The sequence below is a fragment of the Ovis canadensis genome, chromosome 15 (genome assembly GCF_042477335.2).
Source record: "Ovis canadensis isolate MfBH-ARS-UI-01 breed Bighorn chromosome 15, ARS-UI_OviCan_v2, whole genome shotgun sequence".
NCBI classification, from domain to species: domain Eukaryota; kingdom Metazoa; phylum Chordata; class Mammalia; order Artiodactyla; family Bovidae; genus Ovis; species Ovis canadensis.
The window spans coordinates 31,189,067-31,765,782 of NC_091259.1; the positions used below are offsets into that span (position 1 = coordinate 31,189,067).

A 576,716-nucleotide genomic window follows, 5' to 3' on the forward strand; every position below is an offset into this window, starting at 1 on the left:
CACTTCTTCCTCTCATAACAGGTCTATAAACTCTGATGCATCCATCCTAGGCCTGTGGTCTTGTTAAAGTCACTTAAAGGGAAGTGAAGTCACTCAGTCGTGTCTGACTCTTTGTGATCCCATGGACTGTACCTTACCAGGCTCCTCAGTCCATGGAATTTTCCAGGCAAGAGTACTGGAGTGGGTTGCCATTTCCTTCTCCGGGGGAATCTTCCCAACCCAGGGATAAGATTTTCCTTATTTTCAAAAGGTAAAATAGAAACCAAAGGGGAAAAAAAGTAAATTGCATGCGGGTTTTGAGGACAAATGGAATAATGCCTATTTGCATAATATCAAAATTGTATAGTGAGTTATAATGTGTAAACTATTAGCAGCTATAATATGTAAACAATATTATAATGATCATTGTAGTCTCCCAAACATTACTGGGCCTGCTGGAACAGTAAAGAGTATTTCGAGGCTGAGAATTGTGGGAGAGCCAATTATTCTAACGATCAGTTCTTCCTGATTTGGCAGCCCAGCCCGCAACCTACATTTTCAACTTGCAGAAAAGAAGGAAAATACAGGTCGACTCCCAGGAGGGAAACTGAAGGAAAAGAAGAATGAGGGAAGTGGTTAGAATCAAATTGCAGCTAGGTAGTTTGATTTTCTGTGTTGAGTTAAAGGTGTCAACTCCAGAAAGTAGGTTTATCAATAGTTACTGTGTTTACCCAACAAAAACAGATTGTGTTAGACCCCTACTGACCCGCAGCTAATCCCTTTCCCAGCAGGTCTAGGAAGGGGCTGTTTGCTCAGGCTGCGAACAGTTTTGGCATCTAGAGCCTGCAGCAAACACAGCCTAGAATAGAGCAAGCTCACAAACAGCAAAACCCCTCTCCCAGCCAGAAAGCTAACAGGAAACACCTAAAGGGAAGGGAATCGTGAGCTTTCCTTACTGCTTGGGGAGCCAATCACAGGAGCCCGTTCAGACAGACAGCCAATCACATCGCTCGTCAGGACAGAAACCAATCATCTTGCTTCCCCGATCTAGGCCATTTCGTCGCAAACCTCCTCCTGCTGAGGGTTTGTTAACAGCACTGTCAGTGGCGGGGGATGCTAGAGAGGTGGGGCAGCCGAAAGCCCCAAGCCAGGTCAGTGTAAGGGGCATGCTTTGGCAGAAGGGCTGAAGAGAGATACGGCAAACACACAGGCAGAGCCCAGCTCCAGTTCATCAAATCCACAGACATTTCTTTACAGGATACTGCCTCTGTCCCAGTTTCCCTGGAGGCTCAGACGGTAAAGCGTCTGCCTGCAATGCGGGAGACCTGGGTTCGATCCCTGGGTCAGGAAGGGCCCCTGGAGAAGGAAATGGCAATCCAATACCCAGGACTCTTGCCTGGAAAATTCCATGGATGGAGGAGCCTGGTGGGCTACAGTCCATGGGGTCACAAAGAGTTGGACACGTGTCAGTCGGACAGTGTCCCTGGCACTGGGAATAAGAGGGATCCCTTCAAAGAGCTCACAGTCTAGTTGGAGAAACAGAGGAGTTAAAAGAGCCAAGCTAGAAGCATGGGGTGCTGTGAAACCAGATTGTTCAAGAGGACTGTGTCACCCAGGGGCCTATAGCCCAAAAAGGACCAGAAATAGCTTGAGACCCTCAGTACACCATACCCATTGGTTTGCTAAGGCTGCCATAACAAAGTACCGCAGACTGGGGGGGGGGGGGGGGGGGCTTAAACCACATTTCCAGAGGTTAGATGTCTGAGCTCAAGCTGACAGCAGGGTTGATTTCTTCTGAGACCTCTCTTCTTACAGAAAGTTGCCTTCTCCTAGTGTGTGCATGTGGTCTCACCTCTTTATCCCCATCCTTGTTCAAAGGTCCTCTTCTTATATGGACACCAATCCTATGGGATGAGGGCCCACCCTCATTTTACCTTATTTTTACCACTTTAAAGGCCCCATCTCCAAGTACACTTGCATTTTGAGATCCTGGGACTTAGGACATACGTATGAACTTGGGAAGGAACAGTTCAGTCTATAACATCATCACTTTTCAGAACTATTACGAAGCCCCTAATTAGCCGCTTTCTCCCGCAGAGTCCACAGCGAGCAGGGCCCCTTTGTCCCCTAAATCTCCCGTATCAAGTGCCTGGTTGACTCACTCCCGTCAGCCGAGCAGGATGACGAAGCTCTGCATCTGGCTCTCGAAGCAAGTGCTTCGCAGTTCATCTTTTTCTCCAAAAATCTGCATGTGGATGAGCATCTTGGAACTATCTCTTTCCACTACTCACCAGCCCTGTTCGCTGGCCTCATGCCCAAGGAATTTGATGTGTCACTGAATCTATGATAAGGACTGGGATTTCTTTTAGGCCTGGCAGGGAGCGAGACAGCAAGGTGGCTGTCTATCCATCAGGGCCCACGCGGGCCAGGCTGGACATCCTGAGGAGGGTGTGCATGCCCTGAGTCTCCTGAGATGGGGCACACGGGGTATTCTGTGATCCCAGAGACCACAGGGCAGCCCAGCAGGCTCTGCCCAGTCTCCTTGAGGGTAGTAAGGGCCCTGGTCTTTGTTGTACCACTCAGTGTGGCCAAGGCTCATTGAGCATCCACTCAGTGCCAGGCACTGCCCTGTGCCAGAAGCCAAGATGGGGGAGGAAACGATCACCATCCTGTCCTCATGGAGCTCACAGTCTCCTAGGGAAGGACTGAACACATAATCCAGCATAGGACTGTGGTCCAGTTATGGCCATGGGACTCAGGGAGCAGAGAGTCAGTCTGGCCCTGTTTCAGGATTCAGAGAAGCTTCCAGCAGGAGCTGATGCGTGAACAGTCTGGAGAGACTGATGAAATTAGGCAGCTGATGGGGATAGTGGAGAGAGCAAGATGATCAAAGGAGGGGGTTCCGATAGGCAAGGGCAAGGTGATGGAGGGAGGAAGCATCCAATGTGTGGGAAGAATCTCATGCACGCCTGTGTAACTGGAGCCTAAAAGGTGAAGGAGACAGTGGCAGAAAGTAGATGGGAGAGATGGCCAGGAGCCAGGTTATAGAAAGCTATGTAAGCTGTGCGAAGTGGCTTGGAGATTTCCTGTGAGCTTTTAAACTGTGTTTATAGGAGCAATTGGACTCTTTCCTGATGCCTTAGGACAAGAAGCAAGACTGAGCACATGACACGTTCATCAGAGCATCTTGACTCTTACCTCTCTTATACAAATGACCCCAAATTTCTTTTCTACTTGAAAAAGAAATTTTCTAAAATTAAAAAAAAAATCAACAACTACTATTGCTTTAGCTATTGAAGAATCTTTGTAGAGTTCTAAGCATAGGGTGGTATGGTGGTAGCAGGGGAGGGGGGTGGTCTGTAACAGGGGGGTGGTCTGTAGCAGAGGGGTGCAGGCCTTGCGGCAGGAACACCAGGTAACTAACACTTCCAGCTGCTTTCCCCTTGCCTTATTTTAGTCTGCCCCTTCTCCCAGATAGATTCTAATGCACCAGTTGGGAATGAAATGGTCCATGAAAGAGAAATAGAAAGGAGCTGAGAGATGGGAGAGTTAGGAGATGAAACTGATGGGATGTCATGATTGATTTAATGTGCAGCGTGAGGAAGAAGGAAGTGTTTAGAAAAAACACTGGGTTTATGGCTCAGGTGACTGGGTGTGCGCTGGTGCCTTTCACTGGGAAAATAAATAGAAGGAAGGAGCTCACTGGAGCAGACAGATGACAAGTAAAGTGTTGGCCATGTGGCCTCTGACATGCCAGGGGACATCTGACTGGAGTTGCCCAGGTGGCCATTTACTGGAGTCAGATACTTCTTAGTACAGTCCAGCCTGAATAGATGCCTTGCATATTGTAGCTAAGTGGAGGCGGTACTTTTTTTTTTTTTTTTTTTTCAGATAAAGCCTTCAGGTTTTCTACAATCTCTTCTAGATCTGCTTTTCTGTCTCATCTCCTTGTGCTTTCCAGAAGCATGTGAAATCAGAACAGGCTGGTCTTCCCTGTCCATAGCTGTTCTGCTCAGATAGACTGGGTTCTTTCTTGTCCCCAGACATAGCTCCCCTTGTAGCCTTTGGAATAGACACAGAGGCGATGGAATTGATGTCTCTCATGTGGGATCCATATAAAATGTAATAAAAGGAATGCTACATGGCATGCTGGTCCAGTTTCTGCTAACACCCTTCTCCCACTCCTATGGGATGTGAGTCATCCTACCAGACCCCTGTTCTCCATTCACTTCCTCCACGAATCCTTCTCTGCTCCACTCCATGAGGAGGGCAAATCACAGGTCACTTTGTTTGTAGAAAGTGCCCATGAGGGAAAATTCATTCTAGAGCACATCTTTTTGCTGGTTCCGTTTTCCCGGAGACTCCTCATCCGGGTACCCCAGCCCCTTACCACGAGGATCAGTTAGTTGCCTTTGTCTCTAGTGAAGAGTAGCACTGGCTCAGGAGGGGTCCTCACCAGAGTGCTGAGGATTCTTGGGGACCCCGGGCACCGTTTGTTCTGGGTCAGAGACTCACTGAAAGGTCCTGGGCCCAGCCAGCCATCTGTCCATCCGTTTAGCTGTGTCAGGGTCTATTTCTACCCCATTTGGCGTTTCTTCGCCGCGTCTCAGTATGACTGAGTTTCCATTGTGCCCATGTGCTCATCTTGCTTTCCCTCTGCTTTATTTTTAGTCTGCCCCTTCTCCCAGATGGATTCTAATTCTCCAGCCCTGAGCAAATGCTTAGCAACAAAGCCCAGGAGCCCAGAGCCTTTTTCCAACTCTCCAAGCAGCACCTCTTTCGATGGAGAACTACCTTTTCAGTGTTTTGTTCCCTGAGGAACAGAGAGGGTTACTCTTGGTTCTACAACACTAGCTGGTAGCTTTCCCCCCTCCCACTTCCCCTTTTCAGTCTCTCTGCTTTTTAGGTTGCTGAGATGACTCCGGCACAGAAAATTACCTCTTTGGGGGCAACCAAGATGTTCAGCTCATTTTTTTCTATGTACTGGCTTGCATCAGATCAATAGAGATTCTTTCTACCCTTCCCAGATATAGAAAGATTTATATAGCCCACATGGTATGCTTATAATATACACATGAGGCCTGATAAATTATACACTATTTATTATGCTACTAAAATGATACCCTTTGCTTAATTAAAGTAGCCATATGCTGCAGTGCAAATCATTCTCATTCATTAAAATCCCAAAATATGTTTTTTTTAAAAAAAGGACAGCCAACAGCAGTTTGGAAGAATACAACCAGATCACACAATCCTAAGGACAAAATTGCACTAAAAATAGTTTTGATGTCTCAGCCAGAAAAAAAAAAAAAACACATATCCACCCATCCATCCATCTCTCTGTCTGTCCCTCCATTCATCCATTAATTTAGCAAATAATAATCAAGCGCCTTTGGTGTGTCAGACACCTTCCTGCTGTGGTGGCCAGTGTCCCATCCTTGTCTGCAAGAAGTACGCAGACGCTTGTGAGTGGAGACAAGTTAGCAAGCGCAGTGTGATGATAGTGGTGAGCCAGGCACCTGGTAGCACATTGTCATTGTTGCTGTTGTTTAGTCACTAAGTTGTGTCCAACTCTTTTGCCACCCCATGGACTGTAGCCCACCAGGTTCCTCTGTCTATGGGATCTCCCAGGCAATAATACTGGAATGAATTGCCATTTCCTTCTCTAGGACATCTTCCCAACCCAGGGATCAAACCTACGTCTCCTGCATCTCCTGAATTGCAGGCAGATTGTTTTTACCACTGAACCACCTAGGAAACCTTAGAGAGTGTCTCACTTAGCCTTGTTGGACCAGAAAGACTCCTCAGGAGAGGTGTTTTCTGGGTACATCCTAAAAGATAATTAGGTCTGGGAAGTGTTCCAGACTATTCCTTTTTCCATTACCTTGTTTATTTTCTCCTTAGTGATTAACAGATCCCAAATCTGGGGTTATTTTTTCCACTCTTTTGTTTCCATGAATATTTTCTGTCTCCTTTTTACCTCTGTAATCTGAAAGTGTGCTCCAACAGGAAACACAGCTCATTAGTCTTGTCCTGTGGTCTTACCCCAGCACAAGTCATTGTGATTAGCATACAAGAGGGGCTCAAAGCAGTTTACTGAATGAATAAGTGAATAGCATGTGCAAAGGCCCTGAGCTGAGAGAGCACAGGATATGACCTGGGAGGGTTAAAGACCACTGTGCCACCTTCCCTGGTGCTTTGCACAGCCTCCCCCGATGCCCTGCAACACCTCTCTGCACTCACCCCTCCAGACACTCCCCCCACCCCTTTTCCCACAGGAACTGGCATTTGCCTGTTGGCTAGAGTAAATAAGCACATTCGCATCCTGGAACAACAGCAGCTATGTTTCTTCATGACCTCAAGGTTAATGGCCAGTGGCCCCCCCGGGCACCATCTGCAGCGAACTGTGAAAGGACAAACTTGGCCGCAGCCACCTGAGAGCCTCACTGTCATTCAGGCTGACCATGGGCTCCAGACACACTCTTCCTTTTCAGGAAGCCCTGTCTAAGACGAGGACCACTCTCAAGCCAGAGTCAGAAACACCTGGGTTCAAATCCAGCCTAGCCCAACATACTGAATCCTTCCAAGCCCTTTCTCCATCTTTAAAATGAAGATTAAAAATACCACCTTCATGAAACTTTTAGAGGTTAAATTAATTAACATACATGAAGTGCTTGGCATACAGTAAATCCCCAGTAAGTGTAATTATTATCTTTGGATAGCACCAAAGGCGCTTCTGGTTCGAAAAGTCTCCCTCTGGCTATATTGTGGACACTTTACACTTATTTAGCAAAAATCACAGGAGTATTTAATTTAAAAAGCAAACAAAGTCCAAGAATCTCTCCCCACCTGGGAGCCCAGAGAACCTTGAAAGAGAGCACAAAAGGACTAAAGATGGGAGCCCTGGGAAGGAGGCTAGTCCATCCTGTAAGGAAGAGGTCACACGTTTCTATTATATATGCGAAGTTTTGCCCAGCCCACCTTCAACAGAACTTATGCAAACCACAGCAAGTGTACATACATGGACTGCTAAATGCATACACACAAGGAACACACACTTCGGGCCTTATCTGTCAAGCCCAGGGACTTGGAGTCAATTCACAAGACCACCGCTGTAGGACAAAGCCTACAGCCGAGGATGGGTGGTCTAAGTCCACTTGGCTTGAATTTCTGACAAACTAGACTTATTGAATTTGGAGTTCTAATTCTTTTCATCCATAATCAAGAAGTCACAGAGTGAGCAAGTATGTACACTCACAGAGTCACCTTCATTCACACTCCCAGATACATACTCATGCCCACACACACACAGGCAGGTCAGACTGAACGACCCTCACACTCTGACCCCCTGAGCTGCTCTGAAGGACCCGTGAGGTTCCTGCTCCTCCTCACTCTGGTTCCACTTCCCTGGAGCCCAAAGGCCAGGGCGCCTTCTGACACCCAGCTGGGAGCAGGCTCTCTGTCCTAGATTAGAGGGGTGCTTGGCAGGAAACACAAAGAAACTGCAGCCCAACTCCCAGGGCGGCTCTTTCCTTGCTTCCCAGCCTGTTCTTCTTGCTCCCTGGGCCCCTGAACAAGAGGCCACTCAGAAATCATGGCCCAGGAACAAGGCGGCATTGTCCCTTGGGTCTGGGCTTTCCTGAGGCTTGGGTGAGAGAAAGAGAGATGAGAGGGCTCCCTGGACCACAAGGTCTGGAGAGAAGCTGGCACCTGGGGAAGAACAAGTTCCCAGGCAGCCGGCCAAGCTGAAGTCTTCCAGCTGGTGTGGACACTGGCCCTGCTGCTCTCCATCCCCAGAGAGCACCTTTTCTGGAGCCCTTGCTTCACAAGACCCTCTTTCTACATGGCACTAACCTTAGCCTACCGTTCCTTTCATAGCACCTCTGGCAGGCGTGCAGGATGTTAATCTGCAGAAGCAGAGAAGGGGCATTGGCATTGGAAGCATGGGGTCCCCGCCTTGAGGTACCAGCCCCATCTTCCCAAAGGTCATTGTCCAGAAGGAAGATCCTGGCCTGTCTGGCCCTGAGGGCCAACAGCACGAATGCAGCTGGTATTCCTCACTCAGACGCAGGCTCCTGCTCTCACAAGTGGCAGCAGGGGTTCTTCAGGAGCTGCTGTGAGGATCAGTATTTGTGAGGGGCCCTCACTCAGCTCCCCTGCCCACATGTCCTACTGAGCAGCGATGGAGATCCAGCGTTCTCCCTGAAACTTCATCCTGGCCATGGGAGTCCTCCAGGCAACATGCTACTCATCCTCATTTCGACTTTTTTTGGCTTCTCAGCAGCTCTTCATTTTTTCTAGAAACAATCTTCAATCACCCTGTACAATCCGGGGACTTTGGCTGCAAGTTACCAAAAACAAAACACACGAAACCGAAATCGAACTGGTCTAAAGAGCAAGGAAAGCTGTTGACTTTGAAGGCCCAAAGAAGGGGCTGGATCCCTCCAGAGACTCCAGCTCCATGTCTCTGCCTCTCCATGTCTCGCTCAGATGCATCCCCCGCTCTGTGGTTGGCTGACCCACCTCATGGGTCATACAGAATGGCTTGAGCAGCCTCATTCCTCACAAACATAAAACCAATATCCAGGAGAGAGTTTCTTCAGGTGACACTTTGTTAAGAGAAAGGGTATGTCTCTTCCTGCAAACCAGCTTTGGGAACTGCTGGCGGCTGATGTCTCCTTATGAGGCTCTGCGTCTCTGGCTAATGACTGGTTAAGCTGTGGCTACCTGGCCCAACATGGGAGAGTCATAGAACTTTGTCTCACTGGGCTCAGGGATTGGCCTGTGGATGGGCATGTAACCCAAGCTAGGCTGGTCATGATCCTCCCTGAGGAACTGTCTAACTGAAGATTAGGTGAACAGCCACCTTCTGACTGGTTATCATACTGTGTGGATCTTAACTGAGGTCTGTCTGCCACTGGCCACTGCTGTAGGGAAAAGTCATCTGAGAGAAGGTGCGGATAATCAGGGAGACCAATCAGGAGGTGGTGATGGGGTGTGGGTTCCTGGGTCCAGGGGTGCCTCAGCAAAGTTCCCCTCTCCTCTCCCAGTATTTTCTTGTGTCATACAGTAACCCCACTGAAGTGCACGTGTGCCTGCTCAGCCGCTCAGTCATGTCTGACTCTTTTGAGACCCTCATGGACTGTAGCCCACCAGGCTCCTCCGTCCATGGAATTTCCCAGGCAAGAATGCTGGAATGGGTTGCCATGCCCTCCTCCAAGGGATCGTCCCAACCCAGTGATCCAACCCACGGCTCCTACAGCTCCTGCATCGGCAGGTGAATTCTTTACCACTGAGCCACCTGCGAAGCCTAACCCCCACTGAAGACTATTCCTCAGATGCCCATTGGATGTGGGGTGAGCCACACGGTGTTCATTCTGCCAATAGGATAAAACCAGGATCAGCACATTATCTGTGTGCAGAGATTTTTCTCTGAACAATGAAAAGAATGTTTCTCAGTTATCCTCTCTGGCTGAACTTCCAGTGCATCTCATTCACTGGTCTCCCAAAATAACCAACCTAGTCGTGTCCCAGTACATACAAATTCAGGGTGGGGGGTTGGGCGTCATTTACTAGCCAGAAACCCTCTGGGGTCCAGCACACCTGTATTATGTCGATAAACATGGGAAGGAGAGCATCACTGTGCAGGCTTGCGAGGAAGCTTGGGCATCAGCCACACTGCTCAGAACACACCTTTCTCCCTTTTTGGGATGGGCAGGATTTGCATCACAATGTGGGGCCTCCTCTGGATTATAAACAGGAGAGAGCATAGGGTCCCCAATGGAAGAGTGTCACAAAGGAGGCAGTGTCGACTGTAGGCCCATCTTTTTTCCTTTGTTTTTATTCCTTTAGTCAACAGATATTTCAGGGGCACCTACTATGTGCCACCAATAATATTTTCCCTAACACATTTCTCTGATCCAGCCTCCCCTCTTGTCCACCTTCGCGGTTGCTCTGTGTAATCGGTGGCTCTTCGTTTGCAGTGTCTCTGCCTCTCTATTGCTTCCTTCTCCTGTTGACAGATTTCCTCATGGGCTTTATGGTGTGGCTTCCCAATTCACTTTATAAAATACCTCAGACCCAGAGCCCTAAAATGTAACTCCTACACATGGAAGAAAACAAAACAGAAAGGCAAAGACATATGATATTATTCTAGAAAGCAAGCCTCCTGTGCGACGGCAAATTCTGACCTACAAAAGAAGGTTGCCTCTGAAGGGATATGATCTGCTGCTGAAGTCCCGAGCTCGCCAGCGAGGAGAAGAGGAGGGTCTTTCAGAGAACAGCGATTACTGGACCCAGCCACTGCCACGTGAGGACACAGAAGGTGGCAAGGCATGGTGAGGGCAGAGATGAACTGCGCTGAATCATGAACCAAAAGCAGATTGAACCACACTAATTTGCTAAAGCTTGAACAAAACTGGACCTGTGCGGGTGTGCCTTTTTGTAAATTGCCAAGTCCAAGAACTTCTTTCTATTCTTCATCCTCTTAGCCCCTTCCTCTCACCTTCTCTCCCTTCCCATGTCCTTTCTTACCTCTTTTAAAATTGAGAAAAACGTTTAAGCCTTGCTCTCTGCCTTCCCACCTGCTTGAAACATTCTCTCCCCTTGGCTTCTGAAAGAACGCTCTCCTCTGCCCCTCTAGGCTGTCTCATTTCTCTTTAATCGTGATTGCTTTGCTGGCTTCTTTTCGACAGCCTTCATCCGGTAAATATTTCTGTCCTGTCCTTCTTCGTTCCCTGCATTTTCCTCCCACACGAGCTCTCCCGTGCATTCTCATCCACACCCTTGGTTTTGATTACCACCTAAGGAGGTGGTGCCTCAAATGATACCTCCAGTTCAGCCTTTCTCCCAAATTCAAGATCCACAGTTCTCATCTCCTCAGTGACTTCCTCACAGACAGTTTTATGCTTCAGTTGTTCAAAACACAACTCACTGTCTTCTTTCCCCAGATCCCCTCTGTCTCCAGGCTTCTCCAATCCAGTGGAAGGCTCTTCTTCTAGCCGATCATCCAAGTCTTAAAATGGGGACTCAGCCCGCAGCTGTCTCATTAACCTCCTCCCTCACCCACTACATCTATCATTTCTAAACTCTAAATGTGTCTCACTTGTGTGTATTGTTTCTAAACTCTAAATGTGTCTCATACATATGCCCTCTTGTCCAACCCAATGTCACTGCCTTTATCCAGACCCAAGCCATTGCTTTACTCCATTAATTAAACAAAACCTTCTTCAAGTCTTTGCTCTGCTCTGTTGTTTAAACAGGACAGGGTGTCTTGCTCAAATGCAGATCTGATCATGTCACTATTAGGATAGTTCAGTAGTTCCCCTCCTCCTCAGAATGAGGCTCGGTCTAAAGACTCTTTAGAACTGAGTCCTCACCCCTAATGTTCTGTTCCCAGCTCATCACTCTCCTCTGGGCTCTTGGACTTGAGCAGTTCCTTGGGTGCCCCTCTTCTCACCTTTCCTTGTCTCTCTCTGTGGTCTTTCCTCTTGCTGTCGTTTCTCCATCCGCCATCCATCGCTCTCAGGTCCTATCCTGGTAATCACTGAAGTCTTTATAAGCCCAGCCCTTGGGAACTGTAATACATGTTGAGTGAATGAGTGAGTGTTTCAAGAATTCTCTAACATGAGGGGTTATCATCACTCTTCCAAGAAAGATCTCCCTTCTTAGCCTGGTAGACTTACTGCCCCTACCTTTTGCTTCCATAGTCATCTCTATGTTCCTTCTTGCTTCAAACTCATTTTCACTCACTTATTTTTCTCTTTTTCTCCATCATGGACTATGAGATCCTTGAGGACTGGAATGCTGACGTGGTTTTCTGTGCAACCCTAAAGGCAGGCATAGGGTAAATCCTAAACAAACGTTTGTTGAAATAAAATGAGATAAACAAGTCAGTGCATCAGAACATTCTACAATGCAACTTTCCCCAGACTATTTTATTCAGCTCAAATGCACGGTTTTGGAGTTAAGGTATGTGTGAAATGGCAGATGAGAGAGCATCTGACTTCCACGGGGGAGGGCTAAGTCGGCTGTTGCCTCAGAGAGAGCAAAGAACAAAAGGACTCCCCCTTTGTTATTCTTAATAATGTGTCGCAGCAATCAGGGCTTAACAGCAGTGGTTAGAGTGGGTCTTCTTATGTTCTGTCCTCAAACCTTGGAAAATAAGCAAACACAGCAGCAGAAACCAATGCAGTTTCTCTGTTTCCCATTTAACAGTGCCAGCAAGCAGCCCATTGATGCTAATTGCATAGGGGATAGGGGGTCTTTCTACTGCCAGGAAAGGTGAAATAGTGCCATAAGAAAAGCCTGAACTGCAAGCTTATGTGTCAATATTTATACCCTTTCCAGGACAGGCAACAGACACATGAGACAGCAGAAGCCATTCTGTGCCAACCAAGAAAGATCTCAACCCAGGGTAAGCCAAGAAGAACAGCCTTCTATCAGGAAAATCCTGTGCTTTGCTGATGCTCAGAAATATCTGACTTACAAATGCTTATTCTAATAATATTAATGGGCATGAATTCTCACTGGGCAATCTGGAGATGGGAGACCCAACTCCTACTCAGGAAAGTCTGTGACGAAGAAGTAGCAGGAGGAAGGAACAAGTGTAGGGTGTCTTGCCCGTTTGCTTTTTAACTTCCCTGGGTTGAAGTTACCAGGGAGGCCTACACCAGAACAATTCTGCTCAGAACAATTCAGCTGCTGCCAAAGCCGTCGACCACTACTGGCCATCTCTCAGCAAGACATAGCAATGTCAAATAGATGAGCTGGGTCCTGGAACTAGTGACATCTGGGAGGCAGTGGGGACAGCAAGGGGATGGGAGGAAAAGATTGGAATGAGACCCTTTGGGGAAAAGGGTGGTCTCAAGAAAATGTCAGCTGGGAAGGGGTTAAATTCTGAATGTGGTGCATGAGAAATCTAGAATCGTTTTGGAGTCAAATCCTGGAGATATTTTCATCTAGCAATGAGAATCTTTTGAAGTTGGAGCATTTAAACTCCCAAGCAGCAGTTCTTTGTTCCTCTCATTTTTTATGTACACTTCCTTTGGACCACTATCTGCAAAATGGGTAATATAGTATTTGCCCACTGGGACAGTAATTAGCTTGTTTTCCTCTATAAAGCTTGGCCATAATGTTCTTGCTCTTTTCCTTAGAGTCTACCCATGCAATGAGCAGATGGGCCATGTGAGGACTGAGAGCTCATGGGATGGTGGAGCTGAGTGAGTGGGGCTCAGAGCTGGAGGGTCAGAAGAGAGTTATTAATACATGGCCCCTGCCACAGACCTCTGCTGCAGTGTGCTTTGTCAAGATTTCTACCAATAGGCTGACTCTGCTCATGAAATAATCCACAATCCATCCACAGCTCAACAAACTAGAAATCTCACATGACCATTTTAATAGTTTATTGAAAAGATATAAAGCAACAAGTTAGAAAGCTTTTAGTGGAGGAGCATTCAGGAAAGCACATTTTAGAATATAATCAGTAATTCATCTTTACCTTCCTGTGGAATCAGAGAATATCTCAATATTTATGATCAAAGGTATAGTAAATACCATATCCTTTTTGTTTTAGTATTTTATTATAGTTTTATCATTCATAAACTTATCTTTGTAGTCAAATGGTACCTGCAGGCTGGTCTGAATAAATCAGACTGTCTCAGCTAGAAAATTGCTGTTTTATCCTATCCCCTATCCCATTGCTACACTGACCCCCAACCAACAGCTCCCTTCCTCCCCCATCCCAACTCATCCCCTTGCATCTTGCCAGGAACTGATCCTTCCTCCACACACAGGGTTCCATAGGTAATGTCCAGGTAGCGTAATAGCACCATCTGACAGGTACCCAGGGCCGATGTCCCATCAGAGCTCTTAATCAGGTTTCTTGAAAAAAACAAAAAAAAACAACAACAACAACAAATAGCTTTATTGAGGTATAACTGATAAATAAAAAGACTTCACATACTTAATGCATCCAATTTTATGAGTGTGAATATATACATGCAGCTCGGAAATCATCACCACAGTTGAAGTACTAAGTATATCCATCACCTTCCAAAGTTTCCTCCTGTCTCTTTAGGTTTCTGTTTTGGTTTGGTTTGGTTTGGTGGTAGGAGAACTTAGGTGAGATCTATCCTCTTAATTTTTAAAGTGCACAATATTAATATTTAGTATTAACTAAAGTAATTTAGTATTAACTAAAATATAGTATTATTCAGTTCAGTCACTCAGTCATGTCCGACTCTTTGCGGCCTCATGAATTGCAGCACTCCAGGCCTCCCTGTCCATCACCAACTCCCAGAGTTCACTCAAATTCACATCCGTCGAGTCGGTGATGCCATCCAGCCATCTCATCCTCTGTTGTCCCCTTCTCCTCCTGCCCCCAATCCCTCCCAGCATCAGAGTCTTTTCCAATGAGTCAACTCTTCACATGAGGTGGCCAAAGTACTGGAGTTTCAGCTTTAGCATCATTCCTTCCAAAGAACACCCAAGACCAATCTCCTTTAGAATGGACTTGTTGGATCTCCTTGCAGTCCAAGGGACTCTCAAGAGTCTTCTCCAAAACCACAGTTCAAAAGCATCAATTCTTCGGCACTCAGCTTTCTTCATAGTCCAACTCTCATATCCATACATGACTATTGGAAAAAACCATACCCTTGACTAGACAGACCTTTGTTGGCAAAGTAATGTCTCCGCTTTTTAATATGCTATTGTATACAGTAAGTTTAATATTAACTAAATTTAGTATTAACTAAAGGCACTCTGTTATAAAGCAGATCCCTAGAACTTACTCATCTTGCATAACTGAACTTTTTTCCTTGTGAACAACTCCCTATTTCCCCAGGCAATCAGCATTCTAATCTCTGCTTCCCTGAGTTTGTTTTCATAGAAGTGGACTTGCACCATATCTGTCCTTACAAATGTGACTTGCTCAATTTACTTAGCATAATGTGCTCCAGGTCCATCCACATTGTTGCATATGACAGGATTTCCTTCTTTTCTAAGAGTGAACGATATTCCAGGTATGTATATACCACACTTTCCTCTCCATTCATTTGTCAATGGACATTTTGGCTGTCTTGGCTAGTGTGAATAATCTGATAAGGGATTAATATTCAAAATATATAAAGAACTCCTACAACTCAATAACAAAACACCTATTGAAGATGGATCTTGAATAGACATTTCTCCAAAGAAGACACACAGATGGCTAGCAGGTACATGAAAAGATACTCAGCACCATTAATCATCAGGGAAATGTAAATCAAAACTACAATGAGATATCACCTCACACCCATTAGCCTATTTTTTTTTTTAAATTTTGACAAGAAGGTGGAGGAATTAGAACCCTTGCATACTGTCAGTGGGAATGTAAAATGTGTAGTGGCTCCTCAAAAACTTAAAAATAGAAGTACCATATGATATAGTAATCTTACTTCTGAAGTTTACATCCAACAGAACTGAAATTAGTATCTCAAAAGAGATATCTACACTCCCTTGTTCACTGCAACTTTATTCAAAATAGCCTGTCTCAGATTTCTATAGCAGAAACTGAAGAAGAAAAGGCAGTCTTTCTGCTAGTGCAAAGTCAAGAAACTATGAACTCCAAAAGGAGCAGAGTTTGAAAATACAAAAGATTGTATCTAAAGATGCAAAGCAGAAAGACTCTTATCTTCACCTAAGAAAAGCTGGTTTTCATTTATTCAAGTGAGGGTGGGACTCGCACAGGTTTCCAATGCCTGGTTGCACATTTACGACAAATATATAAGATCTCTGAGCCCAGGCTTCTATTAGCAGTGACCCTCAAGCTCATCCAAGCACCCAGCACTGTATTAAATGTTTATTAAAGTTACATCAGCACATATGGCACTGTCTCTGGATGCGGCAACCTGCCAACCACTCCATTCCAATGACTCTGTCTCTTGACCAGGGCAGATCGATCAATATCAGTGATCAGTTACCATATGATGACCATGGTCAGTACAGCTGACCAGCATTGCTTAGTGGGCGTTTGCCCTTGTGACTCTTGGTTTGGCTGACTTCCACTTCAAACATGTAGGAAGACAAAACTCCTTATAAAGAGGCTGAGGAAAGCCTTAGGGGTCTGGCATCTGTTTCTTTTCACAGAAATGGGTGTTCACATGCATGACAAAGCCCTGAGAATAAGAGAGACATGAGTTATGACAAAGATACTGGGGAAACCCTGGGTTTTCTAACACTTTCAAGGTTGTTATTTGTAGGAGATTGATGGCACAAGCGGCTCCAATGATGCCTTTCCTGAGTTCATGTCTTTGCTACGTGACTGTGTAGCCCCTCCCTTGAAAACCTGAGGGTTTTTTTCCCACACTTGAGTCTGAGCAACCTGACTTGTTTCAGCCCATACAATGTGGCAGAAGTGATAGTATGTCAGTTTTGAGCCTAGGCAACAAGAGGCATTTGTACTTCCACTTTGCATTCTTGGAACTTTGATACCACATGTGAACATACCAGGCTAGCTTCTGGAAGATGAGAGAACATCCACTCATTCCAACCAAGGCCATCGCATATCAACAATAACCAGCCAACCCCCAAACATGTGACACAGACCAGCCAAGATCACCAGAGCTGTTGACCTTCCCCACAGATGACACCCAGCACATTAATGAGCTCAACTGAGACCAGAATAACCACCCAGCTGAACCATACACTCACGAGCCAAAGGAAATATTTACGGTTCAAGCAACTGAGTTTTGGGGTGGTTTGTAACGCAGAAGTAGCTAGCTGAGACCCTGCTTTCAAAAATGTTGGAGTCACAGCATTGCTAATTATTAGATAAATGTCAATGAAAGCTGCATGAGTTATCACCTTACACCAATCAGAATAACCATCATTAAAAAGTCTACTAATAATAAATGCTGGAAAGGGTGTGAAGAAAAGGGAAAACTCCTACGCTGTTGTGGGAACGTAAGCTGGTGCAGCCACTATGGAGAACAGAATGGAGGTTCCTTTAGAAACTAAAAATAGAGCCAAAACTAAAAATATAGTATCCTACAATGCCACTCCTGGGCATACATCCAGAGAAAACCATAATTTAAAAATGTACATGTACCCCAATATTCATAGCAGCACGTTTTACAATAGCCGGGATATGGAAGCAACCTAAATATCCATCAACAGATGAACAGAATAAGATATGGTATACATATATACAATGGAATGTTACTCAGCCATAAAAAGAATGAAACGATGCATTTGTAGCAGCACTGACGGACCTAGAGATTATCATAATGAGTGAAGTAAGTCGGAAACAGAAAGACAAATGCCATATGATATCACTTATTTGTCAAATCTAAAATATGACACTAAGCAACGTATTTACAAAACAGAAGCAGATTCACACATACAGAAAACAAACTTATCGTTACCAAAGGGGAAATTGGGTGAGGGAAGGATAAATTAGGAGTTTGGGATTAGCAGGCACAAACTACTATATATAAAATAGATATACAAGGTCCTACTGTATGTACATATGTGTATATACATATGGGCATATGTATTATACACATATATAGAATATATATATTCAGAATCCTGCAATAAACTATAATGGAGTACAATATGAAAAAGCATATTTATATGCATTTATACCTATACATACCCCTGGAGTGGGAAATGGCAACCCATTCCAGTATTCTTGCCTGGAGAATCCCATGGACGGAGGAGCCTGGTGGGCTGCAGTCCATGGGGCCGCAAAGAGTCAGACGTGACCGAACACAGCACAGCAGCTATACGTACATGTATACATGTGTGCGTGCATGCACACTATGTTGTTTCAGTCGTGTCAGACTCTCTGTGACCCTATGGATTATAGCCCACCAGGCTCCTCTGCCCATGGGATTCTCCAGGTAAGAATACTAGAGTGGGTTGCCTTGCCCTCCTCCAGGGGATGGCAACCCCTGGTTGCCCCTGATTCCTGATGCAGGGATCAAACTCACATCTCTTACGTCTCTTGCTTTGGCAGGCATGTTCATTACCACTAGTGCCACCTGGGAGCCCGTGCATATGTAAACATATATATGTGTATGTAACATATATATGCATGTATCTGAAACACCTGAATCACTTTGCCGTACACTGGAAAATAACACAACTCTGTAAGGCGACTGTGCTTCAATTAGGGAAATGGCAGCGTCAGATAAGAACTCTATGAAGACACCTGCTGTACCTTCCTTACACCGCAGTGCAGCACAGCCTTATAGGGAGAGCACCACCGCTCTGTACCGTGATGATCCAGTTAGAAGCCACAGCTGCTCTCACAGGAGAAGAACAGCAGCGTCTCCATTGCCCCGTCATCTTCATGTCGGCCTGTCTCCGGACCTGCACGTGTCTTTGGGGAACAGGTGGTGGCACTTCTGCCCACAGCCGCTCACCTCCGGAACCTGGTTGGTTCTCACTAACATACTGAAGATTATCACGGGCACCCATGTGCGTTCCTTTCTCAGGATGCTCCCCTGAGCGGCCTCACTTCATATGTCCTCAGTCCTTTCCTCCATCACAGTATGTATCCCACATGAGGATGGTGCTTTCACTTCTCAGACTTTCTCACGAGCCTGGAGGCCTCAGGAGGACAGAGACCAGATCTGCCTGGCCTATCACTGATTCTTTGGTCTGCAGCACAATGGTAGCACACAGCACACGCTCAGCGAGTATCTGCTGAGTGAAGGATGAACACATGCCTGTAGGCCCCTTCTCCTCCTGCCTGCTTTGTGCCTCTCTTCCTGCTCTCTCTTTAACTCTTGCCATCACTTCATACCTTGAGTCCTGCTTTTCTTCTAAACCCTTAAGATGTAGGGGCTTAAGTCGTAGTCTGTCTTCTCTTTGGAGGAAGACAAAGAAATATGTATTATATTAGGGAATAATTTCTCCCCAAATTGGCTAACACAAAGTAGCAAAATTTTGCTACATGAAAGAGTAGGCTTTAATCACTGGATAAATGAGGTGACGTTGAACATGTCTGTACAGCAACCAGCACATGATGTGTTCTCAATTCATACGAGGTGAAGGAAATGGCAACCCACTCCAGTGTTCTTGCCTGGAGAATCCCAGGGACGGGGGAGCCTGGTGGGCTGCTGTCTATGGGGTTGCACAGAATCAGACACAACTGAAACAGCTTAGCAGCAGCAGCAGCAGCAATCTGGAGTCAACTTAGCATAAGCTACCTACTGCCTGCTCAGTGTTGTAGCAGGTGCTGTGGAGCAGATACAAGAAGAAAGGCCAACAGGCAAAGTCAATGTGAAACCAGGGACCGAGGGTGAGATCTCCACCATATTCACCACTTTTAAGTATTTATTTAGTTCTATTTTGGCTGCATCGAGTCTTAGTTGCAGCATGTGGGCTCTCTAGTCGTGGCGCAAGGGCTCAGTAAGTGTGGCACACTGACTCAGTTGCTCCACGACATGTAGGGTCTTAGTTCCCCGACCAGAAATCAAACTCACATCTTCGGCATTGCAAGACAGATTCTTAACCACTGGACCATCAGGGAAGTTCCACCCACCATACTCACTGTAGTTACTAGTGATCAGGAAAGCTTGCTGAACTATTCTGTCCCAAACACAGTCTGTTGACTTCAAAATCCTTCTCATTTGCATTACGAAATACTCTTATGCCTTCTTAAAATGTTCTCTGATTTTATAAGCCTTCATCCCCATGAAATAGGGATGAAGTTTCTAGCTGCCTTAGGTATCTGAAAAGGCAAAATTAAAATTACCTGACTTAACAAGAAATGGACTTTGTTTTATGCAAAAACACAAAGGCTGTTTCTGCACAGTCATGATGGAGTGTCCCCGAGGGGCTTGCTAAGTGTATTTATTCACTTTTATTTGCTTATCTCTGGTTCAATTTTCATGGGTTTTATTTACTTTTTTGCAAGGTCCAAAATCTGTCTGTGATACACCTTAATGAAAAATAGCAAACCACTTAGAAGGTTTATAAGATGCTCAAGTAATGGGAATTAGAAGTCATTATCTTTTGTGAAGGCAGCAAATGGTTGTCTGAATGGAGTTGATTTGGGTGATATGTATTATAATGGAACAAATTACTAATGAAGTGCTAAATTGCTGGAAACATCCCTGTTACTTATTAAACACTTTGGTTAATTAGAATGGGGAAAAATAAAGAGTTGGCGTACACTTTAATACCTTTAATACTTTGAGGCCAGGTCAGAAGTGAACAGATGTGTGAGTCTGAAGGGCTTCAGACACAGGCTTCCAAGGATCCATGAGAAATGTTCCAGGGTGGAGGAACATTTCTTTCCAAGCTCCAAACACACCCTGGCTGCATGGACAGATGCCTCCTTCTGTCCAAAATGAGGGACACGGGCCGCTCATCCCAGGTCAATAACAGTGTGTTTTTAATAAACACAGAAATGCAGCTGGAAATAAATGAAAACGGACCCAGGGGAAAATATGGAGAAAAGTCCTAGGGAGATGTTTAATGTTGTCTATTTTGAACATGCCTGCTTTGTAGAGTGTGACACAGCTGAGAGGCAAGAGTGTGATAGCCCTCCTCCCCCACCAACACCATTCTCACCCCCCTCCCATCCCCATAATCTCTGCTTCATAACCTGGTTCTGGTAACTGGTTTCCTCCTGCTGCTGCCTGTGCCCAGGTCCCCTTGGTGATTGTGCTTCTGGCTTCTAAGTCCAGGGCTCTGACTTCATCTAGCTGCTATAGTAAGAGCTTATGATGGATAATCTTCCAGGCCACAGGGATGCCCAGATATCTGGGTGTGTCTGTGATGTAGATTCTGGAAGAGATTCGCATTTGAATTGGTGAACTGAGTGGAGCAGATGGTTCTCCCCAATGTGAGTGGGCACCATTCAATCCATTGAGGGCCCAAATAGAACAAAAAGGAAGGTTGAATTCATTCTCTGCCTGGCTGCTTGATCTGGACAACAATCTTCTCCGGCCTTTGGAGATCTGGTTCTCAGGACTTCAGAGTCAGACTGAAGTCTGTACCATTCAGCTCCCTGACTCTCAGGCTTTTGAACTATACCTCAGGCTTTCCTGGAGCTCCAGTTTGCAGATGGCAGATAATGGGACTTCTCAGTTTCAATAATTGAGAGAGGCAGCACCTTATAATAAATCTCTTTCAAGATAGAGATGTAGATAGGTAGATACATAGATAAAGACTTCGCTATCAATAAGGATACCTCCCCAGGTCGGTAGGTGCCCAGTATGCTACTGGAGATCAGTGGAGAAATAACTCCAGAAAGAATAAAGGGATGGAGCCAAAGCAAAAACAATACCCAGCTGTGGATGTGACTGGTGATAGAAGCAAGGTCCGATGCTGTAAAGAGCAATATTGCATAGGAACCTGGAATGTTAGGTTCATGAATCAAGGCAAATTGGAAGTGGTCAAACAGGAGATGGCAAGAGTGAACGTCGACATTCTAGGAATCAGTGAACTAAAATGGACTGGAATGGGTGAATTTAACTCAGATGACCATTATATCTACTACTGTGGGCAGGAATCCCTTAGAAGAAATGGAGTAGCCATCATGGTCAACAAAAGAGTCCAAAATGCAGTACTTGGATGCAATCTCAAAAACGACAGAATGATCCCTGTTCATTTCCAAGGCAAACCATTCAATATCACAGTAATCCAAGTCTATGCCCCAACCTGTAACACTGAAGAAGCTGAAGTTGAATGGTTCTGTGAAGATCTACAAGACCTTTTAGAACTAACACCTTAAAAAGATGTGCTTTTCATTATAGGGGACTGGAATGCTAAAGTAGGAAGTCAAGAAACACCTGGGGTAACAGGCAAATTTGGCCTTGGAATGCGGAATGAAGCAGGGCAAAGACTAATAGAGTTTTGCCAAGAAAATGCACTGGTCATAGCAAACACCCTCTTCCAACAACACAAGAGAAGACTCTACACATGGACATCACCAGATGGTTGACACCAAAATCAGATTGATTATATTCTTTGCAGCCAAAGACAGAGAAGCTCTATACAGTCAGCAAAAACAAGACCAGGAGCTGACTGTGGCTCAGATCATGAACTCCTTATTGCCAAATTCACACTTAAATTGAAGAAAGCAGGGAAAACCACTAGACCATTCAGGTATGACCTAAATCAAATCCCTTATGATTATACAGTGGATATGAGAAATATATTTAAGGGACTAGACCTGATAGACAAAGTGCCTGATGACTATGGATGGAGATTCATGACATTGTACGTGAGACAGGGATCAAGACAATCCCCATGGAAAAGAAATGCATAAAAGCAAAATGGCTGTCTGAGGAGGCCTTACAAATAGCTGTGAAAAGAAGAGAGGTGAAAAGCAAAGGATAAAAGGAAAGATATAAGCATCTGAAGGCAGAGTTCCAAAGAAGAGCAAGGAAAGATAAGAAAGCCTTCCTCAGCGATCAGTGCAAAGAAATAGAGGAAAACAACAAAATAGGAAAGACGAGAGATCTCTTCAAGAAAATTAGAGATACCAAGGGAACATTTCATACAAAGATGGGCTCGATAAAGGACAAAATGGTATGGACTTAACAGAAGCAGAAGATATTAAGAGGTGGCAAGAATACACAGAAGAACTGTACAAAAAAGATCTTCACGGCAGAGATAATCACGATGGTGTGATCACTCACCTAGAGCCAGACATCCTGGAATGTGAAGTCAAGTGGGCCTTAGAAAGCATCACTACGAACAAAGCTAGTGGAACAAAGCCAGTTGAACTATTTCAAATCCTGGAAGATGATGCTGTGAAAGTGCTGCACTCAATATGCCAGCAAATTTGGAAAACTCAGCAGTGGACACAGGACTGGAAAAGGTCAGTTTGCATTCCAATCCCCAAGAAAGGCAATGCCAAAGAATACTCAAACTACTGCACAACTGCACTCATCTCACACGCTAGTAAAGTAATGCTCAAAATTCTCCAAGCCAGGCTTCAGCAATTCGTGAACCATGAACTTCCAGATGTTCAAGCTGGTTTTAGAAAAGGCAGAGGAACCAGAGATCAAATTGCCAACATCTGCTGGATCATGGAAAAAGCAAGAGAGTTCCAGAAAAACATCTATTTCTGCTTGATTGACTATGCCAAAGCCTTTGACTGTGTGGATCACAATCAACTGTGGAAAATTCTGAAAGAGATGGGAATACCAGACCACCTGACCTGCCTCTTGAGAAACCTATATGCAGGTCAGGAAGCAACAGTTAGAACTGGACATGGGACAACAGACTGGTTCCAAATATGAAAAGGAGTACGTCAAGGCTGTATATTGTCACCCTGCTTATTTAACTTATATGCAGAATACATCATGAGAAATGCTGGGCTGGAAGAAGCAAAAGCTGGAATCAAGATTGCTGGGAGAAATATCAATAACCTTAGATATGCAGATGACACCACCCTTATGGCAGAAAGTGAAGAGGAGCTAAAAAGCCTCTTGATGAAAGTGAAAGAGGAGAGTGGAAAAGTTGGCTTAAAGCTCAACATTCAGAAAAGTAAGATCATGGCATCTGGTCCCATCATGTCATGGGAAATAGATGGGGAAACAGTGGAAACAGGGTCAGACTTTATTTCTGGCGGGGGGGGGGGGGGGCCTCCAGAATCACTGCATATGGTGACTGCAGCCATGAAATCAAAAGACGCTTACTCCTTGGGAGGAAAGTTATGACCAACCTAGACAGCATATTCAAAAACAGAAACAATACTTTGCCAACAAAGATCCATCTAGTGAAAGCTATGGTTTTTCCTGTGGTCATGTATGGATGTGAGAGTTGGACTGTGAAGAAAGCTGAGTGCAGAAGAATTGATGCTTTTGAACTGTGGTGTTGGAGAAGACTCTTGAGAGTCCCTTGGACTGCAAGGAGATCCAACCAGTCCATTCTAAAGGAGATCTGTCCTGGGTGTTCATTGGAAGGACTGATGCTAAAGCTGAAGCTCCAATACTTTGGCCACCTCATGTGAAGAGTTGACTCATTGGAAAAGACTCTGATGCTGGGAGGGATTGGGGCAGGAGGAGAAGGGGACAGAGGATGAGATGGCTGTATGGCATCACCGACTCAATGGACATGAATTTGAGTGAACTCCGGGAGTTGGTGATAGACAGGGATGCCTGGTGTGCTGTGATTCATGGGGTCGCAAAGAGTCGGACACGACTGAGCAACTGAACTGAACTGAACTGATCAATATGGACATCATATCAGTTCAGTTTCTCTGGAAAGCCCTAACACTATCAGAGTCCTATCCGAGTCCTTCTGATAAGTTTATCTGATGTCACCTTGCTGAGTCTATTGTCCTCCTGGATTTCTGAATCTTGTTGCTCTGGCTTCTCTGCAGTGGTTTTATGCTTCCTGGTGAAGGCTCACCTATGTCTTCCAATACCTTCTCCCAATGTTGTCAACCCAGAGTGCTGGTCATTCTTGTCTGTGCAGATCCCCTCCAGATGCCAGTTCTGTCTGCTGGATTATGTCCCCTCTGATATCAATGGATAGGTCCATTGCCCTATACCTACCCATGCCCCCCCCAAGTAGGGAGCTGAATTTCAGTCCCCAGACATTTTGTGGTAAATGGGACACAAGCCCAGAGTCAGAGCATCTCAGTCCCAGCCCAGAAATCACATTGACTAGCTGTGTGAGTGGGGAAATCCACTGCACCACTCTGAACCTCAGTTTTCTCATTCATTTTCTAATTGTATTTACAGAGGGTCTATCAGTTATCAGAAATGCAAAAGATAAAAAAGGCAAGGTCCTCACCCTCAAGGAGCTCATTCTAGCTGGAAAAACAGTCTTATAAATAAACAATTACAAAATTGCAGGATAATTGCTAAGAAAGACATAGTCAAAATACTGTAAAAATATGAAGAACAAAGCAATTAATTGTGCTGAGGGAGATCAAGGAAAAGTAAGGAGAGGAAGAAATGTTTGAGCAATCTTCAAGGATGTGTTGGTACTTACCAAAGAATCTATAGCCTTCAAGGCAGAGAAAATAACATATTGTAAAGGTTCAGGGGTGAGAATTTCATGAGTGATGGCAGAAACTGAATACAACTTAGAATGACTCTAAGAGAGTTCGAGTGGTCAATAATGAGGTTAGAAAGTTCAGAGGCGTTAAATAATGATGAGCCTTTTATGTCTGACTAAGGAGGTTGCATTTTATCCTGCAGACAATGAAAAACTGACAAGGACTTTTAAGCAGGAGAGTTGCCAGATTAGATTAGGACAACTCTGTGCATATAGGGCAACTCTGACCTGCATATGGAGGATGGGTTGGAGACCCAGGAAGTAGAAGCAGGGAGGTCAAGGAGAAGGTGTTGCAACAGCTCAGGGCAGGCATAGAAGGTGCAGCAGGGCAGGAGGCAAAAGATTCGTAGAATGAAGAATTGGCAGAACCTGGTGATTAATTAGGTGTGGGATGATATGGTATCACTCACATGTGGGCTCTAAAATCTGATACCAATGAACACATCTACAAAAAGAAGCAAACTCACAGACACAGAGAACAGACTTGTGGTCAAGGCGGAGGGAGAGGGAGTTTGGGCTTGTAAGATGCAAACTGTTACATATGGAATGGATAAGCAACAAGGTCCTACTGTATAGCACAGGGGAACTATATTCAATATCCTCTGATAAATCACAATGGAAAAGGACATTTTTTTAAAAAAGAATGTATATATACATATAGCTGAACCACTCTGCAGTATGCCAGAAATTAACACATTTTAAATCAAATATACTTCAATAACATAAATTAAATAAAAACAAAATGGAATAGATAACAAATGTGTGTTAAGTGAAGTCTAAAAAAATTAGGTGTGGGGTGCAGAGGAGAAGCAGAAGTTAGGTCACCCCCACAGATCGTGACTTGGATGCACTGATAGAGACGCAAGGACTCTGAAGGGAAGACTGGATGCCGGAAGAGAATAACTGATTTCTATTTTGGACAAGTTATGTACAAGGTCTGGAGAAGGGAATGGCAACTAACTCCAGTATCCTTGCCTGGAGAATCCCATGGACAGTGGAGCCTGGCGGACTACAGTTCACAGGGTCGCAAAGAGTCGGATACAACTGAGCATGCGCACGCACAGGCACGTACAAGGTGCCCAAGAGGCAGCCAGGTGAAGACGCCACCACGGGAAGACACATCGCTTGGAGCTGAGAAGTCTGAGTTGATGACATACATATGCGAGCCAGCCACAGAGGGTATGGCTGATGTCACAGCATCTGATGAGCTGTGCTCTGCTTAGTCGCTCAGTCGTGTCCGACTCTCAGCTGATAGGATCCGCCGAATAGAACGCACAGGGGAGAAGACACTGAAGGACAGAGCCCCGGGGGAAGCCGCGTTTCCAGACCTGGTGAGAGAACCGCCGCGAGACTGAGAAGGGGAGAACCAGAAGGGAGTCACTGAAGCCAGTGGAGGACAGTTTCCCAAAGGAGCTGTGAGCAATATCCAAGGGGCAAAGAACAAAATCAGACTGGCAAGTAGTCATTGGTGTTGGCAATTGGAGGGTTACTGATGACTTTGCCATGAGCAGTTTCCAGGAATAATAAGTGTAAGATGGACTGCAGAAAGATGAAGGGCAGGGAATCTAAGCTGCTTTTCAATCTGGTTGGCAGTGAAAGGAAAATGAAAGCTATGGCGGTGACTGGAGAACAACCCATTTAAACTGGAAGAGATTTTAGGCCTGTGTGTGATGAGGGGACTGGCTGAGGAGATCCCCAGTTCCTTCCAAGTCTCTTGTCCTTTGATCTAATGACTGGATTTAAGCACCTAGGGAAGTATCTCCTGCTCCTGATGAATTTCCAGTACAACAACATATGAACTGGAAACATTATTTGTGGTGGTTTGCCATGCCAGCCTCTCTTTCCCTTCCGCACACCAGGACATCCTGAAGAGCTCTGAGCACCAGTAGCACTTTGGAGAGTTCACTAGGTTGGAAAGGCTCCTAGACCACCCAGAATTTGTAACTTACATGTTTCCATCCCACTAGCCTCCTTGCAACATTTATAAACTCAGGTTCTTTGATCTCCAAGAGCCACCCAGAAAATGACTGGGAATTCATTTGAAGGTCCTGAAGGCAAGAGACACTGAATCAGAGCCAGAGGCAAAGCAAGAAGGAAAAGAGTCTGGATGAGAGAGGTGAAAGACAAGGTTCGAGCACAAGTCATTTTCTTCTCTTTCAGGAGTTTACATCAGGTAAAGTAAATTACATTCAAGTCATCTCTGAAAAATTTTCCCCATGTTTGGTTTAAAACCAAGTTGACCATGAACAACAGCAAACTTAAGCACTCAATCTATTTTAATCCTTGAGCAACATATTTCTGAAATAATCTCTAGAAGGCGTTTTAGATTTTCAGGAGGAAGAATCGTATCTTCAATGAATTACTATTTATTGAGGCTTTAATAAGTATTTTATTTTATTTATGTTTTTGCTGGCTGGCTGCTTTTTGCAGTCCATTAAAGTGAAGATTATTTTTGGAAGAGGAAGAGTACAGTCTAGTTTTCAGATTGGGTAGAAACCCAAGAAAAAACTTCCACATGATCAAGGTTTTAATCTCACCTGCTGAGGTGGTTTTTGCTACTTAATGATACATTTTGGTAATGGATGTGACACCAAAGGTCAGCCGCAAATAGAACTCCGAGCCAGGGGAATGAAAATCACTCATCAGACTCCCTTACTGTGTTAGGTAGCAGGAAGTTTCCAATCATCATTGGATTTGTGACACAGAGAATCAGGCAGTGATTCTAGAACCTGCTTCGTGGGGAGGAAAGCTGGGGGAGGCTCAGTCCGTGTTGTGTTTGCTTGTTTTTCTCTGTCCAGTCATGTGAAGAAAGTTGGCTGGCAGTTTTTTTCTTTATTATTGTTGTCCATGACACAATTGCCACATTATACTGGAGCCTTTTGAAAAGCCGGTGTACAGCTCAATTGCCCAATTCCCATTGTGCTTGAATGGAACGTGGGATAGCCTTTGCGAGCACAGGATTCTCTCCAGTGGCATGGGAGAGGGGTTGTGTCTTCAGAAATTTCAGAGAATATGCCAAAATCTGCCCAGGCAACAGAGAATTCCCAGGGGCTGTTGTACTGTCTTTATGCAAAGAATTAACCTCAGCTCTTGAAGACTCGGCTTTGAAATCACATAATGGTGATTTGAACCTGGGAAATAGTGGCCTGGGAAGTTCTGACACATTTCTGATCCCATAAAAAGGAAAATGAATATGTTCAGTCCAAAAATGAAGCTTCTTGGGGTTTTCCTGGCAGTCCAGTGGCTAAGACTGCGCCCTCCAACATAGGTGGTACTGGTTCAATCCCTGGTTGGGGAGCTAAAATCCCACATACCTCATGGCCAAAAAAATCAAACAGAAGCAATATTGTAACAAGTTCAATAAAGTCTTTAAAAATATCCACATCAAAAAAATCTTTAAAAAGAAAAATGAAGCTCCCGTCAGTCTGAATTTTGATGTTACAGACAGAACACAGGCTTCGAAGTTAAAAAGTGCCTGTGACATAACCAGCCATGTTATATAATCTCCACAGCCCAGCTTACTCATCTGATTTCCTTTAAGATTGACTGGTCACCAACGCACAGGGCTGGAGCCCCTGTTAGATTAATTCTTTGCTTCTAGAAAGTAAAGACTAAATCCATCATCTATCTCCCCAAACTGGACTCAACCATCAAAACTTACAAAGAGAGGAGACAGGCCAGATCTGGCTCATCATCTGCTGATGCCTGATCTTGAGGAAATGACAGATATGCAGCCAGAGAATATCAACAAAATGAGAAAAATGCTGTTAGAGAAGGGGATGGGCACCTACCCTGTGGGTATCAGATAAGACTTCCTCCTCAGGACCTTGTATCTGTAACCCTGGTGGACTCCTCATTTCTTTGCCATTCTTGAAAGAGCAGAACTTCTGAGGACCACTACATTCAAGTTCAGAAGGCTATTGCAGAATCTCAGGGAGGAGATGGTGAAGACCTGAACCAGGGCAATAATTTTAGCAATGCCTTGGAGGGTAAGACTGGAAAGAACAGACCGTGGTGATAAAATATGGGGAAACCAGGAAATGAAGGGTATTAAGAATGATTACCATGCTTCTGACCAGGGTGGTTGAGCAATTATTCACAGAGATAGGGAATTTAGGAGAAGCATGATTTTGAAGTAAGAGGATATGGTTTTCTTTGCTTGTGGGAAATGGAAGTGGAAGCATCCAATAGCTAGTTGATTACACCTGAGTCCTGAGGCTCTCCCTGAATTTTTAATAGAGATCCCTAACTGACCTGCCCTGTCCCCCTGAAATTCATCCTCACTTAGCTCCCACAATGTTCTACTTAAAACACCCAACTGACTGCCTTGCTCCCCAGCTAAATGTCCTTCAATGTTTTTCCATCTTTTAGAGGATAAAGCTGAATTCCTTAGCTTGTCATGAGAGGGTCTCCTAACCTAACAACCCACCCCGTCAGCCTTATCTGTGACACTCCTTGCCTCCCACAAGATCCTTTATGAGAAGTTGGGGATTTGATCACCCAGTTACTAAGTCAGCATTCCTGAGGGACCGGGACTTTCACCAAATGCAGAAGAATGATTTTAAAAAGAGCAAATACAAATATATGTATGACTGATTCACTTTGCTGTGCAGCAGAAACTAGCACAACATTTGAAATCAACTGTGCATCAGTAAAAATGTTGAAAAATTTTTAAATTTAACTAATTTAAAAATAATGCAAAATAGATCAACAGCAAGGACCTACTTTATAGCACCAAGAACTATTTTCAATATCTTGTAATAACTATAACAGAAAAGAATCTGAAAAAGAATGTGACTATATATATATATTTAACTCAATCAATTTGCTGTATACTTTCACACAACATTATACATCAAAAATATGTCAGTTTAAAAAAACAACAGGAAAAAAATGCTTATCCTCCATGGTGGCAAAAACAGGACCTGAATATCAGCCCGGGAGTCGTTAGCAAGATGGCAAACAGCAGCCCAGAAGTTCTTCAAACTGTTTTTCACAATCGGGGCTCCTCCTCTACATGTCCTGAATCCTCAACTTTTCCAGAGTTTGCAGCAGAAAGGAGAGTGCGGTCTCTTCTTTCCCGCTGTGTTCTTCCTGTTAGCCATGAACCCCTGGCACCAGAGAAATGAAGACTAGCAACTCCGCCCCCAAGCTCTAGGGACCCCATTAAACACAAACTGCCTGGTATTCACAACGCTGCTCCTGAAAGGAGAAATGGATCGATTTTCCTCGGCTGGGGACCAGAAGCTGACGGGTTCATGCTGAAGTTTAGACCCATCAGACATCTCTTCAGTCGAGGATTCACTCTCAGGGGGGCTCCGGGCACTCACAGCAGATGTTTAAATTGTCAAAGTGGCGGTGAGGGGAAGCATCTCCTCAAAGTTTATAGGTCAAAGAAACAAAGAGAAGAGTTTTAAGAGAAGCTTTTACAAAAGGAGCATCACTGACAACAGGCTTGTTTCTAGTTGAGTGGGCACAGTTGGGAAAAAAGAAAAGCTTCCGACTGCCTGTGGAATATTTTGTGTTCAGAGAGGGTTCGCCTTCTTACTTGGTGGGTTGAGTGACCAACAGTGGGTGAGAGAGAGAGTGATTTCAGGCCATCTCTCATGGTCCATGAAACTGTAAATCTTTCCCTTCTGGTGGAATGACACCAAAGAACCTCCACATTTTCCATTTGTTCAACATTGAGTGACTTCTAGTAATGAGAGGTGTGCCCTCGCCACCAATGGAAGGTCCGCTCATGCTTGGTCTTCCCAAAGTGTCTCGTGCAGTCTTGAAAGGTACCTCTGGCCCAGAGTTCAGCCCCATGAGAAACCCTTCTGAATCAAACTATCCACCTCACCTTTATTCCGAGGTCTGGTTTTGTCTCTCTGACCCACTGTCCCCAGACACCTCTGTCACAAGGATGTGATGTGGGATGGGCCTGATTTCTCTGCCTGCAGAAGCAAAGATTTTGGGGTTCATGGCCCAGGATTTATTTTCTTAAGGGAGGGTCATGAAGTTTTTAAAATGTGTCGAAATTGCTGGGACAAATACATTCCAAGGAGTTTGACTAGAGCCTTGAGTGCACTGTGAGTGGCTATCAATCTTAAAGCCAGCAAGAGGAAACAGCACAACCAGACGCTCGTTGGCTTTCACATCTGAGCCAAATCCTGTTCTGCTCCCTGAAGGTACCCCTTCTTTCTCATGTCTTCTTCTGCCTTCTCCTGGGCTCTTGTCAATGTGCAGAAGATTCCAGGCAGCTGGACTTCTGCTACAGTGTATTGCTAGTGTCAGTACTGCCTGGTCATTAATTATCATTGAGAGTGAAAACATGGGCTCGGACCATTGGTAAAAAGTAATTATTTACCATCTGTTGTAGGCTCTCACATGTAATTACTTAGCAGTGGACATAATTGTAAAGTAAAGGTAATGAGAGCAGACAAGTGAATGGCGGACGTTACCGGCGATTTCATCCTTAGAACGGTTAACACACACACTCTCTTTCTTTCATTCTCTTCCTTCCTTTTCTTTCTTCTTTCCTCCTCCCCATCCTCCCCTTCTCTCTCTCCTCTCTTCTTCCTTCCCTTCTTTCTTTTCTCCCCTCTCCATCCCTCCTTTCTTCCCTTCTTTTTATTTAACATAGCTGAAATGTGCTAACCGTGCATTTGTTTGCTCCAGCCTCCTCTTGGGTCACTCTTTTAGGGGCCCATGGACTCCTTCTTCTAGGCTGCCTCAGCAATGCATCACATTCATACCTATTGGGGCATGTATTATCTTATAACAAACAATTTCTTTACATATCACAGCCAGGTCTTCCGCCCATCCTGTCTACAGGTCTGCTTCCCAACTGGCTCATGAGTTCCTGAAGCAAAGGGGTTTTTGTCTTTCCAATGTGTACAGTGTAACACAATAATTTTATTTTAATGAATCAGGCACAAATGTCCTTCTCCTATTTAAAGTCAAACTACTAAAACCCAAACTATTTACCACAATGAAATATTTATTTTTTAAGATGATCATCAGTTTTGATGGGAAATTGTATAAGTATTTCCAGAGAGAAAGACCTCTGACCTTGGCTCCTCATAAGCCGGAGTGCCTGAGTGTGATTCCTGTCTGTAAACAGAAAGCCAAGAGTTAAGGCTCTCGGCAATAGACCAGTTTTGATGTTCCTGTAAGTAGGTTTCCTGGCAAACCTCGTTTTCCCTTCAATTGTGTTATACAGGGATGGCTATTTGGGTAAGCTCTGGGAGTTGGTGATGGACAGGGAGGTCTGGCGTGCTGTGATTCATGGGGTTGCAAAGAGCCGGACACGCCTGAGTGACTGAGCTGAACTGAACTGATATAGGGGAAATGCCCCCCTCAACAATATAATCATTCATTCAAACATTCACTCAATGTTTCTTTATTGAGGATCTGTTGAATATTATATGGCAGGTGCTATGAGAGGTACTAATAAACACACTCTTGGAAGTCCCTTTTCTAAATGATTCTCCTACCAAAGGACATATGTTTAACTGTAAGTAAATTATGATATAATAGTTTAAATCTGACATCGCATGCATGTAATAGGTACTAGGATTGTACAGAGGAGAGTGGTCCTGGCTCACTGTGCAGGGAGCAAGCAAAGCTGCAAACTGGCTTGTGGGGTGGCAACCAGAGCTGGACGTGGAATCTTAGGCTAGAACCCGTGGACTCTCTGTAAGCGGAACAGGTGAAGGTTGTTGATGCCATGCCTGAGACCAGACTGTAGAGAGTCACAGTGTGAGGGCAAGTTCTAGGAATAGGAATCCAGAGAAAGAAATTAAGGCTTTCTTGGGAGTGCTGCCTGGGAAATGGGCCCACATACTTTTTGCTCAGAATATCCATGAACACTTTGAGCCACCACTAAGAAGAGCTGAGAGAAGATTCTAGAGGGTGTGGTTTGCAGAATATTTTGAGTCACATCAGCCTTACCTCCCATTTCTCCTTTACCCTCCCTTCCTTACTAAGGCGCTGGCAGTGAGTGTTGTTGTCCAAGAATATAACTTAACCCGAGTAACCGGTCCCTCCAGCTTTCCTAACCATCCAAGTCCAGAAAAGCATCAGAATTTACAGTCTCTCTCTTGTGGTCTTGCCAAGGCTTTCTAGAAGGCTGCTTTATATTCCCTCCTGAGTTCAGTGTGCCACGTTTTCCTTTGCATATTAAAGGATGAAAATCGAGGTGATGGACACGTTCCCTCAGTACCAGAGTCAGCTGCCAAGTTTCTCTGGCTGACTTTATTTCCTCCTACAACACTTCATTGCCAGCCTGGTCTTTACAGGGAGGACGTAAGGCAGTACATATGTTTCTCTCATCTTCTTGTCTTCTAGGGAACTGCCTGGGACGTGACCAGGAGAAAAAGAAAGCGGAAGTCACACACAAGTGGGTCCGAAGTACTGTTGATTTTATGAGAGTTTAATGTTATGCAGAACGCAGAGAGCAAACTGTGTTTATATTTAATGGCAGCAGGACACTCTGTGCTTAATGGGATTTTTAATATAGTTTGACCTAGTACAGTCAAGAGAAAAACTATATTTTGTTTGCACCTTACATTCAGGACATGATTTCTGCAGATAAATAATTTGTAATGCAGTTTCTGTTACTAAGACAGTGCTTCACACATCTGTTTTATGTTTCATTAATGGGACAACAAATGAAACCATCAACCATTCTGCTTCTCTATATTAATTCAACGTATAAGAAAAATGTTTGATGACTCTAGATAGTAAGGCCGATTACTGTGTCAGGGAAATCTACTAGTTTACTTATGGATCTTCAAAGGCTGCCAAGGCACAAATCACCATGCTGGCAAATAGTGATCCAATTTACTGTTTAAATCAGGAATGAGTGCCATAGTCTAGTCCACAGCGGAGCAGTTTAGAACCCATTAAGTACTAACTTAGCATAATCTCCAGGACCCAACTGATGATTCCAATTGATAAGTCAATTGGAATGAGAAGCATCTGAAGGAGAAAAGCATTGTAAAGGAGGCAATTGACAAGGCTTCCCAACCTTCTTAAGAAGGAGGCAGTCTTGAGTTGGGCCAAACACGTAGACTGTTGTTCTCTGTAGTGATGAATATGGAGGGGAGAGCACTTTAATCCCTCATATTAGGCCAGTATTACAAAGGGGCTAGGTGGATGAGGCTAGTTGATGAGTTGCAAAGGAAGTCAAGGGTTATGCAAGCCTTTATTTTTTCAAATTAATTTTTATTGGAATATAGTTGCTTTACAATGTTGTGTTAGTTTTTGCTTTATAGCAAAGTGAATGTGTGTGTGTATATATATATATATATATATATATATATATATATATATCCTCTTTTTTGGATTTCCTTCCCATTTGGGTCACCACAGAGCTCTGAGTAGAGTTCCCTGAGCTACACAGTGGATTCTCATTAGTTATCTATTTTATCTGTAGTATATATATGTCAATCTCAATTCATCCCAGCCCTCCATTTCCCCCCTTGGAGTCCATACATCTGTTCTCAATAGCCGAGATATGGAAGCAACCTGAATCTCCCTCAATAGAGGAATGGATAAAGATGTGATATGTATATACAATGGAATATCTCAGCCATAAAAAGGAATGTAATTGGATCATTTGTAGAGATGTGGATAGGCCTCACAAGTGGCATACAGAGTGAAGTCAGAAAGAGAAGCACAAGTATCATATATTAATGTATATATATGAATAGAGGAAAATGGCATAGATTATTTTATTTGCAAAACAGAAATAGACACAGACTTCAAAAGCAAACCTTTAATTCTGAATTTGGTACAGGCTGACGCATTATCCTTCATGACCCTCAGAGCAGTGATGCCTCTGAGGTGCTCTGTAGATCATTTCCTTGGCATCCAGGTTCCCACAACAGTAATAGGCTTCTCTTAGGAAGGTCCCATCCCTTCATTTGGTTTTCCTTCTAATCAAAACATATTTATAGAGGAGTTGGCTAAAGGTATGGAGTCGTCCACCCTCTGCTCTGGGAGAGCTGCCTACAAAACAGCCCCTCACACCGTGCCTCCTCAGCCTCCTCCCCTAACCCAAGGTCACAGGTCAGGGCTCACACACCCCAACATCCCCCAGGGAGCTTCTCTGCAGCAGGGGAGGGAGAGTTGACATTGCAGCCCCAGGAGGTCACCCAGACCTGATTTTCCAGGCACAAAAGAGACTTGACCGCTGCTGTCCCCAAATCTCCAGGAACTCCTTTTCTTGTACTTTCATCCACTGTCACTTCAGCTTTGATGTGTCCAGCCCTCTGTCATCAGCCTTGTCAAGAGAGGAGAAGGGACCCCACAAAGAAGATTGGAATGTGGGTCTTAGATTCCCAGAAATTACACCTGGTGGGGGAGATAAAGTAGTCATGGGTAGAAGCATAAAGCAAGTGCTCAGGTCCACCTGAGAGTCTGTGTTCTGGAAATTCCAAGCAAGAAGCAGTGAATTTCCTGCTGTGCACACTGCAAAGGTCCAATGGAGAAAGAGGTATGAACCGGGCAGGGAGAACCGGTCATCCAGGTGGAAGGAAAGGTCTAGAAAAGTATCAGAAACAAGAAGGTTCAGGGAATATTGAACAGATTGGTTTCTTTACTGTGAAGGGCGTAAAAGGAAGTTGAGGGGAAATGTGTGAATGGTGGCCCAGAGGACCTTAAATGTCAGGCAGGGAGATTGTACCTATTCTGTCAGCTGCTGGAAGCTGGTGGGGAATTTTGGGAAAGGTAATATGTTTCCAGAAGGCATTCTGACTGAGGAAACTGGTTTCTCGCTCATGACGTAGCTCTAAATCATGAAAAATACCCCATTTAATTTGTCCCTGCTGTTGCAAATGCCAATACTCCTTTTAAGCTTGCAAAAAACCAAAGCTACTCTGCAGTGAGCTCTTGGCTGGTTTAAGTTTCTCCTTTCTTCTTTCGCAGAAATGCTGATTGTGCCTAGCTGATAGGTCTAAAAGGACACAGACCCAGCAGGTGCCAAGGCTAAGCCATATTTGGGAGCGTAGAGCCTTTGTGGAAATTAGAGCTTGATGGTAGATATTAAGGATTGTTGTGTAACAAGCACGATGAAATATTCATCCCATTCATAAGATTTGGAATAATAAAATAAAAATGCCCCGGGGACAACCTGCAACGGTAGAGAAATGTTAATGGCATCTTCCAATCTCAGAACTCACTCTGCATTCTTAAAGCAGAACACACTAAAGGTGACAATAAGCTCATAAAAAAGGTTAAAAAGGAAAGGATGTACATTATTTCAATACCTGATAACAAAGCCCCAGCTATTCCTGGGAGAGAAGGTCATCACCTGGGTCAGGCCATGGATTTCAGAACACTTGGGAGGAAGATGAAGACAGCTATTCCTCCCCTAGATCAGGTGAGAAGAAAGGAAATTATATTTTCCTTCTTAGATTTCTCTTTTCCTTTACTGGTTGCTGCTGCTGCTAAGTCGCTTCAGTCGTGTCCGACTCTGTGCCACCCCAGAGATGGCAGCCCGCCAGGCTCCCCCGTCCCTGGGATTCTCCAGGCAAGAACACTGGAGTGGGCTGCCATTGCCTTCTCCAATGCATGAAAGTGAAAAGTGAAAGTGAAGTCGCTCAGTCGTGTCCAACTCTTCGCGACCCCGTGGACTGAAGCCTTCCAGGCTCCTCTGTCCATGGGATTTGCGAGGCAAGAGTACTGGTTGGGAATGCCTTAACCCAGCATTTCAATTTCCTTGTCTCTGTTGAGGTTATTCAACACTTTATTTTTTGCCAAAATTTCCTTTTCTTCATCCTATCCTTTCTCTCCTGTTAGTCTTCATGTTTGTCCACTGGGTGCCCCAGACGGTAGTGATCTGTAGGTACAAAAGATCACCCACTAACCCTAATTGTTCAAGACTTCCTGTTCCCTTGGGCCTCCAGACCTCCTGAGAAGGCCTCCAGGTACATCTGAGCATTGTCATGGGCATGTGCTCATGAATCCCTCTGTCGCCCTCATCACCCATCACTGGATGCTCAGCCCCATTGTCGGAGTCCTTGGCAACAGGCAATAGCTCCAGGAAGCCATGCCATTGCAAGGGCTAATCCAGCTCTTCTTAAGAAGGAAAATATTCAAGCCAAAAGTGCTGCCTTTAAAAGATTCCCAGCCTCCAGTCCTCAGGTCCCAGAGAGGTACTGGGTAATGCATCAGTGTGGAAACCATGGCCTTCCATGACTTCATGCCTCCTTTCTCCATTGGACCTAAAATAGCATTGTCGTTGTTTAGTCGCTAAGTCAGGTCCGACTCTTTGTGACCCCATGGATTGTAGCATGCCAGGCCTCCCTGTCTCCCACTCTTTCCAGGAGTTTGCCCAAGTTCATGTCCATTCAATCAGTGATGCCATCCAACCAGCTTATCCTCTGTCATCCCCTTCTCCTTCTGCCTTCAATCTTTCCCAGCCTCAGGGACTTTTCCAGTGAGTCCGCTCTTCCCATCAGGTGGCCAAAGTATTGGAGCTTCAGCTTAAGCATCAGCATTTTCAATGAGTATTCAGGGTTGATTTCCTTTAGGATTGATTGGTTTGAACTCTTTGCTATCCAGAGGACTCTCAAGAGTCTTCTCCAGCACCACAGTTCAAAAGCAAGTGAAAATAGCATTCAGTTCAATTCAGTTCAGTCGCTCAGTCGTGTCCAACTCTTTTCGACCCTGTGAACTGCAGCACGCCAGGCTTCCCTGTCCATCACCAACTCCCAGAGTCCACCCAAACCCATGTCCATTGAGTTGATAATGCCATCCTACCATCTCATCCTCTGTCGTCCCCTTCTCCTCCTGCCCTCAATCTTTCCCAGCATCAGGGTCTTTTCAAATGAGTCAGCTCTTCACATCAGTTCAGTTCAATTCTGTCATTCAGTCGTGTCCAATTTCGACCCCTTGAACCACAGCACGCCAGGCCTCCCTGTCCATCACCAATTCCCAGAGTTCACTCAAACTCATGTCCATCGAGTCAGTGATGGCACCCAGCCATCTCATCCTCTGTCATCCTCTTCTCCTCCTGCCCCTAGTCCCTCCCAGCATCAGGGTCTTTTCCAATGAGTCAACTCTTCACATGAGGTGGCCAAAGTATTGGAGTTTCAGCTTTAGCATCAGTCCTTCCAATGAACACCCAGGACTGATCTCCTTTAGGATGGACTGGTTGGATCTCCTTGCAGTGCAAGGGACTCTCAAGAGTCTTCTCCAACACCACAGTTCAAAAGCATCAATTCTTCAGTGCTCAGCTTTCTTCATAGTCCAACTCTCATTGCTTATGCCCAAATCACAAGATTTTCCTTTAACTTCTGTCTCTTATGAAACAGAATAGGCGATGGATGCCATTCTATCCAACAACCAGCATTGTTGCCTGTCTACCGTCTCCCTGTCTTATAGCTTAAAAATATTGAATGTCAAATACATGAAAATTTAAAATAGAATACACATACTATTTTCTTCCTCCATCTACCAATTCACAAATGCTCTCGTACATATCAGCTCATGCAAATAACTGAGAACCATAAACCTTCTAGCCCCACTAACAGCCAGCTCTAAATTTTGTGTGGGGCTCGTCCAGCATCCCACCTGCTCCATGGTAAACAGCTCCCCTCCCACCTTGTCATAACACTGGTTTTACATAGTCATTTATAGCCTGAAATCAGTTTTCACAATTGGCAGTCCTCTGGTGTCAACTGTTGAAATCTGTTTGCCAAAATACTGCCTCATACGAGGCTCCAATTTGTTGTTGAATTGCTGCTCTTTGTCGTGAAAGGACAGTTTACCATTTTGGGCCAAGAACTGGATTTATAAGTGTTTATATAGCAATTTGTAAAATAACACTTTAAGATGACTTCCTCGTATATGCTGTTAGGACAATATTTGCCTCCTGCAGAATGATGAATCAGAAAAAGCATGAACTTTGGTGTCACACAGACATGGGTTTGAATACCAGCTCTGGCATTTATACTGTCTGTGAAAATTCTAACTTCTCTGAGTCTCAGTTGTGAATACAGCCAATAAAATATTGTCACAAGAATTCAATTAGATGACATATGTAAGGCTCTCAGACACAAATGGCAGCTACCATTATTTATACTATTATTAAAATAAGCTGCATTATCTATGGCTGCAGAAGAAAACATTTCTAAACACTTGGGACAAACCAGGGATGGTATATGTATGGCATACATGCTACCTTGCTCTGGTTCCACATACATAGCAGACATCATTTATCAATAACCATACTCTTTTCCAGTGAGGCTAAACTTGGCCTCAGAATCCTCAACATAGTGTTACAAGCAACCATTGCTGCTTTTTTACTTAGTAAATAAAAATATTGGATGTATTATTACATTTGAACTTCAAATAAACAATGAATAATGCTTTGTCCCTTGGACAGCAAGAAGATGAAACTAGTCAATCCTTAAGGAAATTAACCCTGAATATTCAATGGAACGACTCACGCTGAAGCTGAAGCTCCAATAATTTGGCTGCCTGTTGCAAAGAGTGGGCTCATTGGAAAACACCCTGATGCTGGGAAAGATTGACGGCAGGAGGAGAAGGAGGCAACAGAGGAGGAGATGGTTGGATGGCGTCATCGACTCTATGGACATGAGTTTCAGCAAATTCTGGGAGACAGAGAAATGACAGGGAAGGCTGATGTACTGCAGTCTGTAGGAAAAACAGTGTTTTGGTACATATGTGTCCCATGTAATATATGGGTCATATATATGTATGGCCTTCCCTGGTGGCTCAGATACTAAAGAATCTCCCTGCAATGCAGGAGACCTGGGTTTGGTCCCTGCATTGGGAAGATCCCCTCTAGAAGGGAATGGCAACCCATTTCAGTATTCTTGCCTGGAGAATCCCATAAACAGAAGAGCCTGGTGGGCTACAGTCCATGGAGTCACAGAGTCAGACATGACCGAGTGACTAATACTTTCACACTTTTCATATATATATATACAACTAAAAATATTCATTATCTGAAACTCAAACGTAGCTGGAAATCCTGTATTTTATCTGGCAATTCTTGTGGTTTGTGAGTGAGTTGAAATTGACTTTCCATCCCTGTTGTCTATATTAAGCATGACTTTGGGCTATCAAATGATTAAATCTCAATTCTAACTAGTTTTAGGAATAAAAGGTAATTAATTAGTATACACAGCTGAGAACTGCAGGAGTGGTTCTAGCATTAGGCACTGTGGGCTTCTTTTGCAGCCCGCCTCTCTCCACCTGACAGATAAAAAGGCTCCCCCACCACCAGCAGATTTATTTAATCCCAGCTTAACAACCACAAAATTTCTTTTTCCCCAAGTTCTACTTGTCAGCCCAAATAGTTCTGAGTGCTCAGCTTAGGCCTTGCTCTCACTTCTACAACTGATGCCACACAGATGGGAGTGATCATGGGTCACAGGTCATGGACCAGATTACAGGTCTATGCCTATAAGTGGGGCAGGCTTAAGGCACCTTAATGTGTATCTTTCACCAGGGTCTTTCAGCATGGGAGAAGTACCATTCCCAAAAGAAGCAGGGTGCCTGGCAAAAATATCAACAACATCGTGGGTCCATTTCCATTCTGAAATGTCTGTTTTTATAGAATGAGAGAAAGGCTTCACTATGCAGGAAGGCCAGAATCTGCAATTGAGAGACAAATATGTAATAGACTCTAGTAAACCCAAGGAACAAGGGAACATTTGAAGGCAAAAAAAAAAAAAAATAGTGACCCGGCACAAGCAAATATGTCATTGCAGAAAGATGCAGAGAGAGAGGGTGAATGTGTGAGTGATTGACAGGGACAGGAAGAATTGCTGGTAAGTGCTCCTTAGGGAAACATTTTTTACTCTGAATTGGTTTTCAAACAGTTTTGAAGCACGGAAAAATCCTATGTCTTCCTCATGCCTTTGAAGCGCCTGTCTGTCAGAAACCAAAGGGCTGACTGCAAGAGCTGCTTAAAAAGTTACCCTCCTGCCAGTGTTTGTAGCTGTGTGCTGCAGACAGCAAAAGCAAAGGCCAGACAATCGACGCTGGCAGGGTTTGCTTCCCAGCTCCACCACCTGCTTCCTGATGCTCTTGGGCACGTTACCTATAAGACAGGCCCAGCACTCCTGCAGAGGTGAACTGCCCTTGAGACAGGGTGCATCCTCAAGACAGGGATGTTGCGAGCAACGTGGTCCCTGAGTGGAAAAAATAAATGTGCACAGCAGGGAGCTGTAGGCAGGGTAGGTAACACAAACTGAAAAGACCACCCTTTAATAAATTAACTCACCCCATCTCCATCCCCAACACCATGTGGGATTCTAGGATTCTGTGGGACACTTTCTATATACATTGTCTATAACAAAAGATCTTTAAGAGGGGATTATCCACAATGTTATGGGGGAAACAGAGAAGAGATGGGGGAAGAGAAGAGATAGGGGAAGAGGTAAGCCTTGAGGAGCTTGGATATGTGCTCACCAAAAGAAGATGACAGCTCAGTGTGGCTCTAAAGGATCAGGATGAGTCCACCAAACAGAACAGAGAGGCGAAAGCAATCACAGAGGCATGAATATGCATGGAGACACCTCCAAACCTCTTTTGACTCTCAAACCTCACATGCTTATCTGCTAAGTACTCAAAGGCTCCCTGGTTCTGTTGTGAAAGGGGAAAATATGTAAATAATTTTATGCATTTATTTTTTTTTTCCTAAAAAATTAGGAATTCATACAGACACCATCATCTTTTGCAATGACATAAATCTCCTGGAACATCATTATGAATCTAAGGGGGAACACTGGAAGCTCTTAGAACCTGGCATGTTTAGACAGTATGAGATATAGGGGTACAGTAGGCTAAAGGGAAGGCTTCCCTGGTGGCGTTAGTCATAAAGAACCTGCCTGACAATGCAGGAAACTCAGGAGGCACTGGTTTGATTGCTGGGTTGGGAAGATCCACTGGAGGGGAGCATGGCAACCCACTCCAGTATTCTTGCCTGGAGAATCCCACGGACAGAGGAATATGATGGGCTATAGTCCACAGAGCCACAAAGAATCAAACACGACCTAACTGACTTAGCATGCATGCGTGAAGACTAAGGGATCCATGGGGAGTGATAGGAAAAAAACCAGAAGAGTAAAGGGGCATGGACTGCAAAGCCTTCTATGCTGCACAATGCATGTGAAATTTTTATGATAAACAAAGAGGAATTGAGGAAACTTTTCAAGTAGAGGCTTGATTAACATATGATACTGTTAAATCTGTTACTTGGTAATAATAACACCCATAGCTGTGTAGGCAGCTTCTAAAACATCTCCTAATGACCCCTACTTTCTGGTGTCTGCACCTTATATGACCATTTCCCCTTGAATGTGGCCTAGACCTAATGACTTGCTTCTAATGAATGGAAAATAGCAAGATGATGAAATGTTATTCCAGAAATTAGGTTACAAAAAAAACTGTCCTCTGTCTTGCTGGCTCTCTCTTGCCCTCTTACTTGCTCACTCTTGTTGGAAGCCAGCTGCCCTGTTTGAAGTGCATGATGGGAACATCCACATGTCAAGGAATGGAGGAAGCCCTTCAGCCAACAGCAGCCCATGGGGAATAGAATCTCACCAGCAACCATCAGAGTGAGCTTGCAAGCTGATCGTCTTTCAGGCAAGCCTCTGGATGAGACTGCAGCCTGGTTGACACCTTTATCATAGGCTTCTCAGGGACTTTGAGGCAGAGGCACATAACCTAGTTGTGCCCTGATTAAGTTGGGGTTATCTGTCCCATGGCAACATACAACTAATACTATAGCTAACATTCAGTGAGCTCACACTCCTTCCAGGCACTTTATTAACACACGCATTAATGATTTCATCTTTAGGAGGAACATCAGGAGGTAGGATCATGAGCCCATTCTATAGGTGAGCATCCTGAGGCTTAGCCAGGATTTAGACAGGATAAGAAATTTATCCAGGGTCACATGGGTACTGAGTAGTTAAGCTAGGATTCTAATTTTAATCTTTTTACCCTAGAATGTTAATTCTGAACCACAACACTGTATGTTGTCTTGAATGCAGCAGAGTCCTATGGAGGTGGGGAGAGTGAGAAAGTGGGAAGGGGGATGAAGGCAGCATGGGCTTCTAGAAAACCCCTCATTAAGTCTACAGAAAATTGGAGGAAAGTAACTAAGAGCTGATAATTTTATTTCACCTTTAAAGGCTATTAAGCACAACATACTGTAATGGAATTAGTGACCTTATTAAAACATTTACTCACACTTTACTACTTGATAAAATTATGAGTTAATAAATCTTTTTACACCTACAAATGATACAACAAACCATTCATCTGAAGGAGAATCATCTGATTACTTCGACTCTCTGGTTCATTTGAGGAGGTGTTGAGTGTCTATAAAAAGCCAGTCAGAGACTTCTAGGAAGAAAGAGAGTTTCTTAAGCCCTTCACTTCCTTGTAATCCAGCCCGACACTGCCAGATGCCCCTCATGCTGGCTCCACCTACCCACCCATTCCTCTGGCCCACCCCACATCTGCTCCTCTGGTGGTGTGCTGGGAATGACCTCCTTAGCCAAAAATATCTTCACAGTTGCCTCGAGAGAATAGTAGCTTAGATAGGAGGGCAGAGATAGGGGTGGGCAGAAGCAAAGGACAAGTATCTACCTTTCAGTTTTGCGGGCATGATGTAAAACCTTTCTGAGAAGAACTGAAGTCTTGGTGTGAGAGGGAGATGTCAAAAACCTGGTGGCCGGTGCAGGTGTCCAGGATGATGGGGGAGGGGACAGGGTGTGCCCAAGATGGCTTCTTTGGCTCATGGACGGAAAGCTCCTCTCTCAGGGGGGATTATACTCGCCTTTCTAGCTCCACTGCTTGAATGCATATGAAATCTCCTTTCTCCCATATTCCTCCCTCCCTTTTTCCTTTTCCAGTTTATAAACTCCACCTCTCCCCTTAACTATCTCTGACAAAATGGCCGACAGAAAATTTCCCAGAAACACCCTCAAATTAGCCACACGTTTCAAGTAGAAAGTATAAGCAACTTTTGACTGACTAGGATAATTAGAGAGAGGGAGGTGCTATTCAAACAAAACTAGTCAAAGTGTGGTACAAAATGTATGAGAATGTAAATTTTTTAGTTAAAATTATTTCCAACTTTTAAGAGCACATTTGTCATCCTACATAAGTCATCTAAATGTGTAAACATAATGCTATACTTTCAGAACACGCAACGTGATATAAATTGCTTGAATAAGAAAGTGGCCAATAGTTTCACATCTGTTAACACATTATCGACTGGGGGATTTTTGCAGAAACTAACACCTATGGGGTTAATACATCTCTGGTCAACAATGTGTTAAGATAATTCATTGTGGTTACCTTTCTCTTAGCTGAATCATCCTTTCTATGTTCCTAATATTAACACTGGGCCCAGGCTGGGCTCAGGTGTAACAGCCTCTTCACCCTCCCTCCCTCCATCTCCCCTTGTCTAAAGCCAACACCCTCATGGCCCTTACACATCACGTGGAAATCAACAGCTCACTGTAGACCTAGACTGGGCTGTACACAGCTATGTGTCAGGCAGCATAACAAGATCATCACATGCGTTTTCTTCGTTTTGTCTTCAAGATCACTTTAAGAGGAAGAAACGGAGGCTTGGTGAGTTTAGGTAATTTACCCAACCCGGAAGTAATGGAGAAGTGAATCCAGGCAGCCTGCCTTAGGCGTGGATGCTCTTAATCTCAGTGTCCTCAAGATCTGCCTACCTTGCCTTTCCAGTGTGGCCCACTGTTAGCAGAGGGATTGGAGTCATATACACTGTGCTACAATGGCGGGAGGGCCATTCACCATTGTCTGCCCAAAGCCCAGCTTTGTACCCAGCAGTAGGTAAACTGAAATAAACATTCATTGCATTAAATTTCCAACAATTGGACTTACCTTCTTCATAAAATCTCTGACAAATTTCTGCTTTGTAGATCATAATCTGTCAACATGCTAATCCTCCCCTGAATAGCACAAAAGTAAGTGGCTACGTAGAAGTCTGTTAGCTTTGGCACTGTTCTAGCCTGGGTTCCACTGAAAGCAGGTAATCTGTTTTGATAAGTGGTCCGAAGAAACAGGAGTGGTAAACTGTGTCAAAAGAGCAGGGAAGAGAGACAGCTCATTCGAGGGCGAGTTCTCAAGTTGGATCACCACTGTGGGTCATGGGTTTCATCCTACCAGGATGCTGGGGAGCCAGTAGAGTGTGCCCAGTATTGTCCACGTGAAAGAACGGCATCTACCTACTGGCTCCATCACTCCTTGGTCAGAGAGATATTAATCACCTTCAGGTCCAGGCTCCTCCTACAGGTACCCCAAGTCACAGAAGCCTGGCAAGAAAGGGAGAGGTAGGGAAGAGGCCCGGCAGGTCACAGCTATGGGAGATGCTATAGCACTGGCTGGAAAAGGAACCCAGCTGGGAGGATGTGGGGGTAACCACAGGAAGTGCCCAACACAGGCCCCCGCCTGCACAGGAAGTCTGCAGGGAATGCAAAGATGCTGGGACTGAAGGGAGGGCAGAGGGCACCCAAGGTCCTACCTACTCCTCCTCCAGAGATGTTTGGAAAGTGCATTTCCTCACTCTCAAATCACCAAATTAAAGGTCTATTCAGATTAAAACCTTCCTTTTAAAATGCAAAGAACGGCGAGGGCCAAGGTTAATTCCACTGGTCATTCAAACCAACGGCAAATGGCTTAATGAGATTGCCTAAAATCCCACAGAGGTAAGACAGAAACTGTGAGTTCAGATGGAAAATGAAGGCAAGGAAATAAAGAAAGGCACTAGGTGACTGCCACACCCGGTGAATGCGCAGTAGGGTGCTTTGTGGGCTGGCACACTGGCCTCACCAATGTCCAGCATGTCTAAGTGTATTGGTGAGACCTGAAGCAGCAACATGGAACGTAGGACTCTACATGGGTATTAAGCCTGCTTTTCTTGAGCTCTCATATGAGATGAGAAGTATAAAAATATACTCATAAAAGAAGCAGCAGATGACACATTCCTTTTAACTTAAGAAAAGTTTTAAAATTCTCAGCCTTGTTTACAACAAGAACTTTTTTGGTCCTTGCGAAGCATGGGGCTATTCACGTAATATGAAGCTTACTGAAAAAATGACCTCATGTTTTAGAAACTTGGTTGTTCAACATGTAGGTGGGGTAACAGGGCAGAAACAGGGCAGCAGGCTCCCTGGCTGATGCTTATCAGGAAGTATTCTGCTAGAAGAGTTGTAATCACTAGGCCTATCAGTGAGGAAAACAACCGGCTCCCTTCACTAATAATAGTAATAATGAACTCTAATAGGACATGGGTTTGATGTCAGGTTCTGTTCTGAGCCTTTTATATAAACTGAAGTGAAGTGAAAGTCGCTCAGTCATGTCCAACTCTTTGTGACCCCACAGGCTATGCACTCCATGGAATTCTCCAGGCCAGAATATTGGAGTGGGTAGCCTTTCCCTTCTCCAGGGGATCTTCCCAACCCAGGGATGGAACCCAGGTCTCCCTCATTGCAGGCAGATTCTTTACCAGCTGAGCCACCAGGGAAGCCCAAGACTGTTGGAGCAGGTAGACAATCCCTTCTCCAGGGGATCTTCCCAAAACCCAGGGATCAAACTGGGGTCTCCTGCATCGCAGGCAGATTCTTTACCAGCTGAGCCACAAGGATTCAGAAATAGGTGATGAAATAGGTACTGCCACTATCTCCATTTTACAGATGAGGAAACTGAGGCACAGAGCACAAAAGAACTTGTCCAAGGCCACCCAGCCAGTAACTGAATGGCAGAGCTGTGAATCAAATCCAGGCCACCTTTGGGCAAGCTCCAGGAGTTGGTGATGGACAGGGAAGACTGGCGTGCTGCAATCCATGGGGTTGCAAAGAGCTGGACACGACTGAGCTACTGAATTGAACTGAACTGAGGTTCCAGGGAGCAGCTCTTAAAGCATCCTGACCACAGATATACTTAGGGAGACGTGTGTGACTCCTTCATGTCTGGGAAAGTCCAGGACTAGGAGGCAAACACCCATGAGCCCACACAGCTGCCAGGAACCTGGGATTGGCCGGGGGGACTAGGGGACATTTTGGGTTCTCATGCTTCTCCAACAGAAATTCAACGGGAGAAACACTGGGTTATGTTCACAGTGGAAAAGCAGAAATGTGGGACATGGGAAGACTCTTCTTGCTGGCCGTGAGTGTAAGTTCTTTGTTGTCTGTTTTTTCTTATGTGTCAGATACTATTTATGTTTTATACTGTTGTTATCTGGTCCCTAAGTTGTGCCCTACTCCTTGCGACTCTATGGACTATAGCCCACAAGGCTCCTCCATCCAAGGGATTTCACAGACAAGAATACTGGAGCAGATTGCTATTTTCTTCTCCAGGGGATCTTCCCAAACCAGGGATCAAACCTGTGTCTCCTGCATTGGCAGGCAAATTCTTTACCTCTGAGCCACTAAGGAAGCCCGACCTGCCAGGGCAGGAGAGGCAGCTTCAATCCCTGGATCTCAAGAAGATCCCTTGGAATAGGAAATGGCAATCCACTCCAGTGTTCTTGCCTAGAAAATTCTACAGACAGAGAAGCCTGGTGGGCTACATAGTCCATGAGGTCTCAAAGAGTCAGACACAGCTGAGCAACTGAGCCTGCACACACATGCACATATATTTGGCCACGCTGTGTAGCATGCAGGATCTTAATTCCCTGATCGGGATCAAACCACTATCCGTTGTATCAGGAGCACAGAGTGTTAACCACTGGACCGCCAGGAAAGCCCCATGAGTTTGTTTGTGTGCAAGGGTGTTCGCTTCCCTCAGTGTATGCAGCCACCTTGGTCCAGTTCACCAGCATCTCTCAGCTGGGAGACTGCAGCACCTCAATGGTGTCTCTGGTTTTCCTCTTGCTTCCTCCTATCCAGACTTTCCATCACAGACAACTTGATCTGTTAAAACATCAATGAAGGCATGTCACTCTTTTGCTTAAAATATTTTAGTGGCTTCCCATTGATCTCTCCATAAAATCTGAGCCTCTTGCCATGGCCCCCTGGGACCTTGTATGATCAAGGTCCTCCCTTTATCTCCAGTTTCCTCCATCAATCCTTCCGCATTGCCCTTGACCATCACTGGTCCTATTTCAGGCCAGCCCTTTGCCTATGTTGAGGCTTTTCCACAAGCTGCTTCCGTTAGCCAGAGTATTCTTCCCAGCACTCAGCCTGGCTGGCTCTCTCTCAGTCTTTTGTTTTTTTCTGTTTTAGCCCCAGGTGCAGATCTGAGTCAATCATGCTCTTAAATTCATAGCATGTCATCATGACTCTACCATTTAAGACTCTTTCCTGAATCCATTAGAGAGGATTTTCCTCCCCTCCTCTCATCCTCACTCTCACTCCTTCTCCCCTTAGAGAGGACTGACGCTGGCTCTGATTCATCCCAGTTACGTATGTTGTGATGTTTCCAGTGTGTGTTTTCAGGGTACATTGTTCTTTGAATCGCCTTCTTTTCTCTGACATTTTTATTCAACATTAAGACATTTAGAGCTATCTACATTCCTGTTCATCCTGTCCATTGCTTCTTAGTGTTCTATTAATACAATAATCGATAGCAATCATTCACCCTAGTGATGGACCCCTCCAACTCCCTCTTATCAAAAGCATTCTCATGGCGAACACTCTAGAGTGCATTTTCTTATGGACTTGAGCAAGAACATGTCTGACATGTATATGCAGTAGTGAGATCCCTGGATCCCACGCATACACAGATGGTATTCTGGTAAATACTGCTGGCAAGCTTTCCGGAATGGTAGCGTCATGATGTATCCTGTCTCTGAGACTCTTTCCCTAGTCTTCATTCTCCATACCCTTATTCTATGTCTCAACTCTCTGTTTCCTTCATAAAAATGTGTTACACTCTGTATTTGCTTTATTTTTCTGTGTGTATATTGATTGTTTGTCTCTCTCTAGAATGTAAACTTCTGGAGGCCAGGGGTGGCACCTGTTTTATTCTCCACCATAGTCTCAGAAACCTAGAACAGTACCTGGTACCTCATACATAATTCCATAAACATCTGTTGATTAAATTAATAAATAATCAAACACGATTGTGCTAAGGGCTCCTTAAACTCATGAAAGATTTTTAAAATCAGAGGAATAACATCTTGGGAAGACAAAAGTCTCCAGCAATCTCTACATAAACAACAAAGCTGGGCCAGATGGGTTTAAAAGCTACGCCAAGGTCTAAAACTGGGGGACATATTCCAGGCTCACCTGTAGGACTAAGAAAGCTCTTTCTCCACCCTGGGCTTGCCATTGCTCACATTTCTCTCTATGAAGCTGTCCTTTCGTCATCTCACGACAGCAGCGATACCCTCCATTATGCATTAACTCCATCCCTGCTTCCCATCTCCTTAGCCCTGGACTCGTTCTCCATCACTTAGAATCTTCACACTCACCTAAGGATGGCTGTTTTCCCCTTGGCCGTGGTCTGCCCACTGCAGGAACAGTTTTCTTATGCAGGGAACCTGGATCATGTAAGGTTTTTAGCAGTAATTGTGCAGAAGAGCATCTGATTAGATATTCATGTCATTTTCTTAAAGGTCACCGAACCTGTCCAAATCATTGCAGCTTCCAAGGCTATTTCTGAAGCCTCATCTTAAAGGCCTGACATCGCTGAGGTCACATCCCTCCGTGTTCTAGTGTTCCCTCTGCTGCTTCCAATCCCTTGTTCCATTAGTTAGTTCAAAGCCTCCAACTTTTCTCCAGGGTACCATCTGGAAGCTGTGCCTGCTGCAGCTGCCCTGTATAAAATCCCTGAGTGGGCCCAGGTTGCTGTGTCCACACCCTTAAGTTCATTTCTTTAGCAGAAGAACAACTAAGCCGACATGAAACAAGTAGGCTTTTGCTGATTTCTGGGACAGCTGCCTCACTTTGAATGAATTATATTTAAATAACTTCGGTTTTAGGAGGATCAAATGAAGAATGTTTTTTGAATGGATTCAACATCAAGTTCTTTTTGCTTGACGATTTACTGGTGGTTCATCAGTCAGCCAATAAGCTCTGGCCTAGATTTGAGTTTTCTTTGCAAATGATTCTGAGAGCCTTGCTCGATTATGGGAGAAAGGAGCCCATTTGGTTTTATACCTTCTGCTGCCATAATACAGCTGGTTGTTAATGAATTTCAAATAGCAGTTACAAAAAGAAACACACATTTATCTCAAGTTTTTCTGTTTCTAAGCATTTTTTGTTTCATTCACCGGGAGAAACTTAAACTTATTTTCCAAACCCTAAAGCATCACTTAGACTGCCATAAAAAGAAAAAAATAGTGCTCCCTGGAAATGATTTTTCTTCTGATCTCTTTCATATGTATTTACAGAGGTTACTAGATCTGTGGCATTGGTTCCTGAAAACTGAACACCTGGCACAAGAAAATGTTTTAACAATCTTACCCTAGCCGTGTTCAGACGTTGCTCTCCTCAAAAAAGAACGTCACTGCTTTGTTCCAGTTTCAGAATGCCAGTGAATAAAAATAAAGATGAAATGGCTAAAATGAATGGTACACGTGATATGTGCCAAAAGCAACATGTGCAACATGCTAAGCTTGCATCATCTCACTTAACAGTCTAAACTTCCCTGGGAGACTCAACTGAAGCTTGAAGACCATATGCAACTCACCCAAGTTCCCGTGGCTGGTAAGTAGCAGAGCCTGGGTGTGAGATGAACTCTGACTCCACAGCTGGTTCTCATAAAGTACCACAATAACCCTCTTTCCTAAAGTGCTATCCGAAGGTCCTCAGCATCCTTCGTAAGCCCCAACAAATTAGAACAGGCTTCCTTCTTATTTACCATTGTCCATAACGTTTTTAAGGAACAGGGTCTTTGTTGCTGTCAACAAGTCTTCCTGAGACACGGGAATGTCAATCACAGCTGAAAAAAACTAAAAACCAATGTGTGTTGTTCTTTGCTTTTTTCAAACTCCCAGAGAACCCTTCAGTGGCCTCAAGATGTATAAAGAGTTAAGAATATTGAGTCATACAGAAGTAATCAGTTTTATATGGTATGGCATCCAGGGATGAATCTACTAGATTAAATAATCCCCCATGTAAAAGGCACATTGAAGGAAATAATTGCTTACCAATTGGCAAGGAAAGGGAAAATAAAAATAAAATGTCTCTTCCCATTGCTGCTGTGATCCAAATACATGGCTAATTTGTCCTCAACTTCATTATGCATAGAAGGGAGAAACACGGACAGCCAGAAATTTGGGGGATCTGAGGTCACACAAGCTAACTTCACCATAGTCAAGGCATTGTCTTTCATCCACTTAAAACTATTGCCCGACCATCTACTGTGTAATTGGCATAGGTCAACACCCTGAGTATCAGTTGGCTAACAGCACTGAAATTATCCCTGCCCTGAAGACCTTATGACTCCTCCTGGTGCAATTTCACTAAAAACTCAGGGACACAGATGTGAAGTTCTGTTCCTTTACAACATAACTTAGTTCTCAAGTGCCCCTATCCTTTTGGTAGCAGGAAACAAACTTGCCGATTCAAGGTAATATTAACTTTTTTTCTGGATTAAAACGTTGTCTCGTTTAAGTGAAGAATTGGTTCATGTTCTCCTCCCTCCTCTCCCCCTTCTTTGGGGAGTAATTTCAGTTCAAGGGGACCTCAGGGTGAAATGGAGTCTCATTCACAATTGTCCATTGCCTACACTGGCCTTCACGGGGTTGAACTTCACCTTCTTTCACCCTCATTCTCAGGTTCTGGGCATCACTCTTGAGGTCCAAACTTTCACAATGACTGTCGGGCTACTTTGAGTGACCTCACCTTCTCTTAGCAATCTGTCTCCCACGATGAATCTAAGAACTCATTTTTGTCTGCTTTTCTCATTTTTTTCCTGAGCATAATAGTACCTCCCAAAGTTTCCCCCAGTCCTGTCTGCTTATATCTCAACCACCACTGATCCCCTTCTGTGATGCTTTGGACAAGGCTTTCTATTTCTTTGGCTGGTTCCTAGGAAAGCCAGGCACAGGTCTCCTCTGCTCTGGGATCCCCACACAGTGACTGAGACACGGATCACTTACTCCAGGAGGGAGGCGGGGAGAGGTTGTGCAGAAACCCCTTTTGTTTAGACTTCCTCTCCCACCCCCTCAGGCACCTTCTCTCTTGTTGATGTTGTTCAGTCGCTCAGCGTGTACTTAACTCTTCGCAACTCCGTGGACTGCAGCACGCCAGGCTTCCCTGGCTTACTATCTCGCAGAGCTTGCTCAAACTCACGTTCATTGAATTGGTGATGCCGTCCAGCAGTCTCATCCTCTGTCATCCCCTTCTCCTCTTGCCTTCAGTCATTCGCAGCAGCAGGGTCTTTTCCAGTGAGTCAGCTCTTCGCATCAGGTGGTCAAACTTTAAATCTCCTCTTGAGCAATAAGGAAAACCAGGTCTTAAATCATCAGTTCTTTCAAAAACATTCTTTGTGGTGTAAACTGTTTTTTAATGATTTTTTTATTGTGGTAAAAGCCACATAATATAAAACAGTTTTAATTATATGAGTGCAGTTCAGTGGCACTAAGCATATTCACATTGTTGTGCAGCTCTCTCCATTATCCATCTCCCAGATTTTTCACCTTCCTAAACTGGAACTCTGTCCCCATTAAACTCTATCGCCCTCTCCCCTGTCCCCACCCCAACTCCAGCTCCTAGCATCTACCAGTGTACTTTTTGGCTCGATGAATCTGACTAGTCTAGGTATCTCATGTAAGTGGAATCAAACAGTATTTGTCTGTACCTACTGTATATTGGGGCTGACACATACACACTACTATGTATAAATTGGGCTTCCCCGGTGGCTCGGAGGTAAAGAATCTGCCTGCAATGCAGGAGGTGTGGGTTCAATCCCTAGGCCAGGAAGATCCCCTGGAGAAGGAAATGGCAACCCACTCTAATATTCTTGCCCAGGAAATCCATGGACAAAGGAGCCTGGTGGGCCATAATCTATGGGTAAACAACAATAATTTTGCAACTACACAGCAACAGCAACGTATAAAATAGATAACTAAAGAAAACCTACTCTATAGCACAGGGGGAGAAAAGAAAGTACAGTATGTTTGTAGGACACGTTTTAATGTTAGTCGCTCAGCCATGTTTGACTCTGTGCAACCCCGCGGACTGAAGCCCACCAGTCTCCTCTGTCCATGGGATTCTCCACACAAGGATACTGGAGTGGGTTGCCATTCCCTTCTCCAGGGGATCTTCCCAACCAAGGGACCAAACCCAGGTCTCCTGCATTGCAGGCAGATTCTTTATCATCTGAGCCACTAGGACATGTTTTAAGTTAATCTTAAAAATGTATTCCAGTATACAATAGTGGTATAAACTTTTAATGCTACTTTCTTTCTTTCTTTCTTTCTTTCTTTAATTGGAGGATAATTGCTTTACAATAGTGTGTGGCCTCTGCAAAACATCAACATGAATCAGCTACAGGTATACATATGTCCCCTCCGTCATGAACCCCCCTCCCAGCTTCTACCCCATCCCACCCTCTAGGCTGTCACAGATCACTGGGTTGAGCTCTCTGTGTCACAGCAAATTCCCGTTACTATTTTACATATGGTAACATCTAGGTTTCCTGCTGTTCTCTCAAGTCGTGCTGCCCTCTCCTTCCCCTACTGTCTCCATAATATGTTCTCTATGTCTGTGTCCCATAGCTTCATCAGTACCATCTTTCTAGATTCCATATGCATGCCTTAATATACAACATTTGTCTTCTCTTTCTGACTTACTTCACTCTGTACAATAGGCTCTAGGTTCATCCATCTCATTGTGACTGACTCAAATGCATTCATTTTCATAGTTGAGTGATATTCCATTGTATATCTGTACCACAGTTTCTGTATTCATTCATCTGCCAATGGACATCTAGTTTGCTTCCATGTCCTAGCTATCGTAAAATGTGCTACCACGAACATTGGGATACATGCGTCTCTTTCAGTTATGATTTTCTCAGGGTCTATGCCCCATAGCGGACTTGTTGGGTCATATACTAGTTCTAGTCCTAGTTTTTTTAAGGAATCTCCACACTGCTCTCTGTAGTGGCTGTATCAATTTACATTCCCTCCAACAGTGCAAGAGGGTTCCATTTTCTCCACATTCTCTCCAGCATTTATTGTTTGTAGATTTTAAAATGATGGCCATTGTGATCAGAGTGACATGATATCTCATTGTGGTTTTGATTTGCATTTATCTAATAATGAGTGATGTTGATCATCTTATCATGCATTTGTTGGTCATCTGTATTTCTTCTTTGGAAAAACTTATGTGTAGGTCTTCCACCCATTTTTTGAATGGGTTGTTTGATTTTCTTTTTTTCTTTTTTAATTAATTTATTTTTGAATTGAAGGATAATTGCTTTACAGAATTCTGCTGTTTTCTGTCAAACCTCAAGATGAATCAGTCATAGGTGTACATATATCCCCTCTTGAACCTTCACATCTCCCTCCGCATCCCACCCTTCTAGGTTGATACAGAGGCCCTGTTTGAGTTTCCTGAGACATACAGCATCTTATCATGTGCTTGTTGGTCATCTGCATATCTTCTTTAGGAAAATATACATTTAGGTCTTCCATCCATTTTTTGAATGAGTTGTTTGATTTTCTGGTATTGAGTTGCATGAGCTGCTTGTATATTTTGGAAATTAATCCTTTGTCAATTGTTTCATTTGCAATTCTTTTCTGCCATTCTGAGGGTTGCCTTTTCATCTTGTTTATTGTTTCCTTTGCTGTGAAAAAGCTTTTAAGTTTAATTAAGCCCCATTTGTTTACTTTTGTTTTTATTTCCATTACTCTAGGAGGCGGTCAAAGATGATCTTGATGTGATGTATGTCAGAGTGTACTGCCCACATTTTCCTCTAAGAGCTTTATGGTTTCTGGCCTTACATTTAAATCTTTAATCCATTTTGAGGTTATTTTTGTGTATGGTGCTGGAAAGTGTTCTAGTTTCATTCTTTTACATGTATCTGTCCAGTTTTCCCAGCACTACTTATTCAACAGGCTACCTTTTCTCCATCGTATATCCTTGCCTCCTTTGTCAAAGATAAAATTATTTGCACCTTTTATATGAAGATTGATTCCTCAAGCTCCATTCTTATATTCCTCCAGCTCCATTCCAACCTTATATGAAAGTTGATTCCTCAAGCTCCATTCTTCCTTTTCAAGATTTCTTTGGCTGTTTGGAGTCTTTAGTGTTTCCATACACATTATGACATTTTTTGTTCTATTTCTGTGAAAAAATGCCATTGGTAGCTTGATAGGGATTGCATTGAATCTGTGGATCACTTTGGATAGTATAGTCATTTTCACAATATTGATTCTTCCAATTCAAGGACATGGTCCAGCTCTCCATCTGTTCGTGTCATTTTGACTTCTTTCATCTTATGTGTCTTATAGTTTTTGCATACAGGTCTTTTGTCTCTGTAGGTAGGCTTGTGTGCATTTCACTTCAGTTGTGTCTGACTTTTAGCAACTACATGGAATGTAACCCACCCGGCTCCTCTCCCCATGGGATCCTCCAGGAAAGAACACTGGAGTGGCTTGCCGCGCCCTTCTCCAGGGAATCTTCCTGACCCAGGGATCAAACCCACATCTCTTGTGACTCATGCATAGGCAGACAGATTCTCAACCACTAGGGCCACCTGGGAAGCCCAGGTAGGTTTACCCCCAGGCATCGTATTCTTTTGGTTGCAACGGTGAACGGGATTGTTTCCTTAACTTCTGTCTCTGATTTTTCACTGTTAGTGTATAGGAATGCAAGGGATTTCTGTGTGTGTGATTTCCTAATTTTCTATCCTGCAGTGTTACTATAGTCATTGATTAGCTCTAGTAATTTTCTGGTGGAATCTTCAGGATTTTCTATGTATAGTATAATGTCATCTACAAACAGTGAGAGTTTTACTTCTTTTCCAATCAGGATTCCATTTATTTCTTTTCCTTCTCTGATTGCGGTGACTAGGACTTTCAAAACTATGTAGAAAAATAGTGGTGGTAATGTGCACCCTTGTCTTGTTCCTGATCTTAGAGGAAATACTTTCAGTTTTTCACCATTGAGAATAATGTTTGCTGCGGGTTTATTGTATATGGCCTTTATTCTGTTGAGGTAGGTTTCTTCTGTGTCTACTTTCTGGACCGTTTTCATCATAAATCAGTATTGAGTTTTGTTGAAAGTTTCTTCTGCATCTGTTGAGATCATGTGGTTTTTATCTTTCAGTTTGTTGATACAATGCATCACATTGATTGAGTTGCCTATATTGAAGAACCCTTGCATTCATGGGATAAATCCTGCTTGATCATGGTGTATGATCCTTTTAATGTGTTGCTGGATTCTGTTTGCTAGAAATTTGCATCTGTGTTCATCAGTGTTATTTCCTTGCAACTTTCTTTTTTTATGGCATCTTTGTCTGATTTGGGGGAACTTTCCTTCCTATGCAGTTTCATGGAAGAGTATGAGCAGAATAGGTACTCATAGGCTCTTCTATAAGGTTTAGGTAGAATTCACCTGTGAGGCCATCTGGCCCTGGGCTTTTGTTGGGAGATTCTTTTATTACCATTTCCGTTTTGGTGCTTGAAATTGGCCTGTTCGTGTTTTCTATTTCTTCCTGGTTCCGTTTTGGAAGGTGGTACTTTTCTAAGAACTTGTTCGTTTCTTCTGTGTTGTTCATTTTATTGGCAATGGTTGCTCATCATAGTCTCTTATGATCCTTTGTGTTTCTGCACTGTCTGTTGTGACTTCTCCTTTTTCATTTTTTATTTTATTGATTTGAGCCTTCTCCCTTTTCTCCTTGATGAGTCTGGTCAGTGGTTTGCCAATTTTGTTTATCTTCTCAGAGAACCAGCTTTTGCTTTTATTGATCTATGGTATTGTGTCCTTTGTTTTCATTTATTTCTGCTCTGATCTTCATGATTTTTTTCCTTGTACTGACTTTGTGGGGTTTTTGTTCTTTTTTTCTAGTTGCTTCAGATGTCAGGTTAGGTTGTTTATTTGGTGTTTTCTCTTTTCTTGAGGTGAGCTTATATTGCTATAAACTTCCCTCTTAGAACTGCTTTTGCTGCCTCCCTTAGGTTTTGGGTGGTGTGTTTTCATTGTCATTTGTCTCTAGGTATTTTATCGACAACCAAAAGCTAGGAGAATTCAGCACCACCAAACCAGCCTTATAACAAATGCTAAAGGAAATTCTCTAACAGGAAACATAAAAGAAAAAAAAAGACCCACAAAACCAAACTTTAAACTATTAAGAAAATAGCAGCAGAAACATATATATCAATAACTACCTTACATGTAAATTGAATAAATGCCACAACCAAAAGACACCGATTGGCTGAACAGATACAGAAATAAGACCTGTGTATATGCTGCTTACAAGAGACTCACTTCAGACCTAAGGACACATAGGGACTGAAAATCAAGGGATGAAAAAGATATTATATGCAGATGGGAATCAAAAAAGTAGGAGTAGCAACACTCACATCAGACAAAACAGACTTTAAAATAAAAACTGTTACAAGAAGGATGTTACATAATGATCATATGATCACAGAAGGAAAGACATTACATACTGATCAAGGGGTCAATCCAAGAAGGAGATGTAACAGTTATAAATATTTATTCACCCAACATAGGAACACCTCAATACATAAGGCAAATGCTAACAATCATAAATGGAGAAATCAACAGTAACATCATACTAGTAGGAGACTTTAAGACTCCACTTACAACAATGGACAGATCATCTGGACAGAAAATTAATAAGGAAACGCAAGCTTTAAATCACACACACATTAGACTAGGTGGACCTAATTGATATCTTTGGGACATTCCATCCCCAAACAGCAGAATATACTTTTTCCTCAAGTGTGTGTGAAACATTCTCCAGGATAGATCACATCTTGGGTCACAAATCAAGTCTCAATAAATTTAAGAAAACTGAAATCACATCCAGCATCTTTTTTGACTGTAACACTGTGAGACTAGATATCAACCGCAGCGGGGAAAAATACTGTTAAAAAGCACAAACATATGGAGGCTAAACAACACACTTCTAAATAACCAACAGGTCACTGAAGACATTAAAAAGAAAATTTAAAAAATAGCCTAGAAACAAATGACAATACTACTTTCTTTAGGACTTAACTTCTTGATTCTCAGTACCCTTTTATTAAATTGAACTTTGCAAAAATAATAAAGATCTCTTCTTGAAAGACACTGTTAGAATAAAACACAAGTCAGAGAGTGGGAGAAGACACTCACACTACATATATCTAACCAAGGACTTGACTTTAGAATGTATTTTTTAAAACTCCTATAACTTTGATAATACAAACAATCCAATTTTGTTAAATGGCCAAAAGACTTCAACAGTATCTTCATAAAGAAGGTTCTATGAATAGCTAAAAAGCACATGAAAAGATGCAGAATACCAGAGAAATATAGATTAAAATCACTGTGAGGTACCACTTCATATCCATGAGAATGGTTTAATTCTAAAGTACTGATAAAAATGTGGGTTACTTAGAACTTTCACACATGATGGTTGGGATGTAAAATGATCCAACTACATTAGAAAACATTTTAGCAATTTCTTATAAAATGAAATATACATCTATTCTATGGCCCATAAATTGCTAGGTATTAACCAAAGAGAAATATATGTCCACAAAATCTTTGTACAAGAATGTTCATAACACAGCTTTATTAAATAGCTTAAAACTGGCCAGTTCATGTAGCCATCAACAGAGGAATGAGTAAACTAACTGTGATATATTCATACCATGGAGTACTGCTTAACAGATAAAAAGAACAAACTGCTTGTATACGCAACAACGTGGACAATATTCGGACATTATGTTGAATGCAATTAGCCAGACACAAAAGTATAATTCCATCTAGCACAGTTCTAGAATAGACAAACCATACTACTGTGACAGAAATCTGAACAGTGGTTGCTTTGCTTGGAAAGAGTGGGTAGAATCTTAACTAGAAAAGGACATCTTAGTTAGTGAAGGAAATATTTTCTATCTTAAGTGTAGTATAGTTACCCAAGTATGTACATTTCTCAAAACAAAATATGTACATTTTGCTGAATGTAAACCCTGTGTCAATTTAAATAAAGATGAAAAATACCTTTTCTTTTTTTCTCACTCAGATCTTACAAATCAAAGCTTTGCCTTTCAAAGTTATTGATTTTTGCTCTAATTTTTAAAATAAAACATTCAGAAAATCAGTTGATATTTTTTTTTTTGTTCAAAAAAATGCCCTCTCCTAAGGGTGGTTATTATGAAAAACCATTACTAGAGAGAGCATAGTCAGGCTAGAGTAATTATTCATGATAGCAAGGAGGTGGTGGGAGGTTAGCATGTCACTGACATGGCCAAAGTGATAAGATATTATCTGCTTATGGCCTAGTGAGAGAGACAGATCATAAACAAGCAAATAAAGAAGTAATGTATAATTAAGACTTCTGCTACTAAGTAAATATGGTGCAATGATGAAGAATAATTTGGGGTCTTCACTGGTGGTCCAATTGGCTAAGACTCCATGCTCCCAATGCAGGGTATCCAAGTTCATTCCCTGGTCAGGGACTAGACCCTGCATCCCGCAGCTAAGAAGATCCCACATGCCACAGCTAAGACCGAGCACAGCCAGATAAATATTCATATTCAAAAAGAAGAATTTTGGAGGAAAGACTACTTAAACAGAAGTACTTCTCTGATGAAGTGGTATTGCATCTGAAAATGAAAAACTTCACCATGTGAGTATGGAGCAGTGTCCCAGGTACAGGAAATGCCACATAAAATAACCCCAAATAGGAGAGTTAACGGGCAAAAAACCCAAAGGGGGCAAGTGTCGCCAGCATGCATTGATCAAGAAGTAGAACAGATGTGTTAGGAAACAAATGCCATGCAGATGTTCCACTGTGGTTCATGAGAGCGTTTAGATGTTATTCTAAATGTAATAAGCAATTATTCAGAATTTAAGCAAGGGAGTGACATGTTCTAATTTATATACTTTAAAAGCTGGTTTATTGAGGTATGATTGATGTACAATTAACTAAGTATATTTTAACTATGAAATTTGATGTTTTGACATGTATATAAAGCCTTGAAATCACCAAGATAATTAAGATCCTGAAAATTCGCAACATTCCCTTATTTTCCCCTCAGCCCCTATTTATGCACCCAGGCAACCACTGATCTGCTTTCTGTGGCTACTAATCAGTTGCATTTTCTAGAATTTGATACAAAAGTAATCATACGTAATGTTCTCGTTTTGTCTGACTTCTTTCATTCAGTTTGATTACTTTGGGTTTAATTCATGTTGTTGACTATATTAACAGTCATTTACATTGCTGAGCAGTATTCCATTATGTGGATATACCATTATTTTTGTCCATTCACCTGCTGATGGATACTTGAAATGTTTCTAGTTTGGGGCTCTTACAAACACTTACAACCACTATGACCATTTGTGTACCCATCTTGGTATGGACATATGCTTTTATTTTTCTTTGGTAAACACCTAGGGATAAAATAGCCAGATCATATGGTAGGTATATGCTTTACATATTAAGAAGCAGGAAAACATTTTTCAGAATGGTTATACCACATCACATCTTCATAAGCACTGAAGGAGAGTTCTAGTTAGTTCATGTCCTTGCCAAAACTTGACATATCTTTTCAATTTTAGATATTTTGATACCATTCAGTGATATCTTATTGTGGTTTTAATTTTCATTTTCCTAATGGCTAATGAGGTCAATCACCTTTTCATGTTTTTATTTGCTATCTGTATATTCTTTTTGGCAACGTGCCTTTGTTAAATCTTTCTTTGGGATGTGAGGAGTGGTTTTCTCATTATTGAGTTTTGAGAGTTCTTTATATATTCTGGGTGCAAGTTGTTTATGAGATATTTGAATTGCAGATTTTTAAACTTAGTTTTCATTTTCTTAACAATGCTTTGGAAGAGAATATACTCCTAGTTGATGAAGTCCAGTGTATCAATTTGTCCCTTTATGGATCATGCTTTTGATGTCTGAGAAGATTTTGCCTAACAGGGCACACAGATTTTCCCCTTGTGTTTCTTCTAGAAATTGTTTATTAATTCAGAGTTGACTTTTAGTCTATTATTCATTTTGAGTTCATTTTCTATAAAGTGTCAGATATGAATCAAGTTCTCTTTTTATTTGCTTATGAATAGCCATTTGCGGCAGTACCATTTCCTAAAAGACTGTCCTTTTCCGCTGAATTGCTTTTGTACTTTTGTGAAAAGTCAGCCAGCCACACATGTGTGGGTCAGTTTCTGGGCCCTCTACTCTGTTCCCTTGATCTATCTAGCTTTCCACCGAAACTATACTGTCTTAATCCCCGTAGCTCTATAGTAAGACTTGAAATCAAGAAATGTATGTCCTTAATCCTTTTTGTTATTGTTGTTCAGTTGCTCGGTCATGTCTGACTCTTTGCGACCCCATGAACTGCAGCACACCAGGCTTCCCTGTCCTTCAGTATTTCCCAGAGTTTGTTCAAACTCATGTCCATTGAGTCGATGATGCCATCCAACCGTCTCATCCTCGGCTACTCCCTTCTCTTCATGCCCTCAGTCTTTCCCAGCATTAGGATCTTTTCCAATGAGTCAGCTCTTTGTATCAGGTGACTTCTAATCTATTCATATCTTTATATTTAAAGTGGGTTTATTGCAGACAAAGTATAATTCTTGCTCTTTTATTCCAAACTAATCATCTTTGCTTTCTGAAATATTTAGATTTTTTAAAGTCTAAATTTAAAATATTAAACTTTTAAAAAACACATAGTATGGTTTTTAAAAATATATTGGAGTATAAATATTCTATCTTGATATTTGTTTTCTATTTGCCTCAAATGTTCTTTTATCTTGTTTATTTTTCTTTTTATTAAGATTCTAGATATTTTTATAGTTACATTTGATCTATCTTGTTGGTTTATTAGTTATAACTCTTTGTGAATTATTGTAGTGCTTGCTTTAGGATTTATAATATACATCTTTAATTTAACATCTACCTCAAGGTGATATAATACCATTTCATGTACACTGTAAAAACTTTATATCTGTTTGCTTCTGTTTCTTTTGTTCTTTCTTATGTGTTTTTTCAATAATAAATTTTATATTGTATGTTATAACCTTCATGATAGTATTTTATTAGTTTTATTTTAAATGGTCAATTATATTTTAAGGAGATATGAGCCATAAGAAAAAGTGTTTTTTATTTGCCTGAGTTACCATTTCTGGTGGTCTGCCTTTCTTTGTGTAGATTTCCTCCAGTATCATTGCCTTCTGCCTAAATGACATCCTTCAATATTTTTCTGGTTCAAGTCTCAGTTCAGTTCAGTCACTCAGTCGTGTCTGACTCTTTGCAACCCCATGATTTGCAGAACGCCAGGCCTCCCTGTCTATCACCAACTCCCGGAGTTCACTCAGATTCACGTCCATCGAGTCCGTGATGCCATCCAGCCATCTCATCCTCGGTCGTCCCCCTTTCCTCCTGCCCCCAATCCCTCCCAGCATCAGACTCTTTTCCAATGAGTCAACTCATTGCGTGAGGTGGCCAAAGTACTGGAGTTTCAGCTTTAGCATCATTCCTTCCAAAGAAATCCCAGGGCTGATCTCCTTCAGAATGGACTGGCTGGATCACCTTGCAGTCCAAGGGACTCTCAAGAGTCTTTTCCAACACCACAGTTCAAACGCATCAATTCTTTGGTGCTCAGCCTTCTTCACAGTCCAACTCTCACATCCATACATGACTACTGGAAAAGCCATAGCCTTGACTAGATAGACCTTAGTTGGCAAAGTAATGTCTCTGCTTTTGAATATGCTCTCTAGGTTGGTCATAACTTTTCTTCCAAGGAGTAAGCGTCTTCTAATTTCATGGCTACAGTCACCATCTGCAGTGATTTTGGAGCCCAAAAAATAAAGTCTGACACTGTTTCCACTGTTTCCCCATCTATTTCCCATGAAGTGATGGGACCAGATGCCATGATCTTCCTTTTCTGAGCTTTAAGCCAACTTTTTCGCTCTTCTCTTTCACTTTCATCAGAGGCTTTTTAGTTCTTCTTCACTTTCTGCCATGAGGGTTGTGTCATCTGCATATCTGAGGTTATTGATGTTTCTCCCAGCAATCTTGATTCCAGCTTGTGCTTCTTCCAGCCCAGCCTTTCTCATGATGTACTCTGCATAGAAGTTAAATAAGCAGGGTGACAATATACAGCCTTGACGTACTCCTTTTCCTATTTGGAACCAGTCTGTTGTTCCATGTCCAGTTCTAACTGTTGCTTCCTGACCTGCATATAGGTTTCTCAAGGGGCAGGTCAGGTGGTCTGGTATTCCCACCTCTTTCAGAATTTTCCACAGTTGATTGTGATCCACACAGTCAAAGGCTTTGGCATAGTCAATCAAGCAGAAATAGATGTTTTTCTGGAACTCTCTTGCTTTTTCGATGATCCAGTGGATGTTGGCAATTTGATCTCTGGTTCCTCTGCCTTTTCTAAAACCAGCTTGAACATCTGGAAGTTCACGGTTCACGTATTGCTGAAGGCTGGCTTGGAGAATTTTGAGCATTACTTTACTAGAATGTGAGATGAGTGCAATTGTGTGGTAGTTTGAGCATTCTTTGGCATTGCCTTTCTTTGGGATTGGAATGAAAACGGACCTTTTCCAGTCCTGTGGCCACTGCTGAGTTTTCCAAATTTGTTGGCATATTGAGTGCAGCACTTTCACAGCATCATCTTTCAGAATTTGAAGCAGCTCAACTGGAATTCCATCAACTCCACTAGGTTTGTTCGTAGTGATGCTTTCTAAGGCCCACTTGACTTCACATTCCAAGATGTCTGGCTCTAGATTAGTGATCACATCATCATGATTATCTGGGTCGTGAAGATCTTTTTTGTACAGTTCTTCCATGTCTACTGGTGATAAATTCTTTCAGAAAAAAAAAGATGCTTTTTTTGCTGTCATTTTGAAAAGTAATTTTCACTGGGTGTTAAATTCTGGATTAATTGTTTCAGTATTTTTAAGCTTCACTATCTTTTGATTGGAAATCTGCTCTCATTCTTATCTTGATCCTCTACAGGTACCATGTCTTTATTCTCTGTGTGCTTGTAGCATATTCTCTTTATCACTAGCTTTGAGAAATCTGGTTATGCTGTGCCTCAGTCATTTTTATTTATTCATGCTTTTTGCACCTTGAGTTAATTGGGATTCTCAGATCCATGCAATTATAGTTTGCATCACATTTGAAAATATTTGCCATCATTTTTTCAAATATTATTTAGCCCCTCCCACTATAATGGCTCTATTAATAATCATAGGTGTGTAGGCTTGTGTGAAGTTGTCACACACAGCTCAGAGTTCTGTGTGTTTAATCTTGGATAGTTTCTATTTCTGTGTCTTCAAGTTCTGTCATCTTTTCTTCTGCACTATTTAATCTGTTGTTAATCTCCCTGCCTTCGTGTATTTTTCATCTTAGATGTTATTGTTTTCATGACTGGATATTCAGTTTGGGCCTTTTTATATCTTCCCTGTCTACTTAAATGTTCAGTCTTTCTTCTAACCTCTTAAACATATAGAATATAATTATAATAACTGTTTTAATATTGTTTGTGCAATTCTATCATCTGTATTTCTGGATCTGTTTAATTTATTTATTTTTCATTATTGGTTTGTATTTTATTGCCTTTTTTGCACACATTAATTTTTGATTCGATAATAGACATTGTGAATTTTATTTTGTTGGGTGCTGAATATTTTTATATTCATGTGGCTATTCCTAACTTTGTTCTGAGACACAGAAAGTTAGTTGGAAACATCTTGATCCTTTCATTTCTTGCTTTTAAATTTTGTTAAGTGAGGCCAGAGTAGCATTTGGTATATATCAATAACCTCAGATATGCAGATGACACCACCCTTATGGCAGAAAGTGAAGAGGAGATAAAAAGCCTCTTGATGAAAGTGAAAGAGGAGAGTGAAAAAGTTGGCTTAAAGCTCAACATTCAGAAAACGAAGATCATGGCATCTGGTCCCATCACTTCATGGCAAATAGATAGGGAAACAGTAGAAACAGTGTCAGACTTTATATTTTGGGGCTCCAAAATCACTGCAGATGGTGACTGCAGCCATGAAATTAAAAGACGTTTACTCCTTGGAAGAAGAGTTATGACCAACCTAGATAGTATATTCAAAAGCAGAGACATTACTTTGCCGACTAAGGTCCGTCTAGTCAAGGCTATGGTTTTTCCTGTGGTCATGTATGGATGTGAGAGTTGGACTGTGAAGAAAGCTGAGCACCGAAGAATTGATGCTTTTGAACTGTGGTGTTGGAGAAGACTCTTGAGAGTCCCTTGGACTGCAAGGAGATCCAGCCAGTCCATTCTGAAGGAGATCAGCCCTGGGATTTCTTTGGAAGGAATGATGCTAAAGCTGAAACTCCAGTACTTTGGCCTCCTCATGCGAAGAGTTGACTTATTGGAAAAGAGTCTGATGCTGGGAGGGATTGGGGGCAGGAGGAAAAGGGGACGACAGGATGAGATGGCTGGATGGCATCATGGACTCTATGGACGTGAGTCTGAGTGAACTCCGGGAGTTGGTGACAGACAGGGAGGCCTGGCATTCTGCAAATCATGGGGTCGCAAAGAGTCGGACACGACTGAGCAACTGAACTAAACTGAACTGATGCTACATTTTGGCGGCATAAAGTTTTTGAGTATATTACTCAACACCCACTCAATGCCCCATTAATTGCAGGGTTTTTCACTCTGTCTATTTGGGAAAGAAATTCTTCCTGTTTCTGTATCACCTCCAATGACTGTTCCCTGTAATCCATTTGTGGTCTTTTCCTCACATGTCTGAACTGATGAATATTTGGCTGAAGACTTGATGGAACTGTCTACAAATCACCTGTCTTGTCTTCCATATGTTTTCTCTTCTCCCATAATTTGTTCTAAGTTCCTTTGGTTTCCCTGAACTTCCTCCTCTAGATCCTCAAGTCAGGGAGTCCCTGCACCTTGAGAGCAAACATCTAGAAATAGGGTGGTTAACCAGATGGTGATGGACAGGGAGGCCTGGTGTGCTGCGATTCATGGGGTCACAAAGAGTCGGACACGACTGAGTGACTGAACTGAACTGAACTGAACTAACTAGAGCATTGCTGAGACCATCCCTTTTATTTCTTATTTCTCAGGGATCACTGTACCTAGTTGCCTGATGCCCAATATCTTAAAAAAAAATTGCTTCATACATTTTGTTCAATTTTTAACTGTTTCAGATTGGAGGGTAAATCTAGTCATTGTTATTACATTTTTGATGAAAGCACTCCAATTTATGCTTTTTAAAGACTACTTTGCTGTGTAAAGAATATACCAGAAGGCAAATTATTTATCTGAACACCTGGTTTATCTGTTTTTTTTTTTAATCAGTAAAGTACAAACAATATAGGTAAAGCTTGCCTTATAGTATTACTGTGAAAATTAAATGAGATAATACATACAGTGTACAAAGAAGATTAGTTGCTCTCTTTTCTTCATGGAATAAAGATAATAAATAATTTTAAATGTCTATTTTTATATCCACAGGTATAAATACTCAATTGAATCCCCTTATAAGATGACAAAATAATCTACCTAACAATTCCATCAAGATATCAAGTCAAAAAGAATTGGTTAAAAGATATTGGTTACCAGCTTATGTACACCTATTACCCTGGTAAATTTTTATAGGAGAGGCCCACCATATATGGGGAGGTCCTCAGAGAATTGTGAAGAGACTTAGAGAATAAAACTGAGAGGGAGAATTTATGAAGGTTTGCTTTTAGACTTAAAAATACTTGTAGGAGAGTTCAGCCATCTTGGAGCCACCTATGGCAAAACCATTAGCAGAAATCTTGCCTGTTTATTACTTTGGAGCACAGAGGACTCCCTAGAACAAAACTTCCCTAAGAGGAACACTTGTAGGGACACAGCTGTCTATTGTCAAAACAGGGAAGAAAGAGAGAAGCTGTCTGAATTTTAAATCAGTCTTCATTTTTTTATGGCTCTGAAATATATGAGCACACGCGGACCCTCTTCTCCTTTATACACGAGAACTGAATCCCACTCCCCCATCCCTCCTAAACAAATGACTGGAACAGCCATCTTCTTGTTCGGCTACACTGCAAGAAATGCTTGCTTTGATCTTCAGCTGTGTCATTTCCAACACTGCAGTCCTAAGCCAACTCTAAGATAAGCAGTTATTATTTTAACAGTTTATCAAGTAATTTCCAAGAAGCTTCCATTTGCTGTTTGTGTTGGAAAGTTGTTTCTGCCTAAGATTATATTTGCTCTAAGCAGTGTTTGTGGTCAGAGTCCTTACTGAGCCAGTGTAGCTTACTCCAAGCTTCCATGCATATGAAAGCTCACTTTGAGTACATTTTCATTTTTTTTTTTAAACAAAACTGGATGATTAGCAAATCCCACAATGAGATAAGTCCAGCTCAGTCCCTTAAATGTGTACTAGCTACTTTTTGGCTGCTGGAATATTTATCATAATAAGCAAAACCTTAATCAAATCAGCAAAGGTTTTCAGTTACAGCATTCAGGCTCCCTTGCTCTGAGTTCATGCTGGCTGTCTCCATCAACACTGATATCTCCATGCAAAGAACAAGGGAGGAAAATAAACCCCCCTTTTATTGTTTCAGTGAAAGACAAAGTAGCAAATAATGTCAAATTTTTCTAGCTTTCTAAATTCAACAGCTTAGCTAATAAAAATGAGCAGTTTTGGGGTCTCTCTGACCAGAGTGATCTAATTCCCAGAAAATAGCCAATCATATCTGCTGAACTGGTCCTACTCCCTGCCGTATTTTCTATTGCAGTTCTCACATTGTTCATGAAACAGCACTGATGATTTAGAGTGACATGTTGTTGCTATGGAATCTTATTTCTCTTGCTTTTAGTCTATTGAAGACGTGTGAGCTCTTCAGCGTCTCTGCATGAGTTATTGCTCAAACACACTGAAGCGCTGATGGGCTGGGCAGCTGTTCAAACCCCAACTCAAACCAGGGTGGTTACACAGTCAAAGGTTGGGGTTAGACTGTGCAGCACATAAAATGAAAACCAGGCAAATGTGTAAGTCATGGCCTGTAACTTTATCTTGGAGAATTCTGATGATTCTAGCATTTACTGCTGTAGTTAGTTAATCCCAGCATTTAAAGTTTTGCATTATTCTCTGACTTATTTCACTCAGTATGACAATCTAAATTGCTTATATGTGGAATCTAAAAAAAATGTTACAAACGAACTTACTTACAAAACAGAAATAGGCAAAGCTTTGGTTTTTCCAGTAGTAGCGTACGGATGTGAGAGTTGGATCATAAAGAAGGCTGAGCACTGAAGAACTGATGCTTTCGAATTTTGGTGCTAGAGAAGACGCTTGAGAGTCCCTTGGGCTGCAAGGAGATCAAACAAGTCCATCCTAAAGGAAATCAACCCTGAATATTCATTGAAAGGACTGACGCTGAAGCTGAAGCTCCAATACTTTGGCCACCTGATGTGAAGAGCTGACTCACTGGAAAAGACCCTGATTCTCACAATGATTGAGGACAGGAGGAGAAGGGGATGATAGAGGACGCGGTGGCTGGAAGGCATCACTGACTCAATGGACATGAGTTTGAGCAAACTCTGGGAGTTGGTAAAGGACAGGGGAGCCTGGCATGCTGCAGTCCCTGGGGTCGCAAAGAGTTGGACACAACTAAGCAAGTGAACAACACAAAGACACACTACTATGCATAAAGTAGGTAGCTAATAAAGACCTATGGTATAGCACAGGGAACTCTACTCAACACTCTGTGATAGCCCCTATGGGAATAGAGTCTAAAAAAGGATATGTGTAACGTGTGACTGAGTCACTTTGCTGTACACCTGAAACTAACGCAACATAAAATCAACTATAATGAATCATTTTTGAAAAAAGAAAGTGTCTCTGTACCTTTCTAATAAAGTTCTGCTAATAGTCAAAAAATAATAATTTTAAAAGTTGTGCATTATTTTTCCATATATGGCATTCTCAGTTACTTCTCTTGCTTAATTTTCATACACAGAAGTGGTACATATCGAAGATTCTTCCTCTCATGACCTGGCAACTCTTATCGCCACACCAAAAAAAAGAGAGTTCAGTTGCCCTGATGCCTCATTGCTTGTTACCTCACTGAGGGATTTGTAGCAGTTCCCTGGAATGTAATTTGCATGAGGATGGGGCCGCTGTCTTATTTACTACTGTCTACCTGGCACTTTAAATGGAGACACTGTATAATAGATGATCAATAAACATGTCCTTGAATGGCTTAATAGAATTATAGAAACGTATTGAATGGGAAGTAAGTACTGCTGATTCTCCTTCCCAGTCACTTCCACAATCTTCTCCTACAAACTGATGCCAACTGGTCCTATCTCCTCTGGAACCCCAGTAGCCATGAAACCCTCCACTACTGGGTAGGCAGTCAATTTCACTCACTGCTCGAAAGTTCTATCTTATGTGGCATCACAGTCTATCTCTTCACGTCTTCCCTCCTTCATTCGTTCCTTAAAATTATTTTTTCTATCTCTTTTTAAAAATAATGGTGTTTATGTATTTATTTTTGGCGGTGCTGGGTCTTCATTGCAGCACAGGCTTTTCCCTAGTTGTGGAGAGAGAGGGCTACTCTCTAGTTGTGGCGTGCGGGCTTCTCATTGTGGTGGCTTCTCTTGGTGTGGAGCATGCACTCTAGGGCCCGTGGACTTCCTGGGCAACGTGTGGGCTCAGGAGTTGCAGCTCCCAGGCTCTAGAGCACAGGCTCAATAGCTGTGGTGCATGGGCTTTTTTGCCCCACAGCATGTGGAATTTTCCTGGACCAGGGATCAAACCAGTGTCCCCTGCACTGGCAGGCAGACTGCTTACCCCTGAGTTGCCACGGAAGCCCCCTTACTTCATTCTTGCTCTTCCTTCAGGAGTGATGCTGTCTTTTTCCTGACCGTGTTTCACATGGCAGGAGATGGTCCCATAATTCCCTGTGGAGCCCAGATGGCATGAAGCAGAGTATAAATGCCTAAAGCGGTGTGACCCATAAAATCTGGAAGCAGCTCTTCTCTTACAGAGCCGCTGACTTTATTCAGAAAGCTGTTCAGACCTACCAATTTTAAAGATGGTGAGATGCTTAATGAAGTAATTAGGATTCATTATATTGCAAGAGGTTACTAGACCTTAGGGGGGGAAATCTCCATTTCAATTTGGCCTGACACAAAGCTTTGAGGAATCTAGATTCTCAAGGAACTCTATACTAATTTTTGATCAGGTAAAGACCTTGCATTTGAATTTCAATTCATTCATCATATGGCTCTTTTTAAATTGAGAACCTAGTCTGTACTATCCCTTATTTTCCCATATTGTCTGTAGACTGCATAATTCATCACTGAGATTTGTTAAGTGCTTCGTGCTCTGCTAATGTTATCACACTGAATTCTCATAGCAAACCTATGACTAGGATTCTAATGTTATCTTCTTTCTTACAGGAAGAAACTTAGTTTCAGAGAGGATGAGTAACTCCTGCAAGGTCACCAGCAGGAATGTCACAGGGTCAGGCTTCAAGTTCCAGTCTGTCTGACACCAGAGTGTTCTTCACCTCCAGGCTGTGTACTGAGAAATAAATTCTCACGGGGGGAAAGAAAACCCAAGTTCAATTTGTCTCTGGATACCTCACAGTGTCTGATACACAGTTGGTGCCCGACAAATAGGTGTGGGACACGTTTGGTGACAGTGGACCGAGGGTCAAAGTGTGATTCACAACGTAACACTTTACACCTCAAATTCTATCTTGGTGAAACAAAGGACTTGGGCTACATGATCTCTAGGCTTCCTCCCAGTCTACAGAATGCATGCTGCTTGCCCAGCGGTGAGGATGAGATGGAGTTTAACAGCATAGAAGACGAGAGGGAGGGCAAGGCACGAGGTGCAGCATAGGCTATGCTGCATTCCTTTGAACAGAACGCGCCCTCTGCCCAAAATACCCCTTCCACTTGCTCACTTGGCAAATGTCCAATGGCCAGCTCAACGAGGCTCCCCTCCCTGAAGCTGTCCTTGACCTCTCCCTCAGCACACTCTTTCCCATACACATATGATTATTCCCTCCACAGGGCCCCCAAGTCCACCGTGCACGATCTGTGATTCTTTGACTGTGGATCTGTCTCCCCGTCTCACACCCTCGATTTGCGCGCCCTACAAACAAAAACCATTTATTCATCTCCAGGCCCCATCATAGAGCCTGGCAGGGGAAGCAAGTCTTCCATAAATGTCTTGGGAGTGGTTAAATGAGTTAGCAGGCCGTGTGTAGGGGGAACAGAAGGAAACGATTTGAACTTAATAGAGAATTCATACCAGAAAACAGTGAGAAATTAAGTTAGTGAGGCGGAGGCTTGAAGTCCAGAAAGCAGGGTTTAGGCTTGGTGCCCCAGGCAATGCCCCTGTTCCATTCTTGGGCAGGGAAATGACAGTGAAAGGAGGAATCCTGTTAGGAAGATTAGTAGACACATGGTTTCCCATTTAAAAAATAAATAAAGGTAATGAAGCTGCCTTCTTCCTTAGCATGCTCTTAATAAACCCATTTATTATATCTGACACTTTATGCAGAAGAACAGGCTAGTCTTATTGGGAGGTATCTTTCTGATTTTAAGCTAATGAATTTTTAATAAATTACTAACATAGTAAGCAAACATCTTTACTCAGGATAAAACAAGGTTGAATAAGTGCAAGCAATTGTTGATAGAATGGCAGCACCCAGTTTAGCACCTGGGACATAGCAAGTGCTCAATTAGTATTCTTTGTATGTCAAGTTCATATTGCGTGTGGTTGTGTTTACTCTGGTTATTTGCCCAAGTGGAGGATAACAGCAGTCCCCAGGTCTAAACACGGTGATTATTTTAGAAGATTAAAAGATTGAAAAATTAATTAAAGATTGAAAGAGCTATAGTGTTTGTGTTAGGAATACAGAACATGTATACATATTTATATCAATATGCTTATCTTTTTAATTTCCTTAAGTGTAAAATATTATTAAAATACAAACCTAGGAGAGCACATGTCAAACAACTATAGTAAATGGTAGCTCAGAAATGCATTCATCACCAGCCAGACAACCTGTATGAGCAACTGAACAGCGACACTGCTAAGTCAAGCAAGTCCCTTTTTTCCGGGAGCACCTTGGAGAAGCCAGATAGGAGGCAGTCCAGTTAGTTCAAGTTCACGGATAGTGTTTCAGCTTTGCCACGTTTCCCCAGGTGGTGGCCATATTGCCATGTAGTTACATCATTTTGCCATCCTGGGATTTAAACTCACAAGCAATTTGAGGATGCAGAATTCTCTCTTTAATGTGAAAAAGAGTGCAAAAAGTGTGTGTGTGTGTGTGTGTGTGTGTGTGTGTGTATCTAAAATGAAGATGGCCTGGGAGGACTCGTCTGTGATATTTGGAGTCTGACTTTAAGTAATTAAACTCCTCAGTGATTAAGCATGATGCTACTAGACCTACAATATGGGATTCAGTCTGTAATGATCTCATTTGGACCACTTATGAGTCCGCATTTATGCCTAGGAAAGAGTGAGGTTGTATCTTGAGTCCTAGACTCTTACATAATTGTACAACTCTGCTGAGTGCTTATCTCTACCGGTGTGGGGGCTCTGCAGTCCTCCAAAGCTTGGCTTTCTTATGCGTGTTTATCAGTTTTAAATTTATAGCTTATTGCTAGACTGTTGTTTCAGAAATGAGTAGGAATCAACTCCAGTCCCCAGTGTTCTCATCCATAAGACTAAGGAAAGGTGGTAAGCTCTTTCCTTATATTCAGAAATCTCGTCATAATATAAATTTTAGCCATAAATTGGATATTATATAAGAGGACTTTGAACTAAGTCCTAGTTATTAAACTCCTAAAAGATCTCCTGATATAAGGGCCTCATTTCTTGTGTGTATTCTGTAGGTGCTTGTAAATTTGCTAGGTGTATCTGAGTTGGGTCCAAAGGATCCCATTCCTCATTGATGTTCATGCATATTTCAAGGATAACTTATCTTCATTCCCGATTTTGATCTTCTGTTGGTAGTGGCTTCTAACTCTCTAGATTTATGCTTCCCTGCCCCTAGCCCCTTTGAAAGCAGTTAATCTTCCCAGCTAGTTTCAAGTACAGTGTAGTAGAATGCAGCTTAGGCTTTGGAGCCTGTGGCAGTTATTAGGATGTTCATTAAGTATTTCTGATTCTCCTTTTAGGCACAACAGATTTTCACCTCTCTGACCCCCTGAAGGTAATAATGTCTCTGTGACTTCTTATGGTCAAGGAATGAAAGTGAAAGTGATGCAGCCGCTTTAGGAGGGGGACGTTTAGAAGCCTATATGTGACTTTCCACACCACTCTTTCTTTTTTCTTCTGCTTCCTGAATCATGGAAGCCTGGAGATGACACCGCTTTCAGATGTGGTCCCCTAGTGAGGACAATACAGAAGAGAATCCTAAACTCATATAACACACCATTTGTTATTTTTAAGCCCCGAGACTTGAAGATCGGCTGTTATTGCTGCAGAATCTAGCTTATCCTGACTGATACGGGGCTGGACAGCTCTGGGCTCAGGTCCTTGGACAAACTGTGGAACTTCTTCCACCTTTTCAGAGAGTTGTGTGAGAATTAAATACAAGTGTGTGAGCAAAGCAACTGTCGCAGAGATTGTATGTAGTAACGATTGCTCTTCAGGCTTTCTTCTTCTTGCTTTACCTGTGAGGAGAGAGCTAGTATCTTATTTACCACCTGATATGTGTCCAGAATTGGGGCTTTCCCATGGGCTCAGGTGGTAAAGAATCTGCCTGCAATGCAGGAGACCCAGGTTTGATCCAAGGATCAGGAAGATCCCTTGGAGAAGGGAACAGCTATCCACTCCAGTATTCCTGCATGGAGAATCCTATGGACAGAGGAGCCTGGCAGGCTATAATGCATGGGGTTGCAAAGAGTCAGACACAACTGAGCCACCCACACTTTCACTTTCATTTGTGTCTAGAATAAGCCCTGGAATCCAGAGGTGCTTGAATAAATAAATGAACACAGAAATATTTATATGCACTTAGAGAGTGACTTATCTAAAAGATCCTTTAGCAATCATTATGCAACACGAGCATTCTTTTTCCCTGCTTATTTCCTCACATCAGGTTTTCCAAGCAAGTTCAGACAAGAAATAGGTCTGATAAGGAGAGGCCATTGTACTGAGACTTTAGCTCTCGCTCAGCTAGTTGCTGGTCTATGTGACCCTGGACTGAAAGGGATAACTGGCAGCATCCCAAGTGAAGGTGGCGATGGCCCCACTGACTCTTCCTCATCCAGACCTCTTCTGGCATACTGAGCTCTGCTCTGAGCATCTCATTTGAGGGAGATGTTAACAAACAGGAATGCACACAAGCGGCAGGTGATGGGGGCAGGAATGGAGGGCAGGTCAAGATGCTGAGAAGTCGGGAAGCACTTGTTTATTGCTCCAAATTCCCTTGTGCCATTGTACGGTTAATTGCTGGATGAGAACACACACAGAAACTGTTTGTGTTCTCAGTACTTTAGTGGACAAAGTAGGTAAAAAATGTCGCCACCTGATAAGCCAGAGTCTGTGCTCTGACCCAGGGATGCAATGCATGACACAAAGCATTTCTAATAAGAGCAGTAACTTCCTCATTCACTTACTTATAAATCATGGAGGAAAATAAACCTTAAATTAACTAGGAAACAGAAAAATGGAATATGGAATTTTCCTACCCTATTTTTTCATATGCAACATAAGCAAAGGCAGACAGGAACCAGTCCTTGAAAGGAGTAAGGAAAGGCCACTAGGGAAAGAGATTAGAAGGTTACAAGCCTCAGATCCAAGGAACAGGCTGGCCTTTTCTGCAGACTTCTGGGGGCTACTACTCCCAAGTCCAGAGGGGGAACCAAGATGCCAGGGGAAGCTACTGTAGAACTGGGCTTGATGCCAGGGTGCCTGACTTTCCTGGACAAAAACAGGATGGAATTTAGGATAAAATAGAATCTTCTCAGTTAATCAAGGATGCTGCTGCTGCTAAGTTGCTTCAGTCGTGTCCGACTCTGTGCGACCCCGTAGATGGCAGCCCACCAGGCTCCCCTGTCCCTGGGATTCTCCAGGCAAGAACACTGGAACGGGTTGCCATTTCCTTCTCCAATGCATGAAATTGAAAAGTGAAAGTGAAGTCACTCAGTCGTGTCCGACTCTTCGTGACCCCATGGACGGCAGCCTACCAGGCTCCTCGGATAGAAGGAGCCAAACCAAGAAAGACTGGCTTCTGAGGCTGACCTGAGATACGATAGCCAAAGGTTCTCTGCAAGAAAGTCTTAAAATAAAAATTGACTTTACTCGTTAGACCTATAATTGTCTCCTCTGTATGCTTTGTATACTCAGTTAAACTTTATCATGAGAAAGTGGTTTTATTTCTCTGTGATGTGCAATATATCCTTGTTGCTTATCTATTTTATACATAACGGTTTGTATCTCTTAATCCCATACCCTTAATTTGACCCCTGCTTCCCTCCCTCCACTGGTAACCACTAATTTGTTTTCTCTATCTGCGATTCTGTGTCTGTTTTGCCTATATACTCACGTGTGTCGTCTGCTAGCTTCCCCCTTTAGTGATTCCATACAGTATTCGTCTTTCTCTAACTTATTTCACCAAGTACAATATTGTCTCAGTCCACCCATGTTGCTGCGCACCGCAGTGTTTCATTCTTTTTATGGCTGAGTAATATTCCATTGCATTTATTTATATATATATATATATATATATATATATATATATATATATATACCTAGTTGTTAGTCACTCAGTCATGTCTGAGTCTTTGAGACCCCATAGACTGTAGCCTGCTAGATTCCTCTCTCCATGGAGCTCTTCAGGCAAGAATACTGGAGTGGGTTGCCATTCCTTTCTCTAGGGGATCTTCCCAACCCAGGGATCGAGTCAAGATCTCGGGCATTGCAGACAGATTATTTACCATCTTAGCCACCAAGAAAGCCCATGTGTGTGTCTATATGTATATATATATGTATATATGTGTATATATACATATATATACATGTATATATGTATATATATATTGTAACTTCTTTATCTGTTCATCTGTTGACAGACGCAGTTTGCTTCATTATCTCAGCTACCATAAATATCACTTCTATGAACATGGAGGTATACATATCTTTTCAAAGTAGTGTTTCATTTTTTTTTCCAGATATATACCAAGCAGTTGAATTGCTGGGTCATATGGTAGTTCTGAGCTTCGCAGGTGGCAATAGTGGTACAGAACCCACCTGCCAATGCAGGAGATGTAAGAGACATGGGTTTGATTTTGGGGTTGGGAAGATCCCATGGAGGAAGGCATGGCAACCTACTCCAGTATTTTTACCTGGAGAATCCTATGGACAGAGGAGCATGACAGGCTACTGGACGCAACCAAATCAACTTCGTGCACATGTAAGGCAGTCTTATTTTTAGTGTTTTGAGGAATTTCACACTGTTTTCCATAGTGGCTGCACCAATTTATATCCCCTCCAACAGGGTGTGAGGGTTCCCTTTTTCCACATCCTCTCCAACATTTGTTATCTGTTGACTTTTTGATGATATTCATTCTGATAGGTGTAAGGTGTTATTCCATTGTTGTTTCGGTTTACATTTCTCTACTGTCTAGCAATTCTGATGGCTTGTTAACCATCTGCATGTCTTCTTTGGAAAAATATCTACTCAGATCGTCTGTCCGTTTTTTGACTGGGTTTTCCTCTTTGATATTGAGTTGTATGAGCTATTTCTTGGTTTGTTTACTGATCCCATTCTTTCAGTAAACATTTAGAGTGATATCTGTGGGGGGGCAGTGGGGCTGGGGATTCCCAGGTGGTGCTAGTGATCAAGAACCCGCCTGCCAATGCAGGAGACATGAGAGACACAGGTTCAATTCCTGGGTGGGGAAGATCCCCTGGAGGAGGGCATGGCAACCCAACTCCAGTATTCTTGCCAGGAAAGTTCCATGGACAGAGGAGCCTGGTGGGCTACATTCATGAAGTCACCAAGAGTCGGACACGACTGAAGCGACTCGGCGCACACGCATCCAGTGGGGGTGGGGAGTCAAGGAAAGGTAGTTTGAACCAGAGGTCTGGTGGTTCTCACATTTGTCCCCTGCTCAGAGAGTCGCTGAGTGGAATCTTCCTTCCTGATTGCTCTTTTGCTGATTCAAGGACAGATGGTGGCTGGAGAGAGCCTCCCATCCTGGAACACGTCTGCTCAATCCACAGTTCTTGCTGATACAACAAGGAATTTCTCTTTCAGAGCCAGTGACTAGAATGAAGCCTATGTCTCCTGGGAGCCCTCACCCCCACCCCCTGGAGCTCTCGGGTTCTGTGAAACTCTTGGCACCCCTGGAGTGGCAGGACAAGGAAAGAAATGACTGCCAGTGTTTGGAAGGTGTGTGCAGGGTGGGGGTGGAGGCATTTAGACTCGTACTGACTTCAAATTCAGAGTTCTTTGGGGTTTTGTCACCAGTATAGGACAGCCATGGGATCCTCTTTGGCACTGTGTTTTTTCAGGATGGTTCTAAAGGATTCTCAAGAGGTGTGATGCAATGGCTGTGTCAAGGGGGGAAGAGTTTGGCTCTTCTGGCAAAAGAAGCAGTGATGGTAGGAATAGTGGTCATGGGATGAATGCCTCTGCCTTTCATGGTGAACGGTTGCCATCTTGCTTCCTCCTTTAACTATTCTCTCACTCCCCAAGGTGCTTGTGCTTAGGAGACAAGGTGCCACAAGTGGGCACGGGCTCCATGAACGAGACCCTTTCTGGCTTCAAAGATACAGATGAGCCAGGAGGGACCTAAATTTCGTAGTGGCTCTACCCACTAGGCTGCTTTTCCTGGTGCTGGGGTCAGTGCCTGATGGTGTTTTAGTGTGCGACCAAGGGGTGTAGTACAACCTCAGAACACACGGAGGAGCAGGAGGGAGGGGGCTAGGCAGGGTTGTGTGCAGAAGTACAGATAGACGGAGGAGAAAGGAATATATATTTTTCCCTCTTACCCCTAATCTCCTGGAGCATTAGTTGCCTACAACTATGATGGCAATTATTCAGGAAAGACAAAGGTGTCTGAGTTTACACCTTAAAATAAGACCAATTTGTATGTGTGAACAGTTAATCATTCATGCTTCACTTCTGGGCTCTGATCAGTCCCCAAATGTCTTTCTATTATCACAGAAGCTCACAGAAGGAATGAGTAGGGAGCCTGTTATTGTTATTACAGCTAACATTTATTAAGCACTCATTTTCAGCCCAGGAGGTGTGAATTTATTCTTCCCAAGGTCACTAATGACCCTCGTATCCCCAAATCTGGTGGACACTCTACTCCATCCTCATCTGGCCGCTCAGCAGCACACGTCACACGGCGCATCTCCCTTGCCACAAGTCTCCCGTCCCTGGGTCCTGAGACGCTGCTCTCTCCTGGTTGGCCTCCGGCCTCACACACTGGTGTCGGACCCTCAGCTCAGTCTCCTCACTTGCGCTGCTTTCTTCACCTGAACTCATAAAATTGTGCTCAGGATCAGGGGCTGGCCTTCCTCACTTCTCTCTCCTCATTTTTGCCTAAGTGGCTTCATCCTTTCCCATGACTTCATGTGCCATTACTGCTGGTGACTCTGAAATTCATACATTCTGCTAAGACCTCTCTGACTTCTGACTTCTGGACTCATGTCTGATGACCAGTGTGACATTTCCACATGAATGTCTCCCAGCTGGATGTAACTTGTCCAAAACGGAGCTCTTGATTTCCCGTCCTCTCCAAACAAATCCTCCTGGTAGGTTCGGCATCTTCTCTCTCCTCACATCCATCAGCAAATTTGACCCATTTTATCTCCGCTCCTCTGCATCTCCTGCCACCTCCTCCGCAGCCTGCACCATCTCCCCCTGCGTCTCTGGTTTCTAACTAGCCTCCCCACACCCGCTCCTGTTTTCCTATAAGCCATTCTCCACACAGTAGAGTGGTTATTAAAACACAGAAAACAACTCCTGTCACTCTGCTGCAAGGCCTCCAGGGGCTTTCTTTGAACTTTGAGTAAAATACAAACTCCTTGCTTTAGCCTTCAAGATGGCTCATGTGGTGCTTACCCTTTGTTCTTTACCCACTTGCTCTTCCGTCTGGGACTCACATTATCTTACTTTCTAGAACCACCCAGATTTTTCTGATCTCAGGGTCTTTGCACATTTCTCTAATCCTCCTCTACCTGGAAACATGGTTAGGTATCTCTCATTCTTTAGGTTGCAACTTACCTGTCACCTCCTCAAGGAAGCATTCCTTGATCTAAAAGAGATCTCTACTATCATTCTTTAATCAAACAATCCTATTTATATCTTTTATGACCCTAGTTACAATTTACAATTGTTTTGGTCTCTTTGTTTAGTAATTTGTCTTCTTTACAAGCTTGTGAACACATGTATTCTGTTGACTTTCTTTGTTCCCCATGACTAACACAGTGTCTTGCATGTGACAGGGGTTCAGTACTTACCTGCTGAATGAAAGGGTGTCAGGCCTACACTAACCCTCTACGTATGTTACTTTAATGTTCACAAGGTGTCTGGAAGATACATATTTCTCTAATCCCATTTTATGAGCAAGAAAAATACAAAGTTTATAAATGGGAAATATCTCGCCCAAATCCACAGGTTGAGAAGCTAGGAACTGGAATTGGACTGTCAAGCCCAAGGACCTGAGGACTCACCTCACTGCACTTCATTGCTGCTGAGCAGAGAGGAGAGGAAGTGATCCTGTGTTTAATATTAGCTCAGTCATATAATCACGATGGTGTGATCACTCACCTACAGCCAAACATCCTGGAATGTGAAGTCAAGTGGGCCTTAGGAAAGATAACTATAAACAAAGCTAGCGGAGGTGATGGAATTCCAGTTGAGCTACTTCAAATCCTGAAAGATGATGCTGTGAAAGTGCTGCACTTAATATGCCAGCAAATTTGGGAAACTCAGCAGTGGCCACAGGACTGGAAAAGGTCCGTTTTCATTCCAATCCCAAAGAAAGGCAATGCCAAAGAATGCTCAAACTACCACACAATTGCACTCATCTCACATTCTAGTAAAGTAATGCTCAAAATTCTCCAAGCCAGCCTTCAGCAATACGTGAACCGTGAACTTCCAGATGTTCAAGCTGGTTTTAGAAAAGGCAGAGGAACCAGAGATCAAATTGCCAACATTCGCTGGATCATGGAAAAAGCAAGAGAGTTCCAGAAAAAACATCTATTTCTGCTTTATTGACTATGCCAAAGCCTTTGACTGTGTGGATCACAATCAACTGTGGAAAATTCAGAAAGAGATGGGAATACCAGACCACCTGACTTGCCTCTTGAGAAATCTGTATGCAGGTCAGGAAGCAACAGTTAGAACTGGACATGGAACAACAGACTGGTTCCAAATAGGAAAAGGCTGTATATTGTATATTGTCACCCTGCTTATTTAACTTCTATGCAGAGTACATCATGAGAAAGGCTGGGCTGGAAGAAGCACAAGCTGGAATCAAGATTGCCGGGAGAAATAGCAATAACCTCAGATATGCAGATGACACCACCTTTATGGCAGAAAGTGAAGAAGAAATAAAGAGCCTCTTGATGAAAGTGAAAGAGGAGAGTGAAGAAGTTGGCCTCAAACTCAACATTCAGAAAACTAAGATCATGGCATCTGGTCCCATCACTTCATGGCAAATAGATGGGGAAAAAGTAGAAACAGTGGCTGACTTTGTTTCTGGACTTTCTGCAGATGGTGACTGCAGCCATGAAATTAAAAGACACTTACTCCTTGGAAGGAAAGTTATGACCAACCTAGATAGCATATTCAAAAGCAGAGACATTACTTTGTCAACAAAGGTCCATCTAGTCAAGGCTACACTTTTTCCAGTGGTCATGTATGGATGTGAGAGTTGGACTATAAAGAAAGCTGAGCACCAAAGAAGAGATGCTTTTGAACTATGGTGTTGGAGAAGACTCTTGAGAGTCCCTTGGACTGCAAGGAGATCCAACCAGTCCATCCTAAAGGAGATCAGTCCTGGGTGTTAATTGGAAGGACTGATGTTGAAGCTGAAACTCCAATATTTTGGCCTCCTGATGCAAAGAACTGACTCATTGGAAAAGAGTCTGATGCTGGGAGGGATTGGGGGCAGGAGGAGAAGGGGACGACAGAGGATGAGATGGTTGGATGGCATCACCGACTCGCTGGACGTGGGTTTGAGTGGACTTTGGGAGTTGGTGATGGACAGGGAGGCCTGGCGTGCTGCGATTCATGGGGTTGCAAAGAGTTGGACACAACTGAGCAACTGACCTGAACTGAACTGATTTTGTGATTTAGAAGATCTTAACATGGAGACCCTGGCTCATTTCTCCAGACTGCTAAATTACCTGTTTCAGAGGGCTTTTTTCCCAAAGACAAAACAGGTTTGAGTCTCTGAGGTCTGAGTTCAGTTCAAAGCCAAGAAACTATTTGAACCCATCTTTCCTTCATTGGCACACTGTCACTTTTCTAAACTAGCTGTGCAATTTCATGGCCTGATCCTTATCATTTGATCTTGTTTCATCTCTCTGTAACTACATTGAAAAGAATAGATCATCCAAGTTGGCGATTTGTGGTAGGTGACTGTGACTCCATTCCCTATCTCTAGCGTGAGATGCCTAACACATATCTGCCGGAGGCCACCACGGGAGATCCCCCCCATGACAAGCTCATGTGGAAGAGAACTGTTAAGCAAGGCTTCAGGACTCAAGGGGCTCCCTAGGCTTTCTCGACATCTACCCTCAAACCAGAATCTGCCTGTTTTACTGTTTCATGACTTTCCCCAACTCCCCTGACATTAACAAGGGGCTAACCCTGACCACTTTTCTCTGGAGAAAATCAACTTAGGGCTATAGCTAATAAGTCTCCTGGACATGAGAGGAGTATTCCAAATCAAACCGCCTCTGTTAGCATTCTAGCTTGCTCGGCAGGTATATCCAGACTCTTATAGCTACGCATGTGATTATTTACAGCCTCCCAACTGTGAGAGGCACAGAAAGCCTAAAACATAGAGCCTTTGAAAGAGTTAAAAGTTATTAGAGTAGTGCTAGTGCTGATGTAGGGTTTCATTATTGGGCCAATGCTTGTTGCTAAGTTCCCATATCTCTTAACCACTGTGCACCTGGGAATGCATTAGTTAACATAGTGAGAATGCAAGAAAAACAAGTGTAGCCTTGAATTTAACCATATCAGACTTTTGAGCTAATTGGGTCTTTCTTGTAACTCACTGCACCTTTGCTCTGTGAAAAACGTAACTCTGGCATTTTCTGAGGCTGACATAGATTAGAAATATAAAGAAAAAAAAACACTTTGAGGGAAAATAAGTTTTCTGGTTGAGCAGCCTTTATCAAAAGAGGGTCATAAAATGTTCACAGGCCTCCAAGGCCAGAAGGTACTGTACACAACATCGTTTGTGGGAAAGGTATGCAGAAAAATCCTGGTTTCGATAAGGGCAAAACTGCTGGAATGTTTGGGCTGACTCTGTATGACCTTGCATCTTTCATTTCCCTCTATGTATAAGGCAAGGTATAAAAGTACCTTTTGAAAAATAAAGCTTTTGGGCCTCGCAGAAGCTTGGTCACCCCATGTTTTTTCTTCTCTCTTTCTTTTCCTCTCTCTCTCTCCCTCTCCCTCTCTTTTTCAGGCTGATCCCTTGGAGCATGGGGGCTCCCTGTGTTCACTTATCTGCCCGGGTTTCTAAGACCTGAACGGGAAGACGTTCTGTGTCTTCACTCCCTCGGGAGACTGGGAGGGCACCTGTGGCCTCCGTGAACAGGGCAAACTTCTTGTCTTGAAGTTTTATTGATTTTCTATGTAAACCAAAGGATATCTCTTTCTCTCCTCTATTTTCTTATCTACAACATTCTTATCTATCTCTCTCTAAATCAATCGCAATCGCTGACGCCGTTCCTCCTTCAGGTTTCCCTGGATCCTGCGGGGACTGGACCCTGGCGCGTATCCATCCCCAAGATGCCAGCACGGTTCCAGATACTAGACCAGATAACGGCTTCAGGCAGGTTAGAAAACAGCACCCCCCAATCTCTACCACATCCCTAATAACGTTTTATTGGGGGAAAAATTATCCTCAAATTCATACGGACTCTCAAAGGATTGCAAATAGCCAAAATACTCTTGAAAAAGAAGAATAAAGTTGGAGGCCTTATATTCCTGATTTGAAAACTTACTATGAAGCTATGATAATCAAAACAGTGTGGTAATGGCATAAAGACAGAATACAGACCAATGGAATAGAGTCCAGAAATAAATTCTTGCATGTGTGGCCAAAGGATTTGGGAGCAAGATGCCAAGACTATTCAGTGGGGAAATACTTTACAACAAATAGTGTTAAAAAGATAGATATCTATGTGTAAATAAGTGAATAACACTGGACCTTTACTTTATCCATGCATAAAAATTAACTCAAAATGGATACAGGATCTAAATGTAATATTCAAATCTATGAAATTAGAAGAAAACATAGGAGAAAATGTCAAGACTTTATAGGTTTTGGCAGTGATTTCTTGAATATGATGCCAAACACACAGACAACGAAAGGAAACATGGACAAGCTGGTCTTCAGCGAAACTAAAAATGTATATATCAAAGGACACCATCAACAGGATGCAAAGCTAATCCACAGGAGAAAATATTTGTAAATCATATAATTGATAAGAGATTCATATCCAAAATACATAAAGAACTCTTACAATAGCAAAAACCTAATAACCCAATTAAAATATGGACAAAGGACTTGAACAGTCCTTTGACTGTTCTCCACATATTTCTCCAAAGAAAATATATGAATGGCCAATAAGCACATCAAAAGATGCTCAAATTTCTAGACCTTTTGTGCTCAGCTGCTCAGTTGTGTATGACTCCATTGACTGTAGCCCACCAGACTCTTCTGTACAAGGAATTTTTCCCAGGCGAGAATACTGGAGCAAGTTGCCATTTCCCACTCCAGGGGATCTTCCTGACCCAGGGATCAAACCTATGACTCCTGCATCTCCTGCATTTGCAGGTGGATTGTTTACCACTGAGCCACCTGGGAAGCCAGACCTCAGGAAAAGGAAAGTGAAAATTACAATGAGATACCGCGTCCTACTTATTAGGCTGACTGTTGAAAGGAAGAAAGAAAGAGAAAGAGAGGAGGAAAAAAGAGGAAGGAAAAGAGGAAAGAGGAAAGAGGAAAGAAAAGAAGTGTGAGCAAGGTTGTAGAGAAAAGTTGGAACCTATGTGCATCACTGGTGGGAATGGAAAATAATGCCACAGCTGTGGAAAATAATATGGCAATTCCTCAAAACATGAAACCACGTGATCCAGCAATTCCACTTCAAGGTGCATACCCAGAAGAAGTGAAACCAGAGCCAGGAACAGATATTTACACACCCATGTTCATAGCAGCTATAGTCACAGTAATCAAAAGGTGAAAGGGACCCAAGTGTCCGCCGATGAATGAATGGATAAACAAAATGTGGTATATGCTTACAGTGGAAAATTTGACACATACTACAACTGAGGCGAAGCTTGAAAACATTATGCTAAGTGAAATAAGGCACAAAAGGACAAATGTATGATCGTTCTTGTATGCGTCACTATTCAGGTTCATAGAGACAGAAAGCAGAATGGTTGTTACTAGGGACTGGGAGAAGAATGGGAATGGGGATTTATTGTTTAATGAGTACAGAGTTTCAGTTGGAGAAGGTGAAAAGTTCTGGAGATAGATAATGGTGATGGTTGTACAATGATGTGAATGTATTTAATGAGAAGTGTACACTCAAAGTGGTCAAAATGGTTAATTTTATGTTACATACATTTTCTCATAATAAAAAAAGAAAAAAAAATTTAACTTTCCTCCAAATTTTATTTTGATTTACGGCTAAAATTGTGTAGAGGATGCTGTGCTAAGCTGCCCAGAGGCCACTTCCAGGGCTGGAGGACTTGCTTCTCCACATGGGAGGATGCTCTCAGCCAATCACCCTTGAGAGGTTGTCCTTGGCCTCAGAGAGCTGCCTCTCCCAAGATCAGGCTGTGTTCCCCAGGCAGCCTGAATCCAACAACCAATCCATGCAAGGATATTACAACTAGTTTCACAGCTCCCAGGGTCTGACTGAGGCCTTGTGGGGCCTGTAGCAGGGCTTAAATTCTCCCTCGATCCAACCTGTTTGCTTCCCTTTTCATACAGGTGTTGAAAGCACTCTCTAATAAATTTCCTGCAAAATAAGAAAAGGAAGGAAAGAAGAAAAAGAAAGAAAGATAAAGGATCCAAAATGACAACAGCACTCCTGCATTGTGATTCTGCTATAAAAAACTGTGCTAACAACTAGATAAATACATGGTGTGAGGCTTGAAATGTGGCCTTTGAAGTCATCAGTGCAATGGTTTCTCTTTGCCTCCATCCCATCCTTGGTTTTTGTGGTTACTATCATCATTCAGCTGGATCGATTGATGAGTGGGCACCCGTCCTTCACCGGGGCCTGAGTGGCCTTAATCAGTGAGGGAAGCATGTCAGTGACCTAAGCCTCATCACCCAGCAGAACCTAGACATCATTTCTCCTGTCAACCACGTCAGGAATACGAGAAGCTAGGAGAGAGGTCACTCGAGCTCGGTGGTCCCCTTTCCTGGATCACACTCCCTCTCTAGGCTTGCCTCTCTCTCCCCAGTCTGTCCTAGCCCCAGCCCACTGTCTCTAGCTGTGCTCGTAGGCAACTGTGTTTCCCAAAATGTATTTCACTCATGTCAAATGTGAAATTGAGCTTCTTGGATATGTGTGGGCCCTGAGATTATGCCTTAGTCCTCCTTTTCAGCACCAACATGAAAGAAATTGTAAAGGAGGAAAAATATCCATGAGGGCATTTGACTCTAGACTAAATTCATTTTTCCAAGCAGTCTAAGTTAGACAATAAGGTGGTGGTAATGGTGAACAGGAGTTAGCAGCCAACTGAATTGACTTTATAGCCTAATGATTAAATCTTTATAGTAAAGAGATGAAAACCTGCTTTCAAGTTTCCTTCTTCCTCAGGCTTGCCTTTCTCTCCTTGTCCTTATCACACTTGTGCTCCATCCTCACGCGACTCTGAGAGTGGGCCACATCCCCAGCTCTCCTTCCTGGCCAGTCTTCCATTCCTGGGAAAGTGATCTCTCCTGTTCCCCATGAATGCTGCTTTCTCAGAGACCATTCATGACTTTCCAACAGTCAAGCCCAGGGAACTTTTAAGTCTTATTTGACCACTTCAAAACTTTCTTCTTCTTTTCATTTGGTGACATTATAATGTTCCATTTCTCTATCTCTCTGACCGAGTTTTCACTCTTTCTTTGGCAGTTCCTTCTGCCCACAGGTTAAATATTGATGGAATCTGGGCTCCTGTCCATCTGACTGTCCATCTTCTGTACATCTCCGCTTGGATGTACCTCAAACATCTCAGACTGTGCATGTCCAGAGCTGACACCATTGCTCCTTGGCTTATTACCTTGTCCAAGTCTGCCCTTCCTCTTCCACCCCCAGTCAATGTCACCAGCAGCTACTTAACTGCTCATACTGGAAGCTTTGACATCATTGCTTTCTTGAGATATTTGCCAGATATCCCTGAGTTAGAGATGTCTTCTTTGGCTCCCCTGTGTGTGCTCAGTTGCTCAGCTGTGTCTCTTTGTGACCCTATGGATGGTAGCCCACCAGGCTCCTCTGTCCATGAGATTTTCCTGGCAAGAAGACTGCAGTGGATTGCCACACCCTACTCCAGGGGATCTTCCAGACCCAGCGGTGGAACCCATAACTCCTGCGTCTCCTGTATTGCAGGCAGATTTTCTACTGCTGAGCCACAGGGAAAGCCCTCAGCTCCCCTGTACAGAATGCGAATCCTCCCCCCAACTCCCTCTCCCTGTACCCTTCTTCATTGCCTCTTATTTGCTCATATCACCATCTGCATGCTACTTGTCAATTAATTTCTATCTTCCCCATAAGAACAGAAGCCTATGAGGCAAAGATTCTCTTTTGTCCACTGCTATGTTCTCAGTGTCTAGAACAGTGCTAGGCACCTAGCTGATACTGAATAAGTATTTCTTGAGTGATGAATGAATATGTATTTATTGCATGAAAACAACTCTGATTTCTTCCCCTGCCTTAGACTCCAACCTTCAGAGAGTTCCAAAGTCCCACTGTTTTGTCTTGGAAATAGTTCTCAAATCTGCACCCTGTTGGCTCCTTCTCCAGGGTCACTCCTTGGATCAGGACCCACCCCTTTCAGAGCACTACTGTGGCCTCCCAGTTGTTCTTGCTATGGCTGGTTTTATAGTCCCTTCTCCGTTTTACTAGGGAAGCTCCATCTCTGAAACAGTCCTGAGTGTCTCCTTCCTCTGCTTCAATCCCTGGATATTCACTCAATAGATACTCATTACGGTGGACTTGACAACCTGGGACCCCACCCCCGCCAATGGGGAAAGAGGTCTGAGTAGGGACACAGTTCTGTCTCATTTCAAAGTGAGGCTCAGGAAAGAGCTGTCACCCAGAACCCAGAGATGTGGGGACTGACAAGTAGAGAGCTGATGAACTGGACACAAATGACTGATCCTGTTAAAAGAACGCAGGAGAGACACATGGAGTGTGGACTGGAAGGACTGTGGGCCAGAATTCTAGAATGAGTCATCACAACAGAGAGCAACAGCCTTACAGGGCAGGGAGGGGCTGGAGAGAGACAGAGAGGGGAAAAAAAAAGAAATTCAGTCATGCTGAAGTGAGATAGGATTTCCACACCTGCCTGTGTTGAAAAGCTAAAAATAGGGACATTTGGGGAAAAACTGTGAGGAATCTTTTAATTCCACAGATAGGGGCTTTAGGGAAGGAAGTTTGCAGAGAAGGGTGTGTCTCTCACTCTTGGTAAAATTGGAAACAGAAAAACTATATTTTAGGTATCCCAACCTTCACTGTTTTCCTTGCCCCCTCAGGCTTGTTCTCCCCATCTTTCCCTGCTATCAAAGTCTCTTCCTTAGGAAAAAGTCTAATATATTTATCCACTTAAGTTTACAAGGCTTAATGTGACAATTTTACATGTTAGCCGAACCTCATGTCTGAAGCCAAAGATGCTTGGCTGCAATACAGCAACCATTAAAACAACAACAGTAACTATATAATTCATTGTACCCAGCACAGGGCTAAGCACAGTGGTTGCTCAATAAATATTTACCAAAAGACTTCAAAAAGCATTATTTATATTATCAAACTCTGGACACAATCTAAATATCATGCTAAAACCATTGAAGAACTTTGGAGATGAAGAAATATTACATTGCTATAAAAGATTTCAAAAGACTTTTTAACAACTTGGGGAAATGCTTATCATGAGATGTTAGGGAAAATGAACAGCATTCAAAACTCTACTAGACTATGTCAATGATAAAAATCATATGCATTTATAGAAGACTTAGAAAAGCTGTGGGTATCTCTGGAATCTGTGGGATTTGGGGGATATTTTTAGTTCTTTCCACTTCTATGTATTTTAAAATTATTTACAGTTGGTATGAGGGAATTATTACAAAGCAAATGTTGTGAAAGATAGATTTGGGGGAGGAAGCCCTTTTTAGGGACCCATGTATTTCAGTCTGTTGGTGTGGCTGGCCTGGTCAAATACATGGGGGTGGGGGATGGGGGAGGGGGGGTAGGGGCCTCTCCAGTAATGCAGCCTGGCTGGTTAACCAGCAGAGAACGGGTTTTAAAAGAGTGATACAGCAGTGGAGAGTCTGACCTTTGAAGAAAAATGGAGTGCATGGTGATGTTGGTTTACTGGTGCTTTGAACACAGGCAGGCAGCTTTCCACTGGGAGGGTTTCTCTGTGCTAGGCTAATAGGCTAGTCCAGCAGCTAGAACACTGCTAGCTCCTGATTCTACTTCACCTTTTGTTTCTTAAACACTCAAGCCTTGCTGGGGGCTGAAACATGCCTATTTCCACCCTGCTCCTCCACCCTCTTCTGTTTAAAATACAGCTGGAAGATTCATTGAAACTCTTAGTGTTGGTACCTCAGTGATGATGTGTATTAAACTCTTTAAGAACTGAGGTTGTAGCCCTTGTAAGAAAATACTATTTAATACAGTGCCTATACTATAAAACCTACATTAAAAAAATCTTGGTTTATAACAGATTTCAGCATTTGTAAACAAGAAAACATTTTCCTTCAGTTATTTCTGAAAAGCCTCTCTAAACATCTGCGTTTTTCCCTTAACTTCAGTTGCTTCCCATCTCCTTCCCTTGGGATTTGTTACCTCTGTGAGGCAAACTTCACAGCCAGTATCGAACAAACCAATAAACAAAACCCAAACCAAACCCCACAACAGCGATCCCCATCCCTCTCCAAATTTCTAATTTCCTGCACTTAAAATTAAAAATGAAGTCCTAGGCTATTCTTATAATTCAAGGATCTTAAGATCTAAATGGAGGATTTGACAACTTTGAAATTCTACGCAAACCTAAGATTTTCTTTTTATTATCTACTAGTTATTAAAGTACCCAAGCTTCCTGATGAAGGCAGGCTGGACGGCACTAAGGACCGCGGAGGCTTGGGAGAATTGTGAAAAGAAGAAATCCCAGCTCTGCCTGGAAGACTGCGTGTGAAAGAGCCCGACTCCTCCGGCGGCTCCAGGCCACGTTTTGCAGGCGGCCGCATCTGCCTCCCCTGTCTCTCTTACCTCCTTCATGTGAGGCACTATTTGTGGCCGGCGTGGTGGAAGGACACAGTGAGGTTCTCACCCCCGCCCCCCGCCCCCAGCTCCCATCCCCAGTTCCATCAAAGCGAACCCGGGCCAGCGCAAGGATCTCCGAGTTGCGAGTGTGCTGAGGCTGGGACTGTCACTCATTCTCCGATCAGCGCGTGAACGCATCTCGGCAGCGGCTGGCAGGAAACAATTCTGCAAAAATAATCGTACTCAGCCTGGCAATTGTCTGCCCCTAGGTCTGTTGCTCTGCCGCCGTCCACACTCGCTGCAAGGGGGGGCAGAGAATTTACCGCGGCAAGAACATCCCTCCCGGCCAGCAGATTACAATGCTGCAAACTAAGAATCTCATCTGGACTTTGTTTTTCCTGGGAACTGCAGGTACATTTTCAAAATTATTATTCTCAATTTGATTTGCTCATTGCCCCCTGCCCCCTCCTCGTCCCCGAGGAACGCTGTTATTTGGGGGTGGTTTTACGTGGAATGCTAAAGGTGTTCATTTTCCTTGAGCTGAGGAAGGAGCGCGTTGTCCTTGCAGCCCAGCCGAACCCCGCGCCCTCCCGGGCTGCCTGGACCGGGACAGCCTCCCCGCGCAGCGAGCGCCGGGCGCCCCTCCAGCGCGCCCGCCCTTCCCACTTTGTGTGCCCGCGGCGCTGGGAGCCGAACCGTCCGCTCCCGGGGACGCTGCGGTCGCGCCGGCGATGGGCAGCGCTCCATCCCCAAAAGCAGGCGGCGGATACCATAGCTCGGTGGTGCAGCCGCACAGGCTCGGCTTCCGTGGGGAAGGGGTTTTCAGCCCCGGCTCCACGAAAAGTGAACAATAAGGCCGGGGCAGCCGCCCGCGATCGTTATTTCCCCGGGTCTAATAAAGTGGGACTCGCCGCCTTTGCCCCTACCCCCTTCCCTCCCCGCCCCGGAGAAATAACGGTTTGCAAAAATGGGGCGAAATGGGCAGAATCTCAGGGCTGTGTGGCCGTTGTTGCACCTCCCTGTCGATATGACGTTAGTTTTTCATTTGCCAAATTGCTGGTTAGTTGCAAAGCCTGCTCTCGGCCCAGAGCAAGGAGGGATGGGAGGGTCGAGCGCTGCGTTTTGACAGGAGGAAGTGCGGAGGGGCGGAGGGCGAGGAGGGCGTGATCGGGGCTGCCTGGTGTGTGTGTGCGCGCGCGTGTGTGCGCGCGTGTGCCTTCACACGCACCGCGAGCCCCGTGTTGCACGGTGCGAGAGAAGAATGGCAGGTAGCTTCTCGAAACACCTCGCCTCAGTCTCCTTTCTTTGGGCGAGGTTCCCGATCCTGGCAAAGTGCGAACAATAGGGAGCTGGGAGGAAGACAGTAGTGATGCTCCCGCGGGTGGAGGGGGCCGCGCCGCCGCCCAAAACACCTTGGCGGCCGGGAGGGAGGTGGTTTTTTGTTTTTGTTCCCCCCCCCTCCCCATTTGGGGTATTTCCATCCTAGATTCCCTGGAAGATTCTTCTGTGCGTGCCCACCCTCCCCTCCAGCTGCTCACTCCACCCCACCCCGCCTCACCCCACCCTGCCTCACTCCACCCCACCCCACCCCAAGATTTGCGTTTTGGAGCTGACGGACGGGAATAAAGGAGACGGGGCTGCAGAGTGCTGGGTGGGGTGGGCGGACATTCTGGGCTGGGGGGTCGGGGGGCGTGTGCTGGGAGAAGCTCCCGAGGAGAGCCGGACGGAGGGGTCTGTGTGTTGTGACCGCCGCTGCCAGGCGCCGCTGGAGTGCCCCTAGACCGCCCGACCAGAGTGCTGGAGAGCGGGGAGCACCCAACGCACCCCCTCCCCGGGCGGCACGAGAGCCGCGCGCGGCCGCCGCCTCCAGCCAACTCGGGTCTCTTCTCCGGCGACCAATCAGAGCGAGGCTGGCTGGGCGGGAAGCTGCGAGAGGCTTTTTATTTCGGCGCGGGTGGCGGCCCGGGGCTGCCAGCACGGTCTCCCGGTGCGCCAGCCTAACGGTCTCGCTCACCGGCCCCCACCCAGGCCGGGAGGAACCCCGCCCTACGGCCGTCCCCCCGCCGGCCCGCAGTTTCCGAGGAGATAACATGGAGTCGAGGTGGTCCCAGGGAGGTCTCCCGGCCCGACCCGCCCGTGCTCGCCCACTCGCGCCTCCTGCACGCCGGCTTGGACCATCCCTCCCGCTCCTCCGGCACACACGCGCGCGCGCGCGCACACACACACACACACACACACATACATACACACACAGACACGGGTTCGCGCGTGCACGCCGAGCCGTCTGGGCCGGAGCGTGTGGTCCGGGAGGGCGCAGAGGCTGGGCGCACCGACGCGCGTGCGCTGACCGGCGCGCCTCGGGCCGGGGGCGACGCCGGGGGCGGGGCTTTGGCCGGGGGGCGAGCCTCCAGACTGGGGGCCATCCCCGGCTGACCCCTGGTTCTGTGCCCACTGCCGGCTGGCCAGGGGCGCCCTGGCAGGTCTTCGCACGTCGTGTCGGTAGGTCTCCGGCGCGCGATTGATTTCCCCGCACCGCACGAGTATGTTTGTGTGATTCTGGGGCCTTCTGTCCCCTAGGTGGGGGCATGACCATACAGACCTGATCTTTGAGGGGCTCTGGGGGATCGCTCAGCTGTCCTTTCCAACCCCGTGATGGGTGTAGCTCTTGGTGTTGGGATTCCCTAGGGAGTTATAGCAGGTACACGCCCAGGGAATCCCAGATTGGATGTTCTTGGCTGCCAAGGTATGGGTGGCTTTCTGACCAGTGTTTGGAAGGAAAGCATCCTCTTTCGGGGGCCGTAGTAACGTGAGGATGGGGAAAAGGCAGAACCAACGAGAAACACATGCAGGGTTGCTTAACAAAAGAAAGAAGTTGAGCGGTTTTCCAAAGAGAAATAATTTTCTATTAAAGTATTGTTTTCACCATTTTAAAAAACAATGTAGAGTTCAAGTCACAGGGTCAGGACGGAAACAAAAATGACAGCGCAGTCTTGCCCTCTCTCCCTCTTTCTCTCCCACCCACATATACATACACACACGTTTTACTGCCGTTTTGGTTTTTTGCCTCCAATATTCTAGCATCTCCAGGGACAATGGTAGTTAAGTTACTGCTAGACTGGGAACACATGAAAATTTAAATGTATGGTGTGTTCATCTTAATATACCAAAGGAATCGTGTCCGCTGCCGCTCAGTCATTTTGGTATCTTCTGCTCCTTAGTAATAAAGTGAAAGGCTGTGGAATTACAAATTTGAGTTTATCATGATGTCAGTTTTAGGGGTTTTGTGGAAAAATTGATTGAATGATCTGGAATGGTTGTTAAGTCATATTTATTTGATAATTTTTGCAATTCTCTGCCAACTTGGTAGACTCAGGGAGTGATCAGGACTGGTTTTCTAATAAGTTGCACCAGATTAAGAACAAAGAGCACCTTTGCTACCCAAAAGCTAGCTTGCGTATATATATAGTACATATTGATATCATTCTCTAAATGAAGATATGTTTCAGCGGAATTTGCTGTCAATACAGTTATGGTGAGCTAAAATTTTTTTTTTATTGGTTTTCATTTTAAGATCAGTAATGTATGTTTCTGAACAAAGTTTAATGGAATAGAGCTGCTCTGTGCTTAGTCTGTCAGCTGTGTCACTCTTTGCCACCCGAAGGACTGTAGCTCGCCAGGCTCCTCTGTCCATGGCATTTCGCAGACCATGGCATTTCGCAAGCCCACTGGAGTGAGCTGCCATTTCCTTCTCCAGGGAATCTTGCTGACCCATGAATTGAACCCTCATCTCTTGCACTGGCAGGCAGATTCTTCACTCCTGAGCCACCAGGGAATGCCATAGTCTAACACTTACTGTTTTTTAGAGTCAGTTTTTCATCAAGAAGCTTCCCCTGTCTTCCCCTGACAGATTAAACTTGATGACTTCTTTCCAGATACCTTTACCCAGAATCTTTTTTTTTTTTTTGAAAATAATGTTAAAATAGCAGAAAATAGCAGGACACATGCTTGTTCCATAAGGTGGTTCATCGAAGTCTCTATAATTGATTAAGCTATGGGTTTGTTGATTTAAATGGTGATTGTTTCTTGAGTTTGATAGTTCAAGAATTAAAGTAGTAATTGTTTGCAAAAAAATTCATGGTGTGGATGTGCTTTTTTCAAGGACTGTAGGTGCTTAGTCAAAGCAGCAATAAGAGAGAAAAAAAAACCCCACAATTTTGAGAGTTTTGCATAGCACTTTTCTTTGGAATACATTTATCATTAATTAGCTTCCTCAGATAAGTAATATGTCATTTAATGTAAGTGATCTATATCTGTTTTTTTTTTTGTCACAGGGAACATCCTAATTGCCTTTCAAAATAAATAGCACCATTTGTCATTCAAATACTAATCTTTTGACATGACAGATGTTTTTGTTTGCTGCAGAACCTAGTTTTGTAAATTACAGACAGTATCTTGTAAACTTCACACTGCTTGAAATAGGGACTTCAGAATTTCTGATCCAAGCAGTGAGTCTTTTAAGGTGACAAAGCCTCTATTTAATATTAGTTTGATGAATTCCCCACGTTTACGTCTTCACAGTTGAAGAACTGGGGCTGCTTCCCAGACTGAAAGGGATTTCAGTGCTGATGACAGACCTCCAAAGATATTTTACAGACAGTCCTTCCTGTCTTGGTGAAAAATAAGTGGTTGACTACCTGTTGCTAATGAACAGTTTGAACTTTCCCTGCTGCTCTTGGTTCTGCAGGGCTGGAGAGCAGAACCAGTCAGCAGGGAGAGGAGAGAAGAGGTTGGCACCTGCCCTGGTCAGTCTTCTGGGAACAGTCGCTCTGGCAGGAGACAAAGGCATTTTTAAAAGGCTCTCCTGTGCTACTTAAGTATTGAGCTTTTGAGCACACACGTCTTATGCTGTCGATATAAATATTTTAATGTAAATTCCATAATTGATAATTCTTCAGTTTAGGTATTATTAGATAATCCTTCAATTCACCTAACACTATATAGGCTAAGAAACTTCTGGAATGTTAAAAGAAGGGGCAGGAAATTATACATAGCACTTTTTTCCAATCTTAACAATGAATTACAAATTAAACCACATTGAAAAGGTGACTCAGCAGGCCATATAATGATAACGGCTGTTTGAGGTGTGAATCAAGAAGGCAAAGTTAAGATTCCTTTAATTAAAAAGGAAGAAACAATACAATTCAAGAGAAGGATTTTGTACATCTCTTAAAATACTCAGTGAGGCTTTGAGCAGTATTGTCAGAGTCGGCCTCTTAGGAAGAGTGAATAGCCAAGGACCTCTCCGAGTCTTGATGAATAGGTCTCTGTGAGATCCAGAGTTTCTCCTATGAGAAGGCCGGGTAGTGAACCTCCCATCAGCAATCCAGGCAGATGCACTTAACCACTGTGGAGTGGCACAGCGCAGAAGACCATCTGAGGGCCAGAGGCGTGTCGACTCTCGCCCTTTTTGTTATTGCATCTTAGTGCCACGCTGAAAACCATTTGCTAATGTACAGGGATGTAAATTATTTGGCGTTGCCAGTGGTGCCATTATGCCCTTTGATTTCACCGTGTTGAAACGCCGTCTCTTGGCTGAAGATCCTCATTAGAGCACTGCCTTTTGATGTTGGTGTGGGTGCCAATGGCGGCCTTTCAGGCACGTTCAGTACACTACCCTTGAAATGCTGTTAGGCCGTGTCTACATGCAGCCACTGAGTTCACTGTTTTCAGTTAGGCACACTTTTTCCTTCCTGCAGAATTAATTTAACTTCCAAGCAATCACTCAAAGAGGACTGTGCTAGAAGAACAAAACATTTGGTCTGTCTTGTGTACTTGAGTGTGTGTGTGTGTTAAAGGTTTTAATGAACCTGTTAGGCATTCTGTTTCTCCAGATATATGTAGATACGATTGTAGATATGACTTCAGTTCAAAGATTGCTTCACTGGTGGGACTTGACAGGCTTTTGTCTAACCTGTGTTCCACTGGATGTGCTCACTGAGTACGTTTTGATTTGTAGCTGCAAACCCTGGCAACATCTGGCCCTGTTTTCCATTCTGTACCATTCCTGAGAGATCAGATTACCTCCCCATTTAGGAATATTCATAGTGGTGTCACGACAGTAGGGATTGGGTTACAATAGGTATTCTCTTAAATAGTTCATCAAATATGTTTATTGAGTGCCAGCTTTTTATCATCAGCTCTGTGGCAAATTACAAAGCACTGTGATGACCTAATTTCTGCTGTCAAGGAACCCTGCGTGTGGGAGAGCCTAGAGATTAAGCGTGGCCGGTGGCCCTCGGGTGACACCCCAGGCACATGGATCCTTTATTAGTTGTCTGATCCCAGGTGACTCAATTCAGTTCTCTAAGTTTGTTTCCTCTTTTGTGAGGTAGGAAAATTAGCAATACCTCTTTGTTAGAGACTTGTGAATATTTCAGAATGCACATGAGCTGTGCTTATTAAAGAGAAAGAGGGGTGTATATGGACCTAGAAGAAAACTTATTCAGACATCATGCTCTCTTTTTAGATAGACTTGAAAAAAGGATGTTAAAGTGCTGTATTTCACTGATTAGAACTAGAATTTTAAAAATCTTGTTTTAAATATGCCTGCCATGTTGTTGGTTATGAATACTTCAGAGAGAAAGGGGTCTTAGGAGGTTGAAAGTTGTTAGCAAAAGGATTCTGGGTTTCATGGAGCCGAAAAGTCTGTGATTTTGAAGGCAATTCAGAACTCTCTTGCTTTTGATTGTGAGCACAGGTCACCAGAGCCACATCGCCCCCTGAGCCTTGGAAGGAACCCATGTAGCTAAGGAGCCCATGAAAACATCTGACTTGCCGTAGCAACTGTGTTGGCCTGCTTGGGCCCACTCGCCTGAGAATACAAACTAATTGTTCCAGTGTGTACCTTTACCTTGTAAAGGTTGTTTGTGTAGTGCTTTGAAGATGAGAACCATGTATCGAAATCAAAGTTATTTTTGAAAGGAAAAAGCTATTTGACCTATATTTTATAGACTGTCTATAGTGAGAACTGAGGTGATTAAATATGTCTCGCTGCAGATATTTTTATAAATTACAAACTGGAATAAAAATAATTGCTCTTATTATTCAGATGAGTCAAACATAAGTGCCCTATTGGGGAGGCTGGAAGAGGTTTGCCAACTAAGGCATAGGATACTGGAGAAGAGACTGATGGTTTTGTTGTAGCCATCAAAGGGGATAAACTGGATATGTAATCCTAATTGGTGTATCTTATTTATCATCTGTATACAATTCACAGATGTTTTGATCATTATGTCTTTTAATCTTCATATCTTTTATTTGGTAAATATTAATCAAGTAGGTACTGGATGCTGGGTGCTAGGAAGGCAGTGGTCAACATCATCCCTCTATAGAGCTTCTAGTCTCAGAGTGTGGAGGAATATAGACATTAACAAAGAAATTCACATGCGTCTTTATAGTTACATATTCTGATTAAAAAGTAAGAAAAGGAGCAGGGTGCTATGAGATATTATCAGGGGGAAATCCATCTTTGGGTAGTTGGAGAGGTAAACAGATAACTTTAAAAACCTCTCTGTGAAGCAGGAAGGACAGATGCTCCTCTTAGTTGGAGGCATGGCTGATTGACTGCTTAACAAATCTTGGTTGAATCACAACAGACATTCCTGACTTTCTCAATTCAGCGAACTTTCCTGAAACCTTGTGATGGTCAAATAGTTTCAGGAATTGTGCTGGGTTTCAGTTATGAAGTCCAATAAGGCGTGTCTCTGCTTCTGGAGCTTACCATCCAGTGTGGGGGAGACAGCCTGTACTTATAAATATAGACATGAATTAAATACCATTGGAGCACAAGGAAGGAAGCAATTAATTCGGCTTGGGGCTCCCTTGAGGTGGGTAAGGGGCATCAGTTTGCCTTCAGTGGATGGAGAAGGAAGAAGAGGTGATTCAGCAGAACCAACGCATAGAGACGTGGATATATACAGTCATATCTGGGGAACAGTGTGGGGTGCTTGGGGAGAAGTGGCTAGAGATGAGGAGGAAAAACAATTCTCAGGGCCAGATTGTGTTAGGTCTTGAAACAGAAACTGAGGCTAGGAGAGTAAGTGATTTACTCACGTGAAGCTCGGACTGTAACTTACTTTCTCTGACTGCATTTCATCCTTTTCTAAGATTAGGATAATTTGAATACATATAGGATCAGCCAGGCCTCCCGGGTGGCTCAGTGGTAACGAATGTGCCTGTAGGGCAGGAGATACTGAAGACAAGGGTTCGATCCCTGAGTTGGGAAGAACCCCTGGAGTAGGAAATAACAACCCACTCTGGTATTCTTGCCTGGAGAATCCTGTGGACAGAGGAGCCTGGCGGGCAACAGTCCACGGGGTCGAAAGAGTCAAACATGACTGAGGTGACTTAGCACAGCATTGGAGTACATGCCAAGCAAAGGTGACTTGCTTGGCTTCTGGATCTGATGGAAATGGGGGGGAGTGGTAGGCAGTATTAAGCGCTTTGGAGTCTGACAGGTCTAGGTCAAAGTCACTGCCACTGACATTCCACAAGTTGCTGCATTTCTGAGCTCGCCCCCTCTCTGTAAAATGGGAAAAGTGACACCTGCATTATGGGTTTTGGTGAACTTAAATAATTCACAGATGTAAAATCGATCATATCTTACACATATGTAAGATAGATACTGAAAGCTGAGCTCTGAAGAATTGATGCTTTTGAACTGTGGTGTTGGAGAAAACTCTTGAGAGTCCCTTGGACTGCAAGGAGATCAAACCAAATGCTAAAGGAAACCAGTCCTGATTATTCATTGGAAGGACTGATGCTGAAGTTGAAGCTCCAATACTTTGGCCACCTGATGCAAAGAACTGACTCATTGGAAAAGACCCTGATGCTGGGAAAGATTGAAGGCAGGAGGAGAAGGGGACAACAGAAAATGAGATGGTTGGATGGCATCACCGACTTGATGGCCATGAATCTGAGCAAGCTGTGGGAGTTGGTGATGGACAGGGAAGCCTGGCATGCTGCAGTCCGTGCTGCAAAGAGTTGGACATAACTGAGCGACTGAACTGAATGGAACTCAGTATCTGGTTTTAAAGTTCATCCTCCATGGAGGTTTTGTTTCAAATGGTTATTAAACAGGTGTGAATGGGATGTGCAGAGTTTGTGCTGGAAGCCAAGGGGAAAAACAAAATACATTTAAGTGTATTATATTGGTCCTGCAGAGGCTTTCAGATGGCTGGGGCAAAAACAGTTACTTAGTTCAGATGCTAGGAAATCCTGAAAGATACTGTGTGAGTAAGTGCCTAGAGAGAAGGAGGCAGGCAATAACTGTGAGAATTATTCAGAAAGCCAAAGATCATCTTAGTCGGTTTTCACGTCTGGAAAAAGGTGTGGCAGAGCTGCTGATCTCAAGCTCCGGGATGCAGGATAAATAAGAGGAAGGACCAATTCTCTGTAGGAGGAGACGCTTCTAGCTGGAGGATCCTTAGTATTGAGGAGCAATGACAGCAGACTGGATATTGGGACAGGTCTTATTAAAATCTTAAATGCGAAACAAAGGAGGGGGTGCTACTGGGGATGTAAGAAAAATCATTTTTTTAAATATTTAAGGGGATAGTCAGCGGCTGCTGCTGCTAAGTCGCGTCAGTCGTGTCCGACTCTTAGCGACCCCATGGACTGCAGCCTACCAGGCTCCTCTGTCCATGGGATTTTCCAGGCAAGAGTACTGGAGTTGGGTGCCATTGCCTTCTCCGTATAGTCAGCTACAGCAATGGAATATCTGCTGTGTTAGGCTCTGCATTTGATGCCAGTTGTGAATTAGCAGAGAAGTAAATAGGGCCTAATCGGTCAGGATCATTGCAATCCTTAAAGGAAGTTTTGGTTTCATGTGGCAAGCACTGTAGGGGCTGGACAAAATTGTGAGTTGGTGAAAGGATTTTTTGCTGCATTATAAAAAGTCAGCTAGATGATGGAGAACTTAAGAGACTGGGAAATGGGAGATCCAGTTAAAGCTGCTTTGAAGGCCTGTGAAGTGCAGTGAAAGTCTTTTGTTTTAAGAGTAGGAAGATGTGAATGTGAAGAAAGGGAACAGTTGGGCTTAGATTTAAAAGATTTGGGTTCAGCATTTGGCTTTGTTATCAACTAGTCTAGTTAATCTGTGAAAGTTGCTTAATATCTTCAAACTGTAATTTCCTCATTTGAATAGGAAAATCAAATCAAATAATATATGTGAAATTCACCACAAACCAAAATACTTAACTATACCTTTTATTAATAGACACACAGCTGAAACGTCTTACAAAAATCAAATTCTGTGTATCAGAGCTGCTTGTTAAAGAAATACAACTGTGATATATCAAGATTTTATAAAGCAGATAATCTTGGAAAGATACACTTGTGGTAACTTTGGGTAAGAATGAAAAGGAGATCACAAATCAGCCAGAAGAGGAAATGATAGGTCCAGAATGGCCGCAGACTGAGAGAGAAAAACATTTATGCTGTAAACCCAAAGTAATGCAGTGATCATGGCACTGTCAGCCTGATAGGGAACTGGGAAGAAGGGCTTACCTTGGAGCAAGAATGGATACCCTCAGGTTTATGCACATTAGGTTTTAGAAAAAATCTGGGCATCCGTGTGTCTTAACTTGTAGGTCAGTATTTTTCAACCATGGGTGGTGGAATCTATTCAGTTGACTTCTACTAGCGTTAAAGGAAGGAAGGGAAAAAAAGGGAGAAAGAAGAAATAGAATAAAATAGAAAGAGAGTATATCTTATGTAGTAAGGGTAGATATTGTTTTGTGAAACTTCTGTTGATCTGGTTGTGATGGAAAACATATATCGTGTTATGACTCAGGTCAAAAGAGTTAGAAAGCTAATGTCATAGATGGAAGAATATAGGACTAGAGAGAAGGGAAGACTGCCTGTAGTGCAGAGAAGGGATAGGGAGGAGATTTAATGGGTGGGGGGAGAGGGAGAAGCAATATCAGTGACAATACTTACTGAGCATTGCTGCAGTCTGTTAGCTGCAGATGTAAAACAAAACCCCAAACCTCTCAAGTACAATTCCTTGACAGTAAGAGAGCTTACTGTCTAGTGGAGAATGAAAAGACGGCTGGGAATACCAGGTAGCGTTTAAAGCCAGTACGTGGCTCAGGTTGTCGAGGCAGGATAAAGATTGCCCATGTACCAGGGGAGATGGGAAAACTCTTCACAGTGTAAATGAGAGCTGAGAGAGGTTTAAAGGAAGGATTTAGCATGGATGAGGTATGTTACTGTTGCATGTTTGGGTGGAAGCTTGGAGGTAACCCAGCTAAGGAGATCAAGAAGACAGAGTCGTCGTAGTCCATATTTTGATCCTTTTTCAGTGGAGGGAAAACACTGTGAATTATGACTGGTACCTTGTGGAGTCTTTATCACACCTGGAGTATTTATGCTGTTGTATTTATGTAGCATCTATAATGGTACTTGTCCATAATTTATGAAGTGATAGTGAACAAATAAAGGGGACCAGAGCCTCGCAAGTATGAATGCCTGGGTTAGAGAAGGATCATAATGTTAAGTAGAAGAGTTGGAAGGCAAATGGAATTTATAAGCATAATCTGTTTTGTTTTAGAAATCTTTTTCACTTTTTAAGACTGAAAGAAGATTATTTTTATACAACCTGAGCTTTCTCTAATGAGCTTTATGTTCCAATTGCAAAACAAGAAGTGCAATAAAAAAGAGGACAGAGGTGCTTATTGTGGTTAAGAGAATAAGGAAGATGAGACTCAAGGAGAATCTTTGGATTTGGAGGAGAATGGAAACGTCAGAGTGATTTCAGTCGGAGAGTGAAATTCAAGTGTTTAGAGTCAAAGGTGGAGGAAGAACTGATACCTTAAGACACTTGGCCAAAAGGAAGGGAAGAAAAGGTTGTTGGGAAGGCTTCAAGCTCAGGGCCATCTGGCACTACCCGCACACCAAGGGAAAGAGCCAAGAGAGACTGGTAGGAACACGCACATACCTTTTTTAAAATTTCTAAACATTTTTATTATTGCCAAAGAAATCCCATACCCATTAGTTTTCATGCAAAATCTTCTAAAATCCGTCCTGCCCGTCACATTTTAGATGCATTGCGTTTATCAGATCAGCAGAGGAGCAGCTGGTAATGGCTGAGATTGACCACTTTTCCAGTGTTTGTTTATATTTCATCTCCCAAGCATCTATTCTGTCCACAGTAGATACTGCCACTCACCAATCAAGCTGTGGTTGCCATTTGATAATTCTATTCAGGACACAAATGGAAATCTTAAAGACCTGCTGTTGTATGCGTGAGAAGATCTAAGTTCAGTGCAGGCACTTTGATTTAAATTGATATTATAAATTACCTTCCTTTCTTAATTGACTGTTTTTGGTGTTCTATAGGCAATGCATACTGTAGGGGGTGCCCCATGGATCTTTTATATCACACTTGATTTAGAAAGGTGGCTTTCCTGCTGTCCATGACCTTGAGCCAATAATTGAATTTCTCCGAAAACTCAGTTTATTTATCTGTGAGACAGGGATAATAATACCTACCTAAAAGGGTTATTGTGAAGATAAAATGAGGTAATTCATACAACTGTCTGACACATAGTAAACTCAGCCATTTTTTCCCATTTCCTTTCTTTCTGCTAAAGTTCACAGTGAAGGGGTGCACAATGAGTGTTGGATTTAAGTACTGATTATAATTAGAGTCACATTTTCTTCCATTTATTTTTCATTCTCTGAGAGTTCAGAGTTGAACTCACCGTTGAGTTGCGACTGAGTTAGAAATGCCACGGCGGATTGCTTAGCTGTTTTATCTTTAGTGAAAGCAAAGTGGTCTTGATTTTGAGAAAAGTAGAAGTTTATAGAGGAAATGAGTTCATAGAGAATCTTCTTTCTATTTGCATAGAGTTAAAATTAAACTTGTCAATGGTGGAGGCTTCAGTTCAGTTGCTCGGTCGTGTCCGACTCTTTGCAACCCCATGGACTGCAGCACGCCAGGCTTCCCTGTCTGTAGCTAACTCCCGGAGCTTACTAAAACTCATGTCCATCAAGTTGGTGATGCCATCCAACCATCTCATCCTCTGTTGTCCCCTTCTCTTCCTGCCTTCAGTCTTTCCCAGCACCAGGGTGTATTTAAGCAATGACTGCTGATAAAGACCCTGTTAGCAGCACTTCCTTAATGTGGAAGTCATTTTTCTGGCAACCTTTCTTTTTTGGAGCATGAAGAATGAAAAATTAAGGGAAAGAGTGAAGAAGTGAAGGAATGAAGCCTCTGGATAGCCTAAATAGATAACCCCCAAGTCCATGCCCTGAATTGTATGCATTTCCTTTGTAGTTTTAGTTGCTCAGTCGTGTCCGACTCTTTGCGACCCCGTGGACTGTAGCCTGCCAGGCTCCTCTGTCCGTGGGACTTGATTCGTTAGACATTAAATAAAGACATTAGACCTTTATTCAGAAAGAGCTCATATATTCTTAATTAATTTTTACACTGTACCACATTTATAAAGGCTCCTATATTCAGATTAGCATCAAGGAAACATGACTGCTAGGTACAGGTACACTGATGGGAAGAAGATGCAGTATCTTGAATGGATGGGACAATTCTGAGAATCAAACTCAAGAACATAGAAAGCATGTCAATCACAGCCATAGTATTTGGTTAAAAAAAAAAAAAAGCCCTATGCATCACAGATGCTAAGGGAATGTCTCTAAAACAGTGCAGTATAAATAATGCCTATTCATAACTAAACCTCATTTTCAAGCAGCAGGCAACAATTATACCGATTCAGTTATTGAACATATGTCTTTTGTGTTCAGCTCTGTGCTAGGTGCTAAAGGAGCTATGATTTTTTTCCCATATAGTTGAGAAATAAAGCAAACATAAACGTAGGTACCATTATCTATGAAAGAGGTAATGTAATTAGTGTTAGTCATCTGGAAAATTGACTCGAGACATTCTAATCCCCAAGGATTTAGGACAAAGATTTCATATTTCATTCTTGTAAAGTGACTTTGTTATACTATATAGCTTCTCAGCTTGGCTTGAAGCCCACAGTTATTTACCACTAAGATAAAGTGGGTCAGCTTGTTTCCCTTTTCTCTGCTAAGTTATACTAAATATATCTTCAGATTAAAGATCCTAACTAGTCAAGCAATTGCAATTACTTGGTTGTCACTCCTGTCTTCTTTCCTGAATTTAATGTTTGCCTTTGGCAAATTGAAATGTCCACATTTAAAACGTTAAATAATTTTATGACTTGAAACAAAAAGCATTCATCCCCAGTCCCAACTCTTTCTACTCCGTCTTACCCCTCCTTAACCCTCCAACCTTTGATTTTGACTCCTCTGAAACGGCCACTTTCTACTCATTTACCTGTTTCCACATTTTTATCTCCATATTTATACTTTCTTAATTCCCAGTTTTATTGGAAAGACTGATGCTGAGGCTGAAACTCCAATACTTTGGTCACCTCATGCGAAGAGTTGACTCATTGGAAAAGCCGCTGATGCTGGGAGGGATTGGGGGCAGGAGGAGAAGGGGACGACAGAGGATGAGATGGCTGGATGGCATCACCGACTCGATGGACATGAGTCTGAGTGAACTCTGGGAGTTGGTGATGGACAGGGAGATCTGGTGTGCTGCGATTCACGGGGTCGCAAAGAGTCGGACACAACTGAGCAACTGAACTGAACTGAATTTCCAGTTTTAGGTATTATTTACTGACTTTTTCCTATGGGAGTTTACTACTCTTACACACTTCCCACTCCCTCCTACATTACCGTGGACTCCCAATATTGCCATTTTTCAATTTTTTGTTAAATCGGTATTTAATGTTTACATTATCATGACCATATAAATATTATTCACAGCTGAGCCTTTATCAGTGCTATGACCTTGTTACCTTTCTTTTATAGTTTTCTGGATTTTTTTGAGTGTATTATGGCTTCAGTTTTTTTAGCTTAGTTTTCTACATACCTATCACTAATTCATGGTTACGTTCTCAGACTGAAGTATATATCTCATCTCAATATGTTAAAATATGGTTATTTTCTTTTTTACCCCTGTTTTTCTATCTGGGCTGTAAATTTTCTAAGCTTGTGGCAGTTCATTTATGTTTGCCTGGTATATAATTCTCTACATTGGAAGTTGTTTTTCCTGAGAATTTTGAAGATGTTGTTCCAGACTTTCTAACTTTCTGTTGCATCTGTGAAATTCAGTGCATTCTAATTTCTGATAATTTGCATGAAACTTACTTCTCCTGTAGAAGGCTTTAGGATCTTCTCTTTACAGTATTTATTGGGGTAGATTCTTAGCGGGCCTTTTTAGTGTGGATATTTATGTCCTTCAATGCTGGGAAATGTTCCTACGTCATTTATTTGGCATTTTTGTATCTTTTAAATTTGTTTTTCTGGAACTCTTATTTAGAAATTGGATTGATCATCTGACTTTTCTTATCTTCCATCTCCTATTACTCATTTCTTGGTCTCACCAAGCCTCCGTCCTTTGTTTCCTGGGAGGTTTTCTCAGTTTTTTGCCAACATTTCTGTTGCATTGTCTGTTTTGCTAACATATATAACGTAAAGAACACAAAAAGATGGAAACATACAGCATATTAAAAATTTCTAAGAACTCTTTTATGTGCTCTGAATGTCTCTGTGGTAGCACCTTCTTCTTTCTTGATGCAGCAAATTTTATGTCCCTGAGTATTTTGGAATATTTTCCTTGCTTCCTGTATTGTCTTTTTCCTTTGAATTCCTCTTTACTATTGGGTTTAGCCTCTCTGCTGTGTTTCATATTGTCTCCTTTCATTTCTCAATCTTGAATGGTCCCTGGATGCCTACTAGTAATTAGGAGTGAGACGCTGAAAAACCATGGGGATGCTCTATGTGGGTGGCTTCACTGCAAGGGGGATCGTGCACAGACCTGGTCCCTTGGATGGGGGACATGCAAACCCGCCCATTAGTACCTGTGTTTTCTCTTAAGCTATCAGCTGAAGAGAATCCAACATTTTGCAAATGACAGGGTATAAGTCTGACTGTTCTTTTTGTGTAAGCTGAGTGGGAGATATGGTTTGGGGATATTTTATTCAGTAGTCAAGATTTCATTTAATTCTCCTATTTGCTGTGGGGCACTTCTGCTCTCAAATGCCTGATATCCCCAAGAACAAAGACGCTGTCATTTAACTTCTCCAGCAATAAATATGCAGTAAAGACTGCTGGAGTGAAGAAGAATGCAGGATGGGAGATGAGATAATACTGTAGGTTACCTGTGTGTGTCTCTGTGCGTATGTGTCTCTGTGTGTGTGTGGTTGAAGTTAGTGGTATGAGAGGACTGTTGGTAAGAGAAAAATTGTTAGTTTTAATTTGGAGCAGACTGTGAGAACCCTCCGGTGACCTGTCTCCTTCAGGGTTCAAATTTGCAACAAGCCAAAGCTGATTTCTAAAATCTTTTATCTCATATGGTTTAGTATGGAATTTTTGAGATGGAAAGAAGCTTGAAGTGTTCTTAAAGGAAGGGGGTCATGCTTCAGGGATGCATCAAAGGCAGAGACCTAACAGGATGAATGTTAAGGCACCTTCAAGGGAATTGACAATGGAGGGACTTAGGGCCGGTCTCAGGTTGTTGAACGATTTCTGAACTAAGGAGTCCTCAAAAGATGCCAGGGTGGCCTGAGATCCCACATTTCTTGGATATAAAGACTTGGGCTTGGCAGTGATGCTGTGAACCAGAGTAAGAGCAGGTTCATGGACACATTTGCAACTGGCGATGTCCCAGACTTGTTGAATGGCAGAAACGTTTATTAGAAATATTCACTTAATTTCGTACTTACAGAATAACTCTTCTGTTCTTTGTGTTTGGTCTAAGATGAATGTATTAGTTTTGTTAAAAAAAAAAATTAAACTCCTTTCCAAGCTCTTTCTGATTGCATTTGTAGTATTTATTCCTGTGGAATGAGATACCAGAGACAACCTTGAAATGTCAGAAAAAGATAACTAAGAGCTATTTATTCCTCTCTCAGATTTTCCCTTTTGTGTACGTAGCTTAAAGTTACTCATGACATGTTTAAAATTTTAAATTTTCATCAAAGAAAACCATCTGTCATAATGAAGCAAAAAAGCGACATTGTGTGATATTCTTTGAAGATAAGAGATTGAAAATGAGTCCGTTAACTGCCCTCGATTACAGTTTGAGGTCATTCTGAGCTAAATTGGTTTTGGAATCAGAATTTAAATTACTGGTCAGACTCAATTAAGATAACTGGTCATGCAGACAGTTCATTCTCCTCCTCCCTTCTTATAAAAGAATTTATTTATGGTTTACAAGTTCTTCACAGCCAAGTTAGATGTAGGAATTAATTTTTTAGAAGATAAACATTTCACACATTATTTGATTTAGGTACTGAAGAGTATCTAAATAAGAAACCTGGATAATCGTTTATTATTTGGTTTTCTAGAGATATTTACAGCAGAAGATTTTGAAGTCCCTGGGAGGTAAATCTGTATTATTTTACTCGTCCCTCGGTGTTGCGTTTTTACTGCCCTGTGCAATGTTAAGAGACTAGGTATCGCAGACAGCCTCAGGCAGTTACATTGTATTATTTAAATACCATAACAGTTGTGTATAGTGGAGTATATTTTCAGCAAACATAAATTATAATTATTTTAACAATGTAGGTATGTGTTTCTAAATATTAAACTTTTTCTTTGTAGTAAGTGGGTTTAAAATTATATTCTCTCTTAACAACTCAACAGGAGGGATTTAAAATGAGGAGTTCCATTGTTAATTTAGTCTTAACTTTCATCTTTTTATTTGCTTGCAGAGTAGAAGAAATAAATTCTTTCTGTTTCTTTTACAACTACAAAATCCTTAATTTAGAATTAGAAGTACGAAAGAAGAGAACAGTGTAAACCTACAGTGGATCTGGTGGTGCCAAGTGTTGGGCTGGTTATGTGCGTGGTGATGTCTGGAGAATCTAGGCATGTAGGGGACATGCAGTGGTTAAACACTCTGGTTTCACAAGGAAACAAGAATATCTTGAATGACTTGCTGATTTCCCTGAGATAAGGCTAATATCTCTCCTGGAAGAAAACTGATGGGTCTCAGATGTCACTATCAGCTTCTCTTGCCTCATTATTACATGCCCTGGGATTTGGGCCTATTGGCAGTACGGTAGGTTTGATTTAGGCCATACGTTTGATTATAGGTATTGACCTATATATAATTTTGGAATATTTTGACTGAAATTCAATTCAAAGTCATAAGTCTCATCTATATATAACGTCTTAAAATTGTAGCTATAGAAGTTAAAAAAAAATGTAAAAGTCAAATTTGCATTTTGACATTTAATACATTGAATAGAAAAATTTGTATCCATCCAGAGCAAAATGTTTGAGTTGTTGATGAGTTTCTTTTTTTATGATTGGAATCTCTTCAAGAGACTGTAGATGAAGATAGGTTAAAAGAGAGAGATAAGTGAAATTTTTAGTAAGGAAGGTCTAATATCTCATAGTTTGCGTTGTCATGGAAAGTTTGGTAAAAATCACCAAGGAAACATGAAACTTCATAAATTATTTTATTGAGAATAAATGTGCATATGTGTGTAATCTGTAGCACAGAAATTCCCTTTTCTTTGTGACACTGTTTTATCGAACAAATTTCATTTAACTTTCTATCAAGGCATAGCCTCATATTGAATTTAACAATAATTTAAAAAAATCATGTTTTATAAAGGCACATGCATATAAATTATATGGATTACCAATAAAATTTAATTTCTTAGCTTGGAATTTATAATAAATTTTTAAAATCATGAGTTTGCCAAAGGTATATGCCAGAGAGGTCTTGCTATTTAAAAATGAAGTGCAGTTTCTTAAAAAGAAAGTATAACTCGAATTCTGTTTCACACAAGTGAGTTTCCTCGATTTAGGGAGAAAAATTAATATATTGGCTTCCATGGTTGACCATAGGCTTAAATATGATACAAAAGGTTTCAAAATCTAAACTGTCATTGTTTACAAAATATTGGCAAATTAGAGCTCAAGCGCTTGGCGTTATTGTGTAATCTTCTGTTTAAAAATAAACAGTGGAAATAATTGTAGAAACCTCTGGGTTTAGAAAAGCTTGTTGGTGGTTCTTCACATCCTCCTAAAAAAGCAGGCTGTCGCTGCATATTAATCACTCTGTGAAAGGAAGCTTGCCTTATTTGCATTGTGCCTGTACCAAGAAGTCCAATAGTGTGCCTGAGAAAAAAATGGGGGGATTGTAATTGTTGTTCTCAAAAGAGTTTTTATTCCATTCAAGTGGAGAAGCTGAATGCTGGAGAATCAGTGCAGTGCTTTTGTGGGAGAAGAGCCCCTTCGGCCACTGCCTTTAGTGTGGCGCAGTCCCAGTGGGTTAGGATCCTGAACGTTGGGGTGAAGAGGGGAGTACCTCTTCTTCCTAGGATGCAACCTGTGTTCCTGTAGATCTCTGTAATTTTCCAAGCACCCTTCCTTGCTCCATATTTCAGAAGAATTAAATTGAGACTTGGGCAATATTTGCAATATTGTAAATCTCAGCAGGATTAAGCATGAACCAAAAAACCCTGAATCTTTGTGTTTTGGGGTTTAGGGTGAGATAATCAATATAAAAATAAGTGACTTATGTAGTAGTATCTTTTGAGAAAATACGTGATTTGCTTTAACATCTTGAGATATAATTTGCCCCCCCAAAATTGATTTTAAATGATTTCTTTGAAATTATTTGAATAATGACATCTTTGCTTCATTGTATTTTCTGACTCACTGGTCAAAAATAAACATTGAAAATAAGCAGCAGAAATGTTCTTAATGTTATTGAGGCTTTCTCTTAATAAGATCTCATTAGGTGAGCTACTTTTAGTTCCTCTGTGTTTCTCTTCTGCTCTGGCAAAATACATCTCTGTGAAGCCTTTTCCTAATCTCCTAGTTCTAGTCAGTTCTAGCTGGTACTGGTCTTACGAGCCAATATAGTTTCCAGAACCTCAACATGTATATTAGTTATTTTGAAGGTCTGTTACTTTGGGCTGGGCTAATATCCTTTACATGTTTTTAGCATTTGAAAAATTCCACACAGTCTATGGCATTCCCAATTAGGCTTTGAATTTTATAAGGGAGGGAACGTATAAACATCTTTTTACAAAGACGTGTCATCGTGAAGTCAAAACTTATTCTTCTATTAGTGGGTTTGTGTTTTTTTTTGGTTAAATATTAGACGGTGGTTAACTGATTTCAAAATTCTACACTAAATATTTACTTTAAATTATAAGTTGTAAACTAAAAGTTTTTTAAAACCCACTTGGCTTAGGTATGTTTGGCTATCAGTGTAAGAGCTTTTTATTGAATTCTTTAATATTGAGCAGTTTTGGTTATTTGATAGTTGAACACAGATCCTCTTATGACATCATTTATTTTCCTTGAATTGCTTTGTGGTGTATTCATGTCTATGGAATTTGTGTTTAATTTGGGCCTATGCTGAATAGTCCATAAACTTTCAGTCTGTCTTTGGGTATTGTTCTAAAGAAGGGCAGTAGCCAATATACAGTTAGAAAAATTAGGACCAGTAGAGGCCAAAAAAGTCATTTGACAAAGTGTAACACCTCTTCATGATATAAACACTCAGTAAACTTGGAATAATTGGGCTTCCCTGGTGGCTCAGATAATAAAGAATCTACCTGTAATGCAGGAGACCCAGGTTTGATCCCTGGGTTGGGAAGATCCCCTGGAGAAGGAAATGGCAGTCCACTCCAGTATTCTTGCCTGGAGAATCCCATGGACAGAGGAGCCTGGTGGTCTTCAGCCCATGGGATTGCAGAGCCGAACATGACTCAGTGACGTTCACTCACTCACTCAAGCTAGGAGAAGAAAGGGCTACCTCAGTCTGATAAAAAGACAGCTATGAAAACCCAGAGCTAATATACGCATGCCCAATAAGCACAGGGAAGTATGCGTGGCACCGTTAGTCATCAGGGAAATGCAAGTCAGAATCACAGTGGGATAGTACTTCACACCCACGAGGATGGACCTAGAGAAGATTATGTTTAATGAAAGAAGTTATACAGAGAAAGACAAATATTATATCACTTCTGTGTGGAATCTAAAAAAAATACGAGTGAATGTATATGGGAAACACAAACAGATGCACAGATACAGAAGACAAACTGGTGTTTCCCAAAGTGAAGAGGAAAGAGGAGAGGGGCAAGTTAGGGGCGTTGAATTAACAGATACAAACTACTGTGTGTAAAATAGATAAGCAACAAGGATATGCTGTGTAGCACAGAATTATAGCCATTTTCTTACAATGACCTATACTGGAGTATAATCTGCAAAAATGCTGAATCACTATGCTGTACACCTGAAAGTAATAAAATCCTGTAAATCAACTGTACTTAAAAAAAGGCAGATCATAACAACGCTAGCAATGGTGTGAAGAAATTAGAAGACTCACACACTTCTGCTGGGAATGTAAAATGGGGCAGCGCCTTTGGAAAGTGTTCTGGCAGATTGTAAACAGAGTTGCCATATGATTGGGCAGTTTCACTCTTCCAGTGTACACATCCTTGTGTACCAAAACTTGTACCCAAATGTTCCTAGCGGCCTGTTTAATGATAGTCAAAAATAGAAGGAACTGAAACGTCCATTAACTGATAAATGGGTGAGCAAGATGTGGTATTTCCATACAATGAAGTATTACTCAGAAATAAAAAGGATGAAGTAGTGATAAATATCACAACATAGATGAACCTTGAAAACGTTATACCAAGTGAAAGAAACCAAGCACCGAAGACCACATATTGTATGATTCTGTTATATGAGATATCCAGAACAGAGAAATCCATAAAGACAGAAAATAGATCCGTGGTTGCCCAGGGATGGGGGCTTGGAGTAAAATGGGAAGTGACTGTTAGTGGTATGGGGGGTGGCGATGATGAAATGTTTTAAAATAGATTGTGGTGATGGTTGGACAACCATAAATATACTAAAAACCATTTAACTGTATAGTTAATTGTATGATATGTGAATTATATCTCAATAAAGTTGGTACACACACGCACAGCTGGTACATGAGAGGGAAATAAATGGACCTGAGATTTTTTTCCCCAGTGGAATCTGTGAAAGCCAAAGTGAAACTACTGAAGACCTGAAATTTATTATTTTATTAAAATTGATAGATAAAACTAAAGATGTTATAAAATATGGAGCTGTGAAACTAAGCATTACCCAACACATTTGTTGATGACATACCATGTTGTTGTCGTTCAGGGGCTAAGTTGTGTGTCTGACTCTTTGCGACCCTGTGGACTGCAGCATGCCGGGCTCCTCTGTCCTTCACTATCTAGAGTCTCATGCACATACCATGAGACCATAAAAATATCTAGGACATTTATTTATTCTTTCGTAAGCTTTTAGTTGCCTAACTGGGATACAGATCTTTATTTTCAAAGATATGGACCTGCTTAAAGATAACTTCCCTAAGGGAAGGGGTCATCATTGGGAAGGTCACATGCAAGGCTTCTAGGGGCCTAACAGCAGTCTATTTCTTGAACTGCTGCTGCTGCTACTAAGTCGGTTCAGTCATGTCCGACTCTGTGTGACCCCATAGACGGCAGCCCACCAGGCTCCCCCGTCCCTGGGATTCTCCAGGCAAGAACACTGGAGTGGGTTGCCATTTCCTTCTCCAATGCATGAAAGTGAAAAGTGAAAGTGAAGTCACTCAATTGTGTCTGACTTCTCGACCCCATGGACTGCAGCCTACCAGGCTCCTCTGTCCATGGGATTTTCCAGGCAAGAGTACTGGAGTGGGGTGACATCACCTTCTCCATTTCTTGAACTAGGTGGTGATTACTGGGGTTTTGAGTTATATTTGAATTATACTAATTCATTAAGCCATGTTTTCATGCAATTCATTATTCTATATATGTTATACTTCATAAAAAAGAAGAAAGGCCTAAGTTAGAAAAATGTAATTCCTATCCTTGAGACATTTGCAGTCAAATGAAATATTAAATATGGTATTTAGAAGCATTTTAAAGATCAATAGAACATATTTATACTAGTACTTTATTACATTAAATAGATGAAACTTCCTTTGGATAGCCCATTGCCATCTGTTTGACCTTGAAATTTTATGCCTGTAAAGTTTTGTTTTCAGATTATCTTGCACTTTGATATAATGTAGGCTTGGTTGATGGCAAGCTATGTGAGCCTGGAGAAGCCAGCATGGAGTCTACCCTTTTGAACGATTCAGAGTGGTGGTATTTTTTTGCCCTCTTGGTGCAGAGATGGTGCTGTGGGAGACCAGAGAAAATCCAGGAAGATTTGGACAATTTTTGCCAGGGGAGTAGGCAGAGAAAGAGAGGGCGTGGAGGCATAGCCCTCTAGAAATCACAGGGACACACCAGGCTTAGAGCACAGGGGAGGAGGGCCATGACACGGAAAAGGGAGTTGCGGCCAGACCGCGGACAGCCTTGCCAGGGGCCAAGGCTTTCACATGTTCCCTAGAGATGCTGATTCTCAAGTGAGAGCATCCACATCGGGGGTAGGGGAGTAGCATATCATGGTATTTAGGTAGGTATGAAATTTGTTTCCTTTATTTAAAAAAAAAAAATCCTTAACCTTTATTTATTTGTTTTATGTCTTAGGCACGCGGGATCTTAGTTCCCCAACCAGGGATTGAACCCGTGTGCCCCTACATTGGGAGCACAAGAGGCTTAACCACTGGACCCCCAGGGAAGTACTGGTGTAAGACTTTTGTATTTATCAAAAGGGGAATTTCTTAAAAGACTAAACATGGAATTACTGTATTACCCAGCAACTTATGACTAGGCGTGAACCTAAGAGAATTGAAAACAGGAACTCAAACAGATACATCTATGCCAACATTCACAGCAACGCTTCACAAATACTAAAAACTGGAAACGACCCAATGTTCATCAGTGGCTTCCCTGGTGGCTCAGCTGGTAAAGAATCTGCCTGCAATGAGGAGACCTGGGTTCAATTCCTGGGCTGGGAAGATCCATCAGTAGATGAATGAATAAACGCAATGTGGTGTATATGTATAAATCAGTAGAATTTGAGCCATGAAAAGAAGTGAAGTTCTAATACATGCTACATCATGCATGAACCTTGGAAACATTTTGCTGAATGAAATATACCAGTCACAAAAGAACAAATATTGAATGATTACACTTAATATGACATTTCTAGAATAAGCAAATCCATGGAGACACAGTCCCTGGTCTTGAGAGAAAGTAGATTACAAAGGCCGGGGGTAGGGATAGTTATTGTCTAATGGGTACAGAGTTTCTGTTTGGGGGTGATGAAAGCATTTCGGAAATAGATAATGATAGTGGTTGCATAACATTATGTATATAATTAATGACACGGGATTGTGCACTTAAAATGATTAAAATGACAAGTTTTATGTTGTGTATTTATTACTGTTAAAGCAAAAGGAAGGAAAAATGGGGACATTGGCCAAGGCAGGTGGCCTTGAGAAGCCCTTGAAAAGGTTTAGGCAGGCATGGGGGTGTGGAGGTTGGCGCAGGGGCTGGTGTTGTGACTCATGGTGGTGCAGGTGCTGGCGGAGGGGACAGGTGGGGAGGAGATGGATGTGACTGGAGCACTCCTGTCCTCTGGTTCACAGGTCTTGTGCCCCCTTTTGGTAAGGGGTGTAAAGGAGAGAACCGCTGTTAGGATGAACACCAGTGCTACAAGAGCATGTAGGAAGGGCACCCAGCACAGTGTCAGGGTCCAGGAAGGCTTTCAGGAGTGTGAAATTAACTCAGAGACTTGAAGTAGGAGGAGGAAGTGGCCGGGCAAAGGGGGGAAGGTGGGAAGTGCCAGGCAGAGCAAACAGGCCCTGCACTGAGAGGAGGAACGGCATTCAGTGGCCAGAAGCAGGCGGCTCAGTGAGGGCCTCTCTGGGCCTTAAGATGATGGAAAGGAGCAATAATATGATTCAGCTTTTAAAATACCATATTTCCAACCTCCGTGATGGCTCAGAGGGTAAAGAATCTGCCTTCACTGCAGGAGACACAGGAGACAAGAGTTCAATCCCTGGGTCAGGAGATCCCCTGGAAGAGGAAATGGCAGCCCATTCCAGTATTCTTGCCTGGGAAATCCTATGGACAGAAGAGCCTGGCAGGCTACAGTCTATGGGGTTGCAAAGAGTCGGACGTGACTGAGCAACTAAACGAACACGAACACACACACACTCTCTGTTTCAAACCTATTTTATGAAAAAAAGCCTTGCCCCCATTCCACAAAATAAAGAATAACAAAACCACTCTCTAATACAAGAACTGTCATATCCTCATTGGTTATCCAAAAGACTTAAATATTATTTTTTCCACATGGCAATTAAATATATTATGACCTTGTGTTCTGCCAGAGATTGTAGGTTAACTTTGTTGTGATTGGAGGGGGAAAAGCAAAAACAATTAATGTGTACATCTTGATCAAACACGAAAATAGGCTGATATGATTCCCAAACACAGCATTTAATAATTTTAAAATTATTTAATAATTTAAAATTTTAATAAAATTTAATAAATGCCATCAAAATTTAATAATTGTCATCAAACTTTAATAATTGCTAACTTAAGTCCTCCTGTATTTCCTTTATACTTCCTTCCCCTCCTTTCCATCTTTAATGGAATCTCAAATATTGTATCATTTTATCTATAAATATTTCAGTATGTGTCCATAAAGAGCTAGTTAAGAACATTCGAACAAGTATTACGCTTCAATAGATGTGCTTACTGTGGTCAAATACCCAGTTAGTATTTTGTGATCTTTGTTGTAAAGTTAGGCAGGGGTAGAAGCAGAAGTCGGAGAAGGCAATGGCCCCCCACGCCAGTACTCTTGCCTGGAAAATCCCATGGACAGAGGAGCCTGGTAGGCTGCAGTCCATGGGGTCGCGAAGAGTCGGACACGACTGAGCGACTTCACTTTCACTTTTCACTTTCATGCATTGGAGAAGGAAATGGCAACCCACTCCAGTGTTCTTGCCTGGAGAATCCCATGGACGGAGGAGCCTGGTGGGCTGCCGTCTATGGGGTCGCCCAGAGTCGGACACGACTGAAGCGACTTAGCAGCAGCAGAAGCAGAAGTGGAAATATTCAGGCCACATCTGTTTGCGCGCATCCTTGTTCACTTGTTCATTCATTCAGTCATCATTCAACAGATAAGACTGCACATTCTTTTTAAAGTATCTGCTGCAAGAGCAAAAGAATCCTACCGACTGCCATTTGTTGTGCATTTCCTTAAGGACAGACTATGCTCTTGACGTGTGTTTTCACTCCAGGGACCATATGGGAAGGCAGTGTTAGGATCCCCTTTCACAAAGAGGTCTCCGTGCAGGGCAACCTCCTTACAAGATATATAGACAGATTCCTTTTATTTCCTATAACTTACCAGTCAACAGCTCTTTGATGGTTCTGCCCCCCATAACATCTCTGTAATCCCCATACTTATCCACGTCCCCACTGCCACCATCTGACTTCTTAGATCCCTGTCTTCTTTCCTGTGGATCAGCGAGTTGTACTCCCAGCTCATTCCCCAGCTTTCAGCTTGGGGCCCTCTCTAGTCTAACTGTTTCCTCAGTCATCACGTACCCCTCACTCTCAGCAGATGACCTTGCCTCTGAAATGACAGAGAGGCAGACCCCCTCAGATGAGAATCCTCTTCCCAAACCTACAGGTGCCCTGTATTTCCACATCTTTGCCTCCTGTATTGTGACAGTGGCAGAGAGAAATCTAATTTGTCCCAAGGCTAATCCTTGGACTGTTTGCTAGTTACACGTTCTTAGAGAGTTCATTCTTCAATGGGTCCCTCCACTGGATCTTTTTAGCTATCATTTAAATAAGACCAAGCCTTTCTCATTGGAAAAGACCCCGATGCTTGGAAAGATTGAAGGCGGGAGGAGAAGGGGATGACAGAGGATGAGACGGTTGGATGGCATCACCGACACAATGGACATGAGTTGGTGATAGATAGGGAGGCCTGGCATGCTGCAGTCCATGGGGTTGCAAAGAGTTGACACGACTGAGCTACTGAACTGAACTGAAGCCTTTCTCAACTTAAAAGTACCCTTCATGTCTTGGCCTCCCCAGTTACTATCCCATCTCTTCCATCTTCACAGTATGACTTCCCAGCCCCCCTCCACCCCCCACCCCTCTAAGACTGTTCTTGCTGAAGTCACTCACCACCTTTTCAATGCTGAATCCAGGAGAGGGGCTTTCCGGTCCTTGTCTTGCCTGACTTCTCAACAGACTTTACCCTTGCAGTGCCTGCCGTGGGCCGCCGTGGGTCTAACGTTTCCTCTTAGCGCTCTGGCTTCTCCCTCTTCGGTCTTAACTTTTCCTGGCTCTTCTTCCTCTGTCCATCTCTTAAACATCTGTGTTTCCTGGAGCTCTCCTCAGCCCTCTTCTTTTATGCCTTTCTCAGCAGCTTCCCCGGTGCCTCAGTGGTAAAGAATCTGCCTGCCCGTGCAAGAGATGCAGAAGATGCGAGTTCAGTCCCTCAGTCGAAAGATCCCCCATAGAAGCAGACGGCAGCCACTCCAGTGTTCTTGCCGGGACAATCCTGTGGACAGAGGAGCCTGGCAGGCTACAGTCCATGAGGTCACAAACAGTTGGCAGCATGAATGAGCATGCATGCACACAGGGTCGGCTTACCTGCTGCTTAGTTTCAGTTACCACCTCTATGCTACATGCATGGGGATCACCTAGAAGGCGTGTACACAAGGTGCTAGGCTCCACCCGCAGCGTATCTGATTCTATAGGTCTGGAGTGGAGCCCGAGAATTTACCTTTCTGACTTGTTCCTGGGGGTTCCTGAGGCTGTTGTTCTGAGCACCGTGCTTTGAGATCTGCTAGGCTAATGCAGTTACCATATGATAATTAGAGTGTTCTGATGAAGCTACCTCTCCCACCCAGGCCTCAGAAAAAACAGCTGCACACTGCTCTAGGGATTCCATTCCACCTGCCTAATGTAGCTTACAGGGTGCTTCATAGTCAGACTTCAGTTTATCCTCCAGCCTCAGCTCTCACCAGTCCTTGAACTCCAACTCCAGTTCCCATGAGCTCTGTGTAGCCTTGCTTCGGTGATGCTTCACCTTACTTCCATGCCTTGATTCTGGGATATTCCTTCCGCAGGAAGTCTTCACTTTCTTTCTCTCTCTCTCTCTTTTTTAATTTCCATTCAACAAGTCCTATAACAAGCCACAGTATTAATTTACACTTGCATATACTTGGAAGCCGGTCAAGTCTATTAATCTTTTGAAGCCAAAAAAACTTAATCCAAGGATAATCTTACCTTTTGTGCTAATTATAGGTTAGATCAAAGAACTAATTATGTTATCTAAAATTTCACTAATAAAAACATATTTGCAGTAATAATGCAAATACAATTCAAAATGTTAAAGCAATGGAAGTTCTTATTCTCAATTAGGCATCTTTTTTAACTTCCTATTTATCTTGTTCTGTTAAGGGAAAATAAAATTATAAAGGAGTTAGCATTTTCTTATCCACTGAATGTGGAGTGTTTGTGTGTGCACGCTCAGTCACCTCAGTCACGTCTGACTGTGAGATGCGATGGACTTTAGCCCACCAGGCTCCTCTGTCCATGGGCTTGTCCAGGCAAGAATACCGGAGTGGGTTGCCGTGCCCTTCTCAGGGAAGTCAGGGGATCTTCCTGACTCAGGGATTGCACTTGTGACTCCTGGATTGACAAGTGGGTTCTTGACCACTGGCCCCACCTGGGAAGCCCAGAGTGTTTATTCACTCTTGCTTCATGTACTTCACTCTCTGTTTGCCTAGCCAATTCTTGCTGACCTCGGTGGTTCTGTGTATGTTACTTTCTCTAGGAAAATAGTCTCTGATCTGTCGAGTCTAAATTAGGTGCTGCCTCCTTCCGTGGGCTTCCATGGGACCTCATACGCCTGCTATCATATTTATCATAGTGCTTATCAATTGTACTGTAACTGCCTGTCTGCTTAACTGCCAGTCTCACCATTCTGTAGTTATCACACGTGTTTTGGTCATTTTATTCTCTGTAGAAGCTCAATGCCTCACACACAGGAAGTGCTCAATGAACGTTCATTGAGAGGATGAATGAATGCGAAAAGATTGATAATGTCTTCAACTGTCGTTCAAGACTAATTTGGATCATCTGTATGACGAGTGGCATGGAAGTCAGATGATATCCAGTCAAAAAGAATCCAACCCCTCCTCAGTTCTAACAGAAAGCCGTTGAGAGTGTATATTACAACTTACTAGTGTTTATACAAGGTACTTCTGAAGGTTGTAAAGAAATTCATGTGAAGTTGATTCATATGAGGTTTTAAAATGATCAGAGTACTGTTATTTAATATTTATTAAAACAGCAACATAGGTAGTACTTTTAAAAATTTTTTATTGGAATATAATTGATTTACAATGTTGTGTTAGTTTTTAGGTGTATAGCAAAGTGACTTAGTCATGCATAAACATGTTTCTGCTGTTTTAGATTCTTTTCCCATATAGGCCATTACAAAGTACTGAGGAGAGTTCCCTGTGTATACAATAGGTCCTTATTAGATATCTGTTTTATATATAATAGTATGTATATGTCAATCCCAATCTCCCAATTTATTCCTCTCCCCCTCCCAGGGTGCTTGTGATGAATGTGCTTTTCTTTTCCGTTTCTTTAATTTTTTTTTTTTTTGTAGTACTTTTAAGATAAATTCCTTGCTAGGAAATGGAGATCAAATAGGAGCTTTCAAGGAGCTCAGAGTCCAATGGAAGAGAGTCAGACATTTTCAAATTCTTTACTAGTTTTCATTGGTCTATGAGTTATCAATCTGAAAATAAGGATGCTCATCACGATTATTGGTCCTTCAGTGGGGAAAATTTGCTTTTTAGTCATGTAAGGTCCTTAATTGCATTAGCCATTTGTTCACTTGTAACCATGAATGTTTACTTTAATCCTAGTAAATCCAGTATTTGTTAATATTTATCTTCCATTCTTATTAATGTTTAGATTGTGTGTATTACGTCCTCATGAGAATGGTTCAAATAATTTTATTTGGATGTTCTTGAAAGAGCTATTCAGTATGAACATACCAGGATGACCTCTGGCACAAAGAAAACTCCTAAGCATCTGAGAACATCTGGGTCTGTCTTCTAGGAGAGGGGCTGCGTCCACGTGCTCTGTTTGTGTCCTCTTTGACGGGGGTAGATTTTCCTTTTGTTTCTGCGAAACTCAAGGTCGCAGAAGGCAGACGAGAATCATTCCTCCCGTAGCTTTGCCATGTACTGTGTTACCGTCTTGTGCTGTGGGCATGGATTGTCAGTCCCCACCTCCCCCCACCTTATAGTTTAAAGTTTGTCATGGATTATTTGTCTGTAGAGAAGAAGGGAACGATGTGTTTTCCAGCATTTTATAATCTTTCACTCATGAATTGAAGAAAAATGTTCATTTGTCTTTAGTCCTTTAAATCATAAAGTTGTGAAAAATACGCATCATTGCATATTAAAGCCAAGCTAAGGTGGATTTAAGATGTATTTCTTGGCATGTGATACTTCCTCGGTTATTATAAATGAAATATTAGTTAATGCTGTGGTGATTAATATAAAAATGGTTAAATAATTCTGAGATGGCATTCAGTGTGTTTGGCAAACACAGCGTTGCTTTTTTAGAACACAGGTGGGGAATTTCTGATAGGATGGCTCTTTCACTGAAAGAAGAGGAAATCTTTACTAGTGGTCTTGAGCTAACTGAAACCTCTCTAGACAGCTTGTGAATTTCCCCCCAGCATGCTTTTAAAGAGATGTATCTGGCTCCACTGTGTCCATAATCATTTAGAGGAGACATGCAAGATGGTTCATCCCTGGGGAATTAAAGAGTTTGAAGGATCATAAAAGCTCATCTTATTAAAGTTATTTCTTTAAAGCACAATTCCCAAACAAATGTCTTTTTTAAAAAAATAAAGACATCTTGGACATACAGAAGGAGGTTAGAGATCAAAGGTTATTTGAATTGTAATGAAATTAGTTGACTCTCATTCAGTGGCTGTTATTTTTTAGAGTGAGTTTAATACGGATCACAGAAGACAATCACGTGTTCTTCAGACATATTTGCTTTGTGATATAGGCTGCACTAAGTCTCTAATAGGATTTTTTTCCCCCAAGAGATCTATAACTAATTTTGATTGGAAATCGAGATGCAGATTTTAATGTGATGCAGATCTTCTTGTCCTCTACAGTGCCTAGCGAAGCTCTTGCAAAAAGGTGCCCTGTAAGCTCCCAGTTTCATTTTAAGTTTCATTTTTAAGTCCCTTCTAGGTAGACTCATTTATTCCTATATTTGCAGTTTTTTTTTTTTTCTTTTTGTCTTGGACTGAGAGAAAAGATTTGAAGGCTTTGTGTTCGATGTTACTGAAATGAACTGTAGGAAGCATTCCAGCTGTGATGTAGATGCAAAGGTTTGGTGTCAGTGAGTAAACAATAATGATGGTTTTGAAGGTTACGCTGTGGGTGGCCTTGTTCATCTGATGGGAAGTTGGGAGGCCGTCGGTCATTGGAGACTGTAGAGCCTGGGAATGTATGATGAGCGTGCATTTTGGAGAGATGAATCTGTTGCCCTCTTGGAAATTGGAAGAGATTATGGTGGGGAGGGGAGAGGCTATATGAGATGATAGAAGGTTGAATTCAACTTTTGATTGTGAGAATTAAAGAAAGGGATTATGCAAGAGAGACCACAGATGGCAGGAAGACTAATGAATGTGTTGCTTGGCTTGGATCTGGACCAGAGGGAGGAATAGCGATGATTTAGGTTTCAGGCTTAGGGTGGCATTAGCAACAGAAATAGAGAAGGGGAAAGGGGGCTTTTAATTTTTCCAGAAGATGGTAGTTTGGCTTGGGGCGGCTTCACCCTGAGGTTAAAGAGGACTGTCTAGGAAGAAAAGCTGAGTACACAGCGGGGAATAGAAACCCAGAGTAACAGAAATAGAAACGAGGAGAGATCAGGTTAGAGACGCAGATCAGCAGTCATTCACATAGTAGATGGGTCTCAAGTGAGTCCATTTAGAGAGAGAAGCAAAGAGGACCAAGGACAGAGTCTAGCCAAACACCCCTTCTCTGGAGATGGGTGATTTTTTATTTGCAATGTTTGGTAAAAATGGTTACTGAGTCATTTAAGCAAATTGCTGTTTTGTAGATTTCCAAAAAAGTAAAACCACAGAGCTGCCATTTTTATATCATGGTCTGCCTTGCAATCTTACTCTCTTTTTCAACCGTTCACTTTAGCTCTATTTTAATGATGTTTGTTTTCAATCCATACCAATTTCTCATTGAGTTTTTTTTTTTTTTATCCGTCAGTGCTGGTGGTGAATCATAGCAAATATAAGAGATTATTTAGCCTTAATTGATTTACATCCCTTGGCATTAATGAAACTATATTCCAGTATATTGGGAGAACTTGTAAATAAGATACTTACAGCTACAGAAAATGACCTTGAAAAGTCTGAACAAAAATGCCAATTTTTTTTCAGATGAAAAGAGAGTGACATACTGCTTCAGACTGGTAAACAGTATCCACCTTAAACAAGCTTTAAGAGTGTTTTAAAAATTAAGAAAACATTAAGAATTAAGCATTTGTCATTTGTGAGCTCAGAAGAGAGGTCCTGCATCTTATGTAAACTTTCTATGAAAAAGCTATGTCAGGCCTCAGTTTTCTTTCTTTGGTAGGATTTCTTGAAGGACAGGGAAGCCTGCACTTTCTTTTTCAACTTTCTAATCAGTATTTTAGATGGAGATGCCAGGTGAGTGGCACAGATTGGGATCCAGAGTTAAATGATGGCCATTAGGATCAGGATTCCATAGTTTGGATTAAAAAAGCTAAAATTGACATGATGAAATTTAATATGAATAAAAGAACAAAATTTATACCTGGATCCTTGCGGGTGTTCCATGATTCTCTCCTCTCCTCTCACCTCTTTTTACAGCCCTTGGCAGCGTTAATTACTCTGTTCTCTGTGCTCCATTAGCACATGGACTTGGTTCTCCCAGAGCGCTTTTCAACACTGCGCTGTTCTGTTCACTGGTCACTTCCCTCTCCATGCGTGAGCAGTTGGAGGACAGGGGCTGTGTGTCACTCTTTCCTCAGTCTGCTGCCCACAGCGCATCTCAGATGACTGACGGAATAACCAGACCAGAACCTGATGCAATGCGGTTGATAGAGCATTTCAGTTGGTCAGATGCTGACCGTATTCGGACATTAATGGTAACATCCGCTAATTGATTGTTTGCCATTAAATCTTCACTAGTAAATTGCCTGAAAAGTAAAACGAACAAGCCAAAAATGACTGTAGCTGGCAGGGATCTTAGAGATTGTTGTGTTTGTCTAACTTATTTTACAGATGCAGAAATAAAATGGAGAAGAAAGAGAGGATACAAGGCCAAGTTAACTAACTCATTTTGCGGGACTCCTGATTCTTAATTTTACCCCCAATATGAGTATTTTTTAAAGTTTGTGTTTGTATGAAAAATTATTTTCGGTAGTAATTTTGGACATATTTTAAAGTATCACCAATTAGTAATTAGGTATAATTATGATTCATAATAGATAGGCTGTACAGTGTTGATAAAGTCATTTAAAGTTTCATTTCTTTTAATGATGAGTAAAGTCAGGGTTTGTATCTGTTTGTTGCTTCATTTATAAAGTGTTAAGGGTGAAAAAGTCATTTTAGTTAACTTTTCTTAAGCCTTTAACACATTAAATACATTTCTGTATTATTTTTAATGTTAGCAAATCTTTTATTGGAAATCACATCATAATCATGAAATTCTCTTCAGAGCAGGAAGGAGGAAGAAGCCATTGAAAAATAGGAGAGGGGGACTGTAGAGGATGATTCATTATTTGTATTATTACTTGACAGCTGCTTCCTCTGAAAGACATTTTTCTTCAAGAAGCCTTTTTCTCTGAGTTTTTAACATTTATTTTTTATTCATTGAAAATTTTAATGAAAATTGTTATGCACAAATTGTTTAAAAATATTGTACAGGTGAATTTATATTGAAAAGCGCTCATTCTCTGATTATTAATCCCCCTGTAAAGAGAACCACTTTTGTATTTTTTCATTGTTACTTTGGTGTGGTTGCCTCCATATTGCTAAATAATATATTTGTAGTCTTTAAATGTGGACAGATTTAATTGTCTGAAAAGGTAGTTTATTTGGCATGGTTCAAAAATGGAAAATATAAAAATATAGTGAAAAAATCTTCTCACGTTTGTCCTATACTTTACACTCTCCCTAAGGAGAAAAGTCAGAAAAATCAGTTAATTCTTATCTCTTGTAGAAAATTCTTCATATTGATACAAAGCTGTGTACCTTCCTTCTTACATAAATTTATACTGCTGTGTCTGGATTGATCAATTTTAGTTATTTTTGTTGTTGTTGACTTCATGCTATGGTAAAAGATGTGTGTCTCTCTTTTGTTTGCTTTTATTTTTGCCATTGATTCTTTTAAAAAATTGTAGTTAGTTTATTTACAATGCTGTGTTTCTGGTATATAGCAAAGTGATTCAGTTATATGTATATGTGTATGTGTGTGTGTGTATATATATTGTGTATTACAGGATATTGAATGCAGTTCTGTATGCTATACAGTAGGTCCTTGTTGTTTATTTTATATACAGTAGTATCTATTAATCCCAAGAAGTGCATCTTTCTGGCATCACCCTAGCTCACCTAGCTCCCATCTTCCGAAAACAGGTCCATCCTTCTATGTGATTCTTGGTTAAGGTCTTAGCTGTAATAAGTCAGCTGTTGCTTCGCTCTCTGTGTTGTCCAATATGGGAGGGCGGCGAGAGCACCCCTGTATTCCCTTCAGCTCTCCAGTTACATTTCTTCTCCCAATCTTTGACGTCTGTCCATTTCCTTTTGCATTATCAGTGTGGGTAACGTGTACTTGCCTTTCTTTACCCATAATTGTCTTCAGTGATTTCTTTATAACATATTTTAAAGTTGGAAAGCAATAAAGCTGTTTCTACTTTCTGATGGCCGAGTGAATACGAGTGATTGAGGGATCAAGTGGAATGTTATGATTGGATGTCCTTTCCTACAGAGATGTGCTGAGGTTTCTGCTTTCCGTTTTGCTTTGCACCGTCTGCTGTCATCACCGTCTTAAGTTTTCCTGGTGTTTCTAGGTTTGAAGGAATCCCTTTTGTGGCAAGGAATCCCTGACTTCTCTTTCCCCCTGCTGACTTCCTCAGGGTAGGTTGACCTGGGATTCAGCTACACAGCTGTCACCCCGGGATGACTTCTTTGCTCTTCTTGGCCAAATCCAGGTTTTGGAATTCAGTACCTTTTTCCTACGTCGTTTACTATATATAGTTTTATCTGAGCACGTTTTTCAAATCATTTCCTAAGAAAGGGTTAATGAAAGGTACATTACTTCCATGTATTTCTACTAATGTCTTTATTCCATCCTCTACCCATTCGTGTCTGAGGATGTCTTTATTCTGTCCAGTTGATTGCAGGGCTGACTACTTATGACTTCTAGACTGCAAATAATTCCATCGCAACTAGAAGGCATTTCTTGGTGTCTTTTAGCCTTCTTGATTCTGATGAGAAATCTGATGCCAATCTGATACTTCATTTTCTGTGTAACTGTCTTTGTTTTTTCCTCTGGAAGCTTATAGGATCGCTTCTTCACCCTTGTGGTTCTGAATGTTTTAATATAATGTATCCAAGTGTGGATCTTCAGAATTCATTTTCCTGATGGGTCATTGCAATGAGAGCTTTTTCATTTTACATCTTTCATTATGGGGAAATCCTCTTCTACTAGCCCGAGGTCCAGAAACCTGATCATTTAGTCCTCAGAGATAAGATGATGGGGAAGAGAAGGCACCTCTTAATTAGTCTCCACTGATCTTGGCCCTGCATCTTATGCTTCTTCTCCAGAGGGCCTGGTGGGCCTGGGTCTGTCTGGATGTCTGCAAGGCAGGTCACCTACTTACTGTCTTGGGGGTCATTGGATCCCCCCTCAAAGGTGTATTTTCTCCTGGACCTCCTTAGCCCTTCTTCAGGCACTGGTTTCTACCTGCTTTTGTAGATATCTGTTATAATCCTTTTTTTGTTTTTAATTTATTTGTAATTGAAGGATAATTGCTTTACACTGTATGTTGGGTTCTGCCACATCAACGTGAATCGGCTATAGGTATACACATGCCCCCTTTCTCTTGAACCTCCCTCCCACGTCCCACCCAGTTATTGTTTGTTGATGGCTCTTCTCCCATCCTCTTGTTCTTGTGCTTTCCTGCTTCCCTTTTCCCTAAACACTGTCCCTTTATTTTAAGGAATTTCTGATATCCCTTAATTACCATGGAGACTTGAGAGGGAGAAGAAATAAGCGGTGTCTTTCATCATCCAAGTTAGATGGGCTCAGTGGAGCCCAAGCTTGATGGAGTTGTCTTTCCGCAGTCACTGAAGTTAGGCACCTTGTCCGCTGCCTCTGTTTGTATGCCATGACACTTGGCACATAGTCAACACTGAGTCAGTGTAGGCTGCATTGTAATGCTTGTGAAAATGGAAATGTTGCATTTAAGAATGATACAGTAACCTGTTTATGTTCAACTTTGGTCATATCTTCGGTAGAATGAATCCAAACTTGTCCTCTCCTCCTGCACCCCACCCCCGCCCGAATCCATAAATGACCTGTGAAAAATAATGAGGTGTTGTGGTGAATTTGATACCCTCCCACATAACTTTGGATTAAAAGAATTGCTAGCTTTAAGTGATTTCATTTTCCATATCATAGCTGTCTGAAGAAGTAGCTCCTCTAAATAGGCTTGTTCTAATTGCCTAGTTTTCCTTCCAATTAGAAAGCTGCTAGAACTTGACACTCCATCTTAATATAAGCTAAGCTGAATTTTAACTAACATGGATCGGATCTTGTAGTGGCGTAAACTGATGTTTACAACAGCATTTTCTATACTGTAAAGTGCTCTCCACGTTTGAGTTTTGTCATAATGTGGGGAACTGCCAGCGTAGTTTTGTAAGCCGTACTATTTTGAGCAGGGATTAAGGCACTAATCAGCATCCTGCTGCCATCTATTTTCGTACTTTGAATGGAGAAGGAATGGCTTTGTAACATGTAGCTGTGAACCTTAACTAGGAACAGTAGCAATGGAGTGGGTCTGCATAGTGTATCATCATTTTCAGATTTGTTTGGCTAGTGTAGACAGGGCTTTAGGAGAGTGTAGGGAACTGACGCTGCTCTGAAGGCCTTTGAACACATCGCAAATATAAATGTAATGTGGCCTCAGTGGTAGAAATCTACTGACCCTGATCTAGTTCTGTTTGGCTGGTTCTATTGAGGTGATCAGTCACCACTGCCTGACAGGTTGGGAGCCTGGTGGAGCTTGACTCCCGGAAGAGCCCAGACACCGAGTTATCGTCGAAGCGAGAACTGGCCTTGCTTTATGCAAGTCAACACTCCTGGTGTCCCGTTTGTCCACTATTTTTTTTTTGTTTTTTTTACTGTTGTGGTTTTTAATCACAAAGATGGTATAGTGAAAAGCTGACCTTTGTCATCCTGGAATGCAGTTTCCATTACATTACTTAAACAGCCATCACCTTAAAGAATGGTATGTATTTAGCCAATATCAGAACAGTCCATTTTTTTGTGTGTGTTTTAATTTTTTTAATTTTATTTTTTTTAAACTTTACGATATTGCATTGGTTTTGCCATACATCAACATGAATCCGCCACAGGTATACACGTGTTCCCCATCTTGAACCCCCTTCCCTCCTCCCTCCCCGTATCATCCCTCTGGGTCATCCCAGTGCACCAGCCCCAAGCATCCTGTATCCTGCATCGAACCTGGACTGGCGATTTGTTTCTTATATGATATTATACATGTTTCAATGCCATTCTCCCAAATCATCCCACCCTCTCCCTCTCCCACAGAGTCCAAAAGACTGTTCTGTACATCTGTGTCTCTCTTGCTGTCTCGCATACAGGGTTATTGTCACCATCTTTCTAAATTCCGTATATATGCGTTCAGTTCAGTTCAGTTCAGTTCAGTCGCTCAGTCATGTCCGACTCTTTGCAACCCCATGAATCGCAGCACGCCAGGTCTCCCTGTCCATGACCAACTCTTGAAGTTCACTCAGACTCGCGTCCATCCAGTCAGTGATGCCATCCAGCCATCTCATTCTCTGTTGTCCCCTTCTCCTCCTGCCCCCAGTCCCTCCCAGCATCAAAGTCTTTTCCAATGAGTCAACTCCTCACATGAGGTGGCCAAAGTATTGGAGTTTCAGCTTCAGCATCATTCCTTCCAAAGAACACCCAGGGCTGATCTCCTTCAGAATAGACTGGTTGGATCTCCTTGCGGTCCAAGGGACTCTCAAGAGTCTTCTCCAACACCACAGTTCGAAAGCATCAATTCTTCGGTGCTCAGCCTTCTTCACAGTCCAACTCTCACATCCATACATGACTACTGGAAAAACCATAGTATACTGTCAAATGTCATTTTACACAATTTGGTAGGAAAAAAAAGAATATAATTGAAACCTCTGTTTTTAACTTTAAATTTATAATCTGTTTTCATCTGTTGGTACGCTTTGCATAGGTGTAAGCACTGTACATGTGATCTCATTTTCCAACTGAATATTACTTTATATATAATTTGTATGAATGTGCGCTTACATATGTAATGTGGCAGGGAACCTTAACATGAGATCTGCCCTCTTAGCGAATTTTTAAATGTACCATATAGTACTGCTAACCAGAAGCACTATGTACAGTGGCTCTCTTAGAATTAATTCATCTTGTATTACAAGCAACTTCTTACCTAACATTTTTAGCAGTGATAAAGTATCCATCATACTTTATGTATGATTATGTCATAATCATACTTAGCTTTCCTTCTGTTGTTACAAGTTGGTGTGTTTCTAATTGTTTATTTTCTTAAGCAGTATTGATATTGGCATCTTCATAGAAAAGACTGTGCTGCTTTTGGGATTGTTTTCTTAGAGTATATCCTCCAAGTGGGACTATTGAGTCTTCTGTTCTACACCTCTTACTTATGCAGACCTTTTGTTGTTCAGAAGGACAAGGCTGTGCTGTTGTTTCATTCCACCTATTTTTATTAGGGAGGCTGATAAATCTCTGACGATTTGTAATGTGTGTTTACATATGGACTAGAGAGCCCAGAGTTCTGTAATTTTAGCCGAATCCATTAATTGTATGGAAAAAGTTTGAACGTGGAAGATGGTTGTCTTTCTTATGTAACATTGGCGTATATTGAAGGTGTACACCTTGACGATTTGATACACACGTGCGTTGTGAAAGAGTCATCGGAATCAAGCTGATTAACATAGTCGTCACCTCCTAGGATTACCTTGGGACGTACCCTCTTAACGAATGTCATTTATATAGTATCTTCTGAGGACACCTCACTTCTAATCCTGCCCATTATACAGTGCTTTTCCAGAGAGCAGATTCCTCCAAATAAATTGCAGACACTCTTGGTAAGGGTGACACAGGTCAAGGTTTTAGCAGCAGACCCTGCAGTAGATGCATTTTTTCAGCTTGTTTTGCTGATTCATGATGGCTGCGTGAGAGCAATCAAGGGGCACAGGACAGATCCCTGTAGGGGAGTGGGCTTGAGAAGCTTTGGTCAGACTTAGATGTGGCAGTGGGAGGATGAACCAGGCGTTTTCGTACCCTGTCCTGGGCCTCTTCTATTGGTGCAAAAATTAATCAGAAAAAAAAGGTTAATTACCATATTAGGCTGTGGATGTTAAAGAACACTGACTGGGTCAGGGAACCTATTATTTGAGAAAATAACTTCAGAATGAAAGGCTACTTTATTTCCATCTACGTCAAGCATAAAAACCAGTGATAATTACAATGAAAGAACATTAATTAATTCCAGAGGGTATTAATTCACCACAGAAAGAGATTTATAGGTGTTGTCATGTCTTCTTTGTTTTTAAGGGGGTGGATTTTCAAAAGAGAGGTTAATGAGGCCATGTAGAATGGTCATATAAAGAAATGGTTTTGCATTCTTTTGTTGAACTGCTGTTGGGATATTGCCCAGTATTTTTAGTTTTCTTTCTATAGAGATCCAAGTGATAAAGCCGTCAGAGCTCAGGGCTAGAAGAAAGTACATACTGAGATATATGTAAACATATGTAAGCTTCTTTATCTCTCTCTCTTTCTTTGGGTTGGAAAATAAATGACAAGCAATTGAATGAGTCAGAGGGGAGTTAAGATACAGAAGAATTATTAAGGGTTGTTAATTCCTGGAATGTCTCTATAAGAACCATAATTAAATTAAGAAATAAAGAAGTTACCCCATCAAGGATTATTTTCAGGTCTAATGCAGTATATTTTGGTTGCAGCTAATTGATTATTCTGTTTTAAACAGTATATTGTTATTGTTCAGTCACTAAGTCATGTCCAGCTCTTTGTGACCCCATGAATTGCAGAACTCCAGGCTTCCTTGTCCTTCACTATCTCCCAGAGTTTGCTCAAACTCATGTCCATTGAGTCAGTGATGCCATCCAACCAGTGTAGCTTTGTGGATAAATGTTTCTATTCTTATGAAGACCTAAAAGATGATATTTTTTTTTCCTATGAAGACTCTTTATTCTTTCTAGATCCCTTCCAGTGTCTCACCAACAGTTAGCCTGCATGCCACAGACAAGCAGGTGCCAGCTTGGGTGCTCAGCAGAGATCAGAGCCCAAGTTAGAATTCATTGTCAAGCACTGGAGTCATTAGATGCTGGAGTTGGATTGGAAGGGCTCAGGGAAGAGCTTGAGGCTTGGAGAGCAACTTTTTCCTACTGATTCAACATCTGGGCCCTTTTCACAGTGTCACGTGATGTGTTCATTGTAAGAGAGGTTAACATTGCAAAAGACATTTGTACTGAGCCTTGGCTAATTGGCCCAAGCACATACCTGTAGGGACTTGAAACCATCATGAGGTCGTGTCTGATTAAGAACACTGCAGGCAATTAGATTTCTTTATGGATGGATGGGAGAGAAATGGGGATTCCTACTCAGTTCATCTGATTTTTATTGATTTTTATATTCTTTCATTATTGATTTAACAGCATAAATATTTAATCTTGATGTTTGACTAATACATTTTGATGAATCCCAGTTAGGAAAAAATGCCAAATACAAATGTAGTATTTGATCTCTACGTCTCCAAACTGTTGCTCCACCTCCCTCCTCCAACCCAGCTTCTGGTCTCCTTTGTTCTGCTTGTTCTCAGTGTTGGTTAGGATACAGGCTCTTACTTTCCAAGAGCCTCTGTACACCAAGATGCCTTTATTTTCTCCAAGCTTAAGTTACCGTGTTTTAGCCAAAAGCTCAAGATGAGTATCTAGTCTGTCCTTGTTTCTGATTCTGAGTACCTTTCGCACCCACATGATATGTGGGCTCAAATCTCTTTTTTACTTTCTCATCGAACACTTCACTTCCACAAGGTTGATCCAGCATTGGCTAGAATGCTTTTGAATATTTGGAGTCTGCCGAATAAAATCACGTTTTAAAAACTAGCCTAAACAGGTTTCTTTACAGTTGTCATAATTTTATTCTTAAGGGATTGATCCAAAAATAATAACAAAAATAAGCTCCCGTCATTTCAGGTCCAAATTGAAGTACAGATTAGAACATACACCTTCTAGAGTATCCTTCGAAGGGTATATTTTGGGTGAACCATCAGGTTGGTATTAAACAAATACTAAAAATTGGGGCAGGGCTTAAAAATATATGTAATGTGATTAACTTTTTCCTGATATCTTATAGAATATTGATTATGCTATGCTAATTTTAGTCCATACTGTTCAAAGAACAAAAAGTGCCACCAAAAATGTAACAAAAAAAGTTTTAAAAATGAATCCTGTTTTCTGGAATACCTATAATATATGATGTTACACAATTCTAGAGAATTCAGGGAAACACTCTAGAATATTCTTCTTTTCTTTTTTTTTTTCTTTTTAACTCTCTGGGTATTCATTTTTTTAATTACTGAGACTTGGGAGTCTGTCTGCATTTCATGTTTTTAAGAGTTTTTTTAATAAAAAAATTAGAAGAAAGTGGATAATGCAGATAACCCCAATTAAGAGGAAAGTAGGTCCCATATGGATATTGTCTGATTCATTATAAATTACAGCTTTAGAATTTAGAATATTGTGTTATAAATCATGATGTCATTGGTAGGTAATCACATTCAGGCAGTGTTCCCCTGAGAGAGCGTCCCTGTCGCAAGCAGCTGTGCCATCCTTCAGACCATGAGAGAGGCTGGGGTGGTTTCGAGTTGTCTCAGGAAGTGTGTGTCTATCTGTACTTTGTACCTTTGTCATTACTGGAAGCTCATTGTTAAGAGATGCAGCGTGTGTATGGCAAAACCAACAATATTGTCATTAACCTCCAATTAAAATAAATACATTTGTATTTTAAAAAAAGCAGAAAAAAGAAAAAAGAAAATGCCAGAATATGAGTAAAGAGAGTGTATTTAAATTAAAACACCATTTGGTGTGTTGGTGGTTTTTTTACCTTGGTACACTTTCTATTATAAGATAAATTCGAATTACTGAAGGTGCAGATAAATAAAAGCGTTACGCAGAGGAAAGAGTTTACACTGGAGAGTCATCTGGCCTGACATTCTGCCACTAGTTAAATAGCTCTGTGACCTAGTCTGTTTCTTTCTAAACTCAGTATCGCTGTCTGCACATTCGTGCGTGTATTCATTCAGCAAAGACGCACTGAGTGTGTGTACTCTGTGTCAGGCACTCTGCTAGGTGCTGGGATTTAAGGGTGAATGAAGAACAAATAGTTCTTGATCTCTTGGAGCTCATGGTTTAGTGGGAATGATTGCTCAGTTGCTCAGTCGTGTCCGACTCCTTGAGACCCTGTGAACTGTAGCCTGCCAGGGTCCTCTGTCCATGGAATTCTCCAGGCAAGAACACTGGAGTGGGTTGCTGTTTCCTTCTCCACGGCTTTTCCCCGACCCAGGGATCGAACCTGCCTCTCTTGTGTCTCTCCTTCCTGTGTTGGGAGGCAATTTCTTTACCACTGATGCCACCAGGGAAGCCCCAAAGGGAGAGGCAGACGAAATGATACAGCTGCCATTGTAGTGAGCACTCGGAATGGGAAAGATCACGATGCTGTACCGTGAAGCTGGAGCTCTGTCGTCCCCATTTCCAAGTTCTGGCAATAAGAAGGCCAGGAAACTGTGGGGGCAATTGTTGGATATATGGATGTTTCATTAGTTTTTTATGATGTCAGCCTAAGCCAAACATGCTATTATGAGGACAGGCAGCACAGATAACTAGTTGCAGGTTGAAACATGGTGAATTCAGGTCAAGGGAATGTAAGCCATGGCCACGTGAATTAAAATGCAGCCTTCTCAAAGTACAGATGTCACTTAGGTATTACAGCGGGTATTACCTTGATGGATCTTTGAGTGTGGCATGGTTAACACTGTGTTCCTGGAGGGTTGATGGGTCGAAGTTGCTATAGGAAGGTTGGGGTCTAGTGTTTACCTTTTTAAAACTGCTTTTATTTTAAGCTTTTGAGTGTTGGGGGTTAGTCCTACAGAATTCTATATGCATATGTTTACATATATTCACACACGTATTTATAATATATATTTTACTGTATAGACATACATATGCATATCCATGGGGTCGCTAGGAGTTGGACGTGACTGAGCGACTTCACTTTCACTCTTCACTTTCATGCATTGGAGAAAGAAATGGCAACCCGCTCCAGTATTCTTGCCTGGAGAATCCCAGGGACGGGGAAGCCTGGTGGGCTGCCGTCTATGGGGTCGCACAGAGTTGGACACGACTGAAGCAACTAAGCAGCAGTAGCAGCAGCAGCAGCAGCAGCAGCAGCAGCAGCAGCAGCAGCAGCATGCATATATCATATTATATACAAACATACTGTGTGTGTGAGTCTGTATTGTTGTTGTTCAGTCGCTAAGTTGTGTCTGACTCTTTTCAACCCCATGGACTGTAGCGCGCCAGTCTCCTCTGTTCTCCACTGTCTGCAGAGTTTGCTCAAATTCATGCATGTGTATGGTAGTGTCTTCCCCCATAGAATCGGGGCACTTTGTTTGTAGTTGTAGGAAAGAAAAAAATCTGCCCAGGTCTGCAACCTGAAGTTGGAAAGCAGGCTGCCCTAAATCCCAAAATAGAAATTCTATAAAAGGTCACATCGAAGCGAGAGAATATGAGTCCTCTGGTTCCTCTTCACAGCAGCCATCCTGTGTGTGTGCGTGCGTGTGCATGCACGCTCGCCCCTGCACGTTCTTGCAGGCAGGATGATAAGAGGACACAGCGCCCTAGACGTTCCCTTGAGTCTGGAGTGACATCCTCGTGTGGTGGTGTGCAGCCCACACAACACTGGGGATGACACGCACGCAGACTCTGGGCGGAGGAAGAGCAGTGTTTCCTGAAGCATGGACATGACCCTGGGCATGTTTGTCCCAGTGCAAAGAGGAATGGTATGTAAGGGGACTGAATTATCTGCTCAGATGGTGTAGACTGACTGGGGGCGGGGGGGATTTGGTCACGTTTCCCTTGCTAATACTAGTCACGTTATTGGGCATTTCGTATGTGCAGGTTAACTGCGCTAAGTGATTGACTTCTAGACTCTCACATGACTCATAAGACAAGTCTTTGACAAGTCTTTGTTGTTTAGTCGCTAAGTCATGTCTGACTCTTTTGCAACCCCCATGGACTGTGGTGCTCTAGGCCCATGGGATTTCCCAGGCAAGAATACTGGAGTGGGTCACCACTTCTTTCTCCAAGGGATCTTCCTGACCCAGGGATCAAACTCACGTCTCCTGCAAAGGCAGGAGGATTCTTTACCACTGAACCCCCAGGGAAGCTGGAGCTAGTGTGTGTGTGTGTGTGTGTGTGTGTGTGTGTGTGTGTGTTAGTCACTCAGTCGTGTCTGACTCTTTGTGACCCCGTGGACTGTAGCCCGCCAGGCTTCTCTGTCCGTGGGATTCTCCAGGCAAGAATACTGGAATGGGTAGCCAATCCCTTCTCCTGGGGATCTTCCCAACCCAGGGATTAAACCTGGGTCTCTTGCATTGCAGGTGGATTCCTTACCATCTGAGCCACCAGAAATCCAATGCCCCATATCCAGTGACTAGCACAGCTAAGACTTGGGTATGACAGATGGTGGACATTTTGTTGTCCCTATTTGTTCTCTGGTTGAGGAAGCTGCACAGATACCCACTCACCTGTCTCACTTGCTGTTATAACCCCGCAGACTGGCATCGTGCCCAGTGACCTTTTGGTTGCAAGTGACAGAAACGTAACTCACACTGATATAAACATAAAGCAGACTTCATTAGCTGCTATAATAAAGCCTCCAGTGGTGAGCCGGTGTCCTCAGATGTGCCTGGATACAGGTGGGTGGATGATGTCACCGAGACGCCTTTTCTTTCCATCTTGCCTCTGTGCTTCCCTCTGCGCTGGCTTCATTCGCAGGCAGGCTCTCTCCATGGGGAGGCAATCAGAGCAACCAGCAGCTATAGACAGCAGAGCCCAGAAATAAGAGGTTGTCTCTGTCTAACTGTCCCAACAAAGCCCTGGGGTGGGGTGGGGGTGGGGGTGGGGGACTCTCATTAGCTTTGTTTGGGTCAAATACCCATTTCTGAAACAATTACTAGGGACAGGGTGTCCCAGCAGGGGTGGCTGAAAGTAGGAGGAGTCCGCCTCCCTTGAACCCCATGAACTGATCATGGGGGAGCAGTCATTGCCTCTGAGATACTGAGCAGGCAGAAACCTATGTTCACTGCCACAGGGATTCAGTAAACATGTATTGGATGAATGAAGGAAAGGAGGAAGGAATTTCTCTCTTCTGTTCTAGGAAACCTTCAGAGACTACAAGGGTCTCTAAAAATAAGATGTCACACGTATAAAATAGATAACTCGTGGGAACCTACTGTATAGCCCAGGGAACTCTGCTTAGTCTCTGTGCCGACCTATATGGGAAGGAAAGTAAAAAAGAAAAGAGGACATGTTTACGTATAGCTGATTCCCTCACTTTGCTGTACAGTAGAAACTAACACAACATTGTGTGAGATATATATATATATATATATATATAGCATCTATATTTCAATATGGAGAAGGAAATGGCAACCCACTCCAGTATTCTCGCCGGGAGAATCCCATGGACGGAGGAGCCTGGTGGGCCACAGTCCACGGGGTCCCAAAGAGTTGGACATGAATTAAAAATAAGGTGTCATAAATTGGGGCACATAATAAGCCTGCAGTACATGGGCTTCCCTGGTAGCTCAGCTGGTAAAGAATCCACCTGCAGTGCAGGAGACCCTGGTTTGATTCCCAGGTCAGGAAGATCCCCTGGAAGAGGGCATGACCACCCACTCCAGTATCTTGCCTGGAGAATCCCCATGGACAGAGGAGCCTGAGAGGCTGCAGTCCATGGGGTCACAGAGTCCAGCATGACGAGCAACGAGGCACACACATTTTAATGAGTATAGGAATGAATGAGTAAGTTTGTGAAGGAAGATAAAATCTGCGTTTTACAAGGGAAGACAAGTTAAATGATTTTTTGTTTTGATGACTGAGTGTTTGAAGGGGCTTTGGTCTAGCCATTTATGTTTTACATTCCTCTGTGCCCCTCAGATATTGGGGTAAGTGTTGGGATAATGGAGGAAGAGAAAAGGACGTAATGAGGGAGTTTCATTTTCCAAGTCACTTTCTAGCTGAGTCCCTGCAGCAGAGGGGGCTAAATGCAAACACCTGGAGGGCTCTTGAGAGGAGAGGGTAAGTGAGATTTCTTTGAAGTCTTATGTTTTATCTTAAAGGTTTATGATTTTGCATTACACTTTATAATATTTACATGACCTTTTTAATAATAAATAAATATTTGAAGTTAATAACCATTCAGAAAACAAAAACAAAAATGCCTCCGGTGGGTCTTAGTTAAGCAGAAAGATGGAATTTTATTGACTCTGACCAATTTTGGAAAATTGGGTTAAATTAAAGAAAGTTAATGTCAAAAATCAGTTTCATGGTCCAGTCTTTTTCTTGAATTTGGTTTCTGATACCCAGATACACATAATTAGGAGCTTCATAATCATTTCAATGAAAAGCTTAAAGTATTGCTGAGAGGGTGGGTGGAATGCAGTGTTAAGGGCATACCTCTTCTTTTTAAAGAAGTGAATCATCTTTCAAAACATCTATGAGTCCTTGAGAGCACACTCCTGCCCTCTCTCTCAGGAAAGCAAAGGACTCTCAATGCCAAGAGATCACTGATAATCATATTTTTAATTTTATCATTAATGTTTTCATTGTTATTGCATGTAAATGAACTAAACATCCCAAATAATTCTTCATCCTCTTGATCAGTACTTTTCATCCAACTTTCAAACTGCGTTTTAATTGCAGCTGCCTTATGTGTGGCACAGACGTTCTTGTTGGTCAAGTGTCAGCTGTTGCTTGAGTCTTAAGTCTGTTAAAGTAGCTAACTCTGTGCATTACTGTTTCTTTAAAGTGAAGAGTAAATTCATTCAGCTTATCCAGATTTTTAAATGAATATAGGATTTTTTTCTTATGAGGAAAAAGAAGAATTAAACCCTGCCTTCAAAAATTTGATGAGTGCCTTCTTGCCAAGCTAACATAAACACCACTGACAGATTTGCCTAGAAGTATTCAATTTAGAACACATACATGTTAAGAGTAATTTCAACTGTCCTTTTGAATATGCTGAGGTAATTGGGCTTCAGACTCATTAAGGGGTGAGTGATGCAGTGACTGATATCATGAAAAGGTTTTCTTTTCATCATTTGTCCAGATTTGCTGACACTGTCTGTATGTGTCAGTATCAGCCTTGCTGAAAACTCGTACATCCTTTGTAAGATTTCTTGACCAGATGGTTTTACCTAAAAGAGTTTTGAGAATAAATGTCTTCAGAGACATCTTCATTGTAAATATACCAGAGAAATAATGAGATGACAAAACTCATTGTGTTTGCTTTCTTCCAACCAGAAGAGAAACACTGACGTGAATTTTAATATCTAACCACCTATTTAACAATTATTATTTCTCTCTTTTAAAAACATTTTTGTTTATGTTCTTCCTGTCTTTCTCTTTTTGTTTTGGTGTGTGTACTTATGTGCAAGTATATATGCTTGTCTTTTTTTTTTTTTTGCTAAAATGAGGATCATTTGAGAATTCTAGAAAGAAAATTCTCACTTTGCAATTTTGAAGGCCTTATTTCTTTGTTCTTAGGCTTCCGGTATCAACATCAAGAAGTACAGTGGCATTCTGATTTGTGCTTTTCTGTGTGTGCCCAGTTTTCTGTTTTGGGGATGCAGTTTGATATCTTGTTTCTGTTCCCAATATTATGAAATTCCACAATTCTGTGGCTATGGAATCATTGCACTTATTATGCTAGACTCTTACTGGAGCCCTTGTGGTCTGAAACGCAAGACTCAATTCTGTGAAATTTTCTTGCACTGATTATAGGTTAACTTTTCCTTGTTTTCTCTCTCTCTCTTGTATTTGCCTCTGTTTTTTCCTAGTTCTTACTGTTCAGATTTGGGGTCTGAACAATAAGAGCTTCTGATTTTCCTGTATTTTCTTATTTATTGCTTAGCTTTCCTGCCATTCTTTTCTACATTCAAAGAGATTTCTTCCAACTTTACTGTTGATCTGTCTTAATTTTTGCCATCGTATTTTTTTAATTTCCAAGAGCACTTTCTTGGTGTTCCGCCCTCCAGTTATATTATGGATGTATTTTTTTTTTACGTGTTGTAATTATTATTTCTTTTCCATTTGTTCTGCTTTCCGTATGATCGATGTCCTCTTATTAGACCTCTTTTCTTCTGCTAGTAGACTTGGATCATCTCTTTCATGTTCCCCAAATTTCTGGTGATCCTTTACTATCCCCTTACAATTGTCCAAGGACCACAGGTGGCACAGGGGTAAAGAATCTGCCTGCCGGTGCGGGTGATGCAGGAGTCGCAGGTCTGATCCCTGGGTCAGGAAGATCCCTGAAGTAGGAAATGGCAACCCATCCCAGTATTGTTGCCTAGAAAATCCCATGGATGGAGGAGCCTGGTGGGCTCCAGTCCATGGGGTCGCTAAGAGTCGGGCATGACTGAGAGACTTCACTTTCACTTTTTACTTTCATGCATTGGAGAAGGAAATGGCAGCCCACTCCGGTGTTCTTGCCTGGAGAATCCCAGGGACGGGGGAGCCTAGTGGGCTGCTGTCCATGGGGTCACACAGAATTGGACACGACTGAAGCAACTTAGCAGCAGCAGCAGCAGCAGCAGCAGCAGAGCGCAAATATACACAAGGACCACAAAACTCAGGGACCCTATATGGATGGCTAAGACTCACTGAATGATGAGTTTCACTCTAGGGTAATAAGCTCCCAGCTGGTTTTTCCACATCTGTAGCATTTGTCTCTGGGATAGTTTGGTTTTCCAGTCTTCTCTCTGGAGAAAATGAGGGATTTAAGCTTTGCCCTGCATCTGGGTGGGAGGAAGGGGTTTAGGTGGGAGAGGTCTCATCATTCAACTCGCAGGCTCTCAGTGCCTCAGTGTAGGTCTCCATTCCCGCTCATATCTTTTCTGTGCTGGCATCACTGATTCAGTTCTCCTGAGTTTCTTGTTGTACCTTTTGCAGGGGTTGGGGAAGCGTGGTGGCTAAACTGCAGTGTCTGGTTGGAGATGTAGAGGCCTAACTGCTCATATTATAGACTTTCATCTTGAATATGAAAGTTAGGTATGTCTTTCGAGCACACTGAAACATCCTTTAACAGTTTTGGCCATTAACACTGCTTTTTTCAACTTGGTTTTTCTTATGTATATATGTATATACATATATATATATCAGTTCAGTTCAGTTCAGTTCAGTCACTCAGTCATGTCCGACTCTTTGCGACCCCATGAATCGCAGCACGCCAGGCCTCCCTGTCCATCACCATCTCCCGAAGTTCACTCAGACTCACGTGCATCGAGTCAGTGATGCCATCCAGCCATCTCATCCTCTGTCGTCCCCTTCTCCTCCTGCCCCCAATCCCTCCCAGCATCAGAGTCTTTTCCAGTGAGTCAACTCTTCGCATGAGGTGGCCAAAGTACTGGAGTTTCAGCTTTAGCATCATTCCTTCCCAAGAAATCCCAGGGCTGATCTCCTTCAGAATGGATTGGTTGGATCTCCTTGCAGTCCAAGGGACTCCCAAGAGTCTTCTCTAACACCACAGTTCAAAAGCATCAATTCTTTGGTGCTCAGCCTTCTTCACAGTCCAACTCTCACATCCATACATGACCACAGGAAAAACCATAGCCTTGACTAGACGGACCTTAGTCGGCAAAGTAATATCTCTGCTTTTGAATATGCTATCTAGGTTGGTCATAACTTTTCTTCCAAGGAGTAAGCGTCTTTTAATTTCATGGCTGCAGTCACCATCTGCAGTGATTTTGGAGCTCCCCCCAAAAAAATATATATACATACATATATATATATATATATATATATCCCCCAAGACTGTCTTGACCACATCTCCAGTCTAAAGTGTCAACAAATTGTCTATCAACATGTGAGTTTTTCCTTCTGAAGAGGTCAGTATCAGATCTTGAAGGCAGCACTGAGCAATCTTTTTCTTTGCTTGATTGAGCTTTCTATCATATTGTTTCTTGCCAGTACATGTCCCTTTTCTGTTTCCAGAAATTCTGGCCATTTTCCTTCTGACTTTGCATGATTTGTTTGTAAAATGTCATTCTGAAAGAAATGACTTGCACGTATTTTTACACACAGAAGTTATCAAAGGGAACCTCATTTGCATCTCCACATACTAAAAACCATGTTTTAAAGAAGCAGCTTCTTCATTCTTGATTAAGTATTCCTGTTCACTATGGAGTCATGAATTGTGGCCAGGGGAACCCTATCAGCTCATCATGGGGACCCTCAAGGACAGTGAGTTCCATGTCTGTCTCAATCCTCAATACTTTCAGATGGTTATTCATTGTAATCATTGTCTTGAACATTTGCATGGTTTGAAAACCTCTGTTTCTTGTTTCCTCTTTTAAACCCTCAGATGGCATTTCCAATTGCAAACAGAATTTTTAAAAAGCAAGGTAGTAAGTCATTATCACAACAGGATAAACACTGATTTTTGTTACTTTTGTGCCATGATGAACTGGATTTGAGAGTAGTTGTATGCTTTTGATGGACTGCAATAATGGCAGAAAGTTGAACTAGTGGGCTTATTGCTAATCAAAAGTAAAGCAGACAAAAGCAGATACAAAGCTTCATAAAGGTGAGAAGACAAGCCTAGTTTTCAAGAACTTGGCACTGTGGGACTCCAGGAGTTCAAAGATAACCCAGGTTCTTGCCTTGGGCTGCACTGGCTTTGGTGACTTCTTGCATAATATAATTTTATTAAAGTAGCATACCATTTTCATACACTCTAATTGTGACATTAGAAGGTACTAAATTCGCCAGTCTCTTACGACTTTCATGATAAAAATTAAAAGACCCCAAATAAATAAGCTACTATGAAAGAAGAGATTTTGCTTATCTTTATGAGCGTGACAAACATTTTTAAGCATATAAAATTTCGAAGCCTGTTCCCTTCTGCTTGGGATTCCCTGGTGGCTCAGATGATACAGTCTGCCTGCAATGCAGGAGACCTGGGTTCGATCCCTGGGTTGGGAAGATTCCCTGGAGAAGGCAGTGGCAACCCACCCCAGTATCCTTGCCTGAGAATTCCATGGGCAGAGGAACTTGGCAGGCTACAGTCCATAGTACTGCAAAGAGTCGGACAGGACTGAGCAACTAACACGTTGGCTTTCCCCTCTCCTTTGGTCATTGAGTAGAAAGCAGTGCATTAATCAAGGCAGCTTTCCAAATAATTGTGCTTCAGGCTGGGGCCTAGGATTTAGGGAAGAATTTAGCAGAATTCATACCCTTGAGGGGAACATCTATTGACTCACATGGTGCTAGATGCTGACCAGGTGTGTACACCTTGACACCACCTTATTTACATAAGACGGCTCTGAGGGAGTCACAGAGGCATTGCGTAACTGTCTAATCACTGCAGAGCTGGTCAGTGGTAGGCCTGTAACTGGAACCCAGGTCAGTTTGGTTATGAAGGACTTGGTTTTCCTCCTAATTTCTCATGGGCACTAGTACCTGTTTCCTTCCTCTCTAGGTGCAGTGCTTTCTTAAAAACCAATTGAGTAGATACTCTTTAGCAAAAATCCACGCAGCACAGCTTAAGTTTGTGTCAAGGCACCCAGAAGTAATCTACAGGTCTCGTCAGGAAGTGCCAGATGAAGGGCAGAGGAGAAATTAGGATCTCTTTCTGTTCACAAATTATCATCAAATAGTCTAAAAGCATCCTGTTGATTGCTTACAACATAGCTGCCTACACAGAACAATATAAATGATGTCACAGAATCTTAAAGCCCTGGGAACATTTCCTGCTGATCTTCGAAACTCTTTTCGATTAGCAGATGAAATCCAGGCTAAGGAACTTGTGCAGGGTCACAGAACTACCACATTTTATTGATTCTAAGAGCGCATCTTTCCATTTTAATAATTCTAGAAATTGTCATGGGTTCTTAGAATCCATGGTGTCTGACAGCAGCTTTCAGCCACGCAGCACCTGTGATGTAATTGTGATCGCCTGTGCACACATCCAGAGGACCAGCATCACAGCGTGCAGCATGGGAATCAGCAGCTTGGAAAGAAATCCCAGAGACAGTAGTGGAGCCCTCTTAAGCATGCTGCGTCTTCCATGCTCTTGATGGCACAGAGGTTATGTTGTATGGACAGACATGGGCCTGGATGGTTTAGAGTCAGAACATAATTCAGAGTTGGATTTTGAATGTAAAAAATTGTTAGGGATACTTAACTAGTTCATTTTGTTCTGATATTTCTCTTTTTCTGATATTGTGCCTTTAACTACAAAGTTAATTTATAATAAGCATCTGTGTATAAAAGAACCCTCTCAATAGGTGTAAAACAAAAATTTGAAATGATAAGGCACTGTGGTATAATTCAACAGCTTTTATTTATTTCTTAGTATATAAAATAGTGGTGCATCTTAAAATACCTGAGGATTTAGAGTTCACAAATTATGGTGGTTAAGAGTTGCAGAAATCTTTATACTCTTTATACTCTTATTCCAATATGCTTTCATCACCATGGATTCTGAATGTAAATAATGACAGTTTTCAATGAAGGATCAGTATCTTTATCCTCCAGGCAAGGCCTTCATATTATTATGCTCTAATACTGGCTTTAAGAATAATCACAGATATTAATTAAGTTGCATGTGGTTCTTATTCTCAGTATAAGCAGAGGGAATTTCTCCAAAGCACCCCTCAAGGAAAGTGATTTCATAGGGGTGGAAATACATGGCTCTGATGAATTTAGCCAGGACAGGTTCAGAGCAGGATTAATGACTCACTTCAGCCATGAAAAACTTTACCAGTTCACAAATCTAATTTTATTACCTGCAAAACCATCCCCATAAATTAGTTGCAAAATGTACCCCTAAATGCATTGCTGGTCATAGCCAGTTAATATCGGGAGACTGCTTCCCAAAATTATGCTCTTGAGTTTAGCATATTCACATGGTTGTCGTTCTTCCCAGTAGTTCTGTAGAGATGCCCATTGTCTGTCTAAGTAGTTAAACTGAAATGTCGTCTGGAGAGGACTTATCCCTCTGTTCTCTATAGTGATTTAAAATCAATACGTTAAAAGTTAAGGAGAGAGAGAACCAATACACAGTCTGGTTTTAGACTCTGAAATGTTTTTTTTTTAATCCATTGGAGGATCATTCTTGCTGATTTCCCTTCGACTGTAGTTCTTGGCTGAAGACTGTATATAAACAGCAGATTCTGGGGTGAGTGTGGGCTCCCTGAGCCTGAAGCATAGCTGAGTCCTGTGCACAGGCCCAGAGACCACGGGAAGGCCGACACAGGCTGCAGACGGTCCTCACAGACGGCTGTTACAGGGCCATTTAGGGGGAAGAGTGCAGAAACTTGCCCTGAAGCTTTGGCTGTTCATGGAGAACCTGCATTAGACTGAGACGCTGAGCCTCGTGCTTGAGGAAACTGGTTGACAGTATGGTTGGCATGCTGGTCATCTCCAGTTGTTTTCTCTCTATAAAACAGCATAGATTCATGAGGACCACTTAGACTGATTGATATATTAGCAAAAATTTTACCTGCTCAGTCAGACAAAACCTTGGAGTTTGTGAAGGCAGGAAGTCTTCATTGGACATGTTTAATTGGAAGGTATTAAACAGCGGTTGCTGTATGTGAAAGTGAGCATAACTAGACAGCCAGTGAGGAAAAGAGTCTCTCTCTGTCTCTATCTATCTATATATGAAGTGAAGTGTCAGTTACTCAGTTGTGTCTGACTCTTTGCGAATCCATGGACTGGTTCCTGGTGTTGACTGGAACCAGCCTACAAGGTTCCTCTGTCCACAGAATTCTCGAGGCCAGAATACTGGAGTGGGTTGCCATTCCCTTCTCCAGGGATCTTCCCTACCCAGAGATTGAACCGAGGTCTCCTGCATTGCAGGCGGATTCTTTACCACCTGAGCCACCAGAGAAGCTCGTGTGTGTGTCTGTGTGTCTGTGTGTGTGTGTCTGTGTCTGGTGTCTGTGTCTGTGTGTGTATCTGGAACTGAATGTGGTTTAGTACTTACTGCTCTGCTGGACTCACCCCTGAAATCCATCCCTGGATCAGAAAGAAGCTTTTTTCAAGACCAAATATTCAGGTTTTGAGTTTGAAAAGTAAGATCAGGATCCTAGAGATGCTTTGGGATTGTAGAGGATGAAAAGATTAATCCCAGGCTGGAAGATTGAGTTATTTGTGATAATTCAAAAAGGGTTAGAGCGATTGCTTACTTTTGTATGCATCATGAATGCATGAAGAGAGATCAAGCGCTGTGAATAAATGAAACAAAAGCAGAAGCGGGGCAAGATGACTTACCTGCAAGCACGGTAAAGCTCTTATTTGTGTAGCGGTTGCAGTTTCCAGCATAAGTAGATGCCAAGGCAGAGGCTCAGAAGATGCTGAAGCTTTATTTGACTTCGGAAATTGAACCACATTTTGAACCAGAATGGAATTATTAATTAGTTTTAAAAGGAAAATCAAGATCACCTGGTGAACCAATTTTATATTTTCTGAGAGTATAAAACTAGAAGGTCAAAGCATTCCCAGGTCTGGTTCAGAACAAAATTAGTTTTCTGTATGATTCATAACTCTGGCTGTGATCTGCTAATTACAGTCCCTTCTTACATACATATGGAGAAGGAAATGGCAATCCACTCCAGTATTCTTGCCTGGAGAACTCCTTGGACAGAGGAGCCTGGCGGGCTACAGTCTGTGGGGGTCACAAAGAGTCGGAAATGACTGAGTGACTAACACTTTCACTTTCTTATAGATGTATATATGTATTAAAACAGGCTCCCATTTGAGCAATTCATTATGAATTGGTTTTCAAAACATAACTCTTTATATTTGAAAGAATTTAATTGCATTTCCCAAGAAACATTCTATAAATCGACTTCTCTATTTTAGTAAGATAGTCTTTCAGTAATGTGAATATGAATAAGTGAGGCTTGACTCTAATTGCTTCATTTTCCTTATCCTGATGAATAACAGAATCATATAGCTTTTCAATGCAATAACTGATAATAAAACCACCTTCCCTATTATTTATGAGTCATAGTTTATTCCCTAGAGTGCTTTCTCCTAATGAGCAAACATCAGCTGTATACCTGAAAGAATAATTGTTCCTATGGAAATAATTACTGATTTATAATTATGGACTTTTCTGAGATGGAAAGATCTGTCCTTTATTACTTTATTTTGCTGCTATACCCAAGCCAAGCGGGAAAAGTCACTTCGTGAGAGTACCAAGTATTTAATTGTGTAATAAATTACTGAATGTGTTAATTTAATTAAATCAGGTAATGTACATATTGAGTACATAGTACTAGCTGTAAGGCAGATTTTGGTAAGGTACAGTGCATACTTAGGAAAAGTTGAATGACAATGAAGTCTAGTTATTAAGTATCAAATGAACTCTTAAGATAGTAACTATTACGGATATAGTTCTAGAAGCAGGAGAAATGATATAACCGGGAATGGACAAGCAATTCACGGTGGGATAGGCCTTCATTTGGACCTGTCAGTGGGGGTAGAGATCTACTGTGGTTGAGGAGGAGGATGGATGAGCAGAGAGGTTGGTGGCAGTGGTACCATGCACAGCATGAGCAACCATAAGAGAGACACCTTGTGTATGACGGGAATCCTAGTGATCCCGTTTGCTCTACCGAGCCACTGACCTGTCCTCGTCAAACCAGCAAAGGCTGAAGAATGGGTTCATCCTGAGGGAGGCTGAGGATGCATGGCAGCTAAACTCAATGTGTGATCCTAGACTGGGGGCAAAGTTATGAAATCTGAATATAGACTGTATATTAGATAGGAGCATCATCTCCGTGTCACACCTCCGGAACTTCACAAATGCGTGGTGACTGTGTATTCACGCACTCGGGTTGCTGTAGCCAAGGACCGCAAACCGGGTGGCTTCATACAATGGAAGTGCGTTCTGTCATGGTTCTGGAGGCTGAAGTCTGCAAGCACGGAGCTGGGAAGGGCATGTTCCTCCTGAAGTCTCTAGAGGAGAGTCTTTCCTTTCCTATTCCTACCTTCTTCTTCTTTTTAAAGTTACTGATTTATTTATTTTGGCTACACCGGCATACGGGCTTAGTTGCTCCGCAGCATGTGGGGTCACGTCCCCTGCATTGCAAGGTGGATTCTTAACCACTGGACCATCAGGGGAGCCTCTGCTTCTCCCTCCCTTCTGACAGTTGCTGGGCATCCTTGTCTTCCTTGGCTTGCAGCCGCAGCACTATGGACTCTGCAGTTACATGGCCTTTTCCCCACGTGTCTCTGCCTTCACACAGCCGTTGTCAGGACACTGGGCACTGGGTTTAGGCCCCACCCTAATTCTGATCTTAATTAATTTCATCTGCAGAGCTCCTATTTCCAAATAAGGTCACATTCTGAGGGTCCAAGTAGACTTGGATTTGGGGGAGAGATAGTTGACTGTTAAATTGAATGTAGATTACACAAGCTGCTGCTGCTGCTAAGTCGCTTCAGTTGTGTCCAACTCTGTGCGACCCCCTAGACGGCAGCCCACCAGGCTCCCCCGTCCCCGGGATTCTCCAGGCAAGAACACTGGAATGGGTGGCCATTTCCTTCTCCAATACATGAAAGTGAAAAGGGAAAGTGAAGTCGCTCAGTCGTGTCCGACTCTTTGCGACCTCATGGACTGTAACCTACCAGGCTCCTCCATCCATGGGATTTTCCAGGCAAGAGTACTGGAGTGGGGTGCCATTGCCTTCTCCAGAGGCTCCTGACCCAGGGATCGAACCTGGGTTTCCGCATTGTAAGCAGACGCTTTACCATCTGAGTCACCAGGGAAGTCCAGTTTTTAGGGGTAAAGGATCATAATAGCTGCAAGATACTCTCAAATGGTTCAGCAATTATGTATATATTTATGGAGAGGGAGACAAAGCAATGTGGAATCATGTTAACACCTGATGAATTTCAGTGAAGAATATAAGGACTGTGTAATTTTTTAACTTTTCTGTATGTTTGAAGTTTTTCAGCATAAAACATTTTCTAAAAAGTGAAAGAAAAATTTACAAAAACAAATCCTATACATTTTTCTTCTGTATATCATCATGTCTGGACTGTTGCCAGAAGCTACTCAATCTGTATTGCTACAAACCTAAAGATGCAGCCAGTGCTGAGATCGGCAGCGTCCAGAAATGGGTTTTTGATATTCATGTTATCAATGTACGCAGCTTCTGTTCTTCTGTTGATGGCGGATTTTTTTTATTAGTGGCTTAAGCTGGTTTGAGTTAAGATTTTAGTTTCTTGCAGCTAAAAACAGTCTGCCTCAATTGATACACCTTTGCAAAGCTATATGTTGTACTAGCCAGGTTAATGTCAATATATTCCATTTATTTGAAACCAATAAAAGATCCATTTTCATACTTCCATACTTTATAAAAGTAGTTTAAATATCTACCCAAATTTCAATGTGTTTTTTTTTAAGTTAAATGGTTGGCATTTTACCCAAGACTTTGGTACATGAGAGCTCACCAAACTATCCCTTTGAATGTCACAGATTAAACTAGTTTCTTAAAGACAAATACAAGTCTGGATGTCCCCTCATGACTGTTTGTTCTGGAAAGAAAGAACAAGAGTATTTCTATATATATATATTTGCACATTTGTAATCTTTGGAACTTTGTGTGTTTATACTGTTGCATGTAAATAGTACACTATGCAGGCCTGGGAAACATCTTTAAAATACACTTTCTCTTATAGTTGATGGTGCTTTTAGACTATAGCATGCAATGAACTTGGCATTTCCTGAAATAAATAAAGCAGAGCTGTGCAAAATATAATCTGATACAGCCCTCTGGATGGAAAGACACGCCAGCTCGGGGCAGGTTATTAGATGGAAACGTGTGCTTTCCAAGCAGATGGTTCTCCGCCACCTCGTGTGCAGAGGGCCGGGGGACTTGTTTGTGCGGGAAGCCTCAGCCTGAGGGCAGAGAGGCGGCTTGTAAAGTCATTCCCGTGGGGCTCATTTCTGTCTGCCCAGCGTCACCCCTGACATGGAACAAAACAGGCAGGCGGCTCCATCCCTTCTTTGATGAATGAACGCTGTCGTAAAGGAGGACTTTTATTGAGCAATGTGACGTGATGCAGAAAGAATGTTGTAATGAAATACAAAACTGTAAGTTATAAAAGTCGGCCGTAGAAGCTGTCTGGGGTCCATTTTCCAGTGTCTCTCTTGCCAAAAGATGTTTTGAGGGATAAGTTATAGCTGTAAAAAGCTGAGTCTCTAACATTGGAAATACCTGAGAGGCTGTGATACTCTGGGCTGTTAAGGACACGAGGCACACTGAGGTGAGCACACACCAGGCCATCGGCGAAACTGAAGCTTGTGGAAATCTGAGCGGGGGAACCCCCGGGCTGAAGGCTCGTTCTGAATCCAGAGCTTATTCCGAACCCAGATTTATTCAGAATCCAGAGCAGGTGTTTCTGGATCTTCACTTGAAGGTGGGTGAGCATCATGATGCTAGTATAACCTAGCGTCATTGGGCCTGGACGAGCCAATGCCAGCCGCCTTCCTGCCTTCCCTTGTAGACTGAACCACTTGCATACAGCCCCCACCACCTCCTGATTCCTCCTTTCTCTTCATGCTCTCCAGGCATCTCTCATCCTTTGTGGCCCCTCCAGCCACATTCCCTCTCAACCTGCACCTCCCATCTCGCTCCTTGAGGATTTTCTAGTTCAGGTCTCTACAGAGACAGGCTTGTACCATGGGTCCCAGGCCACATCAGGGTACCATCCATCCCTGGCCCAGGTAGCAGCGACTGGCAGGCAGTGGGGTTTCTGTGGAACAGAATACAGTCACCTAAGAATGTGTACGTGTGTATATATATATATATATATACAGTTTTATATATATATATGTATATATAAAACTGAATCGCTTGGTTGTACACCTGAAACTAACACATTGTTAATCAACTCTACTCCAATATAAAATAAAAATTTTAAAAAACGCAGTCGCCTAAGGCTGCTTTCTCTAGCAGGAGCTATGGGCATGGAATACACCATGATTGATACATCTTGTGCATGCCGACATTGCAAAATAGTTTCACTGTGGCCCTCTGGTGTCATGGACACTTCAAGGTGGATGGCTAGGGTCAGTCCTAACGTAATATCAGCAGATCTGGATGGGTAACCAGGAGCAAGCACTGCACTTATGCTCTTAACATTGGAGTCTGGACCTCTGTCCTAGGGATTTTGCCATATGAGGAGAATATAGAGACAGACGTTCTTCCATGAGACAAAGGTAGAATATGGAAGGACATTGACTCGGCAACCGGAAGATACCAGGTGTCGAGCTGGCTTCCTAGGAGAAGAGCCAGACCAGGGTGATGGTGCTGTGCCAGGGTTTAAATATTTGATTTAAATTGATTGGAAACTCAATTTAATTGGAGGAACTCAAGGAAATGTCTGTAAGTGGTTCAATTTATTCAGCCCGTTCACAGATCTATTTAAGAACTTGAGTTCATGCAACGTAAGTATTGAGGTTTTACTCTGATGAGCTAGGCAACAAGTTCAGAACATCACGCGCCAGCCTGGGTGATCAGAGGATAACCACTGCGTTGTCCTGTACCTATTCTCCTTGATGGCTGAGGAAATCAGCGAGGTTAAGCAACTTTCCCAGGGCCACAAAGCTGTGACCCCACTGCCAGTCGGAGCGGGGGTTCTTGTTTCTGGACATAGCCCTTCTCTTCCACCCTGTCCCCGCTGCCACCTCCCAACCCAGGCAGCTTTTACTGAAGAGTGACAATCTGCTCTTTCGCCTCCTGGGTTTAACGCAGGAGCACACATGTCTGAGCAGAGCTTGGTGGAGAAGCCACCGGGGGTGGGAGGGGGGTGGGTGGGAGGAAAGGAAAGGCATAGGGCAGACGCTGCGACTTTGGAGGGTGTGTTCATTGCTTGTTTATGACTATCTCCTGAGAGCCTTTGCTGATGGCCTTGCGGGTGACAGAACAGGGAGCATTTTCTTTTTTGTTGTTGTTTACTGTTCTGGAGGGTGTGCTAGGGTTTCCTGAGAGAAGCGGCATGGCGACTCTTACACTTTGCAAATCACTTGGAGAAATAAAAGGATGTGAAGGCGATCAGAGAGAAGGCAGGAGAGGCGTGAAAGCAAGCGATTCTGAATTACAGGTTATTTTAGGGTGCACCAGGCAGACAATCCATGTCCAGATGAATCTGCTTCTTTGTTGCTCACTTTTCGCTGATGAGTATCTGTGAGTAGAGGGTACTTCCAATGAATTGTGGTATTAAAGGGAATCAGGTATAAGCACAGACCCGACACACTTAAATCACCATTTGGAGCTTACAGCCTTCTTTAATGCAAAGTGTATCAGCCTGTTTCAGTGACCGTGATTTGGAGTGTGGATTGTCACCTTCTTTGCATTTTAAGTAGTTTGCATGAAGGTAGAAGAAATGTCTCCACCTTCTCTTAAAGGACTTGAGAGAGATTCTTCTTGCTAAAACTTGAGAGGGTTTGTTGTTAGAGGCTTCATCGCTGGACGGGGTGAATGAGGACAGCTGGGAAAAAGAAAAAAAAAAAACAAGTATAATAACATGTAATGAATTAGATTAGAAATTTATTTGTGTTTAGACATGTTCTAAGTTTTTTCTTCAAGCAGATATAAACTTGTTATGCTTTCGAATTTTAGAATTTATTTTGCCAGAGTCCTGTTCAACCTTTAAATAAGAACAAATAGAATAGTGTCTGTTACCGTGACTCCTGGAAAAAAACAATGGTTTGTATTCCCCTGGTGTCACAGCAAGCTTATTTAGCTAGTGAGTAATTCCCGGAGCTGTGGTGACTTCATCAATGGATCTGATGCACAAACAAAAACATCCTTCACTTGGATCTGAAAAAATAAAAGATGACTGTTGGATCTTTTTGTTGATCGTAAAATCAGCTGTGAATAATGTGTGTGTGTTTATTTGTGTGGGGGGGTATGTGTGCATGAGCGTGACCAGGACTTGGGGGCACCTTGATACAATAATGAACTCTAACCAGAAGCTTTGGATGTGATGAGGGGAAGGAAATACACAAAGTCAATATGGGAATTTTTTTTCTTTTCCATTTACAGCAGTGATATACTGTATACATGTATCTCTGTCAGATAGTTCTCCCATATTGTGACAACATCCCTATTTGTCTTAATAATGAACATTTCCCAGTCTTATGAAATTTGAAAAAGCAGTGGTCTTGGCGTCTCTACTGTAAGTAGTAAGGGTGAGCTTAAACAGAATTGCCCTGATCCCTTCCATCAAGTAGGTGTAAAGTTTGGAAATAAAAAAAGAAAGAAAGAAATCAGACACACCAAAAAATTCTCCATTTGTCCATGTGTTGCTGTTTGTACTCATTATATTTCTAATTAGTTTCCATTGAACAAACTGTATAAATTGAAATACTCCTGAATTTAGATCCTGCATCTCTTATGCCACCCAACTGGCCTATGATTTAGCCAAAAATATGAATAGGACAAAAATGTATGGCTTTCTCTCACTCTCTTTTTTTTTTTTTTGCATTTTATTGAAAAAACTGAAATTGTAGTAAAAAGTCTGCATAACATAAAATTGATGTCTGAATCATTTTAAGTGTACAATTTGATGGTGTTGGGTATTCATAGTATTGTGCAATAGCCATGCTATTACAGTAAAGCTTTTTTTCATTTTTGCCATAAAAGAGTGAGGAATGAAAAGGAGATGTTTTGGGGAAGGAACTTACGTACTTAGGAGAACCTGTTAGACAAGAGTATAACCATGGGCCGTGTAGATGAATCTATGCAGGCAGCCCTTCCCTGGGACAGTACTGTTGTTCACATGTGCTGTGTTCCTGGTGGGCAGCATTGATTCTACTTCAGATAGTTCCCACACTGGGAGTCTTGGATGAAGCTGCTTACACTTGCCAGATAGTTTGCCTATTTTATCCATGTCTATATGGCTCAGCCATGTCCATTTAATAAATGTAATCAGCCACTGCAGAATAAACTTGAAATATTTGGCTCTATTAATGATTGATCTTATAGACGGTGGGCTCCCATTCAGTCATTCACAATACTGCTTTGGCTGTGCTTAGTTTTTACATTATTTTTAAGTCTGTTAAAACAGTCCTGGTCTTAAATGCTTTATCCTGAAATACTTGTTCTCATAGATTCACTGTAAAATCACTGAGTGGTCTAGATTTATTTGAACTATTACTTTGGGTAGGGAATTTTTACTGCAAAAATCGCTGTTTTTCCATGTTGGACTTCATAAAGAACAGAGGGAAGTGCTTATACAGATTTGTATAAAGAACAAAGGTGGGAGAGTAGGTTTTGATTTCCAGGAGCTGTAGAAGGTATTTGGGGCTTCCCAGGTGGCTCACTGGTAAAGAATCCGCTTGCAATACAGGAGACATGGGTTCAATTCCTGGGTCAGGAAGATCCCCTGAAGGAGAAAATGGCAACCCACTCCAGTATTCTTGCCTGGAGCATCCCATGGACGGAGGAGCCCGGAAGGCTACAGGCCATGGGGTCTCACACAGAGTCGGACACGACTGAGAACCATGGGAAAGTAGACACACACCCTTCAGTCTGCGGTGTTTTGTTACAGCAGCTCGAGCAGACTAAATCATCACTGTGGATGCCCTCCCTAGTATTTCTGGAATCGTGTAATAATATGAAAATACATCCTTCGTTGCACACTGCACTTTCTACTGCCTGAACAGAGAGGGCCATTTCTGCAACAATCTCAAGAGCCTCTCTAAATCCTTGAGGAGTTAGATCATCCACTTTGGAAGCAACCATCCTGTCATCATCCTAGTCAGCTTTGACCCCTCTGGTTGTTAGCTAGTTCCACTCTTGTCCACAGCTTTGCTATGATGTGAGCAGCTTTTCAGCATTCCTTTTATGGCCTTTATGCAATACTACATCCTTGTAAGAGCTGTGATTATTTTCATTGCATTGGCACTCTTCCTTTGGATATACCTCATCTGAAAATAGGGAAGAGTTGCATTATAACATTAGCTGATGGAAAGGGAGGAACACAAATGTTAGGAAGGGCTGTTTCAGTTGGAAGTATTCCTATTGGTGAATTTTTTTTTTCCCCTAATAGCTGAGTTGGTAAAGAATCCACCTGCAATGCAGGAGACCCTGGTTCAGTTCCTGGGTCAGGAAGATCTACTGGAGAAGGGATAGGCTACCCATTCCAGTATTCTTGGCATTCCTTTGTGGCTCAGCTGGTAAAGAATCTGCCTGCAATGCAGGAGACCTGGGTTCAATCCCTGGGTTGGGATGATCCTCTGAAGAAGGGAAAGGGTACCCACTCTAGTATTGTAGCCTGGAGAATTCCATGGATTGTATAGTCCATGGAGTTGCAAAGAGTCAGACATGACTAAGTGACCTTCACTAAATGCTCAAACTACCTTACAACTGCACTCATCTCACATGCCAGCAAAGTAATGCTCAAAAGTCTCCAAGCCAGGCTTCAGCAGTACATAAACCATGAGCTTCCAGATGTTCAAGCTGGATTTAGAAAAGGCAGAGGAACCAGAAACCATATTTCCAACGTCAGTTGGATCATTGAAAAAGCAAGAGAGTTCCAAAAAACCATCTACTTCTGCTTTATTGACTATGCCAAAGCCTTTGACTGTGTGGATCACAACAAACTGTGGAAAATTCTTAAAGAAATGGGAATACCAGATCACCTGACCTGCCTCCTGAGAAATCTGTATGCAGGTCAGGAAGCAACAGTTAGAACTGGACATGGAACAATAGACTGGTTGCAAATCAGGAAAAGAGTATGTCAAGGCTGTATATTATCATCTTACTTAGTTAACTTACATGCAGAGTGCATCATGAGAAATGCTGGACTGGATGAAGCACAAGCTGGAATCAAGATTGCCAGGAGAAAAGCAAAGAACTAAAGAGCCTCTTGATAAAAGTGAAAGAGGAAAGTGAAAAAGTTGGCCTAAAACTCAACATTCAGAAAACTAAGATCGTGGCATCCGGTCCCATCACTTCATGGCAAATAGATGGGGAAACAATGGGAACAGTGAGAGATTTTATTTTGGGGGGCTCCAAAATCACTGCAGATGGTGACTTCAGCCATGAAACTGAAAGACACTTGCTCCTTGGAATAAAAGCTATGACCAACCTAGATAGCATATTAAAAAGCAAAGATGTTACTTTGCCAACAAAGGTCCGTCTAGCCAAAGCTTTGGCTTTTCCAGTGATCATGAATGGATGTGAGAGTTGGACTATAAAGAAAGCTGAGTGCCAAAGAATTGATGCTTTTGAACTGTGGTGTTGGAGAAGACTCTTGAGAATCCCTTGGACTGCAAGGAGATCCAACCAGTCCACCCTAAAGGAGATCAGTCCTGGGTGTTCATTGGAAGGACTGATGCTGAAGCTGAAACTCCAATACTTTGGGCACCTGATGCGAAAAGCTGACTCATTTGAAAAGACCCTGATGCTGGGAAAGATTGAAGGAAGGAGGAGAAAGGGACGAAAGAGGATGAGATGGTTGGATGGCATCACTGCCTCAATGGACATGAGTTTGAGTAAGCTCTGGGAGTTGATGATGGACAGGGAAGCCTGGCGTGCTGCGGTCCATGGGGTCGCAAAGAGTCGGACATGACTGAGTGACTGAAGTGGACTGAAGTGAACTGAAGTGACCTTCACTTTTTTTTTTAATTGGAGGATAATTGCTTTGCAGCATTGTATAATTTCTGCTATACAACAACCTAAATCAGCTATTGTGCCTACATGCTTGGTTGTGTCCAACTCTTTGCCATCCATGGACTATCCCACAAGGCTCTTTGGTCCACAGGACTCTCCAGGCAAGAATACTGGAGTGGTTGCGAACTCCTTCTCCAGGGAATAATCAGCTATATGTGCACATATGTCCCCTCCCTCTTGAACCTCCCTCCCAACTCATCCCACATCCCACCCCCTTGTCATCACAGAGCACTGAGCTGAGCTCCCCGTGCTCTACAGCAGCATCCCACTAGCTGTCTATTTTACACTTGGTATATTTAATGTATGATGTTTGTTTTCCTCTTTCTGACTCACTTCACTCTGCACACTCTTAGGACTTCAAAAGCATTTTTATATCTGTCATTTTATTGGATTCATTATTTTATAGCAGGTAGTTGGTGATGTGTTTTCTTAGTCAATGGCTCCTACTAGTCAGGAGCTACTGACTTACAGGATAAGAAATCAGTAGTAATAAGAACATTAATGGTAGTACAGTTGAGTGTGTATCACACTCCAGGTATTGTGCTAAGTGTATATTTGAGAGTACAGAGTGAGTGACTGAATCAGATCATCACTCCAAAAGGTCATAAGTTAGCATGCTGTGGTCTTCTCTGTCCATCCACAGAACAGGATGGAGGGAACGTTCATACACAGAACATTTATGGAGTCTGAAGTGAATGGCATCAGTTGTTAGGGTGGCCTTATGGAAATGTCTGGTCAGGAGTCCAGGAAGTTAACCAGGAATAGAGAAGACTTTATATCAATGTGTCTGGGGAGATATGTGTGGAAGCCTTATTCTAATAAGAAACAGAACTAAGCTATAATAACATCCTTTGGGTATTCATTTGGGCTTAAGTCATATAGTAGTTGGTACGGGAAAGTGATCTTATTGAAGACATATTGGAGTATTGTTTCATCTTTTCTAATCTCAATCAGCTTTAGGAATTTCTGTTAATTTTTTTTTCATGCTTAAGAGTGTGAGAAAGATATTTTCTGTTTATATGTTATATCAGCTAAATCCCTAAAGAATATCTCCTTTATGCAAAAGCAACTAATAATGTCATGGTGATTTTCTAATTGTTGTGTTGCCTAATTATCACAAAACTAAATAAGCTGGCGGCTTGTGCAGGTTTACAAATCATCATTTTGCATGGCTAGAGTATTACAAGAGATCTTTGTGGCTTTTAAAAACCTACTGTGGACCGTTTGGCTTTGTTTGGTTAGCCTTCAGGATAATACTGCCATTTACTACACTGTACTGAACCTCTATGACAGAGGTAAAGAATTAAACCAGGCCACAGCCTTAGCAGTGGTTGTTTCTCCGTAAGATGGAGAAATACATAGCCTGGTAATGTGTTGAAGCAGAACCAGCCTATCATCAAAGTGCTATGAGTGGTTTGCAAGCATATTTTGTAATAAGAATTATATAATCAATCCAATTAAATGAACAGAAACTCACAACAGGAAAGTCTGAGATCAGTCCACCAGCTTGAAACTTCAGTTTAAAAGATTCATTGACACTAAGGGAGTTGGTTTAAGCCAACAGGTCTCTGATTTACTTCATCTAAGATAATGCTCTCAGTGCAAACACATTGTCTTGGGATAGTGAGTCTAATTCTCCGGTTAATAGTTTAGAAACCTGGACATATGTTGTTCTCAGAGGCACATATTTTGCTGGCTTCCTAGGCTAGTGAAGAGGATGGAAGGTTTTGGAGTCTCCACCTTTATTGTTTCCATTTTGGGCAGGATGAATTCTTCTGGGATTGCATAGATGATCTTCAGTATCCCTCTAAGATAATGCTATGCCTGCCACTTAGAGTTATGGAATGAAGGAATTTAGCTAATGGCTTCATAGAAATCTGCCTGATAGAATTTAGAGACCTTGTTTTTTATAACTGAGCTCAAATGGGTTTTGAGAATAGAATTTTGTGGAGGGATTGCCAAGAAAGCACAAGTTGAATGCTGTATCAATTAAGCTAGGCCTGACCACGTACAACCAAAACCCTAAAATAATAGTAGCTTCAATGAGATAGTTTATTTTTTAGATAAAAGAAATTTGAAGGTAGGTAGTCCAGAGTCGTTTTAATGACTTCTCCCATACTATCAAGACCTAGGGTTCTATTCCTCGGCTCTCAATCTTGATTAAAAAGCTCTGCCTCATGGTCTGAAATGGCTGTTAGAGCTCCAGTCATTACCTCACATCTGCATTCCAGCCAGTTGGAAAGAGGAAGTAACAAAAAAGGGCAGTCTTCCCTCCCCCGTGAGGAGGCTTCTTAGAAGTTGCATTTTTCTTTGACTGAAAGTTGGCCACCTGACCACATCCAGTGCAGGAGAAGCCAGATAATGCAGACTGGCATCTGAGTGGCAGCCGGGTACCCCACTAGATTTCCAGTTTTATTACTACAGAAGAGACAAGAAAATACAGGGAGAAGGGTCACAGATGCTGGCAAAACTGGTAAATACTCTCCTATTTATACAAAAATAAGAGCTATAAGAACTTTAATAAAAGGTGGCCACCATAGATGTGAGTTATCTTTTTCACCATGGAGAAAATCAGAACACTTGTTGGAGGAACTCTTAATAGAAAACAAATCTTCGGTAGTTGATTGAACTTGGACGTTAAAACATTGATTCCTTCTTAGCAGCCTTATAGTCCTTATGCAAGCAAAAAGGAGAGATGTGGCCCGGGAATAGAGAGGCGGAAATGATTAAATGCCAACTTCGTGACTTTCATAGCAGTTCATTCAGCTGCCTACCCACAAAGCACTTCCCAAGGAAGTCACAGCCAAGAATTCACTTGGCCGGGCTTGTCCATTTTTCATTCATTTCAATGACCATCTCCAGGCAAAAAACATTCTCAGAGAAGAAAACCCATTGAAGAACTTGCGGAGTACGAACAGAGTCATTTTTCCTTTAAAAGGAAAGAAAATAGAAATAATTTAAAACCACCTGTGATTGATGAACAGTTTTAGAGCTCTGTTTTCTGCATGTGTGTGGCTGTATTGGTGCGTCAAAATCAATAAAAATGTATGCATACATATTCAAGATCAAGTTACTGTTTTATAGAATTAGGGACTTCATCTCTTTTCTTGCTTTAATAATGTTGAATGAAAATCAAAATAGGAGGAAATTCTTTTAAAATAGCCTCTCCAAAAACATGAAAAGGCTTTTAGTGTTCAATAAACCGCATATGGAAAAGGCAATGGCACCCCACTCCAGTGCTCTTGCCTGGAAAATCCCACAGACAGAGGAGCCTGGTAGGCTGCCATCCATGGGATCGCTAAGAGTCGGACACAACTGAGCGACTTCACTTTCACTTTTCACTTTCACGCATTGGAGAAAGAAATGGCAACCCACTCCAGTGTTCTTGCCTGGAGAATCCCGGGGACAGGGGAGCCTGGTGGGCTGCCGTCTCTGGGGTCGCACAGAGTCGGACAGGACTGAAGCGACTTAGCAGCAACAGCAGGAAACTGCATATTTTCCCTAATGGAAGGGTCAGTAAATTCAATCTGATACATGGGGCAAAATTTTGGTCTAGTCTGCAAAAAACATTTTATAAACCTGAAACACAGGTTTTTAACGACTTCTTGGGTAGGCTTTCTAGTTCTCCAGTAACATTCAGGTATTTAAAAAGGCCAGTCTAGGTTTTCCTCCCTGAATATACCCTTTATTATCACCTCATGGTGTTGCTTTGGGGCATCCATTCCTCAGTTTCAGGTGGGTGGGTGGGGGGGAATGTCAGAGCACTCCCCATATAAGTGAATTGCTTTAAGCCGGAGAATCTCCCGCTCAACAACCTTTAGTTTCTTGCAGAGATGGGAGAGAAGATGAACATACATGGTCCAAAGACCAATTCAGGTACCCTTAATAAGGCCTGGAGGTGATGTGACTTTAAGGCCAGACTTAACTTTTTACCCACTGTCTTCCAGCTTTGATCTGTAGCTGAAATTTGGAGCCATCGGGCATATTCCCATTCTATATCCAGTTTACATGTAATAAGTTTGTATCTTGGCTAATTTTTTTTTACTTTATTGTTTTGCCCTCTTTTATAGTCTTTTCTTAATTAATTGTTTCATTCTGTGATTTGCTGGAGTGGTCTATTTGTTTTTCTCTACTATACTAGAAGTCTAGTGGAATCTAGAAAGGTTAGTATCAACCACTGTATTGAAAGCTTTATTTAATAAGCATCTAGGAGATGGTTTTCCAGACTCCAGCCTGACTAACAAATTGCTTGCAAGAATAATGTAGCAATGTGTTTTTTCCCACTCCAGTATTCTTTCCTGGAGAATACCATGGACAGGAGTCTGATGGGCTACAGTCCCTAGGGTTGCTTAGAGTGGGACACAACTGAGCAACTGACACTTTCATATATTTGTACCCCATTATGAAGTTTACATTTTCAGCAGTAGAATGGAGATTAGGAAGCTTCAGGCTTGTAATAATGGTGAAAATAACTAACCGATTGAAGTCAGGGTTGATGCTCTGTTTGTGCTGTGCTTCTTTCCTGCTGGAGAGAACTTGAAATCTGGAAATACATGACCAACACATCCAAGTTGTCTCATCAGTGGTTTCAGAAAATGCTTAGGCAGTTCATAATGGTTTTGTCATGAAAATTTCAACCATTTAATCTGTTTAACCACTGGAATTAAGTAATTTGCTTATATAACAGAGTTAATTTATGTATCTCCTGAATCATTTTTTCATCAGATTTTTAAGTACCTAAGTATGTGCAGAATTGTTCTAAAGACTTTAAGACTTACAGATGGAAACAAGCTCTTACTCACCCACTGGGTCATAGTTAAGTTATGAGACATAGCTGGCTAAGTTATGAGAACTATAAAAACAGCTGTATTTATCCATCCTTTTCTTCCTTCATTCGCATATTATTTGTTTAGCACCGATTCATGTGCTGCGTACCCTTGTGGATGCTGGCGTTCAGCGTTAGCCTTTAAGTTGAAACCATACTGTCAGAGAGCTGTCACTCTGACTGGAAGAGACAGATGGTAAAAGGGTAAATGAGTGAATGAACAAACAAATGACTAAGATGTTTCAGACACTAAGAAGTCTTAGGAAGATAATAAAAGGGAACAATAGCAAAGAGAGTAAGTGGGTAGAGAGTGGGCAGTCAATGAAAGCTCGCACTGACTTTAGAAATGAGATTTTGATGATATAAAGGAGTCAGCTTAGAGAGAGTCAAACAGATATATGTGCACACTTAAAACATGTAGGCATAGAGTAAGAGAAACGCCAACGTGGACTGGCTCCTTTAGGGACACCTTTTTGAGTTATTACGTGGCTGTGCCCACACTGTGCATTTTGACATAGTTTGCATATATTTTTAAAGTGGGTTACCATCATCAGCAAATGCTTACTGAACTGTTGGAAAATATTTGTGGAGAGCCTGCTGTGCTCAAGAACACTTATTAAGTGCAGAGCAGTGAATTATGAGTTACAAGGATTTTCAAAAGATAGAATTCTATAGTGTAAGGGAAATATTTCCAAGGAATTACAAATTAATTTGAAAAACTCCAGGGCCTTCTTAGAGAAGCTCTGTATATTCCAGATATAGGCTATAAAGCCCAAAGATTAAACCAGATGGGCCATCATTTTCTTTCTCATTACCCATCTAATAAGAATGGTAGAGATGGGCAGGAACTCACGTCTAGGACATTTGTGAAATCATGGTGGACCTAAATGGGAGTAACTTAGTAGTTAAGATTTTTATTGGCTAATTTGTTTCCCCAGGATTTTGTGCTCTTTGAGGAAATTGAATATCTTTATCATAGGGAGAGAGGTGCCTGCTTTCTTCAGTGCCTTGTGCAAACTTAGGAGAAGCTGTCATATAAAAGCACATGTTACAATAGATGTCCCCGTATGGTAATGGTGCCCTCGAGGATGCAGGTGGGGAATAAGCAATGTGTTATTTTTTTATAATTTAGAAACAGATATTGTGTCAAGTTTAAACAATGGCAACCAAAGATGCTGAACATTGTCAAATGTCCTTCTATAGTTAAATAGTTTACCTGGGAGAGGGCACAGACTCCGGAACCAGCCCTGCAGACAGTTACGTGAGTGACTTAGCATCTTGGACCCTGAGTTTACTCATCTTTAAGCTCATAGTAATAATGGTAATGTTGTTGTTGTTGTTGTTCTTGTTTAGTCACTCAGTTGTGTCCGAGTCTTTGTGACCCATGGACTATAGCCCGCCCAGTTCCTCTGTCCAGGGGATTTTCTAGGCAAGGATACTGACGTGAGTTGTATCTTCCTTCTCCTTCTCCAGCGGATCTTCTCAGACCAGGAATTGAACCTGCATCTCCTGCATTGGCAGGCAGATTCTTTACCACTGAGCCACGTGGGAAGCCCAATAATGAACATAGGTATCTTTTATTAAAAGCTTGCCAGGCCCCACTCCAGTAGTCTTGCCTGGAAAACACCATGTACAGAGGAACCTGGCAGGCTACAGTCCGTGGGGGTCACAAGAGTCAGACACAACTTAGCAACTAAACCATCCACCGCTACAAAGTGAATATATGCCTAAAGATAATGTGTGAAAAGGATATTCGCCATATACTAGCTAGTTTTTTGGTGGGAGGGTTGGAGTCAAGGAAGACTTGGGGTTATTTTTTCATCAACTTCTATTTTATACTTATTTATAATGGCCCTTTTTTTTTTTTTTACTAATACTGTAAAACTATGAAAATGAATAAAATACTAAAAGTTTCATATAAAAAAAAAAAAGCTTGCCAGGCATAGCACTTAACATCCAGTATAGCTATACAAAGTTGAAAGTTTTTAATCTCTATTTTATTGTTGGAAAGATAGGCTCAGAGTCAGTATGCCGCTTAACCTACATACTCAGTCTGTGACCAAGCTGGACTCACACACAGTTCCCTGGGCTCCAAGATCTTCTGTCCTCACCACAGTCCACCTTGCAGGTTTGTTATGAAGATGCTTAACAGCAAATGCTGCTAGGCAGGCTGGTGGAGGGAGGACCCAGTTTCAGCTGCTCAGCATCCCTAGTGACGATAATGATGATGAGGTAGGGAAAGTTTTAAGAGGTGCCCATAAAATACCAATAAAAGAGTTGCAAATAGATACACTGTGAACATGCCTTGATGAGATCAAATAGGCCGATTTACCATGTAGAAATTATGCTGTTCTAGACAGGTTATGTGAGGTGCAAGAAGAGAGGGATTGGGGGCCATTCTCAGTCTTTTTACCAGGACAGTACTTCAGCAGATTATTATTGTTATTAATTGTAGCAGTACATACCAAGAAATGTCTGGTCTCGGCTCAAACCTGCACTTTCGGCTGGGGTGAGGTATTGAATCCTGGAGGTAGGAGCACGGTGGGGATGGCAGATGCAGGAGATTCACTCCTGCAGTCTCTGAGGCTCACTGTCATTGACGGCACCCCCAGGAGACTCTTCTTCACTGGACCTAGCTCCAAATGCCCTTGACTCTTTCAGAGGTCAAAACCACCTCTGAGTTATTCATCCAAGCTATCCTTGAAGATATCAAGAGAATATACTTCAATTAAATTATAAGCTATTCGAGAGGAACAAGCTTTGTCTCCTGACATTTGGTAGCAGACAACGTACTGTTGTTTTCCGTCCACGTCTTGGACTGTATTGTTGTGCCATCTGTCTTCTGGATGATGAGTCCGACACACTTGCTCCTTCCGAGCTCTGTTCTGATGGAAAGGACTTGGGCTTGCTCTTACTCAGTTGGGCACGGTAGTCAGCACACAGTCAGATTCTCTGTGCAGATGGTGGAGCACAAAGGTCAGGCATCTGCTGGGGCTGAGTTTTCCTCCTCCACTTAGGAACGTGGCATCATCTTGAGGTTTGTGTGAACAAAAGAACACTTCAATATGACAAAATTTGCTTTCCTTGAACAACTAAATTTTGAAATTGACACCCCTTGCAGTGTTCCTTCAAAGAAAAATTCAAAATGCATGTTTGTTTCCCAAATAAAGAGAAGAAATTTGAGATGTTAAAGAGTCCATAAAACATGCTGTGACAACATGTAGGTAGAAGTGAATAGAAGCGGTGTTGTAGGAATTTTAAATGTGAGCACCTGGCCAGTGGATGTCAGTGTGACCCAGCGCTGGTGCCCTCCAAGGGAAGCCCTGTTCCAGTGTGCTGAGTTGGTCCCATTACAGGTGTGAGAGCTGCTGCTCCGTGGTAGGTTATTATTATTATTTTTTTTTTACTTCATCTAGAACTTTAAATGTGACCTCCTGAATTTTACTTCTTGTAATTCTTGTCCAATTGCCACAAAGAACCTGCTGCATGATAGTGCGGTGTGGAGAAGTCATTGGCCTGAAGTTGATCTCAGATAGCTTCTTTGGCATTTAATAATGACTGCTATGAGTTTTCACCTGAATGTGTAAGAATTATCTTACCCTAAACTGTCAAATCTAGGAAGTCACTAGACTGAACACTTTCAGGTAACCAAAGACATGAGCCCTATGACTTCAGTGAGCAAACTTTTCTATGAACGACTTGAGTTTCTTTAATAAGATTTCATTTCCATTTAAGGTAAGTGCAATCAGAATTTCTACATTCCTGCTCTTGGTACTGATGTAATTTAATAGAAACTGACTACCTGTCAGGGTGTTTAGATTCATATTAAATAGACTGGGAAAACCCTTCCAGTATTGAGTCAGAGGACAAGAACCACACTGGTTTAAAGGGCATTCTTTTATGGTGGAGGAATGTGCTATTTAGTCTTAAAGTACCTGGATATGGAGATTTGATTCTTACTAAACGAAACCCTTGAACTGATTCCTGGGAAACAATCTCAGGAATAAAAGGTATCTATATAATAACTTGGATTTCCTTGTCAAATCTTATTTATATTTCTCAGTTGCTCGGCACTTACAGTGTTGTGGGTTTATCTGATAAACACATAAAATGCACATTTTAAGCAAGTTAGTTTTTATATCTTTGTGCCGTTTCAGTGTAATTTTTCCTCTCTCAGTTATTCAGGCAATTACATCCACTGGCCATTTTGAGTTTGACTATCAGCATAAAATAAAATAGCATGACAACTCAAGATTATTTATTGTACCTCCACTTTTATTTTTCCTTTCGTTGGCATCAATGTGTGATATAGTTTCATTAGTTAGAATCTAAAAAGATTACCAGAGTTCAGAAAGTGATACATCTTAAGTACAACCTACAAACAAACACATTTGCTTCTTCAGTGTTAGGAGGTGAGCTGTTACCCTAGCAGGCTGTATCATAAACAGATGGAAATTAGCCCATCTAACACTGCTCCTTTTGTGTAGAAATTATGAGCGTAATCTTTTCTGTAACCAATATAAGTCACAGAAGCCAGTGTTTTACAGGCGCATAGAATCAAACGTGCAGCAATGACTGAGGGGATGACATGGTCTGGGTGGCAACATCATGGGTGACCGTCATCACAAGACTGGTTGGAAATTAATAAGTGTTGTTTGGAAGTTAGTTAGGGGGATGTGTTTCAGCAGAACAAAGGAGAAAATCAAGAAAAAAAGAAGATGAAGAATTCAGGAAAGGCCTATCTACCTCCAGAGAGGGGTGCAGAGAAGCCTCAGGGTAAGAGCAGAGCTGCAGAGGAGCTTGGTGAGGTTAAAACAAGAAGATGGGGCTTCCCTGCTAGTCCAGTGGCCGAGAGTCTGCCTGCCAGTGCACGGGACATGGGTTCAGTCCCTGGTATGGGAAGATTCCGCCTGATGCAGGGTAACTGAGTCCATGTGCCCCAACTTCTGGAGCCCACGCTCTCTTGCTCTGCAGCAGGAGAGGTCACCACAATGAGAAGCCTGAGTACCGCAACCAGAGAGGAGCCCCCGCTTGCCTCCACTAGAGAAAGCCCGTGTGTACCGTGAAGAGCAAGTGCAGCCAAGAAGAAAACAAAGCAAGGGGTGCAGGGCTCCTGCGAGTGGAGTCTGGGGAAAGGAGGGCTCTGGCCTATAGGATGCTCGATAGGATTAAAGCGCTTGAAAAAATTCAGTCACAAAGCAAGGAAAATGAAAAATGCAATCAGAAACTTCTGAAAGCTGTGTGGAAAAAAAAAAAAACTATTGGATTCAAAAAGTTCATTCAGGATTTTCTGAACAACCTAGTACATACTAAATGAAGTTAATTTGGAAATAATGCTTTGCTTTACTGTGAACAGTAGTAACCAAGCAAAGAGGGCGAATCCTTGCTCCACTACAGATTTGAGATAGACTGGAGAGTAAATAAAGTGATTTATTTCATTGGCTCAGTGTATAGCTAAAATTTTAAAGGAAACAGTAACCAACGTTTTTACACCTCATTAAGGTGGGAAAAACATTAAAGTTCATTATGTTGTAAAATCCTCACAGTTGTTAAGGACACTGTTACAGTCAGGTTTCCTTATTTGCAATAGCTAGGTTCTAGAAAGTTGTCAAGCACACTGATTAGCAAACCCTGAATCATCGTTTATAGGAAGAAATACAGGGTTAGATTCCTTCCAGCCTCTGGTCATGATATTTTTGCCAACTGATTAATATGTAACCTTGCTTTGTGTGTGTTTCAAATGTTTGAAGACATTTTATTTAATATATACTGCTGATTCATGAGCAGTGCACTCATAGCCAACAGCATGACTAATTCATGTCTGAACTAAGCTTACGTAACATGTATTTTCTGTCGAGCCCGTCACAGCCTTCACATGCTTGGGAACACCAGACAACACTCACTGGTACCTTGAGGCCCATTTTCAACACACATTCACCAACAAAAAGAACAAAAATTCTAAGGAAAACATGGCACTAAATAGACCGTGAAAAGGACCCTTGTTTATAGCAGGAGAATGGAAACAGGAAAGCGAGTGTGGCCTTGTTGCACCCCAGCTGGGAACGTAGAGGATGCTCTGCACACATCCTTGGCTGACTGTGGAGGGGTCATTAGCCTGGATTTCGAGGGTACAGATAAAGTTTACCCGGTAGGCAAATTGGTGATAATAGGGATAATAGGGATCAACCCTATTATCGTTTTTTATAAATTAAAAGTTGAAGCTTAACCTGAGCAAATTGCCTAACTTCCCCATAAAGAAGAGATGGTAGAACTGATTTTTGTGCTTTTTGCACTTGCTTAGCTAAGCTGTAGCACCTGCTGAAACAACCTCCCCCCATATGGTGTTCTCACCCTATGGACAGGGGTGAGATTCAGGGGTGTAGGGGTGGGGCAGTCATGCAGGGATTCTGGCTCCTCCATCCTCGAGCCCTTCCCAGAATCCCCTTCATCCTGTAGGCTGACCTGCAGGACAGAGAGCTGCAGAGGGCCAGGGGGAAGTGTCAGGAGCGAAACCTGGATGTGCTTCACCTCACTTCCAGCCGCATTCCAGTGGCCCCACCTAGCTGCAAGGGAGGCTGGGAAATGTTCTTATGTGCCTAGGCAGAGAAGGAGTAGGGTCCCGTGAACGTATAGCATTTTGTCTTCCATATACTACATAGAGGGGCATAGTCATATTTTTAAGCCATTATGTATTTTACGCCATTTTTCTTTGTCTCTTTAAGAAGCACTGTTAGGGGTTTACAGCCTCTGTCTGTAATTGAAGAAGATTGTGGAAGAAAAGAGTAGAAGTTGAGGTTTTGTTTTTCTGTGCAGTGAAAGTTTCCTTGGGTACCAGGGGAAATAAGCTGATTATTTTCTTATACTTAGCTGGGTATTCTAACCGAGTCTTTTCCTAAATTAAAAGAGTTTTCCAAATGAAATGACTTGATTTAAAATTAAAATAGATACAGAGACTCATTTTCCCCCCCTCAGTAAATTTTCCGCACTCAGGTTCTTGCCTCCCATAATTGAAGGCAACCGTAATAACGGATTTGATTGCATGGCTTTTACTATTACTTTTGAGGTAATTGCCAGATTGGCATACACAGTAATTTGTATGTGAGAGGTGATCAGATGTGAACATTTCCATTCAATCATCTCCCTGGAATTCAGACACATCGCTGCTTCTGGCTGCAGAATTAGGACCAGTAATTGCAGCTCTGGGATGAACTATGCATCTGAAATAGGCTGTGTTTCACGTGTGATCAGTAATATTGTCAGACTTGCCTTGGGAGGCAGAGCTGAGCAGATTCCGACTTTATGCTGTGTACTGAAGTAGCAGTAAAAAGATAGTAGAAATATAGCGGGGGGACTTCGCTGGTGGTCCAGTGGTTAAGGATCCCCTTTGCAATTCAAGGGACATGGGTCCAGTCCGTGGTCTGGGAACTAAGACCCTACATGCCGGGGCTGGGGGGTGCAGCTGGAGCAATGCACCTGCTGAGCCCCTAGTTGTCACAACTAGAGAGTACTCTGGAATGAAAGACCCCGCATGACGCAGTGAAAACCCCACATGCCTAAGACCCGATGCAGCCAAATAAATAAATTAAATATAGCAGGGAACATACAGTTGAGGATGGCACTGGAAGCCCCCCGCCCACCTTCAGGATGGAGACAGGATGAGGAGGACTGAAAAATTAGGATGGAAATACACATTTCTTCCTTTTGTCTTCAACCTTGAACTTGATACCTGGTTAGTTTAATTTTCCTTTCAGTAGAAGGGGAAACATATTGTTCCTCTGCTCTGCAGAGAGCCCAGTGGTTATGCTTGGTAGAATTCGGAAGCTCCTGTGAAGGAAGGACAAACGGCCCTACCACTGCAGGTCTGTTCTTTCTTCCAGAGCTGTCTTTATAGAGGGGTGTGGTTTTCCAGCTTCCTCCTGCATCTCAGTCAGTTGTGCTTCCCGAGAGGCCACCTATGGCTTTTGTGTATTAACCCGTTACAATTCTTCTTTAATCCTTAAAAGGTTAACTCTTTAAGACACCATCCACACGTACCCAGATGCAGTGTCATGAAGTTAGAATAACGCCATACATTTGGTATTTGTAGTTTCCAGCTTTCTGTCATGTGTGCATAATTTAACCTCTGCCCATCTCACCTCTGATCTTTGACTGATGGAGATGAGGATATGGGCTTGTGTTCAGTTTGTCCCTAAAATATAATTAGTAAACATACCATGGATTCTTTCTTTATGAACTTTGGATTTTTATCATTATAAAACACACGTTCGTTCCCTGCCTGTCCTTAGCTAATAAGCATTTATTGAATATCGTATGTTCACAGCATTGTAACAGGTACTTCTGGTGGAGACTAAAGAAATGGCTTTAAGAAATTTAGACCCATCCTATTGCAGGAATAATTATAAAGGCTCTTTGAAACGGAGCAGGACCCTATGGTCTTTGCCTCTGTCCCCATGTCCCCTGTATGCCTTTTGTCTGTGGAAAACTTTAGTCAAGAGAGTAATCGGAGAAATGAGAGCATTAGAAAACAAAGGAAATAGTCAAAGGAGACCAACAAATAATAATGTTGTAAGTAAGCATAGACAGGGACCTTCAGTTCCTTCTCAAAGGCTATAGATAGTATTCTGAGCCCTGTACTGTGAGCTGTCTTACAGATGTTGAAACCTAAGGTGGGGAAGTTAACTACATGCTGACAAGGCTATAGCTATGACACAAGCTGCTGCAGTTCTGAGATTTGGCCTCAAAGGAGTGGCAGCACACTGGAGCGGAAGATGAACTGGACCTAAAACAATCAAGATGATGATGGGTCGTCAGACCACCAGTGACCAGTCTGAAGATGACTGTCAGAGCTGACCTTGCTGTTTCTGCATGGAGCCCTCTCCCTCCTCCTGTTAATATAAAAAGTTCTTACCCACTGAGTGTCAGTGTGGGGAGTGGGCCTTTGGACAGACATCTACCCTCCCCAGCCCCAAGTTGCCATCATCTGACATAAATCAGACTTCCTTTCCCACCAACCTGGCCTGTTTATTGACTTCTGAGTGGCAAGCAGTGGACCCCACCTTCCAGTAACATCTTCACCAGTCACATTTTCATGCCTTGGCCCTGATACTGCTATTGTTTCAGACATACTCTGTTTGATATCACTGAGCAGCCATAAGACAGAAAAAATTGCCAAGAGTTATAATCTGCTTTTGTTCAAGTTCTGACTTGCAACTTATCCCAGTTTCTTTTCAATTTGACCTAGTTTCTTTGAGGCTTGGGCCTGAGGGCTATGCTCATTTATGTGATTGATGAGCTGTCTTTTATTTTGTGCTATTGACAGAAAAGGAAAATTAAACTCAAATCCAGTCACGGTAATTAGGCTGCAGCTTAACTCACCTATACGTCCTGAGGGTCCGTTTCTCCCACTGCCTGTCCAGTTCTTCGCAGATGGGTGGCACATTAGCAGCTGGGCAGAGAAACCCTTGTCTGAGACAGAACAGACTTTTTTTTTTTTTTTCACTTTCACCTACTCTTGAAGGAGGCATTGTGAATATGAGACCTAGATTTAAGAGAAAACTCTGAAGGCCTTGCTGTAACCTGGAGTGCTGAAGAGGAGAAACACACTAATGGCTGAGTTGAAGGGAGGCCCTTTCCCTTATTAAGAAAGAAAACTATTAATATTTTTCATTGTATCATTGTGCATACAACCAGCTGCATTCCGGAAGTAATATTATTTACTTGTACATATGAGGTGCTTGTGAGGTTTGTGGTTATCTCTTTTCTTCTCCTTCTTTCCTCTCTTCTTTTTAATGGGCTTGGCTTCTGTAAACATAGATGATGTCTGATGGGGTGACAGTTCCAATCTGTTACCATCTCAGGGTGTAGAAAGGGATAGAAGATGACGATGAAATATTGTTTTAATATTCCCTTTCCTTAGTTGTCAGCAGCTTTAGGGATTCACAAATAGCTTGTGGTTTATAAATATTAAATAAGGGATTCATTATTGGAAAGCGTCAGCATGACTCGCCAAACCCAGAACCCAAGTAACTTAGGCTTTCATGAAACCATTAATGATGAGAAATTCAAGGCTGAAAAAATAGCTTCTATTCTCTTTGGATATCTAAGAACACAAGGGAAATATTCTGTTATTATAATAAAGTACTCTCAGGTCTGTGTTAAGAAGGCCATGTTAATAACCTTCAAGCCAGACCCTTCAGCATTTAATAGTGGAGAAGGCGATAATACTCATATTAGAGGTTCTCGGAGGTCAGACTTCTGACAGCTCGTTCTTTGAGTCTGTGGAGACAAGAAAATGAAATGCAGTGAAATATATAAGCACGAAGGAAAATAGTTGTCACAAAACCCATGCACTTTACTGTGTTGGAAACATATGGAAGCACCCTAGACCTTTCAACTACAGCCCATTTCATTGTAATTCAATGAAAACAGCAACTCTTGGTTTTATAAATTTGATTATATATATTTTCTCCAGAACCGTTAGTTCTTTCAAGTTTATGTGAACAACACATTATAAGACAAATCTCACCCTGGGACACGGCAATTGAGAAAGAGACAGCAGCATCACGAACTATCATGACACCGAGGTCTGGAAATTTATTGAATGGACAAGCAAATCTGCATGCCTCAGCACCCCTGAAGGCATTATCACATTATAGAGTCCAGCATAGGGACAGATTTTATAATAATGGCCCCCAGGCTCCAAGAAGATATTAAATCATGCTCAGCCTAGTAGGGAAATGTATTGTTCTCTTTTGAGAACATGGTGTGAAAATTATTTTTTAAAGGCCTTGGCATTCTAGGAAGAAAGCATCATTATTTGGTAAATTCAGGTTTGTGGATCCTGTGTCATCTAGCCGAGCTGGATGGGAGGAGCATTGGTGTAATTTTTAGACTAAATTTAACACTATTCCAACAGTGTTACAGAATTGGCATAATAATATAACATAACATATGGCATTTATTGAGTATGTTTGTCTAGATAATTAGTTCGGTTCTGTTCAGTCACTCAGTCGTGTCTGACTCTTTGCAACTCCGTGGACTGGCATGGACAGGGAAGCCTGTCCATCACCAACTTCTGGAGCTTACTCAAACTCATGTCCATCGAGTCGGTGATGCCATCCAACCATCTCATCCTCTGTCGTCCCCTTCTCCTCCTGCCTTCAGTCTTTCCTAGCATCATAGTCTTTTCCAAGAAGTCAGTTCTTCACATCAGGTGACCAAAGTATTGTAGTTTCAGCTTCAGTCAGTCCTTCCAATGAATATTCAGGACTGATTTCCTTTAGGATTGACAGGCTGAATCTCCTTGCAGTCCAAGAGACTCTCAAGAGTCCTCTCCAACACCACAGTTCAAAAGCATCAGTTCTCCTGTGCTCAGCTTTTTTTATGGTCCAACTCTCACATCCATACATGACTGCTGTTGCTGCTACTAAGTTGCTTCAGTTGTGTCTGTCTCTGTGTGACCCCATAGACGGCAGCCCACCAGGCTCACTCATCTCTGGGATTCTCCAGGCAAGAACACTGGAGTGGGTTGTTGTTTCCTTCTCCAATACAGGAAAGTGAAAAGTGAAAGTGAAGTCGCTCAGTTGTGTCCAACTCTTCGTGACCCCGTGGACTGCAGCCTACCAGGCTCCTCCGTCCATGGGATTGTCCAGGCAAGAGTACTGCAGCGGGCTGCCATTGCCTTCTCTGATACATGGCTACTGGGAAAACCATAACCTTGACTGGATGGACCTTTGTTGGCAAAGTAATGTCGTAATTAGTACCTGACTATTATTTTATGATTGCCACGCTCTCTTTAGTTCTGTTGTCACTCTTAATAAGGAAAAAATGAACATCAGCTTTCTTTCTCCCTCAACTAAGCTGTTAGTTGGAAGGACTAACCTAGAAAGACCCCAGTGCAGCATTTAGCGTCTACCAGCCAGGCCGAGTCATGTGACTGTGTTACCTGATGCATCCAGGTCTCTTTGGAGAGTCTGCCTTGTCAGCCCCTCCTCAGGGTGATCCAGTCCCCTCTCTGCCTGGGCAGAGTCTTTGATTGGAAACCAGTTCTCCAGGAGCACGTATAGTCCTGTCCCTTTGGTTCCCTAACTCAGTTCCCCTGGGGGCTCTTCCAAACCATTCCCAGTGTTCTGAACTCTTAGTAGTTGACCTCACTTCCAAGTTGGAAGTTTCATTCTGTCTGATATGAACCATTTCTTGCTTTTTTTTTTTTTCCACTTCAAAATTCTCCTGTTCCTAGTCCTTCTTCTCCCCACAGTCTCAACAAAGGAGCCACCCTTCCGCTTTGCCCTCTCTCCCACTCCTCAGTAATTGCTCCGTCTGCCTGCTGTCTCTCTTGCTTTCCTGGCTCCACCCCTCCACTCTCCCAAACCCCTATCCATGGCCTGAGCTGTTTGTCAACTCTGCTAGCTGCTTCTGCTGTCTGAACCTCCTTCCTCTGGTTACCCTGGCTGTCACTGAGATAGGAAGGATGGGGCAGGGCACAGCCACAGAATGGCATGACCATTAAGAGGAACTGGTTAAGACACAAACTGGTTAGACCAGCTAGCCTCGGGATGGCGAAGACTCAAGTTACAGTGGGCTTTGGGCCTCAGTATACACTCATTGTAATATTTACATTGGTTCATTGTAATGCATTAGCATATGCTAAATGACCCATCCACAGGTGCCATGACAGTTCCCAGGTCAAGGTCAACCATAAAAGTCCAAATAGTAAGTGGGCTGCAATTCCTGCAAATTCCCCCAGATAGTTAGAATATTCCTCCCACTTGTCAGCCTGTGGAATTGCCCAGCCCATAAAAACCAACAACCCCCATATCTCAGGCTGCTCTCACTTTCTGAGTGGACCTCATGTCCTGAGGCCACCTGTCTTGTCTTTTAAGAAGGCCCACATTCTGTCTGTGGAATGTGTATCTCTCTAAATAAACCTGCATTCGCTTGAATTCTTTCCTGCGTGAGGCCAAGCACCCTCACTTGCTAGCCTGTCGCAGAGACTCAGTCAACTCCTGGGATGTGGCCGTCCTCTCAAGCCCCATTTGTCCTCCAACGTTGCCTCCTGGCCCCCTTTCATCTCTTGCGGTCGACCTCCATCCCTTCTATTTTAAAGATGCCTCTCTCCAGAGGCACTTCAGCTGTTTCAGGGTTCATCCTCCTTGGCTGCCCACATTCTTTGGTACTTATGACCGCCTTGTCCTTTCGGAAGCCTCTCTTTCCTCAGGGCTGTCTGAATTTTATCCCCATCATCACTATTCTTGTTCTCATCCTGCCTCACCAAATGCCTTCTCCCCACTCCCTGCCTCAGACCTTCAGAGGAAATTGACACTATAGAGAGAGGGTGATTTGGGTATTTTTCTTTTCATCTCTGATGCCCCTGAAGTATCTGTGTCTAAGTTCAAAGACTAGAGCATTAAATAATTTGCCCCACACCACGTAATCAATGAGTAGGAGAGTCTGGACTAGTACCTGGATCTTCAAGTCCAGTGATTTTTCTAATTTTGCCCATATTTGGGCACTTCCCTGTTTTCCCTTGACTCTTCTCTTCCTCCAGCCCTTCACTGTGGGCACCTAAGTGTCTCTGTCAGCTTTGTTCCCTCTGCTTTCCCCCTTAGCTCCTCCCTGTGTCCATATGACTTCAACTACAATCTCAGTTAGCTGCAATCTTAATCCAAACTTATCTACAGATGAACCCCTCTTCCGCTCTGCTGTTGCTAAGTTGCTTCAGTCATGTCCAACTCTGCGCGACCCCATAAACGGCAGCTCACCAGGCTCCTCTGTCCCTGAGATTCTCCAGGCAAGAATATTGGAGTGGGTTGCTATTTCCTTCTCCAATGCATGCATGCATGCTAAATCGTTTCAGTCATGTCTGACTCTGTGCAACCCCATGGATAGCAGCCCACCAAGCTCCTCTGTCCATGGGATTCTCCAGGCAAGAATACTGGAGTGGGTTGCCACTTCTTTCTCCTCTCCCACTCTATGTACCTGTAATTTTATTGGGTACACTAGTGCCTCAGGATGAACAATTGCATCAAATAACCTTTGTAAAGCATTTGGTGATTCCCAAAGTGCTCGATGCACATGAGTTTGGGTGAACTCCGGGAGTTGGTGATGGACAGGGAGGACTGGTGTGCTGCAATTCACGGGGTCGCAAAGAGTCGGACACGACTGAGTGACTGAACTGAACTGAACTGAAAGTGCTCCCATGTATATAAGCTTGTTTAAACCTCTTCGTAATTTAGGAAGTGCTGTATCCCCATCCGTTTTTGATGGATGAGGCAGTGAAGCTCAGCAAGGTAACAGTCACTGAGACACAGGGTGAAAAGCGAGAGGGCTGGCTTTGTGAATTCAGATCCACTTGGACTGCTCTAGGCTCTCGGGGGTCCAGTCTGAGTCTGAAATGGCCATTGTCTCCCTCTGCTCTGCCCACAAACGGTAATGCCACAGCGGAAGCAAAGGTGCACACCAGTGGCAGCTTCGCCCTGTGCCGGAGTGGGAGTGCTTGATCACAGGGACGCTCCCTGTCTCGCTCATTCCCGAGCCCCGTGCCCAGCAGCGTCTGTCCATCAGCAGGCTTGATCAGTAGGTGTCAGCTGGTTTCAGTTGAATTGCTGAGGGCAGGAGTCTTCTGAGACTCAGACACCAAACCTTGCAATCATCCGTGACTCCTTCCTCTCTGTTCTGCCAATGCAGTAAATGAATAAACCCGGTAGAGCTTCCTTTTCTCAGTGCTTCAGGCGTTTTCTGTGCTGCCCTCGCTTTCAGACACAGGCTGGGGTTCTCAGTTCCGCGTGTCCCTGGTCCTGTTGCTATCACCTCCTTCCTGGTGGTAGGCTTCAGCCTGCGGCTGCACTAATGTCACCTCGGTGTTTGCAAACACCACTCTCCTCCTGGACACAGGCTTATTTTTATGCTTGAGGGAACTTTAGAGATTGTCAGCTCCAGCCCACCTCCAAAAAAAAAAAAAAACCAGCAACAAAACATGGTCCCAGAAAACCAGAGTCACCTCTGCTGTGGGAGTGAATGCCACCCACGACTTGTGATGCCTGGTCCAGGGGATCTCTGTCATTCTGCATCTTGTCTTTCTCCTGATTTGGAGCCTCCCGTGATTCTCCCTCGGCTGCCAAATGAAGTCCGGGTCTCTTTGTCCAGCGTGGAGACGCTCTCCATGACCTAGTTCCAACATGCTGTTCGAATTATCTGACACTAATCCCTAAATCCACGTTCCAGCCAAGATGTTCTGCTTACCATTCCTTCAACATGCCCACTGCGTTTCTGCCTCCTTGCCTTTTTTAGGTAATTCTCTCTACACAGACTCCTTTCACGTCTCTTCATTGCGAGTCATCCTTTCCACTGAAAGTTCCTTGACTCTCATCCAGTTGGAAAGGAAGGGTCTTCCCCATCTGTGAGTGTCCCTAGCATGTTACTTCTCTGCTATGAGTCTCCTTGGTCTGCCCTGCATCCTGTTTCTATAGTTGTGCTCATCTGATCTCCCTTTTGAGTCTAAGCATCTTTGAAGCAAGTGAGAACTTACCCATGCCCATCCCTGTATCTCTCACCATCCAGCAGAGGGGACCAGTCTGGCTTGGGGTCTGTAGCAGTTTGGTGATTGGATAGTTGAAACACGACAGAAAGTGCTGGGGAAGCTGTGACCAGCATATTGGAGCACTGGACCCTGAAGAACGTTTGGGTTTGGCCTCCATTGCCTTGGAAATAACTTCATTTTAAAAACATCGTGGAGATGCTGAGAAGGGTAAATGCTTTCCTTCTCACCTTTTCTTGCCATGGCAGCTGCTTAGGGCTTGAGTAATGAGGCTGCTTGCACCAGTAGTAAAAAAAAAAAAAAAACCAGCCTGTTTATATCGCAGACGCACTGCATGCTATGGTCTCTGTGTGGCCTTGGGAGAAGTGAGAGTTTATGTTCTGGGATGTGCTGTTATAGTTCACAAATATATGGAAGTGATGGGTGGTGAATAGTCATCTCCAGGGCTGCTCACTTCTCATTGTCTGTGTAAATGTTCATCAGTTTGTCTAATTTTACTACATAGACTTACCTAGAAATAATATGCCTAATCAAAAGGAAAATTCACTGAGGAAATAAAGAATTCTGTGACTTTGGGGTATTAAGTGAGGTAAGTGTTGAACAGAATATGTGTGAGGTTGTAATAACAATGAGTTATATAAGATAGATGGTATTGTTCAAATTGGTTTTTACATTTGGCACATATGTGCTAACATGAACTAGGCTTTTTTCCCTCTCACCTCCCCTTCCCTAGTTATATACTGCACTGAACTTGCAGGAGGTGAGAGCTTGTGTTGTTCTTATCTACATAAGGAGGGAAGATGAAGGATGTCATAGACCTTTACCAAAAGTTTTTGCACTAGACAGTTTGGTCCCAACAACTTCCACTGTCTGTCCTTAGCTAGTGATTGAACATTTTCACTCATTTTTTAAGCCATCTCAAGCACCAAATTATCCAGACAAGTTGTACCGTTCAGTTAATAAGCAAATTGAAAAACAGGCAAATTAGCTGCCATTTGTGATTAGGTCCTAAGAGTAGAGTATAGCCTACAGTGCAGTTCAGTACAGTCGCTCAGTTGTGTCCGACTCTTTGTGACCCCATGGACTACAGCACGCCAGGCTTCCCCATCCGTCACCAACTTCTGGAGCTTACTCTCAAACTCATGTCCATTGAGTTGGTAATGCCATCCAGCCATCTCATTCTCTGTCGTCCCCTTCTCCTCCTGCCTTCAATCTTTCCCAGCATCAGGGTCTTTTCCAGTGAATCAGTTCTTGCATCACGTGGCCAAAGTTTTGGAGTTTCAGCTTCAGCATCAGTTCTTCCAATGAATATTCAGGACTGATTTCCTTTAGGATTGACTGGTTGGATCTCCTTAAAGTCCAAGGGACTCTCAAGAGTCTTCTCCAACACCACAGTTCAAAAGCATCAATTCTTCAGCATTCAGCTTTTTTTATGGTCCAGCTCTCACATCCATACATGACCACTGGAAAAACCATAGCTTTGACTAGACGGACTAGTTGGCGAACTAATGTCTCTGCTTTTTAATATGTTGTCTAGGTTTATCACAGCTTTTCTTCCAAGGAGCAAGTGTCTTTTAATTTCATGGCTACAGTCACCATCTGCAGTGATTTTGGAGTCCAAGAAAATAAAGTCTCTCACTGTTTCCATTGTTGCCCCATCTGTTTGCCATGAAGTGATGAGACCGGGTGCCATGATCTTCATTTTTTGAATGTTGAATTTTAAGCCAACTTTTTCACTCTTCTCTTTCACTTTCATCAAGAGGCTCCTTAGTTCCTCTTCACTTTCTGCCATAAGGGTGGTGTCATCTCCATATCTGAGGTTATTGATATCTCTTCCAACAATCTTGATTCCAGCTTGTGCTTCATCCATCCTGGCATTTTGCATGGTGTACTCTGCATATAAGTTAAATAAGCAGGGTGACAGTATGCAGCCTTGGCATGCTCCTTTCCCAGTTTGGAACCAGTTCATTGTGCCATGTCTGGTTTTAACTGTTGCCTCTTGACCTGCACACAGATTTCTCAGGAGGCTGGTAAGGTGTCTAGTATTGCCATCTCTTAAAGAATTTTCTAGTTTGTTGTGATCCACACAGTCAACGGCTTTGGTGTAGTCAATAAAGCAGAAGTAGATGTTTTTCTGGAATTCTCTTGCTTTTTTGATGATTCAGCAGAAGTTGGAAAATTTTGATCTCTGGTTCCTCTACCGTTTCTAAATCCAGCTTGAACATCTGGTAGTTCTCCGGTCACATATTGATAAAGCCTAGCTTGGAGAATTTTGAGCATTACTTTGCCAGCATGTGAAATGAGTACAACTGTGGGGTAGTTTGAGCATTCTTTGTTGTTGCCTTTCTTTGGGATTGGAATGAAAATTGAACTTTGAGTCCTGAGTTTTCCAAATTTGCTGGCATATTGAGTGCAGCACTTTAAAGCATCATCTTTTGGGATTTGAGGTAGCTCAACTGGAATTCCATCACCTTCACTAGCTTTGTTTGAGCGATGCTTCCTAGGGCCCACTTGACTTTGCATTCCAGGATGTTTGGCTCTAGATGAGTCATCACACCACTGTGGTTATCTGGGTCATTAAGATCTTTTTTATATAGTTCTTCTGTGTATTCTTGCCGCCTTTTCTTAATATCTTCCACTTCTGTTAGGTCCATACCATTTCTGTCCTTTATTGTGCCCATCCAATAGCCTACACATCACTGTAAGGTGAATTGCGTTATTTTAGGATCAGATCCTGGAAAGACCTAGTTCTCAGAGCATTATTTGTTTGGGGCCTCAATTGTAGGCCACCACTGTACGATAGGAATGAAATATGAGCTTCATATACATTTAAAATGTTTTTAGTAGCCACATTAAAAAAAGAAATGCCTGAAATTTTAATGTAATTTTACATAACATATGTAATTTAAATAGCATATTTTATTTAACTCAATACACCAGAAGTATTATCTCAATGTATAGTCAATATTTTTAAAATTGTCAATGAGATTGTTACTTTCTGTTGTTGTTTCTAAGTCTTTGAAAACTGGTGTGTATTTTATATATCTCAGTTCTGGTCACATTTCAAGTGTGTGGTAGTCACACATGGCTAGCGGCCACCATATTGAAAAGCATATGTCAAAGCTGATTGGGATGAAATTCTCTGAGAAGGAAAAGAAAAAGGGATGCTTTTATCATTTACTCCTAAAAAAGAGTCAGCAAATGTATTTTTTATTGAGTCAGGTAGTAAATATTTGGGCTTTAAAGGTCATATGGACTCTGTAGCAACTATTCAACTCTGTTAATTGTATCACAGTAGTAGCCACAGACAATATATAAACAAATGGATGTGGCTGTGTTCCAGTAAAACTTTATAAAAATAAGCAGTGGGACAGGGAACACTGCTCAGTGTTACCTTGCAGCCTGGATGGGAGGGGAGTTTGGGGGAAATGGAAACATGTGTACCCAGGGCTGAGTCCCTTTGCTGCTCACCTGAAACTATCACACCATTGTTAATCAGCTATACCCCAACACAAAACAAAAGTTAAAAACAAAACAAAACACTGGGCAAATCAGACTTGTAGACTGTAGTTTGCCTATTCCAGTTCTTAAAAAAAAAAAAAAAAAAAAACTTTTTATTTTGTATTGGAGTATAGCCGATTAACAATGTTGTGCTAGCTCAGGTGGGCAGCAAAGAGACTCAGCCACAAGTATACGTGTATCCATTCATGCTCCAGCTCCCTTCCCATCCAGGCTGCCAAATATCCTTGAACAGGATCCCTGTGCAGAACCTGGTTGGTCATACATTTTAAATATAGCAGAGTGTACATGTCCATCCCAAACTCCCTAACTGTCCCTTCTCCAAGTCTGTGAATCTCTATATGTTCTGTAAGTAAGTTCATTTGTTTCTTTTTCCATTCCACATATAAAGGGATGTCATATGACATTTCTCCTTCTCTGTCAGACTTAGTTCACTCAGTAGGACATTATTCCATTCTTAAGTTTAAAATTGCTCGAACATATAAGTAAAAATAATTTCTGTTTGAAATTATTGTTTCTATGCTGCTTAGTTCTATTTGTATTGAGAAGCTAACAAATACAACAAAATAATGAGTTCTGTAGTTTATTTCATCTTTTATAAAATGATTGTTAATGCTCATTTAGTTCCAGTTTTTTTTTTGGTTTGTTTGTTTGGAAAATGAGATGTTTTTATATCACTGTTGATCACAACTTTTTTTCTCTTCCCCGCCCCTCCATCTGGCTGGAATAACATTTCTGGATGGTTCGGCTGTTGCATTTCTACTTATATTACTGTTTTACAACAGGTAAGACCTTTTCCTTTTGAACTATGATTCTGCTAAATTTTATAAAAATTAGCATATAAGATTTTGTTTTGTTTTTTTAAATTTAAATGTTTAGGGAAATAATGTGAAATAGTTTCCATAAATTCGTCTTATTCTCAGCTACAAGCAGATAGTCAGTGGTGCAGAAATATATGGTGAGGTAGATTTCAGTCAGCAATGGAATAACCCCTGCCTGAAAATATTTCATAACACATGTTTTACATTTAATACATAGTTTTAAAAATACCTAAATGCAGGATTCTGGTACTGTCTTTTTCATTCCCAAACTGGATATAACTATCATAAACTCGTATACACCTTTACATGTGTTATGGTGGTCAAGTTAAAACTTAAAAGAAAATTATTTTGTTGAAGTTCAGTTGATTTGCAACACTGTGTTAATTCCTGCTGTATAGCCAAGTGGCTCAGTTATACATAAATATAATTTTTATATTCTTTTTTGTATAGTTTAACCGTAGGATGTTAATATAGTTTTCTGTGCTATATACAGTGGGATCTCATTATTTATCCATTCTATATGTAATACTTTGCCTCTGCTAATCCCAATCTCCCAAGCCATCCCTCCCTCAACACTCTCCCCCTTGGCATAGTTACAATAAAACATTTTTGAAAACTCTTCTTACATCAAGAATGCTGGAGGGAGACTAGTCTTTGTAGTGTTGGGGAGTGTGCTGTAATATTCTGCGAAGCTGGGAGCAACTGACTGTAGTGACTTGACTATTCGGTTGTGTACTGAAGAACACTAGCTTCAGATTTGTTTTGATTCCTTTATATGAACTGATTGTAGGCCAGCTCACTGGAGTGGAACAGGAGGATGTAAAGAGAGAAGATATAAACATCTTTAAGTCTCTTCTTGTTATACCATTGTATTGTGTCTTTGGGGGGAAAAAACATATTAAGATTTGTTCTCCTCCATTTGAATCAACAGTAATAACAACATCACTCTGATGGCCTTGGGCAACAGAGCAGCCTGGAGTGGCTTGGCTTGTGGTCAGCTGATCGGGTGACCAGCTGATGACCCCTGCGTTTCTGTGGCGATGCCTGGTTCAGACCTCCCAGTCCTCCCAGCGCTGCCCTTCCCCGCTCAATCTTTCTTACACAGCACCAGGAAAGGAAAACCCTCTGAAGAAAACACCCTCAGCTTTCTCCCTGTCCATCCCCCAAATGATCTTTTCATTTTTAAAAGTTTTTATTTATTTTTAATTGGAGCATCATTGCTTTTCAACGCTGGGTTAGTTTCTGCAGTGCAGCGCAAATCCGCTCTGTGTATACGTATATCCCCTCCCTCTGGAGCTTCGTTCCCACACCACCCTCGACGAATCCCAACCCTCCCACGCAATCCTTTTGTTCTTCCTCCACTTTCCTCCTTTCCAGTTTCAAGGAAGAGAAACACCTTTTGGAAGCTGAGTTTTGCACTTGTTTCCACCTCCTCTGACTTCCTCTGGGGCCTTGTTTTGTCAGTTAAGACTCTCCCTGTGGGATTTCCTTTAGCAGTTCTTTCCCTCCAGCCCTCAGACGTTGTAAGGTTTCCGAGGGCCCGAGAGGAGCAGTGAAAGCCATCCCCGTCTTCGCTTCTCTTCCTTCTTTCCCCCATCATGTGCCTCAGAAGCGGTATCCTTACCTCCTTTTTCTTCCACAGCCATTTTATTGAAACTGCATCCCTCTGCATCACCCCTTCCTCGTGTTCTGCCTCGACCGTACTGCACCCTGGGAAGGCCTGGCCTTGGGCCTGCAGAGCATCCACCTGCGTGGACCCCAAGTCTGTCTCAAGCTCTGCTCCCTCCTCTGACTGCAGCGTGCGTCTCCAGGCCTGCCTGCCTGGCTGCACTTAGAACCCACTGCAGCCACACCCACTGCCTCCCCTCCCTCCCTTCCTCCCATCAGCAGGCTTTAGTCTCTTCCTCACGGTTGCTCTGTCCCTTGTGAGGACCTCTGGTTGTGCCTCTGCCCTTGCTTTTCCGTTCCCTCTGCACAAACCACGTGTGCCCTCTGTGGGATCCCTGTCGCCCCTGCCCTGCTGCTCACCTCTGTTAAACCTGCTGCAGTCAGATAAATCTTCAGCAAGTATTGTTCTGATCCCACAACCTTCGTTTTCCAGAATCTTCTTGACTCTTCACCTTTATTGACAACATGTGCAAAGCACTTAGAACTGTGCCTGGCACATAGTAGGCGCTCAGCAACGCCGTCGTTTTCCTCCCCTTCCCCACCATCGTCTGTATTCTCAGTCTCTTATTTTACCATTTGAATCTTCAGTGTCCTGGGTCAACCTTCTCTTCTGCTGTGTTGTTATATTCTTTGCAGTTCTCTCCTGCCTTCCACCATCACGGAGGGACGACATGCTTAGGTTCACCAAGGACTGAGAGTAAGCAATGAATGACATGCTGTCCCTGTGCACACGCAGCTCTGGGTCTGGTGAAGACCCAGAAGTGTAAGCAGGATAGTGGGACAGACCCTGAGGGGTTCTGTAATAGAGCGGAACAGAAGCTAAGTAACTTGGTTGTAGTCCCGTTTGCCTGGATTTATGGCTAAGGAGCAAAGGTGGGGACAAAGGCTCTGAGAGCTGTACCATCTGAAGTAGCTGCCAGCAGTTTGGTCCAGAGCCTCCCCAGGTCTGACCAGAGGCAGTAGAAGCATTCCTGCTCTAATAGCTCAGGAGAGCCCTGGAGAGGATGCGGGGTCAATCCTTGGTACCATTCCTCTCTCCTCCAGACCAACTGCAGCCTGGTGGAGGCTGTAGAACTGCTCTTCTGCCAATCAAAGGGCAGACTGGCATCTCCTGCTGGCTTGAACCCAGGCTGGGCTTCTGAACACATAAGCCCTCCCTGGTGTGGTCGTGGAGCAGAGTGGACGGAAGATGAGGAGGGGGTTGTCGGAGGGTGTATCCTTTAAAAGGGGGAGCCCATCGGAACAGACAGACCAGTGCACACTGCTCTTTTGGAGACTGTTTAGTGCTCGAGGGCCTTGTGCTTGACGGGGTGGGAATGACTGCACCCTGGGGTACCTGGAAGGCACTCAGAGTGCCATCTCCTCCCTGGCTCCCTGGAGTCCCGATCAGGTGCAGAAGCAGCCTTCCCGGTTCCCCCAAGTCCTCGTGAAGCAGGGTGGAGTCGACAAGGCAGGAGTGGTGGATATGCTGCCAAGTGAGAAGATGCTAGATAGAGGGGTGGGGTCAGGAGAGAGGTGGGGCGGTCAGGGTTCTCTGAGGGGTTCTCCATTACAGATGAGGGCGAAGGTACACTCTCGTTCCAGAAAGTGCTACAGAATGTACGCGGAGATCATCACATAGTTGGGAATTACCAGTGGATGGAGGTAGAGAGAGCCTGGTGAGACTGGCTGCCTGCTCACCACTAATGGTCTTTCATGACTGTCCTGCATCACCTTCCCATCCTGTGTGTATTGGTGTCCCCTTCTCTCACTCCACATCAGAGAGGTCAGACAGAGAGGGAGGGACCAGAGATGCCTAGTGCAAACCTCTTGTCTCCCTATCCTCCGCTAACACCCCACCCAGGGGCTAGTCTTAGGAGACGGTCTCCATTCTGCCATGCACTGAAGGAAGACAAGTGAAGAGCCTTGCAGTGGGGTTTTAGATGGAAGTGGACCAACTAACCTCTGGACGTGCCTGGAAAGTTCTGGCCACTGTTGTGGCTAAGCAGTGGGAATAGGGATTTGGCAGAGTACAGTTAAAGGTAATGGTTTGAAAATGTAAACCCATTTCATTTTTATACTCCTGCAAAGCCAAGATTTCTTGGCACAGTCGAGGGGTACAGTTAACCAGAACATACAGTCAAGATGCCGCAGGCAAGAAGAGGTTGGAGATAACTCTTCTGGAATGATGAGGACCTTTCTGCTGTGGGGACTGAGCTCACGTTCAGAGTTGAAGGATGGAAGAACCCTGGAGAGAACCGGGGCTTATGGGGAACTGGGAGGTGGGGAGGGGAGAAGGCACTCCAGGAAGAGGATCATGTGCGTAAAAGCTTGAGGGAAGGAAGCAGAACAGAAGCAAAACCCAGGGAATTCCAGGTAGTTCCCCACCAATGATGAGAAATCGGCACAGTAGGGATGAGGCCAGAGTGCAAGGAGGAGATAGATCAAGGAGGGGGTTTTACTGGTTCCCGTGGGTGACAGGGAGGGTTTAAACAGAGGCAGATTATGCACATGCAGCCGAGAGAGACCACTTTCTCCCAGAGCTCCCGCTCTCCCGTTCCCTACCTGTGACTTTTGAAATCCTGGTTTTAATTTAAGGTATATCTGAAATGCTGTTGTTTAGTTGCTAAATCATATCCGACTCTTTTGCAACCCCATGGACTATAGCCAGCCAGGCTCCTCTGTCCATGGAATTCTCTAGGCAAGAATACCAGAGTGGGTAGCCATTCCCTTCTCCGGGGCCTTTTCGACCCAGGGATTGAACCTGCATCTCCAGCATTGCAGGTGGATTCTTTACCGCTGAGCTACTTGGGAAGCCTGCATCTCTTTTAAGAACCTCTGTGATCTCTCCAGATGGTAGCAAACTCTCAGAGGCTGCATGTCACGGTGACACTTTCAACTCCCTGTCGTGTAGGACACGCCTTATGCTCAGGGCCTCTCCACCTCTCTGCCCTGCAAGGTCTACCTCTAAGGTCTAAGGCAGCTTCCAGACCTTCCCCCCAGGGCCTGGCAGGGTGCCTGCTCCTAGCACAGTTACTCTAGGTGGTTGTGTGAGTATAAGTGTTGCCTAGACATTTTTGAGTATTTGACCTGTTTTAAGATTTCACAGCAGGTTTACTGAGGATCACTGTTTTCTGGTATGATACTAATAGTGATATTTAATGATGTTTTCATTATACCGTTTAGCCCTGGCAGAACTTAGCCAAGGCCAGTCAAATCTTTTTAACCAAATGAAACAAGACTTTCCTGGGTCCAGTAGAAATCTACAAAGTCTGAAGAGTTTTCTCTTCAAAACCAGGATCTCAGGCAAGGATTGAATACGTTCTTTGGTTCTTTCTCTTCCGCTTGCTGTTTTTCTTGCTCTGCTATGTGAGAGTATTGTCTGAGCATCTTTGGATCAATAACTTCTTGAGGACATGGACACAGTCCAAGAAGAACCCACTAACCTTTACTTAACTTTTGAGGAAAGATGAGAAAGTAATTTGTTTTCAGTTGTTTCACTGTGTTGTATTTTTCTTTGCCAGTTCTTATTACACACACACACACACACACACACACACACACACACACACACACACACACAGGGGCTGTAAAACATGATTTGTAGAACCAGGCAACAGAATGCATTTGTGAACTTTTACCCATTTTTATTTCTAGGGACAAGCAGGGTGGTACGTTGTTGAGCTAAAATGTCTCCAAGTTTAGCATATTCTTTAAATAGATGGGAAATAAAGGCGCACGGGTTTACAGGAGACAAAGGTCACGATTTTCTCACTCTATAAGTATTTTTCTTCTTTCCTTCCTGGGAAGGAAGCTGGCTTCTCCTTCCCAATAGGCAAACCAGCCTTGGTCGGCGCCCTGTTCTACGCTGGCTTCCTTGGACAGAGAGAAGATGGCCATTTCAGGGGCTGTAGATCATGGCAGGCGGTGAGGCCCTCTCCCAAGGACACTGCAGTGGCTCAGGGCCAGGCCTCGGAGCTCCTACTGGGAGGGTAATGGTGGCGGGAGGGAGGAAGTAAACTCAGACACATCGGAGCCCTGGGAGAGACCGCTCCCTTCCCACTTTTCCGTCTCAGACAGCCCTGCGAGCTCTCTGCAGGACCCCTTGCATTGTGACTCCCAAGTGGAAGGTGATAGAACACACTGGAGCAGGGGTCTGCGGTTCCGAAATGCCATCATGCATTATTTATACCCCTTGATACGAAAATATATCACAGATGAATTTCAATGAGAGAGAGAATATTTCTTCTTTTTCCCTTGATGATAGATTTCAGACTGGATGAATTCTTTTATTTTATTTCCTCCTGTCTGCTAAACTAGGCCAGCGTGTTTTAGAAATACGCTTTTCTCTTTGAGGTGAGTGAAATGGCTCAGCTCAAGGAAATTTTTCTTTGAATAAAAGAGTTTTCTTTTGTATCTTTTAAACCGGCTTTCAAACTGTGTTACATTCTCTGCTGATCAGCGTTGGGAATGTTAGAAGGTCTGTCATTTAAAGCTCTGTGGGAAGATGAACAGAGCTACAAAGCTATAGGTGAATTGTGAAAAAAAGGTGAATGGCAGTCTGTTCCTAAAGACTTACTCCATCGCTTCTGATGGCATTTGGGGAAAATAACGTGGGAGAGAGAGCACAGTTTGATTATTTATCAGAAGAGTGCTCAGTAGTCTGTACTAATTTGATTGCTATTAGAGAACCAGAGAGAAAACGATCCGTGGAGAGTAATCATGTTACTGAGTGCCCGGTAGGTGCCAGGTGCTGTTGGAACACTGTACTTACGTGACTCACTTAATCCAGTCCCCAGGGTTGATATTAGTATCACCTTGTTTCGCAGTAGAATAGAGAAGAGGTTAAGGAACTTGCTTAGGTGCACGGAGCCAGGAAGGGAGGCGTCTGGGCCTTGACCACAGGCAGCCAAACGCTGGCGGCCACATGGCAGACTGTTATGCTGTGCTGCCCTCTCTGCCCATGCTGACGGGACCGAAACCCCGTGGGCCCACAGCACACGGAGGCTGTCATTTCTACTGCATGCTTATGCTCAACTCTCAGCCACTTTGTTTTTACAACTATAGGTTAAGACAAGTTGATTCTTTTCAGCAAAGACACCTGCCTGGCTGGAAAGTTACCTGTTCGGTCTTCAGTGTTTTATGCTCGCAACAGAGCAGGTGATACAGGCGGCTAGATAGACAGGTATGTAGACACATGGATAGACAGACGGAGAGCTTAGTAGAGAACAGTTCATAGATGTGGAAAGATACTGGCTTAAACTGCATCTCTTAAAACTCGTATTTGTTAGGCTTTCACATAATCCATGTAGGCAGTGGCCCAGGCACTCGGGAGATTTGTGACTTTTTTGCTATTACAGGATGCTTTTACAGGAACACATGGTTCTTACAAGGCTTGTAAAACAGGAGCTAACATCTTCATTATGTGGTGTTTTTCCTGAATAACATTATAATAGATTAAAAAAAAAAAAGTGAATCCTATTTTCCTGTTAGAGTCTAGTTATTTATTTAATTGAATATTTACTTCAGGATGTTCTTATTCTACATGGGATAAAGTCACCAGTAAGAGTAAAATCACACTTAAAATAAGAATTAAATCAAATCTTTGAAAATTTGAAAAGAATTAAATCAATTATTTGAAAATCTTTTCAAATAATTTAATATTATAACCCCAGAGAGAGCAATCCAGAAAAGAAAATTTCAAATATTAATAATGTGTTGGACTTTGAACAGGCCAAGGAATAAGAGAGCCTCTTCCTCCCAGGCCACACAGCAAGTGGGAGGTGAAATTTCCATCCTCCGTGTAGTCTCAGAGCTGCTTTGCTGTTGCACTAGCTCTGTAACGGGGGAAATTCTTCCACGTGTTCCCAGCGCCCAGGACATCGCCTCCACGTCCTCTTTCTCCTAGTTCTCACGTGTGCCAGTGCCCGTGGCTGCTGTCCTGAGACGTGCCAGCTGGCTGCAGGGACACTTCTGCTGCAGTTCACCCCTCTGGGCCTCAAAGTTCTGTGTCTGAAAGTAGGGGCGGGGAGCAGTGTCTCCTTCCGGGCATTGTCACTGAGACTTAACTCCTGGGCACACTGACCACTCTGTCCTCTGCTTTCCCTGAGAAAAAGACAAAACTGAACTCTAAACAGTTGAAGAAAGAGGAGGAGAAAGACCATCTGTGGGACTGACATTGCCGTCTGCTCCAAGAATATTCTGACAGAAATCTTGAGAGCTTTCAAAACTGGGTATTTAGGTGCGTAGAAAGTAATCTTAAACTTCTACTTTATGACGTTACATAAATGGGTTTGTGCATCACTTTATAGATTAGGTTTGCCTTCTAGTCATACCTTTGGGTCCACCTTATGACCTGTGCAAACTTGAGTATCCCAGGACATGGAATCTTGCCTCTGATTGCATCACTGAAGAGTGAGGACTCTCCCTTTGGAACTTGGATGTAAACTCACCCGTCTGGTTGGCAGTTTTCTTGCCCGTCGTGATGTTGAGGTGCCCTGAGAGCGGGAGTGTCTGATTCTCTGGGATCCTGCTGCTTTTGCTCTACTTAGTTTTTTCATCTGTAAAATGGCCATGGTCTCGTGCTAGAAGACAAGTGCTTTGGGCTCCGCCTCTCTCCAACTGAGTGACCTCACACAATTGCTTCTGTAAGTTTCAGGTGTACCCATGGAGAGTCAAGGGGTTGAAGTAAAACTTCTGACACTCAGGAAGTACCCGCTAAGCCTCATATCATCAAATTTGGTCCTTCTTAACTCTTGCTTGCGTCAGCCCCTGTCAGATCTCTAGATTCCAGAACTGATGGCCCAGCCTGGCTCGGTGTCTGGGAGGTGGGCAGAGACGGGCTGATGCTTCATTGGCTCAGTGACAAATCAAGTCCTTTGCTGCTCAGTTTGGTTCCCAGTCACTCAGCATCCCTTCAGCAACACTGAGGATACAGTGCTGGAGAAGATAAGCAGAGTTCCTGCCCTGACGTTATACTCAACTTAGACCTTTTGCAAACAGGACTCAGGGGTTTCCCTGGTGGCTCAGTGGTAAGGAGTCCACCTGCCAGTGCAGAAGACACAGGCTCAATCCCCGGATTGGGAAGACCCCCCTGGCGAAGGAAACAGCAACCCATGCCAGTATGCTTGCCTGGAAAATTTCATGGACAGTCGAACCTGGTGGGTCCGTGGGGTGGCTAAAGAGTTAGACACAATTTAGCGACTAAACAAGAGCAACAAAACAGAGCTGACAATGTTAGGTAATCTGCTTTTGAGCCCAAGATCCTGCTATCAGGGAGTTTCTGATTACTGAGTACAGAGTTTTCTCTTTGGGGTGCCACTGATGTTTTAGAATTTGGTGTAGATGGTGATTATACCATGGAACTGTACACTTTTAAATGGTTAATTTTGCATTATGTGAATTTTGCCTCAATTTGAAAAAAAAAAAAAGATCTTATGATCAGCTCTGTGGGCTTCACCCTAATTTGTGATTCATCCTGGGCCTGATTCTTACTGACCTTAGATAATTTCTTCCCTGTAAATTCCTTTCCTTTATTTGAAAATGCCTTCAAAACTCTTGGAGTTTTGGACCAGTCAGGACCAGTTGTAGCCTATGTAATATGACTTCAGAACCTGAAGGAGTGTTTTCTGCATGTAATGAGTTAATAGTAATTATATCTCCTAGTAATGCCTAAGAGTCTCTGTCTGTTTCCACACTTTCATGCAGGGCAGTGTCCCTTTTTTGTGAATACTCTTTGGGGAGCATCTAGGGAAGGGGACAGAAGGGCTGAAAGAGCTGAAGGAGGTTTGGTTCCCATGGACTACTCTGCCCCAGATGGTGTAGGCCTGCATTGTCAAAGCTCCAAAAGACAGAGTGGAAAAATAGGGGTTCTAACAGAGAGCACCCCACCTGGCACCAATTTCCTCCTCTGTCTACACTCCCCTGAGCGAGAGCTAAAACAGTTACGAGAGCTTCCCATAAACTAAGGAGCTGTCTGTCCTGTTGACAAGGGGTGTTTGAGAGCTGTCCAGTGGCTTGTGCTGAAACAGGGGTGAGAGAAAACGTGATTGAATCAGTTTCCTAATGGGACACAAATCCACCATTCTGACGGAAGATCCATTGGATTCAAGCATTTGGCATGAGTCAGAGACAGTCTGAAACAGACATTTGTCTCCCTGTGGCTGGTATGGATGTCTCAGACGCAGTCAGTTCGGTGGCGTTTCCCCATTTCCAGCTGTTGCTATGTTCTGGGGAAAAGGCAAGGGCCGATAGATAAAGGAGATGGAGAATGAACAAGAGAGAGAGAGTTTGTATGTGACTGGATATGATTTATTTTTGTAGATATCAAGTTAGTAAATGATGTTGTCCATATTCAGTGGTAGTAAATAAATCATAATTAGAAATAAAGCCTGTAAGTACTTACAGAATGTAGACTAGAAAAAATCCAGAACTACTTGCTCAGGCCCTGACCCAAATTTTTAACTCCTATTTTTTCCAAGCAGTAACAGATAATTTGTATAGGAGGTTTAAGAAATTCTACTCTTTTCTCTTATTTCCTTCAAAAGGTATAGTAGATGCTTGGTTAAATCACCTGAGGCTATTTTCCCTTCTAATGCAGGATATATATTTTTCTAACCTGGAGTAATGGGCTTCAAGGATAGTCACATTCATAGTGTTTAACCCTATCCCATGGTGATAAACTTTATGTCAAAATCTAGAATCTACAGACACATAAAAGAATAAATTACATCTCTGCATATTCTTTAGATTTATCCAGATGTTAAAAATAATGAATTTTAAAATTTTGTGAGCCCCAAATTTCACAAAGTATTACTGACCCATCCTAGATGCATGCTCTGTTTTATATTATTGCCTTATATTCTGTATTCTGTCAATTTCTATTCCATGTCATATGATTTTATGTTAGAGCATACAACACTGCTGTACAGAATCCATGGACTGTTTGGGGTCTCTGTGAATTCCTCAACCAACTTTCAGAACTTCTGTTTATTAGCATTTGTGTGCATTTTCTGCAGGCTTCACTGATGACATTAATCAAGTGTTCCCAAGGTGATCTTAGTGACCCAGAGAAGCTGAAGAGCTATGCCCGTGGAAGGGCTCTAGTTACATAATAAGTCAGAGATTATTTTGATAAGTTTGTAATTCATCTAATTACAAATTTAATTTCAAGGCAACCTTAATACGAATAGTGATTTAAGAAATCCTTTTCCTTTTTCTGTGGTAGAGTTTCTTTTTACCCAGTATACTTTCCTAAGCTGGAGCATCACTATGTGTAGAAATAAAAGCTTGGGCTGTGTTATTTTCAGTTCTTTTCTAATTTGAACTTTAACCAAAATGTTTTTTTTAATTTAAAAAAGTAATATGTGTTTATTATTGAAAATTTACAAACTCAGACAAAAGAGGAAAATTAAAATTACCCATTAACTACCACCTAAAAATAAGTAATATTAGCATTTTGGTACCCATCTTTTGGATCTTTTTTCTATGTCATATGTGTATATTTTACAAACTATGGTTTTTGATATTACAGTACAAACTTACTTTGCTCATTGTAATATCATTTCTACATGTGATTTTCCACTGTATTTTTTTTAAATATGAAAGATACCTGTAGAATATTTAATTGGCTGACTTATTTAAACAATTCTTATCACTGAGCATTATTAGTTTCTTTCTTTTCACCTATCAGCAGTATTGTAATGAACATCCTTGTAGGTTTCTACACCCATTTTATATCCTTAGTACAGATTTCTTCAGATGGTATGAGTAGGTCTAAAGATCCAACCAGTACATCCTAAAGGAAATCAGTCCTAAATATTCATTGGAAGGACTGATGCTGAAGCTGAAACTCCAGTACTTTGGCTGCCTGATGCGAAGAACCGACTCATTTGAAAAGACCCTGATGCTGGGAAAGATTGAAGGCAGGAGGGGAAGGGGACGACAGAGGATGAGATGGTTGGATGGCATCACCGACTCAACGGACATGAGTTTGAGTAAATTCCGGGAGCTGGTGATGGACAGGGAGGCTGGCATGACGCAGCCCATGGAGTCGCAAAGAGTCGGACACGACAGAGCGGCTGAACTGAACTGAAAGATACGAATGTTTCTGAGACATACTTCATAGTGATCATGTGGCACATTGCCCTCCTGGGAGGCGATTGTGATGCAGGGCTGAGTTTGCTGCCTTACACGTCCTTGGTCTTCCATGTGCCGTGTCTGCGGCTCGGGGAGCCACACCACACGTGATATAGCATCCAGGTGCGCCTTTTGAAGAGGGGGTCTTTTCCATTGCCTTTCCTAGAGAAGTGTTCAATGACACAGGGATTTCACTGGGGATGGAATCTGTGTGGGTGGTAAATTGCTTACTTGACGGTAATCGAATCCAGTACTTTGGAGAATTGGATCTGCTGGTGATTCTCACCTAAGGGACTTGCTGCAAGTGGAGTCAATAAAGCAGTTTCAAATGGAAGAAAACCTGAACTCCCCGTTTAAAGGATAAATAGACAGAGGATGGTTCCTGTGAAACACTGGTAATTAAAATGGACTGTGAAGAACTCTTGAGCTGTGGGAAGCAGGCTTGGTTTTTCTCAGAAGTCATCTTTTATGGAATGTGACCTGAGTTTCCGTCTTGTGCCTAATCTGAGCAGCGCCCTTGCTGTAGTCCCTGCTCCTCTGCCAGAGATGCGGGTTCGCATAGGGTTTTGGGCAAATGAGGAAGCCAGGAGTAGAGAGCTGGGAAAAGCCCTAACACACTGAAAGGAAATTGAACTTGCACCATTTACCTTGATCTGATGATAGGAACGGTTTCTTGCCTCACAATAAAGGAGTATTTTTGTTTTCCTTTTTCCTGCATCGCTTTAAAGAAAATTTTGTGAAATCTGGATTTATTTTTTAAAAACGTCCAAGCTTTTCCCACTGTAAATAATGGTACTGACCCTGACCTCCCCAGCCGGTCCTACTTGTATAATGTCAGTGAGGGTCAAACTGATAGTACTGTAATGATATTAGACACCGGCAATGGCACCCCACTCCAGTGCTCTAGCCTGGAGAATCCCGTGGACGGAGGAGCCTGGTGGGCTGCGGCCCATGGGGTCGCTAAGAGTCAGACATGACTGAGCGACTTCACTTTCCGTTTTCACTTTCATGCATTGGAGAAAGAAATGGCAACCTACTCCAGTGTTCTTGCCTGGAGAATCCCGGGGCGGGGGGAGCCTGGTGGGCTGCTGTCTGTGGGTTCACAGAGTTGGATGCGACTGACGTGACTTAGCAGCAGCAGCAGCATCCCCACTTACAACCATGTGATCTCACCCCTAGAAAAATTCCCTTGAAGGGCCCGGGTGTTGCTGGGGGATGTCTTCTCTCCTGTGTCCCCCTCTGAGTCCCCCTTTGTAGAGTGCAGCTCTGCACCTCCGCCTTGGCTGCTGTGGCCTTCTGCCCCAGGTCCGGGCTCTGTACTTTCAACCGCAGTATAAAAGCTCAGCTAATACCTAGTGAGTTTTGTTGAATGCATCCTCAGGGCACCAAATATTCTGTGTTCCTTGGAGTGTAGGTTACAATAAGGCCACATTGTCACGTGCGAAAGGGGAGTTCACTGCTTTCCCAAGTTGTCATGCTTTTCCCTCGGGGACCCCAGAGCAGCTTGGTTATGCCCCATGTCACCCAGAGCCCATCATCAAAAAGGTTCTTCTGATTTCTCCATGTCTGCACCCTCTCTCTGTTTAGCCCAAGCCCGTAGGTCTAGGCTGGGGATGGACCTGTGCGGTCTCTACCCTGCTGTATTCAAAATCACTGCTTCCCTCCAGCCTGAGTCAAATTGGTTAGCCTGGCTCTTTCCTGTATTTAGAGAAATTCAATTGCTGATTGACTCCCCTTCTTCTAAGCTCACTGAATATGCTCGGAGATATCTGAACTCGGATTCAAGCTACCAGTGCATGAAATAGGCAATTTATAGGGGAGAAGACTGAGATTCAGGAAAATGAAACCCCCTTCCCAGCTAGTAAGCGATGATTGTTCTGATTCTAGAGCCCTTGTCCATGTTCTTTTGGAAATTCCTGATGTTCAGCGAAAGACCAGTGTCAGCCAGTTTAGTGGCAGGGCTGGTGGGTTTGTGGGCATGATATTAAAATCTCAGCCTCAGCATTTTAAACCTTAACCCAAGGCATTAGCTATACCCTTCACAATCTGCTTGCCCTTGAGGAAGGGTACTTTTCCAGTTGATTCTTCAGAGTGCTATTGAATTTCATTGGGTAAACCCTGAAAATCTAATGGTAGGTAATAGCTAGGCCTCAGAAATTACATAGAAGTTTAAAAGTTAGCTGGAAAAACCTCTCCTTATTCCCTGATCACAGAGCTAAAGAGAGGCCTGAGAGGCTATTTTGACTGTGGAGAATTTGACCTCTTGGGCTCTTTGGCGGCCAGGTGGGCCTGGTCCCCAAATCTTTGCATACAATTGCTAATAGCTTGATGTTTTGATAGAAAGTCAGATTTTTTTTTTCTTTTCCCTCATTTATGATATCTCTTGAAGTAGCATTGGGGACTTGCTCCATAACTGTTGTGATTAACCCTGAGTCAGAGGGAGCAGAGAGCTACTCACAGGGGAAATATAACATTGATAAAAGGGGTGGATAGACTTTTAGGGGAGGATATAAGAAAGCCTTGAGACAAAGGTCTACCTTGAAGTGACTGCTGTGTCACCAGCCACGTTCAGTGCTGACCTGTCTGAAGAGGGACGGACCCAGGCGTCACGCAGTCCCAGGCTGCCCTGTTTGTGATAGATGTGGCTCAGCCCACAGGGACACGTCTAAAAATTGCTGATGCATTAAACACATTCTTTATGTTTTGAAATGTTTTAATATACTTCCTTGGCTTGCCTTATTTTCATAAATTTTTTCCTTCTCAGGAAAATTTCAGCATTTCTCACTTGAATTTCAGTTTTTACGAGGTTGACATTTCCCTCAGTGGATTGTTGGCTATAAATTATTGAGATATATTAAATAAAGCTCTGCCTCCTGGGCCCCAAACAGCCTGTAAAATGGATGAAAAATAAATGATTTAAGAAGAGTCTTGCTGATCTACAGAGCCAGTTACAAAAATAATGATGCCGAAAGGAATGTAGAAGTAGAAAATGGTCAACATTTTAAATTTAGTATTTACCCCCAAACCCAGAGCTGTGCTTTACAGAATTTTTTTTTTTTTTTACTAATTGTGGAATTCTCTAGTAACCTAAAAGTCATTGCCGTAAAGAGAAAGTATTATTAAGATTTTGCGGTAAGTTTTGCACATCAATACGCTCCTGTTAACGTAGTTCGTGTGTTCTTGCTGTTTTCAATCCTCTCCTTGTTGTTTTAGCTGCACACCGTATCTGGTGAGTTCTCTCAAACCTGTATCTTTTGTGTGACAGACTCTAGGACTCCCAGTGGTTTCTATCTCTTGGTTTAATGTCCTGTGACCTGTCTCTAACACATATAGTATGGCAAAAGTGATGGAGTAGCACTTCTGTGATTACTTTATATGGGATTGTAAAGTCTGTCTTCCTGAGCCACTCTCTCCTTTCCTGGCCATGTTGGAAAGTCCCATCTGGGAGGGACCTCCAGTTCCAGTGAGGTCCTCATCCCAACAGTCTGCAAGGGAATGAATGCTACCAACAAAGCAGGTCCCTCCGCAGTCAAATTCCAGAAGAGATCATAGCCCTGGCCAGCATCTTGGCGACCTTGTAAGATCCTGGGGCAGAAGGCCCAGCCAGGCTGTACTTGGACTCCTGACCTACAGAAACACTTAGCCAATAAGTATGTATTTGTTTTAAGCCACTGGTGTCAGGTGCTAGAGAAACGAAGAATGAATAAATCATAATCTCTTTAAACTGTATTAGTATTAAGTATTGTGGAAGGTTGGAGAAGGAGCATGGCAACACACTTCAATATTCTTGCCTGGGAAATCCCATGGGCAGAGGAGCCTGATGGCCACTGGCCCTGGGGTCAAAAAGGAATCAGGCACAACTTAGCGACCAAAGAACAAACAGTTAGGCAGGGAACCTAGCCGGTGGGTGGTGAAAGAGAAGGGCAATGCCGGGAATGACCCCCGAGCTCCAGGGACAGCTGGACTGTATATAATAGTGACTGGGAGTTAACCAGGTGATGTGTGGAAGAGGAGAGAGAGGTGGTGAGCACCCAGACAGAGAGAGTGTGATTTTAGCAGAGGTGTGGAGGTGAGGAACAGCATGGAGTGTGCTGGGAGCTACAAGCAACAGAGTGAGGAGGTAAGAGGTGAAATACAGGGTGAAAGGTCTAGTACACTGTGTTAGGGAACTTAGGCGTTACCCTCCAGGCAGAGTGCACTATTGAAGGGTTTCAACATGATGATGAAGACACAGTCATATTTTATTTTATTTATTTTTGAGGGCAGGGCCAGATTTGTTTTTTAATTACTTTTTATTGAAACTTAGTTGCTTTACAGTGCTGTGTTAGTTTCTTTTGTACAGCAAAGTGAATCAGCTATACATATATCTGCTCTTTTTGGATTTGTCTTCCCATCTAGGTCGCCAAGGAGCATTGAGTAGAGCTCCCCATGCTATACAGCAGGTTCTCATTAGTTACCTATTTTAGGCATAGTATCAATAGGGTATATATGTCAGTCCCAGTCTCCTAACTCATCCAGCCCCCTCTCTTTCCTCCTTGTAATTTAGAGGGAGAGCTCTGGCAACTGGGAAGTCTGAATCTGAGGGAACTTGGATGGAATCAAGCTAATTAAGCTGCTGTGAGTGTCTAAACTAGGGGTGTGGTAGAATGGAGAAAGAGGATAAGTATATATGAGGGGGGCTCTGCTAATTCATCACTTTGTGGGGTTGGAGGGCTTCCCCGGTAGCTCAATGGTAAAGAATGAGCGTGCAATGCAGGAGATGTGGGTTTGATCCCCGTGTTGGGAAGATACTATGGAGGAGGGCATGGCAACCCACTCCAGTATTCTTACCTGGAGAACCCCATGGACAGAGGAGCCTGGTGGGCTACAGTCCATAGGGTCATGAAGAGTCGGACACGACTGAAGCTACTGAGCACACACGTGAGGTTGGAGGAGAGGGACAGAAGAAAATCAAAGACAACTTCTATGTTCCTAGCCTGAATGTGCTGCTGCTGCTGCTGCTGCTGAGTCGCTCCAGTCATGTCCGACTCTGTGCGACTCCATAGATGGTAGCCCACCAGGCAACCCCCCACCGCCCCATCCCTGGGATTCTCCAGGCAAGAACACTGGAGTGGGTTGCCATTTCCTTCTCCAATGCATGAAAGTGAAAAGTGAAAGTGAAGTCGCTCAGTCGTGTCCAACTCTTAGCAACCCCATGGACTACAGCCTACCAGGCTCCTCCGTCCATGGATTTTCCAGCCTGAATGTACAGACTCATCAATTAAAACAGAGAATAAAAGATAACAGGTTTGTGTACACACAAAAGGAGGTCACTCTGTGAGGTGATGGATGTGTTAACCTTATTGTGATGGCCATTTTCCAGTATACATATAAATCATCATGTTGGACACCTTCTGTACATCACATCATGATATATGTTAACTACAGCTCAATAAAGCTGGAAAAAAATAAGAAAAACAAAAAATAGGTTTGGCATGAAAGAGGGTGTGTGTGTGTTAGTCGCTCAGTCGTGTCCGACTCTTTGTGACCCATGGACTATAGCCTGCCAGGCTCCTCTGTCCATGGAATTTTCCAGGCAAGAATACTGGAGTGAGTTGCCATTTCCTCCTCTAGAGGATCTTCCCAACCTGGGGATCGAACTTGTGTCTCTCGCGTCTTCTTAATTGGCAGGCAGATTCTTTGCCACTGAGCCACCTGGGAATAAATCCAATTATGGACATGTTGAATTTGAGTGCCTCTGGGAGCTCCAAGGTGAAGATGGTCAACAGACAGTTGGTTGTATGGTTCGTTGCGTTGTAGGACTTCCCTTGCCCCCCTGCATGGTCCTGTAGTACAGAGCATGTGCAAATATATGTGGATTTCCTTAGATGGGGAAATGCTTTTCTCATAGAAGGGCCTGTGGCCATTGAAAGGTGGATGTGGAGAGAGGGGGTGAGGAGGTATGTTTTCAATGAGAAAGGTTTCCAGAGAGCCTGGTAGAAAGGGTTGTGAGAGGGGATGGGTGTTGGAAGGGTCACTGGGAGTATTCAGAAGAGGGAGTTTAGACTGAGGTAGAGTTGCTCTTCCTTGGCGCAGAAGCCTTGCCATCCAGCAGTGGCCTCTTCATGGGATCCCACGTTTATGGGATCTTTATATTGAGAAGGATGCTTGGCTTGTTGAATGGAACCCTCTGAAATTTGCTATTTTTAAAATCAGAGTTGGAGTTGGCTTTCATTCTGTTGTTGTTTGGAGCAGATGGTGCAGAACTGCTTCCTCTTGACCTTTAAAGGAGCTGCGAGGAGTAGAGTCCGGTGACAGCCCATTTCTGCTTCTCCCTGCCTCCCACGCAGGTTCCCTCGGCTTAACTGTGGATGCTTTCGTTGCCAGCCCGGTGTGGGATTGCTCCACCGCCTTTGGCTGACGCTACTGAGAGCATAGTGGACTCACCTGACAAACAAAGACGCCCTAATTTGGAGAAAGACATTATTTGCTTAGAGGTTCAAATAAATGAGAAGCATGGTTTTGGTGACCTGAAATCTGCTTGTCTCTGTTATTGGCCATTTTTTATCCCCCCTTCTCATCATGAAGTCTTCATTCTCCACTGACTTTATTATTACTTTCACGCTGTGGTCAAACAACTTAAAAAACTAACTAGGAGATAGGCAGCATGGTAATAAAGCAAGAAAACAGAGATCTTGGCTTCTTTCACCACTTCAGAGGAAATCACGATGGAGAAACTCTGCTGTCTTGTGCTGTGCTGTGCCAAGTTGCGACCGACTCTATGCGGCCCTGTGGACTGAATAACCCACGAGGCTCCTCCATTCTGAGTTCTCCAGGCAAGAATCCTGGAGTGGGCTGCCATGCCCTTCTCCAGGAGATGTTCCTGACCCAGTGATCAAACCCATGTCTCTTACATCTCCTACGTTGGCAGGCGGTTCTTTACCACTAGCGCCAACTGGGTTGGGCAAGTCATTTGATTTTTCTGGGCCTCAGTTGCTCTGTTAGTAAAATGGGGTGAATTATACTTTGCCAACCATAAGATAGAGAATCTCTTTCCATCTTTTTTAGATCTAGGACTCTTCTAGTGCTTTGGGGTCCATGGGAGAGTGTTACAGTTAGGTATTGCTGTCTAACAAGAAAGCCCAAAGTTCAGTGGCCTGAAACAGCTGTTTTATTTTGCTTATGTCTTTGTGGACATGACGAAGGATTTGGCTGGACAGTTTGGGCCTGATCCTCGTGACATCCGTTTTAGTGGCCGGGCCTGAATGATGGGGCTTCCCAGGTGATGCTAGTGATAAAGAATTAGCCTGCTAGTGTAGGAGACACAAGAGATGTGGTTCTGCTCCCTGGGTCAGGAAGATTCCCTGGAGGAGGAAATGGCAACCCACTCCAGTGTTCTTGCCTGGAGAATCCCATGGACCAAGGAGCCTGGCGGGCTCCAGTTATGGGGTTGGACACAAAGAGCTGGACATGACTGAGCGCAGTACAGCAGCGGGTGACTCCTTCATTTACGCTTCTGATGCCTCTGTCCTTGTTGTTCTGCCCCTCCATGGCTCCTTCTCCAGGGCCTCGCCTTGGGGCTTGAGCTGGTCACGGCCCAGCCTTCTGAGGGTGGCCACTTCTTATGCGCCTCTCCCAAGAAGCAGAGAGTGTAGGACAGTTAAGGGCCTCACCTGTAACTGGCACAGAGTTACTTCCACCAAATTTTGTTGGTCGAGGTACTGCAGGGCCCACCTCTTGACGGCAGGAATACACTGCAGCTTAGCATGGGGTTGGGGTGTAATGTGGCTGCCATCTTTGTAGAGTGTGCTCCATCCCATTAAATGGAGAAAAAGCTTGGTTTTAGGGATAATTATGTAAAACACTTGGCGCTATAGCAAGTGCTTAATGAATGGGACATTATTACTAATCCAGTGGAGACAAAGGGCACACAGGAATGATTAGCCGGGACCTCTTTCCTCGCCAGAACTCTATAGGGAGTGTGTGTGGAGGGGTTACTAAGGAGATAGAATAGATGAATCAGAACATATTAGAGGAGACTGGGTACTGAATGTGAGCGTCTCAAAACAGTCCAGATAAAGTAGAAAATATAAATATATTTCTGTTTTCTAAAAGATTTTATTTCAAGAGTTTTAAAGATAATTTTGATTGAATTTTTTCCGGACTTTGAAGTATTTGTCTCCAGGTTTTGTAGCTCTTGGTTGTTCCACTTAAAAAGATAATTCAGGAGCATTTCAGACAAGATATTTTAACAAGATTGTGATATATTCCCTTGCTGGTTGATACATCATGTTTTATGATACCATAGTGGCTGATTCCAGAGGATAATTGAAAATCAGTGTCTCTTTTTTGGCATTATGAACTAAATTTGGATATTTATATTCATCTGTGTATAATGTAGTGATATTCCCTTTAAAGACCTAACCCACGTCCTTAAGAAAGTATGTGTACATTTCTCTTAAATAGTCTGTGTCTTTTTAAGCCTCGGCTTATGAAGAATTCTAGTTTTGGGAGTTGATCTGGAAAGATTCTTCTTCCTATGCACTCATAAACATGCTTTAAATTATTCACAGTTTGATAAAGGCTACGTTGTTTTATGTGGGATCCAAACTATGAGAGAGAAGGTTTCCCATTGTTCTCTGTCCAAAAAGTGAATCTCACATTTTAGACTACAAAGTTCATTTTATTTTAAATTCCTATATATAAATTTCAATATTTGGAAAGATTAAGTTTGTATATCTTTTGCATTTCATTTCCTCAGTGTTCCCCCACACTTCCTTTGGACTAGCGATTTAGCTGTTACTGGTCACTCTGATATTTTTCTTGGACTGTGACGAGTTCACAAAGTGTCAATCAAGTTATTGAAATAGATGAAGGAAGACGAACATGGTGGTTAACTGACTGATCAGCCTTCTTCGTAGAAGGATTGCATACTTTACTGGAGACTCCTTCTAATCTCACAGCCTCAGTAATGTTTTACTTCCAGTATCTTGCCCCCCAAGCCCAGACCTGTGTTTTACCTATAATCTCAGAAGTAGTGAATTATGGAAGTAAACAGTACAGACACAAAGACAGCTGTCAGTTGGTGAAGGCAAGCCTTCCTGGTGATGGTACTGACGCTCCACAGATCTGGGAAAGGAACAGAAGAGATCTCCTGCTTTGAAATTTCCCACTTCCTCTTTCCCCCTCTGGGCCAGCTTGGTTGGCTTGAGCTTGGGACAAACACATGGCACTCACATCCTGTCCTCTCTATGTGTAAACTACGAGTCTGGAATTGGGGTTCTGTGTTTGATTCTGTATCTGCACAGCCCAAGTGGGATTTCATTTTCATTGGATTAATCCACTTGATAAAAGTGAGTCCACCTCACTGGTTTGTTTTGCGAGCACCTCGCCGTGCCAAGTCACTTCAGTCGTGTCTGACTCTGTGTGACGCTGTGGACTGCAGCCTGCCAGGCTCCTCCGTCCATGGGATTCTCCAGGCAAGGATATTGGAGAGGGTTGCCGTGCCCTCCTCCAGGAGCACCTCTGTTGCGTGCAGGTATGCAGCCTGGCAGTGGCCCGAGGAGAAGCGCCCTGCCTCCTAGCTGCCATCTGCCAGCAAGGTGGGAGGCAGTGCAAGCACATGCAGGCACTGGACCCTACCAGTGATCTTTCACTGTGGTGCAATACGCGTAACATTTTGCCGTCAGCAACACTGATTACTTTGACAATGTGTACAGCCATCATCTCCTCTAGTTCCAAAACACTTTAATCACTCGAAAGAAAACCCCATACCCATTAAGAAGTTGCTCCTTATTCTCACCTCCCCCGCCCATAGCAACCACCAATCTGTGCTCTTTCTCTCTCAATTTCCTTATTCTGGACATTTCTGGGCATAAATGGAATCATACTTCTTTGTGTGGCCTTTCGTGTCTGGCTTCTTTCTTTGAGCATAATATTTTCAATGCTGATGATTTTTATTGAATGCCTGCGATGTACCAGGTGCTGTATATGTAGTGAAAGAAAAAGCCAGTGCATTCCCTGTCCTCATGAATTTCACGAATAAGTAAATGAGTAAACAAATGACCTTGAACCATGCTAAGTGCCACAAGAAGACAAACGGTGCACTTGGCTAGAGAATAATGAAGGGGGTGGTTGATACTTAACAAAAAGGTCAAGGAAGACAGCTCCAAGATAGCAATGTCTAAATAGAAAACTGAAAGTTTAGAAGGAACCAGACCTGTGAACAGTCTGTTCAGTTCAGTCACTAAGTCATGTCCCACCCTTTGTGACCACATGGACTGCAGCAGGCCGGAGTTGCCTGTCCTTCACTGTCTCCTGGAGTTCGCTCAGATTCATGTCCATTGAGTCGGGGATGCTATCTAACCATCTCATCCTCTTCTGCCCGCTTCTCCTTCTGCCATTAATCATTCCCAGCATCAGTATCTTTTCCAGTGAGTCAGTTCTTTGCATCAAGTGGCCAAAGTATTGAAACTTCAGCTTCAGCATCAGTCCTTCCAAGGAATATTCAGGGTTGATTTCCTTTAGGATTGACTAGTTTTATCTCCTTGCTTCCAAGGAGCTCTCAAGAGTTTTCTTCAGTACCACAATTCAAAAACATCAATTCTTTGGCACTCAACCTTCTTTATGGTCCAGCCCTCACATCCATACATGACTACTGGGAAAACCATAGCTTTGACAGAAGGAACAGCATGTGAAGGGGCTTCCCTGCTGGCTCAGTGGTAAAGAATCTGCCTGCAGTGCGGGAGACCTGACTTCAGTCCCTGAGTTGGGAAGATCCCTGGAGAAGGAAATGGCTACCCACTCCAGTATGCTTGCCTGAAGAATCCCATGGACAGAGGAGCCTAGTGGGCTACAGTCCATGGGGTCACAATGAGTCAGACAACTGAGCACTAACACTTTGACTTTCATAGCATGTGCGAAGGCCCAGAGGTGGGGAAGAGCCTTGTAGCCTCTCACAGAAGGCAGATGTGGCTGAAGCAGAGGCAGCCAGGCCCTGATGTCATTCCCAAGACGTTGTGATGCCTGTGGAGCATTTTAAGTGGAGAAGAAGCCTGAACTAATTTCCTGGGTGCTCTATGGAGGACAGCGGCAGGACTGGCCGGTCAGAGACTGTTCCAGGGGTCTGTAGAGGATATGGCAGAGATTCATTGCCATCTCCTAGTGCCCAATTGTGTCTGCCCGTTGTTAATCTCAAGATGGCTTTCCTGATTCTCAGATTTAGATTCTGCCCTCCAGCTGTGGCCAGGCTGGCCCTGCAGTTGTGGCCAAGCCTTGTGCTCAGAAGTCTTCATCTATAGTGTCGGTTCTGAACTTGGCATTACCGCTACTGCAGAAGTTATCTCTGGGCCTTGTCCTGCCTCCTGTGGGGAGCACTCAGTTGGTTATGCTGAGCTCTGCAGAAGAGCTGCCTCGTTGCAAGGTGCCCTGTCCACATGGTGCTGTATAGGCACCCCGCAGGCCCACGTGACTGCCAGGACTTAGCAGATTCACACTTGCTGCCCAGTCTCAGGGGCCACTCACATCTCAGACACCATCGCCTTCTTTGCTAAAACGTCCAACTCATATGATCTGCTTAATAGGCGTGATACTTGAGTCCTTTCCAATTCTGTTGGTCCAGTAGCCTTGTAGAAGAAATGCAAAATCAGATTTAGTTTAAGTGGATACTTCAGTGATGTTTCAGGGCACCAGAATATTCATTTAGGGCTCATCAGCATTACTTAAAAATCAGCCCTCAGAAGCATTCTGCTTACACGTACCATGTGTGACTAGTATCTCATTTGGTCCCTCATGTAGAAATAATACACTTTCTTTACCGTATTTAGTCATATATCTTCTCATGAAAGATAGAAGACATTCTCATCATGTTGTTCCACATTTATATGGACAGGTCTTCCAAGTATTGAGACAGTTATAATCAGCTGTAGGAATTAAAATTATTTTCTATTGGAACCCTGACTGCCTTCTATTAAATGGCATGTCTAGTGTGGAATGATTGACATTCTGATAGAGTAGGGGGATGTGGAGACTGTAATCCTATGTTTCACTGTTCTCTCTTCCTCTCTGTGACACCTTTCTTTTAACCCATTAGCACTCTTCAAGACAGGTTGTGATGGTGTACATTAAGGAATCAATTTCTTTGTGCCTCCAGGCACAAATAACATGACTAGTAGCATTATTGCTGGCTTAATCTTTCCAAAGAGTGTATTTGGAAGTCAAATAATACATCTAAATTGATGCTTACTTTTAAGTCAGGTGGGAAATATGAATAAGACAGAGGTCCAACCAGTCCATTCTGAAGGAGATCAGCCCTGGGATTTCTTTGGAAGGAATGATGCTAAAGCTGAAACTCCAGTACTTTGGCCGCCTCATGCGAAGAGTTGACTCATTGGAAAAGTCTCTGATGCTGGGAGGGATTGAGGGCAGGAGGAGAAGGGGACGACAGAGGATGAGATGGCTGGATGGCATCACTGACTCGAAGGACGTGAGTCTGAGTGAACTCCAGGAGTTGGTGACGGACAGGGAAGCCTGGCATGCTGTGATTCATGGGGTCGCAAAGAGTCGGACACGACTGAGCGACTGAACTGAACTGAACTGAAAACAAGTCAAAACTTAAAAGTTATATCATTATACTTTGGACTCTTGAAAATATTTTCCTATAAGCTAGAACTTTATTTGCTGTATCATTTCTTAAGTGCTTACAGTGTCTTAGATTCAGTTCTAAATATTTACATATATCATTTAATTTAATTTTCCAGTAATCTTTTTTCAGTTGGTATCATTGCTATGCCTGTTTTACTGGTAAGGAGATGGAGGCTTGTCCACTACTATCAGAGGTATCTCAATGCATTTTTTTTTTATTGAAGTATAATTGCTTTACCATCTTGTGTTAATTTCTGCTGTTCAGCAGGGTGAATCAGCTATAAGGATACATATATCCCCTCCCTCTAGAACCTCCCATCCTACCCCTCTAGGCATCCCAGGGCGCCAGACATGGGCCTCCTGTGCTATGCAGCAGCTTCCCACTAACTATCTGTGTTACACTTGGTAGTGTCTGTATGCCAATCCCCGTCCCCCAGATCATCTCCCCCTCCTCTTCCCTCCTGTGTCCATACGTTCTCAACCCATCCTTGAGCTCTGTATTTCAGGTCAGCAAACGCTCACTGATCATTCCGTGCTAGGTCCCATGGGAAATTTTAAATGTAAAACAGCATAATTTTCTTCTGAGGTGCTTTGAACAGAAAACTTAAAAGCGTTGATAGCTTCTAGAAAATTACAAAGTACATAATATTTTACTTAATACATATAAATATAGTTGCACATAGAGATATTTTTAGGGAGATATATGTATATGGGTTAGTAAACACACATGTATTCCTTTGCTCTGCCATCTGAAAGGGCTTGAAAGAAATGGTGCTTCAGTAGCAGCAAGCATACTTAGTGCCTAGATCCTTGGAGAAGTGGCTGATTCTAGAACAGGAGCAGGACATATACAGCATGAGCCTGGAGCATCTTGTAGCAGCAGAAAGTAAGGAAGGGCTCAGAAAGAAAGAAACCAAGAAAAGAACCACATTGACTGATGGGGGTGGGTTAGCAAGACACAGGAGCCAACTGAAAGAGCTCCCAGGGGCCCAAGCTGGTTCAGTGTGAACAACAAAATTAACAAAGTTGTATTGGATTATAACCCAAAGCACAAATAAATATCCATGAGTTCATATCGATACAAGTATAAATGATTGAATAATACATGAGGAAGAAGAGGCAAATTTCCCATGCAGAAGAATTCCAAGCGAATCATAGAGATACTTCTCCCTAGAGGATGGAGAGCATGTCTTCCCCTTCTTTAAGGATGAGATGCGCATGCTCACTTCTTTCCTGCAATGTGGAGAAGGGAGTAAAGAGCATAATTTGACCGTGGAGGAACCTGATAAACACAGCCTTAGCCAAGGGGTCAAGAACATTGTTGACAGCCGTAAATCATGTTGGTAGGAGGTAGCCTTGAAATGACTGATGAAAATGGTACTTTACTTCTGTGGTCTTCCTCCCCCAACCCATAACCTCATTCTAATGGTGAGTCAAGTACCAGACCAATCCCAGTAGAGGAGGCAGGCATCCTGCAAAATACTGACCAGTCCTTCTCACAATTGTCGAGATCATCAAAACCAAGGAGGATCCAAGATACTGCCACAGCTATGAGAAACCTAAGGGAACCTGACAACTGAACGTATGGATGGGGTTCTAGAACATTAGGGACAAACTAAGGAATGATGAGTAAATGATGGAGTTGGGTTATTGATCGTGTGTTAATATGGGTTCATTAGTTGTGACAGGTATGCCGTGTAATGTAAGGTATTAATAGCAGGGAAACTTTGTAAAGGTTGACGTGGGAATTTGGTACTGTTTTCTCAAACTGAAAGTTTTGTTTTAAACTGTCTATTATAATGATAATTTAAACGACCAAGTCCTACAGTATAGCTCCGGGAACTATATTCACCATCCTGAGATAAACTATAATGAAAAAGAATATAAAAAAGAATGTATATACACATATATAACCGAATCACTTTGCAGAAATTTAACACACCATTGTAAATCAACCATGCTTCAATTTACAAAAAAGAATAATAATTTTAAAAAGAACATGGGAGCATTTCAGTGTGATTCATGAGAGCAGGTCATTTGGCTGGTGCTCCTCCCTCATGTTCATAATGCTTGTGTCTAATGTATCCTGTGAGTACAGAATGTAGGTGTGAACTTATTCAACCGGGATTGTCAGATAAGTAATTTCGGTAAAACAAAATCATATAAAGATCCTTTTGAACCCATCTGACTTTAGAAGATGAACAGTTCAGTGGAGAAGGGAAAAAAGTCGGTAAGCCGGAAGTTATTCTGTAATTTAATTTTAGTCTTGCAAAAGTCCACATAAAGTTATTAAGGTTATTTATATACAGAAATAAATTTGTTTTCTGTAGTAGTTGTTATAATGGATCTTAAATTAGCTTTTTGTCTTTTCTATTTTACTTCTCTAATTACATAAGTCTTCGCCCATCACATTATATTAATTTATCTCCACTACATCCATGTAGGACAGAGGGAAAAGAGGCGAAGTCCAAGGGCTCTGCTAAGGCCTCTCAGGGTCAAAATGAGACTGCAGGCATCTCAGCTCCTGCTTCCTGGGCTTTGCCCACCTTGAGCATGTTGGCTCGCTTTCAAATTACACACTCCTTTCGTCAGGTTTTCTCTGACGGAGTTAACCTCCATTTTCCCTGAGGATTTTGGAGGGCAGGTTTTATTATAAATGTACTCATTTCAGGATGAGGAATGTGAAGCTTCTTTGGATTGTCTTTCCTTCTAGAAAAAGGTGGACTGCAAGAGAGGTTGCATTGTTGTGAGCTCACTCCCTGTAAGCACTTTGTGAAGTCTTGCTTTATCTCTGTAGCCTGCTCTCCCGCAGCGAGGCTGTGAGCTTCTAGAGAGGAAGCCTGTCCCCCCTCTTAGGACAGAGTTTGAGACATAGTAGATGTTCAGTAAGTGGAATTTGGATAAATAAGAGAGAGCAACCCGATGGAATTAAATGAGTTGTTTGTGACAAAGCTGCTTGTTCTCAGCCTTCTCTTTATTAGGTCTTCAAGACTATGTTTTATTGCAAACCCAGGGTTTCTTTTAAGGACATGCGTGTCCTAGACAGGGAGGAAATGTGGCGGGACTGGAAAATGGCACACGCAGGCACTTGGGTGACTCAACATTTGAAAGGCATGGCCCTAGTCAGGAATCCTTTACCTTTAGCAAACTGGCTTCTTGAATTGGCTGTATGATTCATGGATCAAATCAAAGTGTCTCATTCCATGAATGGAAAGTGCTTTTCATCCGACTCATGAATATTGTCACCATCATTATGTCATCTGGCATTTGAGATTATGACACAAATGCCTCACTCAGCTCTGTCACCTGCGTCAAATGCTGCAATTAGCGCCTTTCTCCTTTCCGGCCTCAGTGAGTTCACAATCCCTTTGGTTACCATCTAAAGCCAAATTATATCCCGCAAGACATGTGTCCCCTGATACGTTACAAATGAATGGCTCCATTAAAGAAAGTTCCTGGTGTCAAATAAGCTGGAGGATTTCTTTGTTAAACAAAGTCAAAAGGCTTGCTTTGCTGGGACACTTCTGGGAGTCCTTTTAATGGTAACACAAACTATAACCTCCAAGGAGGTCATGAGTATACTATGTGTCCAAAACTTGTTTGAGCATGAGCAATAGTGGTTAACAACTCTGGCTTCAAAGTGATAATCATCTGGATTATGCAATTGGGGGAAAGTTCTATAATTAAACTTTAGTTTCCTCATCTTGAAGGTAGATGTATTGATAATAGATGCCCTTAGGATTATTATGACATTTAAATGAATGATTGTGTATAAACTGTTTGTCATGTGCCTGGCACTTGAATACATGTCCTTAATACATGATTGCTAATGGTAATGTTATTAATATTTTGGAGAATCTAGAGTTCTGCAAGACAGTTTTAGAAATGCTGGTCTGTGATTGTGTTGGTCATTCATTTCATCCGGTCCTACAGATGAGGCCAAGAATAAATTCCTATGATTTACTTCGTAATCTGATATGTCTAACATAATCATCCCTCCTAGCTCTTCAGTCTTACAGAATATACTGTGAGTGATGTAGACATTCTGCCTAAGGGGTCTCATTTCTGAACCTGGCGGTTTGGATTGTTTTAGGGACATTACCATTGGATGATATGGGTTTTGGTGATTTGGACATAGAAGCAGTAGTTCGTCTGTCCGGTTGAATCTTTGTGGCTCCTTAACGCCTCATGATCCTGTGCAGTCTTATTCTGTCAAGAAGGCATAATGTATGGCTCATGTAGGGAGAGAAGGGGTTTTCCGCTTCACTTAGTGATTGCGCTTAATTTATATGTGGTTAATATTTGTACTATATTAGCAAATGCTGTGGCACGTGGTACTTCATTTGTATTCATTCATTCATTGATTTTTAAGTATTTAATAATTGCTTCCTATGTTCTGGGCACGAGGAAGACAGGGATGAAGCAGACCTGACCCTTGTCTCTGGAGTCATGGAGTCCCCTTGTGGAGGCAGCCCCAGGTGTGAATAGTCAGAGAGCAGTGGACACATGATTAAAAACCATGATGAAGCCTCTGGACCAGACAAGGAGTTTTGCAGGAGTTTAGGATTTTACGACATGATGATTAGATCTCCTTCAAGACAAACGTGTGTGTGTTAGTCGCTCAGTCGTGTCTGACTCTTTGCAACCCTATGCACTGTGGCCTGCCAGGCTCCTCTGTCCATAGGATTCCCCAGACAAGAATACTGGAGTGGGTTGCCATTCCCTTCTCCATTAAGACAGATAACTGGAAGGAGAATGGAGAAGAAGCCAGAAGGAAACAAAGGAGATCCAGAGAGACCAGTTAAAGGACATGAGCCATTCAAGACTGGCCTGGGTGTGGGATGAGGTGTATTTCTGTTTAAAAAAAATAGGGGCATGTGTGCACATTGTCCCAAACAGATGAAAAGGCCCTTACAAGCCAGTGGCCTTGGAGATGACGAGAGGAGGCTTAAGAGATTCTTAAGAGAAAGAATTGGCAGAATATGGTGACCGTTTGCTGCTGATGTTGTTTTGGTGGGAGGATGACTCTGAGGCTTCTGGCTGTGATGATTGGAGGAGCAGTAGTAATGCATATGATCAAGACAGGGCCTGCTGTGGCCAGAGAGAAGGGCAGTGTGGAAAGTCTGCAAAGGGGATCAGTTGTATCTGAAGGAGGATCTTTCCAGTATAAAAAAATGCAGCTCTGGCTCTAGCTCTCCTAAAGGCTCAGGCTTGGAGATGTGGGTCCAGGATTCAGCATCCTACCTGGGTAAAGGGGAGTCATGAGTGAAGGGAGGGTGGCTCAGACTGAAGAGGTGCCAAGGAGAGGTTCAGAGCCTGGGTGAGCAAAGAGCCAGTGCTGTACCTTTCACGCTGGAGAGTGTCCTGGTTTAGATGGAAAATGGTGTGACTATAGTATGTAGAATACCTGAAACATTGGTGTTTAGTTACCAGGTGAAATGGACGCTGAGAATAACTAGACAGAGAGGTTAAGGGAAATAGAATAAGCTGAGAATAATTAGACAGAGAGGTTAGGGAAAATGGAAGAAAGAGTGACATCATACCAAGTGGAATAGTGGAGAAAAAAGCTAGATTTGGTAGTAAATGAATCACTTCTTCAAGAAGTTTGTCTAGAAAAAGAAGAAGGCACAGAGAGCTGGAGAAGGGCATGGGTTGAAGGAGAGCGGTTATTTCTTTGAAAGGAGACGTGAACATTTTAATGAACCCAAGGGAATTGGGCAGGGAAAGATGAGAGGTAGAGGAGAGAAGGATTGATGGGCAGGATCCCAGAGGGAGACAGAAGGACATCAAGGGTACAGACAGGAGGAGGAAGTCTCAAATAAAAGGTATGGCTTTTTCTTTGTAATTGGAGGAACCGTAAGAAAGAGTGATAGGAATACAAATCAGTTTGGAGATAGTTGGGAAGAGAGCCTGAGAGCTGATAAAATCTATTCGTCAGTGGCCTCTGTCTTTCCCATCAAGGAAGAGAAGAGGTCATTTGCGGATGGAGAGGGGAGAAAAGGGAGGACCTGGGTGCTTTGAGAAGGTGGTAAAATTGTGGATAAATGAGAACGGCAACCGTCTTGATGCCTCCCTCACAAAATTGTTTTTGGGGGTGTGCTGAAACGAGAAACCACAAATTTTTCACTGATGCAGTCAGCATACTTTGTTTTTCTCCTGCAGCGCCCAGCTAAGCCTTGGGCCAGAAGGGCATCAGCGGATGGTTGGATTGAATTTCTTCCAGGCATGTGTGTCTACTGCGAGGATGAGGGGATGAGGCACTGGGCTGGAGAGTGATTATGCTCTAATTTGGAGATCGTGAAGTCAAGGAGCCTGGTTGATTGGAAGAAAAGGGCAAGAAGAGGGTGTTGTCCCAGCAGATGGCAGGAGTTGCTATGGCTGGAACTGAGTAGAAGAGAGGGGGATGATAATGGGTCGCAGTCGGGTATTGCAGTAGACCAATTTAGGAAGACAGAGGTGAAATGGTTCCCAGGGGTACCAGATCTCAGGATGTAGCCATAGAAATGTGCTGTAAGTGTTTGCTGAATGAAAAGGATGTTGTTCCCTCGGGCTTTTCATTTGAGCAACTTTTCCAAGTATTGCCTTGGGATTTGTTACTGCTGGTAACAATTGTACTGAGAAGCTGGATCTTTTTACAGCTGTCCTAGATGGAATACTTTGCTGGCCGTGAGCTAATGGGCAGACTCGATTTTGTTGTTGTTGCTGTTTTTCAAACTTTAATCTTTTTTTTAAAGTGTAGAACATTTTTTTGTTTTATTTATTTTAAATATTTATTTAGCTGAGTTGGGTCTTACTTGCAGCACTGTGGGATCTTCCTTGTGTCTTGTGGGATCGCTCGTTGCAGGGCACAGACTCGCTAGTTGTGGTGTGCTGGCCTCAGTTGTTACCCCTAGGCGGGTGGGATCTTGTTTCCAAGACCAGGGATCGAAACTCGCATCCCCTATATCCTATATTGTATAGTATAGTATATATACTATACTGTATACTTGAATTGCAAGGTGGATTCTTAGCCACTGGACCACCAGGGAAGTCCTGGGACTCAGTTTTCATTTGTTAACTCTTACCCAGTTAAAAATGTTTTTTGAAGGTTTCCATCTTTTTTTTTGACAATTTTTCATTGGTAATTGGTAATTATCCTTAAAGATGACCATTGATCATTGATAATTCATAACTTTTTTCAGAAGTTGTCACTAGTCCTTTTGTTGTTTGGACCAATGGTTGCATTAATTGTATTCAGAGCAATGAATTTCACTTACGCTTTCTAGTAAAGACTGAAATTGAGAGTGAGTTAGGAGTATTCATTTTGAGAAAGGCCATGGGCATTTTCATATTTAAAATTAAAAATTAATGAAATATTAGTCTCAGATAAGCATGTGGTAAGTGAACACGTTACTTTTCATCGCCAGTCCAGTCATTTGCAATGTCAACATTCTGGACAGGAAGACAGAGGGTAGGTATATAGTAGTACTTGGGGTCAGCGAAGCTCAGCAAAGCCTAACCTGGACCTGTTTTGTTAAATCGTCATGTTTGAGTCCTCACGTAGACTTCTCACATGCTGTCTAACTACAGGGATAACACTTGAGGACCACCCCCATTTGCTGCACGTTTGTTGTATGGCTATTATAACTTGTGCCTTGATGTGTGTGTTTGCTGGCTCAATACACACACTTCACTTGAGACAGTTCCCAAATTGGTTCCTGCATTTCTGGAATTATCTTTCTTTTTTTCCTGCTAAAAGAAGATTTCTTCCTTGGGTTTTGGACCAAGAATCATGGTTTCTAAGTGTTTTCCAGGGCTTCTTGCCTTGTTTTAATACTGTTATTCTTTTTCCTCCAACTGAGTGTAAATACATCTGTATAGAAAGAAAGAAAAAGGATTTTTTTTTTTTCCAAAAACATAGCCCTGTTATACTGAGTCCAAGCAAAAGGATATATTCAGCGGTAGGAAAGAGAGAACCACATGTAGAAAAGTTATCTTGAAAATTTTAGCTCAAAAACCATTTTCATGTCTCACAAATCGCAGGAATGCCTCCATCGAGGTGTATCTTCCTTCTGCACCGTTCTAGCTGTCTCCCCACCTTCTGGCACTCTGAGAGTATTTTTAGCATGGAATTAGGCTTTATTGGATGGTACCTCTCAATTTTTAAATTATAAGGTCATTTTATGTTAATTTTGTTATTTTAAAAGTTTTGCTAAGTTTTTTAATGCCCTGGAGCCATATGGAAGCATTTCATTCCAATGGAAGCTAATGAGAAAAGAACCTATTACAGAGCATTTAAGTATACATAGCGCATTTCAGAGAACCCGAGGTGGATGGTCATGGTGGTGGGGGGGGGGGGTGTCTGTGTCAGAAGTGAGGAACACAACTGTCATTCTTTTTTCTCCTGAGCAATTTATGACACCAGTGGAAAGAAAGTTACAGGAGGAAATCTGAAATGCTCACATGTACTTTGAATTTTTATAAAATACCTACATCTGATACTTAGGAGACTTTAAGTAGCAGTGCATAGCTGTTTTCTGAGTGGGAGTTGATTTCTGCTGTTGAGTAAATAGTAGGTGTTAGAGAAGAATTTGTAATGAGATTTGGAAGGGAAAACCTACCAGTGCAAGAGTAAGAAGAGTATTTTACAAGAGAGCACCTTCACTCAAGTAAGTTAATTTAAAAATTCCTTTCGATGATGATGCTGTGTCCTTTTCTACAGGTTTCTTTTGAGCGTGGCTGGCTAAGATCCTTATTGGTTTCCTGAATTCTGAGGTGGTTTAGTCTCTAAGTCGTGTCCGAGTCTGTGCAACCCCATGGACTGTAGCCGGCCAGGCTCCTCTGTCCATGGGGTTTTCCAGGCAAGAATACTGGAGTGGGTTGCCATTTCCTTCTCCAGGGGATCTTCCCCACCCAGGGGTGAACACTGGGTCTCCTGCATTGCAGGCAGATTCTTTACTGACTGAGCTACCAGGGAAGCCCTGAATACTGAGGGCATGATGTCAAACACTAGAAGAAATCGTAAATTTGGGATGATCAGGGTTGCCATAGGCAGCCATGATACAGGACAAACGCTGGATGGAGGGATGCCAGGAGATGTAACTCACATACATTGGGCTGAAATGGTACCCTGGATGTGCATAACGTGGGGCCCTGGGTCTGGTGTAGAAGGCAATCATCTCTTCAGGTTGCCCTCCACAGTGGCATGTGCCTAAAGTAATATGAGTTCTTCTTGACTTAACACCTAAAGTAAAACCCTTGGGTCCCTCTGTGAAAAGGAGAAAACAGCCTAGGACAGCCCTTTCCAGTGGAACTTTCTGCAGTGAGGGAAGTGTTCTCCATCTGCACTGTCCACTATGGGAGCTACTTCTCACATGTGGACACTTGAAAAATGGGTAGTGCGACTGAGGAGCTGATTATTTTATTTTTAATTCATTCACATTGAAATGAAAGAGGACCGTGTGGCTAATGGCTGCTTTACTGGATAGCACATGTCTAGGGAGAGGGTCGGAGAAGGCAAAGGCACCCCACTCCAGTACTCTTGCCTGGAAAATCCCAGGGACGGAGGAGCCTGGTGGGCTGCAGTCCATGGGGTCGCTAAGAGTCAGACATGACTGAGCGACTTCACTTTCACTTTTCACTTTCATGCACTGGAGAAGGAAATGGCAACCCACTCCAGTGTTCTTGCCTGGAGAATCCCAGGGACGGGGGAACCTGGTGGGCTGCCGTCTATGGGGTCGCACAGAGTCGGACACGACTGAAGCGACTCAGCAGCAGCAGCAGCAGGGAGAGTGGCTTCCTGAATTTCTAACCCCCTGTGTGCTCTGGTTCCTGCCGCATCTGTGACTGTAAATCCTTCCAGCCCAGGGTGTCCCCTCACACGTTTCTAGAGGTGATGACATCGGACAGGTGGAAACTTGCCCGTTGATATGTTGGAATTTGTGGATCTGTACCCAGCTCAGTCACTGGCCACCCTCCTTCTCAGTCAAATTCATCCACCATCCTTGAAACTCAATTGTTGATTTCCGTTGTCAAGGGGAGAAGGCAGAATTGAGATAGAGTAAAGTTCTCTGCTTTCCTTAGCGACCTCTACGAATAAGAGATTGAATAGGCCTGAATGGGGAGAACCTTGTAAGTGCCCAGGGGATCTCTGTCAGGCCAACTCGAGTTGATGGAAATGTTGTAGGGTAGCAACCCCCAACCTTCTGCACCAGGGACAGGTTTCATAGAAGACAATTTTTCCACAGATGGGGGTGGGGGATGGTTTAGGGATGATTCAAGTACATTCCATTTATTGTGCACTTTATTTCTGTTATTATTATATCAGCTCCACCTCAGATCATCAAGCATTGGATCCCAGAGGTTGAGGATCCCTGTCCTAGGATATCGGTAATCACAACTTATCTGGTATCAAGTACACGCACTAGCCACGTGGGCTTCACTAAACTGTTTACTCTCTCAGAAACTTAGTTTCTTCCACATAAAAGGGAAGGACTGATAGCTGTTCTGCTTGCTTATGTGATTGTTAGGAATAAAAATTGAAATAAGAAGAACTGTAAAATGATGTTTAAATTCTTATCATCATTATGGGACAGTAGCCTGTATTTATCGGAGAAGGCAATGGCATCCCACTCCAGTACTCTTGCCTGGAAAACCCCATGGACAGAGGAGCCTGGTGGGCTGCAGTCCATAGGGTCGCAAAGAGTCGAACATGACTGAGCAACTTCACTTTCACTTTTCACTTTCATGCACTGAAGAAGGAAATAGCCACCCACTCCAGTGTTCTTGCCTGGAGAATCCCAGGGACGGGGGAGCCTGGTGGGCTGCCATCTGTGGGGTCGCACAGAGTCGGACATGACTTAGCAGCAGCAGCAGCCTGTATTTATAACTGTTTTCCTTGCATTCATTGACTTTTCATTAAGGAAAAAGGAAGCTAAAGTGAAAAAAAACAGGAATTTTAACATCCTTAAAGAAAATGACTGAAACAATCAAAATCTTACTATTGGCTCGTAGGAAAAGATCTGATGTCTAGTAGGCAAACGTTCCCAATTCTCTTTTGAACTTACATGTCTACTGAGCCTGACCTCTAGCGTGGAGAACACTGGGGCAGCATCACCAAACTCAATGTCCCAGGTCAGAAGCCACTGCAGAGGGACTCTTGCTCTGGAAGAGAGAAGGGCATTTTCAGTAGTAAAAGTGTTAGTTGCTTAGTGGTATCCGACTCTTTGCAACCCCATGCCCTGTACCCCGCCAGGCTCATCTGTCCGTGGGATTCTCTAGGCAGGAACACTGAAGTAGTTTGTCATTCCCTTCTCCAGGGGATCTTCCCGAAACAGTCATTGAACCCACATTCTTGTATTGCAGGTCGATTCTTTACTGTCCGTGCCACCAGGGAAATCCTGTTTTCAGTAAACAGTTACCAGTTCAGTTGCCCTCCTTCTAAAAAGATTTGTCCATCCTCCACTGGGCTCCCATTTTTGTTTTTTAAGTTGTGAAATTTGCCTGTTCGTTCTCCCACCCTTTTCCTTAAGAGCATAGGCATGGTCTATGTGATTTTTTTTTTCTTCTTTTCATTGAGTCTTCAGTCCCAAGCCATTTCTACTAATACCAGCCCAGCTTAGACAGCTGTCCCTCCATGTAAATGCAAAGTAAAATGCAACATTTGTGTGTACATTTTCCTTCCATAGAAAAAGAACAGATTTGTTTCTAGTGTTTCAAAGAATTCTATTCAGCTGCTTTGAAATTAATAAGTTATTTTATTGCCTTTTGCCACATCATGTTCAGGCTGCTTTGTATATTTGTGTCTGTACTCTTGACTGTATACCAAAATGTTGGCATTGAATTACCATGGGCAGAAAAAAAAAAGGTAATGTTTCTATTTTGATACAAAAATATGATTCATTCTGACTGTGACTATAACTACTTTTAAGTATCTGACCTCAAAATGTTTTAACATTTAATTATTATGCATGTTTCAACACAGAACCCTGATTCATGAATGACTCTGACTCATTCATTCAAGAAATATATTGAGAATCTCTTATGTCAGATGCTAGGGACCCCAGGATGTATCAGACACAGCCCCTTCTTTCTAGGAACCTGTAATTAGATGGAGGAGGCAGACTTGTAAGCAAATAATGAAAAAGCAGCCTGACTGATACTGCAGCAGGGTATGAAGAGACTATTGTGATGTACAGAAGAAGAAATTGTTCATTTTCCTAGGGAGTCAGCCAGCAAAAGTTTCATCTAGGAGATGGCATTTGTTCATAATGTAGAGACATTTGCTGGGCAAAGAAGGGAGGCAAGACAATCCAAGAGGTTCTTCTCTATATAGGTCTTAGATGAGCACTTTGCTTCTCTTAGCAGACTGGAAGTATTTAACTTAACTGCAGGCCCTTGTTTTCCAAGTGTGATATACCTGCCCTGGAGGTCCACCCTCAGTCTCAGCCAGCTGTACTGTGTACATATGTTCTTGAGCCAGTTTTGTGTGTGTGTGTGTGTGTGCGTGTGTGTGCTGACCATACCCTGTCCTGAAGTTGGACGCCATGCTAGCCCATGTGCCAAATGGATGTATGCATGCCCCTTTATCTTAGCAGCATGTTCATAATAGATTGCCCAGCTTAGGGCTTTGCATGTACAGGTGTTCAGGAAGTACTTCATGAATGGATTAACACAGACACTAATTTTAGTATCTGTATAGTAAGCCCCCTACATATGAACAACTTCCATTCCTAGGGTGTGTTTGTAAGTCAAACCAAGTTGGCCTAGATACCCAACTAACACAATCAGTTATATTGTACTGTACTGTGATAGGCTTATAACACTTCACAGAAATCATATGTAAAAAACAAGCATAAAAAGTAGACGAAAACATTTTAAATCCTACAGTACAGTACCTTGAAAAGTACAGCGGTGCAGCACAACGGCTGGCATCAGGGGCTGGCATTGAGTGAACAGGCAGGATGGGTTACTGACGGGAGGAAGGAGAGGAAGTGGGAGATTGCCGGGGTCCAGCCCTGGTGGATCCAGGGTGATTCGAAGGTGGGGACGGAGTTGGCGTCCTTGGAAATAACTTATTTAATTATAGATAGAGAGGGATTAGAAAATCAACAGAGAAAAAGAGGCTGAATAACTTGGTTTACATGGAATACCAATCACCACCTACGTAGGCTGCAGGCGTCTTCCCGTTCTCCTGAAGGAGAGGAGGCATTGAGGCCCCCCCCCCGGTCCGATCTTAGAAGGCCAGGCAAAATTAGCAGGCTTGGTGGGTACCCTTGCACCAGATGGGAATTCGGCCAGAAAAACAGAGAGCAAGAAAGAAGCGACATGGGGGAATCAGTCTTTCCGGAAACTGATCCCATTTCTTTATTTTTGGGTTTGCTTGTATACCTTTTGTTACACATAGGGATGAATACAGAGTCACACGTGGGTCAGCAGTCCTGACCTTTATCAAAATCAGGTGCTTCACATAAATGTATGAAAAAAAGGTCTTAGGGGTTTTAGATCATCTTCTGGCCATGAGACCTGCTGACATTTTACAACCCGTTCTTTCTGATAAACAAAAAACTTATTTTTTCCAAGGGTGTTTTTTCTTAAGCCAGGCACCACCCTCCAAATAAAGTTGCATTCCTATAGGGTGAGGGTATAGTGAGTTACAATCAAGAAAGGAATTTATTTAACCCAAGGTTAACATGATTAATCTTAAAGGTTAATACTTATTTCTCCTATATGCTTAAAGGTTAATACTTATTTCTCCTATATGTTAGTTATATTCATTATAAGGGCAGGGAATATGGAGATTTAGCAGCAAACATCAGCCCAACAAATGAAAATCCTTTCACCAATGTTCCCCTTAAGATCTATTTAGTCTTAAGATAGTGATAAAGTTACATTTTTACATAGCAAGGACACAGTGATTTATAACAAAGTACAGTGATCTATTACAAAAGAGAAAATTCATTAACTCAAAAAGTCTAGTATTGCTAACCTTAAAAACTACTATATTTCCTTTTCTATATTCCAAATACATTGATTAATATATTCCCAGGTACCTAAGGATATGGAGGCCTGGTGGCAATCATTGACTCAACAATGAGAAAAGCCCTGTGCTAATTAAGACTCTCAAAATACTCCAAAACTCTCTGTGCTGTTTATGGTTGAGAGGTGTAAACAATCATGTCCATAGTGGCAGGAGTATGGATAATTCTGTCACGCAAGCTAGTTTGCCAGCAGAGAGGTTTGACCTGAGACACCTTTGTCATGCCCAGGGCAAGGGAATTAGCAGCAATTATTGGCACAACAAATGAAAAAACCCTTCACCAATATAATTCCTAACCAACCCACTATACTGACAATTTCCAATTTCCCAAAAGAATTTGCCTTTAGTAAGTCTAAAACATCTCGTGCCTCTCAGGTTGGGAGGCTGAAACAATCACGTGGCCGGATGAACCTACACAGGCGGGCTAGATAACCTTCAGAGGAGTCCGTAAGCTGAAACACTCTTGTCACGCCCAGGAATTTTTATTGACTTGGAGCTGCACGTTTACTCCTTCTCCGAGAGAACCGGTGGGGAACAGCCCCCCATAAAGTCAGAGGTGTAGGCGAGAGCACAAAACAGTAAAGTAGGTATACTCTGGTTTTGGGGGTAGATGCTCGGGAACAGGGGGTTTCCTGAGGCTTGATCGTGCCTTTGCGTAGGCCAAGCCTCCTTCCTCATGACCTTTGCCACGGGTGGAGTTCCTCACGCTTGCCCCCAGCATTTCCCCCTTTTTTGTTTTTTAAAATAATCAGGTGCAGCTCAGTCGAGAGCTTCTGAATGCTCTGCCGAAGAATCCTGACAATACAAGGAGCTGGTGGATCGTCAGCAACAGGAGTTGGAGGCTGAGCTGCAATTTCACTCACAGCTGACGTGGGTGGCACAGGATCTGGCTCCTTGCTGGAACTGGGGGTGCAATTGGATCTTTGGAAGTTGGCAACTTCATAGATAGGGGACTTACTGTATTGCTTTTTTAGGGCTGTCATAAAAATGACCACAATTTGGGTGGCTTAAAATAACAGAAAATCTATTCTCTCCCAGTTCTGGAAGCCAGAGGCCTTGAAACCTAGCTGTGGGCAGGACTTTGATCCCACTGAGGCTCCAGGGGGAGACTCCTTCCTTGCCTCTTCCGGCTTCACCTAATGGTTCTGGTCATTCTTTGACCTGGGGCTGTGAAACTCCAGTCTGCCTCTGTCTTCACACGGCCTCTGCCAGTATCATTCAGTTCAGTTCAGTTCAGTCGCTCAGTCATGTCCGACTCTGCCACCCCATGAACCGCAGCACGCCAGGCCTCCCTGTCCGTCACCAACTCCTGGAGTTTACCCAAACTCATGTGCATTGAGTCGGTGATGCCATCCAGCCATCTCATCCTCTGTCATCCCCTTCTCCTCCTGCCCTCAATCTTTCCCAGCATCAGGGTCTTATCTAATGAGTCAGCTCTTCGCATTAGGTGGCCAAAGTATTGGAGTTTCAGCTTCAGCATCAGTCCTTCCAGTGAACACCCAGGACTGATCTCCTTTAGGATGGACCAGTTGGATCTCCTTGCAGTCCAAAGGACTCTCAAGAGTCTTCTCCAACACCACAGTTCAAAAGCATCAATTCTTCAGTGCTCAGCTTTCTTTATGGTCCAACTTTCACATCCATACATGACCACTGGAAAAACCATAGCCTTGACCAGACAGACCTTGGTTGGCAAAGTGATGTCTCTGCTTTTTAATATGCTGTCTAGGTTGGTCACAAGCATCTCCTAATTTCATGGCTGCCAGTGTCATTCCCCCCTCTGCTTTTCTTAAAAGGACAACTGTCCTTGGATTTAGGGTCCACTCTAAATTCAGGATGACCTCATCTCGAGATCCTTAATTTAATCTGCAAAGACTCTTTTTCTGCATACTGTCTTATTTCCAGGTTCTGGGAGCTAGGATGTGTGTACATCTTTTGGGCAGTCAGTGTCCCATCCACTATAGGGTTCCTTCCAGAGCCTGAGACTGAAGAGGGTATCACAGTTATAGAAAGCTTTGGTCAAATAACTGTTTTCATTGCCCCATTAGGGTGAACATGGAAGGTTGTGGGGAGAGAAGCTTTTAAAGATCCTTGGTTACATTTCATTTTTTGTATCTACCATGTCCCGAGGACTGGTCTTCTGAAAGAGCATTTCAGAGAGTTATCTAGACCACACAGTATGGTTGGCCTACAGCTCATTTGACCTATAGCACCATGCCCTAGACCGTGATAGCTGACTCTTTTTTTAAAGTATTTTCTAAGTGGCCCGTGCCACTCCCTTTAAAGATAATGTTTATTTGTGCCTGGCTGCCCTGGGCCTTAGCTGCGGTGCACAGGCTGTCTAGCTTTGGTGAGCAGGCTCAGTCGTTGACAGGCATGGGCTTAGTTCCTTCCCAGCATGCGTGATCTTAATTCCCCAGCCAAGAATCGAACCTATAGCCCCTGCATTGGAAGGTGGATTCTTAACCTCTGGACCCTCAAGGACATCTTGACTACAGGTGAGTCGAGTGGGTTGGAGACCCGGCCTAAGGACAGCCAACTCAGAAGCTGTCCAGCATTGGCACGTTGATGTGGTTCACTTCTGCTTCTCTCGTGGTGACTTGAGTGTTGAAACTCAAGAGACTGAGTTAGTTGGCAGCACACCCTGCAGCTGAAAGGTCCTGGATAGTTGTGGCCACTGGGCAATGTTCCAGCTGGAGTAGAGAGGAAGCCTGTCAGTAGGGAGAGGAGACCCAGCAAAGGGGAGAGAGAAGAAGAGGGTCACATGAGAGAAGGTGGCTCTGTGGCCCCGAGGAAGACCGGCTTCTGATCCCACCCACCTTCCAGTTTGTGTGAGGCTTGTGTGGTAAGCTCATACTGTGTATTAAGCATTTTACATCTGTTATCTGATTTGTTCCCCATTTAATAGCTGCAGAGACCACGGCAACAGAAGTTAAGGGACTTTCTTAGACTCAGTCAGCTGGTAGGTGGTAGAACTAGGCATCAAATCTAGAGACAAACTGGATATCTCTGCACCACTGTCTCCGTTGGGACCTTCTATCCTGTCTTTCGGGCTTTCCTGATGGCTCAGACGGTAAAGAATCTTCCTGCAATGCAGGAGCCACAGGTTCAATCCCTAGGTCAGGAAGGTTCCCTGGAGGAGGGTATGGCAACCCAATCCACTTTTCTTGCTGGGAGAGTTCCATGGACAGAGGAGCCTGGCGGGCTATAGTCCACAGTGTCTCAAAGAGTCGGATATGACTGAAGTGACTTAGTATCCTGTCTTTCACAAGCCCCCTATTTTTCCTTCCCCAGGGAGCCAAATGATACATCTGTTTCTTGTTTGTTTCTTGTGTCCCAGAGACAGTTGCTGACTCAATTAACTAACCCACTCCAGTACTCTTGCCTGGAAAATCCCATGGACGGAGGAGCCTGGTAGGCTGCAGTCCATGGGGTTGCGAAGTCGGACACGACTGAGCGACTTCACTTTCACTTTTCACTTTCATGCATTGGAGAAGGAAATGGCAACCCACTCCAGTGTTCTTGTCTGGAGAATCCCAGGGACAGGGGAGCCTGGTGGGCTGCCGTCTATGGGGTCGCACAGAGTCGGACACGACTGAAGCGACTTAGCAGCAGCAGCAGCAGCAAAGCCTTCCCAGGTGGCGCTAGTGGTAAAGAACCCACCTGCCAATGCAGGAGACATAAGAGACGTGGGTTCAATCCCTGGGTTGGGAAGATCCGGAGAAAATGGCAACCCACTCCAGCGTTCTTGCCTGGAGAATCCCACGGACAGAGGAGCTACAGTCCACAGACTTGACACGCACACCCAAAGGCTTTTCCAAGTGTTTTGATTTATTCTGTCTGTTTAATGTGAAAATTAAGGATATCTGGGATAAACTCATGGACGTGTGTAGTTTTGTGATATACATTTTTGGAATGTGTTTAAATGTTTCATAATAAAACCGGGTAAAATTTTTTTTTTAAATTAAAGAAACTTGTCTTTGATGAGTGGCAGACCAGGATATTTTAGCACCTTCAGCTGAATAACCAGTCCATCAAGTCTGTTTCACAGGGGGCTTCCCTGGTGGTCCAGTGGCTAAGACTCTGTACTCCCAATGTGGAGGGCCTGGGTTCGATCCCTGGTCAGGGAACTAGATCCCTCATGCTGCAACTAAGAGTTTGCTGGAACTTCCCTGGTGGTCCAGTGGTTAAGAATCTGCCTTGCATTGCAGGGGACACAGGTTTGAGCCCTGGTTGGAGAATTAAGATCCCACATGACTCAGAGCAACTCAGCAACTCAGTGCCACAACTACTGAGTCTGTGCTCTAGAGGCTGCCTGCCACAACTGGAAAGTCTGTGCAACACAACTAAAGATCCCACATGACTCAGTGAAGATCACGCATGCTGCAACTAAGGCCCGACACAGCCAAATTACAAAACAAACGAGCCTATTTCATGGGGGTAAAAACACCAATTTGATACTTCTCCAGCCATTTTCCTTACTGACAAGACACAGCCACTGTATTTTAACAAAACCATTTCAAGGCTCACATGTTAGAGGAATGAGCTCTTGCTTTAGCTTACTATTTCTTCTAAAGGAATGGTCTTCATTCTTTGGAAGACTTTGTGCACAAAGGTATCTTTAAAGGCTTTAAAATCCTAATAATCTTGTAGTATATTATAATTTACATACAAAGTCTTCAGGAATAATGCCAGAGATTCGGATTCTGAATTTCTACAGAGAATAGGCTCAGATATCTGATTGTGTTTCTGAAAAAGGAAACAGATTTGGGGTTGGACAAGCCGTGTGGAATGATAGTTATCATTTTGTTTCTATCATCCGTTTATGTAATAATGAAAAGAGAGGCTGACAGAAGATGATACACCCTATTGAGTTAGTAATATATGGTATGATTTTCAAGTGCCCACTACAGAAATGTACTTTACCTGGTAATTTGAAACAAGTCTCCCAGGTAAGCATATATGTTTCCCCAAAGCCTGAAATGTCCTTAAAGAAACACAGTTTCCTGATGAAAATTTCGCTTTGCAAAATAGAAATACAGAGTATTCCATCTAAATCGCATACAGGTTGTCAAATCAGACACATAAAACCCTGAAAATTAAATGCTCTGAAAAGACTTCTCTTTTTTTAAATTGGAAAAAAAAAAAAAAAGACCTGTCAGTCAAGTTTGATGCGGCTGGTATTCACAAGCAGTACTCCTTTGTATATAAGAGCAAGCACCTGTCCAATTGAGCATCTAATTGGTAATCATGGATTATTAAGTTAATTGTTTGAATGGAGGCTATAACTGATATAATTTCTAAAGCTCTAGATCATATAACAGTATTTTTATAGTGACAAGAGGGAAAGAGACATGACTGTGACTGTCAATTGCCAAAACATTGGGTTGTATAGATAGAGTCACAAGTAGAGTGGCGTTCAGTTAGCTCTGGCTTTGTCTTCCTGGTGCTTGTAGAGTCCCAGATTGCCAAGTCATGGTGTATTTAGTTGCCAAGGTAAAAAAGTCATTAAGGGAACAGAGTGGAGAGGCTTCTGCTATGCTTTACACCTAGTTCTGCATACTGCTTGGATCCAGAACAATCTGATTGGCATTTGAGTGAAGATAAGTGCTGTACCTGTGAGTTTTTTAAAAAATAATAATTTAATAATAATAATTTAGTCATTCAGTCATGTCTGACTCTTCATGATCTCATGAACTATAGCCCACCACACTCTTCTGTCCATGGAATTCTCCAGGCAAGAGTACTGGGGTGGGTTCCCATTTCCTATTCCAGAGGCTCTTCCCTACCCAGGGATCAAACCCAGGTCTCCCCCTTCGCAGGCAGATTCTTTACCATCTGAGCCACCAGGGACGCTCTAAAATCGTTTACTGTCTGTAATAATTTCTTACATTTAGCCTTTCCATTTTATAAATTACTTTCATAGATGCTATTTCACTTAATCCTCTCGACAGTAGAAGGTCTCTTCCGGAAGTCACTCAGAAGGTGGAAGACACCCCTGGTAAAGATTGGGGGTGCCTTCCAGAGGAGGGACTGTCACTTTGTCCCCCGACTGGATGACTTTCTATGCTGCCAGAGCAGGGGAGACAGATCTGTGGAGAGACAGACGGGTGGCATCTGTGGGGAAGAGGAGTCTAAGATATGGCCCAGCTCTCATCACCCAGGGCTTCATTCCCAGGAAGCACAGAGATGGATCACACCTGTGCTTGTAGAAGCCGGAGCTGGCCATGGACCAAAGGTGATGGGAGGTCCAGTCTTTCTGGGACCTCTGCAGCATGGCGGACTGGAGGTGCCTGCTTCCTAAGAACCTGGGTGATGTCTCTTAGCTAGGGATCTGCAAAGATGACCCCATCCCACAAACCATCAGAGGCATATTATTTTAATAAAAGAAAGTCTCGCCTAAGGGTGTTTTGCTGTTTTAAAAGAAATAAATACAACAGACTCCAGCAGAGGCTAAATTTAATGTGCCTACTTGCAGTTAAACTCATTTTGCACATAATGTGTCTACATATGTGTACATTTTTACTCTATATGCATATAAGTTGAAATCTGCTGTGTTAATATTGTATTCTAATTTGTATGTTTAATATCCTGTTTAGATTGTAAGCATATTAAAAGCTGGGATTGTCTTTTTTTTTCTGTTTTCCTCCAAGTCCTGGACTGCAGGCTTGGTCAATTTTATTGACAAATCAGGTGGCACGTCAGCTTGACAATGGCCAGTCATAACTGATAATTGGGAAGGAGTTGTTGAAAGAGAAAAAAGACCAAGCTTCATGCAAATTGTTCTCCTAGACTCTTTAGGCTACTTAGTATTTAAATTGGGAAAGTCCTGGTTATACGTTTTTTGATATGCCTATAGACTTGACTGTGTATCTCCTGAGATGCAGATTAGATTTTGAGAAACCATTTTGAACAATAATTTAATATAAAGCTGTGATCGTCTTATTGTAAAACCACAGGGCTTAGTGGAAATTTTTGTTGTGTCACCATAGATACCCAAATCTAATTTGATGACTCTGGTGAATAGTTGCTAACTCTAATCTGATATTGACTGTTACTTTTCATCAGCTGGAAGTAGTCCGCTAATTGAGCTGGAGTCCAGCCAGAGAAATCTTTCAAAGGCGTAGTTTTATATACAGCAGTTTTAATAAGCCATTCAATGAAACCTTTTATAAAAGCAACAAAAGCAAGAAGGATCTGGACATGGTGAGCATGCTTGTCACATTGTACGAAAGAACGGGAGACAATGCTAGATCCTGTCGGTCACTCAAACCTAGTTTGGCAAAGGTCAAATAAGAATAGCTTAATTTATTCAGCAGCCAGGAGGATCCTTATTTGCTTAACAGCTCTGTCAAAAGCAACTCCCTACTTCGCTAGAGTTCAGTAAATGAGCAAGGTGCCTCTTGAGTTATCAGGCTGTTTGCATCTCCAGACATGGGAGGAGGGCTTTTTTTTTTTTTTCTTTTTGCTGCTTTATTTTTCAGTCACAATTAAAATTACATCAGATATCTTTACTCGGAAGAGAGGTTTTTCAAAGAAACAATGATATCTTTGACTGTCATCACTTAAGAGCTTCGTATATAGATGGGTAATCTCCAAATTAAAGTGAGCCTTTTTGTTTTTTGAGGAGATGGAAGCAGAGAGCAAATTGTTAGGCCAATGATTTGTACTTGTGTGGCTTAACCAGCCTTTGCTAATAGCCAAGCGATGTAATATGTTTTCTTTGTTGAGCTTTTCCTGCATGCCCGCCTCCCAAGTGGTGCTGGTGCTAAAGGATCTGCCTGCAGTCAGGAGACAAAAGAGATATGGGTTCAATCCCTGGATCCAGAAGATCCCCTGGAGAAGAAAATGGCAACCCACTCCAGTATTTTTGCCTGGGAAACCCCATGGACAGAGGAGCCTGGCAGGCTAGAGCCCATGGGGTCCCCAAGAGTTGGACATGACTGAGTACACACAGATAGACTGCTGAGCCCTCCATATCCCTTATTTAATTTCATCCTTGTAATACACTCTATCATTTCCTATTTTATTGATAAAGCAACTGGATTTCAGAAAGTTGAATTACTAGCTCAGGTGCACGCAGTTAATATCAAACTGTGCAAATTCAAGTCCTGATCTCTAGTCGTTACCAGTGTAGGGAAAGAATGGGAGGTGAATATGATACTATTTGCTGAAAATAGTTTACAAAACCTTACCTCGTTGGCCTGAAGTGATGATAGGTATACCATACTTCCAGAAGAACTTCCACCTGGGTCACTGAATTTAAATGAATCATTATTGACTTGTCTGAATTGTTGATGGAATGGTGCTGTATGGGACGTACTTGACACATATTAGGTGCTTAATAAGGAGTAGTTATTATCATTGGAGTTGCTTTTTTGCATAATTGGCATAATGTTGCCTAGTCTCATGCTTCTCAAGCTATATTTAGGACCTTGTTAAAATGCAGATTCTGCAAGTACAGAAGTGGGGATGAGATTCTGCATTTCTAAGATGCTTCCAGGTGATGTGGTCCTAATGGTCTAAGTAGCAAGGGCCTCGGCTATATCTGTTCCTTCAGATCAGAGTGGGTTTCCCATGAGATGGGATGCACTGTATAACTTAGGGAATTAAGTTATAGGAGAAGCTCACACATCTGTCCTTGGCCTCAGTAAAAACTTTGAAGAACTAGCTGAATGAACTTGGAATCATGGATTTTAATAGAAATGGGAGAAGGTGGGGAGGGAATAGAAATATAAAGAAATACACCAAGGAAAAGGTCTCTGTAGGAAAAAGGAAAGTATTTGGAAAAAGTTGCTGTTAAGTGGGAACAAGTCACTAAAAAAAAGATCTTGATAAAAAACAAACAAACAAACAAACAAAAAAAAACAGGAGACAAATGGTCTGAATTCCTCATTGCTTTTTCCATCAGGGCCCCACTGGGTTGAGGGAAGCCAGGTGCCAACATATATGCTTTAAGGGAGTGCTCACTCTCCAGTTCCCACCCTGGACTTACATCAACTGGAGAGTGGTGCCTCCTTAAATCTGGGGCCCTGGACACCTCACCCTTCTCACCCCAGTGCTTGCCCTGTTCCTTATATAGGTGATACCTAGAATTGTCAGGTTAGAAGGACCGTAGTAATCATCAGTCTCCTATTTTATAGATGTAGAAACTGAGCCTTAGGTTATATTATTTACTCATTGTAATTAATAGTGTAACAGTATTTCATAAATTCTGAAATGCACTTTTTTACCCTCATTTTAACATCTCTGAAATCAGCATTGTCTTATAATTGGTGGTTTTTGACTATTCTGTCATACTTTAATCAACAAGGTTTTTTCTTTCTTGAAAAGTGAAAATGTTAGTTGCTCAGTCATGTCTGACTCTGCGACCCCATGGACTATAGCCTGCCAGGCTCCTCCATCCATGGGATTTTCTGGGCAAAAATATTGGAGTGAGTTGCCATCTCCTTCTCCAGCAGACCTTCCCAATCCAGGGATCGAACCCTGGTCTCCCACGTTGCAGGCAGGCTCTTAACTGTCTGAGGCACCGAAGTGACTCTCTTAGAGGAATGAAAATGAATAATGCTGCCTCTTACGATTGATGGGTTCTTATGTACCATAAGGACTTCCCAGGTGGCGCTAGTGGTAAAGAACCCTCCTGCCAATGCAGGAGACTTAAGAGACGCTGCTTCAGTCCCTGGGTCAGGAAGATCCCCTGGAGGAGGGCATGGCAACCCACTCCAGTTTTCTTGCCTGGAGAATCCCATGGACAGAAGAGCCTGGTGGGCTACAGTCCATGGGGTGCCAAAGAGTCGGACAGGACTGAAGTGACAGAGCACGCCCATATTACCATAAAATACAGTCGTAGAGAGCTAGTCTTCTGCCTCCTCTGCTGTGCACCTTGTGACGTGGTTAGCCTCATGCCCATTTGGTTATCCTGATGCTCTTAGAGATAGCTTAGCATAATCGTTAAGAGCGCTGGTCCTGGAGCCAGGCCACTCTACCAAGGACCAGCTGTATATTACTGGCCCATCCAATGTACCACCCTGTAACATGAGGCTGACGAAAGTGTTTGATGCCTAATAGTGTCCTTGTGAGAGCTAAGTCAATTAGTCCATTCAAGATGGTTGAGACAGTTGTGGCACACAGTAGGCCCATAATAAATATGATGGTAGTCTGGCTGACTGAATCATCCTGAACTCTGACGCTGTCTGAATGTCACTGTACTCAGAAGCCTGCTAGCTCCCTGGCAGAGTGTCAGCATCATTAAATTCTTATGCTAACTTCCAGGAGAAACTGTAAAATTTGTATCCATAAAGGTGATTAAAAGGGTGAATTGACAAGGATTTGTCTTGACTGATGCAGATGTTGGCCTGTCTGCAAGCAGAGCTGGACCAGGAGAAATCTGGGACGTTTCTGTGATTCCCGGTTAGGTGAGACTGTTATTCAGTTAGGACTCATCCCACGAGGCCAGGAGTCTGACTAGATTGCCTTTATTATGAGACTCGATTGGCTGAGACGACGCGGTAGCCACGGTGCCTGCCTTTACTTTGCCTCCGGCTCTGCAATTACCATTCATATCTGTCCCTGTGGTTGCCTGATGCCGTGGGCTTGAATGTACAGGATGTGGACAATGTGATTATTCTTCACACTTGTTCTTAAGATTCCCGCCCCACCCCTCCCCCCACCCCAGTGGGGAATCTGGGTTAAGTCTTTCACGAGCCTCCTCTCTTCACCTGGCAGGACATGGTTTCTCCTGGTGAACCCCCCCCCCCGCCCAGCCCCCGCCCTGTGTGCTTGGTAGCTGTTTACTACGGTGTTCACTACAAGCTGCATCACCTGCGTTCCTGTGTTTACTTGCTCTGCGTCCTGCTGGGCTATGAAGACTCTTAGGAGAAGGGAGCCCTTCTGTGTTGTCTTTTTCTGTTGGCGTTGCTGTGTTAGAGGGCCTTTTTGACGTATAGTTGATTCACAATGTTGTGTTAATTTTAGGTGTACAGCAAAGTGATTCAGTTATATATATATTTTTCAGATCATTTTCTTTTATAGATATTCACAAGATACTGAACATTGTTTCCTGTGCTATATTATAGGTCCTTGTTGTCTCTCTGTTTTACATATAGTGCTGTGTATTTGTTAATCCCAAACTCCTACTTATTTATCCCTCCCCCACCTTTCCTCTGTGATAATCGTTGTTTTCTATGTGTGTGAATCAGTCTGTTTTAGAAATAGTTAGATGCCATGTGTCAGTGATACCAAATGATACTTGCCTTTCTCTGCCTGACTTAATCACTTGGTGTGATCATCTCTGCACCCATCCTTGTTGCTGCACATGCCGTATTGCATTCATTTTTATGGCTGAGTAGTATTCCGCCATAAATAAGTGCGTATGCCACACCCTTTTTGTCCATTCACCTGTCGATGGACACGTAGGTTGCTTCCATATCTTGGCTTCTGTGAATACTGCTGCTATGAACTTTGGGGTTTGTGATCTCCTTTAGTGATCCTGTGGTGCCCCACACAATCCTTTAAGGCTCTCAGTAGAAATACATTGAGTGGAATCCTTTTCTGAATAGAACCAGGGTAGATTTATTTCACTCAGCTTCCATACACCGTGGGTATAGACAATAGATCATGGAGATTATGCCATTCTCCCAATTTTCTCTCTTCTGAGAGCTGAGGAAGCTATTCTCTCACAGTTTAGCAAATTACATGTGCGTGCTTGGTCATGTCTGACTCTTTGCAACCCTATGGACTGCAGCCCGTTGGACTCCTCCGTCCATGGGATTTTCCTGGCAAGAATACTAGAGTGCATCGCCATTTCCTCCTCCAGGGGATCTAACCCTGTCTCCTATGTCTCCTGCATTGACAGGCGGATTCTTTACCACTGAGCCACCTGGGAAGCCCTTAGCAAATTATACCTGACTTCTATAAGCTGCGTTACATACCAATAACAGGAACAGTGGTACACTTTGATAAATGATAATAGATAAGTATAAATGAATTTGTTTCTAACCCCAGACTCCATACACCAGTCCTCACACTACACTGACAGTATCAGAGAGAGAATCTCCTGTCCGTGTGGGGTTATAGGAGCCCTGGAGAGAAGTTGAGGCGTGAGTTTGCTTTTCATGGCGGTAGTTGTAGACCAGAAAGAGCAGGCAGTTCAGGACTCATGACCCCAGGAAGTCTAATAGCTGCTTGGACTAAATGCTGGTCTTTCAGAGCTCACAAAGTACAGATGACTTTTGGTGCACATTTGGAGATGAGTGGTCTAAAAGGCACCTCTGACTTCCTGCTGATCTTCAGCTAACGTCTCTGCATTTGTAAGTGATCAATCTTCTTAAGTACACATTTCATTGATCAGTTGACAAGAGTCGTGAAGAGCAGAGCAGTCTGATCCTGGAGATTGAACAGCTATTACTCTCAGAAATGGATCACAGTTTAGATTCTTAGGAATGTCTCTTGCTTGTAAATTCTTACTAACATCATTAAGGAAGATGATGTTAACACTCCATCCACCACTGAGGTGTGTTCCCGTTTCTTATTTATCTCTTTCCCATCAGAAGGTGTGAGCCACACATGATAGTTGAAGTTTTGCCTTAATTTGAAGCAAAGAGACTATTTCTAACTTGGAAAGTTGGGAAGAGGTGTGAACAGAGTGATACATTAGAAACATCTGACAAATTTCCAGCTTCTGGTAGAGTCTGTGTTAGGTAGCTTGAAACAATAAAGTTTGAAGTGTTTAATTCATTTCAAAGTGTTAATTCTCAGAAGACAAATCATAATCTCAATACAATGAAATAACAATAAGGTTCTATATTAGAATACCTGAATAGCCTCCATGTAATTGTCATGGATAATTATAAACTAACTATACTGTAGTTTAAGCTTCCTTGGTGGCTCCGTGGTAAAGAATCTGCCTGCTAATGCAGGAAACACAAGTTTGGTCCCTGGGTTGGGAAGATCCCCCGGAAGAGGGCAAGACAACCCACTCCAGTATTCTTGCCTGGGAAATCCCATGGACAGAGGAATCTGGCAGGCTACAGTCCACGGGGTCACAAAAGAGTCAGACATAACTTAGTGACTAAATAGCAACAAGTGCTATAGTCTACTTTATAGCTATAAGGGTATATTAATAATTAAACCTAGCAATCTAACAGATTAGCTAAGCCAAAGGATATATATATATATATATATATATATATATATATATATATATATTTGCCTGAGATCATAGAATCTATTTTTCTATGACTTAAACAAATACAAACATTATTCAGAAAGAAAGCACATAATTGTATTTCAGGCTTTCTTTCTGGAGATGGTTGTCATTCTCAAAGATATCAACCAAGTTCATCACTGGTGATGCCTGTGAGAGGCAGAAGAGAATCATTTCAGGAAGCTGGTGGACCTTTGCACAATCCTTTGCCACCGGAGCTGGGCAGGTCCTGGCTGTGTCTCCTGCTTCCTGGTTTTTCTCTTTATGTCACATGTTAATAGCATTTGTTTTCTGAGCTAACAGTGGAAAGACTAAAAAGCAGAAGAGCCTAAGGAACACTCGGCAGATGACCTGCATGAGTTTGGTTTCTTGCTATTTTGGTTTAAAGGGAACTTCTGCGTCCATAATTCCCTGTCTCCTGTGATTCATAGTTGGTGCAGATCTTAGCACTGTGCCACTTAGTCCCATTTGTCCGTCCCTTTCTGAAGTTAATCCGCACATTAGCGACTCCAGGGATGCCTTGCCTGAAGTGATGCAGCTGGCTAGAGGAGTTAGAACTCTCCATTCATAGGAGCTGTTGAACTGGACACACTGGAAAGGATAAGGCATAAATAAGTCTCAATTTGTTCTTCCTGCTCACTCACAGAGCTTCCTAGCATAGTTTGCTTCATTATCATTGTAAACAGATTTGTATAAAAATGTCTGTGCATTGCTCTTTTGGCCTTCTAACAGAAAGCAGATTTACTCTTGCTTAAAGGAAGTCTACACCTGCCATTTGGAGAAGGCGATGGCACCCCACTCCAGTACTCCTGCCTGGAAAATCCCATGGATGGAGGAGCCTGGTAGGCTGCAGTCCATGGGGTCGCTAGAGTCGGACACGACTGAGCAAGTTCACTTTCACTTTTCACTTTCATGCATTGGAGAAGGAAATGGCAACCCACTCCAGTGTTCTTGCCTGGAGAATCCCAGGGACGGGGGAGCCTGGTGGGCTGCCGTCTATGGGGTCGCACAGAGTCGGACACGACTGAAGTAACTTAGCAGCAGCAGCAGCAGCATACCTGCCGTTGACCTGTGACATGACAGAGGTCAAAGAGCATGGCCTCTCCTTAGGTGCTGAAGTCACAGTGTGTCCTTGGCATGAGGATAGCCAGCCAGGCCATCCTTCCATCAGTCTCCTTTACGGTGTCCTAGCATTTGTCTTCTATGCAAGACATTTGAAAAGAAAACTTAACTACAGTTCAGTTCAGTTCAGTTGCTCAGTCATGTCCGACTCTTTGTGACCCCATGAACGCCAGGCCCTATCCATCACCAACTCCCAGAGTCCACCCAAACCCATGTCCATCGAGTAGATGATACCATCCAACCATCTCATCCTCTGTCGTTCCCTTCTCCAGCCCTCAATCTTTCCCAGCATCAGGGTCTTTTGCAATGAGTCAACTCTTTGCATCAGGTGGCTAAAGTGTTAGACTTTCAGCTTTAGCATCAGTCCTTCCAATGAACACCCAGGACTGATCTCCTTCAGGATGGACTGATTGCATCTCCTTGCAGTCCAAGGGACTCTCAAGAGTCTTCTCCAACACCACAGTTCAAAAGCATCAATTTGTCAGTGCTCAGCTTTCTTTATAGTCTACCTTTCACATCCATACATGACCACTAGAAAAACCATAGTCTTGACTAGACAGACTTTTGTTGGCAAAGTAATGTCTCTGCTTTTGAATATGCTATCTAGATTGGTCATAACTTTCCTTCCAAGGAGTAAGTGTCTTTTAATTTCATGGCTGCAGTCACCATCTGCAGTGATTTTGGAGCCCAGAAAAATAAAGGCAGCCACTGTTTCCACTGTTTCCCCAACTATCTGCCATGAAGTGATGGGACCAGATGCCATAATCTTCGTTTTCTGAATGTTGACCTTTAAGCCAACATTTTCACTTTCCTCTTTCACCTTCATCAAGAGGCTTTTTAGTTCTTCTTCACTTTCTGCCATAAGGGTGGTGTCATCTGCATATCTGAGGTTATTGATATTTCTCCTGGCAGTCTTGATTCCAGCTTGTGTTTCTTCTAGTCCAGCGTTTCTCATGATGTACTCTGCATATAAGTTAAATAAGCAGGGTGACAATATACAGCCTTGACATACTCCTTTTCCTGTTTGGAACCAGTCTGTTGTTCTATGTCCAGTTCTAACTGTTGCTTCCTGACCTACATATAGGTTTCTGAAGAGGCAGGTCAGGTGGTCTGGTATTCCCATCTCTTGAAGAATTTTCCACAGTTTATTGTGATCCACACAGTCAAAGGCTTTGGCATAGTCAATAAAGCACAAATAGATGTTTCTCTGGAACTCTCTAGCTTTTCTGATGATCCAGCAGATGTTGGCAATTTGATCTCTGGTTCCTCTGCCTTTTCTAAAACCAGCTTGAACATGTGGAATTCCACAGTTCACATATTGCTGAAGCCTGGCTTGGAGAATTTTGAGCATTACTTTACTAGTGTGTGAGATGAGTGCAGCTGTGTGGTAGTTTGAGCATTCTTTGACATTGCCTTTCTTTGGGATTAGAATGAAAACTGACCTTTTCCAGTCCTGTGGCCACTGCTGAGTTTTCCAAATTTGCTGGCATATCGAGTGCAGCACTTTCACAGCGTCATCTTTTAGGATTAGAAATAGCTCAACTGAAATTCCATCACCTCCACTAGTGTTGTTTGTAGTGATACTTTCTAAGGCCCACCCACTTGACTTCACATTCCCAGATTTCTGACTCTAGATGAGTGATCACACCATCGTGATTATCTGGGTCATGAATATCTTTTTTGTACAATTCTCCTGTGTATTCCTGCCACCTCTTCTTAATATCTTCTGCTTCTGTTAGGTCCCTACCATTTCTGTCCTTTAGTGAGCCCATCTTTGCATGAAATGTTCCCTTGGTATCTCTAATTTTCTTGAAGAGAACTCTAGTCTTTCCCATTCTGTTCTTTTCCTCTATTTCTCTGCATTGATCCCTGAGGAAGGCTTTCTTATCTTTCCTTGCTGTTCTTTAGAACTCTGCAGTTTGGAACTGAACTTAAACCGCCTTAAAAAGTGGTGACTTTATTCCCATGTTGTGACCAATTATTTTATCAGAAGTCTCTGGAGGCCACTGCACACTGAAGAATTAAGAGTTTAGTGTTGGTCTTGGGTTTGTTAGGGCTCTTTTTTTTTTTTTTTTTGAAGTTGCTTCATCAGAAATGCTCAAGCAGAACCAAGGGGAGAACCACCACAAGCTTTAAACATAAACTAAGTAGGTGGGAATCCTGTCCTTAACTCCAAATCATGTAAAATGAGTAAATCTCAAGGGAATATTTTATTCCTCGGTCAGTGGCAGGCAGATTAGAGAATGGGAATTGAGAGAGAAAAAAACCTAATTCGTTAGATTGTATCATCTTTGGAAGAGTTGGAAGATGCCCTTAATTATTTTTTGCTTTGGGATAAGACAGCTGTGAGATGATTGTATGGCGTCACCAACTCTATGGACATGAGTTTGGGCAAGCTCTGGGAGTTGGTGATGCACAGGGAAGCCGGGCACACTGCAGCCCATGGGGTCACAAAGTCAGCCACAACTGAGCGGCTGAACTGCACCGAAGACAGCTGTAATTGGGACCGCTGTGTATTAAAAGCGTAGAATTAGCTTTTAATGTGTGTGTATGTGCTCAGTCATGTCCGACTCTTTGTGACCCCGTGGACTGTAGCTCGCCAAGCTCCTCTGTCCATGGAATTTTCTAGGCAAGAATACTAGCTCAGGTTGACATTTCCTTCTCCGGGGGATCTTCCCCACCCAGGAATCAAACCCATGTCTCCGCGTCTCCTGCATTGCCGAGCAGTTCCTTTATCATTGCACCTCCTGGAAAGCCCAAGAATTAGTGAAGTGGTTGAGAAATCAAAATATGCCTTATTCAGGCATTTCACTGAACCCCACATTTGGCTTCAAAATTCATAAAGCTTTGCATTCTTCCCTTGAATGTTTAAAAGATAGAGTGGATTTAGGTGTTTTTTTTTTTAATCAGGGTATAGAAGCTATTAATTAGGTTTAAATGAACGAGCATGGTCCAAGATAGTGATACTATTGGAAGTACTGAGTCTCTTTCCTCATTTTGCTGGTTTGGGGGTAATGTCTACAGAATCAGCCTGCTGGAAGCATTTGGAAAAGTGAAGATAACTGTATGTTGGGGAAAGAAAGCAAAATATTTTACAAAAAAAGCAATGGAGAGTAATTATCCTCCAATTAAAAATAAAATAAAATTTTTAAAAAAAGCGATGGGGAGGCATTTCAGAAAGGAGGGTGAAGATGCATATAATCATAACATGAGGAAAGTGTATTTTTCCAAAGGAAGATTACCATGCTTGCTGCCTTGATTAACTGAAGCAAAAAAGCATAACCGAGGATTCGGGTGCATGTTTCCTCCCCAAAATAGCATGCAGGCTTCTTTATCTATATCTGTTTGGTTTTATGACAGTACAGGAGAAAGAAATAGGTTTTTCAGTACATCCAACTTAACATTGTGCACAGTGAAATATATATTAAGTTGATGGAAGGAACATCTTCAAAATTTATGAGGTTTTGTGTGCATTAAATAATTGGAGGTTTTCTAACTATCTCTAAATTGTGGTATTTCTGATTGTTTTTGTTTGAAAATCTCAATGAAGAGTTAGGAGAAAATGATTTTCACTGTTCTGTCTGACTTCATATTACTTTATACTATGGACTCAGAGTTGATAAATTCAAGGCTCTGACAGGGGGGAAAAAAACCACTGTGGGTTGTGTGTTTTAGTTAACATTCATGAGGACTTTGCCTTGCATGGATTATTACTTAGAGTATTACTGACCCATATTAATGGGATCAAGAATAATACATCTTCTGTAAAGGAGAAGTTTTGCATCAGTGAACAATAAAGCCAGACAGCAGAGTTTGTGGAAAAGAAGATTTAGAACCCCATAGCACATTATTTCATTTTCTGCAACATAATTTGTGGTGAAATGTAGTGCCTGAACTCTTGAACTTGTACGGACTGTGTAAAACATAAAGGCCAAGAAGGTAATGATGGGGGCCGATGGTGGGGCTGTTTTCCTCCTCCTCTTCCGAACTAAGATTTCCTCCTCAGTGGCCACGAAGTTGTCACCTAGCTGGGCATGTACTGAGGAAAAGTCCAATCTGCAAGTTGAGTGTCTTACTTGAGGATCATAGGCATAAGACTAAACTCTGTATATAGCTTCGGTACATTAGAGGGAGAAGGTGCTTGAGAGTCCCTTGGACAGCAGGGAGATCCAACTAGTCAAGCCTAAAGGAAATCGACCCTGAGTACTCACTGGAATGACTGCTGCTGAAGCTGGCACTCCAGTACTTTGTCCACCTGATGGGAAGAGCCGACTCATTGGAAAAGACCTTGATGCGGGGAAAGATTAAAGGCAAAAGGAGAAAGGGGTCGGTAGAGGATGAGATGGTTAGATAGCATCACCAACTCAATGGACATGAATGTGAACAAACTCTGGGAGATAGTGGAGGAGAGAGGAGCCTGGCGTGCTGCAGTCCATGGGGTCGCAAAGAGACAGACATGACTTAGTGACTGAACAACACAATGCTAGAGGGAAAGGAAAAAGGGTGTTTCGAATCAAAAATTGGAAGAAATAATGAACATTTTCATAGGAATTTAAGTGATACCCAGAATATGAGCCCCTCAGTGTTAGCACTTTATGATGTATTTTGGCTTATGTTCCATTTTGACTGTGATTCATTCATTCATTCAACAGATGCTCACTAAGTACCTACGGTGAGTCAGGTATTGTTTTAGGCACTTGAAATACATCAGCAGAAAGAACAGTAAAGATACCTTCTCTCAGACTCACATTTTAGCAGAGATTAAAATGGACAGTAGACAGTAAACACAGTAAATGGGTAAATTGTGTTGTACTCCAGAAAGTGATAATAGCTATCTGAAAAGAAAGTATAGACCAGAATAAGAGGGATTTGTGTGGAAGTGTGGGGAGTTGTCACAAGTTTGATTGCCTAGAATATCCCGTCTCTACAAGGGATCTTCCACCACCCCCCTCCCGACCCACATATACTATGCAGCATATGTCTGTTTTAAGATATAAGCAAATTGCTTCTCAACAAGGTTGAGTCACTGCCCCCAATCCAACAGTCGGTAAGAGAGAAATCTGTGTGCTCTCAAATGTTTTATCAGAACCCCCAGTACCTCACAGCTCAGTGGGCCCATCTCGGTAGCTTCCTGCCGGGCACATCGCGGCCCACTTGGCTGACTGCAGGATGGTGTGTTGCGGATGTTTTATTGGACTCAAGCTTTTCTAGGCCACTCAAGGTTCCAGGGCCAGAACATAGTTCATCACCATAGTCATATCCTCGGGAACTGCAGCTTATAATAACTGGAAATCAGACATGCATGAGAGGATAAGAAGGCTAGGATCGAAATGTTAAGATGAGGGAAAGTGGGTTGGAGGGCAGAGCTGTATCAGAGGTTGGGGGAGATAATTACCTAACAAGAAATTTGTGTCCCAGGTTGGTACTGAGGACAGCAAATAAGTCATGAATCATAAAAGTTAAGTAACGTGAATAATTAGAGTTTAGGACTCGCATGTAATCTCTCATTCAATCCTTGAATCCTATAAAATAATTACTTATTTGTCTAAGATGAAAAGCATTTTTCCACCTAGACTCCGCTGTTTCAGGGATAAGTAAACTAAGGTTTTAAAAGGTTCGATAGTTATTGATACAAAGGTATAATGATTTAATTTTCTTAAAAAGGAGGATATAAGAATTCAAGCCTCAATTTTCTGGCTTTAGGTCCTCTTCCTTTGCAGCACAACAGAGAGTGAGATTAGAAGGGAAGGAAACAGCAGCAGTGCTTTGAGGCCGGTGCTTTCATTATGATGATTTTACTTTACAAGGTAGGAAAACTGAGGCATGGGGCAGTTAGCTTCCCTGCCCAAGGGCACTCTGCTACCAAGGAGGGGAATTGGGATTCAGATTCAAGCAGAGGGGACACAGTTACCAAATAAAATTGCAATTATATAAAAGTCTGTTTAAATTCTAAAGATAATTTACCCGATGGAGAACTCAAGGGTCAGGAAGGTCTGGCCATCTCCCCCTCCTGCCTGATTGTTAGTGGGGGAGTTATAGAATCAAAACAGCGGAGTCTAGGTGGAAAAATGCTTTTCATCTTGGATAAATAAGTAATTACACTTGCTCCTGGAGAAAAGGAGGGAGATTATATAACATCTCTTATAACTGTCAATAAAGAATCCCCTCTTTGTTTCTCGGCAGGAACTGGCGCTGGCCCATGATCCCTGCTTCACAGCAGTGATCCTTAAGCTCAGCTCCCACAAAGTGCTACTCCTTAAATGCTGACTGCTCAAATGCTCAATGTTAAAACAATAACAGCAATCTTAATTTGCAGACAACTACTGTATGGGGAGAATTTTCTCGGTTAAAGATATTTTTCGTGAGCCTTTGGAGCTTGGCTTCAGCTCATTAGTGAATGACAAAGTAAATGGGTAACTTAGAAAATACCTGGTCTTCCCAGTTGGTCTTCCTTTCTGTTGACACGCAGGCATGCGGTTTTCAGTTGTAGCCGTAACACAGGTCACTAGTATTTGATGTTCTTCAAGGAGCGTCATTACTCCCAGATGGAGGCCCCTTAATTCACGCCGCCAGCAGGGAACAGGACATCTGATGGAAAACAGGTCACACACTGTCCACGTGGCTTTTCTTTTTGGAATCTAGTTTAGTGCAGAGAAGGCCCACTTAGTAAGAGCTTGTTTCAGAGAAAAACAGCAAAAACAGTCAAGTGGACTTCCAAGAATCTTAGCTGTTTCACTGCACCAAGTGAAACAGGAGAACGTTTTTCTTGTTTGATCCTTAAACAGTACACATCCAGGTCTTCCCTCCCTCCCCGAGCCCCATAACTGTGATGTAGCTCTGTCCAAAGGTTCTACAGCCTGAGATTGATGGGTCTCCTGGGGCACAGCTGGACGGAGCTTCTTTATTCTTCAGCCTTTGGAAGGCATCCCTTTGAACATTAAAAAAAATGCCCGATCTTTTTTCTCTAGGTTAAGAACTTTAGGAGCAGACTTTTATGGAAGCGAGGCATGCTCATTCAGTAGCCACCCCACACAGTTAGGTACACGGAAGTCATTCCCTCTTTGACTGGAGAGATCATTTCACACCTTTTTACTTGAAAGCAAATAAGCAGATGGACTGGGGCAAATGACAATGGTAAAGGATCTTCTGCAGACCAGGGGAACGATGCCCCAGTGGCCACGATGTCATCACATCATCCCGATGGGCCCCTTTCCCTGGCACTGGGGAAGCTGCTCTGTGCTGTGCTTCTCAGCAGGAGACCCCCCACCCTACCCCTCACACACAACACCTGCAAGCTGCCATAGCTGCTGCTACCTCTGGGGGGCTTGGAGAAGAGATAAAACCATCAATAGTTGTCCTGCTGCTTCAAACACAGAGGAAAAGAGAGTTCCTTTAGGCAGTTAAAGCAACAACTACACAAACAAAGAAGGCTGACTTGGAAAGGGGGGAGGGGCTTGAGGGTGAGACCATTCCTACAGCTCTTTACCATTTGGTCTGTGACCAGCGTGGACCCACTGGTTCACTGGGAAGTGTCAACAAGGACAGTATGAAAGAGGGGGAGATGGTAAAGTACATTTGAATGTGAGCATAGGAGACAGGTGCACCATTTTGATCTGAGATAGAAATCAAGCTGGTTAAAATCATTGCAGAAAGGATGACTGCATTTTGGTATCTGCAGCTTTGGGGTGCTGGATAAGCCTCCATGAGACAGAAGGTCATTTTGTCTTCAGAGCTTGAACTAAACAGTCCCCCCAGTCTGTCTTACTGTCGTTGTAGGATAGAGAGGTTTGCCACCGGCTGTGCTTTTGGAATCTTCATGTACAGACAGAAGCCCAGGCAGGGCTTTTGTGCTCTCCTGCCACTCGTGGGGCGCGTCCCACTCCTCTGCAGCAGGGTTTTGGTAGCCCTCATTTGGGGGACAGGCACCTGGGACCTGGGGCAGCTGTGGAGGCCTATGCTCTTATTTCCTGCCACTGTCTGGGCCCACAGGTTTCAGTCTTACTGATTCCACCTCACCCATGGCTGACAGGCCGGTAGCAGGCAGATCTGGGCCGTTTGAACTGGAATGAAGGAATACTAATAGTTTTTTCATTGGCTCTCAAACAGCCCTGTTAGCTTGACCTGGTCTTTTCTGAGTTACATTGGCAAAAGCACCTCTGGCGCACTTTCTAGATAAAGAGAAATACAGAAGGAAATCTTTAATATTAAATTGTATCCACTTTATATGTAGAAAGCCATGGGGATGTTTTGGGGCTGCTTTTATATAGAAGGAAATAGTACCTGGTTTTGAATTATTAAATAATCTAAACATTTTTTGAAAAAATGAAATGCATTTTATACTTCTTGCCTTCTTCAAGCTCTTAGGATGCCCCTGTTAAATGGGACCTTTGAGGTTTGGCCGTTAAGATTTCCTGATAACCGTGATCTCAGAAGGGACTAAACTTTTGTGTTTAGTGCGGTTTTCTCAAAAGTCAATGATTTTATTTTTAAAAAGTCATGATTGAAGAAGAGCAATATAGCTGCCCATCATAAATTAATATTTGCTAAGTGGTCATAATTGTTGTTGTTGAGTCACTAAGTCATGTCCAACTCTTTGTGACCCCACAGACTGTTGCCCCCCAGGCTCCTTCTGCCATGGGATTTCTCAGGCAAGAATCCTGGAGTGGGTTGCCATGCCCTTCTTCCCGATCCAGGGATGGTTCTTTAAAGAACCCACCTGCCAATGCAGGAGAGGCAGATTCCCTTCCTGGATTGAGAAGATCCCCCGGAGGAAGGCATGGCAACCCACTCCAGTGTTCTTGCCTGGAGAAACCCAGGGACGGGGGAGCCTGGTGGGCTGCCGTCTACGGGGTCGCACAGAGTCGGACATGACTGAAATGACTTAGTAGTAGTATACATATATATGAATATATATACATATATATATATTCTTTTTCAGATTCTTTTCCATTACATTATTACAAGATATTGAATGTAGTTCCCTCAACTATGGTCCTTGTTGTTCAGCTATGGTATATATATTAATGGGTATCTATTAATCCCAAGTTCCTAATTTGTCCTTTCTCTCCCCTTATCTTTTGGTAATCATTGGTTTGTTTTCTATGTCTGTGAGTCTGTTTCTGTTCTGTAAATAAGTTTGTTTGTATCATCTTTTTTAATTCTACATATAAGTGATATGATGTGTTATTTGTCCTTTTTTGTCTGACTAGCTTCACTTTGTATAATGAGTCCATCCATGTTGCTGCAAATGGCGTTGTTTCTTATGATTTTTTCCTGTGTGTTTATCCTACCCAGAGGCCGAGCCTCCGAGGTCGGGTTCTTACCCAGTTCGCCCCGCTCCCAGCACAGTGAAGGGCACTCTGTTGCTGCCGAGGAAACGGATGACTGCACAGCCGAATGTCTGTTTGGATGCGGTTCCATTAACAAGGGGAGCTGGACGTGGGCTCCTCCCCAGGAGTCCTGAAACACACTAGGGAGAGCTGGGGAGGGAGGAGGAACCACACTGAGCTGAGACTCTCCGAGTTCCTCCTTAGCAAACTGGAAACCATCCAATGCTCAGCAGTAGCTAGTGTTTTTTTGAGTTCTGATTAAATATAATCCTTACAGCAATCTTTTGAGGCCAGCTTTGTTAACTCCATTTGGCAGATTAAAAAAACTGAGTCTTAGGGATGTTAACTTCAAGTAGGGACATCAGGTTAGCCTGGCGGGAGGGTGTCCATGCTTCAGAACGAGATTGTCTAGGGTCAGTTCTGTGGCTTGCCACCTACTGACTGTGTGACTCTGAGCAAATTAGCGTAATCTGTGCCTCAGTTTCCTTATCTGTAGAATGGATAATAATATCTGTTTAAAAATAAACCTGCTGTAAGGGTTGAAAAAGATAAGGGAAATGAAGTACCTAGTATAATGCCTGATAGGGTAATCATTTGGTATTTTTATTGCCATTAGTGATTGCTCGTGGGGATGCAGACAGGCCTGATGGACTCTGAAGGAGGAGACGGTTACAGGTCTGTTGGCATCTCTGGCAAGACCAGGTCTGACTTGGCGAAGTGTCCAGGGGTAGCAGAGCGGGAGATGACTGGCTTGGGGATAGCCGTGGCTAGGAGAGAAGTGGGGACTTATCATAGGATTCCAGGCCTGAGCTGTCTTGGGCAGTGAGATGCTGAGGTGGGTTTAAATTTGAGACACCCTTCTGAAATAGAATTGGCAAAAGTTGCTATCAATTAGAAGTGGGGACTGGTGGGGCACAGAGGAATTAATGGCAGGGAGAGATTTCTACCCTCGGGAAACAATGGTGGTACCTAAGATGTGGAATAAGGGAGGAAAAGTCAGTTGGGAGTCAGTGCTGGAGTTGGGAAATTCGCAGGCTCCATCTGCTCAGTAACCCCACAGGAGCATGTGCTGTTTACTGGGAAACGCGTACAGAAATATCCACTGCAGCTCAGCTCCAGAGGTCAAGGCCGGGGCTAAAGGTACCTTTCTGGGTAGTAATTGAAGACGTGGGTGCAGATGAGGAAACCTGGAGAGGTGAGGAGGGTGAGAGGGACAGGGTCCTCGGAGGTTCCCAGAGTTTAAGTGCAGTCAGATGAACCAGAATGTCAGTGAGTGGGAAATAGGAGCAGGATTCCTTTTGACAGGGAAGGCATAGGTAAGATGGGTTTTGGTTTGTTTGGTTTGGGGTGCGGAAATAAGACCCCACTTTTAATCAAGAAAAGTTTAGTCATAGTCAAAAATAGAATCGCACAGTGAACCCCCATATGCCGATTGCCCAGATTCAGCAGTTGTCTGGTTTATTCCTTGCTTGTTTTCTCTCATTATTTGCCAGAAGTACTTTAAAACAGACATCTGGACTTCCCTGGCCATCCAGTGGCTGACTGTGCTCCCGATTCAGAAGGCCTGGGTTCAATTCCTCGTCAGAGAACTCGATCCCACACGCTGGCACTAAGAGTTCACATGCCAGGACTGAAGATCCCGTGTACCTGATGTGGCCAAATAATTAAAAATAAATATTAGCATTAAATAAAGCAGATCTCGTCACTTCACCTCTGTATACTTTCATAGGTCCCTCTGTGAAATTGACATTTTCCTGCATAAGCTTCTCATGTCACTGTCCTATCCAATATTCTTTCACATTTCTCTCAAAACTGTCTTTTTATAGGTGGCTTTTGTTTTTTGGGGGGGCTTCCCTAATAGCTCAGCTGGTAAAGAATCCACCTGCAATGCAGGAGACCCCAGTTCGATCCCTGAGTTGGGAAGATCCCCTGGAGAAGGGAACGGCTACTCACTCTAGTATTCTGGCCTGGAGAATTCCATGGACTGTATAGGGTCAGACACAACTGAGTGGATGACTTTTGTTTTTCTAAGTGAGGATTCAGGCAAGGCTCATGTGTTAACGTTTGATGGTTGTGCCTCATGGGTCTCTTTCACTCCGGAGCAGACCCCTGTTTTTATTTTTTATGCTATTGATTTGCCGAGCTAAGTCCCACTTTCTGGATTGGTCTCTGCTTCCTTGCAGTGCTATTTAACTTTTAGGAATGTTTAAGATGTGAAATTAGCAGGGCAGTAGGGGTGGGAGGTTTAGTAGCTCTGAAAGTTGAGGAAGGAACCAGGGTAGAGGAAGAGGCTGTGCCAGTTCTGGGGGGAGAGGTGCTGTCTGGGGAAAGCTTTCAGGTTTTCAGTGGCCATCTGCTTCTCTGTCCCAGAGGAGGTCATTCTCTGTCTCCATAGTATGTACCCTGGTGGATACTATTATGTAAGCATGATGTGTGTGTGTGTGCATGTGTGTAAATATGTATATATTTGTGTATACATGTATTTATATATGCATTTTATTTATATATATATATGTTATTGTTATTTTAGTCGCTAAATCATGTCCAAATTTAGTCCCGACTCCGTGGACTGTAGCCCACCAGACTCCTCTATTCATGGGATTTCCCAGGCAAGAATGCTGGGGTGGGTTGCTATTTCCTTTGCCAGGGGATCTTTCTGATGCAGGGATCAAACCCATGTCTCCTGCCTAGCAGGCAGATTCTTGCTTGTTTTCATCTGTGACCACTGAGTCACATGTATAATATGTGTATACACATATGTTAATACATCATGCCCTGTTTTGGCACATGTACTCCATATCTTGGTGGCGTTGGAGGAGAAGTGCTTGTTAAATCAGGAAACTTGGATTCCTGTCTGTACAGTGTTCTGGTACCAACTGGCCTAGGACTCTGAGCGTGTTTCCTGTGTAGTTTATCAGTTTTCTTATCTGTAACAGTGTGTCCATTGGAGTAGCCCCACCCTCAGGTCCCTTCCAGCTCTATGCCATTTCTAAATTTTTAAATACTGTATTTGATTTTCTACTTGCCTGCATTCCTCCTTGCCCCAGACTCTCAGTGGACCCGTTTGACCTCAGAGAGTATAAACTCCTGGGCCTGGGATCCAAAGGCTTCAGCTGACGTGTTCCTTTCCATCCTGCTGCCTCTGATTCCCTCTCCCCCAGATAGATGCTTGCACCCTGCACAAACCCTTCTCCAAGCTGGGCTGACAACACTCCCTCTGCCTGGAATGCCTCCACCTGTCTTTCCTTTCCTAAGTTTCTTTGGAAGCATTTCCTGCTCCCTGCTGCCTCTTACTAATCGGGCATTGAGCCCCTCCCCTGTGCCAACCCTATTGTTTTACAGATACCATCTCTCATTCTCCAATGGCAAGTCCCACAAGCTGGAGGACTTCTTATCCCCATTTACATGGGATCAGCTTGGGTCTGATGCAGTTAAGAAATTTGCTGAGGATCACTCAGCTAGGAAGCCTCAGAGCTTGGATCCTAGCTTGGCTCATGGGTCTGGATCCCAGCTCGTTTCTACCCCTCCAGGCTGCAAGTTTCAGAGCACGTGGAAATCTTACTAATGCTTTTATGTGATACTGGCTTGTGCTTTAGTGGGTTCAGCACAGTTTTACTGAGGAACTGCTATATGCCAGGCATCTGCACGAATATTAACTCAATGAACACAGATCTGTGTCTCACTGATTATATTCTGTCCACTACTTACCTGAACAGAAAGGAAAAATGCAGTAAATGTTTGTTGAGTTTAACTGAAATAAATAACATCGCCCAGCTAGTATAAAGAGTGATTCTCAAATTAGGAGTTAATAAATATGTTTTCCTGTTAGCTGAATGATCTGGTTACCCATCACATGACTGCCAGTCTTATTGGGAGCTGTTAGAATATCCTGTGAGGAAAAAATATCAACTTGTCATTTGTTGAAACCGACGATTGGGCTTGCTTTTACTCTTTATCCCTAAGGCTAGTAGCTGTTTTTAGATAGCTGTTAATGAAAACAGTTCAGTGGTTCTTTAAAGGACAGGAGGCATGTATGTCAAAATAAATTTATTATGGGCATTTATTTTGACATAAATACCTAAAATCGCAGTGGGATCACTGTCCTAATCAGGGCACATTCAAGTTGAACTTATGTAAGCTTCTGTGTTAAATGTACAAGTGTTAAGTATACAGGAAAAAAAACTATCAGTTCAGTTCAGTTCAGTCACTCAGTCATGTCCGACCCCATGAATCGCAGCACGCCAGGCCTCCCTGTTCATCACCAACTCCCAGAGTTCACTCAAGACTCACATCCATCGAGTCCGTGATGCCATCCAGCCATCTCATCCTCTGTCGTCCCCTTCTCCTCCTGCCCCCAATCCCTCCCAGCATCAGAGTCTCTTCCAATGAGTCAACTCTTGGCATGAGGTGGCCAAAGTACTGGGGTTTCAGCTTTAGCATCATTCCTTCCAAAGAAATCCCAGGGCTGATCTCCTTCAGAATGGACTGGTTGGATCTCCTTGCAGTCCAAGGGACTCTCAAGAGTCTTCTCCAACACCACAGTTCAAAAGCATCAATTCTTCGGCACTCAGCCTTCTTCACAGTCCAACTCTCACATCCATACATGACCACTGGAAAAACCATAACGTTGACTAGAGGGAACCTTGTTGACAAAGCAATGTCTCTGCTTTTGTTTTTTTATTTTTCACTTTTTAATAAAAGTTTATTTATTTTAATTGGAGGTTAATTACTTTACAATATTGCATTGGTTTTGCCATACATCAACATGAATCCGCCACAGGTATACACGTGTTCCCCGTCCTGAACCCCTCCTCCCTCCTCCCTCCCCGTATCATCCCTCTGGGTCATCCCAGTGCACCAGCCCCAAGCATCCTGTATCCTGCATCGAACCTGGACTGGCGATTCGTTTCATATATGATATTTTACATGTTTCAATGCCATTCTCCCAAATCATCCCACCCTCTCCTTCTCCCACAGAGTCCAAAAGACTGTTCTACACATCTGTGTCTCTTTTGCTGTCTCGCATACAGGGTTATCATTACCATCTTTCTAAATTCCATATATATGCATTAGTATACTATATTGGTGTTTTTCTTTCTGGCTTACTTCACTCTGTATAATAGGCTCCAGATTCATCCACCTCATTAGAACTGATTCAAATGTATTCTTTTTAATAGCTGAGTAATACGCCATTGTGTATATGTACCACAGCTTTCTTATCCATTCATCTGCTGATAGACATCTAGGTTGCTTCCATGTCCTGGCTATTATAAACAGTGCTGTGATGAACATTGGGGTACAAGTGTCTCTTTCAATTCTGGTTTTCTTGGTGTGTATGCCCAGCAGTGGGATTGCTGGGTCATAAGGCAGTTCTATTTCCAGTTTTTTAAGGAATCTCCACACTGTTCTCCACGGGGGCTCCACATTCCCACCAACAGTGTAAGAGGTTTCCCTTTTCTCCACACCCTCTCCACATTCCCACCAACAGTGTAAGAGGGTTCCCTTTTCTCCACACCCTCTCCAGCATTTATTGCGTGTAGACTTTTGGATCGCAGCCATTCTGACTGGTGTGAAATGGTACCTCATTGTGGTTTTGATTTGCATTTCTCTGATAATGAGTGATGTTGAGCATCTTTTCATGTGTTTGTTAGCCATCCATATGTCTTCTTTGGAGAAATGTCTATTTAGTTCTTTGGCCCATTTTTTGATTAGGTCGTTTATTTTTCTGGAATTGAGCTGTAGGAGTTGCTTGTATATTTTTGAGATTAGTTGTTTCTCAGTTGCTTCATTAGCTATTATTTTCTCCCATTCTGAAGGCTGTCTTTTCACCTTGCTTATAGTTTCCTTTGTTGTGCAGAAGCTTTTAATTTTATAGGTCCCATTTGTTTATTTTTGCTTTTATTTCCAATAACCTGGGAGGTGGGTCATAGAGGATCCTTCTGTGATGTATGTCAGAGAGTGTTTTGCCTATGTTCTCCTCTAGGAGTTTTATAGTTTCTGGTCTTATGTTTAGATCTTTAATCCATTTTGAGTTTATTTTGTGTATGGTGTTAGAAAGTGTTCTAGTTTCATTCTTTTACAAGTGGTTGACCAGTTTTCCCAGCACCACTTGTTAAAGAGATTGTCTTTAATCCATTGTATATTCTTGACTTCTTTGTCAAAGATAAGGTGTCCATAGGTGCGTGGATTTATCTCTAGGCTTTCTATTTTGTTCCATTGATCTATATTTCTGCTTTAGAATATGCTGTCTAGGTTGGTCATAACTTTCCTTCCAAGGAGTAAGCGTCTTTTAATTTCATGGCTGTAGTCACCATCTGCAGTTATTTTGGAGCCCCCAAAAATAAACTCTGACACTGTTTCCACTGTATCCCCGTCTGTTTCCCATGAAGTGATGGGACCAGATGCCATGATCTTCATTTTCTGAATGTTGAGCTATAAGCCAACTTTTTCACTCTCCGCTCTCACTTTCATCATTTTCTGCCATAAGGGTGGTGTCAACTGCATATCTGAGGTTATTGATATTTCTCCCGGCAATCTTGATTCCAGCTTGTGCTTCATCCAGCCCAGCGTTTCTCGTGGTGTACTCTGCATAGAAGTTAAATAAACAGGGTGACAATATACAGCCTTGACATACTCCTTTTCCTGTTTGGAACCAGTCTGTTGTTCCATGTCCAGTTCTAACTGTTGCTTCCTGACCTGCATACAGATTTCTCAAGAGGCAGGTCAGGTGGTCTGGTATTCCCATTTCTCTCAGAATTTTCCACAGTTTATTGTGATCCACACAGTCAAAGGCTTTGGCATAGTAAATGAAGCAGAAATAGATGTTTTTCTGGAACTCTCTTGCTTTTTCCATGATCCAGCAGATGTTGGCAATTTGATCTCTGGTTCCTCTGCCTTTTCTAAAACCAGCTTGAACATCAGGGAGTTCATGGTTCACGTACTGCTGAAGCCTGGCTTGGAGAATTTTGAGCATTACTTTACTAGCATGTGAGATGAGTGCAACTGTGCAGTAGTTGGAGCATTCTTTTGCATTGCCTTTCTTTGGGATTGGAATGAAAACAGACCTTTTCCAGTCCTGTGTCCACTGCTGAGTTTTCCAAATGTGCTGGCATATTGAGTGCAGCACTTTCACAGCATCATCTTTCAGGATTTGAAACAGCTCCACTGGAATTCCATCACCTCCACAAGCTTTGTTCGTAGTGATACTTTTTAAGGCCCACCCACTTGACTTCATATTCCAGGATGTCTGGCTCTAGGTGAGTGATCACACCATCGTGATTGTCTGGGTCTTGAAGATCTCTTTTGTCCAGTTCTTCTGTGTATTCTCGCCACCTCTTCTTAATCTTCTGCTTCTGTGAGGTCCCTACCATTTCTGTCCTTTATCAAGCCCATCTTTGCATGAAATGTTCCCTTGGTACCTCTAATTTTCTTGAAGAGATCTCTAATCTTTCCCATTCTGTTGTTTACCTCTCTTTCTTTGCATTGATCGCTGAAAAAGGCTTTCTTATCTCTTCTTGCTATTCTCTGGAACTCTGCATTCAGATGCTTATATCTTTCCTTTTCTCCTTTGCTTTTCACTTCTCTTCTTTTCACAGCTATTTGTAAGGCCTCCCCAGACAGTCATTTTGCTTTTTTGCATTTCTTTCCCGTGGGGATGGTCTTGATCCCTGTCTCCTGTACATTGTCATGAACCTCATTCCATAGTTCATCAGGCTCTCTATCTATCAGATCTAGTCCCTTAAATCTATTTCTCACTTCCACTTGTATAATCATAAGGGATTTGATCTAGGTCGTACCTGAATGGTCTAGTGGTTTTCCCTACTTCTTTCAATTTGAGTCTGAATTTGGCAATAAGGAGTTCATGATCTGAGCCACAGTCAGCTCCTGATCTTGTTTTTGCTGACTGTATAGAGCTTCTCCAAAACACTATACAGGATTCATTTATCTCCTCTTTCAGGGTCAGCGGGACTTTCCATGTATCTAAATATTGAATCTTATCCTACCAAGTGCCAAAGCCTTTTTATTATAAACACAGTTGGTGAAAAAATCCCTTTTTATCAATATACAATAAAAGTTACAAATGTATAGTATAGTGACTCGCAATTTTAAAGGTTATACTCCATTTATAATTATTATAAAATGTTGGCTATATTATCTGGAGTGTACAGTGTGTCCTTGTAGCTTATTTTATACATAATAATTTGTACTTCTTAACCCTTACCCCTGTATACCCCTCCTCACTTCCCTCTCTCCACTGGTAACTACTAGTTTGTTTACTTATATCTGTGAATGTTCTTTTTTTCTTAGCTATATTTGATATTTTATTATATTTTTAATTTCTCATATAAGTGATATAACACAGTATTGTATTTGTCTGACTTATTTCACTCTGCGTAATACCCTCCAAGTCCATCTGTGTTGCTGCAGATGTCAAAATCTCATTCTTTTTTATGACTGATTAATATTCCATCATGTATAAATGTATGTGTGTGTGTGTGTATACATACATCTTCTTTATCCATTTATCTTCTGACAGACACTTAGGTTGCGTCCATGTCTTGGCCATTGTGAATACTGCTACTGTGGACACTGGGCTGCATGCATCTTTTGAAATAAATGTTGCTGTTTTTTGAATATATACCCAGGAGTGGAATTGCTGGATCATATGGTAGCTCTGTTTTTAGTTTTCTTGAGAAACCTGCATACTATTTTCCACAGACATGTCACCAACTTATGTTCCCACCAGCAGTGTGTGAGGGTTCTATTTTCGTCACATTTTTGTCAACATTTGTTATTTGTGTTCTTTTTGATGATAGCCATTCTGACAGGTGTGAGGTGATAGTTCATTGTGGTTTTGATTTTCATTCCCCTGATGATTACAGATAAATGTACATCTTTTCATGCGCCTGTTGACCATTTGTAGTTCCTCTTAGAAAAATGTCTATTCAGATCTTATGCCCAGTTTTTAATCCACTTGCTTGTTTTTCTGTTGTTGAGTTATATGAGCTATTTATATATTTTGGATATTAACTTATTATTGATCATATCATTTGTAAGTACTGTCTCCCATTCAGTAGGTTATCTTTTCGTTTTGTCGATGGTTTCCTTTGCTTTGCAAAAGCTTTTAAGTTTAATTAGGTCCCATTTATGTGTTTTTCTGTTGTTTCCTTTGCTTAGACCCCCAGAAATATTGCTGTGATTTATGTCAAAGGGTGTTCTGCCTGAAAACGTTTCTTAAGCAAATATACGAGAGCAAAATTTTCTGAAATTTATGCCATGGAATTTAGTCAATAATTCATCTAATAAACACTGGGCATGTACTAACTGCCAGAATTTGCTCTAGGTTCCCAGGATATAACAGTGAACAAAACAAGATGTTGGTCTCATGGAGCTTTAGTCTAGTGGTGGGGGGCAGGGGGACATTTAATCAATAAGAAAGCAGATAAATGCAAAAGATCAGATCCGATACAGTGATCAGGGCTATGAAGAAACCACAACAGGATACCGAGATAGGGACAGTTTGTGGGGATAAGCGTGGTAGGGAGGCTCTTATACATAAGGCTTCCCTGAGGAGGTGACATTGGATCTGAGAACAGAATAATGAATCATTTGAAAAACTAAAGTGGAATTAAGGGTCTGAGATGAGAAGAAACACAGTGTGTCCAGTTTGAGTTAGTTTGTTAGATCTGAAGGGCTCGTGAGATTATATGCTGGCCGGCAGGTAGGCATGAAAATCAGGAGGATGGGAAAATGATGACAAAGGAGATAAAGATTGGATAGTCATCGGGTCCCTGGCGATAATTAAAACAATAGAACAGGACCGTTGTTTAGAAGAACCGGATGAAAGTTGCTTCCCCTACCCACACATGCTCCGTGACAATGATAAACAGCTCTGGGGCATATTTCTAAGCACATTACAGATATTAACTCATTTAATCCTCAAAACATTTCTAAAAGATGAGCACCATTATTTTCTTCCCATTTTTCAGATAAGAAAACTGAACGCCTAGATATATAATATATATAATATATGTATGATATATGTATATATATAAACAGGCCTAAAGGGAGAAATGGACAGCAATGCAATAATAGTAGAGGACTTTAATACCCTCACTGACTTCAGTGGATAGATCATCTAGACAGAAAATCAATAAGGAAACATCAGCCTTAAAAGACACATTGGAGCAGATAGACTTAATAGTTATATATATATAACATTCTATCCAAAAGCAGCAGAGTATGCATTCTTCTCAGGTGCACATGGAATGTTCTCCATGATAGATCATACATCGGGCCACAAAATAAATGTCAGTAAATTGAAGAAGACTGAAATCATATCAAGCATCTTTTCTGATCATGTGACATGAAGCTAGAAATCAATTGCAAGGAGAAAACTGGACAAATCACAAATGCATAAATATGTGCAGATTAAAAAACATGCTCCTGAACAATCTATGGATTAATGAGTAAATCAAAGGAGAAATAAAAAAATACCTTGAGACAAATGAAAATGGAACTATAATCTACCCAAATCTATGAGAAGCAGCAAAAGCAGTTCTAGAAGGAGGTTTATAGTAATACAAATCTACCTCAAGAAATAAGAGAAATGTCAAATAAACAATCTAACCTTATACCTAAAGGAATTAGAAAAATAAGAACAAATGAAGCTCAAAGTTACCAGAAGGAAAGAAATAACAATGGTCAGAATATAAATAAATAGAGATTAAAATACAATAGAAAATATCAATGAAACTAAGAGCTGGTTCTCTGAAAAGATAAGCAAATTTGACAAACCTTTAGCTAGCCACACCAGGAAAATAGAGACAGGGTTCAAATAAATAAAATCAGAAATGAAAGAGGAGTTACAACTGATAGCACAGAAATACAAAGGATCATGAGACCACTTAACCAGTTATACTCCAACAAATCAGATGACCTAAAAATGAATAAATTCATAGAAGCGTACAATCTTTCAGGATTGAATCATGAAGAAATAGTAGATCTGAATAGACTATTAGTAAGGAGATTGAATTAGTCATCAAAAACCTCTCAGAGAAAACAAAACTCAAGACCAAATGACTTCACTGATAAATTCTATCAAACATTTAAAGAAGATTTAATATCTGTCATTCTCAGACTTTTCCCAGAAAATGAAGAGAAGGGAATGATTCCAAACTCATTTATAAGGCCAGCATTATTCTGATACCAAAGCCAGACAAAACACAAGAAAAGTATGGACCAAAATTCCTGGTGAACATAGATGCAAAAATCCTCACAAAATATTATAAAAATTAAATTCAAAAATATATTAAAAGGACCATGTATCATTAATCAAGTGGGATTTGTTCCAGGATGCAAGGATCATTCAGCATCTTAAAATCAGTGTGTGATACATTAACAAAAGGAGGGATATGAATCACATGATTATATCAATGGATGTAAAAAAAAGCATTTTATAAAATTCAACATTCATTTATGATAAAAACTCTCAATAGAGTGGGTAAGGAGGGAACATACCTCAGCATAATATAGGCCATATGAGACAAACCTATGCAGATGTAGGAGGCATGAGTTCGATCCCTGGGTCAGGAAGATTCCCTGGAGCAGGAAATGGCACCCCACTCCAGTCTTCTTGCCTGGGAAATTTCATGGACTGCGGAGGCTAGAGGGCTGCAGTCCATGGGGTGGCAAAGAGTCAGACTGACTGAACATGCATGCGTATACGTGACAAGCCCACTGCCAACATCATACTTAATAGTGAACAGCTGAAAGCTTTTCCTCTAAGATCAGGAGCAAAGCAAGAATGCCCACCCTTACCCCTTTTATTCTACATAGTATTGGGAGTCCTATTCAAAGCAGTTGGGCAAGAAGAGAAATAAAGGGCATTCAAATCAGAAAGGAAGAAGTAAGTGAATAACAGTTTTTTATATAGAAAACAAACACTCAAAAAATATTAGTATCAATCAATGAAATCAGTAAAGTTGCAGGGTACAAGATCAACTGAAACAAAATTTGTGTTTCTAAACACTAATAATGAACTATTGAAAGAGAAATTAAGAAAGTTAAACAGTTGCATTGAAAGAGTAAAATACCTAGGAATAAATTTAACCAAAGAATGAAAGACCTATATGCTGAGAACTGTAAGACACTGATGAAAATTGAAGAAAACATGAATAGGTGGAAAAATATTCTGTGATTATGGATTGGAAGAATTAATACAGTTAAAACGTCCATATTACCCAAAGGAATCTACAGATTCAGTGCAATCCCTATCAAAAAACAATGGCACTTTTAACAGAAATTAAACTAAGAATCCTAAAGTTTGTATGGAAGTACAAAAGATCCTGACTAGCCAAAACAGTTTTGAGAAAGAGGAACAAAGCTGGAGGCATCACTCTCCCTAATTTCAAACTATGTTACAAACCTATAGTAATCAAAACAGCATAGCACTGGCGTAAAATCAAACACATAGATCAATGGAACAGAATGGAGATAAAACCCCATGATTTTATGGTCAATTGATCTGCAATAAAAGAGGCAAGAATATATGGTTGGGAAAGGATAATCTTTTTAATAAATGATGTTAGGAAAACTGGACAGCTATATGCAAAAGAATGAAAGTAGAGTAGTATCTTATACCACACCCAAACATTAATTTGAAATGGATTAAAAACTTTAGGCCTGGAAACCATAACACTCCTAGAAGAAAGCATATTCAGTAAGCTTCTTAACATTGGTCTTGGCAGTGATTTTGGGATCTGACTCCAAAAGCAAAGACAACAAAAGCAAAAATAAACAAATGAGACTGCACCAAAGTTAAAAGCTTCTGCACAGCAAAGGAAACCATCAGCAAAAGGAAAAAGCAGCCTATTGAATGGGAGATATTTTCAGATTATATATTTGATAGGTTAATATCCAAAATATATAAAGAACTCATACAACTCAATAGCAAAACGCAAACAATCCAATTAGAAAATGATCAGAAGATCTGAATAGACATCTTTACAAGGACATACAGATGCCCAACAGACACATGAAAAGATGCTCGTTATCACTACTCATCAGGGAAATGCACATCAAAACCACAATGAGATATCACATCACACCTGTCAAAATGACTATTATCAAAAAAGCACAAATAACAAATGTTGGTGAGGATGTGAAGGAAAGGGAAAACTTGTGCACAATTGGTGGGGATGTAAATTGGTGCAGCCACTATGGAAAACAGTATGGAGTTTCCTCAAAAATTGAAAACAGAGCTACAATATGATCCAGCAATTCTGCTTCTGGTTATCTGAAGAAAATGAAAATGTTGTCAAGAAGCTATGTTCACCTCTATGTTCATTGCCGTGTTATTTATAATAGCTGGGATATGGAAAGCAACCTACGTGTCCATAGTAGATAAAGAGAATGGGGCATATACAATATACAATACTCTCAGTCATAAAAAAGGATAAAATCCTGCCATTTTCAATCACATGGATGGACCTTGAGGGTATTATGTTAAGTGAAATAAATGAGATAAAGACAAATACCAAAGGATCTCACTTATATGTGGAATCTGAAAAGCAAAACAAAACTCAGATACAGAGAATAGAATGGTGGTTGCCAGAGGGGAGTGCGTTGGGGGTGGGAAAAGGGATGAAAGGAGTCAGTCGGTACAAACTTCCAGTTATAAAATAAATGCATCATTGGATGGCAATGTACAGTATGGTGATTGTAGTTCATAATTCTGTATTGCATATCTGTAAGTTGCCAAGAGAGTAAATCTTAAAAGTTCTTATCATAAAGGAAGAAGTTTGTTTTTCTAACTTTGTATGATGGAGGATAATGACTGTATTTATTGCAGCGATCATTTCACAGTGTATACAAGTATCCAGTCACTACACATCAGACTGATATAATGTTATATGTCAATATACCCCAGTGAAGAAAGAGGAAAGAATACTGAAGCTCAGAGACATTAATTTTCCCCAGATTAAATTTATTTAGTGACGTTCAGAGGCAAGTGTAAGTGGCTTAGTTGTGGAATCCACAGTCTTAACTACTATATTATGCTGCCTCATGGACTGTCCGTCGAGAGAGGATAAATAAAACCTTGGGGAAATCTGGAAGAGAATACTAGAAAACATAATGAGGCTTGGGAAGGGTGTTAAGTCATAAATTCATTGTCTGCTGTGAAGTGGGTGGGACACCCCAGTTTGATCTGTTTCTCTTGAGGTTGTCACTGCGTGGTAGCCGACAACTATTGTCCTGTCACATTTTCAGCATATGCTTTCCTGAACCAGTAACTAGAGTGAATTAATCCTGTTTATAATAACCACTTCAGCTGACTAATGGAGCAATGTGAATGAGCAAACAAACAAACTGGAAAGGCAGAAAGCAGTTGAGAAAGGTGAGCAGCGGAAGAAGCAAATTGCCATCCCACCCACATGAGTAAAGAGTGAAAGAATTAAGTTCCTTGGCTCGTTATAGGACACTTGCTTCATGCGATTTTTGTTTTTAGAGAACAGACAAGCTATTTGAGTCCCAGTTACTCAGCAGCCAGAGCCCCTCACCCTAAATTTGTCTCTTGTGCTTGGTAGAAGCTACTAGGCAGTGCCTCTTTGGTGGTTTTAATCTCTGAACTCATCCCAGGGTGTTACTATGGCAATTCCAGTATAGCTACCCTAGAATGCATCGTGGTCCTTTACACTGTTTCCAGGTGATAAAAGGGAAAGTGTTTAAGAGAAATCACTTTCTCCTTTTCTCATTCGCCCTGTTCTAGGAAGGGATCTTATGATATTTAAATCAGTAGGATCCAGCTCAGGTTGTGCCTGGGGGAAGGAACCTACTCTTCCTCAGTAGATTTAAGGAAAGATTTACCTGGTTTACCTTTGACTTGGAAATAGCTCAGTCTAAATTGCCATCACTCCACCATCCAGGAGATTGTGAAGGACAGGGAAGCCTGTCCTGCTGCAGTCCATGGGCTCGCAAAGAGTCGGACACGACTGAGCGACTGAACAACATCATCTTGGTGCACTAACCTACTTCTAGAGTTTTTTCTTCAGTGACCATCCCAGAGTGCCTATGTTCTGTGCTGTGTGGCAATGACTGACTGTCTGAATAATTATTAAAAGCTTTAAAATGAAATCTCAAAGAGCCTGCAGATTCTTCCGTAATGGCTTGAATTCCCGTGTTAGTTGTTAGCATTACTAAAGGTGTGACCTTGTTTTCATGTCTTTCATTCCCTCAATTGCTTTCAGACTCTGCTTTCCTTATTTTAACTCCGCTTCTCTGTGATCTCTTCTAAATTATGGTTTCATTGTGTATTGTTCCTTAATTGTAAACAGTAGTATCATACTTCCTGCTGTTTCCTCCTCTCCTGTTTTTTCCCGATTCTCTAATTTTCCACTTTGTTTGCCCGTGTTTATGCTTCTTGAGGCCTCCCCTGGTGGCTCAGATGGTAAAGAATCTGCCTGCAATTTAGGAGACCTGGATTTGATCCCTAGGTTGGGAAGATCTCCTGGAAAAGGGAATGGCTACCCACTTCAGTATTCTTGCCTGGAGAAGTCCATGGACAGGGGAGCCTGATAAGCTATAGTCCATAGAGTCACAAAGAGTTTGACACAGTTGAGTGGCTAATATACATACATGCTCGTTTGGTGAACCATTTTCTATCTCCTTATATAAGAAAAGTAAAATTCTTCGGACAATCATTGTGACTGTAAATTACTTTAGGAATACTTTTAATAATGAATTAAAATAGTTGACACCTTTGAGTGCTAACAACTGTCCAGGAACTTTAGTGTATTAATTACTTAGTTTGCACAGTCTCCTCTCTGAGATCATTTTGCTCAGTGGGAAACTGAGACCCAGAGGGTTCTGTAAGTTAATAAATATGGATTTGCTACTTCTTAGGACATGCTTCTTAAATAATTTGTATGTATTATTTTACAACACGAATAAGTTGATTTTCAAACAGCCGAGCATCTCTCTTTTGTTTATGCACATTAGTCAATTTACATCATGTTCTGTTAGTCTTTTCTATAAATTGATTAAGAACACTGGTATATTTGTTTTTATTTTCCTCTAAGGATAGAGTTCAGTTCAGTCGCTCAGTCGTGTCTGACTCTTTGCGACCCCATGAATCGCAGCATGCCAGGCCTCCCTGTCCATCACCAACTCCCAGAGTTCACTCAGACTCACGTCCATCGAGTCAGTGATGCCATCTAGCCATCTCATCCTCTGTTGTCCCCTTCTCCTCCTGTCCCCAATCCCTCCCATACCTAATAAAAATGAAACATGGTTGTTTCCTAATTCTGTAAATTCATTGTGTATTTGGAAGATTGTGGTAAACTCTACCCTTGTATAATAATTGCATTTTTTTTTCTTTTAGTCCTGTGACAAATTTCTTTAGGAATATTTTCCTCTGTATTTAATTTTTAGAGGACTTTCCCCATGAAATATAAATTGTAAGTGTGATAGGGACTGTCGTAAAGAAAAATAGGAGGCTCTAATCCACATGAGGGCACATCTGGACACTCATTCCCACACAGACCACTACATGGTCTTAGAAGCATCATTGACCTATACCAGCTACAATGGAATTTAGGCAGTTTCAGTCTGTATGAAACTTGAAATCAAATTTGCTGCAGACAGTAAGGTGAGATCTGGATGTCTTTAGTCAGCATCTTTTCTGGCCCAAACACTAGTCTTGTGAGCCCCTCAGCTGGTGTGGAGACTGTAGAGGTTATATTAATCCCATCCACTGTCAAGTTGGAAGCTGCCAATGGGATGACTGGCTTGTGGGCATGTGGATACACCATCTGGGCTTCCCATAGATTCCTCAGCCATCTGTGCCTCTCTGCAACATGGTATTTACTTATTTAGTTTGAATGGTTAAAAAAATTAAAAAAAAAGAACTAAGAGGTGAAACACTAGCAAATTTTAATTAAAAATTAGACCATCATTCTTCTGATGCACATATATGAACCACTAAAAGCAAACATATATTAGTTTCATGGGTAAGGTGAAGAGTATCACTAAGATTTCTGCAGCAAAATCTTTAAGACCAGATCAACTATTAAAAGTGTTTTCATTCCCACCCCAGAATTTGAAAGCATTTATAATACTGTATTTAAGTTTTTTACTTTATTTCTTCATAAGAACAGACATATGTCTCCTTGATGAGTAGACCCAAAATAAACTGATTTTTAGATTGTAAAATTAAGTTACAGACATTTTTCTCCATAGTGCTGTTTGAATTAGGCAAAAGACCCAGTCTGTTGAATTTGCTGATAGGCACAGGATAGAGTTAAGGAAACAAAGAGTACATGGGGAGACGTTGATTAACACATCCAATTAACGAAACTTTGACATCATCACACTTTGACTGTTGTCAGTGAGTTTGCCAGGTTCCAATTTCTACTCATTAGTTATTCCATTTCCCTAGTTGCCTCACTCCTCTGCCTTCACACAACAGCAGCTTTATTAAAAGGTGGATTAAAATGATGTTCACATTGATAAGAAGAGGTAGTTATCTAGTGTTCCTGGTTGTGTTTGTTACTTGAAAAAAGTTGCAGGCTAAATGAAAGAAGAAGACTTGAAATGTAAATGGATTCCTTGTCCCTTTTGTAGATGATTGTACTAAATGCTAATTTGTGAGCAACTAATATGTTCTTGTGTTCACTGATAAGCTGTGTGCTTGAAAGAAATTTATAAAAGGAGACAAGTCATTTGTCGGCAAAAACTCTCAACCCAGTAAACTTTATATACCTGACTTATTTTGTGCTTCTGTGGAACAGGAATCCCATCTAATTTCCCTCCCTCCACAAATGTACCACCTCCTGCCCACCCAGACATGGTGGGTGGTTTAGAACCTTCTCTGTTGCTTTTTTTTCCCCCCTTCTCTCTTTCTTGAGATCCATTTTAGAGATTTGGAATGAAATGTACATTTTGGCTAGGTTCGACAAAGGTTTTGCTAACTTTTACTGTAAAGAGCCCAGTAATAATTCATTTGGGCTTTGCAGGCCATTCTGGTCTCTGCGACAACTAAACAACTTAGCCTCTGACGCCCAAAGACGATCTTCCACAATATGTAAATGAATGGATGGGGATGTGTTCCAATAAAACTTTATTTATAGACACTGAAATTAGATTTTTATATAATTTTCATATGTCAGAGAATATTCTTTTTTTAATTTTTCTTCTAGTGATTTAAATATGTTTTCCAATAATCGAAGGTTTTTTATAGCTCAAAGACAGTAGGCAGAATTGGCTACCTCTGGGGCAGGCCCTTCTTTTGTTTTGTGTGTCCATTTCTCCTCCTGATCTCTCTTCTTTTCAGCTTTCTAAGCGCAAACCCAGAACAGTCCCCAGGATCTTGGGGGGTTGGGTTCTGGGATTATGTGGAGACCTAGACCAGGGTTTGTTTTGTTTCCCATGGCGTTGGGAGAAGGGATGGGTGAACCCCTTTTGTTGTAAGAGTAGGGAGAACAGCAGCAGGGGTTTATACTGCTCTGCTGCAGCTGCTGCTGAGTCGCTTTAGTCGTGTCCGACTCTGTGCGACCCCATAGATGGCAGCCCACCAGGCTCCCCCGTCCCTGGGATTCTCCAGGCAAGAACACTGGAGTGGGTTGCCATTTCCTTCTCCAATGCGTGAAAGTGAAGTCGCTCAGTCGTCTCCGACTGTTAGCGACCCCATGGACTGTGGCCCACCAGGCTCCTCCGTCCATGGGATTTTCCAGGCAAGAGTTCTGGAGTGGGGTGCCATTGCCTTCTCCGACTGCTCTACTAAAAGAGTGCAAAGTTTAGTCACGTTAACTGATGCTGTTTCTGTGGTTATTTTTTTTTTAATGTTACCACAAAGTAGGTTTATTTCAAGTATGCAAGGGTAGCGTAATATTTTTAATGTATTTCACCATGTTGGCAGAAACTAGAAGAATCATAATAACATTTTGATAGATACAAACTTCTTGACTAACAGAAGAGGCACCTTTTAAAGAGTCTGCCTGTCTCTCCACCCTCCTATCCTTGCATTGTTATCTATGCATGTATTCCTTCAGCTATATATGGAGCAGTTTGCACTTCCTGAATTATGTGTTATTTCTTGCCTCTGTCTTTGCTCATGTTGCCCCGTGGTTATTCTTTTTTTAATTACAGGATATTCAGATCATAGAATTTTGCTAATGGAAATAACCATGATGATATGAAACCATTTACCTCAGATTAGGACTTTAACCCACCTGTTGGAACTCAAACCCAGCCAAAACCCAGTTTGGGAGTTGACCCATGGGGCTGGGACTAGAACCTAGCCAAAACCTTGCTTGGGACTTGAACCCACATGCTGCTACTGCTGCTAAGTCACTTCAGTCGTGTCCAACTCTGTGTGACCCCATAGATGGCAGCCCACCAGGCTCCCCCATCCCTGGGATTCTCCAGGCAAGAACACTGAAGTGGGTTGCCATTTCCTTCTCCAATGCATGAAAGTGAAAAGTGAAAATGAAGTCGTTCAGTCGTGTCCGACTCTTAGCGACCCCATGGACTGCAGCCCACCAGGCTCCTCCATCCATGGGATTTTCCAGGCAAGAGTACTGGAGTAGGGTGCCACTGAACCCACATGACTGAGACTCAAACCCAACCAAAACCCATGGTACTTCATTTCAGGACCTAAGGAAGCTCAGATTCTTGATGTCTCATCACAGAAAGAATTCAGTGAGAGACAAAGTGATAGGTAAGAAATAGATTTATTCAGATTCAGAGAGAAGCACATTCCACAGACAGAGTGTGGGCCATTGCAGAGGGCAAGTACGGCCCTGAAATTTGCATGCTTGGTTTTTATAGGCTGGGTAATTTCATATGCTAATGAGTGGGAGGATTTCCAACTGTTTTGGGGAAGGGGCAGAGATTTCCAGGATTTGGGCCACTGCCCACTCCTTGGTCTTTTAACGGTGCCTTGCAACTGCCGTGGCGCCTCTGGGTGTCATTTCATTTGCTGATTGAGGATAAAGGTCCAGTCTTGTCTGCTGTCTTGGTCCCTTTCGAGTCTAATCGTTGGGTGTTGTGTCCTTGGGCTGTGTCACTGTTTCGAAAGTTGTGCCCTGCCCCTTTCCGTCCTGGTACAGATATATGTGTGTATGAACACATTACATTTGTGACTTTTGTATTGCTTTAAGAAAATGCAGATCCAGTTGTGAAAAGACAACAGGTGTTGACTGCAATATTTTGGGCTCTTGCTGCCTTTCACTTTGGTTTAAGTCCTTTTCGAATGAGAACAAAGCTGAATTAGAAGTAAATTGCTCATTGTCCATGTGCACTAGTTAGCAAACCACCTGTGGTAATTTGGAGGATGCAATAACATCTCTTTGTCCTACTTAGCCTCATAATTACTGATATTTTAAGCCTCCAGTTTTGAAATAAATTGAGTCTTATGCACTTGAATTCCCTAATATTATTTTACGTGAGGGTAAAGAAGTTCATGGATAAACTATTTCACTAGTACTTCAGACCCTTGGAAAACTTGCCTTGATAGTTAATCAACTTAGAAACAAAGTGCATTTTAACGATGTAGGTCCTTTTCTAGGACTGTTTTAGTAAAATGGGTTGAGTTATTCTTTATTAGCTTACCTGTTTACTTGAATGAGTTCTTTTCATTTGGATGAGATGGTGTGTCATGTGGGAGGAAGGTATTCATAAAAATTATTTGCCTACTGACCTGCTTCAGTCATTAGTGAGAACCCATCTGGAGGTCACGTTAGTCCTCATCTGCATCTGTTATCAGGGTTTGGCTCAAACACTCTCCACAGTCCAGGAAAAGATGAGCTGTGAGGACCCTGGGTGGGGTAGGCAAGCTTTACTCATGCTTGGCATATGCGGCTGGCCTTGGAGGACCCGTGGTCTCAGTCACACCTTGAGGGATTCCCAGAGGAAGGGCCCTGCTGTTGGCTGCTGTCCCAGCAGGACAGGCCAGGAAGGGCTGGGTCCACATTGCCTCCGCATGTCTAGCCAACACAGGTTGCACCTACTTAGCCTGCTCCCTCTTGCACAGTACTTGGTTAAATTCTTTCCCTTCACTGGCATAAAATAACGCATTTCTTTCTTCACCAAAATTGTGATTTTCATTAAAAACTATATGCTTGGGACGTCCCCGGTGGTCCAGTGGTTATGACTCTGAGCTTCCACTGCATGGAGCATGGGTTTGATCCTTGTTTGGGGAACTAAGATCCCACATGCCATGTAGTAGGGCCAGAAAAAATAAAATATTTTTTTAAAAAGAGAGAGAGAAATTCAAGGGGGAGGGAGGTTCAAGAAGGAGGGAAGGGGACATCTGTATACTTGTGGCCAATTCATATTTATGTATGGCAGAAACCAACACACCATTGTAAAGGAATGTTCCTCCAATTAAAAATATTTTTTTTAAAAAAGAGATACTTGATATATATCCATGCAAAAACTTGTACACAGTGTTCATAGCAACATTATTCACCATAGTTCAAAAGTGGAAACAAAACCAAATGCCAATCAACTAATGAATGGATAGATTAAAAGATGTTCATACATATTACTTGTCAAATGTTATTTTTCCATTAAAATAAATAAAATACTAATGGATTGCTACAGCACGGATAAACCTTGAAAACATTGTGCTGAATGACGAAAAACAGTTACAAAAGCCGTCGTATGAAATGCCCATAATAGACAAATCTATACAGGTAGGAAGTTGATTAGTGATTGTTAAGGCCTAGGGAGACAGAATAGGGAGTGACAGCCACTGGGAATGTTTTGAGGATGATAAAAATGTTCCAAAATTAAATAGCGGTAATTGTTACACAATTCTTTGAATATACTAAAAGCCATTGAACTTTAAAAGGGCTGAATTATTTGGTATCTGATTTATAACTCAAAGCTTATAAAAGTGATGCATTTGACAAATAGGAAAATTATGCCTTAATGTAGCTTTGTCATCACTAGTTTCTTCAGGGTCATAGTGTTTTAAAATCTAGTAATTTAATAAAAATTAAAATGTGATAAAAATCTAATAACTTCAATAGCTCATAATTTATTTATTTACTTATTTGGCTGATTGGTGTAGTTTTTGCCACCGAAAGAAAAGATGATCTGAAAAACACTAAGGCTTGTCCCATGGGTGGCAGATCGAGTTTATTATTATGTGTGTTGTGATTTCAGTTATTTCTAAATATTGTTGGGTCCCATTTTATCAAATGAGTATTTGTGGTTGCAAAGCACTCAAATGAAAAAATATATATATTTGGTCTGAGATCTACATCCCCCCAGCCCATAACAATAAGCATCTTAACTCTGAAAACTTCTGAATCCATGGCCTCATGGTCAAAATATGGGTTTGTGGTTCATACAAATTTGGCCTTCTGGGAGTCTAAGATTGGTGTCATAAAGTGGGCAGTTCATGCGATACCCTGCCCATGAAGACTTATGGACTTAATGAGTAAGAAAGAAAGAACAGAAACAGTTCAGTTGCCTCCTATCCTGGTTTTCCTTTTTTAATGACAGCTGAAGATAAAATGTCCTTTAACCCAAATATTATCATCTGGCATATCTGCCTTAGGAAAGACAAAACAAAGATCAGGTGGTCCACATGTCTGCAGCGTTTCCTAGCCGAGATACAAAAGGACATTGTGGTTTAAAATAAACAGAACTGTGGCTCTTGGAATGGGAAGAATGCTCTCTGGGTCCACCAAGGGGATTATTATAGCAGAAGCAGCAGTTGTTTGTGGCAGGAGAAATTATTCAGAAGATTGCTATTTCTGCAATTCTGGGATGCTCCAGCTGCTTACATGAGAACTGATAATACTCCAGTCACTAGCCCATCTGTTTCTAAAAAAGTCCAAAGAAAATGTAAAAATGGCAGTCAGAAAAGAGGCAGTTGTGTGATGTGGGCTGAGGTACACAATCAACAGTAGCTGTGTTTTTTCTTCCCTTATTTTCTAAGCAATGGCGGTGGAATCTGAACTCTGTTTTACACCATAATTTCCTAGTTTAAAGACGTTTGCAACTTTTCCTTTAGTTTGGTGATTTAATGAAGATCAGCATTAAAAAAATGATTGTATCCTGAAAAGAAGTTGAATGAACTTGACCTTTTAAGTTCAGAGGTATAGAAGGCAGAAATAATAATAATTTTTTTTGGAGGGAGTTGCTGGGAAGAGGAGTGTGGGTTGTATGTGTATTTGAAAAAGCCTGGCTTTTAAAGCTAGGAATACCTGGGTTCCTATTCCAGCTCTGCTTGTTACTTACTAGTTGTGAGGGTTATAGCCAAGAAATTTAACCTCTTTGTATGGACACTGAGGGTCCTCAGGATGTCTAAAATACTAATTTGATCAAATTAAATGGGATAATATGTTCAATGCTCCAGGCTTTTTGAGTAAGCTATCAATAAATGCCTTTGAGACTTGGCTTTAATAAAGAGAAGACTGCTCCTAGAAATGTCATACCCTTCCTGTTGACCAAATGTCATAAACACAGGCAGAGGATGAGACGGCTGGATGGCATCACTGACTCGATGAATGCGAGTCTGAGTGAACTCCGGGAGTTGGTGATGGATAGGGAGGCCTGGCGTGCTGTGATTCATGGGGTCACAAAGAGTCAGACACGACTGAGCGACTGAACTGAACTGAACTGAACTGAGAATCCTCTAGAGCAATCCTAGAAATGGGATCCAGTCCCTGAGTGGGGTCAAACTTTTGTGTTATTAAACTTCCCTGGTGGCTCAGAGGATAAAGCGTCTGCTTGCAATGCAGGAGACCCGGGTTCGATCCCTGGGTTGGGAAGATCCCCTGGAGAAGGAAATGGCAACCCACTCCAGTATTCTTGCCTGGAGAATCCCACGGACAGAGGAGCCTGGTGGGCTACAGTCCACGGGGTCCCAAAGAGTCGGACACAACTGAGCGACTTCACACACACTCACACAAACCTGCATTACCTTTTTTTCAGAGATTATTAACTCCTAGATGGAATTCAGAATCTTCTGGAAATTCTGTGATCATTATAAGTTCCCCCAAACTTTAAGAGAAAATGGTATTCATTTGAGTGAATTGAAAATGCATTGACCTACATTGTCCAGGGATGTCAACATTGTCCTCAAATTTCAGTACTGGATTTTAAAGATTAACTCATAGGAAGTAAGCTCAGACTTGAAAAAGGTTTCTGCTTTGTGGACTGTAGTGTATGCCTAGTTATTGATTATGTAAGCCTCAGTATTATCATCTGTAAAATGGGCTACATGGCGATTAACCCTGTGCTGAGGACTGGGTGAGCAAGGGCAGGCAGAGCCAGACATCATGTAGTCAGTTGATGTCAGTTGTCTTGAAGCAGAGCACTGAAGAATGCCACATGTGTGTTCCCCTAACAAAGTTTTGGCACTTCAAAAAGAAGAGAGATGCCAAATTGGGGTGATGATTGTTCAGAGCGCTCTGTCTTTATGTATAATTGCTTTATCGGGTGTTGGGAGAAAGTTATCTCTGGCATGGTACTTAGTTTGTGAAAATGGGAGACATGCCTCCTGTCTTTCTTGACTCATCTCTCATATGTCATTTAACTGATTAGAAGCTGCTTGCGATTAGTGTATTCATATCACGACAAAAAGTTCTTTGTTTACCTGAAAGCACATGGAAGACAAATCATCCCTTAATACCCTTGTCAGTTTTAATCCAGGTAGCTTGTACCATCTAAAGCAAGTTTCTTCTCAAACCCTGATGATTGTATTGAAATGGAATAAAATATTCATTGCATTCTTAAAATTTATATAAGATCCTAATTTGTAGAAAGGGCTTCCCTGATGGTTCAGTGGTAAAGAGTCTGCCTGTCGATCCAGGAGATGCAGGTTCTATCCCTGGATCAGGAAGATCCCCTGGAGAAGGAAATGGCAACCACTCCCGTATTCTTGCCTGGGAAGTCCCATGGACAGAGCAGCCTGTGGGCTACAGTCCATGGGGTCTCAAGGCAGTCAGACCCGACTTAGCAACTAAAACAACAACAACAGCTGGTACAAAGTACTATGCTAGGCACTGGTGGGTGTGTGTGCTAAGTCACTTCAGTCATGTCCGACTCTTTATGACCCCACGGACTGGTGGGTGAGGGAGAGACAAATAATAATTTTCCGTGGGCCCTCCTCTCAAGGAGCCTTTTGCTTTGTCATGGGCAGAAGCTGCTGCTGCTGCTAAGTCGCTTCAATCATGTCTTACTCTGTGCGACCCCATAGATGGCAGCCCACCAGGCTCCCCGGTCCCTGGGATTTTCCAGGCAAGAGTACTGGAGTGGGTTGCCATTGCCTTCTCCCATGGGGAGAAGACAGGTATGTAAATAGTACATCCAAGGTAAAAAGGAGATCATTTCTGGTGCAGGAAAACCGCAAGGGGCTTGATGGAGAAGTGGCACGTGAGCTGCGTCTTGAATAACAGGTAGGGTGTGGGGATGGTAAGGTTTTCTAGTCAAAGGAACCGTCTCCTGTAGTTGAGCAGACATCTGATGGAGGGACTTGGAGCCTGAGAGATCATTCATGTGCCTGTGAGATTTCTTAATAATGTATGTTCCATGAATATTTACACACACAGATACATATATACAGAGAAGGCAATGGCACCCCACTGCAGTACTCTTGCCTGGAAAATCCCATGGACAGAGGAGCCTGGTGGGCTGCAGTCCATGGGGTCGCTAAGAGTTGGACACGACTGAGCGACTTCACTTTCACTTTTCACTTTCATGCATTGGAGAAGGAAATGGCAGCCCACTCCAGTGTTCTTCCCTGGAGAATCCCAGGGACGGGGGAGCCTGGTGGGCTGCGTCTATGGGGTCGCAGAGTCGGACACGACTGAAGTGACTTAGCAGCAGCATACATATGTACATATAAACACATATGTATATACACACATGCATATACATAGAAACATACACACGTGACTATGAATATAAACTTAACTCTACTGTGGCTCTAATTATTTTTTGACCAAAATGTATGAAGGCAATAGTCGTACATTTTATATATGTGTATATTTGGCCCAAGACAGCAGACATGTTTTAAATTCAATTGCCATTTATTATGAAAAGCCTGGACCAGTTCATGAATTATGAATCCATCCTGTGGTGGAAAATTAAATGAGATGTTCTGTTTCAATCAAAACACTTGGGAACTTCCCAAAAGAGACAGACTTATTCACTTCCTGGTGTGTATTACAGTCTTGGGGGGATCAAAGTGGATCCGTATTTGTTTTCCGTGAACTCATTCTCACCCCAAAGTCTCTGACAAGCGTGTTGCAGCGGTGAACATCCACGGCTGCTTGGTCTGTGCACTGATCTTCAGTGTCTTGTCCTTCTGTAGACTGCTGGCTATTTAATTGACTTCCCTCCTCTGGGCTGAATCACGTCCTAGAGTAGGGTGAAGAAAGGTTGGGGGGTTTGGGCTATTCGTGTGGGGTAAACAGAAGAGAATTAAATAAATACAAATGTATATTTTCACTAAAGGATTTTGCTAGGTTCTAAATAGTAAGAAAATATGGGCTGAAATGGCTGGTCTTTACTATTAATATTATATTTTCCAAGGCACCTTGAATAATGAGCTATGACTTAAAATTCCAAGAATAGAAAACCACAAGTGTTTGAATTCTTTCAGAAATCATAACAAAGTTGGTGAGAACTTTGCTAAGAACAACCAGAAGTTCCACGTTTTGTAAAGCAAAATGTCTACAGTCTGTGCAGGCATACTAAGGCGCTTCAGTCATGTCCGACTCTGTGCGACCGTGTGGACTGCAGCCTGCCCGGCTCTTCCGTCCATAGGATTCTCCAGACAAGAATACTGGAGTATTGCATGCCTTCCCCCAAGGAATCTTCCCAACCCAGGGGTCAGACTGGTCTCTTATCTCCATGTTGGAAGCCCCGTCTGCGGTTTAGTGTTAAGATTTGAAACGTGAACCTGTAACCCAAGCCCCCCTCCTCCTTCCCCTACGCACGCTTCTGTCTCCTCGTGGCTCTTCTCCTGGGCCTAGAATGTCCTTTTGTATTGGAAAACCTCGCGATGATAGCAGTACTCCTGTGGACAGCCAAATAAATAGTAAACCTGGTTGTAGTGATAAAGTTTACCCAGCGTCAGTGGCCTACATGCACAGTCTCACCTGATTCTTGAAACTGTATGAGACAGGCACTGTTTGAATCTCTAACTTAGAAATGAGGACACTGCAGCTAAAAGGTGAGAAATAACCTGCCCAAAGATACACAACTGGTAGGCATCACAGCTAGGATTTTCCCTGAGCTGTCGCTGATTTCCTGATACCTCTTTGATGAAGTAATCCCAGACTCTTACAGTCTTATTCATCATTTGCTCTCACATGTGCTTGATGGCTTTGCCTAGTTAGCACTGGCCCATCACAATTAATTATTTTTTACCGTGTTTTTCTAAATGGTAAAATTAGTTAAGTGTGTGATTTAAAAGATTAGTAATACAGGAAAGGAAGATAACAAGACTAAAGAAATCATCACCCTGAATTCTAGAAAAGAAAAACCAGTGTGAATCAAAAGACTGCTTACTGTATGATTCCATTTACATGATGTTCTGGAATAAATAATAATTATGATGCAGGAAATAAAATAGATCTTCGATGGCCAGGGGCTGTGTGGGGAGAGGGATGGGCTGCAAAAGGACACAGAGGAACTTTCTGAAGCGACGAGAGTATCTCACATCCGGCCTGGGGCGGAGATTATACGATTGTGTTTGTCGAAATTCATAGAACTGTATAGAATTTTACTGTATGTAAATTATTCCTCAGGAAACGTGACTGAGCACTTAAGCCAGTGTTAAATCTTTGTTCTGTATCCCTCTACACACTATCCTATGCATACTCATTGTAAAAATACAGTTTTAAAAATAGGTTATACTGCATGCATCTTCTAATCTATTTTCTAATAGAAAATATATCAAAAACACTCTTTATGATCAAGTAAAATATATCAAAACATTCCTTATAATCAGTAAGAGTTCATCTGTGTCATGAACAGTGAGCATGGTTGTTCTGAAAGCTTTTGTCTGAATTTTCTTATATCAGATCTTGTTTTTTAGGCTTTACGACTCACGTTTACTACACGAAAAAGAAATCCCTTCTCTGAGAACACAGTTACTTTGACTGAAAAATAGCAAAACTGGTAAATTGCTTAGATACCCTCTTTGGGAACATTCTGTCTGTTGTTAAACTTTTAGTTACTAGGTTGCTGAAGACTGGTTTTCAGTACATTTTCTTTGACCTTGAATTGAAGGTATAGCTAAGACAGAGCCAACCTGTGTGAATGAGCAATATGATGAGCTATTTTTACCTTAAAAGTCCATCTGGGCATAAGGCTGTTAGTCCTTCATCACCTGACTTTTTAAGAACGAACTTCTGTTTTCCATGTTTGCCAGTGGAAATATTTACTCTGTGTGAAACTTATTTTTTTTTGGGGGGGGGGGAGGGATGAAATCTGTTTCTTTTAAAAGATACAATAAATATTTTCCTTCTGACCTCTAAAAGTAGATGGCTGAAAAGAAAGTCAATTGTTTCCCTCATAAATTCCAGGAGACTTATTACCTCTGTTTCAAAAATGACATCAGCTAGATCATTTCGCAGGCTAATGACATTTTTCCTGCCAGACAGAACACTTGATTTACCATTGTCGTGAAGTCGGTGTGCCATCCTGTTTTCCATTCACGCTGCACGCTTGAAGTATTGTGACACTTAACGTTTCCCATAATGAAAAATAAGAAAAATTTGGCAAGGCTCATTGTTTACCATTATGTAGAGAAAGATCTCTCCACAGACATTAGGAGAGCTTCTTTGTGGGTCTTTCTGGGTGTGGGCAGCCTTCTCTGTTCCCTGCAGAAGTTAACATACTCTTTGCTTCTCTCTTAAGGATTTTTTTTTATTGTTAGTTTCACTAGCGGAGTAGGATTAGAACTAGAAGCCATCTTCTTCATATGCAGGATCCTCCAACTTTTGGGAAGCATTTTAGACTCATTTTATTAGCTACTGGGATTTTATCACTCAGTTGTATCTGACTGTTTGCGACTCCGTGGACTATAGCCCACCAGGCTTCTCTGTCCATGGGATTCTCCAGGCAAGGATACTGGAGTGAGTTGCCATTCCCTTCTCTAATCTAAAACTTCTATCTGATGCAGTGGTAGAAAGGGTCTGGCTTCAGGTTTCTTTTTAGAGAAGCCCATAGATATATCTTTTTAGATAATCAGTAAGTCCCTGCTGACCACTTGCTACAGACTGGGCAATGTAGGGAAATATACCAGCATCTCAACTTATACAAATTTGTGATTGTATTATTTGGACTTGTCACCTGTGTTTCTCTTTTGAATTACATGTAGTTTTTCCCTTGCTCTGACCATTACCTTAAAAAAAACCCAAAACTTAAAACAGTACCATGTTTGCGCCTTGGGATGCTCTGTGTCATGATTGCTCGGCAGTCAGCATCTCATCAGTAGGCTCCCAGGAATGGCCTGAACTGGACATCTGTGGACTGGAGGGTTCCACTCTCTGGATGGAACCACTTAGAAAACGGACAGTGTCTGTTGCTGTTGTTGCTTGTTTCAGCAGCCATGGAAGAATAATTTACTCTCCAGAGTTTTATTAGCTAAATCTATACTTAAGGCTTGCTGCTTTGGTTTGATGTCAGTCTTTTTTTTTTTTTTTATCATGATGCAGCTTAGATCTCTTTAATTATCTTTCCTATTAGACTATATCGGGCTTCAAAACTGACCCTATGATCTCCATGACCTATGGATGGCGGTCTGTGAGATAAATTAGTGCCCCACGTCTGTCCTTTTGAATCTCCCTGTATACCCCCGTCCACCTCACCACCTCCTTGTCTAAGCTGAGAGACTTACAAAGGGCTAACATGCATGTGTTCGTGCTCTGTCGCTTCAGTCATGTCCAACTCTTTGCAGCCCTATGGACTGTAGCCCACCAGGCTCCTCTGTCTGTGGGATTCTCCAGGCAAGGATACTGGGGTTGGCTGCCATCCCCTCCTTCAGGAGATCTTCTGACCCAGGGATTGAACCTCCATCTCCTGCACTGCAAGTGAGTTCTTTACCGCTGAGCCACCAGGGGAGCCCAGAAAGGCCTAATGATCAGCTGTGTGTTTTGATCCCCAACGTTTTAAACTGTTTCCCTTTTTAGGTTTAAACTTGCCTGGAGAAGAAAGTAGAGACCTTGAATATTAAACTTCGGTTTTGCCATTTATGTGACTTAATGGTGGTCTGTGCAGAATTATTTGTTCTTAGGTGAAATCGCAGCCCAGAGCTTGGAATGAAGTCTTCGTGGCACTTGTGCCAGACCAAACACAACCCACATAACCAATCTTGACCAAACACAACCCACATAACCGATCTTTTCCCCGGCGTTGGAGAGACCAGTAGCGCTGTTTCAGAACACTGCAGTGCTGGATGTCAGAATGGTTTGGCTGGGGTCATTCTCCCTTCTGCTTTTAAGATGAGGTGCATGGTGGCAAGGCTTACTCCACACTGGTAACCAGGAGTCAGGAGGCAGTCAGCTGTGGGGCAGGGGAGGCCCCTCTAGGTCACAGGCTCCTAACATTTAAGCAGCAGGAAACAGAAGGTCTGTGTTGCTTAATCTAGTCATTGTACTTATTCACATGGACCTCCAGCTCTATTCTTGTTCACTTTGGCTTCGATTGAAATTTGTCCTTGCTGTGCCTGGGGACTTCTTGAGTTTCCCCTTCAGGCTCCTGGTGTGTTTTTGCACCGGGTGTCCTCAGGATTGTGGTGACATCCCTGCTCCCTCTGGTGGAGGCCATGGTCCACAGGGCCCAGAACACACCTCATTTCAGCGACCGAAAAGATCCCGGCAAGGAAATGCACTCAGGTTGCTCAGACCTTCACCCAGAAGGTTAATCAGTCAGTCCACCTGTCAGCAACTGGTGACAGGTGATCACCAACTTGACTGATCAAGGCTGGAGAGTCAACAGGGAACCTAAGCCAAGTCCCTGATTCATGGAACTTGGATTTATTGGTGCATTAAAATTTTGTCTTGTCTGTCGTATCAGTTCAGTTCAGTCGCTCAGTCTTGTCCAACTCTTTGCCACCCCATGAACCGCAGTACTCCAGCCTCCATGTCCATCACCAACTCCCGGAGTCCACCCAAACCCATGTCCATTGAGTCGGTGATGCCATCCAACCATCTCATCCTTTGTCGTTCCCTTCTCCTCCTGCCCTCAATCTTTCCCAGCATCAGGGTCTTTTCCAATGAGTCAGCTCTTCCCATCAGGTGGCCAAAGTATTGGAGTTTCAGCTTCAACATGAACACCCTTCAGATGAACACCCAGGGCTGATCTCCTTTAGGATGGACTGATTGCATCTCCTTGCAGTCCAAGGGACTCTCAAGAGTCTTCTCCAACACCACAGTTCAAAAGCATCAATTCTTCAGCACTCAGCTTTCTTTATAGTCCGATTCTCACATCCATACATGACCCCTGGAAAAAACCATAACCTTGACTAAACGGACCTTTGTTGGCAAAGTAATGTCTCCGCGTTTTAATATGCTGTCTAGGTTGGTCATAACTTTCCTTCCAAGGAGTAAGTGTCTTTTAATTTCATGGCTGCAATCACCATCTGCAGTGATTTTGGAGCCCAGAAAAATAAAGTCTGACACTGTTTCCACTGTTTTCCCATCTATCTGCCCTGAAGTCTGTCGTATATTAACATACAAAACAGCTTAGACACTGATTCTGAGAAAATAAAGCTTTCTTACTGTTACTCCCTTATTAGGAGAAAGCTGAAAGTCGGATTCACTTATTTTGTCTCCATGTTCCTGGTAAAGGTTCAGAACACGCAAGCAAAGAGTTAATAGCAGGTGTGCACTGTGTTGTTGCCCATGTTATGTTAACAAAAGCCCTATCATTGGTCCTAATCACTCCCTCACCCCACTGCCGAGATGCCAGCAATGCCTTAGATGCCATGCTGTAGGATGGTGACCAGAAAGCCAGGAGTAATGCATTCTCCATTAGCCAGCTGACAAAAGGAAGTTCCAGGTTGTTCTGGGTAAAAGAGCCAAAGCACAGCGAAACTGCAGTGAGGTCCCCGTTACACACACTCTTGGAGACCCTTCTGTTTCATGGATGCTCTGAAGAAGGCTTCACTTGCATGCACTGTTTGAGAAACAGCTTTTGCTTAGGACAAATAACAGGGTAGTAGTTCTATTTTTAATTTTTTGAGGAACCTGCACACTGTTTTATGAAGCGGCTGCACCAATTTCCACTTCTACCAACAGTGGACAAGGGCTCTTTGTTCTCCGCATACTTGCCCAGCACTTATCTCTTGTCTTTTTGATGATGGCCATCTCTCATGCCTCAGACGGTTAAGAATTCATCTGCAATGCAGGAGACTAGCGTTCAGTCCCTGGGTCTGGAAGATCCCCTGCAGAGGGAAGAGGCACCCCACTCCAGTATCCTTGCCTGGAGGATTCCATGGACAGGGGAGCCTGGTGGGCTACGGTCCATGGGGTCACAGAGCGTTGGACACAACTGAGTGACTCACTTTCACGTCACTTTCATTCTGTCTGGTGTGAGGTGACGTCTCTTTGTGGTTCGATTTGCGTTTTCCTGATGACTAGTAATGCTGAACAACTTTTTCATGTACCTGTTGGCCAGTTGTAGATCTTTGGAAAAATGTCTATTCAGGCCCTTTTTCTGTTTTTTTAGATCAGGTTATTTGCTTTATTGCTATTCAGTGTATGAGTACCTTGTATAATTTGGATGTTTATCCATTATTAGATGTGTGGTTTATAAATATTTTCTCCTGCAAAGGTTGCCTTTGCATTTTGGTGATGGTTTTCTTTGCTGTACAGAAGCTTTTTAGTTTGTAAGCTGATATAGCTTACAAGCTCTAGTTTTAGTAACTTTGTGAGGTGATGAGTGTGTTAACTAAATTGATTGTGGAATTGATCATTTCACAGTGTAGATGTATATTAAATCATCACATTGTACACTTTTAAAAAATCATGTATAACCTAAATATATGCAGTTTTAATTTGTCAATCACATCTCATTAAAACTGGAGGGGAAATAAAAGACAAGAACAAAAACAAATAACACTAAGCTGGCCAAACTTAAAGATTCTACCCAGCTAGATAGTACATAGAGAAGAGGTGAAGGAAACCAAGAAGAGAGAAAACAGCTTGAGATTTACCCAAATGTCACCCAGTAGGAGGGACACCACCATGGTCCTTCTCCACATCACTCTCTCTCCCCCTAAATTGTAGAAAAATATGTGTAACAAAATCTACCATCCAGATTTTGACCAGTTTTAAGTGTGTGAGTTTGGAAGATCAATCTCTTTTAGAGAGGAATTATGCTGCTAGGAGAATTTTTTAAAGTTTTTTTTTTCTTCTCTTTCTTCCTGCTCCTAAATTTCAACTGACATCTCTTATCTCAACTAGCTATGGGTCTGGAGAAAACACAAAAATCTAGGCTTAGAGCGGCAAACTGCAAATAGATGGCCTCTGTAAAAATTCATGAACATGATGAGTATCTTGGATGTGTAACTGATGTCTGAGCATCCCCTTCTCCTTCTTGGTGGTGAGAGATTTAACAGGAACTTACATCTTTTGGAGTACTTAGTCCAGCACCTTGCTCTAAGGTGCTCAAGGATCATTTGTTGCTGGAGTATTACTTCCTTTTGGTAAATAACCTTCAGTCCATTCAGCGCCACACTGCTCTGGAATTCTGCGGCTATGTGCCTATATTACGGAGGTGGGGAAGAAAGGTAATTGATCAATAGCACCGTGACTGCAGCCCTTCCTCCAAGGAGCTGCTCACAGCCCTGCAAAGCCACTGACAGGCAGAAAAGCCAGTGCGGCTGATACGGGAACCTTAAACTAGAGGGGCCCAGGTCAGCTGGCACATACTTCCAAGTGATTCCAAAACAAAGCTTCCATCTGCATCAGGCACTTAGAATCGTTTTAGGCTTCGAGTTATTTAGATGTATTGACTCTGGGAGGGAGAGTAGAGTTTCTGGCTTTCCCTCTGGGTTCAGCCTGCCAGGGAGCTGTCAGATGTTAGCCTGCTCATTTCAAAGAGCAAGACCAATCAATAAAGATAATATTCAAGAAGGTGCCGGGGAAGCTGACCCCCAGGCAAGGCTAGCAAAGAGCAGCATTTGCATCACTTCTCCCAATACATTTGGAAAGTGCAGTGAAATTCATTCAGGGCCTTGCCGTGTGTTTCCTGGCCTTTGGAGAAAGGTACCACTGTGTTTTGGGAAAGAAGCCAAAAAGCTGATTAACATCTAGTATTATGACTGGACCCTTTTTAACAATGTGAGATTTCATAGAAAAAATGTTTATAAAAATATGCCTCTTTATGAATATAGAAGATGACATTTTCTGTATTGAGTGAGTTCAAGTGGGCACTCTCTGTAAAATGAGTCCTCTGTTTTCTGCCTCAAATCTTTCCGAGAATGAGTGGAGAATACATAAATTACATGTTTCTCTTTGCAGATTGGCCTTCAATATTTCATGTGCCGAGAAAATCAGGGTAGCGTTAATATCTTTCCTAATGCTCCAGAAACACAATTTCGTGCATTTCACTTCATCTGCATAAGCCGTTCGGTGGCTGGCAAAGCTGGGAGCAGACTAATATGCTAGAGACAAAACCTAAGATGCGTTTAGTTCTCAGATGTTAAGTTGTTCTCATTTTGACATCCTTGCCACTAGAAGGGATCTTCACACCCCGTTCAAGGAAACCTGAATTACAAACATGGTGTCCTGCCTTCTGGTCAGTGACACTGATTTTGTTGAACAGAGCCTTCCTCTCCCCGCTCCCCCAGTATTCTACTAGGGACCCAAAGTACCTGTATCTTCCACCTCCCCCCCAACCATCATCCCTCAGTCCCCCAAACCAGACCGTCTCCTTGTCATGGCAAAGGTCATATTGGCCATTTTGCTTTGGAACCCAAAGGATTGCAGACATTTGAGTGACTATCCAGAAATTGCTGTCTGTGGATTGTAGACTTCAGGGATAATGAAAAGTATTGATCTCCTTAGAAATTTTGTCTGGCTGTATTAAGGGAAAAACAAATGGCATGCAAGAGTTTAAATGGGAAAAAAAAAAAACCACCTAAATCTTGGTAAATATCATGCCAGTTATAAATGTTTGAAATTTCTTAGCTTTTTAGTTAATACTCAGAACAGAATATGGATACACTCACTTATGAAGATTCAAGTAATTGTACATTTTATCATCATAGCAAAATACATAACATCATCTATCATTTGAAATAGGAAAGAAGAAGGACAGATTGTTTTAATACAGAAAATATTGTAAATATTTTTACAATACAGGAAATATTTTAATACAAAAACTGTTGTAAATGTTTTGACAATATAGAAAATATTTTTAATACAGAAAATACTGCAGATATTGTAAATGTCTCAGGCAGTTGTTTGCTCCACATTTGCAATCTGATCCTGGACTTCTTAGGCTAAAAGTGATTAATAGAAACAGTTTTAAGAAGATATTTTTTAAGTGCATTATCATCTGTTATTTCAGTTTTGGTTTCATGAGGTTAGAATGATTCTTATCGTTATTCTCTGAGTAACCCACCAGTATGACTTTGACATATTTTTCCATTGAATGTTCCTTTTTCTAACGCTTCTTTGTATCCTAGTATCTAGGCACTTGGACACTAAAAGTAACTTGTTAAATCTTTGTATTCTCAAAGGACATTAATCTTATTTCTTAAGCATTTGTTCTTCAGCTGTGTCTGTTTGGAGAGGTATCTTGCTTTTGTTCAGCTGTTATTTTAGCCCTGATGGATAGATGAAAAACCTAAATGAGCCCAAAGGATTCTCATGTAATTAGCAATTATACCTACTAAATGTCTCAGAAAAGCCCACTGCCTTTGCTGGGGAAGCTTTTCACAGGCTTAAGGAGACGTTTTCCCCAGGCCAGATCTGTTCTGTGTCTTGGCAGCGTCTCATTTACAGCATCATGGCTTTCAAAAGTGAGGAGGACCAGGTCTTCGAAGAGGAAGCTGGGCTCTGAGTCAAGGGTGATGGTGAGGGCTGGACTGAAAGAGAAGACCGATGGGCAGACAGGCAGAGGTGAGGTCATAGTATAAAGAAAGAGCAGCAGAGTACGTGGAGGAAGACATCCATGTCGAGGTGGACGCAGTTAATCATAGCAGGTCCCAACAGTCAGTTGACAATAAGTGTATGATTGACTGGAACAGATAAAAGGGAAGGAAAAGGGGTTTATGCTACTGTTTGCAAGGAGGATTTTTTTTTTCATTTCCTCTCTGCTTATCACCTAAAATTCCATCGCTACACCAGCTAAAATACGTGCCTATTAGTTCCTGCTTACATCTTGTATTCTTCTCATTCTCCTTATAATATGTTCCTTGATATATTTTGTAAATAACTGCTTTATCATTTCAATAAAATATTGGGGGAAGCTATTACATATGTTTCATTATGTTAAATACTCGTTAGGTTAGGCAGCTAGCTAGAGATAAATAGCAGGGGATGGTGGAGGTGGAGACACAGGAAAAGAAACCACCTTATCCCTCCCTGATAGGAAAGGGCTGAGGTCCAGACTGTGGAGGTCCAGACTGTGGTCAGCATATCCTGAGGAGACCCGGGGAGCACCACCTAAGGGGAATTCCACCGAACTCACAGGGGCAGTTAAAATTAAGCAAATCACTTGTGGTAAACTTGGCCTTGTTATGTGCTGTGCTGTGTCCAGTCTCTTAAGTCGTGTCCAGCTCTTCTGCAGCTCTGTGAGCTGTCATTTGCCAGGCTCCTTTGTCCATGGAATTTTCCAATCAAGAATACTGGAGTAGGTTGCCATTTCCTATTCCAGGGGATCTTTCCAACCCAGGGATCAAACACGTGTCCTTGTGTCTCCTGCATTAGCAGGTAGATTCTCTACCACTAGCCCCACCTGGGAGGACTCCTGGCCTTATTATAACCCTGTTTTAACAAATGTGCATTGCAGTTTGCTGTTCAGTCGCTCAACCTTGTGCAGCTCTTTGTGACCCCATGGACTGGAGCACACCAGGCTTCCCTGTCCTTCACCATCTCCTGGAGTTTGCTCAAACTCATGTCCGTTGAGCCGGAGATGCCATCCAACCATCTCATCCTCTGTCATTCCCTTCTCCTCCTGCCCTCATTCTTTCCAAGCATCAGGGTCTTTTAATGAGTTGGCTTTTCACATCAAGTGGCCAAAGTATTGGAGCGTCAGCATCCATCCTTCCAATGAACACCCAGGACTGATTTCCTTTAGGAATGACTGGTTTGATCTCCTTGCAGTCCAAGGGATTCTCAAGAATCTTCTCCAACACCACAGTTCAAAAGCATCAATTCTTTGGTGCTCAGCTTTCCTTATAGTCCAACTCTCACATCTATACATGACTACTGGAAAAACCATACCTTTGACTATACCAACCTTTGTCAGCAAGGTAATGTCTCTGCTTTTTAATATGTTGTCTATAGCATTGTCTGAGAAATGTCATAGCATTTCTTCCCAGGAGCAGGTGTCTTAATTTCATGGCTACAGTCACCATCCACAGTGATTTTGGAGCCCAGGGAAATAAAGTCTGTCACTGTTTCCATCATTATCCCATCTGTTTGCCATGATCTTAGTTGTTTGAATGCTGAGTTTTAAGCCAACTTTTTCACTCCCTTCTTTCACCTTCATCAAGAGGCTCTTTAGTTCCTCTTCATTTTCTGCCATAAGGGTGGTGTCATCTACATGTCTGAGATTACTGATATTTCTTCTAGCAATCTTGATTCCAGGTTGTGATTCATCCAGTCCAGCGTTTGTTATGATGTACTCTGCATATGAGTTAAATAAACAGGGTGATAATATACAGCCTCAATGTACTCCTTTCCCAATTTGGAACCAGTCTGTTGTTCCATGTCTGGTTCTAACTATTGCTTCTTGACCTGCATACAGGTTTCTCAGGAGGCAGGTAAGGTGGTCTGATACTCCTATCTTGTTAAAAATTTTCCACAGTTTGTTGTGATCCACACAGACAAAGGCTTTTGCATAGTCAATAAAGCAGAAATAGATGATTTTCTGAAATTCTCTTGCTTTTTTCTGTGATCCAATGGATGTTGGCAATTTGATATCTGGTTCCTCTGCCTTTTCCAATCCAACCTGTACATCTGGAAGTTCTCAGTTCACGTACTGCTGAGTCCGAGCTTGAAGGATTTTGAGCATGACCTTACTAGCATGTGAGATGAGTGCAATTGTGCAGTAATTAGAACATTCTTTGGCATTGCCCTTCTTTGGGATTGGAATGAAAACTGACCTTTTCCAGTCCTGTGGCCTTTGCTGAATTTTCCAAATTTGCTGATGTATTGAGTGAAACACTTTAAAGCATCATCTTTTAAGATTTGAAATATCTCAGCTGTAATTCCATCACCTCCACTAGCTTTGTTTGTAGAGATGCTTCCTAAGGCCCACTTGACTTTTCATACCAGGATGTCTGACTCTAGGTGAGTGATCATACCATCATGGTTATCCAATGTGGTTGGATAACCAACTCCCTTGCCCCAGCCCAGTGTGCCTTTCAAGTGAATTATGGGCAAGGAACAGGGAAGCTAGGACCCGGAGCATGTACAGTAAAATCTGTCACTTCAATGACAAAACCTTATCACCTAGTCTTAACCTAACCCCTGGCCCCAAGGTCAAAACCCCTCCTGCTATCACCCTCAGCTTGTACAGCAGAGTTAGTTTCTCTTCATTGAGACGAGCCCTGTCTCCCTCTGAGAGTGTATCTATGCTTCCATAAATCTTGCTTTGAGTGTAAACATGAAGTGTTAGTCTGCATGTCTTTGCTTACTATCCCAAGGACCAAGATTGCAGGTCGGACTTATCCATAGACCACCTCGGTTGAAACATGTCTTTGCTTACTATCCCAAGGACCAAGATTGCAGGTCGGACTTATCCATAGACCACCTTGGTTGAAACTCTCCAGCCACAATGCGGTCCAGCCTGGTAACAGATAGTAGTATCTAAAGAGATGATGTAGAAAAAAATAAAGCAAAGCCAAACATGTACAGGCTGGAAGCTCTGGATCCTAATTTTTAGAAACTAGATGGATCTGTCATTTTCCAGGTTGTACACCTTCAGAACTATTTGAGATCACAAAGGGGCATACTGTCTTGCTTTTGTTTAGGTGCAGTTCATTTGGGGGTAGATTCAGCATGTCTGTGTGTTTTGTGGATGTAGCTAGCGATTTGGTCTTAAATATGTGCTGGAAAGTACTCTGGCCTGGAGTCAGTCAGTCAGGAGTTCAGATTCTCCTAGAGTGATGTGTAAAGAGAAATACCGCAGAAATTAGGTCATGCCGCCCCACTGCTTAAAGCCTTTCAGCAACTTCCTTAATCACATCCAGCTTCTTCAGAAGCCTCCTGTGGGCTCTGGTCCTGCCCTCTGAGTCTTGTCCTGTGTCACTTTATCCCCTTTGGCTGAGCCCCAGTCGCACACACATTCTTTCCAAGTTCCTAGAAAACGCAGGCTCCTTCCTGCCTCAGGCCTTCTGTATCTGGTATTTCCTTCCCTGAATGCTCTTCTCCACCTCCTTGCACAGCCGACTCCCTTAAAACCCCCGCTCCTTAGAAAGGCCTTCTCTGACCACCTGTCTCAGTCAGGCCTCCTGCCTGTTCGCCAAAGCATGCAAGTGATTTTCTTTGTAACACGTATCAACACCTCTGAATGTTTTACATGTTTAGGCTTTACTCTCTCCTCTTCTGGAATATAAGCCAGTTATGTTGTTGAACAATGAACCCCCAGTGCCTGGCCCCTATTCCTGGCTTATGTAGGTGCTCAATAAAAGCTTTCGGTAAAGGGAAACGAGTTCTGAACTAAAGCACTGAACTTGTGAGTCTGTAGAAGTGAGAGGAATCTGCAAGTAAGAAAACCCAGAGACTTACCATTGAAGTTTAGTGCTTATCTGAAGCATGTAGAATGAAAAGAAGGGCTTCCCAGGTGGTGCCAGTGGTAAAGAACCTGCCTGCCAGAGCAGGAGATGTAAGAGGTCCTATTCCTGGGTCAGGAAGATCCCCTGGAGGAGGGCATGGCATCCCACTCCAGTATTCTTGCCTGGAGACTTCCCTGAACAGAAGACCTTTGTGGGCTACAGTCCGTGGGTTCACAAAGAGTCTGACATAACTCTTTGAGTCATGACTGAAGTGACTTAGCATGCATGCATGCAAAATGAAAAGGAACTGTTGAAAAACAGAAAGGCAATAAAAGGGGGAAAAAGAGAAAAAAGACTTTCATATTTAAAACAAGTCAAGAATAGCAGTTAAATCATCAAAATCTCATTATAACAGAGCAGAAACAAAAATCAATGTATTTTAGTGCCTTTAAAGATATGTATATATATAGATAGATAAATAGATAGATAGATATGGATATATATAGGTATACAAATGTCCCCTCTCTCTTGAACCTCCCTCCCACCTTTAGGGCCGATTCATGTAAAGTTATGACCAACCTAGATAGCATATTCAAAAGCAGAGACATTACTTTGCCGACTAAGGTCCATCTAGTCAAGGCTATGGTTTTTCCTGTGGTCATGTATGGATGTGAGAGTTGGACTGTGAAGAAGGCTGAGCACCAAAGAATTGATGTTTTTGATCTGTGGTGTTGGAGAAGACTCTTGAGAGTCCCTTGGACTGCAAGGAGATCCAACCAGTCCATTCTGAAGGAGATCAGCCCTGGGATTTCTTTGGAAGGAATGATGCTAAAGCTGAAACTCCAGTACTTTGGCCACCTCATGTGAAGAGTTGACTCATTGGAAAAGACCCTGATGCTGGGAGGGATTGGGGGCAGGAGGAGAAGGGGACGACCGAGGATGAGATGGCTGGATGGCATCACTGACTCGATGGACGTGAGTCTGAGTGAACTCCGGGAGTTGGTGATGGACAGGGAGGCCTGGTGTGCTGCGATTCATGGGGTTGCAAAGAGTCGGACACAACTGAGCGACTGAGTTGAACTGAACTGATGTTGATATATGGTGGAAACCAATACAATATTGTAAAACAGTTATCCTGTAATTAAAAATAAATAAATTATTAAAAATTAAACATACATATATATTTAGAAAGAAATATAAAATGTTTAAATCACCCTAAAGTTGAGAGAAGAACGTGAAAACATTGGACAGATGTTAAAACATCGCTTCTTGGGCAGTTTTAAGAGTAGGAAAATAGGAAGAGTTGGAAAGTAAGTAGGGGAAGAGGAAAAGCAAAGGATGGAGAGAAATACTCTGAAGACTCTGGTCACTTGAGGCTTGGAGAGCACTGTACTTTCCCCATCCTGTGAAATACTCCTTAGATGAGTAACAGGGTTCAGGGCTCTGCCCCTGTCCCACTGGAGGAAGTCTGCTCTCAGAGCTGCGGAGCTTCTGTCCAGAGCAATAGCCAAGGATAACTGTGAACCAGGTGAAGCCGAGCCAGCAGTCACACTCAGCCAAGAGGACAGACATTCCAGCAGTGTTTCCGTAAGCCATGGGTACTTGTGATCCGCATACGCACGCACACTGAAATGGAGAGTGGCCACCGCTCACTGTGGCGGTCTTGTTCTTGTTCGAATGTCTGGTAGCAGTGCCCCAGACCCAGAGACTGATCTGGGGACCACGATGACAGAGTTCGGGTGTGGGTGAAATTTGCTTTGTTAAGCCTAATACAGGTTCTAACCTTGGTGGAGGAAGTGATATTTAATGTCACATAAAACCAAAATGAATTGTTCTCTAGGGAGTCGTCTGGTTGGCATTTCTTTCCTATTTTTCTTCCCTCCTAGGCCAGCTCAATTCTATTAAAAATTCTGTTCGCTAAATGTCAATGGGTTCAGCCTGCCTCCTCTGTGTGGCACACATTGAAATTTTCCTATAAAATACTATTTTAATATATTAGAGATAAACAGAATTTTATTAATGTCAGACCCATAGATCTCCCTACAACCTAGTACCCTGACTGGAGTTACATTTACCAGCATTGGTTTAATATTATTATTCTCAATTCATGATGACAAAATACTTAGTGAGAACAGGAAAAAGGAAAATAGCTTTGCTGCTTGAGCTAAATTGCTGGAGGACCAAGATTTGCATTTAATACTCTGGCTGTTGGGCTTAATTAGGCCAATCGTTTCCTAAAAGAATTCAAGCTAGAGTTTTCCCTTGGCTGTCTAAAAAAAAAAAAAAGTAGCCAGTCTTGGCTGTGCCAGGCTGGAAATTTTACCAGATTATTAAGAAGGGGCATTTTGCAGAGATGGCATCAGAAGGATTTGAGCTGTGCTGGCACTTTGGCTTTGCTGATGAAGAATTTGTGGTGTTGACCCTGAGGAGCTCCCAGGGCCATTTGCACCCTGTGGGCTGACATTATCCATGGGCAGTGCTAAGAGGGAACTCATTTTGCAAGTTGGAAGGTGTCAGGGTAGACATGTCCTTATCTTGTTTAGTACCCACATTGCCAAATGCAATTTCACATGCCTGATGCACAGTGAGGCCAAGCAAACCAAAGCATCAGAGTTTGGAGCAAATAAAGGTTTATTGCAAGGCCAGGCAAAGGGATGGGTGTCTTGTGCCCCCCGCCCAGGCCCTGAACTCCTTCACCATTTCAGCAAAGCACTTTTAAAGGCAAGGTGATGGAGGGGCGTGGTTAGTTGTTGCAGGCTTCTTGGTGTTGGAATCCTTTGTTCTTGCAGCTAACCCCTTAGGTCAGGTCATGGTGTTACTGTAAACCTCCAACAAGATAAATGTTATTCTCTGTTCTTCAACTTTTTATCTCTAGGTGAATGGAAGAGTTTTATACCCTTAAAGGTCAGAGCCCCGAGAATAGGCATACTCAGTCGCTTCAGTCATGTCTGTCTCTGTGAGACCTTCTGGACTGTAGCCCACCAGGCTCCTTTGTCCAGGGGATTCTCGAGACAGGAATACTGGATTGGATTGCCATGCCCTCCTCCAGGAGATTTTCCCGATCCTGGGATCTAACTGACGTCTCCTACGTCTCCTGCATTGCAGGCAAATTCTTTATTATTTGTTTATTTTTATTTTTATTGGAGGCTAATTACTTCATAATATTGTGGTGGTTTTGCCATACATTCACATGAATCAGCTATGGGTGTACATGTGTTCCCCTCCTGACCCTCCCTCCCACCTCCCTCCCCATCCCATCTCTCAGGGTCATCCCAGTGCACCAGCCCTGAGCACCGTGCCTCATGCATCAAACCTGGACTGGGGATCTATTTCACATATGGTAATATACATGTTTCAATGCTATTCTCTCAAATCATCCCACCCTCGCCTTCTCCCAACAGAGTCCAACATCTGTGTCTCTTTTGCTGCCTTGCATATAGGGTCATCGTTATCATCTTTCTAAATTCCATATATATGCGTTAATATACTGTATTGGTGTTTTTCTTTCTGACTTACTTCACTCTGTATAGTAGTCTCTAGTTTTATCCACCTCATTAGAACTGATTCAAATGCATTATTTTTAATGGCTGAGTAATATTCCATTGTGTATATGTACCACAGCTTGCTTATCCATTCATCTGCTGATGGGCATCTAGGTTGCTTCCATGTCCTGGCTATTATAAACAGTGCTGTGATGAACTTTGGGGTACACGTGTCTCTTTCAATTCTGGTTTCCTCGGTGTGTATACCCAGCAGTAGGATTGCTGGGTCATATGGCAACTCTATTTCCAGGTTTTTAAGGAATCTCCACACTGTTCTCCATAGTGGCTGTACTAGTTTGCATTCCCACCAACAGTGTAAGAGGGTTCCCTTTTCTCCACACCCTCTCCAGCATTTATTGCTTGTAGACTTTTGGATGGCAGCCATTCTGACCAGTGTGAGATGGTACCTCATTGTGGTTTTGATTTGCATTTCTTTGATAATGAGTGATGTTGAGCATCTTTTCATGAGTTTGTTAGCCATTTTTATGTCTTCTTTGGATAAATGTTTGTTTAGTTCTTTGGCCCATGTTTTGATTGGGTCGCTTATTTTTCTGGAATTGAGCTGCAGGAGCTGCTTGTATATTTTTGAGATTAATTCTTTGTCAGTTGCTTCATTTGCTATTATTTTCTCCCATTCTGAAGGCTGTCTTCTCACCTTGCTTTTATAGTTTCTTTCATTGTGCAAAATTCTTTAAACTGCTGAGCCCTTGGGGAAGCCTCTGATATAGGCTATCCTGTATATTTCAGGCTATAGGCAACATCCTTTTACAAAAGGTGCAGGGTCTGCCTGACTGAGCGCAGACAACAGAGCAGATCCGATGTGGAGTCGGGAGTGTTCTTCCTTTAGCATTATTCAGGGTAATAATCTGGCATTAAAGGAAACGATCACCCAGGCTCATTAGGACACCAGGCCTCCTGTGACATCACTGTAGTCCCACTTTGTACCAACTCACTTCTTAGACCAGTTTTATTATCCTGAGAAGACAGGGCTTGATACAGACACAGCTGTGCCTGGGGGTGCAGTCTGTCACGGGAGTAAACACCAATCTTAGAAGTAAAAGAGAAATGCAAAGGACACAAGTTCAACCCCTGATCTGGAAAGGCCCACATGTTGCAGAGCAGCTAAGCCTGAAAGCCAAATCTGCTGAAGGCCACATGCTACAGGAGAGCAGCCTCTGCATGGCAATGAAGACCCGCTGCCTCCAAAAGTTAATTAATTAACTTTAAAAATAGAAAAAGAGACATTCCAGCCCAGAAAGGGGCTTTCGATGAGAAAGCAGCAGTCCATTTCAGGAAGGAGAACAGGGAGCAGAATTCACTGCAGGGCTCAGAGCCGTCATGCTGAAAACCCCAGAGATTCTATGTCTCCATTGGGTTTTATGAGTCTTACACCTTGGCAGGTGTAAGACCTGCCAGACCTCTCAGAGGTGACCCTCAGAATTCTTCTCTGGGTAGGTGGAATCAAACTGACAACTGAGAAGGGAGAGAGATGGAAAGAAGAGGAAGGTAAAGAGGAAACTTTGGATGTCTTGTCAAAGAATTTTGAGCTGTACATAGTGTGGACCTATTTACTGTATAAATGACTTACCCTCTGAGAGAAAATATTTAGAAAACACAGTCACGCTTGTCTTGGTATAACTGAAAGCAGGTCTTAAATTCTTACCTGGTCATTCTAGTCTATTTCACTTGATCCTTGAGTGCCCTTAAGCATCTCTCTATATTCATGGCTTGCCGGGTATCCCCAGCTTGCCTTCCAATCCCGTCTCCCAGGAGAGTCTTCATGGAAGAAATGGGAACAAATATCCATCATCTATACAGCTGCCATGACAGCTTGTAAAACCTCACCATGGTCCCTGAGAACACTTAAGAAATTTAATTTCTCTACCCACATACATAGTCTTATTAGTCACTTCACCCTTCAGCCCTCCTTTCCTCCTCAAGTGGCTCTTTAATCTCTGGGCACTTTTGCAGAAGGCAGTGTTTTTCCTGAAAGCAAAACTTTCAGAAAGAAATTGCTGAATCTTTGAAAGCTGTGGAACCTAGTTTATTGGCTGGCCTAAACTTGGTACTGGAGAAGGAAATGGCAACCCACTCCAGTACTCTTGCCTGGAGAATCCCGTGGATGGAGGAGCCTGGTGGGCTACAGTCCATGGGGTTGCTAAGAGTCGGACACGACTGGGCGACTTCACTTTCACTTTTGACTTTCATGCTTTGGAGAAGGAAAAGGCAACCCACTCCAGTGTTCTTGCCTGGAGAATCTCAGGGACAGAGGAGCCTGGTGGGCTTCCATCTATGGGGTCGCACAGAGTCAGACACGACTAAAGCGACTTAGCAGCAGCAAACTTGGTGAGGATTCAGTAGTTTTATTTTTCTCCACTGACTGTTGTTAACCATGCTGTGTTAAATCGCCTTTCCCCCGCTGGTAACAGGAAGGGCAGGGACCTTGTCCGTTGTGTCCATTGGTGTCGTAGTCACCCAAGTGCCTACAGTAGCACCTGGCACATAGTAGAACCTCAGAAGAGATTTATTAAACTCAACATCTTTGGTAGAACCCCAGCTGTTTCCATTACTTAGAAGAAAATTCAGAATTGACTGCTTTAAAGCGCCAGTTCTATGGGCCTTTGTAAATCTCATCTTTTCCTCTTTCCTCCAGAATTTGCCCTCTTTGGGTTTATGAAAGTGGGGGAATGATGGGGCTTCTCTCTCCATCTGCCTCCCCTTCCTACACCTTGGGACACTCTCACCCCTCCCCTTGTCTCATACTCTGTGTCTTCCCTCGTGCTAGGAAGGAAGAGGGCAGAAGAGGCATGCCCCTCACACCCCTGGTTGTGACTGCAGGCCTCTCTCTGAAGGTATGATGGTGGGTGCCTGCCGGGTCCAAATACTGGCCTTCCTCTGGTATCCAAGAGAGCATTCTTCAGGGCCTCTTTTGGGGACTCTCCCTTGCATTCCCAGAGAGGGTTCCTAGGTGGGAGACATCTGGTGTCAGCTCTCTTCCATCCAGTCCCCACAGCCTTTCCCAGGAAGTCCCTTAATTTGCAGGCTGCCCTCTTGGACAGGGTCCTGACCGGAATACTTAGGCACACTTGACCCACGGAAAGCTCACACATCCTTCCTCCCCAGGTGACCACCGCCCCTGTTGGCCCTGCCATTCCATTCTCCCATTCTCTTTTCACCTGCTCAGGTGAGCTCAGGGCAGATGAGCAGATCTGATGACCCAGCAGTCATCCAACTGGGGGCCAAGGTGCCAGGTACCTTTTCGCACAGACCCCCTCCAAAGTGATTCTACTGCGGTGATCTCTCCTATCTTTGAAAGAAAGACAAGTTCATGGTCCCAAGGAGAGGGAGAGGACAGCCATAGCTTCTCTCATGGATCAGGCAGAAAGAAGACCCAGGGCCAGTGATTCCCCTTGCTCACGCTCCTGTGTCTTCTCTAGACTGGGGAGCAGGGGAGAGGACGGGGCAAGTGGGAAATGAGGACAGCTGTGCAGGATGAGCAGGAGGCGTCTCTTCCCAGCCTTGTGTGCCTTCTAGAGTGGAGGGCACTGGGCCGTCTCCAATGCTGGTTTTTCTCCTTGGTCACCGGGCAGCAGCACAGGTCTCACTCAGCATCCCGCCGCCCCGTGAAATCTGCACCCTCCACCTCTCACGCGGGTCCCCTGCCCGTCAAGGGAGAAGTCTCTGTGCTTACTCCAGCTGTTGTGTGCTCCTCGGATTGCAAACTGTCGAGTCACAAGACATTGCAAAAATTCTTTATACGTCTCTTTAGTCTTATTGTTCTCTTAAAACTCATTGTATATGAGAAACAGTCGTTTATTTCATTCTTTAGTGTAGTTTCTCATGATAATTTATTTTTAAAGAACTTGCCTTGGATGGTAACTTACCTGAAGATGCCAGAATGAAGAGATATATGGTACTTGGAATTTTTTTTTAAATCCCCATTATTTCTGTGATGTGTTCGTCTGGCTTTCACTATTGCATTAAAATTGGTATGAAACACGTTTACCAACAGCTGGATTACTTGAGGTCTGGCAAAAGAGCATGAATCAGCACTGCTGTTAAATTCCTGAGCAGTGCTTTGAATGTAGATTTGATGTGTGTCATGAAAGTATGTGTGGATTGCCTGAGGCCTTCAGTCATTAAAGGCCTGGACGCCCAGCGTTAGTCATCACACTCCTGGTACCTCGAAAAGAATTGAGACAGGTTTTAGATGAGCATATGTAGTGTTTGTCATTTCTATTAGCGCTCTAATTAAATCAGCCTTCTAATCAGACAACTTATAAAATCTTAAGTAATATAATTAGAGCAAAATAGACTGCAGCCATCAGCTGTCTGAAGCACTTAGTTAGGTAGTAACTTTCCGGTAACGTTTTGCAGAATGAGTGACTTTGATGAGGGCACCATTAGGCGTTAGAAGGAGGAGCCTAGTAAAGCAGGCTTTCTCTAGGTCCTCTAAAGATTCCAGGCAGGGTTTCTTTCCGCTGTTGTCTCTGTTAGCTAACAGATCACATTTCATCTGTAGTGATGACTGTAGCATCTCAGAAATTCTAACCCTGTCACCATTCCAAGCTGAAAAAATGACAGCATATTTCCATTCATGAAAAAGTGGGAAATTATTGCAAACAAATGAAGAGAAATCTCATTTGTCTTTATTAATGGAAGGGATTCGATTAGATTAACGTTCCTTTTTCCTTACTTCTTAATTATGTAGACATTGCAGCAGACTTCCGCTTGGGTGGGGGTGATGACAAGGGTTCTTGGCCCCATGATAGGTTTGAGGAGGAAGAACTGAGCGGTCTCCCTGGCAGCAGCGGCTTGCTCCACTTTGGTCTAGAAACTGCTATTTAGGCAGGCAGAGGTAGACGACCTACTGGGTAGATGGAAAGACTCCAGGTTTCCAGGTTGGGCATGGAGGCAGAGCTTCCAATGGTCCAACTTCCCGCCTTCAAAATTAAAGTATACATTGAGATCGTGAAACTCGTGGAGCTGCTTTTGTATTATCCACTGCTGAGTCTGATCCTCAATCTGAGTCACTCCTTCCCTAAACTACCGTTAACAACAGCAAGTAGTAGTGATGCTAAGCCTCTTGCATTTATCCAGTGTCTGCTGTGTGGCAGGTCCTGAGCTGTATGTTTTGCCAATATTAGCTGTAATCCCTACACCACTCTCCTAAGAGACGGTTCAGTGGGCATACGCATGGTTCACTCAAGGTTAGACGGCTCATCTACGTGGTGAAGCCAGAATTTGAACCCAGATATGTCATGACTCCAAAGCACGGAGTTTTCTGTGCCGCCTCCATCCCAGGGTGGAACTGAAGGTGGGGTGAGCATCGCCTCACGTGGTCATGAGATTAATTCGGATGTGTTTATAGCCACATTCTCCTTATGCTTATCACCCTCCTCTTTCATTGCTTGGTCTTTAAGTAACACAAAAAGATCTATTATACCATTACAGTTCATTTTTCTCATAATTGCATTCTCAGCAGATGCCATTGACAAATTATCGAGCTTCTCCTGTCTCCCTGACATTCTTATGTAGTTTTGAAATGTGTTTTAGATTAAAATTTCTCTCATAAAAGGCAGCACTGTTACTTTTCCAATAAGAATCTGCTCAACCACCCAACCACCCTCCACCGCCCCGGAAAACACAGTGACGATTCACTCACAACACAGAGAATAAGCAGTTTCACGGTGGGAAATGCCATCTGCCTTGCAGGGTGCACTTAGGCAGACCTGCTCCCCAGTGCACAGGTCCCAGGACACTCACCCCAGTTACTCACAAGGGCTCCTTTGCCCAGAGCAACCAGACAGATCTGGGTACAAGGGACGTAGCCCGACTTAAACCTCTTTTGGAAGAGAAGTCTTCCTCCTGAGGGCTGTCTGTGCCACCCTGCTGTCTCCTCTAGTGAGACCCCGTGCCTACTGGATGCCTGCTAAATAAATATGTTTTTACCACTGTTGAACTCAAAGGAAGTAGTTGCAAGTTGTGTGAACTCCAGATTGTCTCTATTCCATTACCTCTGATATGTTAGGCAGAACTGTGTTCTCCAAGCCTGAAGCCCCTCATGAACCCACCTGAGCCCTTGTATATACACATTGCAAGGCTCCACCACGGAATCTCCAGGTATGGGGTTGAGGGATCATTTTTACCAGAGCTCCTCAGGTAATTCTGTGTGTGTGCTCGGTCGCTTCAGTCGTGTCCGACTCTTTCGACCCCATGGATTGTAGCCTGCCAGTCTTCTCTCTCCATGGGATTTTCCAGGCAAGAATACTGGAGTAGCTTGCCATTCCCTCCTCCAGGGGATCTTCCTGACCCAGGGGTCGAACCCGTGTCTACAGCATCTCCTGCACTGCAGTCAGATTCTTTACCACTGAACCACCAGCTCGGTTCAGTTCAGTTCAGTCGCTCAGTCGTGTCTGACTCTTTGCGACCCCATGAACCGCAGCACGCCAGGCCTCCCTGTCCATCACCATCTCCCGAAGTTCACTCAGACTCACGTCCATCGAGTACGTGATACCATACAGCCATCTCATCCTCTGTCGTCCCCTTCTCCTCCTGCCCCCAATCCCTCCCAGCATCAGAGTCTTTGCCAGTGAGTCAGCTCTTCTCATGAGGTGGCCAAAGTACTGGAGCTTCAGCTTTAGCATCATTCCTTCCAAAGAAATCCCAGGGCTGATCTCCTTCAGAATGGACTGGTTGCATCTCCTTGCAGTCCAAGGGACTCTCAAGAGTCTTCTCCAACACCACAGTTCAAAAGCATCAATTCTTTGGTGCTCAGCCTTCTTTACAGTCCAACTCTCACATGCATACATGACCACAGGAAAAACCATAGCCTTGACTAGACGGACCTTAGTCGGCAAAGTAATGTCTGTGCTTTTGAATATGCTATCTAGGTTGGTCATAACTTTTCTTCCAAGGAGTAAGTGTCTTTTAATTTCATGGTTGCAGTCACCATCTGCAGTGATTTTGGAGCCCCCCAAAATAAACTCTGACACTGTTTCCCCATCTATTTCCCATGAAGTGATGGGACTGGATGCCATGATCTTTGTTTTCTCAATGTTGACCTTTAAGCCAACTTTTTCACTCTCCACTTTAACTTTCATCAAGAGGCTTTTTAGTTCCTCTTCACTTTCTGCCATAAGGGTAGTGTGATCTACATATCTGAGGTTAGTGATATTTCTCCCAGCAATCTTGATTCCAGCTTGTGTTTCTTCCAGTCCAGCGTTTCTCATGATGTACTCTGCATAGAAGTTAAATAAGCAGGATGACAATATACAGCCTTGACGTACTCCTTTTCCTATTTGGAACCAGTCTGTTGTGCCATGTCTTCTTCTAACTGTTGCTTCCTGACCTGCATACAGATTTCTCAAGAGGCAGGTTAGGTGGTCTGGTATTCCCATCTCTTTAGAATTTTCCACAGTTTATTGTGATCCACACAGTCAAAGGCTTTGGCATAGTCAATAAAGCAGAAATAGATGTTATTCTGGAAATCCCTTGCTTTTTCCATGATCCAGCGGATGTTGGCAATTTGATCTCTGGTTCCTCTGCCTTTTCTGAAACCAGCTTGAACATCAGGAAGTTCATGGTTCATGTATTGCTGAAGCCTGGCTTGGAGAATTTTGAGCATTACTTTATTAGCATGTGAGATGAGTGCATTTGTGCGGTAGTTTGAGCCTTCTTTGGCATTGCCTTTCTTTGGGATTGAAATGAAAACTGACCTTTTTCAGTCCTGTGGCCACTGCTGAGTTTTCCAAATTTGTTGGCATATTGAGTACAGCACTTTCACAGCATCATCTTTCTGGATTTGAAATAGCTCAACTGGAATTCCATCACCTCCGCTAGCTTTGTTCATAGTGATGCTTTCTAAGGCCCACTTGACTTCACCTCTAGGATGTCTGGCTCTAGGTGAGTGATCACACCATCGTGATTATCTTGGTCATGAAGATCTTTTTTGTACAGTTCTTCTGTGTATTCTTGCCACCTCTTCTTAATATCGTCTGCTTCTGTTAAGTCCCTACCATTTCTGTCCTTTATCGAGCCCATCTTTGCACGAAATGTTCCCTTGGTATCTCTAATTGTCTTGAAGAGATCTCTCATCTTTCCCATTCTGTTATTTTCCTCTATTTCTTTGCATTGATCGCTGAAGAAGGCTTTCTTATATCTTCTTGCTATTCTTTGGAACTCTCCATTCAGATGCTTATATCTTTCTTTTTCTCCTTTGCTTTTCACCTCTGTTCTTTTCACAGCTATTTTTTTTTTTTTTTAGTTTTAGTTTTTTATTTTTTAAATTTTAAAATCTTTAATTCTTACATGCATTCCCAAACATGAACCCCCCTCCCACCTCCCTCCCCATAACATCTATTTTTAAGGCCTCCTCAGACAGCCATTTTGCTTTTTTGCATTTCTTTTCCATGGGGATGGTCTTGATCCCTGTCTCCTGTACAATGTCACAAACCTCATTCCATAGTTCATCAGGCACTCTATCTATCAGATCCAGTCCCTTAAATCTATTTCTCACTTCCACTGTATAATCATAAGGGATTTGATTTAGGTCATACCTGAATGGTCTAGTGGTTTTCCCTACTTTCTTCAATTTGAGTCTGAATTTGGCAATAAGGAGTTCATGATCTGAGCCACAGTCAGCTCCTGGTCTTGTTTTTGTTGACTATATAGAGCTTCTCCATCTTTGGCTGCAAAGAATATAATCAGTCTGACTTCAGTGTTGACCATCTGGTGATGTCCATGTGTAGAGTCTTCTTTTGTGTTGTTGGAAGAGGGTGTTTGCTATGACCAGTTCATTTTCTTGGCAAAACTCTATTAGTCTTTGCCCTACTTCATTTCGCATTCCAAGGCCAAATTTGCCTGTTACTCCAGGTGTTTCTTGATTTCCTACTTTTGCATTCCAGTCCCCTATAATGAAAAGGACATCTCTTTTGGGTGTTAGTTCTACAAGGTCTTGCAGGTCTTCATAGAACCATTCAACTTCAGCTTCTTCAGTGTTACTTCTTGGGGCATAGACTTGGATTACTGTGATATTGAATGGTTTGCCTTGGAGATGAACAGAGATCATTCTGTCGTTTTTGAGATTGCATCCAAGTACTGCATTTGGGACTCTTTTGTTGACTATGATGACTACTCCATTTCTTTTGTGGGATTCCTGCGTGCAGTAGTGGATATAATGGTCATCTGAGTTAAATTCACCCACTCCAGGGTGAACCACCAGGGATGCCCAATTCTGTTACTAAGTAAGTACGGTTCTGCCGCCTCAGAACAGTAAGGGGAATTTGCAGTAAACAAGAACTTGCTGGGTGTAGCAGGACCGCCGTGTCCACTTGTTTGCCAGAAGGGAGCTGTGAGGTGTGTGCGTGGAGAAGCACCCCATCTCATTCCCTCCAAGAGCCACTTAGACTGAAGCCGTATAGCTCCTGGTCTAATTGCTCCTGTGAAAGAAGGGACTGTAGACTATAATGGAAGAATAAATGCACGTCTTTTTTGTCGGAAATTATCTTTTAGGGATAGCGTTTTAAAATTTCCATTGCTTTTAGCAAAATTGGTTGTAGTTGAGTAGTGATGGGAAGATAGAAATAAAAAATACTAACATTAAGAGCTGCAAGGCATTGAATGCAGTAACTGAATCTCCACCCAAAGGAAAAGTAATTATAATAGACAAACGTACATGGTTGGTGCCACTGGGCAAAACTAAGCCGGTGGTCAGAAGCAGCATTCTTCATGTTGTAAAGAGGAAGATACAGGTAGGTAGATCCCAGTTTAAAGATGGGATGCACTTCAACAAGCCATTGTTGATTCTTTAAGACTTTGTTGTTGTGTAGTCATTAAGCGGTGTCTGACTCTCTGCAGCTCCATGAGCTGCAGCACACTGCAGAGCACCCTAGGGTGCCCTGTGCCCTGCTGTCTCTTGGCATTCACTCCGATCCATGTCCTTTGAGTCAATGATGCTATCTAACCATTTCATCCTCTGCTGCTCCCTTCTTCTTTTGCTGTCAACGTCTTTAACCTTAGATACCAGGTCATACCAGGGCTTCCCAGGTGGTACTTGTGGTAAAGAACCGTCCCGCCAAAGTAGGTAGTTGGAAGAGGCTCAGGTTCGATCCCTGAGTTGGAAAGATCCCCCGGACGAGGGCCTGGAAAACCACTCCAGTGTTCTTGGCTGGAGAATCCCATGGACAGAGGAGCCTGGCGAGCTACAATGCATAGAGTTGTATGGAGTCAGACACAACTGAAGAAACTTAGCGCGCATGCGCGCGCACACACACACACACACACACACGCACACACACACACACACACACAAGGCCATTGCACCCTTGCAGGGGGCTCCTATATCACAGCGGACTGGGCAGAGGTAGTTGGCTGGGGTGAGGGTGCTGAGCATGCCGGGCATGGCTGAGCCATCACTTCTCCTAGGTGCCACCTATGGCATGTCCACTCACTTCCTGGCACTGAAATGTGGACCCTGTCACTGTCCTGAGCATTTCTTTGGCTGGCGTCTCCTCCATTACTTAAACCACACACCGTTCACCCCTGGGTTTTGGCAGCCACAGTTCCCTTCCAATAGAATCTGAGTCCCATGACATTGCCCATTTTTTTCTGTAACTGTTCATTGCCCAGGTTCTGCATGCAGGGACAGAGCAGGCATAACAGAAAGGTGTGGACCCAACAGACTGAACTTTGTGTCCCAGGTCTGTTACTTACTAGCTCTGTGAGCTGGGGCAAGCAACTTCAGATCTCCACGCCTCAATTTGCTCTTCCGTGAAATGGGAATGAAAGCACCCCGTGAGTTATCCGCAAGTGAGAAAAGGCTTCTGATGGCCTCTTCTGATTCTTCTTTGGAGCTTTGGCCGCAAGAGCCGGCAATAAACAATCCATTCCCACAGAGAAGGAATTGTGTGAAAAGGGAAGTCGCAGTGCAGGGTGGTAGACCCCGGGATGGAAATAGACACAAAGACTGACTTTTGTCACCTTCACCCCAGTGCCCTTTAACCTCTGCCCTCTGCAGAGGGCCTATCCCACTCCTTTTGGACGTCTTTATTCTTAGAGATGATTTGTTCATATCTCTGCAGCCTGGCCTTACCAGCAGAAAATTGGCTTTATCGCCCACGTTTTGTTAGAACTTCCCTTTATCAGGGTTGGCGTGAGACTCCAAAGAGAAAGGTGGAAAGGGGTCCAAGTAGCTGCCACGTGTGTGTGATATGGTGAGAGGTTCAGGGTTTATATGTGGGAGCAGTATGTATCACTGACGTTCTTCAGCCAGCAGTTGGAGGGTTAATAAAGTCAATGCTTTCTGTGTGTGTGTGTCTCTCTGTGTGCGTGTGTATGTCTGTGTGTGTACGTGCATGCTCACACACACCCTCAATGCACACACACAATTTATTAAAAATCAAACCCTGGTCAAACCCTGGGGAGATTATGTGCAGCATTAAGGAGGGCAGAATTATTAAACCAATCCTCTGTCTGGGAGCCACATGGTTCAAGCCTTTTGTCTTTTCATTAGACTGAATCTCTTAGGGGGATCCCTGCCGCCCAATGACAGCTTTCCCCTCTCAGTTCTGCGGGATATAGGCCCTCTCGTTTCCTGAAGAGGACTCTTTGTGTCTGACAGATGAAGATACTTTCAATAAAAATATCTATTCTTAGCGTGGTCACATAGGGCCAAGTTTTGCTTCTGAAAATTAAACTGTTGTCCTGGCGGATGGGTTCCTGTGTCATTTTTTTCGTGTGCTTGAAACCAGCTCCGTACATCTCTGCTGGCTGGGTCTTCACTCTAATGAGATTCTTTTTTGATTTGTTTCCTGGGCACGCTGCAGACAAGGATCTGTATTTTTTATGCCAGCTACCGTGACCAAGACGGATGGGCATCAATCATTTGTTCGCCGAAATGCCCGCTTGGTCACAGCTGTGAGACGAACAGACGAACAAGGCCAAGTCCTGGTCCTTTCATCTGGTGATTAAATGTAGCGTATTCTGGAGGAAGTCCTGAGAGCCAGTTTTTCCCCCACCCATGCCATCAGAGCACAGAATGTAAAATAAATACCTGGCCTGGAGATTGCTAGGAGAGAAGCAGGAATTTGAGTTTGAAGCTTCCTTGTGAGGCGGTACAGTATTGTGGGCATTCTGAATAAAGAAGATGTGTTAAGTGGTAGCATAGTCTTCTGCCTCCGAGGTTCTTTTCAGCCTCTTGCTAGCTGAGTAAATAGGGCAGTGATTTAGCATGTGACTCTTGTAGCTGCAGGTTCTGTCATCTTATTCTGTGCATTTTATACAGGGCTTTCATTCTGCTTATCAACTATTACTGCCATAGTTTTAATGGCATTGATAGCTCTAATGGCCCTCTGGACACAGAGTGACCGAGGGTCACCTTCCTGTTACACCATTACCAATTTAAATAAGCAGATAGCCATGTGAAACACAAGCTTAGCCCACTGCATCTCCTGAGTTCCCAGCATCTTGGGGCTTATTTATTTGTTTGACTGCCGGGTCTTAGTTGCTGCATGCAGGATTTTTAGTTGCAGCGTGCAAATTCTTAGTTGCAGCTTGTGGGATCTAGTTCTCTGACTAGGAATCGAACCCAGGCCCCCTGCATTGAGAGCACTGAGTCTTAGCCACTGCACCACCAAGGAAGTCTCCCAGCATTTTGAGTTTGACACTGAGACCTGTGTTTTCATCGGTGAGCAGGCTGGGAGACTCTAGTTACTGTGCTCAGAGAGTCTGAAGAAGCTGAGATGTTTTGTGTGGGGCTAATGTTTTTTTAAAGAACAAGGTGACTGTTTGCTATTCATTTCTGTACTTAGAAACTTGGAGTCGTTTTCATTCATTTGACAAATATTACACACCCACTCTGTGCCTAGCATTGTGTGAGGCGATGGGGTACACAGTAGTGAACAAAGAGAAAATCTCTGCCTTTATCAAGCTTAATAAACACGTTAGAATCAATGAAAAGTAATTTATTCAATTCAAAGTGATATATGTTATGGGGAAATCACACAGACCTGCTGAAATTGGGAGTTCTGGGGAATAATGATATTGGCAAATGAGTGTGTTTGAAAAGCCTAGTAATAATAGGCATAAGCATAACAATAGGCTGAATTCTGCCCAATGACGAGGCTGTATATCTTTGTGACATCATTTGTACTATTGCCTTGTTATGCTAGATAACCTCTCATGCTTATGCCCTGCTTCTGTGAGTACTTTGATTTGTAGTACAGAGACTATAAATCATGAGTCCTGGCTTCCCCTACAGCCCCAATTCCAGCATCATACACATTACAGATGTTCCAGACATGTGTATTAAGTGAATGGATATGTCTCCAGCAGTAGAAGACGATCATGGCCATGGGTGTGACTGCTTCAGGCTATACGGAGTGTACTACGAGGTGTATGTGTCTGTTTCCTAAGGTGGAGGGAGGTATCGCCGTGTCCCTTTGCTGAGCAATTCCTAGTTAATTGTCTCCTCACAGAGCAGCATGGATTATGAGGAAATCTGCTAAAGACCTTTTCTTTGTTTTCTCCTCTGGAAATTTTGCTTCCTTAGTATAAAGGTCACAGGAGGGATGCTCAGTAAAGGCTTGACCCCAAACCAACTGGGAGCAGCTGTCTCCCTGTTCGTATTTAGCTCTGAAGACATCAGACCTTGTGGTCCGATCCAAGACATTCCAGTTACTAGCAGGAAGTTTCTTTTTAACGGGCCTTCTAAATTAATTGTAAGCCTAGCTGGCTTTTCCATGGTACAAAGGCGAAGCCAAGCAGCCTGATGATGTCTTGGGGGTGAGCCCTGTCTGTCTGTCAGTCAGTCGTCCTTCTTTCTGTGCTTTCATCGCTTCTGAGCTGCATGTGGAGCCACCTGCCCCTCCCCGTCGTGGGCAGTCAGCTGTGCCCATTGCTGGGCATCTAGGGCATTTGCTTCAAGGGCATTACCCCGAGCTTCACTGATTGAGGAAGAGCACACGTTCAGACTGGCTCAAGGGAAAAGGAGGGCTTTGTTGGAAGCAGACCGGGGCATCTGAGAGAAGCTCAGATCTGGTGTTTAGTCCCTCACCAGGGATGAGAACGGGTGACTTAGTTAAGGGGAAGGTGGGCCTCTGTGGCAGGTAAACCCCCAGACCTCAGTGGCTCATGCAGCAGAGGTTTCTTGTGCTCATAAAAGGGAAGGCTGTGCTCCACAGAGTCGTTCAGGGCCCCAGGGTGGTGGAGCTCTGCTGTCCTTACCCGGGATATCACCATCCAGCCTGCAGACCGGGGAAGGCAGAGGGGAGGGCTGAGCTGGCTGTTTTGTGGGTCAGTCTTGGAGGTGGCGTATATCACTGTGTCTGTTGGCCTGTACGAAGCCACACGGCCCTGGCTTACTTCAAGGGAAGCTGGGGATGCAGTTCAGCTGTGTGCCCAGGAGGAAAGGGAAGTGGGTTTGGAGGACAGTTAGTCATCTCTGCCCCATCCAGGAGCTCCACATCCCTCCAGATCCAGGTTAACTATGTCCTTTGATCTGACCGAAAGCTGTGTGTCCTTCTGTGCTGGATAGGATGAAAGAGGGTTGTGTTATGCTTTTTGTGAGAGACCATTTCAACTTGCTGCCACATGGATGCTGTTTCAACTTGCTGGACCAGCAATTGGGCTGGTATTCAGCCAGACCTACCATTCCTGCCCCACTCCCATCCCCACCCCCACCCTCTGCCAGGGCTAAAAAAATCAGCTGAGTTGTAAGCATATTCTGTGCAAGGCTCACCTCATGCAGCTAACAATAGGCCTTGAAATAATGTCTGAAAGCTGTGTAAGAAAAGAGTGTTCCCAGGAGACTCTGACCTAAATTTTGAGCCGGGCTGTGAGAATTTGCCTTTTATAACAAGAAAAGACAGGTCCCCCTGCATCGCATCTGTTTAGTCTATCTCAGCTCCAGGGATTGCACGTCCCTTCGGGCCCAAGGGGAGGGCCCTCGCTTTCTCTGCTTCATGGTTTCTGCAGTGTGATTTTTTCGGGACGTCGGTATCAACACAACTTCCTTCTCCTAAGTTTGGCCACACGGCTTTGACATGGGTGCACGTGTGTTTGGGATCCAGCATATTAGGAAGACAGAGTGTGTGTGTGTGTGTGTGTGTGTGTGTATGTGTCTAGGAACTTGCAGGGTGTGAGCACCACTGTCCACTTGCCCTGCCCTGTGTCTCTGACAGCATAGCTGTTACAAGGATGGGAGAGGGGGTGGCCTGACCCCGCCTGAAGAGGGCTGCCCTGCACCTACCGGGCCTACAGAACAGTGGCTATTCTGACACCCAAAGCTGCTTACACAGCGGCCACGCATCCTGACGCTCTCACAGGGCTCTTCTCATAGGTGGTGGGGACGCAGGAATTGGTGCCCATGCGTCGGATGCAGGTGCTAGGAGTGGGATTCTTTCCTTTGGTTCAGGAAAAGGGGGTGCAAGGAGAGAAATCTGGACCCAGAGAACCCATTGCTCTGCCCTGTTGAAGGAAAATGATGTTTTTAGTAACAGAGTCAGTCGCTAAGAAAAGAGGCTCTGGGAGGAAGGTCTGCAGTCGACGCTGGAGAGCTCGTCTTTGTTCTTGGTGCCAGAAGCACCAGGCTTCTAATTATGATGGAAGGAGAGGTCGCTGTGATGAAGCGTGTCACTGTGTTTCAAAATATCTCCACGTTGTGCTCTTGCTGCGTTCCTCACGCGATAGATGTTACTCAGGAGTGTACTTTGTCCTTCTTTCCAAGGACATAAACTAACAGTTTTCTCCTCCCTTTTCTTTATTGCTCTCTGCTTTCCAACCTGGTGATCGGCTGCTGTGTCCCACCCATTGCCGTGAAATTCTTTCATCACTTCCTCATCCACACCAAAAGGTAAGGAACTGCAAATGGTATTAATTTTCTGGAAGCAGCACCAACTCATAGAGCAAAGGAAAAAAAAGAGTTGCATTTTGATCACTGGGAATTTTTTTACTTTAAGAGAAAAAGATTGGTTGTAGGGCCCCCAACTCTAGTCTCACGTCTGGCTGATGGATTTCCTCTCTCCTGGGGCTGGCGTGAAACAGGGCACAGGTGTGTTGGGGGGTCTTTGTATTATGAATTTTTACCATCAGCTCACAATGGTCAGTGAAGTTTTACAAAGACTGAAATATTACGTGAAAGGAGGTGAGAGGAGTGTTAATACCGCTCTGTCTCGATTGTCACTGAAGCATAATTAGTTCCATCAGTAATGAGTCCAGGTCGGGGTTTTATTATCCCCATGACATGATAGGGTAGACACCATTTGGATTCTCTGACCAATAGGAAAACTTGTAGTTTTGTAACTGCTGAACACACACACGTGCACACTAGCCATATTTTTTTTTGCATTTTCTATTGTAAAAAACACATAACATTTTTCATCTTATTTATTTTTAATTGTGCAGATCAGTAGTGTTTAAATATATCCACATGGTTGTTTAAAGGATCTGCAGAGCTTTCTCATCTTGGAAAACTGACACTCTTTACCAATTCCCCTTTTCTCCTCCCCCACCCCTGGTAACCACCATTCTGACCACCTGTTTCTATGAGTTGGACTGCTTTAGATACCTCAGGTAGGTGGTGGCATCATATACATCCATCTGTGACTGACTGAGTTCGCTTAATACAATGTCCTCAAGGGTCATCCGTTTTGGAGAAGGTGACAGGATTTCCTTCCTCTTTAAGGCTGAATAGTACTCCGTTGTAAGTATGCGTACTCCATTTTGCTTATCCATTTACCCGACTGTGGACATCTGGATTTTTTCACGTCTCTGTTCTTGTGAATAGTGCTGCTGTGAACATGGGCACACATATCCCAGCACTTTTTTTGATTGGATGGATTCTGCCATGTGCATTCTCAAACTGAGTTAGCACTGCCCCTTGTGTTGTAAAGTCCTCAGCACAGTGAGCCCGGAAGCCTAGTGTCTCCAGGTACTGAGCACTCACTGAGGCTTAGTAACTGGCAGACAGCCATCCCTCGTCCTGTTACCTGGCACATCATTTTCTCCCCTGCTTCCCAATCCGAAACATTTTGGGCAGACGCCATGGAATCCCATAGTCCCCCATACTGCCTATTAATTACCCTCACGCCGGGATGGTTGTCTTTTCTGGATAATATGCATCATCTCTTGTAAATGATGTGGGCTGAGGATTTGTTATCAAGTCAGATCTCCTTTAGTCATGAGTGGAAGAAGCTCATCCTGTTTCAGTAATCCATACGAAGGGAAGAGAGCACGGTGTAGGTCTTAAGTGGCTGGTGGTTTCCATCTTGCCCTCCCTGTTCCCTCCAGGTACCTTGGATCAGGCTATGGTGCCTGTTACCAGAGCTTTGTTTATCCAGGACTGCGGGCATCAGAACTTGTCCCCATCATGGTCCTGAATTCCTGATGGTTAAAAAAAGGACTGTTCTCCGAAAGTTCTCTTGGTGCCCATGAGTGTGTGAGAACAGTGTAAAGGGTGGGATTTAAGGATTTATTTGGTGGGGACAATTCTGTGATATTGTCAAACAACGTGGCTTAACCACAGGCCCAAAGCTCTACTAGGACCACATCTACAAGGAGAGATGCAACTCACTTGTGGATAGGCAGGTTTAGAAAAAAATAATCATTTTCTGACTTTTTAAAAACAAATATCATGTTTGTAAAGAAAACATCAAAAACATGCTTAAAAGAATACTTTTAATGTGATTTTCATGACCTGTGTTGGCCACTTCATTATTTGAGAAGGCAGGTGGCTGGAAAGAATTAAACAGCACTATTAGCCGTTGTAAGGGTACATTATAGAATCAGTTCTTGAAGCAGAAAACAAACTTGGCCAGTGGGGTGTGCAGAGAGTGGACATGAGAGATGTAGTGTGTTGGAGCCACGAGGGCTCCAGAGCAAGATGAAGAAAACGCTTGGCTTCATCAAACTTGGGTGTGTGACTTACAGATACACGGAACAAACTTGTGAGTGCTAAGGGGGAAGGGGTGAGAAGGGATGGCATTAGCAAATGCAAGCTATTATATATAGATTGGATAACAAGGTCCTACTCTATAGCACAGGAAGCTGTATTCAATATCCTGTGATAAACCATAATGGAAGAGAATATAAAAAAGAATCTATGCATACACATACATATAACGAAATCCCTTTGCTATAGAGCAGAAATTAACAGAATATTGTAAATCAAGTGTGTGTGCTTAGATGCTTAGTCGAGTCTGACTCTTTGTGACCCTTTAGACCATAGCCCACCAGGCTCCTCTGTCCATGGGATTTTTCAGGCACGAATACCAGAGTGAGTTGCCATTTCCTCCTCCAGGGGATTTTCCTGACCCAGGAATCAAACCCGCATCTTGTGTGTGTCCTGGACTCCAGGCAGATTCTTTAATGCCTGAGCCATAGGAAAGCCATGAATCAACCATATGTCCATTAAAAAAAAAAGACTGGGTGTGTGCCTTAGGCAGGCAGACCTCCTGCCTCTTAGGCCTCCTTATCCTGGATGTTGCCTGTCATTGGCACTTTGAGCCTTTGAGAGCAGTGTGGGAACTATTATTCTTACCGAATACTCGGTTGATACTCCTCTGTGCTCTTCTTGGGAAATCGAGGACGAGCAGGACTGTGCAAAGTGCCAGGCCCACCTGCTGTGCCATCGAGGCAAAGCCAGATAATGCATACAGGGCAGTTTAACCATCAACACGTTTAATGGGAACCCCAGGGCTAGCTGTTTCTTGATGACCAGTGACGAGGAGATTTGAAAGCAGGTTTCCTCACTTATTGTACAGGTCAGCTTGATGTTGTTCAGTGGCTAAGTTGTGTCTGACTCTGTGACCCCATGGACTGCAGCGCACCAGGCTTCCCTGTCCTTTACTCTCTCCCAGAGTTTGCTCATTTCATATCCATTGAGTCAGTGATATTATCTAGCCATCTCATCCCCTGCCACCCTCTTCTCCTCTTGCCTTCGATCTTTCCCAGCATCAGGGTCTTTTTTTCAGTGAATCAGCTCTTCCCATTAGGTGGCCAAAGTATTAGAGCTTCAGCTTCAGCCTCAGTCCTTCCAATGAATATTCAGGGTTGATCTCCTTTAGGATTGACTGGTTTGATCTCCTTGCTATCCAAGAGACTCTCAAAAGAGTCTTCTCCAGCACCACAGTTTGAAAGCATCAATTCTTTGGCACTCAGCTTTCTTTATGGTCCAACTCTCACATCTGTACGTGACTACTGGAAAAGCTATAGCTTTGACTATACAGACATTTGTTGGCAAAGTGATGTCTCTGCTTTTTAATACACTGTCTAGGTTTGTCATGGGTTTTCTTCCAAGGAGCAAGCATCTTTTAAATTCATGGCTGCAGTCACTGTCTGCAGTGATTTTGGAACTAAGAAAATAAAGTCTGTCACTGTTTTCATTTTTTCCCCATCTATTTGCCATGAAGTGATGGGACGGATGCCATGATCTTAGCTTTTTGAATGTTGAGTTTTAAGCCAGCTTTTTTACTCTCCTCTTTCACCTTCCTCAAGAGGCTCTTTAGTTCCTCTTCTCTTTATGCCATTTGGTGGTATCATCTGCGTATCTGAAGTTATTGATATTTCTCTTCACAATCTTGATTCCAGCTTGTGTTTTATCCATCTTGGCATATCACATGATGTACTCTGCATATAAGTTAAATAAGCAGGGTGACAATATACAGCCTTGACGTACTTCTTTCTCAGTTTTGAACCAGTCTGTGTTCCGTGTCCAATTCTAACCATTACTTCCTGTCCTGCATATAGGTTTCTCAGGAGACTGATAAGGCGGTCTGTATTCCCATCTCATTAAGAATTTTCCACAGTTTGTTGTGATCCACACAGTCAAAGGCTTTAGTGTAGTCAATGAAGCAGAAGTAAAATTTTTTTTTGGAATTCCGTTTCTTTTTTGTGTGATCCAGTGGATGCTGGCAATTTGATCTCTGGTTCCTCTACCTCTTCTAAACCCAACTTGTACATCTGGAAGTTCTGAGGAGGAGCTTTTTGTCCAAAAATTTACATAGTTGATAGAATACAATGAGTCTCACTTGTGGTTTTATTTACTTTTTTAAAATTAATGTATTTATTTATTTTATTATTATTTTTTTTTACTTTACAATATTGTATTGGTTTTGCCATATATCAACATGAATCCGCCACGGGTGTACATGTGTTCCCCATCCCGAACCTTCCTCCCACCTCTCTCCCCACACCATCCCTCTGGGTCATCCCAGTGCACCAGCCCCAAGCATCCTGTACCCTGCATCGAACCTAGACTGGCGATTCATTTCATATATGATATTATACATGTTTCAATGCCATTCTCCCAAATCATCCCATCCTCCCCCTCTCCCACAGAGTCAAAAAGACTGTTCTATACATCTGTGTCTCTTTTGCTGTCTTGCATACAGGGTTATCCTTACCATCTTTCTAAATTCCATATATATGTGTTAGTATACTGTACTGGTGTTTTTCTTTCTGGCTTACTTCACTCTGTATAATCGGCTCCAGTTTCATCCACCTCATTAGAACTGATTCAAATGTATTCTTTTTAATGGCTGAGTAATACGCCATTGTGTATATGTACCACAGCTTTCTTATCCATTCATCTGCTGAGGGACATCTAGGTTGCTTCCATGTCCTGGCTATTATAAACAGTGGTGAGATGAACATTGGGGTATACGTGTCTCTTTCAATTCAGGTTTCCTTGGTGTGTATGCCCAGAAGTGGGATTGCTGGGTCATAACGCAGTTCTATTTCCAGTTTTGTAAGGAATCTCCACACTCTTCTCCACAGGGGCTGTACTAGTTTGCATTCCCACCAACAGTGTAAGAGGTTTCCCTTTTCTCCACACCCTCTCCAGCATTTATTGCTTGTAGACTTTTGGATCCCAGCCATTCTGACTGGCATGAAATGGTACCTCATTGTGGTTTTGATTTGCACTTCTCTGATAATGAGTGATGTTGAGCATCTTTTCATGTGTTTGTTAGCGTTAATTTAGAGGTAAGCGATGTTCTAGAGAGGACACTTCACTTATTCAGGACTTTAATTTTAGTGCAGTTTAGATAGAAATAAACTGTAATACATAGTAGTAATTTTAGTAACAGGACTGATAAGATGGAGATGGTTTTAGACATCAGATCATTTTGCTCGTCACAGCAAATATTCTGCTAGAAGAAACGCACAGAGGGGGAGCTGGGTTTTAGGTTTCTGCTGTAGATGAGATCTGGACATTATTAGTGTTAGGAATTATAAATTAGTAATATTAAGAACACGTGTGTGGGGTAGGGGACTATCCCTTGGAGAAAATGTATAGGCATGGCTGAAGCATAGAAACCAGAAGTGAGGGCAGAAAAGAAGAGTGAGGATGAGCAGAGAAGGGGCACCACCTCTGGAGCACAGACAGAGAACTTTCCAGGGGAGGGTTGTGATCATCTGAGGAACAGGGCTCCGCCTGGTACACATTAGCATCACCCGGGGGGGCTTCTTTTTTCCTAAGAGTTTATATTTTTAGAGCAGTTTTAGGTTTATAGCAAAATTTAGGGGAATACAGACATTTCCCATATCCAACCCAGGATGCTTTTCGAAAATGCACTGGTGACTGGGCTCCATCCTACAGCAGTTAAATCTGAATGTGTACAGTAGGACCCAGTTCAGACACTGTATTTTTTAAAATCTTCAGTAATGATCCTTATGTCCAGAGGTGTTGGAAACCACTGATCAAGAGGGAAGGAAAGAGCAGTGCCGATGAATTTGTCAAGAGGCAGGTGCTTGGTGGACTCAGAGTGTTGTCGTCGGTAGAATTGTGAAGCTAGAAGGAGGCCAGCCTTGGAAGGTTAAGAGAAGAGTGAATAAAAATGCAGCATGCCTACACATGGGAGTGCAGTCAAGGAATTTGGCAGGAAATGGGAGGTAAGAGATGAATGAATGCGAGGAATAATAGCAGGTCAGATAAAGGGTTTGCTTTTGTTTTTAAAAGAAAAAGTGTCAGAAAAGCTGCTCAGTAGAGAGAGGCTAAGTATAGGAAGAGAGAGCAGCATCAGTGGGCTGGGGTGTGGTGTGCGTGGGCTCGTGGGGAAGGCAGGCTGGAGAGGATCTTCCCCACTTAGTAAAGAGTGAGGAGTAGGATGCTCGGCAGGTGAGGGGCTCACACACCAGAGGGTTGGCCTTGTCCATGGTACTGGTGACCAGGCTCTTCCCAAGACCCCAGCTGGGAATTCAGAAGAAGCCGGGAGGGTAAGCAGATGGGAAACAGCCTGGCCCAGTCCCTGTGGGGTCTGGGTGAGGAAGACCACGAGGCACGCAAAAAGCGATTGATGTGCAACTGCTGTTCTTCCCGAGTTGGCTGGGTCTGTAACAGACCAGAGTTGCAGGGGTGTGTCTTCTGTCCCCACCATCTGCAGTCCAGGCTTGGGAATGGACAGGATGCATAGTGGGGATGGGCCAGGGCTAGGACCTGACTTGAGAGGCTTAGGACAATGGCAGGGCAGGAGGCTGGGCTACTGGAGAGAGTGGTTTCCAAATTGTTAGTCCTGAATCTCAGACGAGAGGATGGAGGCCAGTGTGGGTAAAGGAGGGCTAACAGACCCTAAGGAGTTGAATGGCTGAAAGGCTCCTTGGGACGCAGGAAGCAGGAGCACCAGGGGACGTGGAGAGAGGATGCCTGGGAGGGCTTTGGGCTGAGGCTGACCAGGCAGAAGACTGCTCCCTGCTTGAACTGGGAAGGGTGAGAAAGTGGAGCATGTACTCCAAGAGGGTCAAGTTGCAATTAAGGTCAAGAAGAGAAGGAAAGCCTGAAAGCCAGATATGGAAAAGAAAAAAAAAAAACTTTGTTGTCCTCAAGCAGAGCATAACAGAAGGAGGTTGTTGGTGTACATAAACCTTTCTTTTTAAGAAAAAGGGTGTGGGTTTTGCAGGGGGTCAGTGGTGATGGTTTCTTTCCCCTTTAAGACCAGCAAATCAAAGAATATTAGTAAAATGTAGAAATAGCTCAAATAACATGAATATTTTATGTTCTCTGTGTTATCTCAAAACCCAGCTGTTTGCTGACCGTTAAAAAAGACAGTTATAGACCTGGTAGTAAGTTATTTAAAATGGAAACTCTGAAAATATATCTGTTTCACGGCATGAATTCTCCATTTACGCTGTTGGCCTTTGCAGAAAGAAGGAAATAACATTATGTACAAACGTTGTTAATTACTCATTAATCTGACATTTTGATGGCATTAAGCAACAAATATTAATTTGAGGCTCAACACTGCGATTGTTTCTAAGATGTATGACATCTCCCAAAATATGAAACCCACATTTCAAAATTACTTTCTTCAAAGACCGATGGTGGCAAAACTCATTATTAGAGCCTTCTGTACCTTAAATGCTTTAAATGAAACACTGCAATTTACAGAATTCATTACTGGGCTCTACTAATTAGAACTTTAAAGGAAATCACAGTGGGGAATTAGACATTTTAAAGAGCATTTCCTTAAGCTGAAATGTTCTTCAGAAGAAAGGTTGTTTTGCAGCAAATGAGACACTTGAATTTTACATTCGTATATAGATACACACTCTGAAGAGTAGCATGTTTGACCAGCCGTGCTTGGAAATCATTCTTGTTCTCCGTTCAGACAAAAGGGGAAAACAACAAAGGCAACAAGGGAGGGACAAGACAGAAATGCAAATTAGATGGCCAGAGTGTCCTCAGAAGCCAAACAAAAAAACACAGACGTATCTAATTAGTTTCCAAAGCCAGCTTTACCCTGGGAAGAAAAAAAAGAAAGAAAGAAATTTCTCATCTAAGAAAACAGCAGCGAGAGCCCTGTGAGTCCCAGGTGTATGGGTGATTACAGCAGAAAACAGAAAAAGCCGTTGCTGTTGGGCTCAGCTGCCTCTGTGCTACACAAATGTGTTTACAGAAAGAATATAAAATCGACCATGGATAACTCTCTGCCTTTCCCCAAATTGATTAATTTCTCGACGTGCTGGCACATTTTTACATGGGCTGGGAGCGAGTGCAAGAGATGAACGTGTAAATCAACAGCAGGTGGGAAGCTGAATGTGTCTGGCCCAGCTGCTGTTCTGTGCGTTGCCTGTTCTGTTTGGTTATCTCGGTCCAGCATCTGCCGTGGCCCAGGACTCCAGGACTTCTGTCATCCCAGGCCTGGGGGGCCAGAGTGTCGCCTGTTTCTCTCCTGACAGCTCCCCGTCTTGGGATGGCAAACAGCAAGATGGCATCCCCGCCTCTGTGAGCACGAACTGACAGAGGCCTGAGCTGGGTATTTTCAGTCTTGCATTTTGATATTTCTCTTGGTAGAGACTGCGCCTTCCACTCCACCTTGAATTTGGATACTGTGTTATACGGGCTCTTTCACAATACCTCCCCTTGATCATTGCACAAATGAAGAAACTCAGATGTGAATGCGCTTTTCTTTGTATTTTAATCTTGGTGATGGGATGCAGTGATTTAACAATGACCTGCTTTTTTTTGCCCTTTAGATTATCCTTGAAGGAACAATGTGTTTTTCACACATTCCGGAAATCACTGCGGAATTTAATCATCCAGGAGGCCCCCATTTTTAGCATCTCCTAACATCGTAGGGTTTTGCAGTTTGTTTTAGCCATTAGAGGTCATTTCAGCTCTTCTAGCGTAGGGATCCTTCCTCTGCCACACTCATCACAGGTTTCCCAGGTGGCACGAGTGGTAAAGAATTCACCTGCCAGCGCAGGAGACACAAGAGACGTGGGTTCGATCCCTGGTTCGGGAAGATCCCCCAGAGTTAGAAGTGGCGACCCACCCCAGTCTTGCCTGGGAAATGCCATGGACAGAGGAGCCTGGCGGGCTACAGTCCCCAGGCTGCAGGGAGTCGGAAGCAACTGAGCATACACACACATAGCCACACAGCTTCTCATGAGGTTGACGAGACTCACCGCGATATCCGGGAAAAGCAACAACTCTTCCCCATGTGGGGCATTGTCCCGAGACTGCTTATCCTGTCTTTCTGGGATAATAGTGAGGGTTAGTGCTTCTCCAAGGCTTTCTGCAAAGACCAGCCAGTCACTTAGTCGTGTACGACTCTTTATGACGCCGTGGACTGTAGCCTACCAGGCTTCTCCGTCCATGGGATTCTCCAGGCAAGAATACTGGAGTGGGTTACCATTTCTTTCTCCAGGGGATCTTCCCAACCCAGGGATCGAACCCAGGTCTCCCACATTGGAGGCAGATGCTTTAACCTCTGAGCCACCAGGGAAGATAGGGACTTGCTAGGACAGTTCTTATTATCCAAATAAAGTGTCAGTTACTAAGTGTCTTTTTTAAATGGTCTGTAGAACATGCTAACTGATGATTGCTACAGACAGGAAAACAGATATTTGATATTTATTTTAAAAGAGATGAGCAAACATGTTTTAAGACCAACCTACACAGCATACTAAAAAGCAGAGACTATTTTGCCAGCAAAGGTCCGCCTAGTCAAAGCTCTGGTTTTTCCAGTACTCATGTATAGACGTGAGAGTTGGACTATAAAGAAAGCTGAGCACCGAAGAACTGGTGCTTTTGAACTGTGGTGTTGGAGGAGACTCTTGAGAGTCCCTTGGACTGCAAGGAGATCCAACCAGTCCATCCTAAAGGAAATCAGTCCTGAATATTCATTGGAAGGACTGATGCTGAAGCTAAAATCCAATACTTTGGCCACCTGATGCAAAGAACTGACTTACTGGAAAAGACCTTGATGCTGGGAAAGATTGAAGGCAGGAGGAGAAGGGGACGACAAAGGATGAGATGGTTAGATGGCATCACCGACTCGAGGGACATGAGTTTGAGTAAGCTCTTGGTGTTGGTGATGGACAGGGAAGCCTGACATGCTGCAGCCCATGGGGTCGCAAAGAGTGAGTGAGACATGACTGAGCTGAACTGAACTGAACATCATAAAAGATCATGTTCGGTGCTGCTTCAGGGCATACTGTATATTTTTTATATTCATAATTTGGGCAGTGATTTCCTCCATTCATTTCCACTTGAAGTTTTTTTTTTTTTTTAAAGAATCTGACCTATAATAAACTGGGATGGTTTAAGGAATTATTCTCTATTGTCCTGTCAAGTTGCAGAACATATCAAATAGCAACTCTGTGCTATCATCACCTTGATATGTGGCTGGATCTACTTTTTCTTCCCACACATGTATTTTCATGGCCCCTTATTATTTCTTTTTTCTTCCTTAAACCTTAGCTAAAATAATCCGAGGCTTGTTATACCACATTCATTTTTATATTTATTTGCAGTCTCTCGGGTAGAGAGAGAGAAAGTATTATTGTTTACAAATCCCCGGCAGAATTGACTTCAAGAATCTTTCTGTATATTTTTATTAAAAAACAAAAAGATTGTCAGAAAATTAAAAAAAAATTTAGAGAGAAAATCCTAGATTATTTGGAAAAAAAATCAGAATTGATGTGACTAGAGAATCTCACGCGTAGATATCTGGAGTGTTGAATTAAAAATTTGTAACAGGCTCAGAGGTCTGTGCTAGTGATATTTTAATTTGCTGAGGAAAAGATTGTATGCAGATACAGCGTATAGCATCTTAGAGTCGGAAATTCCTTAGAGATGAAACCCCTGCAGCCTTATCATGCACACCTCCAGTGATGAGGCATTCCCTACCGTGATAACAGACTTTTGTAGAACACGGATTGGACAGCAGGCACTGTCTCGGTTGATGGGTTGCAAAATTGAGCAAGATGAAGACGAAGAAACAGGTCCTGCTGTCATGGAGTTATATTTGAGTGGGCTGCCGACCACATCCATTGGACTGTTAGATTAAACAAACTAAGCTATTTAAATTTTGTTTGCTTCTTGTCCAGATTCTGCACCCATGTCTTCACAGACTCAGAATTCAGAGCTAGAATTACTTCAGAGGGTTTTTAGTCCAGCCTCCTAGCAAGGCCTGTTGGAAGCTTGTATGTTTCTTATAAAACTGAACAGTGTTCCATCTGTGGGCCAACAGAATACAGCGAGGCTTGGCTCCCTGTTTCAAAACCCTTCGAGTTCCCCGGAGGAAGGCAGCGTGAGAACTGGCTCAGGCTTTTTCCAGCCACACCCACTGTTACCTAGCACAAGGCTGACAGTCAGCTGCAAGGCCAAGTCTGGTTTAGCGTGACCTGCTTCGTAGCAGGTCTCCTGCATTCTTACTTGTATATTGGGTGTTTTCACCTGAAATGTAGGACTTTTTTGCATCCATCTCATTTATATTTCATTCGTTAAAATTGGCCTGTCTTCCAGCTTATTTTGAAATTTGTGTTCAGATTATTTTCTCTAAACATTTTTTACTGACTCCTTCACCTGTAAACAATTTTTGAGTAGTCACCCTCGATATATGTGTATCTGAGAGTTTATAATTTATATACCTTTGTCATTAGCTAATGCACACATGCTCAGTCACTCAGTGTCTGACTCTTTGCAACCCTATGGATTGTAGCCCACCAGGCTCCTCATCTATGGACTTTTCCAGGCAAGACTACTGGAGGGGGTTGCCATTTCCTTCTCCAGGGGGTCTTCCCTATACAGGGATCGAACCCACGCCTCCTGTGTCTCCTGCATTGGCAGGTGGGGTCTTTACCACTGAGCCACCTGGCAAGAGTTACATCACTATCTAATATCTCAAGCCGTAATATTAATATATACTTAAGGCAAGCCAAAAAAATGAATCAAATTTGTATCTCAAATTTTCGTGATGATTTCAAAAATGTTATTGATTTCTGATCAGCTCTCGTAAGATCATTCTTATTTTATCTCTTATATCTGGCATAGTACAGACACTCTGCTTTTTTATCATTATTATTAGGGTATAGTTGCCTTACAGTTTTATGTTAGTTTTGGCTGTATAAGGAAGTGAATCAGCTATATGTATACATAAATCCTCTCCCTCTTGGACCTCCCACCCACCCCCAAACCCATCCCTCTAGGTCCCCACAAATCAACTAGCTAAGCATCCTGCCTGACACAGCAGCTTCCTGCTAGCCGTCTTACACTAGGCAGGCAGTGCACGGGCATCAACCCCAATCTCCCAGTTCCCCTCGGCCCATCCTGCCGTGTCCACACACACGTCCATTCCCTACATCTGCATCTCTGTTCCTGCCCTGCAAATAGGTTCATATGTAACATTTTTCTGGATTAAATATACATGAGTTAATATACAATATTCATTTTTCTCTTTCTTACTTACTTCACGCTAGGTCCATCCACATGTCTACAAATGATCCAATTTCGTTCCATTTTATGGCTAAGTAATATTCCATTGTGGGGCTTCCCTGATGGCTCAGTGGTAAAGAATCCGCCTGCCAGTGCAGGAGACATGGGTTTGATCCTCGGGTCAGGAGGATCCCCAGAGAAGGAAATGGCAACCCACTCCAGTATTCTTGCCTGGGAAATCCCAAGGACAGAGGAGTCTGGCAGGCTGTTCATAAGAGAGTCAGACATGACTTAGTGACCAAACAACAACAGTGCTCTGCTGATACACGTCCCGCATCTTTATCCCTTCCTCTGTCAGTGGGCATCTACTCTAGGTTGCATCCGTGTCTTGGCTGGTATAATCAGCGCTGCATAAACGCTGCCATTTTCTTGTTGTTCACTTGTGCTTTCTTTGTTAAGATTATATTCAGTCCCCAATTTCTTTGTGGAAATCGTTTTTTTTTTAAGCCAGGTATCCATTTTGGGTAGATTGGTGTAGTTAAAACTAGGTAATATAATCCATAAATCCACTTAAGGAAGCTCAGCTAAACAGCTGTGTGGCACTATACAATGAAAGAGAGCAGAGGAGACTGTTTTCAGTCATCTGTTGTAGAAACCCTCAGACTCCTTGCACACCTTACCTGACAAGCCACGCTATCCATTGTAGACCAGGTGGCAATATCACTGTCACTGAGTGCATTTAGAATATTAGCAAAGCATAAGTTTTTTAAAGTTTAAGGATAGACGGAAATTGCTCTCATACTGCCTTATTCCCTGCTACTGCTACTGCTAAGTCACTTCAGTCGTGTCTGACTCTGTGCGACCCCATAGATGGCAGCCCACCAGGCTCCCCCGTCCCTGGGAGTCTCCAGGCAGGAACACTGGAGTGGGTTGCCATTTCCTTCTCCAATGCAGGAAAGTGAAAAGTGAAAGTGAAGTCGCTCAGTCGTGCCCGACCCTCAGCGACCCCATGGATTGCAGCCTTCCACGCTCCTCCGTCCATGGGATTTTCCAGGCAAGAGTACTGGAGTGGGGGGCCATTGCCTTCTCCTCTTATTCCCTAATGAATCGTCTCACAGGCCTACGGGTGTTCTCACTGTGCTTCAGTGCTCTCTCTGGGCTTCAGTTGTCTCCATAATGTTTTTTCATCAATATTTTTGGTAGGTCGCCTATTGTAGGTGTTCATTTCAGTCTTATGTAAAAGTAGAAGTAAAAGAAAGATAAAGGTGAATTACTGGAATACTTAAAACCTCTCTGTAGGTTGACACTGACCTGTTCATCAGCCCTCTTGAGAAATGTTTGAACTAGATATGAATAAGCCTATTTATATTAACAGCCTGCCCCTAATTTTTCCATCTGGGCCAAAAGATTTTCATAAGGCCCAAAAGTTGAGTGCTTTGATTCTAGAAACACACGTGGTAATGATAAGTACCACTTTTTGGTGCCTGGCTTCAGAGGGTACAGAAGAGCATTTGATTTGGGGTTGGTTTGTTGTTAGTTGATATGTAATGGACCTATAGCATTCTGGTTTCAGGTAGACAACATAATAATGCAATATATATAGAAATGAAGCATGGTTTTAAACCACTGTTTGCTCTTAAGTGCCAAACACTTTACTCCCTTTTGAAAATTGGGACATTTGCATGTCTTCGGGGCTTCCCAGGTGGCACTAGTGGTAAAGAATCTGCCTGTAGTGCAGGAGACATAAGAGACGTGGGTTCGATCCCTGGGGCGGGAAGATCCCATGAGGAGGGTGTGTCCACCCACTCCAGTATTCTTGCCTGGAGAATCCCTTGGACAGAGAAGCCAGGCGGGCTACAGTCCATAGGGTCGCGAATTGTCGGACACGACTGAAGTGACTTAGCACCTAGCACCTTCCTCTTCCCTTTGCCACAAAGCCTAAAAGCTATATACAGGTGTGCCCGTGGTTGCACACACATCCTCCTTGAACAACCCAAGTAGAAGCTGCCAGGGCCTGGAAAGAGATGTGTAAAGTCGGTGGGTGCCCTCTTCTTGCAACCTCACCTACCTTTGACCTCTTCTTCTCTTGACAGTATTTATCTTTGCTGTTTGGAGACTCATTTTGTGAAATAGCTGTTTTCTCTGTCCTCTGTTACCGTCCCATCCCCTGCCCAGACTGTGGTTCCCTGTTCCCCTGGTGGTGGTCAGGTTGGGAGTCGGGGTGGGGGGGGGGGGCGGCGTGTAGGGTGTATATAACTAAGCAATTCTCAATTATTTCTCTAAAGTGGTATTTTAATTGCTTCAGATTTAATTATAAATTTTCAAGAAAATGGGAAAAATAGTTCGACAGATACCTATATATCAACTACTTAAATTCAGATTACTATTTTACCACATATGTTTCATCTCTGTGTTTTTATACAAACTATCTAAAGAGTTGCAGGCATCGTGACACTTTGCTCAAAAATACTTCATTATTGCATCTCCTAAAAATAAGGATGTTATCCCTAAAATAAGGTTATGCGCTGACATAACTGCTATGCCGTTTTCACACATAAAATGAACACGAACTCTCTAGTATCATGTAACACCCAGTGCAATTATCCCTCTGAAATGTACCAGATATATTTTTCCCCAAACTAGGATTTAATTGTTTCATACGTTGCATTTGGCTTTTATATCTCAAGTAGTTTTAGAGTTTTGACTTTCTTTCGTGAAGGAAGTTGGAATAAAAGATCTGGATGATTTTCAAAATAATATTGAAGTCTCATTTTACATGAATGATGACTTTTCAGATTAAATAGACTATTGATCTAGATCATTCCGGTGGTTTTTTTACTGGGTAGTAAATAGCGCCGGATATGTTAAAGTTGTGAAAGACAGAGATCTCCAAAGTGTGCAGCACATCTTGGCAGATGCAGTCCGTCATCTGTAAATGCGCACAAGACCCTTAGGACTCTGGTGCTCTACGTGAGAAACCATCTTGTAAGCAGACAGCGTATCAAGGGTCTTGGTTCAGCGCTGAGAATGGATCATAGTAGATTGAAATTAAATATGATTTAAGGGACAGGAAAATGGTGCCAGCTAAGTAAATAATTGATGCATCATCCCCCAGTTAAACCTGGCACGTTAAATTGCAAGGCAGGAATTGAATGCTTGGTCGAACTCCTCTCTACATTTCGACCCTGATAAAAATCGTATTAAAAAGGAGAGAAACATCAGAAGCCATTCAGAGGAGGGGCATGTTCCTTGCTGTGCCTGTTTACAGCATGACTTCAGGAATCTTAATCGTGCTGGGGAAGTTAAGGAAATAGCTGTCACAGAGGACACAGCAAAAAAGAGATCTGTGGTTGCTTGGAAATTAACAGATTCAGAAGGCAAGTGACAGCATCTTCCCTTTTTTGTCTTATTCTAAATGATGATGAGGTAAGTAGGGTTGCTCTGACTTCAGTGAATCGGCTTAGCAAGGCCAGACTAGTCGCCGTGTGTTCTGGGCCCCCTGTGGCTGCCCCTGGGCTCCTGAATGACCTTGGTCTGTCGCTTCGGCTGCCAGCTGTGTCTCCGAGTCCTCACCTGTAAATACAAGGCTGAGATGGAGGACCTCTGAGGTGCCTTCTGGTTCTTTAAGTCTAAGATTCTGACAACTAGAAATCTCTTTTGTTCCGCTTTCCTTATGAAATTATAACTGATCTTTGTCATGATGACCCTCCAGGATTACCATCTTCTACATGCTTCCTGAATCAACAAAGTATCTGCTTAGTTTATACTAAATGCATGTGATTGAGACTTCCTTCCAGTGGTTAAGACTCCATGCTCCCATTGCAGGAGTTCGATCCCTAATCAGAGAACTAAGATTCCACATGCCTCACAGTGTGGCAAAAAAAAAAAAAAAAAAATCCTAAATGCATATTGTTTTGCTACTTCTTAAAGATTAGTAGTCTTCCCCTAACAGTTTATTAGCCAGAGTGTTTTATTAATCAGAATAGTTCATTCTGGGTCCATGTACAATAAGATAAATTTTATTGTAATTGGGAAAAGATTTAAATATTTAAAAAGTGGTAGAACCACTAATACAGTTACTGCTTAAAAGCTCTTAATTCATAGTAATTTGGCAGCCTAACAGAAAAAGAGCTGACCCCAGTCATTACTCAAAGCAATGTTGTGTTGAATTTTAATTATAAAGATTCAGTATTTGTATTTTCTAGGTTGGCAGAATGTGTCCTATATAACAGTCTTTAATGTGTTTCTTAGAATTTTTAAGCTACATATTCTTTTTCGTAAAACAGGAATAATTTTTCCGTCACAGAGTAGTAAGGATGAAAAGAAATCACATTTGTCAAGTGTCTGCTGCATAACAGGTGTTGAGAAATGTTAATGATCATAGACATTGTAGTCTCGCAGGATTGTGGGCAACTTCCTTCTGGGTAGAAGATCCTCCAGCCAATGTACATGATTAAGGAAAACAAGAATTACTACAGGGTGTCCATCATCTTAACTGTATCGGCACCTCCTCATCTAACTCATAATCTACGAAAGGCAGATACCTCCTCATAGTTAATTATCAAAAATATAAATAATTCAAGCCACACGAATATTCTACTGGAAAAGATTGACACCCTTTCATTACCTCTTTCAATTTTACTGTCCCCAGGAATATCAAGAGCAGCTGCCTTATCTTTAAATGTAAACATGTAATAACAGGAACAAAGAATCCACAAAACAGCCCCTTGTTATAAAACGTGATGATTATTCTTTATATTTGAACCGGGGCTGGATCATATGTACAGAAACTGCAAATGGGGAAAACCTGATAAAATTCCGGAATCATGCCCATGTTAGCATTCAGTACATCGCTTATAATTTTACAACAGATGATAAGAGATTTAGCTTCTGTTTCTGAAATAGTTACAAGAAAAATAATCCAAATCTTCCACTCAATTTTTTATCTTGAAAACCTGAAAATATTCTTAGCTCTCTTAATAAAGACAACTTCAACACTGATAATAGTAAGAAAGGCGAACCTCATTATTCCATCTTGTTAGCTCTTTCCCCCTTTTTAATGACCTGCCTAGCCATGGTCTTCTTCATTGCTTTACGATTGGAAAAAGGTCACTTTTGATATTTTCCACGCCTGTTTAAAGAAGTGTCTCTCTTTTTGCTTCATATGTAGTTAATTGAGGTCAGAATGGTGTTACCCTTGTGTGACTAAGAGCACAGATTTCCTCCCTGCCCCTCCCCAGCCTCCCACCTGCACCCCCTTACTATCAGGCAGGAAGAGGTAAGAACCGCTGATCATTTAGGCCACAACCCTCTGGAGGCAGTTTCTCCAACCCCAGCTTCTGGATTCGTCTGGACACAGGCAGTGGCCAAGACCTTGATTCTGCTGACTCTCCTTTTCCTTTTGGAAAATGTCAGTATCTTTGGTTTTAATCAAAATTGCTCATAATCTGGCTTAACAATGCCATAAAGGCCTTGGTTTACTCTGCCCCAGGTGAATGAAAATATTTGCAGTGAAAATCAGGTTATTAGTTTTATAGCCCTACCTACTTCAATGCCTCTATCAAGAATATGAGAAGAGATATTAAATCTCCAAGTTTTAATAAAATTATTGACATCATTGGGGAGCTTTATAGCACTTGACATTTGCTTTCAGTGTTGGGGGAAATAGAAGGAGAGTAAATTGATTTGGTATTTATTTCCTAGGTTGGAGGACGACAAGTTACTTAAAACATAAAATATGTTCACTGTCTTTGGATGCAATGAGCAGAAAGGTTGTTAGTTCTGAAAATGAACATAAATTCTCAAATAAAATGGGTACTGTGGTAATGTTAATAATATAATTCGATTGCTAAATGAACCTGTTTTATTATATTCCTCATCAGATTCCTATTGCCACCCTTCAAAATTGATATAAAGTGATGTTTGGACCCAGAAAACATAGCTCATGGGTGAAAATACAGATAAAATAAGTGCAAGTTAATGTCTTTCCAATACTGTGTTCTCAGAGGTGCTTTCTCTGCTAGAGTTTAAAGAAAACTTTCAGAAAAATGTCTTGAATGTGGACTATCTTGCAGAGAATATCTGTCTTGTTTTCCAGTGGAATTTGCTTCTAGTTGTAAATGGTACTGAGATTGGGGGCCAGGACAGGGATGAAGTTGACGGCAGTACTTGCTGGTCACAGGCAGGTCTGGGACTGCAGACGGCGTGGTGAGGGCTTGGCAGGTGGAGGAAAGCTTGGGATCCAGGCACACCTCTGTTCTACTTTGGCAGCTCAGCCTGCACATCAAAGGTGGTTTAAATTCTAAAGAATCAACACATAAATGTTCCTAACACAATGCAGTATATACCATGGACCCGAATCATTAGAGAAATAAGTGCTTATTAAGACGTCACCTCCCCAACACTAGTGGTCACAGGTCTGTCTCTAGAGAGAACTGCTCATTGAAAACAGGAGCTATATTTTCCTAAAGAATTATCTCAGTCAACAGGCTCCCTGGTTGGGCTATCAGATGGCTACCAGATTCTCTTGGAAAATGCTTGCTTCTGACATGACCCACTTGTGTTTTCAGGAAAAGACCTACAAAACTGGTACAAAAGCCAGCTGAAATACAGCTTATTGCATCTAGTATCCCTACACCGTGTGCACAGACTGCCCGAATTCTTCTTTTGTCTCATCCTACTGAAGATGATGCCAGCTTATTTACCCCAGCAGGGTTCTTAATGTAGATGTTAAACTGTGCGATAGATTTTAAAATGAATTTTTAATTACTTTCTGCTATTCTGAGCTCATTGCAATCAGCAGCCATCTTGCTTGAGGATAAAAACAAAACTAAACTGGCTAGCTCTTGGGAGAAGCAAAGGCCTCCAAAAGAAAAAAAAAAAAAAAAGAAAGCTTTTGCAAGGGTCGGGTACAGAAGCCCATTGTCGGTGGCAGCTGCTGGACGCCCTTCCCAAGCACAGGCCCAACTGCCAGCGGGTTTAGGAGGCTTTGAGTTTGCACTGATAGTTCCCCTCCTCTAATGAGGTCACCTCTCAGTACAGTAGGTGGCATAGCTCTGCTAATGGAAGATTCAGAAACACAGATTGCAGTGGCAGTCTTTGTTTCCAAATAGCCCCAAGAGCTAGAAACAGGACAGCTTCTCTACAGATAGGTATCCACACACGTAGGACACATTCTTTATTGAGTAACACCTAATGCTATGTGGTGTCATCTTTTCTTAAGATTAGATTGACGTGTGTTGGGGATTGGAATGACACTGGCCAGGAGTGACATTTCTCTAACGTTTATTTAGAGTTCTGTCCTTTACAATTCTATGTTGTCAGGATAAGTCACATTACCCACACGATGCCAAGGAAAAACCCACAGTTCAGAGGGTGTAAATGACCTGTCCCTTGGCCACCACTTTAAGGCTCCATCCTCAAAATGGAAATAATATAATACCTACCTGGGCTGCTGCTGGAATTTACTGCATGAAAATGCTATGAAAATGGATAAATCTTATACAACTGTAATGCCTCAGAATGCTTAGTCCTAGAATACATTTTTCTGTGAGTACCACACAGAGAATGGAAGCGAATAAACATCTTTCCAGCCCTCTTTCACTTTCCTTGCCAGCATCTGAGAGAGGAAGCCTGTGCTGGGGACCACGGCACCCTGGGCGTGGCTCCCTGCAGCCGGTCTTTGCTCTCGGAGGCTCTGGATTGCAGTGCCGGCGTCGCCATGACAACACGCAGAGCTGTGCTCCTGGCTGACCGGATCTAGAGTTTGGTGACCTGGTTGTTTTCTGTTGGTTTGTTGGGCTTTTGTTTTGAGGTTGTTTTGTTTTGTTTTAATTAACCGGAGCAGACTCTGTGTCTCACTTGGATTGGCTATTGTGTTAATTCCTGAGTATTTTCTTGGATCTGAATTGTAAGCCAGTAATTCTTTCCCCAGATAGTTTTTCTTAGCAAGTCAGGATGGAGTTTGTAAAACAGCAGACAAGATTCTGCTTGAATTCCAGCCCCAAATCGAAGAAGTGGGCACTTGTCCAAGTGAAAGCATTTGCCAGGGTTGGTCAAGAGTCGGAGGCTCTGACCCAGGCTTTTGTACATCTCCTTATCTCCTATTTAGTTCATGCATACTTGTATGTATGTAAGTATCGGATGTGGGGACAGGTCCTTTCAGGCACCTCCCTCAGCCCTTACAGCAGCTACGGGTGGAGGGCATCACTGTCTCCTTTGTACAAATGAAGACACAGCAGAGTCTCAGGGAAGGGGTTTTGCAGCAGTGCCAAGCTCTTTCACTACCGTGGTGGTTCTCCATCAGGTCGTACCAGTGGGTCTGCTCAGAGGGATCACAGGTAACTGAGACCAAAAATTTTAAAGAAGCCGATGGGTGACCATTTCACCTCTCCATCCTCCCAGTTTTGGCTGAGAGCATCAGCATTCTAGCTCCTCTAAAAGAATGATGTAGTAACCAGATTCTAGTTCCTCTAACAGAATGATGTAGTAACCAGATTGGGACACTTTCTGGTCCCAATTGACTAGAGTAGATTGACTATTCAGGCACTTCTGAAGGGAGGAGTCTGTGCTCTCTGCTGATCAAGAATGCTGAAAGCCACTGGGTGGCTGCAGTAGTTTGCACGGCAGTAGGTTCTCCAGCGGACCCTGCATGGGTCCCGCCGGTGTGGGGCTCTCCTCCAGTACCAGGGTACACATCACCCCAGAAAGTGTGGCCAGGCCTGTGCTAGTCTGACCCACTAGGGGGAGATGGTATACCTTTGAGCAGAGCAATGACACATGAAAGAGAGTTCAAAAAGGATTAATCTGAGTGTCATATGCAAAATGAATTTAAAAAGGAAATTGGACTCGGAGAAACCAACTGGGAAACCACTGTAATAAACCAGGTCAGGGAGGAGGATGTCTGGTTGAGGACAGGGTCAGAAGGAACGGAAGGGAACAGACAGATAGAAGAGGTAAGCTGAAGAATCAGCAGGACTGATGACTGCATTGAGGAGGTAGGTTTAAAACCTGGCAAGTTTCGGTATTGTGTGGCTGTAACTAACAGGCCTCTGTGTGTATGTTAGTAACTCAGTCGTGTCCGACTCTTTGCGATCCCATGGACTGTAGCCCACCAGGCTCCTCTGTCCATGGATTTCTGCAGGAAAGAACACTGGAGTGGGCTGCCCTTCCCTTCTCCAGGCGACCTTCCCGACCCAGGGATCAAACCTGGGTCTCCCACATTGCAGGCAAATTCTTTGCTGTCTGAACCACCAAGCAAGCTTCTAACTCTCCGCTATCTCAGTCTCCCTGTCCTCCAAGTGAAAGTACTTTCTTTAAATATTAACAACCAAGATTAGCTTATTTTTTTCACATTTACCTTTTAGTGCTTCATTTAATTACTCAGATTGTTACCATATTGCTTTCTGTTACTTTTCCTTGCAGATGGATTCGCTAAGCTTTGTTTCTCAGCCAGAGAACTAACTGAATTACTATTTATAATGCCGTTTCTATGGAAAATGAATTATAAATTTCAAACAGCCTTGAAAATAGAATTTTGGATTACAGAGTTGCTGACTTCTTTTATTGTGTTTCAGTTGAAAAAGATATTCTGGTAGAAGATCTGGAATTGACTGTCAGAAGAAAGGTGAAGTTGGGAGGCATATATTTGGGAGTATTTGCATAAAAGGCAGAATTTTAAAGGCTGGGAATGATTAAAAGTGGGCAGTGAGAAATGTGAGGCACAGTGAACACCTTTGGTTCAGCCACTCTAGTACTGCAAGGAAAAACAGTATAAGGTCTGCTTTGTTTAAAATAAACTATGTAAAGCCTGGGTCAACTTTGCTATGGTAAAAAAAAATTTTTTTTAATATGGAAGTAAAGGACTTCACTGGTGGTCCAGTTGGTTAAGAATCCGCCTACCGATGCAGGGGATAGAGGTTCAATCCCTGGTCGGGGAAGATTCCACGTTCCGTGGGGCAGCTAAGCCCATGCACCACAACTGCTGAGCCTGCACACCCTAGAACTGTGCTCTGCAACAGGAGAAGGCACTGCAATGAAAAGCCTGGGCACCGTGACTAGAGAGCAGTGCCCACTTGCCACGACTAGAGAACACCTCACACAGCAGTGAAAACCCAGCGTGGCCAAACATAATAATAATAAATAATTTTTAAAAATAAATTGTTACTTTAGACAGGTCCAGTTTAAATGAATATATCTTTTGTGAAACTATGAATTAAGATACCAAAAAATGTAATGTACTTTTTGAGAAAATGGAATGAGTTACACATAGTAGTTTAAATTGATCTAAAATCAGTCCATTTGGGTGTAACAAATGAATGGTTACATGTGTGGTCTTGTCTATATGGAAAATGAATGAGGTGCTTAGGAGCTGGTGAGCTATGACACCAATCTGCTCACTTGGTATTTCCTGTTGAGAAGATCACTTATGATCGAAGTTGCTATGTTAGATTCAATGGAGCAGGTCTTTATTAAGCATCTTTCATATGCCAGCACCAATCTAGGCATTGAAAGTGAAAGTGAAGTCGTGTCCGACTCTTTGCGACCCCATGGATTGTAGCCCACCAGGCTCCTCCATGGATTCTCCAGGGAGAGTCCATGGGATTCTCCAGGCAAGAATACTGGAGTGGCTTGCCATTTCCTTCTCCAGGGGAATCTTCCTGACCCAGGGATTGAACCCAGGTCTCCCACAATTGCAGGCAGACACTTTAACCTCTGAGCCACATTGGGAATAGGTAAAAATCATGCCACTCTTTCTCTGCCATTAAGGGATTTATCATTCATTTTGAGGAGGCATAACTAACACACAAAAGACAATCAGAGAACTTAAAGATGGAGTATGTTCTGTTCCCAAATTTTCAGGCGGTTTTTACTGTTTTGTTTTGTTTTGTTTTGTTTTGTTTGGACAATTTTTTACTCATCAAGAAAGAGAGAGATCTCTGAACTAAAGGATCCTAGGGAGACTGTGTGAAAGAAGAAGGATGTGGGATGAATTTGAATGGACTCAGAGCAGAATGAATTCAGGAATCTAGGAAAAGACCTCCTGTGTGGGGAGGAAAGAATGATGGAAGACTTAGGCCTGAGGTTGAATGAGGCTGGCAAATGGAGCATGCCCATTTGGGGGGAGAACAGTCTAAACAGTTGAGATGTGAGTAGGTGTTGAAGGCCTTGGATGCCTGGTTTAGGGATCACATCTTGATCTGATACATAATAGGAGCAGGACATGACCAGTAAGACAACAGGATATTGAGCACGAAATTCTCGAAGTAGGAGCAAAGCCAGGTGGGGTGCTGGTCCTCCTCCCTGGGACATCATGAGCCACGTGGGTGCTCTGAGATGACAAGCTTGAGAATAATGACCTTTTTAAAGCCTCCGGCTGGCTCTTGAATCAAGGACCCAAGCCCTAAATGTATTAATACAAGGGGAATGGCCTGAGCCTGAAAATGCCAGCTGAAATCAGATTAAGAGAAATATAGAGCCCTACCAGAAGAATTCTTGCAAAAGAGAGACTGAAACTGAGGGCCCCTTGTCAATTTGCAAAAACTGTGGGTCAGTCAGGCAATTCTCCTGGGAGCTCGAGAGAGAGAAATTACAGCCAAGTCGAACCAACCGTCTTCATGATCCTGAAATCATTCCTTGTAAGTGAAGATGTACTCTCTGCTGGGAAGGCTGAAAGTGACTAGTCAATTGTATGTGGTCAGGAGACATTCCATCACCTGACAAATTCTGTGAATTGTTCACTTACAAGTCAGCTTGGCACTGGGTAGGAAAAGCCACAGCATTACCTGACTGAGATACGTTTTCAAAGACCCCACACTCAGCCCAGTAACTGAACAGAGTTGCAATGATGGGTCAAGGGCATCTGTATCTGTTTCTGTCATCCTTGTCCTCCCCTTGGTCGTCAACTTCCGTAGAAGTCTCTTCATGGAGGTTCAGGGTTCTGCTGGAAGACCCAGGCCCATGTTAGCAGCTCTCTGCCTTCAGTTTCACTCAGCAGTCACTCTCATCAGCCCCTGCAGTGTGTTCTGATCAGTGAGCGTGCAGCTCTATCCTATGAGCCCACCAGCTCAGAGCCTGACACGGCTCAGCAGCTGACTTGGGAAGGATGGAAAACGCATGCTGAGAGGCCACTGTGGCTCCTAAGAGTCCTCATCAGGGCTGCAGACGTAGGGAGTGGGAGGTGAGAGGGATAGAGGAGACGCAGTGGGTATTCGATCACCTCTTGTTGCTTTGTCGCTAAATTGTATCTGACTCTTTGCAACCCCGTGGACTGTAACCCACGAGGCTCCTCTTCCATGGGAAATCCCAGGAAAGAATATTAGAGTGGGTTGCCATTTCCTTCTCCAGGGAATCTTCCTGACTCAAAGATCGAACTTGAGTCTCCTACTTGGCAGGCGGATTCTTTACCGCTGAACAACCTGGAAAGTCCTCGATCACCTCTAACTTTGGGCAGAACACGCCTGCCACATTCTGCCTTCTGTTCCAGTAGAGAGCACGCATGAGAACAGAATCATGTGAGTGAAGACTGGAATTGGGTTCAAGAGAAAGTCGGGCTTCCCAGGTGGTGCTTGTGGTAAAGATCCCACGTGCCAATGCAGGAGACATGAGAGATGCACCTTCCATCCCTTGGTCAGAAAGATCCCCTGGAGGAGGGCACAGCAACCCACCCCAGTATTCTTGCCTGGAGAATCCCCATGGACAGAGGAGCCTGGTGGGCTACAGTTCAGAGGGCTGCAGAGCTGGACACCACTGAAGCAACTTAGCACACGTGCAAGAGAAAGATAGGACATGGTTGGAAGCAGCCAAAAGTTTAAGAATCTTCTTTAATGAGCTCTGGGAAGACATCCCACAGTGTCTCTAGAGACAGCATAATTGCTCTCTGAGCTTCAGGGTCAGAGTTTAGGCCTCACTCCTTGACATAGCCTGTGTGTGGGGTGGCAGGCCTTGCCTTTGAAAACATAATCCAAGTTTAAGGGCTGCGGAAATCTCAGCATGGCCTGGCTGCATTTCTGCCATGCTGCATTTGTGCGTTTCTGCTTCTGGCATCATGGTTTACTATTTTTTTCTTTTTTTGAGCAAATGGAAACTACAGCTGCTCCACATCCCTTTGGCATCTTCTCTTCCCCATCTTCTATATGAAACAAGTCACCGTAATATGTTCTAAAAATGTTTGTGTAATGCTAAAAAATGAGTATTCTAACATGTTTTCTTTTAGAATACTTGATCCTGGCAGGCAAATAACACCTTTACGTGGTTTTGCTCTTAAAGGATCAGGACCATCCTAACCAAGTTCATCTTGCTTTTGCTTCTATCCTCTGTGAGGTTGGAGTTCACTTATCGGAACACTCTATTGGACGCCTATTGCTTCCAGGTATTGAGCATAAAATTTTTGTAAAATTTGGTCCCTCCCTTGAAGAACTTACAACATAGCAAGGGAACAAGCAAGTAGAGAAATGATTGCTGCATCTTGTGACTGTTCTGTATAGAAGCCATAATGTTCACTGGAAGCTTGGAAGGAGGTTTTAAGGGTCTGGGAGGACTCCGTTGAGGGACGTGGAGTTTGCAGTACATGTAGGAGTTCATGAAGATGACAGCAGTAAAGACAGGTGCTTCTTCCAGGAGAGGAAGCGTGGGCAGGGGCCGCAGTGAGTGAAGCAGCACAGCGGGTGGGAACATGGGTGAGGAGGGACAGGGACACGGGTAGAATGAACCCTTCAATGTCTTTATATCCCACTTCAGGAGCTTTTGCTTGATTATCTCGTTAGCTGGGACAGCAAGCCATCAAAGTGTTACCCAGTGTTAAGGAAGGAAGTGGCATCATGATATACGTGCTGTATAAAGATGATGATATAAGAGAGGAATGGGTCGTAGGGGTCAAGCCAGACGCAAGGAAACCAAGTCAACTCAATTGCAGTATCTAGGTGAAATTCTAAGTGCTTAACTACCATGGTACAGTGATTTAAGGAAAGGATGGATGGAAGAGGTATTTAGGGAGAGGTGACAGTATGTAATTGCTATAGGGGAGAGAGAGAGTGTGTGTGTGTGTGTGTGTTCGTAGCAGGTGTGATGGAGATGATATTTCCCAGGATTCTGCCTTGGTCACCTGGGACAGCATCTTTAAGTATGAGAGTTAAAGAGCAGGCTTGAGAAAGATAATGAGTTGAGTTTGTTAGAGGTGGACTTTGAGGTAGAAATTTAAAGCAGACACTTGTTTGTCTGACTCTAGGGCTAAGCAAAAGGCCAGGGCTGGGTGTGTAATTCTGGGCGTGTGTCTCGTGTACAGGCACAAGTGGGGCTAATGAAGGGGGACTGGACAAGCACTGGTATATCATCATTGAATCTGGGCTTGAGTCCTGGCTCTTAAGCTGTGCTAGCCTGGTGACATTGGGGAAAAGGTGCCTGGAAAGAGAGGTGTGTCATGAAATTAGCAGGAGAATACAAAGACATTGGAAGGAAAAGAGAAAAAAAAGTGCCCTGAGGTCTAGGGAGAGACTAAAGGAAAGACTACAATGTTTGTGGCTCATTGGAAGGGGAAAATACAGGAGAGAGGGAGAATGCCAGCAAAGAACTGCTTGTTGGATTAAGCAGGGATCAGAAGAGCAGAGCCTTGCATCCTGATTTGTTATCTTGTTCTCCTTGCATCCTCTGAGAACAATGGGGAAATGGAAGAGACAGAGGAGTGCGTGGGCAGAGGGGGCAGCCTTGAGGTGGAGAACCGTGGAGTCTGGTGGTCCGCCACGTTTCTGGTAAGAGAGAAGCATGTCAACGGCTTGGGATGGCTGCTCTGGGTGGCAGGAAAGTACATCGGTCAGACTTGAGGGAGGTGAAGTCAGGTGACCGTATGTCCTTGTTTGTTAAGGACACTCAAGATTTGTCCCTGGTGTTCTGGCATAATTATTAATATTTTAATTGTGTCCCTTTTCACTTTAAATTGGTTCAGTTTGGAAGAGACATTGCAAGATTAGCAAGGTTAGCCAAGAGAGTAGTAATAAAGACTAAAAGGAAAAAGAAGATTCTCTCATTTGGAAAACAAAATAAGATCCCACTTGCATATTCTGCTTAAAAACCTCAAGTGTGCTACAATTTAATTCATACCATTGGGTCCTGTTTAGAGCAATGCTGGGCTCCAAAGTCTAGAGCACCTACAACATTTGAAATTTAGTTAATTCATACTTGATTGCTGAGCAGATGCCCACACCCAGACTGAAAATGTTCCAAGTTTTAGTTTCATATCAAACCAAATAAATGATAGTTTTGTATCCATGTTGGTTATATTTGGAGTTACCAATGCATTCTTTATTATTATTATTATTGAAGTATAGTTGATTTACAGTGTATCAATTTCAGATGTATAGCAAAGTGATTCAGTTATATATATATTATGTATATATGTATATTTTTTTCAGATTCTTTTCCTTGATAGGTTATTACAATATATTAAATATAGTTGCCTGTGCTATATAGTAGGTCCTTGTTGTTTATCTATTTTGGTACGTTGTACTCTTACTAATCAGACACTTTGTGCTTTGGAAGTCTGCTTCTAGATCAGCTAGAAATTTAATCTTTTTGGTCTCAGGCCCCTTGACACTCATAAAAATTGTTACCTTCCTCAAAGCTCTTTTACTTATATTAATGTATTAATCAATACTTATGGTAATAAAAAACAAAACAAAATTGAGAGGAGCAGTATTGTTGTATACTTTTTTGCAAATCTGTTTAATATCTGCCTTAATAAAAGACAGTTGGATTCTCATATCTGTTCTGCATTTGATCTATTGTAATACACTGTTCTTATTGAAGTATATAAAGAAAATCCAGCCTCACCCAGATGTGTGGGGAGGAGTATTTTAGTAGACTTTTAAAACAGTTGTGGATGTTTTTAACATTATACCAAAACTTGACAAGTAGCAGCTTTCTTTTTAAAGTTAGTTTTGAATATGAATTTTGAAAGCATACTAATCAGCTTTTTGCACTTGGTTATATTATAATTCTTGGTTTGTCTTGCACTTTGATGAATCATTTACTCATGCATGATTTTTTACATCTGTTGGTCATTTAGAAAATATTGGCCCATTCAGTTATGTAGAACCTTCCACATACCGACACATTTTTTACATAATATTTAAAATTGTGTGTGTGGCTATCTCCAGGATTTCATCAGAAGAGTCTTTTAAGTACTGAAAGCGGTTATACTCATGTTGGTGGATGCAGGTTTCTGAAACGCCAATTTTCTCTTGAAATCTTGGATTTCATCATTGGCCACAATTTCCTGGAAATTGCGTTTGCTTCATTCATTTTTGAGAAAATGTCTTCCAGTACTCAAGTCTGAGTAACCTTGGTTTGTGTGTCAGTAGTTGTTTCAAATGAAAATGGTGATGTGTGAGTAGGGGTCTGGTTGAGCTCATGACTCAGCGGCACAAATGTCTGTTCTCAAGCAGCCGCCGTACTTCTGCCCACAATGGAGGTGCCCACCCCCTGCCTGTTTTGTCCCCCAGAATGTTCGGAAGATGCGCATGTCCCTCCATTCTTGTCTTCCTCTTGTCTCACTTTATCCCTGCTGTAATAAGGCAGCCTATGCGCATACTACCTCGTCTTGGTTGCTTTTTAAAATGATCTCCCTAAGTTATGGGTTTACTTGCCAAGTTATGAAGCCCTCCGAGAGCCACATGGCAGACTCCTCATGCCTTCTCAGGGTTCAGTGCACTGTGCCAGGTGGGTGGTCAGTATACAGCACCTAGTTGTCCAGTGAACACTGGGTGAGTGATTAGGTTAACTGTGGTTATTTGGGGCACATTTTCACCAAGTTGAATTATTAGGACAAGCAGTATCGCCCAAAACAGTAAATACCTTAATGTCTTTATTTAAGCAAGCTTGTATTTGGACTATGTTTTTTTTTCTATAATAAATAATAATATGCAATTTCTAACAGCAGTTATCTCTAGAGACCAGCACTACCCTTTGAAAACTGAAATTCAGCATCTCCTTTAATGCTAGATGGGATTTTTTTTTTTTTCAGTTAGAGCACAAGCCTTTATTGAATAGAGTGATTTATTTCATCTTTCTAAATTATATATAGATGTCCATGGGAACTTCATAAGATTAAGGTTCTGATTTAATCAATGGCTTGTTATAGCTTATTTATAAAATGTAACAGAAGGAGAAGAGGGCAGCAGAGGTTGAGATGGTTAGATAGCATCAGTGACTCGATGGGCATAAATCTGAGCAAACTTCAAGCGATAGTAGAAGACGGAGGAGCCTAGCGTGCTGCAGTCCTCGGGGTCGCAAAGGTTCAGACACAACTTAGCAACTGAACAAGGTAACTTTCAAAAATTGACAGCATGTTTTCTCAAATTTAATGGTCATGAATCTTGCATTTTAGAATTATAAATTAAAATTTATGCTCAATGTATTTAAATTTGATGTATGTCTTAGAGTAAATGTTCATAGAATTTAATAGTTCACTTCCTTTGTGTGTCGGCATCAATTACAAATAAAACAATATTAGATAATTGGAAGATCTTCCTGGTGGCTCAGACGGTAAAGCGTCCGCCTGCAACGCGGGAGACCCAGGTTCGATTCCTGGGTCGGGAAGATCCCCTGGAGAAGGAAATGGCAATCCACTCCAGCACTCTTGCCTGGAAAATCCCATGGACGGAGGAACCTGATAGGCTACAGTCCATGGGGTCGCAAAGAGTCAGACACGACTGAGCAAATATCCAGCGGCAGAAATGTTTACAGTACTGTCCATTTTCAAGTCACCTATCCTGTACCATTTCCTTGAGCATCTGTCAGACATCTGGGTGACATGTACTAGATGCAAAGAGCATAGAGACGTGTGGTGTAGCCTTTACAATGAAGACATTTTAAAATTGTTCATTGTATGCAATTTTAAAGGTTCCTTTCCATGTGTAGTTATTACAAGATATTGACAGTCTTCCCCACACCATATAGTATATCCTTGAGCCCTTCTTACAGCCGGTAGTTTGTACCTCCCACCCCTACAGTTAAGAATTTAACTGTTCTTTCAGATTCTTTCTGTCTATATAAACATTTATAGGGCTTCCCTGGTGGCTCAGACAGTAAAAAATCTGCCTGCAATGCAAGAGACCCAGGTTCAATCCCTGGTCAGGAAGATCCCCTGGAGAGGGAAAGGCTACTCACTCCTGTATTCTTGTCTGGAGAATTCCATGGATAGAGGAGCCTGGCAGGCTACAGTCCATGAGGCTGCAGCGAGTCAGACCCAACTGAGTGACTAACACTTTAAAACACATATTTTCTAGAGAGAGAGTTATTTCTGGTAAGTGCTTTTTAAAACAGAAAATCCAGTTGAATCTTTTTTAAATCTGATTTTATAAATATTTTTGAATGTCCCCTGAGAGTAACCAGTTCTCTTAGTCACTACTGCATGTAGCCCTCTCTCGCCACTGTGCCTGAAACATGCCCACCTGTACCTGCTCATACCATGTAGACAGAGCTGTGAGTGCCTGGTCCCTGGAGAGGGTGTGGCCAGCAGGAAGGCATTGGTGTGCAGCTGATTTTATTTCTGTCACCCCTTGAGGCCGCACATGGGGAGGGGTGACAGAGCCGGCTGCAGAGAAGCCTTTGAACACCTAGCTTTGGGTGGTGGCCTTTGGACAATCTCTTCCCACATTGGAGTTGACATTATGAAGGTGGTCATGGAGCTATGCGGTGTTCCAAGAAGGAGATTGTCCCTCCGCTTTAGCTCTGCCTCACTCCAGGCTACCAACTGCCCCAGTTTCCATGGAACTGTTCCAACTGTAAGACATGAAGTCCCAGGGCTCCTTTTATGTAGTCTAATTTTCCTGGCACCCGGACAATATCCCAAATCTTGCAGGAGGGGAGTGAACTTGGAACTGTAGTTTTGCAAGAGTTATGAAAGAATCAGACACAACTGGTGTTACTGATCTTCAATGAAGAGAAACTCCAGGGCCTTTCTTCCCCTGAACTGGCTTTATTTTCTGCCAACAGCAGCTATTGCAAACCCTCAACCCCACTTGGCACACGGCATTATTTTTTGTTGGAAGCTGCTTGTGTGATGGGGCTAGTGGTTGCCCTAGGTGTTCATCTTGAGCACTTAAAATGATTGCTTTTGCAGTTGCAGATGGCTGTACCAGCTCCAAACAAAGAAGGTCATGGAGGGTTCTGCTTATATAGTGCGGTTTCTGGAAGGAATTTGCTGCAGCTTGTACGATGAAGCATACTGGACTGTGCTGACCTAGGGAATTTTTACAAGGTTAAATCAACCGTAAATTCTGTCTGGGCCTTGTCTGCTTTCCTGACAGTCCTTCTTTAAAGGGCTTTTGGATTAAACTGTATGTTCTTATCCATTGAGATACACAACTCCCGTGTCCTATGCATGTGTTTGTGTGGGCTCCGTGGCTGGAATATATAGGGGAATCTGCCAGGCGTGCTCTGCTCTCGCTTTCTTCTCTCAGAGAAGACAGCTGGCAATGAGAATGTTGAATTACACTTGTTGGTGGTCAAAACAGACAGTCCGTGTTAGAAAATGAGAATCTATGCTACAGATGAGAAATAAAGGGCAGGGAATCAAAATAGCCTCCCAGTAGACAATGGCTTTTGTACAAAATGAAAATCATGTACTACAGGGTATTTCTTTGTCAGTTTTTAAAATCTTAATTCAGATTGTTTAATTCCTTACTTAAAAATGTTTCTTTCTTTCCCCATAACCCTACATGGCGTTTTTGAGTTGATGGACATCACACCTTGGAGCCAGAATTCCCCTTTTTTTCATACTGTAATCACTGAACCTTATGCCACCAGAAGAGACTCCAGGTATCATAAAAGAGGTTTCGAATGTGTTCCTACAGCCAAATGTGTGGTTTCTGAGCTATCAAAAATATTTGTGCTTCCTGATCATTCTTCCATTATCAACCCTGGACAGTTCATTCCTGAGACTGATCAGTCTTATAATATATAAGACAGCCTTTGGAATGGGAGAAAATAATAGCAAATGAAGCAACTGACAAACAACTAATCTCAAAAATATACAAGCAACTCCTGCAGCTCAATTCCAGAATAATAAACGACCCAATCAAAAAATGGGCCAAAGAACTAAATAGACATTTCTCCAAAGAAGACATACCGATGGCTAACAAACACATGAAAAGATGCTCAACATCACTCATTATCAGAGAAATGCAAATCAAAACTACCATGAGGTACCATTTCACGCCAGTCAGAATGGCTGCGATCCAAAAGTCTACAAGCAATGAATGCTGGAGAGGGTGTGGAGAAAAGGGAACCCTCCTACACTGTTGGTGGGAATGCAAACTAGTACAGCCACTATGGAGAACAGTGTGGAGATTCCTTAAAAAACTGGAAATAGAACTGCCTAATGACCCAGCAATCCCACTGCTGGGCATACACACCGAGGAAACCAGAATTGAAAGAGACACGTGTACCCCAATGTTCATCACAGCACTGTTTATAATAGTCAGGACATGGAAACAACCTAGATGTCCATCAGCAGATGAATGGATAAGAAAGCTGTGGTACATATACACAATGGATTATTACTCAGGCATTAAAAAGAATACATTTGAATCAGTTCTAATGAGGTGAGTGAAACTGGAGCCTATTATACAGAGTGAAGAAAGCCAGAAAGAAAAACACCAATACCGCATTCTAATGCATATATATGGAATTTAGAAAGATGGTAACGATAACCCTATATGCGAGACAGCAAAAGAGACACAGATGTATAGAACAGTGTTTTGGACTCTGTGGGAGAGGGAGAGGGTGGGATGATTTGGGAGAATGGCATTGAAACATGTATAATATCATATAAGAAACGAATCACCAGTCCGGGTTCGATGCAGGATACAAGATGCTTGGGGCTGGTGCACTGGGATGACCCAGAGGGATGGTACAGGGAGGGAGGTGGGAGGGGGGTTCAGGATGGGGAACACGTGTACACCCGTGGCAGATTCGTGTTGATGTATGGCAAAACCAATACAATATTGTAAAGTAAAAAAAAAAAAGGCATATTAACCATGCTAATTAAAATATTCATACTATTCTGTCTAAAAAAAAAAATCCTATAATCAGAGTAAAGTTCTTAAAAAAAAAAAGCAACAGACAGCGCATTTATCATAAGAGAAATATACATAAAATTCATCTGACTGTTGAGTGTGGTCCGTATGCTAGGCTATTAGAGAAGGTTCTCGTGGCCCCTGTTAAGCACGAGGATATACTACTCATGTAGTAAATAGGGATATACCCCCCTACTCTCTTGGCCATAATTTGACAGGAACTAGAGTCTTGATTTTAGGTGACCTGGGCTTCCGAGGTGGTGCCTAGTGGTAAAGGTGGGGCTGGTGGCCAATGTTGAGATGTAAGAGATTCAGGTTCGATCCCTGGGCCAGGAAGATCCCCTGGAGGAGAGCATGGCAACCCTCCAGTATTCTTGCCTGGAGAGTCCCATGGACAGAGCAGCCTGGTGGGCTGCGGTCCATAGGGTCACTCAGAGTCTGACATGACGGAAGCAACTTAGCACACACATGTGGCAGAACGAAGGAGAAAGTGGAGACACCGGGCTGTGTTTGAGCTCCATACAGTAGGCTGGGTTTCCAGGCTTCTGTGCCAGGGAGCAGCTGGTCACATGTGTCCATCCTCTGAACTGATCTTTCCCTGAAACCTTGGCTTGCATTGCTTCCTACCAACAATGTGAAATCTGCATGTGTGCCAGGTGAACTGCTATTGAAGATATTTTCAGAGTCCAAGGGTGTTATGCTAGGAAGTCAGGATTACTTAAGTCAAACAAACAAACAAGCAGTTAGGGGTTTATTTCCGTATGATCTGTAATTTTGAGTTGTGGTTCCTTGGGGAGGAGGAGCCGCCCGAGATGGTTATGGTGTGTTACGAGGCAATTACCAAGGAACGGGTCCAGATTCCTACTGTAATTTAGCCTTTGCAAACAGAGCTAAAAATATCAAAGCACGATGGTATAGCAGACCCTTTGTCTACTTGGTTTCCCATCACTTGAAGTGTATTCCTTGTCTTGTCATTTATTTGTTAAAAAATAAAAACCCCATCAGGCTCAATTCGAGCCTGGGCTGCAGCAGAGGAGACCGGGGCTTGCCGTTATCTGCAAGGATCGCTTCCTTGGCGCCCATACTGAATAAATAACTGAGACTGAAAATGGAAGAATCCATTTTTTCCCCAAATTACAAAGAAAGCAAGCCCGTGACATCACTCTCCTTGAACAGATAATACTGGGGGAAAAAATTGTTTTAATAGCTTTTCAAAATAAAGATGAGTCGTTATGTAGCAATGACCATAATGTGATGGGGAAAGAGAAAATGAACGCAGGACTGTCCAAATGTTTGTCTCCACCAGAAATGTGCTTGGATTCTGCCCTGTTTGTTCTTCCTTCATGGTTGCAATCATAGGACATGTTCTCTGGCAGGCAGTACAGGAGGCCGGGGCAACGAAGACGTGCTCTCATTAATGATTCAACACGCCACCCTAGTGGCCACTTGAGCCCCAGTCCACGTGTAGATTCGAGATGGACGTTCAGTTCGTTGCCTTGCTCTCTGGGAAGGACACCTTTATGCAGGGCTGCCTGTGAATCTCCCCTGGGAACGTGAGCGGTTACAATGTGTTCGCCATCCCTGCATGCTGGGACTCAGGTGGCCTGAGGTAGGGCGTGGGCATCAGTGTTTTCCAAGCTCTGTGTGGTTCTAACGTGCAGCCAGGGTAGAGAGCCACTGCTCTGGGAGAACTTCTGTGCACCCTCCCCTTGTAAACTCACACCCTGCCCAGCAGTCTTCTGCTGGAGGGAAGTCTTACTGCCTCCCGGAAGAGAAGTGGAAGAGATCCCTGTCAATTGGAGTCAGGGATGTAATTTTCTTAGTCTGTGATGAATCTTTCCCTTACTGTAAAATAAATACTGCAAAATGCTGGAAAAGTGAGAGGGAAAAAAAGAACACTGATGCTGTTCTGCCTAAGCGTCGGCTCAGCAGCTTGGCCAGCCACACGGACTTACTGCTTTTGTTTCTTGTAGGGACCTTTCTCTTCCCCCATGAGGACAGGGTGTTGCACTTTTGACTTCTGTAGATTTGTCTTGTGAACTAGTCCTTAAAGCCAGGAAGTTCAGGGTTGGAGCTGAGGTCTGCTTTTGGAAGCTGTTGAAAGCGCCATGGAAAGTAACTTGTCAGAAACAGGGCATTTCTTCTATGGGAGGTGGTGTTCTCAGAGGAAGGGTGCATCCGGTCCTGACCCAGAGAGATGGGTGGGCAGTGACCCTTGATCTCCAGGAGGGGAAGCCATAGTCTGAGCATCCCTCTTGTGGTGGGCCAGAGGCTGGATAAGAAGTGAAAATCCAAAATAGAGTTAAGGGCAAGTTTTGCTCTGACCTGGCTAAAATCTAAGAAAGAAAATGGCAGGGTTTAGTTGCCCGAAAGTCATAGGCTCTGTAAACGTGCCAGGCACCATGCCCAGTGCTGGGCGTACAAAGCTGTGTGGGAGTTCGCCGACCTTGGCATCCCTGAGTGCAAGGTCAGGTGAAGACAAAGAGTAAGTGAACAAAAGCTGGAGAGGTGTTTCCAAAGGGAAGTGCTATGGGAGGAGACACCTGGAGGGCAGTCCATGTGGTCACTGGACGGGGCCCTGGGGCGCCCCCAGTGCACCCAGGATCATCCCAGACCTGGCTGACATGGGAGGCAGTGGATCTCGGTGTGGAGTAGGTGGTCATCTCCCCAGGCTGACTGTGGCACCTGTAGTTCCCCCAGTGGAGATGTGTTGCCTTAGACCAGATGCCCCTGGTGTGTCAGGACTGCAGTCTGCACTTGGCACCTCTGCTGTGATTAGTGGTGGAGGAGGGCACCCACTGCTTCCTCACTGACAAGGGCCAAGCATGCCCATGGAAGTTTCTCTGAGGGGAAGACAGACGCTAGAGTGTTACAGCTGTGAAATAACCCTACTCTTATCAGCCCCCCGTGAGCATCACTGGAGGCCTTCCTTCAAGAAAGCAGAGCGACTTAGAAATAAGAAGATCAGAATGACAGAGAGGTATGTGGAAATAAGTGGATAAACACAAGCTCATTACTGGAGAAGCAGATGACATTTAGATGTGACAATGCGTTTGGCAAACTAGTTGGCAAGGCGTATCTCGATAGGAAAATCAGGTCTAAAAAGTGAAATCCAGCCAGATTGGAGGAGGTCTGGGAATGTAGAGGGCATTTATGGTTTTGTTTCACTTTGATTTATTGATTTATTTGCTTATTTACTTATTTATTTTCTTTTTAATATTTATTTAATTTATTTATTTGGCTGTGTCCGGTCATAGTTGCGGCACGCAAGATAGTTCCCTCATCAGTGATCAGACTCGTGCCCCTTGCACGGGGAGTACGGAGCCTTAGCCACTGGACCACCAGGGAAGTCCCTACTTATTTATTTTCTGAAGGCAGTGGACGATAACAGATACTTGTTGGGCCGAAGACCAAAATGGTTTTCTCATGAGGATAAATGCCGCGGAAGTAGCTCAGGTGGAGCAAGAAGAAACCAGTAACAAAACGGCAAACAGCGCTGGTAATTGTCCACAACCGTCTAGTCAAGGCTGTGGTTTTTCCTGTGGTCATGCACGGATGCGAGAGTTGGACTATGAAGAAGGCTGAGCGCCGAAGAATTGATGCTTTTGAACTTTGGTGTTGAAGAAGACTCTTGAGAGTCCCTTGGACTGCAAGGAGATCCAACCAGTCCATTCTGAAGGAGGTCAGCCCTGGGATTTCTTTGGAGGGAATGATGCTGAAGCTGAAACTCCAGTACTTTGGCCACCTCATGCGAAGAGTTGACTCATTGGAAAAGACTCTGATGCTGGGAGGGATTGGGGGCAGGAGGAGAAGGGGACGACAGAGGATGAGATGGCTGGATGGCATCACGGACTCAATGGACGTGAGTCTGAGTGAACTCCGGGAGTTGGTGATGGACAGGGAGGCCTGGCGTGCTGTGATTCATGGGGTTGCAAAGAGTCGGACACGACTGAGTGACTGAACTGAACTAGAGATTATTAGGTTATTAGATTATTAGGGCTTCCCTCATAGCTCAGTTGGTAAAGAATCCACCTGCAATGCAGCAGACCCTGGTTCGATTCCTGGGTTGGGAAGATCCCCTGGAGAAGGGATAGGCTACCCACTCCAGTATTTCTGGGCTTCCCTTGTGGCTCAGCTGATAAAGAATCTGCCTGCAATGTGGGAGACCTGGGTTCGATCCCTGGGTTGGGAAGATCCCCTGGAGAAGGGAAAGGCTACCCACTCCAGTACTCTGACCTGGAGAATTTCATGGACTGCATAGTCCACGGGGTTGCAAAGAGTTGGACACGACTGAGTCACTTTCACTTTTCAAGATTATTAGGAGCCAGACGAAGGACATTTGTGCCCCTTACAACTTAGAGTAGTCTGTGATTTATCTTCGGTCAGCCAGTAAGTGGGGATGGAATACTAGTCTTACTGTTGCTTTTCTACTTCCTAAAATTGATACATAAGTTTTTTCACAAAATAACTACCAATAACTTGATTATGTATTTCCTTTAAACATAGAAAAGCTGCTTTTAAATTGGTTAAATCATGGTGCAGGGAAAGGAGAAGAAAAACAGAGAAGGAATAAAAGAGAAATCCTGAGTCAGTGGTCTGAAGAAAATAAACAAAATTAGATATAAAAATTAGAATGTTAAGCAGCATTTATCCTACCACCTTGTTTAAAAAAGAAAGAAAGAAAAGTCAAGAAAGACTGCATCTGTCCCCTAGGGTGGATATGCGTAAGGCCAGTCACTTTCTTTGTGGCTCAGATGGTAAAGAGTCCTCTTGCAGTGCAGGAGACCCGGGTTCAATCCCTGGGTCGGGATGATACCCTGCAGGAGGGCATGGCAACCCACTCCGGTATTCTCGCCTGGAGAATCCCATGGACAGAGGAGCCTGGTGGGCTGTGGAGTCCATGGAGTCACATAGAGCTGGACACAACTGAGCGACTAACACACGCACACAAAGAGTAGCTTCCAGAAGCACTTGTTCAAAAAGACGACTTCAAAGGTCCCTCTTAGAACTAAGAGTCAGAATCTGAGAGGTGGTCTCTGGGCTCATAGTGGACTCCGTCACCTCATTTTGACTTAGTCACTGGCTTTCTTACATGCAGTGGAGCCTGGGAAGTGTCAGTACTAAGAACCACCACTTTTCAGAACTATAGTTAATTTTAAAAACCACTTTTCGGAGAATGAAATTTAAACCTTTGAGACACCTGGTCAGAGCTGGGATCTGTGTACCTTCCACTGCTACCTCCTGACTTACCTATCTGAAATATTCTTCCACATCCTTACGAGCCTGTCGTCCACAATGAATGAGTAAGGCAGCCTCCAGTCTGGCCCCACCTGGGGGACTCCACAGCCATCTGGATTCCTCCTGGTAGCTCAGTTCCAGTCTAGAGAAGACCACCATTAGCTTCACTGGCTTTTTGCCTGCTTCTGTTGTTCCTAAAGTAGCAAAATTGACTGATTCAGTTCCACGCCTTTTCATATTCCCTGCCGTCTCCCTGGGAGAGGTGATAATGATCAGAAAAATAGCAAAAGGACAGCAGCAGGAGGAAGAAGGAGGAGCCTGGGAACTGGATCCCTGCCATGGTCCTGGCCTCCTCTGGGGCCTTGCAGCTTGGTTGCTAGATACAGAATGTGTGAAAGGAATTTGCAGGAGGACCCTGGAAAGCCATACGGAACACAGTATGTTCTGTCAGCCCACTAGTCAGCCCGCGTGCAGTACCAGTCCAGTGGGATTTGTACAGCCTTGGATGGGTCATTTGAACCTTTATGAATCTCTATTTCTCACCTATAAAACAGGTGCATTTTACCTACAGTAAAAGTTGTTTGGGACTTCCCGGGTGGCTCAGACGGTAAAGAATCTGCCTGCAATGCAGGAGACCTAGGTTCGATCCCTGGGTCAGGAAGACCCACTGGAAAAGGGAGTGGCTACCCACTCCAGTAATTCTTGCCTGGAGAATTCATGGACAGAGGAGGCTGGCGGGCTACAGTCCATGGACTTGTTTTTAGGGTGGTGTGATAGGAGGTATGTGGTATGTGTGGTCAGTTGCTCAGTTGTGTCCAACTCTTTGCAACCTCATGGACCATAGCCTGCCAGGCTCCTCTGGAGGTATATAATAGGTTATGACAAAATAGACCACTATAAATCATTGGCAGAGGTTGTTATTATGCCTGTACTTTGCTCAGTGATGATAACAAATAATGACTTGGTTAGGTAATGAAGGAGCCTTTCAAATCCTCAGATTCATAAGACATAATGTGTTGTCGAAGAAAATCTGGATTTCCGCCTCCAGCAAATACAGTTGTCTCTGTTCTATTTACTGTATGTGAACTTTGCAACATATTGTCTCCATCCAGGCAAAAAAAAAAAAAGAGCAAAAGAGGAAATACAAATATAATCATTTTAAGTACTAGTATTACACAAGATCAACTGGATTCGATTGGATTTGAAATTTTAAAAACGGCATCTTAGAGTATTCACCCACTCATTCCCTCCTTTGTTCAGCCAACACAAATTTGATTTCTGGCTCTTTAGAATGAGATGTAATGGATTTTGACTTGCATGTAAAGAGGGCTGCAGTGTTACTGACTTTGGTGAATACACAGGACATGCTAGGTACACAGTCTTGATCCTTCTGTCACCCAAGTGCTGTCAGGAACGCAGATCTGTCCGTGTAAGGAAGCCAGAACCCTGCGCTTTCTCTGTTGATCACTGGCCTTAGGTTTGCCTTGCTTGTAGAGAAGCTGAGTTGTCCTTTGTGTGTGTCTTTCTGAGCTTCCTCACTTACATTCTTGGAAAGAAAAGAAGCACCATGTTTCTGAATGGTTTATGAGCAATGTTATAGAGCCCCCCCATGGTCTGGGGTGCAATGAGAGGAGCCACCCTCCAGGTCTGCCCCCCAACCCCCCTGACACAGGTCCACTTTGGTCCCACACAGAGGCGCACACTGCTTTCCACACACTTGTGAGAGCAGCTGCCCCCTGACATGGTAGCTGCATCCCATTATTTCAAAGAGACAAAATGATTTTTTTATCTTTGTAAAAAAAAAAAAGAAAATGTTTTCATCAAACCCTTACTCTGCATTCAGTGGTTACTCAAAAGCCTCAGTTCTGAACTTGGAAGCTGGAGCCAGGCCCCTGGGAGGTGGGCAGACCTAGTGGAGTATAAGCGGGAGCAGTGAGAAGGCAGCTGAGTCCACCTCCAGCCTGCCACGTGGGAGGCAGTTTCTTCCCAGGGTTCACACTTGTTGTTGTTTAGTTGCTAAGTTGTGTCCGACTCTGCCGACACCATGGACTGTAGCCCACCAGGCTCCTCTGTCCCTGGAACTTCCCAGGCAAGAATACTGGAGTGGGCAGCCATGCCCTTCTCCAGGGGATCTTCTCTACCCAAGGATCAAACTTGCATCTCCTCATTGGCAGGACGATTCTTTACCATTCAGCCACCAGGAAAGCCCCAGGATTCACACTACTCGAGTCCAAAATGAGTGGGTCTTAATTCTTGGCATTGCGTCAAGTTTATCAGCAGACTTTTCTAGAACTGATCTGTTGTGACCAGTTTGCTATGATTTCATAATACAGCGTAATAGGGTATGTGTGTGTGTGTGTGTGTGTGTGTGTGTGTGTGTGTATGTGTGCTGTTGTTGTTGTACTTTTTTTCCTCCACCTTTGAAAAGTTGGATCCGATCCTTTGGCACCTCTTATATAACTTCTTTGAAACTATATAGATAATTTAGATTGTGACTGGACCATGAAGCCAGAATTTCACAGTACACATTTTTCCATATCTAAGAGGAAATGGAATTGAATCCAGAATCATGTTTAAAATTGAATCAGACAAGTAAGGTTTCTTGTAGGTTAAGCTAGATAATCAAGTTAATTCAAATCATCTGCAGGACTTTCTTTGGAAACTGGTATCTTGTGCAGAGGTGCTACATACACAAGGCATCCGTGTGAATTCTGAGAACCAAAGTCTTGCAGTCAGGATTCTATTTGTATTTGGTCTCTTGTTCCCTTTTACTGCTTTTCTGAACACAGGTTTGGAATTCCAGCTCACATCTGTTTTTCAGAGAGACACCCGGACCCTGACTCCCTAATTGTGGCAGGGTCCCTGCTAGTGGGATCATAACTAGCCCATCTCTGCCCATTCAGTGCATCCCCAACACAACACGCCTTGGGGAAAGAGATGGACAGTGAGCATTCTCCGAGTTTGGTTTACACCCTGCGTCACTTAAGCATGTATAATTGTAGTTAGTTGCGCTGTTGATATCCATTACCTAGTAATTAATGTACTTCTCCCCCCACTTCTGTTTGAGATGTGTTATTAACTTCTCAGATCCATCCTGCTGCTCCTGGTTTAGTCTGTACACAGTGGGAAGAAATCCTGTTTCTTACCCAAAATTGCAGAGCAATTTGATCCAGTTTCTTTTGTTGAAATGCTGAGCTAATTCTGTTTAACCACGGATGATAGTAAAGTTGCACTAACAGCGATTTTAATCAATGGGAAATGTTTAGCTTGTGTGAGGTGAGAGCTAGAAATCCAGATGGGTGGGGTTGTGATGGGGGGAACCAGGAAACCAATTCCATATGAAAATGTTAATTGTGTGATTAAGCGTAAGCTTTTTAATAGAGTTATTATGGGCTACTAAAGAGACCTTTATTGCATGAACTTGGAGGCAGAATGTAAATGTTCTTGTGTGCCTATTAAAGAGGAAAGCAAAGATTACCCCCTCTCTCTTTTTTTCTTTTGCCCATTTCCAGATTGATTTCCAGAGATAACAACCAGCTTGGGAAACAGGATGAGACTGACCTAGTTGATACTAATCATATGTCAAAAGCAGAAACTGAGGACAATTGTTTGCATGATTTAATGGGCAGTTAGACGGACGTAGGTTAGGACGCTAGGTTTACCCGTGTTAGAATGCTAGCAGATCATTTCAACTTGCCTTTATTGGCAGAACAATTAGGGTTGGACTTCCACTTGTGTGAAATCAGTAGTACAGATTGACTACACATTTGGAAAACCTAGAATTTGCCTTCTTCTGTCCCCATGGCAGCTCCTCACAAACGTATTGAGTTTTATATCACACAGGAGAACAGATGATAGGTCCTTTCATTTGTCATAAGTTTCCTGATTTTTCCATAGGCTCTTGGGTGTAAGTAAGGTGACTGTCATTCCCATGAAGACATCGTTCCCAGTCATTTCACATTGCTGTTTCAGAGGAGGATGGCAAATATTTTCCCAACCCGGCTTGCTTTGATTGTTTTGCTGACTGACTCTTTTTTCCAAGAAGAATGGACTAACATGTCTTCACGTGTGTGTGTACTCCCTCACCTCTTTCTCCCCACTATTAAAATTCTGCTCAGACGCTCAGTTGTGTCTGACTCTTTCGCAGCCCCATGGATTGTAGCCCGCCTGGCTCCTCCGTCTGTGGAATTTCCCAGGCAAGAATACTATGTCATACTCCTAGAAATATTCCTGACTCAGGGATTGAACCTGGGTCTCTTGTTGCCTGCATTGGCAGGGGAATTCTTTGCCACTCGCACCACCTGGGAAGCCTGATTAAAATTCTGTCCACTCTTAAAATAAGATTACTGTCCTTTGGCCACACTCATCCTCCCTGGTTTTCTGTGGCAGAATATGCACTGCATGTGGGTCAGCGAGTGAGCAAAACTCAGAAAACTGAAAGGGAGACAGGACAGATTATGTCCTTCTTACTATTCATCTAGGACTCTCTTAAACCCCTGAATTGTAATGAATGTTCTTTAAAAAAAATTTTATTGAAATATAGTCAATTTACAATCTTGTATTAGTTTCAGGTGTACAGCAAAGTGATTCAATTATATATATACATATATATGTATAATTGATTATACATATATATACATATATATGTATAATTGATTATACGTATTCCTTTTTCAGCATTCTCTTCTACTAGAGGTTATTACAGGATATTGAGTATAGTTTCTTGTGTTATACGATAGATCCTTGTTGGTATCTATCTTATATGTAGGAGTGTATGTGTGTTTTAATCCCAAACTCCTAATGTATCCCTCTTCCCCTCTCCCCTTGGTAATCATAAATTTGTTCTCTATGCCTGTGAGGCTGTTTCTGTTTTGTAAAAATGTTCATTTGTGTCGTATTTTTAGATTCTACATATAAATGATATCATGTATAGTCTTTGTCTGACCTACTTCGTTAGTATGCTCATCTCTAGGTCCATCCGCGTGGCTGAAAGTGGCATTGTTTCTTTCACTCCATGTCTTGACTGTTGTGAGTAGTGCTATTGTGAACATTGGGATACATGCATGTTTTCAGATTACGGTTCTCTCTAGATACACGCCCAGGAGTGGGATTGCAGGATCATATGGTAGTTCTGTTTTTAGTTTTATGAGAAATCTTCATACTGTTCTCCACTGTGGCTGTACCGGTTTACATTCCCACCAGCTGTGTAGAAGGATTCCTTTTTCTCCACACCCTCTCCAGCATTTGTTATTTGCAGACGTTCTGATGTTGGTCCTTCTGACCGGTGTGGGCTGATACCTCAGTGCACTGATGATTTGCATTTCTCCAACAATTAGCAGCGCTGAGCATGTTTTCATGTGCCCTTTGGCCATCTGTATGTCTTCGGTGGAGAAATGTCTTCATAGACCTTCTGCCCGTTTTTTGATAAGGTCGTTCGGTTTTTGTTACTGAGCTATCTGTTTATTTTCCAGATGTAATACATGTCTGTTCCATGGAGATGTTTTTGCAAGTGATGTCTTATACTCAATGTCTAATACTTATTAAACCATAAAGGGTTAGAATTGAAGAAATGCACTGGCCAGATGTTAGAGGATCAAAATAATGTTAAGAATCATTTTGAGGAATTAGTTGGGGGATGCAGTAGGGAGGGGAAGGCGGTAGGAGGAGGACAGGGTGATCTGTGTTCTTGTTGTTTGTTTTGCTTTGCTTCATTCTACCTTTTCACCTCTAGGCTGCTTCTGTGAGTTTTCTTTTCATGTCTCCCTGGCCTATTTGCTCATAAAAGAGATGGATAAGAAAATGAAGGGTAAAAAGGAGGCACTTTTTATTCATATTACATTGACTAGACAGTGGAAGTCATGAATCAGGGTTCTCATGGGTGAAAAAAATCATTATGCTTGTCTTCTCACGCTGCTAAAAACTAATTGCATTAAAATAATTATTTATGCTGTAAATAAGGGCCAGGTTATCTGAGCTTATGTCGGTGTTATATCGTATTTGTGTTTTAAAATTTTTCAGTAGTGTAATTAAAAGTAGAATAGAGGGACTTGATTGTCAGATGCAGGGTTTCAGAGAGAAGCAGGGCAGGGATGGGGGAGGTAAATTAATGAATGGTGGTTGCCCTCCTGTGTCAGGAGATGGGACGCTTGCCTTATTTGTGTTTTTTCCTGCAACCCCTACTACAAACCTGTTAGGTAGATGTTATCTCCGTTTTATGGAAGAGGAAAGAGAGTGGTTAAACAGTTTGTCCCAAAGCACCCCGCTCTTAAGTGACAGAGCCAGAATTTGAATCCAAGTCACTCTAGCTGGAGAGGCCATGCTCAGTCATCCCATCCCGTGTGTGGGAAACACAGTTTCCCAAAGGGGAACTTGGGAAGCCTCGTGCTTCAGATGCATCACGGAAAAGGACACCTGATTGCCCTCCCAGGGATCACAGTGAATTGGAGTTACTGATCACTCACTGTCCAATTAGGTAATCCATCTCCTCCGTACACATTATGAATTGAACTATATCCTCCCGAAATTCATAAGTTGGACCCCTAACCCCCAGTACCTCCTGACCTTATTCAGAAACAGATGCAATTAGTTCAGTAAGAAATGAGGTGGTACTGGAATACGATGGACCCCGAGTACAATGTGACTGATGTCCCTATGAAAAGGGGAAATTTGGAGGCAGACACACACAGGGAGAGTGCACACATGTAAAGACTACAGTGAAGCTGCCTCAACCGAGGAACTGCCAGAATCGACCCTCCCTGCCTGTGATAGACCCTCCCCTCGCTCATCGGGGGAGCAGGACCCTGCCGACACCTCAGTCTTGCACTTCCCGTCTTCAGAACTTCAGGATTTCTGTTGTTTAAGCCAGTGTGTGGTACTTCGTTCTGGCAGAGCCAGCACACAAATACATCCCACCTCTCCTGGTAGGTCCCTGGTCTAGTCGACCCCTTCAGTCCAGGCTGGGCGGCTGGAACTTCTCTGCAGCTGTCTTCACAGACGTCTGGCAGCTTCCAGAAGTTGCCATTGAAGCTGTTTTGTCTCACAGAATGCATACAGCTCATCTCCTCTTCATCCTACATCAGTGTGCTCACCTGTACTCCCAACAGCACCCCCGACAAAAACAACCTTGTCCTCACTGTGTTCTGGAATTATTATTTTCCGTGCCACACTGGATCCTGTAAGTACCGCTTGGCAGGATGGCAGGATATTACAGCTTGAGGATTGATCTGGGTATGTTCTTTTGTCTTGGTCTTTTATTTTGCCTTATATTGTGTATTCACAGATTTCAGAAGATTGCACATTTTGTTTAATTATGTTGGAGACAGACTGGCATTTTAGCAGTTACAGTCTGTGGGAGAGGGGTTGATAGCAAAAATTATGTGGAGTTTAAATTGTGTTCGGTGAAGGAAGTGGAAATGAATAAAGCTGTTTTACCAAGAAAAGTAGGTATTTTGCCTTGGATCTCAGAATGGATTTTTTTTTTTTCCTTCTTAGCTGGAAGTGTTCTAAGTGCTGCATTGTCTATTATGTTTGCCTTTTACAAGTCTGACTGTTATAAAAAGGAAATTTGTATCTGTATTTGCAAATTTCAGCCTGGCAGCTGTGTTTTGAAGGCTTAATCTGAGATCGAACTGAGATGCAAATGATGTCTAATAGTTTTCCCATGATGTTGTCAAGTTTTGCTTTTTAAAAATACTGCTTGTGGCAACTCCTGCCTTCAGTTTTGGATTCTTAGGTAGTAGACCATTTTTAAATGATCTGCCCTTACAAGAGCAGTGGCTTCTAGCTGCAAGATCCCTTTGGTTGCTCATGCATAACCACCATCACACAGACAGAGTCCCTTCCTTGTTCTTATTACATTAGCCATGTTTTTGATTAGTTGGGGAAAAAAAACCCTCACGAAACCACAAAGCTTTTTGTCTCCCGTGTCTGTCAAAATGTGGCTGATTTAATTTGAATGAAATTTTAATTAGAAAAATTCTGCCAAGATCTAGCCCTGATTTGAATATTTATAGATATGTTAAGAATCTCCATAAACGTGGGGTCTCATTTGAATTGCTTCCCTGGACCTCAGCCCTGGTAGTACAATAAGAAGGGACCTCTTGGTGCAAATCACTCCTCCCGCCTCCACCGCACACCCCCCGCCCCCTACTGTGGTGGGCTGGACCAAGGATGTGGATGGGAAGCTGCTGTGGGCGGGGTCTCCACTGTTTCAATGGCAGCACTATGTCCAGATACGTTTTTCAGGCTTGTGAGCCAGCCCTTCCTTATGCAGATGGGATATTCATGACCAATGTTAGCTCATTACTTGAAACATACACATTTTAGGGGCAGCATGATACGCTGGAAAAGCTATAGGAGCAACAGGGAGTGAAAATGTTAATCTTTCAGTCGTGTCTGACTCTCTGCAACCCCATGGACTGTAGCCTGTCAGGCTCCTCTTTCCTTGGGATTCTCCAGGCAAGAACACTGGAGTGGATAGCCAGCCATTCCCTTCTCAAGGGGATCTTCCTGACCCAAGGACTGAAACCAGGTCTCCTGCATTACAGGCAGATTCTTTGTTATCTGAACCACCAGGGAAGCCCCACGTGGGGGTCGGGGCCCGAGGACAGGACACAAAGTCTTCACCCACGTTCATTTTTTCCTAGCTCAAAGCTGTGTTCTTGGATTCCACTTTCAGAGCCCCAGTGCCTTTCATCTCTGGACTTGGAGAAAATCAAGATGTGAGATGCCCCTGAGAGGAACCCACCAGACCTGGCTGTCAGCACCAAGGCATTGGTCTTGGATGCTGGGTTACTGGGGGTTATGAGTAGAAATGGTGAGGTGGGTGAAGAAGATCAGTCTCTGAACTTAGATTGTTGTTGCCTCTGGCCAGCTCAGTGTCAGAGGCCACTTTCCCCAGATCATCCTTTACCCCCAGTGAATGTACTTAATATAAAAAAAAAAAAATCTCTGTGGTATGTTACCTTTGTCAGTGTGTTAGTCTAAATGCTATGTCCCGTGCAGAACAATGGAGTTCATATTGTGGTCTGCTTTGATCTAGGAGACTAGAAAGGGTATATATATATATATATATATATATATATATGTCCCCTTTGAAGGATTTCCTGGCAGTCCTATCCTTTTAACATAGCCAGAGCAACGGAGAAGACCCTAACGGGGTGCGCTGAGTTTCCCTCCAGTGGTTCTGCAGACTCATAGCCCGCTCCATGCTTCTCCACTGCTTGCTGTCTTGCACACACTGAGATCTTACTGAGAATTCTCTTTCAGAGCTAAGATTCCATTTCCCCATCAAATACTAGGTATTTCTAAGCAACCTCAATTGCATTTAGTAATATTTATGCAAAGGTTGTACAGGAAGCTTCTTTGCATCTGAAAATAAATTTGTGAGGGTTTAGTGAAAATAAAAAAGAAGGAAACATCTGCGGTAGTGATTTGTTTCAGTAAATGTAGTCAACAGGTAGGGCTGTGACTCCTGGAACAGGGGGCTCTGGTGGCCAGGAACCAGACATCCTGCCACTTGGTCCCCCCAGCTCATGCTGCGTCCCGTCTGGTCCTCCTCCCAGAGGCATGGAGCAGTCCCTACCTGGCTGTTCTAAGCACCCTTGGCCAACACAGTTTTTAAAGATACTACACATTTGGAAATGTGAAAATGTTCACAGTCGGCTTAGTATTTTTTTTTCCACTTGCATGTAGCATAGAGATGCCAGGTGCCCTTCATATTTTCACTAAGGTAAAGACAGAAATAAGGTAAAGAAGTGGTGGAGACAAGGGTGCATCGTGGAAGGTAGATTAGAATAAGGGAATCCTGGCAGGAAATCCTCTGCACGGATTCCATTAAAGTATATAAGTGGAATACAAATGTAACGTTCACAGTTGCTCTCCCTCCAGGCCCACCAACAACTCTGACTCCATTCTCAGGGAGTAAAGTTCTTGCATCTACCGGAGGAGACTGTGTGTGTGGTGTTTGCCCAATCGGTCAGGCCCCAAAAGTCTTCCTTCTTAGGACTTCTACAAAATAAAAGTCTCCATCAGTGTCTTGGCAACTGAGGCTGCTGTGTGATGCCATGCCTTTGTGGGAGATCTGTGTTCCTTAGATTGACTGAAGCCTTTGAATACTAACTTTGATGGGCTATGTTAACCATCTGGAGACATTTTACAGTTGTTGTCAAAAGGTTGACTGAGGTCCCTAATGCAACACGAGGAGTTGATGGAAGCTTAATAGAGTTTACCAGTTGTGCTGATTCGTGAATGACAGCCCCACAATAACCCTTGGCCCAGGAGATGGAGGCTGTGTGTACTGTTTGAATGAAGGTGGCAAGGCACAGAACGCAAGTCATGCATTTTGTAACAATTTGGAAAGCGCTTGAATTGTGTACATCACCCACAGTTGGGAAACTTTGCCCCACTGCTCCATGTGTATGTCATTGATTTATTCACCATTTTGTTCACCTTGTAGAAAGCCCTTTTGATTTAGGAGTTTTGCACATTGGCCCCACTCCTCAATAAGAGGGGTGATCTATTTCAAAATGCAACACGTGTATTTTGGTTTTAGACTGAGGCCGGGCCTAACCTTCTAGAGAATTAACCTATTTACATACCCCCAGGGTATAGGACTAGAGTCTTGCTGGTAAGGCAGTTGTGGTGCTGAAAAGGCTGAATCTTTGTCATTGTATGGAGAAGTAATAGAATACCTTTATTTTTATGTTTTTATGTTATTTACCATTGAAAAAAAAAACCAGTCATTCTCCTTATATATCTGTACACATATTTATGTCCCTATATTTAAAACCCAACACATTTGTGAAGAAGTGTAGTGTTAGCTGCTCACTCATGTCCAACTCTTTGCAACCCCATGACTGTAGCCTCCCAGGTTGCTCTGTCCATGGGATTCCCCAAGCAAGAACACTGGAGTGGGTTGCCACTGTGCCTGTATGCAAATATACATATATAAAAATACAGGAAAGAAAGAAGAAGCAAGAAGAATGAAAATGAGACATGCTATTTAAATAAACTGGAGGCCGTGCAGAAGCTGGTGAGCAGGTAGAAGAGGACATGAGTGAGTTAAAAGAAGAGGGTGATAAGAGTGGGGTGGATGGTTACCAGCAACCAGATGCTGATGTTTCTGATAAAACATAACAACATGTCTTAATAGAACAGGATTTAATCATCAGACTCTAATGGTCAGAACACAGAGTGGGAATCCAGAGATCACAGTGGGTTCATTCAAATCCCTCCATCAACTGTGTGTAGCCCAGCTACATGCCAAGAGGAGAACTGGTCCCAAGGGTGCAGAGATCGAATAGAGCGCTGGTATTTGAGAGGCTTATAGGTTTAGGAAGGGTGCCGAATAGCCTTTTAGAAGCAAAGGTGTGTGGTGAATATTCCTCATGTTACTCAAAATTAGATTCTGCTTTGATTTTTAGATTCTGCTTTGAAGAGCAAGTACAAGGAAGTAGCCCAGGGTCAGCAAGGATGCTGTTTTCTAAAGCTCATCAGAGCTGTTTCTTCCACAACTGACTGTTGTATTTTACAGGAGAGTTGGTGAAGTCCTGTTCAGCCCACCATCCAATTCTCTGACATCTTGAAAAACCATCAGGTCTATCCAGAGGTCACATCCCCATCCCACCCCTGAGAATACCCCCTGGTCTAGGAAAGAGGAGCACAAAACTCTCCTTGATTTTCAAGGGCGGGGTGGGGGGGGCAGTGTTATGAGTTTTTCCTAAGATTAATCTTTTTCCTGAGCTTCAGCTTGAGATATGAGACATCTGAATGAAATCACCCCATTGTTTGTTTCTTGTATGTTTAACTTATGTGGTTTTTCTCTGTGGTCACTGAGATGGGGCCAACTTTAGCTTAACAAATTCCTAAAGGCAGATATACTAAATGCTTTCCAAATGTTTCCATTGTTCCATAAAAAAAAAAAAAAGAAAAAACTATTTACTTCCCAGCCTGTTGAGGAAAGCTTGTCCATCAGCCTATTATGAGGGTTGCATCCCCAGTGAAAATTTAGTGTGTGGAAGGGTGTGAAAGTGATATCCCACGTCAGTTCACCAGGAATGATAAACTTGGCTTTGAGAGATTGGAACATAGAGTCCCGCTGTGTCTTTTCCAAACTTCTGAATACACATTCTTGTCTGACAGTGTGGTCGAGATCACTGCAGGATCACAGGTTATGTTATCTTCAGCATATCCTGAGATATGTTGTCCTGACCACACAGATTGCGTGTTTAAACATCTTGGGTCAGAATGTTTGCACTGCGGGTGTTTTTCACACTCACGGGCTGAGTAGACCTGGTGTAAGCTGCTGCCCACGTTGGGTGGCTTCAAGGGCATCAGCTCTTGAGGCCTCTCTCTTTCTCAGCTCCACCTTACATGGTCTGAAATTTCACCAGGAAAGAACACAGAATACCTTATCCTAGGATTGCCACTGCTTAAAATCATCTGGGAGAAGGAGCCTCACGTTTTTCTTACAGTTTGTAAGGGAACACAACCCTGAAGGCCGCAGGTGGAATGAAGATCAGACACCCTTGTGGGCAAAGAAGGGAAGGTGTCCAGGGGAGGGGGAGGTGGGTTAGGCTGATTCCCTGGGGCAGGCTCAGAACTGACTGCAGCCCGAGGGCAGGGCGGCCAACTTGAGCCTGCCACGTCCATGTCTCCATTTCCCACTTTCTCTCTTTGATCCCTGTCTCTCTGGCTGGTCACCTTCAGATTCTTCCTCCCTTGGACCCTCCCTCACTCCGTCTAAAGGGATGCCTGCAACAAAAGGGAAAGAAAAATGCACTAGAGGGGAGTGAGTGGGAGGAATGCTATTTTAGAAAAGAGACTATAAATGGAGAGTGAATCTCTCAAAAGCAGTTTCTTAAAGACTGTGTGGGATTTAAAGTCCAAGAAACAAACATGAGGTAGACCGTGCAGAAGAAATATGTGCACACACCATGCTCACGCCACAAATGTCCTTTCTTCTTCATCCCACCTTTTCTATGCCTCCATCTTAGAAGGAAAAAAGTGAAGAAGTCACAGGAGAGCCTGAGAGCAGAGGAGAGTCAGGGAGACAGAAAAAGGAGCCCAGTGGAGAGAAGGCACATTGTTTTCGTTTAGTCGCCAAGTCGTGTCCGATTCTTTGCGACCCCACGAACAGGGTCCACCAGGCTTCTCCACCCATGAGATTTCCCAGTCAAGCACACTGGAGTGGGTTGCCCTTTCCTTCTCCAGGGTATCTTCCCAAACCAGGCATCAAACCACATCTCCTGCATTGCAGATGCTTTACTGCTGAGCTATCAGGGAAGCCCTGGAGAGGAGGCACATAGGAGGAATAATAAAACACCTTAGGATGGGACAGCTTTCATGCTCCAAGGGCGTGCGTGCTGTGCGTGCTAAGTCACTTCAGCCGTGTCCAACTGTGTGACCCTATGGACTGTGACCCATCAGGCTCCGCTGGCATGCCAGCAGATTCAGAATGAAACCGGGCTTCAGGGCTCATCTCCCAGTCCCAGACCCAGCCTCTTGTCCTTAGAAAGGGTTTGGAGTTTCAATGTGTGTTTCATCAGCAGGATGATGAAATCTGGGGGAATAATCTGACTACCTAGAAATGTAACTGCATCCAGGCTAGCACTGCCTTATCTCCACCGGGCTCTTCATCCTGGAGGCCAATTAGCAAACTTGTTAACACTCTGGTTTTCTGTAAGTTCCTGACAGGCCTGGGCTTGAGCAGATACACAGTAACCAAAGCCAGCCTGCCTGCTGGGATCAGGAGAGAGAGCTTAGTAAAAAAGAAAGAAGGCTAATTTCTTCCTGAGCCCTCAGGGTGATCCCAGGACAGAAAATGTTTGCTGGCTTTCTGAAGCGTGAGAGCTCAGATTAAAGTCCAGAGAGTGATGACGGCATGGGAGATGAAGGCGGATCGCACTGTTCCAGGATGGCTGACCTTTGAAGAGCTGACGTGCATTCGTCCAGTTTTCATCAACCCCCTCTCCTGCTGCTCATGCCTGGCCAGAAAAAGCAGGCTGTTGGCGACCCCCTCTTGTAGCCCAGAATTAGGGCTTGAACATTAGGCAGGACAGTAGTGTATGCTGGAGCTGTTCCACCAGATTGCAAGAGCTGATTGTGAGTATCTTTTCCAGAGTTATATTCAGAAACATCACTCTGGTAGTGGGAAATTTCTTGGTTGGAGTATTTACACCACAGAAATTAGCAAGTGCTACAAATTAGAGGACTGCCCTACCACCAGGAGGGCTTCCCGTGGCGTTAGTGGTGAAGAAGTAAGTGAAGTGAAGTCGCTTGAGTCCTGCCTGACTCTTTGCGACCCCATGGACTGTAGCCTGCCAGGCTCCATCTGCTAATGCAGGAGACTTAAGAGACACAAGTTTGATCCCTGTGTCAGGAAGATCCTCTGGAGGAAGAGGAGGGCATGGCAACCCACTCCAGCGTTCTTGCCTGGAGAATCCCATGGACTGAGGAGCCTGGAGGGTTACAGTCCCTGGGGTGGCAGAGTCAGACACGACTGAAGTGACTGAGCAGGCATCCACACCACTAAGAGCCAGATACCAACATGCCACTGGGCAAGAGACAAGTGTGATGAAAGCCTACCATATATTTTAAAATTATGCATAATTATGCATTTTTGGAGAGCGGTTTGAGGGAGGGGGGCAGCCTTCTCTGGTGACTCAGAAAGTAAAGAGTCCTGCAATGCAGGAGACCCAGGTTCCATTCCTGGGTTGGGAAGATCCCCTGAGGAAGGGAATGGCAACCCACTCCAGTATTTTCGCCTGGAAAATTCCATGGACAAGAGGAGCCTGGTGGGCTACAGTCCACGGGGTCTCAGAGTCGGACAAAACCGAGCAAATAACACTTTGACTTTCACCCATTTTTAATTAGAGCCTCATCTTATGTTCTATGAGAGAGTATGTTTATGTGGGTACCCCCCAACTTGACTCCCATGTAAACCATTCACCACCATTTAGCTGTGAAGTAAAATGAGAACACATTTCCATTTTCAAAGTTTGTTTAAGAATTTTGCAGCAAGTTGAAGGAAATCAGGTCTGCTCAGCTAAACAATTTGGTGTCTGTTGATAGCCAAATAGCCTGGAAAATTATCTTTGCCTCAGCTCACCCACCGTGCAAGGCATGATGCTGACAAGCTGACTGCTTCCAAAGGTCTATTGTGTGAGACTCAGGGGTGCAGTGGCAAGAGAGCAGGTATATGATTTAGGCATCTTGCTCTTTCTTGCTATAATAAGAACACTGCCAGACAGTCTTTCTGTGGTTTTTCTATCAACTCTGAGGTCATTTCTTCTCTCCTGTCCCTCGGGGGCATGTGGTATAGAGTGTAGACAGTCACCAATTAGATTTTAGAAAGAGCTTCCAACCAACCACATGGAAATTTCAAGACATATGAGGGTGTCTGAAACCAAATCTCCTTAGCATGAAATGCTGAGACTTCCTTTGATTTTAAGTGGTGTGTCTTTAAATATGGAGACACATGGTTTTTGTGACAGTGGGTCTTCAAGTAGTATCTTGGGAAATAGGAGAAAGGAGTTCGGGAAGAATCCAACTCATTAATATTCTCAATTCAAAGAATGTTCATACTTAATCCCTGTGATCTTTTGAAAGAAGATCTTTAAAAGGAGAAACCCAGGAACTGGAGTCTGTGACTTGTCCGGGATCAGCATGCAGAACAGGACCCCAGAGACCCGGGCAGCACCTGCCTCAGCTCTCACTCCCGCGGGTGTGGAACGACAGCTCTCGCTCCCGCGTGTGTGGAACGCCAGCTCTCTCCCGCGTGTGTGGAACGCCAGCTCTCGCTCCGGTGTGTGTGGAACGCCAGCTGTGGCAGGCGCTGTGCCAGATACTCTCCATGCTTCTTAGGTCACCTGACTGGTGCTGAACATCTGCTGGGACAGGTGCGACAACACCTGGAGGATGACGAGGACAAGGAGACCCTACCCTTGTCCTGAAGAGGCTTCCAGGCTCATCCTGCAGATAAGAAATATGGTGATGCAGTAAAATGAGCGTGTTGAGGGCTTTGGGTTTTGAGGGCTTCCCTGGTGGCTCAGTGGTAAAGGATCTGCCTGCAACCCAGGAGCCACAGGAGATGTCGGTTTGATCCCTGGGTCGGGAAGATCCCCTGCAGGAGGACAAGGCAACCCAGTCCAGGATTCTTGCCTGGAGAATCCAATGGACAGAGGAGCCTGGCGGGCTACCTTTATAGTGTCACAAAGAGTCAGACACAACTGAAGCAACTTAGCACGCACACACGCCCTTGTGGCTCAGCGATAAAGAATCTACCTGCCAACACAGGAGACATGGTTCGATCCCTGGCCCAAGAGGGTCCCACATGCTGCAGGGCGATTGAGCCGATTGCACCCCAGATATTGAGCCTGTGCTCTAGAGCCCGGGAACCACGATCACTGAAGCCCTCGTGCCTAGGGATCGTGCCCCACAGCAAGGGAACCAATGCAGGGAGAAGCCTGCGCACCACCAGCTGGAGAACGGCCTCTGCTCTCTGCAAGCACAGAAAAAACCTGCACAGCCATAAGTAAAAAAACTTTGTTTTTTAATTCTGTTTTTAAAATAAAAAAGAACTTTGGAATTGAAAGGCAGGAGAAAGCGTATCTGATGGAGACATTTGGTCATCCCCAGGATTCCTCCTTTGAGAAGTTTTAGCTAAAGGAAGAAAATAAACCTCTAAAGATAAAGGCTACAGGGTGGAGTTTTTCCTTAGCATGAGATTTAGTACTAAAAGACTCGCAGGCTATTTTCTGCAATAATGACCTTTCAAAAAGTTTAATGTCTAGGCACCTAGCCCCGGGCAGAGCGCCCTTAAGGAAAGCGTGGGTATGATGTGTGAATGTGCTGGCCAAGATGGACTTTCCCGTAGCATTGCCATTCACTTCTCTCTACCCCAAGAAGAAACAGCACCGACCTGTACTTAGAAAAAGGAGAAGAAAATGGTCTCCCGTTGGAAACCCTACCACATCATTATAGGCGTCATGGTATAAGACAAAGGAAGTAGACTTGGGAGCAGAACAATCCTGAGTTTTCAAATCCAAGCTCTCCACCCCCAACTTAAATATTAGCTGCATAATGTTGGGAAATCCACTTAACCTCCTGAGGCCTCAGTCTCCACATCTGTAAAGTGAGTAAGAATGGATGTAAGTTTCAGTCACTCCATCAGTGAGTGTGCAAGGACAGAGCTTCATCATCTGGCCAGAGATGATGTCTGGCCCAGACATCATGGTTGGGCTGATGAAACACTTGGTCGCTGAAGGGAGTGCTGTGCCCAGACAGGGGGCCTTATTCATAGAGCTCTTTCTCTTTATTACTTGATAGAAGATCCCTGATCTGGAGTATCCCGATTCTTCTGCTGGGGCCTCTGTCATTTTCTCAGTTTCACTAATACTCTAAAGACAAGTTCCTACTAGAATGAGTTCCTCCTAGGCCCGGAGAATCTTCTTGGAGGCATTTGTGAGATCTGGTGTGAGCATGTGTGTTGTGGGCAGATCCCCGGGCTGCCTCTCGGACACTGTCAGCCTTGTGCTTCCAAGCTGCCCCTCTCCTGCTGCCCAAGTCAGCAGGGTGCCCTGAGCTCTGCTTGGTGGGCCTTACATGGTCTGGCTTTGGGAGGTGCAGGTTCTGACACCCAAGTATCTGCTTTGAGTATGAATAAACTTGCAGTGGGGCTTCCCAGTGGCTCAGTGGTAAAGAATCTGCCTGTACTGCAGGAGACTCAAGAGACATGAGTTTGACCACCTGGGTGGGGAAGACCCCCTAGGGGAGGAAATGGCAACCCACTCCAGTGTCCTTGCTTGAAAAATTCCATGGACATAGGAGCCTGGCAGGCTACAATGCAAAGAGTCGCAAAGAGCCGGACATAACAGCACATACACACAAGCCTACAATGATATGGCCAGATTTTCCTTAAGGAAGTGTGTTTCATGTGGTTCTGGGCCAAGTGGACTTCCCTCTCCTCACCAGAAGCAGGACTGGACCTGAGAAGCAACCAGATTCCTGGTGATGCTTGACTGGTCCAGCCTCTCTGATTCTCCTCTGATTTCACTGCATTGATGGATAGCCACCAGGGTTTAGACCAAGGGACTCCACTCCATTTGACATACGAGCCTCCAGAGTTTAAACATTCTTGGAAGGAAATTGCTTGGCCACTTTACCTTCAGAAGGTATTTCGTGAGATAGGCCCTGGGGGTACATTCTCATGTCTAAGTAGCTTGCTACTGCATAAACCCGAGAAGAAGGGGAAAAAAAGACAAATGGAAACAGCGATTTCTTTCTAGGTCCTTCGTTTTCTTAGAGCCTTTGTGGTCATAATGTTAGTTGGCAAAATACAACATACTGTCCTCAGAGTTATGCATATCTCTTCCCTTAAGTCCACAGGGATAGCTTATCACTTAAAGAAACATTAAGCTTTTTTACTGTACCCCATGGGGAGTAAATGTCTTGATAAAAGAGTGGTCCGCCTTGTTTTCTGTCTCCAAAGCACTCTCCTACCAGATGGTGACGCGTCCAAGGATGACTGGGAATGCACTGGAGAAGGGCCAGGCTCCACTTGTCAAGCTCCCTCTTGTCAGCGTCGTCCTGCAAGGGGGCGGGAAGTGGGCTTGCTCACCCACCAGGCTGCCCCGAGGCTGCTTTTCTGGGCTCTCATGGTGTAATTAATAGCTACCAGACACTTGCTTTCTCTGCCTTGCATTGGTGGCTCAGATGGTAAAGATTCTGCCTGCAATGCGGGAGACCGGGGTTCAATCCCTGGATCAGGAAGATCCCCTGGAGAAGGGAATGGCTCCCCACTCCAGTATTCTTGGCTGGAGAATTCCACAGACAGAGGAGCCTGGTGGGCTATATTCCATGGGATCACAAAGTCAGACACGACTGAGTAGCCAGCACATGCATGGTTATCAGGAAGGATGACAGCCACCCCTGCTCGGGGGTCGACTCCATGTGCCAGGCGCTTCGTGGATCGTTTTGCTTGTGTGCCCCTCCACTGCATGGTGCAGAGAAGACCTCCATCTCTGCCTCACCAAAGAGAGGAGCCAGGCATGACTGGGACGGGGATAGAGGTAGCAGGCGTGTAGTGAGAGGAGAAAGACGTTCCAGGCTCAGTGGGTGGCAGCATTCCCCGTGGTCTTGTTGACTTGGACCTGAGTTCAGGGCAGCACTTCCTCTGTACTCCAGGACCCCGGGCTTCAGGAGGCAGTGCTGGCCACCCTGCGGGGGCTGGGCCTTCTAATGAACCGCCAGGATCAGTGAGGGTTGGCTCAGGTGACAGGGGGGCCTGTGCCTACAGGTTCAAGCCCCCCGCACCACCTGGCAGGACTGGGACCAGCCAGCCTTGGCAGGAAGATGGGGATGCCCCTGGTGAACTGCCACCTTGGCCTCAGTCATACAACCACAGGATAGAATGAAACTTAAAAATCGTTAGTCCAACCCCTTCTTTTTCCACATGAGTAAACCAAGACCTGGCAAAATAAAAAGACTTGCCTCAAATTCTGGGGGTGTTTTAGGGCCAAGGTTAGACACAAACCCTGCTTTTCTGCCTCCTTTTCGCCTGCTTCCCCACATTGCCACCCTCTGTGGTTTATCCTAACCTTGCAGCAGGGGCCCCCGTGCCACTGCACAAATGAGGCAATTAGAATCAGAGTGCAGCTCTCCTTCTGGGGTGGGCAGTAAGGGGCACAGGGATTCTCCTTCTGCCAGACCTCACGGCCTCACTCTTAGGAACTGACCCAGGCATTTACCCTGAAAGCGTTTTTAAAATACATTTTTTTTTTTAACCAAGTCATTTAAGAAACAATCTTCACCTTGGGAGATAAAACGTAAATGAAAGGAAGGTTGCTGTTAGGTGGTGGAGAGCATTTACTGGAACCTGCTGGGTATAAAACTAAGTACAAGACACTTTGAAATTGCAGAAAAGCCCCGACCTCACTCTAGGTAGCTTACCGTCTGGCTGTTTGGTGTGATTCTTTTATTCCCCTGTTTTTCTTCCACTTTGAGTCATCTCTTAAATATTATTATTATCAGTTTCTGATTTTAAGGCCAGGAAGCTTTCAGCTACGGATTATTTAACCAGCCAGAGGCTGAGCACTGGGGGCCTGCCTCTGCTCATGTTCAGTGGCCACTTGGAAGGTAAATGAGTCCCCATGTGGCACCTGGGGTCTCCCTCTGGGTCTCTCAGGGTCCTCAGGAGAGTGAGCAGGGGTGACAATCTCTTTGGGTAGATTGAATTTCTCCTGATAGCTTAAAATAACGGAAACAAAAGGTTTACAGGAACATTTTCTTCTGTATTTCCTGCATGTGGGAATATGTTTGTAGGGAATGTGTAAGCCGTAGAGATCTGCATCAAATGGGCAGAAAGATCTATAAGTTGGGTGGAGAGGCATCTGCATTTGTGCAGTGGTTACGAATTTCCACATTTGGGGAAGAGTTCGTGGAGCACCAAGTATCTTTTTCTTTTCAAGCGACACCTGTGTTGTATGGAGGGGAAAAAAAATCAACGAGCAAGCATAGGGACATTAATAATAAATCATCATCTTTTACATCTAAGAGGTGGATTTGTCCTCGGGACTCCGCAACTTTTGAAAGCAAGACGAATTCAGCTAGGAATTGTTTGAAACAATTGGAAGTTTTCTTCTATCAGGTTCCACAGGGGATTGAGAGGCCTGTGTAAATGTTCCTGTAGAGGTTTGAAATCCATCAATATCACAGAATAAAGGTAAGAGGCAGGTAGTTCCTAATACCTTGGACGGGAATGTTTTCTAGGCTGAAAGATTGCTGAGTAGGGCTGAGTCTCCTTTTTAACTGACCTTTTGAGGATATTATAGGAGGAATTCATCTTTTACGATTTAGAGCTAATTTTGGGATTTCCAAAGTCTGTTTTTATTTCAGAGCCTAGAAGTCTCATTTTAGGAAGATGGTGTCTGATGTCTCATGCCTCCCCTTATCTCTCTTTCCTCTTACAGTTAACAGGAATCTGCCCTGAGATTCATGAATAGATGTCTCACCTACAGCCACTTAGTGACCAGCACATTCATGTGGCTTATGCAGGGGACAGTTCAGGCTGACCAGCTTAGCAAAGCAAGAGCAAGACTGCTCAGCTGACCACTGACAGTGACTACGACCTTCCATTTGTAACGGCAGGTTGTCGTCCTGGGCTGGGTGAACCCGAGAGCGTCACACTCTGTGTCAAGGGCAGTGATACCCCATTGTAACTTGCTGTCCTTTATTGTTATATCCATTTTGATCGGAGGGCATGTCTACTTTTAGAAAAAGTGATGTTTATTATATTGGTTTTGAGTTCAGGGTTATACTTTCTAAAGAGCTAATGTGACAACTTTGAGAAGAAGCGCATGAAATAGGAGTTTCTACAGAGCCGTGTCGCATTGCTTAATGTGATAAATAAACATGTATTAGGGCAACACAGTGGCTGTGAACACCAAAACTTTGGGCAGTGGGCTTCCCTGGTGGCTCCGTGGAACAGAGCCCACCTGCCAATGCAGAGACATGGGTTCGATCCCTGGTCCGGAAAGATTCCGCCTGCCATGGAGCAGCTGAGCACGTGCACTACAACTAACAAGCCTGAGCTCCAGAGCCTGAGAGCCCCGAGGATTGAGCCGCACGCAGCCATTACTGAAGCCCGCAAGCCCGTGCTCCGCAACAAGAGAAGCCACCACAGTGAGAAGCACGCATACCACAGCTAGAGAAAATCCCACGCAGCAGTGAAGACCCAGCTCCATGAAGAATAAATAAAATCATACAATTAAAAAGATAATAAACTTTGGGCAGGGCCTTGAAGGGTTTGGATGGGTTTGATGTTTTTGCAATTCATCAGTTACGCCAGGTTAATGAGTGAGTAGGCCAGAGAATCTTCACTTGGCTACGTATCAAAATCATCTGAGGAGTATTTGCACATTGGAATCACAGGGCTCCGCTGCAGAGGGGCTGAATCAGCAAGGAACTCTGACTTTCACCAGCCATCCAGGTCATTCTTAAGCACGTGACCTGACACTGTTCTGGGGCCTGGACGCCTGCATCCCACGCATTTCAGAACCGTTACATTCCTGTGAACCTCAGAAAAGAATAATCAGAAAGGGTCTTCAGTTAATTCAGCACATCTTTTAAGGTGTACAGTGCGCTGAGCACTGAGGATGTGGAGGCTCAGTCCTTGATGGAGTTCGGTCACTGAAACAGATGCTACTTCATTGCCTTATAAGACAGTCATGTTATGATGGGGGTCAAGTTCATCACCATGGAGATAGGGAGGAGGGACTGATGACCACACCCCTTTACTTCCAGATCCAATTCTGTTATGGCTTCCCTGATCTCAGAGGATCCTGGGGCAAGATTTTTTTTTTTTCCTTTTTTTAAAAAATATAAATTTATTTATTTTAACCAGAGGTTAATTACTTTACAATATTGTATTGGTTTTGCCATACATCAACATGAATCCGCCACAGGTATACACATGTTCCCCATCCTGAACCCCCTCCCTCCTCCCTCCCCGTACCATCCCTCTGGGTCATCCCAGTGCACCAACCCCAAGCATCCAGTATCATGCATCAAACCTGGACTGGCAGTTCATTCCTTATATGATATTATACATGTTTCAATGCCATTCTCCCAAATCATCCCACCCTCTCCCTTTCCCACAGAGTCCAAAAGACTGTTCTATACATCTGTGTCTCTTTTGCTGTCTTGCATACAGGGTTATTGTTATCATCTTTCTAGTGAAGTAGTGAAGTCGCTCAGTCGTGTCCCGACTCTTTGCGACCCCATGGACTGTAGCCTACCAGGCTCCTCCCTCCATGGGATTCTCCAGGCAAGAGTACTGGAGTGGGTTGCCATTGCCTTCTCCAGGGGATCTTCCCGACCCAGGGATTGAACCCGGGTCTCCTGCATTCCAGGCAGACGCTTTAACCTCTGAGCCACCAGGGAAGCCCTTTCATCTTTCTAAATTCCATATAAATGTGTTAGTATACTGTATTGGTGTTTTTCTTTCTGGCTTACTTCACTCTGTATAATCGGCTCCAGTTTCATCCACCTCATTAGAACTGATTCAAATGCATTATTTTTAATGGCTGAGTAATACTCCATTGTGTATATATATATACCACAGCTTTCTTATCCATTCATCTGCTGATGGGCATCTAGGTTGCTTCCATGTCCTGGCTATTATAAACAGTGCTGCAATGAACATTGGGGTACACGTGTCTCTTTCAATTCTGGTTTCCTCAGTGTGTATGCCCAGTAATGGGATTGCTGGGTCATAAGGCAGTTCTATTTCCAGTTTTTTGAGGAATCTCCACACCGTTCTCCATAGTGGCTGTACTAGTTTGCATTCCCACCAACAGTGTAAGAGGGTTCCCTTTTCTCCACACCCTCTCCAGCATTTATTGCTTGTAGACTTTTGGATCACAGCCATTCTGACTGGCATGAAATGGTACCTCATTGTGGTTTTGATTTGCATTTCTCTGATAATGAGTGATGTTGAGCGTTTTTTCATGTGTTTATTAGCCATCTGTATGTCTTCTTTGGAGAAATGTCTGTTTAGTTCTTGGGCCCATTTTTTGATTGGGTCGTTTATTTTTCTGGGATTGAGCTGCAGGAGCTGCTTGTGTATTTTCGAGATTAGTTGTTTGTCAGTTGCTTCTTTTGCTATTATTTTCTCCCATTCTGAAGGGGCAAGATTTTGACAATAAAGACCAGGGGAGTGCTGGCTCAGCCCTCCCGTCATCCTGGTTGACTTTCCCTTGGAAGAACAGAATGCGGCAGGGTCCCTTTCTAGAAAGTGTAAGGAGACATCACATGCTCCATGCAGTCTGGTCTGTGCCAGCCCTCTGTGCCCGTAGACAGGGTCTCCTGGGAGATCTAAGTGTGGCCTCCAAATCCAGTGTGTGCAGCAGGAGGGAGGAGGCTGCTCACCCTTGGCATGGCCGTGAAGCTGACGTCACAGCTGGTGGCTTCTGGGAGGCCATGGGAAGACAGCAGGATCGGCCTGCCGGGTGCTGCTTCCCAAGGTGCTTTCGAGGCCCTGGTCACGCGACACTCGCATGTCACCCAGGCGATTGCCCCTCTTCTCTCCCTGAAGGCGCTTTCCTTTTCGACCTCAGCTCTCAGCTCTCTTCCTTGGCTTGTTCTCAGCTTTGTGGCTCTGGTGCCTGGTCTCTAATGGAGTTTTCCATCTCTGCACTGTACAGCAAGGCCTGTTGCTAAGAGGCAGGAATAAGTCAGACTCTAGCAGATTTGGCTGTGGGGAAGCTGCATCCAGTCCCCTTGATTTCCGTTCTTGGTCTCTGGGTCACTCTCCCCTGTGATGTTACAAGAGTCTTGGTCCAAGACAAAGGCCAACTCAAGGCTTTGAGCCCATTTTGGTCACTCAATAGCCTTGCTGCAAGGGTTCAGCAAAAAAGGAACGTGGTACAGAGAGGGTACAGAAAGGGAAGGATGTCTTCAATGCGAAGTCTTTGTTTTCAGCTCATAAGCCACCTAGAGGTTTGGGGGAAAGCCTTGGTGTTTTCATCACCTCTTCTTACCCAGGAAGCAGGCAGATAACTCACAATTCAGTGGCTTTTGAGATTGACATTGCAAACTGGGGATCTTGGGGAGGGGGTGTGTGTGTGTGTTGGTCATATCTTAAAGGCTATTCAAAATGTGTCATCTTGTCTGAACAGACTCAGTGAGAAATGCTTCATAAAATGTAAATCCATGTGTAGACCCCATAACAGAAAAGAGAGGGAGTAATCGCTTATCCTCCAGAGAGCAGGATGAAATTCAGAAACGGATTCCTTGCCCCCAAGGGAGTTTAGGGGCTGCTGATGGAACTGCGAGCTTTTTTCACTAGCCATTTATTCTGGCAGTTGTGACCCTTTAGGAGACTTGGTTGTCAGGTTGTTCCCGGTTAATGGCTTTCTATAAGATACTGGCATCTTAAAGGCCAAATAGTGATGCTGACAGCTATGACTTGTTTACAGAAATAAAGGCAGCTGCCTTGTTGCAAAGTAAGGTATGATGCAAGCATGGGACTGGATACCCATATGTATCAGTGCTTTTGCTTTTTGGCCTAGTTTGTTGCTGGGTATGTAGGACTTGTGTCTGTCTGTCTTACGGAAGTATGCAGATGGCCAGCCTTGAGAACTGGGGTGGGCTGGGATGGGAAAGAGGTGACTGAAGGGGAAAAAAGGCAGGGATTCCACTTGACCAAAGACAGGCCTGTTGGGGAGATCTCAGCCCACGTGCAGTGAGCGGCCCATTCTGTCACAATCCTCGATGCAGAGGTGGCTGAGTTACCCCCAGGATGACATAGTCATCCTGGCAGCAGACAGATGCGCTGCTGCTTCTAAGGCAGCCGCAGTCGCAGCCTTGACTGTGTGCACTGTTGCAGCTCTCAGGATGGAGTTTGTTTGGGGAGTTTCTGGTGGGGAAACCGAAAGTTACATGAAATACGAAACAGCGTCATCGCGTGTGAGCTCCACTCACTTAAGTATGTTCAGATCACCACTGGTCCGGGGCTTCTCAGTGTTGACGCTGTTAGTCCCATTTGGAACAGAAATGAGTGCTTGCATTCCCAAGTTTAGCCTCTGATGAAGCAGACTCTGTTTTTAAAGAAGGAAAATTCAGTGGTTAGTGCCCTGAGTTCTTTTTAAGGCATCCAGTTTTGCCTGGTCACTGTGACTTGACATCATTTTCAAAGTTCAGAAGTTAGTTCCAAGAGGAATTTGCTGTCTAAGAAGAAAAGGTGAGGAAGGAGCAAGTAAGTGAGTGAGTGTGTGTGTGTGTGTGTGTGCTACCCTATGTCCTGCCCAAGTCCCGTGTTAGACTTGGCGCTGGAGCCACCAGGCAGGATCACAGTGGACACTAAACTCCTATTGCCAGGAAAGGGGTTTGGTCTCCTGAAGTTAAGAGGAATTTTTCCATGAACCTTCCCTAAAGAGAATTTGTCTCCTGACAGGTTTTTCCTTCTTTTGAGCTAAGGATCCAGGAAGAAGGGTTTAGTTATTTGATTTTAAAGTTGCTCATAGAACTAGAGTTTGTCACCTTGAAGGGGAAGTTAAGAAGCGTTGCCTTTGTGAAATCCTTCCAAAAAGATTCTGCCCCCATCAGACGAGTTTGGCTTCTGTTTGTTTCTCATGGATGAGCGTCATATCTGCCTCTGACCTTTGAATTGTCTCCTTGGGATCCCACTTATTTTAGTCCTTGAGCATCAAAGGCCATTACGACATGGTGCCATGGGGGGATTCTCTTTAATCTTTCTGTCTTTGATTTCACAGACACAGATTCAAAGACTCTTCTGCCTATCAGATAAAGCAAAGTGAGTTTGTCAAGGACAGTTGGGTTTGGATTAGGGGAGAGAAGGAGTCTAAGTGAATAATGAAAGACCTTAGTGATGCTTGCTTAAATAAAACCGTACTACAAAAACAAAACCCAGACAAAAGTCTGTAAAGGGTATCATAAGGATTTCATTCCATATTTAATGTTTATGACTGATTGGCAGTTCTTCAGAGATGTAGCATTATTTTGGGCAAAGAAGGAACATAATTAATACACGTAGATGGTCTCAGCTATCAAGATGAGTGGGAGCCTTGTGCATTTGGTTGTTTTTTCTCCACAATTTATATTTTGCCGAATGTTTTATTTTCATTTTAGATTCAAGGGATCCGTTAACAAAAGAAACCACTTGTTACACACAAGTAAACAGTTTCAGTTTTTTATAGAAGATCATTTTCTTAATTTCAATATACAGTCATTAAAAGAAAAGAAATAGAAACAATAGAGAGAAGTATCAGCGTATATATCAGTGTATATCACCAGATTGAGCCAACACCTACATCCACACGTGAATAGCCCTGAAAGTGAAAGTGAAGTCCTGTCCGACTCTTTGCAACCTCATGGACTGTAGCCCGCCAGGCTCCTCTGTCCGTGGGATTCTCCAGGCAAGGGTACTGGAGTGGGTTGCCATTTCCTTCTCCAGAATAGCCCTGAGAAATCCCACATTAACAGCAATCTGGAGTCTCAGCTGAGAGACGGGTCCTGGGCGGTATGTTTTTCCCCTGGGTAAGACTTCAAATTGCAATTTGGGGGCTCCCACTTATAATCCCAGACCACAGTTGATGTCATTAGTTTGCACGCAAAAATGCAGCTCTGGTTTTCCTTTAACTTTTACAAGCTGTTTGTTTCACCTTGTGAGTCATAAGACTTCTTAGACCCTGGTGGGGAGGGGAAAGCAGGGCTGGCCAGGCCCTCAGGGGCTTAAGAGATTCCAAGACCCACTCCCTTTCTTATCTGAAGCGCCACCTGACTTGCTGGTGTGCTTGCAGGCAAGTATGTTCTCCCCTACTTCTGAAGCCTGAACAAGATTGAACATTTCCCTAACAACCTCCCAACTCCTGCTTGACAGACCATGTTTTCCCAGCCCTCCCAAATGAACTCTATCTACATCTTTCATTCATTTTAAGTTGAAAAAACTGATAGCATCATGGAGTTGCTTGCTATTACTAGGCACACACATCATAAGATAGAAGTACCAGAATGAAAATGGCGTATCAGACCCCAGCATGGGACTGGGGAGCCCCAAGGGGCTCTTTTGGGTCCCTGAAATCACACTGTGTGAAGACAGAAGGAGGCCACAGATATAGCCAAAGGACTTTTAACTGAGAGTTGGAAAGTCATGTTCTGGATGATTGTATGGATGGATGGATCGTAAGGTTGGCAGAAGCAGTACCACGCACTCAGAGCCAGGATGTACCTCAGATGCTTTAGGACCACCGCACAGCCACCTTCTGCCACCATCCCTTCTCTCTGCCACCCCACCTGGGCTGGGGCTATCCTCACGTCTGAGTTCTTAAAGTCGCTCAGTCATGTCCGACTCTTTGCGGCTCCGGGGACTGTAGCCCACCTGGCTTCTCCATCCATGGGGTTTTCCAGGCAAGAGGACTGGGTTGGGTTGCCATTTCCTTCTCCAGGGGATCTTCCTCACTCAGGGATGGAACCCAGGCCTCTCGTATTGCAGGCTGACACTTTAACCTCTGAACCACCATGGTCCCTTTCCTCTGCCACCCCACCTGGGCTGGGGCTGTGCTCACGTCTGAATTCTTAATAAGCCACGATAGTGGATATAGCATTTCAACTCCTACCCTAATTGGTAGTAGAGCCAAATGATAGCTTTCTTATTTGTTACCTAATTTAAAAGCTATCCCAGAATAGTGGATATACTATTTGTTAAATTATTATTATTTTAATAGTTGAGTTTTCTTCTGTGTAATGTGGACATGTTAATCAACATGTTAATCATGTTAATCAACGGGTCAGGCACTGTCTGGTGAGGGGTGACTCTGGAGAATGGGGAATGGACTCTCGACCCCTTGAAAAGAGTTATTACCTCTACTAGGAATCTCTTTACCATCATACTCTACAGATGACCTCTTAAGGAGAGGGAGTCCTTTGAGAGAATACTGGCTGAGTAGTTACATGAATAATCCAACTCAGATGCACACCCTACCAAGGAGCAAAGAGCCAGTCGCAACTTAAATATCAGCAAAGAATACTTTTAATACTCACATTTTAATAAGGGATGATATGGCTTACACTGAATCCAAATTGGAGGAATCAGAAGTGACCCGTAGATGGAATGTCCAACTCACAGCCTCTTCCTGATCCCTGTTGGCGGCTGAGCTCTGGTGGCTGCCTGATGGCATGGATGCCAGGACCATTGCTGGTCAGGAGGGGGCTAGAAGGCTTCAGTGTAAGGAAGGCAGGGCTGCAGCAGGGAGAGGACTGTGGCCCGGTGGGCTCCAAATTCAGGCAGCCTCTGAGCCCATGTTCAGAATCAGTATTTCCCCAAGGAAATAGTGTTTTTCAACTTGCACACTGTCTCCCAGTTCATCCAGCACAAGAGCAACCCCTTTCTCACGAAAGCTGACTTTCATTAAAGCCGACTTTATGTAACACGTACTTAAGACCAAGGGCCAGGGAGCATAATCTGCCTGGGCTTCACCTCCCAGCTCTACCTCCTACTAGCTTTGTGACGTTGGGCTATTAGTTAATCTTTCAGTTCTTAAGTTTCTTCATCTGTCAAGTAGGATAATAACCTACTTCATCTGTCCAGTAGGATAATAACACCAAGTACCTATCTCATGGGGTTGTTATGAGGATTACATGAACTCATTGAAGAGCTCTGAACGGGGACTGGCTCAAAATAATCACCGTCTATATAAACTATATATCTTGGTTTGAGAATGTGAAATTTTCACTTGACAGAAACTAAATTTAACAGTTTTTTGCACTAGTTGTTCGGGAGCTCGTAAGCCTTTGTATCTTCAATAGCCCAGATGTGCTTAAAGCTATGATCACATAAGGACATTTTTGAAAGACATGGACAGGATTTGAAATTTTCAGGATGAAATTGCAGGCTAGCATTCTCAGTGTAAAGAATATAACATCTGCAAACAACAGCTGGACAAACATTGGAAGATATAATTCCAACTTCTTGCCATGTTGGCAAAAGCTGTCGGGGGAGAGAGAGAGACCATCCACCTTGTATCATTACCTTTTTATAGCCGGAAGAGGAGAAGTTGGATGAGTCATTTTATCAAGGCAAGGTTTTGAAAGAGCAGAACTAAGGAAGCATTGTCAGGGACATCCTGGAAGCTATCAGGTCACGTGCAGCAATTTACCAAGAAGGCCTGGGTCATCGGCCTTTTTATGTTGTTATGTTATAGATTTTATGTTATTTATCTAGAGAAGCTTAGCTGAGTCTCAAGCATCTAATTGTGTCCTTGCCCTATGTTTCAGGGCAAGGAGTGAGTAGTTCAACTTCAGGCAAGGTGCTAGCCTGAAGTCAGCCTGCCCAAAAAAGGGAAACGGCAGGAAAGATTGTCTGGAAAGGAAGCAGAGAACTGGAGCTTCAGTTAGAAAGTGGGCTGGTGTTGGCAACACTAGATACATTAATGAGCTTCGGGCAGGACAGGTAGGCCACCAGCTGTTTGTCCAGCTTTCCTAGCTGCACTTAATAAGGCCAGCCTCTGGGGCTTCCCAGGTGGCACAGTGGTGGAGAATCTGCCTGCCAGTGCAGGGGATGCAGGAATCATGGGTTCAGTCCCTGGGTCAAGAAGCTTCCCTGGAGTAGAAAATGGTAACCCACTCCAGTATTCTTGCCTGGAAAATTCCATGGACAGAGAAGTCTAGCAGCCTACAATCCATGAGACTTCAGAGTCAGACACAATTGAGCACAAGCACACACAAGCACACAACTCCAAGGGATAGACTCTTTTTTTAAATTTATTTTTATTTTTGGCTGCTGTGGGTCTCCGTTACTGCGTGCGGGCTTTCTCTAGCTGCAGGCAACAGGGGCCGCTCTCTAGCTGTGGTTTGAGGGCTTCTCATTGCAGTGGCTTCTCTTGTTTCAGAGCATGGGCTCTGGGCTGCATGGGCTGACTAGTAATGACCCGCGGGCTCAGGTGCCCTGAGGCATGTGGGATCTCCCCAGAGCGGGGACGGAACCTGTGTCCCCTGCAGGCGGATTCTTAACCACTGGACCACCAGGGAAGTCCTAAGTGATGACTCTCGCTCTTTAGGAACAAGGGTGAGACCAGGGCAAAGCAAGCAAGGGAAAACAGTTGGTGAAAGAGCTGCTGAGGACACAGAGCAAATGAGATGCAGAGACAAGAAGAGGCATCAGGTCAGCAGTCAGTATGTGGGCACAACCCCGTGGCTCCTGAGCTTTGCTCTAGGGACCCTAGACTTCTGCCCCTGTTTTCCATCTATAAAATGAAGGGGTTGGAGAGTATATGTCAGGTCCCCCCAGCTCGAACCCCCTCTGTTACTAAATGGTTCTACAACCCTGGCCATGAATGAATTCAGTGGAGTAGAAGACAGAAATCAGGTATAGCTTGTCCATTTTTCCACCTCTCGGCACACACTCCTGCCCTTGTATGGCAGGTGCTTCCCAGGGTGGGGGCTTTGAAACATATGTGCCTCCCCTCTTGTGGGCTATAGGAGACAGTATTAATGCCCACCTGGCAAATATTTCACTCCTGGCCTGGAATCTAGCCCTTTTGAGGCTCTCTGGGGCTGCTTCTGACTTTTTGCTACTTTGAGGAAAAAATTAAGTAACTTTTTCAGTGTATCTCCTTCTTTTATGAGCCCCTGTTAAAACAAGCAAACCAACAAAACTCCTTTCATCAGGGTTTGGCTGGCTTCTTTCTTGTGTCTGATCACAGGTATGGTGTAGAATTTCTTTGGGTTGTGCTCCTGATTAATACCCCCTTGAGTCATTTCTTCGGACTCCTGTTCAATGCTCCAGAATGCTCCCAGTAGGAATCGTGTACTTTCTTGGAGGTAGAGGTTGGCTATGGAGTGACAGCTTGGGGAGTAGCAGGAGTCTATCACTTCTGAACAGATTAAACCAACGCATAGATCTTCTTGCCCTTTAACCAGAGCACGAGGACACCATGTGATGTGATATGAATCAAGTTTTCTAGTTTCTAGGGAGGTCATAGGGGTAACCACCATGGTTTGAAACCACTGACTTAGTTCTATAAAACGGAACCATCCAATCAGACCCAGTGGAATGCTACTTTGACCCAGGGAACTTTGGAAGGCAAGAAAGCTGAAGCCCTTATCTGCCTTGCCTCTGTGTTCTGAGTTGAAGCCAGCCCCGTGGAACAGAGCCAGGACCCAGTTATTCCTGGTTCCCAGCAACTCTCATCATTTATTTTGCTAAGAAATAGAGTTGGTTTCTGTTGTTTGGCTACTAGAATTTCATAGGATAGATTATTTGGGGTAACAGGATATCAGATTAATCATCTAAACCTCAGTTGTATAGCGATGTGTAACACTTTCTCTTCCTTAGTGTAATTTTATAATATCAACTCTATTGGGCTTCCCGGTGGCCCAGTGGTAAAGAACCCGCCTGCCAATGAAGGAGACACAGGTTCAATCCCTGGGTCTGGAAGATCATTTGAAGAAGAAAATGGCAACCCACTCCAGCATTCTTGCCTGGAAAATGCCATAGGCAGAGGAGCCTGGAGGGCTAAGTCCATGGGGTTGCAGAGAGTTGGTCATGACGTAGCAACTGAGCCTGCACACACATCAACTGTATTATCATACTACATAGAAAGCTGAAGAATTCTGAAGTTATGTTCCCCTTTCTCACACCTCCCCCAGTCACTCTGGAAGAGTCCTGAGGTTTGAGGAGATTAAAGAGAATTTTCATCAGGAATTCTCATCGCATCACTTTTGTAATGAAACATTCTCCAGTTTTGGTGGCTTTATTAAAGTGATTGGCATGGGAAACCCACTTGGTATATGAGCGAAGTTGAGTTTGGTTTAGAAAAATCTGTATCTTACTTGCAACTTGTCTATATGGTTGTCTTTGTACAGTTCTGGTTTATCCATTTAAAAGGCATTAAGGCATTAAACCATAGAGCCGCCGCCACCACCATCGCCACCAAGAGCCGCCTTCTCTTCCTCCTGCAGTCTTGAGTTCTGTTCTCGCAAGTCTGCTGAGTGCTGGTATTGTCAGCCAGGGAAGACCACAGCTTTCTTGAGGGCTTCCTTCACTCTCTAAGCTGGCTGACATACTGGGGGAAGCCAGGGACCCAGGGTCCTGTGGGGACTGCACACAGAGGGTTTCTCAAGGGTTTGGTTATAAACTTATCTCAGTTGGCTTAGAAACCCCAGGTAGATAATTTCCGGGTGTTTTGATGTAAATGGAAATTACATAGAATTCTCAGCATTTACATGGATGGGACCCTAACTAGAACTGGCAGCCCTGAGTATGAGTCCTGGATGATTTTGGTTGCTGCTGTGAACCCACTTTAGACAGCAAGGATGCTTCCAGTGCAATCAGAATATGACCTGCCGTTATGCCAGTATACAGAAAGTGAAAGTGAAGTCGCTGAGTCGTGGCCGACTCTTGGTGACCCCATGGACTGTAGCCCACCAGGCTTCTCCATCCATGGGATTCTCCAGGCAAGAGTACTGGAGTGGGTTGCCATTGCCTTCTCCAGGGGATCTTCCCGACCCAGGGATCCAGCTCTGATCTCCTGCAGTGTAGGCAGACGCTTTACCCTCTGAGCCACCAGGGAAGCCCAGTATACAGAACCAGAAGCCAAAATGTATAAGAGTGTGTGTTTTATAGTTCCTTTAAACTGACATATAACTCTTGTGTTGATGTTTGAAAGTAAAACAGTCTACTGCGTTTTCTTCTGCTCAACTGCTGTTAACAGGAGCCCAAGCCAGAATTGTGAGACTCACTTGTCAAGGATGTGACATGCGAATCCTTTGTCAACCTTAAATTGTTTTATTTGTTTTTCTCTCCCAAAATGAGATAAATTTACCTATGTCCAGCTGCTTCTTCCAGAAACAGCAATCTGACATGTTGAATTATTCTATTCATATACACACACACTGGCTTATCTAGTGGATCTTGTATGTATCATACATACACATTGATTAAAAATACAGGAGCTTCCCTGGTGGTCCAGCGGTTAAGAATCTGCCTTGCAATGCTAGGGACACCGGTTCGATCCCTGGTCCGAGAAGATCCCACGTGCTACGAAACAGCTAAGCCCTTGCGCCACAACTACTGCGCCAGCACTGCAGAGCCCATAAGCTGCCACTTCTGAAGCCCACACACCTGGAGCCTGTGCTGCCCAGCGAGAGAGGCCACTGAAATGAGAAGCCCCCCCGCCCCCCACCATGACAATGAAGAATAGCCCTCACTGGCTGCAACTGGATAAATCTCACACACACAGACACACACACTTCCCTTAATAGACTTTGGACAATTGAATACAGTAGTCTACAAGAGGCTCCTGCTATCCCATTCTCATTACCAACATTATAGGGTATTTTGTTTAGGGGGTGTGTGTGAATGTATATGTGGGTGTGTGTGTATGATGTCAAAGTACTGTCATACATGTACTATCATTTAAAACACAACCAACACAGTCTGACCTTGTGTTTGGAACTTTACATACCTTTCTAAATCATCTCAACATCCCCATGAGATCAACCAAGTTGTTATGGCCAATCACAAATACAGAGAACAGGTTCTGAGATTCTCCTGAGAATTCAGGATTAGAGTTGGAATTTGGACCCCAGCCTCTCTGACTCCATATCCTGACTTCCTAACCACAACTCTTTCCTGACTGTTTAATTCGCATGACAGTCCAACAACACGAATTCAATTTTATCATCATCCCTATTTTACAGATAAGAAAACAGGTGAAGCGACTTGGCTATTGTGCCTACATTATTGGTTTTCTGGCTTTGATTGGGTTCAGTCATCTTTTATACCAGTGACGTTCTGACAGGCAAAATAAATATCTTAAAGTAATGTAGAGCATGGAATCGGTCCACCTGACCACCACATGGCTCATTTGGAAGGTTACTTTATCTAAAACCATAAAGGTAAACATAACTTTTTGCAAGAATAGTAATCAAAATAATGTCCTTGGAAAGGGTTATTGATAGAGGCTTATTAATAATACACAACAAATATGAAATGTGTATTAGGTGCCAGAGACTATTCTACATGTATTAATTCATCTTATCTTTCCAACAGCCCTCTGATAAGGGTTCTGTCAGTCCTCATTTAACGGATAAGGAAACAGGCTCCAAGAGGTAAATAACTTGGCCAGGCTTAGACTGCTAAGCGCTGGGAGTTGGCCCAGAGTCCACGGCATTCCCCGCTCTGCAGGGTCGCTGTGTTAGTCTTGGTTTTGTGTTCGTTGAGTTTTTTGATTTATCCGTGAAGTCACCCTCTTATCTCCGCTCGTGTACTTTGCTGGCCATGAGGCAGACTGTCTGGGCACATGGGGGATACCTTAGTTATTACGCTCCTATTCTGACATCTGAATTTCCCACAGGTCCATCAAAAGAAAGACACTTTAGCATAGTTTGGAAAGTAAAAAAATAAGTCTCCTTTAGTGGTTAAGTACAGTGCTATTTAAGACTCATTTCTAGAACAATAGCTGACAAAATAAATGTAGAACTAGACTTTGATGCCTTTTTTAAGAAAATCCTTAGCCTTTATTAAACAGGTTCTGAAGATCTCTTTGTCTGATACACAGTCACTAATCAAATTCATCCTCCGTCATTCACCCAGCTCTTGATTGATGATCAGGGCATGCTCCTCAGGTGTGCCTACCTTGGCCCTGGGCCTGCCACAACTCTGCAGTTAGACTTTCTCAGGAGCCAATGTCTTATAATCACTTAACAAGACAGTACTGTTGGCCAGTTATGGGAGAGACCTGGGCTCACTTGGTGCTTTCAGCTCCTACTTCCTCAAGCATGTAAGGTTCTGAAAGTGAAGTGAAGTAGCTCAGTCATGTCCGACTCTTTGCGACCCCATGGACTGCAGCCTACCAGGCTCCTCTGTCCATGGGATTTTCCAGGCAATAGTACTGGAGTGGATTGTCATTTCCTCCTCCAGGAAGATTCTGAAAAGAGCAATGAAATTGAACGGGTGCAAGAAGTTGCTAACAACTCAGGTGAAATCTATGGACCCCATTTTGAAATCAGAATTTACTTTTCCTGTTGTTTTGCTTAGAAGATCCCATCTCTTCTGATAAGTGCCTGAGCGCATTTTAGAACTGAAATTTCAGTTCCCTTTTCTTCAGCAACTAAGACCTCATAGCTTGCTTCTGCGAGGGAGTTTGAAAATCACAGAACTTCCACCTGAGGAGGGAGTGTGAAAATCACAGAACTTCCACCTGAGGCTGTTTGCTAAACAAGTTGTCATATCTTTCAGAAAAAGACATACATTTTTTAAAGACATTTAGGTAGAAAACACATTTTAAAACATGCATCTCTCACAGGGTTATTTTATTTTCTAAGTGAGATGTGGAGAAGTAACTCATTCCATACTCAAGAGAGGCTTTTTCTGTCTGTTTGCAAGGGATGGAACAGGGTGAGAGAAATGGCTGGGGCTTTGGAAGTCATTTGGCCTGGGTTTGAATCTTGATCCATCATTACCATTACATAGGGCTCTGAGTGGAGAAGGCAATGGCACCCCACTCCAGTACTCTTGCCTGGAAAATCCCATGGATGGAGGAGCCTGGTGGGCTGCAGTCCATGGGGTCGCGAAGAGTCGGACACGACTGAGCGACTTCACTTTCACTTTTCATGCATTGGAGAAGGAAATGGCAACCCACTCCAGTGTTCTTGCCTGGAGAATCCCAGGGACGGGGGAGCCTGGTGGGCTGCCATCTGTGGGGTCGCACAGAGTCAGACACGACTGAAGCAACTTAGCAGCAGCAGAGCTCTGAGCCTCCACTTCCCCATCTGTAAAAATAGGAATTTTAATGCTATAATTGGGTTTCCCAGATGGCGCAGTGGTAAAGAATCCACCTGCCAATGCAGGAAACTCAAGAGGCATAGGTTTGATCCCTGGGTTGGGAAGATTCCCCTGGAGTAGGAAATAGCAACGCACTCCAGTATTCTTGCCTGGAGAATCCCATGGACAGAGAAACCTGGCGGGCTGCAGTCCATGGGGCAGCAAGGAGTTGATCACAACTTAGCGACTGAGCCTGCACACACAGTGCTGTGGTTCTCTCTGAACAGAGAGGCCAGTTATAATTAACCGGGGTAGACATGATGACAACAACTTGATGATGTTTTCTAGCCCATAATTTAGAAAGAGCAGTAACTGAACAGGTAATAATAATAATGAGGCCATTAGGAAGCCAACAAAAGATTAATGATAGCTGTGAAGTGTAGGGAGAAAGGCTGGAGTCTTGAAATTAGATAACTTTTAATCTTGACTTTTACTACTTACTAGCTGAGTTGCCCTGGGCAGGTTATTTCATTTCTCAGCTTTGATTCTCTCTTTTGTAGCATGAGGACAATCCTCAGTTCAGTTCAGTTCAGTCGCTCAGTCATGTCTGACTCTTTGCGACCCCATGAATCGCAGCACGCCAGGCCTCCCTGTCCATCACCAACTCCCGGAGTTCACTCAGACTCACGTCCATCGAGTCAGTGATGCCATCCAGCCATCTCATCCTCGGTTGTCCCCTTCTCCTCCTGCCCCCAATCCCTCCCAGCATCAGAGTCTTTTCCAATGAGTCAACTCTTGGCATGACGTGGCCAAAGTACTGGAGTTTCAGCTTTAGCATCATTCCTTCCCAAGAAATCCCAGGGCTGATCTCCTTCAGAATGGACTGGTTGGATCTCCTTGCAGTCCAAGGGATTCTCAAGAGTCTTCTCCAACACCACAGTTCAAAAGCATCAATTCTTTGGCGCTCAGCTTTCTTCACAGTCCAACTCTCACATCCATACATGACCACAGGAAAAACCATAGCTTTGACTAGACGGATCTTTGTTGACAAAGTAATGTCTCTGCTTTTGAATATGCTGTCTAGGTTGGTCACAACTTTTCTTCCAAGGAGTAAGCGTCTTTTAATTTCATGGCTGCAGTCACCATCTGTAGTGATTTTGGAGCCCCCAAAAATAAAGTCTAACACTGTTTCCACTGTTTCCCCATCTATTTCCCATGAAGTGATGGGACCGGATGCCATGATTTTCTGAATGTGGAGCTTTAAGCCAACTTTTTCACTCTCCTCTTTCACTTTCATCAAGAGGCTTTTTAGCTCCTCTTCACTTTCTGCCATAAGGGTGGTGTCATCTGCATATCTGAGGTTATTGATATTTCTCCTGGCAATCTTGATTCCAGCTTGTGCTTCTTCCAGCCCAGCGTTTCTCATGATGTACTCTGCATAGAAGTTAAGTAAGCAGGGTGACAATATACAGCCTTGATGTACTCTTTTTCCTATTTGGAACCAGTCTGTTGTTCCATGTCCAGTTCTAACTGTTGCTTCCTGGCCTGCATACAGATTTCTCAAGAGGCAGGTTAGGTGGTCTGGTATTCCCATCTCTTTCAGAATAATCCTATGGGCCTTTTTATATCTCAGAACGGTCAGGAGTCTCAGGGGAAATAACAAAGTGTGTTTTGTAAACCAGAAAGTTTGAACCAGCTTCCTGAGGCCTTGGGAGGAGCGGGGGTGGGGGGAGGGGATGGGCTCTTTTTTTTTTTTCTTTCAGTATATTTTTTATTGAAAGATAATTGCTTTACAGTAGTGTACTGTTTCTGTCAACATGAATTCGCCATAAGTATGCCTATGTCCCCTCCCTCTGGGAACTCCCTCCCGCCCCACCCCACCCCTCCGAGTTGTCACAAATCCCCGGGTTGAGGTCCCGGAGTCGTGGAGTCTTACAGCAAATCCTCACTGGCTGGCTGTTCCACGTGCGCTCGTGTGCGTGTTTGCAGGCTGCTCTCCCTGTTCGCCCACCCTCTCCCTCCCCCACTGCCATGTCCGGAGGCCTGGTCTCTGGTTGCATCTCCAGTACCACCCTGCAGATAGGTTCATCATACCATCCTTCTAAATCCCATGTGTGTTTGTGTTAATAGTTGTTTTCTCTCTGTGACTCATTTCACCCTGTGCAATAGGCTCTGGGTCCATCTACTTCATTAGAACTGACTCAAATGTGTTCCTTTTTATAGCTGAGTAATATTCCATTGTATATATGTACCACAGCTTCTTTGTCCATTCATCTGTCGACGAACATCTAGGTAGTTCCCACGTCCTAGCTAGGGTAGATATGCTGTGATGGGTACATGTGTCTTTTTCAATTATGGTTTCCTTGGGGTATATGCCTAATAGTGGGGTTGTGGAGAAGGCAATGGTACCCCACTCCAGTACTCTTGCCTGAAAAATCCCATGGACGGAGGAGCCTGGTGGGCTGCAGTCCATGGGGTCGCTAAGAGTCGGACACGACTGAGCGACTTCACTTTCACTTTTCACTTTCATGCATTGGAGGAGGAAATGGCAACCCACTCCAGTGTTCTTGCCTGGAGAATCCCAGGGACGGGGGAACCTGGTGGGCTGCTGTCTATGGGGTCGCACAGAGTCGGACACGACTGAAGCGACTTAGCAGCAGCAGCAGTGGGGTTGTTGGGTTATATGGTAGTTTTATGCCTAATTTTTTGAGGAATCTCCATACCGTCTTCCATAATGGGAGGACATTGACAACCTACCCCAGGGTCCCAGCCAGCCACCTGTGTTTATAAGCATGTATCTTTGGATGCATCTAAGATGACTAGATAACGTACCATGTTTCTGCAGAGAATGTTTCTGCAAAGCAAAAAATGAGATACTTTTTCTGGGAGAAATATTTTCAGAGTTCCTCTAAAGGGTCTGAGTGAGGCCTGGTGAGGAAATTACAGTTATATTTGCAACTGGAGAAAGGTGAAAGTCAAGACAGGAATTTTTATTTGAAACAGTGAGAAGACGAATACCGTAAGAAAGGAAAAGGCCACAAGAAGTGGAGGGAAGGAGTTTGGGACTTGGAGCAGGATTTCCACTCACTGTTATTAAACCTAATAATTCATGGTTTTGCATTTGGGGGAGAATAATCAGCCATTGTACTCCAGTGGAAAACATCCAAGCGTTGAGTTTCCAGAGAGTCTGGGCTTCCTCTGGCCTGGCTTTGACTGGTGTCTAGAAGGAGAAATCACTGTCTTCTCCATGTGTGCAAAAGGGCAGGCGTCTGAATGGATATCTCTTCTTTAAAAAATGTCTGTGATGATAAATGTGTGGCTGGGATCTGGGGGAGCTGGGAATTCCTTGGTAATGCTCGTTTCTCATTTCTGTCCATGGCCCAGAGATAGATACCGGCCATATTCGAGGATGGAAACTCTTCAGCCTTGCCGTGTTCTCCTGCCCCTTGAGAGTCATGTTCTGTTTGAAAAGAGCTGAAAAAAATGAAGGCTGCTCTTTCACTTGGGATAAGAAAATCCTTCTGAAAGCAATAAGGGCTCTGTGAGAGTAACAGGATCCATATGTTGAAGCTGGCTGCTAATACATAGCATATGCGCCAGTGCACTTTCCAAGCTAGAAACATGCCTCTAATTCTCCAAAGAATGCCCCAGTAAACTCCAGAAAGGACCATAACTTCAGCAACGGGTGGCCGAGGCTCAGCTTCTGGGCTTCATAGGCCTGTTGTTCTGTACAGTATGAGCCACAGATAGGGATTAAAAAGGTCCAGGTAGCCTTGAGATGGGTGGCACTGGTGTATAGCCCTCTCCTATAGGGCCCTGTGCTCCCCCAATAAACCACGGACTTGGTCTCTTCTGTTAAGGGATGTGTATCCGATTCTTTATCTTCTACTGGCAGAGACAGCATTATGTAATGGAAAGAACACTTGCCTGGGAGCCAGGTGGCCTGCACTCTGGGGCCACACTGGCCCTCACTAGAGGTGACCTTAGGGAAGTCACTTTACCTCTCTTTTCTTTTTTTAATTTAAAAAAATTAGTTTTTTTTTTAAAATATTTATTTGTTTGGCTACGTTGAGTCTTAGTTGCAGCACGCTCAATCTTTCATTGTGGCACTCAGGGTCTCTAGCTGTGGCCTGAGGGCTTAGTTGGTCCAACACATGTCGGATCTTAGTTCCCCAGCCAGGGATCAAACCCATATCCCTTGCATTGCGACGCAGATTCTTAACCACTGGACCACCAGGGAAGTCCCTACCACTCTTTTCTGACCAGAAAATGAGGAGGTGGGACTGGTGATGGTTGGGACTCCTCCTGCTCAGGTCCATTCAGAATCCATCCAGAGGAGAGTGAGGGAAGAAAGCAGCCACAACCAGGCACACCTGCCCCCCCAGACCCCGGTGCTGTGGCCCCCACATTATAATCCACTGTCGCGTGAAACAGATCGCCAGTCCAGGTTCGATGCATGAGACAGGGTGCTCAGGGCTGGTGCACTGGGATGACCCTGAGGGATGGGATGGGGGGGGTGGTTCAGGATGGGGAACACATGTACACCCATGGCTGATTCATGTCGATGTATGGCAAAAACCACAATATTGTAAAATCATTAGCCTCCAATTAAAATACATTAATTAATTTTTAAAAATTAAAAAAAATAATCCACTGTAGCACTGCACACTACGGGCGAAATTCAGGAAAGGTAGGGGGAAGACCTTTCATTGCCCTCAGGAAGAATTCTGTCCTGGGTCTCACATGAGTAATCAGAAGCAAACCGACTGCTGACAGGCGGCCCCTCCATTCCTATCATATTTCTTCTGAGCTGGCATTTGGAAGCCTCTGGATTCCTGCTTCATATTCTCAGAGTGGCGCACTCAGCATCCTCACCCAGCCAGTTCCTGATTTCTCACCCCTCCCTATTCCATTCCTGTCCCACCAAACCATCCCTTTCCCTGCAGCCTTTGCTGGGTTTTTCTGTGGGCTGCTTTGTCCATAGGATGGCAAGGAAGGCTGTGCCCCTGGTAGATATGTTCCCCCACGCTCCCCCTTGCCCGCCCCAAGCAGGCCCTTTGAGCCCTGTGTTTCACGAAGTACAACCATGGTTGCTTCATCAAATGAGCACAGACTGAGACCCACAACGGCTCTGCCTGCAAGCCCATCACCATGGCAACGAGTATTCCCTCTGCTCTACTGTGCAGAGAAAATGGCTGTTAAAAGGAAGGGCTTGCTGAGTCTCTATTACTCGCTCTGTTTTGTCCAGGCCCCTCCTTCATAGTGGCTTGCAGGCGCTTCATGCATTCAACCAAATGTCCATTAGCCTTTAGCTTGCTGATTTGCTTTAGCTAAGAGGAGGAAAGGCAGAAAGAAGTTGGATCCCAATGAATAATAGCACTTCTCCTACCCTGAGAATACATTTTCATGAGCAGTGGTTATCTGACTTAAGCAGATAATCGAGGAACCCGGTGAATACAGGAATCCATGCGATCTGGTGCGATGTGTTTTGTCTTAATGGGTGGAGTGGACGGATAGAGCATGCGTGCGTGCATGGCTGAGTTGCTTCAGTCGTGACCACCTCTTTGCAAGCCTGTGGACTACAGCCCGCCAGGCTCCTCTTCCCATGGGAGTCTCCAGGCAAGAATACTGGAGTGGGTTTCATGCCCTCCTCCAGGGGCATCTTCCTAACCCAGAGATTGAACCCGCGTCTCTCACGTCTCCTGCATTGGCAGGCAGGCTCTTTACCACTAGCACCACCTGGACAGCCGGATAGAGCCTATGGGTATTCAAATCGAGTGTAGTGTAGTAGCCAAGGGATACAGGGGGACCACAGGGCAGAGACTCCAGCATTGCAGAAGAGTGACTGACTGATCGGGGTGACCATGCTTGATCACTGTCTACTCTGACGCAAAGAGATGGATTGGTCCTATAGTCGTGAAGTAGATGAGCATTTGCTTGGCATCCCCTCCCCCAAAACCAGGTTGGATCTTCACGTCGAATCCTTTGTGGTGATTAGGCTCTATGGTGTGGGGAAGTGGCAGGAAGCCCTGTGCAGGGTTGTGAACAGCAGGCTTCCCTCTGAACACAGCTGTGGGGACCCTTCAGGTTGATGGTCCACGTGGAACTAGCTGGGCTGCTATTTCCATGAATGAAGTGCTGCTGTTTGGAAGCAGGACCCTAAGGCTTCTCACGGGGTCAGGAACATTTAGGGCAGAGTTTACTCCAGGTCTCCTGGGCGGCCTGCACCATCTGATAGAAAACAGCAGTTGCACGTGAAATGACCTGGATCGTGTCCATTCCTGGCTTTGGCGTGAGGAACTGTGATGATACGTTCTCAAAACCCAAATAACCTCCTCTCTTCACTCTTTCTGGAAGTGCGCGAAGAGACTCCATTTTTTAATGAAAGCTCTGGTTTCTGTCTCAAAACTGCAAACGCGCGTTTAAACTGGACTTTTTGTCTTTTTCAGTTTCTCTGCAAGTGGATATTGTTCCCAGCCAAGGGGAAATCAGCGTGGGAGAGTCGAAGTTCTTCCTGTGCCAAGGCAAGTACCCCCATCACCCTGCGTCTCAGGAAACCTACCCTGCAGGGCAGAGGTCACAGCTGTGTCTGCTGGGCTGATGGTGTGCCTGGAATCTCAGTGACCCTGTGACCTGTGACCCTGTGACCCTGTCACAGGGTGACCTGAGATCCAGGGAAGTGTTCAGATTGTCTCCCTTCCCCAAACCAAGTTTGCCCCAGTACAGTGAAATGTGCCCTGTGGACATCCGCCTGGTGATGGAGATCAAGGGATTTCCATGGGAAAGTCAGCACAGCCCCCAGACCCCTGCCCTGGGTGCCTCCAGAGTTCCGTGAATGACACTGGGGAGCAGGACTGCTTCAGAACGAATGCTTCAGCGGGTCAGTATCTGGATTATTAGAATCTCCCAGAGAAGGAAAATACAAGAAGTCCTAAAACGTGCCTGAAAGAAAGCTGAGTGCCAGCATCTCTTTTGTGGTGAGAACAGGTTTCCTGGGTTTCCCAGCTCTCCAGTCAATTCCAATATTCTGTCCCATTGCCCGCACCAGAGCTCAGAATTTGTCGAACCTGGTGTCCTTGTCTTTTGTTTAGAAAACATGCCCCATTTCCACAGCTCAGCTAATTATCGGGAAATGTCCTGCAGAGGAAAGGCTTCCTGTGAGGTTCTGGAGTCTCTGTATGTGACATGCCTGGGATTTGAAACATGAAAGGACCAGGAAAGAGCTGAGCTAGGTGTAAGCTGACATCCAGCATGCCGCTTTTGGCAGGGAGGGGTTTGAAACGCTGTCATGATTTGCGCAGGATGAGGCGGCTCGTGGCCGCTGGATGTCTTCCCTCCAGCTTTGCCTCATTACAGCCATTGAAACGAGCTGGAGATACAGCCGTGGAGCCCACAGCGCATCTTGCAAAGAGCGATATTTGTTGAAAACATGATGGGCCCTGAAAGGAAGGCTGCTCCATTTCTACACTAAGCATCTGTGCCAGGTGGTGGGGTGGGGGTGCCAGCGGGGGAAGGGCACTGGGCAGAGAGGACTCTGTGCAAGAACCATCCAGGATCCCAGAGCCCTTGTTACGGCTCAGTGTCTGGACAGCTCAGCAGCAGCAGCATCCTAGCCTCTGAGCTGCCTGGGGAAGGGATGATGGGCAATGCTGGCTCCCTTCTTTGAAGCATTTCAGCAGATGTGTTTGCCTGTCTGAGGCTGGGGGGAGTGCTGAAACACTAGTTTGTGCAGGCAGATGGTGGAGCAAAAGTCGTTGGAATTTATACTCAGAGACTAGCCGGTATCTCATCTTCTATATAGGAGACATCATCAACAAGCTGATGAGTTGATTAACCAACTAGCGCTTGAGCTCAGATCCTGGATACGAACTCCCTTTGCCCCCCATCCTGCGAGGCTATAAGCTACTAGTTCAGTGCCTGCACACAGTAGGTCCTCAATAAATATCTCTCCTTTCACCAGGGCTAGGCCCACTATGAGAAATATCAGCATCAGTGTTTGTTGAGTTCTTTCCAAATACTAATACATAGCAAGTAAATGCAGAAGTGATCAACGTGAGTGGTCACACACAGGCGCACGCACACCTCCCCCCTCAGCAGAGCTCTTGCTCAGTAGCTCTTATCAGCTACCTACTGTTTCCTGGAGGTGTCTTTGTCTTTTCAGCATCAGTGGTTTGAAAATTATCTCTCCCTCTTTAGTGGCCGGAGATGCCAAAGATAAAGACATCTCCTGGTTCTCCCCCAACGGAGAGAAGCTCACCCCAAACCAGCAGCGGATCTCGGTGGTATGGAACGATGACTCCTCTTCCACCCTCACCATCTACAACGCCAACATCGATGATGCCGGCATCTACAAGTGCGTGGTCACTGCGGAGGATGGCACCGAGTCAGAGGCCACGGTCAACGTGAAGATCTTCCGTAAGACCCCCTTCCTTCTCCTTCTGTATTCCCTGACCTCTCCTTTGGCCGGGAAGACAACATGGGCAGCAGAGAGTGGGGTGGAATAGAGGGCTTGACTGGGCTCTTTTCTACTTTTCTCTAGGTCTTTTTTGCATCAAGATAAGAGCTCCAATGTGGGTTCTTTTGCTTGTTTTTGGTGGTTTTTTTTTTTGGCGGGGGTGGGGGGTGGTTTCAAACTAAATTTATTATTTCATGAGGTACTCTATACAAACATTTTCCATGTGGTGCTAGTGGTAAGGGATCTGCCTGCCAGTGCAGGAGATGTAAGAGGCTTGGGTCTGATTCCTGGGTCAGGAAGATTCCCTGGCATGGCAACCCATTCCAGTATTCTTGCCTAGAGAATCCCATGGACAGAGGAGCCTAGCGGGCTACAGTCCACAGAGTCACAGAGAGTCAGACACGACTGAAGCGACTTAGCACACGCGCACACACTCTATGCAAATAAGATTTTTATCAGGGAGTTCCGTAGTGGTCCAGTGGTTAAGAGTCTACCTGCCAGTGCAGGGGCTGTGGGTTCATTCCCTGGTAGGGGAAGATGCCACATGCTGCAGAGCAACTTAGCCTGTGAGCCACAGCTGCTAAAGCCTGCACACTCGAAAACCTGTTCAGTTCAGTCCCTCAGTTGTGTCTGACTCTGCGACCCCATGAGCTGCAGCACACCACCCCTCCCTGTCCAACACCAACTCCCAGAGCCCACCCAAACTCATGTCCATCAAGGTGGTGATGCCATCCAACCATCTCACCCTCTGTTGTCCCCTTCTGCTCCTGCCCTCAATCTTACCCAGCATCAAGGTCTTTTCATATGAGTCCTCTGCAACAAAAGCAGCCACCACAATGAGAAGCCCATACACCACAATGAGAGTGTAGCCCCTGCAGCAACAAAGATCAGTGCAGCCAACAATAAATAAATTAAAACTAAAGGAAAATTTTAAAAAATATGTTATCAGTATGTTTTCTAAAAACTTGTTATATTTTAATGCCTTTTTAACACATATGTAGGTTATATCGGGATTTGTATTTTTTTAATTTATTTTTTTATTGGCGTATAGCTGCTTTACACTGTTGTATTGGTTTCTGCTATACAGCAAAGTGAATCAGCCATGTGTATACATATATCCTCTCTTCCATCCAGTGTGATTTTAAAGGATCCTTGGCCAACTCCAGACTCACAGCTGTGTCCGTGCTGGTCACAGCTACCTCGCCCTGGCCTGACTCTCTAAATTCACATTACACCATTCCCAGAGGGTGTGTGTTCGCCTCGCCCTTCCCCAAGTGTTGACTGACTATTTCACACCTCAGTTTACCCCTGTTATTTCACTCTTTCCTGCTGGCAGTGGAGTTCAAAGGCTCAGTGGGGTGGGAGGAGTTATTATCTGAGCACTGTGCCACTCAGAGCAGGTGGTTCCCATCGCCGCTGAAGCCAGTCTAAAGGTGGCATCTCATTATCTTATTATCATGCGTCTGTCCTGCTGGCCAGGGTAATGGTGGGTGACCGCTAATGGAACAGTATTGATTGCCACAGAATTTGTTGCCATAAGCCTGCCTTTCCTGTTCTAGTCTTCAAAATTCTCTCTGCCATAGATAGGCTGGGGTTGGGGTGTCAGACAGACTAGGGGACAGAGAAAGGACTGATCCTACTATTCACTGTACGGTGGATGTCCTACCAGTTCAATCTACCTGTGAGTTGTGTCCCATTAGCTCCATCCACATGGTAAGGACACACCTCTCCTTCTGTAGACCCTTTTCTGCACAGAGTGTGATAAATTTAGCACTCTGAGTAGGAATTAATTGCCAAACATAGCTGAACGTATTCCCCTTCTTATGCCATCTGCTTTGCCTGCATGTTTGGCCGAGTGATGGGTGGACCCTGTTGGGTACCGCTGCATATATGGACTCGAATCCAAGCGGTAAGGCACCAGCGAAAAGGGATTTTTGTGGGAGAACCACTGTTTTCCCTCACTCTCCTCTGGCCCCTCTTTCAGAGAAGCTCATGTTCAAGAACGCGCCAACCCCACAGGAGTTCAGGGAGGGAGAAGATGCCGTGATCGTGTGTGATGTGGTCAGCTCCCTCCCCCCAACCATCATCTGGAAGCACAAAGGCCGAGATGTCATCCTGAAAAAAGATGGTGAGACCAGCAGCCGCCCCTTCCCCTGGCCTGCCGAGCCCCTTAGCATTCCCACCTCCGCCAGCTACTGAGGCTCCTACCCCAAACTCAGACTCCAGTGCCCCAGAACCGCTTGCCGTTTCCAGGTTAGCGGTTGCGTGGCTATAGCTTGTCTATTCAGGCACTTGACTTTCTCTCCAAAGAAAAATGCAGATTTCCAGCAGACTTCTGCTCTTGGCTCAGTGTCGGAGCCAGGGACATATGATCTTATTTCAGCATAAAGCCCCTCCCCACTCCCAGCCCTCCACCCTCCCCCATGAGACTGAAGGTAGGAAAAAGGCAAGGCTCAGGGCCCTGCCTGCAGGCTCCCGTCCTTTGATCCTGGGACAAGCCCGCCTCCTGTCTTTTCTAGTCCGATTCATAGTCCTGGCCAACAACTACCTCCAGATCCGGGGCATCAGGAAAACAGATGAAGGCACTTACCGCTGTGAGGGCAGGATCCTGGCCCGCGGGGAGGTCAACTTCAAGGACATTCAGGTCATCGTGAATGGTAAGGAGACCCGGCCTTCCGCTCCCTCTACGGGCCCCACCTTGGCTCATCCGCCCCTTCCCCCAGCGCACCCCCGTCCTCTGCCTTGTTTATTTGTTTGTTTGTTTGTTTGTTTGTAAAGACATGCCGTTTGGGTCTCCCTCACCTATGGGGACTTCCGGTGCAATTCTGGAATGTCCTTCATTATCTCGCAACACCAGAAATTTGCCCCGTGCTTCCTAGTAAATTCTTCCTTATCCTTTACTGTCCTTGATGTTACCGAAACGTTGTAGTCGGTCCCCTGGTTCAGTGTTCAGAGAAAATTTTATCAGCAGTTCAGGCCTCAGAATAGTCAGAATCATAGTCCATCTGTGCGTTTATGAATCTTAATTTGCAGTGTCAAATAAACCCACCCGTGGAATCGATCTGACATTTACAAGATGTTTACAGGAAATTATAATGTCAGTACTGAGAAAATAAGTAAATCATGGTTGAATTGTCTTGGATATTGATATGTATTTTTTGCCAAACTCTCTTTCTCATTCCTTTGGTAAAAACCAGTTTGTGCACAAAGTTGTTTAGGACAATCCAAGAGAAATGTCACTCTTTGGTGACCTAGTGCATTTCACATTGGTATTAACCATTTAATCACTGGGAACCAAAATGTTCAACTTTTTCCAGTATCAAGAGCCCCCCTTTAAATGTTAAGTTCTGCCAATCATGGTAGTTGTTCAGATGGGTATGCATTGATTGAGAAAATATATAATGATAAATAGCTACTATAAATTGAATACCACTTTAAAATAAGGAAAACATTAATATAGCTTCTAAATCTGTATTATTGAAAAGCAATATTATTATATGTTGTTATACATATAACAGTAGTAAGTACTGTTGGGAAACACTAATGCATGCTTGTGGGTGAATTATTTATCCAGTTTACAGTAATTATTTAGTGCACGCCTGCATTTAGACCCCTTACACTAAAGCTCGGCAGTTACCCAAGACCCCCGAGCCTCTGACTTGGGGTCCCCCAAAAGTGCCTCTCCTCCAGGCCACTGAGTCCCTTCAAGTTTTCCCAGCCACCACTGACAGCCCTTCTTTCCTTCAGTGCCACCCACTGTCCAGGCCAGACAGAGCATAGTGAATGCCACCGCCAACCTCGGCCAGTCCGTCACCCTCGTGTGCAACGCCGAAGGCTTCCCAGAGCCCACCATGAGCTGGACAAAGTAAGAAACTGGCTTGAGCCTTTCTCTCCAGCTAGTGGAGGAGGAGAGCTGGCAGGGCCTACTCTGTGCTGGGGTTTCAAGGGAATGGGGTGGGAAGCTGGGAGCCGTCAGCTCCGAGGGCAGAGTGGACTCTTCCAGTAAGGTCCACTTGCCTTGTGTGTGCATTGGATTCCTCCATTTTCAGTTTGTGGGGCAGAATCAGAGACCCTCTTTGGCGTTTTGGAGGATGGCATTTGCAGCCCTTAGGCAAAATCGGAGATTTGGTTAAAGGAATCACACAGAAAGAAATACAATCGAACGTCTTAACTTTCTGTGCAAGTTCAGTCATCCGCATGCATTCAGTCTGCATTTTATAGAAACAAACTAAAAATCAACCTCTTAGCTCTGTCATCCGAATCACGGTCCTTCCCGCTTCTGTGCCCGGCAGGGACGGGGAGCAGATAGAGAATGAGGAGGACGAGAAGTACCTGTTCAGCGACGACAGCTCCGAGCTGACCATCAGGAGGGTGGACAAGAGCGACGAGGCCGAGTACGTCTGCATTGCCGAGAACAAGGCGGGCGAGCAGGACGCGTCCATCCACCTCAAGGTCTTCGGTAAGGACAGTGCCGTCGAGGTCATTGCTCTGCTACGGTTTCTCTGACCACATGCCGTCCATCAGCAAGATCCTGTCCACTTGGCCTGGGAAGCTGCCCCCAAAGCAGCCGCTTCTCTCCAGCTCCCACCGCCTCAGCCCGAGTCCAGGCCATCTTAGTCCTCACCTGGTCAATGAGACGGCCTCCCACCTGATCCCCCCTCTCCCCACTGTCCCCCTCAGCAGCCTCCCAAACTCACAGTAGCTGGAATGACCTTACATGCCGCTCCTCTGTTTCAAATCCTCCAGTGGCTTCCTGTTAGAGGCATAAAATCCGGACTCCTCTTTTGGGGCAGGACGCTATATCTGAGCTCACCCTGACTTCCTCCCCAACCTCATCATCCCTCTACACTTACAGCTCTCCAGCCCCAGAAGCCCCCTTCCTCTCCCTCAGACACACTAAGCGTGTTCCCTGTCTCAGGGACGTTGCTCCAGGTGCTTCTTCCACTTGAAATCTCATTCTGCCAGATCCCCCGCAAGCTGCCCTCTGCTCATCCGTTATCCAGATCTCAGCGCATCCTTCAGATACCTTCTCAGTGAACCCTGCCCTCCCTGCTCTGACCCACGCAGCTCCCTTATCACTGCCCCCACCCACTCCACTGACCTCTTCTGCAGTGCCCTTCTCCTTGCCTGAACTGATCTCGCTTACATACTGGTTTGGGGGATTGCTTTTCCTGCGTCCACTAAGCATGTGAACTCCAAGATGGCAGAGCACCAGCTGCCTTCTACATCACTTTATCTCTGGCACTCCAGACACTGCCAGACTCCATAATAAGTGAAAATGTTACTCGCTCAGTCGTGTCTGACTCTTTGTAACCCCATGAACTGTAGCCCTCCAGACTCCTCTGTCCATGGAATTCTCCAGAGAAGAGTACTGGTAGCCATTCGCTTCTCCAGGGGATCTTCCCAACCCAGGGATTGAGCCTGGGTCTCCTAAATTGCAGGCAGATTCCTTACTGTCTGAGCCACCAGGGAAGCCCATGATAAATAGGCCCTTGTTCAGTGTTAGTGACCAAGTGGCTGCCTCTGTCTCCCTTTCTTCCTTCCCTGACCTAAAAGTCATGAAAAGGAACTCTATATCTCTACTCACTTTGTCTCTGTAAACTCAATTAACTTCCATTCACTCAGAGCTGAAATGCATTTTGACCTGACTTTGAAAAACGAATTTGCGGTGGAGAGATATTTAACCTAGTGACTTTCTGCTCTGTCTGCTCATCTTTTTTAAAAACACAGATAAGGGAGTCCAGTGTAGATGGTGCTGCCAGACCACAGACCCTGCAGAGGCATCCCTGATGCATGCAGCTTGCTGTTGGTTATGGCACATGTGCCTGGGGAGCCTTGCCTGGGACCTGCTTGTTTAGCTTAATAAGGAGAACGCATTGATGTTTATAAACACAGACCTTTGAAAACCAAGCATTTCTGCTATCCTGGATGAATCCTGCTTATTCATTAATGACAATTGGACTTAGAAAGAGGTTATCAGTTGGGTCAAAATTGAGAGTGCAACTAAATTTCTTAGAAAATATTCTTGACAGTGTTTTCTCTGATTTTGACTAGTTTACCTCAGACTCTGATTTTAAGTTTTTCTAGATGAAAGACAGATGCTTTTGTTAATACACTCCTTCACTTCACAATTTTTAAACTGGAGTATAATTCCTTTGCAATGTTGTGTTACTTTCTGCTGTACGACAGCAAGAATCAGGTACATGTAGATACATATCCCCTGCCTCTTGTGCTTCCCTCTCCCGCCTCATCCCACGCGTCCAGGTCATCACAGGGCACTGAGCGAGCTCCCTGCACTATAAGCACTCCCACTAGCTCTCTGTGTTACACACAATAGTGTATATATGTCCATCCTAATCTTCTAATTTGCCCCACCCTGTGTCTTTTCTCTATATCTGCGTCTATGTTCCTGCCCTGAAAATAGGTTCATCAGTACCATCTTTCTAGATTCTATATATATGTGTTCATGTACGATATGTGTTTTTTCTTTCTGAGTCACTTCACTGTGTGTGACAGACTCTAGGTTCATCCACATCACTACAAATAATCCAGTTTCATTCCTTTTCACTGCTGAGTGATATTCCACTGTATGTATATACCACATCTTCTTTATCCATCCATCTGTTGGTGGACATTTAGGTTGCTCCCATGTCCTGGCTATTTTAAACAGTGTTGCAATGAACTGTGGGGAACATGTGTCTCTTTGATTTGTGGTTTTCTCAGTCACTCTGATTTTCAGTTTTTCTAAATGAAAGACAGATGCATTTGTTCATGTATTGCTTCATTTCGTAATGATTTATTGAGCACCCTTGTTGCTGGACAGAAGGGCTACAGAAATGAGTAAGATAAAGGTCTTTTGACCCCAAGAAGCACAAAGAGGGAGATAAAAATATAAGCCTATGTGAAACTGAAGTCGCTCAGTCGTGTCCGACTCTTTGCCACCCTGTGGACTGTAGCCTACCAGGCTCTTCCCTCCATGGGATTCTCCAGGCAAGAATACTGGAGTGGGTTGCCATTTCCTTCTCCAGGGGATCTTCCCAACCCAGGGATCAAACCTGGGTCTCCCACATTGCAGGCAGATGCTTTAACCTCTGAGCCACCAGGGAAGCCCCTATATAAGCCTGTGCTGCTGCTGCTGCTGCTAAGTCGCTTCAGTCGTGTCCAACTCTGTGCGACCCCATAGACGGCAGCCCGCCGGGCTCCCCTGTCCCTGGGATCCTCCAGGCAAGAACACTGGAGTGAGTTGCCATTTCCTTCTCCAATGCATGAAAGTGAAAAGTGAAAGTGAAGTCGCTCAGTTGTGTCCAACTCTTAGCGACCCCATGGACCACAGCCTACCAGGCTCCTCCATCCATGGGATTTTCCAGGCAAGAGTACTGGAGTGGGGTGCCATTGCCTTCTCCATATAAGCCTATAAATTATAGTAAATGGTGTTGGTTTCCAACATCTAAGTACCTGCCATAAGTCCAGCCATTGCCAAGGTTACAAAGATGAATAACATACACCCTGTTTTCATCAGTGCGTTCATAGGCTAATACAGATAATCATAAAATTTTGTATAACAACCCATTATAATGAGTTCATAATAACAGTATCTCTTATGATTATAAAGTGGGAAGTGACAAATAGATTCAAGGGATTAGATCTGATAGACAGAGTGCCTGAAGAACTATGGACAGAGGTTCATAACATCGTACAGGAGTCAGTGATCAAAACCATCTCCAAGAAAAAGAAATGCAAAAAGGGAAAATGACTGTCTGAAGAGGACTTACAAAGAGCTGAGTAAAGAAGAGAAGCAAAAGGCAAAGGAGAAAAGGAAACATACCCATCTGAATGCAGAGTTCCAAAGAATAGTAAGGAGAGATAAGAAAGCCTTCCTCAGTGATCAATGCTAAGAAATAGAGGAGAACAATAGAATGGGAAAGACTAGAGATCTTTTCAAGAAAATTAGAAATACCGAGGAAACATTTCATGCAAAGATGGGCACAATAAAGGACAGAAATGGTATGGACCTAACAGTAGCAGAACATATTAAGAAGAGGTAGCAAAAATACACAGAAGAACTGTACAAAAAGATTTTAATGACCCAGATAACCATGATGGTGTGATCACTCACCCAGAGCCAGACATCTTGGTGTGCGAAGTCAAGTGGGCCTTAGGAAGCATCACTACAAACAAAGACAGGGCGGATGATGGAATTCCAGTTGAGCTATTTCCAGTCCTAAAAGATAGTGCTGTGAAAGAGCTGCACTCAGTATGCCAGAAAATTTAGAAAACTCAGCAGTGGCCACAGGACTAAAAGGTCTGTTTTCATTCCAATTCCAAAGAAAGGCAATGCCAAAGAATGCTCAAACTACCCCACAGTTGCACTCATCTCACACACTAGCAAAGTAATGCTCAAAATTCTCCAAGCTAGGCCTCAACAATATATGAACTGAGAACTTCCAGATGTTCAATCTGGATTTAGAAAAGGCAGAGGAACCAGAGATCAAATTGCCAACATCCATTGGATCATTGAAAAACCAAGAGAATGCTAGAAAAACGTCTACTTCTGCTTTATTGACTATGCCAAAGCCTTTGACTGTGTGGATCACAACAAACTGTGAAAAATTCTTTAAGAGATGAGAATACCAGACCACCATACTTGCCTCCTGAGAAACCTGTATTCAGGTCAAGAAGCAACAGTTAGAACCAAACATGGAACAGTGGAGACTGGTTCCAAATTGGGAAAGGAGTACGTCAAGGCTGTATATTGTCACCCTGCTTATTTAACTTCTCTGTACATCATGTGAAATGCTGGGCTGAATGAAGCACAAGCTGGAATCCAGATTGCCAGGAGAAATACCAATAACCTCAGAAATGTAGACACCATCTTTATGGCAGAAAGCAAAGAGGAACTAAAGAGCCTCTTGGTGAAGGTGAAAGAGGAGAATGAAAAAGTTGGCTTAAAATTCAACATTCAAAAAACTAAGATCCTGGCATCCAGTCCTATCACTTCATGGCAAATAGATGGGGAACCAATGGAAATAGTGATTTTGGGGGGACTTCAAAATCTCTACAGATGGTGACTGCAGCCATGAAATTAAAAGATGCTTGCTCCTTGGAAGAAAAATTCTGACCAACCTAGACAGCATATTAAAAAGCAGAAACATTACTTTGCTGACAAAGGTCTGTCTAGTCAAAGCTATGACTTTTCCAGTAGTCATGTTTGGATGTGACAGTTGGACCATAAAGAAGGGTGAGCACCAAAGAATTGGTGCTTTTGAACTGTGGTGCTGGAGAAAACTCTTGAGAGTCCCTTGGACAGCACAACAATCAAACCAGTCCATCCTAAAGGAAATAAACCCTGAATATTCATTTGAAGGACTGATGCTGAAGCTGAAACTCCGATATTTTGGCCACTTGAAGCAAAGAACTGACTCACTGGAAAAGACCCTGATGCTGGGAAAGATTGAGGGCAGGAGGAGAAGGGAACAACAGAGGATGAGATGGTTGGATGGCATCACCAACTCAATGGACATGAGTTTCAGCAAACTCCAGGAGATGGAGAAGGACAGGGAAGCCTGGTGTGCATCCATGGGGTTGCAAAAATTGGGGCACAACTGAGCAACTGAAAAGCAGCAAGAAATAGCAGTATGCACAGTGTTTTACAGGAAAAGATTTGTCATCTGGTCCGGTGTGACAGGAGTTAGGGAAGTCTTCCAAGATGGTGATGTGTTTCCCAAGTGGGAGTTTCCCAGATGCAGAAGGGGTGGACAAGCCTTTCAAGCCATACTGTACAGGCACCGAGGCTGGAAGAGCCCATGTGCTGAAGGTGCAGTCCTTGTGGACGGGGACTGCGTCCGCTCCATTCACAGACCTACCCTCAGTGTCAGCATCCTCAGTGGAACATCAGCTGGCATAAAAGAGACGCCAGCGTTTGAGTAAATGAGGGAATCGTAATTAGCTTTATAGGAACAAAGCATGATCTATATGGCAGGGAGATGCATGTGGAAACATGTAATCATTTGTCTTTAGGAAATTCCTTTAGATAGCAGCCCCATAAGGTAATGATAATAATAGTACCCAACAGAAAGTGGGCACGTATAATGTGCCTAGCACTGTGAGAGGTACTGTCCATAAATGAGCTCTTTTAACCTCATCACAATCCTACAAAGGAAATTTAATTTTTATCCCTATTATGCAAATGAGGAAATTGAGCACAGAGTGATTAGGTGTCCTACCCAAGGAACCAGGACTCAAATCCAAGCTTTCGTGTCCATTCTCTGGGCTAGCGATGGTGATCACTCCTCCACGCAGCCCAGTTTAGCACGTATTACGTCCGACCTCCGTATGAAGTGGCTCTTGATTAGTGGACTCTGCCTTTCCCTCCATGGCTCACGTGATTTCTCTGTGGCCATACACTCAGTTCTGACTCTGCTAGTCAAGGACAGATCTTCGCTTCTGTTCCAGGCCTCTCCAGGGGTTGCCCCAGGGAGGAGTGGGCAGTGTCAAGAGCCGTGTGAGGCCATGCTGCAGGGAAGAGGGTGGGTAAGGTCCAGGGAAGAGGGAAGAAGGCAGAACAGGTAGGATTCAGCAGCTGTGGCAGAGCACCGTTTGTCTTTCCACCCTCATCCCTCCCCACAGACTCCCTCCGGCATCGCACCCACACTCGCACACATACTCACACTCTCTCTCTCACACACACTCACACTCACTCACTCCACTACCACAGTTCTTCCCCAAGACTGTTTGTTCGGCAGCCCAGTAGAGCAAACAAAGAGATGTGAGTGACTCCTGCAGAGACAAGTTAAGACAATCCTAGTGATAGCTTATGGTGAACGGTATAGGATTTGTGATCTCCGAAGAAGAAGGTTTAACTTTGGGACCAGGGACCAGGCTTGATCACTCAAGGGCTTTTGTGTAGCAGAATTTCATTAAAGTACAACAAGGGACAGAGAAAGCTTCTGAAATCAACATCAGAAGGGGGATGGAGCGTGCCACCCCTTGCTAGTGCCAGCAAGGGAGTTATATGCTTTTTTAATTAGTTATTCAGTTCAGTTCAGTTCAGTCGCTCAGTCGTGTCAAAGATTGTCTCAAGGTTGTAAAGATCTTACTAGGCCCACTCCCATAATTTACATTTTAAGATAACAGGATTAGCCAGAAGGTTTTCAGAAAGGAGAAACTGTCCTCAAGCAGGAAACATTGTTGTTATATCATCCTTAATACAGGGTTTAAGCTGTTTGTTGTGTAATCATCAGCTTAAAGAAAAAAACATTTTATGTGACTAAGACTAAGGAATATAGAGAAAAAAGATGTTTGTTCTTTCCTCCTCCTTGAGAATTCCAGACCCCTATCAGAGGTTAAAGCGTCTGCCTGCAATGTGGGAGACCTGGGTTCGATCCCTGGGTTGGGAAGATCCCCTGGAGAAGGAAGTGGCAACCCACTCCAGTATTCTTGCCTGGAGAATCCCACAGACGGAGGAGCTTGGTGGGCTACAGTCCACGGGTCGCAAAGAGTCGGACATGATAGGACCCCGGACTTCCTATCAACCTGCCTAGAAATTGACTCTCTCAACAGACGTGTATATCTAATCCATATTAGATGTGGACACGAATTTGAGCAAACTCCGGGAGATCGTGGAGGACAGAGGAGCCTGGTGGGTTACAGTCCATGGTGTCGCAAAGAGTCAGACACTCAGTGACTGAACAGTTTTAGCAGCGGATGTCTAATCCAGGTCCATGCTCAGCTGCAACATCCTGAGCACAGTTCACGTGGCCTCCTTGGAGTAACCTGGTCCCCATATATGCCCTCCTTTCTCTCTTCATCCCACATTCTTGACCTCATTTCTCTCCTCCTCCTTCCAGCCTCTCCCAGGGGTTTAGGAGATCAGTGCCAGGACCTGGGAGCCAGGTGAGGTGGGGCTAACTTGGTGGAACTTCATCTTTCTCCAGCCCCTTTCTCCCCGCTCCTTGGCCTTCTGGCTTGTCCTCAGGGACCAGCATTAGGGGAGATATGGAGTAGGTTTCCAAAAAGCAGCAGAGTCACAGTGGTGAGGTACAAGAGGAAAGAAGCCTGCAGCTTAGACAGTGAAGATGCGCAGAACTGTGGCTTCAAGAAGGGCTGGCAAGGGACGCATCTAAATTAAGGACTACCGTAATTGTCCTAAGCAGTACCATTTTTTCCTAAGAAAGGGACGTGTTCTAGCATGCGCTACCCTAGTTATCAACCAGAAGCTCTTTTATCTAAGCCCATCCTATCTCCGTTAAACTTGGTAGTGCATTTCCACTGCTTCTGCCATGGGACCTTCTGAAGAAGCAGTTTTGTCTCTACAGATACTTATTATGCTTCTGCCAATGCTCTCGAGGGCTGTGCTGCTCTCTGGGCTTGGACTGAGGCAAGTTCAGCTTTGCTTAGCTGACCCTCTAGGACCAAAGCAGCCCATATGAGTTACAGCAAAAGACAAACAGGTGCCTGAAGGAAAGGGCACCTGGTCACACCCAGCATCTCAGGGCAGGGAAGCAGAGGCCCTGGAGCCCTCCTCGGACTTCTAGGCACCTGGGCTGGAGTGAGAGTGGACAAGTTTGGCCCTCAGTGGCAGGTGCAGAGCCATTGATGTGCTGGGTGGGGAAAGCATGCATGCTTAGAAAACTCACAAGCACAGCTGTGCTCACAGGGGGGCCTGTGGGGAGAGGTGCAATGGAACAGTCTAAGGCATTAAATCGCATGGCGGCAGGTAAAGAACAGAACAGAGATCCAAAGTCAAGGGCCAACAACAGAGGTTCATTAAGATGGTGCAAGTACTATTCACAGATAAACCCTGAAGAGATTCTTCTAGATGCTGGTGTGCAGAAGGAGGGACTCTTTCCTGAGTAGTGTGATTCCACACCTGTCCCTGTCTGCTCAATCATGCCCATTGCCCCAGAGTAATTATTTACAGCATGCCTTTCACTCTCAAGAATGCCCCAATTTGGACAAGAGAAGGCAGTGGCACCCCACTCCAGTACTCTTGCCTGGAAAACCCCATGGATGGAGGAGCCTGGAAGGCTGCAGTCCATGGGGTCGCTGAGGGTCGGACACGACTGAGCTACTTCACTTTCACTTTTCACTTTCATGCATTGGAGAAGGAAATGGCAACCCACTCCAGTGTTCTTGCCTGGAGGATCCCAGGGACGGGGGAGCCTGGTGGGCTGCCGCCTATGGGGTCACACAGAGTCGGACCCGACTGAAGTGACTTAGCAGCAGCCTGTTTCCAAGGCAGTATTCTAAGACTTCAGTTAGTTATAAGAGTAGCTTGCTTCTGGGGTGCAGAAAGGATTAAGTTAACAGTGAGTAGCTTGCCTTCCTTCCAACAGCCTCTCTAGACCATACAAAATTAGCCATTGTTAATCATGTTTTAGGAAGAATATATTTTGCCTTGTTCTAAAGACTTATACAGGACAACCTTTATGACCATCTGGGAAATGGAGTCACCAAGACCAGATATTCTTCATAGATTATAGATACTCTTCATAGATGTTAACTGTCCCTGGTCTGTCTTCTAACTTTTGCTGCCAGGACAAAGTGCTGTTAGGCAGGACAATATCCACAAGCACTGTCTGGATCACAGTGTCCACGTAACTTTCTTGGGGCTGCCCTCAGACCCCAGACTACCTGTGAGTTCAGTGATTTCAGTTGTTTGCCTGATTTTTTTTTTAACTTTTCAATTTGTGATTTTTAACAGAAAAGAAATGCAACTTTTATTTTACTTCTGTAAAACCTCCTCTTCAACAAAAACACTTAACACTTATTCCATCCAGTATGGATTGTAAGCTCCTTGGAAGTTTTGTTGATCAAGATAGACACAGAACCTTTCTGGAGGAAAACCTCACTCATCTGGGCTCCATCAAATTTGTTCAAATTTGTGATTATTTGGCTTCATTGAATTGAGACATGCCTTGATGCTAACCTTCAAAAAGGATTTGCTCTAAGCGGGCTGTTAGGAAAGATAAGCTGTAGGAGAATATTTGAACGATATGGGTCATTTCATATAGAAGGAGATATTTCCTATGGATAATGCACAGCTCCATCACTGTTTTCTGTTTATTAAAATAGAACCAAGGCCTCAACTTGGAGGATATATAATAGGCAGTGGTTTTATTAGCCTACTCGAAGTTACTGTATGAATTTGAATATAAAGCAAACGCAGTTCTTTCAAAAACTATTCATACTTCGAATTTATTTATCATTTGTTTGCTTATCTAGCCTGGCTTTTTTCTCTATTAGTGAAATAAGTTATATTTGTGCAGTGCTCTCTTTTCGATGGAAGGTTTAGCGATTTCAGAGTATAATTGTTTTAAATTGGGAAAATTCAATTTTCTCTAATGTTTTAACATTTAAACTCAGCCGTGAATGCCTGCGCTTTCTTGCGTTACCCAAAACATTTGGAAAATGAACTCATCTCAACTCATCTTCTTCCCCAGCCACTCCGCAGCCCCCAGCAGGTCACCCACCACATCTCCTTACTCGAGTTAATGCTAGCACAGCTCTCCGAGGTGCTCAGAATCCCTTGAGTCATTTGGTCTCCTCATCCCTTTGGATTCTCCCCATCTCTCCTTGCACTCTGTTCACTTCCATTCCTGCAAAGCTTTCCTTCAGCATCTCTCTGGAAGCTGCCCCTTCTCTATTCCCCTAGAGATGATGTTCAGGATCATATGACATCACATCTGGAGGGGTCCCACGGCTTCCAGGTTGGTTTCTCCACCTTCAGGCTTTCTCCATCTTTAATTTTTCCTATATTAACCTTCCTCTAATGCAAACGAGCATTCGTTCCTCTGACCAAACATCGTGAGCAGGCACGGGATAAAATTCAAGCAGGAGTTATCACCAGATGATCAAGGCACTCTGCCTGAATCCAGCGCTGTCTCCCACTGCTCTGAGGCACAGGCCCATGGACCCTGACACTCGGCTCTCCTCCCCACTCTCTCCTCACATGTTCTTGCTTCCTTGCTTTCATTCACACGGCTTTTCACACTCGGAATGATTCTGTGTCCACCCTAAGTTCCACCTCCTGAAAATCTCACAGCCCAGCCCCAAAGCTGTCTCCTCCTTGAAGACTCAGCCAGGGGCGGGCCCATCCTCTGCTCAGCCCTTTACGGCTCGCAGCTGTCACCATACAGGACCTTGCTGCTACTACTGTCACTGTGGTGCTGACACAGGCCTGCTTCATTGTCAGTTCCTGGGGAGTCCAACTCGTTATCTCGTGCAACACCTAGAACAGGGCTTTAGGCTTAATAAGTTAATAACCTCGTTGGATAGGTGCATTTATAATTCAAACCTGGAAAGCTAAAATACATCAGATAAACTCACAGAAATGTTCTCTGTTTTCAGCAAAACCCAAAATCACCTACGTAGAGAACCAGACTGCCATGGAACTGGAGGAACAGGTCACTCTTACCTGTGAAGCCTCGGGAGACCCCATTCCCTCAATCACCTGGAGAACGTCCACCCGAAACATCAGCAGCGAAGAAAAGGTATAATATCACCCAAGAGTTTCAGGGCCATGGAACTCAGACCCAACTCGGGTTGAGTCTGCCCCATGCCCAGTCCTCTTCAGTGAACCAGAAATTAGGATGCGGTCGCTGGAGGTCACCGCCAAGTTCTGTGGGCCCCCTCCTCCCACCTGCCCTGTTCGGCACCCCCTTGAGATGGAGGAGGCATAGTTCCTTGCATGGGTCTGCAGGGGTGTCATGTTAGTGGGTGTGGGTAAGTTAGACATCACAAGGAGGAGAGAGATAGGGATTCTCCAGCGCACGGTTACAGAGCCGGGGAGGAACAGGGGGAGGTTGAGATCTCGGTGCGCTAGGTGCTATTAGCATCATCTCAGGAGCACCCAAGGACATGTCTCCCAGAACTAACAGGGGTCAGAATGAGCCTCTTAATTCTTTTCCTTGTGACGTGTATATTCATGCTGTACATGCCCTATACGCACAAAAGCTTGGTTGCCTTTGTGTCTGCCTGCACTCTCAGTCACATTTGGGTATCATTTTGTTCTCAAGGCAAAAATAATTAGCAGTTTCTACATGAGGATGATTACGCCAGGTTCTGCAGGATAGTCTCTGAGAACTGAAAAACATTGCAGCAACGTTCCTGGCAAATTTAAATGACTTGTAAGATATAGCTTTCAAGCACATGGATTTACAGGTCACCGGAAAGCTTTCTTTTTATTATCGACAATATATGAAAATTGAGGTAACCCCATACGGGGCAGCCTTTTGCTATTGAGTGGGCCAAAAGGCAGGAGGAGGAAGAAGCTTGGTTTTAAAGCAACTTAAACCATCTCATGGCACCTCTCCAATCTCTTTTCATATATCCTGCAGTAATGGGCTTCATTTCAGTTAGCCACAGCTTTGTCACCTGTTCAAGGGTAATGGCCATAGCCTTAAAGAACATTTATAATGGATTGCTGATTGACCAGAATGTCAGAACATGATAAATCATCACTCTTCTGTCTGCATAAGGAAATCCCTAGAGAGAGTAGACTCAAATAAAGCTAAAAAGAGAGAGTGTGAAATTTCAGAGCCAAATTTGGAATTTGCATCTGAGCAACCGATTTCTCTACTACTAATAGAAGACAAAGCTAAATCAAGAGGAACAGAAATTGCTGTTCCAAAAAAAATCCATTATTTTTTGCAAGTTTTACCTCCAGAGTTGAATTCAGCTTAACCGAAACTCAGCTGAGGAACTGCTAAGTATTTTTGAAACTTGCATATGCTGTTTGATATTGTGAAAACCAACTGAATTAAGTAATGTGGTGTTTACTTGGATACTTTCTTTATCAACATTGGAATTAAACCCTCAGCTCAGATTTTTAGCTCCCATCATGTGTGTTATGTGGATTGAATGTACATCTCAGGGCTCAAACCACAGGGCTGCCTCTTGGAGGATTTTTCTGTATGTAGCTTGAGAGTAGATTTGTCCAGAATGACCCAATGTACATGTCTAACCTAAAGTGAAGGACAGAAATAACATCTACCCCAGATTAATGATGGTTTTAAATTCTATATCTTTTCTAGGAATAGCTCAGCAGCCAAGCTAGACCAGAAAGGTTATTGTGATTTGTGCCTGCCTCAGGTCCTTTAATAGGTAGATACTTCTGGCTTGTACCTGGGAATTCATTTTTACAGAATGAGAACAAAAAACCAGTCACTAATACACCCTCATACTTCCTAAATATTAAAACCAAACGTGTCCAGCAGAGACCATCTCAAGCCAAGGAGGCTTTGCGTAAATCAGGTATTGGTGTCGATCGTTAGTCTCAGTCTGAGAAAGTATTTAAGCCCAGCTACAGAGGTTGTGTTGCGCTTTCTTTTACTATGGACCACCTTCAAGTGACATTACTGAAACATGAATGAATCAGTGTCAGAATGAGTCTTCCAAACTGGCCAGTGATGTAACCCCAGATCAGCATATTTGCCTAAATGAAACCCTGTAGAGAAAAGTTGCCATTTCTATTAATTATATATTGACCTCGAAACAGCCTGGTAGTCATCTTACACTAAGAGTAGCTAAAAATTTAGAAAACAGAGATGGCCTATTCGTGAGCCAGTTGGACCCCAAATAGTAAATTTTACTTTTATTTGGTAGCCACTCCTCATTGTCTCCTGCATCTGAAGTTGCATGATAAATAATTAGGTATCAAGATGATTATCAGAGTCACAGAACTGTGGGAGCAGAGGCAAACCATTTTCTTTTGCAAGTCAAGATTATGTACTGAGCAGTAAGAATAGACAGTTGTGTCTACTGGGAAGAGCAGGAGGGCTCCTGAGAAGTAGATCCCATGACCTGCCAGAATCCCAGAAGGTTGGAAGGAAGCCTCCTTTGGAGGTTGTCTCATCTCAATGCCAGAAAGTCACTCAGCCCCTGCTTGAAGGGCAACAGTGTCAGTCCTCTGCAGGGCAGGTGGTAGCCCCAACGCTCGAGAGGGCCTGCTGCTTCCCAGCCTTCCCGCCCTGCCACTGGGCCTCTTGGGTGGGAACTGTTAACTAGCCCTCCAGTGTTTCGTTAGTCGGCCCTCTTACCCTGTGACACTTCCGGTTATTTTCACTGTTGCTCTTATCTTACGGTTTCACACCCTTCGCCTTTCTGGTCGTCCTGCACCAGAGAGCTTCACTTCACGAGCATTCCCTCTCAGTTTGCAGCGCCCAGTACAGCAGTCCTCCTAGCTTATCGCTCCCTTGGTCTGGACACTGACATCATGCAGTCAACATCACATTAGCCCTTTAGCAGTTTTCTCATTCCGTTGTCTCCTATTGAGCTTGTGGTCAGCTAAAAGACCCAGCTCGTTTTAGTATGAACTGCATTTAAGCCACATAGCCTCTGTCCTGATGCAATTGATTGCTTAACCAATAATGTAGAGTTTTATATTTATTTCTATTACAAATTGTTTTGTTTGTTGCAACCCAGTATTTCTCAATGGGAGTCAGGATGACCGTTTGGAAAGACTTTTCTTCACTGAGACTGTCCTGTACATTATAAGATAGTTAGCACCACTGCTCTTTTCCCTTTAAATGTTAGTGACCACCTCTAATCATTCTGATTACCAAAAACATCACATACAGAAACACTCCTTGGCTTGAGAATGACCATTTTAGTCCATCTTGCTGACCAGTCAGGACTGGTTTTCATCAGAACTGTCCTTAGAGGTCTTTGGGTCCACAGCGTTTCAGCCAGTGGGGGCTCCCTGTTTCATTTATATGTGTTTAAAGTAATGGGGTCTAACAGTCAATGATGACCCAGCTCTTAAGTCCAAAACCCCAGGGCAGGTATTTCATCCTTCCCCATGCAACTGCTATCCAGCATCTGTATTAGCTGTTGCTTCCAACCTTGTATGAATACTTATTTGAAATATCTTTGTCCAAGTCCTTGACAAAAATATTGACTGGGACAAAATCAAGTGCTGAGCCCTTAGAATGCAACCAGGGGTCAATGGCTCAGGGATAGAGGCCATAACGCTGTGGTGCTCTCTAATGATCCTGATGACTTTCTCGGGACGCTCAGTGCTTCCTTTAATAAAGTCAGTGACAGTAGACACTGATTAAATACAGCTTTCTCTTTTGCTTCACTGCTTAGTTGAGTCTAGTATTTCTCCTTTTAAGACAAGGGAGAGCAAAAGCTTTCAACCATGGAATTGTGGTGACTTTCTAATGGAATACTGATGTTCTTTGTTCAAAAAAGATGAGGAAAAAAAGCAAAAAAAAAAGTACAATGAGCCTAAAAGTCACATCATGTCTTGATAATGTCTAGCTTTAGTCCAAGCACTCATTTCAGATTGATTATAATCAATCTGTTAGGCTTTAGTTAGTTGAGTTGGTTTCACTCAACAACTGATAATAGCTAGGCTAGGTTGGGTCACTAAGATCATTAGGGGAGATCATCTGTCTGAAAGTTAATCCATTTCTTAGTGGTCACTAATATGTTGGCCAGAATTTTTGAACATTGTGATGGGTCAGTTTGATCTCTGTGTATGGAGGTCATTGTGATACCAAGAAAGTTTGTGCATCCACATCATTTTATTACTCATCCTATTCAGACTCACTTTTTAAATTGCCAGGTATTTAAAGACTCGCAGTAAGTGGCACTAAATTCCAGGTACTATTTACTTACTAAGTGAGGCCCCCAGATGATTTGCATACTCTCTCCATTGCCTGCTCATTTGACCATCTCCAGGCCTTTGAAGAGAGTGAGAAAGAAAGGCTGCTACTTAATGTCTAAGGAGGAGAAGAGACGCAAAGTGTTGAGATCAAGAGAGACAGAAATAAGTTAAAGGCATTTCATGAACCTTGTATCTTGAGTTGACAGAGTATCCTATAAAAGAGAGAAACTTTTTGAAACTGGATTCCTTAGAGACTGAAGTTTCTTTTCATCAGGAAGAACTCCTCATTCAGTACAAATCAGGTGCTTACTCTTAAACGCAGGGTAAGGTGCCTGCATTGAGCAGTTAGAGTCTGTTTTATCCAGGATGTGGACAGAAGTCCAACAGGGAAATCCTAGGATAAGTGTCTATCACTCCACTTTAGTTTGTGTACATATTCCTACAGACTTGTGTGTAACACCATGAAACACGCAATGTTAAAAAGCACCTGGAACTAACAACTTTCGAATAGCTAATCATATTCTAATTTGTAAGAGTGTATATTTGCATATCAGGTTATCTTAAAGTGGGCTACATGCCTTCACCAAATTATCAGGGTCAAGGTTATCCTGTTTGCTCTCTCATTGGCACTGTTTGTTAGGACCTGGACTGATGTCCTTACCAATTCCTCTTCCAGGAGGTGTGCTTTAGCCACTTACTGAACTGCCTCTGCTTTTCCCAACTAGGGTTACCAGCTACTTTTTTTTAAGTATAAGTGTGTCCCAGGTAAACACTGCATGGGGTTCTTTTTTTGCTAGATGTTTTAAAATTTAAACACTACACTAAAAATTAAAATTAAAAAATTAGTCTTTGTTCCTCTGAAATTCTGATCTAAGGGAAAAAAAAAAAAAGATATATCTTATTATCCCACCAGGCACACAGGTGGAGGTTCAGGCTACTAGAAGCATTGTGTTACTAGCACCCACTTACTGTAAAAGCCACAAAACCACAGTGAGTTGACAGAGACGCGGGAAGAATCTGATCTGAAAAGCAAACAACTCATATGATGGAGGCCCTGAAACCAGTCTTGATTCGTGCAGCCCTGGCATGTGACACACAAGCCTCTAGGTGATGTGGATTCAGCAGCCACGTGTAACATGTCTGCCCACTGTTGCTCTGGTCTATGCGTGTTCCTGTCCTCACTTCCTTCTTCACTCCACCATGCTGTGACATAGTCCGCATCCCTCATTTCTCCGGAAAGCTCCTTGCATTTAGTAGCCTCTCCTTGCATTTAGTAGACTTTTACTAAATGTTTGCTAACTCATTCTCATTCCTGGGATTGCATTGCTGTGTCTCTGGTGTCTTTTGTATCCTTTTTCCATTTGAACCTCAGGGATAGTCAGGCAGTCAACGACATCACGTATGATGTTTTTGACTCCCAACATGAAAACAGAAAAGCTGTAAGCAGAGTAGATTCCCCAGTGCTGGATAAATAAAAAATCTTGATGTGGGTAGGAAAATACCCAAAGGCCCCTGTGTTCCTGGGTTGGCTCACTCCTTTGTGAATGCTGTGTTTGATGAAGATGCTTAAACCAGCATGCCGTCCCTCTGCCTTGAAGAACCAACTAGAACCTACCACAGCACTCAGAGTTCAGTATCCTCAAAGCATCCTGCCCCATAGTCTTAAGGGCATCCTTCTCATTCCTAATATACCCCCTCTGTTCCTTTCTTCATTTCTTTGTTTTTAAATACAAATTTTATTTTAATAGTATGCATGCAGAGTTGCAAGATGCATGAGCACAAAATAATATATGTGTGATAAGCTGTCCCATCAAATCCAAAGGAGGAAACCTACTCTATAAGTGTCTCTGTATTGTGTGGTTGGAGCTAGCGATGTCACCTACTAGCAGGAGGAATATTCAAGGTATTTGGGAATAGGAGCAGTCTAATATGTCAGCTGGTAGCCGTATGTATGTCTTCCAAAGATTAGGAGAAGCTTTACCTGTGAACTGTACACCTTAATGGGCATAAGGGGGGCAGAAAAGCTAAGCATAAGCTAAATCCTAAGTTAAAGCGGGCAGTGAACACACCATTGAAAGTGGGCCTTGGAAAAAGCTCTGAATTGGAAAGAAACTGCATGTGCACGGAATGCAGTGGGATACATCAATTCTCTAAAGCAACATATTGTAAAATTTTACTGCTTTCTTGTTGTGTTTTATATCTTGTTCCCTCCAGGCTTCGTGGACTCGACCAGAGAAGCAAGAGGTATAGCTTGCCCGACCACTAGTCAGTCTTTAGTTTTGCAAGCGCTACAGTTTAACTCACCATTGCAGCTTAATAACCAGACATGCTAAAACTAACTAGTAATTTAGTTTGATTAAAGAATAGGTCCATAGTGGTAGACGTTACTTAGCAACAGTGTCATTGCAGGATGAGCAAGCAAGGTGTGTTGGGAGTGGATGAACAAATCTGTATTATTTCTTTATTCTCTTGCTGGTGCTGATAAAATCATATCCAGGTAATTATACTCAGAGAAATAAATGGCCCCAATTCCCAGGCCAGGCATTTTGAAATGATGAAATTTTTTGACTCTCACCTGGTTGATGTGGCTTTGGATCATAAAGTCACAGAGTTTAGTGATCTAAAAACCCACTCAGCCCTTACCTTTCCAGCTCAACTCATCTTGTTGCTCACTTATTTTATCATGATTGGTCTTGGTAAATTACCACATCACATTTCATCTCAAAGCAATGCAAATGACATCTCTCATTGGTTTTCCCAAATTGCTAAACACATCTATGTTACTTTTATAGGGCATTAAATTTATGAGATTAGAATGATGTGTCATAAATGGTTCTGTGTGTGTGTTTTAAGTCAGTAGCACATTTAGCCTTTGAAATTTCTCTGACTACTCGCTTGCATTTGGGTAATGTGGGACTTAGTTTCAAAACTGAGGTTAAATATTAATCTTTAGATTGTAATTGCTATGTACCCAAGACCCTACTTAGGATTATGTCTACCATTCTTGCCCTGATTTGTGTGATTAAGTGACAGAATTGAAATCAAAACCAGTATGCTTTAGATGAAGTTCAAAAATCTAATCTGTAAAATATAAAGGAACCTTTTCTCTAGATGGAACTTAGATATTGTGTAATACTGTAAATGTAGAATATGGCAATCCTGTGGACTATATTTAAATTGGGTAAACCCATCCCCCTAGTCTTTCAGAAATGATAATTATTCAGAACACATAACTCATGCGTTCAGGTCATGGCTATAAATATTTAATGCCATTTAATATTTAAAAGTTGACTGCCTCTCCCCAGGCACTGATGGTAGTTTCTGCAGCCTGCTGTCGTCGAATCTAGTTCATTATAAGCTCCCTGTGTATCATCCCTTCCTCCACAGCGTAGGGGCTGTAGTTAGGTGCACAGGCTCACTGAAAAACTTTCTTCCTGCAGCCTAGGAGTGCTGTCACAGACTGGGTGCTTTATTGCCCAGAAGTCACAGGCTCATTAGGATTGGGGATGGGAGAAAAGAAGGGTTGATTGTCAGCCACTCCGGAACCACTTCCCCTCTCATTCCACTTGGCCTTGTGCATCTTCCCGTCATTCAGATTTAGACCCAGCTAGAGGAGGAGCTGAGATTTATCAGGGAGCATTAAGGAGATATTGAGAGCATTGCTTTTAGTAGTGGAAGTAATTGGTTTACTCCCAGGAAAGCAGACACCTCACTCCGTTTTGCCGAAGTGTCCTTATCTTAAGTTATCTCACTCTGGACATAATTGACTTTCAAGTGAGTTCTGCCCCCTGGGGCTCAGAAGCTCCGTTCCCTTCTATCTGTCTCAGTCAGGAATGAAGACCACGAACCCAGATGAGTTTGAAAGAAGGCTTGAGTTGTGGCCAATTTCAGTCTGTAAGCTCTGGAAAGCCTTAGGACTTCTCCCAGCAAGAACAGAGACAAAAATGTTTTGATGAGAAGAGCAATTATAATTGCCCTTCATGCTTTTTTTTTTTTGCAAAGCAGAGTCTTCTTGCCATAACGATCTTTTCATTCATGCCCAGTTTATCTGCTTCCTTCTTGAAGCTGGACCATCAGCCTGCATGACGTCTGGTCTGGATGGCTTGGAGGGGGGCGCTGTCTGACTCTGGCCTGGTGCCAGAGTAAATCATTTCAGAGGGAAATAGTCCAATCACCCTGGAGTCTGTCTGTGCCCCCTCGGAGGGAAGAACTGGGCGTCTGGCAAGTAATCCTGTCATCAGTTCTGTCCTGAGCCACCGCAGAACTACAGTTCCCTGTGGAAGGCTGCCTACTGTTCTGTTGACATCATTCAATGAAAAAATTTTCCAGAGAGAAATTTAGACAAACAGACCTGATAGAAGCGGCAGGGGCAGGGGGGTGGAGGGGGGGGGGGAATAGGACTGTCAGTGCAGTCATTTCTCTCTGACCATTTTCTAGGTTATTCTGAGTAAAAACTGCTCATGTCCCCCTTTGTGCTTGCTTGTTGATGTCTTTCTCTTACCTACATCACTCTCTTTGCGTCTTCTGCTGCTACACCCTTCCTTATGGAGATGTTCTCTTGACTTCTGAAAGGTTCCGGTCAGTTTTCCTTGTTTGTGGTGGTGGCCCCAAGGACAAGTCCTGGGAATGTGACAAAAAATTGTAGAGTTCAGCTTCTGGCTGGCGTTACTGTGGGCTGAACCTGTGTTCTCATTCTTTTGTCTTCTGGGGAAATAGGAATGATGAGCAGGTCAGGTCAGCCCTCATAGATACTGCAGGGATGACCTCACACTCCGGATGCCACAAGTTTAGGTGATGGGTCAAGATTTTGTTTGGCACGTGAAAGTCACCACTACCATGGACCCTGTCAGCCCACTTGAAAAGGGTTTTCAGGAGCCAGTATCTTCAACAGACCAGATGTCTCAGATTTTCTAGGCAAGCCCTCTACCCCAGCCCATGTCAGCTCACATTCATGAGCATATCCTCTGGGGTGCACCTTCTCAACCAATCAGCCTCTCAGCTTCACATGCTGGGGGCGGGGAGCCGAGGCACCTGGGCATTCCTGGCGCTCGCTGCAGCAGGTGGTGATGGTTTTGCTCAGCTCTTCTGTCTCCTTGCTGGCACTTGTGTTCCAGCTTCTGGATATGAAATGTGACGGGGCTTAAATGACTGAAATAGACTAGCTCTACCAGGGCTGCTGGGTTTCCCTGGTGGCTCAGATAGTAAAGAATCCACCGGCAATGCAAGAGACTGGGTTCTATCCCTGGGTCGGGAAAATCCCCTGGAGAAGGGCATGGCAACCCACTCCAGTGTTCTTGCCTGGAGAATCTTCATGGACAGAGGAGCCTGGTGGGCTACAGTCCATAGGGTTACAAAGAATTGGACACAACTGATCGGCTAAATACCAGGGATGACAGAGAGACTTCTTGTGGTAGATCTGAGGCTGCAGTTAAGGCCAATGGTGTCTTGCTTTTGAACTCCCCAAACTGGCCTGCTTTATGATATTTCAGGACTGGATTTCGGGCTTCCAAACCGGCAGCTCAAAGGAACCTGAAGGCAGGTATTCTCTAGTTCTTTAAAAGCGCGACCTCATGGGATGACAGATGTTACCGGCAGAGCACTCACATGCCCCTGTCTATGGAATACCATACAGTGGACATAAAAGTGTGGCCCAGCCCATGAGAAGCTAGACTCCTTCTTCAGATGACCCGCTTTCTTGAAGATCTGAACTCAGGTCACGTGCCCAGACTCTTCCTAGGCCAGCAACCATTTTACTTAAGAGTATAAAGGGGAAACCCCTAGGAAATAGTCCAGTACCCATTGCCCAGGGCTCATATGCTGATTGCCTGTTTGACCAGTTCTTGTAATTCCAAAGACTTAGGAAGACAATTCTAGTGTCAAGGGCTAAAACATGGTGATTGTGGTGTCTAGGGTCCTAAATATGCCTGGGAATCTCTGTATCACTATCCCAGGACAGGGAACCCAGTGCCCCTTACTTCCAGCACAACAGCTCCTGAGCTCTGGATTGTTAGACTTTTTTGAAATGAAACTGTTTTAGTTTTAAGCATTCAAGAAAATGAGGCATCTTCAGAAAGATGACTTTCTTGTATCATTTCTTTCATTTGGCGGATTTGGATTTCCCATTACGTGTGCACACACCAGGGAACAGGCAGATAGACGGGAAGGAAAGGACGGGAGTGCAGGTTTTCCAGACCCTCATGAGGTGAGGCTGTTGCAGCTGCAATGCCTGCTGGCCAGACTTCGGCTTCCATTTCAGATATGCCAAGCCAAGCTGTCTGGGAGCCTCGATTGTCCTTCCCAAGCCAGTCTTGGCACACAGGCTAGGCTGCTTGGATAAACTGAGACCCATTTTTCTGTTTGGGATGCACCCACGTTCACATGGTGCTCTCTGGAGCCACGCTGCCAGGAGTTGGTACCTAAAGCAAAACCTAGACATTGGCACAGAGAGGGGAGAGCTGTGAGGCTGCTCATGGGCAGTGATGCCTGGTCTCAGCCGTGCCCACCCCAGACCCTGACGCCGCCTCTCCCCTCCCGGCAGACCCTGGACGGGCACATGGTGGTGCGCAGCCACGCCCGCGTGTCGTCCCTGACGCTGAAGAGCATCCAGTACACCGACGCTGGGGAGTACGTCTGCACTGCCAGCAACACCATCGGCCAGGACTCCCAGTCCATGTACCTCGAAGTGCAATGTGAGGAGAACGGCGGGGAACGCGGGGCAGGGAGGGCTGCACAGGGTCGGGGTGACGGACCTGTCCCGCGGCGGTAGGCCCCAGGTCATCCCAAAGCTGTGTCCCCAAGGGATGCCCAACACCATCCTCAGACTTACAGGTCTGCGTGTCTCCCCACGCAGCTCATGGGAAAAGCCCCGATCCCCGCTTTCCCCCGCGTCAGATCGGCTTCGAGGCTCGCCCGCCGTCTCAGGGCCAGGAGCCTGAGTGTGGGGGACTCCGCGATCACGGCGGTCTTTCTGGAGCCGCTGTCCTTCTTTGCAGATGCCCCCAAGCTGCAGGGCCCTGTGGCTGTGTACACTTGGGAGGGGAACCAGGTGAACATCACCTGCGAGGTGTTTGCCTACCCCAGTGCCACTATCTCATGGTTCCGAGACGGTCAGCTGCTGCCCAGCTCCAACTACAGCAACATCAAGATCTACAACACCCCATCGGCCAGCTACCTGGAGGTGAGGTGGTGTGGGGGCAGGGGTGCGGTGCAGGAGGCGTGGTCCAAGTGTGGACAGGCTGCTGGGTACAGCTGATATCCTCTCCCTCGCTTCTCTGACTCATCCTGCACAGTGGAGCCATTGGTTGGGGAAGAAAGCCAGCCTCAGCTTGCCCCTTTATCTCGAGGAGCCAGATCAGGGCCTGGAGGGGAGCAGAGTGTTCCTTCCTCATGAGACCCCTTTTCTATTATTTAATTTTTTTTTTATTGAAGCATAGTTGATTTGCAATGTTGTGCCCATCTCTGCTGTGCAGCATCACGACTCAGTCATACACAGAGATGCATTCTTCCTTATTATCGTCTTTCCCATTGTAGTTTATCCCAGGAAATTGGATGGAGTTCCCTGTGCTGTACCTTGTCATTTATCCATTCTGTATGTAACAGTTTGCATCTACAAGCTCTGTGAGCTGGAGCTTTACTGATTCTACTCTTAGTTCAGTAAATAAGGATCTGAGGTTGCGGCCATGCCGTGGGACACTTGTAACCCAAGCGCTCCTTCTCTCTAAAGGTGACCCCAGACTCTGAAAATGATTTTGGAAACTACAACTGTACCGCAGTGAACCGCATCGGACAGGAGTCTTTGGAATTCATCCTTGTCCAAGCAGGTGAGTGCCCCTTCCAGCTATACCAGCCTCACTCTGGCTGGTCCATTTCATGACCTTCTGTGATGATAGGACATGGGAAGAAGGAGGAGTAAGGGTCAGCAACCAAAGGGTAAGGAGGCTGAGAGGTAAGGGGGCTTAAGGATCTGGACATGGGGTATGTTGGGAGAGAATTATTTGCTGGGGTGGACCAGGAAGACAGAATACAGATGACAAGATTTGCAGGAGTTAAAGAGAGTCATGTTTCATGATTGAATGTTACATCCTGGGCCAAATCCGGCTGACCTGGGTTTCCATCTGTGTCTTCCCCACAGACACCCCATCCTCACCGTCCATCGACCAGGTGGAGCCATACTCTAGCACAGCACAGGTGCAGTTTGATGAGCCAGAGGCCACAGGCGGGGTGCCCATCCTCAAATACAAAGCTGAGTGGAGAGCGATGGGCGAGGAGGTGTGGCACTCCAGGTGGTACGATGCCAAGGAAGGTGAGCTGCAGAGTCGGAATTTACTTGGGAATGATGTCTCTGGGCACACACACCCCCGCCTTGAGTTCACCAGATCCTGGCTTCTGACATGACACCCCCCAACTGGGGAATGCCAGATGCCACCGCCTGCCGTCCCGCTGATGTCTAGGCTGTGGTCACGTCTCATGAGAGACTTGGCCTTCTGCCACCCCGGCACTTCAGAACCTGGTTCTCAGGTGACTGTGCCAGGACGGATGAGGCCGGCTCAGCTGCATTCCAAGCAGAAGCCCTGCTTAAGTGCTGGGCACAACCCAGAGGAGTCCTGTCTACCCTGCTCTGTGTATTTGGCCTCCATGTGCGTCAGCCATCCTGTCCTGCTTGTGTGTATTCAGGGATTGCCGTGTAATTAGGACATTAACCTAATCAGCAGAGCCAGCGAGACAGCTCTTTTAAATCAGTTCTATGATATACTTCCAAAGATTTGAAAAATGACCCTTGCACGACTGCAGTTTGAAGTTTCTGAGCTCAGCTCATCTTGCCCTGAGGATTGAATGTGTTTACGTCTGACTCTCCCTTTGAGGTTTAATTGGAATAAGTCAGTGAAGTAAGTTTTGTTTCCGTAGAAATTTTTAATCCCAGAAACGAGGGGAGAGCTGAGAATGGATTGGATTAACATGCAATGTCACAGCAATTCAAAGACATCCTCCAACTCAGTTTTACTGAGAACTCATCCTTCCAGGAAGCAAGCTCCCATCACTCCAGCTTTGGGGAGGGCTAGGAGGACTTTCGGCATAATCAGGATTAGAACTAGAAGAAAATCATCCTTCACCTCCCTGACATCCCTCTGAAACCTCATACCAACTTTGTGTCAGGTTAATCCCATGTCCAACAGACTTTTTGTTTCCCAGTTAACTTTTTTAATGTAGTAAGATATATATAACATGAGCTTCCCAGCTGGCACTAGTGGTAAAGAATCCACCTGCCAGTGCAAGAGACATGAGAGACCCGGGTTCGATCCCTGGGTCAGAAAGATCCCCGGGAAGAGGAAATGGCAACCCACTCCAGTATTCTTGCCTGGAGAATCCCATGGACACAGGACACTGGTGGGCTATAATCTGTGGGGTCACAAAATTCGGACATGACTTGAGTGAGCACTATATACAACATAAAAATTATTATTTTAACCATTTTTTAGTGTTCACAGTTCAGTGGCATTAAATCATTATGTGGTCACCACTGTCCGTCTCCAGAACTTTTTCATCCTAAAGTCAATACCCATTAAATAACAACTCCCCATTCCCTCCTGCCCCAGCCCCTGGCAGCCACCCTTCTCTATAGAGTTGACTCTTGATGTTGTTGTTTAGTCTCCGAGTCATGTCTGAATCTTTTGCAACCCTCTGGACTGTAGCCCGCCAGGCTCCTCTGTCCATGGGATTTCCCAGGCAAGAATACTGGAGTGAGTTGCCATTTCCTCCTCCAGGAGATCTTCCTGACCCAGGGATCAGACCTGCATCTCCTGCTTCTCTTGCAGTGGCAGACAATTCTTTCCCACTGCATCACCATGGAAGCCCATAGTTGACTATTAATAGTCTCTATATGGTTGACTATTCTAGGTCCTTCATATAAGTGGAATGATACAGTATTTGTCCTTTTGTATCTGTCCTATCTCAGTTAGCGTGATGTCCTCAAGGTTCATCCCCGTCGTAGTGCATCAGAATGGCATGCCTTTTTAGAACTGGACAATACTCCACTGTGTGGAAGACCACGTTCTGTTTCTGCATTCATCTGTCGGGGGACATTTGGGTTGTTTCCACAGTTCAGCTGTTGTAAACAAGACGGCTGTGAATGTTTGTACAGATATCTGTTCCAGTCCCTGCTTCCAGCCCTTTGGTACATAGATCCAGAACTGGACCTGCTGGATCGAATTCTACCTTTAATCGCAGAGGGATTTGCCGTCCTGTTTTCCGCAGCAGCTGCACTATTTCACCAATAGGCATTTCCCCCTTTGTGACCCTTTACATGTTCTCACAACAGCCAGCCTGGAGGGCATCGTCACCATCGTGGGCCTCAAGCCTGAGACGACGTACGCAGTCCGGCTGGCAGCCCTCAACGGCAAGGGCCTGGGCGAGATCAGCGCCGCCTCCGAGTTCAAGACGCAGCCAGTCCGTAAGTATAGCCTGCTGCCCGGCTCATCCCTTTGGGGTGGGGGGACGCATCCAGTGTTCAGATGACAGCTTTTTGTCTTTACAGGTCCCTCTGCTCACAGTGGTCCCACCTCCTAGTTCTCTGGCCCTCAGCGGCGCCCGATACCACTCCCTTGGTTCTCAGTTTCTCAGAGGGCTTGGTGACACAGTCTAATATCTGGTCCAATTGTTAGAGTAGCAGCCGGGGTGGAAAACCATGCACGTGTGTTATCAGAGGCACCGAGGAGACTCAGGGCAGCGTGGTGGGGACAGATTTTGGAGATTTGCTCTTTGTCACAAGGGCCCTAGGGGCTTCCCAGGTGGCTCAGTGGTAAAGAATCCGCCTGCCAGTGCAGGAAGACTTGGGTTCAATCCTTGAGTCAGGAAGATCCCCTGGAGAAGGCAATGGCAACCCACTCCAGTACTCTTGCCTGGGAAATCCCATAGACAAAGGAGCCTGGCACGCTACAGTCCACGGGGTTGCAAAGAGTCAGACACCACTGAGCATCTGAGCGCACACCCATGCACACACACGCACACTCACATGGGCTGTAAGCACCTGGTGACTTGAAGGAAGACAGTAAAGGCAGTGATGGTTGGCATAATTGGTTGTGGGGTTTTAATGAAGCAGAGATATCCAGTTACAGGGCAACAGAGCCTGCTGTAGGATGAATGAGCAGGAGCAAAACCCCAACAAAATAAAGAGGGAAAAAATGGCCTCTGTCACTCGTACCCCTCCTCCTTTCAGGAGCACCATTGGGGTCTCCTTGGTCGCGGCCTCTTTCAGGAGTCCCTGCTTCCTGATCCTGTTCAGGGTTGCAGTTCTGTTTTCCTCCATTGCTCCCTCTTTCCTTAAGCCAAGCCTGCCATACTTTTCCCTCCCTCCCCACACACAGCCAAGCTCTGGGTGAGCCCTGGTCTAGTTCAGTCCCTCCACAGATGGATTCCTCCCCAGGGAGGATGGTGAGTCCATCCAGGTGAAGAAGATGCTGTAGCAAGACAACCCCAGTGGTCCCAGAGCTCCCTGGTCCCCCCTCTGACTCCTGGGGTCAAAAGGCATATGGGAGAATCCTCTGCTTTCTTCCCTATGGGGTCAAGGGCCTGCAGAGTGATCCCCCTGCCTCTTCGCAGAAGTAGAGAGCCTGTCTCATCTTCCTCCTACAGGCATTGCTTCTCTCTGGATTTGAAGTAATTTGATAATTTGCGTTTCCAGCTCCGTGTGTTCTGCAGATCCTATTCATTTCTTTTACATCTTATTTTTTTTTCTTGGGTCTGTCTCTTGTCTTTTCTTTTCGTCTGTGTTCCATCCATGGGATATGCAGATAGCCCTCTTCCACGTAAGTGCCTCTTCATACCTCATTACCTGTTTCTAGAGTGTTAACATCTGCTAGTTCTAGTTTTTTAATTTAGTTCCAGTCCCTTTCGTCCCCTAGAGGCTGGAGTAGATGATGCCGTCCGGGCCCTAACCACACTGACCTTAGTCTAGTTGTACTCTTGTTAATGTCTGTGGGTTACTCCAAGAGGCTAACACTCGTCGTGTTTTAGAGCATGCAAATTTTTTGTCTTTTGAAATTGTGTTTATTTATTAATTTCTGTGTGTGACGATTGCCCTGTGGCAATATTTTGCTGAGCCAAGCACAGTGGAGGTCTGCAAAGGGCCTCTGAATAAGGATATGGCATCATCTCACCATTAGCCGGGACGCCGGAAAAGTAACCACAGCCTCTCCAGGCCTCTATGCAGAATCCCTGCATGGTCACGAGAACCCAGAAGGCCTTTCACATTTGCTTTTAGGAGGTGAAAGAACTGAGCTCACTGCACCTCCCTTTTCTGTCTGGCAGGTGGTAGCTGAAAGGCTCTAGGAGCGTGGGTGGGGGACCCCACGCAGCATGAATGGGTTTGCATCACGGGCACCTCCTGCAGGGGAGTTAAGCCGCCAGTTTAACTGGTGAACTCTGTTCTTTAGCACTAGGTTACTTGCAACATGTATTTCCATGTTTGGGAAAATCCACCTGCAATATAGGAGACCCAGGTTCAATCCTTGGGTCAGGAAGATCCCCTGGAGAAGGGATAGGCTACCCACTCCAGGATTCATGCCTGGAGAATCCCATGGACAGAGGAGCCTGGTGGGCTACAGTCCATTGAGTCGCACAGAGTCGGACACGACTGAACAACTTAGCACGCACACACACAGCCAGCTACTTAGTAGCAGTATTGCCAAGAACAAAGAAAGGGGGTGATTCTTCCCAAAAAGGACATCCTAATTTTGTAAGTTGGAAGTAGTGGCCCTGGAAGCGGCAGTAACTGGAGCGTCCCTGCTGCTCCAGGAGCAGAACTGTGGTCCGGTCTCTACCTGCATAGGTGTCCCCGGGCTTCACGTCCACTGAGGCTCAGCTTCTTCCCAGGCTGAGCTCAGAAGGGTGGAGGGAGGTCTTCAGCAGCACATTCTTTTCATGCAACACTCCTAGCTCCTGACAGGCACTCAGGGAAGCTTATCTTTTTGAAATTTATTCAGAAATATTGCAGCACCAGCAGAAACTAAGTAGCTCAGTATAGGCATCCTGAGATATTGAACAAGGGCTAAATCTACTCTCTCAGCAGAGTCGGTTCCTGAATGAACCAGTTCTGGAAGGAGTCTGATAGAGTGGAGGGGGGATGGAGTTGTCAGTGAGGACTGACAGCTGTCCGCTCTGGGCCGACAGCTCAGCTCTGCCCTCAGAGCATCCAGAAGGCACAAGGGCACCTTCCTCCTGGATCTTTAACCCGGTCTTCAGGTGCCCACTCCTCTGGATTTTATCCATAAACAGAGGCTGGCTTAGTAACATCACAGAGAGGCAAGACCTCCTTCTGAGTGTCTACCCAGTAACTGGGGTTTGAGTACTGAATCTGAGTAACTGGGTCTTGAACTTCAAAGGTTGTAAGTGGTTTTCATTCATTGCCAGCCCAGCCTTCTTCAAGGTGAGAATTTTTATAGCAGCACGCTGTGTTTTAAAAGCCAGTGTTTAATATTTTTTTAAAAGAAGACCTCTAGATTTTGTTGTTTGTTATCTGCCAGTATGAAAATGGATGATTAACCAAGCAAGATTCCAAGAAGTCCTTTGGAAAATGGTGGGGTCAGTCCTTCATTCCAAGTCAGTCATGAGTAATGCAGCAGTAGGCATTGCTAGTGACAAGGAAAGTCAGTTTTCTCAATCACCTAATTAAGTTATGGTTTAAAGAATTAAAAAGCAAACCTCTTTTAGACAAAGAGAACATGGCACAATTTTAGAGTTGAACATGAATTAGAAAGCAAACCTCTTTTAGACACAGAAAGCATGGCACAGTTTTAGAGCTGAACGTGATTTTTTTTCTAGAACTTGAGCAGGGTGGGAGATGATTATACTCTCACTGAAGTTGATCGTTATGGTCTTCCCTCGCACCTCCATAGCCTTCCTAGGGTTGAAGTGAGGGTCTTGTTCAAAAGGTAACCTGTTGTGCCTAAACCCATCCTGAGGAAAGGTTACAGTTGGAAGGAAGATGCCAGCGTTTCCCACTGCCAGGACAAAACCCAATTACTGCTGCTAGGAAGTGAGGATAAGTTTTTGGAAGGACCTTCTCTGAGTTCTCCCTCCCATTCCTTGAAAGGCACAAAGGTTATCTGAACTTAAACAAGATCAGCCATCAGTTTAGCCGCAGGCTTATGCCAAGCCCAAGAACCAGGGGCATCTGAGGCTGGCTCATCTCACTCACAGACAGTGCATCCACCTCCTATGATATTGGGATACAGGTGCACAGGCTGCTTCTGGGGCCCTGTGGGCCCTGGGTACACCCTCAGGTCTGACGAAGAGACAGGTCAGGGTCAGCAGGAGCTGGCACCCTGGACAGAGTTGATGCTGCTGGCTCTCTGAGTTGGGAGGTGTAGGGAGAGCCATTTGCTCATCACTTGAAGTTACTTGAAATGTCTCAGTATTAGGGTTGCTTCATGATTCCTTAATGGTCTCCACCACATTCAGGGGCATGAGATGGGCAGGTGAAACTAGCCAGTACCACCAGTATCTCGAGGACTCCTGCTTTGGAGCCACCCAGTTAGAAAGCCTGGCTTACCTGTTGGGAGGTTCCTCTGTTTCTGTGAAGCCAATGAAAGCTGAGGCTCCAACAGGACAAATGAAACTCCAGCCTGGGAAGATGTCCCTGTTTCATGTATTTCGAGGCCTGGTGTCTGCATGCTGTCAGGAAGGCTCATAACCTCTGTTTGCCCCGGGAGGGGCTTCTTCCTTCTTAGAGCTACTAAAACCCTAAAGAAGTGACATGATAATTTCTTATGACTTTCCTCCATGGTTGAACCACACACCATCAGAATCTCGTTGCCTGAATGTTGCCTTTTCAATTGCTTCTGTACCAGGAAGTGAAATAGACATTTTCTTACAGGATATAAAGATTGCAAGTGAGTCTCTACTTTTTAAAATGGCATCTTGAAATTTGTTGTTTCATATTTTGCCCCTTAGATGCCACATGGCAAATATGTTAATGCATTGTAATGTATTGGGATTAAAGTATATAAAACCCCATCCCCTCAGCCAGAATAATATGGACAACTGTACATACAATTAAGCCAAGAAAATAAAAGAGAAAGAATGAGAAAAAGAGAGATATACACTTTTATCAGAATTAACCAGATTGTCAAGTAATGTTGAGTTAGTAGCCTGTCTTGCTCTGATTCCAGTGACATTGCTCTGGATGGTTTAATGAGGTAACCTCATCTAGAAGGTAAGAGAAAGACCTAACCATGAGCATCAAGACAGGGTTGGACATAGGGTGATGTTTTTCCAAATTTTTATCTGGCTCTCAAAGGGGCCTGTTTTCTGTGACTGTTGATGGAACAGCTTCTGAATAGTCGCCACTGAAAAACTAAAGATCCATTCAGTGTCCAAAATGTCTCAAATGCACCATTTCTTAAGCTTCACCATGCAGAGAGCTGGTGAGCATTACGTGGTTAGTCCCAGTCCCTTCAAAGTGCCCTGGCTCAGTGTTGATTTGCTTGGTCCTCCGCGCACACCGCAGCAGCCGGAGCATCACACTTCCTAGGGTTTGGAGCACAGCAGTGGCTGCCGTGACATCCAGATCCCAAACCATCCCGACCTTGCCCAGCCACAGCATTAAGGAAGACGACTGTTTCTGTTTTATTGGGACCTTAAAATCACACACATTTTGCAATACGTATGTGCCATCTGTGTAGGTGTCTGCCTAAATGTAAACACATGAAGAGGTAGGTAACGTCACGGCCAAGGTCATTTTCCCCTTTTCTGTTGGTTCGCCTTAAGCTGGGGGCCAGGTGTCTTTCCCTCCAGACATCTGATCCTGTGGAGACAGCTGCTGAACTGCCTGCGTGTTTTCACAGGGTTGGAGAGCCCTGCAGCTGTTCCTGGCCTGGTCCCTTCCTGAACCGCAGGGCTGGGTCGCCGCTCAGGCTCAGGGTTTGAAGTCAGAGCGTCCTGCTCTCTAAGGGGCTGTAGGCCACCTGTTCTCCTTCATGGAGTTCTTTTTCCCGCTGCAACTCACCTCAGCTTCTCCTACTGACACCCCTGGCTTGCCTCTTCCATTTTCCCCTTTAGTGTCCGTGTGCCTAGATGATCTTTCTTTTTTCATCTTCATTTTTCTTTCCTCAGCGGCTCCTGCTAGCTCTTCCACCCCTGTTCCGTTGTCTCATCTGGATAGTGAGTATCATTTCCATCTTCCATTTCCCTGCAGGTGGCTCTCTGCCAGCCACAGTGTGTCTGTCTGGCGTGATCTCCTCCACCAGGTGATAATTCCACTCTGTTGGTGGAGGGCAGCGCTGGGTTTTAGAGGAGCAAATGAGATGAGACGTAGGCATAGGGCTGCTCAGATACGGAGAGGGGAGTGCAGCTCTCCCCCCAGGAGGAGGTGCGTGGAAAGCATTGCTCTGGACAGAAAATCTCGCAGGCAGGCTCCCCAAGGCTATGGCCGCCCCAGCCCGGGCCTCCAGATTTGTAGTCAGCTGATTATTTAGAGAAGCCAAATGATTTTGCCAAGAAAAATGTCAATTCCACAGGGTCATAAGAAATGTTTGGGGTGTTATGTTTTCACCCGGCATTTTAATTGGCACAGTTGGGTTCAGACGTTGAAATTAGAGAGCAAGGCCTGTAGCTTTTGCTGTCTCCATAACTGCATACATTTCTTGTAAATATTTGTGGGAGAAGAAACAGTGCCTGCTTGCAGATGTGCCTGGCAGAAGGCATTAGACAAATTATTTAACCTTTTACAAGGGAGCCTTGCTTTTCTTCTAAAACAGGAGAAGTCATCACACCCCGCTCCCAAATAACAACAAACCTAGGGTTGATCAAGCTGTTTGCCACCCGGGAGCACTGTCACTAAGCCTGGCAGTGGTGTCACCTGGTCAGCCTCCGGCTTTGTCACTGTGTCTGAGCCTCTCTCATTTACCACCTCGTTTCACTTGGCTGCCCTGTCCTGCTGTTCCCCTGAGTCCTCGGGGGTGGGAGCACCCCAGGCCTCCCACTGCTTGCAGCGATGAACGCAGTGCTCCTAGGGGAAAGAGCAGGGAGACAGCAGCTGAACAAGACCCAGGGTGGCATGGCAGCCAGTGCTCAGCGCGGTCAGTGCAGCAGGCAAGGCCGCTCAGCTGGCCGTATCCCCCCGGCACATCAGAAGCCCTGCACTCGGGAGCAGCCTCGGGAGTGACCGGAGCCCCAAGCCAGAGCCCTTTGTGGCATCTGTCTGACTTGAAAACAGCCCCCTGCTCTTGCACTGCTTGCCAGGCAGTGGACTTGAACAGTAAGAATTCAGCCACCAGGTTCAGCTCCAAGCTCTCCTGATTTGGCATGCAGTTCCCTGACCTTGAATGAGTCACCCCACCTCTCTGAACCTCAGACTCCTTATCTCCTGCTTACTTTGTAGGTATTTATGAAAATCAGAGTTTAAGTAGGAGAAATACAAGATACAATGCCCAGCATGCAGTAGGTGGAATTCGTAGTAAGAATAAATAAGAGTTACATTATTACTTGCCATCTGAGAGTAATTTGTCAGCAAAACCTCTGGTAATCTATTTAAAATATCTACATTCATACTGATAAACCAGGGAAGAAGGAAATGAGAGCATACCTCCTTTACCATCTCTTTTTTTTCTATAACAAGGTCTTAATATGTATAATACACACATACATGTATGTATCAGTAAATTTAATTTATCTCTATTCTCTTTCACCTTTCTGTGCCCTTTCCATCCTTCATGTTTCCATAGCAACCTGGCCTCTTCCTGCTCTTACAACCACCGAAGCATCTAGTGAGTAGAGAGCTTAGCTGCCCTGGGCCTGACTGCTGCTTGTGTAGAGTGGACTCTTGGGTCCCAGTGCTGCCCCAGCCCCCTGAGTGTTGAAAGCAACAGTTGTGCATGCTTGGAGGCTCCTCTCCTGGTGTGGGTCCCTAAGCATGCTGTCTGCCCGGCCAAGAGAGCAGAGCTAGCATCACCGGAAGATGGGTGACTCTTGAAGAGAGCTGTGTGCACAAGGAGACCTTTCCAAACTTACCTGCAAGTCTAAAAACAGAAAAGGGTTAGAGAAATGCTGAGAAGACAAAAGGAGAGCATCTCTTCCCAGCTTTCATTGTCTCTCCACCACAGAGGTGTGCGCACACACAGATACACACACAGAGACACTGACACACAGGCACAAACACATGCACACAGACACATGCACACACAGACACACTGACACGTGCACAGACAGATACACAGGCACACATGCAGAGACACAGACACACGTGCACACACAGACACATGCACACAGACATATGCACACACAGAGACACTGACACACGTGCACAGACAGATGCACACACAGGCACACATGCAGAGACACACACAGACACACGTGCACACACAGACACAAACATGCACACAGACACATGCACACACAGACACACTGACACACGTGCACAGACAGATGCACACACAGGCACACATGCAGAGACACACACAGACACGTGCACACACAGACACAAACACATGCACATAGACATATGCACACACAGAGACACTGACACACGTGCACAGACAGATGCACACACAGGCACACATGCAGAGAGACACAGACACACGTGCACGCACAGACACAAACACATGCACACAGACACATGCACACAGACACACTGACACACGTGCACAGATAGATACACAGGCACACATGCAGAGACACACAGACACACACAGGCACGCACACAGAGACACACACATGCATACACACACACACAGAGACACAGACACACCCAGAGAGACACAGACACACAGAGGACCCCACACACACAGAAACACACTCACAGAGAAACGCACACACAGAGACACACACATGCTCACACACGCATTAAAACAGAATACCTGAAAGACTGAAAATAAGGGGAGGAACAGGAGAGGCTGGCTGCCTGGGGAGAGGGAGCGGTGAGGCAGGAGGGAGCCTCTGCTCCTTGACCACACGCCCTCGTTTGCTCCCGCAGAGAGAGGACCACCTCCCTCGTGCTAGAAAAATTGTGGCTTGAGAAAGCACCACCAGGCTCTCTCAAGTTTGTGTGTTGAGAGTCCAGTTGAAAGTTCTGGAATCCATCTCCTAATGGTGGAGTCAGGGCCAAACTGTCCCATCTTTCCCGTCGTGGAAAACATCACACTTCATCACAACCTGAAACGTTCCGAACTCATCTTTGTGATGCTCTAATGAAGTGCATTTGTGTGTTAGGCCTGAAAGCCCTAACAAGCCAACTGGAGCATGTGTGTGTGTGTATGTGTGTCCATAGTTGTATGTGAGTTTTAGATTTTATATTTCTGAGTACACAGGGAAAATGGCATGCATCCCATTAAAGGCAGTCAGAGCAGAAGGCAGAAAGCAAGAATGCAAAATATGGCTCCCACTCCACTCTGTGGGCCAGGGTTTCTGATGCATAATTGAACAGAGAAGAAAAGAGTTCCTGCGTGTTGCATGAAATGGTTCTTTTTTCTCCCGCAGAACATAGCTTAGAGTCTGCTTTCTTGGTGTTCCCTCCGTATGTGTGCTGCAGTGAATTTTAATTCCTGATGCTTTTGAGGTTTCGTTTTGTCAGCAGAGCAGGCAGGCGACAATGAGCTGCGCTCGCATGGGTTTAATTCAAGTGATGGGTTCCTTTGCATTTGGAAAAGGAATGAGACTAACAGCACCCTTTCTCCTGCTAACAGTGATGCCCCAATCCTTTGCATCTTGGGCGCAGTATGTATGCCGTGCCGAGCGTAGCGGGAAAAGGCCACACAATGTCCTTGTACAACTCGGGTTGTATTTAAGATGTCTCACTGTAGGTTGGTCTTCTCTGGAAGTAAAACACAATCTTGGATCCAGTTTTTTGTTATGGAGGAATTAAGTGTCTCTCCCCTGATGTAGGTTTCATTTTAAAATATCAAGCATGTCTGCCCACAGATCAAATGATGAGTAGTGACATCCAAAGAGAAGAAAGTTTGAGTCTCCTTTATTTTGAACCACTTGACTACTGACCCAAATTGTAAGTCCCAGTGGTTACTGGGAGAATAGAAAGACAGACTTGGTTGAGCAGCAGCCCGTGTTGAGCAGCAGCCCGTGTTGAGCGTGAATGTCTTTCTAAACTGCAAGGCAGAATGTAGCACGTGTGAACTACAGTGGGGCGAACAGCAGAGTAGCTAGAAGCATCCAAAAATCTGCCCATTATCGGTCAATAGGGGTGAATATAAACAGTGTCTTTCTCTTTTTGCTTTCTGTGTGTATGTGTGTATGGATCCATTTATGAGTGAATGAAAGTACTCTGCTGGCTCAGACGGCGAAGAAACTGCCTGCAATGCAGGAAACCTGGACTTGATCCCTGGGTCAGGAAGATTCCCTGGAGAAGGGAATGGCTACCCACTCCAATGTTCTTGCCTGGAGAATTCCATGGGCAGAGGAGCCTGGCAGGCTATAGGCCATGGGGTCGCAAAGAGTTGGACACGACTGAGTGACTAACACTTTCACTTTCAAATAGAAAAAGGAGAAACTGCTCAGTTGTGTATAATTCCTGCAGACACCCGTGGCTGGAACATGCCGGATCCTATGCAGCGTCAGACAATGAGAAGCGAACGCTGTACCAGCCCACAGTGGCGAGGGCCCTCACTTGATTGAAGCATTTCTCTCGAATCACTTTTAAACAGTGGTGTGCTTTGGGCAGAAACGAATCTTCACCTTGCCTCTCTGTCCGGTTAGCTTCTACTAGTGACAGCCAAACGCCCCTTGGCCTGTGCAAGTGAAGATGGGGAACCCAAAAGGCCTTTACAAGAAACACAGTCACACAGTGAAAACTCAGATGGAAATAGAACACAGGTCAGAAGGGAATGTAGGCATACCCAAAGAAGAAAACTGCTTTTCATTGTAGAAGTCACATTCATGTCTTATCCGTTCACTGCAAGTCTAAAGAGATGACTGTATCCATAGCAAGCGTGTGTCTAATGTCCAACTCTCAGCCCGTTGGGCCAGCGGTTCAGTTTCTGCTGTTGACAGAGCTCTGACCTCAACCCCCAGAAGGAAACCTATTCCCTTTCCTCACTGGCCTCTTTTTTTTATTATTATTATTTTGCTAGAATCTTTATTAGACTGCTTCATGGTTCTTTCCTTTTTTATTTTTTACTGACTATAGTTGCTATACAATATTATAAATTACAGGTGTACAGTAGAATGACTCACAATTTCAAAGGTTATACGCCATTTGTAGTTATCGTAAAATATTGTCTCTATTTCCTGTGTTGTACAGTATACCCTTGTAGCTTGTTTTAAACCAAATAGTTGGTACTTGTTCCTCACTGGTAACCCTTATGCTAAGTGAAATAAATCAGACAGAATAGGACAAATACTGTATGATGTCACGTGTATGGAGAATCTAAAAAACACAGCAAACTAGTGACGATGGCAGAAGAGAAGCAGACTCACAGATGCAGGGAACAAAATAGTGGCCCCTCCTCTTAGATGTGTCCTGATCAGGGTGTGTCTGGCAGCCATTGGGTAACCTGAGTAGATGAACAGAGAAGGAAGATGAGATTCCTGGCCACCTTCTCTGCCTGCACCCAGCAGACTTCCCTCGGTCCACAGCCCCCTCCTCATCGCTCCAAAGGAAACATGAAATGACGTTTCTCAATGTAATATGATATTTTATTCTTCCAGGGCACCCAATCATGCGACTCTTCCTTCCTGACCATGCTCTGTTTCATTGCCCTTGCTTCCCAAGGATGCCGAGACATTTCTGGAATCTGTGAAGAATAACTTGCCTTTTTCTTCTCCTTCAGCAGTCTCCTGGATTGACTTTGGCATCCGGGTCCTGGCAGAGACAACTCCCCATTTCAAAACAAGTGTCCATGCTCCTTGGTGTGGTATTAATATGCAGTGTTGCAGCTGTATCTAATGCTTATCGGTGTTGTTGTTAACCAAATGCTCTTTATGATTTAATAGTCTTCTATTTCTGGGCAGTTTTACTGCCCTCCCAATGTTTCTTATATATGCTGCTAATTTAATTTAATTTCTCCTTTTATTTAGTCTGTGATTTTGTTGTTGATTTTTCTCCCTGCCCATTGTTTACATCAGTTTTTAATTTTTTTTGTATTTTCCATGTGATCTCCTCCACTTTCCTTTCAACCAATCATGTGCGTGCGTATCATGTGACTTTGTCATGTGGCTTGCATGGTGCTGATGATGTCGTCCACGCTGGTGAACAGAAGGTAAAACTCTTTGTTCTGAATCATGAAATAAATCTGGGACCACAGCCTGGCACATAGGGCCCACTCATTTCTTCCTGTCTCGGATTTCCTAAGCGAACTCATTTAAGAGATTTCCTCTTGTTCTCAATGCACGTCCAAAATTCATCAACCTTTGGAGCCTTTAGATGACAATTTGATACCAAGACAGCCTTCAATTTAATGTGTTGCTTCAAGAAATCTGGCTACAGTAAAATCACTTTAACCACAGCCGAATTTGCCCCCTTGAATTTTTACCAGATAGTTCATAAACTTTATTTCCCAGAAAGTAATGTTGTAAGTGAGCTTTATAGCGTAGTTATCTCACTTTATCCAGTAGTTCTCCAAAGCACAGTTGTTATAAAATGTCACATTTCCATGAAAACATAACATTGAACACCTACAGAGAGAAATGTGTCCATCACAAAGGTTGTATTTGCTTGAAACCAGTGAGAGTGTTTCATAAAATTCATGCAGATTGAGGACTTTCTGAAATGAGAGATTTAAGAATTTGGAATTAGAGCAGTTGGCTGTAATGGCCAAGATATCACTTTGCAAGTGACCTGCCACCTGCCCCAGGCAGGAGGAAAGAAAAATCAAAGCAAAAGTCATTTAACAATTACCATGACTGAAGATCGCCATGTAATCCGAAAGCATACCATTGACCCTTGCAGCGAAGGAAATAAACTTATAGCCTAATTAAGCTCAAAGGAGTGACAAAATCATTCGTTAATATTGTGACTGTCACAATCCTGTAAATGCATTTCTTGCTTACCATGACCGTGACAGGAAAATGAAGCCTCTGCTCACAGCTCCGCCCGAGTAAAGTCAAACACCCATTCAAACCTGCCCTGGGAGTCACATGCGTGCCCTTCCCTCCTAACTGGAAATGTGTACTTCACATCACAACCTGAGACACATATAGGCTGCGATGATCACAAAAGCGAAACTAACACCAGTAACCCCCCAGGGTGCCCGTGCATGCGAGGGGTCCCCGGCGACCTCGATTCTCGGAGAGCTGATTGGGCGACATCCACACGAACAAGACCATCAGCCGCTCGTCTGCATGTGCCCTGTCCCTGGTCTGCCCCGTGTCCCGTGCGCCCCACGTGTGTGAACCCTGTATGTGGCACCTGTCACCCTGCACACTGACCCGTGTGAGGACTTGAGCTCTCTGGGCATGGCCACAGAGCCCCAAGTCAGTCCCATTTACAGTCAGACTCCTGGACAGGATCTTGGTTGGGAGGGTCCTCATTTTCAAACAAGAGGATGTTCAGCATTTACATCATATGAAATAAAGGAGGGATGTCCCCGAAGCTTCCCAAGTGGGCTCTGGGAAAGAATCTGCCTGCCAATGCAGGAGCCGCCAGTTCGATCTCTGGGTCGGGAAGATCCCCTGGAGGAAGAAATGGCAATCCACTCCAGTATTCTTGCCTGAGAAATCCCATGGACAGAGGAGCCTGGTGGTCTACATTCCACAGGGTCTCAAAAAGTCAGACAAAACTGGCCACACATGCATGGTACCAGGTGTGGTCCCCAAGTCAGGGAACCTCTGTTATGCTAAGAACTTGGACCTAGCTTTAAAAATTACCTTGATCTGTGAATCTTAAGGCAGAAGAAAAAATGCTGGGAGCCTACAATTGTCTAAACTCCCAGTCCCACTCCAAAAATGTGGTTTCAAGGGAGAAAGGCACTTTTCAGACTTGAGATGACTGCTCAGATGCTGAACCTTCCCCCTGGAAGCTGAAGTATGAGCAGATAACTGGATTGAAACCTTAGTTTCTTCTTTAAACCCAAGTTTAGTCATTTCTGTGCAATGCTGTGATTCAGAATGAAGCACAAGATAGAAGCTAATTCACACCTCTGAGGAGCTGTCTCTTGCAGACATTTTAAGCGAGGCTAGAAATGCTTGAAGGTGTTCCTTGCAGCTGCCCTAGAAACACACCTTAGCTGTGGTCTTAGCTGTCAGTAGAAAATGTGGCCAGTACTAAAACACTGGGAGACTGTGGAATTCCGAAGCGTGATCACCCCCTCATCAAATCACTCCTCTTCTGCCTTTTGCAAGGGGGGCAGGCAGAGGACTGTTACTCAGATGAGCAAGACACAGCCGGAAATGGCCCTTAGTAATAGAATGGAAGGGAATGGAGAGGCTGGAGCAAATAAAATTCACAGGGGAGAGAAATAAAACTTAGTTAGGGATGGTTCCTCTAGGCTTAAGCAAGGCTTTCAGGTGAGTTAGGCCTAATGAAAATGGTTTAGTGAGCAATGGGTAGGTTGTACACCCACAAATGATGAAACTCAGTGTCCACTACCCTCCACCACCACCCCGCCAAATTGCCTAGGATGTGTTTAATGTATGCTGGATGTTCTGTGCACCTTCAGTTTCTGTCCAGAAGAGGAGAGATGAACACGCATTGAGCACCAGCCCTGGGTCACATGGACCCTGAGCCCACAGAGCTCTGCAGGCAGGGTCCATGACAGGGAAGCGCAGACGCATGGCCCAAGGGCGCAGGCATGGGTTTGCTGGAATCAAAACTTTGAGCCCCCGATGTCAAAGTTTATTTCTGCTACCACGGCATCACATAACTGCAGGGCCTGCTTCCTCTGGTGACTCCATCAGCTACCGAGGACTCTGTGTAAATGGGACTCCCCTCCCCACCAGCATGCGTGTGATGAGACGCCCCCTGCACCCTCCCCGCCCTCCCGTCCGCGTGCAGCATGTTTGAGCATGGATCCCTCCCCACCATTTATAATGATCTTTTTTTCTTTAGCTACTGACACTGACTCGTACTAGGAAATGCTGATTCTGATGAACTAAACTCTTTTAACACCCACTCTTCCTTCTTAGATTGAAAACATCACTAACCATCCCTTCCACCCCCTCCTTTATTTTTTACAGCTGTGTGTCTGGATTGCCACGGTCTCTGGCAGGTCGACATAGACTTTTCACGAGGGGTTCTGTTCTAATTGCCTTTATTCCCAAGGATTCCCTGCACTGGTGGTTACCAGGGTAGAAAGCTAGCGTGAAGGGACCAAGTCAGTGACGTATATCAGCCCGAATCCCGTGGGCAGAGACTGGGGTCCATGGAAAGTGCCCATTTCCCTGGGGTTTACCAGGAGGAGGGTTGAAACCTCCCAGGAGCCTCATGCTTCTTCATAACTCACCTAACGTCCAGGAACTAATGTTGGAGATGTTCACAACCCCCGCCCCCCTTGTGGCCTCGGAGGCAGGAGCCGAGTTAATTGGTGGTGATGGCAGTTATTTCTGTCTTTAACTTCCTCAGCCTGGATCTGCCTCATAACCACAAGCCATACCTTCGTGGTCATATTTTCTTTTTAGGATGATGAAACAAAGATAATTGATCAATTAATCTGTTGGTGTTTTCATGACACCCACGAGAAGGGATTTGGTATTTCTGTGGTTCGGTCCATCAGAGTTCATTTATCACTGTTTAACTTGCCCTCGGTAGCGCCAAGCCTCCCCACCCTGCCCCCAGCACTCATCCACAGTTCCTGAGAAAACTCACGCTGGAAAGCTTTGTGGACTGGGTGCCTCCGTGAGCATGGCCTCAGAAAGCCAAGCATCTTTTCTCTGTAGAAACAAGGGAGCTGGCCACACCCATGACCCCTCATTCTGTACCCCAGCACGCCTCAGAGCCAGGGACGAGGATGATGAAGGGTCAGGTCACACTAGCGCAGTGAATCCTTGACAATTAGGAGAAAAGTGTTCAGGAGAAAAAGAGCGCTTTCCTCTGAAGGCCTGGTTTGGGGGAGCGGTGCTTGAGACAAATCGGTGCCTGCCCAAGCACTGCCAGCCACTCTTCGGGTATAAGAAAACCACCTCTGACTAGAATGGCCAGGTCTGCTGCCAAAGCACCATCAGGGAGGTTCTGAGGCTCCAGGATTGTGTGTGGTATAGATCACATTGTTCTGTTTGACATTAGGGCTAAGAGGTTGGTCTGAGGAAGGAGAATTAGTGGTCTAATAATTAATCCTGATTCCCTTTGGTAATTTGCTGATCCCCCTAAGGCCCACTCAAACTTCTGACCTCTTGGTGTAATTTTGAATATTCCTGAGTTGGAAAAATCAAAGAGGTGCATCAGATCAGCTGCATCATACGTTTTGGACTTCTTAAAACCAACACTTTAAAATCACTTATAAGAAATAATCAGTAAGGGGGAAGAGGCATTAGGATAAACGGAGCAAATAGTATTGTTAATGCCAGGCAATCTTATTTGATAGTAAAAGGTTCTAATGCAGGCCCTATGCCCATTATTGGGTTTTCTCAGAAGCCCCTGTGGGGTCCTGATGAGAGAGAAAGCAAAGGCAGTGAAGAGGGAACCCAGGTCCAGCCTGTCTCAGGGAGGCCTGTCAGCCAATTAGCGTTCCATTCAGAATGCACAACTCTCGGTTCTTGAGCTCTTTGAGTGAGAAGTAGAATATTGTTTTCCTTCCAAAATTCACAATTGCTGTTCAGAGGCCCTGGGCTTGCTAGAATTTTTGTTGTGGGATTCAGATATCCAGCAGTAGTTTGCTGATCCCAAGGCTTCTGCTGACTCGGGGAAAGACATGAAGCTGACTCTGATTTTAGGGCCCAGTAGCACCGTAATTATAAAGAAGAACCTACAATCTGCATGGCCAGAAATACACATCTCAATTATGGTTTCTAAGGGGAATTTATAGGACCTGCCAGGAATATTTTTGACTGTATGTGGTCTCTCTGGTACATTCTTTCTTTTTTTTTCCTTGCATACATGATTTGCATTCTTCTAGAAAATACCAGAATTGCCTGATATTTTATGTTTGTTATCGACAAGGTTTATTTTTACGAATACCACTGTTTTAGTCTTTACATAAAATATTTGGGGAGAAAAATTTGACTCACGGTTAAAGCTAAACTCAGAGGGTATAATTAACCCCAGGGGTTTTCTCAGAGCCACCTGCCGATTGCTGCTGAATTGCAAACCAACATTTACAAATAATTACAATATTGGTTTTGCTGAAATTACCCATAATGATTTCAATCAGAGCATCCATCTCGGAACAGAGTGCATGTTGCTGCTGCTGCTGCTGCTGCTGCTGCTGCTGCTGCTGCTGCTGCTGCTATGTTGGGACCCTCTAAATAATTTCCTCTCTTAATGTGTTCAATAAAGCAGCCAGCCTCCTGAATGCAGGCCCGTTTCTTTGGTGTCCCTCATCAGGCAGGGCTGGAACATTCTCTTTGCAGAGAGCTTAGGAAATAATTTCTTTCACCCCATTTCTAATCTTTAAAAATATTGGCTCCCAGTGAACATTTGAAGACGAATAAGGCAACTGATTAAACAAATATCACTCTTTCCACATCTGTGTGTACTGACAGCAATTGCATGGCCATAAAGTTAGTCATAATCTCTATGATATTAGTCCAATAGGATCTGCCTTTAGAAACACCATCATAGGAAAAATTAGATTTCTGTACAAGGGCCCCACAATTCAAAGAATTGAATAAGAATTGAGTAAGGTTTTTCACTTAGCAAACAAAATCTTGTTTTAATCACCATTGAAACTCAAATGCCTAATGGACTACATGGTACCTAGTAGATGCTGAATGTGCATTTGGTGAATAAATCATCTTTAAAGCACTCTAAATGATATAATATAGGAACGTCCCTGTCGGTCCAGTGGTTAAGACTCCGTGCTTCCACGGCAGGGTTAGATCTAACCACATTAGATCCCTGGTCAGGGAGCCGAGATCCCACGGGCCGTGTGGTATAGCCAAAAAGTAAAAAAATACATACATGATATGATATGATATAAAATGTCTTGAATTCTATGAGAAAGCAATACATATCAGAGTTCCATGGTAGTCACTCAAATAAAATGATGGCAAATTATAGTGTTCTAACTTCTGTAGGTGTTAGAATTGTGTTCCATGGTATAGTTTTGAGTGATTTCTCTGTGATTCCGTCTATATTTTTTTTCTGAAGCAAATCCAAACATAAGAGCAGGTCATTAGGGCTTTTGGTTTTCACAAGGTTTCCTTGGCGAGATTTTTGTTCACATATCTTTGAAGGCTCTTAAGGTCTGTTTTTTCAAAGACAGGAATTTTTGAAATGACTTTTTATTTGTAGAAAAATGGGCAGTTTTGTGGCAAAGAGATATGGAACTGTTTATCTTGGGGCGCATTTCCCTAAAATTGACTGTGCATCCCAGATTTGGTGTCCTGTTTTACAGTATCGTGAACACAGCCAGGGTGCTCTGAGAGCTCATCCTAGCACAGCGACCCTTACAGTGATGTCAGAATAAGAAGGAACCCTTGGGGGCATCTGGTGTTTTGCAAACCTGGAGACTGAGGCGGTGACCTGGCCAAGGCACTAAACCTCTGGGCTCTGCTGTGGCCTCTGTAGCATTCAGTTCTAAAGGTATCTTCACGGCAGCAGAGCAGCCCCTGTGGAATAATCTCTGTTTCCCTTCCTGGGAGGTCTCGGGGGAGCGACAGGTCCTTGCCTGGTGGGTGTGTTGGAAGGGCCACTGATGCCACCTTCTCTCCCTCTTCAGGCACAGAGATCATTAATCACAGAGTCAGTGTTGCAGTTCTGAATCCAGAAAGTTATTGCAATTGATGTGAGTCTTCATTCAGTCCAGGGTTACCAACGTCCCGTTTCACCCGGGACTAAGGGTTTGTCCAGGGTGAGGAACTTGCAGTGCTAGCGCCTGGAAAGCCACGGGCTGACCAGCATGCGGGGCCACCCCCGTTCAGTGAGGGAGTAGGGTTTGTCTTGTTCTTCCGCACCTCCTGCTTCATTGCTCAGCATTGGTGAATCTACACAGACTTCCTTCCCTACTCTAAAATAGATTTCACTTGGAGTTTCTTTTTAGCACTGGATATGTCTGATGGGGCATAAGGCATAATTAATTATTGTCTAAGGTGTATAATGGTCCAAAAGAATTAGAAAAGCGTGCACACTTAGACATTATCTAAACAGAATTTCCAAGTATTTTCCGCTGAGTAATTGCTGCTGGTGGCTAGACAGTGGTGTAAAAACAAGACAAGTCTATCTGAAGCCCATTTATCTTTTTGTTTTTCTTTTTCCGTAGTCACTGATTAAAGGAAGCCAGTCATAAGCACAACTTTTCGTAAATACTTTATCCCACAGGCATTAAGATTACACAGCCTCCCTGTTGCTGCTTTTTGTAGCCCCATGGCCAGTACAGGGGCACCTTGCAATCCTGTTAATTGAGCTTCCAGGGGGTGTGCCAGGGGCCCGCCGAGTAGCAGGGCTCTCGTCAGTTTTGCCTCTGGTTCCTCCTGGTCTCAAAGGGAAAAGCAGCCCCCGCGGCCATCGTGAGGTTCCCAGCGCAACTGAGTGAGTTGGGTGGGGTGGGCTGGCCTTACCAAGCAACATACTTGTGGGTGATGAGGTCCAAAGCCTGGTGACAAGCCTCCCCCGGCTCTTCTGTCCCATGTCTGAGATTCTGTCTTCCAGAGAACAAGCCAGGACCACCCACCCAGAAGGTAACTGTTTTATAGGCTTTGCAAATCTTCTGTCTGAGGTCATGAAATACTTACAAGAGATGGTTTCCACCAGAAGTGCCAGGGTCCCAGGTGTTTGAAATCTTCATTTTAACTTTTTATAACAGATGTTCTGTCATCTCATGGCTTTCAACATATACTAATGAAATAGTTTCTCTTGAAATAAATTAGCATTTTACAGGAGAACCATCCCAGCCCTCAGAATTGGTCACATACAAGCTCATCTTTCTTCTCAACCTGGATTCACAGTGTTACTGCAAAAAATAGAGAAACATCGACTTTTTTTCTGTTGAGAAATGCTGAAGACATTTTTTTCCCCTCTCTCTTCTCACAAAAGACTTTAATGAACGTTCCATTAATACAAGGCACCAAGGATTATCACCAAGGCAGTTGAGCCATAAGTGCAGAATGCTTACAGGAAACTTGCCTATGGCAAATCGTGCTTTACTTAATCACAACTGGAAACCTGTTATTTTTTTTTAATGACTCTAAGTCATAAAATTTAATTCATGCAAAAGCTGCTCACAACCCCTCGAATAGATCATATATCCCAGGGATAAAATAATAGGCTGCTTTGAAAACTTATTTTATGGGTATTTTTCTCCTTAAATGCCTATATTTTCCCATATTTCAGGCTGTTTCTTAAAATGTACCAGGTTTATATAAAAGTTAAATCTGCAGTTGTAGGAGCAGCTACCAGAAAATGCAAGCACTAGGAAGAGACAGACCAAAAAAAAAAAAAATCCTCTCTTTAAAATGGTGAAAGGACTATACTAGGAGGGAGGGTGGTTTCCCAGAACATTTTCAAAAGGCATTCTCAGTTTGGGTTAAGACTGAGGCATCTAACTGGAATTTAAAGTTTTACATGTTTTGCTTTAGAACCATTTGAATTGCTGAGAAATCAAGAGTCCAGCCCCACTCCATCACTGCATCTCATTTTGATGGACTGGATTTTCATTGTGTGGATGAAAATGTTATGTGAATTCCCTGGCTGTTTCAGGGGAACCCAGCGCACCTAAGCTCGAAGGACAGATGGGAGAGGATGGAAACTCTATTAAGGTGAAGGTGATCAAGCAAGACGACGGCGGCTCCCCCATCCGACACTACCTGGTCAAATACCGAGCGGTGAGTAACCTCCTTCCCGGGTTTCTTGCAACCCACAACCCTAACACCCGCCCTGCTGGACCAACAGTGTCTTTAGAGCAAGGGGGCAGGGCAGCCCATGTGCCCAGCAGGTGGCTCATGGGCCCAGGTTAGGGTTTTTTTTTTTTTGTTTTGTTTTTTTGTTGTTTTTTGTTTTTTGTTTTTCCCCAGATGATTACTAGAATTTTATTAGCCAAGGGAAAGCAGCTGGAAGAGAAATAGCAAACAAAAAAAAATACATCTTAAGGATCCTTAAGTACATATTTATAATTTAAGTATCGTATTTTAAAAGGCCGTAGTCCATCAGTTCATTAAATGCACCAGGTTAGGGTTTTAAATTCAAAGACTGACTTACAGCCTTTAGGTCATATCCACACTGAGACCATTTTATTTTATTTTTTTCAATTCTCTATTTTTTTAATGATGTATAGTTGATTTACAATGTTGTGTTAATTACTTCTGTACAGCAAAGTGATTCGGTTATACATATATACATTCCTTTTTTATATTCTTTTCTATATGGCTTATCATATGGTGTTGAATATAGTTCACTGTGCTATATATGGGGCCTCCCCAGTGGCTCAGTGGCAAACAATCAGCCTGCAACACAGAAGATGCGCAGGAAACAAGGGTGGTTCAACCCTCGGGTTGGGAACAGCTCCTGGAGTAGAAAATGGCAACCCACTCCAGGATTCTTGCCTGGAAAATTCCAGGGACAAAGGAGCCTGGCAGACTGCAGTCCACTGCAGTCACAAAGAGTGGGACATCACTGAGCATGCATGCACACACGTGCGATACATAGAATGCACACACACACTGCGACCATTATAAAACCTCTAGAATGATTTTGGAAATGATAAACCCACCCATGACTGAGTTTTCTGCTTCCTAGGTTTTTCTGCAAAGTTATTTTCCCAGCATTCAGTACTTTTTTTGCAAATAACAGACTGATACCTTGGAACACACTTGGATAAAGTGCCTTATGGGCCAAGCATGTGGGCCCGTGATCACATGCATTTTCTCCCCCCAAGAACCCTAAGAAGTTGGTCTCAACAGTTATCCTCACTTTACAGAGGAAGTGAATGAGGTTTATGCAGTTAGTGACCATGTAACTCACACAGTCAGGCAGCCAGGGTTTGAATCTAAGTCTGTCTGACTGAAGAGACGGGGGTCTAAGCCCCCTGGCCTGGGCTGCCTCAGCTCCTAAACCGTCTCCTTCCCTCAGCTTCCCCCCACTCTAGTGTAGCCCACTCGACCTGTGGTTGTGCCGCTACCCATGAGCTTGGCCCTAGCCTTTTCTCTTCCTGGTTTGCCCACTGCCCATCAGAGATTTCTGACATTCCACCTTTCATCCCCAGCACCCAAACTGAAAATCACCCCTCTTTTTTTTTGGTCTTAGAATGATACTTGGCCATCACCAACCATAACCGATTGCTGGGAGATTTAGAGACAGCATCTGAGCGTTGCAAATAGCCTCTTGCTAGGATTTCTTAACAGTAGAAAATAACCTGAGTAGAGTTTTCTTTCTTCAAATAGCACCCAAGAAAGGCTTTTTCCAAAAAGTTTGACTTAACTCCATCTCTGCCTTTTGATCAACCCCTACTGATCAAAGCCCTAACCTGGTGGGAGCCCTAACCTGGTTAGGTTTGCAGAGAGTCAGTACAGCACAGGGCCCCCCACCCCACCCTGGGAACACCTCCTAGCTGCTGGGCCACCTGTCAGCCACTCAGCCCCCTCCTACTTCATTGCGAAGCTGGGTTGGAGCCTGATAGGGGGTTAGGAACCTCAGTTGACTTCTGTATGGCCCGGCCCAGAGGCATCACTGGCTGAGAGGTCCCTGTAACTTCCTCGATGTGGAATAGGATACAAGTACCAAGTAGATGGCCCCATGGAAACCGCTGGAAGCGGACAGTGTGGTGGGGGGATGCCTCTGGCATTTGTTGGGCTGATGAGGCCCAGACAGACATGGAATCCAATTCCAACCTTACCACTTAGTAGCCGGTACCCCGAGTAGGTCACCCAATGGTCCGTCACCTCCATTTCTCCATTGGTAAAAGGGGGATGGCTTATCAAGTTGTTGTAAAGCTTGGTTATTAGAGTACAAGCAAAGAACCTGAGACATGCCTGACACTGGGAAAACTCTATACTCGGTAACTAATAACCACTGCCACCATGCAGGCTGGGTCAGGAAATACCTCCGTGCAAGGCCCCATCGGATGTCAATGTTCAGGAGGGTCATTCTGGCAGTGCTGGGCAGGTCTGCTTTAAAAAGACAGCTGGGCAAAACACTGGGATATGTTAGGCTTTGACAACCTTAACCATCCTCTCTCTTTCACTTCGAAATCCCAACTGTTGCTAAATATTTTGATTATTATACATTATTAATATTTATTATGTAACATAATATTTGCTTTAGATTCTGTCTGTCTCTTTTGCAATGATGTTTGCCAAGGAAAGAAGCCTTTCAGAGAAAGAAGACAAAAGACAAAGAGCTGAATTTCTTTGTTTTACGTTAAAATGGGACACATGCTGTCTCTCGCAGGAGCTAACTTAGAGCCCTGTGAAGGTAGTCTGGCTTTCTATTAGACTCAGAGGTTGTGAGCCCCTCTTCCAGCATTTCCCCACACTATCATGCCCACGACACGTGTGCTATCACGACCCTAGAGGCATCTCTCTGGCTGATACAAAGCATTTTGCCTGGAAGATGGCTGGCTTTCCTGTAATGTCACTTCCTCCAGCCTCAGCCATAGGCTAGCTCACCTTCCAGAGGACACTGCTAGTGTGTTCTGCTCTTCTCAGGAGCAGCCCATCATCCAGTAGACATGTGTCAAGCCCTCTCACCCAGAACAAATTCACCGGCAGATGTGTAGGATAGGACTGGAAAGAACGTTCGAGCAAAGGGGGGCCCCTCTAACTCCAGCTTTGTGCCTGAAATTATGTCCTGGGAGTGCTCTGCTGGCCACTGCAGGCCGTGACAGCAGCCCCTCCAGCAACACCCCCAGCTGCAGCCTCAGAGACCAGCCCACACTGCATGGAATAGAGAGACCCTGTTCCCTGCAGCATATGTGTGTTGCGCTCCCTCCTGTGCGAGGATACATCCCCACTTGGGCCCAGAGGCACTTTCCCGCAACTCGATTGCCTCTGTGGCTTTGGGAAGTCACCTGTTCTCTCCCCCCGTTCCCCACCATCAGCTTTAGTGAGGGCCTGGCCTAAGCCCTCGCAGGTTTGTTGTGGGGATGCAATGAGAAAATGTGCAGAAAGCCTTCAGCCCAGGCCCTGGCATACAGCGGGTGCTCTGTAACTGATAGTTGTTAATGCTTTTAATAAAAGTGGAATCTGTGCTGTGTCCCCGTGTCAGAGAGGTGAGCACACGCCTGAGTGTGACCCACATTCTAAAACAGGACAAGAGTCACAGTTGTGGGATCATCCTCTACGTCACCGTTAGGATAGGGCTTCCCGCCTGCCAGTGGAAGGAGGCCTAAGAACCTCAGGTTCGATCCCTGGGTCAGGAAGATCCCCTGGAGGAGGGCATGGCAACCCATTCCAGTATTCTTGCCTGGAGAATCCTATGGACAGAGGAGCCTGGGAGGCTCCAGTCCGTAGGGTTGCAAAGAGTCAGACACCACTGAGTGGCTGAGCAGACATGCGTCCTTACAATATGTGCCAGCATTCCAGAGCGTAGCCTGGGTCCCTGCACGCCCTCAAGGTAATGGATGGGGCATTAAAGGGTTGGCCCCATGCCACACTGGGAATCTGCCACTGTTCTTATTTGCAAGCCCCCAAGGTTGACCTTCTGACCTGCGGGATCATTTACCTTCAGATTTTTCAAGCTGGTAATAAAAACTATGCCCGATATCTCTGGTTTTTATTTTCATTTTGCCCCAGTATTTAGTGACTCCCTCACATTCCTCCTGTTGGCTGGTCTTACCAGCTGTTTCACCTAAAGCTTGCTGGTGTCTCGTATCTTTCTTGCCGGTTTCTCCCAGAAGCTCTCCTCCGAGTGGAAACCAGAGATCAGGCTCCCATCTGGCAGTGACCACATCATGCTCAAGTCCCTGGACTGGAATGCTGAGTACGAGGTCTATGTGGTGGCCGAGAACCAGCAGGGCAAGTCCAAGGCAGCGCACTTTGTGTTCAGGACCTCGGCCCAGCCCACAGCCATCCCAGGTATGACCCCTCTGCTTTCTGTGAGTTTCTTGCTTTGAATTAATGCACAAGCACCGCACCTCCTAATGTGCCTGAATAGCCCCTGACAACTCGCTTGCTTACAGCCATCCTCATGATTGGTTGCCCATGCAGAGCTTAGTTTTGCTTTGTACTGAGCTGTGCAGTAGGTTGAGCTGGACTGGACCCCCAGGAAGGCTTGGGCAAGCATCCTGGGTGAAGGTCCTGTGCCGTCCATCAGCCTTGGAGGACTGATGGTAAGCCAGTCCGTGGGAACCCCTCAGGTGGGAAAGGCCCCAGCTCTAGCCAAGCTTTGGATGCTGATTGAGGAAGGATCCTTTTCTGAGATCTTATCTGCTATCTACCATTTCATACAAGGCCCACGAACCTGTTTTTAAGCGCTTTCTGTCTGATGCTTGCTTACCTGCACCACCGTGGTCCAAATTCTCTTCTCTGTGGGGAGCCCAAGAGAAGGAACAGATGGTGCCCAGTCAGTTAAAAATCCCCTCTGCCAAGGGCCTCACAATTGAAACAAAGATTAAATGGAGCCACTTGAAAAAGATCAAGTGGAGAACGTAGGTGCTGGAAACCCCTATCTGTGAAAGGCAGTCCAGTTTGCTAGAGACTAGGATGGGAGATGCATCCCTTCCAAGAGATGCAGATCCATCTCTAGGGATCCGGGACCAACTCAAGTGCGGGAATAAAGTGAGAGTTCTGCTTCCTGGCCCAGCTACCTTGCTGCTGATGGCCAGACTCCTCATTGACCAAACCCCATGGAGCAGAAAGAGATCTTCATCATCCCTCTCTGCTTTCCTGACCAGCCACATACTGACCACAAGCAGGAGAGGTGGGCACAGAACATACAACTGCAGCTTAGTAGAGGGAGCCCCAAAAACTCTGGGCAGCATCCAAGTTTGATCGGAAGATGCCCCAACCTCCTGGCGGCCTTCCTTTGGCCGCCATCCTGTCTGTCCTGTCCAGAGTGCTTGCCCCCTAGCTCTCAGCTCAGTGGTCATGATCGCTCATCCCAGGGGGAGAGAGGCCAGAAGGGACATGTCACAGTAGTGACACAGGGCTGTGTGTGTGGCAGTGGGTTAGTTGAGCAGCCGCAAAATGAGATCAGTGTGTGATCCCCCGATGGTTGGTTGTGCGTGAGTGTGTGTGTGTGTCTGAGAGACGTGTGCAGGCCCCCAGGGAGTTGGCGGCCACAGATGAGACGCATCCATGGTCCTCCCCTCCATGTTGGCAGGGAGACCCCTCAGCACAGGCTAGGGCGGGCGTGTCTCTGCAGACACTGGCCACGTGGTCAGTGATGATGCCGTGGTATCTGGTGTGACTGCAAACGATGGTCTCCTCACTGATGCGCAGGCTCTCCGAACAGAGGTGCCCTGTCTGTCCTCTGCCCTTTCTGTCTCTGCATTCTTGGGTCAGTTTTTCCCTGATATCGACAGTCTGGTGGGCGTGTCCAGATCCGCTCGGCTCTTACAGGGCACTTAGGAGCTGGGGGAGTGAGAAGCCCGAGTGATTCCTTTGCAGTGAAACAGTCCTGCTGGCATCTATTTCCTCGGGTAAGCCTCCGTAGGTGGTGATTCCAACACGCTGGGTCCCCAGATGGGGTACTGCCAGCGGCATCAGCTCCTGGGGTTGGAGAAGTTGGGGCCACTGCGTTTCAGATACAGAAATTCTGGGGAGTCCTGTCCATGGTGTGATCAGAGCCCTTCTAGCTAATCTCCCAGCTGCCCCGTTAACGGGGAGGACGGGCTGCTCACCTTGCCCACCAGGGCTCCAGGCTCTACTGTACAGGTCTTAGCAAGAGCTTGCCTGGTTAAGACTTCTCCTCTGGGACCTGCGGATCACGCCTCTGAATTACGAGCTGCACGTTGATGGTGGAATTCTGTGGTCAGCGGGCGCTGGAGGTGAGAGGCACAGAACTAGGTCCCCTTTAAGACCACCAGGCGTGGGGTGGGCTTGTGCTGCAGGAAGAGGAGGCCGATGTTTTGCTGAGAAGTCAGCCCTGTCCCTGTGCTCAGTTTGATGCACATAGACCAGTGATCAGATACATTTCTGTCCCCACGTGTCAAAAGCTCTGGAGACCTGAAGGCTCCTGACTGTACCTTAGAGACCTCCCTTATCAAAGGTAACACTTTCCTAATCAGACTCCTGTACTTGACCGTGGAGGCTTCTGTTCTCTCACTTGAATTTCATTTGCTCGCTGACCCCTAACCCCTGAATTCACCCTGCTGTGCTGCTTGTGGCCTTGCTGAGCTGCGGAACTGGCCTTATGGTGATAATACCGCACTGAACTCAGTTCTCTAACCTTTGTCAGCTTAATTTACGAAGTTGAATTAACCTTGGATTCTTGCATTCTCTGTATTTGACCTAATTTTTTTTTTCTTTTTATCTATTTTTTTTCTCTGTTTCTGTCTCTTCCTCCTCTTTCCTCCTTCCCCCTCCCCTCCCTGTGTCTGTCGTCGCATACACCACCTTGGACGTCACTGGGACATCCCCACTGCCACATTTGTTTTTAAACAACACCCCACATTCTCTCTGGGGACCCATTGCTTGGCACCTGCAGCGACCTTGGGAGGCTCCTCCGCATCCTACACCTTTGTCTCATTGCTTTTCTCTGCAGTGACTCTTCTCTTGCTCTGTTAGGAACTTGAACACACACACACGAAAATTTAAATTTGCTTAAAAGCCCAGTTCCTATGAGAATGATCAGTGCCCCCCCTCCTTTGGAAGAATCTATCAGGATTGCCACGGCCACGCCAACAAGCTCTCTGTGGAAGAGGAAGGTTTGGTGGTTGGAAACAAGCTGGACCTCCAGACATGTTATTCCCACCCACAGATAACGTTTGCACCACTTCCTATGAAGTTTGCCCCTTTTTTTCGCAGAGTATAAAAATGTTGGGAGCTCTTTTCTTTAGACCCTGTATATATATAAAAACCATTACGCTAGGTTTTTACACGTAAAAACCTTGTCTGTAAAAACTTACAGACAAGTCTTTACATGGCTGCTACTGGTCGCATTTTTGGTTCTTAACTGAAGATGATGTAGCAGAGGAAGGTTTCTAGGTGCCCTCTAAAGCTCGCATCAGATAGTTAAAGCCACCCGCGTCCCCACTCTAACCCCGTGCGCCTCCTCTGCCCTGCAGTAAGTAGTTGGCTTTGCTTGCGTTCAGTGCCCATGGTAAGCCCACTGCAGTCCACCAGAGCATTTTGCTGGCCAGATGGGCACAGTTCAGTTGCCATGTTGCCCAGACAGCGGAAGAACTCCGATTTAATCAGGTATTTTCTGGGGCTGATCCCACATTCTGGGAGGCACTTTGGTCCTGGTAGTATAACCAGCACCAGGCGCTGTTTAGGATGTGCCCAGCACCTGTGGGCTCTGGAAGGTCGTGTCTCCCATTCGGGGTGACTCCTGCTGCCTGGCTAAAGATCAGCCATGGACCTCGTGTCTCAGCAGATGTGGTCCAACTGTGACCCACCCTATTGCCTAAGTGGCAGTCCCCCAGGTCGGAAGCATCTGCTTTAAGCCTGGCCTGAGTCGCAACCCCTCCCCACACACGCTCAGTGGAGCTGAAGGTGGGGCGAGTCCTGAGCATCGATGAATCAGAACTCAGCCAGCCTGCCCCATTTCCAGAGTGTCCCTAACCCGACCCCCACCACCACCCCATCAGCCAGCCGGTCCCATTTCCAGAGTGTCCCTAAGCCCACCCCCCACCACCATCACATCTGTCAGTGGCTTCAGTGACGTGTTACAAATTTTGGTGGAAGCCAGCTGCTCCTCTGTTGTTGGGGGTACACCCCATCCCCCACGTGCCCCCGAGAGGAAGTGGGATGTGTTCGTTACAGTCCCTGTGGAGATTCCTGTTCAGTAGCATCAGTGTCTGTGCTCAGGGGTCCTTCTTGTGGTCGCATATCATTCCACATGTCTCATCTCTGAGCATCTCCACAGAAGTTTGATTTTTGTTCTGTTTGGTTCCTTCATTTTTAAGTTCTGTTGTTGTTTTTTAACGTTCGGAGACTAGCCTTTCCCTTTGGGAAACCAACTGTGATCCTATGATCTTCAGGGCGACGCTGCCCAAGTCGCTGGGCACAAACAGTCCTGTGTCCTCGGCACTGGCAGTTTAGAGGGTCACGTGCAGACACCGGAGGCCCCACGCTGCCCATCAGTGAGGCCAGGCAGTGCCTCTCGCCCCAGCCCTGTCGGCCTGCAGCCCCGCCACAAACCTCTCCCCGCCCGGTCCTCCACCTCCAGCCGCACCGGGGCAGCAGGCGCAGACACGGCTCTTAGACACAAGGAGAGGATTGCAGAGAGGCACACATGCCTCTGGGCCCAGCGTAGAATCCCAGCGCCATCCCGAGGGCAAAGGAGGACGAGATGGTCCTCGCACAGTGACCCATCACTGGGTCCCGCTCTTGATATCATCTTGGGCGGAAGTCACATATTCTCCCAGGAGAACCCATCCCAGTCCTATAGGCGAGGGCCCAAGCCAGTGTTCCTGAAGGGACTGCGGGGATCGGGCCCAAAGTGTGGGAAAGCCTGACGTCCATGAACCTGTCTCCTCGGCTTATTCTGGGCCAGGCAGACCCCAGCTGGGGTCCTTGCGTTGGACCCATTCAGACAGGCCCCTGGTTTGTAAGGAATGCCCTTCGGGGGTGGCAGCATTTGGGCACACGCCCCTCTCATGGTGGCTGTGGCCCCCAGCCCCTGAGACGGCTCCCTCTGCAGGAGGGCGCGCACACCACCTCGCTCAGCCATCCCTGCCCTGGCTCAGCGCTGCCCACGTTCCACACGCCACAGGGCTTCTCTGCTCATTTTTGGAGTATTTATACGGCAGGTTTGGATCACGTTTTTCTACTAATAAGAATGCTAATGTTGTTGTGCAGATAATCAGCAAGGCCTTGATGAAGTTTACACCTTTGCATTATTAAAGGAAATAACAGTTCATGTGAGCTCACCAGCGTGTTTGGATTTTATTTGATAACGGTGTATCCTGCCAGAGTCCTTCGCCTCCATTCACAGGGCCCCATGGATTACTTTGATCCTCAGAAGACCCTTTAAATGGCACCCCAGACTTGCAGCCCACTGAGTGGAGGTCTAGCCACTGGAGCCGCTTTTCCCTGCTCAGTTCTCTTAGCTCTCCTAAGTCAGAGCTGCTGTGTGGGGTCATGCCTCCTTGGACTTTCCCCCAGGAGATGGGGGAGGGGAAAGTGTCCTTGCAGAGCCGAGAAGGTCACCTTGGGGTCAGAGGCATGCTCTGGGCCACCAGACACACAACTCTGTTGCACGTTCTCCCGATTTCACGGCTCCCTTTACGACTTCATATCAAAGGCTGCACAGAATGGCCCGGTGACAGCGAATCGGAGAGAAGGTGTTCATTTGCAGACCCTACTCTGTTTATCATCACACTTTGTTGGACGCCTCCTGAAAGCCCCAAGACCTAGCCATCTGTTCACCAGAGTCTGGGAAGAAACAAGCAGACAAGGGGTTCAGGAGTGAACTGGAACCTCAGCTTAATGGTCCTGAGAGTCAGAGGAGGGAGACGGGCACGTCTTTCTGCACTGCCGTCCTGGGGCGCAGTGATTGCGGCCCCGGGTCATCTGCCAGGGCTGAGACTGGCTTCTCATTTTGCGGCATTTAAGAGCGTAGGCACTTGGATGTCTCAATCTTGGGCAAGCCAGGTCCCTGTTCAATACCCGCCCCCTAGACCAGGAACCACAGACGCTGAGCAGCCCCAGATCATAGCCTCAAGGTTCAGGGCAGCTCAGAGCCCAGAGGTTGTGGAGAAATTGCTCCCAAGAGGCACTCTTTGTATGCAGAGAGGTCGGGGAAGGTCAAGCAGAGACCTCAGAAGTTGTTTTCTTTTTCCTTTTGTAAAATGTTAAGCAATATTTAGGAGATAACCTTTGTCCTTCTGGTTTCCTAAACTGAACAATTCTGTAAAGGCCACTGAGAGGTAATGAATGTTGGCTTGACTTGGATATTCTTTCATTGCCATCCCAGTTTGTCTGTTATTTGCTTGCCAGGTTGCACAGTAGTAAATATTCCACCTGCCAATCCAGGAGAACCTAAGAGACTTGGGTTCCATCCCTGGGTTGGGAAAATCCCCTCGAGTAAGGCAAGGCAACTCACTCCAATATTCTTGTCTGGGAAATCCCATGGACAGAGGAGCCTGGCAGGCTGTAGTCCATGGGGTTGAAAAGAGTCGGACACAGCTTAGTGACTAAAACAACAAAAAAGTGTCCTTTACTTACGTTTTTTTGTAAAAGCACCACATACCCTTTCTTCAGCTTGAGGGGCACCTCACTTCCTCTGTAAGTCTAGATTCTTAGTGGTAAAGTGAGTGATCCCTTGGGGATAAGTCTTTGCTCTCTTTCCATCCTTCAAATACATCAGTAATGTTAAGGCTACCAGGTAAGATTACACAGCTCATCCTTGAGTGGTGAGTCATAGGAACAACTGTTACTCATCGTAATACAAGGATGAGAAAAACCTAGAAAACAGTGGTCCTCAAACTCTTAGTTGCATAAGAATCACTGGGATACTTGATCAAATCCTGAGCCTGAGCCTCACCCCAGAAATTGTGATTTCTTAGAGTGGGGGAACCCCCAAATCTGAATTCTTCACAAAGTGCCCCAGGAATTCTGCTGCAAGTGGAGAAACATTATGCTAAAAGGTATTTATTTTTCAACTAGAGATAAAAATCACAAGAATCTGTGAATAAAGATGGGACCTACTAAGTGTTTCAGTCTTACAGGAAAAAGTCCCGCTTGGTACACACTGTGGAGGTGATGGACATTAGGGAACCTATATCTTGTGCTGGGGGCCTTCCCAGGTGGCTCTAGTAATAAAGAACCCACCTGCCAATGCAGGAAACATAAGAGACGCAAGTTTGATCCCTGGGTAGGGAAGATCCCCTGGAAGAGGTCTTGGCAACCCACTCCAGTATTGCTGAAGAATCCCCCTGGACAGAGGAGCCTGGCGGGCTACAGTCCATGGGGTCCCAAAGAGTTGGACACAACTGAAGTGACTTAGCAGGAGCTGCGTCCTTTGCTGGGGACTGTGGGACATCTAACATGCAATGACAGGCTCTCAGAGTTAAAGAGGACTTGATAACATCCTCTATCCCAGGCCCTGCCCAGTGCAGGAACCTCAGCCCAGAGCATTATAGCATCCTGACCAAGGGATTTTCTAGCCTTTGCTTAATGCTTCTGGCAGCAGGGAGCTCATCTTCTGAGGCAGCGCACACTATGTCTGAAGAGCTCTTATTTGCTAGTTTTTTGTTTTCATCTGAGCTGAAGTTTGCCTGCCACCCCCTTAGTTTCCATCCCCTGGGACCCCTGGTTGAGACTGCCTCTCCCCTCTCATGACGTATCTTTAAGTATTTGGAGGCAGAGTTCTCATCTCCAAGGCTAAACACTGCTCATTTGTGCAGCAAATATTCTGTAAATATTTCTTGTAAGTTGAGTTGTGTTACTTGCTGGGGGAACAAGAAGTAGACAGAGACAAATATGCCTGCTAGGATATTCAAGAGGGTGGGGCCGCCAAACAAAAAGCACATCAATGGGGATTTCCCTGGGCGTCCAGTGGTTAAGACTCAGCACGTCCACTGCAAGGGGTGTGGGTTCAATCCTTGGTCAAGGAATCAGGATTCTGCATGCTGCACGGTGTGGCCAAAAAAAAAAAAAAAAATTCTGTTCATGTCAATGAAAAGAAAATGGCAGATGGAAATAATATAAGAAGGGAATTGTCGTTTAGTTGCTAAATTGTTGTTTAGTTGCTGTGTCTGAAACTTTTTGTGACCCCATGAACTGTAGCCCACCAGGCTCCTCTGTTCATGGGATTTTCCAGGCAAGAATACTGGAGTAGGTTGCCATTTCCTTCTCCGGGGGAATCTTCCTGACCCAGGGATTGAACCCACATCTCCTGAGTTGCAGGCAGATTCCTTACCACTAAGTCACCTGGAAAGTCAAGAAGGGAATAAAACAGAGTAATGTGGTAGATATGGGTGGAGAGTGCCCTGGCTTATGACGGTCAGAGGTGTGGGAGAGTCCACCGCACATGTGGGACATTTTAGACCAGGGAAAGCAACTTGAATCTTATGTCAAATGAGAGAGAAGACCTCTTGCCCTGCCTTCTGTTTTATATCAGTCTTATAGCCCTCCTGGCCCTTCCCCAAATGTCTTGTGATGTTGGCTTTGGCCTTCCAAGCCATGCAGCCCTCCAGAGGGTCTGCTGAGCCCAGGGCATGGGTGGATAATGGCTGTCTCTCCCACACAGACCACTTGGTGGTGGTTTGTTTTCCTTCCTTAGAGACGTGACTAGTCCCCTAAAACCATATTTATGTATCAACCTCAGAACATGGTGTTAGGGCCTTTGAGTCCAAAAGTACAGACATTCTTTCCCCGCAGTAATACCTTAGGCTCCTTCTGCAGGAAGTAGACAGTTAACACCTATTGGGTATGGAAGTCAGGAGACCACAGTGGCCTCTGGCCCTGAGTCACGGGATGGAGAGGAAACCCAAGGCCGTATTTCTTCTTGTTCGGGGAAGCAGCTTTGGGATTCTGAAGGCCAGGAAGGCCTGCATTGCTGTTTCTTTTCTTTTGTGTGTGGATGTGTGAGCACCTTAGAGAGGTGGAGTGGATGGTGTGGTGCTGGGGAGACCAGCTCTAGCTGACCGTAGGGACCCGTGGTCAATTTCCTGCTGCCAAAGCCTAGAGACAGAGTGACCAGAGCCGGGTGCCCTGAGCGTGGAGCCGGTCTCCAGACTCAGGTCTTCCTGAGAAACAGGCCATGTCTTCAGTGCAGGGTTGAAAGGGGCCAGTGGGAGAACCTGGCGAGGGCCTGGGAAGCAAAGGAGACCAAAATATTCAAGATCCTAGGCAGCTCCTCTGGTGTAGAAATTAGGTTGTGAGTGGTTGTCTCTTACCTGCTGGCCGGTGGCCCAGACCCTGAATTGAAGTTAGAAATAAGGACCATCAGAATGGGACAGCTGTTGAAGGAGCCCCACTGTGCCTGAGCAGGGCTCTGGGGCACACAGAGAGCCCCCCAGGAACACAGACCAATGCAGAAAGAGGATGTGTTCCATCTCCATCACCCTGGGTTACCTGTTTCTTCCGTGAACTGGCGTGTGATGTGGCCAGCAGCCCTCCAGGCAAAGGCTCAGGAAGAACCAGGTCGTGTTGGCCACAGCCCCTGCCTCCCATCCGCAGACGGGTCATCCCAATGGGTCTGGAGGACAGGGTCTGGTGGTGGGATGACACTGCTGTCCTGGCGGAACCCTGCCCTCCAGAAGAGGAAAATGAAACAGACTTTTCAGTCTGAGGTCATGGTTCCACACTGGCTTCCACAGAGCTCTGCATGGGTCCTTGCTTGCCCTCAGCACAGCCTCTGCCTTTCCGAAGCTGGTGGGAACCACCAGGCAATCCGGGGTTCACCGCAAGCACTAGCATGAACCACGAGGGCGTGCTCTGGAGCTGAACCCAGGGTCCTTTTGTGATACCGCAAGTAGCCCAGGGCCCTGGAGAATTCTAGGGGGACACCAGGGAGTAAGACACAGAGGTGGTCATTCGAGTGGGTCCAGCCAGAGCAGGGATGCTGGGCGTTGCTCGAATGTGAGAGGGTGCGTTTGTCTTGTGGTGGGCACGTGTCCCGTGTGAGTGAGCCGGCCGTTGCGGGAGTGTATCTCTGGGTGAGTCTGCTGAGTTTCCAGAAGTCAAATCCAAGTGGGCCTGGCTCCCAGATGGTGAGTATTCCCAGACCTTCTACCTTGCTCGGTGGGCCTGGGGAGACCCCCATGTCTCCAGAGCAGGTGGGTTTCATTCATCTTCCTAGTGCAGTGAAGGAAGGTCTGGTCCAAAGTCGAGATCCTCTGGGGCAATTCCTAAAGAGCAGGAAGGCATGGGGCATCTTGTCCCCGATGTCCCCACAAGCCCAAAGGGAGCCCTGGGGACCCTCTGCTCCCCCATCTGAGACCCTCTGCCCCTGTCTGGGACCCTGCCACTGGCAGCTCCCAGGGTTCCCGGGGAGACCAGCCAAGTGTGGGCTGAGAGCAGAGGCGGAGACATGGTGCCGGTCTGGGCCCCTGTCCTGGCTGGTGGCTGCCTTGTGCCCCATCCCCTGATCTGTGAGAGCAGGCTGCCATTCCTCCGTCTTGAAGATAGGAAGAGACCCTGATGTCTCAACCCCAAAAGGCCCAGGGTCGGTGGCACCCTGGACCCAAGTGCCGCGGCCGTCCAGTGGGCTCTACCCCACCTCCAGGGCTGTTGCTTAGCAGGTCCGGGTTTGTATCTCCAGGTACTAACCACCCCCATCCCTCTCTCCCTCCCACCCAAGCCAACGGCAGCCCCACCTCGGGCCTGAGCACTGGCGCCATCGTGGGCATCCTCGTCGTGACCTTCGTCCTGCTCCTGGTGGCCGTGGACGTCACCTGCTACTTCCTGAACAAATGTGGCCTGCTCATGTGCATTGCCGTCAACCTGTGTGGCAAAGCCGGGCCCGGAGCCAAGGGCAAGGACATGGAGGAGGGCAAAGCTGCCTTCTCGTGAGTGCAAACCCCCCCCTACTGCTAAGCACCCAGGCCCAGGCCCCAATCAGGGAGCCACCTCAGCCTTCCCATTGCAAACCCCAAGGGAAGCGAGGCATTAGAGAAATGTTAAAAGCAGACACCTGAACCCAGCCTCACATCTAGAATCTCATAGAAATTCCCTACGTAGGTCAAAATGAGAGGTGTGGTCAGAGCTTAGCCTGGAGGGGAGCTGCCCTGGAGAGACCCACTTGCTGTGCCACCTTCCATGCCGTCACTCACCAGATATTCACGGAGCAGCAGCTGCTGTGGGCATGGCACCGTCACCAAGCAGTAGGGGACACAGTGACCAAAACAGATGAGAGTGCCTGTCCTCCTGGAGGACGATCCAGACAGAATCTGTGCTCCAGCATCTCTGGAGAAACAGATCTTGAGCCAAATAGAGGAACCTTCACAGACTGTCACCAGGTGGGGCTGAGCCGCAGCCAGCCCAGAAGGGACAGAGCGAGGAAATAGGTTGTTAGCACCACCCATGCCAGGCACTGTGTATACACAAACGTGTACATAGACATATACTTTTACATGCATTGTATACACGCTTGCTCATGCACATATGTGTTTGTACTTACACTACATGTGTCACATATGTGTACGTGTAGGATGTGCATGTATGTGATCATATATGCATACGTTGTTGTTGTTTAGTCTCTTAGGAAGTTGAGTCATGTCCAACTATTTTGTGACCCCGTGGACTGTGGCCCACCAGGCTCCTCTGTGGGGGATTCTCCAGGCAAGATCACTGGAGTGGGTTGCCAGTCCCTTCTTCAGGGGATCTTGAACCCGAGTCTCTTGCATCGGCAGGGGAATTCTTTACCATTGTGCCACCAGGGAAGTCCATATAGGTAGACACACATGTATACATGCGTGTTACTTACATGTGCATATTCTTATACATACATCATATTCGTGTAAATACTTACATATACATGTGTGTGTGTTTACATATACTCACACATATACAGGTATGTGTGCAAACTTACATATACATATATATACTCAGGTGTTCATGTACATTAGTACTTTATATATATATACTTAAATATATACATGCATCATAAACTTGTGTATACTTATATAGACTTACACGTGTACGTACATGATATACGTGTTCATTCTTACATATACACATAGGTATGCATGTACGTATTTACTGTGTATACACACATAGATGACTTCAGCACTAGTCTGCGCCAGGTGCTTTCCTCAGTACTTTATATTCGTTGTCTCAGTTGATGTCCGTAACGCCTAGGCAAGTGGAGACTGTTACTTGCCCCATTTTGCCAGGTGGGGACACAGGCATGGGTGAGCGAGTGAGGTGCTCAGGGTCACACAGCTGGCAAGAATGGGGGCTGAGATGCAGCACTGGGCTCTGGCTCTGGATGCACCGCGCCCCTGCCAGCCTGGGGCTGGGCGCAGGTACCTGAGTGTGGCTGGCTTCCCTGGAAGCCCCCTGCCTCCCCCAGCTCTCCGGGATGGAACCAGCGGAGCTCTCTCCACAGGAAAGACGAGTCCAAGGAGCCCATCGTGGAGGTGCGAACGGAGGAGGAGCGGACCCCAAATCACGACGGAGGGAAGCACACGGAACCGAACGAGACCACGCCGCTGACGGAGCCCGAGTACGTGGGCCCCTCCCTGGCAGAGCCCCACACCCACCACAGCACCCTACCCACACCTCCGTGCTTACCACCTGCGGCTCCGGGCCCAGCATCACCGGCCAGACTTCTGGAGCCCTGGGCCAGGAATGCCTGACCCCACTCTCCTCAGAGAGGAGGCATTCGTGGTCCTATCTGTGGGTGACCTTTTAAAGAGCTCTGTGCATCAGTGGGATCCCTAGACCCTGGGCCCAGGTCACACACACCCACACCCACACACACACACACACACACACACACACACACCCCGGAAATGACTCAAGGAGACAAACCTCAGTGAGAGAGCTTAGATTCTGTTTAGGATTTCCAAGAATTTTAGGGTTTTCTGCATTTCTTCCTAAAAGGGTGAGGAAAGCTGGGGACCTGGTAAAGCCTGGCCCTCCTGGTCTCTTAAGTCTTGAGGATCACCAGTCAGAAGGCACGTCCAGCTTTGGGTGTCATGAATGCCAGGCTGTCGTGGGTACCGTGGGTTTGAAGGGAATGGAGTTTGATGGACGTGCAGAATCTCTGGCTGGACAGCGCCCCAGCCCTGAAGGGCCACGTGGAGCCCCTGTCTGTGAGGCAGCTGGACCCGATTCCCCAGGGACCTCGGATGCCTGCGGTGGTGGACGCTGAGCTCAGCTGGCCTCTCCCCGGGTCGAGATGCGAACAGGGCCCGCTGCAGGTGTCAGGGAAAGGGAGCCCCAGGCAGGCGGCAGGGAGGAAGGCGAGAGGCCCCGCCAGGCGCCACGTTCTCTGTCGTCTCCTGTGTCCTCTTCTGCCCACCTGGGCGTGTGCTGCCTCCCGTGTCCTCCTTTCTCTGTGGGCCTGCGTCCTGCCTGTGCGTCCCTGCATGCCCGCCCTCGGCCCCCTCCTTGGCCTCCGCCTGCTCTTGGCTTCTCTGTCTGTCTCAGCTTCATCGTCTATCTCTTCTACTTCCTGTCCTCCCCGCAGGCTGCCTGCTGACACCACAGCCACTGTGGAGGACATGCTGCCTTCTGTCACCACCGTCACCGCTAACTCTGACACTATCACCGAAACCTTTGCCACTGCTCAGAACAGCCCCACCAGTGAGACCACCACCCTGACCTCCAGTATCGCCCCCCCGGTCGCGGCCACCCCTGATTCAAACTCTGTGCCCGCCGGCCAGGCCACCCCGTCCAAGGGGACCGGCGTCACTGCCGCCTCCCCGGCCCCGGCCCCAGCCCCCAAGGTCGCCCCCCTCGTTGACCTGAGCGACCCTCCGACCTCAGCCCCGGCTGCCAGCAACCTGTCCTCTAGCGTCCTGGCCACCCAGGGGGCCGTGCTCAGCCCCAGCGCCCCGGCCAGCGCGGGCGAGGCCCCCAAGGCCCCTCCAGCCAGCAAGGCCGTCTCCCCGTCGGGAGCCAGTCCCCTGGCAGCTGCCCCGACGGCCCCTGCCCCGGAAGCCCCCCAGGCCAAGCAGGAGGCTCCCGGCACCAAAGGTCCCGACCCCGAGCCCACCCAGCCCGGCGCCTCGAAGAGCCCACCCGAGGCTGCCAGGGCCCTCGCCAGCCCGAAGAGCGAGGCGGCCTCCGTCAGCACCACAAACCCTGCCCAGGGCGAGGACTTTAAAATGGACGAAGGGAACTTCAAGACCCCAGATATTGACCTTGCCAAGGATGTTTTTGCAGCCCTGGGCTCTCCTGCTCCCGCCGCTGGGGCCAGTGGACAAGCCTCTGAGCTTGCTCCTTCCACGGCCGACGGCTCTCTTCCGCCTGCACCAGCCAAGACCGAGTACGGCCTCTCTCTGTCCGCTGTCGTCGGGTGGTGTCCTGTGGTGTGCGTCTGTGCTGTGCTGTGTCCTCCCTGATAGATGTGTCTGCAGCCTCATGCAGGGCTTCTCGGAGGCGACTGTCAGCCAGGGGCTGGGCCAAGGCAGAGAGCGGGGCACAGGCAGGCAGCCGCCTGCTTACTAATTAGGCCGTGTTAATTACGTTTGATCCTTATCGTCCTAGCAGTGGCATCTCTTGTCCCTGGAGGAGCCCTTGCATTTGGGTCGCTGATGAGCATAGCTCGGGAAGTGAGCTAAAGAGGCCAAGGTGCCCTCATCGGCCACCCTAGGGCCCACAGGCGGGGTGTCATCCAGGGCCAAGGCCAAGTCCCCACCAGCATGGCACAGTGGTGCAGGAAGTGAAGAGGCAGACCCCGAGGCTTGTAGGGGGTGGGTAGGATCTGATCCAGAAGCCCCCCGAGACACCCTAGCCCGGATGCCCACACACCCCCCTGCTCCTGCTTCTGCCCCGAGTGACTGGGGAGACTCAAGCTCCCAAGCCCTGAATGAGGGCCGGGTTTCCCAAGTTCAAGACCATGTCCTTCAGCGTACAGGTTTCTTAAATGTGAGGCCAAAATGCAGGGGCACCAGCTGGGCCTGGAGTCTTAGCCTCCTCTTGTGCGTCCTTAGACCAGCTTCTCACTCCTGGGACTGACTGAGGCCAAGGGTGACTGAGTCAGATGGAGGTTTTTATAGAGGCTCCTTGGCTGCACCCAGATAAGCTGGGGTGCTGCCACCCAGAGTCACAGAGGGGACCCTCACCAGGAACCCTGAGTCTGTCGGGAAATAAAAGGATGGCCCTGCCCATCCAACCGCACTCAGCTCCCCTGGAGCCTGGCAGCCCACTCCAGCCTCTCACCAGACTCCCATGGAAAACTGCCATGGTAACAGAGCATCTTCTTATCCTGCGCGGGGAAAGCCCTACAGGGGCATCACCAGGAAGGGCAGAGCACTGAGCGGTGGGCCTGCAGACAGGCAAGCGTGATTTGCAGAGGGTCCCCTGGAATCAGTCCCGGGGAGCCCAACACACACACAGCGTTTAGATCAAGCTGGGCAGCTGCTGCTGCTGCAGCCGTGCAGGGTGAGCGGAGGCTGCTCCTGAAACACTTCCACACTCCAGGTAAAGCTGGAGCCCCCCCCGCCACCCACATCAGATCAGGACTAGAAGGGCGCCTTCCTCTGATTCAGCGGCTCTCCACTTCGGCTGCACATCTAGAGCCACTTGGGTGCTTTTAAAAGTCACCGCATTCTGCCCCAGGAGATCAGGATTTCTGGGGACACGGCCCAGGGTCAGTGATTTTCAGAGACTCCAGGTGATCTGGAGATGCAGCTGAAGTAGGAGTCCAGTGCTCTTTTGAGGGACTGGCTGGAGGGTGGGTTACGGCACACGGTGATCTCAGTGCTGTTTTCCCGATTCTCCGCAGGAAGGGTCCCGTAGAAGCGAAGCCGGAGACAGAAACGAAGCCAGCGCCAGCCGAAGTCCAGACGGTCCCCAACGATGCCACACAAACAAAGGAGAATGAGAGCAAAGCGTGATGGGTGACGAGACACCAGCAAAGATCAAAATAAAAAGTGACACAACAGCTTCACCAGAGCATCTCCAATATCTCACACACACACACGCACACACACACACACACACACACTTCATTCCTCTAGTGTCTTTTGCCTTTAAAAAAAAAAAAAACTAAGCAGATCAACATGGGATCTCCTTTTTGTAGATTTATAGAAAGGGTTCCTTTGTTGCGCACTCACTTGTAAGAAAATGAGACAAAAACGTGAAACCCACAGCCAAACTAGGACACTCGGTTCCCTGAAACCATTTAAAAATCAAACAAAAGGACCCCAAATTAAGAATCTAGGAAGCTCAGAAGAAAAAAGAATCTAGGTTCAGGATTTTGGTGTTGCCGAACCGGCACAGACCGGGTTCAGAGAAATAACTTCCAGACGCTAAGACTAACCGAATGAACAAAGTCCAAGTTTATTTTTCTACTTTCAGTCGAGTTTGGACTCTGTGAAACCTCATAAATAAGTTATAATTTCTGTTCACTTTGTATTTGTTCAGTATGCAAAGTGTATCACCCTTCCTAGCTGAATTCAATTCCCACATAGACTCTTGTTTTGTAGGAAGAATGCCAAATGCAGCTTCTGGGGGTAGATCTCAATTTGCAGTATTCGGATTTCTTTTCTTTTCCTTTTCTTTCTCCTTTTTTTTTTTTTCTTTCTGCCAACTTTGCTTTCCAGTGTTTACAAGTTGACAAATGTTTGACTTCAGTTGTGTTTCGATGTCCATGTAAAATAGCTGCCTTTTTTTTTTTTTTTAATTACAAATACTGCCTAGAGGTGTAGGATCCTCCCAGGACAACTTTACAAAATCTAATTGTTTACAGTGGCTCTTCCCCCCATCTGATTTGAATTTTTTTTTGCCTGTGTGGGACTCAGGTGAAGATCCATCTTGTTCTGGAATGGTTTTGCTTTCGGGTTTTCGGTTCCGTTTGTTTGTTGTTTGCTTGTTTCCTTGGGGGTTAGACCACTTCTGATTAGCGACCACCTGCCTGTATCTGTGAAAAGGATCTGCTCCCCAGGCGTCCCCACCCTTCCTTTTGAAGGACTCTTAGGCTTTGTTGAATGAAGCAGAGAAGATTGTATAGTTGGGGCTGGTCTTGGTGAACACACATTTTTACCCCAAACATCCCCTTTTTTTGTAGAAAGCCAAATAAAATATATACATACAATTTCCTTTTGAGCCCAGAATCTAGATTTGAGCGGAAGAGCATGTGTGCTTCAGGGAATTAGTGTCTTTTTTTGGAAATCTGTTGAAGTAAAATAACATCAGCCTTCTGTTCACTTAGGCAGCATTTGTAGAAACAAAAGGAAAAAAAAAAAAACACCAACCTGCTGTCTAGAGTCATAAAACAACTTTTCCTGGATTGGAAACCAAGTGGGGGGGAAAAAAATACAGAAACTTTAAGGGGGATGGGAGGGGGGAGAAGGGAAAAGCCAGCCCTTTGTATAGAAATTTTGCTTTTTTTTTCCCTCATTCTACTTTAGAACTGCAAGCTTGTGCACTGTGGATGCGTGAATATTTTAGTGTGAAACGTGTTTTTGTCATAGTATTGAAATAAAACTTCAACATAGTTTGGTTGTGGAAGGTATAGCAGATAGTTCAGAAAAAAAAAAACATTCAGGAAACAAAAAATAACTCTTAAAAGGAATTGAAGCCTTTAAACAAAGAATGAAATAGAAACGATGATGATGATGACGATGATGCTAAGTCAACAGAAATGAGCGCTCTGCGGGCACCTTTCCCAAGGTACAGAGAAAGCAGCCAGAGGTTAGGGTGGCAGGACTCCCTCTGCGTCCGTTCTGTGGGCCACACTCCCCCCTGTGCTGACACTTCTGCAGTCTGGTCAGTGGCGCTTATGCTAGATTATTTCAAACTGTGAAAAATAATGGTCTTGTCATTTGCTCAGTGTGGAGTTGTTTTGCATTTTCTCAGCTCCTGGGGATGGAAATGGAGGATCTGGGTCTACACAGGTCTGGCCCTTTGACCTTGGGGCTTGCACAAATCTGTGCTTTGCACGCACAGGCCCCCAGGACCGAGCCAGGTGACGACAGTGGTTAGAGCACGCAGCAGATGGGAGCTCCCGGGCGCTGAGACAGAGGGGAGGACCCAGCAGGGAGCAGTGGGCTCCTCTGCTTCCCCAGGTTATCAGTGGAATCGATTCCTCATCTTGGGATGGGAATGGCTTCGACCACCTCAGCCAAGCCCACACTATACCTCACTGAGACTGTGCATCTCACTTCAAGGGGTTGTGGTCATGTGAACTGATTTTGGTTCTGATGGTTAGGAAGAGAAAGAGGTATGGTCGACCCTCAGATAACCTGGCCCAGGGCAGCTGACTCCCCGCCCCCTCCCCAGACCCTGGCTCTGCTGGAACCCCAAACTCCGCCATCCTTTTGTTCTGCTCTCTCCCATCACACGTAGATTTGTCTCTGCATGCGTGAGCCTTCCTTTCTTTGGAAAAAAAAAAAAAACAGAGCAATGCTTTCTCTAAAGTCATAGAGGGAGTCGCTTTATTTTCAAGACGTTGTATCTTTTATGTTAAGAGATAAAAGCTTATAGTTTTCCTTTTTTAATTTTTTGAAGGAGGGATCACCCTACCAGCTTCCACTGTCTGTGTGTCTATATGTGTATGTGCCATACATATGTAGTCACATAAAGACCGGCATGGCCAGGTTCTGCCAAGAGGGGCACTCGGGTGCCACGCGTGGGGCCTCCGAACCCTGAAGGGCCGTAGTGTATATAGTGCAGCTGTGAAGTGGAACGTGGTTTTCACACTTTCCTATGGAGCCTTCCGACTCCCAGGCTTTCACTGTAGGCTGTCTGTCCGGATGGTGGTTATCAGATCTCCATTAACATCTCTACCCAGCATTCCCGACTTCGGGGGCCTTCTCTCTTGTTACAGACTTTTTACCAAGTGAAACATCGATACCACCTTTGTTTCATTCTCACCGGTGTAAATACTGAGTACTAACTGAGAATTTTGACTTTGCATTCTGTCAGAATACTTGTGTTCAATAAAAATTGAAAGAAAAAAAAAAGCTCTTATGGCCCAACTGGAATTTCTTTCAAGTCAATGGACGTTTGTCGTGTGAATCAAATGTGGAAATGACACTGGTATTTTTTTTTAACACCAGTAAAACCCAGGGTCCTGAGTTTGTGTTGCCTGAATGATGGGGTTTCTAGTCTTTTCTCGCAGGTTGATAGAGGAGTTCTCATTGAGAAGGACCAAATATCAGAGTCCGAAAGGTGTCATTCAAGTCCTGGTTCTGCCACTTTCCTCTTGACATTGGAAGAGTTACTTAATCTCCCCGAGACTCAGTTTCCCTTTTTGACAAACAGGAAATGCCAAGAATAGTAGACTTGGGTACTGGCGATGAAGCACTGTATAGGAAAGCCTTGGCACATAGCAGATACCCAATAAATTGAAGTGGCGCACTTGCCTCCCTGCTGTGTGATAACAGCGAACCCAGCTGGAGTCACAGCGCACCCTGAGCTCCAGGGCGCCAACCCACGATAGACACCCGAGACTTCTAGGGTATATAATGCCCCTCCTTGTTGCTTTTGTCATCCCGCTCAGCACTTGGAGCCTTAATTCAGCCCCCAGGATTTACTGAAGCCTCTGAGCCAGAGAGTGAAGAAAACTTTCCCTCGGCTCAGAATTCTCTTGCATACACTACCATGCGTCTGTGTTGGGAAGAAGCAGCCAATAGGATTGGGTTTGTTTAACTATGGAATCAGGAGTTCCTAGAGAAGAGCTGGCCCAACGGCCAGGTGGAGGTGAGACCGGCAAAGAACCCAGGGGGCAAAACATTGCTTCTGAGGGCTGGCCCTCTACCTGCACCAGTCTGAATGAGACTGCCCTTCATGTCTATCGGCCTCACCCTGGTCCCAGCCTGGGTCAGTCTGAAGTCACTCCCAGGGTTTGCTCCTTCTCTGGCCATAGGACCTGCTTAAATGACGCAGAGCCACATGAATCTGCGGGGCATCCTGTGCCACAAATTTCCAGCTGCATATAGTATGGCGAGGGGTGCAAGGAGCACATTGCTTTTCAAGATTTGGATGACTCTCCACTACCCATGAGGGCTTGCTTCCAGAACCTTCCTCCTTCAGGCCAGTCTCTCTCAGCTTCGCTAAGTACTTTTCGAGTGTCTCAAGATGCTCCAGGAGACAAAACACTGTCCAGTGCAACGTTCGTTCATTGTGGGGGGACTGGGGCAGACAATACACGCCCAAGCACTGATGACCGTGGCGTCATTAGGGCTGTGCACCAGCGTCCCAGTTCCCCTCTCTCCCAGCACACAGTAGGATTGTGCGTCCCTGTTCACTTTCAGTAGGCGTGGCCACATGGCTCTCTCCGGACACTGGAGTATGAACAGGGACATGCATGTCACTTCTACACGGGGCCTTTGAAAGCCAGTGGGTCCTACTGTGGCCCCTTTCCCTGCGCCACCAACTCTGCACGTGGTTCAAGCGCCATCATCTGGGCCCAGAGTGAGGAGTGTGAATAGGCCCATGATGGACCTGTAACATGCATGAGCAATCAACCCAGTAAATGTTTAACAACCAGCTCTCCAAAGAAGGAGGGGAGGGGGGATATATGTATGGGGGGGGGGGGTATGTTTATTATAAACTTTGCTGACATAATCAAGTTATAACAGTCATGCACACAGTACTCTGTACTGAAATCCATGTATCCAATCGATACAGATGCTTTATTTTTGCTGAAGTCTTGTATCCATAATCAACCTGTGGTTGCAACTGATGGATGAGCATAGTTCAACATAAATGTTGGCTGATGTATTCATTTATGTTAACAAGTAAGCTGAAAGTGACGCAATGAAGATCTATGAGTCAGAACTTCACTCGTTCATCAACAGTGAGCAACCTCTTTGCCAAATCAGGTGTAAGTTTTTGAATACTGCTTCAGTTTTTGCTATTCAGAGTGTAATGGCTGCAGACACAATACTTTAAAGTTTAATCTGCATCATAAATATTTTTCCCATCACTCCTTTAAGTCAAGAAAAGCACACACACAGAGAGACACAAAAGCAATCAAACCTTGATTTGTAGCATTTGTTGATTTCAGGGATATGAAAATATTTCCAATATGACTGATTACAACATGTCATCACTGGATGAGGAATTAGGTAGAGATACACAGTAGCTTGGGGCTTCCCAGGTGGCGCTAGTGGTAAAGAATCTGCCTGCCAATGCAGGAGACTTAACAGATGCAGGTTCGATCCCTGAGTCGGGAGGAGGGCAAGGCAACCAACTCCAGCCTTCTTGCCTGGAGAATACCATGACAGAGGAGCCTGGTGGGCTAGTCTATGGGGTCGCGAAGAGTCGGACACGACCAAAGTGACTTAGCATGCACCCTCATACGGTAGCACATATTATATAGTATTCCCAACATGCAAATGAAAGAAGCGTAGATAACCTCAAGCATAGAGGTCATAATGATATGGAGTATACCATAAACTTTGTATACACCAATGATAATACTGAAACAATGGAGAACTGATATGTTTTGAATATGTATCGCCTCATCTTAAGTATGTTAATTGTAAGTTTATGTAATTTAACTTTTAATAATGATGCTGCTTAACTATGACTCACAAATTTCCTGAAAATTTAACTGGCTCTCTTGGTCCAGGACAAGTTGGCTCCAGCCTACCAAGGGATGTTCCTTTATGTCACAAGCCACTTCACCTCAGGATCCGCTACCCTAGCGTTATTTAGCCTATCGTGGCTAACTCAGGGAGTGCTAAGTCCTATGGACAATAATAAATCCAAGTGAGGGGGAAGTCAGAGTAGTCCTCTCTGAAAAGATACTCCTGAGCAGCAGGCCTGAAAGAAGTGAGCTACTGAGCTACGCAAATGTCTGAACAGAGATATCTCAGGCAGCAAGTGCAAAGGTCCTGAGGTGAAGGCTTAGTTGGTGTGTTTGATAAAGAGTGAAGAGGCCAATTCAGCCAGAGCAAAGAGCAAGGGATGGTGTGTGGCAGTGGCTGAGGAGTAGGAAATAAGTCAGAGGTATCCAGAGCTAGCTCACAGAGGGTCTGTTGACTATGGTTAGAATTTGGTTCTTTCTTCAACCAAGATGGAAGGCTGAGAAAAAAAATTTGAACAGAAGCCTGACATGACTTCAGTTTTAAAACTGTCACTCTGCTGCTGGGTAGAGAATAGACCACAGGAGGGCAAGAGAAAAAACAAGGATACCAATCAGGAGGCACTAATGTAGATGAAACGAGATGGTGTGTGTGGAATAAGCTGGTTCCATTTCCAAATGGAAATGATGGGCAAATGATTCTGGCTCTGCTGGAGGTAGAAACGACAGAAACGAGTGATGGATATGGATCTGAGAGTGGCGTCAAGGATGACTTCTGGATTTGAAGCCGAATCAACTGGAAAATGTGTGTGAAAGTCGTTCAGTCATGTTCAACTCTTTGCGACCCCATGGACTATAGCTCACTAGGCTTGTCTGTCTAGGGAATTCTCCAGGCTAGAATACTGGAGTGGTTGCCATTCCCTTCTTCAGGGGATCTTCCCAATCCAGGGACTGAACCCAGGTCTCCTGCATTGCAGGCAGATTCTTTACTGTCTGAGCTACGGGGGAAGCCCTATCATTCCTGGGTTCTATCCCTGGGTCAGTTGCAACGAGTCGGACACGACTGAGTTACTTTCACACACGCAACTGGAAAAATGGAATTGCCATTTACTCTCTAAAAGGAGTCATGGAGAAGCAGAGTTTGGGAACGCAGACTCTGTTTCTGGACACCCCAAGTCTGAGATCCACGTGAGCATCCTAGTGAAGATTTAAACAGACTGAAGTTCCAGAGTCTGGAGACACATGTGAAAGCTGTCAGCTCAGAGCTTGTGATTAAATCCCTGGCACTTGCTGAGGTCAACCAGGGGACGAATGTAGGCTAAGAAGAGGAGAGAACCAAGCATGGAACCCAAAAAAGAAAATCCCCAGGCAGCTCTGTGGCAAGGAAGAAACCGAGGAGCTCTCTATCTGGCTCTTACAGCAACGGCATTTACACAGGGGCGAGGGGAGGAGCCAGCTGACACTGATGAGACGGAAGGCCACCCGATTCCAGGCTGCCACTGCCAAGCGCAGACGCCGACCCTGCCCCTCATCGGTCAAGACCTTGGCTTCTGTCCGTGGTCTTCCTCTCCCCCAGAGTTCCCCCATCACCCTAGATGACTTCAGTGCTTTGTGCGGACCACCCCTCCAACACACAGCTTCACTGCCTTGTCAGCAGTGACCTTGAACCACCTCATCCCTTGACCAAACCACAGACCCAATCATCATCTCAGTCATCCAACCTGAATCAGAAGTTCAGATTTACATTACAGCAGTGCTCTCCATTGCTGCTGGCCCATCCAGCTCTCACTCAGCTGTTTTTCCATGTGTATGTCTCTTCAGTTGTGCAGACATGTCTGACTCTCTGTGATCCCATGGACTGCAGCCTGCCAGGCTCCTCTGTCCACAGAATTTTCCAGGCTACTGCCAATAAATCAGTGCTTCGTGCTTGCTGAGGCTGCTACTCACTGACTCCCAGATTTTTCCCTACTTGCTACATTCTCCCTTCTTCTCCCTCCATATCCGGCTTCCATTCCCAAGTCCAGCATGCTAACCACTCATTCCCTGAAATCCAACAGCCCTTACCTCAGTGTTCTCACTCTGCATCCCTCTTATAAAACTCCAGCCCTGGAAAATCATCTGGCTACATCTCTTTGCTCACACTTGGACAGCTGGGTGCCACTGGAGAATAAACAGGTAACCAGTCACATTCGTATCAGTAGATTAAGGCCCTCTCAATTAGGCTCTAAAGATAGCAGCGCCCAACAATCCAAATGACATTTCTCAACAACTCATGCATTGCCAACAAAACATCTTCACTTTCCCCAAACCAACTCCTCTGTCAAGCCATTCCTTCCATTTCAGCTTATGGCCTTGCTTCCTTCTTCTAAAAGAAAAAAAACAGGTGGCAGAAAGGAACATCCTCAACCTCGCACATAAAACCCACAACCAACACACACACACACACACACACACACCCCCATACTCTCCCTGCCTCTTGGCTCCTGTATAAGGAAGCAGCTTCTCCCCTTCCTAAAAGCAATCTCCATCACTGGGCACTGGCCTTTTGCTCCTCCATTTATGGATTCTTTCTCCATCCATTCAAGATCCATTTAACAGATATCACTGAGCACCAGCCATGGCCATGACTGTTCTAGATGCTGGGGAAGCAATGACCTCACTGTCGTGGAGCTGACACTCTAAATATACATCATGAGTCCAGAATAAGTGAGGTAAGAAGTACGCAGTAAGGAAAGGAGGCTAGTGAGTCACAGAGGAGAAACAGCTGTTTGACATGCAGGAGTAGGTGAAGACCTTTCCGAGGAACTGGCATTAAGCAGAGAGCGAAGAACCAGAAGGGGGCCTCCCTGGCGGCACAGTGGTAAAGAACCCACCTGCCAATGCAGGAGACGCAGGTTCAATCCCTGGAGAAGGCAATAGCAACCCACTCCAGTATCCTTGCCTGGGAAATCCCATGGGCAGAGGAGGCTGGAGGGCTACAGTCCGTTGGATTGCAAAAGAGTCGGACTCGACTGAGCACAGCATAGCAAGAACAAGAAGGAGCCTGTGTTCCACGCACCTGGAGCCCTCCTCAGCTAGCAAGCCTGTGTGGGTGTGGTGGGCAAGACTATTGAGCGAATATGAAATGGAAAGTTTTTTCTAACGTTGAACTTAATTCCTCCAATCTGCCATGCCATCGGGTGGTAGAAATGTGTGCGTGCTATGTTGCTTCGGTCGTGTCTGACTCTTTGTGACCCCACAGACTGTAGCACACCCACCAGGTTCCTCTGTCTGTGGAATTTTCCAGGCAAGAATACTGGAGTGGTTGCCATGTCTTTCTCCAGGGGATCTTCCCAACCCAGGGACTGAACCAGCATCTCTTATGTCTCCTGTATTGGCAGGTAGGTTCTTTATCACTAGCACCACCTGGGTAGAAATGTCATCTCCATCACACTAAAGTTCCACCTCTCAGCCCTCTCAGAGTTGCTGACGTGACCTTTAATTACCTCTCCAAGCCCATCATGTGAGTTTCCCTTTCTACTCCATGTGCCAGAATTAGTGGGGAAATAAATGTATTTCCTTAATCATGCCAAGGGCTTTCTCACTTCTTGCTTTCTCTGGAACACTCTCTGGCATCCCCTGTGCACACTAATCCTTGACTCTTGCTCCATCCCCAGGTCTTGGCTTAAATATCTCCTGATCAGGTAAGCCTTTCCTAAAAGATGACCCAGGTTGCATAGTTCCCTGTTAGATGGTCTCTCCAGGCCAGTGTGCAGCTGGCACTCACAGGTACTGTTGTATCAGATTGTTAAAATGTTGAAATGCTTCTTCACTGTTATAAGCCACTGCTGTCCCCCAGTCCCTCACAAGGGATCCTTCTGATCCACACCCCCCCTCCACCGCAAGACCTCACAACCCAGGGGGTCACACCTGATCCAGAAGAGGGTCTGCAGGGCTCCGTTTTAGAGCTGTGGTCAGTATCCATGGAATACAGTTTGTAAAGTATTTTTAACGTTCCCTCCAGTTATATGCTAAGACCCCACACTTTCTTTACTTTCTCGTCGAATGATTCCCTTTCCCTCTGAGTCTCAGTTCCTCCAGGGCAGATTCTGTGTCTGTCTTATTTCATTCCTTCATTCCAGCACATCGTAAAGCATCTGTCAGAAAGTAGAATCTTGGTGTTTGTCAGCTTCGTGAATCATGGAGTGAATGGACAAACTCATGAATGAAGTGAATATATATATATGTATATATGTACACCAATCATGGTTATTTGCCCATTCATGTGTGTTCCTGTGTGTGCATATGTGTGTGTGTGTGTGTGTGTGCGTGTACAAACAGGGTCTCTACCTGGCCAGGGATGATGCCTTTAATCTTGAGCCACACAGCAGTGTCCCCTGCCCAGAGTCCTGGAGGAAGTTCACCCTGGGGACCAGGGAGGGGTCCGGTCACAGGCTCCGTGTGACTGGAGAGAGTGTGCTGCGCCTTCCCCGGCCCCGGATCACCTTCCTCCAGGTTTGGTGACCAAATCCAGGCAGTGAGCAGCCCCTCCAGGATGGAGGCAGGCTGGGAAGACTCGGCTTAGGGGAACATGAAAGGCAAGAACACTGCAGCCTAGTCGACCTCATCCTATTACCCAGAGCCGTGATTGTCTGATGGGCAGGACTGACAAGCTAGCCCAGGGCACTTCCTTCCGTGGAGCTTCCTCTCAGGGAAAACCTCTGGGCTGGGAGGCTGGGAGGAGCGAACAGCGGGCAGGAGAGGAGGCTGGTGAGGTCTGTGAAGGGCTTCTGGTCCCGAGGTCCAGGTGTCAGTGGGCTGGTCTGCGGACAGCCCCGCAGGGACCTCTTCCTGAGCAGGTGGGCTCAGGCGTCTGACTGCCGACCCCTGCCCAGGCAAGAGAACCCACGAAGTCTTTCCGTTTGCAGTGTGTTCTGTCACAATGTCCGTCAACAGCCCGCTGGAAATCTGCCAGTGAGCATCAGGGACAGAGCTTTGAGGAGCTCTCTGGCTGAGAGGGGGTACAGCTTTCTCAGCGAGCCACGCTTTGGAGCCCAAGGATCCAGCCCACAAGTCCAGCTGCACTCGTGGCCTAATACTGAAAGAAGGAAGAAAGTGGGTCCTTGGAGACAAGGAGAGGGTCTCACATGGGCAACCGCCTCCGCTCCACATCGCCCAGGCCGGGAGGTCAGTTTGGGTTCTTGTCCGCAGCCACACCTGGTCACGCTCTTCCATCATCCCCTAGGCCAGGCCTCTGGGTCTCCTGAGACACTGTATAAACCGCACTCTCCTGGATCCCAGATCCTCAGGCTGCGGGTCTGGGCAGCGGGATACCCCTGTAGGTGGTCCAGAGCCCGCAGGCAGAGAAAGGCTGCGAGGCAGGTGGATGGGGACCACCTTGCTTCAGCTTCCCCACTGTGGGCGACTGGCCCCAGCTCCCAGTCCATCCAGCTAAGGGTGGGGAGAGACTCCTGCAGGAGACTCAGCGGTACCGCACGGGCAGGCAGTAAGGATCGCAGACACAGTTGAGTGTCTGGAGTCTGCAAGACGCGGCCTGTGGCTCAGCACGCTCCACCACACACGCTGGAAGGCAGAGCCAGCATCCCAGCGAACCAGCCTTTTGAGGCCACGAGCCGCTGAGATGATGTCATGTCCGAGGAGGAGCTGTAAACTCCTGCACCCTCCAAAATCCAGCTGCTGAAGTGCATGCTGATAGGGTTTAGCAGCAGAACAAAGAGAAAGAAAGATGATGGGTTTTTAATTGGCTATAAATTCAGTGTGAGAGTTGATGCAGTATAGACATTCAACAATACTTGTGATATTGATCACTGTGTTTCTTTTGACTTCACACATCACTGTGTTAGCCAAGGTGCTAATTTGACAAGTATTTACTTTGTTAGTCTTTGTAATAGTTCTATGAAGTAGATATTATGATTAACCCCATTTTACAGATGGAGAAACTGAGGCACAGAGAGGTTTCCTAACTTACCCAAAGTCACACAGCCAGTAAGAAGCAGAGCCAGAATTTGAACCCAGCCATAAGATTTCCACAGTGAGGAACACGAAAGCCAACACTCTACCCAGCCCTGAGCAGACCACGCTTGGGTTACAGCTTTCATACTACAGGGTGACAAACCATGACCAAGAAGAGGCACAGGCCAACAGAGCCTGCTCAGGGCAGAACCACTGGGAGGGGAGGGATGGAAGCCACATCTGAAAAGCAGCAGGGGGGCAGGTGTGTTTCACTCGAGGAAGGACATCTGGGAGCAAGTGAGAGGCTGTGGGGCTCAACACAGGAGACTTCAAGTGGCTGCCGTCACACATCTGAAGGTTAACCAGTGAAAAAAGAGTGTGGGCCCTGTGTATATACCCTTGTATCCAGAAAACTCTAATGCAAAACGACACGAGCACCCTCTGCTCATAGCAGCAGTACTCACAGTAATCAAGACACGGAAGCAACCTAAATGTTCATCCGCAGAGGAACAGGTAACAAAGGCATGTTATATATGAACAATCACATATTACTCAGCCATAAAAGAAGATTGAAATAATGCCATTTGCAGCAACAAGGATGGACGTAGAGATTGTCATACTAGTGAAGCAAGTCAGAAAGAGAAAGACAAATAGCACATGCTACCCTCAAGGCTATGGCTTTTCCAGTGGTCATGCATAGATGTGAGAGTTGGACTGTGAAGAAAGCTGAGCGCCAAAGAATTGATGCTTTTGAACTGTGGGGTTGGAGAAGACTCTTGAGAGTCCCTTGGACTGCAAGGAGATCCAACCAGTCCATCCTAAAGGAGATCAGCCCTGGGATTTCTTTGGAAGGAATGATGCTAAAGCTGAAACTCCAATACTTTGGCCACCTGATGCGAAAAGTTGACTCATTGGAAAAGACCCTGACGCTGGGGGGGATTGGGGGCAGGAGGAGAAGGTGACGACGGAGGATGAGATGGCTGGATGGCATCACCGACTCGATGGACGCGAGTCTGAGTGAACTCAGGGAGGCCTGGCGTGCTGTGATTCATGGGGTCACAAAGAGTCGGACACGACTAAGCGACTGAACTGAACTGAACTGATCCTCTATATGTGGAATCTAAAATAATGATATAAATGGACTTCTTTACAAAACCCTAACAGACATACAGACGTAGAAAACAAGTTTATGTCCCCTTACCAAAGCAGACAGCAGCATCAGGGAGGGATCAACCAAGAGTTTGAGATTAACATATATACACAACAACACAGAAAATAGGTAAACAGCCAGGACCTACCGCACAGCACAGGGAAATGTACTCAATGTCTTGTAATAAATCATGAGGGAAACAAATATATATGCGTGTGTGTATAGCCGAATCACTTTGTTATACATCTGTAACTAACACAACATGGCAAATTAGTTATACTTCAATAAAAATTTTTTTTAGTTTCTTTTTAAAATTTATTTTTAATTGAAGGATAATTGCTTTACAATATTGTGTTGGCTCCTGCCATATATCAACATGAATCGGCCATAGGTACACACATGTCCCCTCCCTCCTGAACCTCCCTCTCACCTCCAAGTCCATCCCAGCCCTCTAGGTCATCACAGAGCCCTGATTTGAGTTCCCTGACTCAACCAGCAAATCCCCCCCAGCTGTCTGTTTCACATGTGGTAGTATGAATGTTTCTGTGATACTTGCTCCATTCATCCACCCTCTCCGTCCCCACTCTCCATGTCCTCTACGTCTGCGTCTCCATTGTTGCCATGCAAATAGGTTCATCAGTCCCATCTTCCTAGACTCCATATACATGTGTATACAATATTTGTTTTTCTGATTTACTTCCCTCTGTATAATAGGCTCTAGGTTCATCTACCTCATTAGAACTGACTCAAATGTGTTCTTTTTTATGGCTGAGTAGTTCCATTGTGGCAACCCACTCCAGTGTTCTTGCCTGGAGAATCCCAGGGACGGGGGAGCCTGGTGGGCTGTCATCTATGGGGTCGCACAGAGTTGGACACGACTGAAGCGACTTAGCAGCAGCAGCAGCAGTCCCATTGTACATATGTACCACAGCTTCTTTATCCATTTGCCTGTCAATGGATATCTAGGTTGCTTCCATGTCCTAGCTATCTTAAACAGTGCTGCAGTGAACAGTGGCGTCAGTCCAGTTCAGTTGCTCAGTCATGTCCAACTCTTTGTGACCCCATGGACTGCAGCACGCCAGGCCTCCCTGTCCATCACCAACTCCCGGAGCTTGCTCAAACTCATATCCATCGAGTCAGTGATGCCATCCAACCATCTCATCCTCTGTCATCCCCTTCTCCTCCTGCCTTCGATCTTTCCCAGCATCAGCATCTTTTCCAATAAGTCAGTTCTTTGCGTCAGGTGGGAAAGTATTGGCCATCAGGTGGAGTTCCAGCTTCAGCATCAGTCTTTCCAATGAATATTCACAATTGATTTCCTATAGGATTGACTGGTTGGATTCCCTTGCAGTCCAAGGGACTCTCAAGAGTCTTCTCCAACCCCACAGTTCAAAAGCATCAATTGTTTGGTGCTCAGATTTCTTTATAGTCCAACTCTTATATCCGCCCGTGACTATGGGAAAAACCATACCGTTGACTACATGCAACTTTGTTGGCAAAGTAATGTCTCTGCTTTTTAATATGATGTCTAGGTTGGCCATAGCTTTTCTTTCCAGGAACAAGCGTTTTTTAATTCCATGGCTACAGTCACCATCTGCAGTGATTTTGGAGCCCCAAAAATAAAGTCTCTCAGTATACGTGTCTTTGTCAATTATGCTTTTCTCAGGGTATGTGTCCAGCAGGATGATTGGGTCATATGGTAATTTTATTCTTATTTTTTTTAAGGCATCTCCATACTGTCTTCCATAGTGACTGTACCAAATTACATTTCCACCAACAGTACAAGAGGGTTACTCCACACCTTCTCCAGCATTTATTGTTTGTGGGGTTTTTTTGATGATGGCCATTCTGACTGGTATGAGGTGATACCTCATTGTGGTATTGATTTACATTTCTCTAACAATGAGTGGTATGGAGTACATTTTCGTATGTTTATTAGCCATCTGCATGTCTTCTTCAGAGAAAAGTTTGTTTAGATCTTCTGCCCACTTTTTGATTGGGTTGTTTTTCTGGTTACTTCAATAAAATGTTTTAACTTAAATTAAGAAAAACAACCTCAGAAGTAGAAACAATTACAGGGGAATGGGCATCAGATGTAATACTCTCGGGGCTCAAGCAGAGCCAGAATGAGAGGGAACCTGGCTTTACCAACTAGCAGAAGACTACTATCTCAGGGCAGCCCTGGAAGTGGACAGTCAGATCCTTAAGCAGAGGCTGGGTGGCCTTCCCCAGGCACAAGGAGAGGAGATGGTACGTCGGATGCACAGAAGATTCTGTTCAGATTCTACTCCTTTGATAGCAGCGACTCTGAGCTCCTCACCACCGCTGAAGGTGGAGGAAGCAAACTGTCAACGTGACCACCACAGCTGTTGGAATTCACCTTCCGGGGACAGACTGTTGCTTAAGTTCCAGTTGGAGCAGAGGGACTGGAGCCAGGAAGAGACTGGGCTCTCCAGAGAGGTGAGACTTCCTAAGACGAGTTTCACTTGCCATTTTACCAGGACTTGCTGCTGCTGCTGCTAAGTCACTTCAGTCGTGTCCGACTCCGTGCGACCTCATGGATGGCAGCCCATCAGGCTCCCCTGGGGGTCCCTGGGATTCTCCAGGCAAGAACACTGGAGTGGGTTGCCATTTCCTTCTTCAGTGCATGAAAGTGAAAAGTGAAAGTGAAGTCGCTCAGTCGTGTCCGACACCAGGACTTGACTCTACCCCAAAGACACTCCAAACTCAAACATGCTCCAGGAACAATGGATTGTAGCATTTACTCACTTGTTCCGTGTTTATTAAGGTCAGATATTTATCAAGCACCTATTATGGGTCAGGCGTTGAGTTGGGTAGTGGAGGTACAGATAACATCCTTGCCCTGATGGCAGACAGCCCAGCATAGTGGAAAGATCATGGACTCCAGAGAGCAACATGTATTCTGCCTTGGACTTGAGGCTCTGGTATGTCCACGCTGTGTGACCATGGGCAAGGCACTTAACCTCTCTGAGTAAGTTTGGCTTATCTATAAAATGCAAATTCCTACCTCACAAAACTATCTGAAATTTCAAAGAAGCCTTATCGTGGCACGTGATAAATCAGGATTAGTACTTACATTAGTCAGGGTTCTTAGCTGCAAGCAGCTAAAGCTGATTCTGGTGGATTAAACCAAAACAGGATTTTGCGAAAAGAAGACCCTGTGGCTCACGCCACTGTGGGAGGCCCGGAGACGAGGGCTTTAGAGCAAGCTTCCAAAAGTAACGCTTAAACAGAGCTGCAGAGCTGGCCCGATGAGAAAGCCACCGCTGCCAGCTCTCCCCCCGGGCAATGCCAGGCCCAGGTCGGGCACCCGGCCTTTCGAGCGCTACTGCCCACCTTTCAGCCCCTCCTCTAAGAGAAAGCTGATGCCCCAGCGCTCTCAGCCCGAAAAGTGGGCTCTGAGCAGAACTTCTCTCCTTGTGTTGTTTCCCTCTCTGGGAGTCTGGTCACAGGGCCCTGGGTCTCACCAGTGGCCAGTAAGGAGCTGCAAAGAAACCTGGGGCCTGAGTATCCAGGCTTCCACCTTTGAGGGGATGTTAGGACTCAGAAGGCTGGTCCTTCCTCCAATAAAGCAAGGGTGCTCAAAGAGTGCTTGACAACCAGAAGCTGGTAAAGGTCCACTGGGGTCTCTTGCCCACAGTAGTCACCAAATATATTCCCAGCCTCTTGCCACGTCTGTGAACTCCTGGTGGACGTTCCCCCATCCCAAGGCCTCTGTACCCTCACGGGGCAACCCTGACACACCAGACAGCCGTGGAAATTCTTTGTGTGCCTCTGTGTGCACGTGGGCCCCATCTCCAGCACAAGGGAGAGCCTCAGGCAGGAGGTTTGAGAAAGGCTGGGGCCCCGGACCCTCCCGGAAAAACCCAGATGGGTTGGGAGCTGGCTGGGAAGGGAGCAGAGTGGGCTGAGGCTGCCACCAAGTGGCCATCCTGAGAACGACAGGAGGGCCAGCCTTCCCTCCAATCAGGCTGTCTGGACAGAAGGCCCACCTCCCCTGGAGTCTGGGAAAGGAGCCCACCTCCTCCGCTCCACACCTCTATTTAGACGTCGAATTCAACAAACTCCGAAGAAGGAAATGATATCTAATATTGATTTGGTACCCTAAAGTGTGCCACATGCTTTCACACAGTAATAATGTTAGTATTAGTATGTCATGCAAAAATGATTGTGTATTATTATGTGATAATAATACTATTAATATTATTGTTAATATTGTCATGTAATAATAATTGCATTGCCTAATTATACGACAATATTATTATCAGTAGTAACATTCAGTTCAGTTCAGTTCAGTCGCTCAGTCATGTCCGATTCTTTGCGACCCCAAGAACCACAGCACGCCAGGGCTCCCTGTCCATCACCAACTCCTGGAGTCCACCCAGACTAATGTCCATCGAGCTGATGCTGCCATCCAACCATCTCATTCTCTGTCATCCCCTTCTCCTCCTGCCCTCAATCTTTCCCAGCATCAGGGTCTTTTCAAATGAGTCAGCTCTTTGCATCAGGTGGCCAAAGTATTGGAGTTTCAGCTTCAACATCAGTCCTTCTAATGAACACCTAGGACTGAGCTCCTTTAGGATGGGCTGGTTGGATCTTCTTGCCGTCCAAGTGACTCTCAAGAGTCTTCTCCAACACCACAGTTCAAAAGCATCAATTCTTCGGCACTCAGCTTTCTTTATAGTCCAACTCTCACATCCATACATGACCACTGGAAAAACCATAGCCTTGACTGGATAGACCTTTGTTGACAAAGTAATGTCTCTGCTTTCTAATATGCTGTCTAGCTTGGTCATAACTTTCCTTCCAAGGAGTAAGTGTCTTTTAATTTCATGGCTATAGTCACCATCCACAGTGATTTTGGAGCCCAGAAAAATAAAGTCAGCCACTGTTTCCACTGTTTCCCCATCTATTTGCCATGAAGTGATGGGACCAGATGCCATGATCTTCATTTTCTGAATGTTGAGCTTTAAGCCAACTGTTTCACTCTCCTCTTTCATCAAGAGGCTCTTTAGTTCTTCACTTTCTGCCACAAGGGTGGTGTCATCTGCATATCTGAAGTTATTGATGTTTCTCCCAGCAATCTTGATTCCAGCTTGTGCTTCATCCAGCCCAGCGTTTCTCATGATGTACTCCACATATAAGTTAAATAAGCAGGATGACAATATACAGCCTTGATGTACTCCTTTTCCTATTTAGAACCAGTCTGTTGTTCCATGTCCAGTTCTAACTGTTGATTCCTGAACTATATACAGGTTTCTCAAGAGGCAGATCAGGTGGTCTGATATTCCCATCTCTTTCTGTTTATTATATTGTGAAAACTTTAAATACCATCTCTTGATCCTCATAACAAGTCCGTAATAAACAAACACGTTTACCCAGATGGCTTTCATTTTCCTTCCTTCTCTCAATAGCATCTCTCTTTGGGATGGGCATGGGGGTCAGAGGAAGGATTCCCCTTCTATTCTCAGAAATTTCACTGAAATTGCTGACAAAAAGAAGCTCTCTTCCCATGAACCCATAAGAAAAAGTGCCACCTGAGGAGAAAACCTGTCTGAGATGGAAACCAATCCACAAGAAGCTGAGCAAATCTCAGTGACACGGGAGCCCCCTGGGTCCAGCCGTACCTGAAAGAGTCCCAGAGTTTCCAATTCCAAAAACCAACATGTTTCCCTAGACTTATATATGAATAAACTATTTTTTAATTTTAAACCAAATTAATTCTACTGATTCCTATTTAATAAAATAAATTAATGTGGAAGTAGGATCCAACAGATTAAAAAAAATAGGAAATTTTCAAAGACAAGGTAGTGAGGGATATTTATTCACTTCCACGTGCTCCTCTGTTCTAGGCCTTGGATATCAAGTAGGCACCAGGGCAGACAAGATCCATGCTCTCCTGAGCTAACTTTCTAGTGGGGAACTCCAAGAAAAACAAATTAGACAACAGCAACTGGCAATACGCACCACCCAGAAAATTCTAATGGGGAGATGTGATGGTGTAGGACGAGATGAGAACTTTAGATTGGGTGGTCAGAGAATGGTCTGATGCTCCCCGACCACTTGGCTCCTTTTTCCCAGAACTCCCCTCTATGGACAGCTCCAATTAGAGTTGGCCAAAGGAAGAACCTGTGTGAGATTCGAAGGCAGAAGTGAGGCAGTGCCCACTGCTTTGTTGAGGACTTTTTGCCATCAACTCCCAGGATGGACAAATGCAGAGGGGCTGGGCGCGTCCGCGACATCTTTGCTCCCCTCCACTCAAGTCTAGCCATCTGTTAGTGTCCTGATTAACAACAGCCTCAAGCCCACTGCAAGCTTCCCTGGTGGCTCAGATGGCAAAGAATCTGCCTGCGGGGCAGGAGACTGGGGTTTGATCCCTGGATGAGGAAGATCCTCTGGAGAAGGGAAAGGCTGCAGTATTCTCGCCTGGAGAATTCCATGGGCAGAGGAGCTTGTCAGGCTACAGTCCGGGAGGTCTAAAAGAGTCGGACATGACTGCACAGCTAAGCACACACATACAAGCCCACAGCTAGACACTTGACTATAGGATATGCAGAGGTGACCGTGTCCCATGGGCCTCTCAACGAATCCCTCCTTCACAGCCCCACAAACATGGTGGCTTGTATTAGAGAGGTGGAAAGTGAACAGGTTTAAAATCTTCTCCAGAGGCGGACTTGGTAGGAATCACTGGTAAGAGAAAGAAGACAGTCAAAATGACTCCTAGACATCTGCCTTAAGCCAGAGGGTGGATTTGGGGCTTTTTTTTTTGAGACAAGAAAGAGCGTATTTAAGGCTGGATATAAGAGTTCCAATGTGGACATAGTGGTAGATTGAAAAAAAATAAAGACAAAATATTTTATTTGCTCAAAAAGAATGGCTCCAAAAAATGACTGCAGCTCCCCCCAATCTTAATCACAAACTTCACAAAAGTTATAAAAGATTTTCTTTTTACTGTAACATTTGAAAATAAGTTTCTAGCCAGATGTCCCACTATCTGCACATATTTTGCTATTTCCCACAATCAAGGACATTCCCTCCCTTACCTAACCACAAGCAAAACTGAAATCAAGAAACAAATGTAGGTTTTAATACCAGTATTTAATCAGCAGGCCTTATTCAGATTCCCCCAGTTGTTTCAGTAATGACCTTTTCAGCAAAAATTATCATTTTGATGTGTCTACCATTCATTCCAGAAACACAAATCTCGTTTAGGTTTCTGCTTCTCTCTGCGTCTGGAAGATTCAACCTTTATCATTTGCCATGATCCTGACATTTTCAAAAGAGTACAGGCCATTTCTCTTGCAGACTATCTCCTGATTTGGATTTGTCTGAATTTTTCTCACAATTAAATTCAGACAGTGCTTCTGACAAGAACCTCACAGAGGTGGTAATGGGTTTTCTCACTGCATCCTCTGAGGTGGCATGCAATTTCCATTTTCCTGTACCTGATGGCATCCACTTTGATCATTGGATTAAGGTGGTGTCTGCCAGGCTTCTCCACAGCAAAGTTCCTCTTCTCCTTCTTTGTAATTAATAAGTCTTGTCCGACTCTTTGCAACCCCACAGACTATACAGTCCATGGAATTCTCCTGGCCAGAATACTGGCGTGGGTAGCTTTTCCCTTCTCCAGGGGATCTTCCCAACCCAGGGATCGAACCCAGGTCTCGCACATTGCAGGCCGATTCTTTACCAGCTGAGCCACCAGGGAAGCCCTTAATTAATAAACCTTTGCTCATCCTTGTAGGAAATATCATTAGCCAAGGGCTTAATATGTAAAGAGGTACTTTAAAAATTTGTAAATATCCCTTGCTCCATCAAAATTTCAAAAGGCTTATCCTTCATCTGTATCCATGTGGACTAACGGCTTTCTATGTTTTTCAGTGAATTATTACTCTTGTTATTTATTCCGTTGCTCCTTTGTCTGGCCACTCGGTGGAGCGCATGCAAGCTGGCTTCCGTATCCTTTTTTACAAGACCCCATCATTTTTTGAGTACTTCATTGCTTTCTGGCACAAAATGTTCTAGAATCATTTTGAACTTTCTCCTCGTGAGAACTGGAAACCATTTCTCCAAGGAACCAAGAGGTTCCAAGGTCTGGAGCCAAGAGGTACTGCCGTTCCCAAGCCTTCTCAGTGGACACACACGGATGGCTTGCTCTCACCTCTCCAGCACCGTCTCCCCATGTGGACACGCTCCTCATCCTGCTTGACATTTAACCCCCCTCACAAGCCCCATCCCCACCCCTGCTCCCCATGTACCAGTGGCAAACGAGCTGTTGATGTCACAGACCCCGGGAAGGAGAAGCACTCTCGGGCCTTTCCTCAGTGAGGTCAAGGAGCAGAGTTGACAAAGGACAGCTTTCCAGGGAGTGTGACTGGGGGCTGGTGGAGAAGCGCACTCCTTCCCCAGGCAGGATGATTTCAGGTTCGCAAACTGCAGGGTGGAAGATAGCCTATGGCTCAGTGGCCACAGTGGGGTCACACGTTGTCAGAGGATTTTCCCATCATGGTGACACACCGGGCACACAGGGCTGATGACATTTATCATTTGGCTACAGGTCATGTCACCGTGAAGACTCACACGTGGACCTGACCGAGGGGGCACACATCAGAGAGCCCTGACCTGGGGCTAAGCTCAGAAGTGGATGGCTTTGGAACCTCCTCCTTTGGGCAGAAGTGAGTGTGTTTGTGTCCAGCCGTATAAGGGGGAGGATTTTTAAAACTATTACTTGGGAAGAAAGGCCTGTGGAGTGCTGGGCAGCCAAACTCCAGTGGAATTCTTTTTCCTGCTCAGCATCTGTTTCCCTTTCTTATGGTAACAACACCCTGGCTTCCTTCGGGGAAGTCATGCTCCCTCACTCTATATGGGTTGGGTAGGGCGGACTGTGGCTCTGGGCGTGGCCATGGGCAGTCGTCATATTCCTGGCCTCGTGATTATTCAGATGGGGGCAAGTTACCCAAATCAAGCCAATGAGAGACATTCTGAGTTTGTGGGTTGTTTTGTTTTTCTGCAGTGATGCCAGCGGAGAAAAGCAAAGCCAAAATGGGAACCCAATCTAAGCCCTAATGATGTCATTTGAGACCTAGAATCTAACCGTGACCAAAGCCAAGTTTTCATTTGTGAGCCTGCAAATTCCTTATTTAGTGTAAGTGAGTTCAAAAAGGATTCTGTTACTTTCATTAGAAGTCTTGAACTTCCCTGGTGGTCCAGTGGTGGAGAATTCACCTGCCGATACAGCACAGACAAAAAGAAATAAATAAGCAAAGAGCAAAAAAGAGTCCTAATACAAATTCTTTAGGGAACAATTTCTATCATATTTTACAGATGAGGAAACTGAGACCCAGAGAAGCTATCTGACACAGACCACATAGATGATGTCACGCTTAGGCTTATGCTCAGCTTGGCTGGGTCATAGCGCCCAGTTAATCTAACACTAATCTAGGTGTGGCTGGGAGGTATTTTGTAGATGTGGTTGACATCTTTATTCAGTTGGCTTTTTACCAAAGGAAAGTCCCTTCCTTCCATTAGTTGGAAGATCTTCAAGCAAAAACAGAGGTTTTTTAAAGAAAAAATTTCTGCCTCAAAATGGCAGCATCCACTTCTACATGAGTTTGCAGCCTGCTGGCCTGACCTATAGACTTGGACTTTAAAGTTGTATGAGCTAATCCCTTAAAGCTGCATCTATCTGTTTATCTATCATCTGTCTGTCTAATCTATAACCATATATATTTATATCTATGTATATATTCTTATGCTCAGTCATGTCTGACTGTTTACGACCCCTGTGGACTGTACCCTGCCAGGCTCCTCTGTCCGTTGGATTTTTCAGGCAAGAATACTGAAGTGAGTGCCATTTCCTCACCCAAGAGATCTTCCTAACTCAGGGTCGAACCTGCATCTCCTATGTCTCCTGCATTGCCAGCAGATTCTTTACAGCTAATCCACCAGGGAAGCCCATTTGTATCTATATTTGCTTCCTATAGATATGGTTCTGTTTCTCTGGAGAGCCCTGATACAGATGGTAAGTGGCGGAACTGGAACTTGAATCCAGCTCTGACTCTAAGTCCAGTGCTCTTTACTTCTCACAATTAAAGCTGCTTAACAGAAAGTCCATATCATTTCTGTTCTTTATCGAGCCCATCTTTGCATGAAATGTTCTCTTGGTATCTCTAATTTTCTTGAAGAGATCTCTAGTCTTTCCCATTCTGTTGTTTTCCTCTATTTCTTTGCATTGATCGCTGAGGAAGGCTTTCTTATCTCTCCTTGCTATTCTTTGGAACTCTGCATTCAGATGCTTATCTCTTTCCTTTTCTCCTTTGCTTTTTGCTTCTCTTCTTTTCACAGCTATTTGTAAAGCCTCCCCAGACTGCCATTTTGCTTTTTTGCATTTCTTTTCCATGGGAGAATATTAAGAAGAGGTGTCAAGAACACACAGAAGAACTGTACGAAAAAGATCTTCATGACCAAGATAATCACGATGGTGTGATCACTCACCTAGAGCCAGACATCCTGGAATGTGAAGTCAAGTGGGCCTTAGAAAACATCACTATGAACAAAGCTAGTGGAGGTGATGGAATTCCAGTTGAGTTGTTTCAAATCCTGAAAGATGATGCTGTGAAAGTGCTGCACTCAATATGCCAGCAAATTTGGAAAACTCAGCAGTGGCCACAGGACTGGAAAAAGTCACTTTTCACTTCAAGCCAAAAGAAAGGCAATCTCAAAGAATACTACCACACAATTGCACTCATCTCACATGCTAGTAAAGTAATGCTCAAAATTCTCCAGCCAGGCTTCAGCAATACGTGAACCATGAACTTCCAGATGTTCAAGCTGGTTTTAGAAAAGGCAGAGGAACCAGAGATCAATTTGCCAACATCTGCTGGATCATGGAAAAAGCAAGAGAGTTCCATAAAAACATCTATTTCTGCTTTATTGACTATGCCAAAGCCTTTGACTGTGTGGATCACAATAAACTGTGGAAAATTCTGAAAGAGGTTGGAATATCAGACCACCTGACCTGCCTCTTGAGAAACCTGTATGCAGGTCAGGAAGCAACAGTTAGAACTGGACATGGAACAACAGACTGGTTCCAAATAGGAAAAAGTGTACATCAAGGCTGTATATTGTCACCCTGCTTATTTAACTTCTATGCAGAGTACAACATGAGAAACGCTGGGCTGGAAGAAGCACAAGCTGGAATCAAGATTGCCAGAAGAAATATCAATCACCTCAGATATGCAGATGACACCATCCTTATGGCAGAAAGTGAAGAGGAACTAAAAAGCCTCTTGATGAAAGTGAAAGAGGAGAGAGAAAAAGTTGGCTTAAAGCTCAACATTCAGAAAATGAAGATCATGGCATCTGGTCCCATCACTTCATGGCAAATAGATGGGGAAAGAGGAGAAACAGTGTCAGACTTTATTTTTGGGGGCTCCAAAATCACTGCAGATGGTGACTGCAGCCATGAAATTAAAAGATGCTTACTCCTTGGAAGAAAAGTTATGACCAACCTAGATAGCATATTCAAAAGCAGAGGCATTACTTTGCCACCAAAGGTCCGTCTAGTCAAGGCTATGTATGGATGTGAGAGTTGGACTGTGAAGAAACGCACCAAAGAATTGATGCGTTTGAACTCTGGTGTTGGAGAAGACTCTTGAGAGTCCTTTGGACTGCAAGGAGATCCTACCAGTCCATTCTGAAGGAGATCAGTCCTGGGTGTTCTTTGGAAGGAATGATGCTAAAGCTGAAACTGCAGTACTTTGGCCACCTCATGCGAAGAGTTGACTCATTGGAAAAGACCCTGATGCTGGGAGGGATAGTGGGCAGGAGGAGAAGGGGATGACAGAGGATGAGATGGCTGGATTGCATCACGGACTCGATGGACGTGAGTCTGAGTGAACTCTGGGAGATGGTGATGGACAGGGAGACCTGGTGTGCTGCAATTCATGGGGTCGCAAAGAGTCAGACACGACTGAGCGACTGAACTGAACTGAATAGAAAGTCATGGATATGTGCATGGAGGCCTACATGTAACCTATTGATACAGGATGCTAAAACTATGCTAGTAACCTTCCATCTTTATCTTCATCCCCAACTTTTCTTCCAAAATTCACATATGAAGAGCCAACTCTTTCCCCAGTACCTTGAACTCACCCATGAAAGCTCTTTTATGCCTTCTTTCATCTATTCTCCTTCTCCTCTTCCTGTTCCCTCTTGCAGAGAAAGGCAAGGCCATCCGCTCACTTCCCTGAGCTACATAACTGGCATCATCCCCAAATCCTTCCTTTCTACTTCCAACGAGCCCATATTTTCTGCTGATTCACCCTAAGCGTCTTTTGTCTGCGTTATTTCCTCTTCATCCATGCAGTCATGGACCGAATTAGGCAATCATCAGCTCCCAAAAGTGCATTTGCAATAGTATGTACTTCCTTCCCCACAAGCGAAGGCCTGGAGACTCAGCATCAACCACAGGACTCAGCCAGGGGGTGAGAACTGATGAAGGGACCTGGGTATCTATCTGCAGAGTCATCCCCACAGAAAAGCCCTCAATCCAAGGCTATGGAGATGCTGTGAGGTAGGCAGGCAGAGAAGGAGACTGTGGATGTACAGACAGCGAGGCCCAGAGCAGGAGGGCAGAACTCAAGAGAGAGAACCCAAGAATCCAAGACAGAAGGACCTGGGTTATTCTTCTGTGCATAGTCAGAGAAGCCCCACTTTCTGTAGCACAGACCACTGTGTGACTAACTGGCTCCGAACATTCCTCTTCTTCTCCACCTACAGGAAAAAAGCTGATGGTCATATCTTCCTCCCCCTCTGGCTTCACAGAGAACAACCCACCCTTGCACTGCATGCTTCTGCAAGACTGAACTACTCATGGTTTCCTAGTGACACCACCCTCTCACGTCTGCCCTTCACACCTGCCCTGCACTCCACCCACAGGGCCTTGTTCACCAGGCATATTTCCAGCTCTGTTTCATCCCCTGCCTTTGTGTTGCACACTATGCAAATTTCCACTGACATATCCATCCCACTGAAGCTTAGCTGCCTGCAGGTCTTGGAGGTTTGCATGAAAGACTATCAGCTCTTGTTGTTTCATCATTGTCTTCACACCTCTGCACAAACCCCATGCCAAAGAGGCTGATTAATGTGTTTGTTGAATGGATGACTGAGAGGATGGATGAGCTAGAAAGTGGGAGGAAAGACTGGTTGGGGACAAGAGTTCTATAAATCAGATTTATAGAACAATTACAAAGATAGTGCAGAGAATTATGGTAAAACAGAATAAGTTTATCAAAACTAGAGAATTAAAGGATGAAATTCGAAGATTTCAAATTTGTAACCTTAAGATCATACACAAAAATAAACTCAAAATGAATTAAAGACCCAAATGTAAGGTCGAACACCATAAAACTCTAGGTAGAACATTACTCTCTGACATAAATTGAAGGAAGATCTTTTTTGATCCATTTCCCAGAGGAATGAAAATAAAAACAAAAGTAGTAAACAAATGGGATCTAATTAAACTTAGCTTTAGCGCAGCAAAGGAAATCATAACAAAATAAAAACACAGTCCTCAGAATGAGAAAATATTTGCAAAAGAAGCAACTGACAAGGGATTAATCTCCAAAATATACAACCAGCTTGCTTATGCAGCTCATTATCAAAAGCAAACAAGACAATCAAAAAATGAGTAGAAGATCTAAACAGACATTTGCCCAGAGAAGACATACAGTTACCCAAAAACACATGAAGAAATGCTCAAAATCACTAGTTATTAGAGAAATGCAAATTGAAACTACAATGAGGTATCACCTCACACTGGTCAGGATGAAGTGAAGTGAAGCCACTCAGTCGTGTCAGACTCTTTGCAACCCTGTGGACTGTAGCCCACCAGGCTCCTCTGTGCATGGGATTCTCCAGGCAAGAATCCTGGAGTGGGTTGCCATTTCCTTCTCCAGGGAATCTTCCCGACCCAGGGATCGAACCCAGGTCTCCCACATTGCAGGCAGATGCTTTAACCTCAGGATGGCCATCATCAAAAAGTTTACATACAATAAATCCTGGGGAGGGTGTGGAGAAAAGGAAACCCCCTATACTGCTGAGGGAGGGGGTGTAAATTGGTACACACACTATGGAAAACAGTATGGAATTTCCTTAAAAAGCTAAAAATACAACTACTGTATGACCCAGCAATACTACTCCTAGGTATACACCAAGGGAAAACTAATTCAGAAAGATGCATGCACCACAGGGTTCACTGCACCACTCTTTACAATAACCAGGACAGGGAAGCAAAGCAAATGCCCACTGACAGCGGGATGGATAGAGAAGATATGGTACAGATATATAATGCAATGTTACTCAGCCATCAGTACAGTGCATCTCAGCCCAGTCCTTCAGTCATGTTTGACTCTTTCAATCCCATGGACTGCATCAGGCCAGGCTTCCCTGTCCATGACCAGCTCCTGGAGCTTGCTCACACTCCTGTCCATCCATGAGTCAGTGATGCCATCCAACCATCTCATCCTCTGTCATTCCCTTCTCCTCCTGCCTTCCATCTTTCCCAGCATCAGGGTCTTTTCAAATGAGTCAGCTCTTCACATCAGGTGGCCAAAGTATTGGAGCTTCAGCTTCAGCATCAGTCGTTCCAATGAACACTCGGGTGATCTCCTTTAGGATGGACTGGTTGGATCTCCTTGCAGTCCAAGGGACTCTCAAGAGTCTTCTCCAACACCACAGTTCAAAAGCATGAATTCTTGGGCGCTCAGCTTTCCTTATGGTCCAACTCTCACATCCACACATGACCGCTGGAGAAACCGTAGCTTAGATTGCATGCACCTTTGTTGGGAAAGTGATGTCTCTGCTTTTTAATATGCTGTCTAGGTTGGTCATAGCTTTTCTTCCAGGGAACAAGTGTCTTTTAATTTTATGATGCAGTCACTATGTGAAGTGATTTTGGAGCCCAAGAAAATAAAGACTGTCACTATTTACATCTATTTGCCATGAACTAATGGGACCAGATGCCATAATCTTAGTTTTTTGAATCTTGAGTTTTAAGCCAGCCTTTCACTCTTCTCTTTCACCTTCATCAAGAGGCTCTTTAGTTCCTCTTCACTTTCTGCCATAAGTGTGGTGTCATCTGCATATCTGAGGTTATTGATATTTCTCCTGGCAATCTTGATTCCAGCTTGTGCTTCTTCCAGCCCAGCATTTCTCATGAGGTACTCTGCATATAAGTTAAATAAGCAGGGTGACAATATACGGCCTTGACATACTCCTTTCCCAGTTTGGAACCAGTCCATTTTTCCATGTTCAATTCTAACTGTTGCTTCTTGACCTGCATACGGATTTCTCAAGAGGTAGGTCAGCTGGCCTGGTATTCCCATCTCTTGAAGAATTTTCCTTAGTTTGTTGTGATCCACACAGTCAAAGGCTTTAGCATAGTCAATGAAGCAGAAGTAGTTGATTTTCTGGAATTCTCTTGCTTTTTTCATGATCCAACAGATGTTGGCAAGTTGATCTCTGGTTTCTCTGCCTTTTCTAAATCCAGCTTGAACATCTGGAAGTTCTCAGTTCACATGCTGTTGAAGCCTGGCTTGGAGAATTTTGGGCATTACTTTGCTAGCATGTGAGATGAGTGCAATTGTGCGGTACTTTGAACATTCTTTGGCATCGCCTTTCTTTGGGATTGGAATGAAAACTGACCTTTTCCAAGCCTGTGGCCATTGCTGAGTTTTCCAAATTTGCTGGCATATTGGGTGCAGCACTTTCACAGCATCAGCTTTGAGGATTTGAAACAGCTCAACTGAAATTCCATCACCTCCTCTAGCTTTGTTCATAGTGATGCTTTCTAAGGCCCACTTGACTTTGCACTCCAGGATGTCTGGCTCTACGTGACTGATCAAACCATCATGGTTATCTGGGTCATGAAGATCTTTTTTGTATAGTTCTTGTATTCTTGCCACCTCTTCTTAATATCTTCTGCTTCTGTTATGTTCAGACCATTTCTGTCCTTTATTGTGCTCATGTTTGCATGAAATGTTCCCTTGGTGTCTCTAATTTTCTTGAAAAGGTCTCTAGTCTTTCTGAGTCTATTGTTTTCCTCTATTTCTTTACATTGGTCACTCAGGAAGGCTGTCATCTCTCCTCGCTATTCGTTGGAACTCTGCATTCATATGGATATATCTTTCCTTTTCTCCTTTGCCTTTTGATTCTCCTCTTTTCTCAGCTATAAGAAGTCCTCCTCAGACAAGCTTTTTGCATTTTTTTCATTTCATTTATTACTCAGCCATAAAAAAAAATAATAATAATAATAATGCCGTTTGCAGCAACATGGATAGACCTAGAGATTATCATACTGAGTGAAGTAAATCAGACACAGGAAGACAAATATCATATTACTTATATGTGAATCTAATCAAAGGTACAAATGAATTTATTTACAAAACAGAAGAAGAGTTACAGATCTAGAAAACAAACTTATGGTTACCAGAGGAAGGGGGAGAAATTGGGAGACTGGGATTGTCATATACACACTACTAAATATGAAACGGATAAGTAATAAGAACCCACTGTGTAGCACAAGAAACTCTACTCAACATTCTGTAATGGTCTACATAGGAAAAGAATCTTAATAAAAGGGAATATGTATTTGTATAACTGATACACTTTTCTGTACATCTGAACCTAGAACAACATTGTAAGTCAACTATACTTCAGTAAATTTTTCTTTAAATCTAGAGAATTAGCACTGATACAATACTAGTAACTAAAACTGCAGGTTTCATTTCGATGACACCAATTTTCCTACCAATGTCCTTTTTCAGTGCTGGCATCTCATCCAAGGACGAGTTTGCACTCAGCCATTCTTTCTCTTTAGTCTCTTCCAGTCCGGGGCAGTTTCTCTGGCTTTCCTTATTCTTTATATCCTTGTTTTATTTTTAACATATCTTTCGGGTATTTTGTAGAACATCTTTGGATTTGGGTTGTCTGATAGTCCTCGTGATCAGACCAGGGTTATGGATTTGGGGGAAGAACGTCACAGAGGTGAAGTGCCCTTCTCGTTGCATCAAGAGTGCTGGAACGTGACTTCTCACTGGTTATGCTGACCTTGGGCACTCGGCAAAGGTGATGTCTGCTCACTGCTCCACCGTGGAGTCACTCTTTTCCCTTTAATGTGCTGTTCTTCAGACATGAATCACTAAGTCCATGGATAGTCAAGGGGACAGGAATTGAGTTCTATCCCTGGAAAGGAAGCATCTACATTTATTATCTGGAATTCTTCTGTAATGAAGATTTGTAGGACAGGAATTTTAAACTTTATTTTTGCTATGACTCTACTGGTAGGTAGTGAAGCCTATGACCCTCTTCTTAGAATGGTATTTTGAAAGCAATGTTTTTATTCTAAAACTAAAACACACACACTACAAAGGAAAATAATTATTTGCTTAGTTGCTCAGTTGTGTCCGATTTTTTGCAGCCCTTTGAACTGTACCCACCAGGCTCCTCCATCCATGGGATTCTCCAGGCAAGAATACTGGAGTGGGTCGCCATTCCCTTCTCCAGGGGACCTTCCCGACTCAGGGATAGAACCCTCCGCTCCTGTATCTCCTTCATTACTGGTGGCTTCTTTCATGGTGAGCCATCAGGGAAGTACTTCTTAGAACAGTAGTTTGAAAGTAGTTTTTATTTTAAAAATAAAACACACACATCACAAAGGAAAACAATTATCCTGAAATACAATTATCAACATATTTTGTAAACCACTGTGTGATGTGTGAATAAATGTGTTTGTTTATTAACACATCAAAACACAAGTTCTAGCAGCATGTCTAATAACTAATTTCAAAGTGTCGCAGAACATATATGATAACACAGCTACTGCTAACACCACTGAGATTTGTTGCCTCACTAACAACAAAAGGAGCAGCACCTCAGTGACAAGTCTATAGAAATACGCGTGTAATTATTCCCCAAATAAGCTCACAGACCCCCTAGAGTTCTATCCATGGGCCCTAGGTTAAAAGCTGTTGGTTTAAGTGGGCCCAAGACCACAGAGATGTTCTAGGATTGTGCAAAAGGAGGTAGAATGTACCTGTGCAGGTGGTGAGAAGTGATGAAATCTCACAAAATAATCCATTTATCACAGATTTATCTATCAAATCGTTTATCATCTTTTAGGTTAGGAAAAAATAACAGTCAGTGGTGAAGATGCTACAAAACCGGCACTCTTGTGCAGTACAAATGGCAGGGCTGATTGTGTACAAATTTGCCCAACGCCACTGAGAAGCAATTAGAAAATACCAACAACTATGAAAAGACTCAAAATCTTGATTGAGAAACCTACTTCTTAGAAGCTACCCTAAGAAATCAATCCTAACCATATAAAAAAATGTATTTAGAGATGTGTATTACAGTAATGTTTACACTGGCAAAAAGTATTAACAGTAACTAAGGGGCGGCAGCCTGGAGAAGCTACCCCACGTCCGAGGACAGTGGCGGCCGGGAAGAGACACCCCGCGTCCTAGGTCAGGGGCGGCCGGGAGAAGTCACCTCGCGCCCGAGGCCAGGGGCGGTGACCCTGAGGAGCCACCCCGAGCCCGAGGTCAGGGGCAACACGTGGGAGGAGCCACCCATGCCCGAGGCCAGGGCCAGCGGCCAGGAGGAGCAACCCAAGGAGCGGTGGCTGTGCAGGCACAGGAGGGCCTAGAGGAGCTATCCCACGTTGAAGGTCAGGAAGGGTGGCAGTAAGGAGATACCCCTCGTCCAAGGTAAGGACCAGCGGCTGTGCTTTGCTGGAGCAGCCGTGAAGAGATACCCCACGCCCAAGGTAAGAGAAACCCAAGTAAGATGGTAGGTGTTGCAAGAGGGTATCAGAGGGCAGACACACTGATACCATACTCACAGAAAACTAGTCAATCTAATCACACTAGGACCACAACCTGTTCTAACTCAATGAAACCAAGCATGCCCGTGGGGCAACCCAAGATGGGCGGGTCATGGTGGAGAGGTCTGGCAGAGTGTGGTCCACTGGAGAAGGGAATGGCAAACCACTTCAGTATTCTTGCCTTGAGAACCCCATGAACAGTATGAAAAGGCAAAATGATAGGATACCAAAAGAGGAACTCCCCAGGTCATTAGGTGCCCAATATGCTACTGGAGATCAGTGGAGAAATAACTCCAGAAAGAATGAAGGGATGGAGCCAAAGCAAAAACAATACCCAGCTGTGGATGTGACTGGTGATAGAAGCAAGATCCGATGCTGTAAAGAGCAATATTGCATAGGAACCTGGAATGTCAGGTCCATGAATCAAGGCAAATTGGAAGTGGTCAAACAGGAGATGGCAAGGGTAAACGTGGACATTCTAGGAATCAGTGAACTAAAATGGACTGGAATGGGTGAATTTAACTCAGATGACCATTATATCTACCACTGCGGGCAGGAATCCCTCAGAAGAAACGGAGTAGCCATCATGGTCAACAAAAGAGTCTGAAATGCAGTACTTGGATGCAGTCTCAAAAACGACAGAATGATCTCTGTTCGTCTCCAAGGCAAACCATTCAATATCACAGTTATCCAAGTCTATGCCCCAACCAGTAATGCTGAAGAAACTGAAGTTGAATGGTTCTATGAAGACCTACAAGATCTTTTAGAAGTAACACCCAAAAAAGATGTCCTTTTTATTATAGGGGACTGGAATGCAAAAGTAGGAAGTCAAGAAACACCTGGAGTAACAGGCAAATTTCGCCTTGGAATGCAGAATGAAGCAGGGCAAAGACTAATAGAGTTTTGCCAAGAAAATGCACTGGTCATAGCAAACACCCTCTTCCATCAACACAAGAGAAGACTCTACACATGGACATCACCAGATGGTCAACACCAAAATCAGATGGTTTATATTCTTTGCAGCAAAGACGGAGAAGCTCTATACAGTCAACAAAAACAAGACCGGGAGCTGACTGTGGCTGAGATCATGAACTCCTTATTGCCAAATTCAGACTTAAATTGAAGAAAGTAGAGAAAACCGCTAGACCATTCAGGTATTACCTCAATCAAATCCCTTATGATTATACAGTGGAAGTGAGAAATAGATTTAAGGGCCTAGATCTGATAGACTGAGTGCCTGATGAACTATGGAATGAGGTTCATGACATTGTACAGGAGACAGGGATCAAGACCATCCCCATGGAAAAGAAATGCAAAAAAGAAAAATGGCTGTCTGGGAAGGCCTTACAAATAGCTGTGAAAAGAAGAGAAGCAAAAAGCAAAGGAGAAAAGGAAAGATAGAAGCATCTGAATGCAGAGTTCCAAAGAATAGCAAGGAGAGATAAGAAAGCCTTCCTCAGCGATCAATGCAAAGAAATAGAGGAAAACAACAGAATGGGGAAGACTAGAGATCTCTTCAAGAAAATTGGAGACACCAAGGGAACAGTTCATCTTTGCATTTCATGCAAAGATGGGCTCGATAAAGGACAGAAATGGTCTGGACCTAACAGAAGGAGAAGATATTAAAAGAGGTGGCAAGAATACAAGGAAGAACTGTACAAAAAAGATCTTCACGACCAAGATAATCATGATGGTGTGATCACTCACCTAGAGCCAGACATCCTGGAATGCGAAGTCAAGTGGGCCTTAGAAAGCATCACTACAAACAAAGCTAGTGGAGGTGATGGAATTTCAGTAGAGCTATTTCAAATCCTGAAAGATGATGCTGTGAAATTGCTGCACTCAATATGCCAGCAGATTTGGAAAACTCAGCAGTAGCCACAAGACTGGAAAAGGTCAGTTTTCATTCCAATTCCAAAGAAAGGCAATGCCAAAGAATGCTCAAACTACTGCACAGTTGCACTCATCTCACACACTAGTGAAGTAATGCTCAAAATTCTCCAAGCCAGGCTTCAGCAATATGTGAACCATGAACTTCCAGATGTCCAAGCTGGTTTTAGAAAAGGCAGAGGAACCAGAGATCAAATTGCCAACATCCGCTGGATCATGGAAAAAGCAAGAGAGTTTCAGAAAAACATCTATTTGTGCTTTATTGACTATGCCAAAGCCTTTGACTGTGTGGATCACAATAAACTGTGGAAAATTCTAAAGAGATGGGAATACCAGACCACCTGACCTGCCTCCTGAGAAACCTGTACACAGGTCAGGAAGCAACAGTTAGAACTGGACATGGAACAACAGACTGGTTCCAAATAGGAAAAGGAGTATGTCAAGGCTGTATATTGTTACCCTGCTTATTTAACTTCTATGCAGAGTACATAATGAGAAACGCTGGGCTGGAAGAAGCACAAGCTGGAATCAAGATTGCTGGGGGAAATATCAATAACCTCAGATATGCAGATGATACCACCCTCATGGCAGAAAGTGAAGAGCAACTAAGGAGCCTCTTGATGAAAGTGAAAGAGGAGAGTGAAAAAGTTGGCTTAAAGCTCAACATTCAGAAAACGAAGATCATGGCACCTGGTCCCATCACTTCATGGCAAATAGATGGGGAAACAGGGGAAATAGTGTCAGACTTTATTTTGGGGGTTCCAAAATCACTGCAGATGGTGATTGCAGCCACAAAATTAAAAGACACTTACTCCTTGGAAGGAAAGTTATGACCAACCTAGATAGCATATTCAAAAGCACAGACATTACTTTGCCAACAAAGGTCCATCTAGTCAACGCTATGGCTTTTCCAGTGATCATGTATGGATGTGAGAGTTGAACTGTGAAGAAAGCTGAGTGTTGAAGAATTGATGCTTTTGAACTGTGGTGTTAGAGAAGACTCTTGAGAGTCCCTTGGACTGCAAGAAGATTCAACCAGTCCATCGTAAAGGAGATCAGTCTTGGGTGTTCATTGGAAGGACTGATGTTGAAGCTGAAACTCCAATACTTTGGCCACCTCGTGTGAAGAGTTGACTCATTGGAAAAGACTCTGATGCTGGGAGGGATTGGGGGCAGGAGGAGAAGGGGACGACAGAGAATGAGATGGCTGGATGGCATCACCGACTCGGTGGACATGAATTTGGGTAAACTCTGGGTGTTGGTGATGGACAGGGAGGCCTGGCGTGCTGTGATTCATGGGGTCACAAAGAGTCGGACGTGACTGAGCAACTGAACTGAACTGAAAGATTTAAAATGATGGCAAATAGGTAGGTGAAGGAGGGAGCATGGATAAATGAAATGCATTAATACCATAGAGATTAAATGATCACTACTATAGCAATGCATAACGTGGGACAGACTTATGAGAGGCAAGAGCCATACGAATCCCCTCTAAGCCTCAACTGTCTTTTCTATTAAAGGGGGGGAATGATACTATCTCCTGAGATTGTTCTATGGCTTCATGAGAGGAAGCCCCTATTGAAGCCCCTGATAAAGGGCTTGGAACATCGTGGGTGCTCAGAATGTATTGGCTATGATGATGATATAGTGCCTGATCAGTAAAGTGACCTACTTCATCACATGCAAGCATGGTTACCTCAGCCCCGAGAAATGCAGGGGAAAAGATAGAAAGGAACTATATCAAAATGTTAATTGTAAAGGGGTTGCAAGGAATGATTTTATGCTTTTCTCTATTTCCTATGGTATGCTTTCAATATACTATTAAACTATTAAAACAAAAAGAAGCAGAAATGTTTGATAGAAATACACATGTAACTTTAATAACACTGAGATGGAGTTAAGTAACTCCGAAACCCTATATTTTTCTGTCTCCTCTTGTCTTCAAAGCCTTGGAAGCAAAGAAAGTCCCACTGCACAAAGCTGGTGCATCTTTATAATATCTGATATGAAGCAGCCCTAGAATAAAGTGCTCTAAATAAATGATGAATAAATGTTAAACATTCACTCTAGCCTAAACTGTTGACATCATGTCATCACCTACCCAGAGAAGGAATTTACACAGCAGCGGCAGTAGCAGCAATAGAAGGAGCTGACCTGAGTTCATGGCAATAGTCGGTAGGTGCTCAGCCAACATTAAATACATGCCTGAACAGGAGCTGACTGCTCAGGAGGTCTCCAGTTTCTCTGCCACTGTGTTTGTCCAGCCATAGCCAGTCTGTCCAGGAGACAGTGATCAACACCATCCCCAAGAAAAAGAATTGCAAAAAGGCAAAATGGTTGTCTGAGGAGGACTTACAAATAGCTGAGAAAAGAACAGAAGCTAAAGGCAAAGGAGAAAAGGAAAGATATGCCCATTTGAATGCAGAATTCCAACGAATAGCAAGGAGAGATAAGAAAATCTTCTTCAGTGATCAATGCAAAGAAATAGAGGGGAAAAATAGAATGGGAAAGACTAGAGATCTCTTCAAGAAAATTAGAGATACCAAGGGAACATTTCATGCAAAAACGGGCACAATAAAGGACAGACATGGTATGGACCTAACAGAAGCAGAAGATATTAAGAAAGGTGGCAAGAATACACAGAAGAACTATACAAAAAAAGATCTTCATGACCCAGATACACGATGGTGTGATCACTCACTTAGAGCCAGATAGCCTGGAGTGCAAAGTCAAGTGGGCCTTAGAAAGCATCACTACAAACAAAGTAGAGGAAGTGATGGAATTCCAGTCGAGCTATTTCAATCCTGAAAGATGATGCTGTGAAAGTGCTGCATTCAATATGCCAGCAAATTTGGAAAACACAGCAGTGGACACAGGACTGGAAAAAGTCCGTTTTCATTCCAATCCCAAAGAAAGGCAATGCCAAGAATGCTCAAACTACCACACAATTGCACTCATCTAACACGCTAGTAAAGTAATGCTCAAAATTCTCCAAGCCAGGCTTTAGCAGTACATGAACCATGAACTTCCAGAGATTCAAGCTGGACTTAGAAAAGGCAGAGGAACCAGAGATCAAATTGCCAACATCTGTTGGATCGAATAAGCAAGGGAATACCAGAAAAGCATCTACTACTGCTTTATTGACCACACCAAAGCCTTTGACTGTGTGGATCACAACAAACTGTGGATAATTTTTCAAGAGGTGGAAATACCAGACCACCTGACCTGCCTCCTGAGAAACCTGTATTCAGGTCAAGAAACAACAGTTAGAACCAGACATGGAACAATGGACTGTTTCCAAATCAGGAAAGGAGTTTGTCAAGGCTGTATATTGTCACCCTGCTTATTTAACTTCTATGCAGAGTACATCATGAGATACACTGGGCTGGATGAAGCACAAGCTGGAATGAAGATTGCCGGGAGAAATATCAATAACCTCAGATATGCAGATGACACTACCCTTCTGGCAGAAAGTGAAGAAGAACTAAAGAGCCTCTTGATGAAAGTGAAAGAGGAAAGTGAAAAAGTTGGCCTAAAGCTCAACATTCAGAAAACTAAGATCGTGGCATCCGGTCCCATCAGTTCATGGCAAATAGATGGGGAAACAATGCAAACAGTGAGAGACTTTATTTTGGGGGGGCTCCATAATTACTGCAGATGGTAACTGCAGCCATGAAATTAAAAGACTCTTGTTCCCTGGAAGAAAAGCTATGATCAACCTAGACAGCATATTAAAAAGTAGAGACATTACTTTGCTGATAAAGGTGCATGTAATCAAAGCTATGGTTTTTTCAGTGGTCATGTATGGATGTGAGAGTGGGACCGTAAAGAAGGCTGAGCGCTGAAGAATTAATGCTTTTGAACTGTGGGGTTGGAGAAGACTCTTGAGAGTCCCTTGGACTGCAAGGAGATCCAACCAGTCCATCCTAAAGGAGATCAGTCCTGAATATTCATTGGAAGGACTGAGGCTGAAGCTGAAGCTCCAATACTTCAGCCACCTGATGCGAGAACTGACTCATTAGAAAAAATCCCTGATGCTGGGAAAGATGGAAGGCGGGAAGATAAGGGGACGACAGCGGATGAGATGGTTGGATGGCATCTCCGACTCAATGGACATGAGTTGGAGCAAGCTTCCGGAGTTGGTGATGGACAGGGAAGCCTGGCTTGGTGCAGTCCCTTGGGTCGCAGAGTCCAACACGACTGAGCGACTGAACTGAACTGAGCCAGTCTGTCCACACGGTGGCAGTACTGCTCCACACAAGGTAGAGATGGGCGGCACTCTCCCCCTGGAAGTCAAGGCCCAATTCCCCTTCCTTTTTCAGGCAGAGTTGACCTAGGATCCACAGAAAGGCTCCAAAGGAGGACACTGTTCAGAGTCGCCCTGTCTTTCCCAATGGAGTGGGAGACGTGGGAGGGTTGGACCAGCCTGCGAAACCGCTGGGGCACCCAGTACTGAGGTTGATACATCCATGACATGGAGCTAGGGCCAGAGGCTCCTGGGATAGTCCTGGATGAAGTTGAAAACAGCTCTCTTTCTCTCAGGGAAAGCTGATACCCGGGAGGCAACTTAGTGAGATGTGATATTACAAACTGGCAAGAGTGGGCGGGAGGTGCGGGGATACTCAGACCAGGTTTCACATCTTGGCTCAGCCTCTGGCAAGTAACATGACCTCCCTGGCTGCATTTCTTGTCTGTGAAATGGGAATAGGAACTTGCAAGGCCATTGAGAGAATGAAGTTAAATAAATCTTACAAACGACATAAGTGGGATGGTCAGCACATAGCAACTCAGCGAGTGTTGGTTGCTATAGTCATTGCCACAATTGCAGTTGTTAATAGTTGAGATGTCATTAATTGTGCATAGAAATCCCAAGAAAGACTCTTGCCCGCTATGGACACACAGACTAAATCTGTGACTGGATCCTGAAATTGTTTCTCTATCTCTAATAAGGCGAGAGAGCAAAGGGTGGGTCCAAGAGGCAAGAATTTTAGCTGTTTTTCAAAAAATGAACATATGTTTGGGGGCATAAACTCAAATGTGGTCTTTGAATTCTCTTTAGGGATGGAAGGGACAGCGCTGAATTCCTCGTTTCTTTCCCCACCAAATCTTGAAGCCAAAGTAACCCACTGAACTGTAGTCCCAGCACCCTTCATGAGGGGGTTGCCCAGCAGGACAGCTTTGTAGTCTGTTCGGGTCCAGTCTCCAGGCTGACCTTGTCTGCACCTTCTCCTGCCAGGAGACAAACATACAATTCCTTTGTTCCTCATGCAGTTGTCCTCGGGGGAAAAAACACATTTTTTTTTCTTCTTTATTTCTCCTAAGTTTATAAAGTATGATTGATGAGAAAAGGCAAACAGCTAGACCTGTTTACACAAAAAGAGAGAAGAGTGAAAGAGAGAGAGCTTAAATGATCTCCAAGTCCAGGTTCATTACACAGTGAAAATGACCAACTGACTGTTCTCCAACTTTTTACTGAGGATGTAAAGAAAAAGTAAAATTTAAGTCCCACACAAGGGATTTAGGTCAGATGAAAGTAGCAGTTGTGAAAGCATGATTCATCAAGGTTCTCTAGGGGGAATATATTTGAAACGTGTCTCCTTTCCTGGTGGCTCAGTGGTGAAGATTCATCCTGTGATGCAAGAGACCTGGGTTCAGCCCCTCGATTGGGAAGATCACCTGGAGAAGGAAATGGCAACCCACACCGGTATTCTTGCCTGGGAAATCCCATGGACAGAGGAGCCTGGAAGGCTACAGTCCATAGGGTTGCAAAGAGTCAGACACAACTGAGTGAAAAACAGCACATGAATTTTAAGTCTGTTTTCCTCAATACTGGCAGACTTTGACACTTAAAATATTAATCATATAAAATGTGTAAATAATCATAACCTATTAATATGTCAGCGCACAAGGTCCCTAGGTTTTGTCTTTGTAGCAAGCAAAGAACAATGGTCCGCATGGGCACGTTGGACATGAAGGGCTATGCTGTGCTATGTAACAAAGGAGTCCAAAATATTTGCTGATCACAGGAAATGTCTGTTCCTCCCTAGTATCGCATGTCCAGCAAAGGTAGATGGGCATCTCTGGTCCTTGTCCTCTCATTCAGAGCCTCTGGCAGACACACACTCCGTTCTCTGGCTGCAGAGCAGGGGGAAGGGCTGGCTCCGTACGGTGAGCCGCACTCTGGCTCTTAAAGGCTTCTGCCCATTTCTCTTCTTCTGACCACAGTTACAGCACTGAGCAAGTCACCTGACCACAGAGAGGTAAGATCCTTCTGTACGCCTACCAGGAGGAAACCCAGCTTCTTTGTGGGCAGTTCATCACCACCCAGGCTTCCTAGGACTTCTGACACTTTAAAGTGATCAGCCTCATACTGCAATGTATTTTGTGACTATCACAGCATTTGTCCTCCAGCATGGAGCTCCTTGGGAAGACTGAAATAGAGAAACTATAAGCACTGTTAATCCTTTTCCATCTAGAATAACTTAGATTTGAGCCTTTCTCCATGCAGAGCAAGAGATTAACTCACTTCTACAACACATCTCTTTCTTATAGTTCCAACTGAGCACAAGGTGCTGGGAATATTAGGACAAAATAAAGCAAAATCCCTTCTCTTAAAAGATTCGTAGTCTAGTTATCCTGTTGGGTTTATCAGAATGGGGCTTGGAGTGAGGTGTGGGCTTGACAGAGACCCACGGAGATGTCACCAAGACGGAGGTGACTTTGAAGATGCCTCAAGAGCCTGTGGAGGCTGCCTTCTGTTATTCCAGCCTGACCTAGGAGCACACACACCTTTCCTCTCTTTGGCATGCCTCCTGCTGAGAGCTCTCTCCTGTGTCTTGCCTGGACTTTTCCCTTGTCTCTCCCCTACTTCTCACTCCCTGTGGCTCCCCTCCCTGGTACTCTGGGCCCTGCCCACATCTCTGATGGTCTCGTCTCTTACCACTCCTGCCTTGAACTTCTCTGTTTTCTCACACGTATTTCCTGCCTCCTAAATTTCTGCTCAGTCTGTCCCCTGTGCCTGGAACACTCCCCACACACTCAGCTTCCACGTTAACTGTGTCAATTGATATTTCTATGGGCACTTGCCCGACACCATTTTCTCTTCCTTAATGGCTAGACTGTCCTAATCACATGGTCCTGGAACAATCTGTTTATGCATCCACCTTCCTTACTGGGCTGTGAGGACTGGGGCTCTACCCCAGACTTACAGTAGGGTTAAAGCAAATACTCCAGGGATGTTTGTTGATACTTCTGTTGCAGAGAATTATGATGATCAGTGAAAGATACTGAAGCATGAAAATATCCCATATTTAGGACAGGATTCAGAATGTGTGTGTGCGGGGGGAGGGGGGGTGGCTGTAAAATGGAAATATGACTTTGAAGAGAAAAAAAATAACTTCTAACATAAAACATTAGCCGTGTGCTTTAATTTAAAGGTTGTTTGGTTTGGGTTTTTTGTTTTTTTTTTTTTTTTGGTGCGGACTATTTTTAAAGTCTTTAATGAACTTGTCACAGTATTGCTCCTGCTGTTTATGTTTTGGTGTTTTGGCCATGAGGCATGTGGGATCTTAGCTCCCAACCAGGGATCAAATCTGCACCTCTGCATAGGAAGGCGAAACCTTAACCACTGGACCACCAGGGAATTCCCTCACATGCTTTTTAATTATGTGATCTCAGTGCCAAATTTCTCTGGTGTTTGAGTTCTTCAGACAACAAATTATTTAAAAGTTGACATGTTTTATTTAAAATATCAACATTTCTATTTTGCATGACATCATTTGGACTATTTGAAAAGATGTGTAATGAAAAAAATTGGAAATCAAGTTTAAAACAGTTGAATAAATGAATTGTTGTTCAGTCATTCAGTGGTTCTGACTCTTTGCGACCCCATGGACTGCAGCATGCCAGGCTTCCCTGTCATTAACCATCTCCCAGAGCTTGCTCAAACTCATGTCCATTGAGTCAGTGATGCCATCCAACCATCTCATCCTCTGTCATCCCCTTCTCCTCCTGCCTTCAGTCTTTCCCAGCATCAGGGTCTTGTCTAATGAGTTGGCTCTTCACATCAGGTGGCCAAAGTGTTGAAGCTTCAGCTTCAGCATCAGTCCTTCCAATGAATATTCAGTACTGATTTCCTTTAGGATTGACTGGTTTGACCTCCTTGTTGTCCAAGGGACTTTCAAGAGTCTTCTCCAACACCACAGTTCAAAAGCATCAGTTCTTCGGCGCTCAGCCTTCTTTATGGCTGAGTAAATGAACAGTGCCTTGCATATCAGATAACATTAGGTTTCACTGGGAGTGACAGAAAACCCAACGTAACAGTTACTCTAACAACATAGAAGTCTTTAGAATCCCAGAACCTGACATATCGTTGAGGGTAAATAGCTTTGCTACCCAGAAGTATGGAGTTCAGTAGTCCAAACCAGTACAGCAACTCCATGATCATCAGTCAGTCCACGAATTCCTTCCACCTTGCGGCTTTCCATCTTCAGCATACCGCTTCTAACTCATGGCCCAAAATGACTGATCCAGCTCCAGCCATTGTGTCCACATTCCAACCGACAAGAATAAAAGGTGAAGAGAAGGAAAACTTTTTTTTTTTTATGACATCTAGAAGTAGCACCCACCACTTCTGTTTATATTTAATTGACCCAGTCGTGTATAAGGAGAGCTGGGAAATACAATCTATTCTAGGCGTTTGTGCTTTGCTAAAAATTGGAGGATATGAAGAAGAGGAGAGTAACTAAGAAAGGACAACTGATTTATTCAACATCTACATTTGAATAACTCATGGGCATCTGGCACTGAATATAAATCTGAACTCATTATCTGGCTCCCCACCTGATTCTCCTCCAGTTTTTTCCATCTCAGCCAATGGAGAGCCCTATTCTGGCTCAAGCCAGAAACCTAACGCCATTGCTATTATCCCCTTGCTTTCAATTCTCCCTCCAAAACACAACTCAAATTCATCTAATCCCCCTATTCCCTCTACCAATACACACAGTCAACAACCTCTAACGTGTCTCCCAGTGTTCCTCTGGCCTCGATCCAGATCATTCTCCACATTGAAGCCAGAATGATTTTCTAAAATGAAAAATCTGAGCATGTTGCTCCTCTCCAAAAGTCCCTTGGAAGCTGGCACTTAAGGGGGAGACTTGGAACCTGTCAAAGGCCCAGTGTGGTCTTGGCCTGGCTTCATCTTGCACCGCTAACTTTCTGCGCTCCAGGCTACAGCCAAGCTTGGTCTCCTGCTGATGCTTCATCCTTGTCAGGCTCTGTCCTGACTGTCCATGCAGCCCCTTTGCTTCCACCTCCTTCTCCAACTGGCCAATGCCCACTGATCCCTTAAGACTCAGCAGAAGCATCATGTCCTCAGGGACAATCTCCAAGGTTTGAGACTAAACTTTCTTAGTACCCTTTGGTGGGCTTTCCAGGTGGCACTAGTCGTAAAGAACCCACCTGCCATTGGAAGAGACGTAGGACCCTTTGGTACTTTTGTTTTTCACTCTTCACATCTTACAGTTCTTATCACAATGAGAATTTAAGTGATTATTTGCTAATTGAGCGTTAACACCCCTTAGATGATAAGCTCTTTGAGTCTGGGGACCAGATATTTGTGATAGTTAAATTTATGCATTGACTTGGCTGGCCCACAAGTACTTAAATATTTAGTTAAACATTATTCAGGGTTTGTCTATGAAGGTATTTCTGGATGAGGTTAACACTTGAATCAAGAGCCTGAGTAAAGCAGACCTCTCTCCCCAGTGTGGGCGGGCCTCAACCAATCATTTGAAGGCCTGAACAGAATTCTCTCTCTCTCTCTGCCTGACTGTATTTGGCTGGGACCTTGGTCTTCTCCTGCCTTAGGACTCAGACTCAGCCTGGCACCTACACCATCATCAGCTCTCCTAGTTCTCAGGCCCTTGGACTTGTCCTGGGATTCACTCTATTGGCTCCTTGGGTCTCCAGTTTGCACAACTACAGATGACTGTACCCATCTGAATCCAGAGTTCCAAAGAAGAGCAAGGAGAGATGAGACAGGCTTCCTAAGTGACCAATGTAAAGAAATAGAGGAAAACAATAGAATGGGAAAGACTAGAGATCTCTTCAAGGAAATTAGAGATACCGAACATTTCATGCAAAGATGGGCTCAATAAAGGACAGAAATGGTATGGACCTAACAGAAGCAGAAGATATTAAGAAGAGGTGGCAAGAATACACAGAAGAACTATACAAAAAAAGATCTTCATGACCCAGATACCCAGGATGGTGTGATCATTCACCTAGATCCAGACATCCTGGAGTACAAAGTCAAGTGGGCCTTAGGAAGCATCACTATGAACAAAGCTAGAGGAGGTGATGGAATTCCAGTTGAGCTATTTCAAATCCTGAAAGATGATGCTGTGAAAGTGCTGCACTCAATATGCCAGCAAATTTGGAAAACTCAGCTGTGGCCACAGGACTGGAAAAGATCAGTTTTCATTCGAATCCCAAAGAAATGCAATGCCAAAGAATGTTCAAACTACCGCACAATTGCATTCATATCACACACTAGCAAAGTAATGCTCAAAATTCTCCAAGCAGGCTTCAACAGTACGTGAACTGTAACTTCCAGATGTTCAAGCTGGATTTAGAAAAGGCAGAGGAACCAGAGATCAAATGGCCAGCATCCGTTGGATCATTGGAAAAGCAAGAGAGTTCTCGAAAAACATCTACTTCTGCTTTATAGACTACACCAATGCCTTTGACTGTATGGATCACAACAAACTGTGGAAAAACAGATGGGACTACCAGACTACCTTACCTGCCTCCTGAAAAATCTGTATGTGGGTCAAGAGGCAGCAGTTAGAACCAGACATGGAACAACAGACTGGTTCCAAATTGGGAAGGAGTACATCAAGACTGTATATTGTCACTCTGCTTATTTAACTTCTATGCAGAGTACATCATGAACTCTGGATGAAGCTGAGCTGGAATCAAGATTGCCAAGAAAAATATCAATAACCTCAGATATGCAGATGACACCACCCTTATGGCAGAAAGTGAAGAACTAAAGAGCCTTTCGATGAAAGTGAAAGAGGAGAGTGAAAAAGTTGGCCTAAAGCTCAACATTCAGAAAACTAAGATCATGGCATCCAGTCCCATCACTTCATGGGAAATAGACAGGGAAAACAATGGAAACAGTGAGAGACTTTATTTGGGGGGGGGGGGGGGCTCCAAAATCACCACAGACAGTAACTGCAGCCATGAAATTAAAAGACACTTGTTCCCTGGAAGAAAAGCTGTGACCAACCTAGACAGCATATTAAGAAGCAGAGACATTATTTTGCCAACAAAGGTTCATGTAGTTAAAGCTCTGTTTTTTCCAGTAGTCATGTATGGATGTGAGAATTGGACTATAAAGAAAGCTGAGCACTGAAGAATTGATGCTTTTGAACTATGGTGTTGGAAAAGACTCTTGAGAGTCCCTTGAACTGCAAGGAGATCAAACCAGTCAATCTTAAAGGAAATCAGTCCTGAATATTCATTGGAAGGACTGATGCTGAAGCTGAAGCTTCAATCCTTTGGCCTTAAATGTGAAGAACTGATTCATTGGAAAAGACTGTGATGCTGAGAAAGACTGAAGACACGAGGAGAAGGGGATGACAAAGGATGAGATGGTTGGATGGCATCACCGACTCAATGGACATGAGTTTGAGCATGCTCGGGGAGTTGGTGATGGACAGGGAGGTCTGGTGTGCTGCAGTCCATGGGGTCACAAAGAGTTGGACACAACTGAGTGACTGAACTGAAGCGCAGATGGTGCACTTTACAGCGTCCATGATAATGGGAGCCAGTTCCTTAGAGTAAATCAGTCTCTATGAGTCCATTGTCTCTTGCTCTAAATCCTACGACTCCCTGGATAATAACCAACTTAGCCCTTTGGACTAGGCGCCTGGCGCTTTAACCAAAATTCATGAGAAAGTGCCATTTCTCCATGTCACACATGAGAAAACTCAAGATGAGAGTCGTCATGTAACTCTCTTCTCCGAAGATCTCATTTATACCAATAAGCAAGCCTGACTCTCCGGAGTACCACTGTTGACCTTGCCCGTTTGGAAGTGACACCACCGCCCCTACCCCAATCCTAGAGGAGAAAGAGGTGAAAACGTAGCGCTCATTTAGGGATCAGCGCAGGTCACTTGGGCTTTCCTGCCCGCCTCTTCCACCTTTCCTTCATGCCAATCAGAGATCCCTAGCCTGAGCTGGCCCTGAACTTGGCGGCGTGCTCCCGAACTTGAGCGCGGGGGCGGGGCGGGGCGGGGCTTCGGAGATGTGGCCACGCCCTCCTTCGGCCCCGCCCCTCCCCGGTCAGAGTCGGTCACCGCCAGCCCACAGCCGCCATTTCCTGTCTGGACGGGGGCGCGGTCAGGTAACTGCAGCGGGGTGGCCCAGCCTGCGCACGTTCAGGTCTGGTCCTGGTCGCTCCGTCAGAAGTGAGCAGAGGACGCTGGTTTGGGCTCCAGAGGACGAGATGGGATCAGCTGTGGGCTTGGACTCCTATGGCGGGCCCTGGGCGGGTGGACGCTGTGGAGCAGTTGCTAGGCAACGATGTCGCGTCCCCGCCCTCCTGCTCTGGGTGAGCGGGGCGTGTCTGGGCCCCAGCTCACGTTGAGGATCCAGGCTATCCGTAGGTTTCTAGCCGGTGAAGCGCGCACTGCAGAACTTTTTGGGCCTCACTCCGCCCTGACCTTCTCTTCCCGTCGTGTGTTTGCTGGCTAGGCAGGGAGCGCCCTCAGACCCCGCCCTGGGAGCCGAGGGCTTGGTGCCTGCCCCAGGGTAGTTCTGAGCCGGCCTTCTGCCCCTCCTAACCTTGAGCACGTTAACTCACTCGGCTAGGCCTCAGTTCCACCGGAGCCTAAATTGTTAGAGCTGGAAAGAAGCCTATGGATCATTTAGTTAAGCCACAAGTCCCCTCCCCTGATTTACAGATAATGATGCCTCACAATAACCAGTCATCATCGCAAGTGCCTGGCGGTTTTATTTAGTCCGCAAATAGCCCTGTTTGCTAGAACCAATGAGGCTTGTAAGGCTCAGAGAGGTTGTGACTTTAGCTAAGGTAGCTCAGCTTATATAACTGGTAGAATCTCAAAGAGATCAAATAATTCACAGCTTGTTCCTGGCAGATTTGGAATATCCAGTCAAATGTGGCTTCGAAGACTACTATTAAACCTAACTGTAATCAGAATTACTTGCAGAGTGCTTAGAACTGTACACTTCTGGGTACTCTCTCAAGCTTACTGAGGGGCTCTGGGCTAAGGCTGAGGAATCTGTGTACTAAGTCAGTTTTTGCTTGATTTTTATGATCTGTGGGTAGACCTTTGGGAACCACTGGCCTTTTCACTCAAAAACAGCTGAGAGGTGATCCAGCTAAAGTACCTGGAGAGATGAAGACAAGGCTGGACTGTTAGGTTCCACTTTCTCAGTCAATTTGTAGCTTCTCTTCACTTCTCAGAAACAAGCCCGAGGCTTATATTTTAAACAAGTTTGAACATGTAGATGCAGATTACCTGTTTCTGGTTACCTGTCGCAAGATCAGGTCCAAACTTCTGGCTGGGCCAGCCTGTCAATATCAAGTGAAAGTGAAAGTGAAGTCGCTTAGTCGTGTCCAACTCTTTGGGACCCCATGGACTGTAGCCTACAGGCTCCTCCATCCATGGGATTTTCCAGGCATGAATACTGGAGTGGGTTGCCATTTCCTTCTCCAGGAGATCTTCCCGACCCAGGGATTGAACCCGGGTCTCCCACATTGTAGGCAGACGCTTTACCATCTGAGCCACCAGGGAAGTCAAGATCAAAGTCAAGGGTTAGTGTCCTCTATCCCTGGTGGCTTGTCAGCTGCTGTGCCTGGTCTCCTGCACACCAGGTCCCTTATCAGCAGTCGACGTGGGCTTTGTAGGGACATTTTGCAGAGCAGTTTCCCCATTGGAGGAGGCTGGCAGCTCTCTGGCAATATCACCACATGTAGTGAGTGTTCCTTGGCCTTAACAGGAGTCAGAATAAAATAGACCACCCGGCTTGTTATTCATGACTTTTGTAAACACAAATCTGTCTTTAAAATAATCACTTGGCTCTTGGTTTTAGCAGGCTAATAAGCCTGACAAATTCTGTTTAGCATTTTATTATTATTAATTTTCATCATGTATGCTGCTTCCCTCAGGGATTCTGGTTCACAATGGCTGACTATCAAGAGGAGGACTTGCAGAAATTTCTTAAAAATGTGGATGAAATCAGTAAGTACCAGTAAATCATATACAAATTAAATTTGACTTTAGGAAAGTGGAGTGACTAAAGAGAGATGATTACTCTAAGTTAGTTCCTGGGTTGCCTGACAGGTTTATGACTCTTAAGGAAACAAAAATGTCACTGAGATTAAACAGAAGAGGGTATTGAGAAACAAGTAATATTGAAGCCTGGGGCTAATATTTTCTGGCTGTTAATTGGTATCAGTGAAGCTGTTAATATTCTGATTGGAATTCAACCGCTCTTCTCCGTATTCTCTCCCCTTCTGTGTAGAAGCAGGTCAGAAGGAGCTTCCATTTCCCCATCACCAATGAGCCTAGCTCTTCCATTTGAGGTCACTCAGGAGCCTCATTGATCTGGAATCCGTCTTTTCTGGGGGCAGAGCCATTTCTGGTTTTGAGATGCAGTGCGTGTGTTTGTGTTAAGTCACTTCAGTCCTGTCCGACTCTGCGACCCTGTGGAGTGTAGCCCACCAGACTCCTCTGTCCATGGGATTCTCCAGGCAAGAACACTGGAGTGGGTTGCCACGCCCTCCTGCAGGGGATCTTCCTGACCCAGGGATCGAACTCGCATCTCTCATGTCTGCTGCATTCATAGGCAGGTTCTTTACCACTGGTGCCACCCGGGAAGCCCTTTGAGCTGCAGAGGCAGTCAAGTGGCCTCCCTCAGTGTCCATCACATTACATGGACAGCTCCTAATTGCCACACCCCGGCTCTATTCCCCTAGGCAGGAAGACCCTTCCACAGCTCAGACAAGCTCTGAGGACACACTGATCACATAGACCATCGTACAGGAGATTCCGGAGTACCCAGTCCCTGTTCAGGCTTCAGGGAGCATGTGAGGGTCAGTCAGTTCAGTCGCTCAGTCCTGTCCAACTCTGCGACCCCATGGACTGTAGCCCACCAGATTCCTCTGTCCATGGGATTCTCCAGGCAAGAATACTGGAGTGGGTTGCCATGCCCTCCTCTAGGGGATCTTCCCAACCCAAGAACCACTGGTGCCACCTGGGAAGCCCTTTGAGCTGCAGAGGCAAAGTCAAGTGGCCTCCCTCAGTGTCTATGACATTACAGGGGCCACACCCCTGTCCCTTCCTCTAGGCAGGAAGACCCTTCTGCAGCTCAGATAGGTGGGCTCTCGGAGGACACGCTGATCGCACAGACCACATGCAGGAGATTCTGAAGCCCTCAGTCCCTGTTCAGGCTTCAGGGAGCTTGTGAGGGTCAGTCAGTTCAGTTGCTCAGTCATGTCCGACTCTTTGCGACCCCATGGACTTTTTGAGGGTAGAAACAAGAAAACCGACAATAAAGCAAAACTTATCTGATAGAAATATATTGAAGTTGTTGCTTCTTACGGGCCGTATGGGTCCAAAGAATAAAATCGTTTTAAAAATAGTCCAGGCAGCTTCACAGATAACATCCTTGGTGTGTTCTTTGCGTTTGTCACAGGCCTCTCCTCTGCCCGTCCCCCGCATGTTGTTCTGGCCTGGCCCACTGCTCACCGCTTTCTCTGCCGGCGGTTTAGCCCAAGCATGCGGTCTTAGCTCCCACCCTTGTTGATGACCCCACATCTCAATTGCCACCAGCTGCGCTTTTGATCTGCAGCCTCTGTGCCAACTGTCACATCCCTGTGTCCCTCAAACACTAGGAACTTCCTGTGTCCAGAGTTCAGTTGATTGTCTCTTTCCTCTCTGTCCCCCACCACCCCAAATAAAACTTGTTTCTCCTACCCTCCCCTGCATTCCAGTCTCACTTGGTGGCACTATCATCCCCTAAATTTACAAGTCATACTGGCCTACCCCTCCTCTCTCAGCCCTGAATTTAATTAGCCCTCAGATTTGCTTGCTTCCTTCAGCTCCGTCCTCTCCCAACTTCCCTTTGTTCTGCTTCTCTAACCCAGACTATTTCAACAACCCCCTGATTGGGTTTCCTGCCTCCAGGCTCACACTCCCCACAGAGTAATGTATCTAAAATGCAAATCTGACCCAGACACTTCTCTGCTTGGATTCTTCCCGCAGTCACAATAAATCTCAAGCTCTCATCAGGACCTGAGTCCTTCCGTGACCCTACCCTTGCCTCTCGCCTCTCCTTACCTCACACTTGAGCAACAAACTGCTTCTGTTGCCCACACACCCCCCTGAAGCTCCTGCTCTGCCTGTTGGCTTCCTTCCCGCTGCCTCTCCATCTTTCTTTATCCGGCTAACACTCATTCATACCCCAAGTTCATTCCTTATCATTTATATCAATACTGTCTGTAGAACTTTCTGTGATGAGAGATACGTTCTATAATCTGCCCTGCGCACGATGTAACCAATGGCCGCAGGTGGCCACGAGGGTTTGAAATGTGGCTAGTGCTACTCATCAAGTGAGCTCCCCTATTGCTTCATTTATCTGTAGTTGTTGTTAAGTCGCTGTCATGTCCAACTCTTTTGCGACCCTGTGGACTGTAGCCCACCGAGCTCCTCTGTCCATGGGATTCTCCAGGCAGGAATACTGGAGTGGGTTGCCATTTCCTTCTCCAGGGGATTTTCCTAACCCAGGGACTGAACCCATGTCTCCTGTTGGGCAGGCGTATTCCCTACCTCTGAGCCACCAGGGAAGCCCCAGGGGTCAAACCTTCATCTCTTGCCTCTCCTACATGGGCAGTCAGACTTTTTACCACTGTGCCACCTGGGATGCTCTATTTCATTTATACATAATTTAAATGTATATAGTCACATGTGTATAGATTCTATACATTCATTTCTTGGGTGCTCATTATGTATTGAGTGTTGCTAGACCCTGGAAAGAGCAGCAACAGTGAATAAGAACCATCTTCCTTCCTGATACCTACAATCCAGTGAGAAAAGGCAGGTATTAAACAAGTAATTTCAGCTGTGGTGTATGCTACAAAGAGAGATTTGTAACATGCTAAACATGCTAAGGAATCTAACTCAGTTAAGGGAGTTGTATGAATCTATCTGGGCTGCTGTAACAAGATACCGCAGACTGGGGGACTTAAGCAACAGAAATTAATTCTTGCCATGGTCTGGAGGTCAGGAGTCCATGATCAAGGTGTTAGGTTTAGTTTCTCCTGAGCCCTCTCTCCCTGGGTTGCAGACCGCCCTTTTCTAACTGTGTCCTCTCATGGTTCTTTTCTCTGTGTGTGCACAATCCTGGCGTCTCCTCCTCTTCTTGTATGGACACTAATCCAAATGGTTTAAGGCCCCACCTTATGACCTCATTAATCTTTCATGACCTCTTTGAAAGCCCCATCTCCAAATATAGTCACAGTGCAGGAGTTAAGACTTCAGCATAGGGACTGGGGGAGAGGGGCACAATTCAATCGACAAATGGAGGCTTCCCAGAAGGATGAGATTTAAGCACAGATCTGAAGTGTGAGTAGGAGTTGGCCATTGGGGAGAGATAGCGGAGTACTGTAAATGAGGAGAAAGTAGGTAGGAAAGCTGAAAGTTAAGAGAGAGTGTGACACCCTTGAGAACCTAGAAGATGAAGTGTAGCTGGAGAGAAGAGATCAAGGAGAGAAGGGTCTCATCTGAGTCCAGAGAGGCCAGATCCGGGAAGACCTTGACAGCCATGGTAAGGAATTCGTGTTCATCCTGAGAGCAATGGGAATATTTTAGAGGGTTTACTGGGAGTGGAAACATGGTCAGATCTACATCTTAGGTAAGTCACTCTGGCCATGGTGTAGATGTAGACGAGAGGAGAGAAGAATACAGGTGCCGAGAGCCAACTAGGAGGCTGTCACAGTGTTCTAGGGAGAAGAGAATGGGGCTGGAATGGACACAAGCAGTTTGAAGAGACATTTCAGACCTTATTTGACAAGCTTTAGTGTTGATGGCTAAGAGGGCAGAGAGAAAGCAAAAGCTTACGAATGAGTCTGAGAATCTTGATTGAATGACAGGTGGATGGTTGGGCCATCTGCTGAGGTAGGGGCATTTGAAAGAACAGTTTTGGGAGAAAGAGGATGGGCAGGTCAAGTTTGATGAGTAAGGCATCCCAGTGAAGATGTTCAGAAGGCAGTTGGCTTTGTGAGTCTGAGCCTGGGAGAGGAGAGTAGCTGAGGAGTTTAGCTTAGGAGGCACTGGGATCTGCATGGCACACAGAGCCTTGGCAAAGAGCAGGAATTCCTGAGAAGCTCGGGCAGAGAGAGGAGGGCTCAGGCAGAGCCTTGTGGATCATCATGATTTAGAAGATATGTAGGAGAGGAAAAGCAGGAGCAAGCAAAGGAGACCAAAAGCAATGGCTGGAGAGGTAGGCAGAAAATTGGGTGAAGTTCATGTTATGGAAGCAAAGGGGAAAAGATCGTCTCATAGAGAAGGAAGTGGGCAGCATTTGTCAGATGTTTCAGAGAGCTTGATCAAAACAGGCACTAAAGAATGATCACTAAATGTAACAACATGAAAATCATTTGTACCTTTGGTGGGAAAAACTTTGGAGCAGGAGAAACCAAACTGTAGTGGACAGAAGAGTAAGTGGGATCTCCATTTCCAGTAATATTACTGGTGAGAGACTCTAAAATCCCTCCCACATACTACAATACATCTAGAAAGGCTGGATAAAACATGATAGACACGAAGCTTTTAATTTGTTGAGCATGTTTGTTAAAATGGAAAGAGTTTCCATTATAAGAATAGAAAAGCAAAGCATAGGATCTAAGCTTGTAGAGGGTAAAAAAGGAATAAAGAAACTCAGTGACTCCAATGAAGATAGGAAAAGAAGGGAAGAAAATGTAAATACAAGACATGAAATATAGTAAAAATTAGTCTAAACATTAAATCAATAATAGTAAAATAAATAGACTAATCTCCAGTTAAAACAGATTGTCAGATTGTATTTTTTTTAAATCAGTTATTGTGCTGTATAAAACAGACACATTAAAATTAAGGACTCAGAAAAGTTGAACCTTCAGTTCAGTTCAGTCGCTCAGTCGTGTCCGACTCTTTGCAACCCCATGAATCCCAGCATGCACTCCTTTTCCTATTTGGAACCAGTCTGTTGTTCCATGTCCAGTTCTAACTGTTGCTTCCTGACCTGCATACAGGTTTGTCAAGAGGCAGGTCAGGTGGTCTGGTATTCCCATCTCTTTCAGAATTTTCCACAGTTTATTGTGATCCACACAGTCAAAGGCTTTGGCATAGTCAATAAAGCAGAAATAGATATTTTTCTGGAACTCTCTTGCTTTTTCCATGATCCAGTGGATGTTGGCAATTTGATCTCTGGTTCCTCTGCCTTTTCTAAAACTAGCTTGAACATCAGGGAGTTCATGATTCACGTGTTTCTGAAGCCTGGCTTGGAGAATTTTGAGCATTGCTTTACTAGCATGTGAGATAAGTGCAATTGTGCAGTAGTTTGAGCATTCTTTTGCATTGCCTTTCTTTGGAATTGGAATGAAAACTGACCTTTTCCAGTCCTGTTCATCACCATCTCCCGGAGTTCACTCAGACTCACGTCCATCGAGTCCGTGATGCCATCCAGCCGTCTCATCTTCAGTCGTCCCCTTCTCCTCCTGCCCCCAATCCCTCCCAGCATCAGAGTTTTTTCCAATGAGTCAATTCTTCTCATGAGGTGGCCAAAGTACTAGAGTTTCAGCTTTAGCATCATTCCTTCCAAAGAAATCCCAAGGTTGATCTCCTTCAGAATGGACTGGTTGGATCTCCTTGCAGTCCAAGGGACTCTCAAGAGTCTTCTCCAACACCACAGTTCAAAAGCATCAATTCTTTGGTGCTCAGCCTTCTTCACAGTCCAACTCTCACATCCATACATGACCACAGGAAAAACCATAGCCTTGACTAGACGGACCTTAGTCGGCAAAGTAATGTCTCTGCTTTTGAAAATGAAAAAATATTTGTGATGTAAATACTATCCAAAGGAAAGTAGATGTTGAATATTACTATCAGACAAAATCGACTTTAAAGCATAGACTGTAATTTCAAAGGGAAAATTCACAAGGAAGATAAAAATCTCTAAAATTGCAAACTTTCAAGTCCCTCCAGCTATTTGAAAAGCTGATAATTCCCATCTTATACAAATTTTTACAGAGAAGAGAAAACAGAGGACACCCCCTGATCATTATATGAAACGAGACACTGAAATAAAAAGTGTATATTACTAGAAGAAAATATAGGGACTTATTATTTATAAATATAGTTAGAATCTTAATTACAATGCTAGAAAACCAAATCCAGTGGTGAATTACAACATAATTTATCATGGTCAAGTTGGTCTGCCTAAAGAACGCAAGAATGGTTGAATACTAGAAAATGTATTAACGTCCTTTTAAATTTTAATATTTTAAAAGAGAAAAGCCATAAGATCATTTTAGCTGATACAAAAACTTGAAATAAGAGTTTGTTAGACTTCAAAGCCCGCTTATGATAAAAATTCCTGTCGACCGAGACTAGAAGGCAACCTGAAAGAATACTGACTGCAGCCTCATTGCAAACCCTCATGAGCTTGCGTGAAGCCACTTCAGTCGTGTCCGACTCTGCAACCCTGTGGATCATAGCCCACCAGGCTCCTCTGGCCATGATATTCTCCAGGTGGGAATACTGGAGTGGATTGCCATGCCCTCCTCCAGGCATCTTCCCAGCCCAGGGATCAAACTCACGTCTCTTCCATTAGGAGGCAGGTTCTTTACCGCTAGTGCTTCCTGGAAAGCCCTGCAAACCCTCATGCAGACATTCATACTTGTAGTGAACTAAGGATTCTCTTAAAAGTCCAGAACAAGACTCAGATACTAGCATTGCTTTTATTTAGCACTTTACTGGTTGTTGTGGAAATAAGGAAAATGGATAAAAAGTAGAGAAGTTTGAAAGGCTAAAACTCTAGTTATCTTTGGGCAACGTGAGAGTCTACAGAGAAAAATTCAAGAATATCTGTAAATAAATTATTAAAGAAGTAAATTGAGCAAGGTTTTTAGATATAAGTTTAGTGTATAAAGTTCAGTTGCATTCTTATATACTTGCTATACACCCACAACACTTCATCAACAATACCAAAACAAAGCCATCAAGATATATGCAGTGTTTTTTTTATGGAGAAAACTATAAATATAAAGAAAATTATAAATATATATGTTTCTAAACATATATAAAGAAATTTCTTATGGAGAAAATTATAAAATTGAAATTAAAGTTTTCTGTATGGATGTAAACAAATGATGAATAGATAAGTAAGTAAATAAATATGTAAGGTAAATCTCCATAGAGACTCATGGATATTTAATACAATACTATCATGTTTGTTTTCTTGCTCAAATTGTTTCAGTTTTGACCCCTGGGAGCTCTTTTCATTAAATTTTATAATTTTCTCCATAAAGGTCTTGCATACATTTTGATGGATTTATTTTGGTATTATAAATAAAATATTCTCCCCTCTAGGAGGTAGGGGGGCTTCTGTGGTGGCTCAGGTGGTAAAGAATGTGCCTACAGTGCAGGAGACCTGGATCTGATCCCTGGGTCGGGAGGATCCCCTGGTGAAGGGAATGGCTACCCACTGCAGTGTTCTTGCCTGGAGAGTCCCATGGACAGGCGCCTGGCGGGCTGTGGTCCGTGGGGTCACAGAGTCGGACACGACTGACAGCTGCTACTACTAGTGCCACCTGGGATAGATCAGATTCCCCAGAATGTTTCGTTTACAAGCCAACAAGCTGATTCCAGAGTTCACATGAAAGAGTAAAGGGCCACGAATAATGCAGAAAATTTTGCAGAAAAACAAGAAGGTGGGGTCCCCCTACTAGATGCTCAAGTTTTGTTATAAAGCTGTAGTAATTATGCATGGCAGTTTGGGTGCTGAAAAAGACAGGCCATCCGGTAGAACAGAAGGAAGAGCCCCAGAGCAGGTTCAGACATGCGACATAAAACAGGGATGACACAGCGTATCAGTGAGAAAGCAGGGACTCTTCAACAAATGGTGCTCCTGCCCTACACAAAGTCGCTCCAGGGGACTTCCCCGGTGGTCCAGTGGTTAAAGACCCCATGTTCCCACTGCAGGGGCACAGCCTTGATCCCTGCTTGGGTAACTAAGAGCCCTGCATGTCCGCACAGCCAAAAAAAAAAAAAAGAGCAAGTCGGCTCCAGGTGGATTAAATACCTTAATGAGAAAAACAAAATGTTAAAACTTTTAGAAGACACACAAGAGTGTATTTGTGAACTTAATATACACAAAGGCATAAGTCATAAGGGGAAATATTGATACATTTAACACATAGAAAATCTCTTCAATGGAAGGTTCCATAAAAACAAATTAAAAACACACCATACCCAAGTAGACAAATGTTTACAAATATGCATAACAGTCCAGAATATATAAAATACTCATAATAAGAAAAAGACAACCCAGTGGAAAATAGGAGCAGGCAATTCACAGAAAAGGAAATCCAGATGGCCTACAAAACCAATGAAAAGATGCTGGATCCCAGTCACATTCAAGAAAAGGCAAATGACAACATTAAGGAGATAAACGCATTATAGTGAAAGCAACATAGAAGTGTAACAACAAGTGTGAACAAGGATGTGGAGGCACAGGAACTCTTGTACACAGCTTGTAGGAATAAAAATTGATATAGCCATAGCCTAAAGACTATGTCACATGCGTGCATGGGGAAATAAATACATGTATTCAATTCAGCATTTATTTGCAATAGAAACGAAATTTAAAACACCTGGAGGTCCATCAATAAGAATGAATCACCTACGTAAAATAAGTAAAATGAATCAACTGCAACTATTTGTTTCAAGAACATATCTCTAAAGCATACTAAGAGAAAAAAGCTAGGTTGCAAAGAATGCACATTTTATTTTAAAAAAAAAACATTTATTTAAGATGTTTAAATACATGCATTTACACAAACTCTGTGAAGTAAAGTGAAGTGAAGTCACTGAGTCATCTCCGACTCTTTGTGACCCCATGGACAGTAGCCTGCACCAAGCTCCTCCATCCATGGGATTTTCTAGGCAAGAGTACTGGAGTGGGTTGCCGTTTCCTTCTCCAGGGAATCTTCCCAATCCAGGGATCAAACCCAGGTGTCCCACATTGTAGAAAGATGCTTTACCGTCTGAGCCACCAGGGAAGTCCACAGTAGGTGGATAAGTTTTGGGAGTCTAATAAACAGCATAGTGATTATAGTTAACAATACTGTACACTTTAAAGTTGCTGAAAGGGGATCTTAAATGTTCTCACCACTCACACAAAAAAATTGAAATATGAATATGTTAACTCATCTTGATGTGGGAATCATTTCTCACTGTATACCTGTATCAGATGACCATGTGGTACACCTCATTTACACATTGTCGTGGGTCAATTGTATCTCAAAAACCTGGAAAAAATAAAAGTCCTTCCCCATGAAATTTACTGCACCATCATTGGTATCGAATAGGGTCTTTCTTTTTGAAGACCTTACTTGAATGATTCACCTGATTTCTCCCCTAGCCAGTTTAATTCAGGAGATGAATTCTGATGATCCAGTCGTACGAGAGAAAGCGGTCCTTGAGACGGAAAAGAGACTGCAGTTCACAGAGGGGGACCAAGTGGAGGACGAGTGCCGGACCACCGTGAACAAGACCGTGATCAGTCCCCCACAAGCTCCCATGAAGGTGCCCTTTCCTTATCGTGGAGTTATCTATGTAGACCCAGCAAGGAAGTCTGCATGAAACAGGGGAAAGAGTGGTTTAATCTCAACTGCCTGGTGAGGCTGAAACAGACTTGTTCTTTAGAATCACTACGTTTTTCACAAGGTAGTATAAACTCATATATTTTTCTTGGTCTTTCTGAGTCATCCTTAAACAATCCTTTTGGTTAGTTTTAATGAAAATTTGGCCTCTCCACCCAGAGATTAGGACCATTTTTAAGCTGTTAATGTAACAGCTTACTAAGTCATAGTTCCAATTCATACAGCCACAGCTAGAGTCCCTGGTTTCTGCAGACTAGCCCCATAACAACTATGCCCATACACAGATCTCTTGATTTAAAGCCAGCCCCCTGAATTTGGAGCCTTCCAGTATTATGGTTAAAGGAAAGGACACTACTCCCCCATTGAAATTTATCTGCCTTCTTGGTTTGTATATGTATAAATAAGAGAGTAGTTTTTGAAATTTGTTTCTTTGTTTTTATGATAACGTCTGCCGTGCAGGATGCAGATGAAATAAACACAGGTAAGGACAGCGTCTCTGCTCCCAATGTGTGTTATTCATTTAAAGTCAGTGTTTATTGTGGCTTCTAAACCCGTACATTATAGCCTCTGGGCTTACAAACAACCATAAACAAAAACCTACTGATCACCCAATTCTGTTACTAGTGGTCAGAGAGGATGGTGCTCAGAGGATTTTTCCTGTGTTCTCCTGGCCAATCTTTTGTACACTGAATTCAGTTATTCTGCTTCATCCAGTTTACTCTTAGCTACTCAGAAGGATCCAGAGAGCTTCTCAGTTGCTCAGCTCAGCAGCTCATTATGCTAAGTGGAACCGAAAGAGTCTGTCTTCAAAGGAAAACTCTTTTAAAAGGCATAGTTCAAATTTGAAGCACAGACATAGTCATCATGTATAATAATACATCACACAGATTCCCATTTAATGTCAAATTAAGAAAATGTCATTTCAGTTGTCTCCGAAATCTGTGTGTGTGTGCACGCGCGTGTGCGTGTGTGCATGTGCCTACATGTGTATGCATGAAACGTGTGGCTCTAAAACTCTAAAGTGGCTTTTTTCTGAATTTGAGCTAAAGAACTTATTATAGTATTTGGATTTTTCTTTTTTAATATTTGAAATCACTCTGTTGTCAGCAGCCTTCTTGGCATCTCTGGAGAAGGATGCTAAAGAACGTGCCAAAAGAAGAAGGGAAAACAAAGTCTTAGCAGATGGTAATTGTCAGTCTTTTCACTTTCTAATGGCAGGGATGATTTGTGCTGGAAAAAGCAGGGGAGTTTATGCTGCTGTCTGGGGACATCAAGATTCCCAGTCAGTGGGTTCAGAATGCGCCTGAGGCAGTGGGACCTGGCCAGGCAGAAAGCTGTTTCCTGTTTCTACCGCAACAGGCGGAGAGGCAGACACAGCCCTGAGATAGCCTCCACAGTCAGACCTGTTTCTAAAGCATATCGCTAAATGTAGCAGCACTAAAGGATGCTTGGAAAGTAGCGAGGGGTGGGAGTAAGGTACCAGTCCCTAGCCTGAGGCACAGATGCAGATGTGAAAAAGAAAAATGAAACAAGCAAACCAAGCTGGGAGAAAGTGAAAGTCGCTCAGTTGTGTCCGACTCTGCGACCCCATGGACTATGTCGTCCATGGAATTCTCCAGGCCAGATATACTGAAGTGGGTGGCCTTTCCCTTCTCCAGGGGATCTTCCCAACCCAGAGATCAAACCCAGGTCTCCTGCATTGCAGGTGGATTCTTTACCAACTGAGCTATGAGGGAAGCCCCATGCTGGGAGAAAGGAGAGAGGAAATAAAGGAAAAGAAAGAGCTGGGGTTGTGTGTGTGTGGTCGTGGGATGGGGGGATACATATTACAGAAGAATACTTTTAGCATTTATACCACTCAGTGCTATGTGCGCTGCAGATCCGAATGATTCCATATTTGCTAGAAAATTAGTCGTTTGAATCTCTTTATTAGACACTGAATGTGTAGATTTCACTCTTTGTGGCAAGCTTGGGATATTCCGAGCCTTGAGGCAGAAACATTTACTTTTTCTGAGAAGCTGCGTAGAAGACTTGGGGTGGATTTATATAAAAGAAATCGACCCAGAATGATCTGCAGAGAGAAGGAAGTGACAGGCCCCCTTTGGATGGATGGACATTCTAACCTTCAAAGTAGAGTTGGAAAATCAGGGCAGTGAAGCTTGAAAGAATTTTCCAGGGTGTGGGGAGAGCTCACCTGTATGACTTCTATTCTCACAGCCCTAAAGGAAAAGGGGAATGAAGCATTTGTCAGAGGTGATTATGAAACGGCCATCCTGTGCTACAGTGAGGGTCTGGAGAAGCTGAAGGACATGAAAGTGCTGTACACCAACCGAGCTCAGGTCAGTGAGGCAAGGTTGTGTCCACGGGATTTCCCCAGGGAACAGTAGTCATTAACCTTGTGGAAGCAGAGAAAGGTGAGACTAGGTGGTACCAGTGGTGTGGTGGTAAATGGCACCGGCTCTGGTTGGGTGGGGGTGGAGGCTGATTGCATGGAGCATTTGCCAATTTCCGTGATGTAAATACCCTCACTATGGTCCAGTTTCAAGCTACCAACTTGGACTCATTAAAGGAGAACTTGGGAATAGCTACACATAATCAGCTGTCTCCATAGTAAAAGTCACCCATCTCATCACTGATGGTCCCCAGGCACTTTACCCCATGTATGTACAGCTGAGAAAGCCAGTGGAATGAGATAGCCTGTGAGACCTTGGAATTCTGCCACCACTGACTTAGTTCATTCTCTTTTTTGATGCCAGTTTAAGGCTCCTAAGGGTTACTCTCTTGTTAATTTCTTACTCATTGCATGAATCCCTCCTTGATTAAGATTCTGTGATTGGGTATACTAGAGCTAATGTTCCTGAGCCCATTTCTCAGAAATTTTGAGTTTGTAAAACCCCTGATGCTGCTGCTGCTACTGCTGCTAAGTCACTTCAGTCGTGTCTGACTCTGTGCGACCCCATAGACAGCAGCCCACCAGGCTCCACCGTCCCTGGGATTCTCCAGGCAAGAACACTGGAGTGGGTTGCCATTACCTTCTCCAATGCATGAAAGTGAAAAGTGAAAGTGAAGTCACTGAGTCGTGTCCAACTCTCAGTGACCCCATGGACTGCAGCCTACCAGGCTCCTCCGTCCATGGGATTTTCCAGGCAAGAGTACAGGAGTGGGGTGCCATTACCTTCTCCGATACTTCCATTTAATATCACAGATGAGCTCAAATTTCTGGAACATCAGATAAAAATCATTACCTTGATGTTTATCATCTCCTTAATGAAGGGATGAGATGAATAGTTTTCAGTTGAAACAGAAATGTCACCTGTGACCTTATCTTTGAAAAGCGCTTGAGTTTGTGTATGGGAGAGCTGTCTCCTGCCCAGGCCTGAAAAATTGGCAGATTCGTGGACATGATTATCTGATGATCAGAGTATGTCAGCAGGACCTGGGTGAGATGAACTTGATGCCATGTCATTGACAAGGAGAGGATCCTCGTCAGCTCCAATTTTGTAACTCAGGATTAAGAATATCCTGCTGTGGTATGTTGAGGAAGAGTGCAAGAAATAGGACGTCAGCCATCCAAAAAGTCTGGACAGTGACAATGATTTAATGATAAATAAAATCCAAGCACAACGTAAACTCATTAGTTCACCAGTTTGGATAAATCAGTCTCAAGTTGAGGTGTCATTTACCTACCCCCATTTGTGGAGAAAAAAATTATTATAAGGAAGAGAATCGGTAAATAAAATGGCCAGAGGTTGATTTTTGCCAGGTCCATTTTATCACCCTCACAAGAGTATACACTTTTTGAGGGTAAAAACGGCCATATACTTTCCCCCCTAATGCTGTGCTTATAACCGATGTTCAACAAATCCTTAATAAGTTATATAACACTTGGTGGAGGCACAGTAAGTCCATTTGAGGGAGTGAGGTTTCTGTTGACACGTCAAAAGAAACAGCTAAATGCAAACAATTAATATGATAATTATAGTTCTTTTCTATTTATCGCAGATTTGGTCTCCAAACCATTTACCTACTGATGCTTATTCAGTCTTGTTACTCTGAAGTTACTTGAAAGCTGTAAAACTGAATTGCCTTTAGAATGTTACATAATGCAGACTTACATGTAATTCAGATGGTCTATACCCTGATTAATCTAAATTAGTTACATTTTTACTGTACTCAAGTTTAAGCAGTACTTTGATTAGTTCTGGAGAACCACATTAAGAATGACTGTGGACAAAAATAGGTAAATGCAATGAAAAGCTTTAGGGAGGCAAGTCCTTCCTCTTTCCCCAAAGAGAAAGCTTATTCAGAGACAAATAAATGCAAAATGTGCTGCCTGGTGTTAGCAACCATTTGAACCACTGACTATTTTTAAAATGCCTCCCTGTATGCATGCGGTGTTAGAAAACACTTAATAAGGACCCTGTGAATTGAGTGTCGCTGCTTGCTAGGGAGAAAACCTACCCTTTCATCGCTTTGTTTTTCTCCCGGAGTTAATGTTATGATCAATAGATTGCTGGTGTAATTTAGATAAATCAGGAGTTTAATTGCCATTTGGAAAAGTCATTCTTTTCAAAATGTGGAAAAACAAAAGCAAACAGGAAATTTAGAGGGTATTGAGTCCAAGCTTTAAAAGAGAAAGAGAAGGGAAAGTGAAAGGCTGTGTAGAGAAGTTGCTGAAGCCCATACAGAGTCTGCATCCTGAATGACAATGCCGTGAAGTCATGACCAAAGTTGTCTAGAAGGATGCTAGTTTCTTCCTCACATCCTCTGACTTCCAAATGAAACCCCAAAGCCAGAGGAAAGGATGGTGCTTTATATAGAACAGAAAGCTCAAAGAGTCATCATCTTCAATTAGTACCGAATCCCTGTTAATGAAAGCACTGCCTAGCAGCTTCCTTTCTATTGGTACAAAGAGCTGCCCAGCAGAAATTCCATTAACCTGCTGTTGCCTGCTCCCACCTCACTTTGGTTGACTGCTTAGATTTCTTGTGAATTATAACACTAACTCATAATTAGCTTGTCCATGTAGACATCTCATCCGATGTATTGTTCAGAATGTCATGGTTCCCTGGTACAGTTTTGGTCATGGGCAAACCTCCATGGAGTATTGGATCTGTTGTTGGTGACTAATGGGACCCTAGAGCCTGGTTTTCCTTTCTTCCAACAGGGTGATCACTGCTGCTTCTTAGGGAACTTTCTGAAAGAAGAGCACTTAAAGTCTACTTTGTGTATCTTGACAAGAATTTATTAAGCATCTTTCATATCCAGTAATTAATACAGAGGGTTTAATAGCCTTGGTGCAGACTTTCATTTGCTTATATGCCACAGTTCTTGGAAACTGTAAATGATCTAAATTCTTAAGTTTGTTCAGTTTGAGTGAATCACAGAATTCTGCGTTAATGCCTGATTTTCAAGATTTTCCCCAATTGTAGGGGATCCCAGAAGAGAGCTGCAAGGCATTTGAAACCAAGGGCTCCTACATGAGCTCATTTCCTGTATGAGCTCATTTCCTGTATAAACTCTTCCTTCTTGCTGCCCTCAGGAGGAAAGAAAGCAAAGCTTTATCTCGATCATATTTTGGTTACAGCTTTATTGAGGTATAGTTGCTATAACCAATAATTCCCCTATTGAAAATGTACAACTCAGTGGTTTCTATCCACAGGGTTGTGCAACCCTCACCACAACTGATTTTAAAAAACATTTTCATCATCCCCCAAAGAACCCCATACCCTTTAAGCTCCTCAATCCTTTTGTCCTCCCCCACAGCAGCCCTAGGTCACCACTAATCTACGTTCCGTCTCTATACACCTCTACACACCTGACTGCTCTGGGCTTTTCATGTCAGTGACATCATACAGTATTTATCCTTATGTGTCTGGCTTCTTCTGTTCCACAGTGTTTTCAGGGGGCATCCATGTTGGAGTATGCATCAGTACTCCATTCCTGTTTATTGCCAAATAATATTTTATTGTGTGAATCTACTGCATTTTATTTACCCATTCATAAGTTGATGGACATTTGAGTTATTTCTGCTTTCTGGCTATTATAAATAATGCTGCTCTGAACATTGGCATGCAACGTTTTGCATGAACATATACGTATAGTCCCCTTGGCTATATACCCAGGAGTGAAATTGCTGTATCATATGGCACCTCCGTGTTTTACGTTTTGAGGAAATGTTAGACTGTCTCCCAGAATCACTGCAGTTTCCACCAGCAGTGAATGAGTGCTCTGATTGCCTACATCCTCACCAACACTCGCCATTATCTGTCTTTTTGATCCCCTTACCCGTGTGGTTTCCTTCTGGGACATTCACAGCAGGGTAAGCTCCAGGAGCTGGCTTTTCCTTTGGATGGGTGTTTAGTGTGCTGGGGCTTTTCTGTTTGCCCCCCGGATCCTTCTGTGCCCTGGGGGACTGACCTCTGTGGACTGGCCTCTTGGCTCCCCAGCTTTCTAACTTCCATTTGGCCAGTGAGATCAGAAGGAAGGAGGAAAGTGAACTGGGGCTTTCTCCTCCAGCTTCCGCTCTACTAAAGGCCTCAGCTCCTCTTAAGCAACCTTCTTTACAAAGCAGCCCTCTTCAGTTTTGTCCATTCCCCCTCCTTCTGCCCCTTCAGGTCCGGCAGTGGTGCTGGCTGGCCACTGCTAGTCTCCGTCTGCCCTGCACTCACCCTGTAAATAGTCCCTTTATTAAACTCCCCGGTTACCTAGGATGAGTGCCATCCGTTTCCTGCTGGGGCCCTGATTGGTGCAGGCAGGGACCAGTTATTAACACTTCTCACCACTCGCTCCTGCCCGACTGCTCTTTTTGCATTGACTGAAGACTGCTGGCTGCAGAACTGTGTGTGAACAGCAGCTATTTGTGTCTTTACAGGCTTATATCAAACTTGGGGACTACCGGAAGGCACTGGTGGATTGTGACTGGGCTCTGAAGGTAAGAAGATTGTTTCCTCTTCCACATGATAGAGGTGGGATTGCTCAAGGCCGAGTGTCTCAGTCCTGAAGTGAATAGAGGGGAGCGGTGGTTGTATCATAGTGGAAAGTGATGTAGACGCTGCAGTCAGAGCCTCTGTTTCCTCATCTGTAAAATGGGAGAGAATAAGATTGTTGTGAGGTTTATGATAACACCTGTGGTACCTCACCCAGAGGAAGTACTCTAGAGAAACTGTTGTTAACATTGGCTTTCCAGGGTTTTATCACAAAGGGTCACCCTTTACTGTTGTGTTAGCAGACGCTTTGCTCCTTGTGATAGTGGAGATGCGTCTTGCACTTTCTAGAGCCAACCTGGGGGGCTTGTTTCTGCCATGTGGTCATTCTTCCTCATCAGCTCATCCTTTTCCCCTCCAGCTCTGATCATTTAGAAATGTCTATTAGCACGCCTCTTTGTAGAAAAATAATCCGAAGCAAGATTTTCTGTTGTTCCGCCTGTATGCTAGTCAGGCCTCAGGCAGATAGCGTAATACTGTGCATGGTATTTCTGCCAAAATAGATAATCAAAGGTGGAGAGAAGGAAGGACTGTTGGTGGAAATCTTAGAAGGGTTTTTAAAAGAGAAATGTCATGATCACTTCTTTGGAACATTATTTCAGGTGACTAAATATTTAAATAACCCTTAATCCACATTCCCCCAAGTTACTCTGTCACAGGGGGCTTTAACTAAATAATCAAAACCAGTGCCTCTCCACCTTCCTTGCCAACGTGCTAACAGAAGGAACATGAGCCCCTGGAGGGTCTAAAAGCAGAGAGCATGAAGTTTCTTCTCAGATGCAAATTATTTCTAGGAGCCCTTGGTGGCTCAGACGGTAAAAAGTCTGTCTGCAGTACAGGAGACCCGGGTTCGATCCCTGTGTTGGGAAGATCCCCTGGAGAAGGAAATGGCAACCCACTCTGGTATTCTTGCCTGAAGACCCCCATGGACTGAGGAGCCTAGCAGGCTACAGTCCATAGGGTCACAAAGAGTTGGACAAAACTGAGCAACTTCACTATATCTTGGAAATCCTCTCAAATTTTGCACTGCATACCATTAAGTGTATCTATTTGTTTTACTGTAACCATATTATTTTGAATAACTTATAACCAAGTAAAGTTGAAGTGCCAGGAAAATGTCAGGTTTATCCTGGTCTTAGTTTCCCCAGTCCAGCCTAACCCAGCCTAGTGAGTGGGCGTGGCCCATCCAAGAGCTCCTTGCCACAGCAGCACGTTGGCCCCGCCTACTTCCTTACTTTCTATTAAGAAGGTAAGCAAGGAATTTGAAACTCAACTTTACTAATAACGGTTTCTAAAACACGACGGTCTCTCCAAAACAGACATCTGGAGTGCTTGGTTTCTTTACCCCCTAGAAGATATGGTGCAGGAAACACCTTGTCCCACGGCATCGTGACAGTCTAATTGATGAGAACTGCCCAAAGCTGGCGCCTTGAGGTTCTTCATGGCTCTGGCGGAGATCTGCTAGCCTGTTATGTCGCTTTATGTGATCATGATTTTTTTTTTCCTGCTATCATCTGTAAGAGAAGAGAAAGGCAAGGGCATTTTCCTCTGGTGTTTTAGCAATAAGAGCAAAAGCTGTGTTTCTGCTCGCTGGCTGTGAACTATCTCATTGGAGCCTCATAGCCTTCTCTGTTCTGGTCAACACTACAGTTATCCTTATCTTCCTAAGAAGGAAGTTGAACCTCAGAGATTAATTAAGTAAACTGCACGGGATCACATAGCCCACGTTGGCCTCGCTGTAGGCTGATGCCCTGAGCCGTTGACTGTAAACACCTTTCCATGGAAACTGGAAACCCCGTTATCCCTGGGCGTGGCTCTCACGTGGCAGAAACACGATCTCGTGGGGCTTCTCATGAGTATCTTTTCTGATCTGAAAAAGCCCAAAGAGTTAATCACAGCCTCACGGTGATTCAGCACGACATGCTGGCCTGTTCCCAAATGTTAATTGAAGCATCGTGTGATGAACGGTGAGACCGAAGCAGAGCTGGCCCAGCACAGCTGATGCCCAGCAGCCAACCTTGATAAGAGCCCAGCGAGGCTCCCTGTTGCCCAGGACTGGGTGAACGCTTGGAGGGCTGGGGGAAGAAATGGATGAGGAGATCTAAAACCTAACAATGGTTGGCTCCACATGGAAGCTGTGAATCAAAAGAAAAAGTTTCACATTTTAAAATATCAGTAGTGAATGTCAGTGGCACTCCATTATTAATAGTATTAGTACTTTCATGCCAATTTAGTATTTTTGACACCTGTGAATTGGCAGCGACAAGCACATGTGATGATATTTGAAGGCCCATGTTCCTTGTCAGGGAAGATAAGGCAGTGAAGCGGGTTTCAATTAGGATCAGAACCATTTCTTTCTTGGCAGAACTCTTCCTTCACAATAAAAGACATCTTCCTCTGAAGTCCTTTTAAGGGGATCTGGGGTTTGCCTGAGAGAGTGCTGGTGAGAGTTGATACCTCATCAAAGGAGGAAAGGCCTATTAGTGAGAAAGCGCCTGAGGGGCCCCTGGTGGTAGTGTCTGCGGGGGCGTGGCCACTATACACCGGGTCAGGAGGGCACAGTGGGGCTCCCTTTCCCCTGTTGGAACCCTTATGCCTGCCAGTGAAGGCGCCGCCGTGAGCGGATGGCTTCTGTGAGCTTCCTCTCCCTTTAGACAGTCCTCTTCCTGCTTCCTTAGTTCCACCCTGTGTGAGTTCCGCAAGGGTTCACTCCTCAGCTCCCTGCGTTTCCTCTTCCTGAAGTTTCTCCTTCAAAGCTCTTGTCTCCTCTCGTGGGTTCAAGGCTCATCCCTGCCAGTGGCTGTCACGCCTGCATTTCAGCTGCCCCCATCCCCGCATTTTGGCTGCCCCCACCCCCAAAGTTTTCCATGTGATTGTCTTGGCATCCTCTGAAATGCAGTATGTCTTTGTTAGACTACAGTAAGTCCCCTACATAGGAACAAGTTCCGTTCCAGGAGTGCGTTCATAAATCCAATATGTTCATAAGTCCAATAATGTTAGCCATGGTACCCAAGTAACACAGTTGGCTATATAGTACTGTGCTAATAAGTTTCACACAAATAATGCGTAAAAAGCAAACAAACAGAAAATAAAACATTTTTGATCTTAGAGTACAGTACCTTGAAAAGTACAGTAGTACGGTACAACAGCTGGCATACGGGGCTGGCAAGGAGTGAACAGGCAAGCGTTCCTGACTGGAGGAGGGAGAGGTGGGAGATGGTAGCGATGAAGGATCATCAGAAACAGGAGGCGGAGGGCGAGCTGCAGTTTCACTCACGCCTGACGTGGGTGGCACGGGGTCCGGTTCCCTGCTGGAACCAGATGCACATTTGCACCTTTGAAAGTTTGCAACTTGAAGGTTCGTATGTAGGGGACTTACTGTATATCTCCTCAGAGTGGATCTCCTCCTGAATTGTGCTAGCACTTCTCTGGAGGAGATCGGTGTGATTCCTAAGCCTTTGGGTCCTGGAGTCCAATGGCTAGATCTTAATCCCAGTTCTTCCGCTTAGGGTCTGTGTGACCTTAAACCTCTCTGACCCCTGGTTTCCTCATCTGTGAAATGGGAGTAATAACTGTATCTACTTCATAGAGTTGCTATAAGGTTTACATAAGATCATTCTTATGAACCATATGGTCAGGACTGAGAATAATGATTAATATTATTACCGTCATTCACTTAGCAAGGAATCAGGAAATTATATTCATGAAAATGCATCTATAAAGGGCTCTTCAAATGTAATGATTATTGTTACCCCTTCTATTATTCTTTAGCTTTTCTTAAATTTTCCTTTTTGCCCTGAAATGGATTGCTTTTCTTATAAATGCAGCAACAGCAGCTAACACTCTGTTACCTGGTATTGCATTGTTTTACACACGTTCTCTCCTGACAGCAGCCCAGAAGAAACACTATTATGATCTCCACTCTGCAGATGAGGACAATGAACCTCAGAAAAACTGGGGGGCCCGGCCAGTGTGCTGCTTCTTGTGAGGGGCAGACAGGGCTTCACCCAGGACTTTCTAGACTCCTGAGCTTGGACTCACTCTGTACCTATACATGCCTGACATCATCTGACCCAGCACAAGGCCTGGCACTTAAAAGGGGCTCAGTGAATTAACTGGATGCTCTAAGTTTATGTCTTTGCCCTGTATCATTCCCTCTGTAGTTATAGTAATTCAGAGCAGACCAGTGCAGGGCCCCTCGCGCAAGCAGCATTGTTTCAGCCATAAGGTTCATACGTTTTGAAGGGGGCTCGCTTGCTGGTCATAAGTGTTACAAACGCAAGTTCCCGGTGTATATGTTGTGGTTTACTTCAAGGGAGGAACTCGCCAGGCTTCCTAAGATGTAATAGTAACCTCAGCTCTTTACCCAGAGTAAATTTTCCTACCTTCTAATAAACCAGTGATTCTCAAACTTGGTTGCACATTTATATCACCTGGAGAGTTTAAAAAATTATCGATGCCTCAGGTCCTACCCATGAGTATAATTTAATTGCTGTGGGTTTCAGCTGGGCTGTCAGGATTTCTTCACAAGCACCCCCAGGTGATTCTAATGTTAAACCAGGGTCAAAAGCTCTTCTAAACGAAGGGTTTCTGGTTTGTTTCCTGGTTGAGTTTCATTAAACAGAAATGAAAACTGGCAAGTATCATGAATTAATTTGATAGAGGGCTTACTTGTGCATCCAGGCTCCTTGCAAGCATCAATTATTTTGGTCACAGATGCACAGAAAAAGTCTTAATTGTCAACTCTGGTGACTGTCCTGAGAATCAAAGTGCTGCCCTAACCCTATTAGCTGGGCAGTTGGTGCTAATAATTTAAAATCTTCCAAAACATCTGATCAGTGATTCTCTTTTATGCAGTGTGATGAAAAATGCACAAAAGCATATTTCCACATGGGAAAAGCCCACCTAGCCCTGAAGAACTACAGTGTGGTAAGTGCAAGAGGAAGCTTAAGTGGTATGCTTCATCTCGGAGCAGTGCTTCAGAGTGTCTCAGAGCAGAGCCACATTCCTCCAAGTTGATGAGATGTTAATCCATGTTTTAGTATTTTCCACAGTAGATCTTAGAGTTGGGAAGGATATTGAGTGTCATCTGGTACAGCCCCGCCTGCCATAGGAAACCTCTTCTGCAGTGTCTTCTCCCAGCCCCGGGAGGAGCATCTCTGGAGAGAAAAGACATAAGCAAAAAGATGAAAAACCAAAATTCACTTGTGAACTCATCACCAGAAAGCAGCCATGCAGATATATGTACACACTGAGATATATTTTATAATAGCAGCTTTCAATTCAGTTCAGTCACTCAGTTGTGTCTGACTCTTTACGACCCCATGAATCGCAGCACGCCAGGCCTCCCTGTCCATCACCATCTCCCGGAGTTCACTCAAACTCATGTGCATTGAGTTGGTGATGCCATCCAGCCATCTCATCCTCTGTCGTCCCCTTCTCTTCCTGCCCCCAATCCCTCCCAGCATCAGAGTCTTTTCCAATGAGTCAACTCTTCGCATGAGGTGGCCCAAGTACTGGAGTTTCAGCTTTAGCATCATTCCTTCCAAAGAACACCCAGGGCTGATCTCCTTCAGAATGGACTGGTTGGATCTCCTTGCAGTCCAAAGGGCTCTCAGGAGTCTTCTGCAACACCACAGTTCGAAAGGATCAATTCTTCAGCACTCAGCTATCTTCACAGTCCAACTCTCACATCCATGCATGACCACTGGAAAAACCATAGCCTTGACTAGATGGACCTTTGTTGGGAAAGTAATGTCTCTGCTTTTGAATATGCTATCTAGGTTGGTCATAACTTTTTCTTCCAAGGAGTAAGCGTCTTTTAATTTCATGCCTGCAGTCACCATCTGCAGTGATTTTGGAGCCCCAAAAAACAGTCTGATACTGTTTCTACTGTTTCTCCATCTATTTGCCATGAAGTGATGGGACCAGATGCCATGATCTTCGTTTTCTGAATGTTGAGCTTTAAGCCAAGCTTTTCACTCTCTTCTTTCACTTTCATCAAGAGGCTTTTTAGTTCCTCTTCACTTTTTGCCATAAGGGTGGTGTCATCTGCATATCTGAGGTTATTGATATTTCTTCCAGCACTCTTGATTCCAGCTTGTGCTTCTTCCAGCCCAGCGTTTCTCATGATGTATAAGTTAAATAAGCAGGGTGACAATATACAGCCTTGATGTACTCCTTTTCCTGTTTGGAACCAGTCTGTTGTTCCATGTCCAGTTCTAACTGTTGCTTCCTGACCTGCATATAGGCTTCTCAAGATAGCAGCTTTATTGAGATATAATTCAGGTGTCAAACGATTCTTCTATGGAAGATATACAACTCAGTGGTTTTTAGCGTTTTGTCAGAATTGCGCAATCAACTTTAGAACATTTTTGTCACCCACTAGAAGTCACTTCCCTTCCCTCCACCCCCACCCCCAGTTCACCCCTAGGCCACTAATAATCTACTGCTGTCTTTATCCATTTGCCTGTTCTACACTATTCATATAAATAGAACTGTACAATTTGTGGTCTTTCATGACTGGCTTCTTTCACTTAGCATAATGTTTGCAAGTTTCATCCATGCTGTAATATATTAATATATATAGACTTCATTTCTTTTATTGCCGAACAATATTCCATTGTATGGATATACCGTATTTTATTTATCCATTCATCAGTTGAACGTGTGACTTATTGCCACTTTTGGCTATTATGAACATCCAGGTGCTAGTTTTTGTATAGACACATGTTTACAGTCTATTTGGCTATACACCCAGAAGTAAAACTGATGAGTCACATGATAACTCTGTGTTTAACCTTTGGAAGAACTGCCCATGTGATTTACGGAGTGGCTGCATCATTTGGCATTCTTGCCAGCAGTATATGTTTCTGATTTCGCCACGTCTCAGACAATACTTGCTATTTATTTGTCTTTTTTATTATACCCATCCTGATGAGTATACCACCTTATAGTGGTATTTCACAATTTTGATTTGCATTTCTCTGTTGGCTAATAATGTTGAACATCTTTTCATGTGCTTATTGGCCATTTATATATCTTTGGAGAAATGTCTCTTCAGATCCTTTGTCTATTTTATGAATAGGTTGTCTTTTCATATTAAATATAAATGTAATCAATCTGGTATAAATTTATATTTATATAACTTTTCAATATAAAGTGATATAAATATTATCATAATATAATATTCCATATAAATTCTGGATACAAGTCAGTTATCAGATAAATGATTTAAAAATATTTTCTTCCATTCTCTGTGGTATCTTTTCACTTCATAGCACAAAAGTGTTTTAATTTTGATGCATCTACATTACCTAATTTTTTCCTTTGATCGCTTATGATTTTGATATCAAATCTAAGAAACCATTGCTTAATCCAAGATCTAAGAATTTTATGGCTTTAACACTTGTATTTAGATCTCTGATCCACTTCAAGTTAATTTTTGTATATAGTGTGAGGAAGTGATCCAATTTCATTCTTTTACATGTGACTATCCAGCCTCCTGAGAAATCTGTATGTAGGTCAATAAGCAACAGTTAGAACTGGACATGGGACAACAGACTGGTTCCAAATTGGGAAAGGAGTACTTCAAGGCTATATATTGTCACCCTGCTTATGTAACTTATATGCAAAGTACATCATGCGAAATGCTGGGCTGGATGAAGCACAAGCTAGAATCAAGATTGCCAGGAGAAATATCAATAACCTCAGATACACAGATGACATGACCCTTATGACAGTAAGTGAAGAGGAACTAAAGAACCTCTTGATGAAAGAGGAGAGTAAAAAAGCTGGCTTAAAACTCAACATTCAAAAAACTAAGATCATGGCATCCAGTCCCATCAGTTCATGGCAAATAGATGGGGAAACAATGAAAACAGTGACAGGCTTTATTTTCTTGGGCTCTAAAATCTGCAGATGGTGACTGCAGCCATGAAATTAAAAGATGCTTGCTCCTTGGAAGAAAAGCTATGAGCAACCTAGATAGCGTATTAAAAAGCAGAGACATTACTTTGCCAACAAAGGTCCATCTAGTCCAAACTATGATTTTTCCTGTAGTCATGCATGGACGTGAAAGTTGGACTGTAAAGAAAGCTGAGTGCCAAAGAATTGATGCAACTGTGGTGCTAGAGAAGACTCTTGAGAGTCTCTTGGACTGCAAGAAGATCAAACCAGTCAATCCTAAAGGAAATCCATCCTGAATATATATTGGAAGGACTGATGCTGAAGCTGAAACTCTAATACTTTGGCCACCTGTTGCAAAGAACTGACTCCTTAGAAAAGACCCTGATGCTGGGAAAGATTGAAGGCAGGAGGCAAAGGGGATGACAGAGGATGAGATGGCTGGACGGCATCCCCGACTCAATGGACATGAGTTTGAGTAAACTCTGGGAGTTGGTGATGGACAAGGAGGCCTGGCATGCTGCAGTCCATGGGGTCGCAAAGAGTCAGACACAACTGAGCGACTGAACTGAACTGAAATTCCTTATTTGTCTCTCTTCCCCCTTTCCCCTTTGGTAACTATACGTTTTTGTCCTATGTCTGTAGGTCTATTTCTATATAAGTTCATTGTGTCATTTTTTTTAGATTTCACATATAAGGAATATCATGATATTTGTCTTTTCCTGGCTTACTTCACTTGGTATGATAATTTCTAGGTCTGTCCATGTTGATGCGAAGGGAATTATTTTATTCTTTTTTATGGCTGAGTAATATAAATAATAAATGCTGGAGAGGGTGTGGAGAGAAAGTAACCCTCCTGCATTGTTGGTGGGAATGTAAATTGGGCAACAGTGTGGAGGTTCCATAGAAACACTAAAAACAGAGCTACCTTAGGATCCCATAATCCCACTCCTGAGCATATATCCAGGGAAAGTCATAATTCGAAAAGATGCATGCACCCTAGTGTTCATTGTAGCACTGTTTACAATAGCCAAGATATGTAACCAGCCTAAATGCCCATCGACAGATGAATGAATGAAGAAAATGTGGTATATTTATACAATGGAGTGTTATTCAGACAGATGGAATTTTAATGGAGATTGCATTTAATTGCATTGAATATCGTTAACAATATTAAGGCTTCCAATCCGTGAACATGAGATATCTTTCTATTTACAAGGTATTATATGTTTAATAAGAAATTGCCTTCTATTGTACATTAAAAAAATTATTCTGTTGAATTTTAATTCAAAAATAATACAAACTTATCATAATAAAGTCAAATAATAGAGAGGCAAAAAGGAAAATGTTAATCCCCTGTCCACCAAATTCCATTTATTCACTCATTTATTCAGTTAATTAATTCACTTAGCAAATATTTAATGCATACTCTGTGTCCCAGGCACTGTTCTAGGCAGCAGGAATGCAGTAGCAAGCAAGACAAAATCCTTGACTCCCTTTCTTGCAGTGAGGGTGACCTGTCACAAGATAGAAACCAAATAAGTAGAAGTATGGTACATTAGACAGTGATAAGTGTCCCTGAGAAAACTAAATTGGGAAGTGGTGAAGGTGAGACGGGTTTTATAGAGAGTGGCCAGGGAAAGACTCTCAGAAGGAAACGAGGGCATGGAGTGAGGAAGCCCTGTGGATAGACAGGGGAGGAATGGTCCACATAGACAGATGGTCAGAATGGAGTGAGCAAGGAGGGTGAGAGAAGATACGGTGAGCCTGTGGGAGTATGTGAGGGACTGCTGCCCTAGGGCCCTACAGGGTTTTTGAAGGACCTGGACTTTTATTTTGAATGCCCTGGGAACCATCAGAAGGTTTTGAGTAAAGAAGCGAAATGATTTGAGTTGTATTTTAAAGGATCACTCTGCTGTGGTGGGCTGCAGTCCATGGGGTCGCTGAGGGTCGGACACAACTGAGCGACTTCACTTTCGCTTTTAACTTTCATGCATTGGAGAAGGAAATGGCAACCCACTCCAGTGTTCTTGCCTGGAGAATCCCAGGGACCGGGGAGCCTGGTGGGCTGCCATCTATGGGGTCACACAGAGTCGGACGCGACTGAAGCAACTTAGCAGCAGCAGCAGCAGCAGCTGTATTGAGAATATATCTTGACATGGTAAGAAAAGGACAGAAAACCAGTCAGAAGGCTGTTGCAACAGATTATCCAAGTGAGAGGTGGTGATGGCTTGGACCAGGTTGCTGACAGTGAAGGTGGTGAGAAGTGAGGGGTTCTGCTTATATGCTGACAGTGAAGTCAACAAGAATTACTGATAGATTAGAGCTAGGGTTAAAAAGAAGTTGGGAACAGGGACATTGTCTTAGTCCTTTGGGGTTCCATAGCCCAGGTGGCTTATACAACAAAGGTTTATCTCTCCCAGTTCTGGGAAGTCCAAGATCAAGATGCTGGCAAATTCAGTGTCTGATGAGGGCCTGTGTCCTAGTTCATAAGCAGCCAGCAAAAGCAAGGAAGCTCTCTGGGGACGGCTCCACCTCATGACCCAGTCGCCTCCCAGAGCCCACATGTCCAAATCCATCACATTGGGGATTAGGTTTCAACATGAATTTTGGGAAGATCCAAACATTCAGTCTATTACAGTTACCATGTTCGATATCCTGCAGCAGTCTTCCCTGTTTTAATGTGATTTTTTTCCTTCAGTTTATTTCTTAATCCTGATCTTCTAGATGAGTGTTGAGCCTTTAAGATATCTGAGAACCATTCCCCCCTCCCCGCTGAGCTTTTCTTCTCTGTCCTAAACCTGTCATCCTAAACCCATTAGCAAGAATCTTTCTTCTGCAGAAAGTTTCTAACAGTGTCCTCAGTGAGAGCCCCTCACTGTCAGGTGTTCTAGTTGACTATTCCATGGCCAGTGAACAGCCCCCTCACTAGCCCTTTGCAGTCTACACGTTTAAATAGGCAACTGTCTCCTCCTGTTCCGAAGTCTCCGTCAACAATGTTTGTAGCTTCATTTATTCCCTTATTCCACATGGGCATATCTGACAGGTAGCCTCCCATTCTCTCTCAGTGCAAATATCATATCTGAAGTTTGCATTTACTTTATGATTATTCCTCTCCCAGCCAGTCATGAACCGTGAGAATTTAGGAGTAGTTATTTTCCATCACAGACTGTATCTGACAACACTATTTTTAAAAATGAATTTTGAAATAATGCCCATTGCCCCACAGAACCAGAGAAGCCTAAACAAAATGTCAAATGCACGCTGCGTTCCCCATGCCTGCCTCCAACGAGGGGAGCAAGGGAGGCGGGGAGGAGATACTGAAGAAGCCAAGCCCTGTGGTACCCAGTGCCTTTCTTGTAATCACCACTCCCCCCTAGCCGCTCTTCATGGCCTTGTTTCTTTCTTCCAGTCTAGAGAGTGTTATCAGAAGATCTTAGAAATAAACCCCCAGCTGCAGACACAGGTGAAAGGTGAGACTTCCTGCTGACGTCCTTGTTTGAACTGCACCTCCCTCTGTGCTCTGGCTCTGGGGGGCCCTCCGTGCCTTCTCTGCACTTGGCCACGGGCACAGCCTTGCCTGGCCCTGCACAGTCCAGTCCTCTCATTAACCACCCTGCCTGCCTCCTTTTTCTCTGTTCTTGGCCTTCCTCCTTTTCTCTACCATCCTCCCTTCAAGCCTTTTAGACAGCAAACGATGTTGTCCTTGAATGATTCCACGACGTTTTAAGATTCTGGGTAGAAAAGATACACTCTTCCTAACAATTTTCCACGCTGAAAACAAGTTTGAGTTATGCTTTCTGCCTCTCCACTTTCCATCTTCAGAAAAAGGTTGGTGCACGAGTTGCTTGTTAGGATGTTGCTGTGCTTTTCCTCCTTGCTTTGCTAGAGTACCTGAATCAGGTGGATCTTCGAGAGAAGGCAGACCTCCAAGAGAAGGAAGCCCAGGAGTCCCTGGACTCAGGAAAGAACTCGGCCATGACAACCAAGAATCTCCTGGAGACTCTTTCCAAGCCTGATCAGATCCCTTTGTTCTACGCAGGGGGGATTGAGATCCTGACTGAGATGATGAAGGACTGTAAGCCGGCAGTGTGTGTGATCTCATGAATGTTGTCTAGTCTGAAGGGACAGAGCTTCGAGGTCTGACCACAGGGGGCAAAGAGTCCCTTCCTCCCTTCCTGCCGCAAATATTGATTGAAGATTAGTATAATGCAGGTGCTGAAGCGGGTGCTTAAGAAATATCCCCCACCCCAGCCAGCTCCATCCTCTCCTCTGCTGACACTGCACACACCTGCAATAAACAGCAGACACGCAATGCGACAAAAAACAGAGACAGCATACACCCCCTGCATGTGTACTTAGCAGGCTCACATCACAGCATGTGCTTGTATCACATACATCACACACACACCATGCACACGGGATACAGACACTATATATGCTTACATCACATATCCATACGCCACACACATGCACCTCTCTCATCTGTTGCCCATGGGCTGCACATACCCACACACCATTTGCATACCCCACACATACCCCATGTGAAAGTCGCTCAGTCATGTCTGACTCTTTGTGACCCCATGGACTGTAGCCAGCCAGGCTCCTCTGTCCATGGAATTCTCCAGGCTAGAATGCTGGAGTGGATAGCCATTCCTTTCTCCAGGGTATCTTCCTAACTCAGGGATCAAACCCAGATCTCCTGCATTACAGGGGGATTCTTTACCGTCTGAACCACCAGGGAAGCCCCAAAATACTGGAGTGGGTAGCCCATCCCTTCTCCAGGGTATCTTCCCAATCCAGGAATCAAATCGGGATCTCCTGCATTGCAGGCAGATTCTTTACCAGATGAGCCTACCAGGGAAGCCCCACATACCGCATATATACCCCCAAACACCTTGTGTTATCCCCACATGTCTCCCCCCAACTGTAGAGGAATGGAAGATAGAATTTTGTAAGATAAACCATGAAGTTCATCCCAGTCACACTTAATAGTTTCTCAGGATGTGAAGAGAGTTTCAGAGCAAACATCAGCTCTCCTGCTAATGAGACCCATGCTGCTCTCTCCTACCAGTTCCTGGAATCACTGATCCCAGGACTGAAACCTTCCTTGCTTCTCAGTGCCAGAATGTTGTTTGTCTGTACAAATGGATAGAGTCTAACTCCTCTGTAGTGTATAGTGGAGGGTGCTCAAACGCCCCTGCAGTGGTTTCTTGATGATTATCAGTTCCTCTCTAGAGCCTGGAAATAGCTTTGAAATAAACATTTAAGAACAGATGGATATGCTAGTTCTTCCAGGAGGTTAAGCAGCTCCTGGAGACTCTCTAAAGCTTACAAAATGAGGAGTTGTCAGATCACCCATGGGGCCGCCCAGACCACAGCTCTCCCGTGAACAGGATGTCCCTCTTACCATGGTACCAAGTGGCTGATGACAGGTGTAGGTTTCAGAATGGGAGGCATTAGTTTCTGCCCAAACTGTGAATTTGGTGACCTAGGCATTCCATGTTGGGTTTCTGTTACCATCAGGCTCTGTGACAGCTGGACGGTTCAGGAAGACAGTTCAGGATTCTGACGATGTGGTTTTCTCCGAATTTGTTTCAGGCACAGAACGAACTTTATTCAGAACAAATAATGGATTCAGTATCATCAGTGAGAATGAGGTCATAAGAAGGTAGGGATGCTTGTAAAGACAGCCTGGCCTCAAAGCACGGAAAGACAACCATTTCTTATGCAATCAGACATTCGGTACACAGGCAGCGTAATGGTAGATGGTACTACTCTCAGTCGATACTGGGTGCCATGTGAACACCCTTGAGCTGTGAGCAGTTTGAGTTAAACCACAGTTAACAACTGCAGAGAGAGAAAAGTTAGCAAAACTTGCCAGGGTTCCTCCAAGCCCTTCAAAGTCAGAGAAATGACCATTTTTGCTGGTTTTCCCACCAGTTTTTGCAAGATGGCTCTTTGTTCTTTTCCTCTTTTGGAATTTGCTGATCATTTCAGGAAATGAGATCTGCTGGGTCCTGGCTGATCCCATTTATAATTTCATCTGAAGAAAGACTCATATGGCAGGAGGTAGCTGGCTAAATGTACTTTAATTTTATTGTGTTCTTCAGTTGTTCTGATGCAGTTCCTGGGGATTAGGACAAGACATGGGTTGGAGTCACCGGCACACATTTGCAGGCGTGAGGAGGCCTGTAAACAGTTCGCTGGTCTGGAGCGGCCATCGCCCTGGCCCCTGGCTCACTGTCCTTTCTCCAGGCAGCCCCAGCTTCCTCAGCTCCATCCTTGTCCTGACCCTCACTTCAGGGCTTATTAGTCCCTCAGTTCTGGTGACCTGTTTAAACCCACATTTGAGGAGTCTGGAGATGAAATGAAACCAACTGAAAGGAAGATCAAGACTGCAGTTTTAATATGTCTCTCCCTTGCCCACTGTAGGTGTTTTTCTACAGCAGGAAAAGATGCCGTGGAAGAGACGGTGTGCTTATCTGTTCTCAGACTCTGGCAGGCAGTGTGCAGCGAGAATGGTAAGCCAGGGAACCACCATCAGTCATCATCAATGCATAGTAATGGGAGAGCTCCAGAGCAGGGGCGGGGGCAGGCATGATTGTTCTCCTGGGACAAGCCCTGGAGCGTGGAGGTCTAGACCGTCCCCTGGAAAAAGCGTACAGACTTGCGCTGCGCTCTCATAGCTGCCTCCATAGCGGGCAGGGTCACGGTCGGCATCACGTCTCATCACCTGGGCACTTGCCCTGCTCTTTGCAGACAGGTAGCTTCACTTCATGCATTGGCAGTGGGGCAGGTAAAGTTTTTCCTTTTCTGTGCTGAAAAATAGCGCTGCTTTTTGCTGACCGTAGTACCCATTTCAGCATCATGAGATTTATGGCCATCCCTGATGGCCTCTTGTGACACTGATTAATACTGAGTGCTTAATGCTGAGACAGTGACATGCTTCGGGGATTTTATTTACCCTAACTCTTCCCTTTTTACATATTAGCATCTTCCGGGGTTTGCTAAATTTTTATACAGTCGCCGCTCCAGTGACCTCAATGTAAATAAATATTTTAGGTGCTTCTCTCATTTTTTTTAAAAAGTGTTTTTTCAAATGAGGGAAAATGTTTGGCTTTGAACACAAAACAGTGAAAATGGGAATAGTGATAGCTGTGTCTCCCATTCGTGGGTTCTCGTGGGAAGTCAGCGAGGGAGCTTACGAATGCAGCCTGTAAATGGTTAAATGCTGAATATGAGGGAATATAATTTTTTTATTCATTTAGTGTACTGGAGGTATCACCTTAAATTCTAGAAATCTTAGGTTCTAGAGAATCAGGGGGCCTCTTCTATGACGGGAATTATGCTCAGACTAACATCCTTATCAAGGTGCCTCGCTACTTGCAGGACACTGCATGGGCTCTGGGGTGGGGGGGTTTGCGTAGACCCCCGTGCCTGAGGTTGAGAAGATGGACTTGACGACAAGATGTTTCCTCAGTCTGAATGGGACCTGTCTCTCTCTGTACAGCCCCACTTCCTCAGTCTGTACCCTACTTTGGTTTCTGTGAACCTTGAGATCACATCTTTTTTAACATCTGGAAATATACCGTCACACACAACTTAGGACATAAATGCTCTGTCTCAGGTGAATCTTGGTGTATCCAATTCAATAAATGCAGAGACATTTTTAAATAGGACAAAGGAATGCTTGAAAGTAAAGGCGTGGAAATAGGTCTGGGATATAGTGCTGACTGGAGAGAAGAGCCAATTATGGGAAGGATGTATTATATTTTAACATTATTCATATGAATACTAGCCCCACTTAGGGAAAGAGCGTACCTGGAGGAGGTTACAGAGAAGGAAGTCTTATTTTCAGCTGTATACACATTTTGTGTTATTTGTTTACAGTGAGCTACTTTCCATTTTCTCAATAATCTAAACAAACTGTGCTCTGTTTCAGAGCTCAGCCTCGTATTCCAGCCTGTATCCCTCTGCCTGCTCTCAGATAAATTCATGCACTGGTTTAGAAAATGAACCGGGTGAAAGGGGGAGAGGGCGTACCCAATGCTACCACCCTGGAAACAGTTCACAGCCAGGAAGGGTAGCGTGCTTCATTCATTAATGTTCTCATGTGGTCATTCTAATTTTCTAGAAAGAACTCAGATGGTTGCTTTGGCCATTAGATGAAAATCGATGGCCTAAAGCTCTTTCACCATTCAGCTGATCTCTTTCCCTTTCTTCACATTTGTGGATACCGTCCAGCCGTGGAGCCTTTGGCAAGAACAATGATACTAGCTAACATATATGTATGTGCCAGCCCCTGTGCTCCACACTGTCACGCATTAATGCATTGCATCGTCATGACAACTGTTGCATTGGTCCTCTTCTTTGTTCCACTAATAAGGAAGCTAAGGGATCGGTAACTCGGCTAAGGTCATCTCCTGATCGTTCAGCCCCAACAGCCTGCTTCTAGAATCCATGCTCTTCCCTTCATTATCCTGCCTCGTGGAGAAGAGTTGGCTTTCTCGTTTAGAGGAGGGAAGACAGAACCCATGTGACCGTCGTGGTCTGCATGAGGCCAACGTGCCCTGTGTTTTGCAGAGGAGAACCAGCGCCTGCTTGTGCTGCGTCCGGACACGGGCCCGCTTCTGCCCTCCCTGCTGGCCTCCAGTGTCCCGGCCATCCAGCAGCAGAGCCTGGCGCTGCTGCTGCAGCTCGCCCAGACGGAGAATGGACGGAACCTGATCATCGGCCACCTTGACCTGCCCCGGTAAGGCTCAGTGTGCGTGCGGGCGGGAGCTTCCCTGTGGCATCTCAGGCTTCACCTGCCACATTAAGACCTGTCCGCTTTCCCACATCTCTGACGTGAGAGGAGCCAGCTGACCAGATTAAGGACTAAAAACCAGAAGGAGCCTTTGAGAGGAACACTCCCTGTTAAGGACCTCCAGGACAAACTCCTGTCTGAACTTACTGCCATGGACACTGTCACTGCTGTGCTTGTTTCTTTCTTTTCACAGGTTTATTTATCTGGTTGTGCCAGCTCTTAGTTGTGGCAGGCAGGAACTTTGGTTGAGGAATGCAGACTCTTAGCTGCAGCATGTCAGACCAAGTTCCCTGGCTGGGGATCGAACCCGGGTCCCCTGCGTGAGTCTTAACCCCTGGGCCACCAGGGAACAGATGCTGCAGACCATGTAAATATGGCAGCACTTGCAAAACCCGATTTGGAAACTACCTGTAAAACGGGCCATTTGCTTCTGCTCTTTTAGCCTCAGTCTTGGCTCCACCCTGCTTCTGTTCTTACTTTTCTTCATTTATTCCTGTTTCAGGTAATGCTACCTGATCTTACTTACCCTTAAATCCTTTCTGGAGTGAGTAGGGTATAAATAAATAAGACAAATCTCAAATACTGTTGCGTGTAGGTCTTTCCAAGGCTTAAGGTGATAGGAATGGGATGTGCCTCTTTCCTAAGTAGACTTTTTTTTTTTTAATGAGCTGTAGTGATTCTGCCTGGTGCTTTTCCATCTAAAGATTATCAGTTTGAATATGTGAAATTGCCACTTTTTTATGTCAAGAAAAGGTTGCAGTTGGCAATGTCACGTGGTTCAGTCTAAAAGAAATAGTAGCTGTGATCTCGTCTGTGTGTGCGTGCATCTGTGTGTGTGCGTGCATCTGTGTGTGCGCACGTCTGTGTTTGTGCTCAGTCATGTCCAACTCTTGCGACCCCACAGACTGTAGCCCACCAGGCTCCTCTGTCCATGGGATTCTCCAGGCAAGAATACTGGAATGGGGTACCACTTCCTCCTCCAGAGGACTCCCGACCCAGGGATTGAACCCAAGTCCCTTGTGTCTCCTGCATAGGCAGGTGGTCCTTCACCACTGCGCCATCTGGGAAGCCCAGCCATGGATATACCTTTGCTTTATAAGTGCTTCCTATGTAATCTAAAAACAGGATTTGGCTTCCAATTCTATTCACTATTATCTCACTGGGAAGGAGACAAGATAAGTGTCCTTCCCTCATTTCACAGGTGGGGTAGGAGAGTGACTCAGGTCATCTCAGCCAGCTGTCTCCCAGGCCGTGGAGCTTGCTCCTAGTCTTGTTCCCCGTTAGAAAGGCAGCCAAATCTGAATCCATGTCAGACCTGCTTGGACCATGCTGAGAGCTCCGTCCCATGTTGACGAGGAGGCCCATGGGTGCTGAGGACGATGTGGGGATGAGCCTGGGCTCTGGCTCGCCCCTTCTAAGCCCATCCCAGCCCTGCGGCCCACAGGACAAGCCTTGCCAGCTCCTGAAGCTCAGCACACACAGGCAGATGGGTCGTTAGCAGAGTTAAGTCATCAAAAGCGCATTTCACATTTCAAATGACTCTGCAGTCATTTCCTCACTACCTTCATCAAATGCTTTTTCATTTGGTTTTGGTCTCTTTGAGTAAATACAGCCACAGTTATCATAAGCTTTCCCCATCCCCGCCCCAGCTTGTTTTTGAATTGCTCGAGTTTCATTTGAATTTTCCAGCATCTTGGCATTTCTCATCACCTTGTGCAGTACCGCCTACGTGCTTTAGACGAAGAAACCTCCGTTTATCACCCCTGTGCCCACTCTTCTTGTTACTATCTATCTCCAGGTGAACTGGAAAGAGGTGCAACATGTTCTCTGAAATGAGATAGTTTGAAACAGGCCAGGTCCCATGACCCTCGCATTCCTCCCTGTATGAGAATGTGAAGGGACAGACGTGCGTGAACAGCAGCAGAGTGAAGGCCAGTGTCCCTTAGGGAAAAGTGCTGGGCTTAGATTGCAGCAGTCAGGAGCCTCAGCCCTCCACGTGTCTCTTTCTGCTTGTGTGGCCCAGGAAATTGCTAAGCCCTGATGCGCCTGGGATCTCGTTTGTATCAGAGATTTATGGTGAAACTTCAGAGAGATGATGCCTATATGCCAGGTAAACTTTTTTCTGCCACATTTGACAGATTAGTCTCTTGACTTAACCAAGAGAACTCATCTTGTTTTTCTATAAACCAAGACTAAAGATAGTAATAGCTGGTTTGGTGGCTTAATGATGGCAGGGTCAAGGTCTCTGCCCCTCTCTTGACCTTTCGCTCGTGGTCACATAAGGCTGCTGCAACTCCAAGCACCGCATCCCTCTTTAAGACAGATTAGCACCAGCTGGGTCTGTCCCTTTTCTCAAGAGGAGCTGCTGCTTTTGTTTCTCTTTGGTCAGAATTGTGTCACATGCCGCCCTGCAGGGGAGATGGTTCCAGCTTCTGAGGCAGAGGCAGGCAGGACAGAAGGGGGGTAACGGGATGTCTGGTTCACCAGCAAACAGCATCTGCTACATCAAAGAAAGCAACCAGTATCATGCCTGACATGTGGTCTGGACTCAGTAATGACTTTTGCATCACCTTCCATCTTCTGGGTCTGTTGCTCAGGGTCCTAAACTAAGGTAAAAGCGCACTTATTGGTTACTTAGACCATTTTCTGACCTATGGTCCCTCTACTTTGTCCATCAGCTGCAGGTCAGCAAAAGAACATCTGCCACCAAAAAAGGACACGCCTGCCATCTGTGTCCAGTTAGGATGTGCATTTTGTCTCATTTATGTCTCCAAGTACAAAACCCAGAGAATCTTAGACCCCCGGCTCTTCTTCTGTGCCACTCAGGTTAGTTAGTGTTCATCACAAGACTAAAGAAAACAGGTTTGCTTTGGTGAGGGAAGAATCTGCACTGAGGGAAATAAATGATTTCTGACAGCAGGAACACTGGATGGTCTCCTGAGGAAGTCGGGGTTTTGCAGAACCCCCAGGGTGGAGGGACCATAGCAGCAATCCAGCCCAGCCCCACCCAGCACAGTGTCAACTCTGGGGTTTCCCGTAAGGCCTGTGTGTGAGGCGCTGCAGGGAAGATTCCAGCGTTTGCATTCTCTTCTCCGTTTGACTGGGATGGGCGCCACAGCAGCTCATAGGGTAGGGGTCTCTCCCCAGTTAAGGAGAGGAGCGTGCCCTGTTCCGGAACAGTTCTGATTGATATAAGATGATCTCCGTACACTAAACACAAGCTGCCTGCCCCCACCGCCCCGGGGCAGGTCTGCCTTCTGTACTGAGGCCTCGGCTCTGTCTGTCAAAGGCCTGCGGGTTGTATCCACTCTCCCTCTCTCCACTGCTTGATGAGTCCAAAGACACCGGCGTTTTCCGGCCCAACCATCCTTGTTCCCTCAACCATTCCTCAGGTGGTTTGGCTTCCAGCCCCCTCCCGGAACAAGCTGCTAAATAAACCCAGTTCCATACATGTGGGTGACTGGAAGCCATGCTCCTAAACATAAGAAGCCAATCTGATGGGCTCTTTTCTGTCTTTATCTCCCATTGTAGCCTCATGGCATCTGCTCGTAATGATAGCATTCTTTCTGGCCCTCCTCCTACCCTCTGCTATTCCTTCTTGGCTCCGTTGGCGAGCCCCCTTTATGCTGTCATCTTTCCAGGTCAGGGACTCCAACGTCCTATCCTTGGCCCTCTTCTCGTCCATGGCCCCAATTATCACGTCTAAGTCTCTTTCTCAGATGTTAGAAGGAAGCATCCTTCTGTCACTGGGCACCTCCATCACAACATCCCAAGTATCATAAACTTAGTAATTTTATCATAAGCTTAGTAATTTTATCATAAGCTTAGTAATTTTATCATAAACTTGGTATTTCAAAAGTAGCTCTTCAAACCCACACGCCGTAGCTGAACTTCCTGTCTTCGTATGCGGCGTTTCATCTGCCCTGCTGCCTAGGCCAGTATCCTGGGAGCTCCCTGGATGGCTCCCTCCCCACACCCCTCAGGAGATGGTACTTGTCAGTCCTGCCTCCTCAGCATCTCCTGGACGCATTTCCTCTCTCTCTCCTCCAGCGTCTCAGGCATTCCCTCTAGGTCATCATGAGGCCTCGTTCTTCTTGACTGTACGTCTTACTCTGCCCTGTCCAAGCTCATCCCTTGACCTTGATTGTCTGAGCAGTCCCAGCTCTCCCCCACTGGATTCCCTGCCTCTGGTGCCACCTGCTCTAATCCACCTCTGCTGCACCACCAAAGGGATCTGTCCTAAATGCACATCTGTCCTGTTATTTTCCTACTTAAAATGCTGAAAGGACTTTTTACTGCCTACTAGACTAGTTCTTGAACTTCTGAGAAATAGAGTGTCTAGGAATCACCTGGGGACTTTATTTAAATGCAGCTTCGGGGCTTCCCTGGTAGCTCAGCGGTAAAGAATCCACCTGCCAATGCAGGAGACGTGGGTTTGATCCCTGGTCTAGGAAGATCCCACTTGCGCAGAGCAGCTAGGCGCATGCCACGACTACTGAGCCTGTGCTCTCGAGCCCAGGGGCTGCAGCCACTGAACCCACATGCCCTAGAGCCCATGCTCCGCAACGAGAGGAGCCTCTGCAGTGAGAAGCCCTCGCACCACAACTAGAGAAAAGCCTGCAGAGCAATGACGGCCCCGCACAGCCCCCAAACTAAGCAAATAAAATTATAAAATGCCACTTCCTGGAATTTCTTCTCACTCAGAAACTGAGAGAGGCTCAAGAGCCTGCAGCCCACGCTACCGCCCCATACACCCCCACCAAGCAGGCCATCCACCGCCCACACTTGGGACTCAGGACGCCCAGGGAAAGTACAGACGTTCTGGAAGGCCGTAGACAGTCCATCATGACCCAGGCTGGCTGCTCCCTGTGCATAAGCAGGACACCCTACACACCCACTAGCAGTCCCCAAGTGTGTCTCTGCCGTTTCACGCCTCGTCATCTCTGTGACTGCTGTGCCCTCTGCCTCAGGTGCTCAGCTCCTGTGCCCACATACCTGACACGGGCCTGCAAGCTCCTTGGAGCTGGGACCTTGTCTTTTTCCACTTGGCACACAGTCAGTGCCAGTGAGTGCTGTTGACTGCCTGGACAAAGGGACAAGTAGCCAACGCTCCACTTTTAAGCGATGCGGGAATGTCCGCCTCATCTCCATCCTCCCGCAGCTCTTGCCAGGTGGGCTCCATGCCCACTTGACATGTGCCTGTTTTATCCTGTCACCTGACATGTCACCGTAGGAGGCCAGGCGCTCAGCACGGTGTCCCGGCCAAGCACAGCACTCGGCACGCTGTAGATGCTCGGTTTGGGTTTGCCGGATGACGTGTGACTTCTACTCCCATCGTCCTGGTGCTGGTCAGCCCTTAAGGCAGCCTGATGCCCCATTATGTTCTGTGGCAGCAGCACCAGACGGTTTGCTCATATCCTAGGTTTGCAATTGGCTAAAAATCTTAAGTCTTTTTCACATGAGTCAGTTATCAACCAGGTCTCCCATTTCTGTTACTTAAACAGATTTTCCAGCTCTCAGTGAAGGACTTTGAGTTTAACTCTCTGAAATTTCAACTCATGTATTCAGCGACCTGTCAAAATCTTGTTAAATCTTTAATCCATCCCCCGCTTCATTAGGGGGCCTCCCACTTAGTCATCAGCACATTAGTAAGCGTGCCATTTAGATGTCATCTGTGTGATTCAGCTTGACCGAGCCAGAGTCACACGGTAGAGGCACCAGAGGCCTTCCAAGTCAGCGTCTGATGATCAGTGAATGCAGGTTAAAACTGTTCACCCCCCTGGAACCGCACATTAAGTGGTAGAATACCTGCCTTGTTGGGGTGGGCAAGGGGTTGGGCTTCCTGGGGGCAGCCCTCTCGGCTCACTCCGCTCAGGTGCTGACTCCTCCCTTGTTGTGGGTTCTGTGAGCTGGAGGTCAGCCCACCCTGACGGTGTTACATATGTTTGCAGGTTGTTGGAAGCTCTGGTGTCATTCCTTGACTTCTCAGATAAAAAGGCCAACTCAGCCATGGGACTGCTCACAGACTTGGCTCTGCAAGAAAGGTAACTTTTCTTGCCAGAAATTGACATCTCTTCTTCAGCCTCTGCTGCACCGTCTGATCTTCTAAAATGTGCAGCACGCGGGAGGTTGGGCCAACTGAGGATTCACTGCATAGGAGAGCTGATGTCCCCAAGGTCTGTGGTCACCACTTCGTCCCAATCCCTCTGCATGCAGGGGGACCCGGCCCTCAACAGGCTTGGAAGCCATATGTACTTAGAACAGCACCTCTCATAGTAAGCAAACCTACCATTATTGTGTGCTGGTGAAGCTTCTTCCCCTAATCAGTGCCTAATAAATAGGAAAGAGAAGGAGGAGGGAGGAAAAAGAGAAAGGGATGGGGAGGCAGGAGAAACATGGAAACACGGGAGTTCTCCTGGGCTGCCAGTGGCATAATGGGTAGCCCTAGCCTCCTGCCTTTTTTTTTTTTTCCGTTTTTTTCTTTAGCTGATGCTGGATAAGACAGTAAAGATATTAGATTTTCATAATTTTTCATTTTTAAAAAAAATGCTTCTTGTTTTGTTTTGAATTTCTTCATCAACATTGAGGCATCTTACCTAGAAATGGTCATATAGCGAGAGAGCTCCTCATGCAGGTAGCTGGCCATTGGCACAGGCTGGGGGCAGTACAAGCCCAAATATCAGGTGGACGTTCGTGCCATGGGGCCCTCCTGGCAGCTGTGACATGTAAATGTGCTTACACCATGTAACTCAGAGCGAGGGGAGGGCAGGGGTGGTGTGAAGTCAATCTGCAGAAACCTCAGGACTCCAGCAGCTTCTGCAGAAGAGAGCCACCCCCTGAGACATGTTGTTTCACATCAAAGGCCAGTCTCCAGGCTTAGAAATAGAGTAAAGCCACATGATCTACCCAGTGACGACCTTTTCTGCTTCCGAATGACTCCACACAGGAGCAAATCACAGGGGCCCACAGCTGGACTGTCGGTTCCGTTACCCGAGACACCGCACTTATGTTTTACTTTGCGCGGTATAGAAATAAGTCATGACTGATGTTCTCTTGACAGATTTCAAGTCTGGTTCCAGACCAGCCTTCCAGACATCCTTCCGGTGCTGACGGGGGTGCTGGTGAGCAAACCCTTGCCTTGTCACCTGCGACAGACCCTCTCGGGAGCGTGCACGGGGCTGTTTCAACAGCGGTTTGCCTCCTAGAACTCCCGTGGCCTCTCGGATTGATTGATCATTTATTCACAGCTGGAATTTACTCAAGTCTTGGTTATTGGAACAGTTGCTGTGGGGGCAGGTGGAGAAGGTTCACAGTCAGGGCTGGTTGCAGGGGAGGAAGCTTGCAGGCGATGAAGGTGGAGAGTTTGTCGGTCTCCACCAGTCCCCTTCTGACCCAAGTCCTATCAAAAGTTGGTGTTGCTGTTGTGGTTCAGCCACTCAGTTGTGTCCGACTGTGACCCCATGGACTACAGCACGCCAGGCTTCCCTGTCCATCACCAACTCTCGGAGCTTGCTCAAACTCGTGTCCATTGAGTCCGTGATGCCATCCAACCATCTCATCCTCTGCCGCCCCCTTCTCCTCCTGCCTTCAATCTTTCCCAGCATCAGTCTTTTTCCAGTGAGTTGGCTCTTCGCATCAGGTTGCCAGTGTTATAAGTACCACATGCAACCCTGTCCCCTGAATTGTCGTCCTGATCAGGAGAGCAGGTGTGGTGGTTGGAGTCGATGAGGGAGAAAGGTGCGCGTGTTGGGGGTAGTGGGGGAGTCCCCCAGAAGAGCGTGCTGTGACGAGACCTGTCCCTGGTGACCCACAGAATCCTCAGGGGTCCTTGCAGGGTGCATGAGCACCCTGGTATTTCACAGATGTGGATATGGAAGCTCTGGAAAGGACCAGGACTTGCCGCAGTGCCCCCAGCTGGTTGGCGGAGTGACTGGGACCAGCCGAGGTGCTCTGGGGTCTGCCCCGCTTTGTGCCTCCTTCCTTTCTGCCGACGTGACCACACTGACATGCCCATGCGACATCAGGCCGTCTGGTTCCCAGACGTTTTGGGGAGTGAAGGACACCCCTGGAGGTGATTCCGGCATTATTCCTCTGCTCTCTGCAGATTCGCTTTCTCTTCCTTCCCTTTCAGAAGAGAGATCCCAAGGTCACCAACATATCAGCTCTCTGCCAGTGTCTTGCCATCATGGGGAACTTTAGTGCTGAGACCGCCGCCCAGAGACAGATGTCTGCCTCTGAAGACTTCGGGGCTGCCTGCTTGGGCCTCATGGTATTTCAGCTTTTCTGTTCAGAGCTAGTCTTGTACCTGCTCTGGGGCCATGGGCTTCTTCTTAATTATCTGACTTTTCTAAAAATTCTGTTTGAGGGTGCAGGGACCCTTCTGCAACCCTAGATGTGATGGACAGCTGGCCTTAAAGAGTTCTCCAGATCAAGTCTCCTCCACCCCGGAGGCGTCTGAAGGGTTCCCTGTGGAGCTGGCTTGAGCACCCATTTCAGCAGCTCCCTCTGCAGTTTGAACCCAGGGCCAGAGCCCCACAGCAGAGGCGCCAGACACTCTGTGCTATAAACCGGCCTCTGATTTCCCTGCATCACTTCAGTTCGGGACTCTGGCCATTTAGGGAGTTTAAGAGATCTGGGGCCATCACCCAGGGGAACAGGTGACTCTGACAGCTGCACGGCCACATGATGACATTGTCTTGTTTCCCAAGGCCAAGTGTGAGGAGGACGCGGACCTGTTCAGAGACGTCATGTATGCCCTCCTGGGACTCGTGATGAACTTGTGTCTTCGGTCCCCCTTTGTCTCCGAGGTACCAGACTCGTTTCTCCCTACCTTAACACGTTCTGTTGCATAGAACTGCTCTCATTGCCGTGAAGGGGCTAGAAGCAGGGGACGCAAACCCTGGCGGTGGGAATGGGGAAGGCTGGGCGGAGGTTCCACCCCTGCTCTGCTGAGGGATGGATGAGTCCCTGTCAGTTACTCATTCTGCAAGCCAGCTGCGTGTCCAAGGCGCTGCGCACGGTGCTAAGTTCTGCATTTACACAGTCAAATATGATGTGGCCCTCATTGTTGGGGGAGATGGATGTGGGAAAGAAATGAGAGCGATCACAGATGTTGTGAAGGAAATGGGGACTGACCTGGAGGTGGCGAGAAGGAGGGAGTGGGGAGTGGCTGGTTCTGTGTGAGCGCCCAGCAGGAATCAGCAGATGACCGTGGCCGGGACAGGCAAGCTCCTTCTCGCGCTCCCTGTTGTTGTAGGTTTGGGCCATGGAGGTGAGCAAGAAATGCCTGTCTCTGCTAAACAGCCAGGATGGAGGAATCCTCACAGTAAGCTGCCCCCAGGGAAATCCAGGAACCGCTTCCTTTGTTGTTCAGTTTTGTTTTGCTCTGCAGTCACCAAGCCTTTGAGCTTCTCTGACTTTCTGAGGCATGGGGCAGACATACTCCTCAAAACGATGCCCACATGCACAGAAATACTGAATTTGCCTATAGGTTCAGGGGATTTGGTGACCCTGCCCCCCACAGTGCCCATCTGTGGATGCCCTAGAATCTAGGAATTCCAGTTAAGAATCCTTTTTCTTGAAGGTATGGAGCTTAACAGCTGACACCAGGTCATCTATCTGATTTGTCCCATATCAAACCATCCTTGTGTGACTTGGACAGGCCAATTGATTTTCTTTAAAATCTTTTCTCAGGGCACATATTTTAAAGCCAGTGACTCTGGAGGAGTTTGTCCACAATGGTTTTAGCTGCCTTGGGGATAAGTGTTGGAATGGCTTTCTTGCTTCTGTTTCTGACATTTGGATAAGAGAACTAAGGCCTGTGGCTAGCACAGTGTATCAGGAGGAGAGTATTGAGATGATTCAAGAGGCTGTTTGCCATCATCATGGGATGTGTTCTTCACTCACATGAGGAATCACCCCAACATTTCTGCCTACTAGGTCTCTAAACCTGGAGAAACAATTGGGGTCACATCCAGGGCAGATCTGGGAAACCAGCCCTTCAAGGGTCACAGCCTGGGAACTGGTTCAAGGGTTATGAAAAGGTTCCAAGTAGGTCCAGTGAATCTTGTGTGTGACCTGTAAGCTGACAACTTCCCCGCAGTCAATCCAGACTAACAGGGCAAAGTGTTTAACCTGAACTCCAGGAAGATGTGGTGGATCTTCAGGTTCCCTGAGACCCCCGGCAAGTGTATAGAAAATTCTGCATGTCTGTGCATTTTCATGGGGCTCAAGGAGCGCACCATGGTTTTCATCAGATCCTCAAAAGAGTTGCATGGCCCCCAAAGTGGTAAGCATCACTGTTCTTGGGGACTTGGGGTCTTCTGACGGGTGGGCCTAGTGGGTAAGTTATCTCACTGATGGGTAAGTTATCATAGCCAGTTTCTGGATGATGGACAACAGCTGCAAGACTGATGATTAATGAGGTGCCACTGAAGGCACCTTCGTGCAGAGGGCAGACGAGGGGAGCACAGCTGGCAGGTGGCCAGTGTGTGTTCCAGTTCTGTGGAGGAGACAGAATTCAAACTGCCAGCTACACAGCAGAAAACGGAAGTAGGAGACGAGGGGGCTACATTTGGTAGCCAGGCATCTATTCCTCAGGCATAAAATATGAGCTTTTTTCCCTTAAGGAATTGAAAGACCAGAGAAAAAAATGTTTACTTTCTAGTAGTTGAGAATGCCACCTCTCTACCTGTGAGTGGACAGACTCTCCATAAACACAACATACCCAGACATACTGCTTTTCTCATAAATGTGACTTACAAGCTGAGAGTCACGAGGCATTTCAGGAAAGCCATACAAATAAATAGACAAAGCAGAGTAAGTAGAAAATTTGAGTCCAGAAAAAAAAAAATAGAGATGATGTAGGAAAGAGAAGAAAAAACTAATAGCTATCATTTGTATCTTCAGAAAGATTCAAAATGGTGTTATGGCCATAAAACAGCAACAACTTGCTATTAAAAAATTTAGAACTGGAAAATAAAAATCAATAAAGTCTCCCAGAAATTAGAATAAAAAGATTCAAGGAAGATAAAAGTCCCAGAGGATCAATCCAGGAAGTCTACCATGTACTAAGGGTCCTGCTGGTATCAGAGCCCCACAGGAATACAGGGCAGGACTTTCTTGCTGAGGGGTGAATGCTGGTCCTTTGTGAAGCTGGAATGGGCTGAGCCTCTGTGGGCTTAGGGGCCATGTTGGCAGCCCTTCAATTTGAATCAGCTACCCAGTAGCTTTTCCGTAAACATCAGTACTTGCTATCAATTACTCAACCATTGTATTTTTAAAATCAAGGTACATGTTTTGTATCTAACACTAATGATTCTTGCCTCACCAAACTACTTGTTAACTTTAAAACGTCATCAGCATTTTAAGAAAAAAAAATTGTATTGAGGTATAATTGATATACAAATTTAAAAAAAAATTTTTTATTGAAGGATCATTGCTTTACGGAATTTTGTTGTTTTCTGTCAAACCTCAACATGAGTCAGCCATAGGTATACATATATCCCCTCCCTTTTGAACCTCCCTCCCATCTCCCTCCCCATCCCACCTCTCTAGGTTGACACAGAGCCCCTGTTTGAGGCTCCTGAGCCATACAGCAAATTCCCGTTGGCTAGTTGGTATACAATTTTATATAACTTTCAGGTATATGGCATAGTGATTCACCATTTTTAAAGGTGATGCTCCATTTATAGTTATGATAAAATATTGGCTATGTTCCCTGTAGCGTATAGCATAAGCTTGCAGCTTATTTATTTTGTACATAGTAGTTTGCACCCCTTAATGCCCTACCCTGTTCTTGCCCCTCTCCCCGTGGGAACGTTTAAGCATCCTTTCCTTTCTGCTTCACTCAGAGAGCTGCTGGCGTTCTCAGCCGCACCCTTTCTTCCTCTCTGAAAATTGTTGAGGAGGCCCTCAGAGCAGGAGTGGTGAAGAAGATGATTAAATTCCTAAAGGTAAAATGACTTCATTAGTTACAACCCCCTGAATTTCCAGGAATGTCATCTTTTATTTGGGGAACAGAATTAAGGAGGGCTTTGTTCAGCAAAGGTCCTGCCGTTTCCCCTCTGCTAGTTTCTAACCTTCTTGAATGGGGATTCCCTTCTGCCTATTCACCTAGACTACTCTGACCAGCAATGTGAGACTGTTGGACAAATAATTGTTCATTAGGCACATCCATAAAAATGCTTACCACTCAAGCCTAACTTTAAAAATGTATGGCCTCTGTCTTCAAGAGATGGTCTGAGTGGCTTCAACAAGGTCTCTCAGGCCCTGGTTCTGTTCACGTTTTCCTGCTTACAATGCTCTTCCAGTTTCCTGGAAACATTGGGGGGTAACTCCATTTATGAAATATGTAGGCTTCAGAGTAACCACATTATTTTCAAAAGGATGTTCAGGTTTTCCCTGCAATATGAGTGCAGTGGAAAATCCCATGGACAGAGGAGCCTGCCAGGCTACAGTCCATGGGGTCAAAAGAGTCAGCCACTACCGAGGAACTGAGCGCACACACAGAAACACAAGAGTGAGCTAGATTCTCTGAACCGGGAGATCAGTTACTAGGTTGCATCTCCGGGTCCCACTTGCAATATGTATGCCCAGTGAGGTTCACTCACCTGAATTAGCTTGATGACCCCACAGGAGACTTATTCATAAACACCTAGGCTGAGTGGCACCAAGAAGGGTGGTCTGTGAGGGGGCTACTGCTGGGGCAGGGGTGATATCAAGGGGGCAGAATGGTGGGTCTGAGATTAGGCTGCCGCACGGATGATGGTCATCATTTACTCTGTATAACTCTTGTATATCCACCGCATCCTGCTGAGTCCACGTTCACACACGTGTGCCTTATGCATGCGTTTCCTCACACATGCATTTTAGAGACCCCTGCAGAGGGTGATTTTGTTATGATTTGACAGTTATCCCCCCTTAAAATGACCTACGTTTGTGATGTGTTCCATGCAGACCTGTCAGCCCGGCAGCCCTAGCAAGTCAGCCTTCATTCTCCAATTGTGAAATGACACGGGAGGGCCTTTCCCTCCCTTCTTGGTAGATCTGCTGGTCGACAGCATCATTCTTTCCTCAGCCCCTCACTCCTAAAGCCTTCCACAGATAATTACTCAGGTGTCCATGGCAGGCCTCCATTCATAGCGGGGCCGCGGGCCATGTTACAGAGGATGTGAGTGACCCTGCACCCCAGCAGGAACCAGGCCCCCTTGCCCGGAAGCACACATATTGTCAGCAGCGCGCTGTCAGAAGTTTAAGAAGCCACGAGCATAATCCCAGCTGCTCACTGTCATTTCTGGCCAGGAACAACCATAGCATTGATTTCTTGTTCTCATTGCACTCTGAAATCTAGGCAGGAGGCCAGACTGCATCACGTTACGCAGTCAAGATTCTTGCCATCTGCACAAACAGCTATCAGGAAGCGCGAGAAGAAGTGGTAAGACTGGATAAAAGTAAGTGATCGTTTCATTAAGCAGAGCCCGCATTAACTTTTAATCTAGCCTCGAAGCTGCAGAGAGAGCTGCGGGCGAGGGGGGAGGAGAGACCGAGGAGGCTGTGCCATGCCTCCCCGCCCTCCTGCAGTGGGTTCAGGGACCCTGTCACCTCACCTCCAGCTCTGAATGCCTTTAGTTAGCCTTTGGAAGCTCCTGGGCGCTGAGCCTATGCTAGAGACTCAGCGGGGAAACGGCTCGAACTAAGATCCTTTCCAAAGCACTCTCCTTAAACGACCTAATGCAGGTCCTCTCCCTTCCAGGGGGAAACACCTCAGTGACCACGCGCGAGGTCTAATGCAAGGTCCAGTGCGGCTGTGGTCTAATCACCAAACCACTGCCATCAGCGGGGGCAGGGCAGTTCCCCTTGTGGGAGGGAACTGAGGGGGCCTGCCGAGTGGGGAGCAGGGCACTTCCCTGTGGAGCCTGTTCCGGGCCCCACAGGTCCAGGGCACTGGCTCACGGCCTCCCACTCAGGCAAGGGATGCCGAGAGGAACGGAGTTTCCACACGCTGGCATTCCTGGGACGGCTGAGTGCTGTGGGCTCCTGAGGCTGCTCAGAGACACAGCCAGGAGCCAAGGAGCTTTGGCGCACTCACTAGGGATTCGTCGAGTGGGTGATACGGCCAGTCTTCCACCGCCCCCTCTCCGTGCCCACCACGTCCCCCTGCCAGCCTCCCTGCCTGTTCTCTTCCACCCCATAGAGCTCAGGGTTCTGATGCAGCTGCTGGACTCGGAGGATGAGATCCTGGTGGGTAACGCCGCCCTCTGCCTGGGGAACTGCATGGAGGTGCCACACGCGGCCTCGTCCCTGCTGTCCACAGACATTGTGCCCATCTTGCTGAAGCTGGCAGGCAGCGATGCCCAGCAGACAGCCGTGCAGCTGAATGCGGGCATCGCCCTGGGGAAGCTGTGCACGGCAGAGCCCAGGTGCGCAGGGTCAAGGGGAGCCCAGCTCCTTCTCTGTAGGAAGACCACCCCCCCGCCCCAACCCACCCAGGACACTGGGGAGCGCTCAGGCTGAAGCCAGCGAGGGGACACAGCATGGGACAGGGGTCTTTCCTGGCACCAGCAGCCATCGTCTTCTCTCTGCTCAGCTCCTGCAGTCTCCTCTTTCCTCTCCTCCTCCCTCTCCTCGCACCAGCCCCACCTCTCTCTCCTGCCTTTCTATCTCCTCTGCTTTTCCAGAAACAAGCCTCTAACTTCATTTTTTTTTTTTTCACTTGGGGCCTAAGCATATGGAAGAGTGCCCTGTAGGGTATGTTCTTGAGAAAACAGGCGAGCTGGGAGCGGGGGGACAGCCGGATGAAGAGCGCCTGACAATCCAGGCAGGAGCCCCTGTGTGACCGTGCCCTTCTCAGCTCGGCTCCCGCTCTGCTCTGTCCTGATCTGAGGCATGGGAACACTTGGTCCTCGTGCTCTTGGAAGGTGCCCGTGTACCTGAGCGTGGAGCCCTGGCCCCCGAAGGGTGCCTTCCGCGGACAGGGAGGGGCTATGGCCAAGCCCGCTTCCTTCTCTCCCAGCCTCACCCTCCAATCCCTCCTCTGGAGAATGTGGGAGCTGGCCTGGGTCACACCTAAGGTCCTTCCAAGTTCTGATTGTTCAAATGGAAAGAATGGATGAAAGCTTTCTTCTATAGAAAGCAAGGTGCATTAACTAGGATGGGCTCACTATGGCAGCCTGCGGGGCAGTCCCTGAGAGCGGGGCCCCATGGGTCCCTGGCACACCTGCCACTCTCGCAGTGGGCATTGCCGTGTTCCCTGGGCCTCCTGGGGGCTCCCCACTCACACAGCGGGTACTGCCGTGTTCCCTGGGCCTCCTGGGGGCTCCCCACTTTGATCTTCAGGGAAACAGCTTCTGCCCTGTCCCGCCTTCCCAGCCAGCTTCTTCCTAAGCCAGGGGGATGCCTGTGGGCCCCAGATGTCTGTGCCCTGGCATTTATGTCCTGGAGTTTGTGCTTTGATTATGACAGGTTTGCAGCTGTGCTGAGAGAGCTTCATGGGATGGAAATTCTCAACTCTACCATGAAGTATGTGGAGAATTCTTGAGAGCCGTGGCGTCCGAATGGGTTTTGCCTATGACTGTTCACTCTGGTTGTTCCTATGCTAATAAAGCCTTTTTGAATATCCGCTCCAGACCCGAATGTGGATTTTCAGAGTGCTCGCCAGTTGGTTTTCACTGGCCGTGGGACTTTTCCAGACTCTGATAGTAGTGGGTCTAGTTGGGAGCTAGATTTCGCCTAACATCCTGCCCCTTTTGTTGTTTTCTGCTGGCACTGCACTAGAACCATCAGGTTTTTCAGCAGTGACTTTTCGACCTCTGTTTTCCAGCTCTTGAAGTGCCAAGACACAGCCCTAGTGACATCTGCGAGGCAGCAGTCTCTTCGAGCCTGGCCTGCCACTGTGGCATGAAGCCTTTAATTCAGTGGGGTGAGTGGTGGGTGGTAAGCTCCCCGGCAGGGAGTTCTGTAAGGCTCAGGGGAATCATTCCTGCAAGCAGCACCCGGCGCCTTTGTCCACCCCGTGCAAGGATGCTGTAACACGCCCTTCTCTTAAACTGTCTTCAAGTGCCAAAGCAGGGGGAATCTCCTGCGCTGAGCTCTCACAGACACAGATGTGATCTATTTCTCTAACCCACCTTGCTCTCCCACCCCCATCCCCAAAAGGCACCGCTCCCTTACAGTTGCCCCAAGTCTGCTCGGAAACTGACCGGGTCAGCTCTGGACCCCGAGTCCTGAAGCAGAAAGTCCAGTAAGTGCCACTGCTCTTCCACTTCTCCGTACAGTCCCTTGACTCTTTTAGGGTCAGAGGCAGGACCTTCATGGTATCAGTTCAGTTCAGTTCAGTTCAGTCACTCAGTCGTGTCTGACTCTGCGACCCCATGAATCGCAGCACGCCAGGCCTCCCTGTCCATCACCATCTCCCGGCGTTCACTCAGAGTTGCGTCCATCGAGTCCGTGATGCCATCCAGCCATCTCATCCTCTGTCGTCCCCTTCTTCTCCTGCCCTCAATCCCTCCCAGCATCAGAGTCTTTTCCAATGAGTCAATTCTTCGCATGAGGTGGCCAAAGTACTGGAGTTTCAGCTCTAGCATCATTCCTTCCCAAGAAATCCCAGGGCTGATCTCCTTCAGAATGGACTGGTTGGATCTCCTTGCAGTCCAAGGGACTCTCAAGAGTCTTCTCCAACACCACACAGTTCAAAACCATCAATTCTTCGGCGCTCAGCCTTCTTCACAGATCAACTCTCACATCCATACATGACCACAGGAAAAACCATAACCTTGACTAGACGGACCTTAGCAAAGTAATGTCTCTGCTTTTGAATATGCTATCTAGGTTGGTCATAACTTTCCTTCCAAGGAGCAAGCGTCTTTTCATTTCATGGCTGCCGTCACCATCTGCAGTGATTTTGGAGCCCCAAAAAATCAAGTCTGACACTGTTTCCACTGTTTCCCCATCTATTTCCCATGAAGTGATGGGACCAGATGCCATGATCTTCGTTTTCTGAATGTTGAGCTTTAGGCCAACTTTTTCACTCTCCTCTTTCACTTTCATCAAGATATAGTGAATGCCAAAGACTCCCAGACCAAAGTTCTCAAAAATCTGTGGTCTTACTTACCCTGCTACCTGGCAGCTGTGTGGCTGGACAAGTTCCTTAAGGTCTCTGAGCCCTGGTTGCAGCGTTTGGAAAAGCTGGAGCAATACCTGTCCAACCTATCCCCAACATTACTGTGAAGATTAAATGAAGTTTTGGAGGTAAAGGCACAAGGAATTGCAAAATGCTACACAAATGTATGAGATTTCCAGGCTCTATCTTGAGATGGGGGGAGTTGACTATAATGTCAGTTGAGTCAAATTTGAAGGACCTGGGGAAGGGTAAGCACATGTCCTTTAAGGAATCAGAACTGGACTTTTTAAAAAGAAAGTTGTTTATTTATTTGGCCGTGGTGGATCTTTGTTGCTGTGCACAGGCTTTTGGGCTTTCTCTGGGTGTGGCGTTGCAGTGTGTGGGTTTCTCACTGTGGCGGCGTCTCATTGCAGAGCACAGGCTCTGACCCCAGGGGCTTCAGTAGTTGTGACGCACAGGCTGAATTGCCCTGCATCAGATGGAATCTTCCCAGACCAGGAATTGAACCCATCGAATCCCTGGCAGATGGATTCCTGGCCGCTGGACCACCAGGGAAGTCCAGAACCAGACGTTTTTGGACTGCATAGGAAAGGAAATCCTCCTGAGAGATTTAATGCAATGCACCCAAACAAATATGTCTTCACAAGTGAGACAGCCCTTGGCTTCCGTGAAGAACTTTGCTCCTGGAACCACGAGAGATGGTTAGCACTTTGGGGGCTAGAAGGAAATGAGTAGCCCCAAGAATCTCACTCTGGGTCAGGCTCACTGGAGCACTTGGTGCTGCGGCCCTAGCGCTGTCCCTGGGTGGCCGGTAAGTGACAAGGCCATGTTAGAGAGGCTGGGACTCGCCCATTCAGTCCCATCGCGCAAACAAACACTCTTCAAGAGGCCCCTGAATCGCAGAGGGAGATGGCTTGGTGCTAAACAGGGCACAGAGAAGAAAATTAGAGGCTGCGAAATTTGCTGTTTGAAGGAGAGAATTCAGTGGAGCTTTAAAAATGGAGAAGGCTGCCTGTGCCCCTAATCAGCAGACCTGTCTTCTCCGATCTGAAGTTCAGGCACCTCCTCCTCCTCCCTCTCTCTGGCTGCTCTCCTCCTCCCCGGCTCTTGAAAATGGCTATTATCTGTGTAATCTCTTTCCCCAAAGAGTGGGGAAAGTCAAATTATATTATTATCTTTGCTTCGGAGAAGCTGCCAAGTGCCGTCATCTCTGCTTTGCAGGAATGTCTGGCGGTACCTGAGGTGCGCCCTCCTCTCGCAGGTGGAGAGAAATGATTTACACGCTGGAGTCTCCATCTCTGTGGAGCCAGCCCTCCCTGGTCTCATCGCGTCTACTCACGTCTACCACGCGGGGCTCCCAGGCAGGCTGGGAGAAACGATCTACATGTTGAAGGAGGGGCACCTCTCCTTGTGCCAGGAGACACGAGCAGTGTCCTAACCACCCTCAGGATCATGGCTTATTCCGGGAAAGCAGTCTGTTGGTTCCACGTGCAGTGGGAGTGTCCATCCTGAAGAGCTGCGACAGGGCTTCCCCGGTGGGGCTAGTGGTAAACGACCCACCTGCCAAAACAGGAGATACGGCCGAGACGGAGCTTAGTAACCAGCCTGAAGCCACCACAGGTGTCAAGCCCTGGATGGCAACCTGCTGTTCTAGGCTAGGTGATGCCAGCAGTGCGAGAAGGTAGCAAGGCTGGACTGCGGTTAATAGATTTCAGAAGTGACAGGAAAGAGCAGGACATGCTATCACAGGCACTTTCCTGAGGATCTGTTGGGAAGAGAGCTTCCTGGCTTGGAGAGAAGAAGAGTACTATCTGAAGCTTCCTGAGGCCAGGTGACTTTTTCAGCAAAAGTCCTCATTTTCTGAATGCCTTGAAAAGGCAGGTTCTACAAGGCCCAGGAAGAGGAGAGAGTAATTGGAGATGAGGACAACATTTACAGGTCACTCCCTTTCTCAAGGCGCATGGCTCTTAGTCCTCCTGGGCCTGTGACCGGCCAGCCTGCTGCAGGCACTGTCACGACTGTCTGAAGATCCAGCCCGTGCAAGTCTCACAAAGACCCAGTGAGGTGGGCATTATCTCACTTTGTGGGCAAAGAAACTAAGATGTGAAGACAATCAGTGCTTCTTACCCAGGACCACCTGGCAGGTAGGTTAGGGAGTCAGAATTTGACCCCAGCCTGGATTTTAACCCCTTCTGAGTAAAAAGCATGCTTCTGTTTACTAAACATGGCCTGAGGGAAAAATTACCAGTTTCTCCAAGCCTCAGTTTCCTCTCTGTAAAATGGGAGAAACAGTCCCTACTTACAGTGTTCTTGGGTTTGGATATAACCCATATGCAGGCCCTGGCACAGGAAACTGATAAATAGAAGACATTCTCTTAAGAGGGACTATTATTTTTAAGCCAGAAATTGCCATGATCTTATTTTCTGCCCCCTCCCACCCTCAGCAATCTGCTCACCCTCCTAGGTACTCACCTCTAGGCAAGAAAGCAGCTATGTGGCTTTTACATCTGCTCTTCCCTCCCTCCTATACCCGACGGCAAACTCGAGGATCCCTCAAGACTTGTCTGTGGGCAGCGAGGTCTGAGGGCACCAGGCCTGGGTGGGGTGGGGTTCTGAGCAGGGCTTCCCGAGGTTCAGCAATGCTCCTTGCCAGGAACAAGGTGCCAGGGCTTCCCTGTCCTGGAGAGGCAGGCTGTGTCTACATGGGCAGGACCCCATGGGCTGGGAACCCCGTGCAGAAAGGGCTGTGGATGCTTGGATCAGTGCCCCAAATCCCCCTCACCAAACAGATGCTCCCTGCCACTTGCTATTTGACCCCAGTTTAGAATCCAGAAAGCCCACTGATTCCAATGGCTGTGCCTCCAGTGCCCCAGTCATCAGAATATGGGTCGTTCTTTCCACCTCGCCCCTGGCGCTGAGCACTGGGAAAGGAGGCGCGGGTCACAGCGGGACCCACGGGTGACAGCTCCCACTGCCGCTGCTGCCTGCCACATGCCAGTGAAGCCCAGAGCTGCTGTGATCTGAAGCCCTGCCGAATGACGTTCTGTCAAGACCTCTAGTTTAATCTCAATTTCAAAAAGGCAAAATGAAGAATGGGTTCTCCCTGGAGCCAGCCTGGCCCTTGGTCTGAATTTGCCCTGAGGCCACGATCCCATTTCTCTGACTGCTTTCTGGTCTCGGCTCCTGCAAGGGGTGAGGGAGGGCCCTTGGGTGCCAGCAGAGCGCGGGAGCAGCACCTGCTTCTGTGCCCTGCCAGCCACCCCACACCCAGGTCAGCCCAGTTCCGGAGCTGGGCTCCCGTCCCCGAGTGAGGGTGGCTGTCTGCCAGCCATGCCGCTTCCTCTCAGCCCGAGCGTCGCTCCCCCGTCACATGTCCATCTCCAACTTCATATTGTGCTTTTAATCTTCAGCAGCTCCATCTGCTCATTTAGATCCCTCACGTCCCCTCCAGCCACAAGTCCCCCCAGATACATACACACACAGGCGGACTTCATCTCTCTGCAGCTCAGAGATGAATTTCCACATAAAAATGGATGAGTTCCCAAGCAGCGAGGATTTAGGCTGATCAAAGGCACGTTAAGAGAGGGGGAATATTAGAATGAGTGATGAGGAAAAGGCTCCTAGAATGTCCAGGCTGAAAATAATTCAGGGACCATCTAATCCACTGTCAACTTTATTGGAAACCATCTGATTTCAATTGCTAAATACAATTCACTGTTCAAAATGTGTTGCCCAGGCCACTGTCCCCCATTTTAAAAATGAGGAAATCAAGACTCCAAAAGACCCAGTGAGCTGTCCTCCATGTGTGAGAAGCTTCTGAACCAAGGCACAGGGAAGGGCAGGGACCCACAGGGTCTTCTGGCAAGCAGGGTATGCAGTGGCTGGAGTGCAGGTGTCCCGTGTCCTGATGCCGGGTTCAAAGCCCAGCTTCACCTCCTAATGTCATGCCTTCGACTGCCTTGTCTGCAAATGTAGGGTGGGGAAGGTATGATAGATATTTCATGGGTTTATGGTGAGGATTAAAGGAGATGACTTCTGCAAAGTTCTCAGCGTCATGCTAAGCACACAGTGAGCCCTCAGGAAAGGGTTAGTACCGCTGCTGCTGTCTTTGTACTGGAATCAGCTGCTTCCATAGATGCCCCCTGCCTCGCCAACCATATATGCTCTTTTCCCGAGTTCTTAAATGTGAGGGTCTTTATCAGAAGGGCTTCCAGATGTTATCCTGGATGTAGACTGACTCGGGGGGCTGGGCTGGTGTGGACGGCTGGTAGGGAATGCATGCATCGGAGAGCGTCAAGGACTGAGACACTCATTCAATAAGGTAAGAATTCGCTGCACTCCGCACTACGTTATCAGTAGTGAGGAAAATAGGAAAAAGACAGGCACCGGATTTGGTTAACTTGAGTTATAGTAATAGCCGCCTTGCTGATCTGCCTGTCTCATTCTGTCTCCTAAGCCAGCCTGCACAGTGCAGCCAGAGTAATCCTCTTAAAGATCACTTTCATTATGCCGCGTCCCTTTTCAGGCACCTGCTCATAACTGCCTGCAGAATGAAGGACACACTCCTTCACCATGTGTGAGAATGTGGGTGTCTGCCTGTGGATGTGTGCGTGGGTGTGTGCGTTGTGAGTGCACGTGCGTATATGGGTAAAGGGGGAGGAAGAAGAACGTGGCTTTTTTAAATTTTCTGAAAATTTGCTGATAAAGCACTCACATTATTTTCTTTAAACTATTATATGGTTTATAAACATTCCTAGCACTAGATATGAGTAAGAGCCATGATTCATAAGTTTTAGGTATAATTTTTAAATCACCCCTTAAATATTACCAAAATTATACACGGCCATATCACATGACCCATGCGGTGTGATCTCACTGAGCTTTAGAGTTGGCTTGGTTTCAGGGTCATATCCTGTTACTGTCACCAAATCAGACTTGGGTCTGCTCCCCCAGTGTGCAGTAAAGCCAGTCTAGGGACACCAGGTTGTGATGAAGAAAAGTGCAGCATTTATCACGGGGCACCAAGCAAGGATTGCCGAGAGAAACGTCAATAACATCAGCATTCAGATGACACCACCTTTATGGCAGAAAGTGAAGAGGAACTAAAGAGCCTCTTGATGAAAGTGAAAGAGGAGAGTGAAAAAGTTGGCTTAAAACTCAACCTTCAAATAATGAAGATCGTGGCATTTGGCCCTATCACTTCATGGCGAATAGATGGGGACCCTTTATTTTTCTGGGCTCAACAATCACTGCAGATGGTGACTACAGCCATGAAATCAAAAGACGCTTGCTCCTTGGAGAAAAGCTATGACAGCATATTAAAAAGCAGAGATACTACTGACAAAGGTCCATCTGGTCAAAGCTATGGTTTTTCCAGTAGTCAGGCATGGATGTGAGGGTTGGACCATAAAGAAGGCTGAGTGGCGAAGAATTGATACTCTTGAACTGTGGTGTTGGAGAAGACTCTTGAGAGTTCCTTGGACTGCAAGGAGATCAAACCAATCAATCCTAAAGGAAATCAGCCCTGAAGATGCTGAAGCTGAAACTCCAGTATTTTGGCCACCTGATGCGAAAAACTGATTCATTTGAAAAGACCCTGATGCTGGGAAAGATTGAAGGCAAGAGGAGAAGGGGACGACAGAGGATGAGATGGTTGGATGGCATCACCAACTCAATGGACATGAGTGTGAGCAAGGTCCAGGAGTTGGTGATGGACAGGGAAGCCTGGCATGTTGAAGTCCATGGGTTGCAAAGAATTGGACACAACTGAGCGACTGAACTGAACTGAAGCAAGGAGTCCAGAAAGTTCGTGCTCAAAAGACCCAAACTCCCCAATGGCTTTCAGGGAAAGGGTGAAGTTGGAGAGTTAGGAGGTATGTGACCAGCTTGTGGACATTCTTCTGATTAGTTGGTGATGAGGTAATGGGAGTTAACATCATCAACCTTCTGGTTCCAATCAGTCTGGGGTTTACCTGCTGTGGGCAACACACAGTTAACTTCTCTCACCTAGTAGGAGTTTTAGTCTCTGAAAAACAACTCAAAGGCTAGAACTCAGAATATGGCCTCAGCAGAGGGCTTCTCTGGTAGCTCAGCAGGTAAAGAATCCACCTGCAGTGCAGGAGAGCCCGGTTTGATACCTGTATCGGAAAGTTTCCCTGGAGAAGGGATAGGCTACCCACTCCAGTATTCTTGGGCTTCCCTGGTGGCTCAGACAGTAAAGAATCCACCCACAATGCAGGAGACCTGGGTTTGGTCCCTGGGTTGGGAAGATCCCCTGGAGGAGGGCATGGCAACTCTCCAGTATTCTTGTCTGGAGAATCCCCATGGACAGAGGAGCCTGGTGGGTTATAGTCCACGGGGTTGCAAAGAGTCAGACATGACTGAGCAACTAAGCACAGCACATGACTTCAGAGGAGGAACTAAAGGACCTTGACCTTGTTTAATGGCTAAATTACTGTTATTTTGCCTTGCTTGACTGTTTTCCTTTCTGCATTTTCTCGCTTTTCTGATGAGTGTATTCTTTGGAACTCAGGGAAGGCCTAGGAGGCTAGAGTTTTTCTGCATACAGGAAGCCAGTAGCGGACATGGCAGGGTGGGGGCATCTTTTCCACGAAGGCCCCGCAGGTTCCTGCCGGGCTACAGAACTGAGCATGACTCCCACGCCTTTGTGGTTCACTGTGGTGCTCCACCTCAAAGGAGCCTGAGGAAGATTTGCTGAGTGGTAGCACCCCACCATGGCCTCTCTTCTCTTAGGCCAGCCCCCTTTTGTTTTTTCTGCATATATTCAGTTCATTCCCACCTTCTTGATTCTGCTCCTACTGTTGCTCCCCCATAAAAGACCTTCTTCCCTTTCCTCAAAACCTTGACATCCTCAAAGTCTTGCCATAATAAAAATGGCAGTTACCTTTCATTAAATACAGGTTTCAGATCCTGCCTAATGAGGGGGGTATTATAATTATTTTCCCCTTACATGTGAGGAAACTGTGGTGTAGAGAAGTAAAAAAAACTGGTGTAGGTCTACCCCGAAGTCGATTTCTGCTGAGTTTCTGATTAACCTTTCTATCCAAACCTGTATTCCCTTTCTTTTCCTGAATGTGCTCCCCTCAAGACTGAGGCATGTCAAAGAAAAGGGGAGATTTAAGCCTACACAAACCCCTGTGTCCCTGTCCTTTGTAGTAAAGGACTTTTGCTTTAGTCTCCCAGGCCTGTCGGTCACAGCATTGTCTTGTCTGGATGTCAAGTCACTGAGTCCTCCACTCCTCAGAGGAGTTCATGCTGCACATTTCTTCACCATAATACCCACAGATAGGATGCAAAGGCCCCACTTTGTGTTTCCTCTTGTTACTGAGTCCAAGCTCATCTCTTCACCACATGACTAGCCAGTAAATTGAGAAATGAGTTATTCGAGCAAAGAATAGCAACCTTATTTGGTAACTCAGCAGACCAAGAAGATAGTGGGCTAGTGTTCCAAAGAAACATCTTGCCCAGGTTTGGATGTTAGTTTCTTTTACAAAACAGAGAGGAGTAGGTGAGGAGATAAAGTTTAAAAGGCAATAAACTGTCACAAATATTTCCTGGTTCCAGCCAGACTTCAGTGGGCATGTATTCATTTCTTGTTGCTTGCATTCATTCTCAGGTAAGCCTGATCAGAATGTTTCCTGTGAGCTAAACAAAGCTTCATGCTCAGGCATGGGAGGCAAGGTTCCCAGAGTTGGGCCATCATGTATACTTGAAGCTATTGGCAATATCCCTTTAGTGGATAACTTGTAGCAAAAACGATAGACTATGAAGATTAAAAGACACAGATTCCAATATAGTCAGATAGGTTCCTCCCTGTTACACTCTAAGCAAATGTAGGCCAAAGAGCCCTATCAAACGTCCCACCCAACAGTCCTGCGTCTCTGGCTTCAGCCCTGCCATCTGTTTCCCATGGCAGGAAAAGAATAGCCTCACACAGGGAAGTACTTTTATCTTCTTTAAAGGGCTTTCATGTCACTGCTCTCATCTCATGTGTATAATACCCCTGTCAGGCAGGTATTGTTATCTCCCATTTGAAGCAACGGAAAGAGAAGCGCAGAGAGTCGACGTCTCGTCCAGAATTTCCTGGGGAAACCGTGGCTGGGCCAGGACCAGAATCCGGCCTTTCCCTTGAACTTTGCTGCCCAGCACCCAGCCCTGCCGGTCCTCTCGTTCACTGTTGGGCCCAAACCATGGCAACAGTGAAGCAGCAGTTCTTCTCCCCGAGCGTGAGGAGGAAATGAAACTCTAACCCCTTGAAGGCTTTATCTGAAAGCCTTGCTAATCCATCAGCAGTCTGTTAGATAACAGCTTAAATCTCCCCACCAATAAGGATTAGCTTCCATCGGATTCGCACACACATTTAGAGGAGGCGTGAGGCGGCATCAGCACAGAGGCTGGGGCACTTGCTTGAGAAATGGAGGTTTTCAGATTTCCAGACACCGCTGTGCCCAGCCCAGACAGGGTGGGGGAAGCCCAGGGTCTGTCCTTGCATGACGCAACTCCTCCCTCCTCAGCCAAGGTCACTTAAATAACAGCTTGATCTTGAAAAACTCCTCATTCACTCAGTAAGTATTTATCAAGCACCTTCTATGAGCCAAGCACTGTGCTGTCTACCGTGCCGTGCTTAGTCACTCAGTCATGTCCGACTCTGCGACACCATGGACTGTAGCCCACCTGGCTCCTCTGTCCATGGGATTCTCCAGGCAAGAATACTGGAGTGGGTTGCCATGCCCTCCTCCAGGGGATCTTCCCAACCCAGGGATCGAACCAGGTCTCCTGCATTGCAGGCAGATTGTTTTTACCGTCTGAGCTACCAGGGAAGCACTGTGCTGGATAATATCAAATGACTTTGGATGAAATAGATGATACTTCCTCATTAATTTCTTTGGTAATTATAGCAGGGTATTCTCAGTGGGTGCTCAGTTGCTCAGTTGTGTCCGACTCCGGCTCCTCCGTCCGTGGAATTTTCCAGGCAAGAATACTGGAGCAGGTAGCCCATATCTCTTCTCTGGGGGATCTTCCCAACCCAGGGGTTGAACGCACGTCTCCTGCATCTCCTGCACTGGCAGACAGATTGTTTACCTCTAGCACCACCTGGGAAGCTTCAGGGTGACAAACAAATCAGACTCAAACAAAAACTCTGCTTGGAGCTAATGTGATCCTGGCCCCTGATTCACGAACCCGGCCTCAAGGGTTAGAGGAACATCCACTGAGGGCAAGAATCCTCCAAACCCCAGCCCTTGGGGGTTATCACTGCAACGTCTGGGTATGGCAAGATGCCTTGTGTCCTTCAAGCAAAAGGAAGCATTTAGAAGACTTTAGACTTCTGGAGAGTGCTGTCAGGACTATAGTTTATACATGGAGGGATGATATTTCTGATGAAACAGAGCCTCTCCTACACAGGCTTTATGTCTACTGAACTCAGCCATGACTTTTTTCTCCCAAGGGCGGTTTGGAAGTGCATCAGGAGAAATGTGGTCTGCCCTATTTACCCAATCAGTGTAAGGTATGACTCCTCTCTGAATACCAGTGAATAACCTCTGATAACTAGTGCTAGACTTGCTCTCATCTTTTCCCTAGATATTTGCTGGGAACACCCTCTTCCATGAATGTACGATGAGTTTAGGATCTCTAGTCCTAGTTGGACCACGTATCTGAGGCTCTGGATCATTAAAAAAGAAATTTTTTAGAAAGCGCCCCCCTCTTTTTTTTTTCCTTCTCAGAACTGTCAGAATTCAAACTCAGGTCAGTAACTGAAGCAGGAATGGTGTTTTTGAAATACAGACTTCCCAAATAGCTGTGCTGTTTGCTGCTTAACCAGAGTCATTGAGAAAAGATCAACATCTGCAGGGGCATCCAGGGAACAGGGTTTGTTCAGCAGCAGGAGGCTAGACAAGTGGCCCCAGTGGGCTCTTCCCGAAGGCACTCTGGGAGCAGCATGGCCCAAGAGCCAGAGGCCCAGCTCTGTCCCAGTCACATTTATGACCTCATACTGACCAGCTCACTTCTCTGGGTCTGGGTCTTTGACTTGCTATTTCCTTGCAGACTGGACAGTGGATTTGCTCGCCCGGCACTCATTCACTGGTTCTAGTAATGACACCTCAATCTTCCTTGGTACTTGGTCATATCATTGACAAGAACAAAAGTCATGGAGCTCATATTTTTCTGGGAAGAGGGCTGAAGTGCAAACAATAAGCAAACTATCCTGATAAAAAAGTTTTATAATGTGATAGAGTGATATGCATCTATCAAGATATTAAGTTGCCGAAAGAAAGGAAGAGGAACACTTCACATCTATGCTGATACACAATAGGTGCTCAGTGTGTATTTGTTGCTTGGATGATTAAAATTTAGCAAGGGAATGCAGTAGGGGACTCTCACACTACTTGAAACTCCCCAAGCCCTCCTTCACCCCTCACTGGTGGGTATGGGCTAAATGGGTAATGGTTTGGGCTGAAATACTACAACGAACAATGGTTTTCATTTGCTAAGTCCTCACTATGTGCCAGGCACTGGGGTGAGTGCTGGGCACATACAGAAGACAGATACAGTCAGTTTCTTCTCTCAAGGGGTGCCCAAGAGAGAGACACACCAGGAATCACATACCGCTCAGCCCAGCATGCTGTTTGTAGCACAGAGGTAAGGCTTCTAGCTCAGCAAGAGACAGGCGGGTGACAGGCACCTTCTTGAAAGGGATGTTAAAAGGAAGACATTTCAGAGATGGACTTGGGCTGAGGGTAGAGAGAGAAGATGGGGAGAAAACTCAGACTGCACCAAAGGCTGGGTCAGAAGAAGGTACTCAGAATGTACTCTGATTCCCTCCCTTTTCTCATCTGGGCTGACCTGACTCCATTCATCCCCTGGTGCATTCTCTGACCAGATTCTCTCTCAGGAGACCAAGTAGATGGGGGTCTTTTAAGGTTTTGAATTTCAAGGTAAAAAAGAGTCATAGCTCTCTTTGGTTACCTGTTCCAACATCATTCAACGTTAAGCATTTGTAAGTTCCCATAAGCTCTTGTAGCTTCCCTTATAGCTCAGTCGGTAAAGAATCTGCCTGCAACGCAGGAGACCTGGGTTCAATTCCTCGGTTGGGAAGATCCCCTGGAGAAGGAAATGGCAACCCACTCCAGTATTCCTGCCTGGAGAATCCCATGAACGGAGGAGCCTGGCAGGCTACAGACCATGGGGTCGCAAGAGTGGGACATGACTTAGGGACTAAACCACCACCACCAAAGCAGTCTTGGTTTCTTTCTTCCTTTTTTAAATTTAGCTGTGCCAAATCTTAGTTGTCATGGGCAGGATCTTTCTTGTGACATGCAGGCTCTCAGTTGTGGCGTGAGGGATCTAACTCCCTGACCAGGGATCAAACCCAGGCCCCCTATATTGGGAACATGGAGTCCTAACCCCTGGACCACCAGGGAAGTCCCAAACCAGGCTTACTTTCTGCGAAAAGCCAAACCGTGCTGTCCAGGCCCACGACAGTTACACCCAAAAGGAGACCACGCTTATGAGTCTTTCATCCCTCAATATCTCACCTTCTCTACTTCAAACTGCTGTTGATTCAGTCCTCCCAGAACCAACCATCACGCCTTTCTCTTTGAGGTCACTTTTCCAGGAGAGAGATGATAGCTCGGGGCTGGACGAAATCCAGAGGGCTCCCTTCCCAGGCCCAGACTCCACCTGCTTGCCATCCCATATGCCAGGTTTCCACACTCAGATACAAGTTTGCGGTGCTGTGCCAAGTCGCTTCAGTCATGGATGAATCTTTGCAACCCTGTCTACCGTCGCCCACCAAACTCTTCTGTCCATGGAATTCTCCAGGCAAGAATACTGGAATGGGTTTCCATGCCCTCCTGCAGGGCATTTTCCCGATGCAGGGACAGAACCCTCATCTCCTGCATTGACAGGCAGATCCTTTACCACTGAGCCACAAGGGAAGCCTCAGATGCACATTTACCAGCAAATATATTCATTTCCCTCTTACTGGTAGAAAGGACTTTTGATCATCTCAAGGACTGATTGCTTTCTCTCCAGCCAAAACAGCAGAGACAAGGAGACATTTCCATTGCAACTAACTAATCCTGAAATTCCTCCAGAAGCCAAATTTGATTGAGCTATTATAGACCTTTCTAAGGCACAGCTTTAGCATAGTCAATAAAGCAGAAATAGATGTTTTTCTGGAACTCTCTTGCTTTTTCCATGATCCAGCAGATGTTGGCAATTTGGTCTCTGGTTCCTCTGCCTTTTCTAACACCAACTTGAATATCTGGAAGTTCACGGTTCATGTATTGCTGAAGCCTGGCTTGGAGAATTTTGAGCATTACTTAACTAGTGTGTGAGATGAGTGCAATTGTGAAGTAGTTTGAGCATTCTTTGGCATTGCCTTTCTTTGGGATTGGAATGAAAACTGATCTTTTCCAGTCCTGCGGCCACTGCTGAGTTTTCCAAATTTGCTGACATATTGAGTGTAGCACTTTCCCAGCATCATCTTTCAGGATTTGAGATAGCTCAACTGGAATTCTATCACCTCCACTAGCTTTGTTCGTAGTGATGCTTTCTAAGGCCCACTTGACTTCACATTCCAGGATGTCTGGCTCTAGGTGAGTGATCACACTATTGTGATCATCTGGGTCGTGAAGATCTTTTTTGTACAGTTCTTCTGTGTATTCTTGCCACCTCTTCTTAATATCTTCTGCTTCTGTTAGGTCATACCATTTCTGTCCTTTATTGTGCCCATCTTTGCATGAAATGTTCCCTTGGTATCTCTAATTTTCTTGAAGAGATCTCTCACCTCTCCCATTCTGTTGTTTTCCTCAATTTCTTTGCATTGATCGCTGAGGAAGGCTTTCTTATCTCTTCTTGCTATTCTTTGGAACTCTGCATTCAGATGCTTATATCTTTCCTTTTCTCCTTTGCTTTTCACTTCTCTTCTTTTCACAGCTATTTGTAAGGCCTACCCAGACAGCCATTTTGCCTTTTTGCCTCTTGAGAAATTCGTATGCAGGTCAGGAAGCAACAGTTAGAACTGGACATGGAACAACAGACTGGTTCCAAATAGGAAAAGGAGTACGTCAAGGCTGTATATTGTCACCCTGCTTATTTAACTTATATGCAGAGTACATCATGAGAAACACTGGGCTGGAAGAAGCACAAGCTGAATCAAGATTGCGGGAGAAATATCAATAACCTCAGATATGCAGATGACACCACCCTTATGGCAGAAAGTGAAGAGGTACTAAAAAGCCTCTTGATGAAAGTGAAAGTGGAGAGTAAAAAGTTGGCGTAAAGCTCAACATTCAGAAAACAAAGATCATGGCATCTGGCCGCATCACTTCATAGCAAATAAATGGGGAAACAGTGGAAACAGTGTCAGACTTGATTTTTTTGGGCTCCAAAATCACTGCAGATGGTGACTGAAGCCATGAATTGGAAGCAAAGTTATGACCAACCTAGACAGCATATTGAAAAGCAGAGACATTACTTTACCAGCAAAGGTCCGTCTAGTCAAGGCTGTGGTTTTCCCAGTGGTCATGTACGGATGTGAGAGTTGGACTGTGAAGAAAGCTGAGTGTTGAAGAACTGATGCTTTTGAACTGTGGTGTTGGAGAAGACTCTTGAGAGTCTCTTGGACTGCAAGGAGATCCAACCAGTCCATTCTGAAGGAGATCAACCCTGGGATTTCTTTGGAAGGAATGATGTTAAAGCTGAAACTCCAGTATTTTGGCCACCTCATGCGAAGAGTTGACTCATTGGAAAAGACTCTGAGGCTGGGAGGGATTGGGGGCAGGAGGAGAAGGGGACAACAGAGGATGAGATGGCTGGATGGCATCACTGACTCGATGGACGTGAATCTGAGTGAACTCTGGGAGTTGGTGATGGACAGCGAAGCCTGGCATGCTGCAATTCATGGGGTCGCAAAGAGTTGGACACGACTGAGTGACTGAACTGAACTGAACTGAAGGCACAGCTTCCAAAGATATCTTTTAGCCTCGGGCAAAGTCCTGATGAGTATAATATTAGTCAAAACCCTGCCTTCAGCTCACCACCCTCACACTCCCCGGAGGGACCGATGGAGGATGGGGAGAACCGCTGAACTCCTACAGCTGATACATGCTTCAGATGTCCAGAACACATGACCCCACCACCTCACCTGGATGGTGAGCCTCACAGTCTCAGGATCCGTGTCTGATTTTATCAAGGTTCTTCTGGCCATATTACAATGTTAAGACCCTGTCCTATGCCAATGGACAAGCCAGGTTCAAGTCCTGGGGCACCTAAGTACCAGCTGCATGACCATGGGCAAGTTACTTAGCTTCTCTATGCCTATAAAAATGGAAGTAATAGTATCAGTACTGCTTACTTCACGGGATTGGATTAAATGAGATAATTCAGGTTGATCACTCCAGATGGAGTGGGCACAAAGAGAAGATTCAGTAAATGACAGGTCTTATTATTGCTTTGATCTCTAAAAACCTCACCATCAATTCCTTCTGATTCATCAGAAAAGCCCTTTGCTTGGAAAATCGTATTTATAAGAACATGAACAAAGTGTCATGAGTGATCATAAGGAACCTGACAGGAAAAAGCCAGCGGTGATGGGACTCTCTGAGAGGCCTTCCCCAGGGAAAGGGGGTCTTGGGAAGTCACAGAAGCTCCACTGCTGGGCACTGTAACTGCTCAGAGGTCTTTGTGACCTGGCCCTGGGGCGTGGGCAGAAGTGGAAACTATAAGGTGAGGAGGAACTCACTGGGATTAGAGAGGACCCCGAGGAAAGATGGGAGGGACCCTGAAAGTCAACCTCTACCCCTGAGCTTCACCTTCCCATTCATCCCCTCCTTCATTCACTCATTCGCTAACAGATATGACAAGCTCCCTTCTGTATGCCACGTGCTGAGAACACAGCGGTGAACAAGACACCGCACGATTCCTGTTCAGGAACTCACATTCTACTAGTCTATCTGAGGTCTGACTTTTTAAAATTTTATTTATTTTTAATTAAAGGATAATTGCTTTGTAATATTGTGTTGGTTTCTGCCATATATCAACATGGATCAGCCATAGGCATAGTCCCCTCCCTCTTGAATCTCCCTCCCACCCCATCCCAACCCTCTAGATAGTCACAGAGCCCCAGGTTTGAGCTCTCTCATGTGGTTTGACTTTTAAAAGTCAACACTTAAGACTGGCATTTTTCACAATCATCCAAGCCAGATGGTGAACAAACACAAACAAACAAAATCCTTGTTTGGTTTCTTTTAGTGTGCCCAATGTAGTCTAATTTCCCACACCTTAAACAAAAGGGCTTCCCAGGTGGCACTGGTGGTTAAGAGACCCCCTGCCAATGCAGGAAACTAGGAGATGAGGGTTTGATCGCTGGGTCAGGAGATCCCCTGGAGGAGGGCATGGCAACCCACTCCAGTATTCTTCCCTGGAGAACCCCATGGACAGAGGAGCCTGGTGGACTACAGTCCACGTGGTCGCAAAGAGTCAGACACGACTGAAGGGACTTCATGTGAGCACAAGGTAAACAAAAAAGAAACACAATACAAGAGGCATGAAATCAGTCCCATCCTAGAGGTCCTTCTCTTGTCCTTCAGAGCCAGCAAGCTTCCAGCACTTCCTGTTGTCCTGTCGCCAGTCTGGGTTCTTGGGCTGTCTAATCAGTAGGAATTGATAAAGAGGCCAGATGGGAAGACTTTATGGGGGCTCCGGCTGCCGTACAATGGAGCAAGGACAAGAAGCAGGTTCCCTAGCTCTATCCTTTAAACAGGGTGAGGGTAGGGGTGGCTCAGGTGGTCTGCCCACTGCCTTGGTGGTGCCCTGTGCAGGGATCTCGTGCTGTACCCTGCTTTCGCTCCTGGCACGTCACAGTTCAGTTTGGACCTTTTTGTATCTTGTTGTCATAATTTGCCCCAGCTGCACACAGTTATTATTTTTAATCTCTTACAGAAGTCCAGGGTCCCAGGTCCCAACCTATCTCGGTACAACTTGAGACAGTGATCTTTTAGTGCTTGCTTTACTCCCTAGACCCCTCTTCCTGGCTCCTGCCCACCCTGGAAGGGCCCAGAGGAAAGAGGAGGCTGGCTTAGGCCCAGACAACAATCCAGCCCCAACCACTGGCAAGACTGATGTCTCAGGGGTATTTTCCCCCTTGAATCCCCACTAAAGGGAGTCTGTTTCTTTCTTCTCATCTTCCTGTCTGACTTGTTAGTAAATTAAAAAGTGTGCATGCTAAGTTGCTTCTATCGTGTCCAATTCTTTGCAGCCTATGTACCCACCAGGCTCCTCTGTTCATGGGATTCTCCAGGCAAAAATACAGGAATGGGTTGCCATGCACTTCTCCAGGGGATCTTCTTGACCCAGGGATTGAACCCACATCTCGTACGTCTCCTGCATTGGCAGGCAGGTTCTTTACCACCCGCACCATGCAGGAAGCCTAAATTAGAAGGAATCATATTTAAATTCAAATCCCCTCTGTAACTGCTAGATAAGATGTTGATCATGACCTCTTGGATCCAGCGTGGAGCTCTAAGCCTGAGGAGGTCCAGTGTAGGACCAAAGTTCTCTAAAGGCCTAGCCATGGCCAAGTGCTCCTTCGAAGCTTCTTGAGGCAGGATTCTTAGGACATTTGTTTCTTATTTTGACACGGCCTCAACCAAGATCGGCAGTAGAGAATCTGCCTGCAACGCAATAGACCCAGGTTCAACCCCTGGATCGGGAAGATCCCCTGAAGCAGGGGTTGGCAACCCACTCCAGTATTCTTGCCTGGAAAATCCCATGGACAGAGGAGCCTGGCTGGCTACAGTCCATGGGGTCACAAAGAGCTGGATACGATCAAGCAACTGAGCAGACACGCACAACCAGGATCAAAGAACCTGTGATCTTATTATGACAATGAGAACTGTCTTTCCTGAAACACAGGGTTTCCATTTCTGCCTTCTTGACACCTGGGAGTTTTGTTTGTTTGTTTTATCAAAAACCCTTCCAAGGGGAACCTGGGTCCGTATCAGGGGTAAAGAATGGATATCCTACCAAATCCAGAAATACTTGTACTCCATCCTTGGTTTACTTTATTCTCACTCCTGTTTCTGTACTTATTTTGGTTCTAAGAGGGACTCTTTTTTTGGGGGGGGTGGGGAGGTAGGGGGCTATATTCAGGAACTGGTCCATTGGCCTGGTAGAAACAAACCCAGCAGATGTGTATGCCAGCCCCTCACCATTGGGCCCACCTGACTAGCAGGAGACCAGGCAGGGACATCCTGTGGTCCCTGGGGTGTGATGCTGGGGCCACTGGCTTTGCAGCCCTGCCTACCCTGGTGCCTGCTCATCTCAACTGCTGGACCACAATCCCAAGAGTCTCGGTGAGTACCCTGAATAAAGAGAGCCCTGAAACATTTCTGAGAATGGTGAAGTATATCTTTTTTTCTGGCTTTTTCTGAATGACTATTTCAAATTTGGCTTATCAGACCAGATGTAATTCTAGTCTTACCCATAAGTACCAGCTTACCTGACCAAATCACCTGGCTGAGAGCACTGAGTTTTAGAAGGAACTGGTTGGCTTCCTCCCGCCATCCTCTCCTTCCTCAGACATTTCAACACAGTGGCCTTTGTTCTCCCTTCTTAGGGCTTCTGTGTGTCCACAGGAAGGGATAAGAAGGGAATTGATCAAGAAATGATGGAACCCAGATGCAAGTGAAGGAGAAGGAGGTGGACGAAGAGGGCTTTGTGTGAATATTTTAAAACTTTTTGTTGTGAGAAGAAAGCTGAGCGCCAAAGAATTGATGCTTTTGAACTGTGGTGTTGGAGAAGACTCTTGAGAATCCCTTGGACTGCAAGGAGATCCAAGCAGTCCATTCTACAGGAAATCAGTCCTGGGTGTTCTTTGGAAGAAATGATGCTAAAGCTGAAACTCCAGTATTTTGGCCACCTCATGCAAAGAGTTGACTCATTGGAAAAGACTCTGATGCTGGGAGGGATTGGGGGCAGGAGGAGAAGGGGACGACAGAGGATGAGATGGCTGGATGGCATCACCGACTCGGAGGACATGAGTTTGGGTAAACTCCGAGTGTTGGTGATGGACAGGGAGGCCTGGCGTGCTGCGATTCGTGGGGTCGCAAAGAGTCGGACACGACTGAGCGACTGAAATGAGCTGAACTGAACTGAATTATAGATAAACAAGCAATAATGCAGAGATCCCTTACCCCTTTCACCCAGCGAATAGTGACACCTTACAAAACTATGGCGCAATATCACAACCAGGAAATGACAGTGATAATCATACAATTCATAAACCGCATTCAAAATCTCACCAGTTTTGCATGCACAGGGGTGTGTGTCTGTGTGTGTGTCTGTGTGTGTGTGTGTCTGTGTGTGTGTGGGGTGTGTGTGTGGGTGAGTGTGTGTGTGTGTCTGTGTGTGTGTGTGTCTGTGTGTGTGGGGGGTGTGTGTGTGGGTGAGTGTGTGTGTGTGGGTGAGTGTGTGTGTGTGTGTGGTGTGTGGGGGGGGTGTGGGGGTGTGGTGTGGGTGTGATATGTGTGTGTGTGTGTGTGGTGTGTGTGGGTGTGTGTGGTGTGTGTGTGTATGTGTGTGGTGTGTGTGGGTATGTGGTATGTGTGTGTGTGTGCAAATGTGTGAGTTCACTGCAGTTTGATCACGTGTGTAACTCATGTGGCCATCATTACTGCCAAGGTACAGAACAGTTTCCTTGTGATGCCTTTTTTTTAAATTTTTATTTTTACTTTATTTTGCTTTACAATACTGTATTGGTTTTGCCATACATTGACATGAATCTGCCACGGGTGTACATGAGTTCCCAATCCTGAACCCCCCTCCCACCTCCCACCCCATATCATCTCTCTGGATCTTCCCCGTGCACCAGCCCCAAGCATCCTGTATCCTGTATCGAACCTAGACTGGCGATTCATTCCTTACATGATAGTATACATGTTTCAGTGCCATTCTCCCAAATCATCCCACCCTTGCCCTCTCCCTCAGAGTCCAAAAGTCCGTTCTATACATCTGTGTCTCTTTTGCTGTCTCGCATACAGGGTCATCATTACCATCTTTCTAAATGCCATATATATGTGTTAGTATACTGTATTGGTGTTTTTCTTTCTGGCTTGCTTCACTCTGTATAATCAGCTCCAGTTTCATCCACTTCATTAGAACTGATTCAAATGTATTCTTTTTAATGACTGAGTAATACTCCATTGTGTATATGTACCTCAGCTTTCTTATCCATTCATCTGCTGATGGGCATCTAGGTTGCTTCCGTGTCCTGGCTATTATACACTGTGCTGCGATGAACATTGGGGTACACATGTTGCCTTTTTATAACCACCTCCACCCCACTCTCCACCTCTGACAACCACTGGTCTGTGCTCTATCTCTATAAATTTGTCATCCCTCAAATGTAGCATAAGTGTAATCATTTGAGCTTGGCTTGTTTCCACTCAACAGCATTTTCTGGGGATTCTTCACATTTTTACTGTGCGTCTCTAGTTCCTTCCTTTTCTTTTTGGTTGTTGCTGAGTAAGTGTTTCACAGTATCCATATACCAGTTTATTTAACATTCACCTGTTGAAGGACATCCGGACTATTTCCAGATTTTAGCTACTACAAATAAAGTTGCTATGAACATTAAGGTAAAAGGTTTTGTGTGAACATATGTTTTAATTTCTTTAGAACAGATGCCCAATATGGTTTTGCTAAGTTGTATAGTCATTGTATGCTTAATTTTATAAGAAACTTCTAGAATGGCTGTACCATTTTCCATTCCCACCAGCAACATATCAGTGACCTTCATTTGCATTTGGTGATGTCATTATTTTTAAAAAACTTTAGACAATCTCATAGGTGTGTGGTGATAGCTCATTGTGATTTCAACTTGCATTTCCTTAATGACTGGTGTTAACATCTTTTCATGCCCTTATTGTCATCTGTATATCCTCTTCATTGAAATGTTTGTTCATGTCTTATTTCCATGTTCTAATTGAATAGCTTTTTTTTCTTACTGTCAAGTTTGGAAAATTCTGAATGCATTCTAAAAAGTTAGCACTTTGTAAAATATGTGGTTGGCAAATATTTTGTCTTCATCTATATCTTGACTTGTCATCCTCACCACAGGATCTTTCACACAGGAATGCATTTAATTTTGAATAAGTTCAATTTCTCCATTTTTCCTTTTGTGGATTCTGCTTTTGGCATTTAGCCTAAGAACTTTTTGCCTAACCCTAGGTTCAGGAGATTTTCATCTATTTTCTTTCTTTTACTAAAAGTTTCATAGTTTTACATTTTACAGTTAAGTCAATGTGTTACTGACCTAGGTTCTTGAACACTTTAATCAAATGAAATTGATGAGGCCAGGTGAGGAATTCAGGCAAGGCTTTATTGAGACTCTTCCTATAGCATCAAGGAGAGAAAACAAGTACCAATTTCCCTTGCCTGTCCTCAAGGGCAGAGGTGAATCCATGGGTTGGGCCAGAAGGTGGCTCAGGAGGTCTGCCCGCCCCCTTGGTGGTGCCCTGTGTGGGGATCACGCATAGTACCCTGCATTTGCTCTCCACACCTTAGAAGGGGTATTTGGGCTTTTGGTATTTTTTTGTCTCTTGTTCATAATTTGCACCAACTACAGAATGTTTGCACTTATTTTAAGTCCCTTTCTTTGTATTTGTTGCTTTAGAAGACGTTTCTCCAAGTGTAAACACTTCAGCAAAGAGTCCCAGGTGCCTGCCTATCTCCAGTGATCCATTTTGAGTTAACTATTGGATCATGTGAGATTTATGTTAGTTCATTTTTTGCCTATGCATGTTCATTTAGGTGTATATTTAAAGCCTAATCCTTATAGCAACCTTCTGAAATGAGTATTATATTGAGTAAAATATAATAATATAAATATATAACTGCATATAAATATAATATAAAATGAGTACATATTGTCATCCCATTTCACAGATGGAGGAACCTAGAGAGATTTGGTAATGTGACCAGGACCCAGCTGCTGATAGGTGGGAGGAAATATTCATGGTTTGAATGCAGGTCTTCCTGACTCATGGGCTTCCCAGGAGGCGCTAGTGGTAAAGAACCACCTGCAAGAGACATAGGAGATGAGGGTTCCATCCCTGAATGGGGAAGATCCCCTAGAGGAGGGCATGGCACCCACTCCAGTATTCTTTCCTGGAGGATCCCATGGACCGAGCCTGGCGGGCTACAGTCCATAAGGTCGCAGAGAGTTGGACATGACAGAAGCGACTTAGATGCACACACGCTTCCTGATTCACGTGCTCTTACATTTAAGCCCTGTTGCCACTGCCTCATTCCACCCCTGCTCTCTGGGAGAATCTTTTTCCTGAGAAGACTTCCCAGTTTCCTGAACACACTCCTTCATCTTGCCCAACCTTGCCCTCACCTCAGGTCAGGGGCTACCAGAGGTTGGAGCCCGCCTGAACTGGCCCAGGTGTCCTTCTGTGACACGTTGCAGACTGCAGAATGGGGACCAATTGGGGAACTTCCCTGCATGCAAAGAGCTTGGCAGTCCAGTCTGGGGAAAGGCTCACATCGGATTTCAGCATCTTCCAGAGTATTGCCGACCTGCACCTCCAGCTCACTTCACTCGTCTGGGGATGGTAGCCCCTCACTCCCCCTGAACAATCACACACACACACACACACACACACACACACTCATTTAATAATTCTGAGTCCAGAAAAATTTCATCCCTGACCTGCTAAAATAAAATATACTGAGAGAGTCAATAAGAAGAACTGAGAGCATCTTGGAGCAAAATCCCTATGGTTAGAACATGCTTCTTGCTCTTTCTGGTGGGACTGGGCCATGGTCAAACTATTCTACCTGGTCCATTTCCATTCATCACACCCATTTCCTTTCTGGGTCAAGGGCAGTGAATGTGGAGCTTTCCTCTCCAGCTCTCTGCTCTCTACCCACTGGTTGTGGACCTCCCAGGCAGGCAGGACCTAGGAGCTTCTGCACTCAGACCACTGGGGGGAAAATCAGCAATCTCTAAATTGACTTTGGGTTTTCCCAAATCCCTAAGCATCAGCCCACCTAATAATGGCAGATCCATGAACTCTGTGCCACTGTGACTCTGCATTCAAGAAGGACCCCTCCCCTTACTTCTCTCAGAGTTCTTCCAAAGACTACTAGGCTTTTGTCCTCACTCACTTACAGAGATAAAGGAACCCCAACTGCAAGAACATACCTATTTTGTGAAAAGTGAAAGCGTTAGTCACATCCAACTCTTTGCAACCCCATGGACAGTAGCCCGCCAGGCTTCTCTGTCCATGGAATTCTCCAGGCAAGAATAATGGACTGGGTTGCCATTCCCTTCTCTAGGGAAGGCAGGGATCAAACCAGGGATGCCCAACCCAGGGATCCAACCTGCATCTGCAACACTGAGGGCAGATTCTCTACCACTGAACCCCCAGGGACTAGGTACATGTGCGTATCTATTTGGCCAGATTCTTCAGAAGCAGGGGTGCCTGATCTCTCAGCTTGGCTGTTTCAACAGATAGGTCAACACCTCCTGGGTCCTTCCTGTCCTTCCACCCACCCTGTAAGGAACAGGAGATGAGTTTAATTCAGGACCCTGGCAGTCTGCCTTGAGCCCTGGGTGTCTTCTCCCACAGGGACAATGCTCAAGCATTCCTGTGATTCCTGTCCCTGTAGAGGGCCAGCGGCAGCTTCTGGTGTCTTGCTCTCCCTGGAAAGCTGCTTCAAGTGTAACTGATCCTTAACTGATCAGTTAAGGAGAACTTCCTTAACTGATTCAGGCCATTCGACCCTGGCATGTCATCCAGTGGCCCAGACAGATCATGCTGAAGGTCAGAGACTCATCCTTCCTTGGGTCCAGTGGGCCACTTTCCCAACCTCCATGCTCACTCACCCAGCAGAAGGTGAGAAGCATCTCCTTGGTCTCCTGATCTCCTGACAGTAATGTCCTCTGTCATCTTCGGGCTTTCCTAGGGGAGGGTCTGAGACTTGTCAGGAGCAGGCACGGCTGCTCCAGGGACAGTATGTTCCATCGTGCTGTCTCACTCCAGCCAAAGCAAGCCAGGGCCTCCCTCTGACATTGTAATTAGGGTGCTTCTCCTGTTCTAGAAGCAGTTTCCATCACTTCCACCCTCTTCCAGAGAGCATGACACCCATTGCCCCTTTTCTGCCATATCCTTTAAAGGCTCCGTTATGCCCAGCCCTTTCCACAGGGACCAAACAGACCCAGGATTGAATCTCAGCTCCCACTTACTAGCTATGTGACCATTCACTATTTACTGTCGTTAAGCCTAGTCTTCTCATCCCTCACAAATAGAGAGATATTAAACCTCATACTGTTGTTGTGGATTTAAACAAGATCATATCTATAAAGTATGCACAGTAGGTGAAAGAGCTACTGATCCTGGGACAAAGTTAAGGCTCAGTAGTGGCATGGTCTCCAGGCCAACCTTCAGTTCTCCACTCTGCCCACCA

General features: G+C 44.5%; 2 protein-coding genes, 1 long non-coding RNA gene and 3 other non-coding genes across 27 annotated transcripts; 5 read left to right on the top strand and 1 right to left on the bottom strand.

The window, feature by feature from the left end:
- The first annotated feature begins 89,825 nt into the window (after nt 1–89,825).
- NCAM1 (neural cell adhesion molecule 1) lies at nt 89,826–457,973 on the top strand. 18 transcript variants are annotated; one of them, XM_069555045.1, is made up of 22 exons: nt 89,940–90,221; nt 382,702–382,776; nt 384,449–384,667; nt 386,692–386,835; nt 387,227–387,364; nt 388,455–388,572; nt 389,000–389,166; nt 400,056–400,198; nt 406,534–406,563; nt 410,858–411,008; nt 411,312–411,496; nt 412,043–412,139; nt 412,451–412,621; nt 414,635–414,766; nt 416,106–416,120; nt 420,427–420,474; nt 422,037–422,078; nt 435,047–435,171; nt 439,176–439,356; nt 449,696–449,903; nt 451,445–451,561; nt 454,793–457,973. In XM_069555045.1, exons 1-22 carry the CDS (start codon nt 90,170–90,172, stop codon nt 454,902–454,904), a joined length of 2,670 nt encoding a protein of 889 aa, XP_069411146.1. In that variant the 5' UTR covers nt 89,940–90,169; the 3' UTR covers nt 454,905–457,973. The 18 variants fall into 18 exon arrangements, with proteins under 18 accessions (XP_069411155.1, XP_069411154.1, XP_069411146.1 ...); XM_069555046.1 differs by having other exon boundaries at nt 439,179–439,356; XM_069555047.1 differs by having other exon boundaries at nt 420,430–420,474.
- Nucleotides 222,443–222,515, top strand: TRNAG-CCC (transfer RNA glycine (anticodon CCC)). Its single transcript has one exon. It is a non-coding gene; the product is annotated as a tRNA-Gly (tRNA).
- LOC138421210 (uncharacterized) lies at nt 242,661–243,732 on the top strand. Its single transcript, XR_011249434.1, has 2 exons — nt 242,661–242,715; nt 243,534–243,732. It is a non-coding gene; the product is annotated as an uncharacterized lncRNA (long non-coding RNA).
- Nucleotides 331,178–331,250, top strand: TRNAC-GCA (transfer RNA cysteine (anticodon GCA)). Its single transcript has one exon. It is a non-coding gene; the product is annotated as a tRNA-Cys (tRNA).
- TRNAS-GGA (transfer RNA serine (anticodon GGA)) lies at nt 362,839–362,910 on the bottom strand. The gene has a single exon. It is a non-coding gene; the product is annotated as a tRNA-Ser (tRNA).
- Nucleotides 457,974–500,795: 42,822 nt separating the features above from the next.
- Nucleotides 500,796–551,717, top strand: TTC12 (tetratricopeptide repeat domain 12). Of its 5 annotated transcripts, none has more exons than XM_069552963.1 (22): nt 500,796–500,918; nt 502,643–502,715; nt 512,158–512,321; nt 512,858–512,879; nt 513,509–513,583; nt 514,616–514,737; nt 519,273–519,332; nt 524,242–524,313; nt 530,702–530,762; nt 531,179–531,367; nt 532,891–532,960; nt 533,725–533,813; nt 535,876–536,044; nt 542,050–542,142; nt 543,159–543,219; nt 544,230–544,367; nt 544,807–544,905; nt 545,355–545,423; nt 547,951–548,052; nt 549,450–549,549; nt 550,293–550,518; nt 551,561–551,717. In XM_069552963.1, exons 2-22 carry the CDS (start codon nt 502,658–502,660, stop codon nt 551,634–551,636), a joined length of 2,115 nt encoding a protein of 704 aa, XP_069409064.1. In that variant the 5' UTR covers nt 500,796–500,918; nt 502,643–502,657; the 3' UTR covers nt 551,637–551,717. The 5 variants fall into 5 exon arrangements, 4 of the variants coding, with proteins under 4 accessions (XP_069409064.1, XP_069409063.1, XP_069409065.1 ...); XM_069552962.1 differs by having other exon boundaries at nt 500,798–500,854; nt 513,506–513,583; XM_069552964.1 differs by having other exon boundaries at nt 500,798–500,854.
- The last annotated feature ends 24,999 nt before the right edge of the window (nt 551,718–576,716 follow it).

Coding starts and splice junctions, on each gene's coding strand:
- NCAM1 (XM_069555062.1), top strand. CDS start 90,170: ATGCTGCAAACTAAGAATCTCATCTGGACTTTGTTTTTCCTGGGAACT. Junction 412,140..412,450: donor ATTCATCCTTGTCCAAGCAG/GTGAGTGCCCCT, acceptor TCTTCCCCACAG/ACACCCCATCCTCACCGTCC. Junction 451,562..452,530: donor ACGCCGCTGACGGAGCCCGA/GTACGTGGGCCC, acceptor TCCTCCCCGCAG/GCTGCCTGCTGACACCACAG.
- TTC12 (XM_069552962.1), top strand. CDS start 502,658: ATGGCTGACTATCAAGAGGAGGACTTGCAGAAATTTCTTAAAAATGTG. Junction 536,045..542,049: donor GGCCACCTTGACCTGCCCCG/GTAAGGCTCAGT, acceptor ATATGTTTGCAG/GTTGTTGGAAGCTCTGGTGT. Junction 548,053..549,449: donor AGATGATTAAATTCCTAAAG/GTAAAATGACTT, acceptor TCTGAAATCTAG/GCAGGAGGCCAGACTGCATC.